The 562,141-nt window shown below is 45.0% G+C and overlaps 10 protein-coding genes, 2 long non-coding RNA genes, 5 other non-coding genes and 1 pseudogene across 42 annotated transcripts; 8 read left to right on the top strand and 10 right to left on the bottom strand.

The window, feature by feature from the left end:
* Positions 1-24,973: 24,973 nt before the first annotated feature.
* TRNAW-CCA (transfer RNA tryptophan (anticodon CCA)) lies at positions 24,974-25,045 on the top strand. Its single transcript has one exon. It is a non-coding gene; the product is annotated as a tRNA-Trp (tRNA).
* A 29,630-nt stretch (positions 25,046-54,675) lies between these two features.
* ZNF287 (zinc finger protein 287) lies at positions 54,676-70,121 on the top strand. 2 transcript variants are annotated; one of them, XM_028089045.2, is made up of 6 exons: positions 54,676-54,727; positions 55,890-56,493; positions 57,114-57,214; positions 59,446-59,572; positions 60,051-60,137; positions 64,061-70,121. In XM_028089045.2, exons 2-6 carry the CDS (start codon positions 56,091-56,093, stop codon positions 65,626-65,628), a joined length of 2,286 nt encoding a protein of 761 aa, XP_027944846.1. In that variant the 5' UTR covers positions 54,676-54,727; positions 55,890-56,090; the 3' UTR covers positions 65,629-70,121. The 2 variants fall into 2 exon arrangements, with proteins under 2 accessions (XP_027944846.1, XP_027944845.1); XM_028089044.2 differs by lacking the exon at positions 54,676-54,727 and adding an exon at positions 54,766-54,903.
* Positions 70,122-105,586: 35,465 nt separating this feature from the next.
* Positions 105,587-146,618, top strand: LRRC75A (leucine rich repeat containing 75A). The gene is made up of 4 exons (XM_028089039.2): positions 105,587-105,838; positions 133,682-133,810; positions 143,734-143,849; positions 146,078-146,618. Exons 1-4 carry the CDS (start codon positions 105,587-105,589, stop codon positions 146,616-146,618), a joined length of 1,038 nt encoding a protein of 345 aa, XP_027944840.1.
* A 1,542-nt stretch (positions 146,619-148,160) lies between these two features.
* Positions 148,161-150,778, bottom strand: LOC114197849 (uncharacterized). 3 transcript variants are annotated; one of them, XR_003606969.2, is made up of 6 exons: positions 150,703-150,778; positions 150,394-150,489; positions 150,132-150,312; positions 149,581-149,662; positions 149,018-149,103; positions 148,161-148,772 (listed from the first exon to the last, which is right to left on the bottom strand). It is a non-coding gene; the product is annotated as an uncharacterized LOC114197849 (long non-coding RNA). The 3 variants fall into 3 exon arrangements; XR_003606970.2 differs by having other exon boundaries at positions 150,132-150,183; positions 150,703-150,777; XR_003606968.2 differs by having other exon boundaries at positions 150,132-150,489.
* On the bottom strand, positions 148,855-148,927 carry LOC114197877 (small nucleolar RNA SNORD65). The gene has a single exon (XR_003606976.1). It is a non-coding gene; the product is annotated as a small nucleolar RNA SNORD65 (small nucleolar RNA).
* LOC114197874 (small nucleolar RNA SNORD49) lies at positions 149,745-149,815 on the bottom strand. Its single transcript, XR_003606973.1, has one exon. It is a non-coding gene; the product is annotated as a small nucleolar RNA SNORD49 (small nucleolar RNA).
* LOC114197875 (small nucleolar RNA SNORD49) lies at positions 150,265-150,335 on the bottom strand. Its single transcript, XR_003606974.1, has one exon. It is a non-coding gene; the product is annotated as a small nucleolar RNA SNORD49 (small nucleolar RNA).
* A 1,442-nt stretch (positions 150,779-152,220) lies between the features above and the next one.
* On the bottom strand, positions 152,221-168,898 carry TRPV2 (transient receptor potential cation channel subfamily V member 2). Of its 4 annotated transcripts, none has more exons than XM_088027955.1 (15): positions 168,457-168,897; positions 166,660-166,969; positions 165,046-165,179; positions 163,568-163,861; positions 162,073-162,371; positions 160,274-160,447; positions 159,712-159,867; positions 159,287-159,382; positions 158,391-158,461; positions 157,907-158,072; positions 156,942-157,008; positions 156,490-156,827; positions 155,461-155,588; positions 154,185-154,264; positions 152,221-152,424 (listed from the first exon to the last, which is right to left on the bottom strand). In XM_088027955.1, exons 2-15 carry the CDS (start codon positions 166,857-166,859, stop codon positions 152,330-152,332), a joined length of 2,298 nt encoding a protein of 765 aa, XP_087884081.1. In that variant the 5' UTR covers positions 166,860-166,969; positions 168,457-168,897; the 3' UTR covers positions 152,221-152,329. The 4 variants fall into 4 exon arrangements, with proteins under 4 accessions (XP_087884081.1, XP_087884082.1, XP_087884083.1 ...); XM_088027956.1 differs by lacking the exon at positions 168,457-168,897 and adding an exon at positions 167,274-167,374; XM_088027958.1 differs by having other exon boundaries at positions 152,336-152,424; positions 156,657-156,827; positions 168,457-168,898.
* LOC148163333 (uncharacterized) lies at positions 166,942-167,789 on the top strand. The gene is made up of 3 exons (XR_015769249.1): positions 166,942-167,067; positions 167,189-167,303; positions 167,420-167,789. It is a non-coding gene; the product is annotated as an uncharacterized LOC148163333 (long non-coding RNA).
* A 17,735-nt stretch (positions 168,899-186,633) lies between the features above and the next one.
* UBB (ubiquitin B) lies at positions 186,634-187,803 on the bottom strand. Its single transcript, XM_088027954.1, has one exon. It carries the CDS (start codon positions 187,714-187,716, stop codon positions 186,799-186,801), a length of 918 nt encoding a protein of 305 aa, XP_087884080.1. The 5' UTR covers positions 187,717-187,803; the 3' UTR covers positions 186,634-186,798.
* A 29,209-nt stretch (positions 187,804-217,012) lies between these two features.
* On the top strand, positions 217,013-230,837 carry CENPV (centromere protein V). Its single transcript, XM_028096668.2, has 5 exons — positions 217,013-217,411; positions 220,097-220,195; positions 221,432-221,501; positions 229,026-229,140; positions 230,438-230,837. The coding sequence occupies exons 1-5, from the start codon at positions 217,014-217,016 to the stop codon at positions 230,560-230,562; spliced, it is 807 nt and encodes a 268-aa protein (XP_027952469.2). The 5' UTR covers position 217,013; the 3' UTR covers positions 230,563-230,837.
* On the bottom strand, positions 221,340-321,025 carry PIGL (phosphatidylinositol glycan anchor biosynthesis class L). Of its 2 annotated transcripts, none has more exons than XM_088027953.1 (7): positions 320,716-321,025; positions 307,251-307,350; positions 261,700-261,790; positions 258,385-258,452; positions 255,949-255,980; positions 254,330-254,463; positions 221,340-221,440 (listed from the first exon to the last, which is right to left on the bottom strand). In XM_088027953.1, exons 1-7 carry the CDS (start codon positions 320,948-320,950, stop codon positions 221,399-221,401), a joined length of 702 nt encoding a protein of 233 aa, XP_087884079.1. In that variant the 5' UTR covers positions 320,951-321,025; the 3' UTR covers positions 221,340-221,398. The 2 variants fall into 2 exon arrangements, with proteins under 2 accessions (XP_087884079.1, XP_027945381.1); XM_028089580.2 differs by lacking the exon at positions 221,340-221,440 and adding an exon at positions 246,475-249,909.
* Positions 321,026-321,551: 526 nt separating this feature from the next.
* NCOR1 (nuclear receptor corepressor 1) lies at positions 321,552-473,973 on the top strand. 19 transcript variants are annotated; one of them, XM_028089468.2, is made up of 49 exons: positions 321,552-321,570; positions 343,519-343,696; positions 353,427-353,551; positions 364,762-364,954; positions 370,461-370,643; positions 378,400-378,513; positions 384,178-384,234; positions 384,774-384,826; positions 385,159-385,185; positions 387,249-387,315; positions 389,923-390,095; positions 391,219-391,309; positions 393,153-393,331; positions 393,856-393,910; positions 394,592-394,693; positions 403,008-403,135; positions 407,468-407,685; positions 411,909-411,971; positions 414,254-414,393; positions 418,685-418,811; positions 421,339-421,888; positions 424,011-424,140; positions 426,440-426,635; positions 432,230-432,403; positions 433,150-433,310; positions 437,546-437,666; positions 437,765-437,866; positions 438,205-438,305; positions 440,974-441,142; positions 442,908-443,048; positions 444,322-444,405; positions 444,893-445,149; positions 445,506-445,866; positions 448,103-448,330; positions 450,489-450,698; positions 451,155-451,304; positions 451,804-451,914; positions 454,662-454,827; positions 455,017-455,510; positions 458,266-458,394; positions 458,840-458,997; positions 459,151-459,374; positions 460,354-460,494; positions 462,384-462,526; positions 466,407-466,460; positions 466,938-467,159; positions 469,399-469,578; positions 470,994-471,203; positions 473,136-473,220. In XM_028089468.2, exons 2-48 carry the CDS (start codon positions 343,589-343,591, stop codon positions 471,179-471,181), a joined length of 7,548 nt encoding a protein of 2,515 aa, XP_027945269.1. In that variant the 5' UTR covers positions 321,552-321,570; positions 343,519-343,588; the 3' UTR covers positions 471,182-471,203; positions 473,136-473,220. The 19 variants fall into 19 exon arrangements, with proteins under 19 accessions (XP_027945269.1, XP_087884074.1, XP_027945274.1 ...); XM_088027948.1 differs by lacking the exon at positions 321,552-321,570 and adding an exon at positions 322,084-322,259 and having other exon boundaries at positions 403,011-403,135; XM_028089473.1 differs by lacking the exon at positions 321,552-321,570 and adding an exon at positions 322,084-322,259 and having other exon boundaries at positions 421,387-421,888.
* On the bottom strand, positions 372,729-373,573 carry LOC114198173 (nucleophosmin pseudogene; annotated as a pseudogene).
* TTC19 (tetratricopeptide repeat domain 19) lies at positions 473,723-502,536 on the bottom strand. The gene is made up of 10 exons (XM_028089484.2): positions 502,329-502,536; positions 502,110-502,243; positions 500,167-500,277; positions 499,660-499,698; positions 498,884-498,940; positions 498,505-498,566; positions 496,172-496,266; positions 477,619-477,773; positions 475,999-476,161; positions 473,723-475,582 (listed from the first exon to the last, which is right to left on the bottom strand). The coding sequence occupies exons 1-10, from the start codon at positions 502,510-502,512 to the stop codon at positions 475,449-475,451; spliced, it is 1,134 nt and encodes a 377-aa protein (XP_027945285.1). The 5' UTR covers positions 502,513-502,536; the 3' UTR covers positions 473,723-475,448.
* A 141-nt stretch (positions 502,537-502,677) lies between these two features.
* ZSWIM7 (zinc finger SWIM-type containing 7) lies at positions 502,678-516,551 on the top strand. Its single transcript, XM_028089456.2, has 6 exons — positions 502,678-502,858; positions 505,269-505,290; positions 508,946-509,048; positions 513,556-513,660; positions 514,983-515,102; positions 515,238-516,551. Exons 1-6 carry the CDS (start codon positions 502,768-502,770, stop codon positions 515,250-515,252), a joined length of 456 nt encoding a protein of 151 aa, XP_027945257.1. The 5' UTR covers positions 502,678-502,767; the 3' UTR covers positions 515,253-516,551.
* Positions 516,552-517,290: 739 nt separating this feature from the next.
* On the bottom strand, positions 517,291-537,761 carry ADORA2B (adenosine A2b receptor). The gene is made up of 2 exons (XM_028089586.1): positions 537,427-537,761; positions 517,291-517,954 (listed from the first exon to the last, which is right to left on the bottom strand). Exons 1-2 carry the CDS (start codon positions 537,759-537,761, stop codon positions 517,291-517,293), a joined length of 999 nt encoding a protein of 332 aa, XP_027945387.1.
* On the top strand, positions 528,010-528,140 carry LOC114198229 (small nucleolar RNA SNORA18). The gene has a single exon (XR_003607067.1). It is a non-coding gene; the product is annotated as a small nucleolar RNA SNORA18 (small nucleolar RNA).
* Positions 537,762-562,141: the final 24,380 nt, after the last annotated feature.

Raw genomic sequence — 562,141 nt, 5'->3', positions numbered from 1 at the left:
GCCCATTGATGGGGGAATGGTGGAATAAATTGTGATATAACCGTTCTGTGGAACAGCATGATAGTAATTTTTAAAATTAGTTATTTCTACATTAGTTGAACTCAAGGTATTCCCACAAATTTTAATAACTAATTGCTTTATTACAGAGCTTTATGTGTACAGGATTTTATTTTTGTTAATGATTACACCCATTTAGGTGTTGAGCATGGAAACAAGTATATATACCAGAAGAATGTATACCAGGCTGTTGTTATTGGTTACCTTGAAGGAAGGGAGAAGAGAAGTAGCAGGATAAATGGGGGAAAGGACTGGAATTTTTTTTTTAATTTAAGTGTAGCATGTATGGCTTAAAACTCAATGTAAAACTGTATTTGTGTGAACTTTTGAGAACCATGAATGAAAGGATGGTCTCTGAAAAGTTAATGGTTGTTTTAGAGTCATGGAGTATCCAGTATTTTTTGTTTGTCTGACTTCTGCACTTTTCTGTAATTCATAAGTTTTTCTTTTCAATGAGCATGTAATATTATCATAAACAGTAAAAACCTATTTTACTCGTGGAGGTAATTCACTGGACACGTGTTATGTACCAAGAATTACCCTAATACGTTGGCAAGGTAGGGGCAGTCGTGGATCTAAGAGCATGGGAATTGGTTCTGATGCTGCCTAGATTCCAAAGAAGTTACCCAGCACCTCATTCCCTCTACCCTCTTGGTTTCATTTGGAGGAGGTAGTAATTTCAGACAAATAGAAAACATATCCAAGAGTATCTGGAACTTGGCGTCCAGGCTGTAGACTACAGGTCTGCAAGCCTCAAGAGAAGTTCCACCTTCAACATGACACTGAAGAAAATGTCACAATGGTGAAAAGTTCCATGTACAGCCTCACAGAACGTTCCGTGATGGATTAGAGAGAGAGGAAACAGCCAACGATACCCAAGCCCATAAATGAAGTCTTGGAAGTTCTGGAAATACTAAGAGTCCTGGAACAAAAATGAGAACCTAGAGGCTGCAGCCTTGATACCAGAAGACCCTAACAGACCATGGACCTGATATCCAAAAAGGACAAGACATGATGAGCTATGCTTCTGTGGAGGCTGAAGAAAAGAGAATCCAATACCCCTCCCACAATGTTAGAATATGTATCTATTTAATATTGGGAAGGGGATATTGGACAAATGATACGAGCTTCCTCCCATTACAAGTGAATAATTTGACACTTTAAAATGACCATTTCTGATTGAATTTTAATAGTGGAACTTCAAACTGTTACCAAGAAACATACCTCCTTTGGATGTAATATACCAGTTTCTGATTGGAAAGTTTGAGAGTTAAACCTTTAAATATTACCCCTAAAAGACCAGGCTGTTAAAGCGTTGACATAACTTGATGCCTAGTCTGCTGGCTGCTCCTTTCTACCTCCTAATCCTCACCACACATAAAACCCTCTTCCCTGCCTTAGAGCCAAGCATTTCAAGAAGAGGAGCATGGTCAGGTTCAAATGACATAACTGAAGAGTGTCCACAGGGTTAGGGGATGGAGATGACACAGGCCACCTTTACTAGAGCAATTTCAATGGAGAGGAAAGGCGACAAAGCCTGATTCTAGTGTGTGGCAGTATCTCATTATAGGTTTAATTTGTATTTCCTTTGTGGCTAATGATGTTGAATCTCCTTTTAGGTGCTTACTGGCTTTTTGAATATCCTCTTTTGAGAAGTGCCTTTTCAAGGCTTTTGCCCATGTTTTTTAATTGGGAACGCTTTGTTCATTTGTAGGATTCTTTCTATATTCTGGGTGCAAGGTACTTTTTGGATACTTGTGTTACAAACATCATCTCTTCATCTCCAGCTTGCCTTGATGTCCTTTGATGAATAGAAGACTTTAATTTTAGTGAACAACTAATCAGTCTTTTATGATTGGTGTTTTTTGTGCCCAGTGTAAGAAATTTTTTCCTAATCCAAAGTCGTAAAGATATTTTCCTACATTCCCTTCTACACTTTTCACTTTTAGGTCTAAAATCCATCTGAAATTAATTTTTATGTGTGGGGTAGAGGTCAAATTAATATTTTCCATACAAATACACAATTTATTTGACATCATTTAATTGAAAAGGCCACCTTCTCCTTTCCCCCTTGTGTCACAGTGGTATTATGATAAATCAGATGATCATATATGGGGGTCTATTTCTAAATTATCTATTCTGTTCTTTTATTCCATTGAACACCAAATGTTCTTAGGGTAAACAGATTTATAGTAAGTCTTGACGTCTGGTGGTATATGTCTTCTAATTTTGTTCTTGTTCAAAATTGTCACTGCAATTCTAGATCCTTGGCATTTTCATATACATCTTTGAATGATTTATTTTTTCAATTGTTCCACACCGAAAAGTTGAGATTTTAATGGGCATTACATCAAATATATAATTTACAAGAATGGACACTTTAACAATATTGAGACACCCAGTCTATGGGCATGTTATACCTTTTCATTTATACACATCTTTTAATTAGCAATTTTTATATTTTTTCAGTGTAGAAATTTTGAACATTTTTATTTGGTCTTATGTATTCAGTGTTTTAACGTTATAAATGCTATTATCTTAGTTTACAGATTTCTGCCAATTTATATCAAGTATATACAGTTGATCCTTGAATAATACAGGTTTGAACTGTGCAGGTCCACTTATACACGGATTTTTTTTCAATAAATATATTGGAAAATTTTTTGAAGATTTGGGACAATTTGAAAAACTCACAGATGGACCATGTAAGCTAGAAATATTGAAAATTTAAGCAAAATATATCATGAATGCACAAAATATATGTGGAAAATAGTCTTTTATCACTACCATAAAATATACACAAATCTATTATGCAAAGTTAAGATTTGTCAAAACTTACACACACAAGCAGACCATACATGATGCCATTTGCACTTGAGACAAATGTAAACTAAAAAAATTCAGCAGTGATAACTGTATAAAATTAACTGTCCCACATCTGTATTTCTGTAATAATTTTGTAGCCACCTGCTGGTATTGCCTTAAGCTCAAGTGTTGTATACACTTAAAATGCTGTATGACACTGTCACGGAGCAGTTCATCTCTGATAAATTGTATATTACAGTACAAAGTCCTCTCTCCCAGTTCACGTATTTTTCATCATGTTTAGTGAAATACTGTAAACCCCCAAATAACACCAGGGGACCCATATGAAGTGCCACTAATGATGCTGGAAGTGCTCCCTAAAAGAGAAGTCATGACATTATAAGAAAAAGTTGAGGGCGCCTGGGTGGCTCAGTTGGTTAAGCGACTGCCTTCGGCTCAGGTCATGATCCCGGAGTCCCGGGATTGAGTCCCACATCAGGCTCCCTGCTCAGCAGGGAGTCTGCTTCTCCCTCTGACCCTCTTCCCTCTCGTGCTCACTATCTCTCATTCTCTCTCTCTCAAATAAATAAATAAAATCTTTTTTAAAAAAAAAAAGTTGAATTGCTTGATATGTACCGTAGATCTAAGTCCACAGCTGCAGTTGCCTGCCATTTCAAGATAAATGAATCCAGTATAAGGATCACCGTAAAAAAAAAAAAAAAAAAAAAAAAAAATTTCATGAATCTGTCACTGCAGCTAAGCCAGCAGGTGTGAAAAGTTTGCACTTTTTGTGAAATACCTTTTTATCATACTGAAAATGCAGCTTTTATGTAGGTGCAGAACTGTTATAAGTAAGACATACTTAGAGACGCATATGATTTGAGAAAAAGCGAAGTCTATATGGCAACTTCAAAAGAAAAAGGAAGATGAAGGATCTAAAGCTGGAAAATTTAATGCCGCAATGGCTGGTTTGATAATTCTAGAGGTTTGGCCTTTAAAATGTCAACAAGAGAAGCAGCTTCTTCTCACCACGAGGCAGCGGATTAGTTCCCAGACACCATTAAGGAAATCATTGAGAAGAAGGAATATCAGTCTGAAAAGGTTTTTAATGCAGACAAAAGTGCCCCATTCTGGAGGGAAAAAAATGCCACAAAAGACATTTATTAGGAAGAGAAGCAAATACCAAGATTTAAGGCATCGAGGGATAGGTTAGCTACCGTTCTGTGCAAATGTAGTTGGGTTTCTGCTCAGGACTGCCCTTATCTGTAAAGCTGCTAATCCCTGCAGCTACCAGGCTTTTGGTTGGACAACAAGAAGGTCTGGACAGCAAGAACTGCCCCCCTCCTTTTTTAGAAACTTTGTTTCCATTGGTTCCAACAATGCTTTGTCCCTGAAGTCAGGAAATACCTTGCAAGTAGGGAACTGCCTTTTAAAGTTCTTTTGATACTAGACAATGTCCTTGGCCACCCAGAACCTCATGAGTTCAACACTGAATGTGTCAAAGTGGTCTGTTTGCCCCCAAACACATCTCTAATTCAGTCCCTAGACCACGGGTTCATAAGGACCTTGGGAGAGCCCTGATAGAATATCAAAAAGATCTGGAAGGATTACACCACTGAAGATGCCATTGTTGTTATAGAAAAAGCTGTGGAAGCCATCAATCCTGAAACAAATTCCTGCTGGAGAAACTGCATATCAGCTTATCATCACAGGTAAGTAATTCTTCAAAAAATATAACAAGGTTTCCAGTACTGTATTATGACTATGACTGTAATACGGTATGCCATAAACATTTTATAGCAATTTATTCAGTAATATATAGGCTAGGCTACCATGACACAATCTTATTATACTGCGCTACCACAAAGCAATCATATTGCTGCTTTTTGTTTTTAATGCATGATGTGTAGTGCCTGTAAATAAATGTACATTTTTTGCACATTATCTTTTCATTTTGAGGTCTACTGTTAAATAATACATATAGCACCACAGTGTTTTGTATCATAAGACAATATTGATGTAGGTACTGACAGATGATTCACCTTGTAAACAGATCATGTAAACTTACAGCATCAATAATTATAGTACAGTTCTGTAAATGTATTTTCTTTTCCATATGATTTTATTAACGCTTTCTCTAGTTTATTATAAGAATATAGTATGTAATGCATATAATACATAAAATATGCGTTAATTGACTGTTTAATGTCATCAGCAAGGCTTTTGACCAATAAGAAGCTATTACTAGTTAAGTTCTTGGAGAGTCAAAAGTTATATGTGTGTTTTTTACTGGGGGGCATCAATACCCCTAATATCCACATTGTTCAAGGGCCAACTGTATAAATGATACACATATCTTATATATTACAGTATATTATGTATATTATAGTATACTATTATATATAACATATAATGGATATATATCATACCCAAAGGAATGATCAAACTTCATAATACAAACTAACCTATCCAGTGGCCTTGATAAATTCACTTGTTAATTTTAATTGCTTATTTTATTGGACTTTGTATACAAAATGTCATCTGCAATAAAGTTTTTTTACTTCATCCTTTCCTATTTTTATACCATTTTTTCTTGCTTTTTTGCACTGGCAGTTACCGTTAGAAAATGATTGTGGACATCCTTGCCTGTTTCCCAGAATTTAAAAGAAAACCCTAAATATTTTACCATTAACTGTGATATGAGGTCTAAATTTGTTTGTAGGTAATCTCTATCAGATTAAGAAAGTTTTCCTCAAATCCTAGTTTGCTGAGACTTGTCATCATGAACAGGTATTGAATTACACCAAATACATATTTTGCATCTGTTGAGATTACCATATGGCTATTCTCATTCTGTTAATGTGATTGAATTATATGGATTGATTTTTTTCATTTAGAAAATTGTGATAAAAATGCACATAACATAAAATTTACCCTCTCAACCATTTTTAAGTGTGCAGTTCAGTGAAATTAAGTACATTGATATTGTCATGCAACCATCACCACCATCCATATCCAAAACTCTTTTCATCTTTCTAAGCTGAAACTCAATACCCATTAAACAATAACTTCCCAACCCTCCTCCCCTCAGCCCCTGGAAACTATGATTCTATTTTCTTTATTTGTGAATTTGACTACATTAGGTACCTCATATAAATATTTGTTCTTTTGTGACTGGCTTATTTTACGTAGCATATGTTCCCCAAATTCGTCCAAAGGATTGGTTTTTGAAAGTTAAGGCCATCTTCCACGATTCCATTTGGCCCTTGTATATTATCTTTCTAATATATTATTTACTTACATTTTAAAATTTTTATATAGGACTTTATGTCTCTGTCCATGTTGTTTTGTATGTTTCCTTTCTTGTGGTAGCTTTTTCAGGGATTATTATCAAAATAATGAGGGTCTTATAAAATTAATTGAGATTCACATCCCTTTTTTGTCCCCCAGAAGAGTTTGTGTAAAACTGTGCATTATTGGTATTGGTATTATTTTTCCATAAGTGTTTCACATAAAAATCACCAGTAAAACTATCTGAGTCAGGAGTTTTCTGTGTAGAAAAATTTTAAATTATAGATTCAATTACTTTGATAGACATAGGACTATTGATATTTTCTATCTCATGTCAGTTTTGGTAAGTATATTTTCATTTATCTGTATCATTTCATTGAAATATCTAATTATTACCTTTAAATAATTTGTATCTATTTGTTGTATTTTTAGTATCTGGAGAATCTATAGCAATATTCTCTTTTCTGTCTTGGTATTGTAACTTGTGTAGTCTCTTGTTTTCTTGATTAGGCATTCTAGGGATTTAACACTTGATTAGTCTTTTCAAAAGGACACCTCTTGACTACTGTATAGCTAATTTCTTTTTCACTGGTTCATGCTCTTTTATAATAACAGCAACCTAATTTAAATGAGCAAAATTTTTAAACAAATATTTCACAAAAGAGTAATAAATGACCATTAGACACACAAAAGACTCTATCTACTTTATTTGAATTTCATCCACTGGGTTTTGTTTCTAGCTTCTTGAAATTAAATCTTAGATAACTGATTTTTTTCAACCTTTCTTTTTGGCTAGTATTTTCATTTAACAGTCTAAATTTCTCATAAGAACCCATCTCACTGCATCCAGGGGAGGTTTTTATTACCTTTACTGAGACATAATTTACATATAAGTTGCACTAAATTTAACCTTACATTTTTGATCAGTTTGGGTAAATATATACTCTTAATAGAACTACCACTTAAATCAAGAAGTATACCATTTTCATCACCCCAAAAATGTCCTGTATCCCTTCCCAGACAATTCTCCCCACCTCTGACTCCAAGAAACTATTAATCTGCTTTCTGTCACTATATAATGAGAATTATCTTTTCTAGAATTTTATACCAGTGGAATTATATTGTATATACTGTTCTGTGCCTACCTTCTTTTGCTCAGCTTAAATTTTGGGATTTATTTATGTTGTGTATTATGTTGCATCCCATTGTATTAATATATCACTATTTATTTAGGTACCCATTGATGAACACTTGGATTGTTTCCACTTTGAGACTATTATGAATAAACCTGCTATGAACATCCATGCATGTCTTTGTGTTTTCCATACATATTTCCATTTCCAACATATTTCCATTTTTATTATATAAATACCTAGGTTTGGAATTGCTGGGTCATATGGTAAATATAAGTATATCTTTATAAGAAACTGCCAAGGTGTTTTCCCAAGTACTTGGTAGCATTTTGCAAGCCACCAACAATGTATGTGTGTTTCAGTTACCCCTAGTCTTGCCAACTTGTGGCATTGTCATTCTTTACTGAGTTTAATGTGTATAGTAATACTTCATGGTGGTTTTAGTTTGCATTTTTCTGATGATTAATTGTGTTGAACATCTTTCATGTGTTTAATGGTCATATATCTCTCTTGTGAAGTAGCTGTTTAAATTTTTTGCCCATTTTGGGGCACCTGGGTGGCTCAGTCGTTAAGCGTCTGCCTCCGGCTCAGGTCATGATCCCAGGGTCCTGGGATCAAGCCCCGCATCAGGCTCCCTGCTCCATGGGAAGCCTGCTTCTCCCTCTCCCACTCCCCCTGCTTGTGTTCCCTCTCTTGCTGTGTCTCTTTCTGTCAAATAAATAAAATCTTAAAAAAAATTTTTTTCCCATTTTTTTGAATGGGGAGGGGGAGAGGCAGAAGGAGAGGGAGAGAGAATCCCAAGCAGGCTGCACGCCTAGTGCAGAGCCGGATGCCAGGCTCAATCTCACAACCCTGAGATCATGACCTGAGCTGAAATCAAGAGTTGGTTGCTCAACTGACTGAGCCACCCAGGTGCCCCCAACTTTTTGCCCATTTAAATTAGGTTGTTGTTATAATAATAATGTTGTTATAATTATTATCATTATCATTACTATATAGTCTAGATACAAGTCCTGTGTCAGATGTATGTGTCGTGAATATTTTCTCCCAGTCTTCAGCTTCCCTTTTCATTTTTCTTAGTGGTGTCTTTTGAAGATCAGATATTTTTTATTTTGAAGGATATTAGCTTAATATTTCTTTTTTATGGGTCATGTTTCTTGAGTCCTACATAAGAAATATTCACTTGCCCTATGGTCCTTAGGATTTTTCTCCTATATTTTCTTCTAGAAGTTGTATGACTTAGATTTTATATACCGGCCTATGATTGATTTTGAGTTAATTTTTCTGTGTACAGATTTTGCTATATTGTATTTTTATTATCCTTCAGTTAAAAATATTTTATTTTATAAGCTTTAGTATAATTTCTGCCTTTACAATTGGGTTATTTATAAGTTTGTTGTTTAATTTTAAAGAATCTGTGGATTATTTGTTTATTTATTTTAGATTTCTAGTTTAATTCCACTGTGACTAAAGAACACACTGCACTATTTCAATCATTAGAAATTTGCTGATAATTTATGGCCCAGCCTGTGATCTATTTTGGTAAATGCTCCATGATCTCGTGAAAATTGTGTGGAGATAAGAATTTTTCACTTGAAATTCCTGCAGTTAGATATAATGTTCTATAAATATAAATTAGATCAAGGTGGTTAGTAGTGTTCTTCAACTCTGTATTCTGACTTTTTCTGTGTTCTATCAGCTACTAAGATTGTTGTCTTCAGGGGCACCTGGGTGGCTCAGTTGTTAAAAGTCTGCCTTCAGCTCAGGTCATGGTCCCAGCATCCTGGGATCAAGCCCTGAATCAGGCTCCCTGCTTGGCAGGAAGCTTGCTTCTCCCTCTCCCAATCCCCCTGCTTGTGTTCCCTCTCTTGCTGTCTCTCTGTGAAATAAATAAATAAAATCTTAAAAAAAAAAAAAAGACAGAATGTTGTCTTCAGATCTCTAACTATGATTGTGGACTCATCTCTTGTTTTATTTCTATCAATGTTTGACTTATATATTTTGAAGTTGTATTATTCAGTACATATAAACTTAGCATTGTTATATCTTCTTGTTGAGTTGACCCTTGTATTATATATCCTTCTCTACCTCTAGTAATTTTTTTGATATAAATTCTACTTTTTCTGATATTAATATAGTGAAAACAATTTTGTTTTGGTAAGTGTTTTCATGGTATGGTAGGGAGAATTTTAAAATGGTCCCCAGATGCCCAGCCCCTCATATACAAGCAGTTCCTAGTTATTCAGTTAAACACCAATCTACGTGATTTTGTGAAAGGATTTTGCAAATGTAATTAAGGTTCCAAAAATAAGGAAATTACCCTAAGTGGGCCTGGCCTAATCAGGTGAGATCTTAAAAAGCATAAGACTCTTCCTGGTAAAAGAGTTTTGACATATGGGAATTTGATGTGAGTGATATTCTTCATTGCTGGCTTTAAAGATAGAGGGGCTATGTTACAAGAAATGTGGTCATTCTTTAGGAACTGAGAGCATTTTGTGGCTGGCAACTAGCACAAGAACAGATACCTCAGTCCTATAACTTCAAGGAACTGAATTTTGCTAACAAGTTGAGTGAGTATGGAAATTGATTCTTCCCCAGTCTCCATGCAACCCTCAACTCAGTTGACTCCTTGATTTCAAACTTTGAAACCTGAGCCAAGAATCCATCATACCATGCTTGAACTTCTTATCTACAGAACAGTAAACTAATAAGTAGTTGTTGTTTTAAGCTGTTGTTTGCATTAATGTGTTATGTAGCAGTAGAAAACAAATCCACATGATATAGCTCTTTTTCATTCTTTTACTTTCAACTTATCTGTGTCCATAAATTTAAAATGTGTCTCTTATACACAGTACATATTTGGGTCTTATTTTTATCTAGTCTGACAATCTTTGTATTTAAGTGTTTAATCCATTTATATTTATTGTAATTACTAACATATTTAGATGTATCTGTCATTTTGTTATTTATTTTTTATTTGCTTTATCTGTTACTTATATTTTTCTTTTCTTGCTTTTCTTTGGACTAATCAAATACATTTCATTATCTCATTTTCACCCTATTCAATTTAACTGTAAATTTATTTATTATTTTGGTGGCTACCCTAGAGCAGTGTTTCTTATAACTATTTTCATAGTAATTCTAAGACATTATTTACCTTTATTACTCTCATTTTTCTCATGAGTTTAGATCGGTGTTTTTCCAAAACTGCATGACATGATATTACAAATAACTTAATGCAAAAAGAGATCTGAGAATTTGGTTATCCTCTATTAAGCCGTTGTTATTGACTGAATTGTGTGCCCCCAAAATTTGTATGTTGAAGTCCTAACACCTTTTTGAGGTAGGGCCTTTAAAGAGGTGATAAGTTAAAATGAGGTTGTTAAGGAGGGCCCTAATCACATCTCACAGGTGTTCTTATAAGAAGAGGATATTTGGATTCACAGAGAGACACCAGGGATGCACATATATAGAGGGACAGCTGTGCAAAGAGGCAACAAGAGACTGGCTATCAGCAAGACAAGGAGAAAGGCATCAGGAGGAATCAGCCCTGCAGACATCTTGATCCTGGACTTCTTACCTCCAGAACTGGGAGAAAATAGATATCTCTTGTTAAAATCACCTCTGGTATTTTGTTATAGCAGTTCTAGCAAACTAATACAGTCAGGCATTAAAAAGATTTGCAAAAATGTAAAACCATACCACTCTGCACTAATTTTTTGTTTTGAGAATATTATTTTTATTAAAATATTATTTTTTCAATATCATGTCATTGTTTATTGCCAATTTTAATGCATTAATATTTTTATTTTTCCAGTTTTAATTTCAAATATGGTACATAGCAATAGATATAACCTGCATAAATAAAAGCTCTTTGGTTTCCTCAATAATTTTTAAAATTGTAAGAGTGTCCTGAGACTGAAATGTTTGAAAATCATTGCCCTTAAAATTCCCTATGAATCTTTGACCCAACAGAGCACTCTTGAAATTAATATTTTAACATTTCAAAGCAATGAAAAAACTAAGTTTAATTCTATTTTCTCCTTGACATTTGTTCCATCGTTACATATTTTATTTCTACATATGTTTTAAATTCCAAAAGATATTATTACTATTTTTGTGTTAGCAATGTTTATTGATATTTACTCACATATTTACCTAGTTTTCTTCATTCTTTCCTGAACTTCCTTGTTCCAAGGAGGATCATTTCCCCTCTGTCTGGTTAATTCCTTTTGACATGTATTATAATTTCCCAGTGGGTTTGAGTTATTTTTATTTTGCATTAATTTAGAGAGGATGTTTTCCCTTGGATTAGGATTCTAGGCTGGCATTTTGTTTTTTTTCTTTCATCACCTAAAATAAAATGACATTGCTGTCGTCTGGCTCCTGCAGTTCTTAATAAAAGTCAATTATACATTCTTGTTTTTATCTTTCTATGGCTGCTTTTAAGATTTTTATCTTTGCCCTTGGTTTTTATAAGTTTTTATAAAAACATTTTTATTTTATTTTATTTTATTTTAAGTAAACTCTACACCCAATGTGGGACTGAAACTCATGACCCCAAGATCAAGAGTTGCGTGCTCTACTGACTGAGCCAGCCAGGTGCCCCCCATTTTTATAAGTTTTAAAGTATATGCCTAGGTGTGAAGGTCTTTTTGGTTTATGTTTAAATCCCACTTACAGTTTGTAGAGCTTCTTGAGACTGCTATAATGTCTTTCATCAGTATGAGGAAATTCTCAGCCAGTGTTTCCTTAAAAATTGCTTCTGCCTCATTTTCTCTCTCCCTCATTCTAGGATTCCAATTATATATAAATTAGAACTTTCACATTTTCCAGATGCCTTTTAAGGTTTTCTGTATTTCTCTGTGTGCATCAAACTGGATACTTTCCACTGACTTGCCTTTTCATTAACTAATATCTAGTCTGCTATTTTTATTTTGTTTTTATTTTTTAAATTTTATTTTATTTAAATTCAATTGACATATAGTGTATCATTAGTTTCAGAGGTAGAGTTCAGTGATTCATCAGTTGCATATAACACCCAGTGCTCATTACATCATGTGCCCTCCTTAATGTCCATCACTCACCCAGTTACCCCATCCCCCCACCCCCCTCTAATCCAGCAACCCTCAGTTTGTTTACTAGTTAAAAGTCTCTTATGGTTTGTCTCCCTCTCTGATTTCATCTTATTTTTTTTTCTCTCCCTTCCCATATCATCCTCTGTTTTTCTTCTTAAATTCCACATATGAGTGAAATCATATGATAATTGTCTTTCACTGATTGACTTATTTCGCTTAGCATAATACCTTCTAGTTCCATCCACATGATCACAAATGGTAAGAGTTCAATTTTTTGATGGCTGAGTAATATTCCATTGTATTATTCTGCTGTTTTTAATCTTCCATTAAACCCATCTCTCTTTTTTTTTAAGATTTTATTTATTTATTTGACAGAGAGAGACACAGCGAGAGAGGGAACACAAGCAGGGGGAGTGAGAGAGGGAGAAGCAGGCTTCCCACGGAGCAGGGAACCCAATGTGGGGCTCGATCGCAGGACCCTGGGATCATGACCTGAGCCAAAGGCAGACGCTTAATGACATGAGCCACCCAGGCGGCCCTAAACCCGTCTCTTAAATTCTTAATTTTAGTCAGATATTTTTGTTTCTGGAATTTTTTTTCTGTCTTTAGATGGATTCTAGGTATCTGCTGAAATTCTCTATTCTTTTCTCAAATTTCTTAAATCTATTGAAAATGTTTACTTTAAAATCCCTGACTATTGGGGCGCTCAGCAGCAAGTTATCTATATTGGACCCCTTCTATTCTGGATAGTGTATGCAGCAATGCATATGACAGGAATCCACCCATACTGTAGGTATATGTTTGCCTCTCCTGTTTGCAAGGCCTCAGACAAAACCACGGACTAATTTAGGGTTTATAGAATGCTTGACTCACTGGCATTGGGTCCCATATAACATCACATCAAACCAAGGAACCTGCTTTATAGCAGAGGAGGCAAAGGAATGTGCATATCGTCACGGGAATCCACTGATCTTACCACACACCCCATCTCCCAAAAGCTGCCAGGGTGGTAAGAGTGATGGAGATGGAATGGCTGTTAAAGACACACCTGAAGTGCCAGCCTGAGGCAAGGATGGGACAGTGTCTTCAGAGTTCAGTGTATATTTTAAATCCACTACCTGCTTATGGTTGTGTTTCCATAGATAGAATACATCCACCAGGAACCAAGGAGTAGAAGCAGGAGAGACTTTGCTTACCATCATTCCCAGTGACTCAGTTGAGGAATATATGTTTCAACTTCTCAACCCTGGGTGCTGTAGGCTTGGAAGGCTTGTTCCCCAAGGCAGAACAGTGTGTTCAGAAAACACATCAATTTTGAGCTCTAAACTACAGCTACTACCAAGAGACCAGCCAGCAAGAAGAGTCACCATTATGGCAGGGATATTTGATCCTGACCCTTAGGAAAAGGTAGGGCTATTGTTACACAGCAGGAAAAGGCAAGAATATGTTTGGCACTCAGATTATCCACTAAAATACCACTTGGTACTATCTTACCCATTTTCATAGTAAACAGATAGGTACACATAGTCTGAGAAACTCATTGGTGACCAAGGCCTCAGAGATGAGAATCTGAGTATCCTGCCTTCTGCTAAGCCACCAAGACCAGCGGAGGTGCTAGCTGAGATATGTTGAGGAGCATCCAGAATGGATGTTAGAGGATAGCAACAGGAAATACAGTGTGCAACCCTAGGACCAGTGCAGGGGGAGGGGAGGCTATATAGTTCGATCCTCTTATAAGTTTCTTCCAGGAGAAGAAATCCTGGAGTTGCTTCTCCAAAAACCTACATGAACAACAAAATCCAAGTTGTGAAAGGTGAGGGCTTCTGGGACACCTGGGTGGCCCAGTCGGTTAAGCATCTGCTTTTCGCTCAGGTCATGATCCCAGGGTCCTAGGATCGGGCCCTGGGTCAGGCTCCCTGCTGGGAGAGCCTGCTTCTCCCTCTCCTCCCTGCTCATGCTCTCTCTCGCTATCTCTGTCTCTCTCAAATAAATAATAAAGTCTTTAAAAAAAAAGAAAGAAAGAGAGGTGAAGGCTGTAGTGGATGCTGCCTGGGGCCACCCAGTCCCCGCTTCAGAACTGAAGAATTTCTTTTCCAGGGGCTGGGAGTGTTACCAGTATGCAGCACTCAGCTTAAGAGGGCCCCTTCCCCCCAAAAAGCACAGCCCATTCCTGGGACAGCCCACACCTGAGGGCTGGCTAACATTTTGAAGCAAAGAACTAGCTCTTCTACCCAATCCTGGGGCAGTTGTGAAGGGCCACCTCAGCCTCAGGGCATGTCGCAGAGTCAGCTGATACCCTAACTGAAATGGCATGGCAGCCTAACTTCTCTGTCTACCCAGTCCTGCTTCCTTCTCTTCTGCACATGTGAGCCTCCACGCAAATGTCCATCTCAGAGTTGGCTTCCTGGGGAACCCAACCTGGGATCATCTCCTTCCCTGCCTTTCATCTTTATTTTGAAAATCTAGACTCTAATTATGGAACAAGAGTGGCTAAGATTTCTAATTTTTCACTATTACAAACACATTTTTGATAACCCTACAGGGAAATCTTTCCAAACATCCTTGTCTCCTTGGGGTCATAAAAAGCAAATTTTCTGTGGCAAAGTGCACGTGTTGATAAGGCCTTTTAATACACATGCCATATGCCTTCCAGAAGCTTTGGACTCTCACCAGCTGTGAATGAGAGTGCTTCCTGCCCATGGATGTTGGCCAACATAGGGCAAGCACACCCTTTTTAATAATTGCGAATTCAACATTACCTTCTCTAAGTTTGGGGATTTTGTATCCCGTAGAAATTGGGAAGGAACCTTATTCTTTCCATAGGGAAATATCAAAATAACTGAGGTAAGCAGGATTCAAATTCTTGAGGAAACTCTCAACTCCTGTCATCCCATCTGCACCAGGAGTTTCTCCTAATCTGATCATATAAGCAGAACTCCACACTGTCACTTTAGGTGATATTATTGCCAGAGAAAATCTTCATGTTCCATATCCCCACGCAGTAGGTATCTCAGGAAAAACCCATACATATCTAGAAATTTGAGAATAGAATTGGTGTGACAATATCACTCTTCTTTTCCTCAGATGGGAAACTGGACTCTGGACTTGTGTTTTCTGAGGGAAAAGTTGCCTCCCCCAACGTGGCTTTTCTGCGAGGCCAATGTCCATTGCTTTACAAGGTTGAAAGTTAGGGTGAATCCAGGCCACAGACTTGTGGTCCTTTATCCCTTTCTTATTCTCTGGGAGCTCTCTATCCAGTGAGGATAAGTGACCAGTAAAGCCAGGGTCAGCACAGAGCAAAAGCAATGAGAAAATGATACGTCTCTAACCACTCTGTCCAAGTTGATAGGAGCTTGCTCCTGGGAGGGTCCCCCCAGAACATTCCTGGAATTCCCACTGTACTGGAGCTCTGTTTCTTTTTTTTTTTTTTAAAGATTTAATTTATTTATTTGAGAGAGAGAGAATGAGAGATAGAGAGCACGAGAGGGAAGAGGGTCAAAGGGAGAAGCAGACTCCCCGCTGAGCAGGGAGCCCGATGCGGGACTTGATTCCGGGACTCCAGGATCATGACCTGAGCCGAAGGCAGTCGCTTAACCAACTGAGCCACCTAGGCGCCCCTGGAGCTCTGTTTCTGAAGTGGATGGTGACGGTAAGATCACCACTTTCATATCCACAGGAGCCCTTCGGAGAAGAAAGACACCTTCATGAATCAAAGGATTCTAATCTAACGGCAGGATTTCAGAGACAAGGGTTTTTGATGTAAGAAATACTTGAGGGAAGAGGTTTCTTCCTCTAAACCTCTTAAATTTCCTTCTTGGGCCATCATCTACCACACCCCTGGACATGATCAACTTGTACAATAAGGTCAGCATGGATGGCATGTTCTTCCTGCTGAAGTCACAAGACTGGAAAGAGCTGGGTCAGTCCCAAGAGAAATCCAGTAGCTTTTCTGTATTACTACAGCACGACAAAATGACAAGGGCCTTTGGTGATATAAATAAGAACACAGGAGGCATAGACCAATTGACTGGCAGACTCTCAGAACATGCAACTGGTGGGGCGCCTGGGTGGCTCAGTTGGTTAAGCGACTGCCTTTGGCTCAGGTCATGATCCTGGAGTCCCGAGATCAAGTCCCGCATCGGGCTCCCTGCTCGGCGGGGGGTCTGCTTCTCCCTCTGACCCTCTTCCCTCTCACGCTCTCTGTCTCTCATTCTCTCTCTCTCAAATAAATAAATAAAATCTTTAAAAAAAAAGAAGATGCAACTGGCCACATGATCTTTCCTACATCATGGGAATTAGGTAGTGTCCCAGATCCAACTGACTCGGAGTTACAAAGATTTTATGACTCCAGATATAACTTCCCATATCCTCTCACCAATTACACTCCCCCATCAGCAGCGCCATAATAAACCACATTCACACAATATGGCTCCTTCTCTCCCTTTCCCATCTGTGTATAACCTTATTAGCAGGAATGTGGTATTGAGTCCAAGGTGATAGGCAGGCTTATTTAACAGAGGCTTTAGGACTCCCTGAGCTGGTACAGAAGACACAAAGGGACCCCCACACACACACACATTGTGCACATATATGATCATTTGAGGCTCTCCATTAACACCCTCAGAATGAGCTCAATAGAAGAGACTCTGGTCTACCTGCCCTGCTCCCTAGAACTGCATTTCTAACCAGGCCCTGTGCTCAGCTAGATTTTCTCTCTGAGGACAAGAATCAATCTTCTGACTCTTTTTTTCTTCTTCTTTCCCCCCCCATCCCAGCCACCCATTCTTTTTTTTCTTTTGGCAACAGAATGGTCACTCTACAGCTCCACACACAGGGGATGGCAAATAAGAAAACAATCTGGGAGCAAGTGAGACCACATTCATGTCTGACAAGACAGAAGCCTCGGGGTCATGGGATCAAGCCGCACATCAGACTCAGCACTCGATATGGAGCCTTCTTTTCCCTCTCCCTCTGCTCCACCCCTGGATCATGCTCTCTCTCTCTCAAATAAATTAAAAAAAAATATATATATATATATATATATATATATAATCAGGGGCACCTGGATGGCTCTGTCGTTAAGCATCTGCCTTTGGCTCAGGTCATGATCCCAGGGTCCTGGGATCGAGCCCCGCATCGGGCTCCCTGCTCCGCGGGAAGCCTGCTTCTCCCTCTCCCACTCGCCCTGCTTGTGTTCCCTCTCTCGCTGTGTCTCTGTCAAATAAATCAATAAAATCTTTAAAAAAAAATCAAATGATCATATAAGTGGGGTGTGTTACTGTTCCATGGGTGTATTCTGTTCCATTGATCTATTTGCCAATCCTTATGACAGTATTAATTGTTTTGATTCTACAAATTCTCCATCAACAGGAGAATTGGTAACCTGTAGTATATTCATACAATAAAACACTACTCAGCAATAAAAAGGAACAAACTACTAACATGGATGAAAACATACTGTGTGAAAGAAACTTTACCAAAAAAAGGACACATACTGTATGATTTCATTTGTTTGAAATTCTAGAACAGGCAAAAATAATCTCTGGTGGGGGGCACCTGGGTAGCTCAAGCTTAAGCATCCGACTCTTGATTTCAACTCAAGTCATGATCTTGGGGTCTTGAGATCAAGCCCTGCATCAGGCTCCCCACTCAGCAGGGAGTCTGCTTCTTTTCCTCTCCCTCTGCTCCTTCCCTGCTGGCATACATGCACATGCTTTCTCTCTAAAATAAATAAATCTTTAAAAAAAATAATCTATGGTGGGAAAAAAATAACAATAGTCATTCTACCTAGGATTGGGTTTGGGAATTGACTGGAAAGAACCATGAGGGAACGTTCTAGAGTAATGCAATGCTCTATAGCTTGATAGGGCTTGGGCTGCACAAGGATATACATTTGGTAAAATTCAACCAATATACACTTCAGATTTGTGAATTTTATGTTATAAATTTAACCTAAAAGGGAAAAAAAGTTTAAAATGTTAAGCTCTAGGGCGCCTGGGTGGCTCAGTTGGTTAAGCGACTGCCTTCAGCTCAGGTCATGATCCTGGAGTCCCGGGATCGAGTCCCACATCGGGCTCCCTGCTCGGCAGGGAGTCTGCTTCTCCCTCTGACCCTCTTCTCTCTCGTGCTATCTCTCATTCTCTCTCTCTCTCTCAAATAAATAAATAAAATCTTTTAAAAGTAATAATAAAATAAAATAAAATGTTAAGCTCTAGGTAACTTATTTTGCCAGCAAAAGATGGGTTTATTCAGGAAGAGCTAAGAATTGCAACCCAAGACCCTCTTTTATAGAGGAAAGTGGGGGAGTTGGGAAGGGCTGTTATAAATTAAAAGTCCACTGGAGTAAACTGGGAATCCAAAGTATAGGGACTTCTCATTGGCTGATCTGTGACTGTATCTCATTGGCTGGGTTATTGCCAAGAGGTGGAGCAGGGAGAAATCTTCCTTCCTCCTGGTCTCCCCCCTCCCATTTCATTCTAAATGAGGTTTCCTTTTATTAATTTTCACAGTGTATATACTGAAATACTTAGGAGCAATTGTACTGATGTCTGCAATTTACTTTGAAGTCCATCAAAAACTAAGATGGACAGATGGATAAATGAGTAAGTATGTGATAAAGTGAGTATAGCAAAATGTTAATAGTAGAATTTAGGCATGTATAAAGGAGTCTAATGCAAATATTTCAACTTGGATGTGTGTTAGAAATTTTTCCTAATAAGATATTGGAAGAAGTAAAGCTATGGGTTTTTGGTGCTAGCAACATGGAGTAGCTGGTATCAACTACACCCATACAAAATATAATAAGGCACTAGACAACAATTAATTCAGGGCTGTGATTTCTCCCCCCCCCCTTTTTTTTTTTGCTTTATTGAGGTATAGTTGACAACGTTGTAAGATATTTATTTATTTATTTATTTATTTATTTATATTTTAGAGAAAGAGCAGACATGAGTGGGGGAAGGGGCAGAGAGAGAGGGAGGGAACGAATCTTAAACAGACTCCATGCTCAGCACAGAGCCCAATTCAGGGCTTGGTCTCACGACCCAAAAATCATGACCCGAGCTGAAATCAAGAGTTGAAGGCTTGACTGACTGAGCCACCCAAGCGTCCCTAAAATTGTAAGATATTTAAAGTGTATAATGTATACATCATGAAAAGATTGTTTGAGTTAATGAACACATCCATCACTTCACATATTTAACTTTTTTTTTTTTTTGGTGAGAACATTTAGGTTCTACCCTCTTAGCAAATTATACAGTACAGTGTTATTTCAACTATAGTCACCATGTTATACATGAGATCCTCAATCTTATTCGTCTTAGAACCGAAAGTTTGTATCCTCTTACCACCGTCTTCCTATTTCCTCCACCCATCCAACCCCCACAACCACTTTGGGCTGTGATCCTTGGTAAAAGGAAAGCATAGGAGTTGAGCCCACATCTTTCCTGGCTTTCACACTGGTAACATTTCTGGAACCAGTGGAGAAAGTTGGAGCCCAAAAGGGAACAGCATCTCACTGGGGAGGGACAGCAAAGACCAAAGTTTAGGAATTGTGATTTGGATTTAAGAAGCACAGTGACAGAGATGGGAGAACTAGAGAGAGACCACTTTGGAAATATGCATGGAAAATTGCCCTTGGGTCCATGGCAACTCCTGCACTGCATGTGTAAGAGACTAGACTCCAAGAGGCCTGGTGGAGAGTAGTTGTTGGGAGCCTGAGAAGTGGGTGGACACACATGAGGAAACATGATGCAATTTGGGCCCAACCAAAATGAATAGACTTTGGTGAACACTCAGGGCATTGAGACCCCAGAAAGTCCACACTCAATGAGTAAGGACCACGCTATTAGAATAAGGGCCATGCCCAAGTGATAAAGACAAAACTAAAATAGACATAGCTTAATAAAAACTAAAACCAACCTCTGGCCAGATTTAGAGGATCCACTGGTAATTGAATTGCCTGCCAGAATAAGTCTTTAGAGGAAGATAACATTTAAAGCATCTACAATTTATCTTTATCACCCACATTGCCTAGGAAAAAAAATTAATCAAAGTGCAGAAAAGAGAAAAAATAGGTGAGTGATAATAAAGGAAGAGAATAGCAATAAATCCAGGAATGATCCACATAGTGGAGTTGGCAGTCAAGAGCTTCAAAATTGTTATGATTCATATGTTTTTAAAAAATAGAAGAAAAAAGGTGACAATTTATTTAAAATGTGAGATAGAGTATCTCAAAACGTAGTCTACAGAAATCAAGTGGAATCAAGTACAATATTTGAAATTATTGGATAATGTTAGCTCCAGAGTTAGCATAGCAGAAAACAGAATATACTAAACTTGAAAACAGGTAAGTAGGTGGGGTGCCATAGTAGCTCAGTCAGTTAAGCATCTGACTCTTGATTTTGGCTCGGGTCATGATCTCAGGGTCCTGGGATGGGCTCTGTGCTCAGCAGGGAGTCTGAGGACTCTCTCCCTCTGCCCCTCCCCCTGCTCACATACACATGTGCTCTCTAAAATAAATAAATCTTTAAAAACACACACACACAAGTAAGTAGAAAATGTCCAAACTGAATAACAGAGAAAAATAAGAATGGAAAAAGCTAAAAAATAAGTTTTTTTGAAAGATAACCCACAAATTCAACAAGTTCAGCCATTCCTCCAAGAGGTTAAATATAAAGATCAATATAGTTGGCCCATTATGGTCTGCTGAAAATAAAAAGTAGAAAGACACTTTATATTATCAACTAGAAACTAAGGAAGGTAGAAGAGAAATAAATATCTTTTTTTTTTTAGATTTTTTGAAATTTATTTATCTGACAGAGAGATGGAGAGCACACGTAGGCAGAGCGGAAGGCAGAGGGAGAGGGAGAAGCAGACTCCCCGCTGAGCAGGGAGCCCAACTTGGGGCCTGATTCCAGATGGGATCAGGGCCTGAGCCAAAGGCAGACAGTCAACCGACGGAGCAAGCCAGGTGCCCTTCTTATTGTTGTTTTAAAATAAAGCACCTGGAATTCAAGGAAATCTCTGCCAAAACAGTAGCTAAAAACAAGCTAAAGAGCAGAGACACTTCAGTAACTACACACAAGAAGGAACACAGCCTTTGCCAAAAATAGTTTGGAAAAGTCACTGAACAAACCAACTACTAAAACCTTCAACAATTAAAAAACAGCAAACCCTGTGAAGGGGGAGAATCTTATTTCCACTTGATTTGAAAAAATCTCTACCTGGCTTTTTGTTAGATGTTAATTCTACCAAATTGATAAACAAACCACAGTTTATCCATACAGTGAAATATTATTTGGCAACAAAAAGGAATGAAGTATTGATACATGCTGTGACATGGATGAACTTTGAAAATATTATGTAAAAACTGCAGGGAAGTAGTTGAATAAACTAGGCTCACATTCCCAGCATGAAGTACTACGTAGCCGTGGAAAAAGAATTGAGGAAGATCTCAATAGACTGATATGGAGTGATTTCCAGGATAAGCTAGTGAGTTTAAAAAAAGGCAACACAGAGCGCAAAATAATTTTAGTATGCCATCCTTTACATAAGGAGATGTAAGAAAATAGACATCTCTCAGGCGCCTGGGTGGCTCAGTTGGTTAAGCGACTGCCTTCGGCTCAGGTCATGATCCTGCAGTCCCGGGATCGAGTCCCGCATTCCGCTCCTTGCTCAGTAGGGAGTCTGCTTTTCCCTCCCCCTCTGCCGCTCCCTCTGGCTCATGCTCTCTCCCTCTGTCAGCAGGGAGCCTGACATGGGGCTCCATCCAGGAACCCTGGGATCATGACCTGAGCTGAAGGCAGATGCTTAACCAACTGAACCACCCAGGTGCCCTTCATATAGCCTTTTACATAGCTCTGACACTTTAAAACTACGACAATATTTTACATATGCAAAAAAAAAAATTGTTTAAGTAATGAAAAACAACCGGGGTGTGTATGCATGTGTGAACCAGAAACGGAATACAAAAGAAACAGCCTAGGGCGCCTGGGTGGCTCAGTTGGTTAAGCGACTGCCTTCGGCTCAGGTCATGATCCTGGAGTCCCGGGATCGAGTCCCACATCGGGCTCCCTGCTCGGCGGGGAGTCTGTTTCTCCCTCTGACCCTCTTCCCTCTTGTGCTCTCTATCTCTCATTCTCTCTCTCTAATAAATAAATAAAATCTTTAAAAAAAAAAAAAAGAAAGAGCCTAACTGTATTACAAATAACATAACCAAGAGTGAAGGCTCAGAGAAGACATCTAAACTAAAATATTTTTGGAGAACAATATTCTGACTATAAAGCCAAAGCAAAAAGAAATGTATACATATACTGTCATCCTCTTGATGAATCTTTTCTTACAGGTGTATAGGTTAGTAATTCTGAAACACACATACATACACACATAGGAACACACATGTATATACACATGCATACATATACATATATATTTATAGCAAGTACATATATTATACCTATTGAGAGCTGGGTTTTTCAGTGTCGGAGAGAGAAGTCACAGATAAGGAAAACGGAAATGACACCACATTGCAATGAGCACACCTAACACCCGGATTTTGATTTCAAACACCAGTCTCCACTAACAAGAACCAGGACTCCTTGGAGAAATGGTCGATTCCAGGACCCACGTAGGAACAATACAGGATGAACCTGGCACATCTTGGGCCAGAAAGTAAGGAAGTGCTCAAAAGAAGATGGTAGCATGTCGAAAAAACTCATGCGCTAACCTGAAGGAGCTCATGATAGCCAAACCTGGAACAATTCTGGAAACAATATAAGAAATGACATTCTATGGATTAAATGCATAGAATTAAAAAATACTCAGGAGAGGGGCACCTGGGTTGCTCAGTCGGTTAAGCATCAGACTCTTGATTTCGGCTCAGTTCATGATCTTGGGTTCCAGACCCGTGACACAGGCTCCAAGCTCAGCGCGGTGTCTGCTAGAGATACTCTCTCTCCCCCTCTCTCTACCTTCCCCACGCTCGTGCTCTCTCTCTCTAAAATAATCTTAAAAAAAAAAAAGAAAAGAAAAAGAAACGATATTCTATGGATTAAATCCACAAAATTTAAAAATACCCGAGTCTGTATGGATGCAAATGAGTAACTGAATATGTAATATATAAATAAATGGAAAGGAAGAGACAGCTCTTTGTTATAGGATTATGATGATAAACGTAGAAGGAAAAAGGAAATCACCATGAGGCAAACACCACAGTAATAGTTGTTGCAGGTAAGGTGGATGCCAAAATTAGTAGGTGCAAGTTTGAGGAGAAATAGGATATTTGCATGGTTTCAAAGCATTTACCCCCAAATATTTATTAACTACAAAGCAGGAAACAGCATTATATCGGAGAAACAGCAGAAACCATGTTAACTAAATGATCTCAGTTAACATAAGACACGCTGACAACACGAACCTCCAAGCGTGACGTACTGGGAAGGTCACAACATCATTTCTTTGGGGTTGGGGCCACGCTGTGAAGGAAAAAGGGAGGGATAAGGAACCACCCGCACATGAAAAGTGACTTTTACAAAAGCAAACTATAGTGTTCACGGATGCACGTTTGAGTGATAAAACTATAAAGAAAAGCAGTGGGGGGCGCCTGGGGGGCTCAGTCTGTTGAGCGATCCTCTCTCTTGATCTCAGCTCAGGTGTTGATTTCAGAGCCGCGAGTTCAAGCCCCGCATTGGGCTACACGCTGGGCGGAGCCTACTTAAAAAAAAAAAAAGGAGGAAAAGAAAAGCAGGGAAGTGATTACCATAAAGGTGGAGAGTGGTTGCTGCTGCGGGGAGGGGGGCGACTGTGGACCCGCGGAGGCTTTGGGGGCGAGTGGTGGGCAGGTTCTGTTTCTTGACCTGGCTGGCGGTGGCCAGGGTGTTCCCTTGGCTCATTAAGCAATACCTGTGTTTTGTGCAGTTTTCTGAAACCGTGTTGTTCTTAACAGTCCCCAAGCTTTAGTTGGACACTTGTGAATACCCGGGAAGAAGAAAATGTGGAAATACATCAAAATACAATCAAAGAACTCACTGATTTCAAGTTTTATTACACTCTTCTATAATATCCAAATTTTCAAAAATGAGTTTTAGTTTTATAACTGGGGGTGGGTCGAGGGGGAGGGGCTCACGATCATTCTATTTTTGTACTAAGTTCCAAAGTCACTTGGGTTTTTTTTTTCCTTTACTCCTGTCCGTAGGGACGAGCCTCCTCCCAACCCTCACTTCCTGGCGCTGAGCCGCTTGCGGGTTTCGCGGCCGCTTCCTCCCAGCTGCCGGCCTCCCGGGGACCGGGTCCCTGCCGGGTCCCCATCGCCGGCGGCCCCCGGAGAGAGCAGCCTGGGCGGCTCCAGGGCCCCCGGGGCCGCCGCGCCGGGCCTGGAGCCCAACCGTCCCCCGCGGAGGCCGAGCGCCGCGTCCGGCAGGTGGTGGCGGCGGCGGCGCCTGGGCACCGGCCCTGCGGCGAGGAGCCCCGGCCCTCGCGGGGGGCAGCCGTCCGCCCTGTGGCTCCCTCGGAAAGCGCAGGAGTGACGCAGGGACGCGCCGGGGGTGGGGGGGGGGGAGGGGGGTGTAGGATGGAAGAGCCTTAAAAGATCAAAAGTCGTTCTTGTCCGGTGACCTCGTGGCGCAATGGTAGCGCGTCTGACTCCAGATCAGAAGGTTGCGTGTTCAAGTCACGTCGGGGTCACGGCTACCCGTTTTCCAATTTCGTCCCTGCAAAGACGCCAAGGGCTCCCGACTCCCGTGCCCCAGAGAAGCCAAAGAAAAAAAGCCCATCAGGGGACTGGCGGTGTCGTTTTCCTAGCCGGGGGCGCTGATTTGGGCAACACCAGAAGGCGCTTCCTGGAGCTTGGGCACCTCGGTGGGGACTCCCCTCCCGACAGGGGACCCTGCCCATCTCCCGGTACCGCTCGCCCACCCCATCCCAGTCACAAAACTTGCCACCAGAAGAGCAATTTTTTTTTTTTAAAGACCAACCACACAATAGAAAACAGGTACAGAAAACAAATGTACATTGTTTTGAAACATATGAAAAGAAACAACTCTCATAATTAAAACAATGCAGATTACAACGTCAATGAGCTGTTTTTCACCTATGAGATTGGTTAGCCTATGATCCAAAATCTGATAGGAAATTGCATTGCTCACAGCCTTAAAGCCATGAAGAACAGGACATAAGCCCAGGAATGGAGGAAACTGAAAGAGTTCTAAAAGAGTATTTATCACTCGGCCATTTTAGAAAAGCAAGAAAACTCTTGCTTCTGTTCTTTTTGTTCTAGACTTTTTCCAGGAATGTCATTTACCCTCCCATATGGTGGATAATTACCACCAAATGGACGGATAATTAGGCTTCTCTGTACTCTGCATCTATAATCTCTCAAATTGCTTCCTGTGCTCTCCCATTTTCCCTGAATTTGGGGATATCTTTGTCCATCATCTGGGATTCCATTTTCTACAATTTCAGTCCTGCTCCTTGAATAGAGGGCATTGTACGGCCCCTGGGTGGTTCAGTTAAGCATCCGCCTTTGGCTCAAGTCATGATCTCAGAGTCCTGGGATGGAGCCCCTCATCAGGCTCCCTGCTGAGCAGGGAGTCAGCTTCTTCCTTTCCCTCTGCTGCTCCCCCTGCTTGTGTTCTCTTGCTCACGCTCTCTCTCTCAAATAAATAAATAAAACTCTTTAAATAGAGGGCATCATGATCCTGCCACTTGTCATTTTGAGTTCCTGCTGTATTCTCCTCTCTTTTAAAGTCAGCTGCTTGCTCCATAAAGCTTTTCACGCCTCATTTCAAAGAGGTGAGATCTTAAAGGACGCCTCATATTATTTTTCTGAAAAAAAAAATCTGAACCCTTTCATCCTTTTCAGTGGTATGTTTTTCTTCTGCGGGAATGATTCTCTTTTCCTGGCTCTGCAGAATTTAAAACAAAACAAAAGCAAAAGCAAAGGAAACTTGCTTTTACCTCTTTCTCCTCTGAAATCAGACTCAGTGAGTCAGCTTCATCCTGCTCTCACGAGTCACTGGTGGGCAAATCCTTTTTCAGATTGATTACCTGGAGGACAGGTTGGGGGCATAGCTCTCAACCCCATTTCCAGAGTTTAGAAGCAGTGACATCTTTCTCTCCCTTTCCTGTGTTGTTCCCTTGCTGTTTTGAATCAGTGAACAACCATGAAACCAAGTGCTAAACACTAGAGATCCCACATTTCAGTGTGAGTTTCAACTTGAATGTCTGAAATGGATCTTACCTGAATGGCTAGGACAGAAAACACCTTTCTATTCACTTAAATCTCCTATAATTAACATTTTATTTATTTTTTTAAAGATTTTATTTATTTATTTATTTGAGAGAGAGAATGAGAGAGAGAGAAAGCACATGAGACAGGGGGAGGGTCAGAGGGAGAAGCAGACTCCCCGCCGAGCAGGGAGCCCGATGCGGGACTCGATCCCGGGACTCCAGGATCATGACCTGAGCCGAAGGCAGTCGCTTAACCAACTGAGCCACCCAGGTGCCCTCTAATTAACATTTTAATGTGATGTCAAACAAACACTTGGGAATCCCTTAGATTCTTCCACCTTTCAAGAATTTTACATTCAGTATGGTGATTAACATAACATAATTTTTTAAAAAGCCTAAAAATTTTTAAAAATTAAAAAAACTCAAAAAATAAATAAATAAAATAAAAAATAAATTAAAAAAAGAATTTTACATTCAAAGAACGTAGGTATTACAGCCTAAGAATTAGTTCCGTGCAAACTTTATTAGTTTTAAAATTTTAATAATGTCCTTCGAGTTTCTTATGTGAATTAATAAAATTCTCTTTTCGTGTATTTATAAACCAGATTTTATTTTATTTTATTTTATTTTTAAAGATTTTATTTATTTATTTCAGAGAAAGAGAGAATGAGAGATAGAGAGCACGAGAGGGAAGAGGGTCAGAGGGAGAAGCAGACTCCCCGCTGAGCAGGGAGCCCGATGAGGGACTCGATCCCGGGACTCCAGGATCATGACCTGAGCCGAAGGCAGTCGCTTAACCGACTGAGCCACCCAGGCACCCAATATAAACCAGATTTTAAAAGCTCTACTTGTGGGATGCCTGGGTGGCTCAGTTGGTTAAGCATCTGCCTTTGGCTCAGGTCATGATCTCAGGGTCCTGGGATCGAGTCCTACCTTGGGATCCCTGCTCAGTGAAGAGCCTGCTTCTCCCTCTCCCTCTGCTGCACCACCCCCCCCCCGCTTGTGCTTGCTCTCTCCCTGTTGAATAAATAAAACCTTAAAAAAATAAGTAAAAGGAAAGTAAACATTAAAAATGGCAGAGCCTTGCACACACAGCATTTGATACATTTTGTGGCCCCGTTGTCCCTCCCAGTGAGGGTGCTTCCTTAGCTCCAGCCAGCCTGAGCCTCAGGAGCTGCTTCTCTAGCCCAAGAGATGTTCTCGGGACAGAACCTGAGCCAACTGCTTTTTATCTCCAAGGAATTTGGTTTGGAAACAAATGGAACCCAGTGTTTGCTTTGGAGGGCATTCTAAGCCAGCACAAGTGTGAGATGAAATCGTAAAGTGACTCTGTTTCTTATCATTCCTTAAAATACCTACCGTTTGCTAGTTCTTCTCAGGGAGGATGGAGCGAAAGGGGGCGGGGGAGGGGAGAGAGGGAGGGACAGTTCCCGCGACTATTTGGGTCACCGTGATTACAGCGTCCACCCTGTGCAGTAGTCAAGTCTCTGAACATGGTTTCCCGCGAGGGCTTTTCTTTCCTCCTGCTCCTGTATTTCTATCTCTCTGCCCATGGCTCGCTCGCTGTCTCTGATCCCTTCAGAGTCAGGGCTAGGGAGTAGGAGAAACAAGGGTAGGGAAAGTCTACGTGATAGGTAGTGTCATCAGCAGGGACCCTATTCTTGCGGACTCCTGGAATTTTGAGAGACCCCCCCTTAGTGCTGAGGATCCCTCTCCTGCATTTTACTTAGCCCCCACTGAATGTATTTTTATTTCAGCTGGTTGCTCTTTGTTGAATTAACATCTAGGATTGTCCTCTAGGAGATCTGGTCAAGCCCTCCAGGCAGCTCTGTGGACAGCTTCTCAATGACCCCACGCACACAGATCATGTCTAGACCATGGGAAGAACTCCTGCATCCCTTGCCCCCCAAAACGCCCCCGCAATGGTATGCGGGCGCCTTCTTTCCACTTGACCATCTCTTGCCCCTTAGGTTTCTTAAAGCAAAAATATGCATCAAGCCACTGAGACTCCTAACTCCTGTGGACAAGTATCAAGCTGTCCGGGTGGCCTGCTAAATCCTCTCTCACTAGTTCTGGACTACGGGGCAAGCCTCCTCCAGCCCTTTCCCTTGTGAAGCTCTCCCCAAAAGTGCAGAAGCCATGTTCTTCTCAGAACCCTCTGATATTCTCAGAATGGGTGAGGACCTTAATCAGCTAACAGTTTCTCAGCCACTACTTTATTTTTTATTTATTTTTTATTTTTTTAAAGGTTTTATTTATTTATTTATTTATTTGAGAGAGAGAGAGAGAGAGAGAGCAAGAGCACATGAAAGAAGGGAGGGTCAGAGGGAGAAGCCGACTCCCTGCCGAGCAGGGAGCCCGATGCGGGACTCAATCCCGGGACTCTGGGATCATGACCTGAGCCGAAGGCAGTCGCTTAACCAACTGAGCCACCCAGGCGCCCCATTATTTTTTATTTATTATTATTATTATTGCCACTTCTGTGGTGGCTTGCTTCACAACTCCCTTTAGCTAGCTGTCACCTCTTGTTGGATCCTTAGCACAAACTTCCATTCCAGAAGCAGTGAAAGGGAAAGATTGAGGTGGAGGCAGGGATAGCTCTCTTCTCTGCACAGCAGTGGGGTTCCCCCAAAGGGTCCAGGCCTGGCGAGCAACTCCAGGATGGCTCTAAGAGGGTCAGAACTTGTCCGCCATCCAGCACAGCAGGAGACCCTCCGTGACCCTGGACCTTGCCTCCCAGACCCAAACTCTGGTAGATGGGGTTGAGGACACCTCCTTTTCAGGTGCTCAGTGCTGAGACATCTGGGTTCTCTCCACCCTTGAAAGAAGTATAGCCTCTGCTGGTCCAGTCTTCAATCCAGACCTGGGCCACACAGGCCCAATTACCCACAGTGATCCTCTGCTGCCCCAGCCCTTCTGACCACAGGGCCTTTGAACCAGAATTTCCTCGGGAGGTCCATCTTCCCTGAGGAGGTCCAGAGAGAGCCAGTGGCTCAGTGAGAGACTCTCAGGGTGAGAAATGGAGGCAAGCCCCAGTCCACTTCCTAGAACAGATCAGGCAGGAAGGGCATCTTCACCAACCTCAGACCTTTCTACGAGTTGTGAGAGAGGCCTGGGCCTAAGGGAGCACCTCCCATTTTCTAGGGACTCAACCCTTCCCAGAGGCCTCAAGAAAATTCCTAACTTCCTCGCAAGCACCTTCCAAGCAGTAAAGACACCTCCCCCCCTAGTCTGAGCAACTCCCAGCTGCATGGACGTTCCCACCCCTTACCCCCAAGTCCAGGTAGGGAGCTGCATTCAGGCGTCCTCAATGAAGGGCAGAGCAGCTCTGGATCCAGACTCTGGTCCTTGAGGTGTCGATGGCAAGGCTGCCCTGGGAAGTTTTGCAGAATCTGGACGGCAGTGATGTTGGGGAGCAAGAAGAAGACTGGGGCAGCCCCTAGAGGCAGCGGCCAATTCAGAAAGGAAGGGCCTGTGGGAAGCCAGCAGGGGCGCTGGTGGCCACTATCGAGCACCCCCCACCCCCCGATACTCACCAGCTCCCCTCTCCCTGGCTGCCCCTGCAACCCCCCTGCCCCCCGTTGCAGTGGCCCAGGCACCTCGCATCTCCGTAGTTAGCATCAGCCAGCGATCAGTGTGGGACCAAGAGGGAGACGGGGTCGTGGTCGAGAAAAAAGGGTTTGGAGACTGTGTCCCAGAGGAGCGTGCGTCAGGCTCTCAGGTGGCCCGGCCAAGGTCGTGCCCGGCAGGCGCCGGCAGCTCCAACCACCGCGAGGTGGCGCTCCAGAGGGAGGCTCCGACAGGTGCGAGCCGCGGCGCTCTGCGGGGCCCCAGGATGAGATTCTGTAAGACGGAGTTTTGCGAAGCATGTTGCTGGACCCAGGAGGCCCCCTAGGGCGGAAAGAGGCGCTTCAGGAATCCTAACTCAGGGAGGCTGATACCAGCCAAACACAGGCAAAGAGGAGATTCAAGTCTTCACCCTCATCTATGTGGATCATATTCAGGACACGGGCTTACTTACTCAAGCGGGCGAGTGCATAGAGGAGAAACACCTTGATATTCATCCAACGCCAGATGGTTATTTTGAAATGTATGATTTTGTCACACCTTAATATAGACGTTAGAGGTACACTTAAAGTTCTTAATTTAAAATTGTGTTTCCCCCGGCTTCATTGAGGTATCACTGACAAATCATTTAGCCAAGGTTTTAACAGCAATTTTAGTTAAATGCTTGGCAATGTGATTCAGTAACTTCATGGCTATGAATAATCACAGCATTAAAATAAAATGAACATATACAGGCATACCTTGGAGATATTGCAGGTTCCGTTCCAGACCACAGCAATAAAGTGAGTCAAATGAATTTTTTTTTTTGGTTTCCCAGTGCATATAAAAGTTATGTTCATGTTATACAATGGCCTATTAAGTGTGCAATAGCATTATATCATAAAAACAAGGTACATACCTTAATTTAAAAATACTTTATTGACAGAGAATGCTAACCATCATCTGAGCTTCCAACCAAGTCATAACCACAGATTGCAGATCAGCATAACAAAGAAAATAATGAAAAGTTTTGAAATATTGCAAGAATTAGCAAAATGTGACACTGAGACCCGAAGTGAGCAAATGCTGTTGGAAAAATGGTGTCCTTAGATTTGCTTTGACGCAGAGTTACCACAAACCTTTAATGTGTAAAAAACACAATATCCACAAAGTGCAATGCAATGAAATATGCCTGTAGCAGTATTTCCATCACTGTTTGGTTTCGTTTTCCTTGGTTTATAAGGGTTTTAAAATTTGCAATGGCATTTAATAAATCAACACTTTACTAAGACTTGGTTTCTTTACTTTTTTTTTAAGATTTTATTTATTTTTTTAACAGGGAGAAAGACGGCGAGAGAGGGAACACAAGCGGGGGAGTGGGAGAGGGAGAAGCAGGCTTCCCGCTGAGCAGGGAGCCCGATGCGGGGCTCGATCCCAGGATCCTCATGATCCGAAGTGGCCCAGGCACCTCGCATCTCCGTAGTTAGCATCAGCCAGCGATCGGTGTGGGACCAAGAGGGAGACGGGGTCGTGGTCGAGAAAAAAGGGTTTGGAGACTGTGTCCCAGAGGAGCGTGGGCCACTTCGGATCATGAGGATCCTGAGCCGAAGGCAGACACTCAACAACTGAGCCACCCAGGTGCCCCTCTTTACTTTTTTAAAGTATCTGTATTCCTTTCAATTTGGAATTGAAATTGAATTTCAATTCAATTTCAATTGAATTGAAAGGTATAATTATCCCCTCTGCACCCCAGATTTCTCTTGGGGTATCTGGAGACATCTGCTGTAGCGATAGGGTGCCTGAGGTGGGCAGTACCATGTAACTGAGTTTGTACCTTGCATGCAGTAAGTTCACTGTGGTCCCGATGTTTCCAGATCCTGGTATGTTAACTACCAACTCTGGATCTGTAGATCAGTGCCTGGGTCTGTAGATCAGAAACACCAGGCCAGGGGCGCCTGGCTGGTTCAATCGGTTAAGTGGCTGCGTTCAGCTCAGGTCATGATCTCAGGATCCTGGGATCGAGCCCTGCGTCCGGCTTCCTGCTCAGCGGGGAAGCTGCTTCTCCCCCTCCCTCTGCCCCCTCCCCACTCTTGCTCTCTCACTCACTCTCTCTCAAGGAAATAGATAAAATCTTCAAAAAAAATATATTTGTATGACTCTTATGTTAAAAAGGTACACACATATGTATATGCATGTACAACTATACAAATCTAAAGAAATGTGCAGTTGGTACAGATATGTACATCTTTACAAATCATCTACACAAATACATATATGCTTAGATGCATGAATATTTGTATACATGTGTGTGAACATGCATCTGTATTTCCTAGTTCTGCCCACTCTAAGGGAAGACACGCAAACACACCCCAGTGGCAATGAGTGCACCTAATGACCAGATTGTGGTCTCTAATATTCCCCACAAATAAGTCAAGATTCTTAGCTCAAGAGGCCCGCAGGATCGAGTCTTCTGGTGCAGACTGTCTTCCTGGCTTTCTGACAACTGCCTTCTTGTTGTGTCCTCACGTGGCCTTTCCTCTGTGCATGCACAAAGAAAGATCGGCTGTCTCTTCCTCTTCTTACAAGGACACCGCAAGGTCACCCTTCTGACCTCACTTAACCTTCATTACCTCCTTAAATATAGTCTCACTGGGGTTAGGGCTTCAACCGTGAATTGGGGGGGACACAGCTCAGTAATGCAGAGTGTGGCTCATTTCGGGACTAGATCACAGTAGGTACTAGACAGCCCTGGAACATTTTCTTCAGGGAAAAAGTAAAAAACTATAAGAAAAAAAAAAACCTATTTGGTATGTCACAAGGAAGCCATCCAGCTTAAAGGGACATGTAGTAACTACAGCTGGAACAATTTGAACATAAAAATAATACTGATGATTATAAAATGAGATGATAGATAGATAATAGTTTGATCGACAGGAGATGTGGAGTGACTCCCACATAAAGGACAATACCAAGGGCCAACTTGTAAAATTGAAAAGATTGCTAGTGTTGGAAAATTATCATTCTGCCATCGTCATGGTAAACATGGATCATGCAAGAATCATCCATGAATCTTAAACATTGGGAACTCAGGGGAAATTATACTGAGGGGCAGGATGTTTCTATTGTCTTGAAGTATCTCCTCCACACACTTCTTATTAGTTATGGGTGAAAAGATGTTATATCTTATAGATAGGGGATAAAACCTTCACTGGGCAATCAAAATTATTACCAAAGTTTTTTTTTCCTTTTTACCAACTACTGTGAAGGACAGATGGATATTGTGAGCCTCTGTAGGGGAGGCAAAAGTTTACCCTCTTAGGGTCTTTGGATGGGCCTGAGAATTAAATTTACATGAGACAGATTAACAAGGAAAAAACCCCATAGATTCATGCAATGTATGTTTTGCATGGCCTTGGAGTTCTCATAAGGAAATGAAGACCTAAAGAAGTGGCAAAACCTAAGGCCTGTTTAACCAGGTTGAAGAAAAGCAATTGTAGAAAAGTAGCTAAAATATACTGGGCAACTAAGGAAAGATAAGAATTATTGTAACAAGGTCTGTTTGCACAGCATTCTCTCAGCCTTGACTCCCAGGCTCTGGTGATAAAAATGTTTCTTTCCTCCTGGCACGAGGAGGATATCTTTCACAGGGGTTTTATTGTTTAATTCCAGGGAGAAAAGGAGGGGGGAGGTGTCAATCTTTTACCTACAGTTTCTTTAGGTGTCTTTAGCTCAAAATACGCCAAAGCAGCACATTTTGGATACCGCCCTTCACCTCCAATTGTCAAACGCTGGCAAAGGTTCAGGGTCACCCACGTAGCCTTTCAACTAACAGTGAATAAACTGAATCAAATTATGAGTGACATAAGATTAATCTAAATCATGCAATCTTCTTTTAAAAAATGGGGAGAGAGGTGTGTATTATTAAAATATATCCATGTCAGAACTGACACCAAAAAGCTACGGAAATACTCCAGACTAAAGAAAACAAAAGACACTTAGTGATTAAAAGTAGAGTAGGTCTTGTACTGTAGAGAGTGGGGGAAAAGGTATCTGAAGTCATTTGATAAAATTGCAATATGGACAATAGGATGTATGAAACTATTTTGTCAATGTCAAATATATGGTTAACAAGTCTATCAACCTCACATACTTACTGTGTGTGTGTGTGTGGGTGTGTGTGTGTGTGTGTACACTTGGGTTCTACGCTCTTAGCAAATTTCAATGATACAATACAGTATTGGCAACTATAGTCACCATGTCATGCCGTAGATCCTCAGACCTTATTCATCTTATAATTGAAAATGTAGACCCCTTTAACAGCCTTTTCCTATTTCCCTGCCCCCCTAGCCCCAGCAACCACCATTCTATTCCTGGTTCCTATGAGTTCAATTGTTAGTTTGTAAAGATTCTAGGTATAAGTGATGCCTTGCAGTAGTATTTGTCTTTCTCTGTCTGGCTGATTTCACTTAGAACAATGCCCTCAAGGTTCATTCATATTGTTGCAAATGGCAGGATTCCCTTCTTTTTTAAGGCTGAATAATATTCCCTTTATGTATCTATACCACATTTTTTTTCTCCATTCATCCATGTGTGGACACATGGCTCTCTCCGTACCCTGGCTACTGCAGAGAACGTTGTAATGAACATGCAAATGCAGATACATCGTCAATATAGTGATTTTGTTTCCTTTGGATATATACCCAGAAGTGGGATTGCTGGATCTTCTGATAGTTCTATTTTTAACTTTTTGAGGAACCTCCATACTGTTTTCCAGAGTGGCTGAACCGATTTACTTTCTCTCTTCACAAGACTGCCACCAGCATTTGCTATCCTTTGTCTTTTTGGTAACGGACATCCTAATGGGTGTAAAGCGATATCTCATTGTGGTTTTGATTTGCATTTCCCTGATGACTCTGAGCACCTTTTCATTGACCCTGTTGGCCATTTGTATGTCTTCTTTGGAAAAATGTCTGTTCAGATCCTTTTGCCATTTTATTTTTATTATAGTTGGCACACAATGTTACATTAGTTTCAGGTGTAAGACATAGTGATTCGACAGGCAATAATTTCTCTGACAGCGACCGTAGCAACATTTCTCTAGTTATGTCTCCTAAGGCAAAGGAAATGAAAACAAAAATCAACTGTTGGGACTACATCAAAATGAAAAGCTTATGCACAGCAAAGGAAACCATCAAGAAAACCAAAAGGCAGCCTGCTGAATAAGAGAAGATATTTGCAAATGATACATCCAATAAGGGGTTAATATGCAAAACATGTAAAGTACTTATATAACTCAGCATCCACCACCACCCCCCAAAATAATAATGTGATTAAAAATGGGCAGAGGAGGGGCGCCTGCGTAGCTCAGATGGTTAAGTGTCTGCCTTCGGCTCCGGTCATGATCCCAGGGTCCTGGGATCGAGCCCCACATCGGGCTCCCTGCTTGGCGGGGAGCCTGCTTCTCCCTCTCCCTCTACTGTTCCCCCTGCTTGTGCTCTCTCGCTCTCTCTGTTGAATAAATAAATAAAATCTTTTAAAAAAGTAAAAATAAAAATGGGCAGAGGATCTGAATAGACATTTTTCCAAAGAAGACATACAGATGGTCAACAGACACATGAAAAGATGTCTTTCCCATTTTTTTTTTTTAGTTATTTGTTTTTCTGCTGAGTTGAGTTGTATGAGTTCCTTATATAGTTGGGGTATTAACCCCTTCTTGGATATAGGGTTTGCAAACATTTTCTCCCATTCTATAGATTGCCTCTTCATTTTGTTGGTGGCTTCCTTTGCCGTGCAGAAGCTTTTTAGTTTAATATAGTCCAGCTTATGTATTTTTGTTTCTGTTGCTTTTGGGGTCAAATCCAAAAAATCATCACCAAGACCAATGTCAAGGAGGTTACCCCCTATATTTTCTTCTAAGAGTTTCATGGTTTCCAGTCTTATGTTCAAGTCTTCGATCCATGTTGGGTTGATTGTTGTATATGGTGTAAGATAAGGGTCCAGTTTCCTTGTTTTGCAAGGGGAGTTTCCATCTGGGTTTGGGCTTCTAGTCAAATCCTTTTCTCCTGACCTGGCATCTGCCTTCCATGCACATTCACAGAGTTAGATATACTCTAAAAAATTTTAGATGTTCCATATGAGGGGACTCATACAGTGTTTGTCTTTTTGAAACTGGCTCATTTCACTTAGTGTAATGTTTTCAAGGTTCATCCATGTTGTCACAAATGATAGGATTTCCTTCTTTTTCAAGACTGAATAATATTCCCTTGTGTGTATATACCGCATGTTCTTTATCCATTAATCCATTAATGGACATTTGGGTTGTTTCCATATCTGGGATATTGTGAATAAGCAAGTGGGACTATATCAAGCTACAAAACACCTGCCCAGCAAAGGAAACCATCACAAGAGTGACAAGGCAACCTACAGAATGGAGAAAATAGTTGCAAACCATTTGTCTGATAAGAGATTAATATCCAAAATATTTAATAAACTCCTACAACTCAAAAGCATAAGGAAACCAAATGACCCAATTTAAAAAGGGAAACGGATTTGAATAGACATTTCTCGAAAATAAAAAAAAAAAAGATATCCAGGGGCACCTGGCTGGCTCATTTGGTAAAGCAAGTGACTCTTGATCTTGGGGTCATGAGTTCAAGCCCCACATAGAGCTTACTTAAAAAAAAAAGAGGGGCCCCTGGGTGGCTCAGATGGTTAAGCATCTTCCTTCGGCTCAGGTCATGATCTCGGGGTCCCGGGATCGAACCCCACATAGGTCTCCCTGCTCAGCGGGAAGCCTGCTTCTCCCTCTCCCACTCCCCCTGCTTGTGTTCCCTCTCTCGCTGTGTCTCTCTCTGTCAAATAAATAAATTTTTTAAATCCTTAAAAAAAAAAATACAAATGGCCACCAGGTATACAAAAAGGTGCTCAACATCACAAATCATCAGGAAAATGCAAAGCAAACCATCACCTCACACCTTCCAGGTTGGATATTGACCCAAAAAAGGCCAAAACACAAGAGATAACATGTGTTGGCAAGGATGTGGAGAAACGGGAACTCCCATACGCTCTTGGTGAGAATGTAAAATGGTACAGCCCCTAAGGAAAACAGTATGGATTTTCCTTTAAAAATTAAAAATAAAACCCCCATAAAACTCAGCAACCCCCCTCTGTGTATATATCCAAAAGAATTGAAATCAAGATCTCAAGGAGATAATCTGCATTCCCACATTCACTGCAGCGCTCTTCACAGTAACTAAGGAGAATTTCATTTGTCTTTTTTACTTTTCGAGATTTCATAAGGATTATGTATATTCCATCAAAAGTGCAACACACTTGAAATTGAAAAAGAGGGGTGCCGGGTGGCTCAGTCAGTTAAGTATCTGCCTTCAGCTCAGGTCATGACCGCAGGGTCCTGGGATCGAGCCCCACATCGGGCTCCCTGCTCACTGGGGAGCTTGCTTCTCCCTCTCCCTCTGCCTGCCCCTCTGCCTACTTGTGCTCTCTCTCTGTCAAATAAATAAAACCTTTAAAAAATAAAATAAAGTAAAATAAAATAAAATTGGAAAAGAAATTCGCTGTTGTCTTCTCTGGCCCCATCCTAGAGTCTCATTGCTGCCTTCCCTTGCGCATCCCTCATGCTGTCTCCTTACAGAGGACTCAGGCCAGCACCTGACACTGGGTAGATGGGCACTCCTTCTGAAAGGTCACCTTCCCCACTAGCCCTGGACACTCTCTTCACTCGCCCCTGTCCCCTGCGTGCACCACACCCCTAGTCAACCGCACCCACCGATGTGGTTACTTAAGCAAGTTTTCCCTCACCAAACCTGGTCTGGGGGCAAAAAGTCAACACTCTAACATTTCCTCTGTTCAAGACAGCCTTAATAGAGCTTGGAACAAAGCAGAGTCATGTTGGGAAGGAGACTGGTTTTTGATCAATGTATGACGCATTACATATCCGAGGGTCCTGGGGAAACTTAACTGGACCTCAAATGCTTGAGCACCTCTAGGGGCCACTCTGAAGGCCAAGAGGAGAGATGAGCTCATCATCCACAAGAGAGATGTCATTTTAGGAGCAAGAAAAGGTCCCTACTCACCTGGGGATTCACTGTCAGAAACTCAGCCACCACCTGCCTTTCTCGAGTCTCACTCAGGGACAATTTGAGCACTAAACGGACAAAGCTGAGCAAAGAGCAGCCATGAGAGTCCAGCCTTGCCCACAGTTCCCAGACACGCCAACCAGGAATCCCCAAAGCTTCATCTGAGGGAGCACTCCCCCTTCTTAGGGTCAAAATTCAGAAGTCCTTGGCCACTGCTGCTCATAAAGAACACATTAATATCCCCATTTTACAGATAAGAAAATGAAAATCATAGTTTCATGCTTTCATGTTCTCTGTTGTCAGACATGTTATTCAATTCCCTCCTTGACCCCAAATTCTAGGAGACCACAACACATGTCGCATATAGATACTGGCCTCCAGACCCAAGAAACCATTCTCAAATTTCTCAGATTTAACATGTTTGGCACATGAGCACTGGTTCTCCAATGTCCTTCGGGTGTTCCAGAGCCCCCCACCCCTCCCCACCGTGGGCTGCTCTGGCCCTCTGAGCTCAACTGACCCCAATAATATTGGCTCCCCCCCATGAAGATTTCAGACAATGTCTTTTTATGACATTTATGACAATTTGAGCTGACCCCCAGCTCTGGCCCCCATGAATTCAGATTTCTGCCCAAGCCTCAGTGGGATTTCTTTTAGGACTCATTCCTTGTCTTGGGATGCAGGGACTCCCATAGTGCAAGCCTAGCTCTCGAATCCCTAGCACAGGAAAGTAGCAGTTGGACCCGGATCATAATGCTACTGTGGTGTTCCCACAATCTCCAAATGGCAGCAAGTTCATAAAACGCAGAGCAAAGAAGGGGTTCAGGGGACATAAAGTTGGCACCCCCGATACCTTAGTGAAGTAGTAGATGAAATCCTGCCCCATCGGCAGCAACAGCCTGCATTTCATAGTTTATATATGTGAGCTATTTGTAAACTATAGTCCCTCCCTAATACATTAAGAATTACATAAACCAGGGCGCCTGGGTGGCTCAGTGGGTTAAGCGGTTAAGCGGTTAAGCGTCTGCCTTCGGCTCAGGTCATGATCTCGGACTCCTGGGATGGTCCTATGTTGCGCTCCCTGCTCAGCAGGGGAGCCTGCTTCTCCCTCTGCCCCTCCCCCGGCTCGTGTGCACTCTCTCTCTCTCTCTCAAAAATAAATAAATAAAATCTTAAAAAAATTACAGAAACCACTGGGGTGAACTGATGACCATGTACTATACAGTAAGAAGCAGGATTAAGTCAACCCTTTGAAGCTGAGGGGCACCAAGGAGGAGAAAAAAAAAAACAAAACCCCAAACAATTAGTATTGATTGAGACTATATTCATGAAGATTTTATATGCATTTGCTTATTTAATCCTCAAAGTAAACCTGCTATTTAGGGATTAGCTACCCATTTCCAAATGAGGAGAAGGACACAGTTCAGAGAGGTTTAGTAACAGAATTACATGGTTAAATTATGACATGGCTAGAATTCGAATCTCTCTGCCTTTTTCTGAAGCTCAAATTCCTAAACACGGGAGGGCACCTGGGTGGCTCAGTCGGTTGGGCGTCTGCCTTCCACAGGGATCATGATGCCGGGGTCCTGGGATCCAGTCCCACATGAGGCTCCCTGCTCAGTGGAGAGTCTGCTTCTCCCTCTCCCTCTGCTGCTCCCCCAGTTTGTGCTCTCTCTCTCTGTCAGATAAATAAGTAAAATCTTAAAAAAAAAAAATCCTGAACACCTGCGTCTTCACCGTGTACACCTAACCCAGGGTATGCTGGGTTTTCATCTCTCCTATCAATCATCTGAGATTCCTCCCTCTTTCCATAACCTCCTTCCAGCTTATTCCACAATCACAGGTTCTCTGACCACATGGGAGCCGCCAGGGCATTGAATCCGCTTCTCGGGAACAAGCCCCCATCTCTCCTCATTTTTTTTTTTAAGATTGTATTTATTTATTTATTGACAGAGAGAGACACAATGAGAGAGGGAACACAAGCAGGGGGAGTGGGAGAGGGAGAAGCAGGCTTCCTGCGGAGCAGGGAGCCCGATGCCGGGCTCGATCCCAGGACCCTGGGATCATGATCTGACTTAAGCAGACGTTTAACGGACTGAGACACCCAGGCGCCCCTCTGTGATCTCCCTTTGAGATCCTTCTATTTTCTAGGGTCCTCTGACATCTCAGGCTCCTGTCTTCAAGCTACCATAAACACTTCTTGCCAGTGTCTTCTGCAAGATCTGCCTCAAAAGGACTAGTTGAACCCTTCGGTCATTGCCCCCACCCCTGTGCTCTCCTCTGACTATACAGGGTCTTGGAAATCTCGAGCATTTCTTCATTTGCTTCGGTGTCTTCCATTGTTAGCTCTGTGGTGACAGTGTCTAAAAAGTCATGTCTCTACTTCATTCCCGCAGTATTATCTCTACGTGCATGTGCTACAGGAAGTTAAAAGGAAATGTATCTCAAACCGAAACCCTCAAACTCTCCCCGCAAACAAAAGTGACTTTTCCCCTTGTGTCCAATCTCAAGTGATAGCCACACAAGATATCCAGTAAATGAATCCTTGACCAATCTCTCAAACTACACAAAAACAATGCCGCACTGCTGTTCTCTCTACACAGAATTCTATTATCAACCGTTCATTTCCACGCTGACCCTCACACAGCACTCCCACGCCATACCCATAAGCTTCCGCCTTGGTGCAAATGTCAATTCCTCAAATGATGCAATGGATGGCATTGCAATTTAAAAGATAATGTTTCGATCTCCAAACTCCAGTTGACAAATGTCGCTGACTTCTTTTTCCCATTAGGAAATGGTCTTGGGGCTCCTGGGTGGCTCAGTCGTTAAGCGTCTGCCTTCGGCTCAGGTCATGATCCCAGGGACCTGGGATCGAGCCCCGCATCGAGCCCCGCATCGAGCCCCGCATCGAGCCCCGCATCGAGCCCCGCATCGGGCTCCCTGCTCCGCGGGAGACCTGCTTCTCCCTCTCCCACTCCCCCTGCTTGTGTTCCCTCTCTCGCTGTGTCTCTCTCTGTCAAATAAACAAAATCTTAAAAAAAAAAAAAGGAAATGGACTTAATGTAATTTCCACCCACCACCTGGTTGGCCATGGGGCCCTGCAAGAGAGAAAGCTGAAATGAATGAACAAGCATCTAGGACGGTCACCGGGTCATGAGCAATCGTCAAACACGCCAATTATCTCCGGTGAAAACGAGATCAGGTAAGAAACCTATTTTTAAAGCATTAATCGATGAGTGTGCTTCCATTAAAGCCAGGAGGAGGGTGCATTCATAATCCATTTTCTTTTGGTGTAAGCCGAACTTAAAAATGATGTGATTTTTAACACCCCGCCTTTGCGATGCTTCAGTCCGTTTCCAACCACGGCAGCGTTCCATGCCCTGCTCGGTTCCCCTCTGGCCCGGGGCTCCCGAGGGACGGGAAGGCACCGACACCGCCCCGCTCCCTCCGCTGCATTTTGCAAACACCCTCACTTCAAATGCCTCGGTGATGGAGCCCTCTTGTGGCCATCAGGGCGCAGCTCAGGGAGTTTTGCAGCGTTGGCGTGTGCCCCCTGCCGGCCGTCTGCTGAATCACTGGAACCGAATGTTCCATTTCCTCTGTTACCTCATTTGTGGGTGTGCGTTGCTCACACTATTCTCTTATAATCCCTTTTCTTTTTGTAAAGTGGATAGCAGTGTTTCCACTTTCAATTCTACTTTTACTACTTTGTGTCTTTCCTCTTTTTTCTTTGGCCCGTCAAGGTAATTTTGTCCATTTTGTTGATCTTTTCGCATGTTTGATTTTGTGGATTTTATCTACTGTTTTCTTATTCTCTATTTCATTTATCTCCCCTTTAATCTTTCCTATTTCCTTCTTTCTTCTGACTTTGGGTCTGGTTCTTTTTCTAGTTCCTTAACGTGTAAATTAAGATGTGGATTTGAAGGCACCTGGGTGGCTCAGTTGGTTAAGTGTCTGCCTTTTGGCTGAGGTCATGATCCCAGGGTCCTGAGAGGGGGTCACGAATTTGGCTCCCTGCTCAGGGGAGAGTCTGCTTCTCCCTCTCCTGCTCTTTCAAAGAAAAATAATAAATAAAGTCTTTTTAAAATTCTTAAAAAAGATGTTGATTTGAGAGCTTCATTGAAGAAAATATAAAGAATCCATAAGCAAATAAAAAGATGTTGAACATCATTAGCCATTAGGGATAAATTAAAACGCCAATGAGGTATCACTGCACATCCATCAGAATGGCTAAAATTAGAAAGTCACCACCCCAAAAGTTGGCGAGGAGGCAGAGAAACTGGATCAATCACACATTGCTGACGGGAATGTAAAATGGCACAGCCAACTATGGGAACCAGGTTGGCAATTTCTCAAAAACGAAACATGCAACTCTCATTTAATGCAGTAGTTACACTTCTGGGAAGTTGTTCAGAGAAAAGAAGACATTAATGTTCATGAAAAAAAAGCTAATACTCAATTTTTTATATCAGCTTTATTTGTAATAGCCAAGAACTGGAAACAACCCAAACGTCCATTTGTAAGTGATTAGACAGACAACCATACTAATGGGACCCTACTCAGCAATGAAAACAAATGAAAACTGACTCAAGCAATAACCCTGGATGAATCTCCAGAGAACTATCCGGAGGGAAGAAAGGCCAATCACAAATGATTACACACGGTATGATTCAGTTTATGTAGAATTTATGAAATGATAGAGACATAGCAATGGGAGAACAAATTAGTGGTTGCCAGTGAGGGAAACTGGGTAAAGGATGCCCAGGATCTCTCCATTATTTTTTTACAACTGGGTGTGAAATAAAAGAACACAAATAGAAACAACACAAATATCTAGCAGAAAGGTAATTGTTTATTTATGTCACCTCCCCAGTAAGGCGTGTTTTCTTGTGCATATACCTGAAAAATTCTAAAGGAAAATACATAAAAATAATTAGAATGACATGACTATAGTTGATTTCTACTTTTTATTTCAATTTTTTTTGTAAGTCAGCTCTATGCGGGACTCGAACACACAACCTCCAGATCAAGAGTCACTTGCTCTATGGACTGAGCCAGCCAAGTGCCCCTTGATTTCACTTTTTAAATTATCACCAAATTTAGGGGTGCCTGGGTGGCTCAGTTGGTTAAGCGTCTGCCTTCAGCTCAGGTCGTGATCCCAGGGTCCTGGGCTCGAGTCCCAAGTCAGGCTGCAGGGAGCCTGCTTCTCCCTCTCCCCCTGCCACTGCTCCTGCTTGTGCTCTCTCACACGCTCCCTCTCAAACAAATAATTTTTTAAATTTAAATTTACCACTAAATTTAATTAGTTTTATTAACACAAACAGCCTTTACTCATTGTGATGTTGCAAAAAAACAAGTAAGAAAGTGCTGAAAATACAAACCACAGGAATGAAGCATCCTCACCAGGGGAGCTGGATATCTCCCATGCTGTTGGTGGGAATGCAAAATAATACAACCCGTTTGGGAGATGGTTTGACAGTGTCTTAAAAAGTTGAAGATACACTTACTATATGATCTGGCCATTCCAGACTGAGGTATTAACCAAGAGAAATGAAAGTGTGTGACTTTTTCAGGAATGTCCATAGCAATTTTATTTCAAACACACAACTGGAAATAACCCAGACATCCGTCGGTAGATGAACTCGTGAACAAACTCACGTATGATGCCATCTAGGACAAACCACTGACAAAGGAACAAACAGATAACGTCTCAAAATGTTATGCTGGATGAAAGAGGCTAGACGGAAAACAGTACATACCATATGGTTATATCTGCTTTTTTACACTTGATCTTAACAAAAAGGCCAAGGAGCGATATATATAGCTACTTTTAAAAATTCTAGTAAATGCAAATAAACCAAGAGTGATGGAAGATGAATGGGGAAGGCAGGAGAACACAGGGACAGACCGAGACTACAAAAGACCCTTATGTAAAGGATAAGTCAAATATTATTCTCAAACAAAAAACAAGATGAAGAAAGAGAAAGAATTGTGTAGGGTGCAGCCAATTCAGACCCCTAGGTGCCCTCCCCTGAGTAGTGGGGGACTTGCTGAGCCCCCAGAGGCGGCCTGAACTCCTTAGAGGCAGTTCCTTCTCCACAGCTGTGGGCATTTGGAGGGGTTTTCTGTAAAGGGAGTGTTGCTCTTTGAGCTGACTTTAGAACTTAAGTCTTCATGAAGCAGCATAATGCAGCCTTTCCTAGAAAAACAAATTGCAACACCGTGACTGCTGGGGTCACTGCACAGACAGGGGCTGAGAGCACTAAGGATATCTTAATTCTTCTCCCTTTCCTGTTTCCGGCTGGGTCTGTTAGTCCCTGGATCCTGGTTATCCAGGAACACATCCCCCCTTCCCATGGCTGTACACAGCTGGAGAGGGACGATAAGTCCAGACACCCCAACCTGGATGCTGACCATGCCACTGCTGCTGTGTGGCCATTGGAAAGTTCTCAACCTCTCTGGGCCTCAAAATGGGGATCATTCCACCTACGTTGCAGGGTTGAGGTCAGACTAGAAAAAAACATGAGTGAGGATTTGGCAGAGGCACAAATGCAACCACCTGAGACAGTCCACTTGAAGTCTCTGCACTGCACCCAGGTTGATGCTGATAACCCAATATACTAAAACACAGTTTTGTTTCTCAGTTTCCATTGACGGGGCAGAGAAACTGAAGCTATTAAAGAAGGGTCTCTCCCACAGTGGAGGGCAGGAGGCCAAGCCTCGGGGCTCTTAGGAGAGGAGCAGGACTGGAGAAGCCTCACTGGTTCACCGACTTCCAGGGTTGGAATATTTCCATTTTCCATCGTCACAGTTGGGAATTTTCCAGAGTCCCCTGGGTTTTTAAAAATCTGCTATCTAAGTAGTCTAGCATCTCCTCTGACCCTTCTTTTAATGAGTGCGATTAATTTACCTTCCTCTCCAACCGAAGACAGGATGACCAGGTGTGAAGATTTCAAGGCCACCATGTCTGTATAATATGGGTAACCAAAAACGAACAGGGCTATACCCGGAGGTAATACTGCAGGGTTCAAGGCCGGGCTCTGCCCCGAACCACTGGAGGCCTTGGTTAAGTCACGTTCTCTCTCTGAGGGTCCCTTTCCTCATCTATAAATGGGACCAACGCCCTCAGCCTACAGCATGGAAAAAAATGCATGGACTGAATCAGTCCCGTTAACTGTGCAGACCTCACGCCTCAGCAGAGGAGGGGAAACGGTTTGTGCCCATGTATCCTCACCTCCCCGGTCTCTCGCTTCCCCTCTGGGAGGTGGCCTTGGGCCCTGGTGCTCCTGGGAGTTGAGCTAAGGCTGCATCCCGTTTCTACCCGACCTCCATGCAATCACATCATATGAAGTCTCTGCTGAAGTACGTGCGCATAATCCCTGAAGACAAGCACGACAGAGCAAAGGGACTGAAGACTTCTTACTGGTGAAACACTGTCGTCCCCCTGGGACAGTTTAGGGGTCAGGGGAACGAGCCCCAAGCGGCAAACTTCGGGTAACCGCAGGCGCTTTCTGTTGGCCGATCCCGCCGCACCGCGCCTCTAACAGAGCAGAAGCGGCTTGCGGACAAGGTCACGCACCAGCCGGCCTTAAAAGGCAGAACCCGGCTCCAAAAGCCACCAATGAGCTGCCTGAGTGGCCTGCCAGGCTCAACCAATCAGGGCGAGACCCTTCTGACCAATCAGGACGGGGCCCTTCCAGCCAATCAGGATGAGGCATTTTTCCCCCTTTCCCTTGTTAGCGCATTGGACCCTTAGCGGGGAGCTGAGCCGGGAGCCTTCTCTACCTACAGGACCTCAGGTTGGAGCAGGAGGGTCAGCTTTACTCTGTGTTCGTCCTGTGTCTCCTGCAGCTTTGAGCTGTAGCCCCAGTAAGGCCTTGCTTGTGCCTTTGATTTTGGGGTCCAGCCTCGTTTCTGTCGTTGGGCACAAGAACGTGATTCCGGTAACGTTACCCTAAAACTTTTACGTTCACAGCCTTTGTATGAGGGTGGGAAGGTCTTGGTTATAATTTCTCTGTGTTGTTCTGATGAACTAAAGGGCTTATTAAAATGCCGTACAGTCTTTGCTCTCCATTATTTAGAGAATCTTTTTTTTTTTTTTTTTTTTTTAGATTTTATTTATTTGCGAGAGACAGAGATAGCTGCAGAGAACACGAGGTGGGAGGAGAGGGAGAAGCAGGCTCCCCCTGAGCAGAGAGCCCCAGACGGGGCTCGATCCCAGGACCCTGGGATCATGACCTGAGCGGAAGGCAGACGCTTTAACCGACTGAGCCACCCAGGCGCCCCTATTTAGATAATCTTAAGTTTTTTAAATCCTTGGCCAGTTTTTCTCTGTCAAGTGTTTGCCCAAACAGTGTTTTATTCATGCGTTCCTAGATTCCTATTTTTGTTTTCATTCTTTAACTTTTTCGTTGGATATAAGATTTCCGAGAAATCCTTTCTAGGAAAAGATAAGTGAGAAATATTGAAGTATCTAGGAATGCATTAGCAAGATATTATGCAGTGTAAAGTTTGCAAGAATAAGGATAGTACAAGGAATCCTAAAACAATCTTTACCCAGATCCATTCATTTGTAATATTTTTATCCCCCCCCTTTTTTTTTAAGATTTTATTTATTTATTTGAGAGAGAATGAGAGATGTAGAGCACGAGAGGGAAGAGGGTCAGAGGGAGAAGCAGACTCCCCGCCGAGCAGGGAGCCCGATGTGGGACTCGATCCCAGGACTCCAGGATCATGACCTGAGCCGAAGGCAGTCGCTTAACCAACTGAGCCACCCAGGTGCCCCCCCCCTTTTTTTTAAATGTAGGCTTCACACCCAGCAGAGCCCAGTGCGGGGCTTGAACTCCCGACCTGAGATCAAGACCTGAGCCCAGATCAAGTTGGACGCAACTAACTGAGCCACTCAGGTACTCCTATTTTTCTCCATTTTCTTTGTTATTTGTGTCTGTTTAATTTCTCCTTCAGGATGTAGTTAGAGACACACACTCGCACAATATTGTCCCCTGAATTATTTGAGGTTAAGTTATGTATGTTCTGGCCTTTAACCCCTAAACACTTAGAAGAGAGATTTTCCAGAGAGTTGAGATACTCTCTCAAATAAAGTTCTGCAACTTTAGTCTCCATGCAATACTCTCATCCATTCTGTCTCTTGTGTAATTTGTCAAATGACTTGAACTTCCTTTTTGCCCATCAATTACAGGATGTCGTCTATAGTCAGTTACGCCAGTTAATTACAAAGTGACCTTTACCTTTCTTTAAGGTGGAACATGTTCATGCCTTTCTCTGTGGTCTGATACTGGCATTTTGCTAGTATACCGATTCCCCACACTCCTCTCATTTTGTAAAAGAACATTCCACAGTAATCTGCCATTTTCTCAGTCATAGATTCAAGTTATCCTCTCTCAGCGGAAATAATCCTGTATCCTGTTCAGGATTTCGTGTTTGGAGGCACAGACTATCCACCCATCCCCCACTGAATGTCAATTTTGATCAACCAATCGAGATTTGATCTGATTTCTAGAATACATAATCACTTTGTCTCCCTGTAACTAATAAGCTGTCTGTGGGGAAACGCACAGAGAACAGCCATCTGTGAACCAGGAAGCAGGTTCTTCCTCAACAGGCACCAAATCTGCTGGTGCCTTGACGTTGGAATTCCAGGCTCTAGAACTGTGAGAAGTAAATACGTTGCTTGCAAGTCCCCCAGTGCTTGAGTTGGAAAACCAGCATTTTGCCACCATCATAGTAAAGATATTGTTGCCTGATCTGTCTTTAATGCAATGGTGGCTTCCAGCCCAGCTACTCCCAGTACTGTCAAGTCTGGTGGGTCAGACGGTCCCAGGGGCAGGGCTGCTGCTGAGCCTTTTCCCAGCCCCTCGCTGAGCTGACAGCCTTCTGTTCCATGTAGTAGATGGGTTGGAACGGCTTGCCGACTGGAACATTTCTGCTTTCGGATCCCAGAGAGTCCCACAGGTATTGTGTTTCCTTAAGAGATGGGAGTGTGAGATAAAATAATAGTCTGTCTTTTACGTCAGAGGGAATTCCTGACAAGTCCCATACCCCTGGGCCCTGAAAAATCTTACCTTTCTGGCAATCCCCTGAAACTCTGTAGGATTAATCTCCACCCTCTGTGGTGTGTGTGTCTCACCAAGGCCTCCAGTGTGCCTGCCCCTTCTTGCTCATCTGGCGGATGAACAGAACCATGGCTGAATGTCATATACTTGATGCTGTCTTAATCTGCCCTAGCAAAGCAATTGGAGGGACTTTTTTTTTTAATTTTTATTGTTATGTTAATCACCATACATTACATCATTAGTTTGTGATGTAGTGTTCCATGATTCATTGTTTGTGCATAACACCCAGTGCTCCACGCAGAACGTGCCCTCTTTAATACCCATCACCAGGCTAACCCCTCCCCCCACTCCCCTTCCCTCCAGAACCCCCAGTTTGTTTTTCAGAGTCCATCGTCTCTCATGGTTCGTCTCCCTCTCTGACTTACTCCCCTTCATTCTTCCCCTCCTGCTATCTTCTTCTTTTTTTTTTCTTAACATATGTTGCATTATTTGTTTCAGAAGTACAGATCTGTGATTCAACAGTCTTGCACACTTCACAGCGCTCACCATAGCACATACCCTCCCCAATGTCTTATCACCCAGCCACCCCATCCCTCCCACCCCCCACCACTCCAGCAACCCTCAGTTTGTTTCCTGAGATTAAGAATTCCTCATATCAGTGAGGTCATATGATACTGGAGGGATTTTTTTTTACTACATAAGTGTATATTGTATATTTATAATAGATATGTTAGAATAATCCGCTGTCATTCTCTGAGATCCATCCAGCTTTTGGAGGGGGCTGACTATTGAATTAAATGGGAACATGATGAAGACCTCACCCTCTACGCTTTAGGTGATTAAGAGAGGCGCAAAGGTCTGCCATTCCTTCTGGGAAGTGATGCTTTTTTTTGATTTCTATCTTAGCCAGGGATGGGGTAGGGAGGTAGTTTCAGAGCATTCCACTTGGTCTTTTCCAATTTGTAGAGCTCTTACCCTACAAGCCAAGGAGTTAATTTGACTTGCCAACTACGAGTACATTTACTCCAATTGTATCTTCAGTGCTTCGAGAAACTACTGCTGGATGGGACAGTGAATCTTGTGGACCTGCTATGAGGCAGACCTCCGTTTACTACCTGGCTCCCATATTCCTCCATTCTAACACAGAGCTCATCATGATGCTCCAGGTCCCTAAATCTAGCCTTGAAACTTGTGGGAACTCCCCTTTTCCCAGTGTACCTGAGTAAATAGCCATAGGTCCCTTTGGGAGGAGGGCTGGAAAAATCATTACCAAGCCTCTTGATCATCCATCCTTTATTTCATTTGATCGTGTCGACTGAGCACCAGCCCCTCTTGTCTGCCTGTATGTCTCACACCTGTAGAGACACCACATCCTGTTGTTTCCACAGCCTCTCGGAAGATAAAAGCACGCCCTCCATTCCCCACCCTTCCTCCATCCACTTTGCTCTTACTGCTTATTAAGCTCACTGAGCTCACCATGTTTCCGAAGGTCAAGAGCTACCCTCAGGAAGCCCAGTTCTGTGACAGATCCCCTACTGTCAGCCTCAGCCTGCACGGACAGCCACCACTGAGCCTCTCAGTGATACTGCTGCTCCCCCCGCCCCAGCACACTCTTTATCTCAACAGAGGGTCTTGCAGGCCTTTCCGCGAAGCAGTCAGCTGGTACATTTTCCAGCCTTTCATAACCCTTCTTTCACCTTTTGCCAAAGCGATTCCGCATTTCTGCCCAGTGTGGAGCCGTCTATTTCTCCTGCCCTCCAAAAGTCCTTCCAACAGCGTGTGAGCACCATCTCCTTGCATCTGTGCCAGGGTATTTAAACCCTGTACCACAGGAGTGTGCTCCTTTTCTTTTTCTTTTTTTTTTTTTTAATAACAAAGCAGCATTTTATTTTCATTTTATTTTTTTTTAAAGATTTTTTTATTTAGTTATTCATGAGAGAGAGAGAGGTGGAGGCAGAGGGAGAAGCAGGCTCCCCGCGGAGCAGGGAACCCGATGCAGGACTCGATCCCAGGACCCTGGGATCATGACCTGAGCCGAAGGCAGATGCTTAACCGACTGAGCCACCCAGGCGTCCCGGGCATTTTATTTTTTTTTTAACGGAGATAAATCTGCTTGAGATTCTCTCTCCCTCTGCCCCTCCCAGCCCCTGGGTGTGCTTGCTGTCTCTCTAAAATAAATAAATCTTTAAAAAAAAAAGTTGCTAAGAGAATAGATCTTAAAATTTCTCATCACAAGAAAAAAGGTTGTAATTATGTGGTGGTGGATATTAACTAAGTTATTGTGAAATTATTTCACAATATATACAAATACCAAATCACTGTGTTGTACCCCTGAAACTAATACATCATTTTTAAAATTTATTTTAGAGAGCATTCACAGGGGCTGGGAGGGGCAGAGGGAGAGAGAATCTCAAGCAGACTCCCCACTGAGCAGGGAGCCTGACGTGGGGCTCGATTCCAGGACCCTGAGATCCTGACCTGAGCTGAAATCAAGAGTCGAACACTTAACCCACTGAGCCACCCAGGCGCCCCTCTCTTAGGAACTTTCAAATACACAACACAGTATTTTTAACCCCAGCCACCATGCTGTACTCACACCCCCAGGACTTGTTTTATAACTGGAAGTTTGTGCCTTTTGACCGCCTTCACCCAGTTTTGCCCATCCGCACCCCCACCCCCTGCCCCTGGCCACCACCAGTGTGTTCTCTACCTCCGAGTTCAGATTTTTGTTTTTGTTTTTTCGGAGTCCAAATATAAGTGAAATCGTTCAGTATTTGTCTTTCCCTGTCTGACTTAGCATAATGCCCTCAAGGTTCATTTATCTTGTCGCAAATGGCAAGATTTCACTCTTTGGGGGTTTTTTTCACTCTTTTTAATGGCTGAAAAATACTCCATTGTTTTCTATGTATAGAATAGACACACATGCATACATCTGTACACCACAACTTCTCAATCCATTCATCCACTGATGGACACTTAGCTTGCTCCCACGTCTTGGCTATTGTAATGAATGCTGCAGTGAACATGGGGGTGTATATATCTTTTTGAGGTGGTGTTTCCATTTCTGTTGGGCAAATACCCAGAAGTGAAATTGCTGGATCATGTGGTAATTCTGTTTTTAACTTTTTGAGGAACTGTTTTCCATAGTGACTACATGAGTTCATGTTCCCGCCAACATGGCACAAGTGTTGTCTTCATATCCTCTGCCAATGCTTGCTTCTTTTTTTTTTTTTTTTTTTTGATAATAGCCCTTCTAACAGGTGTGATGTGATATCTCATTGTGGGTTTGATTTGCATTCCCCTAATGATGAGTGATGGTGAGCATCTATTTGTATACCTGTTGGCCGTCTGGATGTCTTCTTGGGGAAAGTGTCTATTCAGGTCCTCTGCCCATTAATTTTAACTGGATTGTTTGTTTCTTTGCCGTTGCGTTGTATTAATTCCTCATATATTTTGGCTATCGATCCCTTATCGGATATCTGATTTGCCAGTGTTTTCTCCCATGCACTACGTTGACTTTTCATTGTGCTGATGGTTTCCTTTGCTGGCGCAGAAGTTTCTTAGATTGACGTCGTTCTACTTGTTCATTTTTGGTTTTGTTGCCTTTATTTTGGCGTCAAATCCAAAAAAAAATCTTTGCTAAGACCAGTGTCAAAGGACTTAACTGTCTGTGTTTTCTCCTAGGAGTTTTGTGGTTTCAGGTCTTATGTTCAAGTCTTTAATCCATTTTGAGTTAATTTTGTGTATGGTGGAGAATAGCGGTCCACTTGTATTCTTCTGCATGTGGCTGTCCCGTTGTCCCAACACCATTCCTTAAAGAGACTGTTCTGTCCCCGCTGTACATTCCTGGCTCCTCTGTTGAAAATTAATTGACCGTACATGCCTGTGCTGCTTTTCAAGAAATTCTCCAGTACTCACTATATGTTCTCTGCTCCTTGACCCAGCGTCCTCAGGATCCAGACCCATACACTCCTGTTCCCGCAGATACAGGTGGGCGAGGGCCTGCAGCAAATGCAGGGAATATTCCTGATCCTACCCTGTCAGGACCAGCATTTCTCCTGTTGGGTTTTGTGGTGACTTGACCCTATTAATTGATCTAATGATCAGGAGGGAAGGAAAGAATAGCTCCTGAGAGGGGCACAGGTCTTATTGCAAAGGAGAAGCTGCTGTGTGCATCATCTTCAGGCAAGACTGGAAGGAGTGGGCCACTTTTGCAGGCTCGGGGAGAGCTCAGAGGGATTAGTGTTTCAAGGTGTTTGCCTGTATCAGTCCAAATGTCCCGTCCTGAGTCTTGGGGTGCTACAGGGGTATTGTTAGGTAGTATTCTCTAGAAAAATAACTGTAAAGGAGTGACGTAAGGAGGATTGGGCCCCAGGAAAAAGCTGAAAGGCTGTACGATTGCAGCAGAGGCCTCATCTGATCCTACAGGGAACTCAAGCCAGGACAGCCCTTTAGAGATGCTGCAAGTTGAAGCAAGAGGTCCAAGGTCTTTGAATCTCTGCAGTGACACCATTGAATGTGGACTGCCCTGGGGAGGAGAAGACATCTGTGAGAGGCAGCTCCCTTCGGCCAGGACAATTCCCAGGGACATAATCACGAGCTGTCAGCCGTGAAACACACTAGCCCCCAAAGGAACAGGTGCCCCAGCCCTGAAAGGGGATCCTGGCAGCCCAGCACAGTGTATTGTAGAGGGCGTGTGCAAGTTTCCAGCTTCAGTTGTCAATTTATGTTTTACTCCCTGCGGTAATCAGTTATTGCTTAGTATCTCCGGAGGCCTTATTGTTAGGGACATAGAGTGATGGTGGATATATATAGTCTTTGTCAATTTTTCTTTTTATAAGTGGATACCATACTTATTTATTCCCTCGTGATTGTTTAAAAGTTCCATTTTGTCAGTTATTAGGATTATTACCTGTATCAGTCAGGGTGCAGCCAGAGACGCAGAACATATGTACTAGATTTTTACAAGGAATTGGCTTAATTGTGGGGGCTGGGCAAGATCAAAATCCATAGGGCAATCTGTCGGGAAGGGCAGGCTAGAAGCTTTGTTCACAGAGTTTCTTCTTCATCAGAGAAGCCTCAATTCTGCTTTTAAGGACTTTCAACTGCTCGAATCAGGACCACCCAAGTTATCTAGGAATAATCGTCCCAACTTAATTCAACTGAGTTTGTGGACTCTAACGATATCTACAAAATACCTTCACAGCAATACCTAAATTCGTGTTTCACTGAATGGCAGGAGACTGTAGCTTAGCCAAGCGGACACATCAAAGACCATCACACTGCCCAATTTCTTTTTGTTCAAATTTGCCGATTGCAGTAGTATTAAGACCCTCTGACACTCCCGTCAAGAGATGGAGTCTATTTTGCCTCTACTTGATTCTGCACAGCTTGTGACTGCTTTGATCCAGTGGGTGATGGTGTGATGCTAGGTGACTTCCAAAGCTATGTTGTCATCAGCCACGGAGCTTCTTTCTTACTCAGTAGAATATCTGCTCTCGAAGCCCAGAGATGCCATGTAAGAAGTCCAACCGGCCTGAGTCCTTCATGTAGAAAAGGCCACTATGATCAAATCCAAGCTGAGCCCACCCTTAAGCCGTCTCAGCTCACCCATTAAGACGTGTGACTGAGGAGGCCATCTTGGAAATGGACCCTCCCTGCCATTAAATCATCTCAGCGGGGCCCCCAGACACGGTGGAGCAGGGAAGAGCCATGCCTGCTGCTCCCCTTCCAGATTCCTGACCCACGGAATCCATGAGCATAATACGGTGGTGGTTTTCTAAGACCGTTAAGTCTTGGGTGGTTTGCCAACACGGCAGTAAATAACAGGAGCGCCTGGAATGTTTTTCTGTCCTTTCATTTCCAAGCGTTTTATGTCGGTTTGTTGTGTCTCTGTAAACAACATGCTGTTGGGTGTTATCCCTTTTCCCAGTCAGAACCAGATCCCTGAGGAGGGACTCAGAAAATGTAGTAGTAGATGTGTATGCGTAGTAAAGCCCGAAAGCGCACTTTGGGTGGTTCTGCCTTTGGACCCACATCTTCCCTGCCCCTCCTTCCTCTGGAACTCTGGTACCAGGTTTTGTCTGGTTAACTGGGGCGGAGCTTTAGCCGCCGCCCGTCCGCATCCCCCTCCCCGACCTCCCAGTCATCTACCAGACCTGCTTCTGGCCGGGGAAACTTTAAAGTTCCCTTCGAACCGTGCAGGCTGGCAAGCAAGTCGCCGTGATGGGTGGAGGAGGTTACCATGGAGACAGGTCCAAGGACTGAGGCTCGGGCGGCAGGGAGGGCGCGCCTTCCGATTGGCTCGGCGGGCGCGCAGCGTTCCCCGTGCGCACATGCGCAGTGGCGCTGAGGCGAGGTCGCGGTGGAGCCGAGGCGCGGTGCGATCCGGGCCAGGCTTCTCAGGATCGGGCTGGAAGGTGCGGCTTCTGGCCGAGACACGTCGTGCTTTCCGGGCTAGGGAAGTGGCGGACCCAGAGGCCCCTCTGCAGCGCGGGGCCGAGCTCGCCACGCAGGCGCCCGCGCCCCCGCCGCCATTGTTGCCCCGGGCCTCTCCGGCCGCCCCGGCTGCGCGTCCGCCGGCTCCCGGCGACAGGTAATGATGTCGAGGGCGCCGGGGGCGAGTGTCCGCGCGGTCAGGCCGGAGCCCCAGCCCGTCCCCGCGCGGCGTCCGCGCTCGCGGCCTGCGGAGAAGGCGAGCACGGGGTGGAGGCTGCAGTGGCGGGCCGGGTCCCCACTCCCCCGCTCCCCGCGACCCTCCGGCTGAAGAGGAGTTAGGGAGACCCGACCGGGAAGGGGAGGCGGCGGGCGAGGCTGGCGCATATCCTCTGCAGGGCCTGTAAACAGTTGGCTTTGGTTACACGACTGAGCCTGAGGAGGGCTCAGAGCTGGAGCCCGCGGTCAGGTGGTGTCAGGTCGCCGGGTCAGGCCTGTTCCGAGGTTTTCTTCGGGAATCCTGGTTTCAGATTCATTCATGAGGGATTGTCTCCTGTAGGAGCACTTAAAAGGGCTTCAGGTCACACCAGCCTCTTGTACTTTTTTCCAGTCCAACAGGCTTGTCTCTCCAGCCCTTAGGTAGTGAAAAGCTAGAATAGGCTGGCGGCAATATGCAAAGCAGGTAAAGTGAATGTCCGCCCTTTCTTCCTTGACAGCTTCCTGAACCTTGAGCCCTTTATTAGGAAGGGTTCTCCTGCCGGTTTGTTCTAAGTACCTGTAGATAAGCTCTGGTGTTACTGAGAGCCCCTTCAGTCCTTTATAGCTTCTGTAACATCCGAAAAGCACTGAAGCTCCCCACCCCCCCGTAAAAGTTTAATTTCTGTTTCAACAAGCTAGAAGTTGGATCTGTTGTTTTGCTCATGATTCGGGTCTTTGCTTCTGTTACCACCTTTTGAGAGCAGTCCCAACCCCTGTCCCCAACAGATTGCATTTTTATCTCACAAGTCTGAGGATGTAGGGGAGGAAGACCAAGGTAAAGTCTGTGTGTGTTTATCTATGCACACTGAATAGACTATTTCTGTTTGTGTATGTGTATAGCAGAGAGCACCAGAATTCTTGACTTTATGGTCTATTCTTGTGTTTCAGGGTCTCTTAACCTTCCCTGCAAGTTCTGGGAAGCCCAGAACTTCTAACTAAGGCTGCTAATTCTACCTTGACCCTGTTCTGCCTTTGGCTGCAGCAGCCCTTGACATAATGTCTTTGTGGCTCTAGCATGAGACTTCAAGCAGTTGGCTCACTATTGGAGATATAAAGGATATTGCCAGATTGACTCTCCTGTCTGTAGCAATGTTAGCCTCGTGCAAGAGGATGACCAGTTCTTCACGCTCCCAAGTCCTTCTCATGTGGAAGCCGGACAAGGCTCAGAGTGGACCCCACAGTGTTGAGAAGGAAACCCTTGCTTCAAGAATCTTGCGTGACACTGAGACCTGTCGACAGAATTTTAGAAATTTTCCATATCCAGACCTAGCTGGTCCTCGAAAGGCATTGAATCAACTCCGAGAACTCTGCCTTAAATGGCTGAGACCTGAGATTCACTCAAAGGAACAAATCCTGGAGCTGCTGGTGCTGGAGCAATTCCTGACCATCCTGCCTGGGGAGGTTAGGACTTGGGTGAAGTCCCAGTACCCAGAGAGCAGTGAGGAAGTGGTGACTCTGGTGGAGGATTTGACTCAGATTCTAGAAGAGGAAGGTGAGAATTGTAGGGCAGAAAGGGGAGGAATCCTGGGTGGCTAGAGAAGTCAGCCAGCATATCACAGAGCAGCCCCTTAAAGAAATTGGGGAGAGCAAAGGGCCCCACAGTGAGTGAGAACAGGCTTTGACATGAACCCCGTCTTGCAGGGTGTGCCCTTTCCAGACTGGAACCAAACACACATTACCTAGTGTCCCAAAACAATGACCAGACAACCCAGTTACCCCCGTGTGAGCCCTCAGGAATTTCACCTGCAGAGGTTTGAGCCATTCTGTCAATAAGTCATTTGCTTTGTCAATTGGATTTTACAATAACACGCTTCCTAAAAGGTAGGAAAGGGTCCAGAGCACATTTCCTTATTAAGAGACAGCATACACAATTTACATCACACGAAGATTGAGTAGAAAATTAGGAATTTGATGTATATCCTTAGCAGTCCCAGAACAGACTTGTTTTTGAAACCTGCATTGATATCATGGGACAAGTCATTGGTCCTTCCCTTGGTTCTTTAAAGTAGGGGTGCTGTTTTTCTCACTTTAGGAAAGTATAGGCATCTGTTTGGTGAAGTTTCCTAGGCTGTTCAAACAGGACTAATCTCCAGCATGGTCTCCTTTCCCCAGCTGCTCCTCAGAACTCTGCCCTTCCCCAGGAGACCCCAGAGGAAGACCCCAAAGGAAGACCTGCTTTCCAGGCAGGGTGGTTAAATGACTTGGTGACCAAAGTAAGTGTTAGTTTTTTCTGTGATTTTAAAATGGCTTCTTGGAGGTGTTTGTGTGAGGACGTTGCATGTCCTGGCCCTGTAACTTCTGTCTCCCCAAAAGCCCAATCTAGGACTTAAGCATCAGTTTTTGTCTTTAAGTCCATCTTGGCCTGTTAAGAGAAGTGACTGCCCTTTATAGGAAACAGGCTCCTTTTTCCTTCCCCTGATACGCCTTTCTTCACTGTTTGATTTTAAGGTAGCAACATTGCATAGAGGTTAAGGGATTGACCACCACAGCCGGATGAATCAGGTTTGGTGCCTGATTCTGGACCTATGATTTGGGGGCAAGATACTTGACCACACTTAGCCTGAGTGATTAAACCTCTAATAAAAATAGAATTTACCTCTTAGATTGTGAGGATTAAACATTGAGACTTGTGGTTAGCCTGGATTACAGTAAACCATCAATAAACAGTAATTGCTAAAATTATTTTTTCATTAACAAATAATTTAAAGGCCATGTGTTTTGTGGTGTTACTGTTGATCGTGAGTCTATGTTCTTTCAGGCCACTTTTTTTTTTTTTTTAAGATTTTATTTATATATTTGACAGAGACAACAAGAGAGGAAACACAAGCAGGGGGAGTGGGAGAGGGAGAAGCAGGCTTCCCGCGGAGCAGGGAGCCCTATGTGGGGCTCGATCCCAGGACCCTGGGATCATGACCTGAGCCGAAGGCAGACGCTTAACGACTGAGCCACCCAGGCGCCCCTCTGTCAGGCCACCTTAAGAGAAAATTTTACTGTAAACATATACATCTGAAATTGGTAGAGTAAAATTATTATTCGTAAATGGTATGATTTGTTTACCTGAAAACCCTAAAAAAAATCGGGAAAAACTGGGAACCAGTAGTAGAAAATTTGAGTAAGGTGATTACTACAGAAAACGGCATATGAAAATTTATCACTTTCAAGGGTAGCTGGCTCAGTTGGTAGAGCATGCAACTCTTCGATCTCAGGGTCATGAGTTCAAGCCTCATGTTGGACATAGAGCTTACTTTTAGAAAGAAGAGAAGAAAATTAATAACTTTCTTACATATACGTTAAAATTAGGCAGATGATGAAATAAAAGATTCCATGAATAGTTTTCCCCACCCCCAAAATTTAAAATATCTAGGACTAAACATAGTATGAATTTTATAGTACATCCATGTCCTATATCATACTATAAGACGTGAAAGAAGCTTTGAATGTTGTAAAATCGTTCTCCCTAAATTATAAGCAATGTAATTGTCAAAACCCAATACAATTTTTATAAGGAACTTAGAAAGTTTATTTGAAAAGCATGTAAGGGGCGCCTGGGTGGCTCAGTTGGTTCAGCGACTGCCTTCGGCTCAGGTCATGATCCTGGAGTCCCGGGATCGAGTCCTGCATCGGGCTCCCTGTTCGGCAGGGAGTCTGCTTCTCCCTCTGACCCTCTTCCCTCTCGTGCTCTCTATCTCTCATTCTCTCTCTTTCTCAAATAAATAAATAAAATCCTTTAAAAAAAAAAAGAATAGCATGTAAAAGGAATCCATTTTTTTTTTTAAACAAAAGGAAGGAAAAGAGCAAAGAGGGATACTAACCTCACCAGATTGTGAAATGTATTGAAAGTGTAACAGTTCTGAACAGTGTGGGTTTCGGTCCCAATTTTATTTATTTATTTTTTAAATTGTTTTTAAAGATTTTATCGAGAGAGGCAGAGGGAGAAGTGGGCTCCCTGCTGAGCGGGGAGCCCGATGTGGGACTCGATCCCGGGACCCTGGGATCATGACCTGAGCCGAAGGCAGACGTTTAACCGACTGAGCCACCCAGGCGTCCCAGTCCCAATTTTATTTTAAAAAGGAAGGAAGGGCTCTGCATTTCATCTTAGAGCACACAGATATATCTTAAAATTTCAAATCCTAACACACGGAATTCTTAAGGCAGAGCTTGAAAAAAAGCACAACCATTATCTGTGTAAAACCTTCCTTTAAGATGGAGCCACCAATATATATACTTGTACTAGCTGAAAACGTAATTACAAACTCTTGTGTTTTCACACTTCCCTGTAGGACCATTTGAGTGTGCTCATCCATAACTTTGGGTGAGGGTTTTAACTAGATAACCTTTAGGGTTTTACTAAAGGTCAAGATTCTGTGATTCCCCCCACCACACGTGTCCCTGGTGTTATCACTCTCCTACCAATTCTTGAACCAAGTTATATTTGATGTTTCAGGAATCAATGACATTCAAAGATGTGGCTGTGGATATCACCCAGGAGGACTGGGAGATAATGCGTCCCGTACAGAAGGAACTGTACAAGACTGTGACCTTACAGAACTACTGGAACATGGTTTCTCTGGGTAAGCATCCTCTGCGCCCACTCCTGCCAGCCTATCCACCATCTTTCTTTCCTCTGTTGTTAAAAATGGGTTGGCCTCTGAAGCACTTTGCTAAGAATGGGACTTAGAGGTGAGTGTGCTCATCCCATTCGGGCTATGTTCTCCCTTTTACCAAATAAAAGGTTTCTAAGTGAAGGATCATTGAAAACTATGACACACAGCTTCCCAGGACTTCCACACAACACTGCACCTTGCCCACTCCCTGCCTTTCCTGGGATCTCCTCCTGCCATGAGCTCTATGCACATATCCTCCTGAGTAGCAGGACATTTTTATCCTAGCACTGAAAAGCACAGTGACCTATTTCTCCCACTAGATCATGTCCATGAAACCATTGTTTTCCAGTAGAAGTCTGTCCTCACAGATAAATAGAAGTCTGGCAATAAAATTCGAACAGCTGTTTATCTCCAGGATAAAACTCCTTATATTTCTCCTAAACAGGACTTACAGTGTACCGACCAACTGTGATTCCCATACTGGAAGAACCATGGATGGTGATCAAAGAAATCTTAGAAGGCCCTAGTCCAGGTGAGAGAATTAAGTGTCATGAGATTGTTTGCATTTAAGAGCATAAGTGCAGTGAGATGTATTTTTTTTAAATAATGGCTAAGTCACTCTCCACCAAGACATTCCAGCCTATCAGGAACACTGAACTGTTTGGCACTGCCTCCTTGCAGAGGCCACCTTCAGGAAGAGAGTTCCAGACACCGCTGTTCCACATGTCCCCGGTGTCTCTCATTTCATCCTTCCCTCTGGCCCCTGGGTCCCATCCCCCGCTTCGTCTGGTGCTTTCACTGTGCCGTGTCCCCCTCCCTCTTTCATAAGCTTGCGTGAATGTCCTGAAAATTTTAAGTTTCAGACCTTCTTCTTTGTAAGTTTCTTTCATTCTGTTTACCAACAAATCCCCCTGTAGCCTCCAACCTCCACTTCCGTAACTCATTCTTTTCTTTACATTTTCTAATTTTGAAAAAGTATTTTTTCAAATATTCTGTTACTGTAGCGCATTCACCAGTTCCTGCATCTCTCAGCCCAACCACTGGTGCCTGTTTCTAGTTGTTTCTGTTCAGGTATTCTGTTTGCATATAAAGTCAATATAAAAATGTTTTTTGGGTGCCTGACTGGCTCAGTCGGTTAAGTGTCTGCCTTCGGCTCAGGTCATGATCCCAGGGTCCCAAGCCCCGCATCAGGGCAGGGAGTCGTCTTCTTCCTCTCCCTCTGACCCTCCCCCTACTTGTGCTGTCTCTTACTCTCTGTCAAATGAACTCTTGAACGTGTGTGTGTGTGTGTGTGCTTAAAAAATCCTGTATTTGGGATGCTTTCCTTATATCATTTGGGGAAAAAAATGTTTTTTCTCCTTTTTAGATTTTGTTTTTTAAGTAATCTCTACCCCTAATGTGGGGCTCAAACTCCTAACCCTGAGATCAAGAGTCACACACTCTACTGACTGAGCCAGCCAGGTGCCCCTTTTCCTCCATTTTCTAACAAATGGTAGCAAACTGTACACACAGTTTTGTACTTTGCTTTTGTTTACTTAAAAGCATATCTTGAGAAGTGTTCCAAATGAGGATATAAAGAACTTCCTTCCCTGTTTTTTTTTTTTTTTTAATATCTGCATCACATTTTGTTGTGTGTCTCATAATTTATTAAACCTGTTTCTTATTGAGGGGCTTTTTAGTTGTTCCCATTTCTTCCTTTCCCCACAAGAACTCAAACCTACAAAAAAGTTGCAGAATCAGTACATCGAACACCTATGTAATTTTCACCTGGAACCACCAGCTACCATCATTTAGCCACTTTTGCTTTATCTCTTTTTGGGAGGGGGTGGGGCAGAGGCAGAGGGAGAGCAAGAATCTCAAACAGACTCCCCACTGAGTGCGGACCCTGACACGGGGCTTGACCCCGAGATCAGGACCTGAGCTGAAATCAAGAGTCAGGTGCTTAACCAGCTGAGCCCCTCAGGCGCCCCTTTGCTTTATCTTTTTACACACACACACTTTTCCTTTTGTTCTTTTCCCTTCTGACATTTTCTGAAGGATCCAGGCCAGGTTTTTTTAGAATGACTCACAGTCTAGATTTGCCTGATTGTTTCCTTATGTTTAGAGTCAGATGAAGTATGTTTACCAAAAAGACATCCTAGGTGTGTACTGTCCATTGCCACTCGTCTCATCATTGGTGATACTCATTTTAAAAGTTAAGGTGCTTTTGACCAGATCTCTCCGTTTTAAAGGTGCATTTTTTTCTTTAAAATCAGTAAGTAATCTGTGGAGTGATACTCAGAGGCCACATGACTATTCCATTCCCTGGTACTATTTTATTTAAGGATTTGTAGCATCCATTCTTGATTCTTGCTTTATTATACTGCTGATTGCAAGATAGTGATTTTCTAATTCAGTCATCTCTTCTAAAGGATTAACAGCATTCTCCTGTAAAGAATAGTTCTTCTTCCTCCCACCTCATTTTTTTATGTGAACATGTCACTATGGACTAATGGGATTTTCCGAAATTCAAAATTCAGTGTATTAGTCCACTAATTCCAGGTTTGTTTCGTTTTGTTTGTTGTTTTTCATGCTCAGTTGTCCTAAACTTGGGTAATACTACTTGGAAAACCTAATTCTTAATTCTTCTCATAATTTATAGCAGAATGACCTATATGTACCTGTAGCACAGGATATACCTGTAGCACAGTAAATTCTTTGTGGAATGATTTTGGCACACTCTAGACACTGAAGAAACATGCGTGACATAATGGAAATGAGTCTGGACGAGAATCAGGATAGTCTTCTGGAAGAACCATGGATGGTGATAAAAGAAATCTAAGTCTGGGACCCCTTTAATTTGAGCCTGAGGAGTTTTTTAGATCATTCAGGCAGCGTGCACTGGGGCTGTAATCCACAAGAGAGGGGGCATTTTATGGTTATGTATTTTAGGGGGAGAATTTTCTCCCTCCAAAGAGCACCAAGACTGAGAAAGGGTAGCTCTATTTTTAACTTTTTGAGGAACCTCCATACTGTTTTCCAGGGTGGCTGCACCGGCTTACATTCCCACCAGCAGCATGGGAGGGTTCCCCTTTCTCTGCATCCTCACCAACATCTGTTGTTTCCTGACTTGTTAATTTTAGCCATTCTGACTGGTGTGAGGTGGTATCTCTTTGTGATTTTGATTTGTATTTCCCTGATGCCGACTGATGTTGAGCATTTTTTCATTGTCTCTTGGGCATTAAATGTTGTCTTTGGAGAAATGTCTGTTCATGTCTTCTGCCCATTTCTTGACTGGATTGTTTGGTTTTTTGGGTGTTGAGTTTGATACGTTCTTTAATAATCTTAAAGACTAGCCTTTTATCTGATATGTCATTTACTAATATGTTCTCCCATTCTGTAGGTTGTCTTTTGATTTTGTCGACTGTTTCCTTTGCTGTGCAAAAGCTTTTTATCTTGATGAAGTCCCAATAGTTCATTTTTGCTTTTGTTTCCCTTGCCTTTGGAGACGTGTCTAGCAAGAAGTTGCTGCAGCCAAGGTCACAGAGATTGCTGTCTGTGTCCTCTAGGATTTTGAGGGATTCCTGTCTCCCATTTAGGTCTTTCATCCATTTTTGAGTCTATTTTTGTGTGTGGTGTAAGGAAATGGTCCAGTTTCATTCTTCTGCATGTGGCTGTCCAGTTTTCCCAACACCACTTGTTGAAGAGACTGTCTTTTTTCCATTGGGCATTCTTTCCTGCTTTGTCAAAGATCGGTTGACCATAGAGTTGAGGGTCCATTTCTGGGCTCTCTATTCTGTTCCATTAATCTATGTGTCTGTTTTTGTGCCAGTACCATACTTACTGTCTTGGTGATTACAGCTGTGTAATAGAGCTTGAAGTCCAGAATTGTGATGCCACCAGCTTTGCTTTTCTTTCTCAACATTCCTTTGGCTATTTGGGGTCTTTTCTGGTTCAGTAGCCCCCAGAGTTCCTGATTCAGCTTGTCTGTATGGGGACCAATAATTTAACACATTCCCAGATCACCTGTCTGGGGACTGTACTTTAAGAACTCTTACGATGAGAGATTTACTAGAGTATTTAAGCATGGAGAGCACTCCTTGAAATTGCTTTTGAATATTACGTGGATTGTGCAGAGTAGGTTGGAAGGAGTCCAATGAGAGTTAGTGTCTGCTTTATACAAATTATTCCATGGTGTTTTCACATCTCTTAGTCTAGTCACCTGACCTAACCTATTTTATTAATCTATGCCCATGTTGAGTAGTGAGGACCCTCTCCTTTTTCAGCAGTTTGGTCTTCTGGTTTTCTGCCCCTATATTTTCTTTTCCCAAGCTTTAAAGTACCATGTTATGAGGTTGTCAGAGCCATAGTCTTTTTAGGCATTTTATTCATGTTCGGTATTTTCCTTCTGTTTTGGCAGTTTCCTTTCTCCAAATAGAGGAAAACTTTTTATATTCTATATTCTTTTTATCCCAGAATGGAAAACAGAAGCCCAAGAGTGTACTCCAGTTACAAATACTTCTAAACTCACAAAGACTGGAACTCAGACCATCAAATTGGAAGAACCATATGACTACAATGAGAGATTAGAGAGGCAAGCAACAGATACCTACAGGAAAATTCCTGCTAATGAAAGAAATTTCACTTCGAAGTCAGTCCTCTCAAAAGAAGACGACCCTATGGAAGAGTGTCTTAGTAAATATGATATATATAGAAATAATTTTGAAAAGCATTCAAACCTAATTATTCAGTTTGGTACCCAGTCAGATAATAAAACTATGTATGATGAAGGCAGGGCAACCTTCAATCATGTCTCATATGGTATTGTTCATAGAAAAATATATCCTGGAGAGAAGCCTTATAAATGTAACGTGTGTGGGAAAAAGTTTAGGAAAAACCCGTCCTTTGTGAAACACCAAAGTACCCATGCCAAAGAAAAATCTCATGAATGTGAAGAATGTGGGAAGGAGTTTAGGCATATCTCATCCCTCATTGCACATCAGAGAATGCATACTGGAGAAAAACCATATGAATGCCACCAGTGTGGTAAAGCCTTCAGCCAGCGTGCACACCTTACTATACATCAGAGAATTCATACTGGAGAGAAGCCCTATAAGTGTGATGACTGTGGAAAAGACTTCAGTCAGCGTGCACACCTTACTATACATCAAAGGACACATACTGGAGAAAAACCATATAAATGCTTGGAATGTGGTAAAACCTTCAGCCACAGTTCATCGCTGATTAATCATCAGAGAGTTCATACTGGTGAAAAACCTTACATATGCAACGAATGTGGGAAGACTTTCAGTCAGAGTACACACCTTCTTCAACATCAAAAAATACATACTGGAAAGAAACCATATAAATGCAATGAGTGTTGGAAAGTGTTTAGTCAGAGTACTTACCTTATTCGACATCAGAGAATTCATTCTGGAGAGAAGTGTTATAAATGTAACGAATGTGGAAAAGCCTTTGCTCATTCCTCAACTCTGATTCAACATCAGACTACTCACACTGGAGAGAAATCCTATATATGTAAAATATGTGGAAAAGCCTTCAGCCAGAGTGCAAACCTTACTCAACATCATAGAACTCATACGGGGGAGAAACCATACAAATGCAGTGTGTGTGGGAAAGCATTCAGCCAGAGTGTACACCTTACTCAGCATCAAAGGATTCATAATGGAGAAAAACCCTTCAAATGCAATATATGTGGGAAAGCATATAGACAGGGTGCCAATCTTACTCAACATCAAAGGATTCATACCGGAGAGAAGCCGTATAAATGTAATGAATGTGGGAAAGCTTTTATTTACTCCTCATCACTTAATCAACATCAGAGAACTCATACTGGAGAAAGACCCTATAAATGTAATGAATGTGATAAAGATTTCAGCCAGAGAACATGCCTTATTCAACACCAGAGAATTCACACAGGAGAGAAGCCCTATGCATGCCGTATATGTGGTAAAACCTTCACCCAGAGTACAAACCTCATTCAGCATCAGCGTGTTCATACAGGTGCCAAACATCATAATTAATGAGTACAGGAGACTTCAGTTAGGTTTTACAATTCATTCAAATCTTATTTTGTACTCTGTTAAACCCCAAAGAAGTGCAATATATGTTAGGTATCACTCAGCAGAAGTATCAGAATTAGTAATGTGGATATAAGCTATTTAAATTTAATGTGAAATTTAAAAAGAAAACTTTATTCACTTCTTAACCTTTATTCGATATCAGTTTAATTCATTCCAGAAAGAAACCCTGTAAAAGTAAGAGTACTCAAAAATCTGTAACTCATCAATCTTAGTGTATTTCAAGTACTTCTTAATGAGACGTTATGAATGTAACTTGGGAAAGCTTCCATCAAGTAGGGATTTCACGTTAGTGAGTAATCTTGGGATAATTGAAAAAAGCTGCTTTCAGGCCTTTATTTCTTCCCAGCTTCGAAGCCTTAAATGTGTAAAGGGTTCCCTTCCCTTTTCCCGTTATGCCATAACTGCCGTGTGGAGCCAGTAGGTTTGCAAAATATATATATAGTGGAAAGTATCCTAATTTTTATGGGACAGCTGTTGGTAATTAACATTTTCCTTTAAACATTGAAATATTCAAGGAAGAGAGCTTAAGGAAAGATGACCTGTTAGGATAAACTAATGTATATATAACCCTTAGACATTTGTACAAATTGAGTTAAAAAGGCAAAAACTAAACACCTTAAATTCATCTTTAAAACGTATTAGCCTTAGTTTAACTAGGTTTTGACATCTGTCCTCGTGAAGGAAAAAATAAGAATAAAATACCCATTTTTTTCCACCTGGGTCCTAAATTCGTAACTTAAGGTTCCCCTGTGGCTGTTTTACCATCAAAAGCCCACTTCTGTCGAGACACGTTTCTTGAGTGCCCGCTGTGCTCAGGGCCCAGACTTCCTAATTGGATCCTTTCAAGGCTCACCACAGCTAACTTGAGCAACAAAAAGCTTTCTAAAGTAGTGAAAGGTGGCAAAGGACATGTCACGGAATGAGCATTAAGAAGCCTACTAAACTGGGTTGCCAAATGTGACCCCATATCCCAAGACAAAGAAGTGGTGAAAGCAGCTATTTACAAAGTGTGAGGAAAAGATCACTAATGGAAAATAAAGTTCACTACAGAAAGTGGGTCGGGGAAAAAAAGGGTGAAGACTTAGCCGTGAAGAAAGAATACACAGGTAACTTACAACATGAACTGTTGTTAGACTTGCTTTACCTAAGAAAGTAAGAGTGGCTAATTGAATAAGACAAATTCAGCCTGTTGTTAAGGAACTAAAAATGAAGGGACTGATGTTAAAGGAATAATTGGAATTGGTACTTTCTCATACATAGAAAAATGGGGATTATTCTTAAAATGTCAGAAAACATTGGAAAAAGCATTGATGCAGAAACTATCATTGATGCAGTAATCATTAAACAATAATAACTAAGTTTGTGGGGTCCTAAACATAAAAGGAAAACTGGCAGAAATGCAAATAGAAATAGGTAAAAATACTAATATCCACAGCATTCCACTATCAGAATATAAGACCATATTTGAGAGCTGAGATTCCATCCTGCTCTTAATTCGTTTCTTCAGTGCCTTGCATATGGAAAGTGGTCAATATATGTTTGTTGAATTAATGAATAAGGAGGTAAGTTAGAGTTGAGTAGTAAGGTAGAATTAACAGATACGGAGTGAAGTTGGTTGAATTTAAAATTCTTTTTTGTGCATGTGTGCAAAGAAATACTAAGCAAAATAGCGGTTATTTATTGGGTAATAGGAACTTCTTAAAATTGAAGAATCCAAATCCCACATCATAACAGTGGGTAATATTCCTAAAGAAATTACAGGACACCTTTGCACAGGAAGTTTTCCTGGATAAAGAAAAATTGATACAAATTCTGGTGCCGTAAATATCAATTTAAGCATATAGTGACCATGCAGTTTCATTTGGTTGTTACTGTTGATACAAACAGGTGCCGAAGGAGAGACCTGGGGTGCTAGCATCTTCAAGGCTTTCTTGTTGAGTGTTTTCTTCAAAAAGTTACTGCTTTCCCTTGTCCTCACATCAGTTAACCCTGATGTCGGAACCCTCCTTCCCAGAGTGTAGACTGTCTTCAGGCTGCATAGTCAGGTTAACGCGTATGCCGTAGTTACCGTGTTAGAAAATAACCGTTGTATTTAAGATGCAATTTTTATTTATAATGCCACTTCATACTTTACACGACACTTTTTTTTCTCCTCCTGGCATGAATGTGTGGAGTATCACAGTCCATAGCGCCTTTCTTTGCTTTAGTTTGTATTTCCTGCCTTTGTGAGTTTTCTGTAAATAATGCATTTATAAAGTCTTCCGTTGATACACTGAGGCAACTGATGCCCTTATAAAACAACAGAATAGTAGGGAATCATAAATCTTTGTGTATTTTTCCCACTTTTACAGTTGTCTGATCCACATGTAATCCAAGTTTTTTTAGCAGTCTTATTTTCCACAACTTTATTACAAAGGTGTTGAAATATACAGAAAAGTTAATAAAACGAACTGTATATCTACCACCTACCTTTAAAAATTTAACTGAACAATTGGAAAGTTAGACATGACGTTTCACCCCTAAATATTTCAGCATGAATCTCATAAAAATAAGGACAGATTTTCACATAACCACATACCATTACATACCTCAAAAAAAGAATAGTAATTTTCAAATACCCAATGCTTCGTCCATGTTTAAATTTTCCCTGTTGATGCTGTCAAGTTTCACACATTGTGTTTACTCGTTACAGCTGTTTCATCTATCAAACTGTCTCCCACCTCTTGACTTTCTCCAGGACCTTTTTTTTTTTTTTTTTTTAATACAGCAGGTCAGCTGTAGAGTGTCTCACATTCAGGATTTAACCGATGGTTTATATGTGGTTTAGCTTGTTCCTGTGTCCCCTGTGGTTTCTGTAAACTAGCATTTAGGGCCAAAGCCTTGATTGGCTTCAGGTTCAACATGTTTAACATTAACACTTCACAGATGTATTTTGTCTTGCATCACATCAAAAGTCTTACTAACATTTGGTTGACTATCAGTGATGTGAAACCTGATCACTCAGTTGACATGGTAACCATCATATCTTCCCAATGTGAAGATATGGATAGTCTGTTTCCACCTCATAGTTTTAGTATCCAGTGATGATCACTCCCTGAATCAGTTGTTTCATCAAGATTTGCCAAATGGCAATTTTCTACGTTTATTGATGCATACTTCTGTAAAGCAGAGCCTTCTGTCATCAACTGGGAATGCACTAGAGTCAAGGTCATACTTAAATTCTTTTCCTTAAGAATTTGTTTCCATAGTAAGGGGTTGGCAGGGATGACAAGTGATTTCATGTATTAAAAATCAGGGCCATTGTTTCTGTAGCTCAAATTGTCCCAGACTTGGCCAATTGGAACCCTTCGAGTAGCTCATGTGTCTTTGACATTCCTTCTTCTCTAGTCTTTCAGGACTTCGTTTCCTTCTGACCTATCTCAGGTCCAGTGCCCCAGGTATGGAATGAGCCATTTCTCCAGGAATCTTTGGCTAAATAGGCAACTATTTAGAAACCAAGATCTGGGCACAAGGCATGCTTGTTGCTGCTGAGGTGGTATCAGTGAGTAGCCTTTGAGTCTTTCCAACCATTCAACTAAGTTCTCATAAAGGCAACTCTTTGCATGCATTGCATCAGTTACACAATTCTGTAGATGTAATTACATACTGGGACAAGCTGGGGAGCAAACGGAGAAGCCTTGTGGAGAGGGTGGAAGTGTTAGGTGTATACTAGAAAGCAAGTGTAACCACATGAGGTCTTGTGCCAAGGCCAGCAGATTTAAGGGAGCTTGGCAGGTGGGTTAATTCTAGAGCAGTTAAGACAGCAACTTAATATGTGATACCTAGAATGTTTTTTTAACTATTACATGTCTTGATAATTTACATATTTATAAGCTCCCATCTTTCCTATCACATTCTTTAAAGCAGGTTTCTGATAAGACCTAAATCTGAATCCTGAGGATCTGTTTCATGCAAATCTAAGTGCTAGTTTTTCTTGCTAAACTTTTATTTAGCCTTCAGAACTTGAAGTGTGTTAGGTTTCGTTCTTCAACTATAGCTTCTGGTATCAGTTCACTTGCATGTGCCTGTAAATGTACTTAGTTCTTTAGTTCTGTTATTCTGTTCATGGCTCTATATTTCACTACAATTATTAGGCCCTTAGAACACTATAGCCATTAAAAATGGCAAGCATGTGCACTCTAGTGATATGTATAAATACGTGTGTGAGCTTGCAAGCAACACTGAGTCCCCAACCCTCTGTATGGATAGGGAAGGTGATGCCCATGAGGCTGACGTGTCTTGCCTGCGGTCCTGTAGTCCTACAGCGACAGAACAAGGGTTTGGAACCCATGGCTCCAACACTTAGTGGAATTCTTTCTGTAAAATTAACGCTAATGGAAATTCAGAGCACAAACTATGTACGTATGACTTTATAAAATTACATATTTTGATGAGATTAGAGCGTTGAAAGTTTGTTTTGTCTCCCTTCCTAGATAGCTTCTTAAATTCAAATCTTGAAATGAGAATAGCCCAACAAAGAATGCGCTCCTCTCTACCCCCACTTCAGTTGTGGTCTCCCGCCCAGATCTTTCCCAGGTTTCAGAACCGCACAGTCAATATTGTCACCTATCTCAAAAGTACCTTCAGGGATTTAATCTAAAACAGAAATTGGACCCCCAGAATCTTTTTTTTAATTCATGGTAACTTTGGCAGGGAGGCTGGAAGCCACTCTGTTCACCTCTAGCTATAGTCTGTTGGTTTTACTTTCTGTGTGTTCTAGAAATGTTCCATCTCATCTAGATCCCCACTGCCACAACCTTATTTCAGGCTTTTAATCAGCTCGTGTTTAGACTTTCATAACCAAGTAAGTGTTCACCCTGCCCCTGATCTCGCCCCTTACCACACCTGAAGTCACGTGAACGTTCAAGGCCACCACACAACGGCACTACCCATGAAGTAGAACGTTGGAGTGTGTCGCCATCTGCTTGAAACCCTACAATACCTTCTCATTGTCAACAGCAGATCTCCTTTTAGCTGCAGCTGGAATGACCTGGGAGCTTTTCCAATGCCGGGGCCCCCCCTCAAAGGGATAGGGATTTCTTTCGTTTAGGATGGAGACAGTGTTTCTTCAATTCCCCAGGTAACTCTAACGTTCTAAAGTGCGGCAGGGGCAGAAGCAGGAAACTACTGCAGAGAGTCGGAGGAGAAATAGTGTTTGTGGCAGCAAAGCCGGTGAGAAGTGACCCAACACGATATATTTTGAAGGTAGAGTCTCTAGGACTTGCTAATCATTTGGACAGGGATTGGAGAAGCATCAAGAAGGACCATGGGTAGGGGCACGTGGGTGGCTCGGTAGAGCATGCAGCTCTTGATCTCAGAGTTGTGAGTTTGAACCCCATGTTGGGGGAAAAGGTTACTTTAAAAAATAAAAGTTAAAAAAAAAGACCTGCAGAAGAATGGCCATGTTTCTTACTGAAGAATATGCTCCTAACAAGGGAGAGACTATATGATACTCAATTCTGTACCTCCTATACCAAGCACAGCACTTGGCACATAGTAAATAAATGCTTGATTAGTGCAACTCTGCAGGAACTTTCACACAATAGTCAAGATTCTGTTCTCAAAAATTTTTTTTTACATGTCCAGAACTCTAAAGGGTCTGGGATTTTACCTTACAAGATGATAAGCTAGCCTATAGTTATTTCATAGAGAAGACATGAGACTCCTGGGTCATAGACAAAGAACTTTATTACTCATGGCAAAAGCAGCCAGACTTCACATCTGAGCCAATTACTCTTGACTCGCACCCCCACCCCAAGTTGCACGAGGGTGACCCCAGGCGAGCCTAGATGAATTCCAGCACCCACAGTGGGCTGCCTTACAGGAAAACAACACTGAGCCTGGGAGAATGGCTACTTTTATGGTTAATTGTAAGCAAACATGCTCTTTGTCTCACTGCCGCTACCACCCTGCAAGTTCACTTGCTGTCAACAGGAGGCTGAGAAGTGGCCCAGGTGAATAACAAGACCTTGCCTTGTCCGCAGGGCCAGCAGGAATACGCAGGGGTGCTTGGAGCCCTCGGCCTAGCGCCTCTCCCAATACTGTCCTTTCCAGTGTAGAAGACTGGAACTGTCCCACCACGAATTTGGGGACCTTTACAGCTTCCATGTAGAGAAGACAAACCCAAATGAAGTTGCCTGTTCCAAGCTTAACAGAGTAGATCTTTCCCTGAAGAAAAAAGCTTAGGTCATTCCATGATCTATACCCAGAGGTTGGAAAGTAAGCCTCTCACTCCACTGTCCACTGATTAAAAACTACACCTGGGTCCTGTTCGTTCATATTTTACACTGGAGAAGAATACATTTAAATGGTTGGGGGAAATATGTCCTGACACATGAAATTCAAATTTCAGTGTCAGTGTTATTGGAACACAGCCATATTCACTTAAGTATCCTCTTTGGCTGCTTTCCTGCTACAATCGCAAAGGTGTGAAACAGAGAGACCTCAAAACCTGAAATCTTTACTGCCCCTTTCTAGAACAAGCCAGCCAACTATGCAGATACACCCCTATGGGGTGGGGGTTTGGGACTGCTGGCTAAGCCGAATACCAGGCAAGATGACCAAAGGAGCAACGCTCACTGCACGTGTGGGAGGCGTGAGAGTGTCCGGAAGTAAAGGTCAGTTAGGGAGAGCTCCGAAGGGGAAACGGAGGCACAACGCCGGGGGTCCGGGTTAAGAAGGGCCGGACCCTAGTTCTGAGGAAGCAAGCGGTCGATGCTGCGGAGAACGCTGCGCGAGCACTGCTGCCCTCTGCCGACCACGCCGCGCCTGTGCGCCTCTCCCCACCGTCCGAAATCCGTGGACACCCCGCAGGTGGGCCATGTGGGCTGAGAGGTTTACCTAAGCGGGCCCAGGCGCTCTTCCCTTTCTGGAGTCGCCAGTGTTCGCGTGCCCGTTTCCCAGTCTTGTTTAAGGGAACGTGGGTTCAAGCTAGCGCTTTGTTCCTCCGGGCATCCCTTTCCTGCTTCGCTCCCGCACTCAAACAAGACCGCAGGGGGGGTAGCTTCTCGGACATGAGTCCTCTTTGAAACTCCGCACTCCTCGTCGGCGTCCAACGTCCTCCCGCCTCAAGGGGCTGCAAGTCCACCCGTGTGGCGGGGTGGGTCCCCCTCGCCCGCCCCCGGGGACGGCCCGCCGTCTGGCTGAGTGGGAAGTGATAGCCAAAGGACAAAGCTCCCCTCCTGCGGGAGGGGCTCGGACCTAAAACTCGTTCAAAACGGCCTTCGGTGCAAGAGCTGCCCCACCCTGAGCTAAGATTCGGGAGCCCGCAGCGCAAACAGCTCGGCGGCCCCGAGGAGGCCCAGGCGCAAGCACGGGGCCCCGTTGTCAAGGGACTGTCGGGCACTGGGCGGGGCCAGGCACGCCAGCGTTCCCGGGAATTGTGGTCCGCTGCCTCCGCGGCGCATGCGCACCTCCGCGTCATAGTGGCTCGGCTCATGCGCATCTGAGCGCCCCTGAGCGCCCTCCTCTGGAGAGGAGGAGAAGCGGCGGCGGGAGCGGAGGTCGGGAACCGAGGGTTGGCAAGGCGTCCGCAAGCCGCTTTAGGTGCACACCAGGCCGCCTCCAAGTGAGCTGCTTTAGGAAACTTAGCTTTCAGGGACTGAGGGACTTGACGCGGTTTCTTCAAGCATCTGCGTTGGCTGCCATTACAGCAGCTACCATCATCTCCGTGCAAGAATTCTTCCGCCTTCTCCTGGGTCTCCACGTGTACACTCGTTCTTGTCCACCAGCTTCCACTGTCATCCTCTATTCCCATCTGTAGCCCGCCACACGGCCCCCTCCCCGACACACACCGCCCCCGTGATGTGGAAGCACATTTCAGCATCATATTATTTTATCTATGAACACTTGTTTACATTTCTAAAGATGACTCTTTCTAAACACAGTGACGTATCTGTATTGCCTTGAAAAAAAAGTAAGTCCTGGGGCGCCTGGCTGGCTCAGGGGTAGGAAACACGACTCCTGATCTCCTGGCCCTGAGTCCAAGCCCCACCTTGGTCCTAGAGCCTACTATAAATAAATGAAGAAGTCCTAATATTATCAAAAATCAAGTGAATTGTTGAGATTTTCCCGCCTGATGTAAATTTCTTTGTGTTTTTCACAGTTTGAGTCTGGATCCAAACAAGTTCTACACTTTGAAGTTAATTGATATGTCACTTAAGTCTCTTTTTCAAAATCTATAAACCCCCCTGACATTTCTCTTTTATTTCTTTCAATATATTTTTTGGAGAAACTGGGTCTTTTGACCTGCAAAGTTTCCTACAATCCCGATTTTGCTCGTTAACTGGGGAGATATTTTAATATTATTCTGCCTTCATGTATTTCCTATAAAATGATAACACAATAGGCTTGATTCCCATTCAAGTTCAATTTTTTGGCAAAAATACTTCGTAGGGGGTTTGTGTTCTTCTATCGGAAGGCACATAATGTCTGGATTTTTCTTTTTGTGATGTAAGCACCTATTGATCATTACCTAGATCTATTAATTCAATAGGAGTTGCAAAATAGTAATATTCTATAATCTGTAATTCCTTCATTTATAAATTGGATTATTCCCATAAAAAGAAACTGCCCAACAACTATTGGGCTACCCTGGGGAATGGTTCATTCCCTAGGATACTCCAAAGGTGACCAATGAGGTTTTTGATTATTCAGTTGTTTGTTTGCTAAGTGTCATTGAGTTCATGCATTTAAACTGCTTAATGTGTTTCAAAATTATTACAGTATGTTATTGATGTTCAAATGTTGTCCCACCTTTGACCTTTATAAGTTGTTCCTATAAAGTCTTTATAGGTTGGTTCCTGAGCCCTTTAACATAACTGGTTATCTTTGATACTTCTTTGTTTCCTGAAATGATAAGGTGTACCAGGTTCATCTGGCACACTTCCTGTCCCAGACCTGGATTTAACCATTTCTTCAAGGACCCCTGGTTCCTTTTAGTGGGAGCTGGTATTTAGAGACCACAATCTGAGTACTAGGGATTGTGAACTCCACCCAAAAAGCTAATTTAAAGAGTTTTTATTTACTTTTCCATTTTTTTAATATAAGGAAATGTGTGCATATATATTCATATTCCCCCCACCGTTTTTCCAACAAACTGTAGCGTACTATATATACACATCTCATCACCTCTCCCGTATAAAATATATCCTGGGGCACCTGGGTGGCTCATTCGGTTAAGTGTCCAACTGAGATAGATGATAGATGACAGATATCTCCTGGAGATCACAAAGATAGTTCTCTTTCTTCTTTCTACAGTTGCATACACTCCATTGTTTGGAGGTCCTATGATACATTCAACTAGTCCTTTAATGATAGACATTTGGTTTGTTTCTAAAAGAGGTCAAGAAAGGAGAGAAAAAGAAACAAATTTGGTAAGACAAGTAGAAAACAAATAGCAAGAAGGTAAATTTAAATCCAAACACATCTATAATTACATCAATATATAAATGGAATAGATACTTCAAATCAAAGTCAAAGATTGTCAGGCTGGAATTTTTTTTAATTATTCTGTTTTCTTTTTTAAGATTTTATTTATTTATTTGACAGAGAGAGACATCGCGAGAGAGGGCACGCAAGCAGGGGGAGTGGGAGAGGGAGAAGCAGGCTTCTCCGCGGAGCAGGGAGCCTGATGCGGGGCTCGATCCCAGGACCCCGGGATCATGACCTGAGCTGAAGGCAGACACTTAACGACTGAGCCACCCAGGTGCCCCTAAATTATTCTGTTTTCAAGAGATATACTTTAAAATAAGGACATAGGGCTGCCTGGCTGGCTCAGTTGGCAGACCATGTGACTCTTGATCTCAGGGATCTTTAGTTCAAGTCCCATGCAGGACGTAGAGCTTACCTCATAAAAAATAGACTAAATAAAAAATACGGACACAAAAAAGTAGAAAATAAAAGTATAGAAAAAGATATACCATGTAAACACTAATCAAAAGAAAGTTGATGTTACTGTATTAATATCGGACAAAAGAGATTTTAGGGCAGGAAGTATTACTAGAAATGAAGAGCAATATTTCATAATGATATAAGGGTTAGTTTACCAGAAAGATAAAAATTTTGAATTTGAAATGAGGTTAACATAACCTCCAGATATATAAAGCAAAAACTCAAAACTGAAAAGAGAAACAAATTCTCAATCATAATGTGTCATAACATATGTCTCTAAGGAGCTAGTAAAATAAGCGGATAAAAAATCACTAATAATATAGACAATTTAAAGAATATGATTATACTCTTCCTACAATTGCATAATTTGCAATTTCCTTTAAACCCTTGTATACTGTTTGAATTTTTACTTCCATAGAAATGTATTTCTTTTATAAAAACAAAAGCTTTGAACAAACACATATAAATTACTCTATTATCAAAAGTACAAATTATTAACTTTTAACACTCCTTTCAGTGAAATAAGGAATTCAGTATTTCCCCCCCACCTCACAACTTCTCACAAATGTTGTTCAGCTCCCCCAGCCTTCACTGTTCTAATCTGAGAGAGTAAACCTACCCTTTTCTTCCCCCAACATTTAAAAAAAAAAAATCTTTAAGTAATCTCTACACCCAACATGGGGCTTGAACTCACGACCCTAAGAGTCACATGCTCTACCAACTGAGCCAGCCAGATGCCTCATCCCCCAACATTTTTTTTAAGATCTTATTTATTTATTTGAGAGAGCACGTGTGTGAGCAGGGGGAGGGGCAGAGGGGAAGGGAGAGGGAAAGAATCTCAAGCCGACTTTGCCCACTGAGTACAGAGCCCCATGCAGGGCTCAATCTCAGGACCCTGAGATCATGACCCGAGCCGAAACCAGGAGTCTGACCCTTAACCAACTAATCCACCCAGGCCCTCCTCCGCCAACATTTTTTAAAGTTATGTTCTCTCTTGTGTTTTTTAAGAGTTCGGAGCCCTACGTGGGGCTACAACTCACGACCCTGAGATCATGACCTGAGCCAAAACCAAGAGTCCGATGCTCAACCTACTGAGCCACCCAAGCGCCCCAGGGTGGAAACATTTTTCACCAATCATTCCTCACCTAAGAGAAAAAGCATAGCTTTAAGTCTGTAAATTTATTTATTTTATTTATTTATTTATTTTTACCAAGTACAGGACCTTCTGGGAAAACGTCTCTAACTTTAAAAAGTCAAAGCAAATAAAAATCAGCAGCGCTCAGAAGGAATGGCTGTGTTCAAGTCTCTGACACTGAGTGGGTAAAGAGCTGACACTTCTGATGATGTCTGCCGCCAAATTGTAAAAGAGAATAAGGCATACAGTTAACTTGATTACTGATTTGGAAATTTAATTCAGCCTCATTTCCAAGGTTTGTGAATAGCACTTCCCCTGGAACGGCCCAGCCCCAGAATGGAGCACCTTCACACTTCTTATGGTGGCCATTCCTCTCCTGCCCTCGGTGCCCTGTGACCGGTCGGTCCACAGTGGCCTGCTGTCAGCCGGAATGTCATTGCTCAAGCTGGTCTCTTGGCCAGAGGCAACACTACGAAGTTAAATACACATGCTGTCTGTGGTATTGGGAGGTAATTAGAAATACTTGGGCTTCATAGAGCTCCTGGCCAGAGCTCCTAAAACCCTTGTAATTTCCTAAGGGTTAAGAGCCATGGGCACAGGGCGCCTGGGTGGCTCAGTTGGTTAACTAACTGCCTTCCGCTCAGGTCATGATCCTGGAGTCCCGGGATCAAGTCCCGCATCGGGCTCCCTGCTCGGCAGGGAGTCTGCTTCTCCCTCTGACCCTCCCCCCTCTCATGCTCTCCTTCTCATTCTCTCTCTCTCAAATAAATAAAATCTTTAAAAAAAAAAAAAAAAAGAGCCACGGGCGCATTCTTTGTTATAATATTTGCATTTTCTGAGCTATAAAGGGGGAAAGAGCCATGGGCGCATCCTTTGTTATAATATTTGCATTTTCTGAGCTATATTATGTTATTCATAATAACCCCAGGGTTTTTGTTAATGAGGTGACATTTGGAAAGCCCCTAAGGAAGGGGGGCGCTGGTTTCCAGAAGAACCAATTGTGTGATTAGAGGGTTGGAATTTTCAGCTTCACCCTCAGACCTCTGGGGAGGAGAGAGGCACTGGAAGTTGACTTAATCACCAATGGCCGATGATTTAGTCAATCCTGTGAAGCCTCCATAAAAACCCTAAACAACAGGGGTTCAGAGATCCCCAACACTGAAGTGCTGGGAGGGTGCATGCCCCATCCCCATAACTTGCCCCCTGCATCTATGTCTTCCATTTGGTTGTTCCTGAGTTGTGTTCTTCATAATAAACCAGAAAACATAAGTAAACATTTCCCTGAGTTTCTGTGAGCTGGGTTCTAGCAAATTATCAAATCCTATGATTGTAATGGATGTGGAAAATACTTGTATTCATATTTTATTCAACATCAGAAAATCTACTCTGCAGAAAAATCTTGTCAGTGCAAAATATGCAGAAATCTTTCAAGCAAAAGACACACCTTATTCTGCATCACAGGATTCCAACAAGCAAGGATCCTTTGAATATAAGGGATGAGGGAATGCTTTTAGCCAAAGCTCATCTCTCATGCATTATCAGAGAATTCATACTGGGATGTATAATCCTAAAATAAGTGTAAGAATTGTGGGAATGGGGGCGCCTGGGTGGCTCAGTTAGTTAAGTGTCCAGCTCTTGATTTTGGCTCGGGTTGTGATCTCAGGGTCCGGCTCTGTGCTCAGCGGGGAGTCTGCTTGAGATTCTCTCTCTCCTTCTCCCTCTGCCCCACCCCCTGCTCTCTCTCAAATAAATAAAATCTTAAAAAAAAAAAAAAAAAGAACTGAGGGAATGCCTCAACCCTAGATCATCCCTTACACTGACAAAGAATTTATATGGAAAGAGGGTAACTGTGTACTAAATACGGGGGATTGTCTAAAAGATCATCTCTTACTTTCCATCAGAGAAACCAAACTAGGGGAAAACTCTGAATACCATGAATGTAGGATGTCTCTCCCCATGTTTACAAAATCCTATTTGAACACTAGGAAATTTACAGTGGGGAAAACCTTATGAATGCATTACATGTGAGACAAGCTTCCCTTAGAACATTGAATTTATTCTATGTTTGAGTGCTCACACCCGAGAGAGACCTTATAAATGTAATAACTGTGAAAAGCTTTAATCATAGCTCTTCCCTTATTGCCATCAGAGGAGTCCTATTATGGGAGGACAACCCTGTAGATGTCCTAAATGTGGGACAGTTGTCAAGGTGGACATCTTATTAAAGATCAGATCAGAGAGGGTGCAGCCACTGTAGAAACAGTATGGAGTTTCTCAAAAAATTAAAAATAGAAATACCATATGACCCAGTAATTGATTACTGTGGATTTACTGAAAGAAAATGAAACACTAATCTGAAAAGATATACGCACCCCTATGTTTATTGTAGCCTTATTTACAATAACCAAGATACGGAAGCAACACAAGTTGCTTGAAATTATCCACAGGGGAATCCATAAAGGAATGGGTAGAGGCACCTGGGTGGCTCAGTTGGTTAAGGGTTTGATTCTTGATTTCAGCTCAGGTCATGATCTCAGGGATCAAGCCCCAAATTGGGCTCCTTGCTTAGCAGGGAGTCTGCTTGAGATTCTCTCTCTCCCTCTGCCCCTTCCCCACCCTGCCCCCACTTGCACACACGCTCTCTCTCAAATAAATAAAGGATAAAATCTTCTTAAAAAGTAGAGGAATGGGGGCGCCTGGGTGGCTCAGTTGTTAAGCGTCTGCCTTTGGCTCAGGTCATGATCCCGGGGTCCTGGGACTGAGCCCCATGTTGGGCTCCCTGCTCTGCTGGGAGCCTGCTTCTCCCTCTCTCTCTCCCTCTGCCTCTGCCCCTACTTGTGCTCGCTCATGCTCTGTCAAATAAATGAAGAAAATCTAAAAAAAAAAAAAAAAAAAAAGTAGGGGTGCCTGGGTGGCTCAGTCGTTAAGCGTCTGCCTTCAGCTCAGGTCATGATCCCAGGGTCCTGGGATCGAGTCCCGCATCGGGCTCCCTGCTCAGCGGGAAGCCTGCTTCTCCCTCTCCCACTCCCCCTGCTTGTGTTCCCTCTCTCGCTGTGTCTCTCTCTGTCAAATAAATAAATAAAATCTTTAAAAAATAAAATAAAATAAATAAAAAATAAAAAAATAGAGGAATGGATGAAGATGTGGTATGTGCATGTGTGTACGTGGGTGCCCGTATTGGAATATTACTCAACCATGAAAAAGAACGAAATCTTGCCATTTGCAACAACTTAGATGGACCTAGAAGGTATTATGCTAAGTGAAATAAGACTGACGGAGAAAGACGAATACCGTAGGATTTCACTTATATGTGGAATCAACAAATGAACAAACAGAAAAAAGGAGAAACAGACCCATAAATGCAGAGAACAAACTGATGGTTGCCAGAGGCGGGGTGGGCAAAATGGGTGAAAGGGAGTGGGAGGTCCAGGCTTCCAGTTATGGACTGAATAAGTCACGGGGATGAAAGGCACAGCGTAGGGAATGTAGTCGACAGTATTGCAAGAGCATCAGGCGGTGACTGACGTTAGCTACGCTTGTGAACACAGCATAGGGTGGAGTTGACCAATCACTATGTTGTACACCTGAAACTAATAGAACATTCCGCCAAAGAATCACACTAGAAAAAGATCTTACCAACGTCAAAACTGTGAGGAAATCTTTTGACCAAAGTACACACCTTCCTAAACAGTCGGAAATTCACAGTAAGAAAAATCTTGGTGTTTTTTTTTTTCCCCTCTCACTCCCAGCTGCCACCTTCTGCAACACCTCCAGCAAAATGACAGTGAAACCCACAGGTAGGACCGCACCAGCCGTGAGGTTCACCCACACGCTCCACTCTCTGTTTATAGCTACCTCCTTCTTGCTTCTCAGCTGCCCGACTCATAGATTTTTGTCTGCAGAAATAATATTTGGAGAGCAGCGCCAAAAGGATATGCCTTCCATCTACTTCTCCGATTTTTGCTAATATCTGACAGTGTACCGGACACTTACATGCTTTGACCAAACTGCTTTGACCCCTTGTGGGGTCGCTTTCACTGAACTGCATTTGGCATCATACCCTCAGTAAGCATCCAGGTGGGCAAGAAGCAGTGGACGTAGGAAATGACGTTTTTATCGAAACGATGTATTTCTGTGTGTTGTTTATCAGTGTCTTCTTTAGGACTCCCCAAAGAGATATTTCTGGTAAGCTCAAGCCAGGAAAAGCTGTCCTCCTGAGCAACTGGTCTGTTTCTAACTTACGGACACCAGGCATCTTATAACTGCCAACTCAACAAATATTCAAATAAAAACAATCTTTTGAAGAAAAGACCCAGCATATGTGATTTTCATGTCACTGCCAATTATTTCACCAAATAAATGAGCTACAATTAATCTTGGAATAAAATTGTTCTATTGCCGATCATGAAACCTTCCAGAGACTTTAAATGCCGTGGAGAAAATTGTTTGGTTTAAGTATTTCCACTCACAAGAGATATTTATGCTTCCAAGTCAATGAGGAGGAGGATTTATTTTTACGAATTTTTCCTCCTACTTTTCCTTTTCTAACCTACTCATATGATTTCAAGGATTTTGCTTTTAGTTAATTGATAAGAAACTGAAGGTGATGACAGGTAAATAATAATTCAGAAATTCTGCTTGTGGTAAGGCAGAGGAATTTCTCAGGTAAAGAAAGAAAATGAGTCACAGGGGCACCTGGGTGGCTCAGTTGGTTAAGTGTATGCCTTCGGCTCAGGTCATGATCCCAAGGTCCTGGGATCAAGCCCCACATCGGGCTCCCTGCTCAGCATGGAGCCTGGTTCTCCCTCTGCCTCTGCTCCTCCCCCCTGCTCACTCTCTCTCTTGCTCTCTCTCAAGTAAATAAAATCTTAAAAAGATAAGAAAAGAAAAAGCCTCAGGGTCTATGAGGCTCCAGAGATTTTACTCTAAGTATTGAAATGTTAGTTGGCTGATCTACTTGATATCAGTAACAATTACTGTGCAAACACTGGTATGATCATTTATGACCACTTTGACCTCAGAAATTTTGTACTGGAGAGAAATCCCATGAAGTATGTGCAAAAGCCTTCAGCCATTGGGGCTGAAGAAAATGAATCACAGGGGCACCTGGGTGGCTCAGTTGGTTATGTGTCTGCCTTTGACTCAGGTCGTGATCCCGGGGTCCTGGGATCGAGCCCCACACCAGGCTCTCTGCTCAGTGAGGAACCTGCTTCTCCCTCACCCTCTGCTGCCACTCCCCCAACTTGTGCTCTCTCTCCGTCAAATAAATAAATAAAAATCTTTAGGGGCACCTGGGTGGCTCAGTCGGCTCTGGAGCCTGCTTCTCCCTCTGCTCCCCACTTGTGCTCTCTCTATCTCTCCCTCAAGTAAATGAATGAGAGATAGAGAGCACAAGAGGGAAGAGGGTCAGAGGGAGAAGCAGACTCCTCGCTGAGCAGGGAGCCCGATGCAGGACTCGATCCCGGGACTCCAGGATCATGACCTGAGCCGAAGGCAGTCGCTTAACCAACTGAGCCACCCAGGCGCCCCAAATTAAATCTTTAAAAAAAAAATCTTTTAGAAAAAAGCCTTCAGCCAAGATTCATATCTCACTGCATATCTGAAGATTAATTCATATCCATTGCTATCATCATATTACTATATGGTGGAAGGAACTTTTAAAATGGTATTGAGGGGACCTGGCTGGCTTAGTCAGTGGAGCATGCAACTCTTGATCTCAGGGTTATGATTTTGAGCCCCACGTTGGGTGTAGAGATTACTTTTTTTAAATTTTATTTCTTTAAAAATGTTATTTATTTGACAGAGAGCACAAGCAGGGGGAGCAGCAGAGGGAGAAGCAGGCTCCCCGCTGAGCAGGGAGCCCTACGTGGGGCTTGATCCCAGGACCCTGAGAGCATGACCTGAGCCGAAGGCAGATGCTTAACCGATTGAGCCACCCAGATGCCCCGGGTGTAGAGATTACTTAAATCTTTAGGGGTGCCTAGGAACTCAGTTGGTTAAGCGGTTAAGCGTCCAACTCTTAATTTCTTCTCAGGTCATGATCTCAGGGTTGTGGGATCGAGCCCTGAGTAGGGCTCCACACTCAGTTGAGATTCTTTCTCTCTGCCCCTTATCCAGCTCACACTCTCTCAAATAAATTTAAAAAAATAAAATAAATAAAATATTTATTTTTTTATTTTTTTTTAAAGACTTTATTTATTTATTTGAGAGAGAGAGAATGAGAGACAGAGAGCATGAGAGGGAGGAGAGTCAGAGGGAGAAGCAGACTCCCTGCTGAGCAGGGAGCCTGATGTGGGACTCGATCCCGGAACTCCAGGATCATGACCCGAGCCGAAGGCAGTCGCTTAACCAACTGAGCCACCCAGGCGCCCAAATAAATAAAATATTTAAATAAAATAAAATAAAATAAAATAAAATGGTATCAAATGTGAGAAATCCTCAAAGATTTTCCTCCTCTGTAGTTATGCTCCCAGGTAAAGGTAAATAAATCAGAGGGAAAGGGACTATTTTGTAATACACCATCGTGAAAATCCAAACTTCCTATAAAATCAGAAATGTATTTGCTAAAACTAAAATTATAATATTGTTTAATGACCTTAAACTTAAAAATAACTTTTAGTGCAAAAAAGTATACACACACATTAACCTTTAACCATGTTTCTAACATTATATCATCTTCCAGATCTAATTACTAAAACTTTTTATTCTGTTGAAGAAATAAATAGCCCTAGGGCACCTGGGTGGCTCAGCCCATTAAGCATCTGCCTTCAGCTCAGGTCATGCACGATCCCAGGGTTCTAGGAATGAGCCCTGCGTCAGGCTCCTTGCTCCTCAGGGAGCCTGCTTCTCCCTCTCCCTCTGCCTTCTACTTGCTCCCCTTGCTTGTGCTCTCTCTGTCAAATAAGTAAATAAAATCTTTAAAAAAAAAAAAAAAGAAATAGCTTTTAATTTCATGGTAAGTTTTGAAGTTGTGTTTGGCCCAAAAAATGGTAGTCTAAACTCTTTACCATTTCCTCTTTGTTCTCCAACATCAAGCTAGTCATGATTTTTTTTAAAGTAATCTCTATGCCCAATATGGGGCAAGTTTATAAAGAATTCCTAGATCACCACTCAGAACTTTTTTTTTTGTTGTCCATTAAAATTCTATAATCACTTTTTTATTCAGTGTTGAAGCTCCTAGGTTATATTATATACATTGTTCATGAAATCATCTTTTTGGGCGCATTCAATGAAAACGTTAAATAAGAGATTAACTTACACTTAATCGATCACAAGCCAGTTACAGATTTCTTAGTTTCTTGTTCACTCTTGCTGCTTCACTTGACTAGCCTTGAAAAAAGAAAAAAAAATTAAAAAGAAGACGAAGAAGAAGGGATTAGTGGGAAATTCTGGAATTACATAACATTTCAATATTTTAAATACAGTCAGTTCTTCTATAATGCTTGTTTTGAAAGCACAGATTTGTTCCACTGCAGTTGCTATATGGGGAAACAATTTGAACATAGGACAAACTGAGTTTGATTGTATATGATTTCATCCATTAAAAAAACAAATGAATGCAGAAAGCCACACCCAACATAATCAAGCCACGTTGGGGAGAACACAAAGGCACGTGCACACATCTCGAACATTGCCTGCTCATCCATTCTTGATGTGACAAATGTCCATCCAAGTTCAGATAACCCTCTTTCCACCACTTCACAAAAAATCAGAAGTTTGCAGGCACCCTTTGGATACCCACTTCCACAAGCACACTTTTGCGAGGTAAAGAGAAGCATTTATTGTAGTATTTACATGTTCCCTAACCACTGAACACATGTAAAACGGTGCTACCATTGTTGTTACTGGATTCCTATCCATCTTTGTATATGTCACCGACAAAGTTTCAGGGGGCAGTTTCCCAACCCATCTTACCACGCACGATGTTTTAGGAACACGTGTCAACGTGACAGCAAAACCGTGTTGTTACGGGTGGTGCTAATAAAGCTCATGGGCTTTTAAAGAACCCAGTCATCTGGATTCAACCTTTTGCAAGGTTGAAATGCGGGCAAAAACGTGAACAGAGTGAAACTTCTATAACGTCATAAAGCTAAAGGCGTTATTCTATCTTACAGACTTATTTTCACAATAGGATTTGCACATGCCCATCACAGGGGAACAGACAACCTGAAGGTGTAGCTCATGACTATCCTACAGCTTCCTGCAGCTTCCACGTTCTCCCGGAAACAGATTTCATTGTCTGCACTGCATGTTGTGCTGGAGGAAGAGAACCCAGAGACCAGGATAAGAGGGCGTCTTCCAACTGAATGCAATGATTCATACACAACCAGCAAATGCGTAGCCACCACATTAGTCCAATGTTTAGAGAAGTGGTCTTATGACTTTTTTGAGCAGACATTTCTGTTAGTAAAAATAATTTCTGAGCACTCACCTTCAATGTGTATCATATATAGGTTCTATTACATGATACATTCATGCATTCATCTGCTTCCAGCCTTTGACTCTCAGGAGGAATCTAGAATATGCACAACGCTCTTCCTTCCACGTGTCCTGGTATGAGGGGGAGAGCCCAAGAGCAGGAAGGAACTGGAAGTTACCTTATTTTTGCACACATATATTTGAAGGGTTTTCTCTCACTGAGATGAGTTTTGGAAACTTCGTAGGCTACTCTAGATATATTGTTGAAGCAACAAGTTTCAGGAAAAACCAACAAAGCTTGATAATGTGTAGATGTAAAAAAAAAAAAAAAAAAAAAATTGTAGGGTAAGCAGTGTGTTCAGACCCACACAGAAGATGAATCTGATCGGGGCACCTGGGTGGCTCAGTCAGTTAAGCAGCTGACTCGGTTTCAGCTCAGGTCATGATCTCAGGGTTGTGAGACAGAGCCCCGTGTCAGGCTCCAAGCTGGGTGTGGAATCTGCTTGAGATTCTCTTTCTCCCTCTTTACCCCTCCCCCTCTCATGAACTTTCTCTAAAATAAATAAATCTTAAAATAAAAAAAAGATGAATCTGATCAAAGATGTCAGAGATCTCCCAAGTGCATTCATCATTGCATATTTGCACTTCTCGAGGTCTCCTGTAGGCCTTGGCTTCTCGAGGAAATTGGCATGAATCTGAGGGAGACTGTTCCATAGAAAAGCTGTGGTCTTAAACCCTGAGAAGGTCCTAAGCCCTGAGAAGCTCCCACTAAGAAATGAACAGGACTGCTGACCCTGAACATGAGATGGCCCAACCAAGGGATAAACAGGGATCTGAAGAGGGAGTCACCTGTAGGTGGGGATTGTGAAAATCCAGACAATGTGAGCATGTTGATTTTTCCCAAAAGGTACAAGCAATCTCCTTGTCCATTTTTTTTCTCTTTTTCAACTCACCACTCTTCTCGCTTCGCCTGCCAGGTGTCAAGTTTACCCCATATTAATTTCTGAAGTTTCAATGACTATTTTTCTTTCTAAGATTTAAAGATTTCAGTTTGTTTCTTTTTACCATCACCTGTTCCAGCTTTCTTTCTGATTGCTTTTTTTAAAAGACTTTTTTTTAAGTAATCTCTATACCCAATGTGGGGCTTGAACTCACAACCCCGAGATCAAGAGTCACATGCTCCACTGACTGAGGCAGCCAGGCGCCCCTCTGATTGCTTTTTAAATACTTTCTTGCTCTTGGGCACCTGGGTGGCTCAGTTGGTTAAGCAACTGCCTTCGGCTCAGGTCATGATCCTGGAGCCGCGGGACCGAGTCCCGCATCGGGCCCCCTGCTCAGCAGGGCATCTGCTTCTCCCTCTGACCCTCCCCCCTCTCATGTGCTCTCTCTCTCTCTCTCATTCTCACTCTCTCAAATAATCTTTAAAAAATAAACAAATCAATGATTTCTTGCTCTTTTTTAAAACAGAAGTTATTTTTTGTATCTCTCTGAGCATGCCACATACACTTATTTCGAAGTCTTTATCAGTCTGTTCCAGAGTGTGAATTTGGAGTTGGATACACATTCCAATGTTTTATTTTCTTGGAAAGTTTTTGTTTCTATTTTTTTTCCTCTCTTATTCTGTGCTCACGTCTCCACCCATCTAGTGGTCTTGCAGTTGCTTCCACCTGCCCCCCTGACCAAGCCATAGTCTTACAATGACATCGTGGTCTTAAGAGTTATGCAAAATCAGGTAATATGCCAACCGGTGACTTGGTTGTGAAGCTTGTCTCCGAATTCCTACATCCCGTCTCGTAGCCTATGGAATGCCATCTCCCCAGGTGGCCATCAGCCGTAGTTGTTTATTTTTTCCCAACTTCCTTTCATGACCTATTCTGCCCCTCAGTTCCAGCAATGAGCCTTCTGTGAAACATTTTTAGTTCTCTTCATCCCACAGGATTCAAAATCCCAGTCACTCCCACTGACTTCCGACCAGAACACAACAAACCCAGGGCTGCATTTCACTCTCTGACTTATATTTCCGCTCTTGGAATGTTTCATCTCTTTCCTTCTTGATCTTTTCCATCTTCAAGTATTCGTCTATTCTTTGAGTTTATCCAGGTATTTGGGGTTTTCTGCTTCAATATTTTATGTGTCACTGCTGTATGTCTGGAGCAGAGAAGGTACCTCAAAGCATGAGCTCCCCGTCTTCTCCCTTGCTGTTCTTCTCTGCCCTGGGTTTTCATGTCTGGTGGCTACTGAGCAGGGAGGGGCAGTTTTGCCTCTATGGATGCAGTGGTGTATCTAGGTGTGAGCTGATAACCCACCATTTACCAGATGGTTTAGTGAGCTGCCAGATCTTTAACAAGATAGATGAGTAAGGCTCTCACAGGTAGATTATTTCTGAATGACTTATTAGATTATGAACCGACTCTCTCTTTCATGCCTGGAACCACCAAGAGATCTTGGATGACAAAATTAGAGCGGTCTCAACCAGATTTAAATGATCTCCCATATTAAGTCATTACTTCAGAGGAATGCACAGCAACCAAGTTGTTTTTGAGTGATTTTGTAATCACCAAACTCGATTATGAGTTTATTAGGTCATCTTATCCTAGGATACAGAACACTGAGAAGCATGGTACAGACTTACTGAAGAACATCCAAGCCTGTGAAGGACTGGGGTAAAGCCTGTCACAAACAGCTAATCTTGGTGACCACCTACAAGTAGGATGTCTCTTCTTCAGGAAGTTCCTTTTCCCCAACCCAAGGCAGGGCCTTCACCCACCAGAGCGAGAGAGCCCACCACCTTTCTACAGAAAAGCAAGTATGGCACAGGACTCAAAAGCATGGATTTGGGGATCTAAGTGTCTGAGTCGCAATCCCAACTCTGCCACTGGTTGGCTTTATGAAACTGGGCAATTGCTTTCATTTTTCTCATCTCTTGAGAAAGGAATAGTAATTGTTCTCCCTCCTAGAATTACCATGAGCATTCAGTGCAATCATGTGTGCAAACTGCTGGCCTGGAACACTATGTCTGTTCCTTTAATCAATTAATAAACACAGATTTACCATATGATCCAGCAATTCCACGTCTAGGGATATCCCCAATAAAACCAAAAGCAGAGACTCGAACAGGTATTTGTACACTTATGTTCATAAGAGCCAAAAGGTGGAAAGAACCCAGGTGTCTCTCGATATATGAATGGATAAACAAAATGTGGTATATACACACAATGCAATATTATTCAGCCTTCAAAAGGGAGGAAATGCTGGGGCGCCTGGGTGGCTCAGTCATTAAGCGTCTGCCTTCGGCTCAGGTCATGATCCCAGAGTCTTGGGATCGAGCCCCGCATCGGGCTCCCTGCTCCACGGGAAGCCTGCTTCTCCCTCTCCCACTCCCCCTGCTTGTGTTCCCTCTCTCACTGTGTATCTCTCTGTCAAATAAATAAATAGAATCTTTAAAAAAAAAAAAGGGGGGGGAGGAAATGCTGACACATGATACAACACAGATGAGCCTTGGGGACATTATGCTCAGTGAAAGAAGCCACTCACAAAAAGACAAGAGTATATGATTCCACTTAGATGAGGTACCTAGAATATGGATCTGTCCCATTCATAGAGACAAACAGTAGAAAGGGCATTGCCAGAAGCTGAGAGAGGAGAGGAGTGGGGAGTTAGTGTGCAAGGGGTGCAGAGTTTTGGTTTTACAAGATGAAAAGAGTTCTGGAGGTGGATGGTGACTAAGATGGTGAATTTTATGTTATGTGTATTTTGCCACAATTTTAAAAAAAGAAAAGAAAAACCATATGACAGAAATTTCTGTTCATTTCTCTGTTCAATAAACTTGTATTGAACAAACATTCTCCAGATCCTCTGTTAGGCACTATTGCTCCCCAGAAGAGCTAATTAGACACTGGCCCTGCCCTCAGAGGAGCGAGTCAGACATCTGAACAATGTGTAACATAAAGTGCAAACAGAGTTCTGGGTGATAAAGACCTTTTGGATGGCCTGAAAAAGTGGCCATCAAGCCTTGGAAGTTTGGGAGGGAGCCATCTGAGCAACTCTGGGGGCCTGACATGTCCTGCTGCATTCATGGCCTTGCACTTGGCTCTGCTGATTCCAGGTGGCAGAGGAGGTCTGCACCAGCAGCCAGATAGGGTCAGAAAAGAGCCACAGAGGGCTTCTGGGCCTGGTGAGGTGTTTGGACACTCACTTGTAGGCACTGGGAAGTGACTGAGAGGTGCTGAGCGGGGACTGACTCCATCACACCGGAATGAGAACAATCACGCGGCAACAAAAGATCAGTGATCCTATCTGTTCGTTGTTGTTTCCCGACTACCTAGCAACTGGTAAATAGCCAAAAGTCAAGTGTTTTCAGGCTTGCTCAGAAACAATGATACACATGGGACTGTGAATCTTCAAATGCTTATTCAGACCCAAATTGCTCATAATCGGAAGGAGTACTTAGATATTTTCACACAAATCTCAGTCTGACATAAACCTGTTACTTTGTACCACTCCAGCACCAAAGAACATTTCTCTATTCCTTTTTCTCACGGTGTTTCAAATTGAGCTTTATTGATTACGACCTTGCATCTCATCTTAGTTAAGCAGCTTTGAAATTAAAAAGACATAACCATCTTTGCTTAGTGTTCAAGCACCTTGCATACTGCCAGTGAATCAGGAAATGAATACTTCATATAGTCAGCTACACACAAACCTGGACTTGTCAGGGACTGCAGCCCAAACCTTGAAGCTCTTCCCAAAGATCCCCAAGGAATACCCCAAAGCATCCTTAATGCTTTGCTGTACTTCCTGTTTTTACCAGGCTGCAAGGAATTCTCACCAGTTTTTCCAAGACAACCCATTTCCTAAAAACAAATATCCTTCTTAGGCATCTCCCTCTTGTTTGCCATGTCCATACAGAACAAGAATTTGCCAGATGCTTATATGTCTCATATTAGGCAAGATATCAAACAACAACAACAACAAAAAACCCAATCCTTATTTCTCACAGAAATTTCAGAGAATCTGCACCAAATAACCCAGAAAGTGTCTTCTTGCAAACAAGCCAGTATGGTTTTGAGATTTGTATTAAGTGAAGTGAAAAGACTTAACAGAGCACGTCTCTATGTGCTGCCGTGGCTTTGACAAAAGCACCTGCAGGATTTCCAGCATGATTTGCATCCTGGGCCTGGAGAGTCTGAGGGCTGGGGTTTGGATCACTCAGTTCTCTCTGCAACTTCAAGTCAGCACCTCAGCTAAGCTGTCAATTCTGTGAGCAAAAACTAGCAGCTACTCCATGAGCTTTCCAAGTGACAAAGTGTGGACAGGTTATTTCGCCGCATTTTGTCCCTGGTTGACAGAAGATTCTGACCCTTGCTCTCGTTGTCTAGAACAATGATTCTCAGTTGGTGGTGATTTTGTGCCCCAGAGATATTTGGCAATGTCTGGAAACATTTTTGATATCATGACTGGGGCTGGGAGCAGTGGGGAAGGGGTGCTATGGCATCAGGTGGGGAGAGGCCAGGGATGCTGCTAAGCATCCTACAATGCACAGGGCTGCCCCCCTCCCACCCCCAAAGAATTAGCCAGTCTAAAATGTCCAAAGTGTCAAAATTAGGAAATTTTGGTCTAGAATTAGAATCCAAACACTGGAGTGCCTAGCATTTAGTCCTCTCAGAAAGTCAAATTTTCTGCCCACCGGGCGCCTGGGTGGCTCAGTCGTTAAGAGTCTGCCTTCGGCTCAGGTCATGATCCCAGGGTCCTGGGATCGAGTCCCACATCAGGCTCCCTCCTCGGCGGGAAGCCTGCTTCTCCCTCTCCCACTCCCGCTGCTTGTGTTCCTGCTGTCTCTGTCTCTGTCAAATAAATAAATAAAATCTTAAAAAAAAAATATTCTGCCCACCAAAATCATTCTCTTTTTGTAGTCATGGGGGGGGTTATTTATACCAAAGTGCAAGGTTTGTGATACAAACCCCAGCCCGCAGACTCTCCAGGCCCAGGATACAAATCATGCTGGAGATCCTACACTTCCCAGGCTCCTTCACAGTTCAGTATGACCATGTGACTAGTTCTCACCAACAGAATGTGACCCGCAGAGATTGCAAGCTGAGGCTTCCAAGAATTGTCTTTCCCCTTCTGCTGGCAAGATATAGATGACCACTAGGCTATGTTAGAACCACATATTGCATCCTGGGTCCCTGAATCACCATATGGGAAGAAGCCACCCATCAACTAAGAGCATATGCTGCAGTCCGTTATGTGAATCAGAAACTTTTCTTATGTTTGAGCCAATACATATCTTTGGGTCTTTTTGTCATGGTTGCTTAGCTCAACCTTTCTAATAAGCAGCCATTTCCCAAAAGCCCATTTTGGCCCTAGGTGCCTTGGGGACCTGAGACCCCTGAGTGGGGCAAACATGGTGGGGATCTTTGTCCCTAAAGTTAGCTTGGGTTCCTCCTCCTCTAACCGGTAGGGCTGCATGTGTCAAAGCCCACTGTTGAGGGGCCCTTGCTTTGCTCGGTGCAGCACTGACTCTGGGAGTAAACTGTGTTATGATCCCAGCTCTGTATGTTATGATCCCAGGTCTGTGTGACTTTGGTTACGTTTGAAAAACCCCTGGGAGGGATTTGGGTGGAGCATTCCTGCCGCGGCTGGAGCAAAGTGTTATCAGAAGTGAGGAATGGGTGTTGCTCTGACAGAAGGCATCGCCATACGCACATTCTCTTAAACTGAAATCTTCCCAGTGGGCCATCTTGCCTACTGCTCTCAGCCAGGGAATCAGGGTGTAGCCTCGGGGTGTGAGCATTTCCCGAATTCTGTTCCCCCAACCCCTCTCCCACCACTCCTAGCATTGGCAGCGAGGGTTGTCCAAAACACGATGGGGGAAAATTCTCTGTGCAAGATGGGATAAATCATAAAACATGATGGCTCCTGAAATCTGCTGTGTGCTAAAGTTGGAAAATCTTCAGCAAGATAAACCGACTAACATGTATCTCAATTAATTCCTCTCCAGTTTCTACGGTCTCATCTTAGTTTATTTAGTTCATGGCATTTATCACACTTGTTTCTTGTCCATCTCTCCTACTAGAATGTAAGGTCCCTGAGGGCGGGGATCTCGTCTGTCTGGGTCCCCATCTTGTCCTTCACATTCAGCACAGTGCCTGGCATGACCCCTGCTCGTGACGTGTGCGTGAAAGAGTGCCTTTTGCCAAAGCTTGGAGCATGCTGCGTTTCGCTGAGGGTCCCTTCCACTTTTTCTACACATGCAGTGACTTAAGTGTCTGTGGACACTTCTTTGAATCTGCTCTTGCTTGCATCAACCTTGCAGAAGCCCCTTGAAGTCTCCGAGACCAAAGGCAGCTTTCTCCAAATTTCAGTGTGATCTCCCACTGCTTTTCGTTGTTTCAGTGATAACTGGGAAGAAGGGGATTCCTGGTACAAACAGAGGAGTCAAAAGTAGAGAGACATAAACTGATAAGACAGTGGCCACTCTTCAGAGATGGTGTTCATAGGCTCACCTCCCAAATTTCTCCCACGCATTCCATAAATATTTATTTATGGGCAGGGGCTCTAGTCACTCACTGAAACCCAAAGTTCCAAGTCCCGATGTTGACCTGTGGGGTAGCATTTGCCACCAGTGACTACTCCTTCCTATCTGGAACTCTCTCCATCATTGGCTTCCACAGAGCAATCGTCCTAATCCGTGCTTCTTCCTAATTTTGTTGCAGGGTGGACTGGGGAGACTCCAGGGCCCTGGGGTCTTGACCCAGCTCATCCCAAAGGTGTCACCCAAGGTTCCTGGTCCAGTCATGAGAAAGAATTCAAGGACAGATGCACAACGCAGCAAAGTGACACAAGTGGGAAAGTTTATAAAAGCAAAAAGTACATTTTGAGATGTGAGGACAAATGGAGAGAGTGAGGAAGGAGAGAGAGAGGGAGAGAAAGAGTGTGTGAGCTGTACACCCTGGGGACTGGGTTTCTTTTATTGACAGTCATTAACTAGGGGGCAGAATATTCACTACTTAGAGGGGAGATTCAGGGTTTCATGCTTTTTCTTCTTTATTTGGTCAGGGGGTTCCTGTCAGGGCAGCCGCCATCTCGGGCCTGTCTGGTTTGATCTGGCTTCCTGTGGAGTGCTGCCCCTACAGGCCTCTGAACTTCCCGAGGGCTGGCCACGATTTCCTCGTTGTTGATATCCTGTTAGAACCTAACTAACTGCCTACTCTAACAGTTTTGCCATTTTCCTCTTTGACATTGCCTTTAGATTCTCTTCAAAGCTCCCCCTTTCTCCTCCAGCACGTGAAATGACACAATGCCCCCACTGACCTGCCCTTGTCCATTTTCTCATCCCAGGTCACCTCATCCACTCACCTGTGTGTTCAGTTACTGCTAAAATGTGGTTGTTCTCGACTGCACGTATCCAATTAGATCAGGGTCCCCTGCCAATTCTGCATCCCCCGCACCTCTCTGATACTACCACTCCATCCTGACCACCCTCGCTTTGGTTCCAGCCTGCATCTCCATCTCCTTACCTCTAGTTCCGCACTCCCAGCCACTACCTCCACATCTCCTCTACACTTATCTTCCCACAACACAGCACTGTCATTTCACTCTCCGACTTGAACTTTTCAGCACTTCAATACCTTGACTGCAGGATTAAGCGCTAAATCCTTGTCACCTAAGGCCTTTCATGGCCAGGCCCCTGCCCACCTCTCCAACCTCCCTGCCATCCCTTGCACCCATATTCCAACTCTATGGGACCACTGCAGGTGCCTAAAGTGCCAAGCTACAGCATGCAGCTCCCTCATTGCAGAATACCCTCTTAGCCAACCTAGAAAATTCCATCTTTAAAATTTTACTTGTTAAGTAATCTCTACCCCCAACATGGGGCTTGAACTCACGACCCTGAGATGAAGAGTTGCATGCTGCACCAATGGAGCCAGTCAGGCACCCGTCACCCATCTTTAAAAAGCATTTCACTTGGGGGCACCTGGGTGGCTCAGTCGGTTAAGCGGCTGCCTTCAGCTCAGGTCATGATCTTGGGGTCCTGGGATCGAGCCCCATGTCAGGTTCCCTGCTCAGCAGGGAATCTGCTTCTCCCTCTGCCTCTCCTCCTGCTCACGCTCTCTGTCTCAAATCAATAAAATTCAATCTTTTTAAAAATAAATAAATTCCATGACACACAGTAGGCTTTCAATATATGTCCCGTGAATATTATACATACATGAACTCCATGAAAGGGGCACCTTGCTGTTCGGTACATTGCTATATCCTCAGAGCCTAAAACAATGCCTGCTACATAACAGTCATTCAACAGATATTTGTTGAATCTCTGAGTGAATACAAATAAAAATGTACACACCAAATGTATATCATAGACACAAATTCTAGAGATCGACTTTCCAGGAGGCTATGAACCCATGGAATTTTTCTGCAAAGCAAGCCCAAGGAGACATCACTTCTCCTTCCCCTCAATGGCCAGATACCAGCCGAGCAACGTCAACTGCCTCCCGGGCCTCCCGGATGACTCACTGGAGAGCTTTCTTGGGGAGGAGTGGGAGGAGATGATGGTTGACAAAAATAACCACAAACACTTGAAGCACCATCAAGCCTCTGTCTGTGGGGTGAACAACAGGGGCGGATCTCAAGGTTTCTTCCAGGCAGGGCAAGGCACTATCCACCCTTCCAGCACAAGTGGCTATCAAACACTCCCAAGGTCAAAGAGTCAGACAAACCTAGGGTCCATGAAATTAAATAGCCCCTGCTCCTAAGCAGTTAGCCACTGGTGTTATATGTGCACGTTCTTTGTAAACTGTGAAGGAAACACACACGTGAGCAGCGATTATGAAACATCATTAAGTTGATCATTCCCTCTGTGTCTTTTTAAATCTTTACAAAGGGCTTTCCCATACGTTATCTCATTTGAGGATCACACCAACCAGGAGAGAAGGGCAATTTTACAGACGAAGAAAAAGACTCAGAGAGAATCCGTGATTTATATAGAGCATAATTCTCAAAGTGGTCCAAAGACCAGCAGCAGCAGCATCACCTGGGAACTTGTTAGACAGGCAGGTACCAAAGCCCAGGGAGGTTAAACCACCTACTGGAGGTCACACAGCTGGTAAGTGGTTGAGCAGGAAGCTACAACCAGGCCTGTGTGATTCAAGCCCTGGAGCTCTCACCACCCATACCACTATGGCAGGTTAAGAAGGAAGGCTGGGACAGGGCCCTGTGACAAGTCACATGGGTCTCTCCCCTAAGGCCCAGGCTGCTGGGAAGAATCCCAGATTGGGGGTTAAGAGCCTAGGATCCGGGGCGCCTGGGTAGCTCAGATGGTTGAGCGTCTGCCTTTGGCTCAGGTCATGATCTCTAGGTTCTGGGATCGAGCACCACGTAAAGCCCAGCGCCGGGCTCCTGGCTCAGCGGGGAGTGTGCTTCTCCCTCTCCCTCTGCCTCTCCCCCCTTGCTCATGCCTCTTCCTCTCTCTGTATCTCTGTCTCCAATAAGATATTAAAAAAAAAAAAAGAGCCTAGGATCTGCTAGTCTCCAACTGGCTGGGGAGCTTCCAGCACAGTCATCCCATTGCACTTGGCCTCTGACAGCACTGAGTCAAGACAGATTATGGACGGGGAAGTGCTTTGGAAAATCATAACATACATCAGAAAGAAGTGAAGTGCTGTTTGGATTTTCAAGACTGGTGCATAGATCATGCCTGTGTCTCCCGGCACCTCAGAACTTGGGACTGGCTCCAGGCTGGTGGCTCACAGAGGGCCTGGGGTGGTGGAGGTCTTACTTTCTGTTGTGTCTCTTCAAACACCCACAGGTGCCCTGCAGAGAGGGCAGGGAGTTGCAGCCCAGGGCTGGGCCCTTGTGGGGACTGTCCTCTATTGCCCGGCAGTGTTATGTGGGTTATGTGTCTCTTCTTATACCAATCCATGAGAAAGGGAAGAGCACAATGAAAGAGCACAAGCAGAACAGTGGTCTCCCAAAGACGTCCACGTCCTGTTCCCCAGAACTATTGAATATGTTACCTGACAGGACAAAGAGACACTGCAGATGGGATTAAGTTAAGGATCTTGAGATGGGGAGATTATCTTGGAATATGTGGGTGGGCCCGATGGAATCACAAGGGTCCTTATAAGAGGGAAGCAGGAAGGTCAGAGAGAGGAGATGTGACAACAGAAAGAGAGATCCAAGTGATGTAATTGTTGGAAGAGGGGCGTGAGCCAGGGAATGTGGGCAGCCTCTAGAAGCTGAGAAAGGACACAGATGAGCCTCCTGAAGGAACGCGACTCTGCCAACACCTTGATTTTGCCCAGTAAGACCCACGTCGGACGTCTGACCTCCAGAACTGGAACATAATAAAACTATGTTCTTTTAGGCCACCAAGTTTGTGGTGTTTTGTTATAGCAACAACAGGAAATGAATACAACAAGCCCATAGAAAATGAACAAAACACATGAACAGGCATTTCACAGAAAAGGAAATGCATGGGCCGGCAAACCAATGAAGAGATAGTCAACATGTCTTAGCTAGGGCTGCCATAACAAATTGCCATGGATTGGGTGGCTCAGAATAGACATCCCCATCCCAAAAGGGGGCAATAGGAAAAAGGGATGGGGTGACAGGTCCTAAGCAAGTCCAAAACCTAGCCTATGGTATTTTGTGATGGCAGCCTAAGCTGATTAGGACACCAGTTACTGAGGAGATGCAAATTAAGGCCCCAGCAAGATTCCATTTTAATTGGCAAAGTAATTGGGGGAAAAAAAATGAATACGCCTATTACACCTATCAATAACCAGCATGGGAGAGAAGAAGACGCAGATCAGGGGAGGGATCTCTCATATGATGCCGGGGGTGGGGCGGCACTTTGGTGGGAAACAATCCAGCTTTAATCCTAAAGCTAAACAGTTCCACTCACAGAGCTATACCAGGTGTGTGACAAGAACACACAAGACCGTTCATAAAAGCACTCTCCACCATATCGAAAGGCTGGAAACAACTTGAAGAGCCATCAATGGGAGAGTGGAGAAATAAACCAAGGGATGTTCATAAATGGACTACTGTACACCATCAAAAATAACGCAGTATAGTGATGGGCCGCAACAGGGAAGATGCTTACCAATGTAATATTAAGTGAAAATAGTAGCTCTGAAAAAAATTACATAGGGCAACATACCGTTTGATAAAATTAAAGACAATGGAAATGAAAAATAAACAGCCCTTTAGGAACACACATAAATGCAGTACAACTCCCTACAGGATGTGGAAATAGACGGAATGGGCAAAACAAGATTGGGCATGATTTGAAAAGTTAGAATCTGGACAATAGAGACATTTGAGTTCACTATACTGGTCTCCCTCGTTTTGTGTATGTCTGACATGGCCCATTATACAAAGAAAGTTTAAAATAATATAAAGAGGAAAGCGGGGAATGATGAACACGGGAATCAGGAGTTGGGACAAAGGGCTGGAAGAGAATCCTACGATGAAATGGTTGGCGTGGCTTTGTTCTGCTTTGGGTTCCTGGGCACTGATGACACAACTAAATAGCCACATTAAAGGAAACCGGGCATGGAGCAATGGAAAAATAATTAAAGAAGTAGAGGGGGGAAAGTATGAAGTCAGCTTTGTACACAGTTCTCAGCGGCACTTGGTGGATGCGTCCCTCTGGTGTCCTGTTTGCACGGAGGTACTTGGAACTCACGGAGACCTGGCCCCTTGTCCCGCTACGGGCTCTCCTCCTGGTCAGGGGCCATTTCTCTCATCTACGTTCCTGACAGGCCGAGAGTATCCTTTCTGGAAAAGGCCTGGGCAAGGTGTCCCAGGGCTTCGAGGCTCCTGAGAAGAGCTAGTGGAATGTTTGGGATCTCACAGAGGTGGTCGGCTTGTACCGACAGACTTTCAGACTAACATATAGGGGTTCACGTTCGTCCCCGGCCCGTGTCATCATCAGGGACCCTGATGCATTTACCTGGTCGCCGAAAGAAGGCATCAGGTGTCGGGAGAGCTCCTGAGAGAAAAGCTGGCTAGCTGGGCACCCCTGCAAAGACCGGGGTCTTCCTTCGAAAGGAAAATGAACCGAGCCGCTGAGCCCCCTTTGGCGCATGCGTGTCCCTGCGTGCGCACGCATGCGTGCGTGCGTGCGTGCGTGCGTGCGCGCTTCCAGGGTTCCCACAGGGCCAGTTCTTTCAGTGACGCCCTAAATCCCTCAGTCAAGGAGTGGTTCCGTCTGTTTTTGCAGCCTTAACGAGACCTCAGGAGAGAAAAATTTACTTCCTTCCTGCCCATGCCCCAGCTCTTCTCAAAGTGCGGTCCCCAGACACACACACCTGACTGGCAGCGTCCATATCCCTGGGAACTCATTTAAAATGCCACTGGCCCCCATTTACTGAATCAGAGACTGTGGGGATGGCGCTCGGGGATCTGTGTTTTAACCAGCCCCCCAGGGCACCCGGATGGCTCCTCAAGGTTGAGGATCACTGGTTGATTTATCCCATGCTTGGCCTCCCAGTGTCACCACCTTCCCCAACAATATTCCACAGGTCATCGCTTTCAGGACCTACTGTCACCTAATTTGCCCTAAGAAACCCCAACACCGGTCACTCTAATCCCTCCCTTCTTGGCTCTGGCGTTGAGCTGCCAGGAGGTGCTGGAGCAAACCTCATGCAAACAGGATGCCACTCCAGCTCCCAGGTCCCAGGCTGCCAACCCGTCCATCCAGCCCCATGACCCTGCCTCCATCTGTCCCAGACAGCCCCCTGACCCATTCCTGTCAGCTGCGGTCCCACCGCTGGTGCCCTGCCTTCTCCCCTGGCATTTTAGCAGGAAGTTTCTACCTCATCGAAAAAAGAAAAAGAAAAAGAAAAAAAGAAGACCCATTCTGGGTCACCTCCCACCCACCTTACCAGGGGCCTCAGCCCCCTCCCCTCCTGTCCCTGCTCCTACCTGAGTCCTTTCCGCAAATGCAGAGACAAACAGCAACGACATGGCAACATTTTCTAGCAGAAGTGTTTAAAATATACATCAAGCGTCTGTATTCTCTAAAGCAATATAGACTTGGTTTTGAATTCCAGATCTTTAGTTACTGGTAAGGAGGCACCGGCCAAATTCTTTATTTTTTCTAAACTTCAGCTTCTCTTTAAAAAGGGGTATCATAGCACTTTTTGCACGGTTATTTAAAAAAAATGATAAATATAATCAATGTAAAACCTATCGCGGCAATAAGAGATTGATGTATTGAATAAAAGTATTTACTGTTCGGGGCGCCTGGGTGGCTCAGTCCTTAAGTGTCTGCCTTCGGCTCAGGTCATGATCCCAGGGTCCTGGGATCGAGCCCCGCATCAGGCTCCCTGCTCAGCGGGAGGCCTGCTTCTCCCTCTCTCACTCCCCCTGCTTGTGTTCTCTCTCTCTCTCACTGTGTCTCTCTGTCAAATAAATAAAATCTTAAAAAAAAAAAGTATTTACTGTTCGATCCACGTATTAGATATTTTGATTTCAACATTTATATAATATGAATGATTTCAAATTCCATGGGCATCTTATACTTCAAGTTCTTACAACATGAGCAGAAACTGAGATGAACGTTCAAAGGGAAATCATGATGTGAATTCCTTAGTTCCAGGTTTGAAGATGAGAAAAGGACAGTGCTTCCCTTGTTACAAAAATTACTTGTTTATGGGGCACCTGGGTGGCTCAGTCAGTTAAGTGTCCAACTCTTGATTTCCGCTCAGGTCATGATCTCAGGGTCATCAGATCCAGCCCCAAGTTAGGCTCCAGGCCTAACTTGAGATTCTCTCTCTTCCTCTGCCCCTCCCCAACCTCCCCCCCCACACACACACCTGCCCCCATGCACATGCTCGCACTCTCTCCCTCGCTAAACATACATACATACATACATAAAAATAAAAAAAGTACTTTCTTTATTTTTTAAATATTTTATTTATTTGTCAGAGAGAGAGCACAATCAGGGGGAGTGGCCAGCAGAGGGAGAGGCAGCCTCCCCACCGAGTAAGGAGCTTGACTCAGGACTCCATCCCAAGACCCTGGGATCATGATCCAAACTGAAAGCAAATGCCTAACAGACTGAGCCACCCAGGCATCCCCAAAAAGTAGTTGCTTAAAAGAGAATGACCAAAAAGATAAATTCTATGATCTTCTCTTAATAAGGTGATCCATCTCCCTTTAAAAAAAAAAAAACAAACAAAACAGCAGTCCCATTCACAAGTTTCTTGAAAGAACAAGCTCCTCGATTCCCTGCAAACTGATTTCCTGAGGCTCATCAGTAGCTTCCGTGTCAACAAATCCCACCTGCATTTTAGTGCTCTTAGTGGTTCATTCAGTCATTTTATTGAGCGCCTGCCGTGTACAGACTACCTGATGCTAGGCTAACACATTGGAGGCGGCCACGTGTGCCTTTTTTTCATTCGACAAGTATTTTCTGAGCTCCTCCAATATGCCAGGCGCTGTGCTCTGTAGGCACTGGTGGACAACCTGCCCTTGGGGGGCCTATAGGTCATTACAGCGATGTCTGGTACAGGCAGTGGGACTTGAAGAAGAAAGAGGGACACCTAACTTTAGCTGGTGGGAGGCAAGAGACACTCAGAAGCCATCCCTGAGGAAGTGACATCCAAATTTAGTCTAAAGGATAAGACTAACGAGAGGATGAAGAAGGATGCTCCAGGCAGAACAGCACAGGCCAATTAACAGTAGAAACATGGTACAAGATAGGTTATGGTATTTGCAGGGAATTAGAGTCACACAGAGGAGGGTGCGGGAGGCATTCAAACTGGATCTTCAGGGATGAGTAGGCATCTGTTAAGGAGGTGAAGACATCCCAGGAAGACAGTGCTGTATGTGCAAAGGTGCAAAGTACATGCCATCTTGGGAGATGTGTAAGTAATATATGGGATGATGGCTGAAGCATAGGGCATGAGGACAATGTAGCACCTGGGGGACATGAATGCCATGTGTAGTAGTTTGGACTGAAAGTGACAGGAATTCCTGAGGGGGGAGCGGGAGGGTATGAGAGAGAGACAGAGTTAGTTTCCTTTTATAGTGATGGTTCCAACTACCACATGGAAGACACATTAGAAAGAGCAACACTGGAGGTGGGGAGACAAGTTAGAAAGAAGACTATAGTAATCCACTGATTGGGGTGAAAAATGACAGATCCTCAACAAGGCAGTGGCTATAGGATGTCATAGCTAAACAGCTGGATCAATGATATAAAGTAATATTAATAACACAGGCTTCCGAGTCAGGCAGACCTAGCTGTGAATCCCAGTCCTGCCCCTCACTACCTGCGAGCAACCTTAACCTGAGATTCCACTGCCTCACCTGTGAAATCAGGACAATAATAAAATGGACCTCACGGCTGTCGAAAGGGTAACATAGCATGATATACACAAGGAACACAACCTGAGACCAAGCACACCATGAATGTGCAAAATGAGAGCCACCGTCCTTGGCATCATTAACTGGACATGGTTGACCAGATGCACATCTTGCGAGAGACCAGAGACCACAGTGACTCCAGGGTCTCTGGCTCGCCACAACTAACAGAAAGCAGAGAGAGGAGAAGGCAGGTGGGGAAGGAGGCCTGGAAGAGGATGTGCTCATTTGTTGGGTATGAAGTGCCCATGCTTGGATGAGCTAATCCTCCAGTGGTCTTTTGCACTCCACATCTTGCTGTGTGTGTCAAGGGAGCAAGACCCTGACCACTTTTGACCTGGGCCACTTCTCAGTATTGTCTTTGTGGCGAGCAACCTTGAGAGATGAGGTGGTGTCTCCCTCTAGGCTTGCTTATTGCTTCCTATATGAGCAGTGGATTCCCAAGCTTGGTGTTCCTCGGTGATGCAAACCCACTGCTTGTAGAGCATCCATCTGGGCCCATCATGCTGCCCCCGTGGAACTCAGAGGCAAGGGAGACTGAGGCAAATATGCAGCTGCTCATGCCATGTGCTGTGTGTGCCTGAGTAATAAAGTCTGGTGTCTCTGATCCCGGAGTCTCAGGTCTTCTGCCAGCATCAAGGAATCGGTGACAGGTTAATTTATTAGCTTCTGAGTTAGAAAGAGAAACTTGGAGTCATCCATGTGTGCGAGGCAGGTAAAGCCATGAGTATAAACAACATCGCCTGGGAAGAGGTCAGGGGTGCACCCTGGGTAACACCAACAAGGAAAATATGAGGGTAAGAAAAGGAGCCCCCAGATGACCTCAAGAAAGAACCTTAGAGGGGAGTAATGCCTTACAAGCCAGGGGAGTAGAGTTTCAAAGTAGGCAACAGGAAGCGATACTGCTTAAAAGTCAAAAGTGATGAAGACTGGGGGCTCCGGGATGGCTCAGTCAGTTAAACGGGTGACTCTTGATATTGGCTCAGGTCATGATCTTGGGGTCATGGGATCAAGCCCAGCATCGGGCTCTGCACTAGGTAAGGAGCCTGCTTAAGATTCTCTCTCTCCGGGCGCCTGGTGGCTCATTGGCTGGGCATCTGCCTTCAGCTCGGGTCATGATCCCGGAGTCCTGGGATCGAGCCCCGAGTGGGGCTCCCTGCTCAGCGGGGAGTCCGCTTCTACCTCTTCCTCTGCCCCGCCACACCACTTGTTCTCATTCTCTCTCTCAAATAAAGAAATGGAATCTTTAAAAAAAAAAAAAAGAAAGAAAGAAAAGATTTTCTCTCTCTCTCCCTCTGCCCCTCCCCCCACCGCACACGCTCTCTCTCAAAAAAAAAAAAGTGGCCACTGAACTTAGCAACTAGGTCACTGGCAGAGACATTTCAATGACATAGTGTGGCCGGAGTGGGCGAGGAGTAAATGGAGGTAAACATCTTAAATAAATAGTTTCTGAAAAGCTTAGCTGAAAAGGAAAGAGAGAGGTGGGGCACTGGTGACCGGAGGGGACAGGGGCAAATGAAAATTTTCTCTGCAAACAGATGGGAGAGATTTGAGCAGATTATACACTAATGAGAATAAGCCACAAAGGAGGGAAAAGTTGAGTAAAAAATTAAGAGCAAGGGGCGCCTGGGTGGCTCAGCTGGTTAAGCATCTGCCTTCAGCTCAGGTCATGATCCCAGGGTCCTGGGATTGAGCCCCGCATCACTACAGCTCCCTCTGCTTCTCCCTCCCCCTGATCCCAGGGTCCTGGGATTGAGCCCCGCATCACATCAGCTCCTTCTGCTTCTCCCTCCCCCTGATCCCAGGGTCCTGGGATTGAGCCCCCCGCATCACATCAGCTCCCTGCTCAGCAGGAAGTGTGCTTCTCCCTCCCCTTGCTTGCGCTGTCTCCTCGCTCTCTTTCTCAAATAAATAAAGTCTTTAAAAAAAATTTTTTTTTAATTAAGAGCAAGGAGAAGAAAGATGGAACCAGGTGTTGGAAGAAAAAGAAGAGAATGACTTTCAGACCCCAGGTGAGGGACCGGCCGGGACCCTCCTCCACTGACATGGCATTTGCACCAACCACACACACAAGCAGGCCAGCCTGCCAGCTCAGACTGTGGTCTGCCTCCAGGTGAGTGGACCCTCCAGGGTCCCTAGGGAGGGGCTTGGGTGGCAAGTGTCTCTGGTGCCCCCCCGGCCTGGCAGTCCTGCAGGTATCCACATGTTTCCCAGCCTGGGCTGTTTGGAGATGCCCACAGCTGTATTCTACACACAAAGGGTCCAGGCAAGTTGGGAAGCTGTTGCTCCCAGGCCTGTGAAGCCAGCTTCCAGGAAGACTGAGTGCTCTCTGCCGGCAGGATGGGCATTTGGGAGCGGGAAGTCCACAGGAAAGAGAAGCCTGCTGTCGGAGATACAAGGCCTCATCCTCCAGGCACTCGGGGGTTGGCGGCGCAAACACCTATGGGAAGACCCAGGGATGCTCACAGAGGGAAAGGAACTGTCCTCTGCAGCATACCTGCACTCTGTTTGGAGTTTCTGCACCCCCTCATCTTATTCTCCCAATTCTTGACATAGCGTTCTCACCTCAACAGGACAGAGGAAGGAGCTGAGGGCTTGCCTGATGCCCGGGGCGCAGTGTGTGCTGGGCTCCAGCTCTCTATGACTTCTGTCCCTGTGGCTCACCCTGCCCTCTCCACGAAAGCAGCAGCAAGTGCCTGGGTCAGGGGCAAGCACACACCACTGCTAGCCCTCCTGCAGCCCAGCAGATGACACCAGGACAGCCCCCACCGCCTCCCAGCATGCTCTGTGCCCTGTACCAGGGAAAGTCCCCGAGTGCCTTGGCCTTCTCTCTTGCGGGGCCCTGGGTGGCTTCCCAAGCACCATCAGACTTCAGGGGGTCTGATCCCTTATGGGTCAGGCCTGGCAGAGGGAAGGGGCCGCAGGAATGTGCAGTGGGACCTCCCTGCAGGCACGCCTCAGCTTTTTTTTTGCGCGGGATGACCACGAAGAACCTTCTGCAGAGGTGTGAGAGTAAGAACAAGAGAAGACAGCAGTTCTTGACACCCTGATGGTCCAGACCCTTTAAAAGACTGCTGGAAGCACCAGACGGACTCTCTCCATAAAAGGGCATGCACACAACACACAACCTTGCACGTAGTTTCTGGCTTTGAACACCACCAACCACCGCCCTCTCCCTGACCCCTGGGGCAGGCGAGGTGTCAAAGGAGCGTATATCAGAATCAGCCCAGAAGCTGGCTAAAAATGCAGATCCCCGGGCCCCACCGCGGAGCTTCTCATTCAGTGGGTCTGGGGCCAGGTCCAGGAGCCGGCGCTTTTAACCAACACCTCAGATGACTTGGGCGCCGATGCGCAGCGGAGCCCACTTTGAGAAACCCGACTCGGGCTGAGACCCACCCCCCCCCCAAGCTCCAAAGTTTCCCCATCTCGTCGGGCGCACGGGCCGCCTCCCCTCACCTCCCGCGAGCCTCACCCTCGCGCGCGGTCGTGGAAGCATCTGGGGAACCTGCCGGGGACCCAGAGCGAGCGCCCCGAGGCCTGCTCGCCCCCGTCGCCAGCGCACCACGGCCCCGGGAGGCGCAGCGCGGCGGCCGGCAGGGGGCGCGGTGCCGGGGACGACGCCGGAGGGGTGCCCGGAGGCCCCAGCCCGGAGCCGAGCGGCGGGAGGGAGAGGGGAGGGGAGCGCGGGGTGGAGGGGAGGGAGGCGGGAGGCGCGCGGCGGCGCGGAGCCGGGCGCGGGCGCGGGCGCGGGGGCGGGGGCCGGAGCCGGAGCCGGAGCCGGAGCCGGGGGCGGGGCGGGCCGGGGCGGGGCCGGTGGACGGCGAGCGCCCGGGGAGCGCGCCCCGGGAGCGCGGAGGGAGGAACGAGGGGAGCGCGGGCAGCCGCTCGCCCCCGCCCCCGCGCCGCCCGCGCGCAACAGTTCCCCCAAAGTTGCCGCGCGGGAGGCGGGCGCGCCCGGGCGACCGAGGGGCGGGCAGCGGGCCGGGGACGCTGCGTCGCGGCCGGGCGCGGGCAGTGCCGGCGGGCGGCGGCGGCATGGGCACCCGGCAGACCAAGGGCAGCCTGGCCGAGAGAGCCAGCCCCGGTGCGGCGCCCGGCCCCCGCCGCGAACGGCCGGACTTCTGGGCGTCGCTGCTGCTGCGCGCCGGGGACAAGGCGGGGCGCGCGGGCGCCGGCGCGGGGCTGCCCCCCTACCACCGGCGCGTCGGCATGGTCCAGGAGCTGCTGCGGATGGTGCGCCAGGGCCGGCGGGAGGAGGCGGGGACGCTGCTGCAGCACCTGCGCCAGGTGAGCGCGGGGAGGGGGCGCGGGGGGGGCGCGCCGGCCCCGGGAGCGCCCAACCCCTTGCCGAGCAGGCCCGGAGCGCCGAGGGCACCGCCCAGGGCCCCCTCTCGCGGGGATGGAGCGGGTCTGGCAGCAGGTGCCTCGGCGCTCCCGCTGAATTTGAGGCCTCGGGGCGGGGCGGAGGAAGGCTGGCCGGGTGAGGCCCGGCTGCAGGGGACCTGTTGGAATAATGTCCCCGCTTCTCTGTCCTCCACATGCAGAGAGGGAGGCAGGTCCCAGGGATGGGCGGTGGGAGCGGTTGCGGGGAGGGATGCCTAGTCTGGGCCAGGGCGCTTTTCTTCCTCTCCATCCGCTGGCAGTCACCAAGGGTCCTCAAGGAATGCGCAGTCGTTAGTTTCCCCAGGGGGGAGTCCAAGGGCACAGCCCTGGGACTGGTGAGGTGCCAGTCGCGAGGTCATTCGCCCACCCGGGAGGCGTCCTGGATTGCGGTTGAGGCAGGAGGCAGCGTTTATCTCCCCTGGTTTACTTGGACAGGTGCTCAGCCAGGAGCCACTGCTGAACAGTGAAGAGAAGGGAGGGGGGAGCTGCCTTGGTTTCCTATGTGAGTACCTGGCTGCAGGAACTTCAGAAGGCGGCCAGCACTCTGCCTTCAGCCTTTCCTGTCCCTGTCCCGCTGGTTAGGGACTGACGTTGCAGATCTGGCCAGTCCCCTTTGCTTTGGAGCTGCCCTGGGCGGATGCTGTCATCCACGTCTCCGGCTTGTTTTCCTCCTTCACTTTCTTTTGAGGGAAGTGAGCCCCCTGTTCCATGGATTTTGTTGAGAGAGAGGCAGGAGGGTGTGTCTCCTCCATCACCAAACAAGTTGTCTTGGCCCAGCTTTGGGGGGTAACCAAGTCCAGGTCCCATAGTCCTCCTCGATTGACCCCAACCATGGTGGAGTCCACCACAGACCCAGGAGGGGGGACCTCGGGTGGCCTTTCTAAAGTTTCTCTGTCTCTAATGAAGGAGGCTGCAGGAGCGCCTTCCTTGGAGGCGCTTCCAAAATCTAATCAGACACAATCCCTCCAGGATTTTGTAGCACCCTCACAACTTTTGTATCTGGTGAGCTGTTACCGTGGACTGTGTTCCCAAGGTGTGCACTGCGCAGGGAAAAGGAAGGGAGAAGGAAGCAGGGGCTTGGGGACTTGGAAGACGTGGGGCTACTGCTCTTGCCTTCACTTTTCCACACAGCATCCAGAACAGTGCCTGAGATGCTGCTGGATCCTAGGTTTCTTCTCCAAATTGAATCATTAAAGAAAGATGACATTATGCATGGCATAACTTCAACAATGTGTATTTCTCTGTCTTTTGAAAATGGGAAACCAGCGGATGGCCTCTATGGAAACTCTGTTGCTTTCAAACAGAATGATGGATTTTCCAGACCATCGTATCCCATTACACACACCAGACATTAAGAAGGTTCTGTTGCTCCTCCAGTCCCTCTGAAACTGAGTGTGATTGCACATCCTGAGGCTGAACTTCTCCCTGGTTTTTGGAGAGTAGATAAGTTCCTGTGGCCTCTCGGGGTTGTTGAGACAGGGAGCATTTCCTGGGAAATGTTGGTCTTGTCTGCGGCCTGACACGCTTTGTAGTGACAAGACTAGAAGGACTGATGGGGGGCAGGATGGGGTTAATCAGATTTGCCCCTTTTCTGTGAAAGCAGCAGGATAACTTGCCTTCCAGCACCTGTGTCAGGCTCCCTTGACCTCTGGTTTGTGGGTGAGGTCCACGGGTCTCTCCCGAGTCTCCCGAGTCAGCGATGGGCCTGCCCGAGGGGCCTGGAGACCTGTCCTGTTGCCTGGAACATACGGATCAGGGCTTCTCCCAGAAATGGTCATGGACCCTGGGTGGTGTGAGAGGGGAGCCCAGGTGTCCAAATGTCCGTGAGACACAGGGGCTGTTTTCTAGGACCCTGAGGCTCTTTAGAGGAATGTCGAGCTGGATCTGTGCAAAGAGGTGGCTCTTTCTCCCAAATTGTGTTTCCTTTCCAGTTGGCTCCTCCAGTGTGGAGGTGGTGATGTTCAGAAAGGGAATGAGCAGCCACTGAGAGGAAGCCCCCCCCCCCCACCAGGTGGGTCTGGGTAGGCCATGAGCTCTAGGGTTGGAGGAGACTTGGGATCTTCGACCCCTGTGGTTCTCACCCTCAAGTCCCTGAGCATTTTGAGCCCCAAGGAGCTATGGACACTCTTCCCAGACCAATGCACCAACACATACAATCTTACAAGAATTCCAGAGTGTTCGCAGACCCCGAGTTCAATATGTGCTCCAGTCTGGTACCACACCTCCCCCACTATGTGACTTGCTCCGGGCTCGGCATTTGGAAACAGGGACCTCAGGACCTTGTGTGGCAGTTTGTAGCGGCTGCTGGTGTCACTGCTTCTGAATGCCCCCCTTTTGCCTGTAAGATCAGGAGGGTAGTTTCCCTGGTCGGAGATTCTTGGGTCAGTTGGTGCTCGGCACTTGCTGGAGAGGTATCAGGAGGCTTTAGTTAATGTTAACGATCCTGAGCTGGGGTTCAGGGGTTCAGGCAGAATGCCAGGAAGCTGCCCTGAAGGAGGAGAGTGATCCCTCTTTCTGCAGGAGCAGTGTACTCGTGAGAAGAGCCTGGGGCCAAGGATCAGCTCAGGCAGCTTGCCTTCCAGTCCTTAGTCTGCTTTGACCTTGGACCCCAGCAGATAACCCCCCTGAGTTCTGTTTCCTCATTTCCCAAAGAGTAGCTGGAGGACTGAGCAGAGCAAATGCTACAAAGTATGTGAGGTTGAGTTGGCTGGCAAATCAAGATACATTCTCATGGCAATGGTACGAAACAAGAGACTCTGCCCTACTTTGGGGCTGGCCAGGCTACGGACAGAGTCTATGGTATCCTCTCTTAGGCCAGGCCCAAAGAGTTTTTGGATCTTGTCGACCTGGCCAGGGCTCCATGTAGATCAAAAGCTCAGGGCACGTTCAGAAGCAGTCTGGCGTGGGGAACACGTGGGGACAAAAGAAGCCAGCTGTGGATAGAGGAGGCCATTCCTCTCCCCATCCCTGGGCTCCATTGCTGCAGGCCTGACCCTTCCCCAGACCCTTCTCCCTAAGCCTTGGGCTCAGGCCTGCCATCTATAAGGAGCCCTGGGGAAGAAGTGCCTTCAGGCATGGAGAGAAGGCAAATGCCAGGCTATGGGGGAGATGGGCTGTCCCCTCTGAGGCCCAGCGGCCTCTCTGAGGCCCACAGATTGTAGTAGTCTGGGTTGTTGGCCAGCTTCATGGGACACTAGAATGAGGGGTCCGTTTCCCCAGGATACACCAAGCTGAACTGGCCCACCTCCTCAGGTTCACTATGCGTCCCTGCATTCCCTGAAAGACAATCTGATTAGATCAATTTATTGCCATTCAGTATGGTGCAGCCCTGCTGGGCAGAGCTGTTCCAGGGTTGGCCTGTCCAGTCCCATCCAATGGTGTGGCTTGGGCCTGGATGCCTGGTTCAGTCTACTGGCTTTACTCTATACCTGGGAGAATGAGCCATGTCAGCTAATGCAAAAAAAAAAAAAAAGAACCCCCCCCCCACCGGGGCCTAGGGTGACTTGCTTCCCAGAGGGGCTGAATAGTGGACAAGCACTTAGAGGCTCCCTAGGGACCTGGACACTGGACAGGTGTTTCCCACCTGGAGTCAGAAAGATGAACAGAATGGCCTTGAAGGTCTCCTTTTACCTCTGACAACCCACCTAAGAAAATCTCTTTCGGTGAGCCACTTGGAAGGCCACCAGACACCAAACAGGGAGGCCCCCCACCCTTGCCCTTGATCTGATCCTTCCCTGACCTGGAATGCCTTTCCTTCTTTCCAGTGAATGCTCCTTGCCTTTCTGAGGCCAGCTTTCATGTCAGCCCTTGGCTCTGAGATTCACTCGTCTTTTAGGTCCCACAACACCGGGGAGCAATTAATCATCTGCATATGGTTTTTCACCTGACATAGACTTTGTTGGTCAGACTAAGTCACGTGCTTCCTGAGCACCGAGACCCCGCCACCACCGTTGTCCCTGGCATGGTATTGAACACCCACAGGCCTGTGACATTCTGTAATCAGTCTGTGCACCGTGAAGCTATACATCAGCCCCCACTGTCACTGTGTGTCCTCAGAATGCTCTCGAATCCCCAGCCACAGCTCTGCATCTGGGGGCTTATCCACTAGGCGCTTAGTATGGTCATGAGATGTGACACGTTTGCCTCCTATGTGGCTGGATGTCTGGGAGCAGTGTCCTCGGGGCCTGGCTGTCCGTGGCAGCCTGCCAGGGGGTGGTGTTCTTGGAGAGAGGAGTGGCCCAGTGCCCGAGCCTCCGTGGGCACCTCGGGGATCCCATCCTACAGGTGCAGTCCGGCGCCTCTGCAGAGGTGGCGGGAGGGGAGCCTGGCCTCCCCGTTCCTGATGTGCTGCTTGTGCTGAATCATGTTCCTTTTGTCCACAAAAGAGAAACATCCCTTTTTAAAATCCACTGCTCTCTGACTGGGCTGGGCGCAGACATTTCCAGTTTATGAAGATGCAGAAGGAATCCCGTGCCAGGCCCTGCTTTGCTGGTTTACAAGACCGGAGACACTACAGCCTCTGTATGGTCAGCCACCACAGCAGGGCTAGGAGCTGGGCAGGAAAGCTCCTGCTTTCTGGAACAAATGTCCACCTCCTCAGAGATAACTAGCCTCTGCTTTGCTCTTTGTCTTCAGGGCTCCCAAAATACCCTGGGGGCCATCCATGGACACCCCACCTTGGTGCACCCCTCTTTGGTGCATGGTGTACCACCCCCCTTCCCCGACGTCATTTCATTTCCCTTCGTGCTTTCCTGGGGCAGATGCCATAGATCACGTTACTGGGCACAGTGGGGTTTCCAGAAATCCTCACTGAATGGGTTTTAGACTTCTCGGGCACACTCCCCCCAGACTGCTGCTCCTGGAACTCTGTGTCAGGAGGCAGCATGGTCTGGCTCAGACTTCTGGAGTGTTTCCACTCCAAGCATGGGGCCAGGTTATCCTTCCAGCAACCCGCAGAGTTGACACTGCCGCTGCCCCCCCCCCACCGCAGGCTGTCAGAGGCTTCTCTGCCCCGCCCCCACTCCTGCAGGTGCGAGTCACCTTGCAGAAGAGTCACCTGGGTGATGAGGATCTTTCTCTGGCTTCCGCACCGGGATGCTCAAGGGGTGGGGTCAACGGCTGAGGAGATCCCCCCCTTCAAGTGGGGATCCCCGCCAGCTATATGCCCCCCTTTCCCTCCAAGAGCAGCGCTGTGGGGGACCCGTGAGGAAAAGGACACTCTCAGCCGCGCGCTCCATCCCCCCCAACCCCTCCCTAGCCGGCTATAGGGCAGCCTCATTCATGAGGAGAACCTGGAGGGGTGGGAGAGGAGCCCAGCTGTCCAAGATCGACTCAATCACTGTATCCTGGGCTCACTGTCACCAGGAGAGCTGGCTGTCCTGATGAGAACGGTGACCTTGCACAGGGAGCAGGGGTTGGGGGGCGGGGGTGCTCGTTACCATGCCCATTCTCCTCCCCACCCCGCCCACCGGCCCTGAGCAGTGCCCACGTGGCTCTCTGGGAGCATTTCCCAGCTTTTTTTTTTTTTTTTTAACTCAGCTGCTGCTCAAAGGGATGTGGCATTTCGATGTTTCTAACTTTATCTTAAGCAGCATAGACGCAGGAGTCCGGCTGGGAGGGTGGGGGTGGGGTGGGGTGTCAGAGCAAGGTGTCGCCTGCAGAGGTGGCCTCACTTGGGGTCTGGGGCCGGTGCCCACCTCCAGGCTGTCCCCTGCCCCTGCTCAGCCCTCCGCGGCCATCCCTTGCTTCGGCTTCTCTTTGTGCTCGTGTGTGTCTCTCCGTGTCTTCCAAGAAGCAGACTCTTTGCCTCTTGTTAGTGGGCCAACCCCTGGTCAGCTACCCTTCTGCAGCACACCGGCAGCCTCCACGGCAGGAGGACAGAAGGGGCTGGCGGAGGTCGAGAAAGGGCTCCAGCTCATTTCAGTCTTCTGCTAGGTGCTCCGGGGCCTTGAGCCAGAGGGCCGGCAGTTGGAGAGGCCCCTCCTGTCTGCGCGTCGCTTTCTAGTCCATAAAGCGTTTTCCCGTGTTTATTTTCCTCCTTAAATAGTCTTGGGAGGTTGGCAGGATAGTGCTTACAGTAAAAAAAAAAAAAAAAAAAAAAAAGATGGGTTTTTTTAATATTATGAAAGCCCTGAATAATCACTGTAGCAAAAGATGAAAAGGCAGATGGGCAAAAAAGAAGACCGTGGGAATTAATCCATCATCTCTTCTACAGTCGTGTGCCTATGCCACTAGGCACTGTTCTTTTTTTTTTTTTTTAAGATTTTATTTATTTATTCATGAGAGACACAGAGAGAGAGACAGAGGGAGAAGCAGGCTCCCAAGGAGCCGGGAGCCCAATGCGGGACTCGATCCTAGGACCCTGGGATCATGACCTGAGCCGAAGGCAGCCGCTTAACCATCTGAGCCACCCAGGCGCCTGCCACCAGGCACTGTTCTAAGCACAGGGGAGACAGCCGGCAACCAAACTGCACTCATAATGTTTCCCCCCAGTGCTTGGAGGGATGGTGAGGACCCAAGAGGCCGACCCTTGGGCAGCCATTTAGCATGGCCCAGTGGAAGGGCTCTGCAGGGGTGGGCCACATTCTACTGGCAGCCAGGAGCCCTCGGTTCTGGTCCCAGCTCAGACCCTTCCCTTCTCTGGCCTGAGCGCCCCCATCTGCAAAACGAAGGGGTGTATGGTTGAGATGGCCCTGAAGTCTTCTCCCACCACTCAGGTTCCAACCAGGCTCCCATGATTTCCGCAAGACCCATTCATTCCCATCTGTGGTCACTTATTTCTTCCAGGCCTGAAGCCAGATGAACATTCATGCCCCGGGGTCTCTCCCTTGTCCCCAACCAGTGTGAGAGAGCCGGGACACAGGGAGGGGCTCCTGGAGGGAAACAGCCCCCTGGGGCTCTGGGGTCGACCCCTACACACCCCCCACACTGACCACTGCAGAGGCTGGCCTGTCGTGCATGCAGTGGTCCTAGATGACCCAACCCTCTGCTGACTGAAGAGAGTAGTCACGCAGCGTGGGGGGCAGAAGCCAGAGCAGGGGACCTGCACACCTTCCCGTAGCTCTGGGCGTCAGTGCGTGAGCAAAGACCAGTGTTGACAGAGGCAGTGTTGTCCTGTGAACCCTGCACCCGGGGTGTCAGGAAAGAGAACAAGGCCTGTCCCCAGGCTTGGCCAGGCCCTGCTGGGACCTGGTGCCTGTGGGACTCATTCAGGCTTCCCCTCCCCTCCGACCTCCTCTGCCCCCGGGAGGCTGCCTGGGCCCCCCTCACATCTGCCTCTCTCCCCTCCCTCCTGTAGGCCCCCTCCTGGGTGCCTCTCTGCTACCCCCAGAGACCCAGGCTCCCAGCCCAGGCAGAGCCGGGGGCCTTGTCCTCAGGGCAAGACCCCTGCCCAGCACCCTCTGCAACCTGGCCGTACTAGTGCTTGGTTCTTTTCACTCGGCAGACGCTCTTCCTGAGCATCTACGGGGTGGACGGCCCCAGGGCGAAGTGGGAAGAGTCCTGAGCATCTACAGGGGTGGACGGCCCCAGGGCGAAGTGGGAAGAGTCGGGTGAGCCACGGTGCTCGTTTTTAGGGGGCTAAGAGGAGCGGCTGATACTGTGGATGGTAGCAAGTAAGTGTAGAGTCCGCCGTAGCTGGTCAGATGCCCGCTCTGTGGTTGACTCTGGCCACAGATGCAGGGAGGCTGGGCTGGGCAGAGAGCCAGAGGAGTGGCCACAGGGGGTGGCAGTGGGGGCACCCAGGGGGGCAGGGCACACGGCACTCCCGCAGGGCTCCCAAGTGGACATCCGCGCCGAGCCTGGAGGCGGCAGGAAGCCCACCCTCCGGTCCACTTCCTAGTTGGGGCTTCGCCCCACCTGCCCCAAACGACCCCTCCCGGCAGCCCTGGTGCTCAGGTCTGGCCCTCTCCCGTGCATCCGGCCCTCCCATGCCCTCAGCCTGGGTTCCCCAAGGGCACAGCAGTGCCCCCACAGGGAGCTCCGGCTCTCTCTGTGCCCCTCCAGGCACCCCACCTCCCCACAGCTGCTCTCCCCGGGGAGCTCCCAGCCACAGCTGCAGGCCATCCGGGGTAGGACCCCCAGGGGAGACGGGAAGCCCTCCCCACGCAAGCGTACCATCCACCTGCGGGGAGCCGGCGCTCAGACCCTGCATCCCGCTCCCCCTTCCTCCATAGCCCCTGGTGCCCTTAGTTCTGTCCATGCGGTCACTGCCTCCTGGTGCTTCGGGCTCAGGCCCCACGCAGAGAGGCAGGAGTGGGGCGGGACCCCCTCGCACGGTGCTAGGGGCTGACGGAGACCGGGAGAGTCCCCCACCCTGGACGTCAGCTCGGACGTCTGGCCCGGCACACACTGTACTGCAGCAGGGCCACACACACACACACACCCCGCCCCGTATCGACTGTGGGCAGGGCTGGAGGAAGAGGGGGACAAGAGCAACAGGGTACGGGAGGGGGGGAGTGGCTCTGTGATCAGTTGGATGGTCCCAGAGGAATCCCAGCTGGGAACAGAGCATGTCTTTCTGATTTTCACTCCCGGTAAATAGACTGGAACTGTCCACCCCCACTGTCCTGGAAGCCTGCGCCCATAGCTCAGATACCGGACCAGGGCAGGCATCCCTCTGCTGAATGCCAGGCTGCCTCGCCCCGCCCAGCCCCGTCCTTCCTGGCAATGTCACCATCCACTAACTGCCTGACTCTGCTCTCCTCCCCACCCTCAGACCCCGCTCAGGCCCGCCACCCTGGGAGGTGTCCTCCTTTGCACCCGTCAGGACCCAGGTGTTGAAGATTCAGACTCCAGTATGATACAGTAAACTCAGTGTGACTCTGAGATTTTGCCGAGATTGGTTTACAATCTCTTACTTGGGGCTCCTGATGGCCTTCCCGTGGGGCTGTCACTTTCTCCCTGTGTAGGTAAGAGAATAAAAGCAGAGGCTACTGAGAAAGAAGCATGGGAGGGGCTCTAGGCCCACCTGGCCCCAGGTGCTGGGTCAGACCTCTGGCCTTCTAATGGGCCACCTGACCGCCTTGCCTATTGTGGTCCCATTGGTTCACTCCTGGCTGTGATCCTGTGTCCCAGCCACCAGAGAACAGGAAAGGCTGGGGTTTGAATGTCCTTAGAGAACCAAGGGGCTGAATCTGCCCCTTCCCCCTCCCTGGAGGAATTGGATAGAGAGAAAGGGGTTCCTGTGGTTCCCCTGCTCCTGACAGCCTAAGGAAACCAAGGACTTTGTTGGTGTGGAGGCCATTAGGTGAATCCAGGTGACCCAAGGATGTCTCATCACATTGGTTTCTTTCAGGGAGATGTAGGGCATCTCCTTGTCCATCCAGTTCCCTTGTGAGAGGTAGAGAACACCCCCTAGTTGGCAGAGCCAGAGTCAAATCTTGGTGAGTTCAGCACCACCCGGACGCCTTTGTTGCAGTACACACCCTGCACAGCTGTGCTTGACAGCCTTGGCAAAAGTGCACAAAAGTTCAGTCTTTATCAGCTGAGGCCGGTCAGGAGCCTCACCCCTTTCCCACTCATCTCCCCAAAACAGCCTTCCCAAATCACCTAAGGCAGGGAGTGGTAAAGTGTCAGCCAGCACATGATTTCTGACTCTGAGCCAGATGCTGGCCCTCTTCTTCCTTAATTGGGGAGTTAGAGCAGTTGGGCATCTTCTATAAGGTTCTGGCTCAACATTCCTGCCTTTCAAAGGGTGTCAGACAGAATCAAAAACATCCTGAGTGGGTCTGGAATCAGACCCAGTCAGGAGCACCAACGGACAAGCAGGGGCATCATGGTGTCTTTCCTGGCTGGGCTCCCACGGGCTCTGGCCCCTCCTGTGTCCCAGGGATCCAGGAATTTCCCAGACCGTTTCCATCCCCCCCCCCCCCCGCCACTAGTTCTAGGGAAAATAAGGTCTGGATGCTTCCCATTCCCTGTAAATGTCCTCCATATCTCCCCATGAAATAATTCCATCCGATGTAATTTTTCCTAGGATGTGCCGGTCCTCTGAACTTTTTATTATTCTCAACTGCAGATTTATATCTTCCACTTCCTTCTAGAGTCGTGGAGTTTTGTGGTGGAAACACTTTGAGGCAGGATCCTTGCCCTTGAGGTTTCCAGACTGCTGGTGGCCCAGAGACCATCAGGAGTGTGGAGGGCTACGGTTCTTGGATATGGAAACTCAGACACAAAAAGGGTTATGGGGGCGCCTGGGTGGCTCAGTCGGTTAAGCATGTGCCTTCGGCTCAGGTCATTGTCCTGGGGTCCTGGGATCACCGCACCTGCTCACCGGGGAGCCTGCTTCTCCCTCTGCCCTTCCCCCTGCTCATGCTCTGCCTCTCTGACAAATAAATAAATAAAAATTTGAGGAAAATAAAAAAAAAGGTTCCAAGGTACCTATTCCAAGAATTCCCATCTCTCTGGAATTCACCTGCTGGTAGAGAATCCATCACGCAGGGTGAGAAGAACAGAAATGTTTTTGGTATATGACGCATCTCAAAGACAGGACCCAGAAGTGGGCACTCTGGGTGGGGGGGGGGGACGGGGAGCACGGGGGAGGGGGAGAGGGCCATGCCTGACAAGGAGAGGGGTGTTGGGACGGAAGTAGAGAAGCTGTTCTAGAAACTAGCAAGGGGCCGGTCAGGAAGCCCAAAGGAGCAAGGGCACCGGGTTGGACGCTCCAGAGCAGGTGTGCAGCACAGCGCTCCCAGGTGTCCTGCCTGGGCCACGCTCTGGAGGGAAGAGGTCCACCAAGGGAAGTCGTGCGTGCACAAAGCAGGGATGCCAGCATGGAAAGAGAGGCCTACGACCGTGCTGGAGAGCTCTGAGCCTTCCCTGGGCCTGCAGCTCTGGCCCTCTCACCTCCCCCCCCCACCCCTCCCTCTCAAGGTCCCAGGAAGCTGTGGACAAACTCAGTGACCTCCCAGAAAGCAGGCCAAGGCCCCCCCCCCGCTTCCTTTATAGCCTGTAAGTCCCACAGATTCCTTCTTGCTGCTGCTGGTTGTAGCCCTGGTCCTACCACCTTCAGGGAGAACAAGGCCCTGAGGAGCAGGGTCTTAGGATGGGGAAGATTCCACCTGGCTGGGGCCCCTGCTGGGGAGCCCTCAGAGACCACAGCTGCGGCAACCCTCCCGGGCCGGCGTCTGCCCTCCCCTCTGCCCGGAGAATGACATGCAGCTCCTTAGTGACAGGCCATCGAAGTCACCGATCCTGAATGGAAAGTCCTTGGGGGAATTGGCTGATCATGGAAAGTCCTTGGGGGAACTGGCTGATCATGGAAAGTCCTTGGGGGAATTGGCTGATCGCGGAGGCACAGGCAAGGCGTCCCACTGGGCCCTGGACCCTGGGGGATCTCCCCTTCCTCCCTCTACGCCACTTCCTGCTTGGAGTTGGGAGTGAGCTGGAGTCAGGCCGGGTCCCTTCTCCAGCGTGACTCAGCTCAGCTCACCCAGATTTTTGGAGGCTTTGCCTGGGCCTTGGCTCTGACCTAGAGATTTAAAGCGGTAAAGACCCTCAGTTGGTTGTGATGGTTACTTTTATGTGTCAGCTTGGCCAGGCCATGGTACCCAGTGTTGGTCAAACACAACTCTAGATGTCACCGCAAACGGATTTTTAGATGAGATTAATACTGAAATTAGTAGACTTTGAGTAAGGCAGGTGGCCCACCAGAACGGGGGTGGGCCTTATCCAATCAGTTGAAGACTGGCAGATTGCCTTCAGACTCAAGACTGCAACATCAGCTGTTTCCTGGGTCCTCAGCGTGCTGGCCTACCCTACAGACGTCAGCTTTGCCAGATCCCACAATCACAGGAGGCAATTCTTTATCTATCTCTCTCTCACACACATACACACACACCCCCTATTGGTTCTGTTTCTCGGGAGAACCCTGACTAATACCCTTGTCCTCTATGGGTTGGTGGCTAAAGAGAAGGAGTTAGAAACTTCGGGGCACTCTGGGGCCCTCCCGTCCCTGCTACTCGCTTGCTGTATGAAACAACCCTCCGGTCCTCAGCTTCTCACTCCGAGAAATGGGCTGTTTCTATGAAGTCTGTTCTACTTGGAAAACAGGATGGTAGGAGCCAGAAGCAGGGCCAGAGTCGTTCCTCCACCTCTTTGTCATCACCTACGGTTTCTTTGACAATGGACCAGAGCTTCCATCTCCAACAGACAAAATTTACCACAGAGAGGGACAAACGCATTCACCGGAAAGCATAAACAACTCACACAGACCGTTTCCCAAGCAGAGAGATCAGGAGGGCGCGGGGACTGATGACAAAGTGCCGAGAATTCTAGAATGTCGAAAAGCCAGGGGCCCTCAGGGACCCTCTGGCCCCAGGCTTCCCGCAGAATCCCAGCCACACAAGATGTGGGGAAGTGGACAGGGGCACGGGAACTGAGTTTAGCGCAAATGCCACCCCCCTTTCAGAGAGTCGTAAAGCATAGTGGCTCACACGTCGTCCTCGTCGTCGTTGGACAGGAGAAAGGAAATGGTTATTTGTTGAATTCCTGGTATTCCAAACCTCTGGGGGCCAAGGCCCCCTTCGGCTCTCTCCTATTCTCTGCTCACTCTTCTGGAAGAATGAGCTGGTGCGATCCTCATTTGTAGGTGAGCTTGCTGCCCGGTGCAGGGGATGACTTGCCCAGAACCACACAGTGACTTAGGGTCTAACCCAGGACAGGGACCTGGGGTGTCTCCTGTCCCGCCCTGAGCAGAATCTAGGTGACCGTGGCGGGGAGAAGACCAAAGCCTCCTCAGGCCTGCTACACCTCCCAGCTGATTTATATTTTTCTAAAGAAAAAGTATCTTTTGGGGGGGGAGGAGATTTTATTTATTTATTTAGAGAGTGTGTGAGCAGGGGGAAAGGCAGAGGGACAGAGAGAGGGGGAAGCAGACCCCCACTGAGCGCGGAGCTTGACCAGGGGCTCGATCTCACGACCCCGAGATCGGGACCCCAGCCGAAACCAAGAGTCGGACGCTTAACACCCTGAGCCACCCAGGTGCCCCCAGAAAAAGGGCCCTGTTTCACGCAGAGTGTCACTTTGAAAAACTCCGGAGTTAAAACACCACACGCGGCCGTGAAGCCCCTCTCCGGGGGCAGGGGCCGCCCAGGTCAAGGTGAAAGAGGGCCAGCCCGGCAGGATGCTGGACTTCAAAACCCTGCAGGGGCCAGGCGGCCAAGGAGGAGCAGGAGAATCACCAGCTACCCCTGGAGGGACCAGAGAACCCCACTCCTTACCCCTCGCCCCTTAGCCAGGCAGGCAAGTTGGGCAGGGAGGATGCACACATATGCACACACACCACATACACATACACATACCACATATACACACATACACACGCATAGATACATACAAACACACACTACTTGTGGATGCTTGGGTTTTCTCAACTACTACTTCATATATTGAAGTGGTAATTTTAAAGCCTACTGTTTCACTACAATTTTACGTTTAACTTACACAAATACACTACTCTGGGGCGCCTGGGTGGCTCAGTGGGTTAAGCGTCTGCCTTCGGCTCAGGTCATGATCCCAGGGTCCTGGGATCGAGCCCCGCATTGGGCTCCCCGCTCAGCAGGGAGCCTGCTTCTCCCTCTGTCCCTCCCCCCTGCTTGTGCTCTCTCTCATGCTCTCTCTCTCAAATAAATAAATAAAATCTTAAAAAAAAACCCAAATACCATTATTCTGCTGATAAATTTAGTAGATTTAAACCATTGCATTTAAGGGTGTGGGGCTTATAACTTCAGTAACTAAATTTCTTTAGATATATCTTAGTGATGTTACTGATTTCACACATCCAGCTTTCTTAAGTTTATGAACAGCCTTCCTAAAATGCAGGACTTTCCCCAAGTTTCTAAACAGTTCTTAAAATTTAACAGATTAAGCCTATAAACAGGATGAATATTAAGTTCTCTTGAACATTCTGTTTTAGGTAGGCTCCATGCCCAACGTGGGGCTCGAACTCACGACCCCGAGATCAAGAGTCACGCTCCACCGACTGAGCCAGCCAGGCGCCCGAGAGATGGAGTTTTTTGTGTTTGGCATTGTTTTTTGTTTTTGTTTTTGTTTTTGAGTAGGCTCTATACCCAAAGTGGGGCTTGAACTCAGTACTCTTGGAACCCCGAGATCAAGAGTCACGTGCTCTCACGACTGAGCCAGCCAGGTGCCCCATAAACATTTCGAAACTGTCCCAAACTCCGCCAGGTCCTCTCTGAGCATTCTGCTGGAAATCCTAAACCTAAAGTCCATTACTCAGTGACCGGTTGTAAATTGGAATTGCCAGGCTAATCTGTTAGGGACTCTAATGTATCTAATCCTCCTAAACATGACTAATGTGTCAAATACCAGATGTGTACATGCCTAAATTTATCTGCACTCAATTTGCTTCGGTATCTCCCCGTTTAATTCAGCCCTTTCTGGGTTAAGGACACTTTGGTGCCACGGAAACGGGTTTACCCTTGGGAGCACAGGGGCCCGGGGTCTGGTTGCTGGGTCTGAGACACTTCACGTGCTGCCTGCAGGGGGTGGTCTGAGCCCCCTTGTTCCCTCTTGCTCCAACGTCCTCGCCCTGCCCAGCCCCAAGCCCTGCCTCCCCCTCTCTCTTGGATTCTACCTATTGTTTCATATATCCTATCTTCGTAGATTCTTTTTTTTTTTTTTTGATTTTATTTATTTGACAGAGACACAGCGAGAGAGGGAACACAAGCAGGGGGAGTGGGAGAGGGAGAAGCAGACTCCCCGCTGAGCAGGGAGCCTGATGCGGGACTCCATCCCAGGACCCCGGGATCATGACCTGAGCCGAAGGCAGACGCTTAACAACTGAGCCACCCAGGTGCCCCAGGAAGTAGATTTCTGAGGACAGTGGTCCTGGGTGCCCACAGCTGTGCTGTGGGCAGGGCTGGGTGAGGGGAGGGGTCCCCAGCCCACTTGCCCTCCTTGGTGCATCCCCTGGGGAAAAATACCACCTCTGTTTTGATTGGGTGTATTAGTTTCCCAGGGCTGCCGTAACAAAGGGTCACCAACTTGGTGGCTTAGAACAACAGAAATGTATTCTCTCACAGTTCGGAAGGTCAGAAGTCCAACATCAAGGCGTTGGCAGGGCCGGGCTCCCCCCCAGAGGCTGTAGAGGCGATTTCATGGTTTGCCTCTTCCAGTCCCTAGTGGTTAGGACTGCTTCGCTCCCATCTCTGCCTCCGGCTTCCTGTCACCTTCTTCTCTGTGACTCTTAAAAGGACACCTGTTGTTGGATTTAGGGCCCACCTGGATAACCCAGGCTGATCTCATCTTGAGAACCCGTGACTTAACCACATCGGCAAAGACCCTTTTTCCAAGTGAGCTAGCGTTCCCGGGCTGCAGGGACGAGGAACGTGGATGTGTCTTTAGGGAACCCCCGTTGGCCCCGTGCATCCTCCATCTCTCTTTCTCACACTCAGTGTGGACACCCACCCCAGGGGCCCCCTCCATTCCCTGGGGCACTTTTAAGACCCCTTCCTGCTTCCTCGGAGACTCTGGTCTTTCCTCAGCCAGCAGCCGCCTGGAGTCTGCACCCGGGCCCGCCCCCCCGCCCCCCCGCCCCCCCCCCCCAGCCCGCCCTCTAGCTCTAGCTCCGGAGATGTTCTGACTCCTTCCCGCAGAGTCTTCCTGGGGCCGCATTTCCCAGAGGGCACCTGACAATTCCCTTCCCTCCCCTGGGAATCCCCTGGAAGGCCAGCCAGAATGTCATGGGGGAGGGGACACGGAGTCCGGTTCAGCCAATGAGGCCAGTATTCCCCAGCCCCTGCCCATGCCCTCCCTCACGAGGGGCTGCCGCTGATGTTCTAGAGAGCTGGGGGGGCGGGGGGGGGAGGAGCCAGTTCTGCTTCCTGCTTTTCCTCTGGACTCTAATTAATCTCCTTCTGGTGGACTGTGTTTGATTACAACCTCATTAAGCAGCTTTGCACATTGGGGCTCTGGTGGTTTCAATATTGAAGCCAGCTACCTTGGCTGGTTAATATTCAGAGCTTGCAACCTGCCTCCTTGTCTGCTCTGTAGTTGCAGATGCTGTGGAGTCATGCCTGGAGGGGAGAGACAGAGGCAAGATAATTTCCCGGGGGGCTTTCCTTCTGGGAATGGGTTTAAAACCTCAATTTAAGGGACCCCTGGGTGGCTCAGTCGCTTAAGTGTCTGCCTTCGGCTCAGGTCATGATCCCAGCGTCCTGGGATCGAGTCCCGCATCGGGCTCCTTGCTCAGTGGGGAGTCTGCTTCTCCCTCTGCCCCTTCCCCTGTTTGTGCTCTCTCTCTCTCTCTCTGACAGATAAATAAATAAAATCTTTAAAAAAATAAAAAACCTCAATTTAAAAGGGAAGGGGGTGGCCGTGGTTTAAAATAGCGTGCTCCTGGCAGCCTCCCGAGTGGCTTCCCCCAGCCTTCCTCTAAAATACCTAAGAAGATATGCCAAGAAAAAGATGAAAAACGCTGCAAACAGAGACAGGTGGACAGTCTGGGAGGCACCTCCTCTCACTCTCAGACAGACAGAGCTGGCCCCCAGCTTCCCGTCAGGAATCTGAGGCCTCCCAAAGGGAGGAGGGAAGCCCCTTTCTTCCTCAGTCTGAGGACTTCATTAATCAGGAAGTCAGGCAAATGCCCGTTTCTCACCCAAGCAGTAATTTGGGGGTAGGAAGAGTGGTGCTTACAGCCTCCCCTCAGCACACCCCTCCCCTCCGCCCAGGTGCTGGGGGGAGGGGACGGGGGCGGGAGGGGGGCTTAGCCGCCGGAAGTGCAATATGGCCAGCGGCCTGGGAAAGGGCTGGGATGCATACACCACTGTGGATTTTCACAGACTCCCATCGGAGGTCCTGGCTGTGGGGGTGGGGGAAGATGTCCCTTCCCAAGGTCAGAGTCACATTGGCTCAGTGTCCAAGGCTGGGCCCGGAGCTGGCTTCCTCAGCAAGCCAGAGCCTGAAGAGGTGGACTGAACTCCTACCCAGGAAGCAGCCATGGGACAAGGTCAAGATTCCCATTACCAATTTCAGTGCATGGGTGCGGTCTTCCACCAACAGGCAGTCCTCAGACACCAGCTGGGTGCCCTGTTTCAATTTTAACCACAGCAACCAACCCCCTTCGCTAGGTGATCCAGGGGCTTTCCAAAAGTCACCTCATTAACATGACAAAAGACACTTCTGTCACTTCCATCACTTAGGAAATTTCAAGAGTTTTAAGAGCTCTGTGCCAAAAATGGGGACAAAGACCAAATATATATTTCTTATTATAAATCACAGTGTCTCACGAGGCAGGTGATAGACGTGGGTCTCACTAGATTGTGCCTCCTTCAAGGGTGAGCAAGTGAGGGGGAAAAAAAACCCTGGGTGGGGGAGGGATGGGGTAGCTAGGTGATGGACATTGGGGAGGGTAGGTACTATGGGGAGCGCTGTGAATTGTGTAAGACTGATGAATCACAGACCTGTACCCCTGAAACAAATAATACATTAGTATATGTTAATAAAAAAAAAAAGAAAACTTCGCCAACTTTGAAGTATTATAAAAAACAACAACAACAAAAAACTCTGGGTGTTGGATAAATAAATGCTATGGAAGCTGAACCCTGACCTCCGAAAATTATCTACAGCAGGATCCGGAAGAAATGAACTCGGTGGGAAAAGAACAAAATGCCACCAAAAGAGGCCAAGCTGAGATTGGAAAAAACAAGAGGGTGAGCTGGAAAGTGAGATTAATGAGAAAAATAAGAATTGCAGGGATGTGAAATGCTAGCCCACTTGGCGTCCTTACTGGGGGCAGTGGAAGCTGAGCCTGGGGCTACAGAACAGGAGCTCAAGGCCAAGACAAGGAAGGCAAACTTGAAACCCTCTGTGAGAGTGTATTATGGAAAGGGGCACCCGACTGGCTCAGTCAGGAGAGTGTGGGACTCTTGATCTCGGGGTTGTGGGTTCTGAGCCCCAGGCTAGGTGTGGAGATTACTTAGAAATATAAGCCTTTAAAAAAATAAACGATAAAAATCAGAAGACGCTGGGAGCCAATGTTGGTTTTCCTAATGAAGAGACAGGCTGAGAAAAGGTTCATGTTTGGAGATGGAGAGATGGACACTGGGGACACAGCGGCAAAAACTTTTAATAACCAAGCGTGATAGAGAAAAAAAAAATGGCCAGATGCACATACCTCTGTGTGCATGATGCTGCCTCCTATCTCCGGAAGGGGTCTGTGTTTGCCTTCCTGGGTCTGTGTTTGCCTTCCTGGGTCTTTTCTTAAATTGTTGCAAAACACACAGAACATAAAAAGTACCATCTCGGGCACCTGGGTGGCTCAGTCGTTAAACGTCTGCCTTCGGCTCAGGTCATGATCCCAGGGTCCTGGGATCCAGCCCCACATCGGGCTCCCTGCTTGGCGGGAAGCCTGCTTCTCCCTCTCCCGCTCCCCCTGCTTGTGTTCCTGCTCTTGCTGTCTCTCTCTCTGTCAAATAAATAAATAAAATCTTAAAAAAAAAAAGTTTTAAAAAAAAGTACCATCTCAACCATTCTTACAGGTCAGTGTTGTTGGGTGCGTTCACATTGTTCTAATGATCCGCGTCCAGAACTCTTATCATCTTGCAAAGCTGAAACTCCATACCCGTTAAACATGAACTCCCCACAGCCCCTGGGAACCACTATCCTACTTTCTGTCTCTGTGAATTTGGTGGCTCTTGGAACCTCATATAAGTGGGACTATCACTTTACAACTGACTTATTTTACTTAGCATGATGTCCTCAAGGTTCATCCATGGTGTGGCATATGTGGGATTTCAGTCCCTTTTGTGACTGATTAAGATTCCATTGTATGGGTCAACCACACTTTGTTTCTCCATTCACCTGTGGGTGGACCCTTGGGTTCTTTCCACCTTTCGGCTGTTGTTAATAATGCTGCTATGAACACAGGTGTGCAAATATTGCCTTGAGTCCCCGCTTTCGGTTCTTTGGGAGCATATATGGTAATTATATTTTTAATTTTTTGAGGAAGTGCCATACTTCCTCATGTTTTCCACAGTGACTGCACCATTTTACATTCTCATCGGCAAGCACGAGGGTTCTAATTTCCTCCCATCCAAGCTAACACTTGGTATTTTCCAGTTGGGGAGGGGTTGTTCTAAGATCTGGATCAGCCAGAGATGTTAGGTTGAATTGTATCAGGAAGGGAAGTGCTGGGTGCCGAGAGGGTTGGCAGCATGGAGATGTGATGCTGAGGGGCAGTTGAGATACTGGGAAGGGATCTTTGGAGTTTTGAGGGGTATCGCGTAGGGATGCCCCTTTAGTGACTTTGAGAGATTGTTACAAAGACATCAGTGGCTTTTCAGGTCCACCTGTAGGTTGAACTGGTATTTCCAGGAAAGGGACAGTGTGCTGGGGCTGTCCAGGAGAGGCAGCTAGAGGTTCATGGCAAAACCCTCCTGTGGACATTGGGTAGAAAAAGCAACCAAAGACAAACATCAGGTGGGCTCAGAGTCATCTGGGGCACTGAATCCTGAGGACAGCCAAGTGATGAGTATCGACTATGGCATTATCTAGCCAGATTGTCTGCAGGTGTGATTTCAATGTAAAAAATTTTCAGGAACACCTGGGTGGCTCAGTTGGTTAAACATCTGCCTTCAGCTCAGGTCATGATCCCAGGGTCCTGGGATCGAGTCCCCCATCGGGCTCCTTGCTCAGCGGGGAGTCTGCTTCGCCCTCTCACACTCCCCCTGCTTATGCTCTCTCTCTGACAAATAAAGAAATAAAATATGAAAAAAAATTTTTTTTTGGATAGGCTAAAGCTCAGAAAACAAACCCCCCATGTATTCCTTCTGAGGGGAAAACTCCTCCAGCCATGCAAGAACACAAAGGACAGGTATGTGTCCAGTCACGGGAAAGTTCTAAGGATAGGTAGCAAGCACGCCAGGTCAGTCCAGAAATCCGTGTCCAAACCTGAATGCAGAATGTGAAATCTTATTGTCAACAGAGTAGTTTTAACATTTTTATTTTTTTTTAATTTTTTTAAAGATTTTATTTATTTATTTGACAGAGAGAGACACAGCGAGAGAAGGAACACAAGCAGGGGGAGTGGTAGAGGGAGAAGCAGGCTTCCCGCTGAGCAGGGAGCCCGACGTGGGGCTCGATCCCAGGACCCTGGGATCACAACCTGAACCAAAGGCAGATGCCCAATGACTGAGCCACCCAGGCGCCCCTATTCTTATTTTTTTTTAAAGATTTTGTTTATTTATTTGACAGAGAGAGACACAGTGAGAGAGGGAACACAAGCAGGGGGAGCGGGAGAGGGAGAAGCAGGCTTCCCGCCAAGCGGGGAGCCCAATACGGGGCTCTATCCCAGGACCCCGGGATCATGACCTGAGCCGAAGGCAGACGCCTAACGACTAAGTCACTCAGGCACCACCAGTTTTAACATTTTTTTAAAAGGAGCAGAAATTGGATCTCCAGTTATACTCACAAAGACCAAGCAGGGGATGCACCTGGGGGGCTGATAAATCGAAATTCCCAGTGACCCTCCCTCCCAGCCCCTGTCCACGTCCTGCACTAGGGCCTGGTCCCCACAGTGCCAATTCTCCAGAGCCATTCATCACTAGGTTGTAAGTCTGGAGCCAGTCCCTTGGACTGAATGTCGCTCCTTCTCCCAGACACCATCCGTGGGTGTGTGTGGGGAGCTTCCCTGCCCTGGACCCCTCAGCACCAGCCCTTAAAGCCGCATCCACACAGAGAGCCTAACCAAGGGATCAGGGTAACTCGAGAAAGAAGAAAAGCTTGCTGTGTATAGAGTAGGAGTTTTCCCTAGGACCCAAAGGGAAGGCCTTGGGCAGATAAACCCTTCTCAGAGGCTCCCCAGCTCCTAACCTGGCTCCCCAAACCTCAGGTTAGCCCCTTTCTGCCAGAGCACCCCATTATTCTAACCCTGAAGTTCTCAAATTCCTTTTAGTATCAGGATTCTTTTATAGTCTCTGTTTAATCCTTTATTTATTTATTTATTTATTTATTTATTTATTTATTTTTATTATGTTATGTTAGTCACCATACATTACAGCATTAGTTTTTGATGTCGTGTTCCATGACTCATTGTTTGTGCATAACACCCAGTGCTCCACGCAGAACGTGCCCTCTTTAATACCCATCACCAGGCTAACCCATCCCCCCACCCCCCTCCCCTCTAGAACCCTCAGTTTGTTTCTCAGAGTCCATTGTCTCTCATGGTTCATCTCCCCCTCCAATTTCCCCCCCTTCATTTTTCCCTTCCTGCTATCTTCTTCTTCTTTTTTTTTTTTTTTTACATATAATGTATTATTTGTTTCAGAGGTACAGGTCTATGATTCATCATTCTTACACAATTCACAGCGCTCACCATAGCACATACCCTCCCCAATGTCTATCACCCAGCCACCCCATCCCTTATTTAATCTCTTTTTAAAACCGAGGGGCGCCTGGCTGACTCCGTCAGAAAAGCATGTGACTCTTGATGTCCGGGTCAGGAGTCCGAGCCCCACGTTGGGTGTAGAGATTAAATAAATAAACCTTAAAAAAAAAAAAAAAAACCTGAGATATAATTGATATTGTATTATTTAATATATAATTACTATGTTTATCATTGAAATACAGTATATGAAATTGAGATGTCATCCTTATTATATATTAACACTGTATAAGTTTCAGGTGTACACCTTTGCTTTGAATCATCGATGTTGCCATATGGTTGCATTAGCCAACACCTCTGCAGGTGTTGTCATTTCCTCTATCGGTGGGAACAATTACGATCTAGTCTCTTAGCAAGGTTCATGTTCATAATAGTTTTGTTGTCTACGATCATGGTACTGTGTATTAGATTCCCAGGACTTTTTTTTAAGATTTTATTTATTTATTTGGTAGAGAGAGAGCATGAGCGGGGGCGGGGGGCGGGGAGAAGGAGAAGCAAGCTCCCCCCTGAGGAGGGAGCCCAATGCGGGACTCGATCCCAGGACCCTGAGATCATGACTTGAGCCCCCTGCCCCTGGTCACTACCATTCTACTTTGTGTTTCCCAGTTTGGTCCTTTCTAGATTCCACATAGAAGTGAGATCATCCGGTATTTGTCTTTCTCTGTCTGACTTTTTCTCACTTAGCATAATGCCCTCGGGGTCCATCTATGTTGTTGCAAATGGCAGAATTCCTTTTTTCTCACGGCTGAATAGTGTTCCGTTGTATGTATATATTTATATACCACATCTTCTTTATCCATTCATCCATGGACAGACACACTTGGGTTGTTTCCATCCCTTGGCTATTGGGAATAATGCTGCAGTGAACATGGAACTGGTAGCCTCTGTTCATTTCCTTTGGATATATATCCAGAAGTAGGATTGCTGGGTTGCATGGTAGTTCTATTTTTAATGTTTTGAGGAAATTGTGTGCTCTTTTAAAAATTATTGAGGACCTCAAAGAAAGATTTTATGTGGGTTATATCTAGTGGATGTTAGCTACTATATTAGAAATCGAAACGAAGATATTTTAAAGATTCATGTATTCATTTTGGGGCAGCAGTTGGTAGAGAATGCGAGTCTTGATCTCGGGGTCGTGAGTTCAAGCCCCGCATTGGGCGTAGAGCTTACTTAAAAAAAAGATTCATCTACTTATTCTTTTTAAATCAATAATCTTGCATGTGAAAGAAATAAAGTTTTACAAAAATAACTACATTTTCCAAGAGAAAAACATTTTTTTTCCCCTGAAAGAAAGGCCTTTTAATGAGGCGTGTGACAGTGGTTCACACTTTTGTGAATCTCTTTAATGTGTGGCTTTAAGAGAAGACAGCTGGATGCTCATACCTGCCGCTTCTGCGTTGGGTCTCTGGACGTGGGTTGTTTTGGTTGAAGTCTGTAAAGAAAATCTAGGTCGTGCTGATAGGTCATTGGAAAAGAGGACCTTGCAGGGCCCCTGAAAGGAACTGGAGACCACACTTGGAGAAATGCTGATCTAATGCTGATCTATGTGGGTCTGAGCTCACTTTTTGGAAAGCCATGCACCCCTAACCTCAAGCCCATCATCTCTCTTCCCCTGGGAACGAGTCCTTAAACCTGGTTCTTCTCACTCAAGTAACATTGGGGACCCCACTTAGGTGAGGTGGAGTGGGCTGGCCATTGCCCCCCTCGGCCCCCTGCGGGTGACACTCTCCAAGCAAAGTTGCTTCCGGCAGAGACCCAGGCACTGGGTCTGATGTTCCCAGGTTTTCTGATGAGGAGCCCTACGCGCACAGTTCCTAGCGATGGTGCTGTTTAGACCATCATGAGGAAGCGCTGTTCCTTACTGCCTTGTATTTTGCAAGGCGGACCAGCCCCTCCAAGGCCAAAGCCATGCCCAGGGTGGCCTGAAGGAGCTCCGTGTGCAGGCCGCGGGTGCTGCTCACCTGTCCCCCTCTTTGTCCCTTCCTGAGAGCCGGGGCAGAGCCTAGCGTGGGAGGCCCCTGTTGGGCAGCTTCAAGTGGGGGCAAAGTTGTGATGCAGGCGTCCCCAGTAAAATTGCCTTGGGGAGAGGGGTGGGGAGGACACCCCGGAGGCCAGAAGTGCCCCGAGGTCCTTGGGACGGGTGAAATATCCTCAAGCAGCACAAGCGTTCGTTCGTGGGCCGAGGTGGGGTCAAAACAAAGAAATACAGCAATAAAACATGCAGCAGCATTCGGCCAGCCGGTTTTCCCTGTTACTGCTTCTCGCAACTTCCAGCCCTGGCCCTTCAGGAGCCCCACCCCAGCTGGAATTCACAGGGAGGGCGGTGGCATGACTCACAGTGACCCAAAGCGCAGTGAGCCCGGCCACATCTGCCTTCCTGGGGGGACTCTCCTCCCCACCCCCCTCCTCCCTGCTCCCTGCCTGCCCCCACCCCCCAAGCAACAGCCGAGTGACCCCAGACAACAGCAGGCCTGGCACCCGGCATGACCACGAGGGCAGGAGGACATGGGACGGGGCGGGGCGGGGGGGGGGAGCCTCTGGGAAGAACATTCTGCGTCTTCCCAGACCTGCCCCAGCCTCCGGGCTTCACAACAAGGCTTTTCTTGGTCCTCCCCAGATGGACGGGCCTCTCCAGGCAGGGCTGGTAGGAGGACAAGAGCCCAAGCAGTCGGCCAGGCCAGCGTTTTCAAAACTTTGCTTTGGCCACAGAACTACTTCTGGGGGTTGCTTTTGTTTTGTAGGGGTTTTTGTTTTTGTTTTTTTCTTAACCAAATGGGGGCCAGCAGAGCTGCTCTGTCGAGAGCTGGGCCCCAAGCCTCGCGGACTCTTCTGGCCTCTCTCGTGTTTGCCATCAGCCCCCAGATCTTGAAAACACGGTTTGGTAACTACGAGTGTGGCTCATTGGCCCATTTCACAGATGGGGCAACAGAGCCCAGGAGGGAAGGAGTCTCTTGCCCACTGACTGTGTGTCGGGGACTGGGTAGAACTGGAATGTGGTGCTTTCTGCAGGGGCCCTCAGGGGACAGGGAGCAGCGACAACTGCAACAGGAGACCAGCATGGGACGGGGTGTACGCTGAGCAGAGGGGTACATGGGGGCAAGGAGAGGGAGGCAGAGGCTGATGTTCGGGCAACAAGTCACAGAGGGGCAGCCCAGCCTGCAGGACAGGCAGGAGAGGAAAGATAAACCTATCTCCGGTCCTTCTCCATGGCCACAAATCCAGCCTCTGACCGTGGCAGTCACCACCCCTCCATTTCCACCCATGGGACCCTGCCCTTCCCTCGCCTCCTCACCCTGGGAAAGGGGAGCCTCGGCCCTGTGACACATGGGGCTTCCACGACCCTAGAACAGAGGCCCATTGACGCCCCCCCCTTCCTACATTCCCAGCCTCCTCCTGCCGCAGGGAGGGTGGGCTGCGCTTCTGCACATTCCTGAGAAACAGTTTGTGTTCTGAGATCCCACGGGTCCAGGCCCTGCTGACCATGAGGCCTAACTCCCAGGCTTTCCAGAGAGGGAGGGCATGGCTTTTGTCACATTCTCAAATGGGTCCGTGGTCTAAAAAGAGGCCACGAACCACAGCATGAGGAGAGGAGGGGTCTTGCAGAGGGGAGGGGGTGGAGGGAAGGATTGTGGGGTAGGGAGAGCTGTGTCAACGATATTCTTCTGGATGGTGATTCTTCTGTCTGGTGATATTCTGTCGGAGGCTTTATGTGTTACTTGGTTTTATTTCTCTCACCTGCCTGTGATGGTGGGTCGCTGGCTCCATTTTACAGATGAGGAAACTGAGACGCAGTGACATGAGGTAGCTTGCCCAGGACACAGCCGTGGCTGAGGGATGGAACAAGCCAGGGTAGGGACAGAGGCCCAAGGTGGTGCTGTATTTGGTTCCACAAAGGCCTTCAGCTCTGGAACTGGGCAAAGCCTCCCTTTGGCAGCATCCACACCAGACCTTGAGCCCCTGTGTCTAGGTCCCCAAGAAATTATTTCAGCAGCCAAAGAACCCGACGCAGGGCTTCTTGCCTCTGAGGGTCCTTCCTGGTGAATGGAAAACAAGACCCCCAAGACTGGGGTCCATTCCTTTCTAACAAGGAGGAGGGAGCAACATGTCTGTACCGTGGTGAGTAGGACCCGGCCGGAGGGCAGGTTCAGCAAGTCTGAGGCTCAGTCCCCTCCAGATCACCCCAGCAAAGACCCTTTCTTTCTTTGCCCTTAGAAATGTCAGCCACCAAACCTCAGGGCAGCATCTCTACTGTCCAGCCCACCTCCTGCCCAACTCACTCCAATGGTAAATAAGGCAGAGCAATCCCAAAATGGGCCCCAGCTGAGGCATAGGCCCACCCCCCAACATTCCTGAAATTCTTGTTTAAAACATCTTTATTGGGGCGCCTGGGTGGCCCAGGTGGTGAAGCATCTGCCTTCAGCTCAGGTCATGATCCCAGAGCCCTGGGATGGAGCCCCTTGTCAGGCTCCCTGCTCAGCGGGGAGCCTGCTTCTCCCTCTCCCTCTGCCTGCCTCTCTGCCTACTTGTGCTCTCTCTATATCTCTCTGTCAAATAAATAAGTAAAATCTTAAAAAAAAAAATAAAAATAAAAAACATCTGTATTGTATGTGATTTTTTTCTCTTTCATTGTTATTGGGATATAACTGAGTTAGAGCATTGTATAAGTTTAAGGTGCACAGCATAATGATTAAATTACATAAGCTATGAAATTATGACCACAGTAAGTTAACATCTTCACCTTGAGTAGTCAGGGGGAGGGAAAAAAAGAAAGAAAAAAAAAAAACATGTTCTTTTCTTTGCCATGAGAACTTTTAGGCTGTGTACTCTCTTAGCATCTTTCGAATCTCCTACACCTCAGTGTTAACTATGGTCATCATGTTGTACATTGCATTCCTGAAATCCTGGGCCTTAGTTTCTCCATCTGTAAATCGGGAATCATGATGCCCAGCCTACTTGCCTTACAGGGATTTCTAAGGATCACCCGGGGAAGGTGTTTGGAAAAGTTCAGGATCCCCCACCGACATGACAGGGAAGGAACCCCTGCTGGGACTCACCCATCAGCCACATATTTCGGGTCCCCAGGGTGCTGGAATCTGGCCACCCAGCCTGGGAGCCTCCCTCCTCTGGGGTAGTTCCGCGTGCGGCTTGGGGGCCTAGGGGCCCAGAGGGTGAGGGCAGCAAAAGTGGGTCTCCTTGCTTTCCCTGTCCACCCTGAGTGGCCCCCTTGGTCCTCAGGGTGGGCTGGGGGCAGGAATGTCATCATTCCTATCACGGCCTGGTCTGGACAAGGCACCAAGGACAACAGGAACTGGGGAGAGGTGTCTGAGAAAAGTCACGGTGTTTACCCATGCTCTTTCACATCTAGAGGGCATAAAGTTTATTCTAACCCTCTAGGGTAGAAAACCATGTTTCTTTGCTTCTCTAAAGCGATTAATGCTGTTTCAGCTTGACTGGTGGGGAATTCAAGCTTTAGTCATGTTTGGGGAGCCTGCTCTTTCCCTGGGGTTGTGCAAGAATCCTGGGGGTCTTATACAGAGTCCAGAACATTTGGAGCAGGGCCCCTAATCCACACTGGTGACTATTCTTGGCCAAGTCTGTGGGGTCCCTTGCTAGTGGGCAGGGGTGTCTGCAGAGGCTCCCAGTGGGGGCTCTCAGTGTGTGGTGTCACCCAAACCCTTGTCCCTCCTCAGGCTTGGGGAGCCTCTGCCTCCACCCCGCTCAGGGCCCCTTTCCCCCAGGCTCCCTCTCCTCCCTCCTACCTGACATCCTTTCTAAAGGAGCCCTGGGGTTTTCTTCTGGGTGCCTGGCTACTTTTCCTTTCAATCCCACAATCCAGAACCCCCACCCCCTCCAAGGCAAAGGAACACAGAGATTGGGCCATCTACATAAGAAGCAGTAAAAATGACCTCAGAAGCATGAAAAAAACAACTATCAGTACATAGGACCCTTATCACAGAGCAGGGGGGTTTACGAGGCATGCCGTTCCCAAGGTTTGCCCTATGTGGAAAAGCAGCCTCTAGTACCATGACCAGCCCGCCTTTGGCTTCGTCCTGGGTTGGTGGGGGGCGGTCTTCATCCAGAGGTTGGAGGGCTTGGGAGACATGCATGCCCTGGGAAGGCCATCTCTACAGGAGTTTTCCTGGCCCTCTGGAGAAGGTGCTGAGATGCCTCCTTGCAGCTGGGAAAACTTCTTGAAGCCGGGGGGGGGGGGGTCTCCTCCCTGGCCAGGGTGTTCAGGGGTGGGGCCCTAAGTCACCTCCAGGGGGCTGTTCTGGGCATGTTGGGTGGGACTCAAGGGTAGGGCCGGGCCACCCCTGACCTCTGGGCGTCCTTCACTCTTGCAGGACCTGGGCATGGAGTCGACCTCTCTGGACGACGTTCTGTACCGCTACGCCAGCTTCAGGAACCTGGTGGACCCCATCACACACGACCTCATCATCAGCCTGGCCCGCTACATCCACTGCCCCAAGCCGGTAGGGCAGCTGGGTCTGAGCCGGCCACCTCTGGGGGTGTGAGGTGGGCGCCTTTCTGGTCAGAGCAGCTCAGTGTCCAGGGAGGGCACTGCCCAGGGCCCAAGGAAGACAGGCCAGCAGGGCCTGAGGTGCCCGCCCTGTCCTAAGTAAGGCCCAGCATCCATTGGTGGGGGCTGCGCATGCCACTATCCGCCCAGGTTGTGTTTGGCCCCCCGGGGGTATTAAATCTGGACTCGTTGCCAACATTTAAAACTCAGACTATTTCACACATTTCTCCATATTCAGCTGCCCTCGAACAATGGGACACTCCAGCGCATGGATCCCCATTTCTATAGCACTGGAGCTGAGTAACCACCCCTGTGATGTGGGGCCAGGACCGCGATGTACAGTTGTGTATGTCGCACCCTGCACAAAGACAGGCAGACGCCGAGGTGGCAGGAGACAGGTCAGATCCAGCCCCCTCTCTGCCACCAAGTTACAGGCACTGGCGCAAGGCTGTGTCCATCCAGAGGTGGACTTTTTCTTATTTGCACAAAGGTGCCATGTAAATCCAGCAGTGAGCTCTCTTGGTGCTCTCCAGGATGCCTCAGGCCCCAGCACTCCCGATGGCCTTCCTCTCTGAGGCTGAATGTCATTTTACACCCACCCACTTTGCTCATGCCCACATCTGCCTGGCTTCCAGAGCTGAGAAGGAAAAGCTCCGCAGGCAGGTGCTCCTTAGCCAGCTTCTGGATGGAAGGGCCTGCCCCTGTTCCTCTCGGGGTGCCGGGCCAGCTTAGTCAGAGCTGCCCATCGTGACCCCGGCAGGGAAGGGGAGGGCCAGTGTGGGGCAGGGCAGCTCCACTCTGGAATGTTTCTCTCCCATCCTCAATTTCCAGCAGCTTCCAAAAGAAGGGCTTCCAGGAAGCCAGAGCAGCACCCAGGAGTGCCTGAGGGAAGCTTCTGCTTCCAGAGTAGGATTGAGGATAAGAGGGAGGAGGTGGTGGTCAAACCCACCCTTCCCTTGGCCAGACGCTGCAACATTGCTCTGGAGCTGAGCTTCCATCCGGGCCTTTGTCTAGGGCCTTCTCTCTGGCTCCTGGGGCTGTCTGGGGCCAAGACTCTGAGGTGAGGAGCAAGCTCTGAAGGGCTGGGAGCCAGGGCAGGTGTGGGGGTGGGTTAGAGCTGGTGGTGGGATGCAGCAGAAGGCAGGGTTGCGGGGCTCAAATATGGGGGAAAGCGGGTAATGAGGGTTGGCAGACTGGGAGCCTCAGGGCCTGGGGAAGAGGGGCCGGTGCCAGGAGCCGCCGGGAAACCGGCTGGGCCTGGAATCACCTTCACTTCTCATTCCGATTCTACCTGGCTCAGCCTGGGGCAGCTGCGAGCAGGGTCTGTCCGAGGCCTAGCAGGTGCCAGACCTCTCTGCCTTTTCTGGAACATGAATTCACATGCCCACGGGTGACGGGGTGACAGATCACAGGGCACTCGAAGCAGCTCAGTAGGAGAGATGTTATTTTTATGCCCATTTTAGAGTTGAAGAAGACCAAAGTCAGGTAATGAAGCAATCGGCTAACGGGTACACCGCAGGTGTGATTTGGGGCCCAGTTCTGGGCAGAGTGCAGGCTGGTGCTCAGGCGCTGGACCCCTGTGCTCCCAGTGCTCTTGGGGTGGGGGGTGCTTGTGGGGCTGCATCTGGGCTGGAGGAGGAGGGCCTGCCTCCCTCCACATAGGAGGGGCCTGCCAGTGGGTAACTGCCCATGCCAAACCACAGGACACGGGAAGGAGAGGTGGCCCAAGGGGTTCTGGGCTGAGATCCATCCCCTCCCGTCTGGGTGGAGACTACAGGGGCCGTACCTGGGGGGTCTGAGCTCAGGCTGCTAGCACACGTTACCCCTGACTGGGTGGCTTAGAAGCAACAGAATTGTGTTGCTCACAGTTCTGGAAGCCAGAAGTCCAAGATCAGGTTGCCAGTAAGGTCCGGTTCTGACGAGAGCCCTCGTCCCAGTTTGCAGATGGCTACCTTCTCGTTGTGGCCTCACGATGGTAGAAAGCAAGCCAGCTAGCTCTCTGGCTTCTTCTTATAACCCTCATGACCTCATCTAATCCTACTTTCCCCCCTAAAGGCCCCACCTCCAGACACCATCACCCTGAGATGGGGTTCAACCTAGGAGTTGGGGGGTGGGGGACTCAAACATTGGGTCCCCCGCCTGGGTGTAGCTTTCTCAGGCCGCTTCATTAGCTGAACTGTGTTTTCCTCAACTCCAAAGGCGAACAACAATACCCTCCCCTGGAGAGCCCTTTGGAGAGTTCAGTGAACTGATTCAGGAGAATGTGCCTGGCACAGCTGAGCACCCTATGCCCAGAATCTAAGCTGTACCTAGTCACTGAGCACCCACCGTGGGCCAAGCAGGGTGCTCAGACCCAGCAGGTCCGTGGTGGGACACTGAGGCAGGGGTGGGCTCAGAGTCGTGGAGAACAAGGGGCCGGCCTCTGATTTCCCGATTTCCAGAAACGGCCAGGGGTGTCAGCCCTGTCGGAGGCCCCAGGGGGCCTGGCTGGTTCCCCTTAGCCACACCCAAGGCCATGAGGCAGGGGGGGGGGCCCTTTGGAAGGACTGTCCTGGTTGTGGTTGAGGCCAGGGTGGGAGGTCCTGGTTCTGGGGCCCCGAAGCTGGGAATAAGGACAGCGCCTGATGGCACCGTCCCCAAAACGTGAGCTGGCTCGGGGCTGGCCAGGACTTCCTGTTCTTAGCTCTTTCATCTGAGAACTTCAGATCAGAGATGTCAAGACCATCAGCCATGAGGGGCCGTCTCCCTCAGGGGAGATATGGGACAAAGGAAATAGCCTTCCTCGCCCAACCTCAGTGAAGCATCCACCAGACCAATAACCCCACCAGCAAGATGACCCCCTCAAATGAGTCCCAGCCTACCCAAAGTCCCCTCCTGAGTCCCAGCTGGACATGGGCCTAGGCCCTAGAAGGGGGTGGGTCTGTGCGTGCCCCGAGAAGGAGGGGACAGGCAAAAGCCCTGTCCTCCCATGACTGTGTGTGATCCATCCACAGCCCAGCTTCCAGCTCAGAATTCACCCACCTCTTGGACATCTCTGCCTGGGTGTCCCTGACTCGCCACCCCTCCCCCACCCCAAACTCATCCCACCATCAGCACAGATCATGTAGCGGGAAAGTTCAGAGACCCCTTCCTTCCCTGGGCCCCAGCGCCAACCCCGCACATCCCAGCATGCCTCCCGGCCCTCTGTGCTCCGGGAGCAGCCAGGGAGCCATCTGCAAGGGAAATTGGATCACCTAAGTACCTCGCTGAGAAGCCTTCCACGTGGGGTGGTGTCATACTTTCACCAAAACCCAAACCCCGTTCACGGCCCCGCCTGAATCTCCTGTCTCACCCTCTCCACTCTGCTCACTAGGCTCCTGCCACATGGGCCTCCTCTCGGTTCCTGGAGCATCCAGATCCTCTCCTACTTCCAGGGACCTTGCTGCCACCTCTGCCTGGGCTCCCCGGCTCCTCCATTCAGGCTCAGCCTCACGGTTGCCTCTCCAGAACCTTCTGCGACCAGCCGCATTGACACAGCTCCCCCACATCAGCCCATGCCCTGGTCTCCCAAGTCATCTGGCTTATTCATTTGTCAGCTGACATATTGTCTGCCTTCCCCCACGCGAACAGCAGGATTGCCAAAGGGACAGGAGATGACATCTGTCTTGTTCGCAGTTACATCTTGCATCAGGCAGGGCCCTGGCGGGAAGCGGGCCAGCACATTCCATTGTGAATTTTTGAGAGTTTAATAACGGGGCTATTTCCAGGGTTGTGGGCAGGAGGAAGGAAACCAACGGGGGACACTGAGATACCCAAAGACTAGCAGCAGGAGGAAGCTGTTATCAGAAAGAGGCCATGGGTACAAGCCGCGACCAGAGCCGAGAACACCTTTTCCAGAACCGTGCTGTATTTTCTATGGCGTGTAGCAAATGACCCCAGAACTCGGTGGCTTAAAACAGTCGACACCGGTCCCTGTGCAGTCTCTGTAGCGTGACTAGGTAGTTCTAGCTTAGGGTCCCTCAAGACAGTGGCAGGGCTACAGGGATCTACAGGCTTGGCAGAGAGTGGCAGGCCCCCTTCCAGGCTGGCCCATTCCTTGGCTGCTGACAGGAGGCCCCAGGTTCTTGCCATGTGGGTCTCTCCATAGGACCGCTTGAGCTTTTCTCACGATGGGTAGCTGGCTTATCCCAGAGCAGGTGATCCAAGAAAAGAGCAAGGCAGACACCACAGTATCTCTTATGACCTCGCCACATTCTATGCATCACCCAGATCAACCCTGATGCGGTGCAGGAGACTCCGGGAGGGAGCAATGACAGGAGGCCAGGATCCACGGGGGCCGTCCTGGAGGCTGGCTGCCACACCACACGCTAAAGCCGGGAGGGTGACAATGGGAAGGATCTTTCCTCCTGCCCTCTGATCTCACTCCCGTCGCTCTCATTCGCTGAACCCAACTGGAAGCCGGGGCAGGAGGGCTGGCGATGCTGTCTATAGAGTTCAGCCTTCCAGGCACCCAAGAGGAGCAGAGAATGGACTCAGGGTAGGGAGTAAAGGCAAAGCCCAGCAAGTCTCCCCGTATCTGGAGGAGCATCCAGCTTGTAGGAGGAAGGACAGTCAATATCTGATGAATGAATTTATGAATGAGTGACGGAAGCCTTTGGGTTCCCAGTAGTGGCGGGCTGTGCTTGTTTGGGGTCTGGGGGAAGCGTACAAAGGGGCCCGGGGAAGCCAAGATGGCAGGTGGGAGTCACCATCTGACAGATGAGAGGTGGAGCAGAGTCCACGTGCTTGTGGGACTGCAGTCGGCCTTGAGAATCTTTCCTGACAAGTCAGTGAGAGTCCCTCAGGGTCCTCTCCAGGGCCCTGGGCAGAGGTGGGGGGGGGGGGCGTTGCAGTGCTGCGGGCCCCTCGCTCCACCCTGCGATGCCCAACCACCCCAGGCTTGCATCATACCCCTCTCCTTCTTTTTCCATGGGTGGCAGGAAGAGCGGCAGAATTGATTCCACAAATAATCTTTTATTTATTTTTTATTTTCTTAAAGATTTTATTTATTTATTAGAGAGCGAGAGAGAAACAGCATGAGAGGGGAGAAGGTCAGAGGGAGAAGCAGGCTCCCCGCTAAGCCGGGAGCCCGATGCGGGACTCGATCCCAGGACCCCGGGATCATGACCTGAGCGGAAGGCGGTCGCTTAACCAACTGAGCCACCCAGGCGCCCACCACAAACTGCCTTTGAGCCTCGGGTGTGGGTGAGGGCTCTGTTGCGCGTCAAGCTAGGAAGAGAATTTATCCTGATATCGAGGGGCCCCATGGGGCCCAAAGGCAGCCAAGCTTGGAAGGAGGGCCCAGAAGTACAGACGAAACGCAGGGCAGGCATCTCTCCATCCCTCCTCTCGGCTCCCCCGGACCTCCCTCTCCATTCCGGGGGCTCCGAGTCTACTCGGCGGCGGCGTCCAGCCCTGGGAGCAGACGGGGGTGTGTCTCGTCTCCAGGAAAGGGCCGATTGGCTGCGCTCTGCCAGTGCCCGCTTCTGGACCAATCAGCTGCAGCCTGGCATGGGGTCTGGTTGCACAAAGGGGCTGCTGGGCCTCACCACTTTGAGCAGCAGGGAGGGGCCTGCCGACCGCCGAGGGCTCGACGCGGGGCTCACGGACCGGGTGCCTTGCGGGGCCGGTGGTCACACCCCTCGGCCAAGGTTGCACAAGGGGCACGTGGCTGCCGTTTCTGGAAAACCACGCAGAAACGACACTTGCGCCTCCTCCCTCCCCTTCCAGCCCCTGCCTTCCCCACACTCTCCTTCTCCAGCTCTGAGCCAGTCCTGCTTTGTCCTCTTCTCCGCGGGAGGGAGACCTGGAGGGGGCTTCGAAAAATCCAGGGAGTTGGGCGGGGGGGGGGCGGAATTAGATGAGCTTGCAAATGATAGAAACACCTTGAACCCACCTAGGCCAAAGATTTATCACCGGGAGGGCAGCGCAGGGCGGGATGGCAGGTTGGGAAGGATGCCAGCCTCGGAGCCAGGCTTTTGCGTCCTGATTCCATCTTACAAGTTGTGGGGCTTGCCAGTCTAGTCAGCTTCCTTGTGCCTCCGTTCCCTCCTTTGTAAAGTGGGGGTTATAGTAGCGCCCGTTTCATAGGATCATTGCGAGTTACAGGATCGTGAAGAGTTCGTGCAGGCAGCGCACAGAGGCGACGCCTAACATAGCAGAGGCGCAGTAAATGGTAGCTGCTGTTCACGTAGCCCAGACAAACGGAAGGGAGTTCTCATTTCTGTGAGGACGCGAGCTCACGTTGCGTCTCAAATCGCCTGTGAGGTGACCGTATCTGTTGTCCTTGTTGGTGAGGAAACAGGCTTGCTCCGTCTCCCGGGCGGGGAACGGCCGTGCGCGGTCAACCCATTGCGGCGCCCTGCACACAGCTGCCCCCTCGTGGCAGTGCCGGCGCACTGCGGCGGCTGCTTTGCCGCCTTTTCCTCTCTTTGTTTCTTCCTTCACGGCCCAGGCCCAGAGGATGACACCGCCCCCCCACCGCGCCCCCCGGAAGTGGCTGAACGAGCAGCCGAAGCTGAGTTGGAGCAGGTGCCGTGGGAGAGTGGCAATGTTCTGGCCCCGGGGTGGTCCCAGGAAGGAAGCTGGGCCGACCACCAGTCCCACCTCTCCCTCCCTCGGTCCTTCTTGTCTCTGAAGCTTTTGAACTGGTGTTTATCCAACTTGGCACCCGAGGAATCATCCGTAGAGCTTTAAAAAAAAAAAAAAAAAAATCCCTGCATGCAAGATGCCCACGCATGCTGGGGGTGGCCCAGGCAGCGTTTTTTAAAGCTCCTTGGTGATTCCAGGGTGCGAGGGCCCCAAGTGAAGAAGCTCTCAATGCGCCATCTCTGCTGTCACCTCCCATCCTCCCTTTAGCCTCCAGAGTTGGCCTTCACCCAGGCCCCCGCCATGACCGCCCCTCCCTGAGCCTCTTCTGGCCAAGGCCTCCTCACTGGAGGCCCGCCAGCCCTTCTTCTCCTTGGAGCCCTTGGCTACACTGTGCCTTCTCCATCCCTTCGGGTCCCGTGTGTCCTCCCCTTGCTTTCCCCGTCAGCTCATTCCACCGCCAGACGGTAAATCAGAGGCTGGTGAATGTGTCTTGAGCCCCAGCCTCATACATCCACTTGCATCTCCCAGGAGGGGTCCCTAGGCCCCTCAAACTCCACGTGGTTCCAAATGAGCCGCGCGTCCCCCTGCTTTATCATCTCCTTCTCTCCGGGAGCCCCTTGCCTTCTACCGAGGTCCCAAGCCCAAAGCCTGGATCCTTCCTTGTCCGCCGCCCTGCCCACACCCTCTCCATCCCGCGCACTCCCAGCCCACTTTCGGGGCTTTCCGCAGGCCTGGCAGGGGTGCCCCGAGCCACACAAAGCCGATGGGACTGGCCCTGGACCACTCTCTGTCAGAGGGACAGTCCCAAAATGCAAACGTGATCCTGCTCTTCTTCCTCCATTGAGCGCATCTGCTTCTCCTGCTTCCCATCGCACACACCCGTAACGAGGAGGCTCAGCAGGAAACTGAGCTCTAGAATCAGAACACGGCAACCCAGGGGATGCGAGTGTAATCACCTGAAGCGACAGGTGACATTTATCAGACAGGCAGACCTCAGGAAGTGAGGTCCTGGGAGAACCAGAGACCAGAGGTGCGGTCCACACAGATTCTATTCCGTCTTGAGCCTCTGTCTCCTGGATCCCTGCTCAGATGCTTCACCTCTTCGGATCCTCAACACCCCCTTTTCCTACCTCTTCTCCCTCTAGTCTCCCGTCCTCAGGGTCTTCTTCTCTTGCCTTTCCAACAGCTCCAGCCCTGCTCTCTATGCCTCAGTTTCCAACTCTGTAAAATGGGGCTAATGAAAGCAGTTCCGCTCTGGGGTGTTGTGGGAATTCCATGAAGTCCTAGCGTAAGGTCCGTGTGCAGCAATCCAGGTGACACATGACAGTGGCTTGGACCAACGTGGTAGCCGTGGAGGTGGTGAGAAGTGACCAGACCCCAGATTGTCACCTGCTCCTGTAACACCCCCCACACCCAAACCTTTGCACACGTTTCCTCCTCACTCGGAGATGCCTCTTGTTTCTTCTCTCCATGCAAAAATCACGAACCCATCTGCCCTGAAAACCCCAACTCACATGTGAGCCTTGGAGGGAGGAGTCATCCCCTTTACCCTGCCAGAGTTTTGCATGTCTTTGTTGCTCTTCTAGTTATTGCTGTAGTGAGCATTCCTGCAGAGCTTGCTGTGAGCCAAGCTATAGTCACAGGCCCTCTGCAAATAGTGACTCATTGCATTCTCACAAAATGCCCCGTGAGCTGGGTTCTGTTATCCCTTCACGGAGGAGGACTGAAGGTCAAGTGACTTGCCCAAGGCCACAGAGGAGGTAACAAAGCAAGGGTTCAGATCCACATGGTTTGGCTCCGAGTCCGTGCTCTTAAGTACTTAATATGCTGAGTCTCCATTACCAGAGGGATGATGGTAACAACCATCAAGCTGACCTTTATTGAGTGCTCACTGTGTGCCAGGCACTGGACGTGAGCTCATGGCTGAACCTCACACGCTCTTGGCCCCCCCTCTCCCCCAGGGCTTGGGGACTGTCTATTGAGTTGACTTCCTTTGGGACGGAGATGGAGTCTCTAGCATCTCTCTGCTGCACACTTTAACCCAATGTAAGTTTGTCAGGGCCTCCATAACAAAATACCACTTAAACAACAGAAATTTATTTTCTCATAGCTGTGAAGGCTGGAAGTCCAAGATCAAGGTGTTGGCAGGGTTGGTTGTTTCTGAGTCCTCTCCTTGGCTTCTCCAGGGTCTTCAAATGGTCTTTCCTCTATGCGTGTCTGTGAGCTAATCTCTTTTCATGAGGACACCAGTCATTTTGGATTGGGGCCCACCCCAAATGACCTCATTTTAACTGAATTGCTCTCTAGATGCCCTGTTTCCACATACAGTCGCAGTCTGAGATACCTGGGTTGAGGACTTAAATTTAAGAACTTGGGTGGGACACAATTCAGGACATAATGCCCAGGGTTTCAAACGCAAAAGCTGATGGGCCTGCAGCGCCTGGCTCAGTCGGTAGAGTGTGCGACGCTTGTTCTCCGGGTCATGAGTTCAAGCCCCACATCGGGTGTAGAGCTTATTTAAAAGAAAAAATGTTGGGGCGCCTGGGTCGCTCAGTTGGTTAAATGGCTGCCTTCAGCTCAGGTCATGATCTCCGGGTCCTGGGATCGAGCCCCATATCAGGCTCCCAACTCAGTGGGGAGTCTGCTTCTCCCTCTCCCTCTGCTGCTCTCTCGCTTGCACACTCTTTCTCTCAAATAAATGAATAAAATCTTTTAAAAAATAAAGTAATAAAAAAAAGTGCTGATGGGCCAGACAGATTACAGTAGATGAATGAATTGTGCTGGAAAAGACCTGGACTTCTCACTTGTTTATTTTCCCACTTGTGACATCATAAAAATATTTCCCTTTCTTCTTCTTGCCTAAAACAATTGCCTGGCACCTAGTAGGTGCTCAGTAATCCTTTGTTGAGCAAACGAGTGAGCAGAAGGGCCCTGGTCACTGGGGAGAGGCAGGGACGATGATGAATATTGGGTCAGGGGTCAGCCAGCACTCAGCTCTGGTCAATTGGTCAGATTGTGAATGTAGAGTTTTATATCAATCTCAGTTTTGCCACGATAGCAACTAATTCTCAGAAACCAGAGAGAGCCATTGGGCAGATCCATTTGCAAGCAACTGCTTTCTGCTAAGGGGGCCCAGCGGGAGCCCCAGAGCAAGCATCCCCCAGCTCAGCCTGGGGGTGCCATGCTCATCCCATGGAGACAGGAAGCCGGAGGGGAGCGCCTGATCTCCCCGACTCAGGGGCCTCCTGCCTGTGGTTGTCTCTGCAGGAAGGCGATGCGCTGGGCGCCATGGAGAAGCTATGCCGGCAGCTGACCTACCACCTGAGCCCCCACTCCCAGTGGAGGCGGCACCGGGGTCTGGTGAAGAGGAAGCCGCAGGCCTGGTGAGTCTCAGTCACCTGAGCTGGATCGGCCCTGCCCCCGCCCGGCCTCCTTCTAGAAGGGCAACCTAGAGCGAATCCATGCCAGGCTGGGCTACACAGCACTCCTTCCCAGAGGTGAAGGGAGAATTAGAGCCAGAGGGGTTGCCTTGGAAGGTGCCTGAAGGAGGTGAGATTGAAGGAGAATTCAGGGTTGGGTGGAGAGAGGAGCCAGGAGAGCATTCCGGGTGCGCATGAGCCATGAGGGGAGCTGCCGGTGGGGCCCTCCCTGGTCTGTGGGTTGGGAACCGGGGCGTCTGGGCCCATTCAGAAGGGGTGGGTGGGGAGGAAGACATGAGGCCTTCTAATTTCTGGTGTGCCAAATGTGGGCACTCCCACTGGATCCCCTACTTCTCCTGGATGTCTCCTAGGGAGACCCAGTCCCCAGCCATACCCCTGGGCCACGCAGCAGTGAGAAGCCTCAAGGGTTTTATGGCCCCCTGGAGAAGACTGGGGGGCTGGGGGCACATGAGACACAGAACCTGTGGGCAGAGACAGCTAGCACCATTGGAAGCAAGTAAAGGGGAGCCTAGGACGTTAGGCTTTCTGGAGGGAGCACCCCTGCTTTTCTTGTACATGACCATGGGGCAGAGTGGCTTGTGTCCTTCCCCTAGACTGGGTAGGGGCAGGACTGCCCTCCCTCACTGACAAGAGCTCTGGTTCCTCTTTCCCTTCTGGACTCTTCCACCCCAAAGCCAGGAGAGGAGCTGGATCCTGGAATGCCTCGCCAGGTGAAGGAAGAGAGTGAGTCAAAGATGGGGCGCCAACTGGGCTGAAGTCAGGAGCTGTACATGGGGGCAGAGCAGAGCAGGAGGACCCGTAGGACCTGGAATGCCACGAGAAGTCTGTGACCTAGTTCTTTAGGATTGAAAAGCTAGAAATGTGAGCTCTGCCGGAATCCAGGAGCCTCCTCTTCTGTCTCCCCGGCACACGTGCAGGCTTCGTCCATTCTGCATTTCAAAAGCCTCACTCCCCTCAGGTGGCTTCCCATCACACTAGTCAGTGCCTAGGACAGTGCCTGACACACAGCGGGAGCTTAAAAACACCTGCTGAAGGAGTGAATGGGGTAGGGGCTGTTACTGTCGCCATTTGGCCACGATCACCCAGCTGCTAAGTGGCAGGGCTGGATTCAAACCCCAGGCTCAGGTTGTTAACCACACGCTATCTCCCAGGTGTAATGGGTCTGCTTTATTAGTCACACTGACCACAGCCAGTCCTTCGGTCACCCTGAACAAATGCCCCGCAATGTTTCAAGCACTTAGAGGTCACACTCTGAGAGGCAAGAGGGGGAAGCTATAAGCAGCCTTCCAGCTTCAGATCTCGAGGATAGAGACTTAACGTTGTTTTGCCAAGAGGAAGTCCAAGCCATGATCCTTGGGCTGCTAATGTTGACCTATGTTCTTGAAACAGGCTGTGAGCCCCCTCTACCTTCCTCTCTCCCGCCGTTAGGGCCCCAGGGCTTGCCTGGGGTACCTGGAAATGGGCAGCTCTGGCCGCAGAGCAAGGACCAGGAAGAAGAGCAAGGAGTACCAGATGGCAAGGAGTGGAATGGGGTGCAGAGCCCTGAGCCTCCAGGAGTCAGCAGCTACCCGCCCCCCCCCCGCCCCAGGCCCAGAGCCCCTGCACCCTCCCCTAAGGGCTCTCCCCAAGGATTCCCCATCTGGTGGGCAAGACTGTCTTGGAACCCAGGCCTCGAGAGACTTTGTGCTGCTCTTGGGGAAGCAGGAAGCTCAGTCTAGATGACTCATAATGTCATCAGCAAATATTCATTCATCACTCTCGTGTACACAAGGCACTGTTCTAAATGCTCTGCATCCATTACCTTATTTCTCGTTAACAATTCCGTGGTACTCAAGTAGCTCCTTTGTTCAGGTAAGTGAGGCACAGAGAAGTTAAGGAACTGATTAGAGCTCACGCAAGTAGGAAGAAGAGTTAAGATGCAAACCCAGGCACCAAGGCCCTGGAATGTACCCTTAGTCACTGCAGAAACCTCTGGGTCTTTCCCCCGTGGTCCCTCAAGCTCTGGGCAGCTGGGCCCAGCCAGGCTGAGATGTGAGGTAGTGCCAGGGGACCAGAGGTCTTCGGTTTCTCCCATCCCTGGAGGCGCAGAGCAGAGTTCGGTGCCGGCCACTGCTGCATCCAGAAGGCCGGCCCCACTTGCTTGAACCTGGCTTGTCGCTTCTCCCCCGCAGCCTCAAGGCTGTCCTGGCTGGGAGCCCTCCGGACAACACCGTGGACCTGTCAGGCATCCCGCTGACCTCCCGGGACCTGGAGCGGGTGACCAGCTACCTGCAGCGCTGTGGGGAGCAGGTGGATAGCGTGGAGCTGGGCTTCACGGGCCTCACCGATGACATGGTCCTGCAGCTGCTGCCCGTGCTCAGCACGCTGCCCCGCCTCACCACACTGGCACTCAACGGCAACCGGCTGACGCGGGCCCTGCTGCGTGACCTCACCGACACCCTCAAGGACCCCGGCAAGTTCCCCAACGTCACGTGGATCGACCTGGGCAACAATGTGGACATCTTTTCCTTGCCCCAGCCCTTCCTGCTCAGCCTGCGCAAGCGCTCCCCGAAGCAGGGCCACCTACCCACCATCCTGGAGCTGGGCGAGGGCCCGGGCAGTGGGGAGGAGGCCCGGGATGGCACAGCGGGCCAGGAGGACCCGGGGGGAGGCCCTGTGGATCCTGCCAAAGACCGTGAGGGCAGGGAGACTGTAGGTGCAGCTCAGACGTGACACAGAAGTGGGGGTCCTCACCAGGGAGCCCTGGTGGGGTAGGATGACTGAGGCAGGCGAGGGGGTCCCCACCGGGGGCCTCAGGCGATCACCCAAAATTGGCCTGGGCAGCCCCACTCATTGGCGCCAGACTGTGTCATCTGGGAAGGGGGCTGTGTAATTCTTCCCTTCCGTCCTCTCCACTTCCCCCTCTTGTCAATCTCATCTGCCTTTTGGCTCCTGAGAATCCCACGTGGCTTGAGGGGCAGTAGCCCTCAGCCTCCCCAGATTTGTGGGTGGTCTGTTTACAGAGGAAAGCTTGAGCTCATATGGGTAAGAACTTAACCCAGGAATGGAGTGTAGTTTCAGCCCTACACCTAACCCAGTATCTCCTGATAGAACCCTTTTTCTCTACCCTAACACCCGGCTGAAGGTGGTTGGGGTAGAGGCACTGACCAGCTCCCCAGAGACTCCCAGAGCCTAGTCCCCATCTTAGAAGGTGGTCTGCCTCCTCCCTGTGAAGCCCTGGGGGTCCGAGGAACCACTTCCCAGTCGCAGCCTCCACTTAAGCCCATAGTTCCACCGGGGATTCCAGGCCCTGCCCCGGGGACCCCAGGCCCTGCCCCGGGGACCAGCCACCCTCTACCCTTCAAGTGTCCTAGGATGCCTACATACACGGCATGCACCCAGAAACCCCCCACCACCCCCCCCCCCGACCCAGCCTAAGACTACCAGACCTTTGGTAGGGTTGCAGTGTTCCAAGTCAGAGTACCACTACTTCCCTTCAAAAGGATTTTAAAGACCTTTTTCTGTTTCTGGTGGAGTCCCCAAGGAAGTCATCAAGGGTAACCGGGCTCACTCCCAAAAACCTATGATGGAAGGCTCCTAAAAAACTGGAGACCATGAAATTGAGGTTAGACTTGCAACCCTTGGCAGATCTAGTACCCCCCAGCAACACAGCTAGGTGAGAAACTAGAGGTTCCCGAGAGTGAACGATGGTCTCCGCCATCTCTTGCCCCTACTCAAGACCTACCAGCTGAAAATCCCTTCTAGGCACAAGCCCTCCAACCAAGGCAAAGACTTCAAGTCCAGGGAGACTGGAGTCCAACCTTTCTTTTACCTAAGAAAATTTAGATGCCCACAGTGGTGACCAGACCACTCAGGCAAATGGCAGACAGCTGGGAAGCTTGGCCTGTCCGGCCTCTAGCCCAGTGACAGGTGAGATCCCAACTCAGGAAGCCACCAAGATGGGCTGGGTGAAGAGCCACACTACAGGGACCCTGCCTGCCACTGTCCAGGTGCTTGGCTGAGCGCAGTACAGAGCTTCAGGAGGTAGAAGGCTACGCACAAGGACACAGCCCAAAGGCAGACGAATCAAAGGTGTGGATGCCTTAAATGCTTTGGAACTTTTACCCTCAAGTCTAAAGTTGTTAGAGGGGCAACAGCTTAGACTGACCACGGACAAGCTGACACGTGCTAATACCCGGACTGCTTATTTGACAGCAGTGACCAAATTTTTTTCTTCAAATACACGTTTTTAAAAACCAATACTAAAGGCCATCCTTTATTTTTTAAAGATTTTATTTATTTGAGACACAGCGAGAGAGGGAACACAAACGGGGAGAGGGAGAGGGAGAAGCAGGCTTCCCGCCGAGCAGGGAGCCCGATGCGGGGCTCGATCCCAGGACCCTGGGACCATGACCTGAGCCGAAGGCAGACGCTCAACGACTGAGCCAGCCAGGCGCCCAAGGCCATCCTTTATTGTAGTTTGTGGTAACTGCACAGAAGCATCAGTTTCAGGAAGAAATACATTTGCAGCTTAAAGAACTCAGACCCTCACCCAACAGAACAAATTTATACAAAATTTACAGGTATAGAAGCTCTCTTTGGGCAGGGGAGCTAAAAATACAACACATTACTAGAAAGCTCATGAATTCAATGACACCAACAGGGCCTATCCTAGCATAGTATCCTAGCAAGTTTGCCAAACACGTTTGTTGGCTCTGCTGGTAAGAGAATGGCCTCGGAACCTCAACACAAGTTAAGCATTGTTTCCACACCCACTGTTGAAGCCTGGGTTTTCAGTCCAAACTGATGGTATGGTGACCACTGGTCCTCGAAACTTCAAGTTCTTCCCCTGCTGCAGCATGGCTGACCTTTCTCTGGGAAAATAGCCTGCAAGAAAACTAAGTTATCAGTATCACTAAGTATCACTTTCTACTCCACCCAACAGCTATTCACAGCATAAAAAGGTTATCTTCAGAAAACCTTACGTTCACCACTACACAATCTGCCGGTAATTCCAGCTATTTTGGGTGATTTCATCATTTGATATCCTTTTTCTGAAAATCAGTTTTAACGATACTAGCCGCTTATTCATTCCACCACAGGGGGAGGGGTCCTTGTCGATGGAAGCTTACCTCTCCTCAACCTAAAGGGCTGCCGCCTCCAGCTTTCAAACTCCACACCGCAGACCACCATTCTTGAGCACCTCAGCACACAAAACCTGGGGGAACGAATTAAGGCACCCCTAGATGGGCGGCAGATGAGGCAGAAAAGAGAGCAGTTTTGATCATGATAGCCTCAACTACAAATTCCAGTTCGTCTCAGGAGCCCTTAACCTACTGGAGTTGTTTTTTTTGTAAATGAAGCCACGTTAAGTCCACACGTCCTAACTGGCTTCTCTGGGTGTTCCACCTCATTTCATCCCATCGTTTTAAACATCACACACCTAAAGCTGTCATCTTCAAGGATGAGGAAAGCTACACCTCAAGATTTTACAGCAGTGAGGTAATAAGGAACTCCTGGCTTTCCTCTGCCCTCCGCTCCGCGGCCACCATGAACCATAATCAGTGTCTCTGGGATACTGTCGATAAAGGTCAAGGGCTATGCTGATTCGAGTTATTAGGTTAACCAAAGTGCCACTGCCCGACCTCACGGGAACTTTAACATCATCTAACAGCTATGCAATCTGCAAGCTTACCTCAAGGCAGGCCAGTGCTCATCCCTCGAACGCTCTGCTGCTGATCTGACCACACACTGCCGACCCCACACCCATCTGCAACCTGGGTGAATAGACGAGAAAGGGTCACTGTTCAAACCAACCTACTCCAGGGCAGCGGCAGCTCGGGAGGCCTTGTTGACTGCAGTCAGCCAGGAACAGTTATCGTCAGTTATCGCTTCTGACGGCACTTCCTATAAGTGATTTCATCAGAGCAGTCAACACCTCCCCGCTCCCCGGTACTGCTCCAGAAACCTGGAACGGGACCTGGGATTAAGTCGCAACTGCTTGGGAAACAACCGGGACGTTGCATTTTAACTGGGCATTTATCTCCGGCCATAGCCGCGGTTGAAATAGTTCCAGGTTAGGAGTAGCCTCCTCCAATTTCCACTTGAGGCCCCATGCTATGTTTGCAATTTTATGCATTGCCCAATGCATGAAACTGTAAAGGAGCAGCCGACTCCAGTGCATTTACTAGCAAAGACGAAAAAACAAAGTTAGGTGTTATAAACCCTGCCCAGGCTGGGTCCTACCTCAGGGTGGGAGGCCACTCCCGGCCTGAAGGCGCTGCGAGGGTTCTGCCACCTGGAACATGGAGGGTGACACGCGTTAAGGGCAGGTGGTGGCAGCGACGTTCAACCAGACCGTTGAGGCTCCGGCGACAGCGGTCAGACACGCATCGAAATCGTCCGGCATCGCTTCTGACGGCTCTTCCTAATCCCAGGATCATCAGCACAGTCGGGCACGCCCTCCTCGCGGTCCCACTCCCAACCTCCCCCCCGGGGCCGCACTCACCCAGTCCTCCGGGGTCGGCGCAGCCCCCACGCCGGGTCCGGGGAGCGGGGGCCCGGCCTTCGGGGACCTCAGGCTCCGGAGACGGCAGCGGCGGCCCTGCCGGACAGACACGCGCGCGGGCCTTGAGCCTCGGCCCCCGGCGGCCCTGCGCGACTCTCCCCCACCGCCGAAGCCTGGACACGCGCTTTAGGGAGCCGCCCTGCGCCCCCCACGGAAACTTCCCCGAAGACTTCTTCCCAGGAATTAGGAAGTCTTTGGCTCCTTCGCCCTTGCCGCCAGCTACTAGGCCCAACTACACAGACCACTTACCCTCATCATCACGATAACGGAAAGGTCGCCGCGGCTGCGGCCCGGCCCTTTAAGGAGTCGGAACATTCCATTCCTCACAGAAGGGAGGGTAATACTGGCAAAGACTCACGGGAACTTCCAGCCCATTTGACGGCGCAGACTCCGCCTCATCACCCCGGGACACCCCCTCCGTTGGAGCCGATGGTCTCTTCCGTGGCCCCGGGAATTCTGGGTCCCGCGGCGCCCGGAGTGTTTCAGGGCGCATGCGCAGGGGGTGGAGGGACGTTGCGACCGAGGTCCGTCTTTAGCTGCATGTTTTGGAGCAAATTACTCAGCCTTTGTGAGCTTCCGATTGCTCATGTGGTAAGTGAAGCTACCGGCACCGCAGAGGTTGTTCTGAGGATCACGTGAGATACCACACTTGAAACCCTGCAGAGCCTTGGCAGGCAGCAAGCCTTCATAAAATAGTAGCTGCTTCTGATTCTTCTCTCCCCACGGCTATTTCCGAATATCCCCGGAGCTTTTCAGAACCTCTGCGCGCTGACAGCTCTCATCACCCCCCTTGAGTTTGACCCCTAAGGAGCGAGCAGACGTCTTAGCTGGTACCACTTCCATTCTCTCCACCCCTTTCCTCCTGATGCCTTAGGACTCCTGCATCCGTTCCCCAACCCACCGGCGATGGAAACCTCTCCCTCTCCGCAGATGCTTTCCTTTCAGCCTTTGCACGAGCTCAGGTCTCTGCCACTTAAAAACTATTCAGTGCATACGCATTTTATAAACACTCGTTCCACCAAGGGAGAGCAATTCATTTGGACTGGAGAAAACTGGAAAAGCTACCGCGAGACAACTTTCTGGTCTTAGAATTTGAAGGATTTTAATGGTGGGGCGGGGGCTTCCAGCAAGAGCCAAGTCAGGGGGTCGGATTACACCGGTTCATCAGTCTGCCTGAAGAATTTGGTAAAAGTGCTAAGGAGAGCATGGGGAGCAGCAGGGGTATCCGGGATGAGGTGTCTGGAAATTCGGGGTTAAAACCGTGGAGGACTGGGGATGCCAACTAGGGCGACCTGCGGGCACTGGGGGAGATTCTTAAGCCTTCAGGGTGCAGGGGTAACATGTTTCTCTTCCATCTTAGGAAGGCCCTTCTGGCTGCCCTGCAGAACAGCTCGGAGGGGTAGGAACTGAGCAGGCGGCCCAGAAGGGAAAGAAACCAGTAATCCAGAGCCTGAAGGAAGCCAGGGAGCTCAAAGGCTTTGAGAGAGATCTTGGAGGTGGCTTTAAGGGGTGTCCAGAAGCTGTGGGAGAGGGAGGAGCGGTGGCTGTGTTGCCGTGTCCACCACCACACATCTGTCATGAAAGCGGGCACAGCATCCGGGAAAAGGACCACCCTGAGGCTGGGGGCCCGCAGGGAAGGGTCTCCCGTGCCTGAGTGAGGCTGAGAGTAGCCCAGCCCCAAGACAGAGAAATGCTCACCAAGAGACACGCAGATATCAACCAGCCCAAGAGCCCACAAACTTTGCTTAAACAATGTTTCCAGGAGAGTTAGTGATGAGAAAATATTTATTTACATTTGCCACCAAAGGTTCCCGGAGCCCCAGAGCCAGCACGTAGGGCTGGGACGATCCCCTGACTCTGTCCTGCATCTGGGCCATTATTGAGACTTTAGGAGCTGGAGGGGCAGTTGATCTTCCTCTGAGACAGTGTCCTCCTCTAGTTGGGAGGCCGGGGCAGGATTCTTCAAGGTGCCTGTAAATAGGATGGAGAGCGCTGCGGCTCGGCCCTTGGGCTGTGTCCCCAGGAGGACAAACAGGAGGAGGCCCCAGCCATGAATCCACATACTCTGTGTATAGCAGGTAATCCTGAAATCCCCAGCAATGCCTCTCCCTACCTCCCCCTTCCACAGGCATTTCCTGAACCCCTGACTTGGTGCCATCGGGGGCCTCCTCCCAGGAGCTCAACATCCCTTGGGTTAGAAACCAGAACACCTGAGACTTGCTGAAGAGCTGGAAGGAAGTGACAAGTAGGTGTTCAGGGAGCTCTGAGGAGAGAGTGAACCCAGCCTGTAAGGAAGGCAGCGGATTTGGACACCCAGAGGAGCAGGAATGACACTTCCGCAGAGAGCCAAGGAAAGCAAAGAACAGGGAACACTGGAGGGACCGGCTGTCGCATGGAGGGAGGTGTGGGAAATGGGTCAGACTACAGCACTGGAGCTTCGCCTCTTCCGTGAGGAGTGAGGCCTTGCAGGCAGTGGGAGGCGCAGAGCATGGGCCTCATGTAGTTTCTGTCTGCATTAGAGGGATGAGCCTGGAGCAGAAAGACTTCTCTAAGGGAGAGCGTGCAGACTGAGCCCTGCAGTGTGCAGAAGGGGGTTGAAATGAGGGGTGGGGGCAGAGGGCTAAGTAGCCGCCTGGGAGGTTCTGAAGATACTCAGCACCAGGCTGAGGGGGACACTGAGCAGAGATCGTCAAGGCCTCCTGCCTGGATGAGGGGAGAGAGGGGTTGCACAGACACTATCTGGTAGGGCAACCCCACAACCGTTCCTGTTGGGGATGTCCAGGTGGAAGCCCCAGCAGGCAATGGGTATGGGACCGGGGTGTGGAATGCTTGGGGCAAGATGTGGGGCAAGGTGACTTTCAGAGTCTTGGCACTGAAATGACGGGGTGGCAGGACTCAGGGGAAGGGAGACACAAAGAGGGCAGGCAGACAACCTATGGGTTTGTGAGGGCCATGGTCAGGGACCCAGGAGCCTGGGAAACCAGCAGGCTTTGGGGCCAGAGTCTGGAGGAGCTTCCCCACACAGGGGTCAGAGGTGATACGGGTAGTGTCATGGGGCGGGGTCGGGGCCACAGACACAAGCAAGTGGAGTCTGTTGGAAAGAGAAGGCGAAAGGAGAGGAGAGCCGACCGCAGATGAAGTGGGAGCTACTGAAGAGTCCAGAAAGGGCATGCTGTGGAGAAAGTTAAGCCTCGGAACAGGCCTCTGGGTGAGAGGAAGGAGCCAAGACCCTTGGTGGAAGGCAGCAGGTTAGAGACAGGAGAAGCAGTCCCCACACTAGAACGGCCAGGACGCAGCCCATGACAGTGGGGAAAGGCATCGGAAGTGACTTCTCAGGGCTGTGGGGGCTGGGGCTCCAGTAGTCGGGGAAAGCTGGGGATCAGCAAGGCTGGCCTGTCAGTGGGGGCTCAAGGAGATGCCCCCGCAGCTAGGGGATAGGTGAGGGGCCCTCTCTAACCTGTTCCCCCGCTGGGTCCCCAGGCGCAGCCCAGGCCTGGCGCTGGAGGACCCACCGAACATTCCAGGAGGCGGGAGGTGAGGGAAGGTTTAAGGCTGGACTGGGGGAAGCAGCAACAGCCTCAGTGTCTCCCAGGTGACAGCCTGAAACAGGCCAGGGAGGAGGTGGCGGTGGAGAGGCGAGAAGTGCTTGGACATGGAGGGGGTACTGGCCCAGACACACACACTCTCTCGCTCTCTCCAGGGCAGGGGGTCCGGCCACCACGGCTACTCACCAGGGACAGCCGGCCCTGATGGCTCCTCACACACAGTCGGCAGCGTCTGCTCCCATGAGGCCCAGTTCACTTCCTCCACCCTGAGGGCAACAGAGCAGCTCGGAGGCTCCGGGAAGCCACCTGTGCAGCATGCTTTGCCCCAGGAGAGGGGCCCACGTAGACACGGGTAGCCACAGGGACCGGGAGAAGGATGGGCTTTCGCCACCCTTCTCCCTGGACACTGGGCCACCCACCATCCCGCCCCGGGCCCCCCCCGCCCCTTGTGGCTATCGCCCTGCTGCCCCCTGGGCCACATGTCTGCAGCGGAGGAAAAGGCATCTGTCCCTTCAGGCTGTGCACCGTGACCTGGCTTGCCCTCAACATCTAGAGAAGAGTCTCGATCAGGTGTGTCTTTGCGTTCCTGGGCTCCGGAGCCCTTCCGCGGCTACTGCACAGGCCGAAGACCCCTCCCCTCTCCTTGCTCAACTGCTGTCTTACGACAGCGTGTTTCTGGTTGTGCATTTGTCACCAGGTTCTCCCTCCCATGGAAGCTTTGTTTTCTGTGGGAGGGTCATCGCCTCTGTAGTCAGGCTGGGGGAGTGGGGAGGGCAGAGCAGACCAGCCAGGCGAGGCTAGTGTGCTTAACCTGAGGGTCCATCTGGCTTCTTGGCCTCCTAACTGTTCCCTATTTCAGGCCAGAAGGAGTAGGTCAGGGGCCACCAGGGAGGGGACAGGCAGTGAGTGTCAGGCCTGGCCCTATGGGATCCGGCATCCCTGACCTCCCCCGCCCAGGGCAGAGTGCCTGGTGCTCCTAGGCTCTGCCTCTCCCTGACTTAAGAGAGTAAAGCTGGAAAAAGAAAAAAAAAAAAAGAGTAAAGCTGGGGGGGTGCGCCTGACTGACTCAGAAGAGCGTGTGACTTGATCTCCAGGTCGTGAGTTCCAGCACCACATTGGGTATACAGATTACTTAAATAAAAATTTTAAAAAGTGGGGGAGCCTGGGTGGCTCCATCATTAAGCATCTGCCTTCGTCTCAGGTCATGATCCCAGGGTCCTGGGATCCAGTCCCGCATCGGGCTCCCGGCTCAGCGGGGAGCCTGCTTTCTCCCTCTCCCACTGCCTACCACTCCCTCTGCTTCTTTTCTCTCTCTCTTTCTCTTGGTGAAGTAAATAAATAAAATCTTTAAAGAAAAAAAAAAAAGAGTAAGGCTGGCCTGCCCCACGGCAGCCTCCAGGGGCCACTGGGAGAGCAAGGCTCCCAAGCCGCCCTCCCCTGCCTCCCTGCCTCCCTCCCTCACCTGAAGCACCAGCGCTCGTCGGGGCTGCCGTCTGGCCTGGTGCCAACGGTCAGCTTCACACCAGCCCGCTGCTTCTTCCTCCTGCACCACCAGTAGCCATTCTCCATCTCCAGGACAGAGATGGCTTTCTGGGGACAAAGGACACATCAGACAGTAGCCAGGGAGGTACCTCACAGCACTTGACAGTATCACCCAGAGTCTGCTAAGCATGTGGATCTGAGTCTAGCTCCAACATTTGATTGCGTGAGGGATGGAAGCCCCGCAGCTCCCCCTGAATTTCAGTTTCCCCGATTGCAGATGGACGGGTGTTGGGAAGTCAGCACACAATGCGTGCCCAGCAATTACTTGCATGGTTACAGATTCCAGAATTCCACACCACGGGGTGCAGAAGCTTATTTGCTCTGCCCACACATGCGCCTGCCCACTGGCACACGAGTGAATTAGGTGGAGCACTGAACTTGCAGGTGAGGGCGCAGGCTCAAAAGGAGTAAGGTGCTCGCCCAAGCTCAACGGTGAATCAGTAGGAGTCCACCTTCCCAGCAAGGCTCTCTGAGCACCAACTGCCCACCTCCACTCCGGAAGCAGGTACTGCTTTTACAGTAGGCAGGTGTCACATCAGCCCCCAGCTACAGGGGCCTCTGCACCCCGACTCCCCCCAGGCTGGGCCCAGTCCCAGGATTGCACATCCCGCCTCACCCACGAGCCCACTGTATGATGAACACAGAAGGGAGCTGCATGAGGGCTCATTCTCGGCTGTGTGTTTCGCACCTAGAACCGAGCCGAGCTTTGCGATAGGCTCTCAAGAAATACTTGATCATGAGCATGATCATGTTTAACACATTGAGCACCTACTGTGTGCCAGGCCCCGTCCCAAGGGCTCTAGATCTATGAGCTTATTCGATGCTCACGAGAGCCCTAAGAAGGAAAGCAAGGATGGGGGGCGGGGGGGCAGGCTCAGCTCAGCTGGGTCCTGCACGCTCCGCACGGGGCCCAGACCTCAGGCAGAGGGAGGGGAGCCGCCAGCCGCACCTGCAGCTTCCAGATGCTCCAACTGTCAGTGGCGACACTGTTGACGGTCTCGCTCATGAGGGCGATGAGCATGTTGAGCAGCAGGATGTAGGTGAGCAGCACATAGGCCAGCAGCAACAGCAGGACCACCCCGCGGAAGCGCAGCTGGTCCTGGAAGGCCAGCTCACCCATGCCGATGGTGAACTTGAACAGCTCCAGGGAAGCGTCCAGGATGCCACCGTATGGGGAAGAGCTGCCCTCCTCATCCGTCTGTCCTGCCCCAGGCTGCGCTGCCTCCGTGGCATTGGGGGCCCTGGGGGCCCTGGGGGCCCGGGCTTCCCGGCTCAGGCTCACCAGGGCTGCAGGGAGGGTGGGGAATGAACGAGGATCCTCAGCCTGGGGAGGCCAGGGGGCAGCCTCCAGGGTGTACAGAGTGGGCAAGGGATAGGCAGGAGCGAGAGGGGGGTCTTTACCTACAGCGAAGCCGAAAAGGAAGACTAAGTAGACGAGCAGGAAGCGGAGCAGGTCCCGCAGGATGACCTAGAACACACACACCCAGGAGCCAGGATGGGTGGCTGGGCCATCGGGCCTGACCCCCGACCCCTTTCTCAGCCCCGAGCATGGGTTTCCATGTACACAGCACCCACACGCACAAATGTGTGCATACATGAGGCCCCGTGGAGCTACACAGAGTGGACCAGTCTTTACAAAAACGTCTAATCAGGGGCGCCTGGGTGGCTCAGACAGTTAGGCATCCGACTCTGGATTTCAGCTCAGGTCATGATCCCAGGGTCGTGAGATCGAGCCCCCAGTCCGCTTAAGATTCTCTCTCCCTCTCTGCCCCCTCCCCCTCACTCGCTCTCTCTCAAAAAAAAAAAAAAAATAGCATAGAGCAATCTGTAATGTTCTCATCTGTCTCTCTTAGTGTTTTCAGGTCCCCTACCAGAATGTCAGCTGCAGCAGAGGTGAGGACTTGGCCCATTTTGTTAGCGACCAGAGGAGCGTATTCCAACACTTAGAACAGGGCCTGGCCTGCAGGACAACACTTCCTAAACTTTGGTTGAATAAGGAAATGAATACGGAAAAGTCCACACGCCCGGACGTCCCAGGGCACGGGTAGGCAGATGAGCTATAATGTACATGGTATCCACTCCTCCACTGGGCTAGGATGCATGTACTCCCCTGGGGTCACATGTTTGCTTACCGGTGCAGAGCACAGACCCCTGAGCAGACGCCTGCACGCTCATACTCCTGCCTACGGTCCGCGAGCGGCTGCCTTTGTAAGGCACAGACAGACGTGCTCTCGTGTTTTCCTCTGCCCAGGTCAGCTGTGGAGGAGGGGGCCTGCCCGCTGAGGCCCAAAGGAGCCCTGCTGGAGTGTGGTGCCCAGCTTTGCCTGGTCGGGCTACACTGGGGCCACCCCGGTTTCGTCTCTCACCTTCTGGATCATGACACTGTAGATGCCCGTGTGCTGCAAGCCACGTGTGTAGTAAAGCAGGTTCAGCCAGCCCAGCACCAGCGAGGACACAAGCAGGGGCAGGTACCACTCCACAGCCAGGAAGCACAGCACCTGGGACAGCACCGTGAGCAGGGCCTGCACCAGGCTGTGCGGGGACAGAATTGGGGTCAGCTCGCAGGCCACCTGGCAGGGCCCCCCCTCCACCCCCACATTACAGATTGCTGACCACTGTGCCCTCTCCCACCACGGCCTGATGCATGAGAAGGTCTCCATCTGTCTGGGGCCGGACCCAATCAGGTGCACAGGGAATTCTCAGGGATGGGAGGCCCAGGCCTGACTTTGGTCCCAGGGCCCCTGGCACTCCCTGGCTCTGGGTCCTCTCCTCTCAAGCCAGCCTGGTGCCTTCTGCCATACCAGCCTCTCCGGGGCCTGAGACAGGGGAGGGGAGGGAGGGCCCACGTACAAGAGCAGTTCAAAGTAGCTGTCCATGAAGGAGATCCAGATGAACAGACGGCGCCTCCAGAAGTACCACAGCTGTGGGACAAGGAGCACAGGGGGTGTGAAATGTGCTCTCCAGGCCGTGGGTCCTTAGCCTGGGCTCCCCACTGTGCCCCTCCCTGCTGGCCTGGCTCTGTGACCTCAGGGGCTCAAGCAGCCTCTTGGACTTTGGGAGGGGGTTGGGGCTCATGAATCCTGCTGATAGCTGAGAAAGCTTTGAAGCCTGTTTCCAGAAAAGTGTAGTCACCCACGGACATCCAGACAATGCCAGGGGCCTCCGAGCTCCCCATGGATCCAGATGAACCCGCTTACTACTCCTAGTGACGGGAAGAGCTCCCTCCCCTCCCCTCCCCTCCCCCTGGCCTCACATGGACACCCCCCCCCCAACCTGGATCTGGTCCCGAAGTCCTGCCCACTCTGAGAGAGGCTCGGTGTCACAGTGCCCAGCCTTGTCTCCCGCATTCTCACCTCAAAAGGCCTGCTGGGGGAGTCGGCCTGAGCCTGCCCCCGCCCACCTGTCTGTAGTCCCCAAGTGAGGAATGCCCCAGCCAAGGGACCTGGGGGTGGGGGCACTGCCGAGGAGTCACAGGAGTCACGTGGTACCCCACGGGCACCCCAGAAAGCACAGCAGGGAGGTACCAGCCCCAGAACCCAAGGCCCTCAGCTGCCCTGAGGCTGGGAGGGGTGGGACTGGGTAGGGGATTCGGTTTCCATGGTTTCCGGAGCAATGAAGGGATTGTGGTTAACTCTCTCTAAAGCCCCTCCTGGCGGGATTCTACGTTTGCTTCTGGGGGGTTCTGGGAGCCCATAGAGTTGTGGAGTCTTGGTGTGGGGGTGGGGGGAAATGGGAAGAGCCCTCACCTGGCCCACGAGGAGGTAGACCCCCCCAAGCAGGATCAGGATGTGGCCCAGGAGCAGCACGGGGTCTCCAGCAGTCACTTCCGGGGGCAAGAAGGCCTGCAGAAGAGACACTCTGGTAGGACCTGGGGCCTGGAGTCCCCTTCCAACTGTGAGACTCTTGGCCGAGGGCCTGGTTTGAGCATGAGCTCTGGAGAGGCCACGCAGAGCCACACAAGGAATACGGGTTCCCGGGCAGGATCCCCGCATTCTAGCCTATCAGAGAGGCACACTGTCGTGGTTTTGAGGGTGGGGTCGGGCGCCCAGACTGCCCGGGTTCAAAGCCTCAGTGTGAGGGTCTGCAGATGGGTCTGGCTCTCCATGCCCCATCTTCTTCCAGGGTCATTCCCAGGAGACCTCCCCCAGAATGCTCCCCTGCCTGGCCTTGCCTTCTCCAGGGCCGGCTGGTTGTAGGCCACAGCGGTGAAGATGAACATGTAGGTCAAGTAACACAGGAAGTTGAAGAAGAATTTGGGGATTAGCAGGTCCCATTTTGCCTGCAGCAGTCTGTTCAGTGGTTCCAAAACCACCATTCGGTGTCGGTGCTGGGGGTGGGAATGTGAGAGCTAGGGGTACATTCAGCAAGGATATATATGGGGCCCGCTCAGGTCAGGCTCAATGCAAGGGCTGAGGGAAATGGAGGGGGGACCCCAAATGAGCCCTCCCCACTCGGCCTCCACCCCACCCTCATGGCTATGGGCTGACGGAGTGCCTCATTCTCCAGCTCAGAGCAGGTGCCAGTCAACAGAGGGGCCCTCAGTGGTTGCCCCCAGGCCCCCCGGCATGCTCCCCAGGTGGGACTGGTGTGTGGAATGAGCATGGGCCTGGTGGCCATGTCCCCATTGGCACACTCCCGGGGCAGCTTTGGTCCCGCAGGCAGCCCTGAATTATGGACCTTGCAGGGAGCTGTGCCGGGTCCCCTTACACACACCCCTGGCCCTGTGGACTCACCGGGCTTCTGCAATGAAAGGCAATAATCTCCAGCACTGAGTTCTCCTCCCAGCTGTCCACGGAAGCCAGATCGTACAGCGACACCCGGACTGGCCCGTAGCACCACTCAGTAAACTTCCGGGAAAGTGACTGGCACGGCCCTGCGAACTCCCGCTGCAGGATGTGCCTGAAAATCTGCAGGGTGGGCCACATGAGCTTGGCCTGCACGGCCACCTCTTGGCATTGACCTGCGGGGGGTGGGGGTGGGGGCCTAGGAAACACTCAGCACCCTGCAGAGCGGCCCACCACCTGCAAAGCCTCAAGCAGACACATGCACACAGCCCAGATACACAGGTCCTTGTGTGTATGAACGCTCACACGTCCCACGTGCTCAGCCACAATATAAACACTCCCATCCACTCACATATGTCCAGGTCTGCAGTGAACCTGGCTCTTCCTTCCCCACTCCTGCCCTGAGGCCTCTTCCTGGACTCCTTACATGGCAGAGGGACCTCCAGCCCAGGGCTCCTGGAGGCCCCTTGAGATCCGAGCTACACATATGTGTACACTTCTGCAGTCAGAGCTCAGAGCTTCCAACAGACTAGAAAGCATCCCTAAGTTGAACAGGTTAAGGGGCAATTTGGTTCTGGCGTGCCTGGCTGGCTCAGTCGGTGGAGCAGGCGGCTTTTGCTCTCGGGGTCGTGAGTTCGAGCCCCATGTTGGGTGTAGAGATTACGTAAAAAAAAGAAGAAGAAGCGGGGTGCCTGGATGGCTCAGTCCGTTGGGCATCTGCCTTTGGCTCAGGTAATGATCTCAGGGTCCTGGGATCAGATGGGTCCTGGGATTAAGCCCTGCGTGAGGCTCCCTGCTCAGCGGGGAGTCTGCTTCTCCCTCTCCCTCTGCCCCTCCCCCTCGCTCATCCTCTCTCTCTCAAATAAATAAATAAAAATCTGAAAAAAAAAGAAGAAGGAGCAATTTGGTTTTACAAATGAGGAATGGGGAAAGGAAAGGCCACCCAGCCATGCCTCTGGACAACAAAGGGAGGTTCTCACACCACGGGAACCTCAGGGAATAAAATAGTAAAACTTCCATTTATGTTTATTTTTATCTTAACCTTTAAAAAAGCCTGTGTTCGAAGCATGGGGCCCTGTGTAAAATGCACAGGTTGCCATGAGGCCTCACTGATAATGAGGCTCAGACAGCCTACTGGTTGTCATTAGAAAAAAAAAGTAGAGCTGAGTCATGCTTACTTTTTATACCAAAATAACTTCCAGCCAAATGAGTTTTAGGCATAAAAAATAAAACTGCAGAAGTGGAAAATATGGATACAGAACATATCTGTACACGCACACACACAAGCTTTTATATATATATATAGCCTCACAGAAGGCATTAAACAGTAGCAAAACCAGGGAACTCTAAAGGAAAACATAATTACAGTTGTATATAGGAAAATGTAAAAATTCTGCAGGGCAAAAAATCCCATAAGAAATGTTTTTATGGGGCGCCTGAATGGCTCTGTTGGTGAAGCAGCCGGCTCTTGATTTCGGCTCAGGTCATGATCTCAGGGTCCTGGGATCGAGCCCCACATCCGGCTCCCTGCTCCGCGGGGAATCTGCTTCTCCCTCTCCCTCTGCCCCTCCCCCTGCTTGTGTGCATTCTCTCTCTCTCTCTCAAATAAATAAATAAAATTAAAAAAAAAAAAAAGGTAGGGAGACCGGTGATCTAGAAGACTGCTCCAGGCTTTTTCTGCAGAAAAATCAGAGTGAGTCCTGTTGCTTCCTGGACAGGTGGGGAGGGGATGGGGGCTAGGTACTCACCTCGATTTTGCCCTCCTTGGCAGCCAGCTTCAGGGGCGTGAGGCCCTGCAGGTTGGGGATGTCCTCAAGCTGCACTGTGGGGCAGAGACGGGCCCCCGCGAGGAGAAGCCCATCATACATGCGGATCACCAGTGCACTGTTCTCAGCTGAGTTGTCTGCAATCGTTACCAAGGCGTGCAGCACTGTGTTGCCCAGTGAGTCGGCTGCCTGCAGGCTGGCGGGCTGATGAGGGTTCTCCAAGAGGTAGGTTACCACATCCCACTGCTTGGTGCATGCGGCCAGAGAGAGGGGCAGCTCGCCTGGGGGCCGGGGAGGAGGGCAGCTTGAACCTCAGGCCTCCCAGCTTCCACCTGCCTACTCTTCATGCACCCCGGACAGAAGGCCAGGCCTCCTTCAAGAGAGTCAGGCACCCGCAGGAGAGGACAGAACGCTGCCTTGGGATCCCGGGCCCACCCAGGTCTGTGCTATGAGGGAAGATGGTCCCAGGCCCCGTGGAGGGCAGCTGTGCCTTTTCCACTCGTAAAGGCAGCCCTGTCCAGCTCTTGACCCAAGGGGGATGTGACCAAAGCTCTTTACCATCTAAAGGAGCAGACCATGCGGCCTAAGCTTTCGGCTCAGGTGTTGATCTCAGGGTCGTGAGATCGAGCCCCGAGTCGGGCTCCACATTCAGGGCAGAGTCTGCTTAAGACTCTCTCTCTCCCTGTTGTTTTGCCCCTCCCCTGCCATGCTCACTTGCTCTCTCTAAAATAAATAAATTTTTTAAAAAATAAAATAGGGGGGGCGCCTAGGTGGCTCAGTCGTTAAGCGTCTGCCTTTTGCTCAGGTCAAGATCCCAGGGTCCTGGGATCGAGCCCCTGCATCGAGCTCCCTGCTCCACGGGAGGCCTGCTTCTCCCTCTCCCGCTCCCCCTGCTTATGTTCCCTCTCTCGCTGTCTCTTTCTCTGTCAAATAAATAAATAAAATCTCAAAATAAATAAATAAATAAAATAGGGGGGCGCCTGGGTGGCTCAGTCGCTAAGCGTCTGCCTTCGGCTCGGGTCATGATCCCGGGGTCCTGGGATCGAGCCCCGCATCGGGTTCCCTGCTCGGCGGGAAGCCTGCCTCTCCCTCTCCCGCTCCCCCTGCTTGTGTTCCCTCTCTCGCTGTGTCTCTCTCTGTCAAATAAATAAATAAATTCTTTAAAAAATAATAAAATAAAATAAAATAAAATAAAATGAACGTCCTATCTGGTCAGGTTTCCCACACACAGTTCTGTCAGCCCCTTCCCCTCCCCCAGTCTGGATGTGGATGTGTAGGGAGCTTCCTTGCCCAGACAAGGCTAAAACATCTCCTAAGACAAACTGCTTTTGCAGGCAGCCCAGTGATTAGAAGCATGAGCCTTTGGGGTTGAACACATCTGGGTTTAAGGGCCCAGCCCGGCCACACATTAACCATGTGACCTTGGGCACGGCCTTATCTCCTCCGCACCTCAATTTATCCAAGAAAGGCTCCTCACCAAAGTAGAAGCAAGTCCCCTGGCTCTTTTTCTGGAAGAAGTGGCCGCAGGCCCGGGCATGCACATTGGCCCCATTCTCCACCAAGAGTTTCACACACTGCAGGCTCCTTTTCTCGATAGCAATATGTAGGGCACTGTGGCCTCGGTAGTACTCATCCGTGCATTGGGCGTTGACCAGGGGCTGGGGATTGCCAGAGTCCCGGTCGATCTGAAGCAACGGCAGGATGCAGGCGTTGGCCCCATCCTGCAGGTTCAACAGGGCCTTCATCAGGCACGTCTTGCCCGTGGAGCCCTCTGTGGGAGAAGAGGAGGGGAAGGGGCAGCAGGGTTCTCAGGCATGGAGTGGCTGGGCTGCCCACCAGGCTGCACAGTGAGCCCAGCCTCCAAAGTACCCTTTGGGAGGATAAAAAACAATTGTCACACACACGACTGGTGGAAGCAGAGTCATGCTGCAAGGTGGGAAGGCTCCAGCCAACAGGTATTAAAATACCAACAGGTATGACTCTAATATCTGCCCTAGAAAATAAGTTTCTAAGGCATAATTTGTTGTCCATGCAACATGGTCTACACCAGAACATTCAGAGCACATGTTTGCTAAGTGTCTCCAACCCTTAAAGGCTCTGTCTCCTCGGGCAGGTCACGTGGCCTCTCTTCACCTCAGTTTTCCTGACTGTAAAATGGGACTATTCCAGGCTTGTTCTAAGGGCCTAATGGGATTGTATACAAAACTGTTAGCACACAGAGGGCCTGGCACGCAGTATGTGCAGGCCAAAAATGACACACAACCTAAATGGTCATCATTAAGGAATTAGCTAACTAACTTGTGGTAAACGTACACAGCAGAAAACTCTGTGTTTGTCAAAGTGACTGACTTAGAGGTCTATGTACAGAGTGGAAAGTAGGAGATGTAGTATACGGCATGACCCTTTACATAAACATATATCTAAGATATTTAAACACTTTGAAAAGAGATTCGCCAAATCCTTAACAGGGATCCAGGACGTCCTACTGTTTTTACCCTCAGCTTTAGACATGTCATTACTACCTGAATCTTCTAGAATACACAAATTAGAATACACAAATTAGGCCTCAGACGAGGTTATTTTTCTAATCAGCCCAAACGATCAGGATACTTCGATTTGGGGCAAAAAAATGTTCTGAGATGGGTGAAGTGTATGGTATGTGTACTACATCTCAACAATACTGTTAAGACAAAAAGAAAAAAACAATGCCCTGAGGAAGCCCGTGAGTATCCATCTGGCCACTGAAATGGGCTGAGGATGGCAGAGGTAGGTCAGGAGCCCGTGGGGCGGGTGGACGTGGGAGGCACAGGCTTGACCAAAGTGAGGCATTCAGGCCAGAGGGTTGCTGAGAAAACTCGGCCCTTGGCTCCTGACCACGGTCAAGGCCAACCCATCAGCCGAGTCTCAGCACAGCGGGCAGGACTGCAGTGGCTCTGGCCCACAGGGCAGGCCTACCTGTGTACTCTGAGTCGGTGAGGTACTTGCTGGTCCGGGACAGGTACTCCGGTAAGCCAGCCAGATCCTCGGGGACACCCCGGGCAACTGCGCTGAAGAGCCGATCACGGTCAAAGCGGTTTGGGTCCGGCTGGCTGTGGGGATGTGATTTGATTCTGATGTTATGGAAGAACCACGGGCGCCCCCCAGGAAGCCCCCCACCCCAGGGAGCCCTTTCAGTGAGTCCTGTGAGCAGTGTGCACCTTGCAGGCTCATGAGCCCCATGGGAGCCTTTCTGAGCACCCCCCCCCCCGCCGCCCAGGGCAGACCAAGCGCTTGCTCAGAGCCCCGGGAAAGGAAGGCGGGCCTGTCCAGGGCACTAGCCCCCAGCATCCCCATGACTCCAGGCAGAGCAGAGGGAGTCTGTGTCTCAGCATCATGTGCTTATCATTTGCTGGGTGGCTTGATGATCTCACAACAGGCTCCTGATCCCAGAGGGAGGATTTCAACACAGGAACTTGTCATGCTCTTGTGCTGGAATCTGGGTCGGGATGGGACACATATGCACACATATGTGCATAACTGGAGCTCACGTGGGGGGTGTCTAACTAACTCCAGACCCTGACTCCTAACCCCCAGGGAGATTCCAGGCTGGGCAGACAGAGGTTTCTCAGAGACACGGGGGCCTAGCGCTGAAACCTATCAGATGCTCACCAGCGCTTGCCTGAAAAGCCACACTTCTGGGAGAGGCCTCACACGAAGAGCCTGTAGCTGTTTAGCATCTAGCAGTTTCTGGTGACAGGGAAGGGGAAGGAGCGTGGGACACCCCTCCTGGGGTTGCCCCTATCCACAGAGGCCAGCCCACACCTGGGGCTCCTGAAACCATGGCCAGCAGATGTGAAGAGACAAACAAAGGTGGGGGGGGGGCTCTTCGATGCTCTGGGGGAGCCTCAGGTCCCAGCTTCGCCAAGGAAGGCTTTGGTGACTCTCTCATGAGTGGGGGATGGTTGGGCTCAGTCATGTGTTAAGCTACAGCTGTATGACTGATGGAGGCAGGCCCTGCCTCCTCCATGCCAGGAAGCCACGTGTCTGCCGGGCCTGACCAGACACCCTCATCTGCCCAGCAGGCCACAGGGCCACGACATGACCGAGAGGGCCCTGCGGCTGACTAGGGCACCCTGTGGGCAGTCCCGCCGGGGGAAGTGGCTGTTTGGAGAAAACACTTCCTGTCACAGGGTGGCATCCCTGTCTTGGGGTAGGGCAGCCCAGCGAGAGCACAGATTGGGGTGCGAGGGGGCTATTCTGCCTGTCCGGCAGGCTACCCGGCTCCCAGAAGCCTCATGCGCATCCTCTCCTGGCCTGGTCTGAATCTGACCGTGGTCTTCCAACACCAACGATATGGGGTCTCCGGGCTGGGACGCCAAGGGCTGGTGCCACATCTCAGGCATGAGGGCGGAGGAAGGGGCTTTCCTGACAGAGTCCTGCCTTGCCCAGGAGGATTCGCCAGCCTCGTGCATCGGACTTCACACTGAGGGGGGAGGCCAGGCGAACCCCACACATACCCGAGGGGGCACGGGGGCTGGGCCTAGGCCACCAAGTCTGACTCAAGGGCCCCACCCCCATTTGCTGCCTCACCTGACACCTGCTCTTTTGCGGTAGTTGAGGTTCACTTTGATCTGAGGGGAGGAGTCCCGGTCCTCCCCCTGGAACGGTGACTCCATGGGGGGTGGCCCATCCCCAAGGCCCGGCTTTCCTTTGTCCCTCTCACCACCATCTTCTTGGCCTCCATCCCATGTCTGGAGCCTGAACGCCAGAGGGCTGGAGGGCGAGGCCATCCTAAGGGGCGGAGGCCGCTCTGTCCAGCTCAAACCTGGCGGAGGCAGTGTTGTCAGAGGCTCCTCCTTCTTCCTAGCCCGTGGGCTGGGGTGGGAGGTCTGGCTGAGGCCTGCAAAAAGAGAAGTTTAGAAGCTGAGTACAAGTAGATCCACCCACCGAGTCAGGCCGACAGGACGCGGACTGAGCCATGAGGGAGGCAGGCAGAGGGTGAGGAGAGAGGGAAGCCCCGGGAGTGAGGATGGAACAGGGGAGGAACAGGGACCCAACGGGTCTGCCTGTTGACGTAGTCCCACACAAAGGGTTGAGATTGTCCCCGACTTTCCCTCAGGACTTCCTGATAGCTGAGAGACCACAACCGCTGATGCAGGATCACAGACTTTTGAGTTCACAGCTCGAAACTTTCTCTGCCTCACCTCTTGTCCAGCTGCCGATATTCACAGCAGGTAAGAGTGCCGTTGAAGGCTAGAGGCGGGTCATTCACCCTCTTGCCATAGAACAGGAGCATGCTGGGGGAAACGGTTGGAAAACCGGTCTATCAAACCTCTCATCTTGCTACCAGGACAGCTAAGGCCCAGAAAAGGGAAGTGACTGCCCAAGGTTGTCAGCTGTTGGCGGAGCCTGGTCTACAACCACAGCAACCTACCATGATGATCCTCTTCAGTTCTCAGTATCTTTCAGGGCCCATCCCTGTTTTCAGTCTGATTCATCTCTGAAAGCATCAGATGCTACCTCTCTCTGTGCTTTAGGGTGTCTGGGGGCTTCAGAGTGGGGAGGGAGACCCCTGGCTGGCGGCCCAAGCTCCCCCTGACAGGCAGCCCCACCTCAGGCCCTGGCTGGGGCTCTGGGCTCTGACAGGGGGTAGTTAGGGGAAAGGCACTGTGCCCCCAGCAGGTAGGAGCAGAAAGAAGGAAGAAGAGTCAGCGATGGGTGGGGGGGGAGGGGGGACACAGCAGGGTGGGAGAAGGGGGCAGGGAGCAGAGAAGAGCATGGGAAAGGGAAAGAAGGGCCAGAAGTAGAGAGGGTGGGTGGTGGCAGGGCTTGGGCTGTGTCCCGAGGCTCGCACAGCCCTCAGGGACCTGGTGGGGGTGGGGGAAGGAGGCATTTTCCCACAAAAGCAGGGGAGGTCAGGACCTGGCTCACTTCTTCGACATGCAGGGTTTTTTTGTTTGTTTGTTTGTTTGGTTGGTTGGTTGGTTTTGGTTTTTCACTTCAGCATGAGCCACCATCTTTCTGCCCAATCTGGGGCGTCCTTCCCAAGCCACATACCGTTTAGCCTAGCGTGTGCCCCTAACCATCCCCCCATCCCCCCCGATCTGCCTCCCCGGCTGCCCCCCAGCCCACCATTGCCAAGCGACAGCAGCAACAGCTCCCTGTCCAGCCCCCCGGCCCCCTGTCCTGGAGCCCTGACCCGCACCGGCCTGGAGGAAGGGGTCTGGCCGTCCAGGTGGAGGCCGGAGCCCCTTGAAGACCCTGGCTCGGGGTGCTGGAGAAGCAGGGAGCCCCCGCCCTCGGGCTCCCCTGCCCTGATCAGTCACTGTCGGGCTCCGGGCCGCCCCCTCCCCAGACGTGCCCCGATCGCCCCCCACCCCGACTTACCCCGCAGGCCGAGGCTAGGGCGTGGCGGCGGCCGGGGGCCGCGGACCGCTGGGATCCCGGGCCTCCGGGACGGCGGGGGCTCCGGGAGGAAGTGAAGCCGGGAGGGCGGCGGACGCTGGCTGCCGGGAGCCGCAGAACCTCCCCAAGCCTGCTCTGAGCTCCGCCAGCGGGCTGCGGTCTCGGGGTGTTCCGCACCCTCAGCGCCCCCGGCCCGCCGGCATGGTGGGGAGTGGGGGGAACTCTCCCGGCTCGGGACAGGCTGGCCATGGGTGAGTGACCATCTGGACCACTGGCCACACCCTGCTGTCGGGAGACACGCCCCGCCTCCCCACCCCCACTGTCTAGCCAAGGAGGGCCCAGGTGGGGGTGGGGGCAATCAGAGGCAACCCTTGGGTGCTGGGACCTCGCCTCAGGTGGGAGCCGGGACGGAGTGTGTGTGTGTGTGTGTGTGTGTGTGTGTGTGGTGCCGGGGGGCGGGGTTCTTGCCCCACTGGGCTGACGTCTACCTTTTCCCGTGCCCCACCACGGGCCTTCCAGGAGACCCATCACAGGGGAGATAGAGCTAATATGGACGGGCCCCAGGGAGAGGAGAGACTCAGTCCAGCACACGACCCTGGGAATGCACGCCACCCAACCAACTAGCAGTTTGAGGGGATTTTCCCACCTCCCGGGGCTTTCCCTCCAACCCCCGAACCGGGGTGGGGGGGTGGGCGCCTGTCAGGGGCACACTTCCTTTAGTGAAAGGCGCTTCCAGCACCAACCAGCAGGGGGGGACAGGGAGAAGGCTCCAGGTAATGCCGAAATCAAAACTGGTAGGGAGGGATTCCACACTGGGGCTTAAGGACTCAACCACCCACCAAGTAGACCTAGGACACCTTCCTCTCCCTAGCTCCCTAAAATCCAATCCTCGCCCCAAACCTCCCAAATTATCTCTTTCTCCGTCCGGTCGAAACAACTACCTTCTCTCCCCTGGAAGACTGCAGCCACCCCCAAACTGGTCTCCCGGCTTCACATACACCCCACCCTCACCCTCATAACCCATTCTCCCTACAGCAACTTGAAGGATCTTTCGAAAGTGAAAACCAGATCACCCTACTCCCCTGCTTAACCCCACATCCTACCCCAACCGATCGCTTCCCTTGGGGCTTCGCATAAAATGCAAATTCCATACCATAACCCTGTGCAGTGTAGATGCCTTTCTCCACCTTCATCTCTCAATACAACACTGTCTTGCTGGTTACACTCTAGACCTGCGCTGTCCAATCTGGTAGTCACTAACCACGGTGGCTATTTAAATGTAAATCAATTACAATAAAGTAAAATTAAACGTTCAGTTCTAACAGTCACAGTAGCCACATTTCGAATGCTCAATACTCACATGTGGTTAGTGGCTACCATATTGGACGGCACAGATACAGAACTTCTCCATCATTGCAGATAATTCCATGGGACAGCATGGCTCTAGACATTGGAACACATTTCAATCTCTCCAGTATGCCATGCTCCCTTCCGTTGCCTCCAAGCCTTGCACAGTTGGTCCACTGCCAGGAAAAACCCTCCACACCACCACCCCCGCCCCCCCAACACTGCCCTTGCTCTAGCCAACTCCTACTCATCTGTTGTCTCTCCGTTTAAACATCAATTCCTCTGGGTGGCCTTTCCTAGACTCTGGACTGGGTTGGGGGTCCCTACTATGTACTCCCATGACACTTTGTACTTCTCTGATCATAACTCACTATTCATTATTGTTAACATTTATTTGTCTGGCTTCACCTTTAACAATAACAAATGCCTACTAAGCATTCAGCGCGGGCCAGATGTTGTGCCTAGTGCTTTACGTGCAACTCTTAGAAGAATCTCATTTCACAGACTGGCAAACTGAGGCTGGGCGAGGTTAGGCACCTTGTCCAAAGACACATGGCTGGGGGGTGACAAAGCAAGGATTGAAATCCAGGGCCACAAGCTTATGCACCAAGCTCTACAAGGGGCAAGGTTTTGCCTTTTTTTTTTTTTTTGCCATATCCTCAGGACCCAGCAGGCTGCTTATGCTCAAGAAGACTTCCCCCTGCCCAAGAAGGCTTTTTTTTTTTAAGATTTTATTTATTTATTTGACAGAGAGAAAGGGAGAGAGCAAGAGAGGGAACACAAGCAGGGGGAGTGGGAGAGGGAGAGGGAGAAGCAGGCTTCCCGCTGAGCAGGGAGCCTGATGTGGGGCTCGATCCCAGGACCCTGGGATCATGACCTGAGCCGAAGGCAGACGCTTAACGACTGAGCCACCCAGGCACCCCCCGCCCAAGAAGGCTTTGAATGATTGGGTGGCTAATCATAATGCAGAGGACATTACTGTGTTGTTGGGGAAAAATTGAAGAGTAAGTGGACACCCTCACATCCTCTGGAGGCATCACCACATCAGGTGACAATGACAACTGGGCAGGAAACCTCAATTGCAAACGCAGTTTATAAAAAGTTCTCAGATCATCAGCCATCAGGGAAAGGAAAATAAAAACCACAATGAGATACCACTTCACACCCACTGGGATGGCTCTAATCAAAAAGACAGATAATAACAAGTATTGGTAAGCATATGGAGAAATTGGAATGCTCACACACTGCTGATGGATCATAAAATGGTGTGGCCACTTTGGAAAACAGTCTAGCTGTTCCTCAAAAAATTAAACACATAGGGCGCCTGGCTGGCTCAGTTAGAAGAGCATGTGACTCTTAATCTCCGGGTTCTGAGTTCGAGCCCCACGTTGGGTGTAGAGATTATGAATAAATAAATAAATAAATGTGTAGTTACCATATGACACAGCTATCCCACTTATTTCCAAAGGAATGTAAATGTATGTCCACACAAACACTTGTATACAAATGTTTACAGCAGTTATTCATTATTCATAATGGCCAAGTGGAAACAACCCAAACATCCATCAATTGACGAATGGATAAATAAAATGTGGTCTTTCCATACAATGGAATATTATTCAGCCATAAAAAGGAATGAAGCAGTTTCACATGCTACAAACATGGATACACCTCGAAAAAATGAGGCTAAGTGAAAGATGCCAGTCACAAAAGATCTCACATTGCATGATTCCATTTATGTGAAATGTCTAGAAGAGGGAAATCTATGGAGACAGGAGATAGATTAGTGGTTGCTGAGGGCAACAGGGCTCGGGGCATATGGAGAGTTAAAATGTACAGGACTTCTCTGGGGGGGGGGAATGAAAATGTCCTAAATTTGACTGTGATGACAGTTGCACAACTCCGTAAATATCCTGAAGACCATTGAATTGTATACTTTAAATCGGTAAACTAGGGCGCCTGGGTGGCTCAGTTGGTTAAGCAACTGCCTTCGGCTCAGGTCATGATCCTGGAGTCCCTGGATCGAGTCCCGCATCAGGCTCCCTGCTCGGCAGGGAGTCTGCTTCTCCTTCTGACCCTCCCCCCTCTCATGTGCTCTCTCTCTCTCTCTCTCATTCTCTCTGTCTCAAATAAATAAATAAAATCTTTAAAAAAAATAAATCTGTGAACTATACATAAATTCTATCTTAAAAAAAAAAAAAGAAGTCCTCTGAGCAGGAAAGAATGCCTGTGTTTTTAGCGGAAAATGAATCAGGCAGAGAAGCAAGTCTTCCTCGATTCCAGAGTCATTGGACTTCTACTTCAAGAAACTTCCCCCAGTCCAATCTCCGTGTAAGGAAAATCTCCTCTAAGCCGCCTTTACGCCTATGTGTTTCACTTCACACTTAGCAACTTTTTATAAAGGCATGTTTCTTTTATTTGAATTTATAATCGATTTTAACAAAACCAAGAGAAAGGTCACAAAAGCGTGTAACAGAGGTATCCTTTGGAGGAGGGAATTAAGTAAGAATCAAGGATGGGGGGCGCCTGGGTGGCTCAGTTGGTTAAGCGACTGCCTTCGGCTCAGGTCATGATCCCGGAGTCCCGGGATCATCGGACTCCCTGCTCAGCAGGGAGTCTGCTTCTCCCTCTGACCCTCCCCCCTCTCATGTGCTCTCTCTCTCACTCTCTCATTCTCTCCCTCAAATAAATAAATAAAATAAAAAAAAAAGAATCAAGGATGGGGGACACCTCGCTGGCTCAGTCGGTCGAGCATGTGACTCTTGATGTCAGGATCGTGGGTTCAAGCCCCAGTTTGGGTGTAAAGCTTACTTAAAAAAAAAAAAGGATCAAGGATGGAAAGACAACTTCCTTTTTCAATGTGTATCCTTTATACTACTTGATTTTTTTTTTTTTTTTTTACTATTGGCTTAAAAAAAAAAACAAATATGGAAGTGCCTGGTTGGCTCAGTTAGTTGAGCGACTGCCTTTGGCTCAGGTCATGATCCTGGAGTCCCTGGATTGAGTCCCGCATCAGGCTCTCTGCTCAGCAGGCAGTCTGCTTCTCCCTCTGACCCTCCCCCCTCTCATGTGCTCTTTCTCTCTCTCAAATAAATAAATAGATAAAATCTTTAAAAATAAAAAATAAAATAAAACAAATACGGCATCTCTTGTAGAGTTAAAAAAGAATCCAACTCATATGTGCAAGATATGGCCAAACTGTGCATAATTACTGTAAATTCTAAAGAGAGGTGGGTGAGAGGGGTTCAGAGTCTGAAGGTGGGAACTGTTCTGACCTTAGAGGGAAAGAAGGGTAGGACTTGGGGGGAGCAAGGTGGACAAGCCAGGGCCTGTGCCTAAAGCTTTTGCTTCTCCTTGCGCCAACCCCAAGACTTGGTCCAGAGCCTGGGCTGGGCGATGTTTACTGGCCAGAAAGATGCAGCCACCCTGACTCCGCCCCCGCTCCACCCCTCCACCACCCCGGGACTCCGCCCCCACCGGGCCTCAGCCACGCCCCCGCGACAATTCCGGGTGCCTCCGTGGCCCAGGAGCGGCCCCGCCCCCTTCCCCTAAGTGAGCACGCGCCCCCGCCCCGGACACGCCCCCCCTGGGGGCCGTCGGAGCCGCGGGCCTGCAGTCGGTGCTAGGCCAACCCAGTACCGCGTGGGGGCGCTGCGGAGCTTCCCCTTGCAAGCGGGCGACGCGCTCCTCAAGCCCCACTCCCCCAAAATCACAGAGCAAGACAGTGAGGGTGTCAGGGACTCTGGCCTCTGCTTCCGCGAGGGAGCGGGTTCGTCCGAGAGGGATGCACCCTAGAGATGGGAACACGAGTAGCTTGGAGGGCGCTGCCTCAAAGCTGGATGCCTGCACTCGAGCCATGAGCCAGGCGCTTTACGGGCATTTTCTTTCTTTCCCCCCACCCCCAAGATTTTATTTTTCAGTAATCTACACCCAACATGGGTCTGGAACTCACAAGCCCGAGATCAAGAGTCCCACAGTCCACAGACTGAGCCAGCGAGGTGCCCCTGGGCATTTTCTTACATAATCCCTATGTCCACCCTGGAAGGTAGATCTGTTGATAGTTCCATTTGAGAGAGGGGGAAACAGAGTCAGAGATGAAGTAACTCCCTTGCTCAAGACTACCGCACAGTTCGCAAATGGTAGGTGGGATTTGAACCCAGACGGTCTGATCTCCCTTTGACTTCCCATCTCTTTGCTTTTTTTCTTTTAAAAAGTCGGCTTTATTGTGGTATAATTTACACGCATTAAAATTTTAATTTACTTCGGGCGCCTGGGTGGCTCAGTTGGTTAAGCGACTGCCTTCGGCTCAGGTCATGATCCCCGCATCGGGCTCCCTGCTCCGCGGGAAGCCTGCTTCTCCCTCTGACCCTCCCCCCTCTCATGTGCTCTCTCTCTCTCTCTCTCTCTCTCTCTCTCTCTCTCATTCTCTCTTTCAAATAAATAAATAAAAATCTTTTAAAAAATTTTAATTTACGGGGCGCCTGGGTGGCTCAGTTGGTTGAGCGACTGCGTTCGGCTCAGGTCATGATCCTGGAGTCCTAGGATCGAGTCCCACATCAGGCTCCCTGCTCAGCAGGGAGTCTGCTTCTCCCTCTGACCCTCTTCCCTCTCGTGCTCTCTATCTCTCATTCTCTCTCTCTCAAATAAATAAATAAAATCTTAAAAAAAAATAAAAATAAAAAATAAAAAATTTTAATTTACTTCATAATTTAAAAAAAATTACACCCTTTTTAAGCAGACAGTTTAAAGAATTTTGACAAAAGTGTGTCATCATATGGCAACCACAGGTATCAAGATATAGAGCATTTTCATCACTCCAAAATGGGTTCTGGTGCCCCTTTTGCCCACCCTTCCCCCACCGCCATGCTCTCATGAGCACTGATTTGATTTTTTTGTCCCTGCAGCTTTGGCATTTCCAGAATGTGAGGTGAATGGAATTGCACTGTACATATCCCTGTGTGCCTGGCTTCCTGTTCCTGCTTCAGTTCCCCTTGGCAGTGTCTGACCCCCTTCCGGAACCCTAGACTTTGCTTCCTGGAGCTAGTTAGGCCTAGAACAGGCAGGACGGGTTTTTGAAGGTGTCTTAGTCCCTTCGGGCTGCCATAACAAAATACCACAGACTGGCTGGCTTATAAACAACAGCAATTTATTTATCCTTAGTTCTGGGGTCTGGAAAATCCAGGTCAAGACCCCAGCATGTTTGCCTACTGCTCAGGGCCTTATCCTGGTTCACAGCCAGCACCTTTTCCCTGTGTCCTCACTGGATTGAAGAGGCAAGGGATCTCTCTCTGGGTCCCTTTTATTAGGACACCAGAGTCACTCATGAGGGCTCCACCGTCATGATCTAAGCACCTCCCAAAGGCCCCCCTTCCTAATACCATCACATTGGGCATTAGGAATTTGGGTGGGGGGCACACAAACGTTCTGACCATAGCAAAGGGACAGGGTGACTAAAGAACCAAGGGCAGGAGTTCAGACCAAGAGGTTAGGATTTGAGTGTTAGACCCTCCCTCTGAGACCTAGGGTCCCCAGGGGCTGCCTCATTGCTACAAAAGCCAATTTCTCTCTCTCTCTCTCTTCTTTTTTTAGAATGGGGGGAAGGAAGGAAAGAGAATCCCCAGCAGCCTCCATGCCCAGCACAGAGCCCAACCCGGGGCCCAAGCTCACAACCCCGAGATCATGACCTGAGCCGAAATCAAGAGTGTGATGCTTAACATCCTGAGCCACCCAGGCGCCCCTGCAAAATCCTATCTCAGAGGACAAAAGTTGTCTAGACCTGGGCGCCCAGGCCACACATTGCCAGAAAGTAGCACTTTGGGGTCCAGAGAGTTAGTGGATTGGTAAACATGCTTCAGAGTTCTTTGTTTCTTTGTGTTGTCTCCTTTCATCCCTGGTTTGTTTTTGTAGGTGTCTGCCTTTCATGGTAGAAGCTTTCCTCAAATATCTTGTCCCAGAAAGCCAGATGCATGTCTGGGGCTTCACCGAGCTCCCCTCGAGGGTGGGGTTGCGGTTTCCAAAGTGTCCTATGCCGATGTCCACTTCATTCCTCCCAGTAGGCAGGCTCTCATCTGTGCTTGGGTCCCCAGGGCACCGAGGTCTCAGCTTCTCTACTGAGTTATGGGTCATGATCAGCTGTTCATGGTTTAAACACTGGGGCCCGTGTCTCTGCTTGCTCTCCTCTTTCACCCTCTTTGTCTTGTGGGTTCACACCGTTTTTATTCATTTGTGATCCTTTTAGAGGGGTTTAGGGAGGAAAGCATTTTAAGGCTGGAAGCCCAGGGATGCCTGGGTGGCTCAGTTGTTAAGCGTCTGCCTTCAGCTCAGGTCATGATCCCCGCATCGGGCTCCCTGCTCCGCGGGAAGCCTGCTTCTCCCTCTCCCACTCCCCCTGCTTGTGTTCCCTCTCTCACTGTCAAATAAATAAATAAAATCTTAAAAAAACAAAACAAAACTGGAAGCCCAACCATAACTGTGACATTTTATTTCTTTTTTAAAGAGGGTCTGGAATCTTCCTCCTCTACCCCCAAAGAGTGAAGAAGTTGAAGTTGAGCCAACGTGCAGACCACCCTTTGGAGGTGTTTCATTATATAGGGAAGCAGGGAGGTGTGACACTAACAAGAAAGAGATGTGGGGTCAAGGTGGGGGTGGGTTTTGTGAAAAGAAAAGAAAAGAAAAGAAAAGAAAAAAGAAGAGTCAATCTCCTCCTAGAAAAATGGAATAGAAGTGTAAGGCAGGGGGCGCCTGGGTGGCTCAGTCGTTAAGCGTCTGCCTTCGGCTCAGGTCATGATCTCAGGGTCCTGGGGATTGAGTCCCACATCGGGCTCCCTGCTCGGCGGGAAGCCTGCCTTCTCCCTCTCCTGCTCCCCCTGCTTGTGTTCCCTCTCTCGCTGTGTCTCTCTCTGTCAAATAAATAAAATCTTAAAAAAAAAAAAAAGAAGTGTAAGGCAGTGTTTTGTGGTTTTGAGTTGTGTGATTATGAATTTAAAATGAAACCGGTCAACTTTGTTGTGTGTTTTTTATGCTGGCAGTTGGGTCCAGGCAGCGAAAAGGCAGGTATGGGACTCATCCATACTTGGGTTTTTGCTTGGTGACTAGGAAAGAGGAGGAAGTGTATTTCCAAGGGAGGGATTGTACTGACGATTCAGACCATCTCTTCCCTGCCCACACAGAGGTGCCATTTCAGATGCTAGGGATGATCAGCAGCTCCCAGGGCCCTGTGTACCCCAAGGTTAGAGAGGTTCTCAGCCTCTACTTTAACCCCCACACCCCACATCCCCCACACCCTGCCCCAGGAACCCCTTGACAGCTGGTGCACAGAACTCCCTGAGCCTGAGAAATGCAGGAAAATCTCAGAGAAAGGAAAAGATAAAAGGTGCTTTCCAAAGGCTGATGTGGGAGTCATTTACCTTGAACTGAAAGAGTTGACCTTGCCAGATTATTTATTTTTTAAGATTTTATTTATTTATCAGAGAGAGAGAGAGAGTACAAGTAGGGGGAGCGGCAGACAGAGGGAGAAGCAGACTCCCTCGCTGAGCAGGGAGCCCGATGTGGGGCTCGATTCCAGGACCCTGAGATCATGACCTGAGCCCAGGTGCCCCAACTCTGCTCATTCTGCTGTTCAGTCAACAGAATATTTGAATATTGTTCTTTAGTCAACGATTATATATTCAACCTAGTGTTTCAGATTGGTTCTTTTTGATGTTTTTGTGTTCTTGTGTTACAGTTCCAGTATCTTCCTTTATCTTTTCACATGTTTATTGGTCTAAAATTCCTATTCTGGGGCGCCTGGGTGGCTCAGTCATTAAGCAACTGCCTTCGGCTCAGGTCATGATCCCGGGGTCCTGGGATTGAGCCCCGCATTGGGCTCCGTGCTCGGCGGGAAGCCTGCTTCTCCCTCTCCCACTCCCCCTGCTTGTGTTTCCTCTCTCGCTGTGTCTCTGTCAAATAAATAAATAAATAGATAAAATCTTAAAAAAAAAAGAAGAAGAAGAAGTGAAGGATTGAGAGTAGCGGAGACACCCCCCCTTCTATAGGCCCTGGGAATGTATGCGGAGTAGATAATCCCCAGAAAAAGGCACCGGAAAAATACAGCCAGCCACTTCTCGCCCCACGAAACAACTTTCAGGACACATTTTCACACTTTGCTCTCCGGTGAGAAGCAGCATTAGGACTCACCCCTAAGATGTCATTCGCTGGATATTTGGAGTGGGGGATGAGTGGGCAACCACTGGAAGTCAGTCGGTCGCACCTGTTTTTCTCAGTGTCTCCCAAACGCTGAGGTCTGGGCTGCCCTGATTTGACTCCAGGCACACCTGAGGCAGAGATCTGAGTCACTTCAGAGGTGGAGGCAGGGACCGTGCAGAACTCCACTCCTTCATTTTGTGTTTCCAGTCCCAAAGAGCTCACCCCTCCCCAGGACCCCAAGAGATTTTTCACACCTTTCCCTCTCTTGGGGAGAAGCCGGCAGCTGTGTTTGACCCTGACCCATCATCGTATTCAGCATCCCAAATTCCAAGTGTCTGTTTACTTGTCTGTTTCCACTCAGTGACTGAACGTATTTGTCTGAGTAGCCCAAGCACTTGGCACATGGTAAGAAAGACGAATTTTCTTTCTTTTTTTTTTTAAAGATTTTATTTATTTATTTGAAAGAGAGAGAGGGAGAGGAAGAAGCAGACTCCCCTTTGAGCAAGGAGCCCGACATGGGACTCGATCCCACGATGCTGGGATCATGACCTGAGCCGAAGGCAGACGCTTAACCGACTGAGCCACCAGAAGTCCCTATTTCTGTAAATATGAGGCTTTAGAGTAAGTCTTAGAGCAACAGTCTCATTTCCTCAGATGTTTTTGGGCCCAGATTCACACGGAGCTGTTTGGCCCACCTTTCCAGAATGGAAAGGATGATAGTTATGTTTCCGGGCATCCCCAAATCATGCGCCATGGAAAGTTTGTGTCTCTACCTCCTCCCCTTACATTCTATGGTTTGGGGCCACCTGAGAGAGCCCGCTCAGATGTCCTATTTACTTTGTGGTATGTCTTTAGGTACGAGCCCTTAATTTCATGAAAATTTTTTGTGTTAAAAAAAAATTTCTGGGGCACATGGGTGGCTCAGATGGTTAAGCGTCTGCCTTTGGCTCGGGTCATGATCCCAGGGTCCTGGGATCGAGTCCCACAGGGAGCCCGCTTCTCCCTCTGCCTCTTCCTCTCTCTCTCTCTCTCTCTGACTCTCAAAAATAAATAAATAAAACATTAAAAGAAATTTCTGTGTTAGAAGACCTCCCTGAGGCCATGCTTGCCCGAACCAGCGGATGGAGGGAGCTTGGAGTCTCGCTGTGCTGTTCTGGCCTGAAATACAAGTGGAGAGGACAGAGTCGAAACAAAGCGAGTGATTTCATTTTTGGCACTTGCAGTCAGTCTGCAGGCCCGCAGCCCCTTAGAGGAAATCATCAGCACATTACCAGAAGCCAGAGCAGCCTCAATTTGCGTTAAAGAGTAGAAAGCTGACGTATTAGCAGCTCCGGGAAGGCTGAGGCCCAGACACACTATGGTGCACATCCTGCAGAATCTTCCAGCCCCCACTTGTGCCCCTTCAACCCCTGGCTTCTTATCTCTGGAGGTCTCTGTTTTTCCAAGCTCCTCTAGTCATGCCCTTGGATGGCTCCGTGCCCCCTCCCTTCTCAAGGTCATGGCTGGTGCGGGGACTGGAGCCATATTGTTCCAGTAAACCTTGCCAAGCTGCTTCCAGGAAAAGCTCAGGGGAGGAGGGAGAGGGGTAGGTTTACCTAAAAGGCCACGAGAGCTTCTGTGGCCTTTTAGGTAAACATGGGCTGCTAAAGAGATCAGGCTACCTCAGCTTCAAAAGGAAATTACATTCAGGTCTGATGCTGGGAAAAGCCACTTTCATGGGCGTGGGAGGTGCTGAGGGGCTGCTTCCCAGGAAGTCAAGGGGAAGCTAGAGGTGTTGGAGGCTGCCAGCTGATCTGCAAGATGAGAGGTGGTGAACTTGGTCTGCTGGGCATGGTGGGGAGATGGCATTCTCCTTCTCTTCCCCGGGGATTTGCACATTCCCTTTGCTGAATGCTTCGGTCAGTTTCTTCCACTCTGAGCAGAGCCACTTGGTCCCAGAGCTTACCCGCACCCACCCTCTTCCAGCAGGAAGTTCACATCCATCCTGCAGCAGACCGATGGATGCCTGGCTCTGCTAAACTCACCTTTTCTTCAGGCTCCTTTGGATGCCACCTCTTCACATGGAGCCTAGATCCTTGTTCCAGTGCCAGGAGGAGGAGGAAAGGGTGCAGCTCTGGGACCACTCAAGGAGCTGCTAAATAACACCTGATTATACAAATATCTGTTGGTGTGGGTGGAAAACGATGTGAAAAAGTGGGATTGTGTGTTTGGGATGCTGGCAAACGGTCTTAAATACCTCATAATCACAGGGAAATTCCTGAAATTCTACAATGCAACCACTAAACAAAATTGCAACATATGCAGCAAAGAGTAAATATCCGTAACATACAATGAGCTCTTGGGGCACCTGGGTGGCTCAGTTGTTGAGTGTCTGCCTTTGGCTCGGGTTGTGGTCCCAGGGTCCTGGGATCGAGCCCCACATCAGGCTCCCTGCTCCGCGGGAAAGCCTGCTTCTCCCTCTCCGACTCCCCCTGCTTGTGTTCCCTCTCTTGCTGTGTCTCCCTCTGTCAAATAAATAAATACTTTAAAAAAAATAAAAAAAAAATGTGTGTCATAAATGGTTATTAAAAGCCTTACACATTCACTTATTTTTTTGGCCCAAAACTCATAAAGAAAAAGATTGCCAGATTTTTTTTTTTTAAGATTTATTTATTATTTTAGAGACAGAGAGAGAGCACAGGGGTAGGGGCAAAGGAAGAAGGAGAGAGAATCTGGAGCAGAGTCCCCACTGAGCACAGAGCCTGAGGCAGGGCGCCATCCACATGACCCTGAGATCATGACCTGAGCTAAAATCACAGGTGTGATGCTCAACCAGCTGAGCCACCCAGGCGCCCCACCAGATTCTTTTTCAAATTCAAAACTTCTGGGGGCACCTGGCTGGCTTGGTCAGTGGAGAATGCGACTCTTGATCTCAGGGTTCTGAGTTCAAACCCCATGTTGTGTGTAGAGATTTCTTAAAAAAAAAAAAAGAAAGAAAGGGGAGGGGATGGGATAGATTGGTGAAGGGTTTTAAGGGGGGCACTTTTTGTGATGAGCACTGGGTGTTGTATGTAAGTGATGAATCAGTGAATTCTACACCGGAAACCAATATTGCACTGTGTTACCTGAGTAAAATTTAAATTAAAAAAAAAAGCTTAAAAAATCCAAAACTTCTGTTTTTCCAAAACACCATAAGCAAAGGGTGAAATAATAGTATGAAAGACCCTGTTTACCACAATTATAATAGTTAGATTATTACTTTTTAGAATATATAAAGAGGTCCTACAAATAATAGTTAAGAATGGGCAAAGATGTGAACAGGTAATTCACGTAAAAAATTAATGTCAAAAAACCATATAAAAACTGTTAAAAAACAACATATAAAAGGTGTCTACAGTAGTCTCCCCCTTATCTGTGGGGAATACAACCCAAGACCCCCAAGTGGATGTCCGAAACTGCAGGTAATACTAAACCCTACATATACCATGTTTTTTCCTAAATGTATATACCTATGATAAAGTTTAATTTGTAAATTAGGCACAGTAAGAGCTTAACAATAAAATAGGACAATCATAACAATATACTGTAATAAAATTAGGTGAATGATGGGCACCTGGGTGGCTAAGGTGGTTAATTAAGCGTCTGCCTTCGACTTGGGTTATGATCCTGGGATCCTGGGATTGAGCCCCACAGCAGGCTCACTGCTCAGCAGGGGGTCTGCTTCTCTCTCCCTCTGCAGCTTTCTTGCTCTTTCTCTATCTTAAATAAATAAAATCTTAAAAAAAAATTAATACTGGAATCAAGCACCATCCGCAGTACTAGTCAGGGAGGCAGGGGAGAGGTCGTGGCTTGAACATTGTTTCTATTGGAAAACACTGGGTTAAACATCAAACCAGTTCTTCAAAACAAAACTTAGAGCCTTTAACCTGCTAGTGAACATTGTAAGTCTCCACGAGGGAGACAACAACCTCCCGAGCTCTTGTGACCACAGCATCCTTTTCACAGTGGTTGTGGTTCGGAGGACAAAGTTTGGGAAACACTGAAACCAGAATTTTCTGAAGGTAAAAATATTCCTTAAGAGGAGTCCTGGTAGGTGTTTGGTGGTCAGAAGAGTAGATGCTAGAATCAATTATAGGGGTTGGGTGAGACCTACTGGCTGGAGTGAACTTCTCCCCTCAACTTCTGAGGGCCCGCACCCCCCAAAATTAAAATACATTCCCCTTTACCCTCCTGAAGCAGCCAATGTTAAACAGGGGTCCACCTTTCCGCGTGTTTATGCACACATACACATTATTCTCTAGAGCATTTTTCACTTACTTGAATGTTATTCCATGTCAGTTCCTACCTCCTGCATTCATTATTGCATTATTATAATGTAACCACTCTTTCGTGGGCAATTAGGTCATTTCCGATTTTGTTTGTGCAATAAATAGCATTATAAGCACTAGGCAAGTGTTCGCATTGTTTTAAGCACTTTAACATGTAATCCTCCTAACTATTCTGAGATGGGTGTAATTAACACTATTTTTATAGATGAGGAATCTGATGTAACAGGATAAATTAGTTGCCCAAGGTTACAAGCCAGTAGGTGGTGGAGCGATTTGAACTCAAGTAGTCTTATCTCCAGAGCCACATTCTCAATCAGTCCACTGTAACATCTTTACACACCAAGGGCATATAACCTTTTAAATTATGCAAAATTCACTGTGTTCTTTTTTTTATTTCATTTCACCAAGAACTGGCAAAAACTATCTTGGAGTGGAATCGGGATAGACTGGCACCTGCGACCTACTGCCTTCAGTATACGAAGCAAGTTTTTAGCACTTTCTAAGATTATAAGTGATCTCTACACCCAACATGGGGCTCGAACTTACAACTCCCAAGATCAAGAGTCACATGCTGTACTGACTGACCCAGCCAGGGGCCCCTCTTTTAGCACATGTTTGCACACAGGTATGAGCACTCTTCCAGGAAGAATGTATTAACAGAAACCCTTCTTTTATTGGATTCCTAAGTAGAAGGGAAACATTTCCTTAAAAGGCAGGTGGGGTACTTGCACCCACAGACTGTAGCAGAATATAGGTCTCTTCCTTCCCATGGACTTTTTGGCATCTAGACTAACACTGCAAGTGAGAACTGTATCTCTTCGCAGTTAGATGAGGAACTAACTCTAGGTGGACAAAGAACATTAAGTTGAATAGGTGATAAAAATGAGTTGTCTTGGATTCAGATACATGAACAAATCTTTATCACCTCTCCCATCCCTTCCTATAACATCCCAAAAGCAAAACTCCATTCCCAGTCACATTTCTCCTGGCATTGCTGGTACCTTACTGGTAGTCAAGAGAAGTGAACAGGAGCCACAAAGTATAATTGGCCTCAATTTTGTTCAGTGTAGCGCAAGGTTTGAGGCCACGAGCGATAAACTCATTTCCCAAACTCAACTAATGGCAAGGTTGTTGAATACCAACACACAGAGAGCATTCCCCTTGGTCAAATTTCAAGTTGTGTGCAGAGAGGATTTGCTAAACCCATGAATTTGTAGGGAACCCCTATAGAAAGAGATTCTGAGAAAATTAAACAGTATAAGCTGAAATCTTTGAGATTCACAAGACTACATAGAGCTGCAAGCCTGTCAAGACAGCGCAGATTTGGGAGAAATAATGTAACTGTGCAAGTCCTATTGCCCAAACCAGCACTGGATTTTTATTCAGTGAAATATATATATATTTTTTTAAGACTTTATTTTGGGTGCCTGGGTGGCTCAGTTGGTTAAGTGACTGCCTTCGGCTCAGGTCATGATCCTGGAGTCCCAGGATCAAGTCCCGCATTGGGCTCCCTGCTCAGCAGGGAGTCTGCTTCTCCCTCTGACCCTCTTCCCTCTTGTGCTCTCATTCTCTCTCAAATAAATAAAATCTTTAAAAAAATAAATTTTATTTATTTGACAGAGAGAGACAGCAGAGAGGGAACACAGCAAGGGGGAGTGGGAGAGGGAGAAGCAGACTTCCTGCTGAGCAGGGAGCCCGATGCAGGGCTCGATCCCAGGACCCTGGGACCATGACCTGAGCCGAAGGCAGACCATCCAGGTCAGTGAAATACTTTCATTCTAAGGTTTTCAAATCAAGGGTTTTATTAAGTGTAAAGCAAAACGTGGGAAAGAACAAGGCTGATCTTTGAAACCCAGCTTCACTTGTAGCAAAAGGCCTGTCCTTATTCTGCTGAATATTCACCAAATAGCCTGCTTGAAAGCACTAGTTTGAGGACATGCTGAAATGGAATCTAATAAAACATCGTGGATCTTGAGATATCTAACCCATAGTTGGCAGGACTCTTGGATTTGAGCTCCTGGCTTAGAGTTGCGCAAGTCAACTGTAAAATTTTGGGAATGGAAAAGGATGTCATTTTCCAAGAGTGAAATCCTTCCCATCTAAAAGTAAATGCCGGGGGGGGGGGGGGCACCTGAGTGGCTCAGTCATTAAGCGTCTGCCTTTGGCTCCGGTCATGATCCCAGGGTCCTGGGATCGAGCCCCGCATCGGGATCCCTGCTCAGTGGGAAGGCCTGCTTCTCCCTCTCCCACTCGTCCTGCTTGTGTTCTGTCTCTCGCTGTGCATGTGTTAAATCTTTAAAAATAAAATAAAATGGTGGGGCGCCTGGGTGGCTCAGTTGTTAAGCGTCTGCCTTCGGCTTGGGTCATGATCCCAGGGTCCTGGGATGGAGCCCTGCATCGGGCTTCCTGCTCCGCAGGAGGCCTGCTTCTCCCTCTCCCACTTGTCCTGCTTGTGTTCCCTCTCTCGCTGTCTCTGTCAAATAATCTTAAAAAAAAAATAAATGTTCTTTTATATCTGAGGAAGGATTTATTTTTCATCACCACCTCCAAAGGTTTAATATAGCTGTTTTTGCCCTCTGGCCCAAGCATTTTATTACCACTCTAAGGTGTTGAAATAGTCACTGAAACAGTCCATTAAATAGTATTCCCAGTGTCTAACTTAAAAAGAAGCCCTTAGTTCAGTACTCCAATTTAGTATTTTACATTCAAGTTTAAGTGGATTTCTAGGGCAGAAAAACTACCAGTAAGACAGTTCCCAAAATTATGCAGGAAACCACTGTCATCTATACCTGGACTATCACAACTGTTTCTAGACATGATGTACAGCGGCTTCCTTATGACACACCTCTGGGTGATTTAAGATGTTCTTACTCCCATGGGTGCCTGGGTGGCTCAGTTGGTTAGGCATCTGCATTTGGCTGGGGTCATGATTCCAGAGTCCCGGGATCAAGTCCCCATGTCAGGCTTCCAGCTTCTCTCTCTGCCTCTCTCCCTGCTATGCTGTCAAATCAATCAAAAAAAGAAAAAAAAATGCTCTAACAGCATACTTGAAATCCCACGTTTTTATTTTCCTACTAGCATTAACTTGGGAAAACTCAAGAGGGCTTCCAACTTCCCCTTTCATTGCACTCACTGCAACTCCCAATTTTGTCCAAAGTTGAAAAGCCCATTTGCTATTTACAGAAGTTACAGTACAGGAATTGTGAAGGGCAAAGAGGTAGAGAATTTAAGGCATTAATAAAGGGTACCCCAGGCGCCTGGGTGGCTCAGTTGGTTAAGCGACTGCCTTCGGCTCAGGTCATGACGGGATCGAATCCCACATCGGGCTTCCTGCTCAGCAGGGACTCTGCTTCTCCCTCTGACCCTCCCCCCTCTCATGTGCGCGCTCTCTCATTCTCGCTCTCAGATAAATAAAATCTTTAAAAAAAATAATAATAACGAGTACCCCCCTCCCATACAAGTAGATTCTTACTCCTTCAAACTTTAGTATTGGAAACATACACCTAGTGTTTATTGGTATGGAAATTTAAGAACAGCTTACTGTCTGGCTCACACAAAAGTAGATTTTTATCAAGTCTCAGATACATTTGCTGTTTTATCATTCTCCTTAACAAAAATGTAAAGCTAATCAGTTAAAAACCAATGAAGGAGGTGGGGGAGAGAAGTGCCTAGCAGTTAGAACATGCAACTTGATCTCAACAGCCTTGAGTTCAAGCCCCATATTGGGCACAGCTTACTTTTAGGAACCACCTTCACTTGCTGCCTAAAACCAAAATCAGCAAGCTGCCTTAGATCAGGATACTCTCAAACCTTTGAGTTCTTTCAAACCTGTTGACCAGGACTCCACTTCATTCTTGGCTCGGAGTTCATGTACTGGAGAAAAAAATTAAGGGTCTCACAACCTATGGTCAGAACTTGAGTGTAATGCACTAGACAGCAAGAACAGCAGTCAACCAATAATCACAGCACTTGGCAGCACAACCCAGCAGCCTCAACCAAAATTTCTTTTCACTGCTTACCTTAGTTTACCACTATTTGAGGGGAAGGTAGGCAAGTTTGCTTTCCCTCAATAAGCCTCCATATTCGGTAATTTTTAATTGTGCAATACATCTGAAATGGTTTCCCATTACATCAAAATCATTAACTCATAAATGACCTTGAATGAAGGACAAATTTTCAACTCAACATACCTTTTTCTTAACCAAAATGACTTATCTTGTTGAAACTGACATTCTGAATGCTAAGTCCCTTCCTTGAACAGAGGTTTTAAGCAGGTTGAGAGTCCCCACGCCACTACATTAATTTCACGACAGACACCAAATATGCTACCATGCAACAGAACTTTTATTAACATTTTGAACAGCTATTGAGAAAACCAGTGATTCAGCTATTACTGAAACTGGTAATTTCTAAACTTAAACTGGGGCAAATGGCTATAGTGCAGAGCAATACCATCACTGGGCACTATGAATTCAAGACTGAAGAATTAACAGCCACCCCTAAGACGGAGAACCAGGTGGAGAGTCGACTCTTTCTGGATGTTGTAATCAGAAAGAGTGCGGCCATCTTCCAGCTGCTTGCCGGCAAAGATAAGCCTCTGCTGGTCAGGGGGGATGCCCTCTTTATCTTGGATCTTGGCCTTCACGTTTTCGATGGTGTCACTGGGCTCCACCTCCAGGGTGATGGTCTTGCCGGTCAGGGTCTTCACGAAGATCTGCATGCCACCCCTCAGGCGCAGGACCAGGTGCAGGGTCGACTCTTTCTGGATGTTGTAATCAGAAAGAGTGCGGCCATCTTCCAGCTGCTTGCCTGCAAAAATGAGCCTCTGCTGGTCAGGGGGGATGCCCTCTTTATCCTGGATCTTGGCCTTCACATTTTCGATGGTGTCACTGGGCTCCACCTCCAGGGTGATGGTCTTGCCGGTCAGGGTCTTCACGAAGATCTGCATGCCACCCCTCAGGCGCAGGACCAGGTGCAGGGTCGACTCTTTCTGGATGTTGTAATCAGAAAGAGTGCGGCCATCTTCCAGCTGCTTGCCGGCAAAGATAAGCCTCTGCTGGTCAGGGGGGATGCCCTCTTTATCTTGGATCTTGGCCTTCACGTTTTCGATGGTGTCACTGGGCTCCACCTCCAGGGTGATGGTCTTGCCGGTCAGGGTCTTCACGAAGATCTGCATGCCACCCCTCAGGCGCAGGACCAGGTGCAGGGTCGACTCTTTCTGGATGTTGTAATCAGAAAGAGTGCGGCCATCTTCCAGCTGCTTGCCTGCAAAAATGAGCCTCTGCTGGTCAGGGGGGATGCCCTCTTTATCCTGGATCTTGGCCTTCACATTTTCGATGGTGTCACTGGGCTCCACCTCCAGGGTGATGGTCTTGCCCGTCAGGGTCTTCACGAAGATCTGCATGCCACCCCTCAGGCGCAGGACCAGGTGCAGGGTCGACTCTTTCTGGATGTTGTAATCAGAAAGAGTGCGGCCATCTTCCAGCTGCTTGCCGGCAAAGATAAGCCTCTGCTGGTCAGGGGGGATGCCCTCTTTATCCTGGATCTTGGCCTTCACATTTTCGATGGTGTCACTGGGCTCCACCTCCAGGGTGATGGTCTTGCCGGTCAGGGTCTTCACGAAGATCTGCATTTTGACCTAGATTTTAAAAAGACAATGTTTGTATACCATCTCAAGATCTTTGTATTACCAGGGCGCCTAGGTGGCTCAGTGGGTTTAGCGTCTGACTCTGTGTCTGCTCAGGTCATGACATGGACGCCCCGAGTCAGGCTCTGCGCTGAGTATGGAGCCGGCTTGGGATTCTCGCTCTCTCCCCTACTTCTAAAATAAATGAATCCTTAAAAAACACCTACAGATATAACCAACTCTCCAAAGCTAACTATTTCATCTTCCAAGTGCTTTAACCACATTAACGTCGCTCACAACCCCCTCCTTTACTAGTCTTCTTAAATTAGCTGCTGAAAACAATTTTTAGTCAAGGCTTCAACTTAAAAACGGGAAGGCCCCTAAGAAAGGAAAGAACCCCAAAGGTTAATATCCAGAGTCTTAACTACTCTAGACCCTTCGCTAAATCGTCTTCCCCCACACCCCCGAAATATTCCCAAAACCTGAGTTAATACGTAAGATGGGGGGGGAACCCACGAAACTGGGTGATGGAAACTGCTGTTTGAACAAAAATGAGGTGGGACCCTTTCACCGCGTTGGGATTCAAAATCCAGACAGTTCTGGGAATCACACTAGACTACCTCCTTTCCGCCTTCCCCCGCTGAAGCAGATGCGATGGAATCTCCATTGGTTGAGCGTCGGTTGGTCTCCGCCGGCGCGCGCGCCAACCGCCCCCGCTCCCTACACGTAAACAAGGCCCACTCTTCCGGAAAAGCCCGGCGCCGCAGCGCAGCGTCACCTCGCCCTCCCCTCCCCCACCCCCCTTCCCTGAGGGGCCCCTCCCGACCCCCGAATCCGCCAGCCTGGGCTCACTCAGGGCCCCTCTCCACTCCTCCTCGGTCTCGAAGGCTGCCAGCCAGTACCTGTTAGCGAACGCCAAGACACTGGACGCAATCACGTCGAGTCACCCAGGTCACCCAGGCCGCAACAGACCGACAACCTACAACGCCAGCCGCTCCTGAACGCCCGCGGCTCCGCGGGGCTGAAATTTATGCGGCGTCTGTTGCGTCACTCATCACTGCCCACGTAGCCGCCGTGTCCGTACGCTGCTGAAAGTAGTTCCGTCGGCCCCACCTCCCGCGGCTCAATTAGACCCTGCCACTGAGCCCCAAGTTCCTCAGAGCCGAAGAAAGAACCCTAAAAAATCAGCTCCCCTCTTTTCCAGGCGACTCGTCTCCTCCCTTAAGAAAAAGTAGGAATAATATCTGGCGGATGGATTTGAGTTAAGGGGTCCTCCCTCGAAAGCTCTCGAAACTTCCTTGCGGCGCCGGCGCTGATTGGTGAAGCGTATGAAGGCGAGGCCGGCGCTGATTGGCGGGAGACGCGGCGCCTCGGTTGTTGCTGGGCTCCCAGCTGAGGTGGTTTAGCGCCGACGTTGCTAAGTAACTCAGTGCGCGTGCGCCACAGAGGCGCGCCTTTGCGAAAAGGGTGCTTCCGGCCGGAGAGGGAGGAGGGGTCCTTTGCTCCCGCCTCCGAAGTCCCAACCCCCACTTAATTCTTAGGTTTTTCCGGCTTTACGTGAGGATAAACGGTCCTCCGCGGCGACTTTCCCGGGAAGGCCGTCCCGGTTCTGGTTCGGAGGCGCTCAGCGGCGCGGCCCGCTGCTGGTTTTTTTGTCAATGTCTGCTGTGGAAGCACAACCTGCCCCCACCCCCATCTTAACGCGAACCGTACTGGCTGGTTTTATTTTTGCACTAGCTTATAGCCGGGTGAAGGAGCTTTAATGACACTTTTTTTTAAAGAGTCAGAATGCGTTTGTCCTTCTCGATTCCCACAAGGGCTCCGAGGAGAGTCTGTAAGCTAGACGCTGGTGGCGGGACCGTGGCGGGGGGGGGAGGGGGCGGCGGTGCTCGGCCTCCCCCGGCGGAGGCCCAGAGAGGCGAGGCTCGGGCTCCCGGTGACAACGGTGGCGGGCTGAGGTCTGGCTCCGGCGAAACCTGCAGTCTCTTCCCCACCTGCGGTTTCACCGAACTCTGGTTGGGGAAAAAGAGAGCTGCGGATGGGGCAGCCGAAAACCCGCTTCGGGGGACGTGGAATTCGTGTACAAGAAAATAGTGTTTCTCCCGTAAACGTGTTTGTCGTTCAAGCGACAGTAAAGGAGGAGTTTCCCAGCTACGACCCCTCTGGCTGGTTTCCCTACGCCCTGGGTGTGGCCCCATGTCCCGCAAGGAGATAACCCGAGGAACGTGAGTAAGGCAGGGGCATTGGGATCTCGGTGACACGTGGCCAGAGTCTGAGTCATTGAGCCGGGGGTGTAAATAAACATGCAGGGCTGTTTGTGGCGTAATACCAACCTTCCTAAGTAAGGAGTAGTCTGAAGATTTGCACGTTAATGCCAATCGGCTACATACCACTTAGAAAAGGTCGTTAGTCATTAAAATATAGCATTTCTAAGCATTATATGCCAAAACGATGTCAATGACTTTACGGTATAGATAGGTATATGATGCGTTAACAAAGCTTAAGTTAAATGAGCTAAAACTTGGTAAGATCGATTTACTTGAATAACAGATAAAAATTAAAAAGTTTCTTTAAGATCATTTTGGACTTGGAGGTCGCTGACGAAAGGTTTCTTTTTCACAAAGTATGAATTTAAATTTTTGTTAGACTAACAACGAGTCTGAGCTTGTGTCACCAGTTAACAGCTTCTCCTGAGTCACAGAGGTTGCGTGGCAGAATAATCTAGAATGGAGATCTCCTGACGTATAGGATGACTTCATTCCGGGCTTCTAGCGATTGCCAGAACCAATTTAGTCATACAGCATCCTGGTTTAATGGTTTCCCAAAGTGGGACGTTTGGTAACCTCAACAAAGCAAAATGTTTTCACAAGGAAGACAAGCGCTGTCCTTGTAAAACAAGGTGAATTTTTTATGGTCTGTTTATCAAGTAAACATCTAGTAATAAGGTCATTTCTGGTAGCAAATTGTAAAAGATAATTTGTAAACAAATTAGAGAATAGGATGACAAAATCCTTCTCCAAAGACCGGGAATTTGATAATTTAGCATAATACTTGGCATTGTGCTCAATATGTTTGTTCAGTGAATGAAATGCAATTTTACCTTTTGTTCAATTGGAAAAAAACCACCCCAGTTTCGTGACAGCCTCAGGCACCAAAATACACAGCAAAAAGCCAGCATTTATTTTCCGTAGGCAAATGTTTTTTGCCTAGGCAGTTCCTTTTAAAAAGAAAAAACCAAAGAATCTAAGTCATTTTACTTGGCTAGATGTCTTTTAATAAAAATCTGTGAGAAAACTGTGCTTCCAATGATAAATTCACGGTTGTTTTCTGGACATTATCATCTGATATATAAAATACGGAGTTAATCGCTGGCTTGTCATTTATCTCAATAGAATTATGAGACTCCTGATTCATTACCAGCAAGTTAGAAACTTTGATATTGGATGTCCAAATGAACACAGGGAAAAATTTCTGTATTGTCTTTACATTGGGCCTTAAAATTATGAAATCTGTCCAATAAAACATAGCTACTTTAAAATGTTTATTATGGAATATTACATAAATGAAAATTGGAGATACTATAACCAACACCATATAACCAGCACCCAACTTTATTAAATCGAACATTTTGTTATTTTGCTTCAGCTTAAAAAAAATACTATAAAATTTATCCTCTTTCCATTTATTTATTTATTTTTATTATTATTTTTTAAAGATTTTATTTGACAGAGAGAGACAGCGAGAGCAGGAACACAAGCAGGGGGAGTGGGAGAGGGAGATGCAGGCTTCCCGCTGAGCAGGGAGCCCGATGTGGGACTTGATCCCAGGACCCTGTGATCATGACCTGAGCCGAAGGCAGCCACTTAACAACTGAGCCACCCAGGCGCCCTCATTTTTCCATTTTTAAGTGTACAGTTAAGTGGTATTAATTATATTTCACATTATTGTGTTATAGAGCTCTAGAATTTTTTCATCTTTTTTTTTTTTGAAAGATTTCATTCATTTATTTGACAGAGGGAAAGAGAGAGAGCACAAGCAGGGGGAGCAGCAGAGGGAGAAGGAGAGGCAGGCTCTCTGCTGAGCAGGGAGCTCGATATGAGGCTCGATCCCAGGACCCTGGGATTATGACCTGAAGGCAGACACGCAACTGACTCAGCCACCCAGGCGCCCCTAGAATTTTTTCATCTTGTAAAACTGAAACCCTATACCCACTTAACTACCACTCCCCATTTCCACCCACCTCCAGGCCCTGGTACCCACTATTCTTCCTTCTGTTTCTATGGTTCTGATTACTTTAGATACCTTATAAAAGTGGATTCATAACAGTATTTGTTTTTATTTGATGACTGGCTTATTTCATTTAGTATAATGTCTTCAGGCTTCATCCATACATGTGACAAATTTCTTTGTTTTTTAAGGTTAATAGTCCATTGTATGAATATACCATATTGTATTTATCTGCTTATGGATATTTGGGTCTCTTCCACCTATTGGCCATTGTGAATAATGTTGCAGTGAATATGGGTGTGCAAATATCTCTCTGAGATCCTGTTTTCAGTTCCTTTGAATATATCCTCAGAAGGGGGATTGCTGGATTATATGGTAATTCTGTTTTTAATTTTTTGAGGAACCTCCATACCATTTTCCATAATGACTACACAATTTTACATAGCCATCAGCCATGTACAAGGGTTCCAGTTTCTCTATATCCTACCAATACTTGGTACTAATGGGTGTGAGGTGATACCTTACTGTGGTTTTGATTTGCACTTCCCTAATATTTATTTTTTATTTTTAAATAATTATAGATTTGCAACAAGTTGCCAAAATAGTACAGAGAAGTCTTATTATACCCTTCATCCAATTTTCCCCAATGCTGATGATGTGGAAATGTTGGGGTTCGAAACACACGTCAAGAAAGAGTTCTTGAGACATCTTTGGTGCAAAAAGGTGGTTTTATTAAAGCACAGGGACGGGCCCAGGGGCAGAAAGAGCTGAGCTGCACTGGGGTTATGACAGGTGACTGATTATAGACTTTCAAGTTGGGAGGGGGTGAGGGAAGCTTAAGTCTCTAAGGAATTTTGGAAGCAAGGTTTCCAGGACCTTGAGGGGGCTAGCTATTGTTAGGAAAAGGTCATTTATTACCGTTTAATGAAACCTTAGTCAAGAGACACTTCAGGTGTATATCAGTGAGCCATATGCTTAGAGGATGATTGCTAACATGTGTCTCTGGGAATAGAGATCAAGGAAGTTTCCAAAGGAATTTCTGTATGTTTAAAGTAGACTTAGGGGCCCCTGGGTGGCTCAGTCGTTAAGCATCTGCCTTTGGCTCAGGTCATGATCCCAGGGTCCTGGGATCGAGCCCCGCATTGGGCTTCCTGCTCGGCAGGAAGCCTGCTTCTCCCTCCCCCCACTCCCCCTGCTTGTGTTCCTGCTCTCGCTGTGTCTCTCTCTGTCAAATAAATAAATAAAATCTTAAAAAAAAAAAAGTAGACTTATAGGACTCTGGGGGGTCTGGCTAAGATTGCCTTTTGCCCTAGCAAAGGGTCAGCATCAAGGCAGCTGAGCTCCCGGAGGAAGCTCACTTTACCTGTTTCAAGGACTTGTCAATGGGCTGCAAGTAGTAAGGAAATTTCATTTTTCTTTTGCCTTTGTTTCCCATATCAGTAGCACATTACATAACTACAGTACAATATCAGAAGCAGGAAAATAACAGCGGTACAATCTGGAGACCTTATTCAGATTTCAGCAGTTTTTTTTTTTTAAAGATTTTATTTATTCATTTGCGAGAGAGAGAAAGCAGGGGGAGAGGCAGAGGGAGAAGCAGACTCCCTGCTGAGCAAGGAGCCCAATGTGGGACTCAGTCCCAGGACCCTGGGATCATAACCTGAGCCGAAGGCAGACGCTTAACCATCTGAGGCACCCAGGCGCCCGAGATTTCAGCAGTTTTACATTCACTTTAGTATCTCTGCAGTTTTATCAGTTGGATAGATTCATGTAACCATCACCAGGATCAAGACACAGAACTGTTTCATCACAAGGATCCCTACTACTTCTTTACTGTCACAAGCTTCTTCCACCCCTTACCGCCAAGGCCAGGCAAGCACTAATCTGTTCTGCATCTTTACTTTCCTGCCCATATGTTCCTCTGGTTTGTTTTTTAAATTCCACGTATGAGTGAAATCATATGGTATTTCTTTCTCTATTTCACTCAGCATGATACTGTCTAGCTCCAACCACATCATTGCAAATGACAAGATTTCATTCTTTTTGATGGTTGAGTAGTATTCCTTGTACGTGTATATACCACATCTTTGTCCGTTCATCAGTCTATAGACATTTGGGTTCTTTCCGTAGTTTGGCTGTTGTTGATAATGTTCAGCATCTTTGTAATGTTGTTACTTTGAGAATGATGGAATCACTCAGTATATAACTTTTTTTAAGATTTTATTTATTTGAGAGAGCAGGAGCAGGGGGAGAGGCAGAGGAGAGGGAGAGGGAGAAGCGGGCTCCCTGCTCATGGGGCTCAGTCCCAGGACCCTGAGATCGTGACCTGAGCCAAAAGCAGACACTTAACCGAATGAGCCACCCAGGTGCCCCTGTAACTTTTTAAAAATTTATTTATTTCTTTTTTCTTTTTTTTTTTTTAGGTTATACATTTTATTTTAGGTTTTATTTATTTCTTTGACAGAGACACGAGAGAGGGAACACAAGCAGGGGAAGTGGGAGAGGGAGAAGCAGGCTTCCCGTGGAGCAGGGAGCCCGATGTGGGGCTTGATCCCAGGACCCTGGGATCATGACCTGAACCGAAGGCAGACGCTTAATGACTGAGCCACCCAGGTGCCCCATAATTTTTTTTTTTAAGATTTATTTATTTTATTTGAGAGAGAGAGTGGGGGGGGAGGGGCAGAGGAGGAGGGAGAGAAAGTCTTAAGCCGACTTGGCACCTGAGCGAAGAGCCCAATGTGGGGCTGGACCTTATAATCCTGAGATCACAACCTGAGCCAAAACCAAGAGTTGGATGTTAACTGGCTGCACCACCCAGGTATCTGCCCCCCCCCCGACACCTTTTGAAGATAATACTGTACATTTATGTTTCCATATATATTACATGCTGCTATAAACTGAATACGTCCCTCCAACATTCATATGCTGAATCTTAATCCCCAGTGTGATGGTATTTGGAAGTGGGGCCTTTGGAAGGTAATTAGGTCATGAAAGCAGAACCCTGTAGAATGAGATTAGTGCCCTTATAAAAGAGACTCCAAAGGGGCACCTGGCTGGTGCAGTTGGTAGAGCATGTGACTCTTGATCTCAGTGTTGTAAGTTTGAGCCCCACGTTGGGTGTAGAGATTACTTAAAACTAAAATCTTAAAAAAAAAAAAAAGACTCCAGAGAGCCGCCTTATGCCGTACCCATGTGAGGACACAGAGAGATGGCCATCCATGAATCAGGAAGCAGGCCCTCACCAGGCACTGAATCTGCCAGAAGATTCGACTTCCTGGCCTCTAGAACTGTAAGAAATAAGTTTCTGTTGTTTATAAACCACTCAGTCCATTGTATTCTTTTATAGCAGCCTGAACAGACTAAGGCACATGTTTTTAGATTTTATGTAAATATCATACTCTGCATATCACCATGCAACTTCCTTTTTTTTTTCTTTTAATAATTGTTTTTGAGATTCAGCTGTGTTGGTAAATGTAGGCAGTAGATCTAATTTAGCTACTTTGGCTGCTCTGTAGTATTCTGCTATATGCAGATACCACAATTTAACTCCAGGGTGTTCCTAGTTTTTCACTGTTACAAAGCTGCTAAAAGCATTTTTAAGTACACAGTTCAGTGGCATTAAGAACATATATTCACACAGTTGTGTGAACATCACCACCACTCATCTCCAGAACCCTTTCGTCTTGCAAAACTGAAACTCTATGCCCATTAAACAGTAACTCCTCATTTTTCCCTCAGGCCCTGGCAACCACCCTTCTACCTTTGTTCCCATGAATTTGACTTAGGTACCTCCTATAAGTGGAATCATACTGTATTTGTCCTTTGGTGACTGGCTTGTTTCATTTGGCATAATGTCCTCAAGGTTTATCAGAATTTCCTTCCTTTTAAAAGTTGCATAGGGGCGCCTGGGTGGCTCAGTCATTAAGCTTCTGCCTTGGTTCAGGTCATGATCCCAGGGTCCTGGGATCAAGCCCTGCATCGGGCTCCCTGCTCGGCTGCCCACTCCCCCTGCTTGTATTCCCTCTCTTGCTGTCTCTCTCTGTCAAATAAATAAATAATCTTATTTAAAAAAAAAGTTGCATAATATTCCACTGTGTGTATTCACAACATATTGTTTATCCATTCATCTGTCCATGGGCACTTGGATTATTTCTAATCTTTGGCTATTGTGAGTAGTGCTACCATGAACATGGGTATACGAATATCTGAGTTCTTGCTTTCAAATCTTTTGGGCATATATCCAGAAGTGTAATTGCTTGATCATATGGTAGGTCTATTTTAAGTTTTTTGAGGAACCACCATACTGTTTTCCATAACAGCTGCACCATTTTATATTCCTACCAACAATAAAAGCATTTGTATGTATATGTTATATCCTTTTTTCTTGTGTGAGGATGTCTCTAGGCAGTCAGTATACATGGGAATAAAATGGTGGGATGTGATCTTAAACTTTACTAAGTTTTGCCAAATTGCTCTCCGAAGTGATCATACAAACTTACAATCTCATCAGCAATATAGGAGTTCTATATACTTAGCAGCACTTAGTATTCAGACTTTTCAAGTGGGATTTGACTATAGGGAAAGAGTTTCTGAGGCAGGTTTGACAGTTTGGTAGATTTGGTCATCACAAGGCCATTGGCTTAAGGTTCTAAGGAGCTACATGGGAAGAACTGTAAGAGGCAGTGAAATGTAAGTCATTGGAGGGATGTGAGGGTATCAGTGAATATTGGGTTAACTTGTACAAATTGCCTTTACAATTTTTGGTAATTTGTTTCTAATTTTAGATTTTGGCAATTAGGGTGCCTGGGTGGCTCAGTCGGTTAGGCATCTGCCTTCAGCTCAGGTCATGATCTCAGGGTCCTGGGATCAAGCCCTGCTCAGCAAGGAGTCTGCTTCTCCCTCTCCCTCTGCCCCTCCCCCTCCCAGTTCATGCTCTCTCTCAAATAAATAAATAAGTCTTTAAAAAAAAGAATTTGACAATTATGTCAAAAAAGAACTATCAATTATTATCAATATACTCTTAGGAACATAAGGCAGTGTACTGAAGCAAAAAGAGCATGAGATTTGGAATCAAACACAACCCTATCGTATTCCCAACTTGGTTTTATACCAGTCCTATGACTGTGTATTTTACTTGATATTTTTAACCTTCACTTTCCTTACCTGTAAAGAAAACATGTGGACCAGGTGTCCTCCTACCTTGTCAAATCGAGTCTTAAGTCTAGGTAAATCACTTGGCACTTACAGATGCTGAGCAAATGACACTTCCATCCCTTTTTCTTTAGTCTTTTGTTTAATTTCCTTTGCTCTTTACAGAAGTGGACTTGAAAGACTGGTATTTTCTTTTTTCCAGTGCCTTTCTAGGGAGATTCTCGTACCTTGACAATAGACCAAGAAATGGTAGCTTGCTGTATCAGTTTCGCAACCTGTTAGAAAACTGTACTAGGAGGGCACATGGGTGGCTCAGTCAACGGTTAAGCATCTGACTTCTCTGACTTCCACTCAGGTCATGATCTCAGGGTCCTGGGATGGAGCCCTGCTCAGCGGGGAGTCTGCTTCCCCTCTCCCTCTCCTCATGCGTGCACTCTCACTCGAATGAAAAAATCTTTGTGTGTGTGTGTGGTTTTATACCTTTATTTGACAGTCAGTGATTAGTTCTCATGCACATTAACTGTCCGTAGATTTTTTTTTTAAAGATTTTATTTATTTATTTGAGAGAGAATGAGAGATAGAGAGCATGAGAGGGAAGAGGGTCAGAGGGAGAAGCAGACTCCCCGCTGAGCAGGGAGCCCGATGCGGGACTCGATCCTGGGACTCCAGGATCATGACCTGAGCCGAAGGCAGTCACTTAACCAACTGAGCCACCCAGGCGCCCTGTCCGTAGATTTTTGAAAGTGGTGACAGGTACATAGGTAACCAACGTGTAGAACTTACTCAGTGAATCTTCATCCTCGTTACGTTTTCTGGACAACCATACATGGATACGGTATGGAACATTCTTTATTCCTTTGGCCCAGACAGCTTTGTTGAGCCTGGTGTCAACGCACACATCTGGAGTTCCCATCTCCTTCGTGGCAAATTTCTGGATCTCTTTGAGTGTCCAAGGGCATGCTTCTTGAAACTCATTCCATGGATGTGCTTGTGAATGATGATGGTGTATTCTCTGGTCACTACCTTGTTGATGACAGAACAGCCCTTCTTCCCACCACTCTTCTTTGCAGGAGCCATTCTGCTGGGCCCTGGTTAGAAAGGACTCAAATGAAAAAATCTTAAGAAAAAAAAAAGAAAACTATTTTAGGTATCTAAAATGGACTAGGCAATAGTAGCTCTTGTTTGCTTGGATAAATAAATAAATTTTGTACCATTCCCTTAGACTTTAAGATTATTCTTCATTTCTTTTTCAGATTACCGTTGACTACTTCCCAATTTGTTTTTTAGGGCCATGAACTTAACTGAGATTTCAATGACATTTTATTTTATATTTTTTAAGATTTTATTTATGCGCGCGAGAGAGCACATGAGTGGGGTGGGGGCAGAGAGAGAGGGAGAAGCAGGCTCTCTGCCGAGCAGGGAGCCTGACATGGGACTTGATCCCAGGACCCTGGGATCATGACCTGAGCCAAAGGGAGATGCTTAACCAACTGAGCCACCTAGGCACCCCTTAATGACATTTTAGACTTTTATTTATTGTGCTTAGTAAGTGAAATTTATTTGCTGTCAAGTCGAAGAACAATAGACAAAAGGTGGTGATGGTTTTATAAGTTGATGTGTTATTTTTGTGAGCTGTGGGAACATTTCAACATAGATTAGATTTATTGTGGGAGCTGTCTTGGAAGCAGCCATTTGCCCCATTTTGGTTGGTTAGTACATCTTCTAATACATAATACAATCTCTGATACATAAAGGAATTTCCGTACCTCACATTTGAAATGCAGCGATTAGCATGTGAAGTTAGCCTTTATATTAATCAGTTCTCATTGATATATATTTACTACAACAGATTTATATTCCATTATAATAATTTTCTCCAAGCAACTATTTCTGGGCACTGTATGCTCTTGAAGTTTGAATCATGAGCCAAGAAAAAAACACTGGGTCTGCTAGTTCATTCATTCATTCATTCATCCAGCAGACATTTGTTGAGCAATTTCGGGGTGTCGGAGGCATTGGGATTGCTGACTGGGACAGGACATGGGCTCCACCCAAGAGAGTCATGGTCTTAGCGCCAATCGGGGGGTTGTTGTGAGGACTTAGAGTTTCTAGCTCAGAGAGTTATAGGATTCGATGAGTTTACGTACATCAAGAATTGAGAAGAAAGCCTAGCACATAGGGAGTGCTTGATAAATGTTAGCTACTATTATCAATCTTGAAAGGCAAAAAGGGCTTAGTGATTAAAATACAAACTGAACTGTCTGGGTTGAAATCCTGACTGCCCTTTACTCATTGTGTAACTGCAGATGAATTATGTTACTTCTTTGGGCCTCTGTTTTTTCTTTTTTCTTTTTTTTTTTTTAAGATTTTATTTATTTATTAGAGAGAGAGAGAGAATGAGAGATAGAAAGCAGGAGAGGGAAGAGGGTCAGAGAGAGAAGCAGACTTCCTGCTGAGCAGGGAGCCCGATGTGGGACTCGATCCCGGGACTCCAGGATCATGATCTGAGCCGAAGGCAGTCGCTTAACCGACTGAGCCACCCAGGTGCCCTGGGCCTCTGTTTTTTCATCTATATCATAGAGACAGTCATAATTTCTTTTTTTTTTTTTTAAGATTGTATTTATTTGACAGAGACACAGCAAGAGAGGGAACACAAGCGGGGGAGCGGGAGAGGGAGAAGCGGGCTTCCTGCGGAGCAGGGAGCCCGATGCGGGGCTCGATCCCAGGACCCTGGGATCACGACCTGAGCCGAAGGCAGACGCTTAACGACTGAGCCACCCAGGCATCCCGAGACAGTCATAATTTCTTGTGCTCATAGACGTTTTGAGGATTATAAATGGACCTGCCTCATAAAGTTGAGTATACAGGTAAAATGCTTAGAATAGTGCCTGGCATATAGAAAGCACTCAATAAAAGCTAGCTATTTAAAAAAATAAAAAGTGGGGGACGTGCATACAGACTTCTGTGGAGGCACAGAGAGGAAGGAGCAATCTAGTGCCTGGAGGAGGGTAGGAGAGGAACCCAAAGGTTTCAGTGGAGGTGTTACTTAGAAACCCAGTCACTAGGAGTAGTAGATCGGGAGGGAGCAGGTGAAAAATGAGGAGGCATGGCGTGTTGAGGAAATAGTGGGGTAGCTGTGCCTGTCTGGGATTTAGGGTGCCTACATGTGGGTCTGTGGTTTGGGAAATGAGGCTGGAGAAGCAGGCAGAGCTCAACTGTCCAGCAACCTCTGTACCTTCCACCATACTGGCCATCCAAGCTTTTTCCCACTTCTGGACTTTTGTACTTGATGCTTCCCTTGCCTAGAACCCTTCCCGTGGCCGTTTCTTTGTCATAATTTAAGCAGTATAAATGTCACCTCCTCAGAAGGGCTGCCTCTGCCATCCACCCCTAATCCCAGAACTCAGTCACAGCACCCTGGTTACTTAATACCAATTTCATATTTATTACCCAATTCATATTTATATTGCTCACATGTTTTTTTTTTTTAACTTTGTCTCCCTCCTAGAATATAAATTCCATGAGGGCACAGGCCACATCTCTCCAGTTTGTCACCATACCTCCATGTGTAGCCAGCTGGCATAGAGCCCGATACATAATCAGTGTGCAGGAAATATTTGTTGAAAGAATGAGTGACTAATGACTTGCCTTATTATGCCAAGGACTTTAGATCCTTTGCGTTGGTGTTTTGTGTGGGAATGACATGATCAGATTTCTGCTGTAGAATGATAGCCCGGTGACATCATAGCAGGTGAATAGAAGGAAGATGAGCTCAGAGACCAGGGCTCCAAAGGTGGTAGCAGCTGTCCAAGCAGGAAATGATGAGCATCCATATGTAGACCAAGTCAACAAAATCCAGCATCCCTAAAGAAAACAGGAGGAAAGAACTGATAAAATCAAATAAAAACTGAGCATCATTTAGTTGCACTTGATCCCTGTTTCAGAAAAGATCCAAGTGACTGACTTAAATGTATGTAACAAAAGTAAAAGATGAGAGAATGTGGGAACTTCCAACAAAAAGAGAGAAGAGAAAATGAAGTTAGGAATAAGATGAGTGTAGAACATGCTGGCGTTAAAGTCTGTTCTTTTGCTAGAGGTGGGCCATAGGTTTAGTGTTTTGTTGTTGGTTTTTTTTTTCTCCAGAGAGTATGGAGAGAGACAATCACGTAAGTTCACGCAATTAGAAAAATTGTACTATATCCGTACAATGGAATACTACTCAGAAATAAAAAGAAATGAACCATTGAGACACATAACAAGATAATTCTAGAAAATGCAAACTAATCTATCAAGAGAGAAAGCAGATCAATGGTCACTTGTGGATGGAGGCAGGAAGAAGTAATGAGGTGGGATGGGTTATCAAAGGCAGGAGAAACTCTGGGGGCGGTGAGGGAAATGTTTACTATCTTGATTTTGGTGCTTGTCTCATCGGTATAAAGCATATATCCAAACTTACCGATTTATGTAGTTTAAGTATGTGCAATTTATCGTGCATCATTTATACCTCAGTAAAGCTATAAAAAAGTTAAATTAAGCAAACATCTGGCAAAGCAATCCCTGAGATAGCTCAGGTAAATCCTTGATGAGCATGAAGGTGTCTCAGGAAGTGAAAGACTGAGTCCAGCAATAAAAAAGTTAAAAAATGATTCTTAAAAGATAAATGTTAGAGTCTCCTTTTATAAAATATAAAGACGTATTTACCCAGGTTAGGACTTATTAAATTATGTTAACGTACCAGACATTAGTGTCACCCAAATAGATCCTCTCTGTTTGAATTTATTTGACCCCAAAAGGAAGCTAAAGAACAAGTTCCTTAATTACTTTGGAATTAAGAACTGCCCTTTGAATCCAAACAGATCTGTTGTCAGAGGACATACCAGAAGACGTGAATAGTAAGGAACGTATGATGACCAAGTGTCACCCTAAGTAATGAACGCCTGACGCAGGACGTGCTTCTTTACTCTGTTTTCTTAATCCCGTGAGACGTGTAAGATATGCGCTCTTGCTAAGCTGTGTGCGTGTTGAGAGGGAGAACCTCCCGTATGCAGGTTTAACTATCACTATGGTGCTTTCTGGAGACTCTTATCTATACCACCTCTAGAAAAGGGTATATATAGCAGATTAAAAAAAAAAAAAGCTAATCGCAATCAAAGTAATTTATACATTTCTGAGGTGGAAAACGTGTGTGTGTGTTTCTGCATCTTAGAGTACACAGAACTGCTTACCGTAAAGTGAAAATGATTACAATTTTGTTGATTGTTGTGCCAGGCCCCAGTGCTTAGCATCGAATCCCTTAATCTTACCGACAAAATAACTTTCCAAAGTAAATGCTGTGATTATGCCCGTTTTTAAATACTCGGGGGAAAAAATAGGTATGTGGCCTCTAGTCACATGGCTAAGAAGTGGCAGAAGTGAGATTTTTTTTTTTTAAAGATTTTATTTATTTATTTGAGAGAGAGAATGAGATAGAGAGAGAGCATGAGAGGGGAAATGGTCAGAGGGAGAAGCAGACTTCCTGCTGAGCAGGGAGCCCGATGTGTGACTCGATCCCGGGACTCCAGGATCATGACCTGAGCCGAAGGCAGTCGCTTAACCAACTGAGCCACCCAGGCGCCCAGAAGTGAGATTTCAACCCAGGTTTGCCTGACTCCAGAGCCCTTAATCTCTATGCTGATTGTCTCCAGTCCTCCTTTATGGTTACTAGACATAGGCTACAAATTCAGTGCTAAGCTACCTACGTGGCCAAAGCAAAGAGGAAAACACGATTAGGCATGTATCACACTGTCCCTAAAATTCAGACAAATTGATTTGTTCAAGAGAAACAGAACTTGTTCTGAGACAGATGTCTCGTATAGGTTCTTAGAAAGAATATACTCTGGGACGAATGGATAAAGCTCTCTGTTGCATCCTTCCAGGGGAGAGAATCCAGAATTTTGCTACACTAAGATGGTTAAGTTCTGGGGTTCTATCTAATGTGGAGCATGTTGACTAGAGTTAACAATACTCTATTGTACCCTTGAGAGTTGCTGAGTGTAGGTCTTAAATCATCTTAATCATTGTAAGTCATCACATTGTACACCTTAAATTTATGCAATGTTATTTGTCGATTATATCTCAGCTGCAAAGAAAAAAAGAATTTTACTACAGTGATTACCTATGCTGGCCCTTGATAGAGACTTGTGCCCCACTGATCTGTGAGGGTCCAACCCAGTTGGGCCAAAGTCTCAGATGGTGGGGCTTAGAACAAAGGAAACATTCTATCTAGACGGAGCTGGGCCACATATGCCCCGTGGTCAATCCACCATCAATGCTGTGTCAGAGGCAGTCTTTGTAAGGATGGCACAGCAAAGAATTGCCCCAGGAATAATCCAAATTTCCTCTTATTTTTTTTTTAAAGATTTTATTTATTTATTTGAGAGAGAGAATGGGAGATAGCATGAGAGGGAAGAAGGTCAGAGGGAGAAGCAGACTCCCCGCTGAGCAGGGAGCCCAGTGTGGGACTCGATCCCGGGACTCCAGGATCATGACCTGAGCTGAAGGCAGTCGCTTAACCAACTGAGCCACCCAGGCGCCCCCAAATTTCCTCTTATTTAAGGTTGTCTTCGATCATACCCCCCACAGATATTCATCCAACCAGTCATGTGTGACCCCGGCATACAGCAGAGTTAAACAACTTGGTGTCTGTCCTCAAGTAGCTCATCATCCAGTTAAATAGAAGACATGTAGAAGACTCCAATATCATATGAGAAACACTGTAATAGAGGAGCTTATAAGAAACAGGGGTGACATAAAGGATGTACCAGCCACAGCTGGTAGGAATGGGGGAAGTTCTCCTTGGGCAGCCCCTTGAGTTGGATTCACCAGGATGTCAAGGTCAAGTTCAAACCTCCTAGCTCAGGCACACAGCCCCAGTGCAGGCTGATACCCGTAGAGGTAGCCACAGGCTTTGAGGTCTCATTGTTTGTTGGGAGGCCTGTCTGATTTCACCATTGTTGGACTCCCTGGCCATATTGGAAATGGTTTTTCTGATGCCTCTTCTGCATTGAGGCCTCCCAGCCCCAAGCCGAGCACAGTAAAATCAGAGTGGTCATGGTCCTTTCTTGGAGAATCCAGGAATTCCAGTTATATCACTCATGGCCTGTCACTCCTCTGCTTCCTATTATACCTACAGTAAATTCGGGATCCCCCACCATGGCCTACAGGCCCCACACGGTCAATGCTGCATATCTCCCTCTCCACTTCAACCACCTCCACATCCCCTTCAGTCACATCAACCCTGCCATGACAACCTTCCTTCCATCTGGCGGACCCGCCAAGTTCATGCTCATTGCTATTCCTCGTGTTGGACTGCACTTCCCTTTTTCTCACCTACTTGGGGAGGAAGAAATTTTCCTCTCTCTGAGGCTCTAGCTGGACTAAGAATTAAATTTACCCGACACAGATTAACAGGAGAAAATCAGATTTAGTTTTGTGCATACAGGGAATCCACACAGACATGAAATTCCCAAAACTGTCAGGCAAAATGAGGTATATCCAGGGCACCTGGGTGGCTCAGTCATTAAGCGTCTGCCTTCAGCTCAGGTCATGATCCCAGGGCCCTGGGATCGAGTCTCACATTGGGCTCCATGCCCGGCAGGAAGCCTGTTTCTCCCTCTCCCACTCCCCCTGCTTCTGTTCCTGCTCTCGCTGTGTCTCTCGCTGTCTCCGTCTTTGTCAAATAAATCAATAAAATCTTTTAATAAATAAATAAATAAATAAATAAATAAATAAATAAAATGAGGTATATCCGTCAGTCTTCCTGGGAAGCCTGTTTCTCCCTCTCCCACTCCCCCTGCTTCTGTTCCTGCTCTCGCTGTGTCTCTCGCTGTCTCCGTCTTTGTCAAATAAATCAATAAAATCTTTTAATAAATAAATAAATAAATAAATAAATAAATAAATAAATAAATAAATAAATAAAATGAGGTATATCCGTCAGTCTTCCTGGGCTCAGGAGGGGGGTGGGAGTCTGGGGGTGCAAAGAAGAGGAAGGCCATTAGCAGGAAGGTGAGAGGAGTTTTGGAAAACAAAGTTGGCCCTACGCAGATAAGTCTCTTAGATAAAAAGCATTCTGTTTAATAGCTCTCTCCCTGGTACAGGCCCTTTATCTAAATTCTTTTTAGGCATTTGCGGGTGGGGTGGGGGTAGGTCAAAGTTTCTTCCTGAGACTTTTGGGCCTTGATTGTTTTCAACTCAAAATAATGGACATGCCATTGTGACCCATCTTGGGAGTGGCCTGCCCTTGGCCCACAGCACTCTGTCCACAGTATTGGGGACATAAAAATCCTTGGTTCCTGATTGAGTGAATTAATGTGGAGTCCATAGGACTCTGAGGGAAGCCTCAAGGAATATAAAAAAGGCCAGTCATTAAGGAGACCAGTGGGGGTTCAGGCCCCAGAATGCTTCCAAGAAACCACAAGACTAAGAGGCAAGAAGGTGATTCCAGACGAAAAGGAAACTGACCTTTTTTTTTCTTCAATAATAAAACCAAATTTAAATTTTAGACATCTATTTCAGTGAGAACTGAAAACAGGAATGGTTAAGGCCCAGTAAACCATACTCATCAGCGCCTAAACAAGCTGGAATAAGAATAAAGAAAAAAAAATTTATTACTTTGCCCAAATGTTTACGAATTGAAGTATTCATTGTTGTTAAGATGACAGTTCTCCCCAAATTTATCTATAGATCCAATGAAATCCCAGCAGGCTTTTAAAAGTTAGAAATTGATAAGCTGATTCTAAAGTTTATATGGAAACTGAAAGGACCTAGAATAGCCAAAAATGAACAGAGTTGGAGTACCTACCTGACTCGAAACTTACTATAAACACACAGTTAATCAAGACTGTGTTGTTGGCATAAGGGTAGACATAATAGATTAATGTAACAGAATGAAGTACAGAAATAGATCTTTCCATTAAAAAAAAAATAGTTTATTACTTTTTTTTTTTTTTAGTAATCCCTACACCCAATATGGGGCTTGAACTCATGACCCCAAGATCAAGAGTTGCAAGCTCTTTGGAGTGGGCCAGCCAGGCGCCCCAAATCTTTGCATTTATTAACAACCGATTTTAACCAAAAGCACCAAGGAAATTTAATGGAGACAGCATGAGGCACCCTGATCCAACAGAGGTTGGTGGTGCAGGCCCTGAAAGCATTCATTCATGGTAGAACAAAGGAGGTAAAGTTTATTGAATACTCAGCAAGGGAGCAGTGGTCCAGGCAGCAAAGGAGAGACTCTGCCACGAGGCGGTGGTGAGGGGCTATAGTTATAGGGTGGAGTGAGGGAATATGGAACTGTCTGGAGTTTTCCCATTATTGGTAACTGGGCCTGGTTGTGAGTAGCCCACTGGTCGGTTAGGGCCTATGACTTCATGAACCTGTTTGCATTCAGCTTGGCAGTCACTGTGGGCCCTTCTTCCCTCGCTTATGTTTCCATTGCTCAAGACTGTTGCCCAAAAGCAGCCTTTACAGAAACGACTGTTGGGATCCCTAGGTGGCTCAGTGGGTTAAGCATCTGACTTTGGTCAGGTCGAGCCCCGCATCAGACTCCCCAACTCAGTAGGGAATCGGCTTGTCCTGCTACCCCTCCCCCAGCTCATGCTCTCACTCGAATAAATAAATAAAATATATTTTTTAAAGATTTGATTTATTTATTTGTCAGAGAGAGAGAGCAAGTGCACAAGCAGGGGGAGCTGCAGGCAGAGGGAGAAGCAGGCCTGATGCTGGACTGGATCCCAGGATCCTGGGATCATGACCTGAGCCAAAAGCAGATGCCTAACCGACTGAGCCACCCAGGCATCACGTAAATAAAATCTTCACCAAGAAAAAAAAAAGGATTGTTTTAAATGAATAGTGTTGGAGCAATTGGGTACCCATAAGCAAACAGACGTTGGCCTCACACCAGAATTAATTCAAGACAGATCATAGACCTAAATGTAACAAAAAACTTTAAATCTGGAAGAAAAAAAAGTTTTGTGACCCTGGGTTAGGTAAATTTCTTATAATACCACAAGTGTAATCCATAAGGTATTGATGAATCAGAATTAAATCAATCTGGCCATCCAAATATGAATAACATATTTGCAAATAGGACTCTAAAATCATTGGGTGGGGCGCCTGGCTGGCTCAGTGGGTTAAGCGTCTGCCTTCGGCTCAGGTCATGATCTCAGGGTCCGGGGATCGAGCCCCACATCGGGCTCCCTGCTCAGTGGGGAGCCTGCCTCTCCCTCTGACCCTCCCCCCTCTCATGTACTCTCTCTCATTCTCGCTCTCTCAAATAAATAAATAAATCTTTAAAAAAATATACTGTAGTATTGGTTTCAGGAATAGAATTTAGTGATTCATCACTAAATATAACACCCAGTGCTCATTCCAACAAGTGCCCTCTTTAATACCCATCAGCCCTTTAGTTCATCCCCCCACCCACCTCCCCACCAGCAGCCTTCAGTTTGTTCTCTATAGTTAAGGGTCTCTTATGACTCATTTATTTTTTAAATCATGTTTTAAAGATTTTTTAAAAAGATTTTTCATCTATTTATTTGACAGAAAGCACAGAGAGAGCGTGAGCAGGGGGAGGGGCAGAGAGAGAGGGAGAAGCAGGCTCCCCACTGAGCAGGGAGCCAGCCTTGGGGCTCAATCCCAGGACCCTGGGATCATGACCTGAGCCGAAGGCAGACAGTTAACCGAGTCACATGGGCGCCCCTATTTAGTTTTAGTTATAGTCACATATTGATGAAGGATAGTTGGAAGAAAGGCAGGCAGGGACAAAGGTGTCCCCTGCCCTAAGAGGAAACCACCCTTAAAAGGATTTTACACCACCCTAGAAGGAGCCGTCCACCCTTTCCCATGTGACAAGTTGATTGGATGACAGGTGCGTGGAGGGTTAATCAGATTAAAACAGCCCACCAACAAGCCCATAAGACTCCGTAGACCTAGAAACTCTGCGGTAGGGGCACCTGGGTGGCTCAGTCGTTAAGTGTCTGCCTGGGCTGGCGCAGGTCGTGATCCCAGGGTCCTGGGATGGAGTCCCGCATCGGGCTCCCTGCTCCGCGGGGAGTCTGCTTCTCCCTCTGACCCTCTTCCCTCTTGTGCTCTCTATCTCTCTTTCTCTCTCTCTCTCTCAAATAAAATCTTAAAAAAAAAGAGGTCCTTAATGAGACATTTCTTTTGTATACAATCTAATGATGATTACTATGATGTGATTTATCATAAGAAATTGGTCTTAGTCCCCATTCCTATCACAGAGCTCCTATAACCCTTGGAATTTTCTAAGTGGTTAGAGTGATAAAGATGTCTTTTGTTATTCATAACAAGCTTCTTTCAACCAACTCAGTTTATGTTAATGAGGTTGATGTAGGAAAGGACATTAGGGTTCGAAGCCAACGGGCCAAGAATTCTTAAGATGTCATTGGTGCAAAACGTGGTTTTGTTCAAGCCCGGGGACAGGACCCGTGGGCAGAAAGGGTTGCACGGGGGTCATGAGGAGTGGCCCATGATATACTTTCAAATTGGGAGGGGGTTAGGGACAGCGTAAGTCTCTTAAGGAATTTTTGGAAACAAGTTTTCCAGGACCTTGAGGGGGCTAGCTGTTGTTGGGAAAAGGTCCTTTATTACCGACTAATAAAACCTTAGTCGTGAGACCCTTCAGATGTGTATCGGTGGGCCATATGCTTGGGGGATGGCTGCCGACATGTATCTTGCGGGGGTTACGGATCAAGGAAATTTCTAGGGGAAGTATTACGTGTTAAAGTAGACTTACAGGGTCCTGGTTGGGGGGATGGGGGTTGGGCTAGGATTTTGCCTTTTGCCCTTAGCAAAGTATTAACATCGTGGCCGTTGAGTCCCTAGAGGAATGCCACTCTGCCTGTTTCAAGGACTTGTCAGTGGGCTCTAGGTACTAAGGAAATGTAATAGTTTTTCTTTTGCCTTTGTTTCCCACGTCAAGGTGACTTTTGGAAAACCCCTAAATTGGGGGGCTGACTGCACGGAAACCAACCATGTTGGAAAGTTGCAAATTTTAGCCGTACTTCCCCATCCCCAGGGGAGGGGAGAGGGACAGGAGGTTGAATTAATCATCAATGGCCAATGATTTCATCGATCATACCTATGGAATGAAGCCTCTATAAAAATCCCAAAAGTCATGGGGTTTGGAGACCTTCCAGTTGGTGAACACGCGGAGGTGGGAGAGAGGTGTACCCAGAGGGAGCATGGATCTCTGCACCTTTACCTACCTTGCCCAATGCGTCTCTTCCATTTGGCTGTTCCTGAGTTAGATCCTTTGTAGTACACTGGTAATCTAGTAAGTATACTATTTTTTTTTTAAGTATACTGTTTTTCTGAGTTCTGAGAGCCTATCTAAGAAGTTAACCAAACCCCAGGAGGGGCTAGTGGGAACTTCTGATTATAGCCAGCAGATCAGTACAGGTGACAACCGGGACTTGCAGTTGGCACCTGACATGGGAGTGGGGAGGGGACTGTCTTGTGGAGTGAGCTCTATTTTTTTTTTAATCTTTAAATTTTTTTATTGTTGGGCGCCTGGGTGGCTCAGATGGTTGGGCGTCTGCCTTCGGCTCAGGTCATGGTCCCAGGGTCCTGGGATCGAGTCCCGCATCGGGCTCCCTGCTCCTTGGGAGCCTGCTTCTCCCTCTGCTTCTCCCTCTGCCCCTCTCTCTCTCTGTCTCTTATGAATAAATAAAATCTTAAAAAAAAAAGATCTATTCATTAAAGTAATCCCTACATGCAACGTGGGGCTCAAATTCACTACCCGGAGAGATCAAGAGTTGCATGCTGTGCCGACTGAGCCAGCCAAGGGCCCCTAAACTCTTAACCTCGATGAATAGGTGGGGGTATGAGTGGGTAAAATGTTTTGGGAGCTATGTTCATTAATAAATTTTGAAATATTACTAGAGGAATACAGGTTTCATCAAAATTACTACGTAAGGAGAGGGAAACACCAGCATTATGCAGACAAACATTAGGACTCTCAGATTAAGAGGAGGGCAAACAGGGAAAGAAAAGAAACTTTTCCAAGCCAATACAAAGAAAAAGAATCAAGACGAGGTAAAATAAGTTTAAAATGAATGTAAATTAATGGATAGACTTAAGCACAAAGATTCCAGCTTAGTAAGTGTAAATGAACCCAATTCTCCTATTTAAAAAACCAAAGACCACAGATTGGGTTGTTACAAACCCACCTGTTAATGATTTGCATTTAAAAGTGTTAGAAAGGGGGCGCCTGGGTGGCTCAGTCGATTAAACGTCGCCTTCGGCTCAGGTCCGGATCCCAGGGTCCTGGGATCGAGCATCGGGCATCGGGCTCCCTGCTCAGTGGAGAGCCTGCTTCTCCCTCTCCCTCTCCTGCTCCCCCTGCTTGTGCTCTCTCTCTTTGAAGGCAAAGGCATGGACAGATATAGATCATAAAAATACAAATAAGAAGGAGCACCTGGGTGGCTCAGTTGGTTAAGCAACTGACTTTGGCTCAGGTCATGATCTCAGGGTCCCGGGATCGAGCTCCGCCTCGGGCTCTCTGTACTCAGTGGGGAGTCGCTTGTCCCTCTGCCCCTCCCCTGCTTGTGCACATTCTCTCAAATAAATAAATAAAATCTTTAAAAAAAAATACAAACAGAAAGCAGGAATGAGATATTGTTATCAGGTAAAATTTAAATTAAGACCAGATACATTAAAAAGTGCAAAAAGGCTATTAATAAAAACACATATACTGTACATATATGTATAATGTAACATAATATATATTTTCCATACTTGTAAGTAAAATTAATAATGATACATAATCTGTAAAGACAACCTAAGAGTCATAGATGTTTATGCACCAAACACGGATAAATGAATAAATAATATTCATTTTCACAGTTTAACTGAATTTCATTTAATTTGGCAAAAAAGCAAATCATGTAGGAATTGTATTATACAGTTTGTAAGCTTGATTTAACACAAAGAGCACTTTTTTTTTGAAGATTTTATTTATTTATTTGACAGAGAGAGACAGCGAGAGAGGGAACACAAGCAGACCGAGTGGGAGAGGGAGAAGCACGCTTCCCACTGAGCAGGGAGCCCGATGTGGGGCTCGATCCCAGGACCCCGGGGTCATGACCTGAGCTGACGGGCAGATGCTTAATGACTGAGCCACCCAGGCGCCCCCAAAGAGCACTTTCTAATTTACAGAGAATATACACTCTTTATGTCCATAGTAATCAATTATGTACCTGGCCATAAAGAAAATGATGATAAATTTTAAAAACCCAGGAGATTCTATAATTCAGAAACTTTAATTATAGCCCAATATAAATAGAAATCAACCACAGAATGGTTTTCTAAAATTTTGCTTTGGGAAATAAACAATTTCTCAGATCTAAGAGGAAATCAAAATTATTAAGACAAATACATGAATTTAGCAAAGTCAGTGGATACAAGGTCAGTATACCAAAAGACCAATTGTTTTCTATATATTAGCAACAAACAATTGGAGAATGAAATTTTCAAAGATCATTTATAATGGTATCAAAATAGGAATAAATTTAGCAAAAGATTATTAAATTTACTACAAAACATCATTGACAGGAATTAAATAAGTATCTTTTTTATTTTTTTATTTTTTTAAAAGATTATTTATTTATTTGAGAGAGAGAATGAGAGATAGAGAGCGCGAGAGGGAAGAGGGTCAGAGGGAGAAGCAGACTCCCTGCCGAGCAGGGAACCCGATGCGGGACTTGATCCCGGGACTCCAGGATCATGACCTGAGCCGAAGGCAGTCGCTTAACCAATTGAGCCACCCAGGCGCCCCAAATAAGTATCTTTACTCTCATAAATGGAGAGATATATTTATGGATTGGAAGACAGTATTGTTAAGTCAGTTCTTTCCATGTTGGTCTATAGATTCAATGCAACTTCAACCCCAAATCCTAGCAGGCTTTTCTTTACTTTTTTTTTTTTTTTTTAAGATTTTAGTTTATTTATCTCTCTCTCTCTTTTTAAGATTTTTATTTATTTGAGAGAGAGAGCACAAGCAGGGAGGAGGGGCAGAGGGAGAGGGAGAAGCAGACTCCCTGCTGAGCAGGGAGCCCGATGCGGGACTCAATCCCAGAACCCTGGGATCATGATCTGAGCAGAAGGCAGACGCTTAACCGCCTGAGCCACCCAGGCACCCTTTTTCTTTTTTTGATATAAAAATACATATATGTGTGTGTATATATATACACACATATGTACAATACCGTGGTAGTTCTACCTTGTACACTAGGTCCCTCACTTTTGGAGCTCTGGGCTGCCAAGAATAAAAAATCTGAATTCTCTGAGGCTACCATGTTATGAGGAAGTCCAAGCCATATGGAGAGGCTATGAGCTTGAGATGATAGCCCAATTGGTCTTCCAGCCATCAGCCAGCATGAACTGCCAGCCATATGAGTGAAGCCATGTTTGATGTCCATTCTGGTTGAGCCATCAGACTTGACCCCAGTGGACATCTCGGTGGGATTGCATGAGAGACCCTGAGCCAGAACTGTCTGGCCAAGTTCTTCCACAACTCCTGTATCATGAGATCTTGAGAAAAATAGAATGGTTGTTTAAGAAAAATTATAGCAGGGGTGCCTGACTGGCTCAGTTGGAACAGCGTCTGACTTGAGCTCAGGATTGTGAGTGTGGGCCCCACATTGGGTGTAGAGATTATCAAAAAAAATTTTTTAAAACTCACAGTAGCCTTGTTATAATAGCCCCAAGCTGGAAACACTCTAAATATCCTTCAACAACAGAAAGAATAAATAAAAGATGGTATATTCATAGACTGGAATATTATACCACAATGAAAGTGAATTAACCATGCGTACATGGATGAAACTCACGGATAAAACACCGAGTAAAAGAAGTCATACACACGAGTACATATTGTGTGAATTCATTTACATGAAGTTGAAAATCATGGGGATGAAGTAAGAGTAGTAAGTAAGAGTAGTGATTTTCCTTAGGGAGGATTGACTGAGAAGGAGGACACAGAACTGTTTTAAGCTGGGAATATTTCATATTTGGATCTGGGTGGCAGTTACAAGCTGCGCATACATGTAAAAACACTTCAGGAGATGTAAGACTTAGCCCAATTTAAAAATAAAAAACATGAATAGGACTTTGTTTGTTTATTTATTTTTAAAGTAAACTCTATGCCCAAGATGGGGCTTGAACTCATGACCCCATGATCAAGAATCACATGCTCTACCGACTGAGCCAGCCGGTCGCCCCAGAATTTTATTTTAAAGACATCATAATTGGGGTGCCTGGGTGGCTCAGTCGTTAAGCGTCTGCCTTCAGCTCAGGTCATGATCCCAGGGTCCTGGGATCGAGCCCCGCATCAAGCCCCGCATCGGGCTCCCTCCTCAGCGGGAAGCCTGCTTCTCCCTCTCCCCCTGCTTGGGTTCCCTCTCTTGCTGTGTCTCTCTGTCGAATAAATAAATAAAATCTTAAAAAAAAAAGGACATCATAATCTTAAGTTGGCTTGAAGTGGAGAAAACAATTGAGAGTGATTGCACACCTAGAACCCAAGAAGGCAATTAAAAAGGTGTGTGCTGGGGCGCCTGGGTGGCTCAGTCCCTTGGGCATCTGCTTCAGCTCAGGTTATGATCTCAGGGTCCTGAGATCAAGCCCCACGTCCGGCTCCCTGCTCAGCAGAGTCTCCTTCTCCCTCTCCCTCTGCACTGCCCCGTCATGTTCTCTCTCTCAAATAAATAAATAAAATCTTTAAAAAAAAAAAAAGTGTGTTCTGGGGCGCCTGGGTGACTTGGTTGAGTATCAGACTCTTGGTTTAGGCTCAGGTCATGATCTTGGGGTCCTGAGATCGAGCCCTGCGTCAGGCTCCCTGCTCTGTGGGAAGCCTGCTTCTCCCTCTCCCACTCCCCCTGCTTGTGTTCCCTCTCTTGCTGTGTATCTCTCTGTCAGATCAATTAAATCTTTAAAAAAAAATTAAAGGAACAAAGTTAGGAATATTTGAGGAATTGAGTGATTTTCATAGGAGTATGGTTGATAGCATAGAGTATCAAGCAGACTTTTTTGTAAAAATTAACAGCTGATTTTTTTTTAAGATTTTATTTATTTGAGAGAGTGAGAGAGAACATGAGCCTGGGTGAGAGGCAGAGGGAGAAGCAGACTCCTCGCTGAGCAGGGAGCCTGATGCGGGGCTAGATCTCCCGACTCTGGGCTCATGACCAGAGCCGAAGGCAGACGCTCAACCGACTGAGCCACCCAGGCGCCCCTAACAGCTGATTCTATACTGTATATAGAAATGCACAGAACTTAGAAAAGCTAAGACAATCTCAAAGAAGAGCAAATCTGGAGGGCTTACTTTGATTTCAAGCAGAGTGGTCTTGGTGTAAGGTAAGGTATATAGATCAACAACTGGATATCTATATGCAAATAAGATGAATCTGGCCTCTGCCTCACACTATATACAAAAATTAATTTGAGATGGGTCATACACTGAAGTGTAAAAGCTAAATGAAAGGATAGGAGGACATCTTCATGACTTTTGGGGTAGGAGATTTTTTTTTAAACGTGACACGAAAAACACTAACCATAAAATAAAAACATCTCCACTCACCAAAAGATATTAAAGTGAAAAGGAAAGCCACAAGTGGGAATGTATTTTCTAAATATATATATATCGAACAGCCCAGGTTATAAAATGGGCTAATTCTCAGAGGAGTGTCTGTCAACAGGCACTTTACAAAAGAAGATATCCAAATGGTCAAGAAGCACATGACAAGGTCCTTCACATCTCTACAGGTCAAGAACATGCAAAGAATACCACAAGGAGATATCACTGTACACATAGCAGAAGGGCTACCTTTAAAAAGACTGACACGGGGCGCCTGGGTGGCTCAGTCGGTTAAGGGTCTGCTTTCAGCTCAGGTCATGGTCCCCGGGTCCTGGGATCAAGCCTCGCATGGAGCCCCTGCTCCGCCGGAAGCCTGCTTCTCCCTCTCCCACTCCCCCTGCTTGTGTTCCCTCTCTCACTGTGTCTCTCTCTGTCGAATAAATAAAATCTTTAAAAATTTTTTTATTTTTATTTATTGATGAGAGACAGAGAGAGGCGGAGGGAGAAGTAGGCTCCTCCTGGAGCAGAGAGCCCATGGAGGGGCTTGATCCCAGGGCCCCGGGATCATGACTTGAGCCAAAGGCAGACACTTAACCAACTGAGCCACCCAGGCGCCCCCAAACAACCTGTTTTTAAATGATGTTCAATAATAGGTAAAACTAACCTATGTGATAGAAGTCAGGATCGTGATCCCCTGTTTTCTCTGGAGCACTGAGAATGTTCTTTCTTTGAACTGGTGGTGATTACCTAAGCGTTGCTTTCAAAATATGTGCATTTTGGGACACCTGGGTGGCTTAGGTCCTGATCTCTGGGTACTGGGATAGAGAGCCCTGAGTTGGGCTCCTGGCTCAGCAGGGAGTCTGCTTCTGCCTCTGCCCCTCCCCCCTGCTGGTGCACTCTTTCTCTCACATAAATTTTTAAAAATGTGCATTTTGCTTTACATAAACTATCTACACCTTCAATAATAATAATAAAAAAAAACAGGAAAACCCTCCCCCCTGCTGGTGCACTTTCTCTCAAATTTTTAAAAATGTGCATTTTGCTTTACGTAAACTATCTACACCTTCAATAAAAAAGAAAACAGGATAAACAAACTACATATTGTCTGGAAATTTTTAAGAAAAAGCACTCAATATGAAACACTAATGGACATAGGTTTAGCCATACTCAGAGGAAGATCTATAGTCATTAATACTGTGATTACCAAAGAATACTAAAAGCTACTTAATTCAATAAACTATTGAACTAATAAGATAAACAAAAATAGTGTTAATGAAGAGGAAGGTTGAAATTAAGGAAGTAGAAAGTAAAACGATAGAAAAGTAAGTAAAAGAAAATGGTATTTCTTTGAAGGTACAAATAAAATAGAGCAACGAATAGGTTTAGAAAATACCTGGGTTCCATCAGTAGTTCTTGTGATTTTTGTCTTGAAACTTTGGTGCTGTGTTCCCATAACAATGGAACTTGGTGTGGTTCGTTCATTTATTACATTTTGAAGAATCTGTCGGACATCAAAATCCTCAAGACACGGTTTTATGATCTGGTAAGAGAGACCAAGAGGTACAGCAGGTTTCAGCTGCTCTTTGCCTGGCAGACAGCAGGTGCCTGGCCATTTAGGCACGTTAGTTCATTTCAGGAGCACGATGACTCCCGCCAGGTAGGTACTGCCCTCATCTTGGAGACGAAGTTACCCCAGCCTGGGCGCTCGGGTGCGGGTGTGAAATCAGGGCTGACCCTGGACTCCCCAGGTCAGGAGGGTAGGAAGAAGCCCTCTGGATTCAGAGGCGACGGAGGCGCCTCCGCAGGTGCCAATGGGCTCTGCGTGTCGGGAGCAGAGGCCTGCGGGATGGAGCGGGCAGGTGCAGGCCCCGAGGCGCGCGGGCGAGCTGGGTCTGTAATGTGCAGCCCGGCGGCAGCCAGGTGCAGCGGTCCGGGTCGCGGCCGCGGGTGCAGCGCCCCCTGGGCGGGCCGCTGGGCTGGCGCGCGGGGGCGCGCGCGGGGCGGCGGGGACGCGCGGGGCGGCGGGGACGCGCGGGCGCTGAGGCCTGCGCGCCCGGCTGCGGGAGCCATGCGGCGGGTGAGGAGCGGCGCGGCCGCCAAGCCACGCGGGCAGAAGGGGCCCGGAGCTTCCGTGGCCCCCGCGGCCGCCCCCTCGGCCCCCAGCGCCAGCCGCGCCCGGCGCTCCACCGGTCAGGCCGGGGGCGACAGCCCGGCGGCGGCGAGGCAGCCGTCGGCGAAGCGGCGGCCGAGGCAGTCGTCGCCGCGGGCCCGGGAGGTGGGCCCGGGGCAGCCGCCGCCGGAGCTGCCGCTGCTCCCGCCGCCGCCGCCGCCGCGGCCGCCGCCGACCCCCGCCACCCCGGCCGCCACTCTGCCCGACCTGGGCGACCAGCGGGAGCGCTGGGAGACGTTCCAGAAGCGACAGAGGCTCACCTTCGAGGGCGCCGCCAAGCTGCTGCTGGACACCTTGTGAGTGCGGCCGGGCCGGGCGCGGGAGTCGGCGCCCCTCGGACCCCCTCGGTGCGGGAGCGGCTGTCGCGCGGGCCGGGGCAGCTTTTCCGCCCTCCGTCTTGCCCGCACCGTGACCGACGCGTGGCCCCGTGGTGGCCCCGGGCGCGTCCCTCATTCGCACGGCCGCTTGCCTTGGCTTGGTGCGGGCTTGCGGCCCTGGACCGGACGGGGCGCTGCGCCCCGGGAGCGTGTGGAGAGCCGCGCCGCGTCCTGGGACACAAAGGGTCTTTCCCGGGGACAGCCATCGTGCTCGGGACGCTGTCTCTCGTCTTGGCGCGCCGAGGGCGCGGGGGCCTTTCCCAGTGAGAAGAAGCTAAACCCCACGACTTTGCGCCTACCTGACTCGCTTTTTATATTTGCGCACGTGTTTTTTTGGAGCGTGGGTGGGAGGGAGAGGTGGCGGCGGGGGGAGAAAAGCTTGGATAGTTTTGAACCCACCGGGAGGCGAGATCCCGTTATTGTTCCAGGCGCTCCCTGGGAGCGAGCGGAGTGCGGGGGAGGGGGTATTGATCCCGGGGAGAAGCGCGCGCAAAGCGATGCTCGGTATTCTGAACAGCGGCGCGGGTACCCAAGGCGGGTGGGGGAGAGGGAGGCCTTGCGCTCTCCGCCGACTGATGCTCCTGGGTGGCTCGCTCTCCTTCGCGCTCCCCCAGCTTCGCTCCTGCAGAAGAACCTCCATCCAGGTCCTTAGATGGCCAGGGGAGGATTTCAGTGTCCGGGATGTTCGAAATGAGCTATTAACTCTGGTAAGGGCTGCCTTGTTGTCTCCAAATGCGATAGCATCTAGATCTCTGTCCTGTAGAATAGTTGGGCTACAGGGCGCCTGGGTGGCTCAGATGGTTAAGCGTCTGCTTTCGGCTCAGGTCATGATCCCAGAGTCCTGGGATCGAGTACCGCATCTGGCTCCCTGCTCCTTGGGAGCCTGCTTCTCTCTCTCTCTCTCTCTCCCCTTCTCTGTCTCTCGTGAATAAATAAATAAAAATCTTAAAAAAAAAAAAAGAATAGTTGGGCTACAGAGAAATATTTTTAGCACCCCGATAATCTATCTCTGCGTCCATTATTTTGTGAATTACAAAGAGCGATCAAAATCACAGAAAAAAAAACGAGGATAACCTAACACTTGCATAACAGCCTGAGGGTTACTCCTTTTCTTGAACAAAAATGTTTTTTTTGTCCTTAATCCTGAAGAAATTCTCTTAGTTAGGATGAGTCTTCTCAGAGATAAAATATTTGGTTTCCTGTGCGCTTCACTTTCTGATTTATCATCTTGGATTACCGGCTGAACTTTTTTTTCTATTCCTCATTAAACATTTTTGACCCCCTGTGGTGAGCCACCAGTTGCTAAGTGTAGGGGATATAAACATGCTCAGAAATGTAAAACTCAAACTTGAAGTAAATTTTTACTTTAAAACAAACTTGATAAATGGTCAAGAAAAAAGATTTTTAAACGTTGATAGAAGACAAGATTTTTTTTTTTACCCATTAGATTGGTGTGAGTACGTACATTTGTTTAAATAACCCAAATTCACTCACTTATATGCAAAAAGAATGTATAACTCTGCACTGTTTTTGTTAAAAGGTTACCATATAGAAAGAAGTCTGGAGGAATATATAGCGAATAGTTAATTGTGGATCCCTCCAGGCATTAAGATTACCAGAGACTTTCCTTTTTAACATAATCAAGTGTTGTAATTTTTTTTTTACAATGAGCATTATTTGTGTATGCAGAAAGATTTTAAATACATCAAGTTAACCGATTCACCTTGGAAAGAAACAGGGAAAAGCATTCAGTCTTATAAATCAAAAAAATGCTAATTAAAACTGCCGCAAGCTATTTTTCCGGTAATCATTGCTTGAGTGGGTACAGTGAAGTGTTTTCTCATTACTGAGGAGCATTTGGCCCTTTTGGAGCGCAATTTGACATTTTTCAAACTTGATAATGTTCAACCAAGGGTCTGGCTTATATATGTTTTGAGAGGATTAAAATAGTATGTAATGTGTACATAGAGCTCTGTAAAGAGTCCTGCATATGCAAAATCCTGGAGGGGAATATAGCAAAATTCCAAGAGCCTTTCTCAGAAGAAGGCTTTTCCAAACCACCAGACTCAGGTCTCCTTGTTGCACTTCTTCATAGCTGCCTGTACTGCTTTTATCACAGTCCCTTAAATATTGCTTGGGTAATTTGTTTGATGACTGCATATGGTTGGTAAGGCCAGGAACACGCCCACTGTATCTTGTTTACTGCTCGCTCTCTCCCCCGTGCCTAGCTCACAAAAAATCTTCGTAGGTATCTGACATGTAAATAATGTTTGAGTGGTGGGATTAGGATCCTCCACCCAACTCCCATTTCCCGTATTTCTGGAATGTTTTATTTTGCAACTTCACGGAATGTAAGAAATTGAAAAAAGAGAGGTCAGAGGAAAGAAGGCACTGAATCCTTTCTTTTCTTTCTTTCTTTTATTTAATTGCCAGTATGTCCTCAAAAGCAGAAATACATGGGGCCATTGTGTAGAGAAGACTTTTGTGCCATCTTGCTTCCTTCTTCCAACAACGAGGGAGAGAAAAAGCAGAAGCTAGGGCGCCGAGGTCCTGCCCGACTATTCAGAAATCTTTATCTTTCTGATTTTTTGTGGTTTCATTCAGTGAATACCAGGGCCTGGTGAAGCACACGGGAGGTTGCCACTGTGGAGCAGTTCGCTTCGAAGTTTGGGCCTCAGCCGACTTGCACATCTTCGACTGCAAGTGAGTGTTTTCTCTTCCCAAGTTGCTTGGAAGGACTTAAGAGTTAAAACGCAGCGAGCGCTTCAAGCAGCATCTGGGGAGTCAGGGTACCTATGAAACAGCATCAGCCGGGAGCTGATAATTGTTGGCCTCAGATGACGGGTACATAAGAGTTCGTTCTATTTTTTTTTTTTTTTCCTTTCATATGTGCTAGATGTTTTCAATAATAAGATTTTTATTTGAAACATGGGGGGGGCTAAAAATAACTTGGCTTGCTCTGTGCGTGCGTGCGTGTGTGTGTGTGTGTGTGTGTGTGTGTGTGAGAGAGAGAGAGAGAGAGAGTGAGCTCACTCCTACAGCAGAGCCCCAGGGGACACAGACTAGGGTCCTCCAGTTTCTGCCCCTCAGCGTCACCCCTCAGACCATACCATTGGTGGGTTGACAGGGAGTGGTGATCTCTGGACATAGGTCAGCCCGGGGAACTGAATGAAAAGCCTTGGTTAGGCAGTCTTCATAGGAGTCCAGAGTTGGGCACAGGGGGAGGGGAAATGAGCAGAGGGTGTATACCCTGGGAAGCTTACCATGTTCCAGGCTTTCTGGCTCTGTTCTAGATGAGGCAGATGGTTCTGCCAGGATCTGTGGAGGGTTGCCTTTTAGCACGTTCCCAGGTGTTGTGATAGAACAAGGACAGTGACATCCGAACCAATAGCACATACCTCATTGTTCGACAGGATCCAGTCCTGTTAGAGAATTCTGTATGAAATCAGGAATTTTTGTCAAGACAGACTGAAAAGGGGATTTAGATTTCATCCCGAAGGTGATAACTCGGAGGACCCATTTGACTCAGAGCTAGGCTTTCTGTGATGGACAGAGGAGGGAAGCGGGAAATGGAGGCTTCCTTGTCCGTTTTTGGTGTCGGTGTATCCCAGAGGCGCAGACTGTAGCTATGTCTGATATTTGTTTTATAAATGTCTCTAGAATCCAACAGTTCCCTTCACTGTAATAAACTGGGGGGTGGGTGGGGTGGGCAGCAGGGATGTGGTTGTGACAGGCCTGGTTTTCCGAGGGGTGCGTGGCTTTGACTGCCGAGCAGAGGCCTGTGCGTCTGCCTGGGCTCCCCCTTCCCTGAATGGCGCCGAAAGGGGCTTCCCCTCGGGGGTCAGCCGGCTCTCGGGACATGCTGGGTTGGGCCCCGTTGGGCCCCCAGAGGGTACAGATGCTTGTTTACAACCTGGGAATTCCTCTGTCTTTTTGTAGCTGCAGCATCTGCAAGAAGAAGCAGAATAGACACTTCATTGTCCCGGCTTCTCGCTTCAAGCTCCTGAAGGTTAGTGCTAAGGGCAGGCGTGAGGAGCCCCTGGCTTACAGCAGGTGCCCCATGGAGGGCCAGGCGGAAGGGAGCAGAGCAGGACCTCTTCAGAGAGCTCGATTGTCCCTGTCATCCTGGGTTTCATGCGTATTTCTGAAAGGTTATGTTATTTTTCCCCTTTATATTTTGGATGCATACTTGATATTACTGTGAAAACATTAAAAATAGAACCAAAAAATAAAGACGATCACTCAAATCCTATCAACCAAAAGTAACCACTGATATATATAGGTGTATATCCTTGCGCATTATTTTCTACCTGGGTAAATACAGCTAAATAATATTAACAATGACATTGTATATGTCGTTATCAAAATAGGATTTTGCCTTTTGTTCTGTTCTATGATCGACTTTTATCATTTCCCAATGAAGCATATATATCTTCAACAATTTTTTTAATGGTGAATTCAAAATTTTATTGAGGTACACCTGACATGTAACATTATTAAGTCTTAGGGGTACATCAAAATGACTCAGTATTTGTATATATTGCAAAATGATCAGCAAGATTAAGTCTAGTTAATGTCTGACAACATATGTAATTAAAAAATAATTTTTTCTTCTGATGAGGGCTTTTAAGATTTATTCTTAGCAGCTTTCAAATATGCAACAACTGTGTTCTTAACTATAGTCACCATGCCCATTTTATTTTATTTTATTTTATTTAAGATTTTATTCAGTTATTTGATAGAGAGAGTTAGCGAGAGCAGGAACACAAGCCAGGGGAGTGGGAGAGGGAGAAGCAGGTTTCCCACTGAGCAGGGAGCCCGATGCAGAGCTCGATCCCAGGACCCTGGGATCACGACCCGAGCCGAAGGCAGATGCCCAACGACTGAGCCATCCAGGCTCCCCCATTTTATTTTATTTTTATTTTTTATTTTTTAATTTTTGTAAAGATTTTATTTATTTAACAGAGACACAGCGAGAGAGGGAACACAAGCAGGGGGAGTGGGAGAGGGAGAAGCAGGCCTCCCGCTGAGGAGGGAGCCCAATGTGGGGCTCATTCCCAAGACCCTGAGGTCATAACCCGAGCCGAAGGCAGACGCTTAACGACTGAGCCACCCAGGCACCCCATTTATTTTATTTTTAAAGATTTTATTTATTTATTTGACAGAGAGAGAGAGAGAGAGAGAGAGCACAAGTAGGGGGGAGGGGCAGAGGGAGAGGGAGAAGCAGGCTCCCCACTGAGCAAGGAGCCTGACGCAGGACTCGATCCCAGGACCCTGGGATCATGACCTGAGCCGAAGGCAGATGCTCAACTGACTGAGCCACCCAGGCGCCCCTCCATGCCCATTTTATTTATTTATTTATTTATTTATTTATTTATTTATTTTTAAAGATTTTATTTATTTATTTATTTGAGAGAGCGAGAATGAGAGAGAGAGAGAGCACATGAGAGGGGGGAGGGCCAGAGGGAGAAGCAGACTCCCTGCTGAGCAGGGAGCCCGATGCGGGACTCGATCCCAGGACTCCAGGATCATGACCTGAGCTGAAGGCAGTCAGTCGCTCAACCAACTGAGCCACCCAGGCGCCCCTCCATGCCCATTTTATAACTGAAAGTTTGTACCTTTTGACCTCCTTCACCCATTTTGCCCACCTCTTCCCTGGCTCTGGCATTAAAATGGTGAATTTAATGGCATGTGAATTATATCTCAATTTTAAAAATCAAGTGCATGTCTAATACTAATAATGAATACTAAGATGGGGCGCCTGGGTGGCTCAGTTGGTTAAGGCCTGCCTTCGGCTCAGGTCATGATCCCAGGGTCCTGGGATCAAGCCCCGCATCGGGCTCCCTGCTCAGCGGGAAGCCTGCTTCTCCCTCTCCCACTCCCCCTGCTGTGTTACCTCTCTCACTGTCTCTCTCTCTCTGTCAATTAAATAAATAAAATCTTAAAAAAAAATAATGAATACTAAGAAACTGAAATTAAAATCATCATACCATTTCAAGCAATGCAAAGAAAATTAAATAGTTAGGTGTTCAACTAACAAAACATGTCCCTGATCTATGTACTGAATATTACAGGAAGCCGATGAAGTTACTAAAGAAGAACTTAATAAGTGGATAGATATCGTATGTCTACGGACTGGGAACCTCAACATAGTATTGATGTTCATTCTCCCCGCAGTATTTATAGATTTAGTGTGATGTCTATCAAGATCCCAGGAAGGCTTTTGCAGACATATACAAGATTGCCCTACATTTTTTTTTAAAGATTTGTTTATTTGAGAGAAAGAGAGAGAGCATGAGCAGGGAAGGAGCAGAGGGAGAGAGACAGAGAATCTCAAGCAGACTCTCTGCTGAGCGTGGAGCCCGAAGAGGGGCTCGATCCCACAACCCTGAGATCATGACCTGAGCTGAAACCAAGAGTCGGTTGCTTAACTGAGCTGCCCAGGTACCCCAAGGTTACTGTAAAAATCATATGGAAATACTCAGGCCCTAAAATAGCTAAAATAATGTCCACAGGGAACAATGAAGTGGGAAAAAGTAACTCCACTCAATATGAAAGCTTCTTCTATACACAGAGTCATCGAGAGAGTGTTAACATGGTCAGATAGAGATGCAGATCCATAGAAGAGAATCAAGAGGCCCAGAAGTAGACTCACTCCAGTTTGCTCAAATTATTAAAGTTTCAAAGCCACTGGTTCCTTGTTGACTTTCTGTCTGGGTGATCTACCCATCGATGGAAGTGGGGGTTAAGGCCCCCTACTATTACGTATTGCTGTTGATAGTTGCCTGATGGATCTGGGTGCTCCCATGTTGGGTGCATTGATATTTCCAACCGTTACGTTCTCTTGTTGGATTGTTCCCTTTGTCATTACGTAGTGTCCTTTGTCTCTTGTTAGGGTCTTTGTTTTCTTATCTCTTTGGTCTGATGTCAGCATTGCTCTCCCCTCTTTCTTTTTGCCTCCATTTGCCTGGTCAATGTTTTTCCATCCCTTTACTTTCCGTCTACATGTATCTTTAGGTCTGAAGGGAGTCTCTTGTAGGCAGCATATTGGTGAGTCTTCCTGATTTAAAAAATTGTAATTTCATTATTTTGGGGAGTTTTCTTGTGCTTGGTACAGATTTTTGAAAGGTACAAAAGTAAGTCTTCCCTCCATTGCCCCTTGGTCCCCGAATCTCTTCCTCCCCCACAATCCTTTCCTAACTTACTTATGCTGTTATTCCTGTACTTGCAGCACTTTTTTTCCCCGCAGGATATTTTGTTATGTGAATGTACCAGAAGCAGTTTCCTATGTTTAAACTTCTAGGTCGGGTGCCATTTTTTTTTTCCCAGTTATAAACAACACTGTGGTGAACCTCCCTGTGCATAAATCTCCGGTAATTTACAAGTTATGTCTTTTGGATCAGTTTTCTTAGAAATAAAATCGCTGGTCAAAGAATAAAAGCTTTTGGGGCACCTGGGAAACTCGGTCAGTAGCATCTGCCTTCGGCGTGGGTCATGATCCCAGGGTCCTGAGCCCCGTGTCCAACTCCCTGCTCAGTGAGGAGCCTGCTTCTCCCTCTCCCTCTGGTGTTCCCCCTGCTTGTCTCTCGCCGCTCTCTCTCTCTGTCAAATAAATAAATAAAATCTTAAAAAAAAAAAAGAATACAAGCTTTTTAGTAAGGCTTTTGGCAAGATGGCTGGGTGGCTCAGTCAGTTAAGTGTCTGCCTTCAGCTTGGGTCGTGATCCTGGGGTCCTGGGATCAAGTCCCTTGTCTGGCTCCCTGCTTGGCGGGGAGCCTGCTTCTCCCTCTCCCTCTGCTGCTCCCCCCTGCTTGTGCTTTCTCATTCTCTCTCTCTGACAAATAAATAAAATCTAAAAAAAAAAAAGAAAGAAAGGAAAGGCTTTTGGCACAGTGTCGCTACTATGGGGTGGGCTGGGGCTTTCATTCCATCCTTGGTTCCCCTCGCCCCCACTGTGGTCTGACAGACTTCACTCTTCTTTGGTGTAATGGTGTGTTTCCACGTCTGTCTCCTCTGTGAAATCGTTGGGGTCTCCGAGCATCATCTTTAGTCGCATCTGACCAGCTCCTGGCCTTGCAGGCTTGGCATTGAGTAGGCACTCTGTGTCCAGAAGGAATCACTAACTGAGTGAAGGAATGCGTGAGTCCTGGCCTTTCCTGGGGAGTGAGATTTAATCCCGGACACTTGGGGCCACTTTGTCTCCTTTTCTTGATCATTCTTGTGGGTGCCTGGTGGATGAGGGGGACCCTTGGGTAGCACACTGCTCCCTGTTTTCCCTGTACACCCAGAGAATGCCAGTTGTTCTCGGCAGCGTGCCAGAGGCTATGGTCCCAGCTCAGCTTCGCCCCTGAGCACCTGTGACAGATGGTTCCTGAAGGCGCCACCAGGTACAGCCGTAAGCTCTTGGGTCTCAGAATTGGTACTTTACCCCCTTTATTTCCTCCTTGGGCCTGCTTATCAGTGCATTTCCTGGTGCCCTAGAGCACCATACTTGGCCCCAGCCTTTAGAAGGAGTGATTTGATGTTTTGTTGTTTTTTTTTTTAAATTTTATTTATTTATTAGAGAGCAGAGTGAAAAAGAGAGCGGGGGGGGGGGGCGGGGCGGAGGGAGAAGCAAACTCCCCAGAACAGAAGCAGACCTGAGCTGGAGGCTTAACTGAGCCACCCAGGTACCCCGACACAGCTTTTATTCTTTGTGCAGTGTGCAGCCCGTGGAGGGTTTTGAGCAGGGTAGTGACAGGCCTGCTTCAGCGCTTTCAAAGCTGGCTTTGGCCGCTGGGTGGGGAATGGACCGTGTGGGGAGGTAGCCGCTGCGACAGAGAGGCAGCTAGGAGGTTGCTGGGGTGGCCAGGCGAGAGGAGATGGAAACACGGGCTCGGGTGGTGGTCATGGAGATGGAAAGAAAATAGATATTTGAGATTTATTTCAGAGTAGTGGCTCTCAGACTTCAGCGAGTGCATGATCACGTGGAGGGCATGTTAGGGAGCTTGCTGGGCCCCACTCCTGATTCTCTTGGTCTGGGAGCGGGACCCAAGGATCAACATTTCCTACGAGGTCGCTGGTGACGGTGATGCTTCTGGTCCTGGGGCCACATGCTGAGAACCCCCATTTCAGAGGCAGGGTGAGCATCGGGGGCTCTTTCTCAGAAAAGTTGAGATGTCGTCAGCAGTCACAAGGACAGAGATGGGCCGTGGGCCGCTGGGTGCGTACGTCTGGCGTTGAGAGCATGCAGATCTGCTGCCTCCACTTCTGGAGTTGCTGGCTCCTCGATGCTGAGAGCTGAGAGGCTGGGTGTGGCCAGCTGGCTGCTGGCGTGGCCGGTGACGGGAGGGGGCCGAGGCCAGAGCCCTGGGGCTCGCCGACATTCACAGAGGGTTGAACAGAGGGGCCTGCGAAGGAGGAAAGTCGGTCGAGTGTGCTGTCCTCAGAGACCCCTGTTTCAAAATGGAAGGACTGGTACCGAGAGGTCAGGTTAAGAGGAACCAGTTCAGAATCTAGTGGTCAAGAAAAGCAACCATTAGACTGGCCAGCAGGGCGGTCATTGGTGGTTTCTGATGGGGCAAGAAAACAGATGTCGCCAGAAAGGTAGAGTATATGGCAGTGTGACGGTGACAGGCCGTGGGTGGCGGAGTCAGGTTGGCAGGTGCATGGAATACCGTGCGGATGAGGGTCTGAATGTCGCTGAGTGACCTCCAGTAATGAACAAGGTGAAGTGTGAGGCAGCCCCTCTCTGCCCACTGCCCCCGATCATTTCTTGGGGGAAAGTGTCCTATCGGATGACTCTGGGTGGTTTAGGACCACTTAGCAATTGTTCTTTGCTGCTTCTCTGGGTAGTGGCATGAGAACTCAGAGCTGTTTTTACGGGAGGCACAGAGCTCTGAGGGCTGTTCTGTCCTGCGGTGCTGGGTGGCAGGCTGCACGAGAAGGATGGGAAGGTCTAAGTCTGGTAAGAACCTCCACCCCTGACCCTCCAGCCACACAGTTTCTCTCCTTGGAAACCACTGTTTCTTGGCTATTTCTTTATAAATATATATGTAAAGAAACATATGCATATGAATGTGTGTGTGTGTGTGTGTGTATGTATATATATATATATATATACAGGCCAAGGTACATCCTTTTTTAAAAAATAGAAATGGTAAAAAAAAATAGAAATGATAATATAGTATACAAATTATTTTATCCCTTGCTTTTTCACTTAATGTTTAACCTTGGAGGTTGTTCCATATTAGTATTTGGAAGTGGAACTGTCTTTTTTTTTTTTTTTTTAAGATTTTATTTAGGGCGCCTTTGTCGCTTGGTTGGGCGTCTGCCTCTGGCTCATGTCATGATCTCAGGGTCCTGGGATCGAGGCCCGTGTCGGGCTGCCTGCTCAGCGGGGAGCCTGCTTCTCCTCCTGCTTGTGCACTCTCTCTCTGACAAATAAATAAGTAAATAAAATCTTTAAGAAAAAAGATTTTATTTATTTATTTTTAGAGAGAGCAAGTGGGGGGAGGGCAGAGGCAGAGGGAGAGGGAGAGAGAATCTTGAGCAGACTCCGCACTGAGAGTGGAGCCCGACATGCGGCTTGATCTCATGACCCTGAGTCATGACCTGAGCTGAAACCAAGAGTTGGGTGCTCAACTGACTGAACCACCCAGGCGCCCCTTTAGCCTTGTTTTAAACAGTGCTAGAATGTCTATGTACGTGTCATTGGATGCATATGGAATTTTGATTGTAGGATAAACTCTGTGTTAAAGGATGTGTACATTTTTAAATGTTGGTAGATGTTGCCAGATTTTACCAATTTATATTCCCGTGACTGATATGTGAGTGCATGCATTTGTCCACATACTCGGTACGAAGTTAACCAACTTTTTTTTATTTGTACCTACCTGACAGTGAAAAAAAAAATACCTCATTGCTGTTTCTGAGTGTGCATATCATTTCATAGGTGAAGGAGGGATTTGTTTTCCTTCTTCTCTGTCATTTTGCCCAGTTTCCCATTTGTATTCTGCATTAAGGAAATTAGCCCTGTGACCGTGACGTCTGGCAAATATTCTTTTCCTGGTTTGTCCTTTGTACGTGAATTCAAATACAGTCAACAGTTGTCTCCAGATCTTGAGTGGTGCTGTTCGGGGACATGGAGAGCCCGTCGCTAGGGTGACCTGTCTCCCCTCCGAGGCCTAGGAGGCAGGCATTTTCATTTTCACTTCCTGACGTGGATAGGACGCGCTGTGTTGCGGTGGAGCTGGGACAGCTCAAGGCTGAGTCAGCCGGTGTGCACTTGACTAAGAGAAGCCACGAGCCGCCTTGCTCCGGCCTGACGTGGCTCTGGGCAGCGTAGGCAGGTCCCTGTCCTCCAGACGCCTCTGTCTCTGTGGGAGATTGGACATGTCCTCCTCATAACCCTGAGAGGGTGCCCTACAGAAGGGCATCCCCTCCCCATGGAGCCTTTTAAAAGATTTAATTTTTTTTGATGACCGAAAAAAAACAAAAACTAAAAACACTCTTTGTAAAAGGAGAACATCTCTTTCGCCCGTTCCCCCCGTAGGGAGCTGAGAACATAACCACATACACGTTCAACACGCACAAAGCTCAGCACACCTTCTGTAAGAGGTGCGGCGTCCAGAGCTTCTATACTCCGCGCTCCAACCCCGGAGGCTTCGGTGAGTGAAGGGGGCCGGCTGCCCGTGCCGGGGGGACTCGGGGACACCTGCGGCTGCCCCGGGTTCATACGCCGATTGCTAGGCCTGGCGCTGGCCTCTCTGGCTTTGCCTCTTGCTTGGCGGGGCCCGTGCACGTGGGGGTCTTAGAAGAACAGGGCTGTTCAGCAACGCTCTTTCCCAGTGATGGGAGGGAAGATTGCCTCTGGGCAGCCACCCAGATCCTGCCTTCATTTGCTGGTCGCTGGGGGCTGACACTGAGGGGTAGACGGAGGAGACGACATGAGCCTGGGGGGGCTGGCAGGGTGGTAAGGGAGGGAATTTTCACCCCGAGGATGCTTCAGGGTGTGAAGGAGGCAAGAGCGAGGAGTGTTGATAATGCCGTTAGGAAAGATTCTGTTTGAAAAAAAATTTTTTCAGTTTGTTTAAAATATAAACAATGCAAGTCCCCAAGCCCCTCCTCTTCAGGTCCAACCTGGATCTGAGTGGGGAATGACACCAGTTGCAGTGTGGAAAGTAGCAGTCAAGAAATCTTGTTTCCTTTTTTTTTTTTATTAAGATTTTATTTATTTGTCAGAGAGAGAGCACAAGCAGGGGGAGCAGCAGACAGAGGGAGAGGGAGAAGCAGGCTCCCCGCAGAGCAGGGGGAACCCGATGTGGGACTTGATCCCAGAACCCTGGGACCATGACCTGAGCTGAAGGCAGACACTTAACCCACTGAGCCACCCAGGCATCCCTAAAAAAAATTTTTTTAAAGCAATCTCTACACAATGTGGGGCTCGAACTCACAACCCTGAGATCAAGAGTCGCGTGCTCCATGGACTGAGCCAGCCATGTGCCCCCTCCCCACCCCACTTCTTTAGCAGCTCCTGTGTGTTCTTCATGTACCACTTGGAGAGGTCTTCCTGCCTGCTGTAAGAATCAAGAAAGGTTTTCGGAAAGTAGAAAATCCTATAAAGGTGGGCAGGTGTTTAATACTTAGAAAGTTCTATCAAAACCCTGGACAAGTCCGGTGAATTCTTCAGGCTGCTAGTCAGAGGTTGTTCTAGGCTTGGATCTTGATACTTTGTGCTCTCAGCTTGGTACTGAGTGCTATCCAGCCCTGGCATCCTTGGCTTAGGAAGTCTGACCCCCACGCGCCAGGAAGGAAAGGGAGTCGGGAAGCTGACGTTGTGGGGTCGTAAGCTTTAACAGTGGATCGCCACCAGTGCTTGCAGGTGTGGGTTTGTCTGCCAGCCAGCCCAGGCCCCGCTCTCGTTCATACCTGGGAACTTCCTTTTTCTGTGTCACCTCCCCCCAGGAATCGCCCCACATTGCCTGGATGAAGGCACTGTGCGGAGCGTGGTCATTGAGGAGTTCAATGGGACCGATTGGGAAAAGGCCATGAAGGAGCACAAGACCATCAAGAACATGTCTAAGGAGTGAGCTCCTGCGTCTCACTTCCCGAAAAGGAGGAACGATGGGAGCCAGCAGCCGTGCAGGGCCCACCGCGCACCGGTGGGGCCCGTGAGTGTGGCTGACCCAGGCCACTGGTCCCGTTGGCCCGCGGCCACCCCGATCTCCGCAGTTCGCTCAGCCACCAGCTTCTTTAGGCAGCTCTTTGTCCTTTCAGCCCAGATTTTGATGTAGGCTAGTCGACATCCTTTCTCTTCTCAACTTTTGTGTGATCTTTTAGAAAAATAAATATTTTTAACATGAAAGCAGTCACTGTGGTTTGTCATTTTCTCTGCGCTTTGATTTTGGTTCTGAGGCCAGGCATTTAATCGCAGGTATTTATCGACTGCTTTTAAAATGTGTGCGACCAAACTGGGGGGGAGAGATGAGAAGACAAATGAATAGTTATGAAACACTTGTAAGACTGGCCAAGATCGAAAGCCACATGAGTTGTAAACATAAGAGCCCTAGGAGTTCAAAGGAGAGAGAGGGCTGGTTAGGAAAGAATTGGGAGACTATCACTGGATAGTCTCCCAGTTATTAGACTATTATTATTAGACTATCATTTTTTTAAAAAGGTAAATCAGCTTCTGTTTTTTGGGTTTCTTTTTTTAGATTTTTATTTATTTATTTGACAGAGAGAGAGAACATGAGCTGGGGGAGGAGCAAAGGGGGCAAGAGAAGCAGAGTCCCCGCTGTGCAAGGAGCCTGACGGGCCTTGATCTCAGGACACTGAGATCACGACCCGAGCTGGAGGCAGACACCCAACCAACTGAGCCACCCACGCGCCCCCTGTCTTAACCATCTTTAAGTGTCCAGTTGAGCAGCGTTGAGTACATTCACACTGTTGTGCAACCAACTTCCAGAACTCTCCATCTTGCAAAACTGAATCTCTATACCCATTGAACAACAACTTGGAGTCTATTTTTAAATGAAGCAAGACTTAGGAAGGCCGAATGGAAAAGTAACTGTGTGAACACAGGTTGGGGCCCCGAGTAAAGCCAGACTGGACTGGAAGCTTCCGATGGGAGGAAGTAAAAGATCAGAAAAATGTGTCAGAAGCCGGACCGTGGACAGTCTTGGATATTAAGCTCAGGAATTTGGCCTTTATTTTCCAGGCATTAGGAAAGCCCTGAACAACTTTATTGTTGTTGTAGGGTTTTTTTTTTTTAAAGATTTTATTTATTTATTTGACAGAGAGAGACAGCGAGAGCAGGAACACAAGCAGGGGGAGTGGGAGAGGGAGAAGCAGGCTTCCCGCCGAGCAGGGAGCCTGATGTGGGACTCGATCCCAGGACCCTGGGATCATGATCTGAGCTGAAGGCAGACGCTTAACGACTGAGCCAAACAGGCGTCCACCCTGAACAGGTTTGAACAGGAGAGGAATGCCTGGCCTGCTACAGAGTCTTTTGATTGGTTCCCCGCCCCTGCAACCTTGCTTCCCATTGCTGCTTATTTTAATCAGGTCAACTTTCCCAAAGAATTCCTTTCGCTACCAAACACTGAGTATATACATAATGGCACATGCTTAATAAACATTCACTCTTTGTTTAGGGAGACTGATGAATCATGCACTGACTTTGTGACGTAGACTAGCCAAGGAGAAGGAACACGGAGAGAAATAACAGATGGACTGGGTTCTGTGTGATCATCACCTCTTCCAAGTCAGCTGACAGCACGTTTACTTTAAGGCTAGAAAGAGCTGGTGAGAAATTATACAGGGAAAACACGAATACCCAATCTACCTTTCCTATTGCAAGATTGCATGAAAACATACTTTTGTGTACCTTTCAGAACCCTCAGTGGAGTCATCCTGTGCCTTTTCTGCAGCTTGCATTTTTTTTAAGTTTTTTTTTTTTTAAGATTTTATTTATTTATTTGACAGAGAGAGACACAGCGAGAGAGGGAACACAAGCAGGGGGAGTGGGAGAGGGAGAAGCAGGCTTCCCGCGGAGCAGGGAGCCCGATGCGGGGCTCGATCCCAGGACCCTGGGATCATGACCTGAGCCGAAGGCAGACTCGTTTAAGGACTGAGCCACCCAGGCGCCCCTGCCGCTTGCATTTTTAATGACATCGGGGTCTTTCCATATCAATACACGTCCTCATTATTGACTGTGATTTGGAATTGCATAGTATGGAGATAGTTTATTTAACTGGTTGGTTTTTCTCCACGGAAAATTGGGTTTCCGGTTTTTCCTTTCCAGTGAATATTGACAACGAACATTCTTTCCCATGCCTCTTTATACATTTGGATATTTGGGGATCTTTGTTGTATATCTTCTGCATTCACTAGAGGAAGGAAATGGTTCTAAAGACTCCCAAGAATTTCCCCAGATCAGCCTCAACTGGCTGAGTTAGTGGATATCCAAGTGATGGGAATTCTTTCAGATTCTTTTTTTCTTTCCTGAAATCAACCTTCCCTTTAAAGCTGGAGGCCCAAGGGCCGGTGCTTGCTTTTGTGACCCATGAGAAGCTCAAGGCTGGTTCCTCCATCCCCCCTCCCAGGGCAGGAAGAATGCCTCCCAGGGCAGTGGATATGCCTCCACTATGGGACAGTGTGGTTACTCTGGTTGCAGGCTAGCATACGGGTTCCCAGAGAGCCCGCTTTGGCTGTTGGCTGGCGTTTCCTTCCAAGCAGCGGCGCTCCCGCCACATGAGCATCTGCGCGGACTGGGCCCTGATCTACGGGAGAAGTCACACCTGAGCATTCTGAGCTCGTAGTCTCCGGTGAACACTTCAGAGAGAACCAGAGTTCTTTCCCGTATGACCTTGCCTCTTCCAAACGCCTCAGACCTCTCCCCAAGTGCACTTAATTAGACATGCTAATCGGTTTTTAATTACTGTCGATGCCACTTTCCATGTGGGTTTTTCTTATACTATCAGAAAAGGGACGGGAGCCCCACCGATGGCGGTGAGAATTGGCACAGCGGGGAGAAGCAGGAATCAGCCTTGACCAAGACCAAGACCTCTGACCGAACTAGAACTATGTTTTTTTCCCCAACCGCTTGTGGTCCTAAGAACATAAACATTCTGTAGCTTCCAGTGGCTATCCCATCTGTTCTGTCTCTCCACAAGGGTTGACATAGGGTCACTTTTCACAGAATTCACTGACTTTACACATTTCTTTTTTGCACCAGCTAACCTTGATGCTTTTTACCACCAACGGACTACATGGGTGGTCTCCAGGGAGGTATGTATCCTCCAGGAAATGCTCCATTGATCTGTGGGAAGAAAATGTTGGAATTTTAATTTATCCTTTTAAAATTTATTTTCTGTGTATGTTTTGTAATGTATGTATTAGCACTGAAAACATATATATTGTTTTTGGGGGGGATTTTTGTTCCTTTTTTTTAAGATTTTTTTATTTGTTGGGCGCCTGGGTGGCTCAGTTGGTTGAGCGACTGGCTTCGGCTCAGGTCATGATCCCGGAGTCCCGGGATCGAGTCCCGCATCGGGCTCCCTGCTCGGCAGGGAGTCTGCTTCTCCCTCTGACCCTCCCCCCTCTCATGTGCGCACTCTCTCTCTCAAATAAATAAAATCTTTAAAAAAAAGATTTTTTATTTATTTATTTTTGGGAGCGAGAGAGAGAGAAGAAAGCACAAGCTGGGGGAGAGACATAGGGAGAAGCAGGCTCCCCACTGAGCAAGGAGCCTGACTCAGGCCTCGATCCCAGGACCCCAGGACCATGATCTGAGCTGAAGGCAGACGCTTAACCGACTGAGCCACCCAGGCGCCCCTAGTTTCTATTTCTTGAGAATAAATGCATCACGTGGAATTGCAGACTCAAGGGATACGTACATTTGAATTTTTTTGATATACTGATTTCCAGAAGGTTCTACCATCTTGTGATTCTTCCAGCAGCATATATGTGTCCATACCCTCACCCACAGAACACTGGGCGTTATTATTTATAGAAATCTTTGCAAGTTAGAAAAGTGAAAAGTGGCATTTTCTTTTAATTTGTGTTTCTTTAATTAGTAGTGTGACTTATTTTTTCCCATTTATGGTGTGTGTGAGAGAGAGAAATACCTATTCATGTCCTCTGCAGTCTTCAATTTCCTTACTAGAAAACTCTCCCACCCTAGTCCAATCACCACCTTCAGTGAAAAATGGATTTTCTTTGGTTTTGTTTTTAATTTTTATTTTTAAGTAATTTCTACACCCAACGTGGGGCTCAAAACTCACAGCCCTGAGATCCAGAGTCACCTGCTCTACCGACTGAGCCAGCCAGGAGCCCCTGAAAAATGGATTTTCATTTTTGCTTTCATTGGCAAACTCTGGCTACTACTTCGGCTGAAGAGTTTTTCATGTTTACTAGCCATTTAGATTTGCCTGTTACAACATTTAAAAATTTTTTGTTGTGAAATACCTGTCTTTTCCTTTACATATCCTGGGTTTCCAGTCTGGCTGGGAAGGTCTACTCCACTCCAACGTATGTATGCATTTAGTCTCCGCAATTTCCTAAATGATATTTTAATATTTCGATTTCTACATGTAAATCTATAATTCATCTAGAATGTGTTTGGTTTTTTTTTTAAAGATTTTATTTATTTGACAGAGAGAGACACAGCAGGAGAGGGAACACAAGCAGGGAGAGTGGGAGAGGGAGAAGCAGGCTTCCCGCCAAGCAGGGAACCTGATGTGGGGCTCGATCCCAGGATCCTGGGATCATGACCTGAGCCGAAGGCAGACACTTAACCATCTGAGCCACCCAGGCGCCCTAGAATGTGTTTTTGTATTTGGTATAAGGTAGGGCGTTTTTGTCTTCTTCCAAATGCCTGATCGACCATACACATTTATTAAATGCTTTCTCACTGAATTAAAATGCAACCTTCATTGGGGTGTCTGGGGGGCTCGGTTAAACATCTGACTCTTTTTTGTGGTTTTAGATTTATTTATTTATTTTAGAGAGAAAGAGAGAGCATGAGGGGGAGGGGTGGAGAGACTCAAGCAGACTCCGCCCAGACACAGAGCCCGAGGCAGGGCTCAATCCCACAACCCTGACATTGTGACCCCAGTGGAAACCAAGAGTGGGGCGCTCAACGGACTGTGCCACCCAGGTGCCCCTAAGCATCTGACTCTTGATCTCAGCTCAGGTTTTGATCTCAGGGTTGTGAGTTCAAGCCCCGCGTTGGGCTCCACGCTGGGTGTGGAGCCTACTTTCAAAACAAAACAAAACAAAACAAAACAAACAAAGCCGAAAAGAAAATACCACATTTATCATATAGTAGTTCTCATATAATTGGGATCTGTGTCCAGATTTTCTCTTCTATTTTTTTAATATCTGTTGTGATTGCAGTGGGTTTATACATTTTAATATACAGAAAGGCAGGCCTCACATTTCTGTCCTTTTTAATATTTATATTTTGGCTATCTTTGACATTTCCTGTTCTAATATATTTTTTTAATTTTTTAAAAGATTTTATTTATTTGAGAGAGAGAGAACAAGCAAGGGGAGGGGCAGAAGGAGAGAGAGAAACAGACTCCTCGCTCTATGCGAACCTGGATGCAGGTCTCGATCCCAGGACCCTGAGATCATGACCTGAGCCAAAGGCAGACGCTTAATTGACTGAGCCACCGAGACGCCCCTGTTCTAATATATTTTTAAAATAATTTTATTCAGGTCCAAAGATAACCCATTGAGATTGTGACTGCAGATACATTAACTTTTTATATTAACTTTGTAAGAATGGTAACTTATATGTTTATATGTATAGAAATATAGCATGTTAAGTGTATAAGTTTACAAATTGAAACTTGTAGGTACTACAAATATTTGTTATCCAATTTATTGACTCTGTACAGCTTTTTAAATTATTTTATCAAGGAATGTGGTATGTATGTATGTATGTATTTATTTATTTATTTATCATCCCAATTTATTCAGGTCTTGTTTCATGTCCTTCAGTAAGTTTGTTTTAACTTTTTACAACTGTATATATATATATATATTTTTAAAGATTTTATTTATTTATTTACTTGGCAGAGAGAGACACAGCGAGAGCAGGAACACAAGCAGCGGGAGTGGGAGAGGGAGAAGCAGGCTTCCCCTGATATGGGGCTTGATCCCAGGACCCCAGGATCATGACCTGAGTTGCAAACAGACGCTTAATGACTGAGCCACCCAGGAGCCCTACAACTGTATATTTAACAGAAAAGCAGTAAGCACTGAAATTTGGTTAAAATACAAACAAGGTTTGCACTCTGTCATATTTACTTTGCATTTACCAGGCTAGCACGACAGACGAGTATCACCGGTTCACGGAGCGATGCCAAGTGTATTGTAGAGTATCCGTAGAGTGAACCAGAACACTTTAATGTAATCTTATGTTCACACTATTTCTTTTTTTAGTTTTTATTTATTCATTTGACAGAGAGAGACACAGCGAGAGAGGGAACACAAGCTGGGGGAGCGGGAGAGGGAGCAGCAGGCTTCCCGCCGAGCAGGGAGCCCGATGTGGGGCTCGATCCCAGGACCCTGGGATCATGACCTGAGCCAAAGGCAGATGCTTAACGACTGAGCCACCCAGGCGCCCCTGTTCACACTATTTCTTGAATGGAGATATAATTCACATACCATAAAATTCACCCTTTCCCGTCCTAGAATTCACTGGGTTTTAGTACATTCACAAGGTTGTCCAACCTCAACACATTTTCATCCCCCCATGTTCATTAGCAGTCACTCCTTTCCTCAACTCCCAAGACCTGGAAACCACTAATGTACTTTCTGTCTCTATGGATTTGCCTATTCTGGACGTTTCATATAAACGGAATCCTGCCATATGTGGCCTTTTGTGTCTGGCGTTCATTCAGCATCACGTTTCCAAAGTTCATCCTCATTGTGGTGTGTATTGGGACTTCATTTCTTTTTATGGCAAATAATAAAATGCTGTGTTTTGTTTATCTTTCCATCAGTTGATGGACATTTGGGTTTCATGAATGAGGCTGATCTGAACACTCGTTTACAAGTCTTCGTGTGAACACATGTTTTCAGTTCTCTTGGCTATAGACCTAGGAGTGAAATTCCTGGGTCCTACAGGAAATCTTGAAGTTACTAAGGAACTGTGAAACTGTTTTCCACAGTAGCTACACCATTTTACATTCTCACCAAAAATACATGAGGGTTCCCATCCCTCCATATGCTCACCAACTCTTGTTATTCAGTGTTTGTTAGTCTGTTTGTTTTAATCACAGCCATCCTAGTGGGTGTGAAGTAGTATCTCATTGTGTTTTTATTTGCATTTCCTTCATGACTAATGATGCTGTTGTGATTGTTGACCATTTGTATATCTTCTGGAAGAATTGTATATTCAGGTCTTTTGCCTGTTTTTTAATTAGGTTGTCTTTTTGTTGAATTGTAAGAATTCTTTATATATTCTGGACACTAGACCCTAATCAAATAAACGATTTGCAAATACTTTCTCCCATTGCATTTTCTGTTTTTTTTTAAGATTTTATTTATTTATTCATGAAAGACAGAGAGAGAGAGAGAGAGAGAGGTAGAGGGAGAAGCAGGCTCCCAAGAAGCAGGGAGCCCAATGCGGGACTTGATCCCAGGACCCTGGGATCATGATCTGAGCCAAAGGCAGACGCTTAACCATGTGAGCCACCCAAGCGCCCTCCCATTTCATTTTCTTGATAGTGTCCTCTGAAGCACAAGTTTTCTATTTTTTCTTTTGCTTGTACTTTTGCTGTCATATTTAAGAAACTGTTGTTGAGGCTCCTGGGTAGCTCAGTTGGTTAAGTGTCCAACTCGGTTTCGGCTGGGGTGGTGATCTTGTGGTTGTGAGATTGGTCCCCATGTGGGGCTCTGCACTCAGCCTGGAGTCTGCTTCAGATTCTCTCCCTCTCCCTCCTGCTCACTCTCTCTCTCAAATAAATAAATAAATAAATAAATAAATAAATAAAAAAAATCTTTAAAAAAAAGAAACTTGTCTAATGCAAGGTCAAAGATTTACATCTGTGTTTCCTTCTAAGAGTCTAATAGTTTTGGCTCTTACATTTAGGTCTTTGTAGTAATTTTTGAAATCAGGATGTATGAGTCTTCCAACTTTTTTCTTTAAAGATTGTTTTTGGCTTCCGAGTCTCTTGCAATTCCATATGAATTTTAGGATCAGCTTGTCAATTTCTGTCAAAAAAGATGGCTGGAATTTTAATAGTGATTATAAAATTTAGATAGACCTCATATCTTTTATGTTAAACTCATTTTGAGGCATTTTGCAGTTCTTGATGTTGATGAGAATGGAATTTTTATTTTTATTTATTTTTTATTTATTTTAAGTAATCTCTGCACCCAACCTGGGGCTTGAACTCATGACCCTGAGATCAAGAGTCACATGCTCTTCCAACTGAGCCAGCCAGGCACCCCTGGAATTTTTTTATTTTCACTTCTGTTGCATTTTTGTCAATTAAAGTAAATCTATTGATTTTTTAATAGCTTTTTTTTTAAGATTTTTTATTTATTCATTTGAGAGAGAGAGTGAGAAAGCCAGCACAAGCAGGGAGAGAGGGAGAGGGAGAAGCAGACTCCCCACTGAGCAGGGAGCCTGATGCGGGGCTCGATCCCAGGACCCTGGGATCATGACCTGAGCCGAAGGCAGATGCTTAACCGACTGAGCCAACCAGGCGCCCCGTAAATCTATTGATTTTTGCAAAGATGTCCAGTTGCCGTACAAATTTCCTCATTTATTATAGGAGGTTTTCAGACTGCTGGGTTTTGGTACATAGTCTTTATTTAAGTTGTATTCTTTTCTCCTGTTTTTCTTAAAAACTGTTACAGGAATAGTGACTGAATTTTATTAATCTTACAGCACCTCTAAAAGAATATGGTTTTTCTTCTTAATTTATTGGTGTAATGAATATGGGGATGGATTTCCCCAAGTGAGACGATTGTTACATTTTAGAATAATATCCTACTCCGTCATCGAATAGTATTTCTTTTGATGCACTGCTGGATTCAGTTTGCCAATATTTTCTTTTACATTTTTGTATCCATACCGGCATACCCCAGAGATAGTGCCGGTTGGGGTCCAGATTGCCCCAATAAAGTGAATATTACAATAAAGTGAATCAAATGGATTTTTTGGTTTCCTAGTGTATATAAAATTATGTTTACACTATATTGTAGTCTATTAAGTGTGTATTAACATCACATCTGAAAAGAAGTACACACCTTAATTAAAAATATTTTATTGCGGGCGCCTGGGTGGCTCAGTTGGTTAGGCGACTGCCTTCAGCTCAGGTCATGATCCCGGAGTCCCGTGATCGAGTCCCAGGATCGAGTCCCGCATCGGGCTCCCTGCTCAGCAGGGAGTCTGCATCTTTCTCTGACCGCCCCCCCCGTACTCTCTCTCTCAAATAAATAAGTAAAGTCTTAAAAAAAATACTTATTGCTGAAAAATGCTCACAATCATCTGAGCTTTCAGTGAGTTGTAATCTTTTTGTTGGTGAACGTCTTGTCTTGATGTAGATGGCGGCTGACTGATCAGGCTGGTGGCTGCTGGAGGTTGGGGTGGCCGTGGCAATTTCTTAAAATAAGACAACAGTGAAGTTTGCTGCATCAGTTGGCTGACTCTTCCTTTCACAAACAATTTCTCTGTAGCATTCGATGCTGCTGGATAGCATTTTATCCACAGTAGAACTTCTTTTAAAGTCAGAATCGGTCCTCTCAAACCCTGCTACTTTATCAACTAAATTTATGAAATATTATTTTCTCTCTCTCTGTCTTTTTTTTTAGAGGGGGTGAGGGGCGAGGGAGAGAGAATCTTAAGCAGGCTCCATGCCCTGATGCGGGGCTCAATCCCATGACCCTGAGATCGTGACCTGAGCCAAAATCAAGGGTAGGATGCTTCGCTGACTGAGCCACCCAGGCGCCCCAGTTTATGGAACATTCTAAATCCTTTATTGTCATTTTAACTGTCTTCACAGCATCTTCACCAGGAATAGATTCCATCAAGAAACCACATTCTTGGCTCATCCATAAGAAGCAGAAGCAGCCCCTGATCCGTTAAAGTTTTATGAGATTGCAGCCATTTGGTCCCATGTTCAGACTCCACTTCTGCTTCTAGTTCTCTTGCTGTTTCCACCAATCTTCAGTGACTTCCTCCACTGAAGTCTCAAACCCCTCAAAGTCATCCATACGGTTGGAATCAACTTCTTCCAAATTCCTGTTCATGTTGATATTTTGACCTCTTCCCACAAATCACAAATATTCCTAATGGCACCTAGAATGATGAATCCTTTCCAGAAGGTCTTCAATTTACTTTGTCCAGATCCATCAGATGAATCACTATCTATGGCAGCTACAGTCTTATGAAGTGTATTTCTTAAATAAAAAGACTTGAATGTTGAAATGATTCCTTGATCCATGGGCTGCAGAGTGGATGTTGTATTGGGCCTGAACACAACATAAATCTCACTGTCCATCTCCATTGGAGCTCTTGGGTGTCCAGGTGCATTGTCAACAAAGCAGTAATATTTTGAAATCTTTTTTTTCTGAGCAGGAGGTATGAACATTTGGCTTAAAATACTCAGTAAATCATGTTGTAAACAGATGTGCTGTCATCCAGACTTTGTTCCATTTGTAGAGCATAGGCAGAGTGGATGTAGCATAATTCTTAAGCATCCTAGGATTCTAAGAATGGTCAATGAGCACTGGCTTCAACGTAAAGTCACCAGCTGCATGAGCCCCTAGCAAGAGAGTCAGCCTGACCTTTGAAGCTTTGAAGCCAGGCGTTGACTTCTTCCATCTAGCTACGGAAGTTCTAGATGGTGTCTTCATCTAATAGAAAGCTGTTTCATCGGCACTGAAGATCTGTTGTTGAGCGTAGCTTCCTTCATTAGTTATGTTAGCACGATCTTCTGGAGAACTTGCTGCAGCTTCTACATAAACGCTGCTTCCCTTGCACTTTGATGGTATGAAGACGGCTTCCTTCCTTAATCCTCCTGAACCAACCTCTGCTAGCTTCAGACTCTTCTCCTGCAGCTTCCTCACCTCTCAGCCTTCACAGAATTGAAGGGAGTCAGGGCCTTGCTCTGGGTTAGGCTTTGGCTTAAGGGAATGTTGGGGCTGGTTTGACCTTCTCTCCAGACCACTAAACCTTTCTCCACATCAAAGCCTGCTTTGTTACCATTCATGTGTTCACTGGAGTGGCACTTTTCCTTTCCTTCAAGAACTTTTCCTTTGCATTCACAACTTGGCTCACTGGGCCGGGAGGCCTCGCCTTCAGCCCTGTCTCAGCTTCTGGGAGGTCTTCCTCACTAAGCTCAATCATTTCTAGCTTTTGATTTCAAGTGAGAGACATGGGACTCTTCCTTTCTCTTGAACACTGACAGGCCATTGTAGGGTTATTACTTGGCCTAATTTAATATTGTTGTGTTAGGGCCTCACCAAAGGGAGGGTGAGAGACGGAGGACTGGCCAGTCAGTAAGCAGTCAGAACATACACAACAGGTATTAAGTTCACCATCTTATAGGGCGCGGTTTGTGGTTGTCCCCACATAATTACAGTGGTAACATCAGAGATCACTGATTACATATCACCATAACAAATATCACAGTAATGAATCTTTAAAAAAATCTATTACAGTGGTGCCAGGGTGACTCAGTTGGTTAAAGCATCTGATTCTTGGTTTCGGCTCAGGTCATGATCTCGGGGTCGTGGGATCGAGCCCCGTGTAGGTCTCCATGCTCAGCACGGAGTCGGCTTGAGATTTCTTTCCTCCTGCCCCTCCCCCCCCACTCTTTCTCTCTCTCTCTCTCAAATAAATAAATCAATCTTTAAAAAAAATCTGTTATAATTACCTGTCTAATTTTTCTATGGTTATTGGGTCTGTTCTCTTTTACTTTTTCAATACATTTTAGTCATATAAAATTCCATGAATAAGGTGCCCTACCATTGGACATAATCCAACTGTTGTCCCCTGCCTAAATCCCTATTCTCAACCGTGGGCCGGCCAAGGTGTACCGCAGTGTGAGTTTGGAAGGGGATTTGGAGGTGACCACCTCTTAGGGACTTGCTCAGTTGGAGAGCATTTTTTACTTTGCAAGGGACAAGTGTGAGGCTTTCCAGTGGAAAGAAACAGCCACCGTCAGTCTGTCCTGGGGTCCAAACCCTACACAGAACCTGGCTCATCTCCCTTCCCTCCCACCCCTGCCTTGCAGTTGGCTCTGAGCCTCCTGCTGAGCGGGTGCCCCTCCCTCCCTCCTAGGAACCCGGATGATGTGGTGCTGTGTGACCTGATGCTGAGTCCCTAGAAGATTAAAAAGTACTGGTTTTCATTAATCTTGCAGTGATGCAACCCCGCATTTTATGGAATTGAAATGCTTGGACCCCATTTATGACATTATGGTAGAGTTCAGCGGTAGTCCAAAATTTATGAGGAAGTCATCCATTTCCTGCAGATTTTCAATTTTGTTGCATGGACTTGCATTAACATCTCATAAATTTTTCCATCTTTTCCATTTTTTTGTGACTGCAGTAGCCATTCTGTTCCTAATAATAGCACTTGCATTTTCCCTTTTTCTGAATTGGCTTTGCCAGGTGTTGGCTTATTTGGTTTTTCAAAGAAAACTTACTTATCTTTCCACTAGCTTTTTATTTATTTTTCTCTTTCATTTGTATAAAATCCCTCTTGCTACTTTTGCTTGGTTTATATTATTGATTTCCTTAAATTGAATCACGTAGTTCACTAATTTCAATCTTCTTAAAAAACAAAAGAGTGCAATTTACCTGAATATAGGTCCCATACAAAGTGTAATTTTTATTACCTTCTAGATAATTTGTAATTTTCTCTTTGATCTGGAGGTCATTTTGGAGGACGTTTCTTGGTTTCTAAGTAGAGTTTTTGGATCATTTTACAAACTTTTTTAAAAAAAGATTTTATTTATTTATTTCAGAGAGGGAGAGAGAGAGCAAGCATGAGTGGGGGGGGTGGGGGGGATGGAGAAGCAGACTCCCTGCTGAGCAGAGAGCCTTATGTGGGGCTGGATCCCAGGTCACTGAGATCATGACCTGAGCCCAAGGCAGTCGCTTAATTGACTGAGCCACCCAGGCACCCCTCATTTTATAAACTTACTGAAATCTATTTGATTATGATAAAAAATGTGCAAAATCTACTTGGGGAAATTTATTAGGGATTTCTCAGGGGCCGATCAATAATTGAATTTTGTAAATGTTTTATACCTAAGAAGTGAATGCTGACTTTAAGTGCCTTATATTATCCAAATGTTGTGTCTTTACTTTTTGCCAACTTGATTTGTCAACATTCTGAAAAAAATTAAAGCCTTCCATTATTATTTTGGGTTGTTTTTTTTTAAGATTTTTATTTATTTACTTGACAGAGAGAGACATAGCAAGAGAGGGAACACAAGCAGGGGGAGTGGGAGAGGGAGAAGCAGGCCTCCGGCAGAGCAGGGAGCCCGATGTGGGACTCGATCCCAGGACCCTGGGATCATGACCTGAGCCGAAGGCAGGCGCTTAACGACTGAGCCACCCAGGCGCCCCTGTGGTTTTGTTTTTTAAATAAAGAACTGGGGAGGGGGAGGCACCTGGGTGGCTCAGTCAGTTAAGCGTCTGCCTTTGGCTCAGATCATGATCTCAGGGTCCTGGGATCGAGACCCGTGGCGGACTCCCTGCTGGGCGGGCAGCCTGGTTGTCTCTCCCCCTTACCCCCCCACTTTTGTTCTCTCTCTCAAATAAATAAATAAAATCTTTATTTTATTTTTTAAAAGATCTTATTTATTTAACAGAGAGAGAGCAAGCACAAGCAGGGGGAACAGCAGGCAGAGGGAGAAGCAGGCTTCCCGCTGAGCAGGGAGCCCGATGCCAGGCTCGATCCCAGGACCCCGGGATCATGACCCGAGTGGAAGGCAGATGCTTACCTGACTGAGCCACCCCGGCGCCCTAAATAAAATCAAGTAAAGAACTCGGATTTCTGAGAGTTTCTTGCAGGTATCTGGCTGCTATGATACTTGGTGCATCTCTTCTCACGGAGTGACTCTGGTTCCCGTCTAAAATATCCCCGATTGTTCAAGGTTTAAGATGCTTGGATGTGTGTTGTCACTCTCTCGTGTGCCTTTGCTTGGTATATGGTAAGTGACTCATCCTTTTATTTTTAGCCACTTTGTCACTTCTAGATGCTAGATTTTGTTTTCTCAGTTTTGGCAAGGAAATTATCCCAATTTTTTTTTTTTGAAGTAACTGATACCTGATTTGATTCTTTTTATATCATTTCCATTGTATTTGTTACTCTTTATGCTTTGTTTCCTGTCTTCCTTTTTTTTTTCCCTACTCATGCAGGTTTGTAAGTTTCTTTTCATTTCTTCTTTTCTCCTTAGTTAATTGGGATTCTGCACTGTTCAGCAGGTGGTGACCTTTCCTGTCCCCCAAACCCAGACGGAGCCCCCAGACTTGTCTATGTCTGCAAGATGCTTCTCCTCCAGAGCTTCCCCTTGAACCCAGGGGAGACCTTTGCAATATTTTTATCCCCTCCCCGCACTTGAAATCTAGGATTTTGCAGCACACGTGTGCATCTTTTTATTTTATTTTATTTTTTAAGGTTTTATTTATTTATTTGGGAGAGAGAGCACCTGCGGGGATGGGGGGGTGGGGGGAGGGGCAGAGGCAGAGGGAGAACCGGGAGCCCGGCGGGGTCCCTCCCAGGACCCTGAGATCAATGGACTGAGCCACCCAGGCGCCCCCGTGTGTTTCTTTTAAAAAGTCACCGCTGTCTAGAATATGGTGAGCCCTTCTGATGCACTGACTCAAGTCTCTTTCAGATTATGTAAATTCTCCTTTATTATCCCCCATCTGTAACTATTTCTCCTTCTGGAACGCCCATTATTCACATGTTAGGTCTCCTGGATTTTCTTTTTCTTTTCTTTTTTTCCCCTTAGATGTATTTTTCAAGTCCCTTTTCCATCATGATTTCCATTTCCGAGCTAAATGCCCTCTGGGTTCTGAGATATGTCTTCTACCTGATGTTCCAGATTACTAATTTGGCCACTCCTGAGAAAAAGCCTTTTTTTGTCTGGACCAGGACCTGAGCTTTCATTGTTGTTTTTGATGAAGTCTCCCATTAACTGCTCCTGCAGAGCCGGCTGCCCACTGCAGGTGGGACTTCCTTTCCCTCTCCCAAGGTTCCCCTTTCGGACTGGATCTGCTTATGCTTGGTGTGGAGCAGTGAGCGGTGGGAGGCCAGGTGGTTTCTGTTCTTCTGGGCCAGGGCAGAGAACTGGCAAACCACGGGCCCTCTCTTCAGCCCCCGTGAGGGGCCCGCAGGTCTCTCTGACACGGGGTGACCTTCCCCCAGCCGCAGGGAACAGGAGCAGCTCGCCCACCCCGAACCAGCCAGCCTCCCAGGACTCTGGACGAGTAGAGACAGCCGCTTCCTAGGGAATTCTTGGTTGAGATCGTGTGTGTGTGTGTGTGTGTGTGTGTGTGTGTGTGTGTGTGTGTGTGTGGTTGGCCCCTTCCTTCCCTCCCCTTTGCCTGCCTTCCCCCCTCCTCACGCCCCCCGCTTCCTTCCTTCTTTTCTTGCTTTGCTCCTTGAAGAAACCACCAACATCTGATCTTTGCTCTAGGCTTCAGGGCTGTTGTACAGTTTGGCAGGTTGTTAACTATACAAGTGCGTGGCTCAGGGGGCAGAGTTGGTGGCCCGAGCTCCTCTCACCAGGCTGTGCTCTGGTGAGGGCGGATGTCTGCCTGGGGGAAGGGCTGCTTTCTGACAATTTGCACAGAGGTGTTCTTGCCAAGTGTCCCCAGGGCTACGCTGCCCACGGAGGGCACCTTTCCCTAACCTGAGCGAGGCTTTGAGGGGCATCCTTCCTTCCCGTGCTGCTGCCCAGTGCTCTTTCCAGGCACCACGGAGAACCTAGCTCTGTTCCCATTGGGAACCCGGAAGGGAGCCTGCAGCTTTAGGAGCCCCAGGCTCTGCAAGGCCCCAGAGGGTGTCGGGATGGAGAGAGCCAGGGAGGGGGAGCTTGTCCTCCAGCAACGGGGACGGCATCCAGCCCCGGGCAGCAGGAAATAAAAACGTTAGTTTGTTTTCATTTCCACCTAGAATTTTACTCAATTTATTTACAAAGAAATAGCCGGCCTGTGCAGTAAAACAAAAGCAGAAAATAATTCCAGTCCCACCACTCAGAAGCAACAACTATTGATGGTTCTACAGAGCTTTCTAACCTCTAAGATTTGAAAGTATTTCTGAATAGGGAATATATTATGTGCATGGTATAAAATTCAAAAGGGACCAGAAAAGGTCTCCTTTCCCCTGCTCCCACCCAACTTCCTTTTTCAGACAAGCAGTTACCAGAAATAGCCCATTTATTTACACGCAATGGGATGTGTAGACATATATATTTTCCCCCACAAATGGTCACATTTCCTTTTTTTTTTTAAGATTTTATTTATTTACTTAACAGAGAGAGCACAAGCAGGGGGAGCGGCAGGCAGAGGGAGAGGGAGAAGCAGGCTCCCTGAGGAGCAGGGGGAGCCCAGAGCAGGGGGAGCCTGATGCGGAACTCGATCCCAGGACCCTGAGATCATGACCTGAGCTGAAGTCAGATGCCTAACTGACTGAGCCACCCCGGCGCTCTTGGCTGTACACATTTTTTTAGCTTTACATTATATCAAAAGTGTTTAGGGGCGCCTGGGTGGCTCAGTCGTTAAGCATCTGCCTTCGGCTCAAGGTCATGGTCCCAGGGTGCTGGGATCAAGCCCCCGCATCAGGCTCCCTGCTCCGCGGGAAGCCTGCTTCTCCCTCTCCCGCTCCCCCTGCTTGTGTTCCCTCTCTCGCTGTCTCTCTCTCTGTCAAATAAATAAATATTTTTTTAAAAAGTGCTTAATCACATCAAAACTATTCATAAACAACAATAAAATCCTTTAAAATTATAAATGTTCACTTTAGAAAGATGACCTTACTAATTAGTAATTACCTCTTTAAAAAAAAAATAAAAGCAAGCTCTACACCCAATGTGGGGCTTGAACTCAAGATACCCCAAGATCAAGAGTCTCATGCTCTACCAACCGAGGTAGCCAGGCACGCCGGTAATTACCTTTTGGATATACATCTCTGTATATCTATTGCCCTCTCTATATACACTTTTATGTGTATGTATACACACACATATTTATTTGTGTGTGTATGTTTATTTTACTAAAATGAGATTGTACCATTTTTTTTTATTTTAAAGATTTTATTTATTTGACAGAGACACCGCGAGAGAGGGAACACAAGCAGGGGGAGTGGGAGAGGGAGAAGCGGGACTTCCCGCGGAGCAGGGAGCCTGATGTGGGGCTCGATCCCAGGACCCTGGGATCATGACCTGAGCTGAAGGCAGACGCTTAACGACTGAGCCACCGAGGCGCCCGAGATTGTACCATTCCTAACCTGCTTTCTAAAATTTACTATATCATAAACACTCTTCCTTGTTACTAAATATGATTGCATCCCTGGATTTTTCAAATTGTGTTATTATAAATAATACTGTGATGATGTCTGTATATATAATTATAATTTTAATTTTTAAAGTATTTCCTTAGGTCACAGGGTTTGGGTATTTTATAAGCTCTTTTCTTTTCTTTCTTTTTTTTTTTTTATAAGCTCTTAATACATATTGCGACTTGCAGTCCGGAGAGGCTGGTCCAGTGCCTGTATTCTCAGGAACAGGACGGGAGGCAGCTTGTCGTCCCACCCCCAACCTAGCATCAGCGGCTGCTTTTTTCTCACAGTTTCTATGGAAGCTATTAGGAGCTATTGACAGATTTTCAGTAGGCAGATAACATAACCGGACTTGCATTTTGACTCTAGCTTCAGGGCCTGATAGCTGGGTCAGTCCCATTTGGCCCCTAGGAGGCATTCGAGAGAGGACGTCTCTAACCTACTGCTACTGAGCCCTGCATCGGGCTTCCTGCTCAGTGGGGAGTCCGGTTCTCCCTCTCCCGCTCCCCCTGCTTGTGTCCCCTCTCTTGCTGTGTCTCTCTCTGTCGAATAAATAAATAAAATCTTAAAAAAAAATAACCTGTTGCTATAGAGACAGCAATGCAGGCCTTCCTCCAACGGGCGGAGACGATACTCCCTGGACAACACATACCAGGGGCCTTTTGTGTCAGGACTTCAACTTCTGCGAGTCCCTCTGCGTTAGGCCTGCGTATTCTGTAGATCTCAGAACACCAGCCGCTCATCCTTCCTGAGCCCTGACTGCGCGCCAGACCCTTCACTGGGCGCCCACCAGGCTTCATCTCCTCTCAGGTTGGTACCATGATTGTGCTCCATTTTGCACACGAGAGAATTGAGTCAGAGAAAGTTTAAACACCTTGTCCGTGGCTACGTGGCTGGTAAATCTGGCCTCATACCAGTATGTGAAGCCTGTGCCCTTGACCGCTGAGCTTGCCTGCCTCAGGCCACTTCCCTGGGCTGTTAGCTGGACCACCGGCGTAGCTTCCAAGCCAGATGCCTCAGACTGCTTTTGTCTGTAGCACAATTTTAAGACATCAGTTTTTTGAGTGTTAAAAAAAGACAAAAACAAAAAAACCCCACACACATGACTTCCAGATTTCCCTTCCTATTTCCTGCTTCCCTCAAAAGACTGGGAGCTGAGATATTTGATTGTAAGCTCCTTCGGTGCAGGGCCCACATCCTAATAGTCTCAGTAGGAAATGCTGGGCATCGTGGTCAGACTTTGGGAGCCCCAGTCAATTTAACGACTAGTGATGTTAAATAGAGAAGTCTCCCCTGGATTCAAATCTGATACAGAGGCCACAGTGTGAATCAAAGGAATCATGGTTGAACTCATTCAGTATCTAGACTGTTCGTGTGTGTGTGGTGAGCCAGCTTTGGAAACAACATAAAAATACAGCATCGTGGCACCTGTGGAGTGATTTCAGAGTACTTTCAGGAGCATTTATAATCATAGCAGGCTCTGTGCTAGGTGTCAGACATACATTGTGCCATTATGGAGCCTGTTTTCCAGCACTTGAGAACCTGGCAGGGAAGCGATTATTGTCCTGGGGTTGGTTTGGTTTGGCCTGCTGCGGAGGAAGAAGCGGACGTTGGGGCAACCCACCGGCCTGCACGGCCGCCCCTTTGCTGGAGCCTCACAGCGCGGATCGGCAGAGCTCTGGAAGGAAGGCCTCCCGTACACACTGGGCTCTCCTTTGGTTCAGGCTGCTCAGCCGGCTCAGGCTTCCCGGTCTTCGCTTCTCCCCGTGTTCCTTGGACCAGAAGACTCCGCCAGGCTTCAGAGGAAGTGCAGGGAGTTGATTCTCATGTACCTAGAGAAGAGCACGTAGAGGCGGCGGAACCAGAGCAGTTGGCTTCGGTGGCAGGACATGGCTCTCTAGGGGAAGCAGAGAGGGCCGGTCACGGAGCTGCTTCGCTCCTTCTTTCCTCACCTGAACTTCCGCCTCCCACGAGCACACCGGGTGCTGTAGCCCACTCCCGCTTCTCCCTGTGACGCCAGAACCTCTGCGGATGGGCCTCCCATCCCTGCCTCCCCTGCCCCATCTCTGACCCCCAGCCCGGGGACAAAATCATGTGACGCTAATGGCGGCCACGGCACGCGGTCAGTCTCGGTGCATTAGGTGGATTTAGACCGCACAGCTGGCGCCTGAAGCCAGAGCCGCGTGAATGGCCCCGAGCCCACGTTCTTTTTTTTTTTTTTTAAGATTTTATTTATTTATTCATGAGAGAGAGAAGCAGAGGGAGAAGCAGGCTCCCAAGGAGCAGGGAGCCCGATGCGGGACTCGATCCCAGGACGCTGGGATCATGACCTGAGCCGAAGGCAGACACTTAACCATCTGAGCCACCCAGGCGCCCCCGAGCCCACGTTCTTGATCCCTTTGCTTCGCTACGTCGCGGAGATCTGTGTCCCGTTTTTTTTATGGCTTTGCAGCACAATGCCCGACACGACATATGATGGTAAATATTCGGCAGCGCAAAACGTGCGGGGAGGGCTTATGGGAAGCGAGCCGCGAGCTACAATACTGTGCTCAAGCTGCTCTGAATTAGGTAAGCTGGGAGGAACGGGAAGTGGAGGAGAAGAAAAAAGAAGACATAGAGACCCGTTCACACCAAAGAGTACACATGGGCGTGGGGTGTTCCTTGCCAAAATGTTTATTGTCTTGTTATCCAGACCTAGCGCAGTTCCGTTTTTAAACCATAGATCGTAGCGACTGATGTAACTGGGTATAACATATATAAACGGTGCCTGCCCGTCTTTCTCTAAGTACCAAAAGTAAACTGCGTCTCTGAGCTATTATCATTGAAGACCTTTATGTAAAGAACTCATTTTATTCTATTTTAAGATTTTATTCATTTGTCAGAGAGAGCGAACACACAAGCAGGGGGAGCGGCAGAGGGAGAGGGAGAGGCAGGCTCCATGCTGAGCAAGGCAGCTTGCTGCGGGACTCGATCTCAGGACCCCGGGATCACCACACAAGCCGAAGGCAGACCCCCAACCGACCGAGCCACCCAGGCGTCCCCCAAAATGTTTATTGTAGAAAAACATTGAGGGAAGGGATGAACTTTGTAGTCCAGACACACTTGACTTGTCTATTTGTAACAGCTACCAAGTCACATGAGTTTCCCACATCATCCTGCCCCCAAGTGGTCTAATTTTCACGTCCCCTAACCTTTCAATGGCTTTTCAGCACTTTTCAATAAAACAGACATTTACTGTCAATTTGGTTTTTTACAAACTGTTTTTCTATTACTTCTCCAAGGGAATACAAAATATCAAAATGGTTTCGATCCCTTCCCCCCCTTTTTGGAGCATTTCCAGTACATTTTCTTCAAAGATATGATTTTGCAGGTTATCCAGTACTATATCATTCATCTGCTGAATATTAGTTCCTTTTTTGACTATCAAAAATTATACTAATGAACATTCTTGCTCATAAATCTCTAAATACAGGATCAGGATGCCTGGGTGGCTCAGTCGGTTAAGGGTTTGCCTTTGGCTCGGTCATGATCTCAGCGTCCTGGGATCGAGTCCCGCAGCGGGCTCCCTGCTCAGTGGGGATGGGGAGTCTGTTTCCCCCCTCTCCCTCTGTCCCTTCCCCTACTCATGCTCTCTCTCTCAAATAAAAATAAATAAAATCTTTAAAAAAAATGAAATGACAACAAAGGGTTAAAAATAAAGGTATTAAAAAGCCCCATGCTGGGTGTGGAGTCGACTTAAAGAAAAAAAATAGCACAGGTATTTAAAAAAGATGAGCCAGGGGCGCCTGGGTGATTCAGTCGTTAAGCACCTGCCTTCGGCTCAGGTCATGATCCTGGGGTCCTGGGATCGAGCCCCACATCGGGCTCCCTGCTTGGCCGGAAGCCTGCTTCTCCCTCTCCCACTCCCCCTGCTTGTGTTCCCTCTCGCTGTGTCTCTCTCTGTCAAATAAATAAATAAAATCTTAAAAAAAACAAAAGAAAAGATGAGCCAAGCAGATCCAAGTCCAAAGAAAGCTCTTACAGCAATGTTAAGATTAAAACAGAATTTAGGGCAAAACCATTAATAATGAGAGACATAGGATAATAAAAGGAATAGTCTACTAAGAAGATGTAACAACCTTGATCTTTTGTGCACCCAACACAAATAAAGCAAACACAAAGAAATGGGCAAATGCAAACTCACGGTAGGAGACCTCAACATACTTGCATCAGAAAGTAACAGATCAAAAAGTTTAAAAAGTAGTTAGAATACACAAGTTGTGACTGAAATATGTACTAAGTTCAATCTGCTGGTTTTATCTAGGATCTGAAATGCAACCCATAGAGCACACACATTCTCTTTAGATGAACATGTTAACATTTACAAAAACTGATTATAAAGTAGGTCATAATGACCAGAGAGCAATTCAATTCTAAATCAACAATAAAAAGGCTATAGGATGATTCTTGTTCTGGTAGCTACGTTCTATAAAGTTACTGCAAACACCTGAATTAGTCAATACTACATCATTGTTCCTAGGGGAAATAAAGGTTTTGGTTCCTGAGAGCCTCTGGTCACAACATTTTCATCAACCAATCACTACATAACCTTGTTTTATTTGTGTTTCTGTTTAAAGACACCTTATTTAATATTATATTATCAATTCATTCACCGAATTCACAGCCAACGGGGCTATAACTCATGCATGACTGAAGCTTATCTAACACACATACTTTCTCTGTAAGCAGTACCACAGCTTTCGTGCCCTTAGAATCACTAGACAGCACTTGAATGGCATACTTAGAGGACATTTTAAACAGTAAAATCACAACAAAAAGCACAGAAATGCGAACAGTGTGGCACCAAGACCATGGTCATGGAGTTGCCAGATGACTCTGGATTGGGAGGCACCATACTGTGGAAAGGATACTTGTTTGCGGTATGAGAGCTGAAACAAGAAGGCAGAGGGTCACCTTGTTCAACCACAGTTGGGAACCTGTATGTGTGCATCGGTGGTAACTTAAAACTTCTCACTGCCCTGCAAATACCATGTCCACAAGTGACTGCAAAAGCACTGTATTAATTTTGGGGTTACAAGGAAATTTTAGCACGTAGGCGCCTTTGCAAATATGGAACCTGTGGATAATGACTGACCCTATATATGCCCACATACGCATTTGTAAACTCTAAAATACACCCTTACAAGCCTCATGTATTAAAGAGGAACTCACAGTGGAAACTATAGATTACTTCTAACTGAGTGACAGAAGTATGTGTCAAAACTCATCAGATGCAGCTAAAGGAATACTTCAAGGGAGATTAATAGTATTAAAGTGTATTTTTAAAAAATGATTGAAAATGGAAAAAAAGCTGACCTTGTCAGTCCAAGAAATTGAAAAAAAAATAACAGTGTAAAACCTGAATAAAGTAAAAGGACAAAAATAAAGAACAGAAATTAATGAACTATCAAATAAAACAAAGGAGAATTCATGTTTCTGGTCAGTGTTGCATTCTCGGCATCTAGCAAAGTGCCTCTTAGTGGGTATACACGTTTATTGCAGACAGTTCAGAAAATAAAGCTAAGCAAAATAATAATAATAATAATAATAATAATATAATTATCCTGAGTTCTCTTAGATTTGCTCATTGCTACTCTTCTCTCCCTGGTAGACTTAAGTCAACTGGGGGTCAGATTGGAGCAATTCTCCTTAATTGCCTGCTCCCTAACTCCACAGTTTTCAGAATCACCTGCCCTACTGACAGCTAAGAGTTTTCACTGCGAGGGCTTCACTGGCCCTGACATTTCTTCAACAGGCAAATAAGCCTCTGGTGGTCTTTTTGGCTCTTTATAGAGGTTCCTGGCAGGTCTGAGTTCCTCTACGTATATCCATGCAGGGGAATGCAGGCACCCATTACAATTCTAATGCATGATGACATAGAAGAAAATGGTCAGAATGTTGTTAGAACAGGTTTTAAATGGTAGGCACTCTGGGATTCCATTAAAAAAAATATATATATTAACCATGATTATCTCTGAGTGGTGGCATTCGGGGTAGTTTTTATTGATTATCTTTATTTTCTTCTTGATGCTTTCACATAAAGTATTTCTAGATGTTCTACAATGAGCATATAGTTTTACTTTTAAAAAAGCATGTGTTACGTTTATGATCAGAAAAAAGGGCGAAAGTCCTTGATAATCTATGACTGCCAAGGTCTAGCTGGATAGTCCTAACACTCAGATGCTGAGCCACTGCGGAAGGTCTTCGTTTAGGGGTCGGGAGGAACCAGGGACACAGATCGGGGGGAGGGTGTCTGGGATTTCGCAGTCCTCACTCACCTTGGCCCGTGCCACTTCTTTGCTGGTGAGCACGAAGAGGACATCCCGGGTGTGAAGCAGAGAAAAGGGCAGGTCCAGAAGGGAGATGTACTTGCGCAACACATTCACTGACTGAAGCGTGAGCACAGAACACCCTGGTTGGGGGGAGCGGAGAGGGGAGAAGTGAAGAGTCTTGTTGCTTCCAGGCAGATTTTTCCTGAGCACCCTACCCCTTCCTTGGGGCTCAGGGCAGGGCAAGACCATGGCCATGGAGTTGCCAGATGACTCGGTAGCACCAAAGGTGCTCTTTGCCCATCGTGCTCACAGATAGGAAGAGTGAAAGGACCCCAGAACGCCTGGCCGGCTGCCCTCTATGCAAGCCCTAGCAAGACAAGGTTGGTCGCTAGAGGTTGGAAACCGGCTACTTCAAGGGCAAGGGAAAGGTGATGAAGATCAGAAATTTCTGGACTGGGAGGCAAGAGACCTAGTTCCTGCTCTGATGCTTGAGACCTGACAGACTTCAGCTCTCTGAGACTCAGTTTTCTCATCTGTAAAGTGGTGTTGATGGTGTGGGAGCCTGTCTCACAGGGTTGGTACCAGCCCACTCAGGAAGAGCACACTCCACTGTGTTTTCATTTGCTTCACCTTCATATCACTCCTGAGGGATGTCTGTTATTCCCATTGACAGACCAGAAACTGGCCTAGAGAGGTTAAGCATCAGTGTCACACAGTAAATGGCCAAGGGGAGGGTCAAACACCTTTCTAACTCAAGCAGGTTAACCCATCAAGCACCCATCAGCTGTTTATAGCCTGGTTAAGTAATGGGGGGCTGGGGTGTGAGTTTAGTTGGACAGACTGAAAGAACACTGGAGGCGAAAAAGACCCACCTGGGGAGAAAGCTAGACAGATGAGTGGGCAAGGCCTGGTGTCATGGTTAATTTCATGTGTCAACTTGACTGCATCACAGGGTACCCAGATGTTTGGCTGATTGTTTCTGGGTGTGCCTGGGAGGGTATTTTTGGATGAGACTGGCATTTAAATCAGTGGACTCAGGAAAGTAGATTGCCCTCCCCTGTGTGGGTGGTCATGGTCCAATCCATTGAGGGCCTGAATAGAAGACTAGGTGGAAGAAGGGAGAATTTGTTCTTTTCTGCTTGACTCTTGAGCTGAGACGCTGGTCATCTCCTGCCCTTGGACTGGGATTTACACCATTGGCTCTCCTGCTTCTCAGGCCTTTGGACCCAGACTAACTTACACCACTAGCTTTCCTGGGTCCCCAGTTTGCAGATAGCAGACTGTGGGACTTCTCAGCTTCTGTACTTGTATGAGCCAAGTTTATAAGTCTCTTTTAAATATGTGTCTCCTATTGGTTCTGTGTCCTTAACACATCTGGCCTCCCCTCACACCCAGAGGCTGCCTGGCTGACAGGGCACTTCCCAAAGGATACAACCTGGTATTAGGGTCTGAGGACCCACAAGGACAGACACAGTGAGCTGGGTCAGGAAGCGTGTGGCCCAGCCTTCCCAGCCCCACCTAGGGAGGCTTGACCTAGGGCAGTTCTCCATATATTTACAAATTTCACCCAATAAGTTTCTTAGAGGTACAGTAATTTGCAGACTTTTGCAAAACAGACAACTTACCGTTAGGTAACTTCCCTTCTGAGTGCAGGGTCCTGGAGGAGGAAAGGACAGGAGTGAGAGGGAGCAAGGATTCCTTTGCAGATAACAGGAAGAGCCTTCAGAGTATAGGGGTCAAGGGCAGGCCTCTCCAAGATGGGCCACAATGGCATGTAGATTACCTTGAGTTAAAAGCAATCAAAACCCAGCAAATTCAGGAAAACCACTTTACACCCCCCGCCCCCAACCACCTAAACTTACATTGGAAAGGGGGCCTATACCAGGAAGAGAACTAGTCATAGAGATTCCTTTTTACCTAAGAAACGTATCTGCATAAGAGGGCCACCTTTGTTTTCCAAACATCTCTCACCTTCCTGCTAACGGTACTCCTCTCCTTGTACGCCAGACTCCCGTCCCGCTCCTGAGCTCAGGATGCCATATAAGCCTCATGTTGCCTGACAGTCTTTGGAATTTCATGTTTGTATGGGTTCATGTTTGCATGGATTTTGCAGGACAAAATTAAATTTGATTTTCTGCTGTTAATCTCTCATGGAAATTTAATTCTTAGTCTAGCTAGAAGAACCTTGGACAGAGGAATATTTCTTCCTCCCCAACCGTAGTAAGGACTGCCACACCCTATGATCCCTCTGTAGGTTTCTAGGTAGTTTCTTTTGCATCAATCACCATATAGGTTTCTGGGATTCCATACCTCTGGCTACAGCTGGAGGGACAAGTGTGGGCACCTTCCCCAAGGTCAGCCAATCTGGGGGATGACCAATAGTTATGAAGTGCCCTGGTCCAAGCTTTGCCCATTAGAGATGAAGGTAACTATGATGGACTCTTCAAAGTTTCTCTCTTTTGAAATTGTAATATGAGTGTGACAGGAGACTATTTTATTATTTATTTATTTATTTTCTTTTTCTTTCTTTTTTAAGATTTTATTTATTTATTTGACAGAAAGAGACACAGCGGGAGAGGGAACACAAGCAGGGGGAGTGGGAGAGGGAGAAGCAGACTTCCCGAGGAGCAGGGAGGCCGATGCGGGGCCCGATCCCAGGACTCTGGGATCATGACCTGAGCCGAAGGCAGACGCTTAACAACTGAGCCACCCAGGCGCCCCTAGGAGACTGTTTTAAAATACTAATTGATCTTTCTTCCCTGATAGTTCTTTCTTTTTGACCTCCCCTGCTCCCACCTTCTCACAGTGAAGGCCATTCTGTACTCCCTGCCTTAAAGGAAGGTGAGGCCAATCCAACAAAGAACTCCAAATCTCTTGCCTGCTTTTGTTTGGAAGCACAGACATGGAGAAAGACGGGGTAAGTGGTCCAACCCCACCACCAACACACAGACAACATACTCATATGAAATGAATTCCAGATCTACTTCCGCCATTGTTCAGCCCGGCAGTGCTGGGAAAACCTCTTCACTTCCTCAGTTAAATGAGGTGGTTGGACTTAATGATAGGTGAGATCATTTCCAACTTTATATATTTCACTGCTCTAGTCTGAGAATGTTGGGCATGTTTAGAAGAAAGTTAGAAAGTAAGTCCTTTACTTCAGGTTGCCCCTTCCCTTCCCCTAGGCCAGGTCCACCACTCCTTCACTCACGGTGCCCAGAAGAAGTACTTCTCTAGAGGGCGGGAAACATGGTATATATTTGTACAATCCTGAGTAAGTCCCTCAATATCTTTGAGGTGCATTTTTTGGTGTTTCTTACCAGAAAATACAGATGCCTATCAGTAAAATAGGGTGGCTATGAAGAACAAAAGTTATCCTATTACATATGTATATCTTCCTTCTCCAAAGAAAGATTTGATATAGTGTACAAAATGTACAATGGAACATAACAAAAGAAATTAGAATAAAAGGAGGAAAGGGAAGCCTGGGTGGCTCAGTCGGTTAAGTGTCTGCCTTCAGCTCAGGTCATGATCCCAGGGTCCTCGGGTCAAGTCCTGCATTGGGCTCCTTGCTCAGCGGGGAGCCTGCTTCTCCTGCCTGCCATTCCCCCCGCTTGTGCTCACTCTCTCTCTCTTCCTCTCTCCGACAAATAAATAAATAAAATCTTTTTTAAAAAGGAGGAAAAAGAAGATGAAGCCAAGAGGCACACTGATTCACAAAACTCAGTCCTTCAAATCTCCCACATGTGCTACATGCGAATTTGGCCCCAAAGCTCTCTGTGGCCAAAGCAAAGAGAAAAATAAAATGTTACCCCATTTTTCCAAGTGGAAGAAGCTCTCAGGAGTTGAGGAGACAACACAATAATATTAGGACGACTGAGGAGGGATTTCTCACACGGAGGGCCTGGTGGGATGTAGTGAGCAATGTGGCCAACACTGGCTCTCTGTACCTGAGTGGTCAGTTCCACGAGGCTCAGACAGTGAGGCGGGAAGTGCTTTAGAAACCACCCACCCTGAGCAAACGAACAGACCCTCTCCCCCCTCCAACACGCAGAGAGTCCTACCTCACGGCCGCATACAGAGCAACGTGATTGCAGTGACCACTGACTCCCCCTGCATCGAAAGTCACCACCTGTAGAGAAATAGGGCGGTCACTCATGACTGAATGCTTTCTCTGCCTCAATTTCAAAGTAGCGGTCCCTGTTCCCCTGGCCAGAAACGTTTCCAATTCTGCGTAGACCCGAACTCACCTCGGAGTGGATCAGTGGGGTATAACCATTGCATTGGCCAGGTGTGTGGAGACTGTTTGTGTGGGTTTTACTGTTTACTCTTGTTCGGGGCCAGTGAAGCAGAGTGGAATTCCGCCATGATAGAAACCTGGGTTAGGGTATCTTGGTTTCTTATCTGCCTGGCCATTTATTAGCACACTTCATTTTCCTGGCTGGCTGCAGTGTGAACTCTGTTCTTGTAGATGCTGCCTGATTTATTTGGCCTCTTTTCCTTGTGCTGTACTGAGGGCACAGAGACTTTGAGCGGCAATGTCCACCATGCCCTGGGGTTAAAATCACAGAAGTCTACTTACTCATGGACTGCCTCTGTATCAATCTACTTGTTAATGATAAGCTTAGTCTAGGTTCTAACATTTCATTTCTGCACAGATGGATTAAGAAAAAGACCAAATAAGTTTGAATAATAATCATGTTCGCTTAAATTATAAAAGAAATATAAAAAAGAGAACAGGGACTCAGAAAAAGGAACAGGAGTGGTTGGTTAGGGGTAATGGAAAGAGGCAAGCTGTCCCCAAGGACAGTGGGCAGCCGTGCCACATGGACCAGGACTGTGATTGGTATAGGCTGAGAAGGGCTTCCCTATTGGTCTTTCTATTTTAAATCATAAAATGCTGACTTCACGTATAGAGAACTCTCTCTTACAGTGAGAGCAGCAAACCTCTATTGGGCACAGGGTGGGGGGGTGGGGGCTGTAAATTAGAAGAAAATTTAAAGTCCTGTTAATGGATCCCGATTCAAACAAGCCATAAAAATAAGCACAAAATAAAAACATATTTATGACATGAGACTAATGGAAATATAAAACACTGATATTAAGGAACTGTGAATGTTTTGGTGTGACAATGGCATTATAGTTATGTTAATAAAGGAGTTGTTGTCGACTAGAAATGCATGCTAGAATATTTAAATATGAAATATGATGCCAAAGATTTGCTTCGAAATAATACAGGAGGTGGGGGAGGTGAACAGCTGTTTAAATGAAACTAACATTGACTGTGAGTTAATAATTACAGGAGCCAAGTGATAAGAACATGGAAGGAAGTTCATTAAACTTCTCTCTACAGTTGCAGGCTTGAAATTCTCCCTAATGGAAAATTAACAAAACAAAACAAAAAAACAAAAAGAGTTAAAGGCTTATAAAAAGCAAATCATGGACATGTGTCATTATACATTTGTCAAAGCCCACAGAATGAACAGCACCAAAAGTGGACCCTCATGTAAACTATGGACTCGGGAGTGATGATGTGTCAGTGTTGGTTTATCGATTGTAAAAAATTTGGGGGACAGGGAGTTTCTGTGTACTTTCCTCTCAACTTTGCTATGAACCTAAAACTGCTCTAAAGAATACAGTCTACCGGGGTGCCAGGGTGGCTCAGTCATTAAGCATCTGCCTTCGGCTCAGGTCATGATCCCAGGGTCCTGGGATTGAGCCCCGCACTGGGCTCCCTGCTCCACGGAGAAGCCTGGTTCTCCCTCTCCCACTCCCCCTGCTTGTGTTCCCTCTCTCGCTGTGTCTCTCTCTGTCAAATAAATAAATAAAATCTTTAAAAATAAATAAGTAAATAAATATATATGAACACCAAAAAAAAAGAAAAGAAAAGAAAAGAGAAGGAAGGAAGGAAGGAAAGAAGGAAGGAAAAAAGCTACATGAAATATGCTGAAAAAAAATAAACAAAAAGAAAAAAACCAGGAACAGTCTGACCAGTATGTCACCGAAAATCTGCTCTTAGGAAAGGTCTAATGGGGCAACCGGGCTGGCTCAGTCGGTAAAGCATGTGACTCTTGATCTCAGAGTTGTGAGTTCAAGCTCCATGTTGGCTGTAGAGATTACTTAAAAAAAAAAAATCTTGGGACGCCTGGGTGGCTCAGTTGGTGAAGCGGCTGCCTTCGGCTCGGGTCGTGATCCTAGGGTCCTGGGATCGGGTCCCACATCAGGCTCCTTGCTCAGCGGGGACCCTGCTTCTCCCTCTGCCTGCCACTCCCCCTGTTCCTGCTCTCTCTCTCTCTCAATCTGGCAAATAAATAAATAAAATATTAAAAAAAATAAAATCTTAAAAAAAAAGGTCTCATGAATCATTTCACTCAGTGAATTTAGCACTGAACTTAGCACTGTGCCAGCAGAACTCATCAAAACATAAACCAAAAGATTAGGGCTTTTAGTGGTAGAGTTTTAGGCATTAACCCATGAAGGAGTATTATTATCATTTCAGAGATGGACAGTAAGCCTTCTCAGCCACCTTAATGTTGACCACTGGCAAGGCCTGGTCTAGAGGGTCCTGGTAGAGCTGAGATGGGGGCTCCCACCCTGGCTCACCTCTGCAAGTAAATATGAATCTCCACCATTGCTCTATCTGTGACTAAAATGTTCTCCCAGCAGTGCATGTGAATATATCCTTGTGTTTTCTGGAGTGAGAAATTGAGGCTTAAAATCCTAGCTTCACCCCTTGCTGACCTCGGGCAAGCTTCTCAGCTTCTGGAAACCTGTTTCCTCAATGTCAAATGAAAATTATAGTAAGATCTGCCTCTTAAAGTTGAAATGGTCCCCTAAATATGAAAATGCTTGGTAAAAGGTGAAGTTCTGTATAAATAGGAGTATAGTTTGGGCTCCTAGGGCCCTGAGTTTTTAGATGGCAGGGCAGGGGCTGGGGTTGGGGACGGTTAAAGAGGACAGTTTGGAAAAAACCCTCTGCCTCCACCTGAGCCTGACAGTTTGGTTACACAGTCTCACAAAAGGTGTGTTTGGTCCTCTGCGGGTTTATTTTTAAATTTTATCTATCTATCTATCTGTCTGCCTGTCTGTCTGTCTATCTATCTATTTTTCTATCTATCAGAGAGAGAGAGAGTACACACAAGCAGGGGAAGCAGCAGAGGGAGAGGGAGAAGCAGGCTCCCCATTGAGCAAGGAGTCCAATGCAGAACTCAAACCCAGGACCCTGGGATCATGAACTGAGCCGAAGGCAGACGCTTAACCGACTGAGCCACCCAGGGACCCCCCTCTGTAGGTTTAAAAGAGAGTCTAGGGGAGGGCAGCCACAGGTAAAGGGGTGACCAGGATCCCCAGCTTTGCATTCAGGGAGGGTGTCCGCTTACCAGGTTGATGCCGTTCGCATCTATGTGCTGGAGAAGGATGCTGGCCACACGCTCTGTGTCCCACTGCACATCTGGGTCATCTGGGAAGTCCCTGGAAGGAAGAAACACCTTTTCTAATCAGGTATGAACTTCTCCCTAAGCTCTGGTAGGTGTGTGTTAGGCCCGTGATAGGAATTGTATGGGGCGGGGGGCACCCTTAAGGATCCAGATTTCAGTTAAAGAGGTAAGATTTAGAAACGTGACACAACTAGAAATCAGTGCACACCTCCATACAACACACTTTTGGAGCTTTGTGCTCGCTGCTGAGGGGAGGAGACAGACACCAAAGAGACAAGGCTTTGATCTGAAGCTGGGGAGACGTATGGGTTAGGAACAAATGTGGACACACCGCAGGATGATGTGTATCTTTACAAGAATAACAGCAATAGCAATTTAATAAAAAGTACAAAGCTGTGTTGCTTCATTTAACCTCATGAACATCTGGTGAAGGAGCCTCTATAGACAATGTTAGGTAGCCTGCTTGCAAGGTTGTTGGAGGTGGATGTGAACCCGGGCTTTCTGACTGCAGAGTCAAGATGTTCTAGCCTTAGGGAGCCAGTAACATCCTCCCTCCAGTGGGGCCGCAGCACAGGGGGGCTGGTCTCAGGAGCAGAGATCTGCACCTTATCTCTGTCTCCACTTGGCCACGCCATAGACCTATCTAGACCTCTTACGTCTCTTTTTTTCCTTTGTGCATTGATCTATGGCAGCACCTAATATGGGGCCAAAGCCTCATTTTGACCTCAATTTGAGGATATTATTGATAGTCTTTTTATTTGCTTATTTATTTATTGAATTTTTAAAATGTAATCTCTGCCCCCCAGAGTGGGGCTCAAACCCATGACCCCAAGATCAAGAGTTGCACGCTCCACTGACTGGAGCCAGCCAGATCCCCCTATTCATAGTCTTAAAAATAGATATCCACCTCTTTCTCTCTCTCTCTCTTTTTAAAAAAGATTTTATTTATTTATTTGACAGGGAACAAGAGAGAGAGAGCACGAGCAGGGTGAGGGGCAGAGGGAGAAGCAGGCTTCCCACTGAGCAGGGGGCCCAATGCGGGGCTTGATCCCAGGACCTTGGGATCATGACCTGAGCCAAAGGCAGATGCTTAACCAACTGAGCCACCCAGGCATCCCTACAATTATAGTTTTTTTACAGGGAAAGGATACAGATTAAATACAGATTAAATCAGCCAAAGGAAGAGATGCACAGGGCAGAGTCTGAGAGGGTTCTGAATGTGAACGGTCTATTGTCCTCTCCCTGGGGAGTCAGGACGTGTTATTCTGCCAGCAGTGAAGTGTGACAACATACAGGGAGTACTGCCAACCAGGGAAACTCACTGCAGCTTTGGTGTGCAGAGTTTTTTTTTTTTTTTTTTTAAGATTTTATTTATGTATTTCAGAGACAGAGAGAATGAGAGATAGAAAGCACGAGAGGGAAGAGGGTCAGAGGGAGAAGCAGACTCCCCGCTGAGCAGGGAGCCCGATGCGGGACTCGATCCCAGGACCCTGGGATCATGACCTGAGCCGAAGGCAGACGCCCAACCATCTGAGCCACCCAGGCGCCCCTGGTGTGCAGAGTTTTTATTGGGGCTCCATTGCTTAGGCATGACTGATTGACTGTCCATGTGGTTGACCTCAGCCTCCAGGTGGGCTGACCGTGTATGGCCCAAAGCCCTGGTCCTAAAACCCCAAAGATACTGCTCTTAGGTTTGACACAGATTACTTTGCAGAAGCCAAGGGCAAAAGCCAGATCTCTCTTTGGGCAAAGCCAAATTCTTTACTATCAACCTTCCTTACATTTAGGAATCGTATTGAACTTTTCTATCAACTGTGGCCTGGACCACCCCTCTTAGCACCTGATTCGATACAGCATTTCTCTTATTTTCTATTGCTTTGTGTGTCTCCCTGACCTAACATCAAAATATGAGAAGAGACCTGTGTCTCGCTCTTCTATTTCTCATGTGGAACTGGGTACAATCCAAATCAAAGAACAATTTATTTAAGTAAACAATAAGTAAGTGAGCTTCGGCCATGGGCAAGGAACTGCGTCAAGGGCCTTACTAAGCAGCAGCTGGTTGACAGAAGTGGCCTCTGGCTGAGCCAAAGGCGGCTATACCAGCCTTTGGGGTTGGAACACACGAGTGAGAGGTTTGGAAGATAGCAACTTTATAAAGCAGATTTTCTTCTCTGATAGATGAACAATTCCACCTTAGATAAACATGCTGGCAGAATGTAAACAGAAGTCAGTCAGCCGTTAGACCCTTCCTTGAAGAGACAGTTGGTGAACGACCTTTGCCCCATTTTTCTTTGTCCCGTCCGTTATTATTGTGGGATTAGGAGTCTCAGGCTCTACCGACTGAGCCAGCCAGGTGCCCCTATACATACCTTTTTGTATGCATCTCTCAATATTCCCTTCGGATAAAATTACAGAAGTGTAATTTCTTTTTTTTAAAGATATTTATTTATTTATTTATTTATTTATTTATTTATTTATTTATGAGAGAGAGAGAGAGAGAGGCAGAGGGAGAAGCAGGCTTCCCGCTGAGCAGGGAGCCCGATGTGGGACTCGATCCCAGGACCCCGGGATCATGACCTGAGCCGAAGGCAGACGCTTAACCATCTGAGCCACCCAGGCGCCCCAGACGTGTAATTTCTGAGTCAAAGGTGAAGTGAAGAGAACATGAATAGATTTTTCTCTCTTAGGAACCTGCTATGGGGCGCCTGGGTGGCTCAGTTGGTTAAGCGACTGCCTTCGGCTCAGGTCATGATCCTGGAGTCCCAGGATCGAGTCCCGCATCAGGCTCCCTGCTCAGCAGGGAGTCTGCTTCTCCCTCTGACCCTCTTCCCTCTCGTGCTCTCTATCTCTCATTCTCTCTCTCTCTCAAATAAACAAATAAAATCTTTAAAAAAAAAAAAAAAGAACCTGCTATGAAGAGTACGTGGAAAAGTGTGTAAACTAACAAGAAGTCCAGCATTAAGGGAGTGTTTTGTTTTGTTTTTAAGTAATCTTTACAGCCAACATGGGGCTTGAACTCATGACCCTGAAATCAAGAGTCTCATGCTCCACTGACTGAGTCAGCCAGGAGCCCCAGGGGAGTGTTTTTAAAAAGGAGAGAGATTTGTGCATTTTATAAGCAGAAAGGAAAGACTCATAACTATAACTCATAGCAAGAACTCCATTCTTCCTAAAAATCTCAGATGCTTTTATACCTACTTTCTTATCCCTGTGAACCCCCTAAAAGTTGGGTTCATTTACTTCCTTTTACAGTTGGAAAGAGTTGGTCAGGAGAGAACCATCGAGTTCCACATGCAGATAAATAGGTGCTTAGGGGACTGGCTGACCAGGAATGTCCCAGAATACATCTATCATCAAGACTTTCACCTTGGAAATCCAGTTATGTAATTCAAGGTCAATATGAAAACAGAAGTCAAGGCTCAAACGAGAGTCAATCTTTACCCTTGAGGAATGCCGGGGATCGCTCTCCCCAACTGTCGCAAATGTGAACCTGTGACAGATTGCTTGGCAAAACATAGGTATTCTATTTTCTTTTTCCCGAAGATTCTACTTACTTATTTGTCAGAGAGAGAGCTAGAGAGCAGCCGGCAGAGGGAGAAGCAGGCTCCTGCCTGATGCAGGACTCGATCCCAGGACCCTGGGATCATGACCTGAGCGGAAGGCAGATGCTTAACTGATGGAGCCACCAGGCGCCCAAAACACAGCTGTTCTAAATAGCAGCTCCTTTGCTGCTTCTTCCTTCCCCCAAATCCAGACCTGTCCAGGTCCACCAGGAATGGTAATAAAGGTATGGTACTTAGAACTCCCAGGAACTTCCTTTAATTATTAGCAAAGTCCTTTGGGGTTTCTCCTGAGAACTTAATGAGTCTGGAAATCTCTCAGAGGCTGGCGCGCTTGGGTAAGTTTGCTGAGACGTGAAGCTGAGTAACTCTGGCAGAAACAGAGGGATATGGTGAACTGACACCAAGTTTCTGGCCAGGGCTCGCCCAAGGAGAGCCGAGATGACAACTCTGAGGAACGGATGAGGAGGGAAACCAGGGTTGCCCTTCGCTGGGGTGCCTCTCTCCCCCTTCGGGAGAACTGCAGTCTGTCAAGCCCTCTCAGCTCAGAAGTGGTAAAGCTGAGGCACCGAACTGGCCCGCAAGTCACACCTTGTCCCTAGACTTTCTAATTTAGGGACCACTCTTTCCATCTACATCTCACACCAGTCAGGTGGTGCTTCCCCACTAAGAAGCCAGCAATGGAGATCTGGGAATAAAGATGGAACTTTCAGGGTTGTTCATAGAAAAGTCTGAGGACTGCATAAAACATGAAAAAGGTCTGATTGTTGGAAGAAAACAGGCACTTTGAAAGCCAGACATGTAAGCTGCCAACATATATTCTTCTGATTTTTCAGAAAGAATCCAAGAGGGGCGCCTGGGTGGCTCAGTCATTAAGCTTCTGCCTTCGGCTCGGGTCATGATCTCAGGGTCCTGGGATGGAGCCCCGCATTGGGCTCCCTGCTCCGCGGGAAGCCTGCTTCTCCCTCTCCCACTCCCCCTGCTTGTGTTCCCTCTCTCGCTGTCTCTCTCTGTCAAATAAATAAATAAAATCTTTAAGAAAACCGGGGCGCCTGGGTGGCTCAGTTGTTAAGCGTCTGCCTTCGGCTCAGGTCATGATCCCAGGGTCCTGGGATCGAGCCCCACATCGGGCTCCCTGCTCCGCGGGAAGCCTGCTTCTCCCTCTTCCGCTCCCCTGCTTGTGTTCCCTCTCTGGCTATCTCTCTCTCTGTGTCAAATAAATAAATAAAATCTTTAAAAAAAAATTTTTAAGAAAACCAAAAGAAAAGAAAGAATCCAAGAAATGTGAAATGAAAGCAGGAGGTCCGGGTGCAGTAGAGCAGATACTGTACCGGGATGCTGTTCTATCCTGTTCGACCCTGTTGGCAAGAGTTTCAGTTGCTGCATCTCAATGAGAAGGCAGTTTGGCCATATGTGATTACCTATGCCCTTTGACCTTATCTTTCTAGAGATTCTTCCAAGGAAATAATTGAAGAAGCCTAAAAGATCACTTTCACTGCAATTATAGGGGAAAGAGTCTGCAGTTCTGTGGTTCTGCCACCAGGGAGCAGTTTCTCCAACTTCCTGAAGTGTGGCTCATGAAAAACGCTAAAGATAACACAGAGTTTTGGGGCAGGTTCAGAGCAAAAGCAGAGAAAGCGTAGATACACCCAAGGTAAGGAATGTTAATGCAAAACAGAAACAAAACAAAACAAAAACAAAAACAACCCTTAAGTTATTAAACTTTAATTTTGCTTCTGACTTCTCAGCCTGAAAGAACGAGACTCCTATAAAAGAGGAATAGAAATGTATTTAGAGGAACTGAGTTAAAATACAACGTATCGGTGAGGAACTCTATATAAAGGGCTCTGCAAGTATTCGGGTCTCCAGATATCCAGCCTAGGTCCCCAGGAAGCAGAGCCTAGGACGAAGGCCCAAGCAGGGACTTGACTGGGGGTTGTGTGATCCCTGCAAGTAGGAGTGAGTGACAGACGGAGGGAGGCAGCGACAGAGGGACAGCCAACACAAAGATGGCCTTACGTGTGGACCTTGGCTGCGTGTTCCTGCAGGGATGTCTGAAAAGTTGTATGAAGAGCATCTTAGCACTGTCCGTCCAGGAGGAAAAAGGCAGAAATATTTATCTCCGTAGGTGCTAACTCTCTAGTATTTCAGGGCTGAGCCTAGAGGGGGTGAGGTTTGGGCTGCTGTGGGATGCCAAGGGATTTGCAGGGGGAAGGCGAGGGCAGGGGCGGGGCAGGAGGGAAGGAAGCTGGCCTGGGTAGCTTGCTCAGGGCCCGGCCATCCGTCAAGGGTTGCTGGAGCACATGAAGCACCCCATGGAGATGAGGAGCCTCTGTGGGGCTCAGAAGGCCCCGGAGGAGAACGAGATCCGTGTTTGGGACGCTATAACACGCAACAGAAAAAGCCAGCTTTTGCCAATCTTTCGGCCTCACAACCCCTTCCTTGGAGTATAAACACGGCGTTATGACCGCTGGAAAATGCCCCAAACTTAGCCCTGCCCTAGACCTCAGTGTTCAGTAAACAAGCCGGGCCTCTCAGCCTGTGCGGGTTCAGAAAAATAATGTTTGTTTTCCTCCTGGCCAAATAGCCTCAAACTCTGACCTTTCCTACACATTCTAATGACTCACCCTGGCTGGCACTCTTTACGGCCGTGTCAAGAGAGTCATGGAAAGGCTCTGAGAATCTGGGCTGTCAGTTCCTGCAGTCAGAAGGCTCTGGCGAAGAGAGCCTCCGCCTTCCCTCCTGGCTCCTGGCTGGGAAAACTCGAGGGCTCAGGTCTTCCCTCCCCCGCCAAGACCCATCCTTGCTACCCAGAGTCTCTGCTGCTGGAACTCCACCAGGGTTGGGTAATAGCTTATCTCTCTGAAAACCGAGCCCCACTTTTGCACACTGCACTCTGAACTTGAACACAGACGGAGGTGCCTTACACACCCTTATTTGGTCTTGTGGCTGGTACGGGGCCCGGAGCTGGAAGGATCAGCCTGCCCCTCCCCCCCCACCTCCGGCACATTTCTAAACTCGATTACTTCCTTTGTCATGCAAAGAGAGCAAGGGTCATTCAAGTTCAGTGGCTCGCGCTGAGGCCCGGGAAGAGCCTGGAAGATTACCTGGGGCCCGTGCTATCCCGGGAGGCCGCGGGCTGCAAATATCGCCCCCAATGGGCCGTTCTGGGAGGTCTCCTGTCCTGAGGCCAAGCTGGAGGGGGGCTCCCGCTGGAGGCAAGAAGAGGCCGCGGGAGCGCAAAGGAATTGCAGCTATGCTGAAGGGAGGTTGGAGGGGTGACATTCTAAAAGCTGGGCCAGGCAGCTTCTGGGGTGTCTCAGGATCACCAATGACTAGCCTAAGATAAACAGAGAGGAAAACAAACACAGGGAGAAATGAGACCAAGGAGACAGGAAGAGTCTGAGAAAAAGAAAGGAGACTGCAAAAAGGGGTAAAAAAAAAAATCAGTCCATTTTTATTAAGTGTGCGCTGACAAGGGTCCCCATCCTCAAGCTGTTGGAGCCCAAAGACCAAATGTCCCCAAAGACCTTAGTCCACAAAAGGTTTAAAGCCCCAAGCCAACCCATCACGTGGGGTTTTCCTTTCTCAGAGGACACAGAAGGGATTCCCAGATCGTGACTGTTAGGTATTGTACTGAAGGTGGTTACACTACCCCTGGGCTCACATGCCCCTCGTATTACCGCCACGAATAAAGTAAGCAAACCTTGTAAAGCTCTTGTGAGAGATGTCTGTTGAGAAATTGCCCATTTGTTGTCTAATGTGGCTACGGAAAGCCAAAGAAGAACCTGCTCACTGCACTCACTTCAGAGGGGTCACAGAGTTCGGCTCGCCCCTTCCAGCCCCAAAAGAAGTGGTTTAAGAGGCAGATGCCAGTATCCAAAGCCCTCCTTTCCTCTTCCCCAACCGCTGCCGAAGAAGAGAGTGGTGGTGGGAATTGGATTTGTAAGTATTCTTGGATATATGAAGGCAGAGGACTCTCCTAAGCAGAAGGCTGTGTGGTATTATTTTGAATAGAGAAGAAAGAGGAAGTAGGAAAGAGGAAATTTCTGCCTCATTGCTGTTTTTTTTTTAAAGAATCAAAATTAGAGTCACCTCAGAGAAAGGGTTCATCCATGATTTTGGCCAGCTTCTCGAACACTGTCATAGGCCAGGAAAGAAGACAAGACAGAAAACCAGAGGGCGGGGCCTTGAATCCCTCTGGGCCACCCAGGGCCTTGCTTGTAATAAGCACCCACTGGAATCCCAAAGAGGGCAACTGGGGAGCCCTGGGAAAGCTTTGAAGGCAGAAATGGTACATTATCATTCAGGTTCCACTGAGCCTTCAGGCACGGTACATCCAGGATGACAGAAGGGAGGCAAGTGGGCAGATCAGATAAGCATTCAAATAATGAAACCCAAGACATAAAAAGCACTGTAAGTCAAACAGTACCCCTGAAAAAATTAATACATTATATGTTAAGTAAAAAAAAAAAAAAGGCAAACAAATTGCTGTGGGGGCTCAGAGAGGGAAAATAAAAGGTTCTATGGTAAGGATCAAAAATAGTCTCATGAAGGGGCACCTGGGTGGCTCAGTCCGTTGAGCGGCTGACTCTTGGTTTTAACTCAGGTCACGATCTCAGGGTCCTGGGATGGAGCCAAATCCCCGACAGAGGAAAAACGTGTGAGCTGAGGTGTGCAGGGTAAATGCAGGGCTGGGATTCGAGAATAGGAAGTTCCGTTTAGCAGGGGGGGAATCCTGGGGTCCCTGTCACCTTACGGAAGACTGGTGTATAGTGAGGAGTTACAGAGAAGTTTTGGTAGCAAGTGGCCAGATCTGGTATGCGTTAGGAAATTCACCAGGAAACAGTTTGAGGAACAACTTGGGGGAGCGGAGGAGGGCTTAGGTGACTACAATCTCAGTCCAGTCCAAAGGAAGTGGTCATGGGAATGAAAAAGAGCAAAGAGCCAACGGCTTTGACCAGATAAGACTCTGCCAGATTTAGCAGCTAATTAGATGGTACGAACACGGAAGAAAGTCACATCAAAGATGACTCCGGTTTCAAACATGAGGGACTCCAGTTTTAGAAACACTGCATTACAGTCAAATGCTGTCATTTCATTTAGCGATCACCTGGTGTAACCATCCAAGTGCCCGAATGGACTTTGAGATTGGTGGTACTCGGTTATAAAACTCATCCAAGGGATGCTTACTTGTTTGGCTTGTTTTTAAGATCATCAAAATTCAAAGAGCACATGAAAAAAGAAAATTCTCGTAAAGAAGTTGTGGCCAGGGAGAAACTATCCTGGGATTCGCCAGAGCCCTTGCTTAAAAAACTCTTGGGTAGGGACGGGGTGGGAAGGACAGGGTGGAAGATGAAGACAGTTCACTAAAAGAGAAGTTGGGAGAGAGATTTAGTGAGGGAGCAGAGCAGCTAACGGGACCAGAGCTGCCAAGAACTCGAGGAAGATGAGTCTGAAGAAAAGGCCGTTGGATTTTACCCCTTGAGAAGTCATTAGTGGGTTTCTGAAAGCAGCGCTAGTGAAGTGTGGGCAGGGGCAGGCACTAAACTATAAGGGCAGAGGACAGAGGGTGGTGGGAAAGTAGCACCAGAAACTTCTTTCATGAAGTTTGAGAGTGATAAGACAGTGAGCGAGAGAAAGGAAGCCTAGGGGAAAGGCAGTCTGGGGAAGGGTGTTTTACGATCTCGAGGATGTTTGTTTGAAGATGGAGGCAAAGCAATCACCGGGGCTGGTAGAGGGGCAAAATAACAGAGAAAGGACAAAAGGAGGTATGAATAAGAGAATGGGGCAGTTTATGGCTGCAGAAGAGGGATCGATCAAACAGGGAGCAAAAGTTATTGGTTTTAACTGGGTTAGGCTGTTCTCACCTCAGGCTGTGAGGATTAAATGAGGTATTTGAAAACCACTTAGAACAGAGTTTGGCACGCAGTAAGTGTTCAATAAGTATTTGTGATTCAGCTGCTTTTTTTTTTAAAGTTTATTTATTTTTAGCAATCTCTGCACCCAATGTGGGGCTCGAACCCACGACCCCAAGACTAAGAGGCTCATGCTCTTCCAACTGAGCCAACCAGGAGCCTCTGAGCTGATTCTTTTTTTTTAAGATTTTATTTATTTATTTATTTGAGAGCGAGAGAGCGCACATGAGAGGGGGGAGGGTCAGAGGGAGAGGCAGACTCCCTGCTGAGCAGGGAGCCCGACGCGGGACTTGATCCTGGGACTCCAGGATCATGACCCGAGCCGAAGGCAGTCGCTTAACCAACTGAGCCACCCAGGTGCCCCCCCGCCCCCTGAGCTGATTCTTGACTGGAAGATAATTCAGTGCTGTGGAATGAGATGAGCACTGGGGGAGGAGACGTCACAAAGTGGTCAGTCAAGGGAAGACAGCTCTGCATGATTAGATCACGGAACACAGATGAGAGCAGAGCCAGGCCACAGTGGGTCTTGAATACTCTGCTGAAGTAATCAGACTCTTGGTAGACAGCAGGGGCCTTTAAAGGTTTTTGGGAGATTCAAACTATGTTTTAGGAAGGCATACTCTGGGTCAGGCTAAATGAGGGCAAAGTCACTACAGAAGTCCAGATAGGAGATGACAAGGGCCTGAACTAAGATGGTGGGAATAAAAAGATGGATAGAAATAGAAGATGAGAGGCAGAGTTGGGGGCTACATGACTAAAGGGTGGAGGAAGGAAGGCTAAGGGGACCCCAGGCACCCACCATGGTGACTTCTTTGGGGAGGCTGGTGGTGCCAGCAACACAGATGATAGCACTCTGAAGAAGATCCACAAAGAAGATGCTGGCAAGGAGAGGGGCCAGCAGAGGAGACGGAGAAGGAGCAGCCGGGGGTTGCCTGTCTGACTTGCTCTGGATAGTTCATAAACATGTACCAAGCACCACCAGCACGCCAAGGACAAGGCTAGGCGCTGGTGACTGAGCACAGGGCTTGACAGTTTATAAAAGCAGTTTTCACGAGCAATGTCCTGGTGGCCATCCAGGCTCATGATGAGGCACGTAAAGGATGTTTTTCCCTCTCTGTGAGGAATTTTAGCAGTTTTGAGGAGCAGAGTATACAGCCCGTGGTGAGTTAAATGGCTGACCAAGAGCAACTGAACCGTGGAGGGTCTCTGAAGTAAGGACTCCACAGGCATGACTGACCTGTGGGGGCGTCCTGAGGCCCACCTGACAGCCTAGGAGGTGACCTATGACATAAGGCTTGAAGCTTCGTCAGTGGATTCTGATGGCACTGATGTGGATTCCTACTCTAATTCAACAGTACTAATAATAATCGCTATCTTCATAATGGTTCTCTAAGAGCTTCAGTATCATCGGTGATTTATAATTTTTACAAAATCTCATCATTCAGTTATTTAAGATAGAGTAATAATATCTCTTCTAAGAATGGTTAAGTCTTGAGTGAAAGATCTTGCTCCTCACACATAGTTTCCGAGGTAGGCATTATGTACTATTCGACGTTGGTGGACCCATAATGGGGCTGAGTCCCAGGACCAGTGTGGGCAACTTGCTCAACTTCCTGCTAAGGGTAAACATCAGGGTATCTGCAGAAGCTGCAATTTGCATTGACCCTTTCACCAACTAAATGAGCACTCTGGATTCCCTAAGATTGCTCTTAGTAAGAGTGGTAGTTTGAGGAAGAATACCTTCCTCCCAAATGGTGTTATTGATCCATTAACCAGAGAATGGAAGAATTAGGGACTTGAGTAGCCATGTGAACAGTCCTGTTAGCCTTAGAAAGAGTCAGTCTAGGGGCACCTGGGTGGTGCAGTCAGTTAAGTGTCTGATCTTGGTTTTGGCTTAGGTCGTGATCCCAGGGTCATAAGATGGAACCCTGAGTTGGGCTCTACGCTCAGTGCAGGGTCTGCTTGAGATTCTCTCTCCCTCTCCTGCTTGCGCTCTCTCTCTATAAAATAAATAAATCTTCAAAAAAAAAAGTCAGTCTAGGGCCTTTTTTGAAACTAACACTGACTCAGTATGTTTGGGAGGTAAAATCGTTCTGCTTTCAAGCTGTCTAGGTAAGGGTATTTAGGCTACATAGAAATAGATCTTTTCCATAATAGTTTCAACTGTCTGGTGAAACAAAACCCAGGCCAATTATTTTCTCTAATTCAGCATTCTACTCTGCCAACTCCTTCCTAAACTTGGGCTTTTCTAGAGTTGTAAAGAATAACAATATGGAGTCTATCTCTTCCCTGCACTGTCTGAGAGCCTGGTGATTGGGGGCTCAGAGGAATCCAAGCCAAGGGACCCTCTGCAGTTCCCCTCACACCCAGAACAAGGGAGGCTTTTCAGGGGACTGTGGGCAGGCAAGGCTGAGGGGAATTTGAGGTATGTGACATTTCCCAGGAAGACCCTATTGGCTGGTGGTCAGATGGCTTCTCAAGGGCAAATTCTCCTAGAAAAGAAGTGATGTCCAGATCAGGGCAGTCCACCACTACAGTACAGTCTTGGCCCACTGGTCAACCCCATCTTATTGGTGCTCTGTGGACACCTGTTCCTTCCTCCTTCTGATCAATATCAGCATTTCTGAGAATGAGTGTCTAAAGGTTTTCACGGCTCTAGTTCACCTGTGGTTTGCTCACTTCTTATCACACAGAAGATGTAACAATGGGCATCACCATTGGTGTACCTGAACACCAGCTGTTTCTTCTGAACTTGACCAAGGCTTTATCTACCCTCTTGCCATTGAAAATTCTGTTATGGATCCCCTTTTTCCTCTCCCTTCTCCTTTGGCCAATCTTATAAAAATTCGCCAATATCAGCATCCAAATCCTTCTAAAGTTAGTATTTCTTAGCCGCTGGGCAAAGAACTAAACATTAAATATTGCAGTAGGAAATATACACAGCTACTAGGCTGAGGATTTATAAGGAAAGCATGCAAGAAAGAATCCAAATCACTTCAAGATTATTCCCATTTGGGTTGGTTCTATTTGCCGTAGTAACTTAGAAGTATATATAAGGACACACTTGCTATGCTGGCCGGGAGATAGTCTTATTATGAATGTTCTATTTGGCTTTGTAGATAGCAATATACACATTCTCAGGGATGGATGGCATTCATTTATCAATAATTGCTGGTACCCAGTCTCTGAAACATAAAAGCAGTTGATATGCTTTCAGAGCAATTAAAAAATACTCAGACTTTTCTTGGGCAAGGTGGAATGCTCCTAGAATTAGCATCTATGACATGTCAAAATTTAGCTTGTAAAGTGAGTTCAAAATAATCATGGTTCTGCAGCAATGTTTTCCAGCTGAGGTCTACAGATCCCTGGGAGTCTGTGGCTAAATTCTCAGGGGTCCATGAGTTCTTACAAAAATGTATTTTTGCTTAGATAACAATCTAAGCAATTTTTGTGCTTATTTCATTGACAACAAAGCAGATGTGTTCATGCGATTTTAGCACATGTGTTTATACGTGTGAGAATTCTCAAAGCTTTTTTTCTTTTAAAGAGGACTCAAGGGGCACCTGGGTGGTTCAGTTGATTAGGCATCCGACTCTTGGTTTCAGCTTGAGTTGTGATCTTGGGGTCATGGGATTGAGCCCCATGTCCAGTTCTGCACTCGGCACGGAGTCTGCTTGGGTTTCTCTCTCCTTCTCCCTCTGCCCCTCCCCCTTGTGTGCTCTCTCTCTCTCTCTCTCAAATAAATAAATCAATCAATCTTAAAAAAAAAAAAGAGGACCCAATACTGTACATAAGCTAAACATGAACAGAAAATTAGGAGGAAAAAAAAAGGACCCATACATCACTCAAAGGTTAACAAACCCTCCTCCAAAGTATTGGGGATTGAAAACCAGCCCATGTTCTCTAGGCAATAATGGTTAATCTATCTGTACCAACCCTCTCCCTCCGTAGCCTCAAAGGACCTTTGGTTCCTCTCACATTCAGCATTAATATGGACTCAGGTGGGCACCATTTGGTAGGACCAATTCCAGGAGAAAGTAGGAACTAGAATTACCGATGTCAAGGCATGTTTTGGACTTGGTTTCCAAGGTGAATCTTAAGCACCTGTGTGCACATCAAGCACCAGTCTTTCCCTCAATGATGTCCACGTGCTGGGCTCTGCCTTGATTTGCCTGAATGTTTCTCTACTGAGAGCAGAGCCAGCCCTCTTGGTCAGGACCCCATGAGGGTCCGGTGAGAGCACATGCGAAAGCCTAGCGACTTGCCCCAGCCTCCTGTCCTAGATGTAGGCTGTGGTCTAGCTCCAAATAAGAAGGTCAACTCACGGGGCGCCTGGGTGGCTGAGACGGTTAAGCATCTGCCTTAGGCTCAGGTCATGATCTCAGGGTCCCGGGATCGAGCCCCGCATCGGGCTCCCTGCTCAGCAGGGAGTCTGCTTCTCCCTCTCTCTCTGCTGTTCCCCCTGCTTGTGGTCTCTCTCTCTGTCAGAAATAAATAAAATCTTAAAAAAAAAAAAAAGGTCGACTTAGAATCACCCCAAGGCCACCTACCTGACTTTGAGCATCCCTGTTAGCTAGAAACTCTTGCTGCAGTGTCTTACCCACTAGATTGGGTCTCCTTGGAAATAGACACTAGTCTGGTTCAAGCCTGCATTCACCCTATCCTCTGGCTACTATAATCTGATGACTGACCCACTGGCCTGTGCTACTGAAGTCTGCACCTGTGGTAGACATATCTGTCTGACATAACAATCTGGAGGGGAGAAAGGTGGAATGGGGACCGAATTTAGGCAGACGAGGAATAAGTTAATAAAATGTATAGAAAATCCTCTATTGGGAAGTGTAGTAAAATAAAACAGAAATATAACCGAAAATTTAAAGGTTAGGGGATCTATATGAATGTGTTAAAGGATGCTGAGCCTGAGACCACCTTAAGTGGGTCTCATTGGTCTCTTGGGCAAAAGATCTCTTTATTATATATGCATAAATCTAGTCCTTTGATGCCAGCAAGTCTAATCTTATGTCTTACAGAGAGGTCCTAAACACTGGCAGAATTGGCGTGTAAAACGTGTCAAAATTTAGCTTCTAAACATGCGTTTCAATGAACAGCTGTCCTGTAGCCAGGTTTTCCAGCTGAGGCCTGCAAGAGAACTCTGGCCCTCCTCATTTCTTGGCCCCACATCTGAACTGCTTGTTCTGACCCATTTCTTACACTATGTTCCAACCTCCTCACTTCTGGCCTCGCTCCTGATTTCCTATTTCTGGCCTTGTCCTTGCTTTCAGACCTGACACCTGACACTGTTTTTCTGGCAAGAACCCTGGTTCCCAACTCACCTAGGAGCCTTCGTCATGGCTCTGACACCCCTGCCCCCACGAGTTTCCAACGGCTCCGTGTTGTGCCAGGACAAAGGGAAAATTCAGGCCTTCAAAAAATGTTCCTTTCCCACCTTTAGGCAGAGTGACATTTTTGGGGTCCGGTCTAATGGGGATGGTAGAAAGATGAGTCATGGGGCACCTGAGTGGCTCAGGTCATGATCCCAGAGTCCTGGGATCGAGCCCCACGTCAGGCTCCCTGCTCTGCAGGAAGCCTGCTTCTCCCTCTCCCACTCCCCCTGCTTGTGTTCCCTCTCTCACTGTGTCTCTCTCTGTTAAATAAATAAAAATCTTTAAAAAAAAAAAAAGAAAGAAAGATAAGTCATTTAGCGAAGGTGATTCATGTGCTCAGTCACCTAAGTCCACACATCTGGGAGCCTCTCTAGCCTCCCCTCTCCCTTATTCTTTGGCAGCCAATTGGTCTCCAAATTCTAGAAACACTACCTCTACCACAGCACTAAAAACTATCTCTTCTTCTCTGTCTCCTCTGCTGGTGTTTTATTTCTGATTCATGTTTCTCACCCAATTATGCTAACTGGTCCCACTGCACCAAGTCTGGACTCCCCCACCCCCAAGCCATCTCTGAAATGTTGTCAGAGAGTTTTCTAAAATGCAAATCAGGGGCCCCTGACTGGTGCGGTTGGTGGAGCGTGTGACTCTTGATCTCAGGGTTGTGGATTTGAGCCCCATGTTGGGTTGGGTGTAGGGATTACTTAAGAATAAAATCTTTAAAAAAAATTGTTTTTAAAGTGCAAATCAGGGCACCTGGGTGGCTTAGTTGGTTAAGCATCTGCCTTCAGCTTAAGTCATGATCTTGAGGTCCTGGGATCGAGCCCCGTGTCAGGCTCCCCACTCAGCAGGGAGTCTGCTTCTCCTTCTCCCTCTGCTCCTCCACACCGTTTGTGTTCTCTCTCTCTTTCTCTCTCAAATAAATAAAATCTTAAAAAAAATGAAGAGCAAATCAGATCAAGTCATTGCCCAGTTTAGTATTTTTTGAAGCTCCTTGCAGTTTTCATCGCTGAAATTCCTTAATCTTGACCGAATCCAAGATCTCTGTGATCTGCATCTGCCCAGCTGTCACTTCAGTTTGCATCCCACCCCCAGGCACGGCATGGTGTAAGCCGGCTACCCGGAAGACCACACTCTGGAGTCCATGCGGCTGATACCCCCATCCCTTCAAGACTCGGATCATAGGTAACCAGTCTAAGCATCTTTCCTGACTCCTGCTTTGGAGTCCACGGCACCCTTGTGGGCTGCCCTCCTGTTATTAGTAAGTTTGTCTGCCTTCTCCACTAGCCTGTAAACTGCTTGCGGGCAAGGACTTGACTGTTCATTTTCAATTCCTAAGACCTAGTATTTGAGAGATACTGTATGCTCAAAAAAGGATTCTTAAATGAACGAATTAATAAACACATTTCAAAGATCAATCAAGAAACAAGCAAACTGAAACCCGGGTGCCTCTCATGAGCTCTCAAAACCTGTTCTGTCCTGACTTTCATGTGAACCCGGCTCCATGGGGCACCCGTGGTCTATAAATAACCTCACTCGAAAGTGCAGAATTTATATCAAACATTGAGAATGTAGGCTTCGGGAGAGTGCAGAAAATATGAAACCTCTGGCATTTAGGGACCAGGCAGATGAAACAGAGTGGCTGGGGGTGACTGATACAGAGTGGCCAAGGAAGTAACGAGGTCGGAGGACAGTTAGGAACCAGTGCTGTTAGAGAAGCCAGAAACAGTTTCCAGACGTGGGGAGGGTGGTCAGCATTGACTGGAGCTGCGAGGAGGTCCAGTTATCTTAGGACTGAAAAGTACCCCAGTGGTTTCACAATTAGGCAGTTACCAGGGACCCAAGACCAAGAACAGTTTCAATGACAGAGGGAGGGGGAGGGAGGTTGGTGAACCATATTGTCCCGCATTGGGAAATGAGTAAGAGATGATGATGAGTATAGATAATACTGGATTATGAAGGAAGAGAGAGAAGTAGGGCAGCAGTAATGGGACAGGGGAGAGTTAAGCGGAGGTGTTTTGGCTTGTTTGAATGAGGAGAGAATCTTGACCCAAGACGATGAAATAAGAACAAGTAAGAGGCAAAAGAAAATTTCCCCCAAAGCGCGCTACGGGTATAGTAACTCATGTGGCAGACAGAGGTCAGGATTACTGGTGAAATGTCAACCATGGGACGGTACAGAGCAGATGCCCATGTGGAGTCCTGGCAGCCAGATCTAGGAAACAGATCGTTGGCAACTGTCCCTTCCAAATTCTGGGAATTGATTTCGCAGGTGAGGCAATGGAGTAACCAGCAATTTGATATTCAGAACTTGTTTCAGGCGAAGGACTAGAGACAGGAGGAGACAAGCAGGCTCACAGGAGGGAAGCAGTGAAGTCACAAACAGGAGGAAATGGAATGGTGTTGGGTGGTCAATATCAGATGCCGGCTAAGATTTGAACTTCAGATAAATAATGAATGATCTTGCAATGTAATTATCTCCCATGTGGTATTTGGGACATGCCTACATTAAAACATTATAGTTTATCTACAATTCAAATTTCACTGGGCCTCCTGTACTATGCCTGCCACCCTGTTTAGGGCACACAACTTTTTGCAGGGCAATTATTCTGTTTACTGAATCACAAAATGTTGGTTGTGAAAAAAGATAATGTAATCCAACATCTGTATTTTATTTTTATTTATTATTTTTTAAAAGATTTTATTTATTTATTTGAGAGAGAGAGTGAGAGAGAGAGCACATGAGAGGGGGGAGGGTCAGAGGGAGAAGCAGACTCCCCGCCGAGCAGGGAGCCCGATGCAGGACTCAATCCAGAGACTCCAGGATCATGACCTGAGCCGAAGGCAGTCGCCCAACCAATGGAGCCACCCAGGAGCCCCAACATCTGTATTTTATTAAGTGAAGAACAAGGATCAGGGCACAGATAGGCCTGCTCACGGTCACCTTGCTAGTCAGGAAGTAGAGCGGGGGACCACATCATACGGTCCCCTGGGGCTGTCACAGAAAAGAAATTCCCAATTCTCTTTCTGAGACGACATGAAATTCTCTAAGGTGTCTTATAATCCAATTAATTTAATTTTATTTTTTTTAAGATTTTATTTATTTATTTGACAGAGAGAGCAAGAGAGCACAAGCTGGGGGAACAGTAGAGGGTGAGGGAGAAGCAGGCTCCCTGCCAAGGAGGGAGTCTGATGCAGGACTCGATCCTGGGACCCTGGGATCATGACCTGAACCGAAGGCAGACACTTAACCATCTGAGCCACCCAGGTGCCCCATAATCCAATTAATTTTAATATACTTTATTTAAAAGAAGGAATATGACATCTATTCTATGACTTTAGGAGCTATTGAGGAAAAAGGTGCATTGTTACATTGAGCAATCATGTGTAACATATCCCAGGTAACACAAAGGTTGAGAAATAATAGTTTACACTGGACGTGAGTCCAAGGGAGAGGTTATGTCTGTTTAAGTTTTCAAGGGTAGTAGCTAGCTTGGTTTAGGTAGGTGACTGATAATCATCCAATGCAAAAAATGCCACCTAAATTCATCTCAGGTTCTAGCTAATCTAGCTAAATTTGAAACTAATTGTGGGATCACAGAGGATCAGTCCAAGAAACCACCTGAAAAATAAGAACATGGGCAGGATGATGACAACTAGTGTAGGAATTAAATCTGCTGTATGGGGGTGGGGGTGGTGCCTGGGTGGCTCAGTCAGCTGAGCGTCCGACTCTTGATCTCAGCTCAGGTCTTGATCTCAGGGTCATGAGTCCAAGCCTGGAATTGGGCTCCATGATGGGCATGGAGACTACTTAAAAAAAAAAAAAAAAAAAAAGAAGTTGAAAAAAATACGCCGCATTTGGGGAAGATGGAGACTGATGGAGGGGCTAGCGTCTGATTATAGTCTTTTTTCCCACATGCTTCTATTCCTTTATTTTTGTGTGTGTATTACTGTTTTTTTTATTGAGGTATAATTGACACATATGATTATAATCTTAAGAGTGCAGATTAGTGCTGAGGACAACTCTATTAGAACATGGATTCAGCTCTGTAATTCTGTAAAGGCTGATGAAATGCAGGATTACGAAGATAATCTTGGTTGAGTCCTTGAGAGACGCGGTGACTCATCCTTTGAAACAAATCCTTGTTTGACCCCAGTCTAACCAAGATAGCTCCGGGGCCTGGAAGAGCAAACTGAGAGCTTTGGCCCTACTCAGAACACCCGGTCCCCTGCCCTCTGACCCGAAATCATTTCCCTAGATCCTGTCTCCTGGCTCCTCCCCTCCTATCCCTTCCCGACTCCCTGGAGCACTGGGAGCTCAGATTCCTGCAAGTTTCTGGCTCTGTGAGTGCCTCTGGCCCTGGTATCTGACAGTCTCTGCGCTGATTTCTGCTTCTAAGGAATGCCATTCCAGCCCCACCTGGAGGCTGAGGGATTAAAAATGCCCACGTTTGTCACCTATGTTGTTCACGCTCCCTACAGTAGCTCCACCACGCACGCTTCTTCAAGGGGGCTTAATAGGAGTCGAGAGACACCTTTTGAATCTTCTTCAGCTTAGCCAGGACCAATGAAAGACGTGCCCTCTGTGCCTTACCTTATAGATACAAGCCTTTCCTCTGAAAAATAGTGATTTCCAAAGCGAAGGAAGACATTGGACTGGAGGGTGAGGAGGCGAAAGGGATGGCAGAGAGTGAGTAAATTCAAGTAGCGTTTTGTGAAAATACAGGAACTGCATTCTCTGTTAGGCAGAGGGAAGCAGAGATGCGGTGAGGGACCCTATCCAAGGAGGTGCACCCAAGGACCGAGAACGAAGAACTGTTGGTTGCTTCTGTGTCTTGTAAGAAGTAACTGAGGTCAGAACTAAGGCTCTATGATCTTGTGCACTGGGGGAAGGGGATGGCATACTTTGGGCTACACACAGACGTGTCCCCCCAGGAATGCCTACTGACTAGAGACTCCAGTAATTTCTTCCTTGCTCTCACTGTCCTTTCTGCTCTCATATTCTTATCAGAAAGCTTGCTCCTTTGCCAGCACGCTGAGCAAAAAAGACCAAATAATCCCACTCTCCAGACTACTTCCCCCGAGGTTGTTCCCTCCAATTCTGTCTTGCAGGCATTTGGAGTTGCAACTCAGAGAGGGGCCCAGAGGTTCTCAAACAGTACTGTGCCTTAGGATGGATCACCTGGGGAGTTTGTAAAAAAAAAAATACAGATTCCTGGGGCGCCTGGGTGGCTCAGTCATTAAGCGTCTGCCTTCGGCTCAGGTCATGATCCCAGGATCCTGGGATCAGAGCCCCGCATCGGGCTCCCTGCTCAGCAGGAGGCCTGCTTCTCCCTCTCCCACTCCCCCTGCTTGTGTTCTCTCTCTGGCTGTGTCTCTCTCTGTCAATAAATAAATAAAATCTTTAAAAAAAAATACAGATTCCTCATCTACCGCATGAGATCTAAGAGGATTACAGCGGAGTCCAAATACGTGTGTTTTAACAAATGCCCAGGTAATTCCGCTGCACCTGGCCGGCATATCCCTCCCGATATTTTACAAAATACCACTCTAGTTAGTCTGTTTGGGTGGAGAGTGGCCATAGGTGTAGGCTAAAGCAGAAAGGAGAGATCTGGTGGCCCTGTGCATACCTTGGGAAGGTGAATTAACCTCTCAGTTTCTTCATCTGTAAAATGGGAATAATAACTACCTCCCTCAGAGGATTGAGAATTAAACAGGTGAATAAATTTCAAACATAGAATAGTGTTGGACACAGACTGGGGATATGCCAGCTATTATTATTCCAGCTGCTGATAAAGTTTCACTAAAAGGGAAAAAGGGGGCGCCTGGGTGGCTCAGTTGGTTAAGCGACTGCCTTCGGCTCAGGTCATGATCCTGGAGTCCCGGGATCGAGTCCCGCATCGGGCTCCCTGCTCAGCAGGGAGTCTGCTTCTCCCTCTGACCCTCTTCCCTCTCATGCTCTCTATCTCTCATTCTCTCTCTTTCAAATAAATAAATAAAAGCTTTAAAAAAAAATAAAAGGGAAAAAGGAAGTTGTGTGAGAGAGGAAATGCCTTACTCTGTGCCCGGGCTACCATTCCTCCAGCAATCACGCCATGCAGGGTCGGGCCTCCAATACTCTGGGGTTTTCTATCTGTGATGCCCTCCTGCTGCTTCTTCACCAGCCTGCCTTTTACTCACTCGTGACTAGGCTCAGGTCGTGGAGAACAGCCATCATCTTCAGGAAGACCTGCCCCGAATCTCGGTGAGGCCAAGGGTCTCTGTTGAGCTCTTCCTGTACACTCCCCCTTGTGCTCTCTCTCTGCTTATTGTGACATGATGAAAATTTATGTCCTCATCTCCTCACTAGCCTGGGAACGTGAGGGCTGAGTCTTTTGTGCTCACCAGGCTCGCCCCTGCTCTCTGCACAGGCCTGGTGTAGAGTAGCACCTGCCTCCACCGGGAGAGATTGGGACACTCTCTTCATCATGGCTGGTCTTACACAAGCCTTCTAGTGCCCCCAGTTGCACACCCGGGGCTGGCTCTCAGTGAAGGTGTTGACTCTGAACTTAGTGGTCAAAGAAAGACTAATAGCCAAACTGGAAACCACAAATTCAGGTTCATTCCTAAGACCTAAGACCCAAGCCAAAGAATTCCGGTAATATGACTCGTTCCAAAAATAATTCAAAGATCTAAGAGATTCATGAACTTGGTTTCTACAACCCCCTTAAAAAAACACTTGCCAGGGATGGCTGGATGGCTCAGTCGGTTAAGTGTCTGCCATTGGCTCAGGTCATGATACCAGGTCTTGGGATCGAGTCCCATGTCCAGCTCCTGAGCAGGGAGCCTGCTTCTCCCTCTGCCACTCCCCCTGCTTGTGCTGTCTTGCTCCCTCTCTCAAATAAATGAAACAAAACAAAACTAAAACCACTTGCCAGTCTCCATACTAGGCCCTTCAGGTTCCCAATTTTGCCAACACAAGAGCCCTGTGAGGTGAGTACCTCCACGATTTGTAGCTAAACGCCATGATTTCTGTCAGTTGCCCATCAGCACATGGCAGGAGAAATGAAGTAATGGAAGATCTCGGGTCTCATCCTGGAGATGAACAGGGTCATGGAGGACGGCCCTGAGAGCTTCTCTAGAAAGAGATGCTCAGCCAGACTCTAACTAAATCATCTGGGCTCTCTTCATCTTGGTGTGTTTTCCAAATATGCCTGATCCCCTTTCTTCAGGATATGAAGGGAATCCCATTCCCATTCCTCAGGGTGAGTAGCAAGGAGAAGCTGTTCAGGGTCGGGATGATTCCCAACAGGATAGTCAGGATTTTTACTCTTCCTGAAGTATAGGGTCTGTGATGTTCTTCATGGCCTGGGGCAAAATCCTGGGGGCCCAAGCCCAGAAAATCTTTACTTGCTGGGCTGATTAAGCCCAGCTGTTTCTAAGAATACTTTCCTTTTTTTTTTTTTTTAAAGTTTTTATTTAAGTAATCTCTATACCCAATGTGGGGCTCAGGCTCATGACCCCAAGATCAAGGGTTGCATGCTGCTCTGACCTAGCCAGCCAGCCACCCCAAGAATACTTTCTTTATTCTTGATCCTATTTAGCTTATAGGGACTAGACGACCACTGTGGGCAGTCTAGAAGTCATCTTGTTGACAGCTGGGGGAGCTTCCAGCCCTAAGTCATCTGTCCCAATCACCTGGTGATCAGGATTTGCTCACTACACACCCTTTTGCATCACCCAGCCCATTTATGAATATGACCCAAGGAGCACCCCTAAGGTAACCTGTAGTTACCTTACCACACAGTAGCACTCCCTAAGTGTTACTCCTATGTTAGCACTGTTCTCTTTATTCCTGGGTGTTCGTCTCCAAATTCCCTCTGTTACCTCGTAATGATACAGTGTCCCTTCCCGCCTCACGCAGGAAAAAAATAAAGAACACCCCAACTGTGCAATAGGTTGGCTAATTCCTCAGGAAGGACTGTCCTAAAAGGACTGTCTCAGAAGTACTACATCATGAGGCGCCTGGGTGACTCAGTCAGTTGGGCGGCGGCTACCTTCGGCTCGGGTCGTGATCCCAGGGTCCTGGGATCGAGCCCCACATGGGGCTCCCTGCTCAGCGGGGAGCCTGCTTCTCCCCTGCCTGCTGTTCCCCCTGCTTGTGCTTGCTCTCTGTCTCTCTCTCTTGTTCTGTGTCAAATAAATTAATAAAAAAATTTTTAAAAAAAGTACTACATCAAATGACCCAAAACAATATAAAACTACGTTTGTCTGTTTGTTCACATCGTCACATGAAAATAGCGAGACAGATTTTCATCAATTTTGGAAAGTACGTTTGGGATGACTGGTGTGACTTCAAATGGAGGTTAGGTGGCATATAGATGGAATTCCTTTTGAGAGCATTCCAGGTAAGACATCTCAAAGAGACAGGCAGTTAACTTTCAGGGAGGCTGATCTGTCTCACGTATTGTATTAAGACACTATGGGCAGAAAAATGAAGAGTGGTTTTAAGTAGGAGTCTCAAATGAACATCCCAAGAAGCAGTAGCTCATACTGCAGGCACTAATATATAACTGAATAGGTTCTGACTCTACGTATTACTCCAGAGTGAGCAGCAGTAGGGATGTATTTATTTCACGATGGTTAATGATTCTTCTAGCAAGGCCAGGGAATATTTTTACTAGTTAAAGAAATTATGATACAGGAATAGTATGCAATATTAAAAAACAATGTTTGTGTCTGTATATTAATATATATTCGTCAAGTATTGAAGGTGTGGAAATTTACACATCAAAGAATGAATGATAGTTTTCTTTAAGGAGTGAAGTGGATGGGGGGGTGGGAAATGGAAGGGGACATTCATTTTTTCATCTGATATATTTTTGTACTGTTTGTTTTTATAATGATCATGTGTTACTATTATTTTAATAATAGCTATATTGAGGGGCACCTGGGTGGCTCAGTCAGTTAGGGGTCTTACTCTTGATTTCGGCTCAGGTCATGATCTCAGGGTGGTGAGATGAAGCCCCATGCTAGGCTCCAGCGTGGAGTCCGCTTGAGAGTCTCTCTCCCTCTGCCCTTCCCCTCCCCCTAGCCCCACTCGCACTTGCTCTCTCTCTGTAAAAAAAAATAATAAAATTTAAGAAAAATAAAAAAACTATAGCTTTATCAAAATATAAGTCACATACTATATAATTCACTCATTTAAAGTATTCATTTTTTAGTATATTTTGAGTTGTGCAGCCATCACAGAAATAAATTTTCATCAGCTCAAAAATAAACCCCATTATGAGTCTCCTTCCAGCCCCGCTAGTGACCACTGATCTACTTTCTGTCTCTGTGGATTTGCCAATTCTAGACATTTAAAATAAATGGAATCATACAATTATGTGGCTTTTTGTATCTGGCTTTTTTCCCCCACTAAGCATGTTTTTTAGGTTCATTCAGGCTGTAGCATGAATAAATACTCCATTCTTTTTTGTGGCTGAATAATATTCCATTGTATGGTGACACCACATTTTGTTTATTCATTCACCAGTGGATGGACATTGGGTTGTTTCTACCTTTGGGCTATTGTGAATCATGCTGCTATGAACATTCATGTATACTTTTTTTTTTTCATGTATAAGTTTTTTAAAAATATTTTACTTATTTATTTGAGAGAGAGAGACACAGTGAGAGAGGGAACACAAGCAGGGGGAGTGGGAGAGGGAGAAGCAGGCTTCCCGCCGAGCAGGGAGCCCGATGCATGGCTCGATCCCAGGACCCTGGGATCATGACCTGAGCCGAAGGCAGATGCTCAACGACTGAGCCACCCAGGCACTCCTCATGTATAAGTTTTTGCTTGAATATATGTTTTCAATTCTTTTAGGCATTTTTGTAGGAGTAGAATTGCTGAGTAACGGTAATGCTATGCTTTATTTTTTGAGGAACTGCCAAACTATTTTTGATAGTGGTTACGCCATTTCACATTCCCACCAGCCATGTATGAGGGTTCCAATTTCTCTGCATCCTTGTCAACAACTGGTATTTCTCTTTTTATTTTATTTTAAAAAATTATGGTCAATCCAGTGGGTATGCAGTGGTATCTCACAGTGGTTTTGATCTCTATTCCTGTAACAACTAATGATGTTGAGCATCTTTTCCCATGCTTTTGGCCATTTGCCTATCTTCAGAGAATTGTTTATTAAGTCTTTAGCCCATTGTAATTTAATTAAATTTAATTAATTTATTTTTTAAAGTAGGTTCCGTGCCCACCATGGGGCTTGAACTCACGACCCTGAGATTGAGAGTCACACGCTCTTCCAACTGAGACAGCCAAGCGGCCCCTCTTTTGCCCATTTTCAATTGGGCTATTCATTTATTGTTGTTGAGCTGTAGGAGTTCTTTATATATTATGTATTATATATGTCATAAATATATGTTATACATTATATAGTGTTGACATGTGTCATATAGCTGTACCTATCTATGTATCTATATGTGGGTATTAATTCCTCATCAGATATATGATTTACAAATATTTTCTCCCATTCTGTAAGTTGTCTTTTCACTCTGATAGTGATTTGTTTAATCTATTTATTTATTTTTTATAAGTAATTTCTACACCCAAATGGGGCTTGAACTCAAAAATCCCGAGATCAAGGGTCGCATGCTCTTCTGAAAAAGCCAGCCAGGCACCCCTTGATAGTGTTCTCTAATGCACAAAAGGTTTTAATTTTGATGAGTTCAATTTCTCTATTTTTTTTTTTGCTGCTTGTGTTTTTGGTGTCATATCAAAGACAGCTTTGCCTAACCAAAGCGCATTAAGATTTATTCCTATATATATATTTTTTTTTTAAAAATATTTTATTTATTTATTTGACAGAGAGAGAGAATACAAGCAGGGGGAGTGGCAGGCAAGGGGAGAGGGAGAAGCAGGCTCCCAGCTGAGCAAGGAGTCCAAGGCAGAGCTCGATCCCAGGACCCTGGGATCATGACCTGAGCTGAAGGTAGATGCTTAACCGACTGAGCCACTCAGGTGCCCCTTCTATATTTTCTTTTAAGAGTTTTATAGTTTTAGCTCTTATGTCTTTTTGTTTTTTAAGATTTATTTATTTATTTAGTTTAGAGAGAGAGAGCACGAGCGGGAGAGGCAGAGGGAGAAGGAGGGAGAATCTCAAGCAGACAATGTGCTGAGCATGGAGTCTGATGCCGGGCTCGATCTCACGAACATAAGATCATGACCTGAGCCGAAACCAAGAATTGGTAGTTCAATTGACTGCACCACCCAGGTGTCCCAGCTCATGTCTTTTTTTTTTTTTAAGATTTTATTTATTTATTTATTTGAGAGAGAGAGAGAGAGAGAGGGGGAAACAGCATGAGTGGGGATAGGGTCAGAGGGAGAAGCTGGCTCCCTGCTGAGCCAGGAGCCCAATGTGGAACTCGATCCCAGGACTCTGGGATCATGACCTAAGCCGAAGGCAGTCGCTTAACCAACTGAGCCACCCAGGTGCCTTTTTTTTTTTTTTTAAAGATTTTATTTATTTATTTGACAGAGAGAGGGAGCACAAGCAGGGGGAATGGCAGGCAGAGGCAGAGGGAGAAGCAGGCTCCCTGCAGAGCAGGGGGAGCCTGAGGTGGGACTCGATCCCAGGACCCTGGGATCATGACCTGAGCCGAAGGCAGATGCTTAACCCACTGAGCCACCCAGGTGTCCCTCTTATGTCTTTTTGAGATAATTTTTGTGTAGGGTATGAGGAAGGAGTCCAACTTTGTTTTTTAGCATGTGGATATCCAGTTGTCCCAGCACCATTTGTTAAAAGTATTCTTTCTCTGCTTAATTGTCTTGGCTCTATGGTTGAGAATCAATTGACTATATATATGAAGGCAGCATATATTATTAAAAGAAAGAAAGAGGGGTGCCTGGGTGGTTCAATTGGTTAAGTGTCTGCCTTTGGCTTGGGTCATGATCCCTCGGTCTTGGGATCAAGCCCCACGTAGGGCTTCCTGCTCAGTGGGGAGTCTGCTTCTCCCTCTCCCTCTGCCCCTATTCCCTTACCCCCTGCCCTGACTCATGCTCTCTCTCTTTCTGGAAGAAAGAAAAGAAAGAAAGACAGAAAGAAAGACAGAAAGAAAGACAGAAAGAAAGAAAGAGAGAAAGAAAGAGAGAAAGACAGAAAGAAAGACAGAAAGAAAGACAGAAAGAAAGAAAGAAAGAAAGAAAGAAAGAAAGAAAGAAAGAAAAAGAAAGAAAGAAAGAAAGAAACAGAAAAAGAGAATCTGAAAAGAGTAAAGTCCATAAATCCTTCAACTACAGAAATGGCCAGTTAAGTTGTATCTCAGCCTTAGTAGGTCTAACTAGCTATGACAGTTTTACCAAACTAGAAGACATAGCACCACATCATCTTAGATTGCAACACATACAGGCAGCTGCAAGTTTTCTTATCCCAAGCGTTCTCGAGAACATCCCACAAATGACTAAGAATTATTTCTTGGAACTTGGTGCTATTAGGAAATAATCTGAAAGACTGACCTAATAACCTTTCTTCTGGTCATTAACATTATTTGTCTATAAGACTTTCATTTTAGATAATTAATTGCCTCATATTTAAAATCTTTGGTTCCTAGTACCATTTTTGTAGATGCTATAGACTATTTGTGTTCCCTCGTATGTTGAAACTGATTCCCCCAATGTGATGGTATTTGGAGATGGGGCCTTTGGGAGGTGATTAGGTCATGAGGGTAGAGCCCTCATGAATGGGATTGGTGCCCTTATAAAAGAGACCCCAAAGAGCTCCTTTGCCCCTTCTGTCATGACAAGACAGCATCTATGAGCCAGGAAGTAGGTCCTCACCAGACACCATATCTGCTGGTGCCTTGATCTTGGACTCTGTAGCCTCCAGAACTATAAGAAATAATTTTCTGTTGTTTATAAACCACCCAATTTATGGTATTTTTATTATGTGGAATGGACTATGACAGTAGAGGTAAGGGTGAACAGGCTAAAGTTATTTTGGTTAATCAAGGAAGGTCTACCTTTTTTTTCTTTTTTTGCAAAGTTTATTGAGTGATAGTAAAGTTTATTGAGTGATAGTACAAAACTCCTGTAGAGGGAGGGGACCCAAGAGGGTTGCCCAAGGAAAGTCTACTTTTGAGTTTCTTCATATCCTTGTTCATCTTTCCAATGAGAGGCCTCTAGCTTGTCACAATGGACATATTCTACTGGAGATATGTCATTAAATGTAAAAGTGCTTAGTAAAATTTTGGAAAGCACTTAAAAATATCCAGCATATTACTGAGTTATGCACATGAAACTCCATTTATAGAATATTGTTCTTCTATAATATCTAAACATATCTTGCGCTGCTCCTGGGGAAAATCTAGGAACCCTAGTCTCAGGAGCTTTTGGTAAAATGACCATCTCATTCATTTTACATATAATATATGAAAAGCTCAGAGAGAGGAAATTATTTGCAAAGGACACAGCTGGTTTTTACCAGAGCTATAACCTGAACCCACATTTCAAGACTCCTGGAACCAAACTCTTTCCATAATACTATACTTTCCTCATTTTCTTCTTTCTGGTCTTGATTTCCTCCTATCCATCCTTCCTTCCACTGTCAGTGGTAATCTGTCTAAAATGGAAATGTGTACTTTTAGTTATGGTGCTGATGACATTCTCACTTCACTCTCCTCTCAAATTCAACTGTTTGTTTTCACTGTTGTTGAAAGCAACAACAGGAATAAAAGTTACATAGCACCAACTTTGATGAAACAAGAAAACCACTGTATCAGAAAACCACACACCATAAAACATGACCTGCCTAATACTGTGAAATCTGTCTCAAAAAGAGGGGCGTATAGCAGGCCAGCATATGCTGTGTGTTGGACTTTCAATGGGACTTGAAAATCCCTCAGAATCAAGCCTCACCATCCTTAGAGGCGTCCAGTGATCTCTGATTAGCACCATGAGAACTAGAGAAAATAATGGTCATGGAGAAACAGACTTTGAAGGAGAATCATGTGGATAAATTATTTCTAGTGCTTACATCAAACCTCTTTGCCCTAGAAGAGTAGGAAGAGGTGAATAAGAGAATACACAAAAACAAGAAAACAAATAAACAAACAAACAAAACCCAAAAAAACCCAACCCAGGTGCCTCCATAGTAAAGGAAAGACAAGGTTTGAAGAGTTAGTGTGGACAATAAGATTCAGCAGAAGCTTCAGATGGCCCCAGCTTGATACCTGAATCCTCCTCTGCCTCTCCAAAACTATTCTCCTGTAGGTATTGGCCCTACTCAAACATAGGTAAAAACACCAAAACAACCAATGGGGGATATCCTCTATGCATGGCAACTTTAAAAACAATAGAAAGAAAGAAGGAGAAAAGAATATAAGCAAAAAAGCAGGTGAAAAACCTATATAATTCCAAAATATCTTTCAGGGTCTCAAAGAATTCCCAGCAGCATGATATTGGGGGAAAAAAAAAAGGGAAGAGGGGCTTAAAGAAGAAATGTAAGGGTTTCAAGAAGAGGTTTCTACATAACAGAAATGGAAGTTAGTGTAGCTTGGCAAATAAGCAAGGAAAAAATAAATACACAGCTATTCAAAATAAAGTGAGAGACATGATGGAAATGTTGAAGAGATCTCAAAACTGAAAGGGATATTGACATATAGATCACAGAGATGATAGTTATGGAAAACAAAGAAGATCCAACATACACAAATTAGTGTTTCTGAAGAAAAAGACAAAGCAAATGGAACAGACTGATAAAATGAAATCCACAGATTGAAATTCCTACCATATTCTAGGAAAATTTAACTTAGAACAATTAATACCAAAACATAACATGGTGTGGGGCACCTGAGTGGCTCAGTCTGTTAAGCGTCTGACTGTTGGTTTTGGCTCAGGTCATAATCTCAGGGTTTTGGGATTGAGCCCTGCCTCGGGTTCCATGCTCAGCACGGAGTCTGCTTGGGATTCTCTCCTTCTGCCCCTTCCCCCACTCACTTGCATGCGTGCTCTCCCTCTAAAATGAGTAAATAAAAAATCTTAAGAAATTAAAAAAAAACAGGCGCCTGGGTGGCTCAGTCGTTAAGTGTCCACCTTCGGCTCAGGTCATGATCCCAGGGTCCTGGGATCGAGCCCCGCATCAGGCTCCCTGCTCCGCGGGAAGCCCGCTTCTCCCTCTCCCACTCCCCCTGCTTGTGTTCCCTCTCTCGCTGTGTCTCTCTCTGTCAAATAAATAAAATCTTTAAAAAAAAATTAAAAAAACATAACATGATGAAGTTCTGGAACCATAAGGATAAAGAATATCATTTGGTATTCAGGTAGAAGAAAATGGTCTACAAGGGGAAAAAAAAATCGGGTTGGTAGTAGACATCTCCAAAGTACTCACTTCCAGAAAACAGTGAAACAGTGTCTACAGAGCAAAAGGAAGTACCACCTGATAATTTTGTAGCCACCCAAGGTGTCCTTTAAGTATAAAGACAACAGATAGGTTGTCTTAAATATACAAACATATAGCATCTATGAACTGCTCTTCTAAAACATATTGGTGGATGAAGCCCTGTCAAGTCAGACAAACCATGGTAAAACAGACTGATTGGACTAACACAGGATTAAGATGAAACAACTCCAGGAATAGTGGTTTTTGAAAAGAATGTGTCATAAAACTTGATAAGGTGAAAGTAATAATATAATGGGAATTTGGCGAGAAGAATTTCTGGGGAAAAGTCCAAATATGCTCACTTCCTCCAGGCAGTTAGTAGAAGTAGATACTTTGAAACATAGGTTAAAAAAACACCACCATCACCACCACCACTGATAAAACCTCACAGTATTTCACTATCTTTTCTTCTTAATTTTGGACAGATATTTTTAGGAATTAATCCACTGTGACTGAATTAAATGGAACATTTATCTCAAGTTTACCGCAAGTTAAAGTTTTTCAATTTTACTTCCATTTTATTTCAAGTAACATTCAATTTCATGGCATCCATGGAATTATTTCCATTTTTCTAAAATTATAATATGTATTCATCTATCTTTGTCTGTAAATATGCATAGAAAGAAGGCTAGCACTGAGTATATTGACAATGGCCATTTCCAAGTTAAGAGCATCTGGATGACTTTTACTTTCTTTTTATTTTTTTACAAGTATGTATTATTAAAAGTTAATTATTAAAAATACATATGTACACAAATCTGACCATCTTATTCCTTTGTTCAATGTCTCTCTTTTAAAAAATATTTAATTTTAATTTTTAAAAAATATTTTATTTATTTGAGAGAGAGAGACAGAGAGAGCATGAACGGGAGGGTAGGGTGGGGGGAGGGACAGAGAGGGAAAAGGAAAAGCAGACTCCCACTGAGCAGGAAGCCCAATGCGGAGCTCAATCCCAGGACCCTGGGATCATGACCTGAGCCAAAGGCAGATGCTTAACTGACTGAGCCACCCAGGTGCCCCTAATTTTCATTTTTTTATTTTTTTATTATTTATTATTATTTTTAAATATTTTATTTATTTATTTGACAGAGAGAGACACAGTGAGAGAGAGAGGGAACACAGGCAGGGGGAGTGGGAGAGGGAGAAGCGGGCTTCCCCCGGACCAGGGAGAACGATGTGGGGCTCGATCCCAGGACCCTGAGATCATGACGTGAGCCGAAGGCAGATGCTTAACGACTGAGCCACCCAGGAGCCCCTAATTTTCATTTTTTTAAGATTTATTTATTTATCTTAGAGAGCAAGAGAGCACGCAAGCAAGCAGGGGTGGGGTCGGGAGGGGCAGAGGGAGAGGGAAAGAGAATCTCAAGCAGACTCCATGCTGATCATGGAGCCCAACATGGGGTTCGATCCCAGGACTCTGAGATCATGACTCCAACCAAGAGTTGGACGCTCAACCGACTGCACCACCCTGGTGCCCCTTAAAGATTTTATTTTTAAGCAATCTTCATGCCCAAGGTGGGGCTTGAACCCACAACCCTGAGATCAAGAGTCACATGTTCTACCAACTGAGCCAGCCAGGTGCCTCTGTTTATGGTAGTTTTATTCATAATTGCCAAAACTTGGAAGCAACCAAAATGTCCCTCAGTAGGTGGATAGATAAATTGTGGTACATTTAGACAACAGAATATTACTCAGCACTAAAAAGAAATGAAATGAACTATCAAGCCATGAAAAGACAAGAAAGAACCTTAAATGCATATCACTAAGTGAAAGAAGCCAGTGAAAGGCTACATATGGTATGATTCCAACTATATGACATTCTGGAAAAGGCAAAACTATGGAGACAGTAAAAAGATCAGTGGTTGCCAGAGGTTGGGTGGTAAGGATGAAAACGCAGAACACAGAGGATTTTTAGGGCAGTGAAAATAATCTGTATTATAATGATAGGTACATGTCATTGTACATTTGTACAAACATATGGAATGTAAACACCAAAAGTGAACCTTAGGGTAAACTGCGGACTTTGGGTGATTATGACTTGTCAATGCAGGTTTATCCATTGTAACAAATGTATCACTCTCGTGTGATTATATTGATAATGAAGGAGGCTGTGTATGTGTGGGGTCAGGGGGTGTGTGGGAAATTTTTGTACCTTCTTCTCAGTACTGTTGTGAGCCTAAAACTGCTCTACAAAAATAAAATCTTAAAAAAAATTTATTTTAAATATAAAGGCTGAAAAAGATACACTTGGGAATAATAAATTTTAAAATAAATATAATGAAACTTTTGGGTTATAACTAATGTATGCTCATTATCAAAACTATGGAAAAATACAGGAAAGTGTAAACAAAGTATACACTGCTTTTTTTTTTTTAAAGATTGTATTTATTTGTCAGAGTGAGAGTGCACACAAGCAGGGGGAGTGGCGGGTAGAAGGAAAAGCAGGCTCCCCTCTGAGCAAGGAGCCTGATGTGGGACTCAATCCCAGGCCCCTGGGATCATGAGCTGAGCCAATGGCAGACGCTTAACTGACTGAGCCACTCAGAAGTCCCCATATACTGCTTTTTAAAACTGGATATTGTATTATGAACATCTTCCTGGGTTACTTACTAACTATGCATTAGAAAATTATGGTTTAATGCTCTGAACCATGGCTATGTAATTGATCATACACTGCTACATTTAGATTGCTACCAATTTTTTTAAAAGATTTTATTTATTTATTTGAGACAGCAAGAGAGCGAGCGAGTGAGGGGTGGGGCAGAGGGAGAAGCCTGATTCTCCCAGGACCTTGAGATCACGGCCTGAGCCAAAGGCAGATGCTTAACCGACGGAGCCACCCAGGCACTCCAGTTGCTACCAATTTATTGCTATTATAAATAGCGTTGTAATAAATATCACAATATAGATTAACCTTGAATCCTATTTTTTTTAAAAAGATTTTATTTATTTGACAGAGAGAGACACAGCGAGAGAGGGAACACAAGCAGGGGGAGTGGGAAAGGGAGAAGCAAGCTTCCTGCAGAGCAGGGAGCCGATGCGGGGCTCGATCCCAGGACCCTGGGACCATGACCCGAGCCGAAGGCAGACGCTTAATGACTGAGCCACCCAGGTGCCCCTTGAATCCTATTTTTAAAAAAGTTTCTTTGTTTATTTAAGTAATCTCCATACCCAACGTGGGGCTGGAACGCATGACCTCATGCTCCTCCGACTGAGCCAGCTAGGGGCCCCACCTTGAATCCTACTTTTCTTAAAGATTTTATTTATTTCTTTAAGAGAGAGAATGAGAACGAGCGGGGTGGGAGGGGCAGAGGGAGAGGGAGAAGCAGACTCCCTGCTGAGCAGGGAGCCCGATGCGGGACTCGATCCCAGGACCCCGGGATCATGACCTAAGCTGAAGGCAGACACTTAACCAACTGAGCCACCCAGGTGCTCCTTGAATCCTATTTTTATGGTATATTTGTAACCTCTAGACACAAAGGCAGGCTTTGTGAAGGCCGCCCCTCGCTGGTCCCACTTTACTTCTGTTGCATTGCTTCCCCCAGTCACGTTACTTGAAGGCCCAGCCTCCCTTAAGTTCCTAGAATAATCTGCCTTTGAAGCAGGACTGAAACAGCTTTCGGTTTTCACATAATAGTTTCATATCGGCTACATCTACTTCAGTCTCCATCCCTGGTTTCTTTTCTAGGAAACATTGTTGTCCTTTGCGCCTTCTGGGAGGATGGGAGCCCTGACTTGCTCTTGCCAACTGGGCCTGGAACTGTGCCCTTGAGCCTCAGCCCGGTCACTTCTTTGTGTATCTGGAGAAAAGGACTGCAGGAGGCTTTATTTTAATCTCTTACAGTGAGAGGATGCTTGGTCAGATCTACTTTGGCAGCCAAGCATACGGCCTTTTTTTGCTTTTGGTTTTTTTGTAGGGGAAAGGCTCTTACTGGGTCTCAAGAGGAGAGGGGGTTTAATTACCAACATGACCCCAACGGTCCCAGACTTTGCTTTGTGGCTTCTCTTTCACTGTGTGATTTGTATGGATTTATTGGAAAACACAAAGACTTCCAGGAACTGCTAGCAAGCCAGACTCATTTATGTTTCCTAGTAGGTACTGTATTCTATTTCCCTGCTCAGCTGAAATGAGTCTGTAAAAAGTCTTGGGCTTGTTAATGCCAAACTGATGTGAAGACAAGCACTAGGAGAGAGGAGATTTTTATTGTGCTGCAATCTTAGGACAAATGGAGCCAAATCTACAGGATGGCAAAAAAAAGAGCTGTAGAAAAACCCTTCCAAACCAAAGTACTCATTTAGAACTTTCTAGAAAGTTAAAAATAACTATGCAAGTCAGGGATCCAGACTGTTTTATTTAATTGAAGGAAGTGAAAACAATTTCCGTTAAGTCTCAGAGTACCCATTGCTGGGTAAATGAAGAGAAAGTGAGGAGGGGGGTCAGGATGTCCAGGCGTCACTCAGGTTCTTTGAGAGCCCGCATTTACATGCTGGCTACAGGAAGAGAGCTTATGGTATGAGTGGAGTCATTCATTTATTTGACAAACGTGTATTGAGCAACTACTATGTATTGAGGGTTTTTTTTTTCTTTTAAAGATTTATTTATTTATTTGACAGAGAGAGAGAGAGAGAGAGAGAGAGATAGTGAGGGCAGGAACACAAGCAGGGGGAGTAGGAGAGGGAGAAGAAGGCATCCTACTGAGCAGGGAGCCCGATGTGGGGCTCGATCCCAGGACCCCGGGATCATGACCTGAGCCGAAGGCAGACGCTCAACAACTGAGCCACCCAGGTGCCCCTGTATTGAGGGGTTTGATAGAGGTTGGGGATACAGGAATACAAGAACAGAGGGGCTTATGGTATAGAGTAAAAAATTAGGGTGTATGCTAGGATATAACAGGACAATGAGACTGTAACAAAAGTGCCCACGAAAATCTATGCAAATCAGGAATGGTGCTACAGAGTCTAAAATAACCCTTGAGCTAAGGTTTGAAGGCAAAATAGGAGTTTGCTAGAGGGACCAGGCAAGGGGTTAGGGAATAAGCCTGCTAGAGAGAGGGGCTAGCACACACAAAAGTGTGGATGCACAAGAAGGGACGGTACATTTGAGGCCCTGCCTAAATATGGCACTGGACATAGATAGGGGTACTGGGCAGTCCTACCTACTTTTGTCACGGGAATAGATGTGATGTGGGTATGAGCAGCTGGTGGCTGATAAGGCTGAGCGGGGAGATCGGGATCAGACCATGGAAAGCTTTGAGACCTTGCAAGTCTTGCTGAACAAGAGGTCCTTGGGCCCCAAAGCACTTTGATAGGCATGGGTTATAATTGGGGGGATCTGCTTTGCTTTATTTCATCACGATCAGGCCTACCTTGAATCCCCACCCTTTCAGGTCAGAGCACTTTGGAGCCACGTAGCTGACCTTCTTCCCAGTCACCCTCCAGAATGAGGACCATGAGAACACCACAGTGTTTATAAAAAGGCTTAAAAGCATCATTATATTTTCAAGGAACTCTAATCTATGCTTTTAATTTATCAAATCAAATCTTATCACAACGTACACAGAATTATTTCTAATTTAGCATTCACTTGTATGGATGGAAGCTGAGTAGAGAGGGAACAATATTTTATTGGATACGTGGGGTAGTCTTTTTAAAAAAATATATATATAATTTAGAAATATAGGCTTTCTAAAAAAAATCAAACTGTACAGAATTCTGTGGAATTAAAAAGTGAAAGTATCCCTCTTCCCTGCCCCAATTAAGTAGCAGCTATTATTAACAAGTCTGGTATGTATCTTTTTTTTTATTTTAAAGATTTATTCATTTATTTTAGAGAGAGAGAGCATGAGAGGCAGGGGCAGAGGGAGAGGGAGAGAGAATCTCAAGCAGACTTCATGCTGAGAATGGAGCCAGAAAGGCATGGATCTCAGGACCCTGAGATCATGACCTGAGCAGAAACCAAGAGTTGGAGGCTTAACCCACTTTGCCACCCAGGCGCCCCTGGTATGCATATTTTTAGAAATTATCTATGCATACAGACATGTGTGTGTGTGTTTAGAGAGAGACAGTCAGCACGAGCAATGGGAGAGGGGCAGAGGGAAAGGGAGAGAGAGAATCCTAAGCAGGTTCCACACCCAGTGTGGACCCCGACCCAGGGCTCAATCCCACAACCCTGTGATCATGACCTGAGCCGAAATCAAGAGTTGGTCGTTTAACTGCCTGGGCCACCCAGGTACCCCTGCATATGTTTCTTGTTGTTTTGAAATATAAACAAAATAATTCTATGGACTCTTCCAACATATTAAGAAGCACAAAAGCAACAAAAGACTAAATCTGCAGGTTGCATTTTCCAATTACATACAATTCCCCAGTACCCCAGAGAGGGTCTCCAATCTCCACTGTGGGCCTGAACTTCAGCATATGCACAGTGAGACAGCTTTGCGCAAAGCAGCAATGATCAATGTCATGCCAACACCTGCTAGTTAGCTCCGAAACCTTGAACTGTTCTTCTCTTTCTTCCAACATCTTGCAAGGTGTGTTGCCCATTCCAGGCATTTAATATGTATCTGTTAACAATATACAATTTAATATCATATGACTCAATAAGTTAGCAGAATACCTATGGAGGTATTAAGAACTGGGTAAAGTCACCAAAAGTATCCATTTAGTTGTCTAATGACTGAGATTATGCCTTCTTTTCTTGACAACTGAATATTTTTGCCTCTGTAGGTGATTAGGTGAGTGGTTTACTGGGGTGAGCTCCTCTGGCCAAATGTTTCCCTGAAATCAAGCAAGGAGGCTCAGAACAAGGGAAGAAAGAACTGACCACACACAATGCCAATCAAATGTACTCTCCAAAACACACTGGTTACAAACAGGTGACCTACTTTCCTGCAGAAAGGCAGGAATCAATTCTGTCTTCCTTGCTGGTTTTGGGTTCTACCACTGCCATTTATTAAATGTGTTGACTTCGGAGAATTCTCTTAATCTCTCTTAGCTTCAGTTTCTTTGTGTGAAACAAATAAAGGATAATAAAACCCATCCTGTACAGTTAGTCAAAGCCTCAAATGAGATGGCCTTTGTGAAAGTATGTGTCAGGCATGGGGCAGATATAATATAGGGTGGTTGAGACAGAGGCTCTGGACACAGACTGCCTCAGTTCAAAAACCAGCTCTAGCACTCACTAGCTGGAGGACCTCAGGCAAATTATTCAACCTCTCACCAAACCACGGCTTCTTATCCACAGCATAGGAAAAATAATTGGATTATTTTGAGGAGTAAGTGAGATCATGTACTTAGCAGGTCTCCCACTGAGCAGGGAGCCTGATGCAGGGTTTGATCCCAGGACCTTGGGATCATGACCTGAGCCGAAGGCAGACGCTTAACGACTGAGCCACCCAGGCGCCCCCATATTATTACTGATCTTAAGAGTGAGAAAAGAAATCGCAACATATACCAACGGAGTAAAAGGGAAGTATGTCATCTTTGAAAAACAAACAAGGGATTTCTTTCACAGATTTACTCAAACCCACGTATCTTTCAAGGTTTACGGAGCAGGAAGCTTACGAACAGAGAGTAACTTCTGTAGGTGACAGTTAATAACCTGATAAAGCTGGGGCAGCTGGGCTAGTCTGGCTCTAGATCAGTGTCCTTGAAAGCATTACAGAACCTATTGGCATAGATAGAGAAAAAATTCCCCCATGACGACGCCAGTAGTTTATCATGAGCCAAATAAAATAGAGAATAAATTGAAACTTTTTTTTTTTAAGTTGACTCATTTTTTTAGTTATCTTTACACCCAATGTGGGGCTGGAACTCCTAACTCTGAGATCAAGAGTTGCATGCTCTTCTGACTGAGCCAGCTAGGCACCCCTGAAATTTTTTTATCTCTTTGTAGGGCACTGAAACAACAGGAGCCCCCAAATCTACCACAACGAAGGTGAGTTCCCAACAAAAAAGCCTAACACAATGAAGAATATATATATTTTAAGATTTTTATTTATTTTAGAGGGAGAGAGAGAAAGAGCGTGAGCAGGGAGAAGGGCAGAAGGGGAGGAGAGAGAAGAGAGTGAGAGAGAAGAGACCCTCAAGCGGACTCTGTGCTGAGCGTGAAGCCCTACGTGGGGCTCTGATCTCACCACCCTGAGATCAAGACCTAAGGCAGAACCAAGAGTCTGACACTTAACCAACTGAGCCACCCAGGCACCCCAAGAATATCTTTCATAACCGGCAGCCAACACAGTTAATGGTAAAAATAGATGTGTTCTCAATCAAATCATTAATGCAGATCAAATTACCTGCTCTTACTACAATTGTTTAACACAATTTAAGAAATTCCACCCAAACTAATAAGAAGTGGTACATAAATAAGAGACATTAATGGAAAAATGGAAGACTATATTAGTATTATTTGCAGATGATTTACCCATAACACTAAGAGAATCAAGTGAAATGTTGTTAGGTTCTTTAAAGAAGTTTCATAAGTGTATGGATATAAAAGAAATATACAGGGTGCCTGGGTGGCTCAGTTGGTTAAGCAACTGCCTTCAGCTCAGGTCATGATCCTGGAGTCCCGGGATTGAGTCCCGCATCGGGCTCCCTGCTCGGCAGGGAGTCTGCTTCTCCCTCTGACCCTCCCCCCTCTCATGCTCTATCTCATTCTCTCTCTTAAATAAATAAAATATTTATTTATTTATTTTTTATTTTTTTTTATTTTTAAAGATTTTATTTTAAATAAATAAAATATTTAAAAAAATAAAAGAAATATACATAAAAATCAGTAAATCCTCTCCGCATCAGCAGTGAAGTCTTAAAAAATATATCAGAAAAAGTCTTATTCATAATAATAACAAAAAAATAAGATGAGCCACAATAACTTTAGTAAGAATGTTTTGGTACCCAGATAAAAGAAACTACAGGAAGTCTTGTCCTTTGTCTCAGTAATTCATCATCTAGGATCTACCTAAGGAAAGGGTCAGAACTTCAAAGATTTATTATCAAATTTTAAAATACTTTAATATCGGGAACACTTAAATATTCAATAGTAGGAGAATGTTAATCAGATTATAATACATCCTTGTGATCAAATCTTTAAGACCATTCTAAGGACTATTTAATGACTTGGGGAAATGCTAAAAATATTCTCTCATGAAAAAAAGGAGAATACAGAATTTTTTATAGCATCTGATGCTAATTTTGCTTAATATTGGGGTTCTTCTCTGAGTAGGGAGTTCTCATTTGCTTCACAATTTTCTGAACTATCCCTATGCCCACTCCTTAGGTTACATGACACCAAATGCGTAATTCTCTTCCTCGTCATTTGTGGTTTTCTCTTCTTGCCTTGCCTGATCTCCATACTCTCTTATCGCCTCATTGATCCAAGGCAACTGCATCTACTCAAATGGTTTTAATTTTTCTATGTGCTAAGGATGTCTAATCTGTTCTTTCCCATAACCCAATTCTTGCCTGCAAACTATGCCAGCTAATTTTTATCCACTTAGATCTCTATGCCTGTAATTTCCGTTATCCCAGATTTCTTCTGTTCTTGAAATACTGCCATTTAAACCTCTTCAGTAAGACTCGAATTCATCCCCTCATCTCCATCTCAACTGCTGCCCTCTAAGTTGAGACATTCTCCTTTTGCCAGGACAAATGCACGAGACTGGTTGGCCTGTGTCCTAAACTCTTCAATCCATTCTATCATCAGAATCATCAGAGTGATCATTCTAAAACTTTATTTATTTATTTATGGTACAAGTGGTAGGGGGTAGAGGGGCAGAGGGAGAGTGAATCCTAAGCAGGCTCCACGCCCAGCGCAGAGCCCAACGTAGGGCTCGATCTCACAACCCTGAGATCACGACCTGAACTGAAATCAAGAGTCCCTCAGTCAACCGACTGAGCCACCCAGGTGCCCCTAAAGTGATAATTCTAAAGCAAACAACTGATCATCTGTCTCCACTATTGTTTCTGTTTCTGTTGTGATGTCATGAAGGTTCAAACAGTTAAGAGATGCATGTCTGCCAGTGCTAATTTATTTACTGCTCATCTAAACTCCACTCCCCGCTACCCCACCGCCTTTTCTACTGTGGGAGGAAGCAGCTAATTAAAGCAGGTGCTGAAATGAAAAAGGAAACCCAGGGAGAGTGACTCAGCTCATGGACAATGCATGGAGACAATCTAAGCCTAACAATCCATTGGATTTTTCTCAACAAAGTGGTCTTAATCAACTTAGAGCCATTTATAGTTTCTTCTCTTCCTCAGGCTCCACTGTGGATCTTCTAGAGGTGCTAGTAGTTTTCCAGGTACTACCCACAGAACCTGCTCTGTCTTTTTAGCCTGTTTTCCTTTGTTTACATCTGCTTAATCTATCTTTTGTTCCTTGGTTTCGATTGGACACTTGAAATACATCTCCTTGCTCTGCATCCTAAGCAGTCCTATAGCTAGGCCCCAGCCCAGGCCAGTCCCCTAGACCTTCACTAACCTAACCCAACAAAAACACAAGGCTAGGTGGGTTGTAAAGCATACAGGCTTTGTAAGACAGTGAGGCAAGGGCGCCTGGGTGGCTCAGATGGTTGGGCGTCTGCCTTCGGCTCGGGTCATGTTCCTGGGGTCCTGGGATCCAGTCCCGCATTGGGCTCCCTGCTCTTTGGGGGCCTGCTTCTCCCTCTGCCTCTCTCTCTCTCTGTCTCTCATGAATGGATAAATAGAACCTTAAAAAAAAAAAAAAAAGACAGTAAGGCAAAATGAGCATTTTTTCCTATCTATAGCCATTCCCAGAATTCTTCTGCTGAAATAAAGCACTCTTAAATAAATAAATAAAGCAAGCTGTTATCTAATAGCTACTACCATGGCTGGGATGTTGGTAGAGGTGGTGGTGGTGGTGGTGATGATCCATGCAGGGCAGGAGGCCTAAGAAAGTCTGTTGGGGACTCCTGGTTTTTCTCCATAATATAAAGAATACAGAGATGTGAAGGAAAATACCCCTGTTCTTGGCAGGACACAGTTGTGTCTGCAGGTGACGCCTGCAACTGCTAATGCAGTCACCTTGTAACCGTGAGGGGAGATAATGCTGACATGATGAAAACAGTTGCACAGAGATATGGAAAGGACTTGGGTTTTTGATGATGTTGTCCAGCCAACCTGGTGCCATCTTGCTTTCGGATGGCTTCATATGCAGGAGGACACATTTACTGTTGAAGCCGCCTAAATGGATCCTAGCAGATTCAGACTCATTTGTAACTCATTAGATTCACCAAGCCTGCCTGTACTAGTAACTTCCTTCACCTAATAGTGTAGATGTTTTTTTTTTTTTTTAAAGATTTTATTTATTTATTTGACAGAGAGAGAGACAGTGAGAGCAGGAACACAAGCAGGGGGAGTGGGAGAGGGAGAAGCAGGCTTCCCGCCCAGCAGGGAGCCCGACGCGGGACTCGATTCCAGGACCCCGGGATCATGACCTGAACCGAAGGCAGACACTTAATGACTGAGCCACCCAGGTGCCCCTAATAGTGTACTTGTTCTAATCTTGTAAGGGTAAACAACAAAATCCGACTGGGACTTTGTTGAAATAATGTAGAAAGTAGGAATAAACAAATGGTGGGTGAAGGCAGCTTCTACTGCACTTCTTTCTTGTCCTTAACTGTGTATCTAGAATCTACATAACAGAAACCACATGCCAGATAAGCGAGGTGCATCTTTCTTATAGATTTCCCTTGTTGTGTCCCAGAATTAAGGTCAACTGTTAAGTAAAGTTACCAGTTCATCTTAGAAATTCCTTAGTGTTTACCTACTTAAAGGTAAACTATCCAAATGGGACTCATTTCCTGGACCAACAGGATCTGAAAATTATGATATAACTAGATACGGGTTATAGTAAAGATATAACTTATAACTTCTTCTCTAGTACTCCTGGCCTGTAAAAATAGCAGAGGAAATTTTGTTTTGTAGGAATGAGTTGAAAACATCAGCAAAATTACTACTTTAGCCTTTTATGTATTTTGAGGGTGATTGTTTTATTTCTTCTTTGCCTATACTTCAAGGAACTTGTGTCTTCATCATGTTATAAGTTGTATTATCCCCTTCTTGCACATTACCCAGTAACAGAAAAGGAAAACCTTAAAAAAAAGGAAGCAAGCACAGTTTAATTTATAATAAATCCCAAAAGCAACGTTGCTGGTAAGGAACAGATATTTAAGCCCAAAAGATAGTAATACAAACTCCAGTTGCTATTATGTAGACCTCTGATTTTTTTTTTTTAAGATTTTATTTATTTATTTGACAGAGAGAGACATAGCGAGAGAGGGAACACAAGCAGGGGGAGTTGGAGAGGGAGAAGCAGGCTTCCTTGCGGAGCAGGGAGCCCGATGTAAGGATCGATCCCAGGACCCTGGGATCATGACCTGAGCTGAAGGCAGACACCCAATGACTGAGCCACCCAGGCGCCCCGTGATTTTTTTTTTTAAGCTTTTATTTATTTATTTTACAGAGAGAGAGAGAGAGCACAAGCAGGGGGATTAGGAGAGGGCGAAGCAGGCTCCCTGCTGAGTAGGGATTCCTATGCGGGCTCGATCCCAGAACACTAGGATCATGACCTGAGCCAAAGGCAGATGCTTAACCCACTGAGCCACCCACGTGCCCCTGAGTTTTCTTTCCTTTTTTTTTAGTTGAAGAGGCAGGTCAGTAACAATACATTAACATATATTTATATATGACAGAAAATAATCAGAGAAAAGGTATGGGGTATGGTACTCAGAATTTTTTCTATTACAAAAATTTACAAACAAACAAAAAAGTTAAAAGAACAGTATAATCAACACTCACGTGTCTTTCACCAAGGTTCAAATTGTTAATATTTTACTATTTGGGCTTAATCTATATAGGTATGCATTTTTTTTTCTGAATCATTCTAAAGTAAATTGCAGACATCATGATCAGTCATATTATATTTAGCATTGGTTTTCAATATCTGCTTTTTTTTTAAAGATTTTATTTATTTGTTTGAGAGAGAGAATGAGAGAGAGAGAGCACATGAGACGGGGTAGGGTCAGAGGGAGAAGCAGACTCCCTGCTGAACAGGGAGCCTGATGTGGGACTCGATCCTGGGACTCCAGGATCATGACCTGAGCCGAAGGCAGTCGCTTAACCAACTGAGCCACCCAGGCGCCCCCAGTATCTGCTTTTCAAGTCTTTTTTTCATTCATGTTTTATAAAATCCTTAAACAAGATTTAAAAAGAGAATAATTATGTTCATGTTGTTAGAAAGCAAGACTTACAGTGTAAAAGAGATTTGATGTAAAAGTCAAACGTATTAAACAAAACCCTTGAAATATTAACTCTACATTGTAAGCATTAGTATTCTTGATCTCTTTTTCCTTAAAAAAATATATATTTACTAGCTCTGAAGGTCAAGTAACAATAGGAAATAATAACACTGTAGCAATAAACACTCCTAGTAACTCTGGTTATGGTCCCTAAACACCACACCCTACCAAGAGAAACCAAAGCTCCTTAGAGGGACGGTTGATGCCAGGACTGGGGCAAGAAAGCATACAAGAAGGCACTGGGAAATCTCGTTGTCCTTGACAGCAAGCAAATCTTACACAACTAAAGAGACCATGCCAAAAGGACATAGGAGCTAACATTAAGAGGCTCAATAGCCAAAGACGAGACAACTGGAGAATCAAAGAATATGACCGAAACGGAAACCCTGAATACATAAAAACACATAGATACCCGATGAAATAAAAAAGTGCCCTCCCCATCCAAGCCACAAACAATGGATTACTGCTGGAGGTATGTAGGGCATAGACTCCTTATTCTGAAAATGGCAATTAAAGGATTAAGCATTTAGGGGCGCCTGGGTGGCTCAGTCAGTTAAGCATCTGCCTTGGGCTCCGGTAATGACCCCCGGGGCCTGGGATCGAGCCCTGAGTCAGCCTCCCTGCTCAGCGGGGAGTCTGCTTCTCCCTCTGCCCCTCACCCCATGCATGCTCCCTCTCCTCCCTCTCTCAAATAAATAAAATCTTAAAAAAAGAAAGAATTAAGCATTTATCCGGTCTATTCAGATCAAATTATATACTAGGGTAACTAAATAGCCCCAGTTGATTAAATTTTGCTTTGCAGAAGAATTACAGCTAATACATTTAGAATGCAGGAGACATTTAGAAACTCAGCATTTGGCTATTTCTAGTTAAAACCAATGATTCAGGCAATCATGAAAGCATTACATGAAAGGTGGGTGTGGGTCTTTAAAATGAAAGGAGCAGCCGTTGCCGTGTGAATTCACTATCAATGGTAGAATCATTAGAAGCAAGACAATCGGATAGCATGTGGTCCCCTGAAATGATTCAATATGAAGTACACAGTACAGTTTATACCGGTATTCTCACCCCTGAAAGTTACAGCTAAGTTCTAGTTTGCAAGAAATATGAATGATAGAAGAAAAACTTAATACCATCAGGAGGCAGGCAAGACAAATCCAGAATGCATGACATTCTATAGGACAACTAAGTTTTTTCAACAAAGACAACGTGGGGGAGGGAGGGAGGAACAATGAAGTGCAGGATGTGAACCAACTATAGGGTGTGGACTCGTTTAGGCCCTGACTTGAACAAACCAACTGTAAAAACAGTTTTGAGCTACTTGGAGAAATGTCAGTATGGACTGGGTGTTGGAGGACACCAACATTAATTAATTACTAATTAAGTATTAACTTTGTTGGATGTGATGATAATGGCATTGTGACCATAGGAAAGAATGTCTATCTTCTTAAGAGATGTCTGTCTTCTTAAGAGACGTCTATTTAACCATGCAGGGCTGAAACAACCTGATGGCTAGATTTTCTTTAGAAGAGCTTTGCACACACAAAATATGGGAAGTGGGGATAGATGAAGCAAATATAAAAAAGGCTTGATAATTACTGGGCTTCGGTAACAGGCATCTGGGGGTTCATGACACAGTTCTTTATACTTTTGTGTATTTTTTGAAAATTTTCTAACAGTGTTTTTAAGATTAAAAGAGAAGTAGCTATCTTCGGAGACAGAATCTGAACAGAAGTTGAAAACATTTACTTGCATTACACTGTCATTTAAAAACAAATGTGGAACTATTTTAAGTAGACTTCTCAAATAAAATGGTCTTTACCCACCCACATTAGTTTTTGGTGTCTTTTGAGTGTACCACTGCGTATTTATTGCCAAAGAATTTCTACATTTTTGAAGGAAAAATTACCTGTTGTCAATAATCATTATACTGGAGGATGGAATCCCCAAAACATCACAGCTCTGCAAAAGTTCTTTCTTACGCACCTCCCCTTGATTGTAGTAATTTCCTGAAGATAACAAATACACAGTGGTAGATTTCTTTAATAGTGGAAATCTATCAGTTTACTCATTCTTTTTTTTAAAGATTTTATTTATTTATTTATTTATTTATTTATTTATTTATTTATTTATTTATTTGACAGAGAGAGACACAGTGAGAGAGGGAGCACAAGCAGGGGTAAGTGGGAGAGGGAGAAGCAGGCTCCCCGCCGAGCAGGGAGCCCGATGTGGGGCTCAATCCCAGCACCTTGGGATTACCACCTGAGCTGAAGGCAGTCCCTTAATGGACTGAGCCACCCAGGTGCCCCCAGTTTACTCATTCTTTTTTTTTTTTAAGATTTTATTTATTTATTTGACAGAGAGAGACAGCACAAGTAGGCAGAACAGCAGGGAGAGGGAGAGGAAGAAGCATGCTCTCCGCTGAGCAGGGAGCCTGACGTGGGGCTCAATCCCAGGACCCCGGAATCATGAACTGAGCCGAAGGCAGCCGCTTAACCGACTGAGCCACCTAGGTGCCCCCAGTTTACTCATTCTTATCTCATCTTGTTCCCTAAGGGACTTAAGCCACCTGAAAAATTTGTGGTTATGATGAAAGGCTGAAGGAGATATTACTCCTATGAGATGACTGACAGCAGCCCAGTCTTTAGAATCATCACCATTTAAGCCTTCCCATCTCTGTATCTATCTGTCTGTCCCTCTGTCTGTCTGTCTGCATTTCCGTAGCATGCTACAGGCAGTATTGCATATTGCCAAGCCCACTGGCTTTGGAGGTAAGCAGATTTAAGATTGCCTCTTCTATAACTGCCCAGACAGAATAAGTCAGGTACCTGGGCACGCTATTAATTTGGGCTCTTTTAATTGATAGTCCTCAAAAATCTGTTGAATGTTTATTTAAAGAGGCTCTTACTCCTGCGTATTACAGGAAATTGTGTCCCTGGGGGATCTTGACCACATCGGTACCCCCGATAGCTTATATATCCTTTCTTTTCCCAACACGTATATTGTTTCCTAAGAACGGTTCTGCTAAGTACTGCTTCTCTGTATCCTACAAATAATATACGGTGAAGATTTAGTACCACTTAAACTGCACTTATGAGCAATTGTCTAGCTAATGCACCCCTTAATTCAACTCTCCAGCAGATAATTGCATGTGTAATGTGTGCTAGTTACTTAACTTTCCCGAGCCACAGGTCTTCCACAGGTAAAGTGAACATGATGACCATCTCCTATAGCTTTCCTGAGGATTACATGAGGCAATACATATCTACCCAGTTCAGTACACAGTGTTTTCTCTTTCCTCGACTTCTTTAGCTTTACCTTCCCCCTCCTCTGCTTCATTTCTTCCTGAATTACAATCCATTTTCATTGTCTTCACCAAATGGCAACCCCTCTGGGAAGTCTCCCATTTCTCCCGGCAAGGAATCATTTCCAGGATTCTGCTCAGATGTATGAACGTTTCTCCATGATCAGATTATGAATTCCTAAATGTCATTGACCTTAAAAGTCACAGTCTCCTTCAACTTTGTATCATGCTGGTGTCCAGCACACTTCACATACTCATGAAGCACTGAACCAAGAGCAGCTTCCTTTACTGGCCAGATAACCTAGAGAAAAACAGGTCTGCAAGACCTTTCAACTTTGGCAGGAGTTACTCTAGCGCTAGTTGTGAACTGTTTGAACCCAGAAAGGAGATAAGTCATTACATTGTATCCAACAAAGGAACTAACCCTAAAAAGACTCCAGATAATAGCTTAGTTTCGTATTGTTCTCATCACAATATTTTAGGTCCTTTTTTTTTTTTTTAAGTCAGATGGAAGCTATAGTCAGTTTTATGATGGTCATTATATTTTGGGTTCCTCTCAAATCCATACACATACCCTCTCTTATTTCATCTCAAGGTTATTTGTTCTTTGGTGAAAAAGAGTCTAATGGACACTTCCTAAGTCCAGAGGCTGTGCACATCAGACTCTGATTATGATTCTGAGGAACTGCTTAGAATGGAGGCTAATGAGTTTATGGAGCTGGTTTTATGACTTTGTGTTTGAACTAAGGAACTTAAAATAGGTTAGCGAGTTGAAGTCAGAGATCATTTTAAAATTTTTCCCTAAGCTTGGTGAACATGTAAGAACTTGAACAGAATGTGTCTGAGATCCTTCAGCAGCCCTTAATGACACTCTAGAACTGTGTCCAACTAGGGTAGGTGTACTCTGGGATGCACAAGATTATCTGTTGGGGTGAGAAAAAGCTTTAGAGCTTTTCCTCTTAATTTGTATACCTTGTCCTTTATATATCGTTTGTTAATGTTTTATAATGTTCACACTAGTTCAATGGGCCATATACTTAATACAATTATAAATAAGTATATATATATATATACACACACACACACATATATACACATATAATGGGAGTATATGCTCAGAAGTTTTTACCAAGGGGCGCCTGGGTGGCTCAGCCGTTAGGCGTCTGCCTTCGGCTCAGGTCATGATCCCAGGGTCCTGGGATCGAGCCCCGCATCGGGCTCCCTGCTCAGCGGGGAAGCCTGCTTTTCCCTCTCCCACTCCCCCTGCTTGTGTTCCCTCTCTCATTGTGTCTCCATCTGTCAAATAAATAAATAAAATCTTAAAAAAAGAGTTTTTACCAATAGGAGGGGTGCCTGAGTGGCTCAGTCTTGACTCTTGATTTCGGCTCAGGTTGTGATCTCAGGGTTGTGACATCAAGCCCTGCCACGGGCTTCATGCTGGGTGTGAAGCATGCTTTTGGGATTCTCTCTCTACCCTCTCCCTCTGCCCCAACCCCCTTAAAAAAAAACAAAAAAACAAAAAACAAAACAGGGACCAGGGAAGTGGCCCAGAGATTAGTGATAGCAGGAGGTAACTACCAACCCTAGGATGGACAGATAAAAGGAGTAGGCAGTGTTACTAGAACCCAAAGGCTTCGGTTCCCCAAAGGAAGCTGAAACCAAGAGAACTAGACTCTCTTCCATTAGTATGAACCCCGTGGGAGAAATCATGATTTAAAAATGAAACTAGAATTAAAAATTGGTCAAATGATGGGGCGCCTGGGTGGCTCAGTCGGTTAAGTGGCTGCCTTTGGCTAAGGTCATGATCCCAGGATCCTGGGATCGAGCCCCGCATCGGGCTCTCTGCTCAGCAGGGAGCCTGCTTCTCCCTCTCCCCCTGCCTGCTCTGCCTACTTGTGCTCTCTCTCTCAAATAAATAAATAAATAAATAAAATCTTTAAAAAATTGGTCAAATTACTTGCACAGATATTTCACCAAAGACAGATGGGTAATAAGCACAGGAAAAGATGCTCAATATCATTAGTCATTAGGGAAATCAAGGCAAAACCACAATGAGGTATCATTTTACACCCACTAGGATGGCTATAGCAAAAACAAAAACAAAAAAAACAGGGGCACCTGCCTGGCTCAGTCGGTGGAGCGTGCAACTCTTGATCTCGGGGTTGTGAGTTCAAGCCCCAAGCCGCGTGTAGAGATTACTTAAAAATAAAATCTAGGGGCGCCTGGGTGGCTCAGTTGGTTGGGTGACTGCCTTCGGCTCAGGTCATGATCCCAGGGTCCTGGGATCGAGCCCCGCATCGGGCTCCCTGCTCGGCGGGAAGCCTGCTTCTCCCTCTCCCACTCCCCCTGCTTGTGTTCCCTCTCTCGCTGTCTCTCTCTGTCAATTAAATAAATGAAATCTTTAAAAAAATAAATAAAATCTAAAAACAAAACAAAAAGTCATCACCATGACATGGGCTGTAATGATATAAAAAAAAAATCACACAAAAAATTACAAGTGTATGAGGATGGGGAAATTGGAACCCTTGTGCATTGTTGGTGGGAACAAAAAATGGTAAAGCTGCTGTGGAAAACAGTTTGGTTTGAGATTCCTCAAAAATTTGAACATAGAATTAACATATAACTCAGCAATTCTACTCCTATGTATATACTCAAAAACAAACTGAAAACAAGGACTCAAACAGATACTTGTATACCTGCGTTCTTAGCAGCATTATTCACAATAGCCAAAAAAAGGAAACAACCCAGGTGTCCAGATAAGCAAAATGTCGTGTATATATATATATATATATATATAATGGGGTATTAGTCAGTCTTAAAAAGGAATGAAATTTTGATATATGCTACAACACGGATGAACTTTGAAAACATTATGCTAATTAAAGTAAGGCAGACATAAGGGGCACCTGGGTGGCTCAGTTGGTTAAGCGACTGCCTTCGGCTCAGGTCATGATCCTGGAGTCCCAGGATCGAGCCCCATGTTGGGCTGCCTGCTCAGCAGAGAGTCTGCTCCTCCCTTCCCCCAGTTCGTGCTCTCTCTCTTGCTTACTCTCTCTCAAATAAATAAAATCTTAAAAGAAAAAGTAAGCCAGACATAAAAGGACAATTATTGCATGATTCTACTTATATGAAGTACCTAGGATAATCAAATTATTCTAGAGACAGAGAGTACGATAGTGGTAGCCAGGGGCTGGGAGAGGAAGAAATGGGGAGTTATTGCTTAATATGTGGAATTTTGCCTGGAAAGATGAAAAAGTTCTGGAAACAGAGATTGGTGATGGTTACACAGTATTGTGAATGTACCTAATGCCACTCACTGAATACTTAAAAATGGCTAAAATGGTAAATTTTGTTATGTATATTTTTCCACAATAAAAAATTAGATTTGCACTGAGTAAAAATCTTTCAATTATTAGCTATCACCATAAAACAGAAATTCTGTCTTTTTTTTTTTTTTGAGATTTACTTATTTATTTTAGAGAGGAAGAGCATGAGTGGGAGGGGCAGAGGGAGAGGGAGAGGAAGTCCCAAGCTGACTCTGCGCTGAACTCGGAGCCCGCCACGGAGTCTGATCTCGCAAGCCTGAGATCATCACCCTGAGATTAGGACCTGAGCTGAAACCAAGAGCTGGAGTCTTAACCGACTGTGCCACCCAGGTGCCCCAGAAATTATGACTTTAAAACTGGTAGAGGGGCGCCTGGCTGGCTCAGGCTGTGGAGCATGCAACTCTTGATCTCGGGGTTGTGAGTTCAAGCCCCATGTTCAGTGTGGATTACTTAAAAATAAAATCTTAAAAAAACAAAACAAAATTGGTAGAACAAGTTTTTAAAAGCTCATTTAAAAAAAACTGAGCATGTATCTATGCAGGCAAGATCAAGGAACACTGCCATTTGCTATTTTTTTTTTTAAGATTTTATTTATTTATTTGAGAGAGAGAGAATGAGAGATAGCACGAGAGGGAAGAGGGTCAGAGGGAGAAGCAGACTCCCCGCCGAGCAGGGAGCCCGATGTGGGACTCGATCCCGGGACTCCAGGATCATGACCTGAGCCGAAGGCAGTCGCTTAACCGACTGAGCCACCCAGGCGCCCCGCCATTTGCTATTATCAACCAATATACTCATGCTTGTAAGTACTGTATTTTTTTTTAATTGAAATATAGCTGATACACAATGTTACTTAGTTTCAGGCACAATAAGTACTGTATTTCCTTATTATTCCTAAAAGGAGTGCATTAATAATGACTTTTACTAAGGGAAATATTACTTTTTGTTAGTTTTTCTGATCTGTGATTTACAGACTGTAAATTAACAGGGCAAACATATGGGGAACTGTCTTTTTCTGAATATTTGGGCATATTTGTATCAGATGGAATGATAACTATGTACTGCCTGAGAACAGTGCCTAATTCACTGCAGGGAGCAAGTGAACAAGTATTTCCAATACTAAGCTCTTCAGAATGTATTGTTTTGTTGATTATTCCCATTCTATACTTCTGAGTTCTACTGCATTTTCCTTCTCTTTCACACTTGTGTCTTTCCTTTTCACTATTCATGGCAATCTTTGTCACTGTGGGACTCCTCTTTGGTCTCTGACTTGATCTTCTTCCCTGATGTTTATTAGCATTTCTTTTATGATTTCTCATAGTTTAAGCAAGTCCTTTATTTTTAGACTTAAAATTCTAACTTACTAAGTAAATAAAAGCTCTAAAAAGTGTGTAGCGCATAGCACTTAGGGGGCATAGCTCAATGAGGAAAATGCTGAAGAATTATTCATGGTTAAAAAGCAATATTAAAAATATCCCGCTAAGTTCTGTTTTAGGAAGTAAGGTGGATCAGATGTCTGGAGAGACCTTCTTAGCATAGAATATCTGAACATGTGAAATAAAAGGCAAACATGTTTTAGAATGCATGGCTGAGGGGCGCCTGAGTGGCTCAGTTGGTTAAGTGTCAGTCTTTGGCTCAGGTCATGATCCCAGAGTCCTGGGATCCACCCCTGCGTCGGGCTTCCTGCTCAACAGAGTCTGCTTTTCCCTCTCTCTCTCCCTCTGCCCCTCCCCACCGCTTGTTCTCTCTCTCAAATAAATAAATAAAATCTTAAAAAAAAATGCATGGTTGAATTAGCAGGAAAGTAAGGGATATCTTTGGAGGTCTTAAATAGGTAACACAAATCCAGACAGGTCTGAAGCCAGGGCACTTATGCCTGGTGGTCTAAAGTTGGGGGAGGAGGAGATAAAGGTTGGGCACAAATAAGGAGACCTCTACACGAAGATAGGACCTTCAAGAGGCACCATCTACAGCAGGGGAACAAGGAGAAAACCCACTCTAAACAGAGATGGTGGGGCTACATCTCTGTCTCAGGTTCCAGAAGGAGGGAAAATGAGGAAAATGTCACCCCCTAAGAATTGTTAAGTACGCGCTTGTCTTCGTACTTGCTCGTGGTGTGGCACACTGTTTTCCAAAAACAGCTATAGCAGTATTTCTAGTCCCACATGTACTTAAGAGAACCTTGCTGCTTCCTATCAACAGGTGGAGTCTATTTCTCTCCTTGAATCTGGATGTGACTTGGGACAACCTTGACAAACAGAATGCAAAGTGATCCTGCCAGATTTCCAAGGCTAGACCATAAAAGGTAATGTGGCTACCCCTTAGTGCAGGCTCTCTCTCTCAGAATTCTTGCCCAGGAACCCAGCCACCAGCTTGTGAAGAAGCCCAGGCTACAGGGATTTACCACATGTGAATGTTCTGGCCAGCATCTTTAGCTAATTCAGGTGATTCTAGTCCCCAGCCTTTGGGGCTGCCAGCTGAGGTACCAAGCATTGTGGGGTAGAGACTACTGTGCTGTTTGAAACCATGAGAGATAAGGAATCATTATTGCTTTAAGCCATTTAAGTTTTGAGATAATTTGTCACACAGCATTAGACAGCTAATGCACTTGGGTTTGGGCCCTGAGCTTAAGCTAGCTCTATGGCCTGAAAAATCTCAGTCTAAAATTGTGGTTTTGAGTGATCTAAGGTGGGTCGTGCCCTTTGCTGCCTGGCTGAAGCAAATATAAGTCATTAAATTATTATAAATATGGTTCCAAGAAGCATGTGCTTATGATAAAAAAAAAAAAACAAAAACAACCCAACAACCTGACCCACAAAATACACTTGGAAACAAGTCACTCAGGAGTTACTAAAAGAACAGAATCAGACACAAAGACTACAAAAATTAGAATTATTAGAAGCAGATATAAGTATTTAATATATTTAAAGAAATAAGAGTATCAAACTACGAGAATGTGACAAGACTATATTATTTGCAAAGAGAACCTCTGAATATGAGAAACAGATTAAAGGACAAAATTACTAATCATCTCAATACATATGTAAGACTGTTATAAAACTATTTTACAGACATTAAAGCGGGCCAGTGTAAATGAGCAGACGATAAAATCATAGATGGGAAGACTATATTGAAAATACCAATTTTCAAAAAAAAGAAAACAAGGAAATACATCAACTTCCCCTATAATTGATCAACAGAGTCAGCGAAGTCCAATAAAAATGCCAGAAAAGTTTTTCCTTGAACACGACCAACCTTATTCTAAAATGTATTTGGGAGAAAAAAGGTCAAAAACAGCAAATACACCCTGAAGAACAACAGATCAGAGGGCTTATCATACCAGATAATAGTGCATAAAAGCTACAGTAATTACGGGGTGTTTGGCTGGGGCGCCTGGGTGACTCAGTCGGTTAAGTGTCTAACTTTGGCTCAGGTCATGATCTCAGGGTTCTGGGATCCAGTCCCGTGTGGGGCTCCCCTCTTAGTGGGGAGTCTGCTTTTCCCTCTGTCCTTCCCTCTACTTGTGCTCCCTCTCTCTCTCTCAAATAAATAAATCTTTTTTAAAATTTAAAATTTAAATTTTAATTCATTTATTTATTTGAGAGAGAGAGACAGAGCGCAAGCACGGAGGGGAGGGGCAGAGGAAGAGGGAAAGAGTCTTAAGCCGACTCCACCCTGATCGCAGAGCCTGAGGCAGGGATCTATCTCATGACCCTGAGATCATGACCTGAGCCAAAAGTGAGAGTCTTTTGAGACTTAAGAGAGACGCTTAACTGACTGAGCCACCCAGGCGCCCCAATAAAATCATAAAAAAAAAAACAAACCAAAAACGGGGTGCTTGGCTCGTTCAGTTTGTGTAAAGTGTGACTCTTGATCTCAGGGTTATGAGTTTGAGCCTCACGCTGTATGTACAGATTACTTAAAAAATATTTTTTTAAGGGTTTCATTTATTTATTTGAGAGAGAGAGAAAGAGAGAGAAGACAAGCAGGGGGAGCAGCAGAGGGAGAGGTCATGACTTGAGCAGAAGGCGGACACTTACCAACTCAGCCACCCAGGTGCCCCAAAAATAAAATCTTAAAAAGACCAAACAAAACCAAACCCCAAACAAAACCCTACAGTAATTAAGATGGCATGATATTGGCAGAGGGGTGTCAAACTGACAAAGAGAACAGCATATGGATCACAGATACAGGGAAATCTCAGGTATGAGAGGTGGAGTACAGTCTGAGGGGAAAGGAGGGGCTGAATTGGTTTTCCCAACTCCAATTTTTCCCTCTAAGCCATTCTCCACATTGCCACCAGAATGAGCTTTCTTTTAAAACACAGAACTGGTTGTGTTAATTCTCCACCAAATGTATTCAGTAACAGCCTATTATCTACTATAGCTTTCTCCCATGTGTACATTAATAGATACTTTGGTGGTTACATAAATTGGAAATTTGTTGGACGAAACAAAGTTAAATGGGCTATTTTACAAGACTTCTCAAAGATGTTGATATTCTAAGGGCTGTGAACCTCTAAATGGAGGATAGCACATCTGGCTAATATCCCCCACATTTAATTTAATAGCAGCTTGATGAACTAGTGTGTCTTGGAACATATACTGGGAATGGAAATAGTTCTTTCCTCAAGACACAGTATACTAGACAATGCGAGAGGCAGACTGGGTGTAATGGTTTAGAACAGGGTCCAGGAGTCTCCACATTCTAGCTGGTCACTTTAGTCAAGTTATTTAACCTCCTTGTGATTCAGTTTCCATATTTGTAAAACAGGAATAACAAATTACACACACACACACAATGTTGTATATATTTAATAATGATTATGATGGGATTGCTGAGAGGATTAAATGAGGAACTAATAACAAAACAGTACATTTCTTTCCCTGCCCCTTAAAACTGGCAATGTAGTTAGAATGAATTATTCATTTAAGTCCAAGACTTACTGATGCTTGTACTACTGCCTAGAACAATGTGGCCCATTTCCGATATACTTAGTCCTATTTTTATTTATTTATTTTTAAAGATTTTATTTATTTATTTGACAGAGAGAGACACACACAGCGGGAGAGGGAACACAAGCAGGGGGAGTGGGAGAGGGAGAAGCAGGCTTCCCGCAGAGCAGGGAGCCCGATGCGGGACTCGATCCCAGGACTCTGGGATCATGACCTGAACTGAAGGCAGACGCTTAATGACTGAGCCACCCAGGCGCCCCCCTAGTTCTATTTTTAAAGGCCAGCTCGAAAGAAAACCTCTTTGGAGAAGTTTCCTTAATCTAAAACCCTGAGATGAGAATTCATGCTTTTCTCCACTGTGTCCATAGTATCTTCTCTATCAATGCCATTACCATTTTTTTTTTTTAAAGATTTTGTTTATTTGACAGACAGAGACACAGTGAGAGAGGGTACACAAGCAGGGCAAGTGGGAGAGGGAGAGGCAGGCCTCCCGCGGAGCAGGGAGCCTGATGCGGGGCTCGATCCCAGCACTCTGGGATCATCACCTGAGCCGAAGGCAGACGCTTAACGACTGAGCCACCCAGGCGCCCCGCCATTACAGTTTTTACTATATTGTATCACAAGCTATTAGCTTCCTGTTTTTCATGTTAAAATAAATTAGGAGTGTGGGTAATCTTTAATCTGTAGCTTTTTGAATGAGTTGGGGATTTGAAAAGGAATTTAAAAATTACAAGACCGGGCCTGGGTGGCTTGGTTGGTTAAGCATCCAATTCTTGATTTCGGCTCAGGTCATGATCTCAGGGTCTTGAGGTGGAGCCCCGCCATGGGCTCCGTGCTGGGCTTGGTGCCTGCTTAAGATTCTCTCTCTCCCTCTAACTGCACCCCCCACCCGACGCTCTCTTACAAATCAATAAATCTTTCTAAAAAAGTTACAAGAGAGAACAATTTACATGGCAAGTTCAATTCAGAGGAAACACTTGCAAGACAAAGATACTGTGTATTTAATATGTACCAGGGGCATGCTTTATATTTTTTCATTTGAAAATATTTTAATTTCTGGTTTGAACCTGCTGAAAAACAAGGAGAAATTTACTTAAGTCACTGCACCTATAATACTTGGTGAATAATATCCAGGTTTCTCTCCTAGATCTTGAAACAAATTTGTTATAATTTGACTCCTGCAGCTGTAATATAAAACATAAATACCATTAAAAGCAAACAGTGAGGCCATTACCTGTATCTATTTACAGTTAATATCCTTAATAGCACGAACTGAGAATAGTGCTTAGACCCATAATCTCAATAAATGGAAAATGGGTTAACCTCACTGGCAACAAAAGATTTTGGGGGGAAAAAGTGTTATACTAAGAAGTAATATAAAAAAAATACTAGTGTGTGCTAGAGAGGGTGCTATATCGAGGGAGATACTCTCACTACCTGTCAGTGAGAATATAAATTGGTATGTTTTGGGGAATTTGATTTGCATGCACAGCCTTAAAAACGGCCAAATTTAGAAATCAGTCCTAATGAAATAATATGAAATACATAAAGATGTTCACTGTTATCTGTAATAGTGATAAACTGGAAAAAAAAACCCTCTAAATATACATACAATAAAGGGATGACTAAATTAAGGTTTATCTCTACGAAACCATTTAAAAGGCTATTATCCTGAAACCAGTGTTACACTATATGTTAATTAACCAGAATTTAAATAAAAACTTGAAACAAACAAACAAAGGCTGTTATTATCTAGTTCTTATTAACAGGAGTAAATGCTTACCTTATGTTTCACAAGGACATGATCCTAATCTATCTTGTTTTCACTATTTTATTCCTAGGGTATAGTATAAGGACTAGCATATAATTTTTTAAATTACAAAGTGTTTTTAATTAAAATTATGCTTTTTAGAGCAGTTTTAGGTTCACAGCAAAATTGAGGGGAAGGTATGGAGATTTCCTTGTCCCTATACATGCATAGCCTTTCTCATTATCAACATCCCCCATGAGAGTGGTACATGTTATAATGGATGAACCTACACCAACACATCATAACCACCCAAAGTCCATAGTTTACATTAGGGTTCACTCTTGGTGGTGTACAGTTTGAGGGTTCGGACAAATGTACAAAGACATGTATCCCTTATTATAATATCATAGAACATTTTCACTGCTGAAGAAGAATCCTCTGTGCTCCTTCAATTCATCCTTCTTTCCCCCCAACCCCTGGCAACCACTGATCTTTTTACTGTCTTTATAGTTTTGCCTTTTCTGGAATGTCATATGGTTGGAATCATACAGTATGCGGCCTTTTCAGACTGGCTTCTTTCACTTAGTGATATGCATTTAAGGTTCCTCCATGTTTTTTCACGGCTTGATAGTTCATCTCTTTTTAGCGTTGAATAATATTCTATCATCTGGATGTACCAACTTATTTATCTATTTACCAACAAAAGGGTGTTTTGGTTGCTCTCAAGTTTTGGCAATTATGAGTAAGGCTGCTATAAACATCTGGGGACAGGTTTTTGCATGGACATGTTTTCAACTCCTTTGGGTAAATACCAGGGAGGGTGATTGCTGGATGGTTTGGTAAGAGCATGTTTAGTTTTTATTAGAAACTGCCAAATTAACAGTCTCCCAAAGTGGCTGAGGCATTTTGCATTCCCACCATCAATGAGTAAGAGTTCTTGTTCCTTCACATCCTCACCAGCATTTGGTGTTGTCAATGCTGTGGATTTTGGCCATTCCAGTAGTGTGCAGTGCACATAACTTTTTTTTCTTTAAAAAGTGGCTTTTTATTAATTTTTAACCTATAATTTCTTTATTTAAATTCATTAATTAACATATATACATAAAATTTTAATAAATATTTGGTAGGGGCACCTGGGTGGCTCAATCGGTAAGAGTCTGCCTTCCGCGTGGCCATGATCTTGGGGTCCTGGGATAGAGCCCCTTGTAGGGCTCTCTGCTCAGAGGGGAGTCTGCTTCTCCCTCTCCCTCTGCCCCTCCCCACCGCTCGTTCTCTCTCTCAAATAAATAAAATCTTTAAAAAAATAATAAACAAATAAATATTTGGAAAATGAACGAAAACTAATGTTCAGTGAAAAATGTAAAATTATATAAAACGGGATTTCTGTAAAAAATCAGTGTAGAAAAAAAACTGTAATGACACACAACCAAGTGGGAAAACAGGTCATGGGCATTTGTTAAAAATAGCTTTATTGAGGTATAATTTTACATACCCACTGTCTATGTACAGTTAAATGACATTTATACAGTTGAGCAAATATCACCATAATCCAGTATCATGGTCAATTTTTGTTTTCTCAGTCCATCTTTTCTGTATGGTAAAGGAGGACTTACTCTTTGAAAGGCCTCTTCACTGAAGGTTGGTGGAACTGAACTCTAGAATTACCTATAAAATTATTTTCTAGTCTAATGACTTGAGTCTCTCCCTTCAATTTGGCGTATGCAACTTTCTAGCAGAAAGTGGATTTTAAAAAAGCAGCAGGAAGGTCCTGTGCTACCTTCCGTAGTACAATGTTAAGGGTTGAGCAGGTACGATACAACCTAGATTGTTTGGACGTCCCCCTACCCACCTGGGAAGTTGGCCGCTACAGCCCACAGGCTGGGGCCACCATCCTCCGTGAAGTGCCCAGAGAAGGGACCTTCGTTGCACTCACTTAGCTCCCTAAACTTAGCTTCCCTTCGGGAAGAAGCCGACTGAGATAGGTTAGCACCTGAATACCCATCATAGCCCCAGCTCCCAGCGCCCCGCCTCCAGCCTCCTACCTGCGGAGAAGCAGAGCAAGGACAGCCGGTGCCTCAGGCGGGCCAAGCCTAGCACAGTGGGAGCAAAGAACATGGCTTCATCGTCGGGGTGCGCGATCACCAGGAGGGTCCTGCTTCCATCTCCCGGGACGCCAGCCGGCTCCTGACTCTTCATTCTTTCCCAGGAGTCCCAAACCCAGAGGAAGCCCCATGCGAGGATCGCAGCTGCCAAGCACAGAAAACCCACAACTTCCATCCTAAGTGGCACTGCGCCTGCGCAGGAGGAAGGCTGCCGCACACGCAGCCTCCGGCGGGAAAACTGCACTCGCGGAAATTGCGTTCCGAGTTTAAGTCCGTTTTGCCAGGTTTCAGAACGTTGGGTTCCTGTTGTGGTTTTACAAGGACACCTCCCAACCGTTCTTTATCTAGCTCTCTCTATGCAACCTCTACGACGTCTTTTTGCCTTCTCGATTTCAGAGACGAACCCCTTGCTGTCCAGCTTTCTGCCCCTGTCCTTACAGTGCCATGGGTTTAAAAAGAAGCGTTTGAAAATACCTGCCCTCCCTCTCTTGAATTCCCTCCTCTCTTCAATTCACCATTTTGTAACTCATTTATTTAAAACCCTAGGCTTCCTCGTAATTATTTGTTAGCCCCTTAACCGGATGAACCGACTTTGTTTTTCCTTCTTCATTTTGGCTTGTGGAGCGGTGGCTCCTCTGAAGGAAAAGCACGCGGTTACGAGGAACCGTCCAGTGATTTCTCTAGAAGGGTAAGGCTGAGAGAGCGCACTTCGTAGTCGCCGAGAGCCACGGGCTCCTCCGACGGTTGACTTTAGATTAAGGAACGACATCACGACATCACGCCTGACATGTCAGTGTAAGTCCCGCTGCGAATTACAGCCGCAGCCCTGGAAACTATCTTGGGTAGGTCGACGTGCAGCCAGCCCTCTGGCTCCCAGCACTGGGGACCTGACTTCGCTCCCCGCCGCCCGGGCCGCAGGAGGCGGCGGCCATGGCGCCGCCGCGCCGCGGAGGGGTCGCAGGGCCCGAGGCAAGGCCTCGGGTCCTTCCCTTTCCCACTCCCCGGGGAAGGCCCCGAGCGCGCGGGAGCCGGCGGGCTCGCGGCGGGCGCCGCGGCCCGAGTGCGCGATGGCAGGGCGCTGGGTCCGGCCGGGTACGGCGCGCCTCCGCTCGAGGGGACCGCCGCCCGCCAGGCTGAGCGGAGAGCCGAGGGGACCAGGCGCGGGGCGACCCAGGAAGCTCGGCCGAGGTAGGAGCCGCGCTCGGCCAGCGGAGGGAGTCGGTCTCCCAGCCCTCCGGAAGGAGGAGGAGCCGGCGCCGGAGCCGCCTTAGCGGCGGCCGCCGAAGCCGGGGGGGAGGGAGAGGGGTTGAGTCAAGATGGCGGCCAAGGTGGCGAAGCAGCAGCAGCGGCGGCGGCGGCGGCGGCTGGAGTGAGCTCCCCGCTTGCCGCGCCGAGCGAGGTCCCGGGGTAGGGCCGCGCGCCGGGGCCGCGTCCTGCTGCTCAGGCCCGGGGGCGCGCCGGCTACCACGCTCCGCCAGCTCCTGGTGAGTAGGCCCCGGCGCCCGCAGCCCCGGCCTCCGGGCCCCCCGCTCGCTCCGGGGCTTCCGAGGGCTCCCAGAGCGCCGGCCGCGGGAGCGGCTTCTCGGCCCGGCGAGGGGCGTCGCGGGCCCGGGTAGGTCCGGTCCCGCCGCAGACGCCCAGCCTCTTCCGCTCGGCCGTCCGGGGCGACTCGGGCGCGGCGGGGAGCTGGGGCTGGGCGAGGGGAAGAGGCTTATGGAGTTTGGAGGAAGAATGGGCTGCGGCCGGCCGGGTGTCCTGTGGGGAGGGGGCGTGCGGAGTCCTGCGGGCCGCCCGAGGGAGACCGGGAGGGCCGGGGGAGCCCAGGTGGGGCCGGCACAGGTGGCGGGCCTGGGCTCACTCTGAGGCGGAGTTGGTGGCCGTCTCGGGAGTGTGGAAGGGCTTAGGGAGGGTGACAGCGGTGGACAAGTGCGTGAAAAGCAAACTAGTTCACCTTCTAAGCAAACCACTTCGGGGTGTAATGGCGAAGGGTGGGTAGTGGCGGAGATGGCAAAGATCGGAACCCTCTACCTCCTGCCTTTCATGATTGGTGTTTTACTGGGTGAAGTCGGTGAATTCTCTTTTATAGAGGAAGAAGGATTTGAGAAACTGTAATTGAGAAAGCGGTCTTAATGGAGAGCAGACTGAATTCTTCGATTGGACTGGATTAGGTGTAGTCGTTCTTAGAGGTGGACGTGGGAATAAGTGGTATTTGTGAAAAGTGTTTGCTCAGGAAGCGTCAGTTTTCTTTTACTGATGTTGCGTGCCATGGCGCCACTTCAACAGAGTTAACCTTGGAGAGCAGTGTTGTAGGTAATTCTGATCTTTGGGATTAGTATTCACCTGCATCAGATTTGCTTCCCTAATCGTATCCTAATTAATATTGAAATTTGCGTTCCTTGTGTGCATCCTGGTGAGGCAATGATGAGAGGCAGAACACTGAGCCAAGAGCAACAGGCCCGGGATTTTAAAATGCCTACAAATATTCATTCGTTCGTTCAACATATCTTGATCAATAACTGCTGCTAATAGGTCACATGGGACTGTCCTTTCCATAACTGAAGAACCGTTGACATTATTTAATTTTTAATTGTTTAAAAAAATGTCTTAATGTACCCTTTCATAAAAATATTTATTGGATGAACCAAGTGGCCTGGGCTCAGGAGCAGATAGAACAATTTTAGAATCTTATTTAGAAATGGGTAAAAATTACCAAAGAAGTAAACACAAGTTGTTGGAGGAAGAAATAGTGTTTGTATTCGCTTATTCTGTTAGATCCGGTGGGAGCTTATTTATTTATTTTAGTATTTATAGTACACAGTTGCCTTGCCTTGCTTTAAGCACACCTGTCAACAGAAATCAAGGTTAACACACGTATATATAAATAATATGCACATACTTACATACATACATAAGGATGGGATTACTTGGAATACCAAAATACTCTTTCCTTTTGCAAAAGGCTTGCCATATGTTGAACTACTCCCCCAGAGAAAATACAATACAAAGAGTCCTGATTCTTCCTTTTACTAAGTGACGTTTTGGAACATGATCAACCTTTCTGTGCTTCCCTTTCCTCATCTATGATAGTAGGAAAACATCCATTCTTCTAGGGTTGGCTGCTGTGATCCTAAGAGAGTTAATAGTTATGAAATTGCTTTAAACAGATAGAAAGGGTTATGTTTCTGTGAGGTAGTAACAACTTCCTTTGCACTCCTGAAGTGCTTATCTGCACATCTCCTGTGGCATTCACACTTTCTACCTTGTATTTAGGTATTTAGGAACCAGTTTTATCTGAGATCAGGATAGGCCCTTCTCAGATTTTATCTTTCTTTACGTTTAAGACACCAGGTAGGATTTTATTTTCTGTGTGGGGTATTGACACTGCAAATGTTTGTTGAGTGAATAAACATTGTATTCTAATTAGAAAAATGTATTCACATTACGACTTAACCTGAATAGGCCTGTTACATACCCTAGCTGTGATTCCCTCCATGGCCTCTGAGAAAGATACATTTTTAACTGAATGCCTTTTGGATTTAATCAGACAGTAAAATTTAAGTATTCGGTGTGCTCACATAATTTTTTTTTAAAGATTTTATTTATCTATTTGAGAGAGCGAGAATGAGAGAGAGAGAGAGCGCACATGAGAGGGGGGAGGGTGAGAGGGAGAAGCAGACTCCCTGCTTAGCAGGGAGCCCGATGCGGGACTGGATCCTGGGACTCCAGGATCATGACCTGAGCCGAAGGCAGTTGCTTAACCGACTGAGCCACCCAGGCGCCCAGCTCACATAATTTTTTAAAAGAAAATGCTTGAAAATAACTTATGTTTCTTTGAATTTAATTGAGTAAAAGTTGGTTCCAAAGCTAGGTAAATATAGTCAAGTTTTTGTAAGCTTTTTTTTTTTTTTTTTTTTAAATTTGGGAAGTGGTGAGATTTTCTTGCCATTACTGCAGTAGGAAGCAAAGGCTTTTGAATAGGCCAGGGATTGATGTAGGTAAATGTCAGGCTATTTGTTACTCAGTTTCTTTAGTGTGTTTTGTTACTCAGTTTTAATTGTATTTTGTAATCTGTCTCAATTGCAATTTCAGTTTCTTCCTGATGCCTGGGAACAATGGAGGTCTAGCCTACTTAGTTACTTCACTTTCTTCTCTTCATATGTTGCATTTTACTAGAATACCTTGTAAAGAAGTAGTAAAGCTTGATCAGAATTTCTTTTCTTTTCTTTTTTTTTTTTTTTTAAGATTTCATTTATTTATTTGCCAGAGAGAGACACAGTGAGAGAGGGAACACAAGCAGGGGGAAGTGAGAGAGGGAGAAGCAGGCTTCCTGCGGTGCAGGGAGCCCGATGCGGGGCTCGATCCCAGGACCCTGGGATCATGACCTGAGCTGAAGGCAGACGCTTAATGACTGAGCCACCCAGGTGCCCCCACAGTTTATTTTCTATGGACTTATTTGTTTTTATTTTTAATTTTTTATTGTTATGTTAATCACCATACATTACATCATTAGTTTTTGATGTTCTATGGACTTATTTGTTGATCAGAGATTCATATGTAGTTCATTCACTTGTTCAACTGGTGTGACATGCCTTTTATGTTCAGGGTATATTACTAAATGCTTGTAAAGGTATAAAGTTGAGCAGATCAATTATGTGCACAAATAAGTCTCTAGGTTGCCTGATATTTTGTCTTTTTCAGGTTTGAGGATGCAAGAAGTACATTTAGATTGATGGTTAAGAAAACATCTTGGGGCGCCTGGGTGGCTCAGTCGTTAAGCGTCTGCCTTCGGCTCAGGTCATGATCCCAGGGTCCTGCGATCAAGCCCCGCGTCGGGCTCCCTGCTGGGCGGGAAGCCTGCTTCTCCCTCTCCCACTCACCCAGCTTGTGTTCCTGCTCTCGCTATCTCAGTCTCTGTCAAATAAATAAAATCTTTAAAAAAAAAAAAAGAAAACATTTTGGTTTTTTTTCTGTCAGGACTTCTTAGGAGTATTGAAAAGCTATGAAAAGCTTCTGTCATGTAGCAATAACTATGTAGGGCATCTGTTTTTTATTTGGTATTCTTGTGGTGGTGGTTTTCCTTGAACATTTTTACTGTTCTTCTACTATTTTTTCTACCCGAGAAGCTTGTGTGGTCAAAATATTACTTGGATAATCTTCAGATACAACATACTTTTTTGTTTGTTTGTTCTCTTTGCATTTGAAAGTGAGACCATAGAAAGCCATGTTAATGTTCCTTTGGAGTTCTTCAGTTCGATTCCTCCGTGGGTGCTACTGTTACTTTTACTTAAAAGTGATCGCAAAAAAACAAAACAAAACACAAAAACAAAAACTGGTTAAAATAAAATGCTAATAATTTATAGAATTATAGGATCTAGAGTCATAGATGATCTAGTCTTACTTTACTCGTGAATAAACTGAGGGTCACGGAAGTGAAGTGATTTGCCTAAATTGTTGCAATTGGCCAGTGGTAGAATCTTGTCTTCTGACATCCAGTGTAGGACTTATTCCATTACACCATCTCATCCATCGGATGATTCAGCGTGATGATTGACAATTAGAACAAAAATCGGGGTGGATGGGGAATGAGAGATTACTTATTCAGCTTAGGTATTGGGTTTATCTTAACTTTAAATTTTCCTTAATGAAAATATAGTTTGAAAAAAATTAGTATTGATCTACATCAATAATATGATCACTGGGAATTATTTGGTTTGCTTAATTTTTAATCTGTGATGAATATCTTTTTTTAATGTTTCTTTTAAAAAAGATTTTATTTATTTGAGAGAGCGAGAAAGAGAGAGAGAGAGAGCACATGAGGGGGGGAGGGTCAGAGGGAGAAGCAGACTCCCTGCTGAGCAGGGAGCCCGATGCGGGACTGGATCCTGGGGCTCCAGGATCATGACCTGAGCTGAAGGCAGTCGCGTAACCAACTGAGCCACCCAGGTGCCCCTGTGATGAATATCTTCTTAAACAAAAATGTCTTTGAGGTTATCTGGACCTAGTGATAGTTCATGGAATTTAAGTATTACAGTAATAGAAATTGTATTATGTCGACAGGAACTTCTGAGACCCAAACAGGTTAAATTACTTTATAAATTAGCTATTGCTTGCTTTTCCTGCTTTCTTTCTCTTTCTTCCTTCCTTTCTTTTTTTTTAAGATTTTATTTAGAGCGATAGAGATAGAGCGAGTACAAGCAGGAGGGTGGGGGGCGGAGGGAGAGGGAGAAGCAGGCTCCCCACCCAGTAGGGAGTCCGATGCAGGGGCTCGATCCCAGGACCCAGAGATCATGACCTGAGCTGAAGGCAGACGCTTAACCGACTGAGCCACCCAGACACCCCTTGCTTCACTTACTTTCAAACTTCTGGATCTTTTTTTTTTTTTTTTTTTTTTTTAAAGTATGAGGGACTTCAGTAGTTAAATAAAAGCTTAGATAAATAGTGTGAATATGGACTGTATTCTTAAGGTTATGTTGAAAGTGCACACGTAGTATTAGTTTTCTATAGGTATTTATGCCATAAAGTTTATTTTTATTTTTTTATTTTTAAAGATTTTATTTATTTATTTGATAGAGCGAGAGAGCACAAGCAAGGGGAACAGCAGAGGGAGAGGGAGAAGCAGGCTCCCCGCCAAGCAGGGAGCCCGACGCGGGGCTTGATCCCAGGACCCTGGGATCATGACCTGAGCTGAAGGCAGACGCTTAACCATCTGAGCCACCCAGGCGCCCCTCCATAAAATTTATTTTAAAGAAAGAAGCATATTGTTCTTTTTCAACTGAAATCCTCACATGAGTACTGAAGCATGTCATATTTATTCCATTTGGGCTGTTAAATAATATGCCTGTTTAGCCTAATGTGCCTTCTGAAATCTACCACATTTAAATTCTGCCTATTTTTTTAGGGTTTAATCATATATTACTTCAGCCAGGAAGTCTCCCTCCTACTCCCTCTTCTCCAAAGATGTGTATTTCTCATTTTGGAAGTTCTTAATGCTTTACTTATGCCTCTATTATAATATCATAGTTATTTATGTACATGTCCATTTAGTCTCTGCTAGACCATAAGCCTATTGTGGGCATGTCTGTATCTCATGTCTACCTCAACTCCCAGAATAACACCATACCCAGAAAGTGTGTACTAGAAATTTGTTAAATGCATAAAAAACCTAACTGCTAGAGTTACTTGGTACCATTGTTGAAGAAGCCGATTGATACATGTGTGGGAACTTGAATAGTTTATGTAAATTTAAAAACAGGTAGAAATTTACCAGTGTTAGTGAGAGACAAATAATCCGTGAATTATCAAAACATTAAAAAAATTTTTTTTTTGTCAGTTTACTGGGATTTTAGGGAGAAAGAAAGTAAGGAAGGGATTCGTTCATCTCACTATTTTCAGATAATGTTAGAACAAGAATATGTTAATATATACAGGGAATTTTGGAGTAGTTTCAGTGGTTAGAAAAAAATTGTGAATTAAGAATATGGAATAGTTTGTTTATAGGATTGTTTTTTTATTTTGTGTTTTTTAAAAAAGATTTTATTTTATTTATTTATTTGAGAGAGAGAGTGAGAGAGAGCACAAGAAGGAGTAGGGTCAGAGGGAGAAGCAGACTCCCTGCGAGCAGGGAGCCCGATGCCCGATGCGGGACTCTGTCCCAGGACTCCGGGATCATGACCTGAGGCTTAAACCAACTGAGCCACCAGGCGCCCTATTTACAGGATTATTGAAGAATACCTTTGAAGGATTCCCTTTGAAAGAATAGTATTGTTTAGTTTTAATATCAAAAATTAAATCTTTAAGTAGACTAGTCAAGAGCAAATGAAAAGTCAAGGTGACAAAAGTATTTTGATTCCCCCCACGCTGTGTCTATTTGAGGAATAAAACTTGGGCTGGTTTTTTTTTTGTTTGTTTGGTTATATATGAATAAACTGATATCAAACCAGAATAAGTTGAGGTTATATTTTTCTAGGAAAATTTGACACTTAGTTTTGCTTTGAGGGTCACCTTTCTGGTTACAGTTCACCTCCCTCTGCCCCCCTCCCCCCATACTTCTATTTAACTGACAGACTCTTGACATTTTTGTTGTCCTGGACAGTTCAGAGTCAGAGTAATTTGTTTTAGGCTGTTCATTTCCTTTGGTGATAGCATATAGATTTGTATAACTTGGAAATATTTGTTTTAAATTGTAATCATCATGTCTTTGAACAGGAGACGTTTAACTTTGTGTTACTTTTGATTAGGTTCTTTTAATTCAGTTTTGAATTACAATAACTTTTATGTATTGGAATGAAACCAAAACTTGTGCTTTCTAGGAGTTACAGCCTAAAATATACACAGTATAAATATACCAGATGTAGGGAGTATATAGTCCATTAACTCTATGTGTGTGTGGGTGTTTATGTGTTGGGGGGAAGGGGGAGGAAGAATGGGGCGGAGGGAACTGAACAGAGGAGGGGGGCAGGAGTGGAAGAAGTTGCTGTATAATCACACACAACCATTGTAATGAGTGAAGGAGGATGTGTTATTTTAGAATCTTTGTCTTTCATCTATTATAAGTAATATGTTGTTTTACAGAAGTGCAATATAGAAGTATATAAAGAAGTTGAAAGTACCACTTCCTAGATGTAATCTAAGTGTTGCGTATTCTTTCAGATTTTTTTTTTTTGGTGTGTGTAATTTCCTGTATTACAGGATCATAATATATTGTTCTTTTATGTACTACTGTTCCATGTTGGTATATTTAGAGTTATTTCTGTCATTAATGGCCACATACTATTCTGTTTATGAAAATACCATGATTTGTTTAATCAGTTTATGGCTACTAGTGTTTTTTTTTTTTTTTGTCTTGTTTTGTTTTTTCAGAAAAACAAAGCTGAGGTGAAATATTTGTGTGTATTTTGTGTACTTGCGCAAGCAGTTTTGTAGGATAGATTCCAGAAGTGGAGTTGCTGTTACCTGAACAGTGGAGGTTTGGAAAGATATTGATACAAGTGTATCAGTAAGCCCCAAACCCTGGCCAGTACTGGATGTTACAAATTAAAACATTTTGACAATTTAAGAAGGGGGGGGGGGTTGGGGTGGGGGGGGGTGGGGGGTGGTGGTGGTGGTGGAAGTGATTCTGATTGGCTTTTATCAATTACTACTGAGTTTGGAATTTTTTTATGAGGGGAGTTGTATTTCTTTAATAAATTGCCTGCCTTTGGTTATTTTTTGATGGAGTTTTTGGTCTTTTTCAGATTGATCTGAAGAGTTTTTTATATATTAAGGTATTCACTTTTGTCAAACATATGCACACTCCCCACCCCCAGCTATTCTTCTGTGTGTTTGCTTTTGAGAGAGAAAGAGACAGAGAGAGAGGTAGGGGGAGGGGCAGAGGGAGAGAGAATCTTAAGCAGGCTCCACGCTCAGCACACGGAGTCTCAGGCTTGATCTCATGATCCTGAGATCACGACCTGAGCCAAAATCAAGAGTCAGACACTTAACCAACTGAGCCACCCAGGAGCCCCTCTTTTGTGTTATTATATAGTCAGATATACCCAGTCCTGCTCTGTGCTCTCTGTGTGACCTTGGGCACATTACCTAACCTCTCTAAGCAGTACTTTCCTTATTTTTTAAATTATTATTTTTTAAAAAAGATTTTATTTATTTGTCGGACAGAGCACAAGCAGGGGGAGCGGCAGGCAGAGGGAGAAGCAGGCTCCCCGCTGAGCAAGGAGCCCGATGCAGGACTCAATCCCGGGACACTGGGATCATGACCTGAGCAGAAGGCAGACGCTTAACCGACTGAGCCACCCAGGCGCCCCAAGTTTGCTTATTTTTAGATTGGAGATAATGTAAAATAACATTTAGCACAGTGTCTGACACATAGTAAGTAAATAATAAATGTTAGCTGTCTTCATTAGTAGTCCATATATGGCTTCTGGGTTTCATGCTCTACTTAGACTTCTTCACTCTAAAATTTAAAATATTCACCCATCTATTAAACTAAAAAAGTAACGTGAGGAATGTTATTGTATAGCATGCTACTGCTTGTTTTAAAGAGGAAAAATAATGTATACTTATTTGCTTGTATGTTAGAGGATGTTTCTGAAATGAAACCCAAGAAACTGGTAACGTTGGTTGTTGTAAGAACTGAGTGACTGAGGCATATAAGTGAGAGGAAGACTTTTGACCATAATGCCTTTTTGTATTTTTTAGACAAAGAACTGCCCAGATTTTAATTGAACTTTCATTTTTTTCTTTTCTTTCCTATTTTTTCACTTCTAATTTTTTTGATCCATATGGAATTTATTTCCAGTGTAAGAAGTGAGGTAGAGATATATTTTGGGGGAATATATGTGTGCATGTTTTCTCCTCCAGATAGCTAGCCAGTTGTGTGAGCACCATTTAGTGAATAATTCATCTTTTGCCCCACTGATTAGATTTGCAACTTATGTCATTTACTAAATATGTTTGGAACTGTTTCTAATTTATTATGTTCTTGATCTTGTATCCTTTAAATTGCTGTTGTTTTATAATTTTATTTATTTACTTATTTTTTAAAAAGATTTACTTATTTCAGTGAGAGAGAGAGTGTGGAGGGTGCCTGTGGGGGGGCAGGCAGAGGAAGAGGGAGAGAGAACTCTGAGTGGACTCCCCGCTGAAAGCGGAGCGCGACGTGGAGCTTGATCTCACAATGACCTGAGGTGAAACCAAGTTGGATGCTTAACTGACTGTGTCACCCAGGCGCTCCTGTTTTATAATTTTAATGCTGATAGGGTTTGTCTCTTGTTCATTACTTTTTTTTTTTTCAGATTTTGATAATTCTGGTCCATGTATTCTCCCAGATGAACTTTAGAATTATTCTGTGAAGCTCAGTAAGACATCTTGCTGAGATGTTTATGGGGAATACTGAATATTGATTAGAAATACCAAATTTATAGGTTAATTTTGGAAGACTGACTTTATGTACTTCCTCTCCTTTAGTTCAAATAGACTTTTTTACGTTCTTCGGTAGGTTTTCAAACTTTTCAAATAAGGCCTATCCATTTCTTCCTTTCTTTTTAAGATTTTATTTGACAGAGAGAGCACAAGCAGGGGGAGCAGTAGAGGGAGAGGGAGAAACAGGCTCTCTGCGGAGCAGGGAGCCTGATGCGGGGCTTGATCGCAGGACCCTGGGATCATGACCTGAGCCGAAGGCACATGCTTAACGACTGAACCCCCCAGGCGCCCCTCTTACTCCTTTTGTTCAAAAAATGTGGTAGGGAATCAACAGAGTTTATATTCTAGTGGGGGAGGACAGTATAATGAAGTAAAACAAACAAATCCATTTCAGGTTGAGATTAATTTAAAAGAGAAAAAAAAGGCTTATGTGGTTGAGAGTAACTGATGGGAACCCACCTTATAGGTGGTTGGGAAAGGCCTTTCTGAGGAGATGACATTTGACCTCAAATGCTAAGTTTGATGAGGAGTCAGCCACTTAAATGAGCCAGGAAGAGCATTCCAGGCAGAGAGTAAAGAAGGACAAAGGCCTGAGGCAAGGCAGGTCCTGGCGCAGGATGAAGGGACTGAAAGGAAGCTCATGTTGCTGGGGCCTACTGAGCAATCTGGAGAGGAAGCAGGCCAGATCAGGTGGGGGCCTTGTGGGCCATAGTGAGTAGTTGGGATTTTATTTGAAGTGCATGGTAGCCCCCTGGGGAGTCTTAAGCAGAAGAGTGACACGTTCTGATTTATGGTTTAAAAAGCTCGTACAGCTTTTTGAGTAGAGAGAAGTACTGACGTGGGAAGTCCAGTTAGGAGGTTTTTTGTAGCAAGAGGTGAGGATGGGGGGTAGTGGAGATGGAGAAGCATGGGAGGCTTGGGGTCGGTACGTGGAAGGAAGAACAGAACTTGCTATTGGAATGGGTGTTATTGAGAGCTAAGCACTGTTAGGTGCTGGGGAGGCCATGTGAGCAAAACAGAGATGGTCCCTGCCCTCACAGGCATCTGGTGGCTTTGTTTTTTGTATATAATTCAGTAAATTTTAAGTCAGTTGCTTTTTTTCTACCTTATTGTGGTGTATGCCTTAGAAATAGTCTGTTCAGTAGCCTGTTTTATTTTGCTTCATAACCTTTAGCAGTCTCTGTTAGTGGGTCAAAGGGGAGACAGCACCATATGATCTTTAAGAGATCTGTCTCTGAGTTTAAACAAAATTACCTTGGGGAAGTTACTCAGGCTCTCAAAAGCCTTAATTAGGGATAATAATGGAACTAATATTTTAGGTGAGCTCCTTGCAGGCCAAGCTCTTAGTATACTGCCTAGTATATAACAAAGGCTCACTAAATGGTAACTTTAAAAATTATTCTTTGTAGTTATTGGCCTATCGATTAATTCTGCAATATATTCATTTCTTATAGTTGCTGGAGTGAATATTGCTCAGAGAATTAGTTCAATATAGTGCAGCTGTACCAGAGTTCTCAGTTGCATTGTTGTCTACTATTGCTGTCTTGGGAAACTTCTCGTTTCTCACTTTATGTAGGGTGAAAGCAGCATTTTTTCCCCCTAAGTTGAAGAGTTATTTATTGAATGCCTGTATTCTTTGATTAATCAAATAGTTATGCCCTTATTAATGTGTTTCTTTCAATATCAGATTTGATTGAGGGTGAGATAGTTGAACCTGAAAGGCCTTATTTCTTTAGCTCCCATTCATCTGTTTTCTAAGTGAGATGTTCAAAAGGGCCTAAAGTAAAATAAATACTTTGTCAATGGCATTCCCCCAGAGTAGCTCCTTTGTTTGTTTGTTTGTTTGTTTAAGGGAAGAATGCTTGAGTTTTATAGGAGAAATTTTAGTCCTGAGTTCAACACCTCTCTGACCTCATACAAATTACGGAATCCACTTAGGTGATTTCTAGGGTCTCTGCTCGAGACTGGCCTCTGAGATGGGCTCAGGAGGCCTGCCTTCTTTTTCTCTTTTTTTAAAAAGATTTTATTTAATTGAGAGAGAGATCGGGAGAGAAAGAACACGATTGGGAGGTGGGGGCAAAGGGAGAGGGAGAAGCAGGCTTCCCGCTTGAGCAGGGAGCCCAACGTGGGGCTCCATCCCAGGACCCCGGGATCATGACCTGAGCCGAAGGCAGACGCTTAACTGACAAAGCCACCCAGGCGCCGCAAGAGGTCCGCTTTAAGTCATGGCCATTCTGGAGAGTCTTAGGTAGCGGGGATAACCCAAAGGGGTGGTCCTTAGCCTCTCCTTGCTTAAAATACTTCAGGATTTGGACTAGAGCTGGGCTGCTTTATGAGAATTGTTGTGACCTGATCTGTCTCAGGTTAGTAACTAGTATTTTGTCATCTGCAGTATCACAGAAGACATTCTCCTATCCCGTACTTTTGTATCAAAAGGTTTTATTCTTTGATCATTTAAAAGAAAATTGAATTGTGTATTTTGTAGGGTCCTTTTTCTGCTTTGGTAAAATATGGGCTTCTCTGTTGTGACCCTGGGTGGATTCATTCTTGCTTATCTGAAGAGGTATTTGCAGTCCTGCCACAGTGAAGTATATTTTTAGCTATTTTTTTCCAAGATAGCTTAGGCCACCTTGAAAACCTGTCCAAGTACATTTTGGTTATGCAAAGATTGTAGGCCAAAAGCCAGGAGTTCCTGGTGAGAGGGCATTGGATTCTTTTTTTTGGGGGGGGGGGGATTATATTTGAAATTTTTTTGCAAGAGAAGTTTCCTGTTGAGTAAATTGATGTGTATCTTCTTTACTTTAATATGGGAAGATTCAAAAAGGAATTTAAGTAGACCAATTTCATTTTACTATATTTTATTGCCTGTTTACAAAACAGAGGAAGCTAGTTTGGGGGTTATTTATAAAATTCCGATGAAATGTGGGGTGCCTGGGTGGCTTAGTCAGTTAAGCGTATGACTCCTGATTTCGGCTCAGGTCATGATCTCGGTTGTGTGTTTGAGCGCCACATCAGGCCCTGAGCTGAACATGGAACCTGCTTAAGATTCTCTCCCTCCCTCTCCCCCTTAAAAAAAAAAAAAATTCAGATGAAATGTGCTCTTCTCACTTATAACAATGGCATCCAGTTTTAGTATATTCTTATACTACATTACTGTTATATATGTTTATGTTATGAGGGGGTTGTGCATAAAACTTTGACTGTAAAAATTCATGAGTCAGGAATGTAACTAACCCTAAGGTGTAATGAGTTTTGGTGCTAAGGACTGAACTTAAAATTTGAAACTGCCACTTAAGGTCTTTTCCTCTTCAGCCTTAACTTTAAACTGGATTCTTGTAAAAGAGGTATCTTGGCAAGCTCTGACTGGAGTGAGGGTAGAATGCAGGACTTAATGGGGGGGTGATGGGAGGACTGAAAAGGTAGCTTGTGAAGGTCCCCATTCCCACTGAATGGGAGTATTTCTCTTCTGTGGATTTTAATACATTTGGCTTCCACGTAAGATGTTTAAGGAAAGAGTCTGGTTAAAAAACAAAAACAACTGTTGCTCTCAACTATTGCTTTGTGTCTCATGAGTAAGTTTTGAGGAAGGAAGTCATAGTGGTCTCCAAGCTGCCCCTCTTGTGGCCAGGAGTAGGGCCTGCTTTGACCCATAAATCTGTGTGCCAGCGAGGGCTAATCTCTGATTTTGCTGATGTTTTCTTGCCACCTGTGTTGGGCTGATAGTACCTGACTCTGTTTTATTTTTGAGATATTCAAGTTAAACTTCACTAAAATCACATCACAAAATTAGGATATCATGAAGAATTCCTGACAAAAGGGGAACATGGGCAAATCATATTTGAGTGACATTGAATATAGGTATTGAACTCAGGATTCATCAGTGCTGAAAACTAAAAAAACACAAACATAAACAACACCAGTATTACATGGATGTCTCATCATGTAGACCACTGTTGGAAAAAATTTGGATGACCTTGAGCTAAGATCTTTCCTTTTGCCTTTCCATTCCATTTATAGCTTTATTTACTTAAGATGTCTGAGTTGGGAGGAGAGCTCAGAGATAGATCATGTAAGCATTTGTTTTTCCTGAGATTTTATTTTTTTATTTTTAGTTTTTAAAGATTTTATTTATTTGACAGACACAGAGAGAGCAGGAACACAAGCAGGGGGAAGAGTAGAGGGAGAGGGAGAAGCAGGCTCCCTGCTGAGCAGGGAGCCCCATGTGGAGCTCGATCCCAGGACCCTGGGATCATAACCTGAGCCGAAGGCAGACGCTTAACGACTGAGCCACCCAGGCGCCCCTAGATTTTATTTTTAAGTAATTTCTACACACACTGTGGGGCTCGAACTTAGAATCCTGAGATTAAGGGTTGCAAGTTCTACCGACCGAGCCAGCCAGGCGCCCCATATCATGTAGACATTTCTTAGGGGTGCAGAGCATAATTACTTGGAAAACATTTGTAAAATATTTCTGAACACTCATTGTGAAATATTCTACAGCAATAGAAAGAATGAAGAAGCTCTTTATAGCCTCATGAGAATGATTGCTATATTGAGAAAGATATATTAAGTAATAAAAGGCTATAGAACAGTATATCTCTACTGTGCTACCATTTATGTGGGGAGGGAAGTGTGTGTGTGTGTGTGTGTGTGTGTGTGTGTGTGTGTATATGATGTTTCTAAAGGGTACTTTAGTAACTTTGGTTGCCTTCTGGAAGGACAGCTGGGTAGGAGCTGGGGGACCAGGGTGAGAAGATTTTTCTCTCTGTCTTCTGTGGGTGCACTTACAAACTCTAAAATCATACATATAATACCTATTTCCAAAATCAAAACAAATAACACCACCACCAAAAACCTCATGTGTTAGAGCAGGGGCAGGTGGATAGGAGGGGAATGCTGACCGGGTAGTTTTAATGTGCGGCCTGGTGCATTGCATTGCTGCAGTACATACTTTTGTATGTAAGTATGGTGTGTGAGTTTCTTTAGAGTATGTACCAAAATTGCTGGGCTGTAATAGGATGGCATTTGAGATCAGCGGGGAAAGATAGACATGTTCAATAAGGGTTTTGTTGGGATAATTAGCTATCAGTAAAGAAAATACATCCAGATTCCCTACCTTAACCAGTTTTTAGAAAAAAAAATAGGTGATTAAGGAGCTATAGACACACACACACACACACACACACACACACACACCTTGAAGTAGTATAAGAGGGGAATGTAGAGAGTATTTTTTTTTTTTTTTTTTTTTTTTACTTTGGGGTAGAAAAGGTCTTCAGAAATGTGAAACAAATTATGAATTCTGGATGAAAGTATTTGTAACATAAAGGTAGAAAAGGGATTAATATTCAGAATACAGAGGGAGATATTTCAGTTTCAAGACATGAACCAGCAAAACCACATGCTGATCTCCCCCTGCCCGTTCTCTGGCCTCTACCTCTACCATTCTCCCTCAGGGCTTCTGTGTTTCCTCTTCAAGGATTGCTCTTGTCTCTTCAAGGGTAGCTAGCTCTTCCTTCTCATCTTTCAAGCTTTGGCTCAAAAGTTATCTTAGAATATAATTTGTTATCCAAACTGGGACAGTTTTGAGAAGGAAATGGAGCATAATTAATAATTGCACTGGGACGATAGCTGTAAATTGGATCTGTTTCAGGAAATCAGGGCATAGGGTCATCCTACCTGAGATTGGCTTTCTATGATCACCCCATCAGAAATGTCTCCCTTATTCCTTCTCTCCCATCCTGTTTTATTTATGGCACTTCAAGTCATCATATTATCTCGTGATTATTTATTGTCTGTGTCACTTCACAACAGGACAGCATATCTCAGTCACCATTCTATGCCAGTGTTTAGAACCATGTTGGTACGTAGTAGCGTACTCCTCAGTAGATATTTGTTGGTTTTATGACATTTCTTCCTTTGGTCTTAAAATCTTGTGAAGATGTGATAGACACACTTGAAAAATTGGGTAGAAATGTTATATACAAATCATACTTTTATAAAACAAAGTGTTCTCGGGCGCCTGGGTGGCTCAGTTGGTTAAGCGACTGCCTTTGGCTCACGTCATGATCCTGGAGTCCTGGGATCGGGTCCCGCATCGGGCTCCCTGCTCGGCAGGGAGTCTGCTTCTCCCTCTGACCCTCTCCCCTCTCCTGCTCTCTCTCTATCTCATTCTCTCTCTCAAATAAATAAATAAAATCTTTAAAAAAAAAAAAAGCGTTCTCCCATGTAGACTTTTTGTGGCATACTTTACATAAAATTTCCCATTAGCTAAACTTTTTAAAGAACAATTTTCTAAGCTGATGTATTGGATGTTTAGGACAGTTCCTTGAGGAACATTCTCAGGCATTCATCTTTGGGTATCTCTGTATTGAATAATCAAATGAATCGTAGAAGTGGAATCGCTATGGTGGAGGATATGTGTATTTTCACAGTTCATGGTGTATATTGCCATCCTTCTTTAGAGAGCGATTCGTACCCATTTTACATACACACCGGTAGTCTGTAAATGAGTGCTTTTTTTCTCCAAACCTTCACCATTACGAGGTATTATTTTTAATGTTTTGCTAATTTGGGAAAAATGATTTTGTTTTATTTTTCTGTAATTATTGATGAAGTTGATGTCATTAATTTTATTTCCTTTGCTAATCCCATATTTCTGTCATATCTTATATTTCTGTTGTGATCATTTTTTCCTTACTGATTTGTAAGAAATAAATATATTTGTTATATCAAAATTTTGCTATTTTACTTTTTCTAGTTTTCTTTTTTTAAATGAATATTCTTTTTTTTTTTTTTTAAAGTAAGCTCTACATCCAATGTGGGGCTTAAACTCATGACCCTGAGATCAAGAGTCACATGCTATATCGACTGAGCCACCCAGGCACCCCTACTTTTTCTAGTTTGTAGTTTGCTGTTTGGAGGTGTCTTTGCTGTATAGAAACAATATATAAATTATTATTTATATTTATATATATTTATTTTATAAGTTCAAGATATGAGTCTTATTGTGTGTGTGTGTTTGGGTTTGTGCTTAGGATGTCCTCGGTTCTTAGTTTATATATGTATTTTTTTTTTCCTTTTAAAGTTTTTATTTATTAGAGAGCGAGAGCACGCACAAGCAGCGGGGGGAATGGCAGGCAGAGGGAGAAGCAGGCTCCCCGCTGAGCAAGGAGCCTGATGTGGGACTCGATTCCAGGACCCTGGGATCATGACCTGAGCCGAAGGCAGATGCTTAACCAACTGAGCGGCCAGGAGTCCCTATATATGTATTTCTTTTAGGCTTTTTGAAAGTATTGTAAATGTTACCTGTTCTTTTAAAGGACCTCAGATGGGAAATCACTTTGAGAATATTAGTATCCTTACTTTTTTTTTTTTCTTTATCCTGAGAGTCCAGGAACAAATTTAAAGGGAAAAAATAGTAATTTCTGTAATGTGAGCTCTCCAGGGGAAAATTTAGGCAGAAACCGAAGACTTATTGCATGTAGTCTCTAATACTGTATCTCAGCAAAAAGATGTCTTTGCTTATAAGATAATGTTATTTACCTCTAAGATTAAAGAAAAAGTGCGGCGCCTGGGTGGCTCAGTCGGTTACGCGTCTGCCTTCAGCTCAGGTCATGATCCCAGGGTCCTGGGATTGAGCCCTGTGTTGGGCTCCCTGCTCGGTGGGAAGCCTGCTTCTCCCTCTCCCTCTGCCTGCCACTCCCTCTGCTTGTGCTCTCTCTCTCACTCTCTCTCTCTCCTCTCTGTGTCAAATAAACAAAGTCTTTAAAAAAAAAGAAAAGAAAAAGTGCTGCTAATTAGACCATTAAATGCCATTGATTGTAGGATACATATTGACTTTAGAGTTTTTAAGATATGGACACATGTGGGTATTAGAATCCATGAAATGTGGCATATGTTAACTTGGACTGCTGCACAATCATTTTATTTTTATTTTTTAAAGATTTTATTTGAGAGAGAGAGAGAGAGAGAGAGAGAGTGCGTGTGCATGAGCAGTGGGAGGGACGGAAGGAGAGGGAGGTTCAGACTCCCCAGTGAGCAGAGAGCCCAGCACAGGGTTTGATTCCAGGACCCTGGGGTCATGACCTGAGCTGAAGGCAGATGCTTAACTGACTGAGCCACCCAGGCGCCCCTCATTTTAAAAAAATTTTAAGGTTTTTTAAGTTAAAAAAAAATTTTTTTTTTTTTAAGTAATCTCCATACCCAATGTGGGGCTCAAACTCAAAACCCTGAGATGAAGAGTCACATGCTCTTCTGACTGAGCCAGCCAGGCGCCCCTGCACAATCATTTTTAAATCTTGTGGTTGCTTTGTATAGTTTGTTTTTGGGTTGGCAATTTTTTAAAAACAGCTTTATTAAGACATAATTCATGTACCATGCAATTCATCCATTTAAAGTATATGATTCAGGGGCGCCTGGGTGGCTCAGTCGTTGAGTGTCTGCCTTCGGCTCAGGTCATGATCCCGGGGTCCTGGGATGGAGCCCCGCATCGGGCTCCCTGTTCCGCGGGAAGCCTGCTTCTCCCTCTCCCACTCCCCCTGCTTGTGTTCCCTCTCTCGCTGTGTCTCTCTCTGTCAAATACATAAAATCTTAAAAAAAAATAAAGTATATGATTCAGTGGTTTTTAGTATATTTAGAGATAAGTGCAAACATCACTACAGTCAATTTTAGAACATTTTTATCACCTCAAAAAGAAACTCCAATACAATGGGATATTATTATTCAGCCCTAAAAAGGTAGGTAATTTTCATGTATGCTACCACATGGATAAAGCTTGGAGATACTGTGCTAAGTGAAATGTATCTGTCCTTCTCCAGTCAGAGAAGGGCAGATACTGTTTGATCCCACTTCTGTGAGGTCCTCCGGGTCCTCTAATGGAGACGGAAGCTAGAATGGTGGTTGCTGCGGGCTGAGGGGAGGAGGAGTGGGAGTGTTTGATGGATATGGAATTTTAGTTGGAAGATGAACAAGTTCTGAAGATGAATGGTGGTGATAGGTGTACCACAATGTGAATATACGTGATGCTACACAATTACACACTTAAAAATGGCTAAAATGGTAAATTTCATGTATATTCTACCGCAGTAGTGCCCATCCTGCTGTCCCTAAGCAGCCATTAATCTACTTTCTGTCGTGTAGATTTGCCTCTTCTGTACTTGCAGATGAAAGGAATCACACAAAGTGTGGACTTTTATGAGTGGCTTCTTGTACTTTTGCATAATGTTTTCAGGGTTTGTCCGAGTTACAGTGTGTATCAGTACTTCATTCTTTTTTGGTGGAGTAATGTTCCTTGTATGGATATACCTGATTTCATTTATCTATTTATTACTTGATGGATATGACATTTGGGTTTTTTCCAAGTTTTATGGTTATTTTAGGTTTTAACTTAAGCCCTGACGATTCTAAGAAATAAAAACCTACTCCCATCTATATTAAGTAAAGGAGGACTTACTGTAAGACTATGTAGGTAGTTTAACAAGTATCCAAGGTCGAGGAAAGGAGTTCAGCAGCTTCTCTTGGGACTGACCCTGGAGGAAAGACTCAGGAGCCAAGGCAGTTGCTGTTTTGTCTCCTGGGCCTGCAAGGTCTCTTGGCTCCCCTTGTCTCTTCATGTCTACTCTATTCTGTGTCTGGACTGGCATTCTCTGCTCCCTCTGTAACCTCTCTGGCACATGCTTTGGCTCACCTTGACTCCTACTCTGGCTACTTTGCGACTCAGTTCCCTGTAGCTGAGGTTCTCAATTCCACATTCCTGGCGAGGGATCTAAGTGGTACATCCCTTGTGCACTAGGGGAGTTCACTTGATGTAAACATGGTGTCAAAGCTTCACCTTAACTAGGGGCAGATTCTCCAGAAGGAGTGTGTGCATGGAGCTGGGTGTGACTGGCCTTTCTAGGTCACTAATGCTAGTCAACCTAAAGATGACTTAATTCTCTAGGCCAGTGGTCATCAAACTTTTTGGTCTCAAGAATCCTTTATACTCTTAAAATTATTTAGGACTCCAAAGAGCATTTGCTTATGTGGGTTCTTTTTTTTTTTTTTTTAAATTTAATTTTTTTATTGTTATGTTAATCACCATATATTACATCATTAGTTTTTGGTGCAGTGTTCCATGATTCATTGTTTGTTCATAACACCCAGTGCTCCATGCAGAACGTGCCCTCCTCAATACCCATCACCAGGCTAACCCATCCCCCTACCCCCCTCCCCTCTAGAACCCTCAGTTTGTTTTTCAGAGTCCATCATCTCTCATGGTTCGTCTCCCCCTCTGACATACTCCCCTTTTCTTCCTCTCCTGTTATCTTCTTCTTTTTCTTTTTTCTTAAAATATGTTGCGTTATTTGTTTCAGAAGTACAGAACTGTGATTCAACAGTCTTGCACAATTCACAGCGCTCACCGTAGCACGTACCCTCCCCAATGTCTATCACCCAGCCACCCCATCCCTCCCACCCCCAACCACTCCAGTAACACTCAGTTTCTTTGCTTATGTGGGTTCTGTATGTTGATATTTACCATATTAGATATTAGAGTGGACATTTTAAAGATGTTAATTCATGTAAAAATAATATAAATGTACCATATGCTAATATAAGTAACATTTTTTATGATAAGTAACTGTTTTCCAGGATAAAACAAAACTTGATGAGAAGAGTGGCATTGTTTTACATTTTTGCAAACCTCTTCGATATCTAGCTTAAAAAAAGATAGCTTTAGTCTCAAATCTGTTTCTGCATTCAGTCTTGCAATATATTGTTTTGATTGAAGTTTATGAAGAAAAGCTAATCTCATACAGATATATGTATTTGGAAAAGAGAGGGGTATTTTAATAGCCTTTTTAGATAATTGTAGGTATTCTTTGATAACCACACCCAGTCCGGGCAAGTGGCAATTTTTTAAAGGTTAATTGCTGTGTAGGATCTGAAACCATATCAATGAACTTTTCATATTCTTTCACATTAAACATTTATTGGGTTGTCTTGTACTTTATTTGTAGAAAATGTCTTCTACTTTAAATAAATATTACACTCATGAATAATTTTATAACATTCTGTATTGGTCATTTGGAAAATATTGATTCGTTGAATTACACAGATATTTCAAATGTTGACATATTTCATCATGTAATATCAAAAACTCACACACACACAAAAAACTCACACTTGTTAGTATCACGACCAGTCTTGACAGAAAAGTCTTTAAATGTGGGGAAGCTGTCAAGCTTATGGAAGCAGATAAAAGTGTTTCCAAAATTCAAATTTTCACAAATACTGGCAGTTGTTTTCCTTGAAGTGATAAGCTCACTTTGTTCTTCCTTGAACGCTTTCTCATCCTGAATGTCTTCTTAGGCTGTTATTTTGGGGGCAGAATTATTTAATGAAGATAACATTTCCTCTGCACAAATGCTTACCTTATAGATATTCTTGAATCTTTTTAACAATTGACTTTTTACAACCCCAGAACCGTAGATACTTGTTTCTGTAACAGATCACATTTGATTCTCAGACATTTATCCACAAAAAGGACATTTGTTGAGCATTTGCCATGTGCCAGGTCCCATGCTGAGATTGTCTATACACCTTTTTACTTTCTATAGCTACCGATATTGTTGTTTGTGATATATTAAAGAACGTTTTTTAAGTCTACAAGAAATGACTCGTTAATGTTTTTCAAACTCCAATTACTTGTATTATATTAAGTAAATACATGAGAGAAAGCTTTTACTGGTAATTGTGGTTTTATTTATGTAGCTATCGTTATAATTTATTAGAAGTACACCTGGTGCTTTAGTTCTTATCAATTCTATTTTTTCCCATCCTGTTTAGGTGGTTTCCTAGAAACATGGTTGTTTGTTGGACTTGATCTCACAGCCTGGTGAGGACTTCTTTACTGATAATGTCAAGTTCAGGTTATCCTCCCAACCAAGGAGCATTCAGCACAGAACAAAGTCGTTATCCTCCCCACTCTGTTCAGTACACCTTTCCCAGCACGCGTCACCAGCAGGTAAGGAACAGATACATGCAGTTGCATAAGTTGTGTTTGCGTGTGTTTTACTTTTCCTATTTAATACATTTGTTGATCAGAAACCAAATGTAATGTTTACATCTATACATTTTAAATGTCAAGAACCATTGTCAAAGATGGGGAGCCAAAGGCGGGGGATTAATTATCTTTGTCTTAGTATGGCATTATGCCAGATTTCAGGGGGTGAACATGTCTGTTTTTGTTCGTAGGAGTTGTTGACAGAAAAAATACCAGTTGTCTAGGGTTTCCTGTTAAGGTTAAGACCTATGTTTATTGCTCCCAAGTTCTGGTTGAGTACTAAGCTGGCCAGATAACTTGGCCTCTCTTGAGTGATGGCCAGGAGAGGGCCTATACCTTCTTGAGAGGTTGATGGCAGGACGATGAAAGAGTTTGTTTGCTGATTTGCCTTGTGAAAAATAAAACATGAGGTGAAATTATTAGCTCAGTGCGCTAGGGACGGGAGTGTAAGAGGTTTGAAGTAAAAAGGGAAGCGGAGGATGAAATGGTCATCTGAGAGAGAAAGAAAGCACGTTCACCAGTGAAGTATTATTCAGTACTATCAGAGACTCCTTTGAGTGTGGTCATGATTATGGAGTGAGAATGGACATTGTTACCTTGTTCCTATTTTGGGAAACATTCACTTTTCAATATTAAGTATGTTAGTTGCATGTTTTTGTAGCTGCCCTTTTTCGGTTAAAGAAGTTGCTTTCTATTGCTAGATTGAGAATTTTTATCATAATTGGGTGTTGGATTTTGGTTGCGTTGTCCTCTCTCTACCCATGTTCTTTGTCTGAATATTAATTTCCTAGATTATTGTTGCTTCTTTGTTTTCGCTTTTAATTTACTTTTTCAGTTTATATATAATAAAATTTTATTATGTGTGTATATTCTGACAGTTCATACACTCATAAAACCACCACCAAAATGAAGATGTGGAGTATTTCTGTCACCCCATCCCTTGTACTCTGTCCAGGTCAGTCCTCCTCCCCTACTTGCCACAAACCTCAGCTCCGAGGAAACCACTGCCCTGCTTTTTGTCATATCAGATTGTACTTGTTTTGAGTTTTTTTATTTTATTTTTTTTAAGGATTTTATTTATTTATTTGAGAAGAGATAGAATGAGAGATAGCACGAGAGAAAAGAGGGTCAGAGGGAGAAGCAGACTCCCTGCTGAGCAGGGAGCCTGTTGTGGGACTCGATCCCGGGACTCCAGGATCATGACCCGAGCCGGAGGCAGTCGCTTAACCAACTGAGCCACCCAGGCGCCCTTGTTTTGAGTTTTATATGAACTCTTTTATTAGTGGCTTCTTTTGCTTCCCATAATATCTTTTTTTTTTTTAAAGATTTTATTTATTTGAGAGAGAGAATGAGAGAGAGAGAGAGAGCATGAGAGGGGGGAGGGTCAGAGGGAGAAGCAGACTCCCCGCTGAGCGGGGAGCCCGATGTGGGACTTGATCCCGGGACTCCGGGATCATGACCTGAGCCGAAGGCAGTTGCTGAACCAACTGAGCCACCCAGGCGCCCTTCCCATAATATCTTTGAGATTTATTCATGTTCTGTGCATCTTAGTAATTAATTTCCTTTTATTGCTGGGTATGGATATACCACAACTTATCTAGTTACCTATTCCAGTTTTTGGCTATTATAAATAAAAATTATTTAGAAAGCATGTATCTATGTGTCTGTTTTATCTAATTATATAAAGAAGTATTGCCTTATTAATTGTATTGTTGGAGAGCATCTGTTTTTAATTTTTATCAAGTCCAGTTTATTAATTTTTCTTTTATATTTCTTGCTTTTTGTGCATATTTAAGAAGTTTTTGCCAAACTCCAGGTCACTAAGACTTTCTTCTATGTTTTCTTCTCTAAGTTTTATAATTCTAGGTTTTACATTTACATCTGTCACCTATTTTGAATTAAATTTTGTTTGTGATGTGAGGTAATGATTGAGGTTATTGTTTTGCATACAGCTTTCCAATAGTTCTAGAAACCATTTGTTAAAAAGATTCTTCTTTCCCCACTGAATTGCTTTGGCAATTTTTCACTGAAAATCAGTTGACCATATATGTGCAAGTCTGTTTCTCTATATTGTTTTCTCTATACTGTTCTATTGATGTATTTTGTGTATCTTCACCTCCCATCTATGTAGTTTTCCGTGTAAACAAACATGTAGTTTTTAGTAAAGAACTTCACCCTGTCTTGATTATTATAGCTTTATAATAAGTTGAAATTGAGTAGTGTGATTCTTTTCTGAATTGGTGTTTTGATATTCTAGTTGTTAACATTTCCATATACATTTTAGAATCAACTTGTCAGTTTCTACAAAAAGTCTTGCCTTTTTTTTTTTTTTTAAGATTTATTTATTTGGGGCGGGGGAAAGGGGCAGAGGGAGATGGAGAGAGTCATAAGCAGACTCTATGCTCAGCACAGAGCCCGATACAGGGCTCAACTCATGACCCTGAGATCACAACCTGAGCCGAAACCAAGAGTCAGATGCTTAACTGACTGTACCACCCAGGTGCCCCTTGCTGGGATTTTGATTGGATTTGTTTTGAGTCTAGAGATAAATTTGGGAGAGAATTGACATCTTAACATAACAACTTTAATTTTTCTGGTCCATGAACATGGTATAACTCCACTTATTTTGGTCTTCATTAATTTTTCTCAAAAATGTTTTGTAGTTTTTAGTGCACAGGTCATGTACATCTTTTGTCACATTTGTTCCTAAATATTTCATATATTTTTAAAAAATTTTATTTATTTGAGAGCAAGCGGGGAGGAGGACCAGAGGGAGAGAGGGAAGCAGACTTCCTCCTGAGCAGGGAGCCCGACACAGGGCTCTATCCCAGGACCCTGAGATCATGACCCGAGCCAAAGGCAGACACGTAACTGACTGAGCCACCCAGGTGCCCCAATATTTCATATTTTTGATGCAGTTGTAAATGTATTGCTTTTCGAATTTCAGTTTTCACTTCATTGCCACTAAGTCTATTCATCTTGTATCCTGCAACCTTACTTGTTACTTTTGGTTGCTTTTTTATAGATTCCACAAGATTTTCTATTTAGATGATCCTGTAATCTGAGAATAAAGACAGTTTTCCCTGTACCTTTCCAAACTGGATGCCTTTTCTCTTTTCTTCCTTATTGTAATGGCTTTAATTGTTAGTAAAATGTTGAGGAGGTGAAAGTAGGTAGACACCCTTGACTTATTTCTCTGTCTCTCTTTTTTTAAAGATTTTATTTATTTATTTGACAGAGAGAGACACAGCAAGAGAGGGAACACAAGCAGGGGGAGACAGAAGCAGGGGGAGTGGGAGAGGGAGAAGCAGGCTTCCCGCCGAGCAGAGAACCCTGGGATCATGACCTGAGCTGAAGGCAGATGCTTAACGACTGAGCCACTCAGGTGCCCTATTTCTCATCTTAAGAGGAAGGCATTCAGTCTTTGACCATTAGGAATGTTGTTAACAGCTGATGATGACACTTGTCATGGGAAGCATTGAGTAATGTCTAGATTTGTCAAATCAATATGTTGTACACTTGAAACTAACATACCATTGTATGCTGATTATGCTTCAATTAAAAAAAAAAGAATGTTGTTAGCTTGGGAAGTGTTCCTTCCTCCTGTATTTTCTTAAAGAGTTTGTGTAGGATTAGTATTTTTTCTTCCTTAGAAGTTTGATAGAATTTTTCAGTGAAGTAATCAGGGCCTAGAATTTTCTTTGTGTGAGGAATTTAAATTATGAATTCAATTTCTTTAATAGTTATAATCAGATTCTTTATTTTTTTCTTGAGTCACTTTGGGTAAGTTTTGTTCACTATATTACATAAGTTGTCATACTATTCCCTTTATCTTCTCAGTGTCTTTGAGATCTGTTGTGATATCATTCCTCAGGTTGATAATAAGTGTTTTCTCTTCCTTTTTTTTTTTTTTATTAGTGTAGCCAAGAGGTTTATCAATTTAATTGATTCTTTTCTGAGAATAACTAACTTTGGTTTCATCCATTTTCACTATTTTTTTTAAAGATTTATTTATTTATTTGAGAGAGCGAGAATGACAGAGAGAGAGAAGAGTACATGAGAGGGGGGAGGGTTAGAGGGAGAAGCAGGCTCCTCGCTGAGCAGGGAGCCCGATGCGGGACTCAATCCTGGGACTCCAGGATCATGACCTGAGCTGAAGGCAGTCGCTTAACCAACTCAGCCACCCAGGCGTCCGTCACTATTTTTTTTTCTATTTTATTGATTTCTGCTCATTATTTTGTTCCTTCTCTCATTGCCCAAATATATAACATTTCTGGAATCTTTCACTGCTTTGTGTATATTCAGGTTTCCTTTTGATACTATTTTCTTTTTGCCTGAAGAACATCATTTCTCCTAGTGCAGGTCTTTTGGCAGTATACTCTCAGCTTTTATTTATCTGAAAAAGTTTATTTCAGCTTGATTTTTTTTTTAAAGATTTTATTTATATATTTGAGAGAGAATGGGAGAGAGAGCATTAGAGCAGGGGAGGGTCAGAGGGAGAAGCAGACTCACCGCTGATGCGGGACTCAATCCCGGGACTCGAGGATCATGACCTGAGCTGAAGGCAGACACTTAATGACTGAGCCACCCAGGTGCTCCTCAGCTTGATTCCACCCCCCCCCAGCTTGATTTTTAAAGAATATATTTACTTGATACAGAATTCTAAGCTTATAGTTATTTTCTTTCAGCATTTTAAAAGCTGCCGTTTGTTGTATTCTGGCTTGTATGGTTTCTGACCAGAAGACTTTTTTTTTTTTTTTTTAAGATTTTTAAAAATCTATTTGACAGAGATACAGCGAGAGAGGGAACACAGTCAGGGGGAGTGGGAGAGGGAGAAGCAGGCTCCCGCGGAGCAGGGAGCCCGATGGAGACTAGATCCCAGGACACTGGGATCATGACCTGAGCCAAAGGCAGACGCTTAATGACTGAGCCACCCAGGTGCCCCTGACCAGAAGTCTTTGATCATTCTTATCTTTATTTATATATAAGTATCTTTCCCCCTCTTTTAAGATTTTTTTCTTTATGACTGGTTTTGAGCAATCTGATTATGATGTGCCTTTGCCGTACTTTTTGAATGTATGTGTTATTGTCTTAGGCATTCACTGAACTTCATGCTTCTGTGGGTTTATAATTTCAGGCATTATTTCTTCAGGTATGTTTTTCTGTCTACTCTCCCCCTAGGTTTTTTTGTTTGTTTTGTTTTTCTGAAACACCAGTTACTCATTTCGTATTATCCTGCTGGTCACTGGACCTCTATTCATTTTATTTTTTCTGTTTTTTTTTTCTTTTGCAGTTTCCAACCTACTGTTAATTTTATCCATGGAAAAAAAATTTTTTTAAAGATTTTATTTATTTATTTGGCAGAGAGAGACACAACGAGAGAGGGAACACAAGCAGGGGGAGTGGGAGAGGGAGAAGCTTTTGGCTTCCCTCAGAGCAGAGAGCCCGATGTGGGACTGGATCCCAGGACTCTGGGATCGTGACCTGAGCTGAAGGCAGACGCTTAATGACTGAGCCACCCAGGCGTCCTCCAGTGAAATTTTTATTACAGGGCATCTGGGTGGCTCAGTTGGCTAAGTGTCTGCCTTCGGCTCAGGTCCTGATCCCGGGGTCTTGGGATTGAGTCCCGCATCGGCTCCCTGCTCAGCAAGGAGCCTGCTTCTCCCTATGCCTCTCCACCCACTCATGATCTCTGTCTCTCTCTATCAAATAAATAAAATCTTTAAAAAAAAATCTTAAAAAAATTTTTTTTATTACAGACATTGGATTTTTTTCTTTTTTGAGTGGAATATGAACACGGAATTTTACACATTTTAGTACTGCCTTTTGTTGTATTCCTTTAAAGAAAGTTGGATTCCTTCTGGTAGGCAGTAAATTACTTTTGAGGTTTATTTTTAAACTCTTGAAGGGCAAGTCTAGAGTAGTCTTTATTCTAAGTCTTACTTGTCCACCACTTCTAAACTTGTCTCTTCTGGGGCATTTAGTGATTATTTCATGTATTCATTGAGGTTTCTTCCCACTGGCTGGAGGAAATTTGAATGAGTTCTGGCCCTGTGTAAGCTCTGGGAATTGTTTTTTTTATAGTTCCTCCAAACTGTTCTTTCTACGAACAACCCGAGATGTTTAGGACCGGGCTGTGCTCTCCCCTGTGCATTTGCAGATCGGAATTGAGCCAAAGACCTAGGAGAACCCCAGTTCACATTTCAGGAAATCTTTCTCTATGGAATTCCCTCTTCTCAGAAAGTCTCCAGAAATGCTGTCCATATGGCTTTATCAGACTAGTGTGGTTGCTTCTTCAGTGAACAAGATTACAGGGCACTGTTGGGATTCCCTTCCCAGGGATGCAATGTGGAAATTGCCTCCAGGCAGAAAGCCTGCAGTACAGTAGGACTCACCCAGTTTGTGTGATTTTTCTCAGAGATTGAGTCCTGTGCGGCCCATTTTCCAGTGTCTGAAGATAGTTAACTACATTTTGTCCAATTTTTTGGCCGTCTACTGTGGGAATGTAACTCTGGACGGTTACGTGCTCACAGTTGGAACCTGCAGTGCACTATTGGTTTTATTTCACTCCTTACTCTTAATTTGTCTTGCTGGATACATTCATCCTTTAGAGATTTTTTCAGAGAATCTGTGGTTCGTAAATTTTCTGAGTTCTTGAATTCTGAAGTTTGTAGTCCTAAAATTTCAGGTGGTTTGGTTATTGAATTTGTGGGTTCAAAGTTGTTTTTCTCTGAACTTAGAATATGTGATTTGTCTCTTTCCTTTTTTTTTTTTTTTTTTAAAGATTTTATTTATTTATTTGACAGAGCGAGACACCGAGAGAGGGAACACAAGCAGGGGCAGAGGGAGAGGGAGAAACAGGCTTCCCGCCGAGCAGGGAGCCCGATGTGGGGCTCGATCCCAGGCCCCTGGGATCATGACCTGAGCCGAAGACAGACGCTTAATGACTGAGCCACCCAGGCGCCCCTGTCTGTTTCCTTCTGTATAGTGTTGCTGATGAGAAGACTTTTTATTATGATCCTTATTACTTTGTAGGAAACCTATTTTATATTTTTTATGATACCTAGTCAAGTTTTCTCTTTATCCTTGCTTGTCTGAAATTTTTGTTGTGTCCATCCAGTGTGATGGATTAATTTTTAAACTATGCCCATCTTTTCTCTTAGGCCCTTTTAAGTCCAAGGACTTTATCTTTTTTAACTTCTGCCTGATAAATGCTGTTTTTCTATTATTTCTTAGAATATTGCCTCTTATCTCTGGGTATTGGAGGTTGGGACTTTTTACTCTAGCTGCCATTTTTAACTTTTCTTCTCTAATTTCTAGGGCTGTGTGCTTCACTGTGTCCCAAGAGAACACCTCTGTTCTGTCTTTGCTTTCGTTTGCTCTTCACCTGTTCTGTTCTATTGCTTAATTTCACTGATCAACTTTTTAATTTCTTTGATTGCTCTTCGGTCCCTTTTTTGAGGATATCATTTATACTTTTCTTTTTTACTTTTGTTTAGTCTTTTATCTATTTCTTTGAATGTAAATTATATTTTGAGTGAGTGGTGGTGGTCTTTTTAAAGTGGCTCTGACTTGGGGCACCTGGGTGGCTCAGTTGGTTAAGTGTCTGCCTTCAGCTCAGGTCATGATCCCAGGGTCCTGGGATCAAGCCCCATGTGTCAGGCTCCCTGCTTAGTGGGGAGCCTTGCTTCTCCCTCTGTGCCACCCCCCCCATCCCGCTTATGCTATCTCAAATAAATAAATAAAATCTTAAGGAAAAGGTGGCTCTGACTTTTCTTTAGTGTTTAGTGTTTCTTGATTATGTTTCCAACTTTGTATCTTTTTTCTTAGACTATGTAAAAATTATGTTTTACTATCATCTGCTTATAGCAGAGGGCTCTGGACCTCTTATCTATTCCATGTTTCAGTCTGTACTGCTCAGTTTTATATGTTTATGATTAAAAAATTTTTGTTGACATGTAATTCATAAAACTCACCATTTTAAGATGTATAATAGCTTTTAGTATGTTCACAGTGTTGGGCATCCATTACCATTATCTAATTCCAGAACTTTTTTTTTTTAAGATTTTATTTACATGAGAGACAGAGTGAGTGAGAGAGAGAGAGCACACGAGCAGGTGCAGAGGGAGAGGGAGAGGGAGAAGGAGACTCCTCTGTTGAGCAGGGAGCCCAACGAAGGGGCTTGATCCCAGGACCCTGGGATCGTGTCCTGAGCTAAAGGCAGACGCTTAACTGAGCACCCAGGCACCCCTTCCAGAACTTTTCTGTCACCCAAAATGAAACTCATACCTCATACTAGTTAATACCAATTCCCCTCTTCCCTCCATCCCCTGGCAACCACTAATCTGCTTTCTGTCTCTGTTGATTTGTTACTTATAGACATTTTATATAACTGGAATCATCAAATATGTGGCCTTTTATGTCTATTTTTAGTTAGCATTATGTTTTCTAGGTTCATCTGGGTTGTACTGTACTTCATTCCTTGATATGATTGAATAACATCCCACTGTATAGATCCACCACATTTTGTTTATCCATCATGAGTCACTGGGCATTTCGATTCTTTCTACTTTTTGGCTATTGTGAATAACACTGCTTTGAAAATTTGTGTATCAAGTTTTGTGTGTGGACATACGCTTTTTTTTTTTTAAGATTTTATTTATTTGACAGAGAGAGACACAGCGAGAGAGGGAACACAAGCAGGGGGAGTGGGAGAGGGAGAAGCGGGCTTCCCGCGGAGCGGGGAGCCCGATGCGGGGCTCGATCCCAGGGATCATGACCTGAGCCGAAGGCAGATGCTTAACGACTGAGCCACCCAGGCACCCCTGGACATACGCTTTTAATTACCTCGTGTATATATGTAGAAGAATTCCTGGGTTATTTGGCAGTTCTAGGTATAAGTATCTGTTTATGATTGTTAGTATGAATAGGTTTCTTTTGAAAAGAAGCTTTTGTCTTTTCAACAAAAAGTCAAAAGTAGGAAAACAAACAGTAAAAACACCCACCTGGGGATGCCTGGTTGGCTCAGTCGGTTAAGCCTCTGCCTTCAGCTCAGGTCATGATCCTCAGGGTCCTGGGATGGAGCCCCGCATCGGGCTCCCTGCTCAGCGGGGAATCTCCTCCCTCTGCCTGCAGCTCTCCCTGCTTGTGCTCTCTCTCTCTCTCTCTCTCTCTGTCTGACAAAAAACAAAAACAAAAACAAAACACACCCCTGGAATGATGGAGAAACTATTACTTTTAACTAGCAGGTTGAGTCTCTGGGCTCTGTCTTTTCATTTGTAAATGTACATGGATTTAACTCAGTGGCTTCTGTGGCCCTTCCAGCTCACCCATTTTTGAATTTAAGGTTGGACTGCTTTTTAGGATTTCATATTGAACACAAGAGTTTGAGATCTTACTGCTTGAAAGTATAGATCGGGAGTTACCGTAATGCGTGTTATTAGGAGAATGAGTCAATGATAGACTGAACACCAAATTTCATTTTGAATTCTTTTGAACGATATGGAGTTAAAATGTTGATTGTTTTAGGTTGATGGGGAAGAATCAGATCAGTGAAGGATGGAAATCATTATTGCTGTTTCCTTCCATACTTAGTGGCCCATAACTGCCTCTCTGCATTTATACTTGGTTTACTTTCATGACGCTTTTCACTTTTTGGCTAATAAGTAATTTATGATTCTTTTAATACTAGGAATTTGCAGTCCCTGATTATCGTTCTTCTCATCTCGAAGTCAGCCAGGCATCACAGCTCCTGCAGCAGCAGCAGCTTCGCAGACGGCCCTCCCTGCTTTCAGAATTTCACCCGGGTTCGGACAGGTAATGGCGCTCTTTTGTGTTTCCGTCTAGGATGGAATCTCTCAAGTGTGTGTGTGTACTTCACAAGTGTGCCATTGGGTTTAATGTGATTTTTTAAAGAATTTTATAACCAAGCCATGATGGGTGATTTATCGTTTATATTTTGAGGTCTTTTATGTTTGTTGATCTTTTGGAGTAGTTATCATAATAGTTAAAAAAAAACCTTTTAGAACTTGTTTCCAGAGTTCACAGTTGCTGCTGTGTGGTGTGAAGTCAGGTAGACCTAGGTTGGAGTCCTGGTCAGCTTGTAGCCTTGGTCATGTGTATAAGCCGGTGTTCTTAATTTAGGATGCATATTAGAACCACCTTGGTTTTTAAACTTGTTGCCCAAGCCCCGTCTCAGAAGAATTAAATCAGTTCCTGGGATTGGGCCCAGGCATTCGTGTATGTCTAGAGTTTCCCAGGTCATTTTCATTTGCAGCTAGGGTTGGAAATTACTGATTCAGATTCTTTAAACTTTAGTTTTCTCACTTGTAATAATGAGGCTAGTAATGGCAGTGTCCTCAAAGGGGAGTATTTGTTGGCCCTTTTCATGGTAGACGTTCATTTTCCCCAATGTCCTTACCATCTCTGCTCTCTCCTTACCCCATCCTTGCTCTTAATCTAAAGTATGTTGAGCTGCTTTTATTAAATCTCCTTTCTGGCTTTCTTGTTTCAGCAATTTTATAAAGAACCTGATTTTCTATTTTAAAAATATGTTTACTATTTAGGTTTGAAGATGATAAAAGGATTGAAATTATTTGGCTGTGTTTAAAATTATTATAAAATAATTTCTTGGTGAAGGTTGTGGAGAGAATTCAGATCACCCTCCTCCATAATATCTAGCAAATATACAAAAATAGCTCTTCAAAAAGGCTAAAAATCACCCTGTATAAAGAAGGAAAGGCATATAGCCACTGCCATAAACTTGGAAAAGTGGCATTCAAGAGAGGACTTAGAAGAATCTTGCATGACTTGGCCTCCTAGTTCCTACTTCTACTCTCAAAGAAGCAGCATTGAAGAAAGAAAGAGGGTCAGTAAAATCCTAGGGTTTCTCATAAATACTCCCGAATTTGAGAAAAACGTACATGGTGAAGGTTTAGTGGTGAATTGTTTGCTTGGGAATTCCCATTGTGCCATCAGGCAGGAAAGGGCAGACTTTTTTCCCAGAGTGATGAGCCAAAGCCCTCAGGACTGGTTACATGTCTGGCTTGTAGAGGAAACCAGGATCCTCAACAAAGGCTATCAGAGCCCCAGCCAAGTTTTCCTCTCCTTTGCCCCATTTCCCTGTTCCCTCAGGCTGTAGAAAAATATAGAAAGCCAAACCCAGTCCTCTATCTGTAGACAAATGCCAGGCAAAGGACCCCTCCCCCCATTCTATACCAGAGAAAATCTGGGTAGGGCTGCACGTGTGTAGTACCTGAGCAGTAGGTAATGATGCCACGAACATGGCAGAGATATGCCTGGAAAAGAAAATTAAAGAAAGCAATACAGAGTGTCAAAATCAAAGACCCCCCTATGGGTAAGAAGATGAAAACTGAAGAACTTGCCCCCTAAGTGCTATGCACTACAGGAGAAATTAAAATTAATAATAAGGTCTTTAAAAGGTACAAGGCGGGCGCCTGGGTGGCTCAGCTGGTTAAGCATCTGCCTTCGGCTCAGGTCATGATCCTGGAGTCCCGGGATCGAGTCCCACATCGGGCTCCCTGCTCGACGGGGAGTCTGCTTCTCCCTCTGACCCTCTTCCCTCTCGTGCTCTCTATCTCTCATCCTCTCTCTCTCAAATAAATAAATAAAATCTTAAAAAAAAATAAAAGGTACAAGGCAACCCAATTAGATAAAATGAAAGCTTGGACATTCCAGTGCTCCCAAGCTCACCAGTATAAATTTGATATATAAAATAAGTAAGAACAAGGACTAAAACAGGTGTGGCTAAGGTTAGACCTTTGTTGTGCAAGAAAGTCCAGAGGTAATCGGAGTGGATGCAGAAGAAAAGGATAGAAATTAAAGCAATTAGAAAGAAGTTGGTAAATATGGAGGATAAATTAAAATCATCCAACATATCATAAGAACATATGTTTCTAGGTGGAGAACCTGTAAAGGAAAGGATATAATATTCATAATTTAAAAAGAACGCCTTTTTCCTGGAAAAGTGAAGGAAGAACTCTGTAGACTGATAGGGCGTACCTTGCTCCGGGGATCACTTACACAGAATGATCAACACTAAGACAGATCCTGGTTCAGTTCTTAAAGTTCAAGGATAAGTAAAATAATCAGGAATCCAGGAAGCAAAGGAAATCCTTGATAGGGAGGAAAGAGTCTGGCTTCAGGCTACTACAGTGTTAGAATATAGTGTAGCAGTAGCTATAAAATGGCACTGACATCTAAGAATATTATATGCCGCTTAATTTTGAGAATAAAAGCAACAGGCAGACAGTTTTAGACATGAAAGCACTGATCATCTAAAACTTCCTGAAGAATTTCTAGGTGATGGAATCCAGCCAAAGAATGGAAGCCATGGTGAAAGGACTGTAGTAAAACCACACACCCCTGTACGTAAAAAGTCTATGTGAGACACCTAGATGAATTATGGTTCCATCACTGAACGTCAAGAGCAAATCTTGAGAAAGTAGAAAGTGGTATAACTACAGGATCTAGAGGTAATGCAGGTATTGGGAGACTGGTTAAAGATACGCACTTGAAAAGTACGCCTGGAGTGATTTGATACCTCTAAAATGGAATTGTTAGGTTAATAAAAAAATTCCCATCTAATGCTTTTCATAGTTTTCCCCTTACCCTTTAGCAGTAATTTTTTAGGAACTAATTTCTTGTGGTAAAGGCGCATTTATCTGAAGTACAGCAATTCCTTCTTTTTCTTCTTTTTTTTTTTTTAAAGATTTATTTGAGAGAGAGAGCACAAGCAGGGGGAGCGGGAGAGGGAGAAGCAGGCTTCCCACTGAGCAGGGAGCCCGATGTGGGGCTGGATCCCAGGACCCTGGGATCATGACCTGAACCGAAGGTAGATGCTTAACCGAAGGCAGATGCTTAACCGACTGAGCCACCCAGGCACTCCAGCAGTTCCTTCTTTTAAGCTTTATTTCACTTTATTTTTTCTCTTAATAGCTGAATAAAAACAAACCAAATAATCTTCACTTAAAAAATATTGTATGTGATTCTTTTGTTGCTTTGTTTTTGCCTGTACATCCATTCATCTGTATATAAGAATAAAAATGATGACTGGGAATGAGATTCATCTAATTTTGGCATTGTTTCTGTGTGGTGGATTTGGGGTGATTTGCTACTTAGTTTTGTTCTGTATTCCTGGCATTTTTTGGTTAGCAAATCTATATCATTTTATAAACTGTGCTCTTAAAATATAAGAGTCATTTTTGGGTGAATATCATCAATCATGTTTTCTAGATTTCATCAGAAAAATTAGTCCACATAATTAGAATATTTGGATATTTAGATGAACAGATGCAGAACAGTTGAGGTAGTTTCAGATATTATAAAAGATTCACTGAAATTCAGATAATTGGTTTTCCTTTGAACAGCAAGAGAAGTCAAATCATGCTTGTAAATTTGAAAATTTAGATGAAATAAATTTTGTTTCAGAGAATAGCCTTCCATAGCTAGGCATAAAAAAAATCACTTGACGTAATTCTAGATGATTTTTGTGGACCACTGTTTTTGAATAACTATGGACCTTATGACATATTCCCCTTAAATGAGGGTTATCTTTTCTTTAAAATTTTTTTAAAAAGCGTCTGCCGTCGGCTCGGGTCATGATCCCGGGGTCCTGGGATCGAGCCCCACATCGGGCTCCCTGCTCTGCGGGAAGCCTGCTTCTCCCTCTCCCACTCCCCCTGCTTGTGTTCCCTCTCTCGCTGTGTCTCTCTCTGTCAAATAAAATCTTTAAAAAAAAAATTAAAATGATAGGGTATAGTAGGTATATTATAGTAAAAAACCCAATTAACAACTTTTTTTAATAACTTTAATTTGTTTTAAAGATATTTAAAGATGATATTAAGAGGTCATGGAAGTCAGTAAAATATAAGAACTTCTAAGTTTAAAAATCTATAGAGATTTTTTAGTATGAAAAGCTGATTTTTTTATACCTTATTTATCCATTCATCAATTGATAGATACTTGAGTTTTCACTTTTTTTTTTTAAAGATTTTATTTATTTTGACAGAGAGGGAGACAGCAAGGGAACACAAGCAGGGGGAGTGGAAGAGGGAGAAGCAGGCTTCCCCCGGAGCAGGGAGCCCGATGTGGGGCTCGATCCCAGGACCCCGGGATCATGACCTGAGCCGAAGGCAGATGCTTAACGACTGAGCCACCCAGGCGCCCCAAGTTTTCACTTTTTGACTGTTATGAATAATGCTGCTAGGAACATTCATGCACACATTTTTATTTGACCATGGATTTTCCTTTCTCTTGAGAATATGCCTATGAGTAGAATTGCTTTATCATATGATAGTTCTCTGTTTGTTTGCCATTTGAGAAATGACTAGACTGTTTCCAGAGTGGCAGTACCTTTCCACTGGTTTTAGTTTTTAAAAGGCAGTATGTTCATTTAAAATGCAGTTTTCATGCTTAACTCCCCCAGGACTTCAATATAAAATTGTATTTGTTTTTGAAATTTTAAATGCTAAATTATACATTTATTTATCCATGAGTAGTTTTGTTCTTGTAAAAAGGATGTGCAAGCTGAAATGGGAAATAGCCTGATTTCTTTTTTCTTTTCTTTCTTTTGTTTAAAAGATTTCATTTATTTGAAAGAGAGAGAGCGCACACATGAGTGGGGGTGGGGCAGAGGGACAGGAAGAAGCAGACTCTCTGCTGAGTGAAGCCTGACCGAAGGCAGACACTTAACTGACTGAGCCACCCAGGCGCCCCTAGCCTGATTTCTTGATGGAAAGAGAGCTTTCTGTACTCAGTGTTTGTCTTAATTGTCCTGTGTCCTGGTAGCCTTGTGTTCTTCTCTAGCACTGGGTGTATTCTACCTTCTGGCTTCGGTAAATCTCGTAGGCAGATTCACTAGAGGTAAAATGTAATACTTGGAAGTTAACTTTTGTAGGTTGAGGGGAAAACCGAGGGCTGAAATCCTGCTTGGGCAGTTGGCCAGGCCCTGTGTACCAGTGGGTTGCATTTGCTTATAGACATTTCACACATAATTTTCTTGCAGGCCAGCAGTGGCCCTGATTCTAAGTGTTGTGTTGAGGGGCTGGGGCTTTAGCCTAATGCTGGTTGCTTGTTTCTGATAGAAGACCTCTGGCTGCTCTGTGGGGGATGAATTTGAGGTGGATAGACTAGAAGTGGAGAGAACATGAGACCTGAAAGAGAGAGAGCGCGGGCATAAGGTATGGCAGTGAAACGGAGCTTGAGACAAGACAGGCTGGAGTCAGGAGGTGAGGCCACCCAGTCGTAGCAGTCGGCAAAGGCGAAGGAGGAGACCTGGATTAATCTTAGGTTTCTAGCTTGTCGGATGGCTGTTGGTTCCATTGCCGTGACACTGGGATAGAGATCAAGAAAAAAGCAACAAGGCACAGACAGCTTGAGTTTGGTATGAGTTAAGTTTGAGGTTCCTGTGAAACATCCAGGTGGAGATGTATCCAGCATGCTCAGGGGAGGATCCAGATTGGTACATGTGATCCAGGGAGGGCGGAAAATGAGAAGGGCTAGAGTTTAAAGATGAACCCAGAGGGTCCCCAACATCTAAAGATACCATGAGAGGGAAGCCTCTGAAGAAGAGAGAGAGAAAGGAAAATGGTTTTGAAATAGTGGTCTTCAAACAGGTTACTTGCATATTTCTCAAAAGAATATTGAAAAGCTGTATTGTACATTTTTAAGTTGACATCTAAAGTTTTTTATATGTCTTAAAAGATCAATATAATTTGTCATATTGAAAATATTGGCATTTTAAAGCAAAACTGCTCTAATACATTTTTAAACTTCTCTGGTAGAATCTAAATACCACAGTGAATTGATACCCTCATCCACTTAAAATGATACCATATATGAACAAACTTGTCTCTAACAAAACTTCTTATTTTGTTCCTTTTTTCCTTGGAACTCATATGTTAATTCTTCTTTTTTCACAAAATGTATCCTAATGTGATTCGTTTTGATTATTCAGTCATTTATTGATCAACCTATCTTATAACAACAATATGTAAACGTATCTGTTTCTAAAAGATGATCTACTAAAGAAACTTCTGGATTGAAATATAATTATTTCAAGATCAAAACAGCAATCATTTAAGAAAACAAGAAACAAATTTATCAAATATAAGTAAAATTTCATGGAAATGCATCCATGCATTAATGAGATAGACGGGGCTGTTTTCAACATATTACCCATTGATAGAATAAAGGCAGCATATACTCTGTTCTTATTTTTTATTTTGATGAAGGTACCACGAAACCTTATCCACAAAAATAATTTCTTATGAGGTATATACCCTAAATCACATATTTAAGACGAAAATGTTAGTTAACAACTTAAGTTCTTCAATTTTGTTGACGTTTGGGAACTGTTGGCTTGCAGAGGATTTGTTTCTTTGCAGCCCTGGAGGTACGCACACTTGGGGGCCACTGCTTCCGTGAAAGGTCCAAGAAGGGTGAGCCGGAAGCTTTCTATGTGATGCGCAGTTGTGGGAGAAGCAGAGAGCAGAGAGCTATAGGTTTGTTATTCAGTAGTCAGCGTAGGTGAAGAGTGGATAAAGAAGCTCAGGATCTCTGGAAGTTGACGGTTTTAAAATGATCTGTGCTCGTGTTCCCTATGGAGAACTGTCGCATGTGCCAGCAGAAGACTGTTACATTAGACCACGACAAGCAGGGTGTTCCAGTGTCCTGGAACCCAAGAGGCAGGAGAGTTTCAGGAAGGAAGGAGTAAGTAAAGGACAGGTCAGCATATGTCTAAAAATATTCTTTTGCTTTCAGTTTCAGGAGGTCATTGCTGACTTTAGTGAGTGGTGACCTCTTGTAATAACCATGAAACAAGCGATGGGCGATTAAGTCAGAGTCCAGTGAGTTGAGTGAATGGAAAAGAGTAACTGGTGAAAAAGTATAAATCATCCTTTCAAGTAGTAGTAACCTTCTCATATAAAATTTTTGTGTTAGCCTTTCGGATCTCTCTTTAGTTCCTAGGCTAGTCTTTATTAGTCATGATTCTAAGAATTAATTTGTGTGTGAACTTTTTTATTGTGGGAAAATATATGTAACATAAATTTGCCATTTTACCCATTTTTAAATGTTCCAGTTTAGTGGCATTAAGTGCATCCATGTTGTGCAACCATCACCACTATTTCCAGAACTTTTTCATTACCCCAGAGAGAAACTCTGTTCCCATTAGGCAGTAATTCCCCGCCCCCCTCAGTCCCTGGTAACTTCTAATCTACTTTCTTTTTCAATGAATTATTTCATAAATGGAGTCATACAATAATTGTCCTTTTGTGTCTCGGTTATTTCACTTAGCATAATGTTTTTAAGGTTTATCCATATTGTAGCATGTGTCAGAACTTTATTCCTTTTTGTGGCAGAATAATTGTCCACTGGATGATGTATATACCACATTTTGTTTATCCCTTTGTCGGTGGACAAGGGTTGTTTCCTTTCATCTACTGTGAATAATGCTGCTTCGAATTTTGTTGTACAAGTGTCTGAGTCCATTTTCAGTACCTTTGTTCAGAGTCCCTGTTTTCAGTACTTTTTGATATATACCTCATACGTCCAGGTGGAATTGCTGTGTCGTACGGTAATTCTATGTATAGCTTTTTGAAGAACTGTAAAGTTTTGTGGCTGTATAGTTTTACATTCCCAGTGGCAGTGCACAAGGTTCCAATTTTTCCACATCTTTGTAAACACTTGTAATCCCCCCCCTTTCTTAAAACAAGTTAAGCCTCTTTACTGGGTATTAAATGGTACCTCATTGTGGTTTTGATTTGTGTTCCCATAATGATGAACGATGTTGACCATCTTTTCATGAGTTTGTTGGCCATTTGCATTTGTATATCTTTGGAGAAATGTCTATCAAATCCTTTGCCCATTTTTCTTTTCTTTCTTTTTTTTTTTTGAGGGGTTGTCCTTTTATTGTTCAGTTGTGGGAAGGAGTTCTATATATTCTGGATATAAAAAGCTTTTCAAGGGGCACCTGGGTGGCTCAGTCAGTTAAGCATCTGCCTTCAGCTTAGGTCATGATCCTGGGGTCCTGGGATGAAGCCCTGAGTTAGGCTCCCTGCTCAGTGGGGAGTCTCCCTCTCCCTCTGTTCCTCCCCCTGCTTGTGCTCTCTCTCTCTCTCAAATAAATGAATAAAATCTTTAAAAAAAGCTTATCAAATACATGATTTGCAAATAACTTCTCCCATTTTCTAGGTTTTCTTTTCACTGTCTAGATAGTGTCCTTTGATGTACTAAAGTTTGAAATTTTGATGAACTCCAATTTATCTGTGTTTTTTTTCTTTTGTTTCCTGGACTTTTGGTTTGATATCCAGGAATTCATTGCAAAATCCAAGGTCAGGAAGATTTCTCTCTGTTGTTTTTTTCGAGGAGTTTTAGAGTTTTTGGTCTTACCTTTGAAATCTGTAATCTATTTTGAGTTAATTTTTGCAGGTGGTCTGTCATAAGGGTCCATCCTCTTTCTTCTGCATGAGGATATGTAGTTTCCCCAGCACCATAGGTTGAAGAGATGGTTCTTTCCCCCATTGAATAGTCTTGGCGCACTTGTTAAAAGTCAACTAATGATAGATGTGAGAGTTTATTTTTTGGCTTTCAATTCTATTGCCTTGGTCTGTATATCTACCCTTATGTCAGTACCACACTCTTGATTACTGTAGCTTTGTAGTAAGTTGTGAAATTGCAAAGTAGGAGTTCTTCTAACTTTATTTCTTTTCCAGGATTGTTTTGGCTCTTGGGGGTCCTTTGAGATTCCATATGAATTTTATGGTGGGGTTTTCTTTTTCTCAAAAAAACACCCCAGGGATTTTGATAGAGATTGCATTGAATATGTAGATAGCTTTGTGTAGTATTGTCATCTTAACAATACTAAGGTTTTTAGTACATGAGCGTGAGATGTCTTAGTATTAATTTCAGTTTTCCTTAATTCAGCAACGTTTTGTGGTTTTCAGTGTATAAGTTTTGGGCCTTCTTGGTCAAATTTTTTCCTAACTTTTGTTCTTGTGGATGCTATTTTAAATGGAATTGTTTTCTTTCTTTCTTTTTTTTTTTTAAGATTTTATTTATTTATTTGCCAGAGAGAGACACAGCGAGAAAGGGAACACAAGCAGGGGGAGTGGGAGAGGGAGAAACAGGCTTCCCATGGTGCCGGGCCCCATCCCAGGACCTTGGGATCACGATCTGAGCTGAAGGCAGATGCTTAACCACGACTGAGCCACCCAGGCATCCCTGGAATTGTTTTCTTAATTTCATTTTCAGATTGTTCATTGCTGGTATATAGAAATACAACTGAATTTTGCACATTGAATTTATATCCTGTAGTTTTGCTTTATTCATTTATGAGCTCTAACTTGTTTTTTGGTGGATTCTTGATATTTTTCTACATATGAGATCATGTCATCTTAATAGAAATACTTTATGTCTTCCTTTCAGATTTGGAGGCCTTTTATTTCTTTTTCTTGCTGAATGTTCTGACAAGAACTCCCAATACTATATTGAATACAAGTGGCAAAAGCAGGTGGCGCCTGGGTGGCTTAGTTGTTAAGCATCTGCCTTCGGCTCAGGTCATGATCCCGGGGTCCTGGGATCGAGCCCCGCATCGGGCTCCCTGCTCAGCGGGAAGCCTGCTTCTCCCTCTCCCACTCCCCCTGCTTGTGTTCCCTCTCTCACTGTCTCTCTCTCTGGCAAATAAATAAATAAAATCTTAAAAAAAAAAAAAAGTGGCCAAAGCAGCCATCCTTGTCTTCTTCCTAAGGCTTTCTACTGCACTATATTTTGTGACATCATTGTGAATTTTGAGAAGATAGTGGGATTTATGTCTTGAATGAGATTTCAGATTTTTTAAAAATATTTATTTGAGAGAGAGAGAGCACAAGCGGGGGTTGGCAGAGGGAGAAGGGGAAGCTGACTCCCTGCTGAGCAGGGATCCTGATGCTGAGCTTGATACCAGGATTGTGGGATCATGACCTGAGCTGAAGGCCCACGCTTAACTGACTCAACCAACCAGGCACTTGCAGATTTTTGAAATATAATAATTTTATAGACCTCAGGGTTTATTTCGTCATCTCTTCTAAAAAGGAAACCTAGTGGTGGGGTGCCTGGGTGGCTCAGTCAGTTGGGCACCTGACTCTAGATTTCGTCCCAGGCCATGGTCTTAGGGTTGTGAGATTGAGTCCCACATTGGGCTCCATGCTGGGTGTGGAACCTGCTTGGGATTCTCTCTCCCACTCTCTCTGCCCACCCTCCCTCTGTCCCCTTCTCTTAAAAAAAAAAAAAAGTTAGAAAAAAACAAATAGGAAACCCAGTGATAATCCTTTTCATTGAGAAATGTTTTGTGAAACATTTGTTTAAAGCTTGGCCACAAAGTAAAATGTTGCTTTTGTAAATACTTTGGTAGGAAAGGGAAAGTGAAATTAATACCCACACACAGTACTCATGTAAAGGAATCAGAGACAGATTCCTGACGTTTAAGATGCTTATGTACTTGCAGAAACTAGGCAGAATGCGTATTTTGGGGGTCAAAATTTCAAAGCAATGTTACATTTCCACTCAAGAGACTCATCTTTAAGTCTTAGTACCTCACAACTCAAGTCATTTATGTTTCCATGTACAGTTGCTGGGAGATTTGTTTTTTCCTGCTTGTTTTTATTATTGGTTAAAAATGGTGGCTCTTCTAGTCTAGATCGTACTAAATTCAATTATTACGGCATAGGTTTAAAAATAGTGTTTTAGGGATATTCCTCAGCATCTCTAAATTTTCTGCAAATTGAAATCTTTTGTTATGTCTTTCACTTTACTACTGCCACTCCCATCTCCCCTGAAGAAACTTTTTTTTATTAGAAGTTTAACAGCACTTTATGTACATTCTTCTTCTGGGGGGGGGAGGGGGAGGAGGTTCACTTTAGTAGTAAGCATAATTTTCTCATTTATTTCAAAGTCCAACCAGGGATGTTAGCAGGAAGTTGTATATCATTTTACAATTTTCAAGTGTTTCTTTTCTTTTTATGTGTTAGGCCTCAAGAAAGGAGAACTGGATATGAACAGTTTCACCCAGGGCCATCCCCCGTGGATCATGATTCCCTGGAATCCAAGCGACCACGTCTGGAGCAGGTTTCTGATCCCCATTTCCCGCGCGTCAGCGCCGCGGTTTTACCTGTCGTGCACACGCTGCCAGAAGGGTTGAGGTCTTCTGCAGACGCTAAGAAGGTAAATATTTGTGCTCTTCCCCTGCGGAGTCGTCGGTCGGTCTGTAATGTTTATTTAGCCATATCCAGGCACGGCGCCTAAAAGAAAGTCCGATTATGCCAGTCTCTACAGGTTAGTGCTATGGGAAAGTAAAAATTTTGTTAAACAAAACTGAAAACCACATGTAGTGCTCCATACTTTTAAAGTCAGTACTTTTGACTTTTTGGTAAATGAAAACAATCTGAGGACTGCTGTAAAGAAAAACTGCTATTGAATAACTCTCAAGCCTTTTGTACTGGCTCGCTGGGCTGTAAAATGTGGTCAGTTGTTCTCAAGACAACCACAGTTTTGTTCAATTTAAATTAAATTTAAAATAATCCCCTTAAATTCAGTTGCAATTACCATGCTTATACTTTTTATAAAGAAAATAAATTTTTTCTAATTTATGTAAAAAATAGTTTCTTTAGAAAATTTGAAAATACAGAGGAAAAACATGATCTGTAGTTTTTTTAATTTAAATTTTAGTTAACATAAGGTGCAATATTGGTTTCTGCAGTAGAATTTACTGATTCATCACTTACATGCAACACTCAGTGCTCATCACCCAATCCCCATCACCCCTCTAGCCCATCCCCCGCCCACCTTCCTTATCGGCCCTCAGTTTGTTCCCTATCCTTAAGAGTCCCCTACTGCTTGTTTCCCTCTCTCCTTTTTTTCTTTTCCCCCTTCCCATATGTTCATCTGTTTTCTTTCTTAGATTCCACATAGGAGTACAATCATATGGTATTTGTCTTTCTCTGACTGACTTATTTCACTTAGCATAATGCTGTCTAGCTCCATCCACATTGTTGAAAATGGCAAGATTTCATTTTTTTGATGGCTGAGTAATATTCCATTGTATATACATGCCACATTTTTTTTGAGATTTTTTTAAAAAAAATTTATTCATTAGAGAGAGAGCACCAGCCAGAGCAGAGCAGGGGGGAGGGTCAGAGGGAGAGGGAGGAGCAGACCCTCTGCTGAGCAGAGAGTCTGACTCGGGACTCGATCCCAGGACCCCAGGATCATGACCTGAGCCCAAGGCAGACGCTTAACTGACTGAGCCACTGAGGCACCCTGTGCCACATCTTCTTTATCCATTCATCAGTTGATGCACATTTGGTTTCTCTCCATAGTTTGACCTATAATTCTGTTATGTTAGAGAGAACTACTTTTATTATGTAACTGTATTTTGTGACGTTTCAAACAGCGTATATTGTGAATTTATGAGGACGTTCTACTAAGATCAAACCTCTTCTTGTGTTTGTTACTTGCCTTTTGTGAAATGCATGTTTGTGCATTATGCCCTTATTTTGTTACTGAGTTTATCTTTTTTTTTAACTGTGTATTTTGCTTATCATTAAATCTTCAGATTCGGAAGTTCCTGGCACTTAGTAGGTACTAAATAAATATTTGTTTTAGAAATAATAAACTAATTCTTTGATGCTCTTTTAACAGTATAGTGTTAATCCTTTTGCTATCCCTGCCCCCCCCCCTTTTGTTAGCAAATCTTTCTCCCGTAATGTTTATTTACCTTCATGGCTAATGGCCCTTTTCAACCTGAGATCAGATAAACAAGTACCCACACATTTTCTTTGAGTTTTTATGCAGTGAAAAGTGATTTAAAAGATAATGAATATGGGGGCACCTGAGTGGCTCAGTTGGTCGAGCATCCAACTCTTGACTTTGGCTCAGATCATGATCTCACAGTTGTGAGATCAAGCTCCAAATTGGGCTCCACACTGACTGTGGAGCCTGCTGAAGGATTCTCTCTTTCCCTCTCCCTCTGCCCCCCTCCCTCTCTCTAAAAATAAATAAAGATAGTGAACATGGGGGTGCTTGGATGGCTCAGTTTTTTAAGTGTTGGACTCTTGATCTTAGCTCAGGTCTTGATCTCAGGGTTGGGAGTTCACGCTTCACATTGGGCTCTACAACTGGATGTGGAGCCTACCTAAAAAAAAAAAAAAAAAAAAAGTAAATATGTCTTCAGTTTATTTCCAAATAGTTCTGCCAAAAAAAAAAAAAAGGTTGATGTGTGCATATGGAGAGAATGCAAAAATAGCAAAATGTTAACCAGTGAAGGATAAAGGATAAATGCTTTTCCATTATACTGTTCTTTCAACTTTTACATAAATTTGAAAATTTGCAAAATAATAGGTTAGGTGGAGAAAAGCTCTTTTGTGATCAGCTAGAAATAAGCTCAATTTCTGGGATTTTTGAGGCCTGCCTTACTATGTGAAATGTATGTATTATAGTCTGTGGGTTTATAAGAAATGTTTTGTACCATTAAAAAAAAAAGAAAAGATACAGTGAATAAAAGTCTTCTTCCATGGCTGAATAAATTACTACAGATGTTATTTATAGCTGTAGGATTTTTTTTTTTTTTTTTTTTTTAGCAGAAAGGGATCTTAAAGTCTCATTCATTAAAATGTGACATGTTGGATCATAGTATATCCTATTTCCATTTGATAGTAGAGAAAACAGATGTTAAGAAAAATTAAGTGCTGTAGGTGATGCCTGCTGAGTTGGAATGAAAACCCACGATTCCTACCTCCTGGTCCTACTTTTCTTCCCCACTAAGTTGTAAACCATGACTTTTTTTTTTTTTTTTAAAGAAATAGGGATTTTGAAATAGGGATTTAGCGTTTTTGGGGTTTTTTTTTTTAATGTTGTTAAGCCCAAGTGTATCTTTTATAGAAGTAGATAAGCCTGAAGGAGAAAGTAATTTACAGCCTCACCAGTTAGAGGTAGTTGTTAACTTTCTGATACTTTGTTCTGTCTTCCAGTGGGTATCTTAATGTGCTCACTTTGTACATTGTATGTAACTATTTTTGCTTAAGTATGTCATGAGCTTCTTTTTGTGTCAGTTAAGTTTGCAACTGTATTTTTTGGGGTTACTTAGTATTCCATATATGGATATAAAGTAATTTGTCATACATGTAGGTTAACTGTTTGTTCATTAGAGCAATGACATATGTTCTTCAGGCTGATTTTTTTGGTGTTCATTCTTATTTCTTTCCTTAAGGTAATTCTTATTAGTAGAATCAATTTCAGATCAGTCGACATATTTTGCAGACTTTCATGGTTGTTTCCAGATTGCCCTGCCAGAGTAGGACCAATTTGTATTCCTGACAGCAGAGCATAGGGTGCCCAATTCTTGTGGAGCCTTGCTGATGCCGCGTAGTTGTTGCTTAAAAAAATAATTGTTAACTTGATAAATTTTTAACTGTGTTCATTTGATTTACAGTAAAATTTACATTTTTCATTTGTTTATTGGTTATTCATTTTTTGTTTTGTGAATTGTTTTTTCATATCTCTTCATTTTTCTGGTGGTATGTTTTTGATTTTATATTGAGTTGTAGAGTTCACATTTTGGAAATGATTTTTCTCATTTGCCTTTTAAATTTCTTATTACTGTCTTGGTAAATAGAAGATTGTGTTTATTTTAATCCATCAGTCTCTCTCTCTTTTTTTATATATCTTTTGCTGTTGGCTTTTCTGAGCCCAAGATAACATGAATACCCTTTTTTGTTTGAGGCTCCCTGAGATTTGCTAATAATTCTCATGTGAATGTTTGCTCTTATTTGGCTTTTATTGTGATAATAAGATATGAGGTAGGAATCTAACTCTTTTTCCAAAATAGCTATCAGTATGTTCCAACACAAGAGTATAAACTCTGTGAGGGTGAGCATCATGTCTGTTTTGTTCAACCTTCTACTTAGTGCCTGTCACATAGTAGGCACTCAAGGAATTGTTTTTTTGTTAAATATTTCACTAGAACAGAAGTCAGTGGAAAATACTGCTTTGTAATAGGAGTTCTTAGGGCGTGCATCAGATCACCTGAGGAGAATTTCCAAAATCTGCAGAATCGAAATACAATGTTTTGCTATTATACGTGTTCTGTGACACAATTGAACTCATATGCATATGGTAGGAGAATGTTTTAATATAACATGGAAGTCTTGGTGGTTCATAAGTGATTTTTTTTCCTGCACGTTAATGTTTCAAAGCTCTCAGGATCAAGCGGTCTCATAATTAAAAGAAGTAGCCTTCATGATGTCCGAAGACCTTAAGAAGATTTGAAAATTAGTGCATTCAAGAACTGCTCTGCTTTTCACTGTTAAGCTAACTAGTGGAGATTCAAGTGTCAAAAAGAAACCGTAAAGATACTACCTCCTGTGTTTTTTGTTTTTAAAGTTGATCAAGATGGTTATACCCTGAATTGGATTTTTTGTTTTGATGAAACATACTGTTTTCTATTGGAAGCAAATGACCTCAAGGATTTACACCTTAACAACAGAAGCAGTGTAAAGCTAGCAAAGGTTGACTGTAGGCTGATTGCAAATGATACTGGAGCTTCAATTACATTATTACCTCTATTAGAATAGTTACTGTTTTTGTTAGTGCTCTGCTGACAAAGTTGTACAGGTTTTAAGTAATAGCCATAATCCCATTTTCCCCAGAAGTCTTATATTTAGCATATACTATTACAGAGTCTGAGATTTTTCAGGAATACACATATTTTAGCTGAAATCTCTGTTCCAAGGTGTTTTGGAACAGCTATATCCAGGTATAGTTATGTGCATTCTTGGTTAGAATTACTGATTTCTCAGTTGCTTAATCATTATTTAATACATTTGGAGCTCGATAGTCCTATGAACTGTGCTCATCCTAGGCTTCTTGTAGCCTGAAGAAAATTAGTACCTTAATCTAAAATTCATGTGCTTTACAGTATTGGTTATAGCTTCACCTTAGACTGGAATTTAATAGACTGTGTGTATGTGTGTTGACAGGGTGGTAGATTTTGGGTGGAGGGGTTTTCCTTCTGCTGTAGTTCTCTGCTGATTTGGAGGTGGAATGGGTGACATATTTGGCTTAAGAGATCTTATGTGCACTGTAACGTGGGCAGGCTTAGTTGCCCTTTATAAGGGTAGGCCTAGGTGTTAGTAGCAATAAAATTCCTAGGTCATTTCTGTATCTGATTATTGGCCCTTGGAAAGTCTGAAAAGTTTTTGTTAGAACTCTTGGCCATATCATAGCTGCTAAGTTGGGTGGGCACGCAGATTTTACATGGAGTTTGTAGTTTTCCCAGCCTACAAGTTCAGACCTTTTGAAGAACCATTGTAAGGAAATGGTTAAGAAATTGGTATCTTCCTTTGTCATGATTGCATTATTATTTCCCCAGATACTCTCTACAGTCTCACTGTTGTTACACTAAAGGCTGTTTGGCCTCTTAGCCACCTCCTTCTACATAGCTTTTAGGATATTCAAAATAGTGAATGATACGTCTACACTATGAAAGTCATATAGATGTCAATAGGGTGTGTTGTATGTGTGCGTGTATGAAAATTGCTATTTTCGGACACCGGATAGAGAAAGAGCATACATGGCTCTGCTGTGTTTTAAAATGGACTTTTTCAGTTAAGAGAATCTTCACACAAATATTGGCTATTAGTCAGGAATAAATTATTGATTTTCTCCTCTAAAGGATCCAGCATTTGGAGGCAAACATGAAGCTCCATCCTCTCCAATCTCTGGGCAGCCATGTGGAGATGATCAAAATGCTTCACCTTCAAAACTTTCAAAGGAAGAGTTAATACAGAGTATGGATCGTGTAGATCGAGAAATTGCAAAAGTAGAACAGCAGATCCTTAAACTGAAAAAGAAACAAGTAAGTGTTTGATTTTACTGGTCTTTTATTGATATTCTAAGAATATATGTTTGTCTTTCTAAAGAAGATAATGTTGAGTTTTCCATATTTTTCAACTTTATGTACATGGAATCATGTCTTGTATATCCTTTGACTTACCTTTTTTTTTTTTTTTTTTGCTATTAGTTTCCTTAGTTGCATCTACTCATTTCCCCTGCTACGTTGTCTGATTATAAATAGCAAATCTTGTTTGTCCATTCTGTTTTTGATCTTACTGGATGGGTTGTTCCTGGTTTGTTGCTATTTCATACAGTGGTGCTGTGTTTTTGGTTCACGTGTAAACCGATTTTCTAGGGCACGCGCACAGGAGTGGCATTGCTTGGCTCGAGAGTATGCGCGTCTTTGAGTATATTAAATGATACCAGACTTGCTAAAATGGCAGTTCAGCTCTACATTCCCACCGCGGCCTTACAAGTTCGTTTGTACATAAGCTTGTCTTCACCTGATCATTTGTTTCAACTGGATGTGAAATAAATAGCTCTCACTGAAGTTTTACGTGGCATTTCCTTTTTTAGGAGTGAGAGCTTATTTTCGTTTGTTTATGGGTTATTGGTGTTCCTTACGTGGTTTGTTACTTTGTCATGTTCTTATTTTTAGTATTTCCTAAAGTCTCTTGTCAGTTATGTGTATGGCAGCTATCTCCTCATTTGTGGCTTGTCATTTTGCTTTCTGGGGATGGGAGGAGGGGGGATTTTTTTTTATTTTTTTGATGTTGAAATAAATTCACATACATAATGTTCATCCTTTTAAAGTATATACAATTGTAGTGGCTTTTAACATATTCATAAAGTTGTGCCGCTATCACCACTATATAATTCCAGAACATTTTAATCACTTCAAAAAGAAACCAAAAAATAAAAAAGAGAAACCACATATCTGTTAGCAGTTACTCTCTAGTCCCCCTCTCCCTGGCCCCTGCCAACCACTAATCTATTCTGTGTCTATATAGATTTTTATCTGGATATTTCAGGTAAATAGAATAATATAATATGTGACTTTTTGTGTCTTCTTTCATTTAGCATGTTTTCAAGATTCACCCATGTTATATTTTGTATCAGTATTTCATTACTTTTTGTGGCTGAATAAAATTCCACTTCATGGATATACTGTGTATTGTTCATTCATTCATCAGGTGATAGACATTTGGGTTGTGTTCACTTTTTGGCTGTTTTTGGCTGTTATGAATCATGCTGCTATGACATTCAAGTGCTAGTTTTTGTGTGACCATATTTTTTTCGGTTCTCTTGGATATATACCCAGGAGTGAAATTGCTGGGTCGTATGGTAAATCTGTGTTTAAATTTTTGAGGAACCATGAGAATGTTTACCACAGTGACTGCACCATTTTATACTCCCACCAGCAGTGTATGAGGGAGGGTTCCATTTTCTCTACTTCTTTGTCAGCATGTTTGTTTGTTTGTTTTTTGATAGCCATCCTAGTAAATATAAAGTGGAATCTCATTGTGGTTTTGATTTTAATTTCCTTAATGATTAAGGTGAATGGCTTTTCATGTGCTTGTTGTATATTTTCTTGAGCGAAATATCCAGATTCTGGCCCCACATTTTAGTTGGGTATTTGTCTTTTTATGGTTGAGTTGTAAGAGTTCTTTATATATTCTGGACACTCAGGCATATGATTTGCAGATATTTTCGCTTATTCTGTGAGTTGTCTTTTCACTTTCCTGATAGTATCCATTGGTGTACAAAAGAGTTTTCTCCCCCCCTTACTTGATTCATATAAGTATTTATTGAGCAGCTAGGGAGATACAAAGGTGAATAAAACACGGTCCAAGAGGTGAGTCAAATGCAAAGTAACAGAGAGCAAAGTATAAGGTTCCCTGGATCACAGCAGTCAGATGAAAGTGCTTTGGGAAGTCAGGATGGAGATTGCTTCCAGCCTGGAAGGGGGTGTGGGTGGGTGGCAAACCAGGAACAGGGATTGAAATTAAAATAGAAGACTTTCGTCTGGATTGTTGATTTTCAGTATGGACTATATTTGTCTCTCTTTTTCCTCTCCCCATCTTTGGGCTTAATTTACCAGGATCGTTCAGCATGCTTTTTCTAGACTTGCTTGCATTTTTGCTTTAATGTCTTCTACAGAAATAGATCCTTTTGCTGTTTTAGGACGTTTTTCTTCTTAAAGGATTCGTGACCTTTTGATCTTGGAGTTAATGGTTTTGAGTCTTTTCCATTCTGGTTTGATTTTTTTTTTTATGCCTCTTTGACTGGAATATTGAGTATACATTTCTTCCCTGGAGCTTTTTCCTCTGCTTCCTCATCCTCCTCATCATCATCCAGTTTCACTTTTTTTTTTCCTGTGGAAACTTGCTCTCTCTTAGAGGGGCAGGTCACTTTCCAGATACGCTGTGGAGTTTCACACCTTCATCTTCTGACTTCATCTTCCTCCACAGCTGCTAGGTGCTGTCCACACGTACAGGGCCTGAACCACATTTAGATCACAGGTGGTGTTATTTCAAAGACTCCAAGGGAAACCATTGGCTGTACAGATGTTCTCAAAGTTGCCAATGTTACTTTAATTGGACTGCCTTTATAATTTATTGCCTCTGCTTTAACAATGTACAATTCTTCTTTTGCATCAGCCCCAAAACTGACCATTCATTTAAAGGTAACTGGTGCTCATTTTCATCATTATCCACTTTAAAGTGATACTCTTTGGCACTTGTTGGCCTCATAACTGAAGAGATATTTCTGGGGCCACACGGGGCTCATGTCATTGTCCACTGAATCTTCTGTGGGGTGGGAATCTTGTATGGGAGAGAGGGCAGCCGGAGATAAAAGACTCCCGTGATAGAGAACAGCCGTGTAGGACTGAATCACACCAGGGCCAAAAGTTTTTACTTGTGATGAAGCCCGTTTTATTTTTTCTTTCATTACTTGAGATTTTGGTGTCATTTACAAGAAACCGTTGCATAATCTAAGGCCACAAGGATTTATTCCTGTGTTTTCTTCTGTAAATTTTATTGTTTTAACTCTTAGACTTAGGTCTTTGAGCCTAATTTTGTTTTTTGGTGAACAGAAGTTGTTTGGATCTTACATGAGACTACCCTGGAATCATTAAAACAGTTGACTATTTTGTCCTTTTAAAAGCTTCATAGTGGGGTGCCTGGGTGGCTCAGTCAGCTGGGCATCCGATTCTTGATTTTGGCTCAGGTCATGATCTCAGGGTCATGGAATTGAGCCTCATCAGGCTCCGTGCTAAGCCTGGAGTCTGTTTGAGATTTTCCCTCTCCCTGGGCCCCTCCCCCTGCTTGTGCACATTCTCTCTAAATAAATAAATAAATAAATAAATAAATAAATAAATAAAATCTTAAAAAAAAAAACTTCATAGTTTTGTTTCTTACATTATTCTTAATCTGCCAGAAATTGGCTTTTTTGTGTCTCTGCCTCAAGGTAGGGGTCACATTCATTTATTTTATCTATGGATAATTAATTGCAAAGTTCATCCTTTTCTAACTGTTCTACAATTTTAGCTCTAATATAATTCAAGTTTGCATCTATGTATCTGTTGATTTCTGGGCTTTGTGTTCTTATTTATCGCCCGCCCTCTTTGTGATGTTCATGCAGAAATACAATAATACTCTCCTAATTACTAGAGCTTTATAATACCTTTTTTCCAGTAAGGTAAGCCCCACTTCTGCACGCATGCTTTAGCTATTTAAAATTTTTTTACCATCTCATGTAACTTATAGAATCACATTTTTTGATTCTCTAAAACATCTTTCTGGAATTTTCATTGGAATCATGTAGAATATAGGTATCAATTTGGAAAGAATGAAGTCCTTATGACATTGAGTCTTCCAGTCTATGAATATTGTATATCTGTCCATTTATTTAGGAGGTCTTTCATGTTTTTTTTCTTTTTGTTCATAAATAATCTATATCCCTTGCGTTTAATTAAACTGTAGCCACTTTATATTTTTGACGCTCTTGTTAATATCTTTTTAAAAATTACATTTTTCTGTTGCATTTGACTTTTTTATAGACCAGTCTCCCTGAATTATCCTTTTAATGCTGATTTCTTATTTGTAGGTTCTTTTGGGCTTTTTGTGTAGGTAATGGTCATATCAATAGTTTTAAAAAAAAAGACAGTTTTGTTTCTTTCTTTACAGTCCTTAAATCTTTTCCTTACTTTTCTGTTGCTTTATTGCTCTTGTTAGGACTGCGATACAATGTTGAAAGTGGTTATTCTTGTTCTTTTTTTTTTTTTTTAAAGATTATTTATTTATTTGACAGAGAGAGAGAGAGAGAGAGAGACAGTGAGAGAGGGAACACAAGCAGGGGGAGCAGGAGAGGGAGAAGCAGGCTTCCTGTGGAGCAGGGAGCCCGATGTGGGGCTCGATCCCAGGGCCCTGGGATCATGACCTGAGCTGAAGGCAGATGCTTAACAACTGAGCCATCCAGGCACCCCAAAATGTTGTTTTTTTTTTTTTTTTAAGTAGCCTCCATGCCCAGCATGGAGCCCAGTGAGGGGTTTGAACTCAACCCTGAGATCAAGAGTCAGATGCTTACCTAACTGAGCCACCCGGGCCCCCCCTTTCCCTTTACTTTTTGTGCTTTTATATTTAAGGTATATCTCTTATATAGGTATATAGCTGGATTTGGTTTTTTATCCAGTCTGACAGTCTGTCTTTCCACAGGATAATTTAGTTCTTTTAACCTGATTATGATGATTGGTGATATCCCAATTATTTTTAACTATTTTATACTATTTGTCCTGTCTTTTTTATGCTGAATTTGGTATTCTTGTTTGTTTTTTCCAGTCCTTATCTTGGGTTGATTATTTGTTTTACTACATTTTCTTTTACCCCACTACTTTGGATTTTATCCCCAGTTTTTTTTGTTTATTGTGCCCCCCTCTCCCCGCCAGTTTATCAGCCTATTTAACTTGAAGCCTAAAACTAATTAAAATCTTAACCATCTTCTTGAGAAGTATGAGGGCATGGAACTTCTTGATTTCTTTCTCTTTTCTCCCAACTTTTATGCTACTTTTGTCATACATTTTAGTTTTCCTTGTTTTATTTCAACCACCAAAGACATTATTTTATACAGTCAGTGCTCATTTAGGTGTATGCACATATTTGTCGTTCGCATTTGCTCATCAGTCCTTCTTGCAGCACAGATCTTCCGTTTGGGGGTACATGCTTCTGCTTGAAGAACATCCTTCAGAATTTCCTTTAGTGAGGATCCGTTCATTGGCAGATTAAGTATTTGTTTAATTGTTGTGACTTAAATGTCTTTTATTTATGCCTGTTTATTGAGAGATATTTTTGTTATGTGCTTCTTTTTGTCCCAGCACACTGTCTTCTGGCTTCCACTGTTAAGACATCAGCCCTTTAGTCTAGTTTGTATTGTTTTGTGGATGGTCTGAATTTTCTCTCTGGCTGACTTCAGTATCTTTGTGTGCTGTTGTTTTTAGTATGAGTTATTAGGGATGTGTTTTTGTTTTTAAATCTGTCCAGCTTAAGACTCGTTGGGCTTTTTTTTTTTTAATTTAAATTCAGTTAATTAACATATAATGTATTATTTGTTTCAGGGATACAGGTCTGTGATTCATCAGTCTTATATAATACCCAATGCTCATTACAGCACATTGGGCTTCTTGAATGTGTTAGAGTTTTTAATCAGTTCTGGAAAATTCTAAGCCATTATCTTTTTTTTTCCCCCACATCTTTTTCTATAGTTTCTTTGTTATCTCCTGAAATTTCTATTAGATGTAGCATCTTACATTCTTGTCTTCCTGTCTCTTCATCGTTTTTTCTTTCCCAGTTGTTGCTTCTTGGGGCTTTGTTTGGGCAATTTCTTCATTTCTGTTTTTCAGTTTGCATTTCTCTTTTCAGTTATATCTAATCTGTCAAATAGATCTTTAATTTCAATTGTTTTTATTGCTTTAATTTCTATTAGGCTAATTTTTAAATCTCATCATGTAAAAAATATTACCTTGCTTTAAAAAAATGTTCAGCCATCTTTTATTTATTGAGTCATATTAAATTTATAATAATATGCCTGACAATTCTTTTAAGTATCAGTGGGTCTGATTCTGCTGAGTTGGTCAGATCTGGTCTGTCTTCTTTAGATTCTTCACTTGTGAAATAGCAGTACTGCTGCTAATAATACCCACTAAATTATGTGGTGGTTGTATGATATGTGGCATATAGTAAAGGCTCAGTAATGTGTAATCCATTATAATAATTAAAAATAATGAAATATGTTGTATGACCATTATGAGGTATATAGGAGCTACAAATTTTATTGAGGAATATAAAGGGCAACTTGAGTAAATAAAGAACTATACCACAGATGCATAGAAACACAGTATTAATTTTAGTAATGTGAACATCATTTATATATAATTGTATGTTTTATACAGTTTCAATAAAAACTCTAGGTCTTTTTAAATTTGCAAAATTATTGTAAAGTTCATGTAAAAGAACAAATAAGTGAGGAAAGTTTGTATCTTTTGTTTTTGTTTGTTTTTAGTCTTTCTGTTACCATGATTTTGTCTGGTACTAAGAACAAAACGTGATTTCTGGAAGCTTGTTTATTCCTTTCTCCATACCTACTTAACAGGGATCCTAAAAGAAGGCCCTCTGAGCAGAGGAAAGGAAGGGAATGAAGAACTCAGTTCCATAAAAATGACTTCATAACTCCAAATATCTGTCTTTTGCTTATACAGATAGCAGCCTGCAAAAGTACTTTGAATTCCAAGGTGGACGTGGTCCTGGAAGCTTGTCTCTTGGAGGAATTTTATCCTTAGGTTGGCTGTGATCTGACTTACTTGACTAGGAGTCTTGACCAGCAGTCTTAGAAGTACAGATTATTTTTTCCTAGAGGCTTTAGTAGACATAACATCTTTACCCCGTGTCTCTGCTGTTATCTTAGGCAGTAAAATTCACAAGGCTGTGTGTTGAGCATTTACCGGGTATCAAGCCCTGGCTTACGTGCTGAAAAATAAAAAGCTGTGAACCAAGCAAGGTCCCTTCTTGGTTCAGTAATAATTGTGGGTAATATTTACTGAACTTTTATAGTTGTAATGTGCTTGATACATATTGAGTTATTTAATCTTCTCAGAAATCTATGTGGTAGATAGAATTGATATTCTTACCTTACATAATGAGTGGTTTATATACTTGTTCAGGATCTTAGGATCCTGCCACTTGTAAAGGGTGACCCTAAGGCTCAAACCCGGGCAGAGTAATGCAGATTGCTTTTTGTTTTGTAATTGTACACAAAGTTGTAGTTTTGCTAGTGCCTCTTGACTGCAAAATATAAAGGTGGGCTGGGGGGCTGAACATGGTGCTGTTCTGAGTTAAGGATTAGTCTGCAAATGCGCTACAAAACTCTTCCTACCAGACATTAGTGCATACTGTATCTGTAACATAAAAAGTGTTTTTCCTGTGCTACAAAAGGTCATTGTGATGGAGGTCTATCGGTAGCTTCCAATATTTAGCTTCTCTTATGATTTTGCTTTTAAATTGATCAGAATTAAAATATAAAAGGATTCTCTAATGATTATATTATTTAGTTCTTAGTCAAAATAAGTCTGATTGGATTTGTTAGGACCCTTGGATCCATTAGGCCCTAGTAGATTAGAAGATTACCCCATAGAATTGCTCAGTAGCATGTGTTATCTCTGGCGATTAATTACTGGGAGGGGCGACTGCATCAGATGCCTGAATCTTTCTTTCTGGGTCTCTTAGCAACAGCTCGAAGAAGAAGCGGCTAAACCTCCTGAGCCTGAGAAGCCTGTGTCCCCTCCTCCCGTGGAGCAGAAACACCGCAGTATTGTCCAAATTATTTATGATGAGAATCGGGTAAGCTCATGCCATTTCTTACAACACAGGCCTTTAAAAGCACTTGGCTATGCCTTTTTTAATTATCAATATGTTAAGTGGTAATGTTAATTGTATTGAGACCTGAGTTCTGTCATAATTTTTAATGTTCTTAAACTTTGACTAAAGCTTGATTTTTTTTTTTCCCTTGGAGATTGAAGAAAAGTTGATAGGTGTATCTTAAATTAATATTTTATATATTATATTACATAATATTATTTAATGAGAATATAATTTTATGAACTGACTGTCCTGTCATACAAAATTGGCAAGCAGATTTGTAGCACATAATACAAAACAAGCCATTCTGTAGTTTTTCACTTTATAAAGGACATTTGATGCCAAATACTGACACTATCCTATGAGAGATGGGTCATCGGATGTGGAAATGACTTGCATTGTTAGTTTTAGAAAGCTGGGCTGTAGTTTGAATCTTACTTAATAAAGTGTGAGGCCATTGACCTTTAGGTAGACTTTGCTTTTTTGCTTTATTGAAACAATTTCTTCTTTCATACTGGTAATTAAAAGTACTCATCGATTTAGGAAAGCCGGGCCTCAATTCTATGAATAATTTTGTGATGTCAGAGGTTTTTGGTTTTTGGCTGGAATCTAGCCCAGGAACTAGCAGTTAAAGGGAAATGGATTTTACCTTAACATAAAGAAACTTTCCAACAGAGTTGCTTAACATTGGGCTTCTAGAAGTTCCTAGTCTAAAAAAAGAATATGCTTTAAGTACTGTGGGAGAGAACAGGCCTGTTAGCTAAAGATGATCATAAGGTAGAGGTTGAGATTGTTGTTTTAACTGGTTTTCTTTGTAGTGAGTGGAGTCATCAGAATCAGTACATCATACATAGGCAACCTATAACTTTATAATAGCCCAGTTCCTAAAGGAAATTGGCCTTAAGAAAGGCAACTATGAATTAATTATTATATACACATTTATAGGAATGATCTTATACCAGATATACATGTATGTGTGTATATATATATGTAGGTAACTGAAAGTCATCAGATACATAATAGGATAATGGTAAGTGTCACAGGCAGGTAAAAATATGGGCAATTAATGTTATTTTCTTGGCTGGGTTCAAAATTAGTCCAGCTTGTTGACAGAGCAATCTCCTTGAGGATCTGTTTGAAGATCTATCCAGTGAGAATAAACTGTATATAAAGCAAGTGACAAGGATGGCCTCGTGGCTTTCCTGGAGGGTCAGTGACTCTGGTCAAGCAGGAATGTGGCCCAAGGTTGACAGGTGCTCCCTTGTTTCAGGAACGCCAGGAGCATGTTGTTTTATGTTGAGTCTCCTGCTTTTAAAAAAATACTCTATAGAATAATAAAATACTTTCGTGGGCTGATGGGCTTCATGGCCAGTTTAGGACCTTGGAGATAAAATAAATAGGGATTAGAGCTAACAATGGAAAAGAATTTTATAAAGTAAAATTTGACTTCTTAGTGTGAATAAATTTTTAAAGAAATTGAATTCAGCGATATTAATTGATTGAATTTCTTAAGTGTTGTCATTACTTGTGAATTTGTGATTGACTAGGATGTGAGGACTGAAAACTATTGAACAAGATCTGATGGAGAGTTTAATTTGTGTTCAATTTTTGTAGATATATGTTTTCATTACTTAGTGTAGTAAACATTTCTTGGGGCCCAGCAACAAAACTAAACACTCCTCTCAGACCTCTCCTCTCCCCTTTAGTATATATATATTCCATTTTGTGATGCATTCTGTGAAGAATAGAAGAACAACCAAACTTATTAGACTTACAATGAAGACTATTTTTAACTCACAGTAACTGTAGAAATCCTCTTTTTACACATCTCCTCTTTTTGGTTGCCCTGCTCGGAGTCACCCGCAGTGCTGTAGGTCTGCAGCGGGGGTTCATGGAGGGGGGGCGTGAGAGCACCGCTGGGCCCAGGGCCCAGGCCGTCTCACTACTGCCTCACTGCGCTGCCTTCTGTCAGGCCTTCACGGCCTCCCGAGCTTTCTTTAATGAATGACCTTATCTGTTTCGGCACCAGAGGAAAGGAGAGGTGGGTGAGGGCAAGAGGACATTTCGCTCTTGTTCCTTGTTTGGCAGCCGTCTACACGGTTGGGAATTAAGCCAAATGTGGCTTCTGAGATAGGGGCCATTATCTTGTATTAGGCATCTTTCGTTTCTTTAGAGAGTTAGTGGGAGGAAGAAAGCTGCCTAAAAGTGACTGTTAATTTTAAAGTTGGCTTCCTGAGAGAAAAATTGTCTTGCATCATATTTAAACTTTAGACTGAGATTCACTTAGTCTCTAAACAGACTCATCTTCTGGACTATTTTTAACAGTTCAGTTTGCTGTTATCCTTCCCCGTTGTCAGTTCCAAAAATATTTATAAATGCTCTAATTTCAGAATTCCAATACATATAGAAAAGGGTGCGCGTCGAGTGTGGTTTTCAAAGATATCTTGTTTATTTTTTGATTGCATGATTTGAAAGTTAAAGTGACAACAGAAGAAAGAAAGGGATTGACAGTAGAAAGTGTACGAAGTGCCAGCAAGCTCTAGTCACCTAGGCCAGTGTCCTGGGCAATCTGTTTCCCTCTCTGCCACGCTCTAGAGTTAGTTAATCAATGAAGAGCATCAGTCCTGCCTCCTAAATAGTGGTCTCGTCAGTTGCTTCTCTCTTCCTCCTTTGGCAATAGCTTATGTGAGCCGTCATCACTCACACAAATAGTGAGTGTCCTTCCTTCAGTCTTTTTTCTTTCTAACCGGTCCTTCATATTTTTTTTTTTTTAAAGATTTTATTCATTTATTTGACAGAGAGAGACACAGTGAGAGAGGGATCACAAGCAGGGGGAGTGGGAGAGGGAGAAGCAGGCTTCCCGCCAAGCGGGGAGCCCGATACGGGGCTCCATCCCAGGACCCGGGATCATGACCTGAGCCGAAGGCAGATGCTTAACGACCGAGCCACCCAGGCGCCCCTAACCGGTCCTTCATATTTGAGTCCCCTTACGTGATTCTCCAAATAGAACTTTTTGATTATTTCCCACTTTTTGCAGAATAGCTTTAACTTTTTCTCAGTGCTTACAGGCCTGCCTGCCTGGCCATTGGCCCAGTTGTCCTTTCTTAAGGCAATCCTACCAGAATAGGTTTGAATGTTCCCCTGATATCCCTGGATGTCCCCCTGCCTCCAGGCATTTCAGTGTCTCCTCTTTCCTGTTTGTTGAGTGTGCTTATACTTCAGCCCTGCTCACGTGTCATCTTCCCTATGAAGCTTTTCAAGACCCCTTTTCCTCCTACGTATTGTTTTCTTAGTGTCTTGTAAGTGCCTGGCACATAGAACATATCAACATGTTTGAGGAATTAAGTGCTTCTGTCTATAGACTTAGGATAAAAATTATAATATGGAAATATGAGGGTTTTATTTTTTATTATTATTTTTTAAAGATTTTATTTTATGTATTAGAGAGAGAGACACAGGGAGAGAGGGAACACAAGCAGGGGGAGTGGGAGAGGGAGAAGCAGGCTCCCAGCGGAGCAGGGAGCCCCATGTGGGGCTTGATCCCAGGACCCCGGGATCATGAACCTGAGCCGAAAGCAGATGCTTACCAACTGAGCCACCCAGGTGCCCCGATGTGAGGGTTTTAAATTAAAATTTTTGTTGGCCAAACTTGATAGGTTAATGTGTTCTTAGCAGTTAAGCCAACATGAAGTCAAATGTTTATTACAAGTTTGCACAACTTACATCTTGGGGTCTGCAAACATCTTAAATACTAGCTTTAAAAATTAGCTCTGAAAAGGCAAGTGACTTTACATATTCGGATACTAGTATTTGTCATGATATAATTCTACTCCCTTGTCTCTCAGGGTTATTTGTAGACAGTTCCACTTAGCCTGCCTGTTCTTGGTATAGACTCTAATACAGAGTGCCTTGAGAAAGCAAATTTAAGGGGTGCCTGGCTGGCTTGGTCCGTGGAGTGTGCAGGTCTTGATCTCAGGGTTGTGTAGAGATTGCTCAAAAAAAAAAAAAAAAAAAGAAAGCAAATTAAAAAATTGGTGAGTGTTGGGTCTGGTGGAAGTTAGTTGCAGGTGCTAGATATTTCCAAATTTATTATCTATGATGATGTTGTTTATGTGTTATTCAATATACGTCTGTAGCTAATCTGAATTTTATGATCATTACATTTAGACTTCTTAGGTTGTTTGTTCTCATCTGGAGACTTTTTTTGATTGTTGTAACTTGGAGGACAGATGGAGTGCTACTGGCATCTAGTGGGGTACTGCTAAATGTCCCACAATGCATAGGACAGTCCCTAGAACACGTATCTGGGCCAAAATGGTAATAGTGCCAAGGTTGACAAATCCTGCCTTTAAACTCTCTATAGAAATAGGATCTGCTCTGTCAATTTAATGGATTTTTATAGTTTTATATTTGACTTTTTTTTGTATATTTATTTCTCATCTTAACAACCTTTTTAGTTTCTTGGAGTTTGGAAAGTGCTTTACAGTATTTTGTGCTTCTTATGCTTCCTAGTTCTTTTCACACAATACATACTAAATAAATATTTGATGGATTAATTTTGATTGATAAATGAGATGAAAAGGAGAATATTTATTTTAAAGGAACATCTTTCTTTACACCCGGGCAATACTGATTAATATCCAGTCCCATTTGTGTGTCACATCAGAAGCCCTGGAGAGTTTCCCAGCAGCAAATGCATTGAGGTGGGCGTTTGCCCAGCAGTCGGGGAACCATTGTTACTAACGGGAATGTGTTGAGAGGAAGAGGGACTTGAGAACCACTGACACATTTGGTAGTCCTATAATTCCAGTTTAAACATCTTTAGCTTCAAATTTGTTATATTTCGTCTATTAAAGGACGATTTCTGTTAGCACATTGGTCTAGATTAATTTACTTTTGAAAATGGACTGTAAAAAATATTTAATTCAGCATTTATTTACTATTGAACACTTGAGAAATTCAAACTAGCTGTTTCCTCAGTTCAGTTATTACCTAGGTTTTCTTGTAACTAGAACATAGGCTCATTATAAGCTTTTCTTCCAAGAGATCAGTTTGGCTTAAAACAGTAAAGACTGGCAACGTTATGGTATTTTATGTTTTTAAATTTTTATTAAAGACATTATGTCTTGGAAGTGTTGAGGGATTCATTTCTAATAGTGAATCTGTGTTCCCGCTCCCTAGAATCTTGATACCTGTTTGCTGTTAAGAACTTCACAGTTCTTTAGTTATTACTTTCTTTTTTTTTTTTTTTAAGATTTTATTTACTTATTTGAGAGAGAGAAGTGAGAGAGAGCACAAGAGTGGGGTGAGGGGCAGAGGGAGAAGCAGACTCCCTGCTGAGCAGGCAGCCTCATGTGGGGCTTGATCCCAGGACTCCAGGATCATGACCTGAGCCAAACACAGCTGCTTAACCAGCTGAACCACCCAGGCGCCCCTATTATTACTTTCAGTACAAATGTGAAGCTTTGACTTAATGTGGTGAGGAGGTTATGAAAACAAAAGAGAGTATTTCAACTTATTATATGGCAGGAGTATTTGGAAATAAAGTTCTACTATAGAGTAGTTTTAGGTAAATATTAAATTGGTAGTGATTTTGCACTTAGGTAATATAATTTTTAATTATACAATATAATAATGTCTTTGTAGAAAAAAGCAGAAGAAGCTCATAAAATATTTGAAGGTCTTGGCCCAAAAGTTGAACTGGTAAGTAAGAAATTTCTTTTTTCATGTCTAAGCTGTTTTTTTGTTTTTGTTTTTGTTTTTTTGGTAGTCATTTTGCTTGGGATAAGATGGAATACAATCTGTCTACTTTGGAATGAGATCTGGTCTGTATGTTTGTGGTAAACTTTAAAATCGTGGTGCACAAACTTGGTTACCTTTGCAGAAGTGTGTTTTTGCCTGAGCAGGCCATTTACTCATACGAGGTAGAAGCAGGACAAGTAAGAACAGAAATAGCTCTTTGGACCATATGTTCTTCCTTTGCCTTTGAAATTAAAAATCCGTGAATAAATGTATTTCTTACGGGATATGGTGGATTTATAAACATTTTTACAGGAGTGGCATTAATAGGAGATGGGGTAAAGAGAATTATTCAGGGAACCTGGAGGTCTGGAGGTTCTGGTAGGGCAGGTATTGTGAAGATCCATGAATACTAGGTTTACATGAAAATATAAACTGTTGCTTTGTATTTTCATAGACATGTGTACAATGTTGTATATGTAAATATTTGATTTATTTTACAGCCACTCTATAACCAGCCATCGGATACCAAGGTGTATCATGAGAACATCAAGACGTAAGTATTTATCATCTTTGGAGTTCTTCAGTTAAAGACCATATATTCTATAAAGAGATCGTTTTTATGTTATCTGCTGACATTATTATAATATAGTGTAGGTGTGTTTTAGATTTGTGTAATTTGCTGTCGTTTTACTATATGTTATCTTCCTCTGGCTTCTTGGGGGTTGGGGTAACAGCTTTGAGTTTCCGAGGCCAAAAAAATGAAATAAATTATTGCATAAAACTAGCTGGTTTTATGATCTGCTAGTAAAAAAGGTGAATACTTAACATTGAAATGGCTTACCTTGAGGCTTGAATTTTTTGCCTCCTGTTTTGTCTTTTTTTCAGTGGAGTACCTGCAAGGCGCATGATGAAGTAAGATAATGAAGCTTTTTCATTTAAGACTAGTGATGACACCGTCCCCCACCAAGCCACATCTGCCATTGCAAAGTAGAAGTGCCACGGATCATTTTATCATTATTCAAAATCCTATTCTAGGGAAATCCCTTCCATGACTCTTGCTAATGACGGTATTTGTAGACCCTTCTGCCATTTAATGTCCTGGTGCCTTGGAAGCGCTCAGTCACCTCACGTGGGTGAGGAGACTGCTCCAGAATGTAGTTTGCTTAGCCTTGCTCATCCTAGATACCAGGCCTTTATGGATGCAGATTTTGGAATAAGAAAATAAGTGAAAAGAAAATCTAATTTCTTGATCTGATTGAAGTAAGAGAGGAGGCTAGATAGGTATCTTTTTTTTTTTTAATTATCATACTTTAAGAGAATTTAGGTGAATTATTCATAGTTTGTAACAAAAATGTAATATTTCTACTTTATGTTTTATTAAGGATAATCAGAACATTTTAATTATTTAGTATAGTTACTAATGAGCACATTGCTATTTATATATCAGATATATTTTTTTCTTTTAAAAAATTTCTGACTGAGAGTATATGTGCAATAGTTGACTACTTTGCAGAATTGGTGGCAAATATAATTTGCATGGTAGTATGCATGAACAAAATTGAAATTTGAATAATTTTAACTTTTGTTAAATAAGTGGTTTATAATAAAAGTCCTATACTTAGAATTTTTCTGTGAGATGCTACTATGGTCTTGACAACCCTTAGAAGTAGGCTTAGACAAAACTCATAAAATATACCTTGTTCTGGAACTGTTTAGCTGTTTTAGCATTTTTAAAAAGGAGAATAGCAGATAAAATCTAGTTGGCTACTTTTAATGATTTTTTTTTCCCCCACAAAGCTTCAGTTATGTTTGTGTTCTGTCTTTTTCCCCTAATATTAGCGGCAGAGCAGCTCTGTCTGATTTATTTCATGCTGTCTACATTGCCCGACTACAGTGCTTAGGACACTGTTCTGGGATGGCTTACTGACTGGCTGACTTCTTAAATCCTAGGAAACATTTTAAATGATATTTATTGATTATCATTTGCTTTTGAGTAACACGTAATTAAAATTAGAGCAAACTGAATATATGGTACCACTTCCACTGTATGTCACCTTGTGAAGTAACCATTTACTCAGCTGCATGCATCCATATGCATCGTGTAGTAGCTCTTTTCTCATCACCGTCATTTGCTTTGTATGAAATAGCAAATCTACCTTTTGATAATTCTTTTCATGTCTTGGGTACTCTTCCATGTAGCCAGCTCCTGACTGCCCACAGAGCCAGTGTCACTGTTAGTCCTGAGTGGCCGATAATCCAAAAAATTACTTCTACTTGCCTTGGCTTTGTATTTATATTTGCATAATCAGCTTGAAATCCTTTCTGGAAGTAGGTGGGGTATAAATATTTATATTTGAACCTGCATGTCATTGTTTTTGAAGGTCACAATGCTTCAAATTTAAAAAGTGTAACTGTTTCATTAAGATCTAAGAGAAGTCTTCCTGTCTTGTCACATTGCCCTCCGTGACTTCTTAGAGTGGTTTGTGTCATTTCTGTGATGGAAAGAAATCTTCTGTGTAAAAGCAGAAGTCCCCTCTCTCTCTGTTGGTATACGTTCTCATCATAGAAGGGAGGTCAGCACCATACCTGAGGTAGGGAGGTAACTTTAAAAGCCTTTCCTTCTCTTCTACCTCCCCGCCTCCAAGAATGCACAGAGATGTTTATATCACCAGAGTTCTTGAGAAGAATCAGTGACTGTGTAATTATAACTTGAAACAATTTGCCTTATACTTGGATGTAATAATTGAAAATGAACTATTTGTATAAAATCTTGCTGGAGAGTGGAAGGAATTTTAGTTCTAATTATTGCAAAAGTCTTATTTTGCAGGGTGAAAAAAATTAAGATTAACTTTGATTACATCAGATATTCTTAAGTGATCTTTGCTTGTTTTTCAGTGTCTCTGAAAAAAAAAAGTGAATGCATTATTAAATTGTGCTTTTTCTTAATGTCATACAACCATATTTTTCTCTTCTAGAAACCAGGTGATGAGGAAAAAACTCATTTTATTTTTTAAAAGAAGAAATCATGCAAGAAAACAAAGGGTGAGGTCCTATCCTTTAACTGAAATTTGTACAACTTTCCCATTCATGCTCATTTAGGCATTTACTTTCCCTTTATTAGTGAGAATGGTTTTTGATTATGTTTGAGAAAAGGCTGCCGATTTAGAAAGTAACTATAGAGATGACTTAAATATAAATCCAATTCTAGCAGTGATTGACATTTAATATCATTATCAAAATAATTTCTTTGGTCATCTGTGTATAGCATTTTCATCTAGCCATAATAAAGAAAATGGTGAGTAGTTAAAAAAGAATATGAAAGAGAAATAGGATGATCAACATTTAGTCTCTTAAACCCTCAGACCAGTGTGGGTAAGTTACAGTCATGCTGAGTAGACATTACTGTTCTTTCTTATTAGGAACCGGGTCAGCTAAAGTTCAGCTTTTTGAAATTCAGATTCTTTTTCATATTTATTATATGACTTGCATCCAGAAGTTTTGTGGTTCTAATGTTCATGGAAATGAAGCTACAGAAAATAAAATGCCAGTATACTTCTTTTCACAATATGTTCAGACTAAATTTAGACAGACTGTTGATTCGTTTAAAGTCATTTGCTTACCAAATAAATGATGTTCTTTAATTCACATCAAAAATGAGCCGTGTACCTTCTATTTAATGACGTGACAGTTAAATGAATTGTAAAGCTCAAGAGTCAGCGGCTTTTGCTTGATACATAACTTCCAATGTAATTTGCCAGTCTGGTCCTTCAGATACTATCTTTAAATTAATGTTTTTTGTTTTTGTTTTTGCCAAAAACATACAAATATTAAATAAGAAACTACTAAAGCATTTTTTTTTCCTATCCAGTAATTTTGTTACAATTGTGGTCATTTAATGTCTGGTGATGCAAACATAGAAGCGTAGACTTTGTTTTCATGCTTCACAGAGTCTTTAGTTATAACATTTACGTGTTCACTGATTTGTTTAATAAATATTTATTGGCTGTTTACTCTGTCCATGTATTATTCTACAAAGGTGAGCAAGATAGCCATATGGTTTTAACCCTTGAAGCATACAATGTAACTGGGGGCAGATGAGTCACAGGCAGTTAGAGTATCATAATCACACTGTGGGAAGGGACATACAGATGACTGCGGGAGCATACAGGAGGGACAGCTAATGCCCCATGGATGAATCATAAAGGGAAGTTTGCAGGACAACGAGAAGCTCTGGAAATCTGCGCAGGCACAGGGAGCCGCTGAAATGAAGGTCTGGGAGGTGGAGGGAGGGTGGCAGGTTGCTGGGAGCGCAGCAGAAATGAGGCTGCTGAGGCAAGAGGGCCGGGTCGCACCCAGGAGGTCCGCCTACAGGACTTTGGGTTCGGTCCCGAGGGCATCTTACAAGTGTTTGAACTGAGAAGTGAAACGTTCAGGTTTGTATTTTAAGAATGTGCTTCTGGCTCCACCATTAAGAAGGCCTGGGAGACAGTTCGGAGGCTGTTACTTTGATGTAGGTAAGGGATGATGTTGGCCTGGACTGAGGAGCTAGCTAGAGATGGAGAAAGTGAAGGACACAGAAGACACCTGGGGGTTGAAAAGAATGATTGGGAAGTGTCTGGGGGTGGCACAGATCATGAGGAGGATAATATTCTCCTCTCTATTGCCACTTTCTTGAAGGGACCAATGTTAATGGCTTTTCATGAGTCTTTCTACACCTTTTTCTATCTTTGTGTTGTTGACACGTTCACAGTTCAGTGCTCATAATGGAGGCTTCTTGCCTCTCTGTTTAAAAAATGAGATCATACATTACTAATGTCTCTAAAAGGATTAATTCTTGGTTTCGTGTAGTTCACTGCATTTCTTTTTATCATAAAGTACAACCAATTTCTGCCTTTTCCAGACTGTCAAAAATGTTTATTAGATAGCATTGTTTATAATAACAAAAACCTTCAAGTAATCAAAGCCTCCAGGAGTAGAGGAACGGTTAAAGCATGAGTGTTTTCTCTGACAGATTGTTAGGAAAACACCAAAATGTCAGTATATTTGCTGTTGGGTGATTGGGATTTTGAACTATTCACATGTCTCTATTACTAATTTCCATTTTTTTTTAAAGATTTTATTTATTTATTTGACAGAGAGATAGAGTACAAGCAGGCAGAGAGGCAGGCAGAGGGAGAGGGAGAAGCAGGCTCTCCACTGAATGGGGAGCCCAGTGCGGGGCTCGATCCCAGCACCCTGGGATCATGACCTGAGCCGAAGGCAGCTGCTTAACCGACTGAGCCACCCAGGTGCCCCTCCATTTTTTTTTTTTTTTTTTTGACAATGAAGACATATATTTTTATCAGGAAAATAATAAAAGTAGCTGGTCAGCTACTAATAGTAGCTCATTAATTAATTAATCTATGTTAGTCTTAACGTTAACTAAAAAAATCTAGCCAAAATATGCTTTATATGCTGATCTTTGTAGGAAACAGAGCTCTTTTCTCTCTCTCGTCTTTCAGATCAAGAACAGCTTTTCATTCATAGTTGAGTCCTAGGCCAAATGTACTTCTGACTTAGCCTTAAGAAGTAACGTTTACTTTAAAGTGTTAGGTTTGTCAGAATGACAGAGTTTAGTTTAATTATTAATTTGCTGCGGGTATTTAATAGGAACAAAAAATCTGCCAACGTTATGATCAGCTCATGGAGGCATGGGAGAAAAAAGTGGACAGAATAGAAAATAACCCCCGGAGGAAAGCTAAAGAAAGCAAAACAAGGGAATACTATGAAAAGCAGTTTCCTGAAATTCGAAAACAAAGAGAACAACAAGAAAGATTTCAGCGGTAAGTTGTTTGATGGCTAATGGCTGTGTTCTTTCCTCTCGAGTCCCACTCCTGCTCTCTCATGGTGTTAATGGTTACCTGAATCTGATCTTAAGAAAGTTCATAAAGAACCTTTCATTTTGAATATAAAACTTCAATCAGCTAGCAAAGATTATGTCTTGGTGAATTTAATATTAATTTTTTATACTTAATGCTGTTCAATCTAAATTTAAATGAGTATTTTGAAATTAATTCTTCTGTTCTTGAAAATACCTATTCCTTTAGAAATGACAGTTAAAAAGAATAGACTTGAATATTTCTTAGTTCTTCATTACCTGCCAGCACGACTAAACAGTATTAAATAGATGGCTAATTAAGAAGTTCTTTGATATTGGTAGTTTCTGATTTGGTTTTACTTTAGAGAGCAAGTATTTTGTAAAAGTAAAAGTTTTGGATTTCTTCTCCACTATCTCTTGTAAGATTATATGTAAGCTTTAATTCTTTAATCATGATTAAGTCTTTATGAGGGAGATGGTTATTGTTTTTTTCCCCTCTGTAAAAAATATTTAATGTATTTTTCTAAGTCAGCTGTCCTCTACTCTGGAAGGCAAAGACTGCTATTTGAAATGGAAACGTCTCCAACCAATACCTGTGGTTTTCCAGAAGTTTCCCATAAGTTGTTCTACCGTTTGAACTTGGACATGCAACCTTTAAATTTTAATCTTAACATTTTATTTTTATTTTTTTAAAAAGATTTTTTAATTTATTTGACAGAGAGAGAGACAGCGAGAGAGGGAACACAAGCAGGGGGAGTGGGAGAGGAAGAAGCGGGCTTCCCGCGGAGCAGGGAGCCTGATGTGGGGCTCGATCCCAGGACCCTGGGACCATGACCTGAGCCGAAGGCAGATGCTTAACGACTAAGCCACCCAGGAGCCCCTAATCTCAACATTTTAATCATTCTTCTATAGAATTCTAACCTTCAGACATATTACTTAAAAGTAGTGGCTCAATAGCATTTGTTTTCTGACTTCTAGTTGGTTAAAAAAGTCCCATTCAGAGGAGTAATGTATATAAAAGTAACTTAATTGGTGTCTTCTTTATAAATGGCCTTTAAATATATTTGTAATTTCTTTCTTATATTTAGAGTTGGGCAGAGGGGAGCTGGTCTTTCAGCCACCATTGCTAGGAGCGAGCATGAGATTTCTGAAATTATTGATGGGCTCTCTGAGCAGGAGGTAAGGAAATTAATTGACTTAGTTTTTTAATTCATTGATTATTCAGGCATTTTAGCCTCATACCCCAGGAACTAAGGGCTTCTTTGTGCATAAACGAGGGAACATTTATAGAGTTTGTACTGTTCCAAAGACTGGCCAACCACTGAAGGTTTTACACCACGCAGTCCCATGATCAGATTGGCATCTTACACGGATGGCTTTGGCAGGAGGGAGGCCTAAAAGAGATGTGAGGAGGCTGTTAACATGAAAACAAGAGCCTGAATCAGAGATGTGTAGGAGCAGACTGACCGGAGAGATTTCATCTGAGGTGGACCTGAGGTGCTAGTGGGTTCCCCAAAGTGTGCTTTCTAGCCCCAGAAGCCTGGGAGACAGAGATGATATGGCATCAATAAATCCATGCTGAATAAAAATAAATTCCAGTCCCTAACATGAGTCTTCTGAGCTGTGTTCAAACTATTTCTAAAGGTTGATCCAAAAGCCACCTCCTGTTTACTTAGTTCTGGTTTTGATTTTATATACTTGTTTTTTAAAAACCTCATCTCTGAAAAAATAAAAAATAAAAAATAAATAAAAACCTCATCTCTGGTGTCAACTATATACTTCAATTAAAAAACAAAACAAAACACAACACAACACCAGGAAACCTCATCTCTGAATTCTGAAGGTCTTGCTTATTTGAGTGTGGTGGTCTCCTTAAGTAATGAATAAAGAAATTACTAAATGCTATATATTTTAAAACTTCTCAGAAACAACCTGAGGGTTCTAGAGGGGAGGGGGTGGGGGGGATGGGTTAGCCTGGTGATGGGTATTAAAGAGGGCACATTCTGCATGGAGCACTGGGTGTTACACGCAGGCAATGAATCATGAAACGCTACATCAAAAACTAATGATGTAATGTATGGTGATTAACGTAACATAATAAAAAAAAAACTTGTGTTCGTAATCCCTGCAGTGATGACTAAATCTGTGTTAATTTTTTTTGCTTGCTTTTTGACTGATTCCATTAGGGCACATCTGTAAGCATCCAAAACTAGGACCAGTTGAGGTGACTCAAGCTCATGTGTCTGCCTCAAATCATGCTTTGGTGTTCAGATTGACTGAGAGTACCCCATAAAATCTGACACTTTGTAAGGACTTGACTGTAAGGCAGTATCCACTTCTATGAGGAAACGTTTTAGGAGAAAACCTAGCTTTGTGTTGAGGTCAATACCTGTAGTTTTGGTGAGTTTTTTCATAGAAATTTGTGCTCATGAACTTACTAAATTGAACTTTGGGAAAAACCAACTGTATAGATGTAACAAAGTTTTAGTTGAAATTTTAAGGATAATAGTCTTCAATTTTCAGTGGAAAGATTACATAAGATTAGCAAGAAGTATTTCACACGTGAGTTTAACTTAAAATCACTGTCCTTAAGATTTTGGTGCCTGTTTTTTTTCCCCTATTCATTGGTCTCCAAAATGACATTAAGATTTATTCTCTAAAATGATGTTAAGACTTTTAAAAATGAGACTGTGTTAATATAATTAAATGTTTCATAAGATCATTACTTCAATGAACTTGGCATTTCTTCGTGTCCTTTAGGTCTGAAATGTTACTATCTGAAGTATCTATTTCTTTTAAGTAAAGAACTCTTCTCCAATTATAGGAGTGGGATATAAAAACATAATGTGTATACCCTCTGTATGATTCATTTAATGAATATTTATTAGATATATGTGTAGTTACCACATGCTATTGACACATGAAACTACGCATGTGGTTCTTCTGGCATATATTAGGGTAGCTGGTCTATAGCCCTCTTTAAATTTTATTCTTCGTAAATGGTGTTTATTTTCTTTTGCAGAATAATGAGAAACAAATGCGGCAGCTCTCTGTGATCCCGCCTATGATGTTTGATGCAGAACAGAGACGGGTCAAGTTCATCAACATGAATGGGCTCATGGAGGACCCTATGAAGGTTTATAAAGATAGGCAGTTTATGAATGTTTGGACTGACCACGAGAAGGAGATCTTTAAGGACAAGTAATTTAAACTTTAAATTATTTTCTTATAGAAGCTTACATAAATTCATGAAAAGTATTTGGCATTCACTTGTAAATTGAACCATTTCCCCAAAACCTTGGCCCCTTTTTGGCATTTGGATGGATACTGTGGAAGGTAGAGAATATAGATTTGCTATGACCTTCCCATAAGCTTATAGATGGGAGGATCGGTCACAGATGAGAACTGGGGTTATGGAGTCATGTTAAGCATGGTACCCAAACTTGGGTGGTGTCTCATTCACCTGGGGGTGCATTTTAAAAGTAAAGGTTTCTGTGCTCTACCATAGGCCAGTCCCATCGGTTCCTGGTGGATGGTGCCCAGGAATCTGTGCCCTTAAAAGACTCCAGCGATTCTGTGGTTGTTTCTCAGGTTGGCAGTTAGGGGTCACTGGGAAGTAGTCGGTACTAATAGTTCTGTTCCCAAGGTCCCCCCCCTTTTTAAGTCATTAAAATGTTTGTGTGTATGTGTTTGTTTGTGTGTTTGTTTTCCCTTTTTTTACTCAGGTTTATCCAGCATCCAAAAAACTTTGGACTAATTGCATCCTACTTGGAAAGGAAGGTAAGAAATGGTTTGCATTGAGAATGTTTATGGGTTTGTGATGTTTGCTACTTTGAAGTTTTTGTGCTCTAATACACAGGTAGTTAAATAGAACTGATTTTTATAGAGGGCTTGATACAGGAAAGATTCTCAGGTGACTAATATAGTGATATTTATAATTACGTAACAGATCATAAGCACAGAACACAGTCTAATTTTCATGGTTAACAAAAAATGACTTGATACTATAGTTCCCTAAAAACACATAGATTACAATGCTTTTTGAACCTTACTGAATTTCTGATTAAAATATCAGAGTCCTGATTTTCCCTGATTTTTTTTTTTCCACAATGGATTGGATGTAGTGTTTTTAAGCAATATATTTAAAGAAGACATTCTGGATATTTACATATATGCAACAAGAAAGAGAATTTAGTTACTGCTTAGTAAGGAAGTGATTGAATGTTCTGATAGTTCCTGGTATCTTTTACGTAACTTGGATTAAGATCACTGTAATTGTCCATTAAAATAGTCGATATAATGTATATATTTTTACAGCCTAGATGTCCCTTAAAATGCTAGGCACGTGTTGCTCTTTAATTTGTACCTTGAGAATACCAGAGATTTCCCTTGAAAGTGTTGCTTGATTTTTAAAAAATGTTATTTCTTTGGCTCCTCAAAAATATTTTTTTTTCCTTATAGAGTGTTCCTGATTGTGTTTTATATTACTACTTAACCAAGAAAAATGAGAATTATAAAGCCCTAGTAAGAAGGAATTATGGAAAACGCAGAGGAAGAAACCAGGTGTGTTTCATTACTGTGTAGAAGATGTTTCAGGGTGGAGATATGGAGGAAAAAAAATGGTATAACCACGGCCTTGTATTTAATCATGTGTATTTTAGGGATTGACATTTCATTAAATAATGAGGATGTTACGAACATGTTATTATTTCGAAATTAATATATATTTAATGTGTTCATCATCTGTTGTGAATGTACTATAAGTTTATAGTATGATAAAGTCAATGAGAAAAGTTTTGTACTTCCATGTTATCTAAATTGTGCCCGTCAGCGTTAACAGTGATAACGTGAAGAATGGGACCCATGACACCTCATTTCATTCACTGCCTTAACAGTCCTTTTGTCTGAGGAGGGGTCAGGTAGAACACATGAGAAATATAGAGAAATGTAGTGTGGTAATGAGCGTAAAGGCTGATTTACCCAATTACCGGGGCCTGATTTTGTTTCAGAGTAACTTCATTTCTGGAGTTTAGTTTTTACTCTGAAAAAGCCCTTCATCTTAAAAGACAGTTTTTAATACAGTGCAGCGTACGTTTTCACAGTTGCAGTTCAGTACATTAAAAACTGTTTTCCCCCCAATAACCGATCAGCAGCTGTCACAGCTCACGTGTGCTTTACCAGTGTGGCTGCTGGGACGACGTGAGCACCATTGCTATCCGTGCCCAGATTCATCTTGGGATTTGGAATCGCATGCATGAACTTGCACAGCTGGTCACTGCCGACCAGGCTTCCTAAATCTCTCCTGGTTTCCCCGCACAGCCACCCTTTCTTTCCTTAGCCACCCTGCTCACCAGATACACGCTGACCCAGAGCTTCATTATGGGTAGCCATGACCTGTTTGTGTTTCCGGGGTCATTGTTTCCTACAGAATACTACTGCCTCACAGGATGTGATTCTGTATTCTTTGGAAACGGTGTTTCTTGGTCAAAGTGCAGGCAGTGTTTCATGTGCCAGCCGCGTGAAATGCTGCTAGAGGTGGAGAAAGCTGAGGTGCCCTACGTGTGCATTTTCAGTGGATTGGTTAGGGGGCCAGAAATAAGACCGTAGTGAGTGGAAGGTGGATGTAGAAGGTGCGCTAGTGGCGGTAGTACAGGTGTGCCCTTGTCTGTAAGGTTTGCTTACCAAGGGGAACAGAGAGATGGGCGGAGAGCTGACGAGGATCAGGAGGGAGGAAAAGAGCGCACTTATTCGGTGATGGGGCTGCTACTGTAGACACAGCGAGGGATGCTTATGGAGCTCCGGGAGGAGTTCCTGCCTGACGGGGAGCAAATCAAATGTCAGTGAGGCGGCAAACACTGTTCCATTGAAGGTGCCGGGGCTTCCCACGGAGAAAGTGGAATCAAGCTCTTTTAGCTAGAGATGCTAGAGCACATCTGCGTTTTCAACAAGTTGCAGCTACAGATTTTTAACAATAGCTTTTGTTCCTTATTAAACTAGTATTTATAACTTTAATGGAACTTAATTTTTAGAAATTACATATTTTATATTTATACATTGTTTAAAATTTTCAGTCCCCGGTAATGTAAGGGGGAATAATTTGATATTTGTCATATCTTACATTTGCAGGATTAGCAGTCTGTTGCTTGTGATGATAGAGGAGAAAGCTCTAGCAGGAAATTCTGTGACAGGGAATGTCTCTGTTACTCTGAAACATTGGTTTTCTAGCCTAAAGTTATCTAGTACACCATCTCACTGTTTCGTGTGGCACACTCGTTCTTGTTAAGTTCTAGCCATATTAGAGTTTTCTTCTGCACATTCTTGTTCTGCGTGCTCACACCTCTAGCACGTCCCAGAGTGCATTTAACGGAACTGAGATTGTCCCTATGTGCTATCACCTTGACCTGAACCTTTGTATGTTTGTCCCCAAGTTGGCTCAGGTTGGGGTTGGTCAGCTTTTCCATCAGTCAAGTCCTTCCCGCAGTAGCTTTTAAGTTATTACCTTGAAGATTTTTTTCTCTAGTTGTATATTTCTCTGATTGTTTCACTGGGAATTTGGGAGAGGAGGGGATTGAATGATGGAAATATTGCACTGTCTTAGACCAGAAGAATCTTATCTCTGTTTCTTAATTGCTTGTGTACTTCATTCTGTTTGTGTCAAAATAGGTGGATGGGTTTTCTGAAATTAGGTGGTGTTGGTTTAAGGGCTCATTTATATAGAACTGAATGACATTAGAACTGATACCAAACCAGAGGAGGAGCCACTGGACTTTTGAGCAGAATAGTATCAGATTTTAGTTGTGACAGGATCATGCTGCCTGCTCTGTTGAGACTAGATTGTAAGGGAGACCAGTTAGGAGGTTACGTTAATCCTCCCAGTGGCTTGGACTAGACTCTAGCGGGGATGGTGCAGAGAACCCGTCCGTTTCTGGATGTATTTTTGAAGGTAAGGTAAACAGGTTTTGCTGATGGATTGATTGTGGGGGAGTCAAGGACAGTTATCAAAGAGAACTCAAGTTTTGGCTTATGGGATTGCCATTTACTGTGTAGGCATGACTGAGGGGGTGGCAGATTTGGGGGAAAAAGTTGGGACATGCTGAATTTCAGATACATATGTCCAAGTGGAGATGTAAAGGGGGCAGTTAGATGTAGAAGTCTGGAGTTTAGGAAACAGATCTGGGTTGGGAATGTAGAATTTGCTATTTAGAACGATTTTTTTTTTTTTAAAGAACTAGTTACAAGTAAAGAATTTCTAAATTGGTGTGTCTTGATTTTACCCTGGTAGATAATAGAGATCCAACTAATTTGAAAATCACTTTACTGCTCTATTATCCAATCAAGTTTGAATCAGGAGGAATTACCTTAGGTAATCCCAGAGCGATCAGGGCACATTTATTTCAAAACTCTGGAGAGTTCTCCTGAAGTTTATGCCTGATCCTTTCCATTTTTATTTGATTGCTTCACCCATCCTCCCCTCCCGACCTCTTACCCGTAGGAAGTCATTGTTATTTCAGCACATGAACGTATAGTGTGTGCTGTTTGCGGAGAGAGATTCCAAGCTTGAGAGGTTTGATTTTTAACCTGCTATTGCTATAGGGAACTTTGCATATTATTTTCTCTGAAAAGGAGTTTAACCTTAGAATCATAGGGAAGTGAGACAGATAATCATATTTTTGTTAGACTTGTGTTCAGAGATTATTGTTGGCAAAAGTAACTCAAAATTCTGTTAGATAATGTTGAAACCATTTCACAGTTCGACTTACTAGCATCCCATGACGAGAGTGAGTGTGGTTCTTTATAAGTTTTAGTTAAAGCAATGAATATATTTCAAAGATGAGAAGCCAAAAGCCACTCCTCAGTGTTACTGTGTGGGATCTAGAATTATAAGTAACATGCCAAGTAGTAATTTGATTCTATGTGTAACATCTTTGTTAGAGGTAAATTCTTACCTTCCAGCATAAATTCCCATCTAATAAGTCTGTCACTATGCAGCTAGAATAAATGTGGACTGTGGTAGCTGCTAGTGACCTACAATAAAGCAAGTCATTGTTTAGAAGCCACATTCTTCATTTCCAAATACTTGATTACCTTTCACAAGAATTTGTACTCTTCCTTCATTCTGACAACATCTTCCTCTTTAAATATGTCAGCATGTTTTTTATTCCCCAGAGGTATTGAGAAAGCATATACTTAGATAAATGTAGTAATGTTTGAAGTTGGGAAAGTTTCTGACTGAATTGTTAGACAATAGACAGACTGTTTCAGGCAGGTTTAAAAAGTTGGTTATAACAGAGCTTTAGACCCAAAAATGCTCTGCCTCTCTGTATCCATGTAAGCCTAGATGTGTCCCTTCACTTGCTGAGCCTTGGTTTCCACATCTGTGAGCATGGAAGCAGTAATATTACCTTGCAGGGTTAACATGAGAACTGGTTGTGTGTGTGAAGTCCCTGGAGTGTGGTATCTGGGACAAAGGGCGCGCCCAATAAATGGTAGAACTGTTGCCTTTGTCGCCTTCACGATGGTGTGTTGTGATTGACAGTTTTTACTCTTCAGGAAACTAGTCTCAGATTCAGTTCATTTAAAGGCATTAGTTCTTAAATATGTTTTGATAGGATATTTTCTGTTTACTGCCTGAGATATTTAAAAAACTCAATGGCTAGGGGCACGTGGGTGGCTTAGCCACTTAAGGGGTCTGCTTTCAGTTCAGGTCATGATCCCGGGGTCCTGGGATCGAGCCCTGCATTAGGCTCCCTGCTCCATCGGGAGCCTGCTTCTCCCTCTGCCGCCCCCCCCCCCCACTTGTGTTCTCTCTCTCTGTCAAATAAATAAATAAAACCTTTAAAAACAGACAACTCAGTGGCTAAAGTAGGACCTCATTCTTTTTGTCTCTTGTATGTTTTTAGTTCACTAGATGCTTGCTCTTAAATTTAGTCATTTTATTTCTTGGCAACTTCATCATCTACTGAGTGGGAATTCATTTATCTGTTTTCTAAAGACTCGAGCATATTAACAAATACATATAGAGTATATATAAGTGTTAGATATTCGGTCAGATATAGTAGAAATAAATCTCAGCATAAACTGTCTTTGGATCTTGCTATAGAGGACTCTGTTGAAATTTCCTTGTTCTTCATTTATTGTTACAAAATACATAAAACGGGGTGCCTGGGTGGTTCAGTTGGTTGGGCATCTGCCTTCAGCTGGGGTCATGATCCCAGGGTCCTGGGATGGAGTCCCGCATTGGGCTCCCTGCTTAGCCAGAGCCTGCTTCTCCCTCTGCCTGCCGCTCCCCCTGCTTGTGCTCTCTCTGTGTCAAATAAATAAGAATCTTAAAAAAAAAAAAAAAAGAAAATACATAAAACGTTTCATTTTTTTCATTTGCATTTTTATTTTCTAATGTAGTCTCACTTTTATAGTGCATAGTTTGTTGTTCGGCAGACGTGTTTTATAATATCCTCCCTAACAGAATGAAACTTTTTTTTTTTGAAGATTGTATTTATTTATTTGACAGAGGAGAGACACAGTGAGAGAGGGAACACAAGCAGGGGGAGTGGGGGAGGGAGAAGCAGGCTTCCCGCCGAGCAGGGAGCCCGATGCGGGGCTCGATCCCAGGACCCTGGGACCATGACCTGAGCCGAAGGCAGACACTTAACAACTGAGCCACCCAGGCGCCCCAGAATGAAACTTTTTTTAATTGACTAAGAAGTACTAGGCTTAAGGAGGGAGAAACCTGGACAGGAAGCTGTTGGGATGCCTCTGTCTATTAGGGGACCTTTGGATGACTTTCCTTTTGAAACTGCGGACTTCTATTCCAGCCAACCTACTGAAGGGTGTGAGGGCTGTAACTTATAACCTCCATCCCAGACCGTGGGGATTGGCACTTCCCTTTACAGATTTGCCTGAAACAAGCAGTTGGTGATCACTTTTTGGGAACATTGGAGGTTATTCCTTACGCTCTTTACTGCCCGTGGCAGGCGTTACAATGGCTCTCCATGCACATCACCCGAAGGTAGATGCTGGTTGCACCCTCTGGCCTGCCTGGCTCTCCCTCCCCACCCACTGCTGCCTGGTCAGTGTGGATACTGCTTTGACGGGGGTGGGGGGGTGTGCTCTGCAGCTGTCACACACTTCTAGAGACTATCTAGCAACCCTGCCAGTTTCTTGGGATCGTGTCCACACCTTCTGCAGAATTGGGGCTTGTGCTTCCAAAGACATCCTGCCCTCACCTTCCCATTGCCTGGTTGAAGCACGTGCTACCTCGCTTCTCAGTCCCTGGCACTAGGGAAGGGGGAGTAAAGTCAGCTGTTGGCTGGATTTCAGACAGCCGGAAATGTGTGGGATTGCTTAGTTTCTTCAGAACACTGGTTGGCATTAGAAATAGAAAAGTGTCAGGGAAACAAGTTATATGTGTCATCTAAGTCCAAGAGAACAGTGAAACTCTTAACTTCTCTTCTGCCAAGTTGATACCTCCCTGTCACAAAGATAAACCATTTTCTGGGTTTTACAACCTACTTGCTAGGCAAAGGGCAGAGTTTATTGTTAGTATGCCATCTTGCTTGTGCAGAATGACTAATGGATGCTACATTTGTAGCAAGTGGATGGTTTGAGGATATTAGCATTTGAAACCAGTCTTGGGACCACTGTGGTGTCCTAGGGAGTCAGTCAAAGGTGAGTAAAACACCTCAGTTGTAAAGCAGACCGAGTCATGGTTGGAAAGTGTACATGTAAAAGTCTTCCTGATTTTTTATTTTTTGTCTAGTAATAATAAATACTCAAAAGGAAACTGGCAATTACCAGGGTGAGAAATTGGGGAAGTCAGATAAAGCAAGTGAAGGAACCATGTTATTGACACAATTTAGTGAGGGGTCAAAGTGGAAGAGTAGATACAGCTTTTCCTGATGGACTGTGAAATTTCATAGAATAAAGGGACCAAGAATCATGATGGGGACAAATAGCAGGACCAACAACAATGAAAATATTGGGTAATTGGGGCATGAGTGGTTGTTGTACAGGAGATTTTCTGATTTCAAGATCTTGGAGGTAGAGCAATGCCTGCCACTGATGGCAATTGTGACTTCACCTTAGGGGAGTTTCATGAGCATGACCTCAAACTGTTCCAATTGTAGGATATTATGTTGATAGAAAAGGCATTGATACATATTTTAAAGTTGGAAGAATAATGGCAAGGCATAATGAGCCATGTGATAAAATCATTTATTTGTTCTTAGGAGTATCTGAGAAGTCAATCCATGACACCAGAAGGGGGGGGGGAAAGGCATCATAGGTAGATTTTGTGAAATTTGAAAAAAGGAAATATTTTTAAAAATACTGCAGTTCAGCAATATTCTGGAAGTGGCAGTTGGGGGCAAGAAGGATACAGATTCTTTTTTATTTCCTTGTGGATTTTAAGAAAGCATAATATAGGACCTCTTGGAGAGGCCAGTAAGGTCTTTGTTATCTTAAGAAAAAAGCCAGATTTAGCAAGTAGGTGAAGACTTTGAGATGGTATTAAGAATTAAGGGAAATTTTATGTCAAATTAATGAGCGCTTCATGTTGTCTGGTGACAGAACACGTAAGAGGACAGGCAGTTATTAGGAGACAAGATTGACATTGGCCTGGATGAGAGATTGAGGCGAGAGGACAAAACTTTTCAGATCAGCAGAATAAAGGAACTTGGTTCTGGCTGTATCCGGCTCATGCGGAGGCTTCTAAGGTCCACATGTCTCCTAGGAACTTGGGATACTTAGATGATTAAGACTGGGTCCTTGTCCTTGAGGAGATTGTAACGCAGGGAGCCAGACAGACCCTGATAACCAGGTACGCGCCACTCCGTGGTAAGTGCCACAAGCAGATGTGGCCCGTGCAGGTGACAAGGTAGGGAGACAGAACCTGGAGCTTCTCTGTGGAAATCAAGGAATGCCTCACAGGATGTAGATTTTTGAACTGAATTTCAGAGGATATGTAGGAGTTTACTAGGCAAGGAGCGATAGATAGGGTGTTCCAGGCAAAGATGTGAAATGCTGGGTTTGTTTAGGTGAGTCCAGAGCAGCAACCAGTGTAGGAAGGGTGGGGGCTTGGAAGAGGCACACATGAGACGGGGGGCTGTGTCCTGTAATGCCGAGTGGCAGTTCCATCCTACTTAGGCTAGGTGGTCTTGATTTCTGCATTAAATAAAAATAATACTAACACAAACTTAATTTCACTTTTCTTTTAGAATCACAATTTTAGCAAAGATAAAAGGGTCCATAATCGTATTCTCTTGTCTTTGTTCATATTTTTAATTATAGAGTTGTAATCATAGCTTAGAAATATTTGAGTGTTTTACTTCTTTTTACTCTATTATCTCCTTACTATTTTTCCAGATTACTTTAGTCTTGATGATGACCACAGTTGTCTACTAGTCCATTACATGAATGTTCCTGCAGAAGAGTAAAAGCATAAAAGTGTTTCTTGTAGTGTCCGTCCATAGTGATGAAAAAGTTGGAAGCATATTAGGTATCTAAAACTAGGGGTAAATTATACGTTACCAAATTTTGAGGTAGAATTGAAGTGCTTGAGTGACAGATTAGATGTGGGAGTTACAGAAACAGAGAGAACCAACTCAGATTTCAGATTTCTAAGTGGAATCTTAACACTTTGACCTCTCTGATGGGTCCAGACCCTAGGAGCATTCCACGCGCACCTTTAAGCAATACCTATGGAATATGTTAAAGAGTATTAGACTGATTTTTAATACATTACCCCTAATTACATTGCAAGTGATCAATAAGGTAATTGTGTATTAATTTTTTTTGCAAAGGTATTTATTGTAATTTGTCATCACAGTTTGAGGAGCTGTTTCTTTTAACGTTGAATTTGATGAATGATGGTTCATTCTAGCAGCAAATTGCCCGACCCTCACAAGAAGAAAAAGTAGAAGAAAAAGAAGAAGATAAAGCAGAAAAAACAGAAAAAAAAGAAGAGGAAAAGAAAGATGAAGAAGAAAAAGATGAAAAGGAGGACTCTAAGTGAGTTGAATGATTAGATATCTTATTTAATCATGAACCTGTTGACTCTCTCGAAGGTATAAAATTTTAGATAAAAGAATGAATGGGGGCGCCTGGGTGGCCCAGTTGGTTAAGCGACTGCCTTCGGCTTAGGTCATGATCCTGGGGTCCCGGGATCGAGTCCCGCATCGGGCTCCCTGCTTGGCGGGGAGTCTGCTTCTCCCTCTGACCCTCTTCCCTCTCGTGCTTTCTATCTCTCATTGTCTCTCTCTCTGAAATAAATAAATAAAATTAAAAAAAAAAATGAATGGGATGTATGCTTTGATCATCTCATGTGCTTTGACATAATTAAAGAACAGAATAGTCTGGTAAATACAACTTTTGGCTTAATGGACTTGTTTGCCAGACATGAGATGTTACTTTTCAGAAGGGATGATCTATAATAATATATACTCATCACTTGAGATATATTGAATATAACTTAATTTTTGACTTGGAAGTTACCTCAGGATCTTTTTTTTTTTTTTAAGATTTTATTTATTTGACAGAGAGACACAGCGAGAGAGGGAACACAAGCAGGGGGAGTGGGAGAGGGAGAAGCAGGCTTCCTCCTGAGCAGGGAGCCCGATGTGGGGCTTGATCCCAGAACCTTGGGATCATGACCTGAGCCAAAGGCGTCTGCCTTTGGTTAACGCTTAACGACTGAGCCACCTAGGCGCCTCAGGATCTCTCTTTTTTTTTTTTTCCCCACTTTTGATACTTTACACTCATGTAAAAATGCTGATAAGTGGTTTTCTATAATACCTGATATTACAGTTTCATGGGTTTTATTTATCGTATAAAGTGGGGTTCCTGGTTTGTTTGTGGTTCTGTTGTTTGCCTGGTTATAAGAGTAATTCTTGTTCACTATAGAAAATGAGGAAAAGGGAGCAAAATATTAACAAAATCAGCCTGTGATTCTGCCGCTCAGAGACAGCTCTTGTTGATGCCTTAGTGCACATATTGTGGTGGGGTGGTGGGGGGCGCTTAGCAGCTCAGTTGGTGGTTTTTCCACCAAGGATTGGCTCTCTTGAGGCATTATTTACACAATAAAATTCACCAATTTAGGTGTGTATTGAATATATGTTGACATATATATGCCCTGGTGTAACTCTTGCCACAGTTGTGACAGAGTGTTTACATCACTCCAGAAAGTTCCATATGCTCCTTTGCTGTAGGTTTTCCCACACTCCCCTGCCATCCCCAGCCTCTGGCGACTGCTCATCTGTTTTGCCTTTTCTAGAATTTCATATACATGGATTTATGTAGTATGTAGTCTTCTGTGCATGGCCTCTTTTACTTTGCATAATGACGTTGAGATCCATGCAGATTGTTGCACGTATCAGTAGTTTGTTCTTTTTAATATTTATTGTGTTATTTCTGTAATCCCCTTGGAAATACTGAAGGTTTATCGGGTTTTGTGGCAACTACAGCCTGCATCACTTGGTATGGTTGTTAAAGAGTTGGATCCTCATGCCATTGCCATTCTAATTTTGTACTTTAGGAAGTAACTATTAAAAACAATTTTTTTTTTTTTTTTTTTTAGTTCAGGTAAAACATTTATACTCCCACGTGGTCAGTGGTTCTGCTCTTATGAAACTGCTATATCTTGTTTTTTTCTTTTTTCCTAAAATCTCTATTAACAAGCATTTATTAGTGATGTGAGCTAGCTCTTATGGAGAATGCAAAAGTACATAAGATATGTACTATTCCAAGGTGGTTTATGATCTAGTAGAGGAAAGCTAGGCAAGATGCAATTTCTATTTATGAAAAAGAAGAAAGCCCAGGAGAAATCAGCAGAACCAGTAAAGGATGTTGAGAAACTGAAAAGAGATTCAGGGTTACTTCTGTCTAGGTAGTTTAGAGGACTTTATGCAGGAGCTAGTGGTTAATGTGTAAAGAATAGAGGGAACCATGCGAAGAGATGTGTTGCTATGAGAAATGACAGCATTATAATGGTTTTATTAGACTGGAACAGAGAGGGTGGCTGAGGAAGAAAAGTGGAAGGTGGATTGGGGTTAGATTAAGTACAACCTTAATGAAGCTAAAATAGTCTGTGTTGTGAGTTGTAGGTAGCAGTTTCAGTGGATGGAATGGTTTGTTTCCTTTTATTTTTTTAAGATTTATTTATTTATGTTCTTGGGGAGTGTGCATGCACAAGCATGTGTGAGTAGGGGGAGGGGCGGAAGGAGAGGGAAGGAATCTCAAGCACACCCCGCTGAGCACGGAGCCTAGTGTGGGGCTTGATCTCAGAATCCTGAGATCATGACCTGAGCTGAAATCAAGAGTCAGACGCTTAACTGATGGAGCCACCCAGGTGCCCCTGGATGGAATGGTTTCTTACCAAAGCTATTCTACTAGAATATTGACCCACGAGCAGCAGAGAATGGATGGATTGGAAATGCAAGTCAGGGAGGCTGTTACAAAAGAGTGGTTTAGGGTACTGAAGCCCTGACTAAGGACAGTGGTAGTAGAAATCGAGATGGTAGAATTAGTGGGAGCACTGTTATCGAGACGAAATAACCAAACCTTGGTGTGAGATCGTATATAGGAGGTAAAGGAAAAGGGGAAAAGCTAAAGATGATGCCAGATCTGTAAACGTGAATGAATATGGTAACGGCGGAATTGTTAATGGTGTGTGATATGTACTGTTCCATGGAGGGAAGCAAGAGGCAGAGCACTGACAAGCATGGTTTTAGACATGGTGATTTTGTACTGATGGGGAATCCAGGTATATCGATAGGGATTTCCAGCAGGTATTTGGGAAGACAAGTCTGGGTCTTAGAAGATTTCGGCGATGGGAGGTGTGAGTCTAAAGATACAGACTGGGAGTCATCCCGGTGGAATGGATGTGAATGGGGCAACCTCACAGAGCTTTAAGGCCAGGGTGAGCCTTGGGAAATGTGATGTGAAAGGGTGAGAGGAAGAAGGCAGTCCCCAGAGGGAGAGCCAGAATAGCACTAGGGATATCAGGAAAGCATGAAGTCCTAAAAGTTGAGAAGGATGTAAAAAGAATTGTCCTTAGGATCAGTTGTAGCAGGAGGATCTGTGCAACAAGAATTGAGAAAAGGTCATCTGAACTTGCAGTTTGTGAGTCATTGGTGACTTTTTTTTTCCCCATTGGTGACTTTTGACAAAACATCTTTAAGATGAGACTGTAGTAGTAGCCAGATTGCTAAGGGAATAAAGAAGTGGAGAAAGAGGCCTGCATGGTAACTTCAGGGGCAGTTCAGGACCAAAGGGGGAAAATTCTTGAAGAATTTTTTTATTGGGGTAAGCTTGGTAAGCTACAACAGATCTTTGCTTGAAGTGTTGAAAAAAATCAACACCTCCCATTAAGCAAGAGCAGTTGAGTCTTTGAGTATTGCCACCTCTCCATTCATTTGCAGAAATGTACATTAGGGGCCTTGTTTTTAAATCTAACAATCCTGGGAGATACGTATAGAGAATAGGCCTCTAGTGTTACATGCAGTACTGTTGCTACTAATAGTAATGACCCTTTATTTATTGATGGAGTTTTTCCTAAGTGGCTGAGGTAGGTTTAGTCTTAATAACAGCAAATTACATACATAGGATGCTTACTGTGTTCCAGGCACAGTTCTGAGCATTTTATATAGATTAACTCTTTTAATCATTGCGACAGCTCTATGAAACATACTATTATTATTCTCCCTTATAGACGAGAAAAACAGAGGCTGTGGAGGGGAGGTCGCTTGTCCTAGGTCACATGGCTAGTAAATCACACAGCTCTGGTACCAACCCGGGCAGCCTGGCATTATAACCTCTGGGCCACACCGGCCTGTTTGCACATAATTAGTATTGGAGATGGTTGAGAATACTGAGCCTGGTTTAATGAAGCAGTATTGTAGATTATTACTATGGAAAGGGTATCTGTTTCAGCCTCTTCATTTCACAGAGGAGAAAACTTACCTTGGAGCCAAGGCAAGAAATCCCAGACTCTTGCCTTTTGGTGTACCCCACTGCCTCTGGATTGCAGGTCTAGGGGCTTTTCTGCTGCCATCCTTTACTTCCTCGTAGGGTGTTCTCATACGTAGTAAGGTGATTTGAAACGTGTTTGAATTTTGAGTCCATTGAGGAATAAAACAGACCTTTGTGAAATATCTTAATTTGAGCCAGCCAAAACCCTTTAAAATTGGGGCATGACAGCATTTTTCATAAATTTCATTTTCAGTAACTTGAGAGACTGGGTAGTCTTATTTAATTTCTATTAAAAAAAAAAATCCAAGCCTCAACTTTCTTAGATGCACGTATACTTCCAAATCACACAAACTTTTCGTCTGTTTCTGTTTCCAGAGAAAATGCCAAGGAAAAGGACAAGACGGAAGGTACAGCAGAAGAAACGGAGGAGAGAGAGCAGGCCACACCCCGGGGACGAAAGACCGCCAACAGTCAGGGCCGCAGAAAGGGCCGCATCACCCGGTCCATGACCAACGAAGCGGCGGCGGCCAGCGCTGCGGCCGCTGCGGCCACTGAGGAGCCCCCGCCGCCTCTGCCACCCCCACCAGAACCCAGTGAGTGCGCAAGATGGGAGCGAACAGGCCGGGATTTTGTGCGGGGTTCTCTTGCAGTGCAGGGTTCTCTTGTAGAGCAGGGGGGTCCTCCGATATCGACGACGTACAAATAGTCTGGAAGGCTGCCTTTACTTTTTTTTTTTTTTTTTGAGGTTTTATTGTAATCATCCGGTGCTCATCTTGAGAAGTACACTCCTTAATCCCCATCACCCTTTTCACTCATATCTACACCTCCCCTCGCCCCCCACCCTGCAGCTCTCTTCTGGTGAGCTTGTTTGTTTTCTATAGTTCAGAGTCTGTTTCTTGGTTTATTTCTCTCTCTCTTCCCCACCCACCCCGTTGCTTATTTGCTTTGTTTCTGAAATTCCATATATGAGTGAGATATGGTATTTATCTTTCTCTGACTTATTGCATTCAGTATTATACTCTCTAGCTCCATCCATGTCATTGCAAATGGCAAGATTTCCTTCTTTTTTAGTGGCTGAATAATATTCCATGGTGTATGTATGTGTATGTGTGTGTATCTACATGCCACATCTTCTTTATCCATTCATCAGTTAATAAACACTTGGGCCGCTTCTGTATCTTGGCTGTTGTAAGTAATGCTCCTATAAACATAGGGATGCATGTATCACTTTGAATTAGTGTTTTTGTATTCTTTGGATAAATACCCAGTAGTGTGATTGCTGGATCATATGGCAATTTTTGTTTTTTGGTTTTTTTTTTAAGATTTTATTTATTCATTTGGGAGAGAGAAAGAGAGAGACCACAAGCAGGGGGAGAGGCAGAGGCAGAGGCAGAGGGAGAGGGAGAGGGAGAGGGAGAGGGAGAAGCAGACTCCCAGCTGAGCTGGGAGACCAACATGGGGCTCAGTCCCAGGACCCGGAGATCATGACCTGAGCTGAAGGCAGATGCCTAACCCTCTGAGCCACCCAGGCGCCCTGGGTGGCAGTTGTATTTTTAATTTTGAGGAACCTCCAGACTGTTTTCCACAGTGGCTGTACCAGTTTGCATACCCACCAACAGTGCAAGAGGGTTCCTTTTTCTCCACATCCTTGCCAACACCTGTTGTTTTTTGTGCTGTTGATTTTAGCCATTCTGATAGGTGTGAGGTGGTATCTCATTGTGGTTTTGATTTGCATTTCCCTGATGATGAGTGATGCTGAGCATCTTTTCATGGGTCTTTTGGCCATCTGTATGTCTTTGGAGAAATGTCTGTTTGTGTCTTCTGCCCATTTTTTAATTGGATTATTTGTTCTGTGGGTGTTGAATTTTATAAGTTCTTTATATATTTTGGATACTAACCCTTTATCAGATAATGTCATTTGGAAATATCTTCTCCCATTTCGTAGGTTGCCTTTTAGTTTTGTTGTTTCCTTTGCTGTGCAGAAGCTTTTTATTTTATTGATTTATTTATTTTTAAATTTTATTTACTTTTTTTTTTTTAGAGAGGGACGGGTAGGGGAAGAGACAGAATCCCAAGCAGGCTCCACACCAAGCACAGAACCTGACGCGGGACTCTATCTCACGACCCTGAGATTATGACTGAGCCGAAATCAAGAGCTGGATGCTTAACTGACTGGGAGCCACACAGGCCTCCCAGAAGCTTTTTATTTTGATGTAGTCCCAATAGTTGATTTTTGCTTTTGTTTCCCTTGCCTCAGGGGACCTATCTAGAAAAAAGTTGCTACGGCCAGCGTCAGAGAAATTACTGCCTGTGTTCTATTCTAGGATTTTTATGGTTTCAGATCTCACATTTAGGTCTTTAATCCATTTTGAATTTATTTTTGTGTATGGTGTAAGAAAGTGGCCAAGTTTCATTCTTTTGTATGTTGCTGTCTGGTTTTCCCAGCGCCATTTGTTGAAGAGACTTTCTCCCATTGGGTATTCTTCCCTGTCTTATCGAAAGATTAGTTGATGGTATAATTGTGGGTTTGTCTCTGGGTTTTCTCTTCTGTTCCAGTGATCTACGTGTCTGTATTTGTGCCACAACCATAGTGTTCTGATGACTCCAACTTTGTAATATGACTTGAAGTCCAGAATTGTGATGCCTCCAGCTTTGCTTTTCTTTTTCAAGATTGCTTTGGTGATTCGGGGTCTTTTGTGGTTCCATACAAATTTTAGGATTATTTGTTCTAGTTCTATGAAAACTGCTGTTGGCGTTTTGATAGGGATTGCACTGAATGGGTGGATTGCTTTGGGTAGTGTAGACATTTTAACAATATTTGTTCTCCCAATCCACTAGCATGGAATGTCTCTCCATTTCTTTGTGTTGTCTTGAATTTCTTTTGTCAGTGTTTTATAGTTTTCCGAGTACAGGCATTTCACCTCTTTGGTAGGTTTATTCCTAGGTATCTTATTATTTTGGGTGCAATTGTAAATGGGATTGTATTCTTTTTTTTTAAGATTTTATTTATTTATTTGACAGAGAGAGACACAGCGAGAGAGGGAACACAAGCAGGGGGAGTGGGAGAGGGAGAAGCAGGCTTCCTGCAGAGCAGGGAGCCCGATGCAGGGCTCAATCCCAGGACGCTGGGATCATGACCTGAGCCGAAGGCAGACGCTTAACGACTGAGCCATCCAGGAGCCCCTGGGATTGTATTCTTATTTTCTCTTTCTGCTGCTTCATTATTGGTGTGTAGAAATGCAACAGATTTCCTTACATTGATTTTGTATCCTGTGACTTTACTGAATTTGTTTATCAGTTCTAGCAGTCTTTTATGTTTTCTGTATGTATAACATGTCATCTGCAAGTAGTGCAAGTTTTACTTCTTCAGTGCCTTTACGTTTTTTAAACTTTAATATCAGTGTCTTTTGAAAAAGATCTGCCCCAATCTTGCTATCTTAATATAGCTGTTTTTCTTTTTACTTAGTTGTAATTTTAGTGTGTATGCTTTTTCTGATGTTTTAACTTGACATATATTATAAATATTATGTAGTCTAAATGATCTTCATTTTTGCTTTTTGATGGCTGTGAAGTGTTGGCATCATGTTCCCTGAGGCCCAATTTCTTGAACCATTCCCTGTTGCTCAATGATTAGGCTGTCTCCTGCTCCCTTATCTTTAAACTAATAGATATAGCTATTTTATTTACTTTTTAAAGTAAAAAAAAAAAAACAGATCTTGATTCACGGAACATTTTCTTTCTGTTAAATTATTTTTTATAGGAATAAATTCTTGGGTCCAAGCATTTTTCTGTCTTTTACTAAGTACAGTCTCATTAGTTTATAAAGGGATCATGTTAATAATGCTTACCATCATTGGTTCAGTGGTACCAATTTTACTATAACATGAAGCATAAAGAAACCAGGTTCTGGGGATGGCAAGGAAGCATGTAAGGAAAAGAACTAGGTAAACAAATGGGGGCAGATCATGATGGACCTTGTTTGAGTTATATCCTGCTTTGCTTACAAAGTGGGAGCTCACAGGGGTTTTTAAATAGAGGAATGCTGTACATAGATTGATGTTTTAGAAAGCTAACTAGTGACAGTTGTGGAGGTCAGGTTGGAGAGAGTAAGGGGCTGGAGGCAGAGGAACCAGCCAGAGGGGCGTCACTATGTACACAGTGGCTCAGGCAAGGAGAGGATGGTTCGGGAGATTAGAACTGACACACATCATGGGATGTGAGTAGTAAGTGGGAGGAAGGATTAACAAATCGGTCTGAGGGGGTTGTTAATAATTCAAGTGACTGGACGGATGGTGGTACTATTAATTGAGAAGAGGAATATGGCAGGAGCTCATTTCATGTCTGATAGTCTTACTTTCCTTTCTAATGTAGAAGGGAGAATGTGCAGTTTGTGGTCCATCTGTGTTCACTAGGTTTCATAGGGCCTCCAGGAGTGCGGACGAGATGGGGGATTCAGAGAGCAGGAGAGAACGGTGCCTGGACAGGAAGGGGGACTGTTGTTTCTTCCTCCGACACTTCAGGAGAGGAGGAATGGGGCTGGAATAGTGGGAAGGCGGTGGTGAGGTGGGACTTCATAGGAACTACAACAAACGTGTAGACGTGGTGGAACTTCAAAGACCATTGAGAAAGATCCTAATGGAGAAGCCTTGACTATTCCCCGTTAGTTGGTGGGGAGAGCCTGCCCCCGTCCTGTGTCCATAGTTTCCTTCACCTAATGCTTCAGACAGGCTTTGTGTCAGACAGGCAGGTCAGTGCCATCTCATCTGTGAATGAACTTAAGTTTTCTCTGCCTTACTGAGGTCTCTCTCTATTTCAGTTTCCACAGAACCTGTAGAAACCTCTCGATGGACAGAAGAAGAAATGGAAGTCGCTAAAAAAGGTAAGTTATAGTTCTTTAGGTTCTTCAGGGTTATTAATAAGTCAGATGGAATGAATTTTTTTTAATTGAAAAAAGAAGGAAATTCTTCTGCGATGGTAAATAGAATTTAGAGGTAGACTCGAGTTCTCTATGATGGGGTGGTGCCCTCTCAGGTAACCCTGCTGTGCCTTGCTTAAGAGGCCCAATTTTGAGGGATTTAAGATTCTCTGCATGGTTTTATTTATTTTATTTTTTTTTAAGATTTTATTCATTTATTTGACAGAGAGAGAGAGAGAGCACATGCACAAGCAGGGGGAGTGGCAGGCAGACGGAGAAGCAGGCTCCCCGCAGAGCAGGGGCAGCCCGATGCAGGACTCGATCCCAGGACCCTGGGATCATGACCTGAGCTGAAGGCAGTTGCTTAACCAACTGAGCCACCCAGGCGCCCTGCACAGTTTTATTTTGAATGTCATTTTGTTGGAGAGCAAGTGGACTATTCTCACTTTTCCAGAATAGCTGTGATTCAGTGTTTTGGAGGATATTTTAATATGAAGAGTCTATATTTTCTGTTATTTAAAAGTTGGATTTAATAGGGTGGTACATATCTCCTCAGTTTGTATTTGTAAGGCATTTGGTTATAAACTAGTAAGAAAGTGCACCGCGATTCAGAGGACAGGGCATGAACTTTGGAGCCAGACAAAGGTTTGAATTTTGTCTCTCCCACTCATTGCCCTGATCTTATTTTGGAACATTATGAATCTTGTGTTTTTCTGTTGTTGCTTGTTAAGATAGTATAATTTGAAATTGAAGTAGAATTTCTAATAGGATAAATAATTGGTTTATAAATGAACAATAGTTTTTGTTTTAAATAAAATAATTTTGAGAAAGATTAGCCAACCCTTTTTGGAGTTAAGTATTTACCTTACAATTCTAAACAGAAATTATTGTAAATAAGTTGACTTCTTAGTGACACATTTCAGATTTATTTTCTATTTAATAGGTAATGAATGATACATTTAAGAGTCATATAAACCAACTTTACCAAAAATAAAGCAGTTTAATGTGTTCTGTGCTCATAATATTTTTATTTGACGTTTATTTGTCATGATTAGCAAATTCGTGACTTGTCATGATTACATGTATAACTTTTTAAAAGATTCACATTTTTGGGTGCCTGGGTGGCTCAGTCGTTAAGCGTCTGCCTTCAGCTCAGGTCATGACCAGGGTCCTGGGATCGAGCCCCACATCCAGCTCCCTGCTCCGCGGGAAGCCTGCTTCTCCCTCTCCCACTTCCCCTGCTTGTGTTCCCTCTCTCACTGTGTCTCTCTCTGTCAAATAAATAAATAAAATCTTAAAAAAAAAAAGATTCACATTTTAAAAAAAAAGAAAAAAAAGATTGACTAATTTATTCTCATCTGTTATCAGAATGTCAGTGGAGTAAAGTAGATATTAGCTACATCATAGAGCAATCTTTTTCAGGTAGATACACCTCCATAGGACTCTTCTCAGCTCTGTTCATGTATCAGAAGGATTTGGGAGTGAACTTCTAGTTGTCATTATTAAGGAAGCTACTCGCATTAACCTTGAAAAAGTGATGTTTTTCTATAAATTGTTAAATTTGTACTGGAAATTCATGCTTGGATACACCTGTATCTAAGTATATCCCTGTCTGTATAGCTCTCTGTGTATACGTGCATTTATATACCCATATTCCTTGTACATAGGTATATGTATGTACATACATTATTTGGTTAAAAAGTGTCAGGTTGCATAGATTTCTGTAATGCATTGTATTACCACAGGTTTGTTGTTGTTGCTGTTTTTAAAACTGGTTAATTTTTTTGAGGGCATTTCTTGATTGTGAATGGATTGAAGACATGCTGATTATAAATATAGTCATGTATATCTTTATTTTGTGTTAATTATTTATAAGATTACCTTATTAACTTTATATTGATACACTGTTTCCAAAGACTTAGAAGTATCTCATCACTCAGTTTATAAGTTGTTTGAGTTGTTACTGTGTGTCTGACGTCCTAGCTCTCTGGGAGATACATAACAAGGGTGAAGTTGAGCCCTTCCATTAATGACATGTTTTAAATTTGGGTGGCAAGATAGAGCTGTCATTGAATTTCATGTCAATACATATTTAAGTATGTATTAAAATATATCAATAAATAATTGAAATCACATTTTTAGTGTTAATGATTTTGAAGACTGTAATTAAGTTGATTTTATTATTTCTCTTGTTTGCTTTATCAGGTGATTGTTCAATTAATCTTTGGTTTGTTTTTCAAATATAGGTCTTGTAGAACATGGTCGTAACTGGGCAGCGATTGCCAAAATGGTGGGGACTAAAAGTGAAGCACAGTGCAAAAACTTCTATTTTAACTATAAAAGGCGACATAATCTTGACAACCTTTTGCAACAGCATAAACAGAAAGTGAGTATATCAGAGGTGGTGAATATTTATTTATTTATTTATTTTTAACTGATTTAGTTTTTAACCAATAGTTTTTTGTTTCGTTTTGTTTTTGAGCTTCAAATACTGGCTTTGAGAGAAAGTTTTTTGTATCCTGTATTTTTATTTATTACATTTACCTGTGAGGGATATGCTAGTTTCTCTGCACAAGTTGACTTTTTCTCTGATGACTGCCCAAGGAACAAAATTCCCGTCAGTAGGAATGGTAGTTCAGTACTTTTGAATTACGATAGATGGGATTTGAAAAATGTAAACATTTTAGAGTTTGAATTGAAAAGTTTAGTTGGAGTTCTGTTGACCTTGTTGAATGAATCGATATGGCATATTAAAACCATTTTCTCAGAAAGAAAGAGTCCCTGAGATAAATAGTAAAATCAGAAAGTGTAAATTATTGAAAATTCCTTAACGAGGAAGTTCCAATGCTCTCAGAGTCTACAGAGCTCTTTGAGGATTCCATGAGGCCAGAACTGTTTTTGTAACAATACTAAGATGTTACTTACTTTTTTCCACTGCGTTAGATTTGCATGGACGGTGTCCAAGGAGCTGTGAGAGAAAATGTTGGTGCCTTAGCATGAATCATGGCAGGGTACCACTGTGCTAAATACTCAGTGTATTCTTCATCTCCAGGCATTTGCAGTTTAACAACAAATATGCCAATTTCACTTGTCCTTGGCGAAGCAATAAAAATTAGCTTTATTAAATCTTGACCCTTGAGTCCATGTGTATGATGAAATGAGAAGTGTGCATAAAGCCCTTCTGCTCCATACCAGAGTATGCTGGTTCTGTCGAGGGAAAGGACTTTTGCTATTGTTTGAGTTCCAAGCTGAACTAGCCTCCCTTTTTTTAATGGAGTTTCAGTTTTAATTGGAAAAATGACAGAAAAACTATGGTTTTTCAGACTTGGATCCTTGGCAGACATTTTCTTGAAAATGAGTGAGACTGTCTTTCAAAGAAAGCAAGCAGAAGTATTTGTTGCCACTTTTAAACTTCGAGCTTTTAAGCAAAAATGGAAACTTTGTCTTCCTCACCATAAGCTTAATATCTTCCTAATACTCAAAGACTTTTCTGATGAGATCAGTGACAGTAATAACTAATATGATATTTTGACATACAGTGAAATGTATGCAGATTTGAAAAATCTGTGTAACTCCCTAATTTCCAGATGACCAATTTGTGATGTCACAGTGGATGTCATGTATGGATAAAAGATGTGCAGAATATTTTTTATTTTTAATTTTTTTTTAGACTTTATTTGAGAGAGAGAGAGTTAGTGAGAGCAGGAACACAAGCAGGGGGAGGGGGAGAGGGAGAAGCAGGCTTCCCCTGATATGGGGCTCGATCCCAGGACCCTGGGATCATGACCTGAGTTGCAAACAGACTTCTTAACGACTGAGCCACCCAGGTGCCCCAAAAAACTACTTTTTTACTAAATTATCCATTTGTTTTGGAATGTAGTTACTTTGTATTAAAAGTATTTTTTATGTTGACATGTAATGGGTTTATTGTTATTTTTAAATGAATTAATAAATATTTTAAATATTTTTGCTTTAATTCAAATATAGTAAGTATCATTATATATATCTCATGAATAGAACCTCCTTAGGGTCTTGAATACTTTAAGAGTACTGTATCCTTAGACCAAAAAATTTTGAGACTCACTGAAGAATGATAGAATGGGTAATAAAAGGGTAGATATTTAAATTTGTTAGGGTTTGGACTTTTAGTAAATATGAGTATATGAAATATAACATTGACTGATTTTAAAAGTTATATACAGAAGACCTTTTAATGTTAAAAATGAAGATATAAAGGTTAAAAATGTTGTAGAAACTAAAACAAAGGGAAGAAAGTAATAAAAGCTCTTCTGACAAGAGAGACTTGACTTCATCAAATACCACTTACGATGTTTGGGGAAAAAAATCAAGTAAAGAATAAATCAGACATGTTTTTAAAAGATAAGTCAGAGTTCTCCAGAGAAACAAAACCAACAGGGGGGTGTGTGTGTGTAGAGAGAGAATATGAGCGAGTGATTTATTTTGAGAAATTGGCTCCTGTGACTGTGGACACTTGCATCTGACGGTGCAGGATGGCAGGCTGGAGACTTAGGGAAGAGGTGTAGCTGGAGTCCAAAGGCGATCTGCTGGCAGACTCCTTTCTTGTTGGGGGTATGAGGGATGGAGGGGGAGAGCCAGGAGCCATCAGTCTTGGTTCTATTAAGGCCATCAGTTGGGTGAAGCCCCCCTACCCCCTCCACATTCCGGAGGGTCATCTGCTTTGCTCAGAAGTCCACTGGTTGAATTGTTAATCTCATCTAAAAAACACCTGCAGAGAAACATCCAGGATAATGTTTGACCAAATGTCTGTGTGCTGTGGCCCAGCCAAGATGACACATAAAATTAACCATCACCAATGTCTTTAAAACTTCTTGTTAGGGACAGCAGACTTCAGGAGGTTTTTTTGTTTTTGTTTTTTCTTTTTGAGTGTTTTATCATTTTCAAAAAGGTTTCAAGAAAATGTGACAAAATGTCTAATATCTATTAAAACGGAGTGCAAGATAAAGAGGTGTTACATTTCCATAGGTTTGAATTATTACATTAAATATTAGTGAGTACTATCATACAGTGAAGAAAATGCTTGGAGAAGTAGTAGATGATTGCATGTGAACAGAGGAATGTCACATGGTGGTGGTGAAACATTGTCTTTTGTATATTCATCAGTGGAAATACCAAACAGCACGGGTGGATATTGGCAAAGGAGGGATACAGCCTCGACACTGGAAAAATCCCTATATGAGCTACTATGTAATTCCAAAAAATATTGCAGCCTTCATGCAGTCTTCCTAAAGCTGTTTAAAGAGTGTGGCCAGAGGATTCTCTCCCCTTGCATTCCTGTGAGGAATGTAGTGATGAATTTTTTCTGGCCTCAGAATTACACCTAGTTCTATGACGGACACTGGGACGTGATTTTTTTTTCCTCTTGACTTAGTTACTGCTTTAGGTTGGATCCTAACACATAATTAACAGTTGGGGTAGCAATAATTTATTTTCCTCTGTGAGGAGTGTCCCCGGGGGAGGCCTGTAACTAAAGGCTGCTGAGTACAGGCTCGGTAAGAGGCAGAGAACAGAGCAGATGCCAGGGCTGGGATCTTCGGGTCTGCAAAGACAGGAGATCTTACGTTTCATAATTAGCAACATGAGATTAAAAATATAATAAATAGCTGATGTCTGACACTTAAATATATGCACATACGCTCTTACAGATGTGTGATCCCAGTAGAAGAATGAGCAGTTTTATGTAAACACATTATTTGTGGAAGGAAAAATCCTGTTAAAGGAAAAGGGAATATGTTCTCATTAATAGTAAAAGAAATTCAGTAAAAGTAGTAGTAAAAGAAAATAGTAGATAGTAATAGTAGTCATAGTAAATAGTAATAGAAAATAGTAAAAGACATCCAGTGGGGGTTGGTGACACCAGTGATCAGTTGTTGCTTATGAAATCACATAATTCTTAATGTTAGGGAAGGGAGGTTATTGCAGCATTATTAGTGCAGAACATTAAAATTGACTAAATACCTTAAAATAGGAGAATTTTAAATATCTATTGGTACGCAGTGCTTTCATGGAACCATTAATATAGTAATTTTAAAGAATTTATAATGTAAAGGTATGTTCATTTCATGATTAAGGTTAAAAAAAGTAGGATAGGTAACTACATTGGGCAGTCCTAGTTTTATTTACATGTACTAGACATAAACATACGTATACGCGTATAAAAGACTGAAAGGAAATGTATCAGCATAGTTAGAATCTCTAGCTGCTGCAGTTATGAGCCATTACTGTTTTTTCTTAGCAATTTTCTGTGTCTCCACAGTCCAATGAATATCTTATTTTTAATAGAAAACAAAGGCATATGTTATTTTTATTAGAAAAATACATTATTTGGAGAGGAAGACTAGCAGGAGTTTTGTGATTTTTGGCTCTTTGTACATGTATGGTGGCAAGCAGTTTGAAAAATGGTCCAAATGTAACTTTTGATCAGTTTGATGAGAGCACTCCATCCACACAAAAGGCCAGTTAGTGGTTCCCTAGAGGCAACCGAATATTTACCAGAACAGTTGTCAGACAGGCAGCCTTCTTGTTAAATATGTGTGTATCAGTGTTCTGTGTTATTTCAGATCTGAGAATGTTCCTTTGTTTTCTTTGAGCTATTTAAATCATGAGTAATTTAATTCAACACTCTTTTACTCCTTCAGACTTCACGGAAGCCCCGTGAAGAGCGAGACGTGTCCCAGTGTGAAAGTGTAGCTTCCACTGTTTCTGCTCAGGAGGATGAAGATATTGAAGCTTCTAATGAAGAAGAAAATCCAGAAGACAGTGAAGGTATCTTAAAATCTTAAATTTAGTTGTGACTTCGACTAGTTCAAATATGTAATTACTAGCTTAGTCATTTTATTTAAGAATTGCTTCATTAAGGAAACGGTTCTTTCACTGTTTTCATAGAGACCTTAAACTTGAGCACAATGTATTTATTCATTCAGTCAACAAATACGTATGTAGCACCTGTGATGGTCCAGTTGGTACAACCAGAAGATCTTTAAAATGGCAGTTCAGGGGCGCCTGGGTGGCTCAGTCGGTTAAGTGGCAGACTCTTGATTTCGGCTCAGGTCATGATCTCGGTGTCGTGAGATCGAGCCCCACATCGAGCCCTGCACTGAGCATGGAGCCTCCTTAAGATTCTCTCTCTCCTTCTGCCCTTCCCTCCCCCCGCCACCCCCGCCACCCCCACTGCTCGCTCACTCTCAAATAAATAAAATCTTAAAGTCAAATCAGATGTCAGTCCGGCATCAGTAAGCTGTCTGTGCATCAATATCACTGCCACCTTTTATGTGTCCAGTTAGTATCATTGATTACGTTTCTGTCTTTATTGCAATGACTTCGATTTATTTCAGTTTTTACACTGACTCACACATGTCACACTTATGTTTTCATGTAAAAGTTAATGACGCTAGAAGCCCCGTAGAAAAGAATGTCAACCCAAGAAACTTAAGAACAGAAATAAAATCCTTTTTGTCACTTGAACAAATTAATGACCACTTTCCGAAAAAGTAAATTTTTTCTTGAGTTTTTGCTAATTAAAAATTCCTAATTTATTTCAATCACATTACTGTTAAAGTTTCTGAAGATTTCTTTTGTGAATTGACTGCTTATGAAGTGGGAATTTTCAGTGATTTTAGTAGCTCTTTATATATAATATCTTACACATGTTCATGCTTTGTATATACATATTTTCTCCATCCCATTCACTTTTTGTTTTATTTTTAAATTACCAGAGTTTAAGTTTTGTATGTAATTAGAGCTGCTTAAGTACGTTCCTTTGAAGGCGCTCATATTTTAAGCTTAGGAAGTTCTATACCTTCCAGGAGTTTCAGAAATATTAGATTTCGTTTTATTTTTTTCTGCAAGTTGTTGTTGGCTTTGAAAGTTTAATTTTGTTTTGAATGGGTTTTGGCTTTCAACATCAGGTAGCTTTTTTTCTGTGAGGTTTTGTGGAAAATGAGGCCCGTGTGGCAGGAATGAAGAGAATACTGGAGCAGAAGAGTTTTGGTAAGACTTGGCTTTTAAAAAGCTCCCTCTGGTGTTGTTGAGACTGGTCTGAGGTGGAAGATAGGAAGAGTTGTTTCTGGACTACAGGGGCAGTCGAGCAATTGAACACAAGTGGATGTTCAAGGGATATTTTTAGAGAGAAAATCTATGATATTTATCTATGTAGGATATGGGGATAAATGAGAGGAGAATTAAAAGATTACTCCTCAAAAGGTTTCTGGTTTAATTAGACAGTAAACACTAGAAAAGTACCTGATTTGGATGTGTTGAGTCCCCAGACTTCGTCTAGTGCAGGAAATACTGAATTTGTGATTCCTTTGAAATATCTAGGTAAAGATGTCAGAGATTAAAACCATATTTATAAAGTGAAACCAGGGATGTGGGGAAAGACCAGGGTTACAGTGTTAAATTAAAAGTCCATGTAATGTTACTCTAGAATTTTCCTGTCTAGTGTGTGGTACTCACTAGATACATGTGGCTATTGAGCTCCTGAAATGTGACTAGTCCAAATTGAGATGGGCTGAACATGTAAAATGTAATCAGATTTTGAAGACTTAATACCAAAAAAAGGTAAAAATGTTATTACTAGTTTTCTATATCACTATATTTCCACATGATTACATGTTAAAAAGATAGTATTTCAGACCTACTGGGTGAAATAAAATTTGTTAATTTATCTCTTTTTACTTTTTTAATGTGGCCACCGGAAAAATTAAAATTTTAAGCAGATGTAACTCATATTATGTTCCTATTGGATGATGATGTTCTAGACTGTCAGGCTTCCTGGGTCAAAGGAAAAGTGCAGCCGCAGGCTGGTAGAAATAAACCAAATACCATTTATGGGAATGGTTTCTTGTTTAGTTTTGGTTTTCATCTGTCTTCATTTTTCAAATTTCATATAAATTTTATTTATTTATTTATTTATTTATTTTTATTTATTTAAAAAATATGTTTAAGAGTTCTTAGTTGCTCAGTTACTCTCTACACCCAGTGTGGGGCTCAAACTCACACGACCCCGAGATGAGTCGCACACGCCACTGACCAAGCCAGCTGGGCGCCCCTCATACGAATTATTTTTAGATAGTAAAAGCTTTTACGCTTTCCGTTTCAGAAGGTGAGGATCATTTGACCTCTCCCTTTCATGCTCTGGGAACAAACACTCTAGTTTCCCAGTGGCCATAAGACTTCACTGAGGCCATCCGAGGAGTATCATTCGTCCCAAACAACTACTTTCAAGCATGGCTCTGTCACCACCTGAAACATGTTCATTATCAGATTTTTATGCCGTATCATTATCTTTAAGGTGCTGAAAATAGTTCTGATACAGAAAGTGCTCCTTCTCCTTCACCAGTTGAAGCTGTCAAGCCCAACGAGGATAGCACTGACAATGCGACTTCTCGAGGAAACGCAGCGCCTGGGGCTGAGCTCGAACCCAGCACAGAACCTGTACCCTGTGCATCTCCCTCCTCAGCAGTGCAAAGTGCAAAACCAGTCGAAAGTGAAAGTGTGGAGACACAGGCGAACGACAGCATTGCGGTGGAGGCAGAGCCGATGGATGTCGAACGGCAGGAGCACGGTGCTGAAGTGACTTCTGTTCTTGACCTCCCCACGCCTGCCAAATCAGACTCTGTAGACGTTGAGATGGGGGCGCCGGAAAGCAATCCATCCAGAGTCGAAGGTGATGCCAAAGAAGGAGACCTGGAGAGAGCCAGCACGAAGACAGAGCCTAGAGATGAGGACATGGTGGTGGCCCAGCAGATAGGCGCCCAGAGGCCCGAGCCCCAGTCAGACAATGACTCTAGTGCCACCTGCAGTGCGGATGAAGATGTGGATGGAGAGCCCGAGAGGCAGAGGTGAGACTCGCTCCTCTGATCCTCTCCTGTTCTTTGCTCTGTTGGAGGCTGACTGAGTCACAGGACGGTGCTGGCTGCAGGGATTATTCCTGTACGAATATCGGCATCTTAGAGGTAGTCCGCATGCTTTTAATATTGGGTTATGATGCTGTTCATCTGTTTCAATAACCAAGAACTGTTGTGTGATCATGAGTTTCCAATGAAAAAGATGATGTTTTTCTACACCGGTTGTTACATGCATTCTATGTGTAGCTAAGAAGTGGATTTCATCTAACAAAACTTGTGATATGAGCCATGGATGGCTGCCGTTCCTGGTGTTGGAAGCGGTAGGGTGTGGTGGTGAAGGCAGAGGCAAGAGGCATTGGCTTGTTTGCTCCAAGACCATATGGCCTCAAAGCAAGCCCTGCTGTACCTGTGTGTTCAATGATAGAAAAGGTTGACAGGAAAACATGTTAAGTGTTCTGAAAATATTTGAGAAAGCATAATTTAAATACAAGATAGTGGTAATTATCATGATCACTGTATATCAGTTAAAAGTTTAGATTATTCATATTTGTAATATAAAATATATATAATACTGATTAATACAGAACTTTTAGTCATTAAATTAATAATATAAAAATCTATCCTGTCTTTATGGTTTTCATAAAAATTATGGTAAAGATTACAGTAAAATTACAGGAATAGATACTGCTTTATTTAATATATGTACTTGCCTTGGGATTTCCTTTTCCTTGAAAGAAAGAGAATCACCTAGAATCACAGTAGAACGTTTGATTGGCACACATTCTAGAAATGAATTTGACTAAAACATCATTTAATCAGAAACCCAGTTCAACTCTTTTTTTCTTTTTCTCCAACTGCCCATTTTTTAATAAGAAAGAGGCAAATAAGCCACTCAGCAGAGAGCCAAATTCTGTTCATCTAAGATGAGAATTATCTGTGTTTTCCGCTATTGGTTTTGGTAACTATATTTATAAGTGAAGGAAAAATTAGGATGGTAGTAATCTTAAAGGATGAACATCCTAAGAGCTGAACATGATAGTAGTCTTGAAATTCAGAAATTCCTTGTAAATATATGGTGGCCTTTGAATAACACTCTACATCAGTTCCAAACTGTCAAAAGAACACTTCCAATTTTCTACAACTTTAATACCATCTTTGTGTTTCATGTTAAGTGTTGTTTTCTTTTATACATTCTAATTTTCTTATCACTTTGTACTTTTTAAAATGTTCATCTGACCCCAATAACATTGGGAAGTCTGATACAGCCTGAAAGGTACGGCACTAACGTATGATCTCCCCAGTTCACATACTGGGTGTCGTAAGCTCCAGTGTAGATACTGAAACTGAGTGAAGCAGGCGGAGTGTGGGGTGGCGGGGGCTGTGGAGGACAGAGCAGCACGTGTGTTGGAAAGGGCAGCTGCTACAAGTTCAGCATGTGGTTGCCACGTGGGTCTGCTGCTTCTGTGTGGCTCTTTCTTTCCACTCTTGATGAAAAACCAGGAGTCTGGAATTGGGGGTGAAATTCTCAATTTTAGTATGGTAGTGGGCAGATGTTTGAAAAAATACCCTATGATCCTGGCAAAACATCCTGCAACAGGTAACTAGTTTGTAATCTATGTTAGTGGTAGACTAGGACCTAATATTTTATAATGGAATGTATTCAGACTGGATGGTTAGATGCAGATGATTAAACTCAGAAAAATTTCAACCTATAAATCAGTATTAGGTGTCTTTACTTGGAAAATTAGCATTATAGATTCCCCTTTTCCTTGCTGTTCAAACATCTTCTAAGGTTGATGTGTGTGTGTACATACATATTGACTTAGAAGTAATTATGATTAGGGGTACCTGGGTGGCACAGTCGGTTAAGTGATGGACTCTTGGTTTTGGCTCATGAAGTGATCTCAGGGTCGTGTGATCAAGCCCCATGTTGGGTCCTGCACCCAGCACAGAGTCAGCTTGAGATTTTCTTTCCCTGCCCCCCACCGCCTCTCCCCCTGCGCGCACTCGCTCTCTAAAATAAATAAATCTTAAAAAAAAAAGAGAAGGAATTATGATTGTACATTTAAAGTCTTAAATTAGAATATATTTATCTTTTTTTTATTGCCAATTGCAGAATGTTTCCTATGGACTCAAAGCCTTCATTGTTGAACCCCCCTGGATCTATACTGGTCTCATCCCCAATAAAACCAAATCCACTGGACTTGCCACAGCTTCAGCACAGAGCTGCTGTTATCCCGCCAATGGTAAGTTTTCAAAGTGAGTAAGAGAAGTAAAGTTGAGAAACAAAGACGTTTAGAGACATTTCTTCTCTTCTTTAATCAGTACTTGAATTTTTAAAAAATTATGGTGAAAAACACACGACATAAAATTTATCATCTTAACTGTTTTTAAGCGTATGGTTCAGTAGCGTTAAATATATTCATGTTGTTGTGAAATAGATCTCCAGAGCTTTTTCATCTTGCAGAAGTGAAATTCTCTTCCCATTAAACCGTAACTCTCTTTCCCCTCCCCCAGCTCCTGACAACCACCATTCTACTTTCTGTCTCTCTGAATTTGGCTGGATACCTCATATAAGTGGAATCATAGGGTATTTGTCTTTTTGTGACTGGCATGTTTCACTCAGCATAAAGTCCTCAAGGTGCATCCAGATTGTAGCACAGTCATAATCTCCTTCCTTTCTAAGACTGAGAATATCCCATTGTATGTATATTCCCACATTTTGTTCAGCTGTTCTGTCGCTCTGTTTGCTTTTTCAAATGGATTCATTGTGATGGTTGATTGAAATGGAGATTTCCATGGGGGGGGGGGGGAACAAAACAAAACACCAAAGGAAGTGTAATCCTCTAGCCATAAAATATTCGTAAGCTTTGTTTTTGTTTTGTTTTCCTGGAAGACAGTAGTTGAATATATAACTAGGTTTTGAATATTTAGAATGAATTCTAGAGATTATGGCTAACTTCAATATATCATTCCAAATCTAGTTTTATTTACATTTTACCTTAGTAATCTCTACAGGTTTGACTCTCTTTTGACACTGAATTCCAACCTAGGTTATTGCTCCTTTACTTAGTAATGTTTTAGCTCTTGCTTTCTTCAGGGGATAAAAATTTGTTCTGTCTCACATGATAATTGATAAAAGTTAAGTGTGTGCTTATGATGGACTCAAACACACAAAAAATCATTAAACATTTGTTCCTTCATTGATTTACTCAAATGGACTTTTATTAAGTGTCTGCCCAGTTCAAGACAACATTGTTAATGCTGTATGGAATATTTATATATCATAATCTCTGACTTCAAAAAACATAGAGATTGTTCTTGATAAAAAGACTTAGAAAAATATTATAATAAACTTAAAATGAATTATAAAAATGTGATGCTTTGTTAAGTTAAAAAATGTAGTACGGTCATTTCAGAGGAAGGAGAGCTTCCTTCTTAATAAGACAACTAAAGAAGACTCCACATAGGAAATAATATTTTTTGGAACAAAACAGTTCATTTGGCTTTATGGCAACAGGAGGAAGAGCCATGTTTACATAAAAGCCAAAGCACGAGGGCAAGAAAATTATGTGTATGTTTTGGGCTCAGTGAAAAATTCTACTTACAGTAGCGGAAAAAAACTATGGAAGTCTTTATTTAGATAATAGGTTCTAAAAAACTCAGAGCTCTACTCTTTCCCAGAATTTTTTGTATTCATGAAGTAATGGACTGTGTTAGGGGCTGTTTATTTAGTATTGAACCAAATAGGTTGGGTTCTTTCCTTCCTGAGTGAGAGAGACAGAAAATAAACAAACAGAAAAACCAGCCCTATTATTGTGAATTGTGCTATTGTAAGCGTTGTGTACCCTGAAAGAAAGAAGCAGGACTGCTGTAAGGAGGAAAATGGGAAGGGACGGTTAGGGATGGCCTGTCTGAAGACGGAACATTTTAACACCCATCCTGTTGTGTGAGTTGGTTGTGGGAGGTAAGGCGGATCAGTCAAGGATGTCTGCCAGGTTTCTGGCTTAAGCTGTTAAGGTTCGGTTTCCTAAGAGGGAGGTCACTGAAGGAGAAGCATTGAATGTAGGAAAGGAAGAGTTCCCATTAAATGCAAGTTTTGGGGTGCTTTGAGATGCCCAAGTGGAGCTCTTAAGCAGCCATTCTGTGAGTATGGGACTTGGAGCAAACGTCTTAGAAATAGAAATTGAAGAGCCATTAACATGTAGATGACATTTAAATGCACAGAAGTGGGTGTGATTATCTAGAGAACCTAGAGAGGAGAGCTAGGAGCCAGGGCTGAGCCACCAGGGGTTTGACCATCTGCAAGTTAAAAGCAGACAGCAGTGTTTTAATTTCTGATTTTGATCTCTCTTATGTGATTTGTATTGTGTTCAGTTCTGAAAGTAAATGTTCAGCACTTTAAGCCTTTTGTAATTGAAGATTACTTTAACCAAAAAGTGGCAAAATCACATCAACCAGTACGTTACAGAAATAAGCATTATTTGTAACAGAGGGTCGTTGTTATGTTGGTCATTGGCGTATTTAGATTTTTTCTTCCTGTAGGTTTCCTGTACCCCATGTAATATACCGATTGGAACCCCAGTGAGCGGTTATGCCCTCTACCAGCGACACATTAAAGCAATGCATGAGTCCGCACTCCTTGAAGAACAGCGGCAGAGGCAAGAACAGATAGATCTGGAATGTAGAAGTTCTACAAGTCCCTGTGGCACCGCCAAGAGTCCAAACAGAGAGTGGGAAGGTAGGTAGAGCTGTCACCGCAAAGAACTTCTCTGAAGGGACACACAACTATACTCCAAAGTAGTGTCCTTTGTGCTTTGTAGTTTATCTGCATGTCAGGTGATTAATTCCTCTTGTCCCCAACACAAAATTCCTTTAAACTGACCTCAGTTAAACTTTTGAGGAATGTTACTATTATTGACTACTCACAGGCGGCAGTTACATTTGTAATGGTTTTTGTTAATACGAGTTTTCTGATATTTCTCTCTCTGCTGGAAGACTGTAAAAGCCATGCTTTCTGCTCCATTCATCTGACTTTTCAGAGTGAGAATTGTTACCCTGTCCTGCAAGCAGATCACATGTAACAACAGGGCAATACTCATTCTCTGATGTGATGGGAGACAGCTGGTGTAGAGTGTCAGTCGTACCCTGACGCAGCTCTCACCCCAGCCTTCACCACTTGTGTGGCCAGGGACAAGTCCCATAACTTTTCTGACTTTAGTTCTCTCATCTGTAAATTGCAAGTTATAGATTGATCCATCTATCTATCTGTCTGTCTGTCTGTATTTCTTTCTTACTGAGATTACAACCCATAAAAAAGAATCAGCATTTCAGTATCATTTTGTAACACATGGCTCAGCGTTATTCTTTACATAATATTATATGTAATACAGATACAATTTATAATAATAATTAATGTACCAGCATATACATAGTAGAATAGATACCACAAAGGTACTGTTATCATTGTTATGTCACTGTTGTTATTTCAAGTGACAAATTCGAGTTGTACGTGCTCTTTTTTTTTTTAAGATTTTTTTTTTTATTTTTAAGTAATCTCTACACCCAACATGGGGCTTGAACCCACAACCCTGAGATCAAGACTCCCACACTCCACCTACTGAGCCAGCCAGGCACCTCTATGCATGTTCTTTTTAGTTGTGCATGATACACTCAGTTTCTTTTAAAGGGGGGGGGTGATTTCTAAATTGTAATAAATTCTTCTGGCATGGTTAGGAAATGGCACATGTGTTCTGGTTGATGGTTGGCTGACTTATGCTACAGTATGCTTAGAATATAAGACTATAAGGTCTTTGTTACAATGGTTTAGGTTTCTTGGTAATGATTCAAAAGACTTTGCAGAGCCTTAGATAAGTAAGAACAGTGAGCTGTAGAATGTCATGCATTTCAAGGGCTATTTAATATAAAATAGGAACTGTGGTACTTACGGATCTTGACCACCCTCCCCTCCCCCAGTTACACCCAGTTATACCAGTGATGAGTTATTATATGACACACTGAACCTCTTGTGTTAGAGTTTTAAACATAAAATTGCTGGTGTTTTAAGTATAAATCTTATGCTAGTAAAAAATATGAACCAGAGTAGTAATACCCAGCAAGGCTGGGGGTATAATAGGTGCTAAATGAATAGTTCTTTCTTTCTTTTTTCTTTTTTTTAATTTTTTTTGTTATGTTAATCACCATACATTACATCATTAGTTCTTTTTTTTTTTTTAAGATTTTATTTATTTGTTTGTCAGAGAGAGAGAGCACAAACAGGGGGGGCGGCAGGTAGAGGAAAAGGGAGAGGGAGAAGCAGGCCTCCCCGAGCGGGGAGCCCAATGTGGGACTCGATCCCAGGAACTCGGGATCATGACCTGAGCCAAAGGCAGATGCTCAACCGACTGAGCCACCCAGGCATCCCAATGAATATTTCTTGAATGAAGGTAAAAACGTTGATGATTTGGGAGCTTTTAGTAGTTAGTATTTAGAATCCTCAGTCGCTAACTCAGTAATTGACGCAGTTTGTGCTCAGTAATTACATGTTGAAGGAATGAGTTAAATGGAGTATAAATGGACTTAGAAGCACTTGTCTTTTGAGCAGTCCAATTATGAGAAAATCTGTCATGATGAGAATGATAAATTATAGAGTAATTTAAAAGTCTGTTGATGTATTCCCTACATAAATGATTTAGAATAAATGTTGGGAGAATTAAAACCTAGAAAAAAATGACATTCAAATGGTATTTGCCAGAGTCATGCTAAAGCTGAACATTATTTAGTTAATAATATCTGGATCATTCTATAATATGCATATCACATTATTATTTTAGGACCTCAATATCTTTTTTTAAGATTTTTATTTTTTATTTTTATTTATTTTATTATTTATATTTTATTTATTTTTATGTATTATATTTTTATTATTTTTATTAAGATTTTTTTAAAGATTTTATTTATTTATTTGACAGAGAGAGTTAGTGAGAGCAGGAACACAAGCAGGGGGATTGGGAGAGGGAGAAGCAGGCTTCCCTCCAAGCACGGAGCCCAATGCAGGGCTCAATCCCAGGACCCTAGGATCATGACCTGAGCCAAAGGCAGACACTTAACGACTGAGCCACCCAGGAGCCCCAAGGACCTCAGTATCTTTTCTTGACCTACCTTACGATCTTGATCTAAATTACAATGGAAGCTGTCTGAATCAGACTAGAGCCCAAATTCTGAGCCTCTAAAAAATGAACTACATTTCTCTGTGGTCAGTCACATTAATCCATGTGGTTTAGATGAGAGTGGTATCCTAATTTTAATCATAATGCAGTGGTTTTAAAACCATACTGTAATTATATTTTTTATTAAAGTGACACTGAAGTGTTTATTAATATGACATCAGTTTGGTTCAAGGTGACTCCAGAAACTGGGGTGGTTGATTACATTTTATCTCAAGGGTAAGTTCTGTTTTAGCTCATCTAGTATGTGTAGTTATTTAACGAAGTGCCTGAAGACTCTCCTGAATTTATAGCTAGTTCAGTATAAAGGATAATTTCCCTTATACTTACACATCTCCCTTGTATAATCATATACTTACCATTAAATTGCTTGTATGCAGAATGTTTGATACAAATGTTTTCAATGCATTGCCATAGAATGTTAAATATAGTGAGAATGTGGATTTACCTATAAACTGTCACTAAACTGGTACAGTTTGCTTGAATTAGGACCATGGTTTTGACTTTTCCCTTCATGGTCTCATTTAGAAAGTAATAGGCAGCATGTGTTTGATTGTATTCATCATAATGTTAGTGGCAGAAATAATTATTGTAGGTGTACCCTTTTTAAGTGGTGTAAGCCTTTACATCTGTAGAAACACTTGGGAAAAACCTGAGAGAACAGTTGTTTTCACTTTCCAGGAGCATTTACACAAGGTAACCCCTACTTCAGCGTGAATCCTTTTTTTCTGGAGTGAGGAAACTCAAACGTACACATGTAGAGAGTTAGAATTGAACTTGCAATGCAGGTTTAACAGAATCAGTTCAGTCCATTTAAGAGTTAATGCTTCTCTGCAACTGAATCTAGTCTGTTTATTTTGTTGTTTATTTTTTCAGCTCTGAGTACATGAAGACTTAAATACCTGTATTTAGAACCATCTAAATTTCCGCTTTTTCTTTAACACTACCTTGACAAGATAGTTTCCACGTTATTAGAAACTTACTGGAAATGGTAAAACAGTCACACAGAATTTATAATAATAGCTTTACCATGTTAAATTCTCTAGAAAGGAAGACATGATTTTCTTTTGGTTTATTTTATAAATCTGCACAGTGTTGGGACATTTAATCTAATTCATTATATCAGTGTGTCTAAGGAGGGAAGAGTACCATCATCTTGATGGATACCCCATAGGCATCTGAAATTCAACGCCCAGTGCTTTAGCGAGACATTATTGCCACGTGGTTTCGAGCTCAGAGTCAGGCTTACACTGCTGGTAGCGTGACCTTGGCTGGGCACTATGGTGTGATTCTTTTGAGGTTCAGTTTCCTCATCTATGAAATGGTATTAATCATCCCACGGGGCATGAGGGCTCAGTGAGATAATTCATGTGATTCACAGTGCTCTGCACAGAGTACATCATATTAGCTGGTATTACTAGAATTGTTTCTGGTTTTTAAAAATACCTTAGTAAGCTGGAGAACATTTATGCCTTGTGCTAATGAATCTTTACCCAATTACAAACCTTCCACTTAATAGTGAGATGCTAGAGACCTTCTCTCGGGATGGAAACTGTCAGGTGCCAGCTATTACTTACTGTTGAGCAGTAAAGAAAAAGAGAAACAAAAATAGAAGTAGCTTTTTGAAGGGAGAAGATAAATCATTGTTCACAGGAGAAGATTATCCACCTAGAAAGCCTACAAGAACCAACTGAAAAGTGATTAGAACAAAAAGGAAAGTTCAAGTTTCTCAGAAAAAAAAAAGGGTCTACAGAAATCGCCATCTTTCTTTCCTATAGATCTGCAGTAATCATTTATACAAGTAAACTCATGCATATGAAAAAGATGGCTTTCCTAGCCACAAAATGTAAAATACCTACAAATAATTTTTAACAAGGAATTTATAAATAAGACCTATAGGAAAAGTCTAGGTTCCTCGGTTAGAAAGCTCATTATTATAGAGCATCAGGTGTCTTGTATTCATAAATTTAATGCAAGTCTAATGAAAATTGCAGTGACATCTTGTTTGGAGAATGATTTTAAATTTTGATTTATCTAGAAGAATAAATGGGTAAGACTAGGTAAGCAAAAGAATAAGAAAATTAATGGGAATTTGCTCTGTCAGACATTAAAATAGCCCACATTTAAGTGGTTTGGGTTACAGATGATTTTCCTTTTCCTCTTTGTGCTTCTCTGATTTTCCAAAATTACAATGTCAATTTCATTTTAAAAAGGAAAAAAATTATATAATATACATAATTATATGTATTTTTAAGTCTTAATGTGACTGCATATCTGATATGCCCTTTAAATAAGTTTTTTTATACTTTATGTGGAGGTAAATTATATGGAGTCATTTTTTTTTTCAAGATTTTATTTATTTATTTGACAGAGAGATACACAGCGAGAGAGGGAACACAGGCAGGGGGAGTGGTAGAGGGAGAAGCAGGCTTGCCCCTGAGCAGGAAGCCCGATGTGGGGCTCCATCCCAGGACCCTGGGATCTCATGACCTGAGCTGAAGGCAGACGCTTAATGACTGGCCACCCAGGTGCCCCTGGAGTAATTTTTATTAGCATTCTGGTAGTAAAATTCATAGTTTTATAAGCTTGTGTAGGTTTTTTTTTTGGATTAGTTTGATCTGCGTCTTCTAAGAAAGGCTTCTTACATTTCTTAATTATGTTTATTTCTCTGAAAATTAAGTGGTGTGTTTCAACAGGCTAAATATAAGGGTTGAAATTCTCAGAGATATGACTGATTCAAGCAAGACTTGCATTTTCCAAATGGCTGGATAATCTGATGTTTGCCTCTTGTGATCTTTATTGCATGTGAAAACACTTGATTTTCCTAAGAAGAAGGAAGAGATGTTCTTTTTCCTTTAAAGGGAAACATCATAATTGAAGTTTTGAGGGTTTTATTAGGTCATAGTGATGGTGCATACACAGAAGATTTAGATGTATAGGGTTTTTAAACCTCTCTGTGGGTGGACTCCCCTCCCCCTACAGGAATTTTAGATTTTAATATTAGTATATATAGTCGGATCTGCCCCTGGATGGTGTGGGCTTGGTCCTTTCACACTTACTATTTTAATTTGGGGTTCTTCCCTTATTTTGATAACTTTAACTTTCATAGGAAAATCAGTCGCCTATATGCCTTATGCTGAGGTCAAACGTGCTCTAGAACAGGAAGCACAGATGCACAGTCCCGCAGCAAGGTCAGCCTCACCGTGTAGGCTCTCTCCGAGAGAAGTCAGTAAAGCCGCTCCACAGCCTGATATGAGTGCAGCCCGCTATAGTGTCCCGCCAGGTAAATACTGTTCCTCTGTGCGGTGGCTGCTGGCCATCTCCCTACAGATGCTAGGCTCAGGTGGTTTGAGCTCGTGAACAAACTGCCTTTCCCAGACGTGTCCTTCCTGTTTCAGAATTATTTTCTTGTTTCTGTGCATCCCATCGTCTGTTGTATTCAGTTGAGCTTTACTGGGCCACTGGGAAATTCGTGTTCACACATGTATACTGTGACACTGACTGGCTTTTAAGGGTATATGTACTTTGAAAAAATCTTTAGGTCCCCGCCCCGACCACAAGAAATTCAAGTCTGTGAGAGCCAGGATCAGTAAACGTTTCTCCAAGTAGGCCAGATGTAGAGAGGGTGTCCAGCTGGTGGTCGGCCATGTCTGTGCGTTCTACAGAGTTAGAGTATCAGCTGCTCCTAAGAAGCAGGTCCAAAGAGTGATGGAGAGAGAGAAAAGATTGTGAAAGATTGTCCTTTGCCTATGCTAAGCAGAGATAGTTTGAAATGAACATCAGCTTAAAAGCTCTGGCTTCACAGGGAGTTGAATATTTCAGCCTCACAAATACCACATGTGACCTGAATATGTATATGGATTTAATTCAAGTGAAAGAGAAATTCAAAATAGAAATATTCCTCCTCAGCCTCATCTTGCACTTAAAATTCAGTGTGTGATATGAAAATTTGGGAATGACTGAGATAGGTAGAGTGTTGCAAGCTATGAAATTGCCGATTTTAAATCATTTTTCCCCTCCCCTTCAAAGTCCTGCAGCCTGCTCCGCATCAAGTGATAACTAATCTCCCTGAAGCGGTTCGGCTTCCGACAACTCGACCCACCAGGCCACCTCCTCCTCTCATCCCATCATCCAAAACCACAGTGGCTTCAGAAAAACCATCTTTCATCCTGGGAGGCTCCATCTCACAGGTAAAATGTCTTCCCTGCCCAGGAAATTTCTGTTGAGTATTGCTTTGGTAAAAGTTCTCCCTTTTCTGTCCCTAATTTGTCAGCATCTTAATAAATACAAGTTTGTCTGTATGTGAAGAGACGGTGACCAGAAAATATGGCAGTCATTGTACTCTGTGCCACACACACGAAGTTTGTGTGAGTTGGGTACCCAAAGTGAGTGGCCGTGGCACACCGTCTGGTTTGACTTAGGAAAGGCACTTTTGTGCCCTGAGGTTTAGGGTAGCGAAGATGGAAGAGGAATCTTTTCAAGTACCAAAATACGTGTGGACTATTATGAAGGCTCTAAATATTAAATTGTACATGATTGATAAGCCCCAGTTCATTCTGACTTTGGCCACTATATCTACCCCCCCCCCGGTACATTATTATATACATACATCTATCTATATATATTTTAATATGGCCTTATCTTAATGGTTGAAAAGTTTTGACCAATGTGCACGATCAGCAGCGACCATTCTCCTGTCAGGTTATAGAACCATTTCATCAGCTCCGAAGATTTTCTTAGCCCCTTCTGCCTGAAGCAACCACTGGTTTGCTTCCTATTAGCACAGATTTGTTTTGCCTTTTCTAGAACTTCATGTAAATGAACTCATACAGTGTGTACTCTTCTGTGTCTGTCTTCTTTAACTTAACATAATGGTTTTAGGGATTCATCCAGGGTTTTGTGTAACCGTATTTCCTTCTTTTTTATTGATGAATAATACTATGCTATACGAACACATACCAGTTTGTTTATCTGTTTTCTCTTTAATGGAAGCCTGAGCTATTTCTAGTTTTTGGCTGTGGTGAATAAAGCTGATATGAACATTCTTGTACTGGCTCTTTATAGACATTTGTTTTCATTTCTCTTGTGTAATCAATCCCCTGAGGGAGGAATTGCTAGATATATGTGTGTTTTACTTTATAATTTCCCAGAGTGGGTCTACTGCTACCCGTGATGTGTAAGCCTTCATGTTGCTTCATCTGCTCTTGGCCATCTTTTTTATTTTAGTCATATTTCACTGTGGCGTTTAGTTTGCATTTCCCTGGCAGCAAATGATGCTGAGCACTTTTTTGTATGCTTAGTGGTCATTTATACCACCGATTGCGAAGTAATTGTCTTATTATCTGTTTTTATTGGGGTTTTTTTGGTTAGTAGATTGTAGAAGTTCTTTATTATGGATGAAAGGTCTCTGTTATATATTAGAATATTTTCTCTTTTTTGTGGCTTGTGTGTTTTGTTACTGCTGTGTTTTGATGAGCAGAAATTTTAAATTTTGATGAAGTCCTTAAATAAATTTTTTTTTCTCCTATGGTTAATTCTTTTTCTCTAAGAAATCTTTGTTTCATGCTTGTGGAAATATTCTTGCTTTTTCTTCTGAAAGCTTTATAGTTTGGGCTTTTACATTTAGGTCTGTGATCCACATGAAATTAATTTTTATGTGCAACATGAGGTCAGGATCAGCATTCATTTTTCCTTTTGGATTTGCAGTTCCAGGAACACCGGTTAAAAAGTCTTTTCTTTCTCTGATTTGATCACTTTAGTGCCTTTGTCAGAAATGATTTGGCTCTATGTTTGGTCTATTTCTGGACTTTCTCTTCTGTTCAGTTGATCTACTTGCCCATACTTTTATCACCACCACAGTTGTGATTATTGTAGCTTTATGGTAAGTCTTGAAATCATGTGGTAGGGGTCCTGTAAGGGCTTTTATTTTTCAAGATTGCTTTGGCTCTTCTATGACTTTGGCATTTCCATATAAATTATCAATGTCAGTTTCTAACAAAAATTCTCCTGGGATTATGGTAAAGGATTGCATTAAATTTATAGATTATTTTGGGTTAGAAATGAAGATCTTAAGAATGTTGAATCTTCCGGGCGCCTGGGTGGCTCAGTGGTTAAACATCTACCTTCGGCTTAGGTCGTGGTCCAGGAGTCCTGGGATTGAGTCCCGCATCGGGCTCCCTCCTCATTGGGGAGCCTACTTCTCCCTCCTCCACTCCCCCTGCTTGTACTCCCTGTCAAATAAATAAATAAAATCTTAAAAAAAAAGAATGTTGAGTCTTCTAATCCATGAACATGTTTATATTTCCATTAATTTAGGTCTTTAATTTCTCAACAGTATTTCATAGTTTTCACTGTAGAGGTTTTATTAGATTTATTTTCAGTTAATTTGATGATTTGTAATGTATTTTATGTTTTTGTAAATATTTTTTCATTTTCCAGCTCTACAGGTATATAGAAAAAGTTGATTTTTTTTTAATCTTTATCTCCTGCAACATTACTTATTTGCTTCTTATTTGTTTTGTTGGGTTTTTTTTGGAGGGAGAGTAAATTTCTTAGGATTTTCTATGTGAGCGTGTCATCTGCAAATCAAGATAGTTTTACTTCTTCCTTTCCAGTCCGAGTGCCTTTCTTTTCTTTTTTTTTTTTTTTTTGAAGATTTTATTTATTTGACAGAGAGAGACACAGCGAGAGAGGGAACACAAGCAGGGGGAGTGGGAGAGGGAGAAGCAGGCTTCCCGCGGAGCAGGGAGCCCGAAGCAGGGCTGATCCCAGGACCCTGGGATCATGACCTGAGCCAAAGGCAGACGCTTAACGACTGAGCCACCCAGAGCCCCCCTAGTGCCTTTTCTTTTTCTTGTTTTATTGAACTGACTAGGGTAGAACTTTTAGTACAATTTTTTTTTTAAAGATTTATTTATTTATTTGAGAGAGAGAGCAGGGAGGGAGTGGGGAGAGGGAGAGAGCAAATCTTAAGTAGGCTCCCTGCTGACCGAGGAGCTAGGAGCCTGATTTGGGGCTCAATCAGCCTGATGTGGGGCTTGATCCCACAACCCTGAGATCATGACCTGAGCCGAAATCAAGAGCCGGATGTTTAATCGACTGAGTCACTCGGGCGCCCCATAGTACAATGTTTAAAAGAAGTGGTGAAGAGGATATGCTTTCCTTGGTGCCCATTTTAGGAGGGAGGCATTCAGTATTTAACTGGTAGGTATGTTAACTATAGACTTTTTTTTTTTTTTAAAGATTTTATTTTTATTTATTTGACAGAGAGAGAGACAGCCAGAGAGGGAACACAAGCAAGGGGAGTGGGAGAGGGAGAAGCAGGCTCCCCACTGAGCAGGGAGCCCAATGTGGGGCTCGATCCCAGGACCCTGGGATCATGACCTGAGCTGAAGGCAGATGCTTAACGACTGAGGCAGCCAGGCGCCCCAACTAGACTACTTTTCATAGGTGTCTTTTCTTCAGATTGAAGAGGCTTCCTTATATTCTTTTTTGCTGAGAGTTTGTTTTTTTGTTTTCCTCTAATTTTTGTAGTTTTCAGCTTCAGAATTTCTTCATGGTTTTTTTGTTGTTGTTGTTGTTGATATTCTTTGTATGGGGAAACATCATTTTCATACTTTCCTTTGTTGATTTTCAAGGCTTCCAGTGAGCTTGGTGGGGAGCATATGGGAGAGGAAATAGAGCAAGTTCAAATGACACAAAGCTCAGTCTTCTTAACCTAGATTTTGCCAGTCTTCTTGAATAAATGCATCCAGATTTCCACAAGCCTTTGGTTAATTTCCGAATTGAAAGGTTGATCATTAGGTGGTTTTCTGGTTGCCTTTATGGAAGAGAGTTTTCAGAAGTCCTTACTCTGCTGTTTTCACTGATGTCCCTATCCTATAGCAATTTTAAGAGGAATAAATATTGTTAATAATAGTAGCTTACATTTTGAGTGTACTGTTAAGTGCTTTATTTATGTAATTTGTTAACCATAAATATTAGTTATATGAAATTTATGGTGATTTCAGAAGACATATCTTGCTCCCTTTAAAAATATTTTTAATGTGGGGCGCCTGGGTGGCTCAGTAGTCGTTCAGTGTCTACCTTAGGCTCAGGTCATGATCCCAGGGTCCTGGGATTGAGCCCTACATTGGGCTCCCTGCTCCGCGGGGAAGCCTGCTTCTGCCTCTGCCGCTCCCCCTGCTTGTGTTCCCTATCTTGCTGTGTCTCTCTCTGTCAAATAAATAAATAAAATCTTTAAAAAAAATTTAAAAGTAGTTTTAATATAAGCAATCTATATAAAGATTTTCTTGTTTTGCAAATACTTGTTCTTAATTTTGGGCAGTGGGGGTGTAAATTCTTATAAACAGAAACATGAACATTAAATTTATTGTTGACCTTGTGAGAAGACAGTGTTATTTTAGTCCTTTAAAATTATTTTTAGGGAACACCTGGCACTTACTTGACTTCTCATAATCAGACTTCCTACACTCAAGAAGCAGCTAAGCCCTCAGTCGGCTCTATATCTCTCGGACTGCCGCGGCAACAGGAATCTGCCAAATCAGGTCAGTGAGTAAATACTCAAAACATTCCTGTGCTTGCAGCATCACGGGCAGTAATTCAGCACTTGATCTCTACTTATTTTTCTCGCTTTGGTCCATAGCTACTGTGCCCTACATCAAGCAGGAAGAATTTTCTCCCCGAAGCCAAAACTCACAGCCTGAAGGTTTATTGGTCAGGGCACAACATGAAGGAGTGGTCAGAGGTAAAATACACTGTTTGGCAGAAATATTAAACTTTTGTTCCCAATAAATGTATTAAAGTAAGTCACTAATACATTTTAATGTTGGGTTTTTAAGTTAGAGCCTTTACATTCTAGATTTTCCCTTCTGTATAAAAATAATTAAAAACTTTGAAATTCCATATTTCGGCAATCCTTTTTAATAATTGGAATATTATTTTAAAAGTAGATTTCGGTAAAACACCACTGTTCTTTTTGTACTGCTGTTTCCTTCTCTTAACCCCCCTTCTAAGTAGGGGCTGAGTTTTGTTTGTTTGCAGTGGTAGAAGGTGTAATTTGCTAATCATTTTGGTTTCATTCAGGGACCACAGGAGCCATTCAAGAAGGAAGTATAACTCGGGGAACGCCAGCCAGCAAAATTTCCGTGGAAGGCATCCCATCCCTGCGGGGCTCGATCACTCAGGTGAGTTGTGATCGTTCCTGATACACTGGACAGTAGCTAATGAGAAGACTGGAAGTCAGGTCTCAAGAGCTCCAGCTGTTCCAGCAGTATAGTTCGGGGGTTAAGTTGCTCATTGTTCTGGATTATGGGACTGGGTCTCTATGGTAATAAACCCAGATCTGTAAACTGTCTGCAGAAAGACATTAATGTGATCATTTTTTTTTTAAAGATTTATTTATTTATTTTGAGAGAGTGAGAATGAGAGAGAGAGAAAGAGCACATGAGAGGGGGGAGGGTCAGAGGGAGAAGCAGGCTCCTCGCCGAGCAGGGAGCCCGATGCGGGACTCGATCCTGGGACTCCAGGATCATGACCTGAGCCGAAGGCAGTCGCTTAACCAACTGAGCCACCCAGGCGCCCCTAATGTGATCATTTTGACCACCAGCTATAATCTAGTCTGTGGGTCATTTGAAAAGGTTAATGATTTACAAATTGACAGAAGAAACAAGTTCTGATTGATGCAGTTCTTACTGTCTTCCTGGCAAAGCTTTTACCATGTGTTCAGCTCAAATAGAAACGGAGAAGAAAATCAATATAAATTATTTGCTCACTTTTGCCCCTTGTGAAAAAGGTCTGCCGTCCCGACATGTAAGGCACCTGCCTAGGGTCTCATGCTAAACTGGGAGATACAGGCGACGTTGATAGAAGCGCTGCAAGTCAAGTATCTTCTAACAATTTCAGGCTCAATAAATTGGCCAGTTTTGATTAAGACAAGGTCTTTCTTTTCCTCAGTTGGTTAGATGTTAATTTCACTTGGAAGTGTAACAGTCTGTAGCCTCTTTATTATTGTCGATCTGGGAAAGGAAAATTCTCTTGGGAAATCATTGTAAACAGAATCCCGTGCTTTTGCACCTTGAACCACAAGTTTCCTGTTTTATTCTTCTTCCTTGTCTTTTTGTCCTTGTCCCCTAGGCCAGTGGCTAAAGTGTGGCTCCCAGGCCAGCAGCGTTAGGCATGTAAATGGTCAGGCCCCACCCCAGATTTCCTGAAGTCGCATCTGTGGGGGCGGGGCCCAGCAGTCTGTGTTTTCCCGCCCTCCGGTGATTCTGCTGCATGCCCATTTGAGAACCCTGCCCTGGGACCTCGCTGATCAAGTGTAGTCTATGTCCCAGAGCATCAGCATCACTTGGGAGCTTGTTAGATTAATGCAGAAATTTTAGTTCCCACTTCAGACCTATGAATCAAGGTCTCCATTTTAACAAGACCTGGTTTATGGAGTTTTATGGCTTAGAGACGTAGAAGATTACATGTGAACTCTTCACATCTCTCCATCTACATTTGACCAAAGTATACATCCTGAAACTAGTTTTCAAAATAAGCAAACACTTTAATAGTAGAGGCAAAAGAGAAATAAATGCCTTATGCATATTATCTTTTCTTGTTCATTTTCACTCTAGTAACCAGGTTGTGGGTAGGAAGACAGAATGAACTGGATATGAGGCTACGCTTTTTCTTTGTTTATTTTCAAACCAGTCTGTCTATGTGAAGTGAGTACTTCCAAAATGGGTGTTAAGGATTCCCAGATGTTTACTGCCGAGCCCATTTGAATGGCCGAAAAATGAATGTTTTTTGTCATTCTTTCTACTCTAAGTGTGTGGTTTCAGATTGTCCTCATGAGAATTTTGGGGACGCCAAATGTGTAAGTGGGCTAAATCTGGGCCTGCCATGCCCATTTCAACCCAAGCAGCTCACTTTTACAAAGTGTTCGACCCAGTAGGTTCCATGAATGATTTCTCTGGAAGGGAGGGTTTACTGCTTAAAGGAAAGGTCAAAAAGAACCGTGCCCATAGGTAAACCAGAAGAGGACTAATTAATGATGGTGAAGATTCAGAGGATGTGACCTAAACTGAATCCATAGCACAAGATGGAGGCATCTGAGTTTTCTCGGTCCTGTCTCCCCTTCCCCCACTGGTGACCAGAGGTTGAATCCAGCAGACACTTTGGGAACTGCAAGTTCTTTTTTCCTCTTATCACAGTGTGAGAGAAGGTTGCAGTATTCTTTAAATTTTTTATTGTTATGTTAATCACCATACATCATTAGTTTTTGATGTAGTGTTCCATGATTCATTGTTTGTGCATAACACCCAGTGCTCCGTGCAGAACGTGCCCTCTTTAATACCCATCACCAGGCTAACCCATCCCCCCACCCGCCTCCCCTCTAGAACCCTCAGTTTGTTTTTCAGAGTCCATAGTCTCTCATGGCTCGTCTCCCCCTCCGATTTCCCCCCCTTCATTCTTCCAGAAGGTTGCAGTATTCTAAATTTAAAACTTAATTTATCGTCTTATTTTTATTAGACATTTTGAAAAAACATATTACACTTAGCATGATTTTTGGCCTTTAAGACCAGATTTTTTTTTTTTCCCTGAGAGTTAAGAGGTTTGACTTCAAGGTGGGAAAGAAAGTTGATTTGACTCCTACACCTGTCCAGATTTTAAGTTTTGTGGGGCAGGGTTCAAGGATTAAGGTACAGTATTTCTTTATAAAAACTTAATATCTGGGTTTCCTCTCATGTCTTTGTCCTTTCTTCTTTGAAGATATGGAAGGATCTGACTCTCCGTTTGGTAGGGTAAGTTTTCTGAGCATCTCGTGTCTCCTCTAAACCTGAGTGTTTGTGTTTGATTTGATGGCAGGGTACCCCAGCCCTGTCACAGGCTGGCATACCAACTGAGGCGTTGGTGAAGGGATCCATTTCTAGAATGCCCATTGAGGAGAGCAGTCCTGAGAAAGGCAGAGAGGAAGCTGCATCCAAAGGTCATGTTATTTATGAAGGCAAGAGTGGACACATCTTATCCTACGATAGTAAGTATGATGTCTGTACTTTGAAGCCAGTACTGTGATGGGGACTAGAAACATGGGCTCTGGCTCCCCATGTATGTATTTGGGGAAGTTCGTTCTCCCTTCTTGTGGAAGTTTTGTGAAAATTTAACCGAGACAGTCAATGAAAAATGATAAACAGTGCAGAGCCCATAGTACGTGGTTCTGTAATTGGTAGCTAATCTCAACTATGGCCAGTCGATTTAGCCTAAGAAAAGAATCTTCAACTTTAGTAGAATCACTTTTATTTTATTCTGTTTTATTTTATTTTTAAGATTTTATTTGAGAGAGAGAGCAAGCAAGAGAGTGGCCACGAGTGGGGGAGGGGCAGAGGCAGAGGGAGAAGCAGACTCCCCGCTGAGCAGGGAGCCCGATGCAGGGCTGGATTCCAGGACCCTGGGATCATGACCTGAGCCAAAGGCAGATGCTTAACCTACTGAGCCACCCAGGTGCCCCAGGTGAATTAGGGAGTAGATAATAATCTGATAATCCTGGAAAGACTATTGAATTTAAATTCTTAATTTAAATTATTTTAATGTCTATGTGTGTAAGCATTTTCTTTAGATGTATTCTTAGGTTATATTTTCTCACTAATGTTACAAGAATGACTCAGTTATGGTTAAAAAAAAAAAAGCCAAGTGAGGGACTGGATTTGAGTTCCTGTTTGCAACTGTTTTGTGATCTAAGTAGTCATTAGTCATGTTTTATCTTTGTTTGATACAAAGATAAAAGGTATGTGAGCACACAGTGTCTGATGCAAAACACATGGTAACTTTCTTATTTCCTTCCTCCTTTCTTGTTTTAACATTTCTGGCATATGCTGATTTACATTTTGCTTCTGGAGGAAGAAATTAATGTACGTTGCCTAAGCCAGAAATGTAGATGTCGTCTTTAACACTTGTTCTCTTTCCACATCCAGTCCGTCACTGAGTTGTTTCTGTTCTCTTTTCTGAATTCTCTGGAATCCATCCATTTCTCTGTTCCCCACTTGCCACCATCGTCTTTCGTCCGGATAACCGGGCAGCTGCCCCTGATCCCCCCAACCTTTAGTCATAACCCGTATTCAGCACTGTAACACATCACCTCCTGCTTGACCGTTCATTGCTTTAAGATCAGTGGAAGCCCCTTCCCTTGGCTTGCTCCGCCCTCCGCGATCTGCTCCAGTCCCGCTGTTCACTTCCTGCGCTTCCCTCGGCCCCCTTGCACTGCCTTCCCGCGCACTCCGCCTCCAGCTCCGCCCTGCGCACTGGCCACGCACGGAGCTCAAGTTCTTTGTCCCACGCTCTGTCTCGCCTTGGCGTCTGTGCGCCTGTACCACCTCCTCCTCCCTTACCTGTGGCTGAAGCATCTCCGCCTTATCCTTCAGTTCTCCGTCTACATTACTTCTGTAGGCAGCCTTTTCGGGGCCCTTTAATAAAAGTGTTAGGTTCTCTGTCTGGCATTCTCGTAGTACGTGTACCTCTACAGCAATTCCCCAGCACTTTATCGGTGTTTGCCACGATTGGGTAGGTTTCATGAAGGAAGGCACTTAATTTGTTAACCTTATCTGCAAGCCTAACTTACTTATGCCTGGCACTCAAATAATTTGAATTAATGAAAAAAATTTCATAAGTATCAATTACACAGTAGTATGTTGTAGGTTGACTGGCTTTTATTATTTTTTGTAAGATTGTGAAACTTAAGATAACTGATTGACTGTAGAGTAGGCTTTGGGCTCTGTCTGAGCAATTCTTATTTCTGTGTTCTGCAGATATTAAAAATGCCCGAGAAGGGACGAGGAGTCCAAGAACAGCTCATGAAATCAGTTTAAAAAGAAGCTATGAATCAGTGGAAGGAAATATAAAGCAAGGGTTGTCGATGAGGGAGTCTCCTGTTTCAGCACCGTTGGAGGGTAAAATGTTGTTTCCAGAACTTTATTTAGATACATTTAATTTTGTACAGTAAATTTCCATGGTTGGGTTAGGTTGTATTCAGTCTCTGTCATTTCTACGTGAAATTTCTATTCATATTACTATATAAATGAAACATATTAATATATCATTATATTAATAATATATAATATAGTAAAATATATAATTAACACTATATTAATATGAGCTTATTGATATGTTTAAATTTATATTCATATCTACATATAAATCAAGTACATGACAGTGGTAGGAAGTAAAAAACATAATCAGTCATATCATAGGTAACTAGTAGAATGCTCATAAAATTTGTAGACTATTCCTGTTAGGGTTCAGTGAGGTGAAAAATGTAAAATTCATTTTGAGAACTTTGTTTTTGTTTTGAGGCAGTTAAAGCAGGGCTGCACTGTTTCCTGATGAATTTTGCTGTGCGAGTTTCATCCTCTGTAAATGAAGGGATTGTAGTTACAGTGTGAGGACTCGAGACAGGTGTCCAAGCTTGTGCTCACCACGATAAGCATTCACTACCTCATACCTGTAGTTTTATTTTGTTAATGACTCACTTTCTTTAAGCCTTAACCTGGCTCAACTGTTTAATGTTAATCTAGGTGAAATACTAAAAACAGGGTAAGGATTCCTCAATCTTAGAGAAGTCCTGCATAATTTTCTAAGAGCTGGAGTTTCTCTGTATTTAAAAAAAAAAAATCTCACTTCCCTTTACTTTAGGGTAATTGCGTGTGGTTATTTCCAATCCTTGATTCAAATTTATTGTGATGTGACACGAAACATTTTAAGAGGTTATTTACAGCTCTTTCATTTTGACTTGCATGTTTTCGTTTACGTATTTTACCTGTTTTTGAGGTACCGCACTCATCCTTTGTGTTTTCCCTCTCTCAGAGGTGTGTTTCAGAGCTAAACAGTGATTCTCAACCCCTCTGTGTGTCTCCTCACCTTGAGAAAGAAGCATTGAATTTTAGATGTAGTTTCGAAAGTGTCTTTCCTTTTTGACTTATAATAGATGTGTTCTGTCGCTATTTTCTCTTTAGAAGACTTTAAAAAGGAACAGTGATGTCATGTTGGGTACTTCAAACTGAGTTTTTCCATGATATTCTTCTGAATAGTTCACAAATTTAAGATGATATCTCTTTCTCCATAGGGCTTTTATCAAAAAGTGCATACTCTAAGGTCAGTATAAAGTATATGTGAACTGGCATACACATTATGTTTAATATTTGAATTGCTTTCTTGTTTTGAAAGGGCTGATATGCCGAGCATTACCCAGGGGAAGCCCTCATTCTGACCTCAAAGAAAGGACTGTGCTGTCTGGTTCCATAATGCAGGGTAAACTTTGTTTTGGCTTTTATTCATGACTGCCTCATTGGCAGAGTAGTTAAACATTAATTTGCAGTGCATGAAGCCTGCTTTTCAAGTACTTTCCCTTTTGAAATATTAGATATTTAAGTCTTGATTTTAACTCTTCTGTTTCTGAGCTACATAGTTTATATGAAGATGATAGTTGCCTAATCTTTGAATATAGAGACATCTTCATTATGTAAGAACCATTCTGATTGTGATGCACAGACTTAATTGTATTAAGTCTTGAACCACCTGAAAAAAAATGCCAAGTTATGAATATTTAAAGATGTGTTGTAAACAAAATTGATTAAAAACTGCAAGATGACAAGGTATTAATTTTTCTAAATTGCAGAAAAATATACGTATCAGGATTTACTATTTTAACAATTTTTAAATGTACAGCTCAATCACATTGTTCTGCAACCATTGGCATTACTTTAGTAAGCACGTTTTCTTGAATTCTTTCTTGAAGGCACACCAAGAGCAACAACGGACAGTTTCGAAGACGGTCTTAAGTACCCCAAACAGATTAAAAGGGAGAGTCCTCCCATGCGAGCATTTGAAGGCGCCATCACCAAAGGAAAACCATATGACGGCATTACCACCATCAAAGAAATGGGGCGTTCCATTCATGAGATTCCACGGCAAGATATTTTAACTCAGGAAAGCCGAAAAACTCCAGAGGTGGTCCAGAGCACAAGGCCAATAATCGAAGGTTCCATCTCCCAGGTAACTACATCAGGGTGCTTTTTGTCAACCGTTCCACTCCAGACTGTGATATTCATGGAGCATTTTGAGAAGCATGACTTAATAATTATAAGTAGTTCTTACGATGTCAGATCTTTTGGAAGTAAAGGTAAAAGTTTTAGGTATGCTTTAGTATTCGTTTTTCACATGTCTGTATTGTGGAATGTATATTTCGAGAAAGTTCGCAGCTCTGGGTTTGTGAGTGTGTGATTGACACACCCACACAGATAGTAAAGATTACCGAAGCAAATTACCGTTGCCGTGAGCCGAGCTGACCTGAGATGGAAAAATCTTCGGATGCCTCGGGCTACCTATAATGTTTGTTTCTTTTCTTTTAGGGCACACCAATAAAGTTTGACAGCAACTCAGGTCAATCTGCCATCAAACACAACGTCAAATCCTTAATCACGGGGCCTAACAAACTACCCCGTGGAATGCCTCCACTGGAAATCGTACCAGAGAACATAAAAGTGGTAGAACGGGGAAAATATGAGGATGTGAAAGCAGGCGAGCCAGTGCGTTCCCGACACACATCGGTGGTAAGCTCTGGCCCCTCCGTCCTCAGGTCAACACTTCATGAAGCTCCCAAAGCGCAGCTGAGCCCGGGGATTTATGACGACAGTAGTGCACGGCGGACCCCTGTGAGTTATCAAAACACCATGTCCAGAGGCTCGCCTATGATGAACAGAACTTCTGATGGTATGTTACTCTTCTGTCCTTGTTTGCTCGTTGTGATTGCGCTTTCCCACCTCCGGTAAAAAGTCGGTGTCAAATGGTTAGCTTTGGATTGCCACAGGATCTGCAGGTTGTGCTTGATATGGGGCCTGTATGGAAGGCTACCAAATGAAAAGTAGGGATAATCGTAGGTAAAAGATCTATTTTAATCAAGTGCCGAGGATGCTGGAGTCCAGAAGTGCTCTAGAATAAGTACATTCTGAGAGTGGCCTTTCAGCTACTCCTTCCAGGTGTTCTGGAAGTCGGCGTTGACCGTTGTTCGTTTAGCGGCCGTCTGGTGTGGCAGTTCAAAGATCAGGTTGTGGAGCAAGACGGCCTGAACTTGAATTAAGGTTCTTCTCACTGCGTGACCTTGGACGAGTTACTTCACTTTGCTAGGCCTTAGTTTCCTCATCAGTAAAAGTATTAAGGTTCCCTCACTGGACTGTTGGGAAGGTTACATGAGGTCATGTGTTTGAAGGACTTGGGAAGGAGAGAATCCGAACTATTGTTATTGCCGTTGCTGTTGTTGTTGGTATCACGCCCCGCCTCCCCGGGCTTTCTGCTGCTCGCTGGTGCGTGAGTAAGGTACGAGGCGTTGAGTTTTATCAGGTGGTCCCTGAAACCGCCTGCAGCCCATACGAACGTCCCCACTCGTCCTCTCCAGCATTATTGCAGTACGTGTTTATTGCGGGCTCACGTGCAAGGTCCCGGCTGACGCTGCGAGAGCTGGGAAGGTGAAGAGTGTTTTGTGTGGCGGGAGAGGAGCAGCCTGGAAGGAAGAGGAAAGGGAAGTGTCGGTCGGGGAGGTGGAGTGGCGAATGCAGAGCCCCGGGCTCGGGTTCTGAAGGCGAATTGCCTGCCAAGGGAAAAGGCACTCTGTGTTTGAGCATACTGGCGCTCGGGAGGTGATGCAGCAGACCCGCATGGTTGCTTGGTTTTGTCTGGCAGATTTGTGTAATCACGGCCAAGTTGATGTTATCAAACTATTAATAATGAGGAGGTGGTGCACACCACTGAGTGTATTAATGCCCCTGAATCGTACCCTTTAAAATGGTACCTTTTATGTTTTGTGTGTTGTACTACAATTGTTAAAACAGTGGAGGGTGATGGCTAGTAAGTGTCGGGATATGCTGTTCATTGGGGGGATGATCTAATAACTTCTGAATCACATCGTTTAAAAAAGAGAGCTTGGGGTAGGGAGGTGGTTAATATGGGTGAGCTCATGAGAAAGGCTTTGTGGAAGTCCAGGGCAAGGAAAAATAGCGCCAGGTAGAGACCGGCGGGTAGCAGAGGGGGCGGCACAGGCAGAGAGAGGGAGTTGTGACTTGGGTACCTGGGGGATCGAGAAGAATTTGGAATGTTCAAGTCGTACAGAAAACAAAATCATTTATAATGGGATTTAAAGAGGGGTGTTGAACTTCATGTTTAATCTTAACGTCAGGTGCTAAAATGCTGGTGCTATGATCCACAAGGTGGTACTCTCTCAATCTCAGAAGCTTCTGCTAGTTCTGCACAGTTGCATATTTTACAAGATTGAATATTAAATGTTTGGTGGAAGCAGATAAAAATATAAATACAGTCTGTATTTGGTTGGGTGAGAAATGGATAAATACAGTTGACCCTTGAACAACACTGGTTTGAACTGTGCAGGTCCAGTTAATGTGGATTTTTTTTTTAAATAAATACAGTACAGTGCTATAAATGTATTTTTCTCTTACATTTTTTTTTAAGTTTTATTGTTTTTAGAGAGAGGGAGGGAGCATGTGCACATGAGTGGGGGAAGGGACAGAGGGAGAGAAAGAGATAAGCCGACTCCTCACTGAGTGCAGAGCCCAGCGCAGGGCTCGATCTCACAACCCTGAGATCATGACCTGAGCTAAAATCAAGAGTCGGATGCTCAACCAGCTGAGCCACCCAGGTGTCCCCCTCTTAAAATTTTCTTAACATTTTGTCTCTAGCTTACTTTATTGTAAGAATATAGGATATAATACATATAACATACAAAATATGTGCTAATTGGCTGTTTATGTTCTCAGTAAGCCTTCCTGGTCAATAGTAGGCTATTAGCTTTGGGCGAGTCAAAAGTTAAGCATGGAGTTTTGACTGTGTGGAGGGTCGACGCCCCTAAACCCTGTGTTGTTCAAGGGTCAGCTGTATAATCTTACTGCCCAAGTTTTCTTAAGAAGTTGTGGTGTTGGCTTTTTTTTTTTTTCTCCAGTTACGATTTCCTCTAGCAAGTCTACTAATCATGAAAGAAAATCGACCCTGACCCCTACCCAGAGGGAAAGTATACCAGCGAAGTCTCCAGTACCTGGGGTGGACCCTGTAGTAAGCCACAGCCCTTTTGATCCCCACCATAGGGGCAGCACCACAGGAGAGGTTTATCGGAGCCATCTTCCCACACATTTGGATCCAGCCATGCCGTTTCACAGGGCTCTGGATCCTGGTAAGCACAGGGGGTAGTGATGATTTATGGCAAAGAAATAATATACCTGTATGACCTTCCAAACTCTCTTTTTTTATTAAAGTATAATATGCAGACTGTTACATATATCATTAGCGTGCCGCTCATTGAATTCTCACACACTGCACACCCCCATGTTACCAATTCTGAATCAAGAAACAAAATATTACCAGCACCCTTACAGAACTGAGGAAAAAAAAATAGGTTAAACATTCAAACTTACAGTGTCAGTATTCATTTTATCAGTGTTCTGATGTAAAGTCAGGGTCTACTGATGAAATCTCTCCCTTGTCTTTGTTACATAAGTGAAACTCACGTTTCATTCCAGGTTTCCTTTTTTAAGTGAAGCTAGAATTTAAAGCCACTTCAAAGCAATTTAAATACAGAATCCTTCCAGATTTCTTTTCTCAGTCTTTCAAAATTGTCTCGTCCTACCTGATTCAACTTCTATATTGAGTCTTTCCAAAGCAGTCAACTTAGTTTCCAGAGAAATCATTCTTTTCGTTCTTTTCTCAACAGCCTCCAGATTACTTTGTTAAGTTACATAATTACAGTAGCAGGTACAACTGGAGGGAACTTTTGAACAGACAGACCCCTCTGACTGTGGGTAGACATACTTGTTGGAGGTGCAGGAGTCTGTAGGTTTTCTGGAGAGCAGTCTGCAGTGGGCACGGGGCAGTGGGCTCTGCAAGGGGAAAGGAGTCCTGTCAGCACATCGGTGGTGACTTGACCCATCCATGCGCCAGCTTCCCCCTGTCCCCCCCATCTTCGTCCCTGTTCCTCTTGCCCACTGAGCCCTACTCAGATGGGTGTTTTCTGCTCATACCTCTTCTCCGGCCTAACTGGCTTGTTTGTTACATCCTTCAAGTTGAAATTCGGACACAGGACACCCGTGTTTTACCATGGTCCTTAGGGAGGAGATATGCCAAGATTTCTAAGGGTTGTTTACATTATGGAAGCAAGGTACCTGTGGAAAATATTTTATCTTTTGGAGGTCATATCAATGGCATCAAATTGTTGGTCACTGGAGAACGTTAGGTTTCAGAGGAGTCTACACATAGTTCTTCAGGGACTGTCTCCCAAAACTGAGGCAGAAGTTCCCACAGAGTCCACTGACAGACTCACCCTGCTGGGAGTTCTGGATGAAGAAAGGTGAAGAAAACATTCCAGAAAACTTGTCATTTATTTTTCTAGGGAAAACATATATATTTAAAATAGTTCACTCAAGTTTTCAGGCAAAATTGAATGTGTATATTTTAATGTAGTGCTTCTCATAGTCCTTCATTTTATAGCAGTTTTATATGCTTGTTATTTTTGAGCTTGAGCTGAATTTAAATGTTTTGAGCAGAGAGACGTTACCTTCTCCTTTTTACCATACATACCTACCCCTTCCTAGCAACTCATGTCATGCTGTAACCCAGGTTGTCAAACTATGGCCAGGGGGCCAAATCCTGCTGCTGCCTATTTGTGTAAATAAAGTTTTAGTAGAACACAGGCACATGTTTGTGGGTGTTGTGTCTGCGGCAGCTTTCATGGTACAATGGCAGAGTTGAGTAGGTGAAGCAGACCATATGGTCCACAAAGCGGAAGATATTTACCATCTGGCCTTTTACAGAATAAGTTTGCTCATCTCTGCTCTGAACACATGCATTAATTAAATGCTTATAGACTAATCATTTTCAGCCCCAGGAAAGCGGTTATTTGTCACAAAGTGTGTTCACGTGTATTTCCGTTTGGTTGTGTTGAATGGTCAGTACTACAAAAATAATTTGATTTTCAAACGCAGCCCTTGGAGACTTAGGTGAAATTATAATTAAGTTACGTGGCAAAGATCGGAAGTGCAACTGCTTGAGAAGTTTCTTAGCTCCTGTTCTACCAGTGAAAACGTTCATACTCCCACTGTGTCTAGTTTCTCCCCCCTTTTCCGTTACATCTGACATGAGAGTGTGTGTATTCATATCACCGATGTGTCAGGGTCTGACATGCATCTCCTTCACTCCCTGTAACCTCCCACCCACACTAAAGCCGCATGCGCATAGTAGCTCAACAGCAGGAGCCTCACCTCTTTCTGTGGGTGGCGTTTAGTGAATGAATTTCCCCTGGACTGAACTAAATGCCTTTCTCTCGTTCTCGCCACCAGCAGCTGCTGCTTACCTGTTTCAGAGACAGCTCTCCCCAACCCCAGCGTACCCCAGTCAGTACCAGCTTTATGCAATGGAGAACACCAGACAGACAATCCTCAATGATTACATTACCTCACAGCAGATGCAAGTGAATCTGCGCCCGGATGTGGCCAGAGGCCTCTCCCCACGGGAGCAGCAGCTGGGCCTCCCGTACCCAGCCACAAGGGGTGCGTGTCTTGGCGTTCGGGTTTCCTAGGATGGGTTAGGTGTACCGAGTGTCAGTGAGTATTTGCTGAGTGAACGATGGAATGGAAGAAAAGGCAGCCCTGTCCTTGCCTCTGTAGCTTTTAGCCCTCGGAGGTAAAGTGATGCATCAAGATGGGGTGTTTTGGTGAACACTGACATAGCTGAACTATCTGAAGTCACTGTCTTACCGGTTTGCTCTCTCTTGGTAACCTGTCCACGCTTTCAGGTGACTCGTGTGGGGCGCAGGATTTCATAGCCTTGTGTAGATTTAAAGAAGGTCTTACAAAGTCATGATGATCTTAACCATTTTTATTTATACTGTATACAAAGTATCATTGAGTTACAGAGAGAAAGGATTTTAAAAAGCCACGTACAGTTCTGTATCTTTAGAGAAACTGACATTTAACATCATTTTATTGTCTTTGCCTTGCAACCAGGAATCATTGACCTGACCAACATGCCTCCAGCGATTTTAGTGCCTCATCCCGGGGGCACGAGTACGCCTCCCATGGACAGAATCACTTATATTCCTGGCACACAGATTACTTTCCCGCCCAGGCCATACAACTCTGCGTCTGTGTCTCCAGGTGAGAGACCAGTCATGCCCCGCTCTGCTATGACCAGCGTGCCTGAGTGTTGACAGCATAGCCTTTGAAGGCGTTTTGGGCTTTCCCCCCATCTGTCTGTTGGTTTTTTTTTTTTTTTTTTAAAGATTTATTTGAGAGAGAGAGAGTGAGCAGAGGGAGAGGGAGAGAACCTGCTGAGGGTGGAGCCTGACACAGGGCTCGAGCCCACCGCCCTGAGCTAAAATCAAGAGTAGGATACTCAGCCGAACTGAGCCCCCCAGCCGCCCCTGCTCTGCTGTTTTTCACTTAATATTTAGTAACAGTTCTTCTATGCCATCTGTCACCAGATACGCCAGAAATATCCCAAAAGCTTGTGTTAGGTGTCACTTGTCATCCAAGACTCTACATCTCAAGTTGGGAGTGTTTTGAAAAATTTTCAGTCACTTAAAAATTTAAAAGTTGTTTGTACCCGGCGGGTTGATGTTCTTGTCTTTAAGTTGCAGATTTCCGTGTCTTACAGGACACTCGACGCACCTTGCAGCGGCTGCGAGTGCTGAGCGGGAGCGGGAGCGGGAGAAGGAGCGGGAGCGGATCGCCGCGGCCGCGTCCTCAGACCTCTACCTTCGGCCAGGTGAGCAGCGTGCTGTTGTTCGTGCCGTGGACTCTCCTTGGTAATCGGTACAACAGGGCATCGGGCTTCCTGTTGAGGGGGCTGCTGAGCTGATCTTAAACGCAGGAATCAGGAGACAGAAAGTAATCTCAGGCCTTAAGTGAAGCGCAGGTGAAAGTGCAGTATGCGAACTCTGAACAGGAAGCTGAGGTTTTCACCAGGAAGGCATCATTTTGATTTGGCCCCAGCAGTTGGCTACCATTGGGCCTGAAGATCCTGGGCGCAGAGCTCAGTGAGGCTGAAAGCCCGAGCAAAGGCTCCCGGTCACGAAGATGCGATGTGCTGTGGGGCTGGCGTTTGAGGAAGACGGCCGTACAAGGAGAAGGCCGGTGACCCTGGGAATGACAGGTGCTGCCCTGCGGCAGGAGGAGGGCCTGGAGGCGGGTTAGAACCCTGGAGGGGGCGTGGGCTGGTGCCAGGAGCCACAGCGAGGCCATGTGGCCGGGCAGGGCCGGGAAGAACGCTGTCACCGTGCATAGAGGACTGGGCAGTAGCTCAGTGGTGGGGGGCGTGGGGGGAGGGGCGCGAGAAACAAGCCAGCTCTGCACGGAAGACAGAGCAGGATTAGGGAAAGGAGAGAGGGAGGAAGGGAGTTTCACCGTCGGACGTACTTTGAAGCATCTCTGGAACATTTGTTCTGACCCGTGGTAGATTTGTCATTTTGCGTTCTGTTCTGTCAGTAAGAGAAAAGTGCTTCCCGTGTCCATGTTGACGGACAGACAGATCTGGCCCTTAGGAGAAAAGACAGGCTGCACACAGGGACCTAGGAGTCCCCTGCAAGGGTCATGACTCTGGATGGGGTGAAATTTCCCAGCGGCCGGTGTATGGGGAGGGATGGGGCGGTCCGTAGGCGGTCCTGGCAGGGGTGTTAGAGGTGCAGGCAGAGGGGACCAGAGACTGGGTCAGAGAGGTGGGTACAGAACCGAAGGGTGCGAGGCAGGCAGGCTGTCACACTCGTGCTCATGGGGGACAGACCTCGACATCAGAGTGGTGGCAGTAATAGAGCAGGGGCCCAAGGCTGGTCTTCGTATTCGACCCAGGATTTATGTTGAATGAATCAGTGGTTGCAAAGCCCAAAGATATTGAGCTGTAACCTACTGTCTGTATATAGTAAAAAATCACTAAGTGACCACAGGAAATGCTTTAGTGAGTTGTGAGGTAGCAGCCTAATACTGATTATATGTTGACTGCATAATAACATGGCCATTGATTTAATTAAAGCATAACTTGGGTAGGAACTATATATTTTTTTGAGTTTTTTTTAAATTTTATTTTATGATGTTATATTAATCACCATACATTATATCCTTAGGGTAGGAACTATATTTTTTTTAAATGCTCATGATCACATTAATGAATAACATGCAAATTCAAGATGATATAATACCATTTTCCTCCATCAAACATTTAAAAAGTTGATAAATATTCTGTGTTGCCGTGTCCAAAGAAACATGGACTCTCGCACATGGTCAGCGGCAGTGTAAACAGGGATAGTCTTTGCGGGGGTACAAAAACTTAAATAGCAGTGCCTCTATTCTAGGAGTCTAGAAATGCTTATATCAGCTGTTGTGTGGTGGGAAGGGGGAAAATGGCTGAGAAGCTTGCGCTAGGTGGTCCGTGCTGTGGGAGCAGGGGCGTATGCGGAAGCGGCCCGCTCTTCTGAGGCCAAAGGACAGAGGCGGCAGAGAAGAGAGGGATTAGAGAATGAGTTTGAGATCTTCGCAGTGAGTGGTGCTGACCAAGTCCAAGCCGTGGCTGTGTTACGGGAGAGCTGAGGTCAGTGAACAAAACCATCTCAGCGGTTGGGGAGGCTGTTCGTGGCACTGAGTCTTGGGGGAGGGCAGCGTGAGTGACGTGTCCAAAGAGAGCTCGCTGAGAGGAGCCCTTCGCTGGGCAGGGCAGAGGCGGAGCAGAGCAGGGAGAGCTGTGGCAGGACGAAGCTGCTCAGACCGCAGGCTGGTGGCGGTGTGCCGTGTCCATCACGGTACTTAGACGGCTGCACCGAATGGAAATGATCAGCACACCAGGGTCTGAGGAAAAATCTGAGAGATGAACTTGTCTGATTTGTGTGAGGACAGCTGACTCTTGCACAACTTGGGGGTTAGGGGTGCTGACCTCCCCCCCGCCACGCACTAGAAAATCCAGCCGTAACTTTGACTCCCCAGAACTTAGCTGCTGACAGCTTCCTATTGACCAGAAGCCTTACAGGTAACAGAAACAGCTGACACATATTTTGTATCTTCTGTGTATCCCGTACTGTATTCTTATAGTAAAGTCAGCTAGAAAAAAAAATGAGAAAATCGTAAGGAAAATCTGTCTACATCTGCTGTAGTTTTCACACCGAAAATCCATGTGTAGGTGGAGCCATGCTCTTCAAACCCCTGTTGTTAAAGGGTCAACCCTACGTCAGTGTTGGTGTTACTTTTGTTTCTCTCTGAATCAAGGTAGAAACTTGTCACATAAACGGAAGTGACAGCAACTGATAGTTGATGTTTTTGTTGCGAGTTACTGGTATGGTTTTATTACATCTTCATTGAGAAGCTCTTAGAGAACATACTTCTAGAAAGGCCAAAAAGCAGGGTATCCGGTTTCTTACCTTTTTTCTGTTTAGGAATATTAGGAAATGAACAAGCCCTGAATGTTGCTGTCTCTGGCTTCTTCCTTATGGCTTGTCTTTTCTTCTTCTTTTTTGTTTTTGGCCTTCGCAGGCTCGGAACAGCCGGGCCGACCGGGCAGTCATGGATACGTCCGCTCCCCGTCCCCTTCAGTAAGAGCCCAGGAGACCATGTTGCAGCAGAGACCCAGCGTGTTCCAAGGAACCAATGGAACCAGTGTAATCACACCTTTGGATCCAAGTGCTCAGCTCCGAATCATGTGAGTCCCTTGTGCGCATTTTGACCGAAAGCGGCAGTCTCTGGCACATACCGCACACTTGCAAATGTGTGACCGCGATGGTTTGGGGATGTACGCTTCGTTGTTGCCGCTTGTCCTCCCGCCACCCTGGCACGTCCCCGGTGGAGCCCGCCCTTCACGGACTCGTGTGTGGTTTGCTTTCGTTTGCAGGCCGCTGCCCGCTGGGGGCCCGTCGATAAGCCAGGGCCTGCCGGCCTCCCGCTACAGCACCGCTGCAGACGCCCTGGCTGCCCTTGTGGACGCCGCAGCCTCTGCCCCCCAGATGGAGGTTTCCAAAACCAAAGAGAGTAAGCATGAAGCTTCCAGGTTAGAAGAAAATTTGAGAAGCAGGTCAGCAGCAGTTAGTGAACAGCAGCAGCTAGAGCAGAAACCCCTGGAGGTGGAGAAGAGATCTGTTCAGTGTCTGTACACTTCTGCAGCCTTTCCAAGTGGCAAGCCCCAGCCTCATTCTTCAGTAGTTTATTCTGAGGCTGGGAAAGATAAAGGGCCTCCTCCAAAATCCAGATATGAGGAAGAGCTAAGGACCCGAGGGAAGACTACCATTACTGCAGCTAACTTCATAGACGTGATCATCACCCGGCAAATTGCCTCGGACAAGGATGCAAGGGAACGTGGCTCTCAAAGTTCAGACTCTTCTAGTAGCTGTATGTATCTCAATCTGAGTTTTGCAATGTGATATCTGAGTAAAGAATTACTTTATTCTTTAGGTAAAGCAGAACAATATGATATAAAGAAAATCCTGATCTGAGAGTAAATGTAATGGAAAGGTTCTGTGGGTTAGTAGTGCAAAAATGTCTCTTCTGTTTGTCATGATTATTTAAATTTCAGAGTTTCTTAAGTATGCCTGTCAAAGTATTTTCCATGGAAACCACCGTGTCCCTTATAGAGGTAAAATTGGAAAGTAGATAGGGCAGAGCTCGTGATCATTTTTGGGCATCTGAAAGGTCAGAGAGGCTACCAAGGCCTCTTAAGAAGCATTTTCTAGGATGAAGTTCAGTATTGAGGTTGATACCCCAAAGTCTCTTACATCTTTTTTCTAACACAAATTTTTAAAAAGCAAGACCACTGAATTACTGGTCATTGGTATCTACATTACCCTTTTTTTACAAGCTGGATCTTTAAAAATTTTTTTTCATATATGTATTGGTCACTTTTATTCCTTCTTTATGCATATGCTCCTATTCTGTGCTCATTTTCTAAAATTGTTTTCATACGTTAATTTTTTTTTAAACTGTTTTTAAATTCTATTTTAATTCCAGTATAGTTAACGTAGAGTGTTAGGGGCTTCAGGTGTGTAACATGGTGATTCAGTACTTCTGTACATGACTCGGTGCACGTCATGATAAGTGTACCCTTCATCCCCGTCACCGATTTCCCCCAGCTCCCCTCTGGTGACCACAGGTTTGCCCTCTCTCGTTGCAAGCTGGATTTTGATCAAGTCTGGGTAGTCATTTTGACATGTACCCTGTTGAATCCATAAGAGTTCACAAATCTACAGTAAAATGCTGGAAGAGTTACTTCAAATTTATTTTTAACGACTGCCTAAATTCTGTATGGAATTCTGGAAGGAAGAATCGGGTATTTAAGCAACCATCTGCTAATCCTTGAAGTAATTTAACCATACGTGGGCATCTCTCTGTTGTTTTTGTTAATGAAATTGAGGAGAGTTGAAAAGTTCTTATGCTTCAGCGTGCAATGTGTAATTCTTTTTACCCCCCGTGCCTACTTATAATCTGTTTCGGTAAATATCTACCCCATGGCTGAGCTTTCTGGAAAGAAGGGGGCAGATTGGTAGTCTGCTGTGTAGACAGAAAACTTCTGTTCGCCTGGGAGTATGAACATCTGCAAAATAGATATAACGCATGCAGAAAACTTGCTAGCTGAGGAGGATCTGTCGTTGCAGGAGCAGGCCTGGAGGGAGGTCACCAGCACACCTGGTAACCCCTCCAGCCTGTGGCTTATTGGCCGCTGGGGTGCACGGCTCTAGTCACTGGCTAGCACTCCCTTTCAATTGGCATCACAAACCAGACTGTGCTCTAGGAGTCTGACCTTCAGAAGGTCTGAAAATAGGTTTCTCGTCTTTTCTGAGTGGGGTTATTTTTTTTATCACTGGGTAAATGACTTGCGTGGAGTCCACAGGCTATTTACTGTTACTCAGTGTGGTTTTCAGTTTTTCCCTTCAGAGCCCCTCTCCCCCTGAAGGTGAACACAGTTTAGCCTCAGACTTTCCAGTGACTGTATATTGGATGTGGTGACCAGATTTAGGGCGCTGGGAACATAAACAGTGATGAATTCCTGTGGATACCAAAGTCACCAAGTAGTCTAAATTACTTCGAAAATAGTTAATTTTAGTTCCCGAAAGATCATTTCCATCCCAATCACCAGGTTTCTGTCCTGAGTGTACCAGAACCCAGCTAATTGCAACTTGCATGGCCTGGTGAAGGGGTAGGAAGAAAGGGCTGTTCGTTGGGTCCTGGAGGATCTCGGTGGGAGCCTGTAATAGAGCTTATTCCGAGCTTCTATACCTGTGTCCAGGGCCCACTGACCGATCACACTTGTTGATCCAGCCAGTCGTACATGGACCCTTTGGGCCTCGGACAGTTTTCTCAGATTCTGCAGCCTGTAGATGCAGAGTGCACTCTAGAGTCAGAAGGTTCCAGACCAGGAGGTTCCATGTGTCTGTCGCCTTGCTCTGAGGCCACGGCGGGACTGTGAACAGCGGCTGCCCACCCCCCCACCCCACCCCACCCACCCCCATTGCATCAACCCTCTGTCAGTTTTCCTGGGAACTTGCGCTTAGAGGGGCCTTCTCTGATGTGGGCATCCTTTCCCAGGGGGGTGAATTTTCTTCTTTTCAGACATTCCCTACCATTTCTGTGTATTTTCAGTGTAACAGTGCTGAGAAATCATTTGGAGTAATACTTTTTGTCTGCAGTAATCCAGTGATTTGTGAAAATTATTATATAATGTTACTTCATCAGTAGCTTTAAAATCATGATAATGAAGCAGCCATGTAGCCTGAAAGTTTTTCTAAGAGTCCCTCAGAATTTTAATCATTGGAAACGGTGAACTGTGGAGATCTACTCTCTGATTTGCTCAGCCTCCTCTGAGAAGTGTCCTTCCTGGTGGTGGTGTTCGCCGCAGATCTGTTCCCTAGCCTGCCTCACCTCAAGGTCCTAGAAGCCACACAATTTCATAAAACCCTGTTCCCTACAGAGACTAGGAGCCTGAGGAAGCCCTTGCGGACCACTGATACCAGTGCATTGAGCTGGTTCGTTTTTATCATCGAACGTTTCTGAGAATAAAAAACAAAAATATGTGAATAGGTTTGAAGAATTTGGACTTTTGAAACTTCTCACAGGATTAGTTTTAAAATCAGATTCTTTACTTTTCTTAAAGTATCTTCTCATCGGTATGAAGCACCCGGCGATGCTATTGAGGTGATCAGCCCTGCTAGTTCACCTGCGCCGCCCCAGGAGAAACTGCAGGCCTATCAGCCAGAGGTGGTGAAGGCAAATCAAGCAGAAAGTATGTATTTTTTAGCCACCAGGTTGACCTGTTTTCATATCTGCACCTGGCATTTGCTTCTGACCATCTGTCTGGACCGTGTTAAGAACGAACTGGTTTGGTTTGGTTTTAGAGTAATCTTATAGGAGTCTGCTTTAGAGACATTTAAAGCTGCACTGATGGAAAGTTGGTTTTAAGCTTTTATTGATCACTCCTTTGTTTACATTTAATGATACAGGAAATCATTGATATTTCGTTTGCCCGCTTGTGCTTTCACAGTTCATTCTATACTAGTCCTGATTTCTGTCAGCCAGCCAGTGTTTTTCCTTTCGAAATTAAGATAATAAATCCTGCTTAGAGACAGGTATCACGTCCCTCGCATGTGCCCCTGAGTTGTGTTCAATCTTTGATGATGAGTGAAAGGCCGGGGCATCCCCGAGTAAGACATCCGTCTGTCCTCCGTTAGGTGAAGCCAGCAGACAGTACGAAGGGCCATTACATCACTACCGACCCCAGCAGGAACCACTGTCTCCACAACAGCAACTGCCCGCCTCCTCACAGGCCGACGGCGTGGGGCAGGTGCCTAGGACCCACCGCCTGATCACACTTGCTGATCACATCTGTGTAAGTTATTCTGTTAATTTTTCTTCTTTTGATCAACGCAGAAGGCACATTTCACAGAGAGAGAATCACAAAAAAGATGTCCAGGTTTTTTATGCTACATTTTTTGGCAAGTACTCAACGGGTTTAACCAAGTCCTTCTTTTTTCATTCACAGCAAATTATCACACAAGATTTTGCTAGAAATCAAGTTTCCTCACAGCCTCCCCAGCAGCCTCCCACTTCTACATTCCAAAACTCACCATCTGCTTTGGTGTCCACACCTGTGAGGACTAAAACATCAAATCGTTATAGCCCAGAATCCCAGTCTCAGTCTGTCCACCATCAAAGACCAGGGTCAAGGGTCTCTCCAGAAAATCTTGTGGACAAATCCAGGGGAAGGTATGGTTTTTATTTCAAACTCTATGTACATTTCCCAACAGTAAAACAATGTTGTTTTACTGTTATTCTCCACAGATTCCCCCCCCCCCCCCCCCAGATAGGGGATTCATTACTTAACACCTAAAATTTATTTACCTTCATTCCTTGGGAGATACAAATGAGGGTTTTTCCCTCTATGTTCTTGGAATGTTCACTGTCTGGGCAATTGGTATGATCTCTTTTTAATGTCTATTCAAAAGTCAAGTCTTTCCATTGAAGGGAGGTGATAGATACTGTTTCAAGTTTGATAAATCAAGAAAAGTATAAGATTTTTTAGAGTTTTAGAGGTAACCACCAAAGAACTCAAAGAAAAATGGTCAAAAATGGCCACCTGTAAAAATTGGATGGGGTTGATTGGGAAAGTAGGTGACAGGGCATACATCCATTTATACTCAAAGGTCACAGGTGGCTCTTAAATGTGTAATCACTAAGCCAAAAACTTGTTTTGGTCTAAACACTATGTTTCTCTCACACTGTACTTACCAACATGGTAACCAGAGGAAGACCATTAAATTGCAGAGCCCTACAAGGGTGTAACTTGAGCCTGTCTGGCAGGCTCAGGGTTCAGTTTGGTACTCCAGTCCTTTCTTAACTTCATGGGGAAAGACCTGGTAAGCAATGAAAGCCTGGAGGGCTCGCCGGAGTAGCCGGCCAAGGGCAGGATGGCGGGGTGTGGTGCTGAAACACACAGTGGCCTTGACCTCCCGGCGGAGCACTGCCTGTCCTGGGTGCTTGGCATGCGTGCGCAAATAAAGCAGTGGCAACAGACTTTTTGGTAACCAGGCATATAGTGAAAACCTGAGGCGATTTTTTTCTGATTATAAACTAGCAACTTTTATTCCTTCTCTTGAGTAAGTAATGAGTGAACCAGTTTCTGTTTCAGGTAATTTGTACTGGGCCCTAGGAGCATACTCTAATGCTTTCTGTGTTACAATATTAGGCCTGGAAAATCCCCAGAGAGGAGTCACGTCCCTTCCGAGTCCTACGAGCCCATTTCCCCGCCCCAGGTCCCAGTTGTGCATGAGAAACAGGACAGCATGCTGCTACTGTCTCAGAGAGGAGCGGAGCCCGCAGAACAGAGGTGAGCAGCCAGCTGTGCGTCCCGGACGGCAGCTCCCGAGAGAGAGTGTGAGCGAGTGTGTAAGTGTGTATGTATGAGTGAGTGTGTGAGCATGAGTGTGTGATGTGCTTCCGGTTTTCCTTAAGTCAGTGCCTCTTCTCCCTCTGCTTGTATGTTACCATAGGAGTCTGGAAGGATCCTGTAGCCTCTGTTTTCCTTGTGATCTAATGCTAGTGGATTTTATTTTATTTTATTTTTAAAGATTTTATTTATTTGACAGACACAGCGAGAGAGGGAACACAAGCAGGGGGAGGGGGAGAGGGAGAAGCAGGCTTCCCGCTGAGCAGGGAGCCTGATGTGGGGCTCGATCCCAGGACCCTGGGATCATGACCTGAGCAGAAGGCAGATGCTTAACGACCGAGCCACCCAGGTGCCCCTAGTGCTAGTGGATTTTAATGAAACAGTGATACTTTAATGATTTCTTCTTGAAATTAAGCCTTTCTAGATCTGTTCTTTAAAAAAAACTTTTTTGTCCATGTGGTCACCCATTGATCCAGCCACTCTGTGGGCTGTACATGGAAGTAACTGCCTCACATGTTTTCTTATCTGTTTCTTACCCGACCCCTGTGAATTTAGATTTTTATTCCTCTCTGCATTAGCTGCCTTTGATTTGGCTCCGACCCAGTCCACTTCCCCTAGAGTGCTTTGTCCAAAACTCATGGACTCAAGCTCCAAGTCATTTAGGTTGGCATTTGAGTTCCTCTGTGAGAAGGTTCTTGCCACGTCTCATTTCTGCCACACCACCCTTCCTCTCTTCTCTTTGTCCACTACCAGCTGCTTCCTGTCCCCAGAACGCCTTTCAGTCCCCGCGCGTGTGGTTTCCTTAGTGTACGGCACCCGCGATGTTCTGTGCGGAGAATCCAGGATTTGCCCGTGGTCAGATAAATGGGGTCCAGCTCTAAACCAAGGCCTCACTGCACAGCTAGTGCATTTCTTACAATGTATTCTGGGTTATTTATGTATCGTACATATTCACGGCCGGGCAAATAGATGTTGGTACCTTTCAGTGAAATGAAGAAAAATCCATTTTTGGAAAGGGGATTATGTTAAATTTAATTACGTGTTTACATGTTTTCCCTTAAGTTTGTGAGTTTTTTGAGGACAGGGCCACATCTTATTTTTCTTTCACGTTTTTGTCTCTCTTGACATATAGTAGGGATTCTTAAGTTTGAATGAATCCACATGACCAGATTAGGTTATCACCAGCCTTCCACAGTTCTTGGCTATCATCTGTGGCTCTAGCTAGACCACTGGTGGTCTTGAGCTGTTAAAGGAAACTTGCTTGTTTAAAATGTGTTAGTACAGGAAGCTGTGAATGGATTGTGCAGTTTTTTACATGAAGCTCAGCTCATCTGGTGGGAGGCTTGAAATGATTCTGATGGAGGCAGTTTTATTTCTGCACTGTAGCTCTTCTGTTGAAGTCCACAAGGTTTGATTGCTTAGATATGAGCTCTTGCTATTTTATAGGCAAGTAGTGCCATTAGTTTTAATTTATTGTACTTCAGAGTAGTTCGGCTAATAGGACAGTCCTCGGCCTGTGTGGCGGCTGTAAATATACCCGTGTCTGTGGTTAGGCAGATGGCAGCGGGGTGGGCTGTTTCTAAGTTTTCCTGTTAACATCATTTGCTGCTTATTCGGTCTTTGTTAAGAATCTCTGTCCTCGATTATCTCCATTCCTGTCCTGATTTTTTGCGAGTGCTAGTATTTGTTTGTGTTCTGAAATACGATGTAGGGTTGTCACCACAAACACGAGATGGGGAAGTGGTAGTTTTCCCAAATACTCTATGGGAGTCCCCAGGGTTAGGGGCACATGACGAAACAGAATAATAGACATGACTGTGTCCCCACAGGAATGATTCCCGCTCACCGGGGAGTATAAGCTACTTGCCTTCGTTCTTCACCAAGCTTGAAAACACGTCACCCATGGTTAAATCAAAGAAGCAGGAGATTTTTCGTAAGTTGAACTCCTCTGGTGGAGGTGACTCTGATATGGGTAAGTGGGATTTCTTTCATGAATCCCAAAATAAAACCTGCATTGATAATGATCTCTCCGGTGTTGCCTCTCATGCAGTCCTTGAGTTTGCAGGCTCTTATAGGCGTTTGTCCAACCACATTTGAGCTTAAAGTTTCTTCTCAGATGTCTGCCCGTGCATGAAGATTGCCTGCTAGAGAGCGAGAACTTGCTGCTTTCTGAAGCTGCCCATTTTCTCTCTGAACAAGTGTGGGGCCTGGGAAACTTTTCTTCTGTGGGGCTGGATCAGCTCTTCGCAGTTTACCCACTGGTCTTAGTTTTATCCATTCGGGCCTTCTCTACATGACCGGTCCTCCACCATTTGAAGACAAGTCATGTCCTTCAACTCTTATCTCTGGAAACATCCCGTTTCATCTGCTGTTCATCCCATGCTGGCTCCCATCTCAAATGCCCTCCACAAAAAACCACTTTATTTAGCTCTGCCTTTCAGTAGGTTGTGAGTAGTGTGGTATGATCTCCCCCCAATGCATCACTTAATATTAAGGGAGTCTTAAGACTGTATTAGCGTTTTTGGCAACCAGTACATAGTGAGGTTATTGTGCACTTAATACCAGTGTAAATACAAGGTCTCTTTCAGTGTGTTGCTCTTGACCCAGACCTTTCCCTTGCTGTACCTTTGTGACGTTACTAGCTCCAAGTACAGGCCAACGCAGTCTGTGCTCGTGCTGCGTGGCTACTTTTTCTACCCTAGCACGGTCTTTCTGGATCTCAGTTCAGTCATTCAGCATTCATCCGCAAACATGATCAATCTGCCATGAATCATAATGGTAGCAAACAGCTGTAGATTCAGAGAGAGAGAGACAACTCTTGGCACTTGTAAGCACGTATAAACTCATTCCATCCTCACAACAGCCCTGCGCGCTACTGTGCGTGCCGGCTCCACGCTTCCGGTGTGCTCGCTGGCTTCTAGGGGTTCTATACCTACAGCGTCGCCACCCGCATCGCTGGTAGAGCCTCCGTAGGATCGAGCTCTGTGCCATGCAGACCTTCCCTCTGGGGCGATACGTGCGCATTCACTGGAAGCTTCCTCGTGCTCTCTTCCTCAGCACTCACTCGCTCGGTCCCACTTCGCCCTTTCTTCGTCAAGTATATCCCGTGATGCAGCGAGAGCTGGTGGATCCGGGTAGTCCACAGTCTGCCTTGTTTCTGTCCTCTGCGACCGCTTGTCTCCTGACCCTGTCACAAGCAGCTGCGGGCTGTGAACCCCAAACTGCCAGGTGGATGCGCGTCTCGATCTGACCCTTTGTGATCAATAAAGGTTGAACGTCAGAGAGAAAAAGGGATGAGCCCAGTGTCAGTTATTGTTTATAAACTTTCTCTTTTGAAGGGGCAACAAATCATGTAAAAAAGAACCATTTTTGGATACTGGCCGGCATTGCTCTCAGTCTTACGGATGATCCTGTTTAAAAAAATTATGACATTTTTCTGTCTCGTGACTGGTTTCATCTGTTATTTACAGCGCCTCAAATGTCACCAACAATCTGGTGCGCTCACCCTTAGGTTCTCTCAGACCCCGGAGAGGAGTCTGGCTGAGCACGGAGACGTAGAGTCTAGAATCGTGCCCCCTTCGTGTCGTTTGCCCTCATTCTCTCCAGTCTTGGTCTTGCCATTTTGGTGGGGAAAAACATTCTTGACAGGAAAATGCCCCGTGACTTGAAGCAGCCTACGTTCTAGTTTTGTCTTGTTTTCCATTGTCTTCAGGCAGTAGCTCTCTTGTTCATTCATTCATTCGGTGGTTATTTATTGAGCCCGGGTCCCGTGCTGCATGCTTGTAGAATGACAGATGGTCTCTACTCTGAAAATGTGTAATGAAACAAGTACCTCACTTTAACACAAGATAAAATTGGTGAACGTCTTAAGGCAAGTACTAACAAAATTGCTGGAGGGTTGTTTTGATTGCCAGAACTGTTTTCCATTGTGGAAAGGGACAGTTAAGGCCCCAGGGCACACTCAGTCGTCCTCAGGAAATAGGACTGAGAAATCCAAGCCATCAGCAGCCAAGACCACTTTGTTTCAAGTCTGTCTCTCAATTCAGCGTGCCCGCTGAGAACATCAGTGACTTTATTCTTCAAAAACCGTTAATGCTTTAAAACTTACTTTAGTTGACCTCCCATGAGCCATTTCCCTCTTTCAGAAATATTCTCTTCTCTTGCTGTTCTCCCGTGTTTTTCCTCTACTTCTCTGGCCATGTGTTATGTTTCTTCAGCAGCTCAGTCTTGCTTTGCCTGGCCCTTGGGTGCTGGTTTGCCTAGTGTTGTGCCCATGCGATAAAATCCCTGATTCATGTCATCCACTCTGGGAGTTTAAACTGTGTGCTGAGAGCTCCCAAACTCCTAGCTGGACGTCAACTTTTTCTACTAAGTTTTACTTAACATACCTTTACAGGCTTCACGTCTTCTCGAATATCTGGCTTCTGAAATGTGTAACACTGAGTTAACATTCTCCCTCTCCATACAGAGAAGCCTGTTGCCCCTCCTCCCCTGCCACACTCACCTCCACCGTGGCTCCGCTGTCACTCTCTGGGCCTCGTCCCCCTTCCTCTTCCTGTCAAGCCTGCCCCCCAAACAGCTCGCACATGCCACTCTTCCTTGCTCATTTCTGAACAGTTACCATGTTCTCTCACAAGCTGGCCCATCTCTTTAAACCAGGGGTGCTCACACTCTGGTATCTGCCACAGTCCCTGGAATGCAGGCCTCAGGACTCTAGCACTGTTACTGAGGCTCCCCGAGATTCTGTCCTGATGGCCTCAGGAAGAACCACACTGAACTGTGAGCTCCAGAGGTCAAGGACGGAGTGCATTTTAAGCGCAGGACCTTTGTATTCTCGTTGGCTGAAAAATGCGAAATTGTCTTTATCTGACCATTCTGATCAGTAGGAAGGTGATTTTTATTATGATTCAACTACATAACTGTTCAATAAATATTTGTCGAATGAATGAATGAGCCCTATTCCACAAACCTCTATGAGGACAGCGAGGCTGTATCTGTCACTTTGTAAGTGTCAGCTGACCCATAAATAGGGAGACGGTCCTTATTTTGTAAGTTCTTCCTGGAGATTTCTCTCCTCCTCCTGTTGCCAGTGTAAAGCTTCCCTGATCAAGAAAGTTAGTTACGGGGCGCATGTACCAAGCCCTTCTCCAGAGCCTGGTCTCCTCTCCAGGGAAGGGTCCCTCCTGCTGCAGATGCGTCCCCAACGCCACATCCTTCGCTGGGACCTCCTGTTTCGCTGCCCACTTGCTCCCCACACTCTTCTCTCGGCTTCTCAGCATCAAGTCGGAGGTTGGGATGAAAACACCGTTTGTGTTCTGAGATTCCTCCCGTTTCTGTGCTTTATACGTAATTCCCAGGCTGTCTGCCTGGCGTAAGACTGTGCCAGTGACAGACAGATGGCAGGCTTAGCGGGAGTCTCTGCGTCATCCCGGGAGCGTGAGAGTAGTCCGCAGTGACCCACAGTCGGGAAACCCACGGTCATTGCCGTGCTCTTCCCTCCGGGGTCTGAGGCCGGCTGCCATTGGCCAGGGTCAGCGTAGGCCCAGGTCTGTTCCCCAACAAACTGGCCGCCACCTCTTGTTGTTTCTCCAGCAGCACAGCGTCTCTTTCCCGCTCCTGGGGAGATCGCTCCTGTTCTCATCTTCCTACCTCATCCAGATTTTTATTGCCAGAGTTCCTTTTTTAAAAAAATAATTATTTCTTTCACTTTATTTTCACTTAACTGGTGAAAAACCAGGTTGAGATCATGGAAAATAAAAAGGTGAATTTCACTGGAGGGTTTTGAGACTGTCTCTCTTTCAGCGTGTATGGTTATCCTGCCTCCGCTAACTTGAACGTTTGTTTAAATACAGCAGCCGCTCAGCCGGGAACTGAGATCTTTAATCTGCCAGCGGTGACTGCCTCAGGTAAGCGTCCCAGCGCAGCGTGTGTGCGCTGCCAGCAAATTCAGACTGGGTCCCCGCGGCACACTGGGCTGCTGCTCCCGGATGCAAAAGGGGAGAAAATTGTGTCAGTCAGCCAGGGAGGACATAGCAGCAATAAAAAGGGAGTTGAGATTCAATAAATACTTGCTGGAAAGAGAAATGAACAGAGACTCAAAACCATTAAAGAACAGTGTAGAAACTAGGGAGCTGAAAAGAGGAAGAAAACTGTTGAATCGTAACTTTAATAAAAGTGAGGGACTGATTCATTCAGCACAGAGAAAAAAATACCCTCGAGTCCTTATCGGTGGACAGAAGTGGCCCTTGCGTGGGCCCTCAGTGGTGCTTTAGGCCACATGCTGTGTGTTCCATGGGCCGACAGCCTCTGTGGGGGCTGTTCCTTTCTGTTTCTTGGTCTGCCTTTCAGAAGTAAGCAGAAAATGTGGTGCTTGTCTCTTTCAGGCTCGGTTAGCTCTAGAGGTCATTCTTTCGCTGATCCCGCCAGTAATCTTGGTCTGGAAGACATTATCAGGAAGGCTCTCATGGGAAGCTTTGATGACAAAGCGGAGGAGCACGGAGTTGTCATGTCCCAGCCTGTGGGCGTGGTGCCTGGCGGCGCTAACACCTCCGTTGTGACCGGTGGTGAGACACGGAGAGAGGAAGGGGACCCGTCGCCTCATTCAGGTAAAGTTTTCACTTTTGTGCTCTTCTGCTGCCTTTCCCAAGAAAAAGCCAAGTTGTAATGCTTCACTAAAAGATGTCACCTCTCAGGGTCTTAGTTACTTACAAAAAGTTTGTTTGTTTGTTTTTAAATCCTGCTCAGACCTTTTAGTAACATGAACAGAAACTTTCAAAGGACGGAAATTTTTACACAGAACGTCACTATTCAGTGCTGGGTATTATTTTTGTTTGTATCTAATCCTTATCTGGGTCGGACACATTTTAATTGTAACACAAATGCAGTTTCACATTCTGCTTTTCAATAAAAAAATAATAGTGATAGGCTCAGCATAAAAGAATTTTAAGCCATAGAATAAAGAGTAAGGAAAAAAAACCTTCAGATCACATCATCCAGAAAAAGCTAGTATTCTTTTCTGAGAAGCATCATTCTAGAAGTGTCTCTGTATAGACACATAAAAGGATAGACATTAGAATGAGATCATTCACACATCCTGGTAGAAGCAAGCACACAGAAAACAGCAACTGTAAACTTCCTTTAAACACTTTTTTCTTAATCTTCTGAGAACTAATATCTCTTGTGCTTAAAAATTTCCCTGCAGGTCCGAAGTATTTTCTAGTTTAGGGTTTTTTTCCCCCCCTGTTATCATCAAGCAAAGTATCTCACTAAGGTTAAGAAGATCAAAGAGATCAGAGGTGTTGGTTTTTGGGTTTTTTTTTTTAACCTACATACATGAATTTTAGGACAGTATGGATTCACGTCCTGCTCTGACAGAGGAGCGTGGTCTTCCCCCCACCTCCTGCTCTTAGGTCCTGACTCGTACGGATTCAAGTGTGCGTGCCCTTGAAGGCCGTGACATTGTGGTTCTGGTTGTGTCACCCTCCTGCTGGGGCCTCTGCTCTGGTTCTCACGGCCCTTTTCCTCGTGGAGGGTGTTGTACTCGCAGGCTGTTCACACTCAGAAATGTCTTCTTGCTGCCTTTATATCTGAAATGACAGCATGGCACTTTCCTCGGAACATCCCGCAGGCACGATTGCATTTCTTCCTGGGCGTCAGTTGTGTAGCAGTCAGGTCGGATGGCCGCCTGTTTAGCAGGCGACAGTTTATCTGCCTGAAGAGGCCTCTTCTCCTCAGTGTTGATCAGTAACTCACCCGGGAGTGTTCGTCCTGTGCCAGGTCTTCCTGATCGTAGCGAGGCGCTCTGCATCTGCGGGTTGGTGTCTATGCTCATGGAACTGTTTTCTTTCACTGGGCTTTCCGTCTCAGAGACACAATGACATTTTTGCTGGCTAGTCCCCGTCCTCTGTAGTCCTCTCGGTCTCTTCCTGTTGCTGTTACCGTATCCCATCTTCCCTTGGGGCTCTGACCCCTGCCGTATTTTGTTCCCCGAGCTTTTCACCTCATCCTTTTTGGTTACCGTCTGTACTTTGAGCTCCTTTTGTAAACTGGCTTCATACGGTTTGAAGTTTCTATTCGTCCACGAAGCACCTTTCCCCCTCATCCTAGGGTATTCTCTTCCTTACCATCAAGGACTCGTGCTGTTCTCTTTGCAGATAGTTCAGGGGTTCTGTAGAAGGCGTTCTCCCCACCTTCTTCTGTCCGCCGCCGGACTCGGGGTAAAGCTGTTCTGCTGGGGCTAAGGAAACCGCTGCTCACCTGGGCTCTGATCTCTCGGGAGATCTTTTTAATGTTTTGTTCTAGAGAGGGGCATCCCACTCCTGTGAACTTCTAGAAACAGAGCCTGACACAGAAAGGGCCAGCAGCGCTTGCCAAGCTTCTGCTGGGCTGCAGCAGTGCCACGAAGGGGCTTCTGTTCCATTTTTTTTTTTTTTCTTTTGACATAAGATTTCCTTGGGGTTGTATGAACTCCTGGCTTCTCTCTAAACTGGTGGGCGAGGAGGTAGTGAGGATTTACGACTTTTGTCAACTTGCTTTAATTTCCTTAGCTGCTTCTGTGCTCTGAGGCCAGGAAAGAAATGACATTCCAGAAATTTTGTTTCCTGGATTACATGTTTTTAAGTTTATGGCACGAGGACATACCCTTTTGGCTTTAGTTGCTACAAGAAAATTCTGGCTTTTCAATATTACTTTTTTAACTTCATGGGGTACTAGGATCTGGATTCTTCATGCTACCTACCATTCTGCTTCTTTCTCTTAGCATTATGTAATCATCAGCATTTTGGTAGGTTTTTAAGTTGAGAACATAATTACTCTGTGTCAATAGTTAATTTATTTCACTTTTAGGAGGAGTTTGCAAACCAAAGCTGATCAGCAAGTCAAACAGCAGGAAATCTAAATCTCCTATCCCTGGGCAAGGCTACTTAGGAACTGAGAGGCCCTCTTCCGTCTCCTCTGTACATTCAGAAGGGGATTACCACAGGCAGACGCCAGGGTGGGCCTGGGAAGACAGGCCCTCTTCAACAGGTGAGGAACTTACTGCTAGAAAAGGAGTCTTCAGGTGATCCTTATCCGAGCCTTGGTCAGTACTTCTTGTAAAATCGGAAACTTTGGTAACCTCACCACTCTGTCAGTAGGCTCCACTTTTCAGAACAGAAACTGAATGCATAGAATCTTAAAAATTTAAAGAATGCAAGGTGTGATTACCAGGAACCAGAGGAAGAGCGCAGGGCTAGGGAGTCCGGCCTTTCAGTTCCTCCCTGAACCACACCTGGGTGCAGGGGGCCACTGCCACGCGCCGCCTGGAGCCTCTCATATAGACATTCTTAGAGAAGGTTCTTAGGGAAGTACTGAGAAATCAAAGTAAGAAAGGGGAATAGTGTGAGAAGCCATCCTCTCTCTCTCGTAGGCTATGTTTACACAGACTGATGAAAACAGTATCCTAGGATATTAATGTTTCCCATTTTGTGCTTGCTGGTAAGCTTTTTTTTCAAACCTAATAACCACAATAATGGTAGTCCTGAAAGGGAACAGACTTTACTTTTTTTTGTTGTTTAAAAAATAAAACTGGGGTATATGGTGTAGATTTGAGGGTTTCACAGAATCACAAGCCATCTTTTTTTAGAAGTGAAATACACGTCAGTGGAAAAAGTCTGAAATGTGCTCTCCCCCTTAATTTATGAGTATATAAATTTCATGTGGATATTTTATCAGCATAACTGAAGGCCTCTGCTTGACGAAATTCTCACATCACATGCAAAGTGTGTACTAGTTTGAGAACTTCTCACCTACACCAATGATTGTTCTCCTATCACTCTTAGGGAAGCAATTAATTCGTGAAACTAATGACTTGATAAAATGGTACGTTTTCGATTTTTAGAGTTTCTTAAGCTGTAAAAGGCTTTCCAGGGACAATGGAACAGTCAGGGTAGTGGCCGAAGGTAGAAGTGCCCTTGTTAGAGTCACATACCCCTCTTCCAGATCTGGTACCTGGTGAGCTCCAGCGTATGGCCCGCGTCCCGCCGCCCCCAGACCTTCGTCCTCAGAGCACTGTTCTCCTGCCTTTAGCTCTAAGAGTCCGGTAGTTCTTGGGGCAGACTCTTAGGGCTTAAAATGCAGTAGTTCTACTTGGGATTCTCCACAGAAACACCCGTTCTAGACTTCACACACAACTCAACCCCGAGCTTTCTTTCATGTCCGGGCTCAGCAACACTAAGCTGGTGCTTGTACTCGGGTCACGCATCCTTTCTAGATTCTCACTGCTGGGGGCCTCATCATAGGCTACACTGTGTCGTGAAACCTCGGCCCTTGCACATGGTTTCATCCCGCTCTTGGTGCCACAAGACCATTCCAGTAGAACAGTCGCGTCTTCCTCCGTCCTGTGAAGTTGTGTGGGACAGCAGCTGTGCTCATGACAGTGAAAACACTTTTTCTTTCGTCAGGCTCAACTCAGTTTCCATATAACCCTCTGACTATGCGGATGCTCAGCAGTACGCCACCAACACCGATCGCATGCGCCCCCTCTTCCGTGAACCAAGCGGCCCCGCACCAACAGAACAGGATGTGGGAGCGGGAGCCAGCCCCGCTGCTCTCCGCACAGTACGAGACGCTGTCCGATAGTGACGACTGAACCGCCCAGGGAGGGGCTCTCGGTGGGGCCGGGGCGTGGGGCGGGCAGCTCTCGTTTCGGTGGGGTTTATTTTTAACGGCGGGTCAAAAATCTGACCTCCTCTGACTTGTGCCCAGAGACTTTGAGAGCCTGGACCACAGGTGATGAAGAAATGATGAAAAATTTATTTGGAGAATCAAATGGGGGGAGGGGTGGGGGGCTGCATTTGCTCCAGGCAGTTCGGTGGAGTCTAATAGTGGAGGGTTGAAATGTAGAGTTTTTAAAAAGTGGACAATTCCTGTTCTTACATCTGTTTGTAAAGAAAACCATAATGTCTTTAAATCACTCTTCTGTAAATAGATGAACTTTTTTGCAGTGTTTCCCCTTGCTGTAGTATCTGAGTGTACTTATGTTCAAATCAGCGCATCAACTTTGGGGGTAATTTTAAGAAAACAAACTCCGCACCTATCTTTTTAACGCTTGCCTTCTAAACGACCTCATACAGCCCAGTTACATAATGTTGGCTGTCACGGGCATTGTACTTTTATCCAGTTTTGTTTCCTCTAAATTCAGATTTCCGGTGATGTTTCAAATCTTGTGGAAATGTTTAGATTTTTAACACAGACCCTCGCATAAAATCTGTACATTACGTTATTAGGGTCAAAGGTAAGAGAAACTAAATTCTGCCATACTGTAAATTTCCAGTGCAGGCTTTAATTTTTTTCAATTAGTAGCACTGAAAAAATATTACTGCATGGGTATGTTATAGTTCAGGTTTTAAAGTTGAAAAAAAAAAAAGGCTTCTTTGAGGCATCCCTCACTGTTATGCACACTGGTGACTTAGCCACGCCCCTAAGTATTCTTTTCCTTCTGCATCTGATGCAGAACAACAGAGCTTTTGTTTTGAAATAAATTTGACTACCCTGTCCATAGCCACATAGATCATGTGTGATTTAAGGCTCTTGATGTCTCAGGTTTCAAAGGAAAAACTAGTATCTTGTCTTTAGGTGGCTCGGTATTGGCTGAGTTAGCAGGTAACTGATCTGTGTAGAATGTTCGTCTGTTCGGTTCGCTGTGTTCTGTATCCTAAGGCCTCACGGCGAACGTGCAGTTTGGTTCCTGCCCGTCTGCCACGTGCCAGGGCTCCATTTGATTCCTTGGGGGCGAGAGTTTATTGCTGACTCTTCATTTCACTGAATCTCAAGGAGCAAATACTTCAAAAGAGTGAATTTTAAACTAAGTATGGTACTGGAGGGTCCGCTTCATCCTTCATAACTGCTTGTTGAATTGTGAGATTTTCCTCCCATACAACTTAAGCATAGCATTGAAGCATCCTTCTGTAGCAGGAGGATAGGGACCGTTTCGGAAGGATGCCACTGAAGATGAGAAAGGGGAGAGACGGAGGGCTCTCCCGATGATACAACTCAGCACTTTATGGACTCAGTAGATCTAAACTTTTTAACAAAAGTCCTCAAGCCTCTAGAGAAAGCAGGGGCCCCATAACCACTGACTGAGCGCCTCCTTTGTAATGCGCGGGTCACAGGTGTGCCTGAGACCCTCACGTGGCCCTTCGCCCTGGGGGTCGGATCCCTATTTTGGTAATGAGGCCACTGGCTCAGGACCTTGCCCACACAGTCCAGTAAGCAACAAAGGCCACGAGTCCATGTGTGTCTGAAGTTCAAGCCTTCACTCCTGTTGCTATTCCACTCCCGGAGACTTCAGGTCCTCACGATAAACCTTAGAGCAGGGTGAGTGATCCGATTCCTTCTACTTGGAAAGTTGGTACTGCTTTTATTATACATACACAGTAAATGTTCTACATGACAGTTACTATCTTAGATATCGTTAATAACTTAAAGTGTCAACAGACCAAAACGAGATGATGATAATGCTATTTTTCTAGGACCCTGAAGGTCTGAATCAGAATGGTTTTTGCGAACATGTCGGCTGAGAGCCTAACTTTTTACTTTCGCAGTTCCACTTGAGGACCCCTCACGCCCTGCTCCTCACAGTCCATGTGCGTTACCACTCCGCCTGCCACGGCGTGGACAAGAGCTAACGCAGGACCATTTCTTAGTGCAGAACATGGAAAGGACAGAACTCACACATGGCTTACCTACGGAGCAAACCGTCTGGGAGGGTGGCCGTCCACCGAGGCAGGACCGGAACGGCACCGAGAGGGACCGAGGACTGGCGGCTGGCGGCTGTCAACCCAGGCATGATGCTCTACGGGCTGAGATTTCAGTGTTCCGAAGCTGCCTCCTTATGCATGAGTGTTTAGCACCCCACAACTAGATGAAGGTCTTCCCGATGCTGTGCGGAGCAGTATTCTGACAGACAGGTTTCCAGTGCATGTTCATGATTGGAAGTTTCCTAATGCTTTAATTTTGGTATGCTGGTTCCATTTTTAAGATATTTATGCCCTGAAAACTCTGGTGACATAGTTCAAACAAACTACACTATTTTTAACAACTCACTTTTGAATTCACACCAGTCGGGCCAAGGGGCCGGTCCTCCTGCTTTGCTACCTTGTTTTTACAACTGTGCAAATGAACTTTCTTGGAAATACCCACATGAAGAGACTGTCTTTCTGAGAACACCTACAGTTTTTCCAGCACCGGGATGGGACCATGAGCTGAATCATTGTGGAGGATCGAAAATTCTTAAATAAAACCCGGAGTGACAAACCTAACTTTCAGTAACCCCTGCAATTGTGAAAAGGTACAAACATTCTCAGTGCACATGGTGAGTAGTTGACAATAATTTTTCAAAAATCAACCAACCAATAAATTAAGACTGGGTTGCACTGAAAACCTGATTTATATGCTATTTCTCATTAGACCTGATTAAAGGAGCTAGCTGGCTGGTAAGAGATGAGCTTAGCAGGAAGAAATTTACATCTGCAAAATACTAAATTCTAGTTTTGGTCTAATCCCCGAGGATTTGGACCTCAAGGTTTCTAGTATTTTGTTTTCTTCTTGACTCTAGTAAGTTACTTCTTGTGAGAAATTCAAAGATTACGGAATACATACAGTGTTGTTGTAGAGTCTCTAGTTTATTATGAAAGGATTCTTCCAGTATGTACACAGGAAACAAAAATATCTGTTTATCATTCCCACTCACACCCCACCCCCAAAGGCTTACCAACAGTAGTGTTCCTTCATGGCACCTACAAAAATTGCCTTTCCCCCAGGCAAATGGCTCTTTGCAAGACTTCGGAGGTAAAAACATCCTTCTACCTAGCTCGTACGTTTATACTTTATGCACTCTGAGGCAGTGTGGTAAGGCGCTCTCAACACAGTAGTCTAGTCGTTTAAGGTGACCTGACCACGTACGTTCTCCCACAGCTAAAGGAGAATCTCATCGGTCCCCTACTTTACAGATGAGGATCCTGAGACCCAAACACAAAAAGCCAGAACTAGGATCCAGATCAGTGACCCTTCTACTGTACCAGCAAGTACATGTCAGAACCACTGGGGAGACTTCACATATTGTACTTGTAAGGCCCTACCCTGACACCGAAGCTTTGGGGGTGCAGCCTGGGCAGGTGCAGATGACTCTGGTCAGGGACCAAGGCTGCAAAGGAAGTGGAGTGCTCCAACAGCATCGACAAGACTTCGTAGCATTCCTTTTTTCCCCCTTTTCATAGTCGTATGTAACCGGATATAAAAACATACACTTCACTTTTACTTATAATTAAATAGGTATATTTTTCAAGGGCCTAATTCCTACTTTAAAACCTCATGCTGGACGCTGGTGCAAACCAAGACAATACTTTTGCTCCACTACGCATTACATCCCACACTGGGCTTCATGAAAGAGAGAAGAAAAATAACTCACCATAATCCCCCTTTGCCATGAGACATGTAGCTCTGATCTGCCAGATAGCGATAAAATGAAAAAGAGGGTAGCAAATCAATGGATCAAAATCTTAGGCTAGAGATGCCTGGCTGACTCACCACGCACCCACCCAAGGGAAACCTGGCCCGTCTCCATCCACACGTCCACCGACACCAGCACGGACGGCACCTCACCAGTAGGTTACGACTGAAAGCATCACTTGACATCTGTCCTTAAGAGTCAAAATCGGCCAGGGGTGAAAGCTGTTTTTCCTTTAAAAACACAAAGTGGCAGTGTATACAACTTGTCCTTCACCATAGCTATGCTGACAAAACTTGAGTATCAAGGAGAAAGGATCTAAGCCATTGATTTGGGCGTCACTGAGACCGGACTAATCGCTGCTGCTGAAAACGCCCTACAACAAAAAGGGATTTAGCGCTTCATCAAATTAAGTTAAAGGTCTACTTTTTCTTGACAGCTCGGCCAACTCTTCCCTGATGTGCTGTATAGAAACCTCATCTCTTTTCAGCTCTGCTTGCTTCAGCGCTTCCTGGTAGATCTCTTTTGCTTGTGCATATCGCTCTAAAATAACCCAGAGAGAAGGGAGAATAAAGAGAAATGCAGGTTTTCCGAGTGATTCTGCCAGACTCCGCAGGGTGAGCACTCGTGCCCGCACGCAGCTAACCCGCTGTGTGCTCCCAGAGCCCTGGGGGCGGGGGGGGGGGCCCGGCACGGCCACTTCTCCTCCCGGTCCCGCCAGCTGGCCCTCTGGACGCTGGGCCCGCCTCCCTCAGCCTGGGCTCGCCAGGCAAGTCCCGGCCACCGAACACAGTGATGCTTCAACCAAACACACGTCCTTGCTGGGGACCTTCAGCCAGCCTCTTCGTTCCGGAGCTTCCTGCCTGCCCCTTGCCCTCCCCAAAACCTTCTCACAGATCCCTACCTGCAGGGACCCCCTTCCCTCAAGCCGGGGCAGTCCGGCTTCCGGGGCGCCCTACCTCGGTGCATCAGGATGGCGGCGAGGTTACTGAGCAGCATGTGCAGCTCGGGGTGCTCGATCTGCCGGGCCAGGTCGGACGCCCTCTGTACGTAAATGCAGGCCTCGTCGAAGCGGCCCTGTGCGTCCAGGGTGGTCGCCAGGTCACTCATCAGCACGATGGTCTGTACGCAATAGAAACCAGGGCCAGTTTAAAAAAAAAAACAAAACACAACAGCTATACAGACTGAACAATCTGGAGTTTGGTAGAGTGAATATACGCTTCAGATTTCATGGTTCCTAGCATTCCACAGGTGAAGGGCATCAGCCTTTAACAAGCCCCAGGACGTTTATCATTCACATTGTACAGCACAGAGCATCTGTTCGACTCGGGAAAATGATACAAATCTAGAAACTTGGGAACAGGATGAATATCACGTATTAATCGAATGACCAAATTAGAAGCACACACACAAATAAAACAGCAAGAAGCAGTTGTTAACGATCTCATTTAAGGTTCAGCAGTCCTGAGAAGCCAGCCTCCAGCGCCTTCTTAGGATGTCATTCCTACGGGTAACTCTAAGATTCATCGGGAAGAAGAAATATGTAGATTACTGGTATTAGGGGGATTCCCTTTATTAAGGGTTTGGAATCTTAAAACTCTTAAATCAGCATTTTAAAATTTTGACACTAAGAACGGCAGACCTACCTCATCCCCTGAAGTCACGGCTTTAAGCCTCAGTTCTAGCTCTTGTGATGTGAATTCCAGATTTGTTTTCTTACTCCTCAGTGACTAAATACCTTTCCTGAGGATAATTCATAGCCCAGTACCTTGCCCTGCCCTTCGACCCCAGCCTTGGGACATGTTCAGTCTGGTTAAAATTTCTGTGTCCTACACTGGGGGTACCAGGCATCTCAGAGAAAAGCAATCCAGTTCCCACCCCTAGAATTTAATCTGATAGAGGAGAAACACAACGATTTCAGTTCAACACGTTCTCTGGTCTAACAGAGCATTCTGCACAGTGTGCTTAAATTCTGTCAGTGGTTTTGACTCTTCGGTGCAGTCCCTCTCTCCCCCCCCTCCCCACTTCCCCTGGCACTTTACCTGTGGGGCAAGGGAGGCAAGAACCTTCCCGTATTAACCTGTTCCTCCTAAGATTCTTACTGAGATTCAGGATTCCAAAACACTGTGGCCGTGCACCCGGAGGGCCGAGAAGCACCCGGTGCCTGGTGAGACCTACTGTTTGGAAAGGCTGCTCTGCTGTGTAAACCAGTATGCACGCAGAATGCTCTGGACGGACCCAGTAATTGACTGATGCGAGGTCTCCAACCCTTTCTTTTCTTTTTTTTTTTTTTGAAAGTCATCTCCACCTACGCCCAATGTGGGACTCAAACCCTCGACCTCAAGATCAAGAGCCGCACACTGTCCTGAGCCGGCAGGCGGCCCTCAGAGCCTCCCTGAAGCACGTAGCTGGGGGTGGGAGAGCGGCGGGAGGAAGAGGAAGGGGCCGGGGCGCGTGGGCGGGAAGCAGCTAGGACCAACCGCTGAGCGAGCATCTGTCCCCAGTGAGTGTGGCATCTCACACCCGGAAATTCTGAAAAGCTTTGCTTTACAGCTCCTCTCTCTGCTCTCCTCCCTTACCTGTGGGTGTCTTTCTCCTAGCATTTCTTCAGAAATCTGCAAAGCTTTTTCGTACATCCTCTGTGCCTGTGATGGCTGCTTGGAGAACAGAAGGTAGCGAGCATAGGTGTCTAAGCACATGCCAAGGAGGAGGTGGGTGTTGGCTTTCTCTTCCACTAAGAAGGAAATAAGAGCAGTGCTGGCATATGATATAAGCACAACAGAGAAAGTGAGGCAGAGAACCGGCCAAGCTTCTGCAACCTCTTGCTTGTTACCAAGGCCCACGCGTATTTTCACAGTCCAGGACCCTCGGAATGTGTCCTGTCATTGAAGAAGTACCTCTGACCTTCCACTTTGTTACACAAAGGCGACAATGCAGGTGGATTAACATCTGAACTGTTCCCGGACCCAATTTCAGTGTGTGCGGTGGGGGAGGGGGCGTGCCCACACCAGAAGCCATTCTCAGACACCAGCAGGGTGTGTGCGAATTCACAGATCCGCATCAGATGCCACAGGCTGAGGGTTAGTCCTACCAGACACCCCCGCCCCCCCACCATCAGACACCAGTCACAAACCCCGGGCTTCTGACAGCAGCCGGCGACACTGCAGCTTCCAGTACGACCCCCTCCGACTGAGGATGCCAACTGCAAGTCCAGGTTCTGACAACGGGCTATACACCTGAGCTTCCCGGGCCTCCCTCCTTCCGTTACATTAATTTGCTAGATCAGCTCACAGAACTCAGAACATTTTACTTCCTGGGTTACTGTTTATTACAAAAGGATGTAAGTCAGGAACAGCCAGATGGAAGAGACGCACAGCACAAGGTATGTGGGAAGGGGCGCGAAGCTTCTCTGCCCTCTCCGAGAGCACCACTGTCCCAGCACCTCCACGTGTTCATCAACCAGAATCTGTGAGCTCTGTCCGGGTTTTTATGGAGGCGCCATTACATAGTGGCAGTTGGCGACAGATTAAACCTATGGCCCCTCGGCCTCTCCCCGCCTCCCCCAAGGTTGGGGTGGGACTGAATGGTCAACCCTCTAATTACAGGGCCAGATCTCTTGACAACCCTCCTTAGGAGATGGCCCAGAGTCTCCTAATTAACATAACAAAAGACACCTTAGTCACTCCCAGCACAAGAAATTCCACGGGTTTGGGGAGCTCTGAGCCAGGAACTGGACAAAGACCAAGTTTAGATGAGAACTAGATTTTGGTCATCTGAATGACCGTATCTTAAAATCACAATATTGCAATATCCAATTAAATGACAAACTTTTCCTCACATTTTTCTTTTAAAGATTTTATTTTTTTAAAGTAACCTCTACACCCAACGTGGGGCCTGAACTCCCCGGCCCGAGATCAGGAGTTGCACGCTCTTAGCGACTGAGCCAGCCAGGCGCCCCACTTTAACCCACATTTTAAGTAAGACCTTGAGCATCAAGGTCTGGAGCATTCTTTTTAGGTCAAAACTGTTATTTAGTACAAACAGGTAAAGATAAATTCCAAGAATGAGTTAACAACAAAGAAAATATAGGGCAAATGAAAGAGTTTTCAGGTACAAAAAAGGCAATGCTTGGTAAGAAACCAGAAAACACTCAGAATCCTGAACTAGAAAGTCACAAGCCAACTGAAAGAACAGTTAATCCGTTTTTTGAAGAAGAAGAAAGGCTGCAATGATACAGCAGCTCTGGACAAATTACAGTATTGACCACACAGTGTCCGAAAAGGAACAAACTTCGAACACCTCAGGCCACACGAACGAGCACACAGACCCCGAGCACAGACACGAGTAGCCAGGCACACAGAGACCCAGGAGGGTGGGTACAAGCGACGCAGACAAACTCAGCAAGCAAACTATGACCCACCCGACCCACGATGTTCAGTTGGGTTTCCCAGCAAATTCACATGAGACACCGTTCCTTCCCTATCCTCAAAGTTTCAGAAAACGTACAAAAGGCAGACAGAATTGAAAGATGACTATGGAACCAAATAACAGGGTGACCAATGACTGAAGAGAGTTTAAATAGGCCAGTGCACTTGGGGTGGATGAAGGCAGCTGTTGACATGTTATCAGAGGCTGAAAAAAAATTTTTTTTTAAGATTTTTATTTATTTATTTGACAGAGAGAGACACGGCGAGAGAGGGAACACAAGCAGGGGGAGTGGGAGAGGGAGAAGCAGGCTTCCCGCTGAGCAGGGAGCCCGATGTGGGGCTCGATCCCAGGACCCAGGGATCATGACCTGAGCCGAAGGCAGATGCCTAACGACTGAGCCACCCAGGCGCCCCAGAGGCTAAAAGTTAAGAACGCAAAGCAGAAATCTGAAGTTACTTGCTTTGACTTAAATATATACAAAAAGTATATACTCATCTTAAAATCAAACTAGGGATAGTTTGAAATAGATCGCCTTACAAATATACTTTCAAAAAACATCAAAAAAGTTATTTGCATAAATATTAAAAGTACAGACGAATGTATGGATAAATATAGAAAAGCAAAGACAGTATGGCACCAGCTACCATGTAAAGATCCCATATTTCTCCACGAGGAAGAAACACTGAAACCAAATATCTAACCACGAGCAAAAATGCTGAGCAAAAGCTTATATAATCGAGGGGCAGTTTAAAATTAACTGTACTGCAAGATAATCTAACAAAAAACGGCAGTTGAAAATGAGAGGAATGAGACAAATCTCTATGTTCTCTTCAAGTACAAACAAAAGTCCAAGAAGATAAGTAATTTGTAACAATCAGAAGACTTTGAACTAAAACACACGTTCTTCGATGACATTTAAAGACAAAACCTGTTTGCCATACCCCCAAAATATCACAAAACAATGTATAATTATTCCAATTCTGGAAATTCTATGCTTCAAAAATGACTGCCAACTCCTATTTCTGGGATTTCTATTAATTCTTTTTAAATATTTCTATGTTTGTAAAAAGTCCTTTTTATATTTTACAATTAGAAAGTATGATAAAGTGATAGGTAATTCCAGTAGAAAATCATCACTACTGTTATCAGCAATGGAACTTAACCACAATGGAAAAAAAGATAGTAAAGATTTTTAGAAATAATTAATAAGGTATGATTTTAGCTGTAATATTTTTTCACTGTTAAGAAAAATGCATTTCAAATTCATATCGCACTCTATAATATGAAAAATGAAAATAATTTTGGAGAATCAACTTCTCTAAAAACAAGACCTTAAGGGAGAAATAAAAAGGCTCCATGATAAAACCTTTAGCATACTGCCAAATCAAGAGAAAACTTCACAGCTTTAATAAAGTACCAAAAGAGTTCCAGTAACATTTAAAATATAGTTTTTTGAAATATTACTATAAAAACTGCTAGAAATTAGACAAGAACAAATCAGATAGCCCATAACAGTTGAGAAATACACTGGGATTGCTCAGACAGAGCCTCCCCCAAAGATTGTCTGAATCTGAGAAGGAGATCATATTTATTTCTTCAAATTTATATAATTCTTTTTCACATATTATTTCTAACCAGAGAAAAAGAGAAGCTACCTCAAATCTGTCCATGAAACAAGATACAGCACAGAAATTTTTACACAAAATACTAGCAAATGGCACTGTCAAATGCACTAGGGAAATGACCAAGAGAAATGACCATACGAGAACGGAGCAGTGTATTTAATGTATCAATATATCAAATGCAGACTTACATAAACGCAGACTAAAAAGGAATGTGATAAGATACTGGTTCTGAATGGGGTGGTTCCGGTAATGATGACGGATCAGTTCTATTCTTTTGCACGCACAGCTGAGCTCCGAAGAGAAGGAAATCCCAAGGGCCAAACAATAGGAGTAAGCTAAAAACCCAGAGCAGAAAGCGTGGGACTTGACACCACAAAAGCCCGGTTTTGTGAGGACGGCCTGAGTGTCTCTGTAACCCAGAACTGAGTTCTTCCAACTTCTGTCAATCAGAGAATCAGATCCGAAGCCCCTTGCATAAAACCAGAATGACCATCGTAGGCATCGTGTACCCCCTCCCGAGACCCTGTCCTCACCGGGGGCGGATCATGAGGAACGTGCATGGGCCAGCCTGGGATCCAGATGGGAGAAGGACAACCATGGAAATCTCTCTCACAGGCCTGAGCCACATGGAGCTTGAGGTCTGCATTTAAGCATTCATTTCAGCTTGGACCTGAGTGCTTGGAATAAAACATTCCGGGAATGTCTCATCTTCCAGCTAAAACCCTGCTGATGAATTTATCATCCAAATGTAGTAAGCATGGAAATTCACAATAAATGAGAATCAGGAGACAATAAAAAAGGAGCCTCACCCCCAAGAATTTTAGATAATTGACGAATCCAAGACTATAAACGAAGCAGGTTTTGCATAATTACTTATATGGCCAGTATGATCCACCTCAGAGCCTTGCATGTGTTCTTCCTTTGCCTAGAATTTTCTTTAGAGACTGCCGCTTGGCTTATCCCCTCCCATTCTTCAGGTTTCTTACCAACGAGGCCTTCCCTGACCCCTCTATACGATAGCGTACAGCCCCACACATTCCCTGCACATGAAGTCCCTCAGATACATGTCTCCATAGCGCTTAATCATCTTTGGATATACTATCATTTGCTGGATAGTGTTTATGATGAGTTTTTCCTCCACTAGAAACTGAGCTCCATGAAGCAGCAACTTCCTCATATTTACAGCTGTCTCTCCATGCCTATAGTAACATGTACGGTACATGACAGGCATTCAAAAAATATTTCTTGGAGGACCGGTTGAATGGATGAACAAATAAAAAGAAAATTAAGAACATAAAGGTACTGCACTAAAGATGGAAAAGAAAGAATTAAATCAAAAATTAATTTTAATTATAGAATTCAACAACACTGGCGTTCCCTGAATCTATGAAAACTCAACACACAGATGTTATCACAGATCAGTAAGAAACGGATGACTAATAAAATAGCCCTGAGCTATAACCCTGTCCGCAAAGTAGGAAAAATTCTACCACTACTTCACATCATATTAAAAATTCTAGGTAAACATCAAAAACTAATGATGTAATTAATGTATGGTGATTAACATAATAATAAGAAAAAAATTCTAGGTAAAGACTAAATGTAAAAAAGCCTAATAGTTAGAAGAGACCTTTCTGACCTTAGAAGAAAGAAGTATTTTATTCAACAAGACACAAAAGGCACAAACTATAGAGGAAAATATCATAATATTACAAATTTTAATCTCTGTATGTGAAATGCCCTCAAGTGAAAAGACAAGGACACAAAGAGATATGTAACCTACAAAATATTTTGATCAAATACATAAAGAACTCTTAGAAATCATTAAGAAAAAGACAACCCTTCAGAAGAAAATAAGCAAAGGATATAAAGAGACAATTTTCAGAGCAGGAAATCCGCATGGTCAATAAATGTATGAAAAGTCTGTATCTCACTAGCAATCAGAAAAAACACTGAAACCCCACTTCACACCCACCAGATCATCAAAAAATAAAGTCCAACAACAACAAAGATACAGAGCAACAACACAAACACATTGCTAGTGAAAATGTTAACTGGTAAAACCACACTGATAAGCAACTTGGTAATATCTAGTGCACGCACCCCGGCAATTCCACACTTAGGTACATTCCCTAGGGAGTAACTTACGTGTGTGTGTGTGTGTGTGTGTGTGTGTGTGTGTGTGTGTGTGTGTGTGTGTGTTTTACAGAGACACGGGTCCAAGAGGGTTCAAGGAGCTATTATTTTCCATGGTAAAACAGCAGGAACCTTCATGTCCATCTACAGGAGACCCAGAGGCCATTCATCCAGTGGGATCCTAGACCGCAGTTGCGGGGAATGGAGCAATCAGGGCCACCCCAAGCCTGTATCACTCTTTACCCCGCACGCCCTACCATAGTGGACCAGTTAGAGGGAGTCTAGACTCTAGCAGATGCAGACAAATGCAACCAGCAGACATGTGGTTTGGCAAGGAGACAGGCCTTTGTGACAGGAAAACTGATGCTTTAAGTATCAACACGGATAAATCTCAATAAGATAATGTTGCATGAAAAACTGCAGAAACAAATGTATAATATGATACCATTCATATAAAGTTTTAAAACATACTAGGGTGCCTGGTGGCTCAGTTGGTGAGGCATCTGCCTTCAGCTCGGATCATGATCCCAGGGTTCTGGCACTGAGCCCCGCATTGGGCTCCCTGCTCAGCGGGGAGTCTGCTTCTCCCTCTCCCTCTGCCCGCACCACGCTTCTGTGTGCTCTCTCTCTCAAATAAATAAAATCTTAAAAAAAAAAAAAGTTTAAAAACGTACTAGCCCCACTGTATATTGTTTACTGATATATACAAGTGTAATAAACAGGCCTAAGAATTATAAAGATCAAAAACAAATTAAAAAACAAAAAACCACCAAATTCAGAATAGTATTTATACCGAGTGGGAGTACACCAGGGTTTAAACTTAGAAAAAAGAACTCTGAAGCACAGATGGTAAATAGTTAGATCTGACAAAGCTGAGGCGAAGGTACACAGGTATCTGTTAAAGTGGCTACACTTTCTCTCTCTCAAATAAAATAAATAAAAAAAAAATCTTTAAAGTGGCTACACTTCATTTTTGCTTGAAATCTTTAAAAAAAAAACTCAGAAGGCACAGAACTAACTTTTCTGAATGGTAAGACAGCAATATGGATTATACCCCAGAGAAATTTCCAAAATATAGACAAGGAAACTGAGAGGATAAATATACAGGACAGGGGAGAGAGGTGGATATTCAGGTAACGGACACGCCTGAGTAGAAGACCACACCTAGTTCATAAAGATGTATTCGGAAGCTCACGAGAACTGCATCTTAGAAAAGAGACTAAGCCCCCTAACCTCATGCTGACAAGACTTCCAACTCCTACAAAGCAACCCAGCACGAGAAAACATGCTATCTCCAACAGAAGGCAAATAAGCTAGCTGCAAAATTCTCTGCAATAAATCCCAGTAAGTCTAAAATTCCAGATCGTAGAGAAAAAACAAGTAGGGAAAAGCAGAAGAACGTTTCATTGTACTCATTTTACAGAAGCAACTGAAAACCCTATGGATGCCTTCCCTCCAAACTCTAAGTGGAATTTTAGTGAGGAAAAAGTCCCTGTAAGACGGAACTGAGAGGGACGCCTGGGTGGCTCAGTCAGTTAAGCATCTGCCTTCAGCTCAGGTCATGATCCCAGAGTCCTGGGATCGAGCCCCGCGTTGGGCTCCCTGCTCCGCGGGGAGTCTGCTTCTCCCTCTGCCACTCCTCCTGCTTGTGCTCTCGCTGTCTCTGACTAATAAATAAATAAAATTAAAAAAAAAAGGGGGGGGGAACTCAGAACAAAAAAAGTAACAAAAATGGGAAGCATTTTTAAAAAATATTTGAGAGAGCAAGGGCACTTAAAAATCAACAAGAAGAGTGCATGAGCAGCGGGGAAGGGCAGAGGGAGAGGGAGAAGCTGACTCCCCACTGAGCAGGGAGCCCAACGCGGGGCTCAATCCCAGGACCCTGAGACCCTGACCTGAGCTGAAGGCAGACGCTTAACCAACTGAGCCACCCAGGTGCCCTAGAAAGCAAAGTTTTTTAAATGCAAAAAATTAGACCAAATATCATTCTCAATACTAATTTTAAATAGGCTTTGAGATTTGGTATAACAAGACAATGATATTCAGATTAGGTTTAAAAAGAATCCAAACATAGACTTCTACAAAAGACACGCTGAAAACAAAATGACTTAAAAAAAGTTGAACAGTATGATACAGTAGATGTAAAACTAAAATTTGTGACCAATACCTTAAGTAGGACCAAAAAAAAAAATCATTTTTCTAATGAAGGGATAACTCACAATGAGGATATATATCTAGGACTGTTTAAACAGCATAAAAACATGTATGAAGAAAAAAAAATCACAAAGCCAAATTATCTTGTCTAGAATTAGACAAAATCAGCCAGGATATAGGACTTAAACAATACTTTAAACCAACCAGAGCTATCCAACATATATAGAACATTCTACCCAACAACAAAGGAATACACATTTTTCTCAAATGTACATGCAACAGTCTCCAGGACAAACCATATACTATATCATAAAACAAGTCTCAATAAATTTAAAAGGACTGAAATCAGGGCACCTGGGTGGTTTAGTCAGTTGGGCATCTGCCTACGGCTCAGGTAATGATCCTGGGACCCTGGGATCCACCCTGCATCAGGCTCCCTGATCATTGGGAAGCCTGCTTCTCCCTCTCCCTCTGCCCACCCCCTCTCCTGGGCTCAGGCTCTCTTTCAAATAAATAATCTTAAAAAATAAATAAAAAATAAAAGGCCTGAAATCATATAAAGCATGTTTTCTGATCCCAGGGGGATGAACTTAAAAATCAACAACAGAAGGAAAAATTGGTAATTCATAATTATATGAAAATTCATGAATGCACTCCAATATATCCCAAGGATCAAAGAAGAAATCACAAGAAAAATTAGAAAATACTCTGAGATACATGAAAATGAAAATGCAACATACCAAAACTTATAGGATGCAGCTAAAGCAGTGGAGGGAAATTTATAGTTGTAAATGCCCATATCTGAAAAGAAAGATTTGAACCATCAACCTGATCTTCCACCTAAGAAACTAGAAAAAGAGCAAAACAAACCCAAACCAAGCAGGAGAAAAAACCAAGGAGAAACAACAGTCAGGAAGGTCCTACATAAACGGAGAGTGGTAAACACAACTTGAAAAAGCCAAGGCATTTAATAAATTAACGAAGGCATCACATTCCAGCAAAGTCTTACAGAGTACTTAGTGCTAGCCACTGTCGTGGAGCGTTTAAATCCCCGGACAACTCTACAAGGTAGACACAGGTTCTACTCTTATTCCTGTTTTATTGATGAGGAAACCAAGGAGAGAGAAGTGATATAACTTGTCTGCAGTCACACTGTGAAGAAATGGAAGACCCAGAACTCAAACTCAGGCTCCGGACTTCAAACATTTATGACACCAGATATGCGACCAAAAATAGTTCTACCTTCTGTAAGTGTTCTGATTATTTAAAATATGAAAATGAATGAAACTTTCAGCGCAAGGAAAGGAGGAGAAAGGAGTCAATGGGAAAAAAAGAATCTCTTGAAACGAGGAAATAAATCCATGAACTTAGGAAAGAAATATGATCTCATAACAGAATATTGTCAGTTATGCTTTAAAAACATAATTCCATAAAGTTTCTTCTAGGAAAATATAGATCTCCAAACATCTGTCACCCAAGCATTCACTTATTCAAGATATTTTTATTTTTTGTTTTTTTAAAAGTAGGCTCCACACCTAACGTGGGACTTGAACCCTCAACCCCAAGATCAAGAATCACAGGCCCTGCCGACCAAGCCAGGCACCCCATTCAAGATACTTACTAACGCCGTGTTCTTGGTACTGTCCTACATACTGCAATCAAATCAAGAAAGTGGAAGAAATTTAAATATATGAGTATTGATCAAGGAAAGAAGAAAAAAAGTTGCCAGAGAATCACCTCTAAAAGAGATCTGGCCCATATGGTTTTCCATCTCTCCCTCTCCTTGGGCCTCCCTCTTCCCTGAGACACAACAATATTGAAATCAGGCCAATTAATAATCCTATCACGGCTCCTAAGTGCTCAAATGAAAGGAAGAGTCACATGTCTCTCATTTTAAATCAAAAGCTATAAATAATTGAGCATCTCAGAAGCTGAGACAAGCTGAGGGCGAGGTCTCTTGCACCAAAGAGTCAGCCAAGTTGTGAATGCAAAGCAAAAGTTCTAGAAGGAAAGGGAAAGTGCTATTCCACTGAACACACGAATGGTAAGAAAGCAAAACAGCCTTATTGCTGATGTGGAGAAAGGTTTAGTCGTCTGGACAGAAGGTCAAATCAAACCAGCCCCAACATTCCCTTAAGCCAAAGCCTAACCCAGAGCAAGGCCCTGACTCCCTTCAATTCTGCGAAGGCTGAGAGGTGAGGAAGCTGCAGGAGAAGAGTCTGAAGCTAGCGGAGGTGGTTCAGGAGGTTTAAGGAAAGAAGCCGTCTCCGTAACACAAATGTGCAGGGTGAAGCAGAAAGTCCTGATGTAGAAGCTGCAGCAAGTTCTCCAGAAGATTCTAGATCTTCATTAAGATAATGAATACGCTACACTAAACAACTACACTACACCATATAACAGATTTTCAGTGTAGATGAAACAGCTTTCTATTGGACGAAGATGCCATCCAGGACTTTCACAGCTGCAGAGGAGCAGTCAATGCCTGGTTTCAAAGCTTCAAAGGACAGGCTGACTCTCTTGCTAGGGGGCTAATGAAGCTGGTGATTTTATGTTGAAGCCAATGCTCATTGACCACTCCCAAAATCCTAGGGCCCTTAAGAATTATGTTAAATCTACTCTGCCTATGCTCATTCTATCAATGGAGTATCAAAGCCGGGATGACAGCACATCTGTTTACAACATAATTTATTGGATATTTTATGTCTACCGTTGAGACCTACTGCTCAGAAAAAAAGATTCCTTTCAAAATATTACTGCTCGTTGACAATGCACCTGGTCACCCAAGAGCTCCGATGGAGATGGACAGTGAGATTTATGTTGTGTTCAGGCCTAACACAACATCTACTCTGCAGCCTGTAGATCAAGGAGTCATTTAAACTTCTGAGTCTTTTTATTTAAGAAGTACATTTCACAAGGCTCTAGCTGCCTGACAGTGATTGCTCTGATGGGTCTGGGCAAAGTAAACTGAAAACCTTCTAGAAAGGATTCACCATTCTGGATGCCATTAAGAACATTCATCATTCATGGGGAGAAGTCAGAAGGTCAGAGGAAGAAGTCAGAAGGTCAGAGGAAGAAGTTGATTCCAACCCTATGGATGACTTTGAGGGGTTCAAGACTTTCAAGTGGAGGAAGTCACTGAAGATGTGGTGGAAACGGCAAGAGAACTAGAAGCAGAAGTGGACCCTGAGGGGCACATGGGTGGTGTAGTCAGTTAAGGCCTCTGACTCTTGATTTCCGCTCAGGTGGTGATCTCAGGGTCATGAGATCCTGACTCAGTCAGGAGTCTGCTTGAGATGCTCTTCCTTTGTCCCTCCCCCCATGTGCATGCTCTGTCTCGAATAAATAAATAGATGTTCAAAAAAAAATCTTATAGGGGCGCTTGGGTGGTTCAGTCAGTTAAGTGTCAGCCTTCTGCTCAGGTCATGATCCCAGGGTCCTGGGATTAAGCTCCACGTCGGGCTCCCTGCTCAGTGGGGAGTCTGCTTCTCCCTCTCCCACTGCCCCCTGCTTGTGCTCTCTCTCAAATAAATAAAAAAAATCTTTTAAATAAATAAAATCTTATTTAAAAGAAAAAAGTAGAGCCTGAACATGGGACTGAATGGCTGCAATCTCATGATACAACCTGAATGGACGAGGAGCTGCTGCTCATGGATGAGCAAAGGAAGTGGTTTCTGAAGATGGAGTCTATTCCTGGTAAAGATGTTGTGAGGATTGTTGAAATGACAAAGGATTTAGAATATCACATGAACCTAGTCGATAAAGCAGTGGCAGGGTTTGAGGATGGACTCCAATTTCGAAAGAAGTTCCACTGGGGCCAAAATGCTATCACACAGCAACTTGTGCTACAGAGAAATCATTTGTGGAAGGAAGAGTCAATCAATGCAGCAAACTTCACTGCTGTCTTATCTTAAGAAATTGCCACCGTCACCCCAGCCTTCACCCCAGACCACCACCCTGATCAGTTGGTCAGCAGCCGTCAACGCTGAGGCAACACCCTCCACCAACAAAAAGATGTTGACTTCCTGAAAATTCAGACGACGGTTAACAGTTTCTAGCAATAAAGTATTTTTCAATTAGGGTCCGTGCATTTTTTTAACCATAACGCTACTACACACCGTAAACACCAGTTTTATCTGCACTAGGAAACAACCTCATCTGATCCACCGTCTGACGACATGCCCTTCACTGCAGCGGTCTGGAACTGAACCCGTGATAGCTCTGGGTATGTGTGTTGCAAAGACAGCGTAGCAAGTGACTTTTGCTAGCAGAGCTGCTGTCTGTTCCAGCATCCACTCTTCTGTCACAGGATTCAAGCAGAGTGGAATCCCGTCCTCTGTTAGGAATGGATCCTGGTCGATTTTAGAGAATCGGGCTACTCCCACTTCTCCTGTCAAGGACTGCGTCAGAAATGCCACGTAACCAAATTCCAGCCAATGAGAAGGAGGGAAGAATCCACTTGGGAACTTGTAGCAAGGATTACTTTGATTCTAAGAGAAATACCAAAGAAGTTTCCTTTTCCTCCACACATTGCCATTTCTGGATGAGATTCCTGGGACCTAATACCGTCACTTTTCAACCACCAGGGGAGCATGTAGAGAAAGCCAGAGCACACTGAGAACGACAGGGGATGGAAAGAATCCCCCCTTCAGGATTTCAGTGAGCTGTGGGTCAAGTAACTCAGCAGTCTGCCCCTTTCCACCGAAGCGCCAGTTACATGAGATAGTATGTGCCCTTACTGCTTAGCGTAATTTGAGATTTTTTGCTATTTGCAGTGAAATGCTAACTTATCAGATGGCAATCTCCCCAAATTCATTTAATAACATAATGCAAATCTAGAAATTCAAAGTACTTTAGGGATTTGACAAAATGATGGAATATTCAGGTAAAAACCGAGTGAAAATAAAATGGGAGAAAATTTTACACAAGAAGCATGTGTGAAATCTGTTTACTGTGTAACTCAAATGTATGCTACCATATAATTCAAACAACGTATACTGTTATACAAGCCATCAGATGAATGAATCAAATGGAAAGCCCCAAAAGAAATGCAAGCATATATAATTTAAATAAGCACGTTAACGTGGACAAATTATCATCTTTAAGAAAGCAGTTACAAACATCACACCAAGATTAACCGCAGATGTGTTACAAAGTTACGTTAACACAGTTTAGAAATAAAGAAAAAGAAAATTTAAAGGAAAGATGGCTGAATATTTATCTGATTTCAAAGTTGAAAAATACCTTTCTAAGCATTAAGCTCCAGAAGAGCAGGGACTTCTGCCTCACTTCCCTCTATTTGAATCCTAGAATACCTGGCATAGAATAGCTGTTCTAAATAATTCTAGATAGTTATTTAAAATTAATAAAAGCAAGGAAAATACACATGAATGAATTCAGATCTAACTCCAAAAAGATTAAAGGCAAGTGCAAGTCATACTGTGTGATTCATTTATATAAATTTTTTTTTAAGACTGATTTACTTATTTTAGGGAGTGCATGTGTGTGTGCGGCAGGGAAGGGGCACAGGGAGAGGGAGACAGAATCTCCAGCAGACTCCCTGCTGAGCGTAGAGCCTGATGTGGAGCTTGATCCCAGGACTCTGAGATCATGACCTGAGCTGAAACCAAGAGTCAGATGCTTAAATGACTGAGCCACCCAGGCTCCCCATTTATATAAATTTTAAAAAAGAAACCTGTACAAACTACCTAAGCTTCAGCAGACCAGTATCTCTGGGGTGGGAAGGGGAATGGGACTGAGACCAGACACACAGACGCTGCAAAGGTACTGTTAGTGTTGGGTCACTGCCTGTTCTCATTGTTCCTTAGACTATACAAATGTCAGTTTCACATTTATTTTTAATTAAAACAACCAAAAAAACCCAAAACCCCAAACTTTACAGGCATGAGTAAGGGAAAAGAAAAAAACCTGACAGGACAGAGTTAATATTCTTACAGAACAGCACCAATAAATGATCATCCTCTTTGCTTATCAAAGAAATGCTAGTTAATGCATCACTGCTATATCACCAATCTGGCAAAAGTTATAAAAATCAGTGAGTTTTAGGGAGAAAGGGCACACCGCCTTATCACAATAATGAAAACTAACAATGGTTAACCCTCAAGTGGCTATTCTGTACTAGGCATTGTTCTAAGTGCTTTATCGATATTAACTCATTTGAACTTTCTACCACTCCTATAAGAGAGTATTACTTTTAGTCACATTCTGAGAATCAAAAGCACAGAGGGATTACTTAATTTGACCAAAGTCACAAAACAAATGATGGAAAATTCAAAGAACCAGAAAATGTAAATTAATACAGTCCTTTCGAGGGCAATTTTGTGATATTCATCAACAACCTTAAAATGTGCTGCTTTTGACCTGGAATTTCAGTGCTGAGACACTATTCTAAAGAAACAGATCTGGACACCACCTGTTGTCACAGAAGACTTCACTTCCATGCAGATACACTGTTCTGGACTGAACACGTGCATTTATCTTTACTCTCTCTGAGTTAAAGGATAAACAACATTTAAAGTTACAAGAAAAAAAAAACAGAAGAATCAAGGGAGAAGACAAAGATCAAAAAAACCGTGGGAGATGACAAGCAGAGGACAAAAGGCAGTAAGTGACTAAGCCCATGACAGGAAGGTGACTGGACGCTGCAGAAAGCCGACAGGCTCCGCAGAGCCCCAGAGAAGCTTAGGAACTCAGAAGAGCAAGTACTACGGTTAACAGAAGAATCGGTCATACACACAAAAAAACAAGCAACAAAAACACCTCTGACTTTAGAGGAAACAAAAAGTTATACACAAAAGCAAATGCAGTCACGTGATCTTGTTACTTGGCTCGACAACTAACACTACTGATATATTTGCAATAATGCAGACCGGACCAAAGCTGCACTGAATCTTCACTTCTCTGTCAGTTAATAGATTCTAAAAATAAGTCAGGAAATAATTTTGTTATTAGAAATATGAAGGAAAATACCAGAAGAAATTGGTTAAGAGTTGAAAATGACTCCAGGAAGACATGTTGCAAGGAAATGCTATTTTTAAATTAATTCTTGTAACAGTCCTTGACTTCTTATACTATATAGGTAATACAAGAAACTAGTTTAAAAAATAATTTGTTCCAAGAAATTATAGAATATTCAGAAAAACACAAATAAGACATAAATCCCCTATAAACCTACCAACCTGAGATAATCCCTGTCTATATTTTGGTATCATGCAGCCCTGCTCTATACCTATATTTAGAAAATTAGTCTCCTCTTAACTATACTGTTTAGTAATCTGCTGTTTTCACTCAAATTTTTATGGGCATTTCCTCAGTAAATATATATTTACAACATGAGGAACAAAATGAGTACCCTAGACCAAGTTTTTACGTGAGCTGAAGTAAACACTTTGGAGACAGAGTTAGTCATGTCAATTAAAAGCATATGAATTCAATAATGGATTTACTTTGTTTAAAATGGAATGGGGGGGTTGCCTGGATGGCACAGTTGGTTAAGTGACTGACTCGTGGTTTCAGCTCAGGTCGTGATCTCAGGGTCATGGGATCAGGCCCCATGTCCGGCTCCACGCTCCTCCTGGAGTCTGCTTGAGAGTCTCTCTCTTCATCTGCCCCTTGCCCCTGCTCACGTGTGTGTACACTCTCTCTCTCTCTCTCAAATAAATAAGTCTTAAAAAATACAAATAAAACTGAGTGGGAATATATTTCTTTAGAAAAAATAAGGTTAAGGATAACGTAACACATTTTCTATATAGAGTAACTAGTAAAACGTAAAAACAATGTTTATAATAGAAATTAATTTGATTTCTCCAACAAGAGTTCCTTTGCCTGGAAAAAATATTTTCACAATATATTACTAAATTAAAAAAAAAAAAGCATATACAGTATGATCCCTAATTTATTTCTTAAAATGTAAACAGCATAGGGGGAAAACAAACCTGCAAAGACATACACCAAAATATCAACAGTAGTTCTTTCTTAGTACTATTATGGATGATCTTTATTATTTTCTTCCTGATGCTTTTCTAAATCTCCTTGGTATTGGAGTCAGAAACTTTTAAGAAACGATGCTATAAATGAAAGGTAGCAAGGGTGTGAATAGTTCAAACGTGACTAATTTGATAGCTAGACTTGTTTTTACATCTTTTGTCAATTCCCTCAAAGCACTTCCATACCACACTGAAACTCTCCTTGGTGCCTGCCTGCTCTTCTGTTCTTAACAGTCACCAGTTACTGAGCCTCCACTGTGTGCCAGGCACTGCTCTAGCACCAATGATTCAGCAGTGAACAAAACAGATGAAATCTCTATCCTTCTTTGACAGGGAAGACAAATACTAAGACACTTGGAACCAAAATATACTTTTAGTGGCCATACAAACATGAAGACACAACACACACACGCATGCTCCTACTTTCAAGTGTGAGGAAGAAAAAGTAAAGGACAGATGGGACGAGATCACTGTTTGAGTCAGGGCAGGCCCCCGAGGAGGGAGCCCAGAACTGAACGAAGAGAGCTGGCCATGCAAAGATACGGGAGAACAGCTCGGTAGAGGGAGCAAGTGAAAAGGCCTTGAGATGGCATCGAGCTTGCACAGAACAGCAGGGAAAAGACCAGTGTGGTCAAAGTGGGATGAGCAAGGGCGAGGGTAGTGGATGATGTAGAAGTAGGTAGGGGTCAAATCACGTAGGGCCTTACAGGTCCAAAGGGGTCCTGAAATTTATTCTAAAGGTGATGCAAAGGCACTGAGTTTTAGAAGACCACTCTGCCTGCTACATGGACAACAGATTGTGTGAGGGAATGCAAGGAAGCAGGAAAACCTTTGAGGAGACTTTACAGGTGTTCAGGCAAGAAATAACGGCCTGGACCAAAGTAGCAGGGTGAGAGGATGAGACGGGGTCTGACATGGATGTACCTTGATGGGCGATCCAATATAACTTGGTGACTTACCATCAGGAAAGAGGAAGGAATCACAGGTGATTCGTAAGTTCTTGGCTAAAGCAACCGAGTGAATGGTGGTGCCATTTACTGAGTGGGCCGACTGGTGGAGAAGCAAGTATGTAAGTGGGAGAAATCAAGAGACCCGGGGCACCTTGGGTGGCTCAGTCAGTTAAGTGTCTGACTCTTGGTTTCGGTTCAGGTCATGATCTCAGTCAGGGTCGTGAGATCGAGCCCCGTGTTGGGCTCTGTGCCCAGCTTGAAGTCTGCTTGGGATTCTCCTTCTCCCTCTGCCCCTCCCCCCACACTCTCGCTCACTCTCTCTCCAAAATAAATAAATAAAATATTAAAAAAAAAAATCAAGAGACCCATTTCAGACATGTCAAGTGTGAAATGACCACTAGACATTCAGGTCAAGATGCTGAGGAGACAATTTTACCCAGTTCATGTCTGTAATCCATGTGTCAGTTGGGGATGAAGAGGTTAACTGATATTTAAAGGTACAGGGGGACTAAATGCTATCTCCTAGGGTGTGAGCCCCAAAGTCTGCTAACTTTAGAGGTGGCAAAGGGGAAGGTGAGTGACCAGTGAGGTGTCCCAGAAGCCAAGTGAATAAAGTGTTTCCAGTACCAGGGTCAGAGCTGCTAATAAGTAGAGCAGGTAAGATAAAGATTGAGAACTTGTGACCTTGATAAAGGGGGCTTCAGCAGAGTGCTGGAAGAGAAAAACCGGTTTAGGTTCAAGAGAGAACTGGAAGAGGGGCGCCTGGGTGGCACATTTGGTTAAGCGTCTGACTCTTGGTTTCAGCTCAGGGCATGATGTCAGGGTTGTGAGATCAAGCCCCGTGGCAGGCTCTGCACTCAGCACAGAGTCTACTTGAGACTCTCTCTCCCTCTCCCTCTGCCCCGCGTCCTGGCTCTCTCTCTCTAAAATAAATAAAGATAAGTCCTAAACAAAAAGAGAGAGAGAGACCTGGAAGACAACAGAGTACAGATAACTCAAGTCATAAAGTCATATGTATTGCTTTAGGGACAAGAGGTGACCACTGTTTCTCTAGCATCTTGCTAGCTCTTGGCACAGAGTACATGTGAAGCAAGCATTACCAGATGAATGTTGAATCTAAAAATTCCCAATATTTCAAACCATATTAAGAAACCTGAATGGCTGAGAGCTAGAGAGCATCCTGACCATCCCATTCTGTTCCTAACATCATTCTTTATGTTCTTCCCTCCATAATGAGGATGAACTACAAAAACCTGAGTTTCCCTGGGGCACCTGAGTGGCTCAGTCGGTTAGGCATCTGCCTTCGGTCATGATCCCAGGGTCCTGGGATCGAGCCCCACATCGAGCTCCCTGCTCAGCGGGGACTCTGCTTCTCCCTCTTCCTCTGCCCCTCCTTCCCGCTTGTGCTCTCTCTCTCTCACTCTCAAATGAATAAATAAAAAAAATTTTAAAACAACCCTGAGGTTCTCTTCACCTTTTATAACTTGGTACATATCCAGGACCGAAAGGTAATTAAGTAGCATTGTGACTGGTAGCTGAACCAAGAGAAAAGAAAAAGACCTTCCCTTTCTGCTCCCCAATTTTCCAGAGATTATATATAATAAAGTCAACAAATTACGAACATGTCAGCAAAGGGTTAAAAAAGCAAACAGTGGTCAAGTTATTTAAACAAAACATCTTATTCCAAACCTTCTGCTGAGATCTTAACAGCCACTTAATTCCCCAAATGGGTAGCTGGCCCTCCCCCAATTCAGGTACCTCGCCCTCTACTGCAGTGTTAAGAGTAAAGCTCTGAGGCAAAAAGGCAATGTCCAGAAAACAGTCAGGTTTCCCTACCTGACAAAATGTCTTCTGCTAATTCCTTTTCTCTTTCAATTTTTTCCTCTAGAGTTGAAATGCAGAATTCATAGCCAGCAAGAGCAAATTCCTGTCTGTAAAGCAAAGATCAGCAATCGGCTGTTCACCTTTTTACAAACTCCTTGTTTATATGCATTTTCCGGGCTTGGGTGTGAGCATTAGCAATACGGGGAGTGTAAGACGGGAAGAGGGAATGCTGCCTAAAGTTTCTAAGGGGTCTCAATCTGCCATTTTGCAGAAGTTCTTAGTCACCCATGTAACCTAGCTTAAGACATAAAAAGCTAAGAATGCTGCTATAATCTTAGTAAAGGACAGAACCAGTGGCTTCCACCATCTCCCAGTAACGGTTTCCAGTGAGTCAGTTTCTCCATTTGGGAAAGCCTTACACCCACTCAAAGCAATACTGATTATGAACGGAGGCTCAGGCCACCTGCACTAAGGATGCTGACTACGATCTCATGCAATTTCTGGAGACGTTTACTAGCTTTGTTTATTAGCTTTCCGACCTGTTAGGTCTTTAGTGGAAGCTTCTTTTACATACATGGAATTCCTGGCTATGGCACTAGAAGGCACTGAGCCTGAATCTAGCCCGGGACCCTCGACCCACTGGAGAGGACACGCAAACATCAGGCAGACGGACTCTGGACAGAACAAGTGTCAACCGCTGGTTTCTAGAAAGACATGCACAGACACAGCAGAAATTCTTTCTCCATCCAGAAGCTCAGCCCTGGTTCTTGTCTTCCGTGGTGGCTCTGGTTTCTTAGCAGAAGTGGCACTACCAAGCTCGCCCCTTCTCCTCTAGCGCTTTGCTGGGGAGAAGAGATAACCCCACTGCCGTACTCTGTTCCCAGAATAGAAGCCTCTCCAGACCAAACTTTGGCAGGAGGGACTCTATCCAGCTGGGACTTGGAGCAGGGGGAGGCTGCCCACTCGATGTTTCTAGTCAGAGCAAAATGTCTAGAAACAAGTCCCTTACTAATATCAGCCTTCCTAAGCCCCAAGTCTGGTTATATATCTTCTGGTCTCATGTTTCTCTTAATAAAACTACATGAAAAAACTACTTTTGACAAGCGTACAGAGTAACTAACAGGCTAATTATCAGGGTCTACTACTTTCATTTGTATGAGACCATGAACTCATCTTACTCTCCACTGTGATTAGCTTCGGGCTTCTTTTTATCCCACTTCACAGCCCATCGGCCTCCAGTTCTGTTTGTGACTCCTCCAAGAGAGACTGATCCCAGCTGCGATGCTCCCCAGCACAGGCCAACCTCAAAGTGCCTCAAAAGACTTGAAATCAAAGTCCCGCAGAAGTTCTAGCCCATCTAGTGTCCAAGCAAATGCAGGGAGCGAGCAGGTTCTGTTGAAAATGAAGGAGCTGGGACCAGTGCCAGGGACCCCGGGCTCAATAAGTACTCGTTATAGCATGAGATCTGATGTCATTCCAAACCTCTGGTACCCAGCTACTGCAGCAACTAAAAACCTAAGGAGAAGCTAGTCTTAGGTCCTCCCTTAAATGCACTCCAACAGATATAACTCTCTAGGAGTTCTTTGCTTACACCCTAGGTGTTCCTTCTTTGAACTCCACTTAGAGAGACTAGAAGGCATGAGGCCTCACTCATCGGTGTTCCTGGGACCATTTGTACATGTCCGAATCATCTCCTAAAGCCTTTCCTATGTAGCAGGAAGATTCTTCCTTATAAGATTTCAGACTCATCTAATACTTTTAAATTAACACCAATTTCCTATCTTACTTATCCAGAGCTCACTCCTCTACTCTGAGGTATTTCCCCTGCTTAAAACTCGCTACCTGATCACCTTTACATGCTTTAAAAACACTGCCTACTGGACTAGCCACCGAGACACTCCCATACCAACTCCTTCCTCACTCAACTATTTATCTACCTTCCTGGTTTGTTGACACTTATATCCAAAAATGGTTCCTTTAAAGTATATTACCCCAACAGCTTTTACATTGCTCCCTCCTCTTCTAGGCAGAGCTAAACTAGTTCTAACTATAACTTCCCTTCCCAGTTCAAACAGGAACAGAAAAGCTGATTAGCCTTAGGGCAGCCAGAGCGGTGAGGGCTGTCTGCCCCACTCAGCAGGCTATTGGAAACAGCGGGGCAAAACTAGAAGACTCAAGACTTCAAAGGTGGGGTGCAGGGAACACTTTGAGTGAGACACCCAATTCTTTTGAGACGCAGATGATTGGAAGCCAAATGAAAATTACATAACATCCTACGGTTAAAGTTCTCTGTCCATAGCCCAACTCCCTGGCTGCCGCCACACCTAGATTCTGACTCTACTTACCTATTTTGAGCAGCATAGATACTGGCCAGCTTTAGAGAGATTTCAATTATTGCATTGTCTTCCTGTTGGAAGAAAGGAAATGAAGATAATTCACACACGTTAAATTTCCTCATGGATTATTTCTGATCAACATCTAGAGAGACTTTGGTCTAAAAGCCATAGTCTTTATCCTTCTGGAGAGATTAGGCAATTGGATCCCTCAGCAACCATGTTTTTGCCCCAGTGGAAGACTGGTAGTTGTTATACAGGTCCAAGGGGGGAAAAAAAAATCCACCTTTTTTTGCCAAAGCACATGGTGGGGGCTGAGCGGAGTTTTCAGGAAGCAAAACTATTTTGAAAACTGCTTCAGCTAGGGCCCAATCCCAGGCAATGTCCTTACCTGTTGCATGCCCCCTCCAAGCAGGTAACTCATTGTTGCTTTAAAAAGTTTTTCTGCCTAAAAGCATAAGGAAAAGATTTTTCTTTTACTTGGGACCCTGGATTCTAAGTACTAGTCTGATGCATCATCCCCTTGTAAAACACAACACACACACACATATACACAGAGCAAAACATCCTTGTGATGGGAAAACAGGCAAAAATACCAGGACCCCACCTCTTCTGGGCACCTTAAAAACCACTCTGTAATGAGTAGAAACCAACTTCATCTAAACCTACTGCAGCAGAAACTGCAAACTATTCCCTAATCATTCACTCTCCTATCCTTTCGGTTACAACATCTCCTCAGTTTTTAACATATCAGCCTCCTGTGCACTTAGGTACGGTCAGATGATGAGGTTTCGGCCAAGGGATGCAGGTAGAAGGAACGTGAACAATTTTTAAATTCTATTTTATAAGGAAGCTGCCTGCCTGCCCTTTCCCTCCTCTGCATCCTTCCTGGCGGCTGGGGGTGAGCTAACTCACCAATGCAGACGAGAACACTCTTAGAACGAACTCAAGCCTGCAGCCCACTTCATGGAACAGAGGTATCTACCATTCTTCAGTGCACAGCTAACTCTGGAATAATGCATTAAAAGAAATACACCCTCTTGTTTGAGTCACTCTATTTTAGGGTCTCTGTTACAGCAGCCGAGTTTGTACCCTTACTAATAAAAGTTCCCTGGAAGCTAGTCCTTCACAAATTCAAAATACCACAAACTGATTTTACTTACTTACATTTTCAAGTTGACCCCGTATAAATGCTAGGTTGGCCATCTGAAAGCAAATTACAAATTGTTTTTCAGTTTAGAGCACTGCATTTTACTTACTTCAAAACCTTTAAGCTAATGACTTCCTTTTATTTTTACCCTCTAAATAAAAAAAAAAAAAGTTCAAAGAGAAAGGTATTTAATTTGCTAAAATCAAAGCACAGCAATAGTGTGTGTAAATAGTTGCACAATCTTTGCTGATGACAAACCAAATCTAGATCCAATCATCACTGAAAAAACAAATACTAATGACATTTATTTTTGGTGTGAGATTTAGACTTCATATAAGCAAAGAGTGATAAAATGTTAGTACCCAAGGGTAATAAAAATTGGAACCAAAAGAAAACGTTGTAAAAACAAAAATGAAAGAGCTTTACAACACCCTGAAGGTCAGGAGCGTAAATCAGGAGAGCGAACAACCCTTCTGTTGCATCCACCCTTCATCATCAGTGGCTCAGACTGTTAGAAGAGTTACCAAATCATAAGTGTAAGTGATGGCCTTCCTGTTATCACTCTGGTAGGCAAGACGAAGAGCGTCATGTAAAATCAGCTCAGCCTCTTCTGGCTCATCTTTCATGATGCTCAACTGAAAAGAGAAAACAAAGAAAGGAACAGAAAATGAAATGTAAAGAAAGCACGTGTTATGTGCTACCAGACTGAAGGGATATGGCCACACACCCCAATACACAGAAGACAGCTATCCATTCATTCGTCAAATATTTACTGAATTCCAACTATGCACCAGGCTTTACGTTTACAATGGTAACAGGGAAGTAAGCTTCCCTTGCAGCTATGTGCAGCCACACGGCAAAGTTCTGGCCAACAGAGCCAGACACCAGGAATGTGAGCAATTTCTGCATCCTATTTTATAAGGAAGCTGCTTGCCCTACATCCTCTTCTTCCCTTCCTACAGGCTGGAAATAACCCTGTAGGACATAAAAGCTTAACAACAACTGATATAAACTATGAAGAAAAGTAATGGGAAGGAACAATAAGGAGTCCCCTCTAAATGGGAATCCGAGAAGCCTTCCGAGGAAGTGACAGTTAAACAGAGGTAGGATGGATGAGAAAGAGTCAACCAGGAATTATGGGGAATAATGACCCAGAGAGTAGGGGATGAACAGAGGCCCTATATGTCGAAGAGAAGAGTCTTCAAGAATCATTCAAGAAATGAAAGGAAACACATGTGAAAGGGAGATGGTGAGCCAGAGGATTACTGCTAAATGGGTGGGCAAGGCAGGGTGGTGTAGGTTATGTAGGGTCTTGCAGGCCATGGTAAGGAGTTTGGATTTTATAATAAATACAGTGGGAAGTCACTCAAAAATTTTTAGGCAAAGAGAATACGATCTAATTTACATTTTTTAACTTAAATATTCTTTTAAGATTTATTTTTAGAGAGAAAGAGTGTGCGGGGCAGGGGGGTCCTCAAGCAGACTGCCCATCGAGCAGGGAGCCGGCAGTGGGGCTCGAACTCACAATCCTGAGATCATGACCTGAGCTGAAATCAAGTCGGAGGCTTAACCGACTGAGCCACCCAGGCGCCCCCCAATTTACATTAAAAAAAAAAAAATGAATTCAGGCTACTGCATGAAGAGTGGGGCAACAGGGCAGGCAAGACTACCAGACAGCAGGCTGTGGCAATGTGGCCGGGAGGACAGCAGAGGGCAAAGAAAACGGCAGATTTCAGAAATACTTCGAATTTGCTGGCAACAGTAACTGTTGCTGGGCTGGAAGTGTACTGAGAGGCAGTGGTAAGGTAACCTCAGGTTTTAAGAACGACTAGGTTGCCAGGCTGGAAAACTGGGTAGATGGCAGCAAAGAGAAGATGGTGAAGGAACGTGCTGGGGAGGCCTCTGCGATCAACAGTCAGGTCTGAGGGGCAGGTGAGGCCCCAAAGTGGAGAGGGCATGTCAGGAGCACACTGCAGCACAAGAATATAAATTTGGATGTCGTTAGCACCGAGGCGGTAGCGAGCCCAGTGGCAGAGAATGAGATAACCTGAGGACAAAACAGAAAAGATTGTGGAGAAAAGGAAGACTTTGGAAAGAACAGAACCAACACTCAAGTGCGTTTTCTGGACGCTCCGTACGTTCCCAATTCTCGATGCCAGTCTCTTCGGCTTGGCTGGCTCCCTGATAAAAACAACTACATTTCCGCTAATTTTGCTTGGATAAAAGAGCGATGCCCGGGGTGCCACCTCCATCTGCACTGGGGACTGCAGCGGTCTGACTGCAGGCTCTGGAGTCTGACAAGCCTGGATGGATGCCAACACCGCCCGCCCCCCCCCCCCAACCATGACCCATCGAATTCCGGGCAATTCTACCCCCGGAGCCCTCATTCCAGTCTTCGGGAAACTGGAGCGAGCACTGCGCACCCACAGGGCCAACGAAGAGGCCTCGCTCACAAAGGCCGCCTCACCTTGGCTCGCTTCAGCAGCTGGATGATCTCGGCCTCGGCCTCGTCCGCCGCGCCCTCGGCGGCGGCCCCGCCCGCTCCCTGCCGCTCCTCCTCCTGCTCCTCTGCCGCAGCGGGCCTCGAGAACCAGGCGAGCGCTGCGGGAAGGGGCTCTGAGGTCACCGGGCCCGGCCTGCGCCCCGGTCCCCGCCCGGCCGGCCCCGCCCGGCCCGCGCTCCTCACCTGCCAGCAGCGGCAGCAGGCCCGGGCCTCCGCCGCGCGGCGCGACTCGGGATGCCGGCACCCCCACCTCAGGCGCCCGGCCTCCTGCCGGCCCCGGGAGCAGGCGCGCCGAGCAGGCCCGGCACCGCCGCCCCGCGGCCCGCAGAAGGCCTCGGCCCAGGCTCGGGCTCAAGAGCCGGTACATGCTCGCGCGGCGTCCTCGGCGCACTGCAGGCCCGGCCGGATCCCAGGACGTCCCGCCCCCAGCGCCGAGCGCCCACCGGATTGGTCGGGCCGCGAGGTGGGAGGAGGCGTCGTCGTGGCCGCCCGCATGCGCGTGACGCGCGCCGACGCCACTTCGCCTCGCCCCGCCCCCGACCGACGGCGGGAATTCTCGCTAGTCGCCGTCGGAGCGTCGCGCCTGCTGGGCTTTTGGGGGAGGGTAAAGGCCTGGGACGCCATGGCCTCCGCCTTGCCGGGAGTCACTTTGCCCGCTGTCGTCGAGGAGCTCCTGAGCGAGATGGCTGCGGCGGTGCAGGAGAACGCGCGAAGTACGGGCCGGAGGGCGTGCGTAGCTGCGCTGTGGGCGGTGGACCTGGCCTGGCCGGGCGGGGAGGCGAGAGGCGGAGTTCTCTGGGCCTGCGGGGCGCGGGGTTGGGGGCGCCGCCCCCGCGCTCTTCGTCCTGGCTTCTCCGGGCTTTTTTCCCCTGCGGTTCTATTCCCAAACCCCAGTTCGTAAAAAAAAAAAAAAAAAAAAAAAGGAAAGAAAAGAAGGAAAAGGGAAGCCCGATTTGTTTAGGGAGCAGCGCGGTGGTTCCCTGCCGTACGGCGGGGCAGCCGGGACAGAAGTGCTGGGCGCTGCCACGAAACCCCTGAGAAGGGACCTGGGGCCAGGAGGGCAGAAGACACGGGAGCTTGCGGGCAGGTACGGGGAGGTGAAGTTCTTAATTGATTATTAAGCTTGCCTGTGGTCTTTTTCTCCCCCCTCAAAATCTTAATTCTAAAATTAATCGTCGCGCACACTGTGTGCACCAGATAAATATTTTAGAACCTGGAAACCCAAATGCATACGCAGTGACTGGAGTAAATAGGGATGTTGTGAAAGTAACTGTTACTTCTCTGACCAGCAGAGGATGCTCTGTGACTGTGCTTACCAAAAATCACCCAGGCGCTCTCAAGATGTGTTCAGGGCATGCTCGTATTAAAGATGGTAATTCTAATCAGAATGCACAGACCAATTGGAACTACTCAACCAGTGTAAAAAACGGCCACTTAATAGCAGTGCACACCTCAAAATTGCCGCTGCTTTTTCACTTGGACGGCTTTTGTTTTAAAAGGAGTGTACTTTGAAAGGGTTTATCTTAACCAGCTGAGCCACCCAGGCGCCCCTGAAAGGGTTTATCTTGAGTTACTGTATTTATCCATACTGACGTAAGCATGGTATGTATGTTTAAAAGATTAGGCCAGGCAGGTATTCTGAAATGTCGGGATCCCCAAAAGGATGGGGGAAAAAACAATCTGTTAGCTCAAACACTGGTTGCCAAAAGTGGGCTCTGTCTGAATGGGTTAATCCACACACTGTGACTCTCTTGGCTCACGGCTCAGGCAGAGGGACCACTGGCATTGATTCGTGTTTATTTCCAGCAGAACCGTTTCCTGCTATTTTAAAATATTTGTTCTACGTAGTAATGCACTGTTACTGTTCTCTATGCTTCAATGATAATATTTTTAGATCGAGATTCTGAGTTTACACTTGTATGATGATGTGATATCTAATCACAGCTGGGCCACGTAGGAAGCTGTGGTTGCTTCTCCTTTCCTGCATAACTTTTTGTTTTGCCTGGAATTACAACTGTTGTGGTTGTGTTTTTTTAGTTTCCTATGTATGTATCCCTAATTCAACCTCAAACTCTTCGCCAGTGTTCTAAATCTCTACTCCATATGTTCAGATGAGTGAGATGTTGTATCCGTTTCATTCTTCTGTGGAAATCTCTCCTAGAGCCTAGACTTGCTCTCCTAGCTGTTGGACTGACTGCCCTCCTAGCTATTTCCTGAGATCTTCCTTTACCACTATTTTCCTAGGAATTCCCTTTGCCTGTGTTGAGCGGTATGTTTATCGACAATTTTCTTTTTTTTTTTAATGTTTTATTTATTTATTCATGAGAGTCAGAGAGAGAGGCAGAGGCAGAGGGAGAAGCAGCCTCCCTGCCTAGCAGGGAGCCCGATGCGGGGCTCGATCCCAGGACCCCGGGATCATGACCTGAGCTGAAGGCAGACGCTTAACCATCTGAGCCACCCAGGTGCCCCTCTACAATTTTCTTTTTCTGGGTTTACTATCTTATTTTATAGAGCACATTCTCCAGTAGCTTCCTGAAGAAGCGTATATGAGGTATACTTTTGGAAGCTTTATGTGTCTAAAGAGTTTTTTCTAACCTCACCCTTAAATGATAGCCTGGCTAGGTATTGAATTATATGTTGGAAATAGTATTTCTTCAGACATCTGAAAGCGTTATTCCACTACCATCTGTCTCCTTGAACTTACTTTAAAAGAGTCTATTATTTTAACCCCCCCTGCTTCATCCCCATCTCCAAAGCGATCTGGTGCCACCAGTTTCTGAGGGTTGTAGGGGTAAGAGAATACTGGATTTTGGAGTATAAATGAGGTTATTGCTTGGCTCTCTCCATTGCTAGCTTAGGATTCAGTTTCCTCAGGTCTTGTAAATTATTTTCCAGTGTATCTTAGCTGTTGTTTCTCCCTGTCCTTTCATTCTGGGGAATTTATGCTTTTAAAAAATAATCCTTTTATTATTGTTTAGTGGAGTATTTGGAAGGAGTAAAATTAGATGCATAGACTTAATTTACCGTCTTACACAAAAATCTTCTTGGTTATAGTCTTTTAAAGATTTTGTCTATGGCCACCGGTTTAACATGATTAACTTTCTTCCCATTTGTGTTTTACAGTTCCTGATGAGCATCTGTCAGCGTAAGTATATATCCTGTTGTAATTTTTTTAACCATTAATGTGTCTTTTTTAAAGATTTTATTTATTTAGAGAGCTGGGGGAGGGGCAGAGAGAGAGGGAAAGAGAGAATCCCAAGTAGACTCCACACTGGGTGTAGAGCCTGACACAGCACTGGATCCCACCACCCTGAGATCATGACCTGAGCCAAAATCAGGAGTTGGATGCTTAACCGACTGAGCCACCCAGGCACCTCAACCATTAATGTGTTTTAAAAGCCAGATCCTTTCAACAACCCTTGGTTTTTAAAAAATACTCTTACTATGATTTAACAGTCTTGCACACAGGAAGACGAACCATGAGAGACGATGGACTCTGAAAACCAAACTGAAGGTTCTAGAGGGGAGGGGGGTGGGGGGATGGGTTAGCCTGGTGATGGGTATTAAAGAGGGCACGTTCTGCGTGGAGCACTGGGTGTTATGCACAAACAATGAATCGTGGAACACTACATCAAAAACTAATGATGTAATGTATGGTGATTAACATAACAATAAAAAATACTCTTACTAAACTAAGAACAATGTTTCCTTGACATGATTGTTAAAAATCTGTCCAAAGCCAATACCAATCTTGGCCGTACAAGGTATTCTTGTGTTGTACTATTTGTCACTTTTGTTTAACATTGTTCTAGTAGGGGTGCCTGGGTGGTTCAGTCAGTTGAGCATCTGAGTCTTGATTTCAGCTTGGGTCATGATCCTGGAGTCCTGGGATTAAGCCCCACATCAGGCTCGCCACTTGGTGGGGAGTCTGCTTGTCTCCCTCTCCCTCTGCCCCTTTCCTGCTCACATGTGCACGCTCTCATAAATAAATCTTTTAAAAACAAAATTGTTCTAGTGGTTGTAGTTGTTACACTGACACATGAAAAAGAAATTAGAAGCATGACTATCTGCAAGGAAAGACAGTCATCATTATTTGTAGATGACATAAATGTTTAAAAACCAAGAGAATAAAGAGTTTTTTTATTACAGAGATTAAAAATTGTTTTCCCTCATACCAAAGTTAAAAAATACAGCTGCAATCTCAGTAGAAACAAAGAAGTGAAAGCTACCTAGGAATAAGTGACATTTAATTGTATATGTGTACTTAATATTTAATAATCTAGAAAGATAAATACCAACCTATACCAGTGATGATTTCAGAGGAAAGAAAAGAGATGGAATTTAGGTTTGCAAAAAGGTTTTAAGTTTTTCTCTACTAAGTGTTTTATAGAGATTATATATTAGAAAAAAATTACTATTAAAACAAAGAAAATAGGCAAATAATAAAAATGTAAATTAGCAGGGGCACCTGGGTGGCTCAGTTGGTTAAGCGACTGCCTTCGGCTCAGGTCATGATCCTGGAGTCCCGGGATCCAGTCCCACATCGGGCTCCCTGCTCAGCAGGGAGTCTGCTTCTCCCTCTGACCCTCCTCCCTCTCGTGCTCTCTATCTCTCATTCTCTCTCTCTCAAATAAATAAATAAAATCTTTAAAAAAAATGTAAATTAGCAAAAACTTTGGGGAAAAGGGTAGATCTTCCTAGTGATCATAAATAAATTAAAATAATGATGCAACTTCCCATCTGTAAAACTGGCAACCACAGAAACGATGTTGGTAAGAATGTCCCAGATGTTGGCAAGAACATGGAGAAAAGGGTAATTGATACCCTGCTGGTACAAGTGTAAATTGGAAAGTAACCTGGCAACAGGTGATAGGAGCTTTAAAACATATACATATTCTTCAGTTCACAAATTCCACTTATAAGAGTGTATCCCAAGGAAGTAATCATGCATGTTCATAAAAGATTTTATAGTGAGCATATTCATCCAGTATTGCTTATAGTAGCAAAAACAAAACCAAAACCCCACCTGCAGACAATCTAGTTATTCACATTAGATTTAAGAAACCCTAATTATCTAAAAATAGAGTTTGGGGAAAAGCAAGGTAATTCATCTCTACAGTGGAATTCCTTGTAACCGTTAAGAATGTAAAAAAAAAAATAGGAGGTGTTCACAGTAAGTTATAAAGTTACAAAGGCAGGTTTAAAAGTTCTTACTAGATTCATTTTTAAAGTTAACTGTGATTAATTGATAAAGTTATGACCAGATTTTATTCATTTTTCTTTGTCCATAGATAATCTTCGTATGTTTAATGTAAAAAATTTAAAACTTCCCATTCTAATAGTTTGTTGTATCAAGAGACAAAGTTTGTTGGAAAACGAAGAAGTTGAACATTTTAATTTTGAATATAGTAGCTCTGTCTTCATGTTTTGTGTCAGATCACATGAGTTCTTTAAAACATTGACTTTTCCATCTTAGGTCAACCCATCCATTTTGTTTTTCAGTTTATAAAAATAACTCCTACTTGTAAAAAAAAAAAAAAAGTTCTTGGTTGGGGTTCCTGGGTGGCTCAGTCAGCTAAGCGTCTGCCTTCAGCTTGGGGCCTTGATATCAGGGTCTGGGCTCCCTGCTCATCGGGGAGTCTGCTTCTCCCTTTGCCTCTCATTCATGCTCTCTCAAATAAATAAAATCTTTAAAAAAAAATGTTCTTGGAAAATTGAGAAAACATGAAAAGCATCAACAATCATACCACCCAGTGATAATCACTGTTACAGTTTGGTTTATTGCTTTTTTTTTTTATTAAATATTTTATCTCGAGATATTGTGGGTTTTCTTAAAAATTTTTTAACGTGATTGAGAGTTTCTAAATACCTAATTTTGTGCCCAACCTTTCTCATCATAAGAATTTTCCCACATACCAAATTTTTTCTGATCTATCGTTTAAAGGTGGATAGCCTTTATTACTAATATAGAAAGTACGAATTAATACCCATCAGGTGGTAAACATGAAAATCTCTGATAATACTGGTCTTGGTTAGGATATGGGGAAAACAGAGCTCTTATACAGTGCTGGTGGGACTCTGGTTTCCACTGTGGAAAGCTATTGACAATGCCAATTAAAGTTGAAAAATGTACACATCTTAGGTCTCAGCAATTCTACTTATGTAACCAGGAAGAATTCTCATGTGCATTAAGGGACACGTATGGGGATAAGTGAGTATTCTTTATAATGTAAAACAGAGACAATCAGAATGCTTATCAGGGTATCTAAAAAATAAAATGTATGTACGTTTTATGTACGTATTTATGTAATAAAATGTTAGTCAAAAAATAAAAAATACATATATCAACATGCATCATTTTCAAAAGCACGTTAAATAGAAAAAACCAAGTTGCCAAAAAAGCCTACAACGTATCTTTTTAGGTTCTAAAACTTAGGAAACGAGCACACATATGTCTGATATGTGTGTGTATGCATGTGTGTGCTATGTATACATATTCAGCTTACTTTGTCTAATAAAACACAAAAACATTAACAGTAAGGAAGCCAACAAATGCATGCAGTTGCCTTAGGGATGAAAGGAAGTTGGGAAGAACAGGAAGCACTATGATATGTAAAGAGGGCTTTTTCTGGAAACATGTTAACATTCGGGGGAGGTTGATTACGTGGGGTTTTGCTCTATTGTCTTTTTTTCCAAATTAAAATGAGTTTTTTAAAAAAGTGCCAGTGGTGATCCTCTGGGTTAAGTTCCTGAGGTGACTGAAAGTAGGCAGTCTAATCTGAAGCCTCTCTGTTTCCCAGGCTGAAGTTCATCTTCGGCTCATCAGCCATCCAGGCCTTGGACCTCGTGGACCGACAGTCTATCACCTTAATCTCATCGCCCAGTGGGAGGCGCGTTTACCAGGTAGAAATCTAGAGGTGGGGATGATCTCAACAAGGAAGCCCCTTAGGACAAAACATTTTCGTGAGTCCCAATATTTCCTGGGCTACTGAAAAGCAAATGACCCAACTTCATAAAATCAGTGTGTTAGTAATTGAAATAAGCTAAATAAGACCTCTTAACCCTACCTAGTAGCAGTGTATAGAACCAGCAATGATGTGGAGAGGCTGTTTTCTCAAATCTTACTGCGTATAGTTGATTTTTGCTTCCCCGTGTTTATAACAAGCACTTTCCCCCAAAAAACTGTGTTGACACTTTCACCTTGTTCATTATCTCTTGCCTACAGGCAAAAGCCAAAATGCATTTTGAGGTCCTTTTGCACGCTCAGATTTATCTATCAGAAGTGATCTTTCAAAACTGTTGTCAGGAAGTACTTATTTTTTTTTTTTTTGGATCAAGATTATTTTTTTATTGCACATTTGCTTACAAATTTAGGTAGAGCTAAACCTCTAGTATTAAGTTAGTTTCAGCCATATTTCAATCACCTGAATTACAGCAGTGAATAGCCTATATGTTCCCCTAGGATTATGTTTCAGAAACTAGAACATTATCCTTCCCAATTTGTCTAGTTAACTGGAAGGAAGTACTTATTAATAAGGGTCAGACTATGCTGAAGGCAGGTTGTCTACTTGGACTTTAGTTTTGCCTTCTAGAATTTAAGATACGTAGATCTGTAAAGTAATAGCCTCTTATCAGACTCTGAAAGATTCAGATTTCCATGTGTTGATAATTCCTGCAAAAGCCCAACCAGGTATTTATCTTGCAGGAAACTGAGATGCAGAAAAGTAACCTCACATCTGGCAGTTGGGATTTGTAACTGCTGTCCCACACTGCAGCCCATTCCCACTCCCCCGCACCCCAGTGTAGCTATATGAGACAAGGGTAAGTGCCATGGGATTGAGGGAGGGGAATCTTGTGAATGAAATAAAAATATTGGCAGTGTTCTCCCCCAAGTTTTGAGTCTGGGGGTACCTGGGTGGCTCACTCGGTAGAGGGCATGACTCCTGATCTCGAGGCCCAAGTTGGATGTAGAGATTACTTGAAAATAAAATCTTAAAAAATAATAATATTTCCTTAAAAATTTTGTGTATGTGTGTATCTGGCTTGGAAGGAGTAAAGAAGCCATCAGCTCTAGTATGTAATCTAGGTCTTGCTGAAGACCAGGAAGGGGGAAGTTTTTCAGCATTTGGATTCTGGTTTATTTATATGAACATCTCAGAGTTGAGACCATGTCAGTTAATTTCTAGTGAGGGAGCAAAGCCTACTATTGTATTTACTTAAAAGAAGCCACCTATTAGAATTTTGTCAGGGCAAACTTAACAGATTAATAATCAAAGCTATTAAATGGTGTTGTACCTGACTAGGTGTTTCCATTTTACTTCTTAGTGTTTTTATTTGGCGTTTCTATGTAGCTAAAATACCCAGAACAAAAAGGGCCTTTGAGTTTTGTCCACATCTTTTAGTTTCAGATTTTTTGTCTCCATTCCAGTATTAGCATAACACTTGACCTGTACAAACAGACTTCTAACTGCCCTCCAACTCTAAGATCTAGTCATTCGTTAAAATCTTAAAAGATTTTGTTTGAAATATTTCAGTTCTTGTTGACTTTTTGTTTCTCCCAAGATTGCCAGTTGTTTAACTTTCCTCATTCCCATCCTGTATTATATTACATTGCTTTATTCGTCATAAAAATGCAAACTTCCTAGTACTGTGACTTTCAGCTTGAACTTTGAATTAAATGAGGCTGTGGAAATCTTACACAGACCCTCAGTTTAACCTTAATGGTCTCATTGTATACTACTATAGTCCAAATTTGGCTTAAGTCAGAGGTTCTCTGAGATGATAAAAGTTGAGTCAGACCCTGTCTGATACTCCTCTGGTCATCTTTCCATAGGTCAGCCTTCTGATGCTGTTACTGTCGTCCAGGTACAATGGTGATTATTCCAAAGTCGTCACTGGGCTGTTGTCACCCGAGTTGCTTTTCTGTAAACTTTTTGGGTTCACCTAGAACGAGGGATGCATCAGTCAGGAGAGGCTAAGCCATGCTGTGGCAGCAATGACCCCCAAATGTCAAAGACTTAGAAAAACAAAGTTTTAGGTCTCATTCATGCTTCACATCCATCCAGAGTCGATTACCACTCCACTCCAGGACATCTTCATCCAGGGATCCCAGTTGGTGTAGCAGCCTTTCTCTGGAATATTGTGGATCTCAGAGCAGAGAGAAAAGAGGATGTGGTCTGTACCGATTTGTAATGTTTCCGCTCGGCTACTCACATTTTCCTGGCTAAAGCAGGTCACATAGCCAGCCAGTAGTTAATAGGGCAGGAATGTATAATCTTCTTTCAGAGGCACTGAGCACAGGGAACAGTAAATAATACAGTTGAGCACTGTGACGGCTCCTGGGAGGCTGGCAGCAACCATAAAATAAAACTGCACTTGCGAGTGGATGACCGTCCAGGTGGGTCACACTCCTTAGTACCCAACTGGAACCACAGCAGACTTCCTCCAAGGGAGGCTCATACGAGTCTACTCATGGGGCGCCGTTTCCTCTTTCACAGATGTTTCTTTTTTAAAAGCTCTCTCCTGGGGATAAACATTGCAGACTGTGGGTGGGAGAAGTGGGGGCGGTTCCTGGGTGGGGGAGTCATTTTTCCATTGAAGGCTGAAGCCACTGACTTAGAGGATCCCTGAGGTCAATTTCCAGTGGTAGTCATTTCTAACTCAGATTTTTGCCTGATTATTGGGTTCATTAGTCATCCGATGGCTAGATAAGGAAGAAACAAATTCACGATTTACTATCTCTTGACAGTATTTTACTGCCTCAGGCGGTTGAACGGTGTACTTTTAGTCTTGGCCAGCCCCTGACAGGATCAGGCAAGGGAGCCTCTGTAGAAATTCTTCCCCCTCCCTAAGTCGCCTGGCATTGATTCAGCATAGTCCAGAGTCTTCTCATGGATTGGGGACCCACAAAAAGAAGGAACCAGAGAACGATTCAAGTCAGTGTAGAATTCCAGAGGCTTATGCCTGCTTAAATTTAAATCTAGAGAGAAGAGGTAGAGGAAGGGAAGAAATCTTAACGTTTTATTCATTGGTAATGGTCCGGAGACCCAAGAATCGTTCACGTCACTGCTGGATGTTGGGTTTTTCCCAGGATTCAGTGGAAGACAGTCTGCTTTCAGACTGTTGTCAGTTTGACAAACAAGCACAACACTCGAACACTGCTCTTTTGTTGCGGCCTTCCCTGTTGCTTCATTCTTTTTTTTTTTTTTTTTTTAAGATTTTATTTATTTGACAGAGAGAGACAGCGAGAGAGGGAACACAAGCAGGGGGAGCGGGAGAGGGAGAAGCAGGCTTCCCGCCGAGCAGGGAGCCCGATGCGGGGCTCGATCCCAGGACCCTGGGACCATGACCTGGGCCGAAGGCAGACGCTTAACTGACTGAGCCACCCAGGTGCCCCTAAGCTTTATTTTTTGTTGGGGAGAAAGAAGAATCTCAGGAATGCTGACTTTTTTTTTTTTTAAGTCCTGGCCTTTTCATTTCAATTGCCATCTCAGAGCCTAAAACTAATTTGAAAGCCCTGTGGCAAATTCGTAAGTGGCAGGTCATGGTAAAATGCCCCTCAGGATGTTTCTACTTCGTTGGATACTGATTTTACACTTCTGGTTTGGAAATTAAAGCCAGGAATGAAGGCCTAGACATTTTTGGTTTGGGGTGCTTGGCGGTAGAGAGACGTCAACAAGTGATTTCTCCGATAAGTTTGTCCGTTCATGCCACAGACACGTCATAATTTCCCTGTACGCCTGTCTCCTTTTTGTCCCCCAACTACGAACGAGGCGATTTGTTCCTGGACTGGGCCTCTTCACCAGCCCCTCAAGTATCTATATCCTCCTTCCATCCTGCTAGATGAATAGGCAGCTCCAGGCTTGCCTCATTCGGAGACCTCCACCCTGTGCAGCTGAGTCATCCCTTTAGCAAGATTCTTTGCTTTATTTATTCTCCCTGCCCTCAAATGTTTTTTAAGAGCCCTTTCCTTCTTCTGAAGACCCGTCTTCCTGTCTCACTGCTTGACTCTACCTATGTTCACACTTTGTTTAGGTGTGTGGTGGAAGCTTTAGAAATGTACACACCCACTGTGAAATACCAAAGGTTAAGAAACCCCACGCTAAAGTGTGTCCGAGGAGACCTTTCCCCTCCACCTCTCTCTAGGCAGCCCATAGGGTGGGCTCTCTAAATCGCTAGGGGGAGGATGGTTTAGCTAGTCTGAAACCCCAGTTTCCTTGTATGAAGCCCTCGAGGGCAGAGCCCCGAGCAGGAGGGGAGAGTCTGCACTTTTGGGTCACATGTTACTGCAGTTCTTCCCCGTGCGATTCGCAGGGCAACCCTGAATCCTCGGATGGATAAAGTCAAGGGAAGGAGGCTGTTTTCCAGCGTGCCTTTCGAAGTCTGATCTCATCTGTCCTTTTCTTTCTAGGTACTGGGAAGTTCTGGTAAAACATACACATGCCTGGCTTCTTGTCATTACTGTTCCTGTCCTGCCTTTGCCTTCTCGGTGCTGCGGAAGAGTGACAGCCTCCTGGTGAGGACGAGGAAGGCTCTTCCCACTCTAGTCAGATTAGCACATTCTTGGCCCTGACCAGCATGGCGTAAGCGCTATACAAAACGGGAATTTTTACTATATGTCAAAACAAATAGTTTATTGTCCTTGATTGCAGTTAGTCTTCTCTTTTGGGTTTATCCTCTCAAAATGCAGTGTCATTTTTAGATCTATATCCATTACCCGATTTTTTATTTATTTTTTATTTTCTTTAAAAGGTCACAGATGAAGCCTTGCGGAGGGCAACAAAATAATGTCAAAATTATTTTTTGAGTTGGCTCTGAGGAATTAGAGGGCCCGGTAAAAATATGAGCTAAACTGATTGTTGGCAACTTTGTGGATCCCCTACTCCAGCTATGAGGTGTTTCTTCCCACTGCCCGTAAGACAACCTGGCAGTTAGCCCCTAGAATATGGGGAAGGAGAGCACATGGAGACTTTTGCCCATTTCCCAGGCGCCCAGAGCCATCAAGCAGGAGCAAGACATACTCACATAACTCCTTATTTCAGACAAGAAAGCACTACCCACCTGAGAGCAGGTAGCTATTTTATAAGACTTGCCAAGGAAAATTATAGAACCCGCTCCATTCTTCCCCTTTCTCTCACACGGTTACCTTGGTAAACATCCTTGGAACGGGGGTGGCTGGTTGGGTATCCCATTGTTAAAAGACCACCTTCACAGCCGACATGTCATAAGTGTGTTTCACCTGTCAAGCGACAGGATTAAACTTCGGGCCCCTTCAGTGTCTAAAGCTGAGGGTGTTGGGACAGAGGGTCCGGCATGTCCCCAGAGGTGTATACAGGCCTATATGGGAGGGTTCTGCGACCCACCCGTGGGACAGCACGACGGTTAAGGGAGCAGCCCGCAGACTCAGCACGTGGGTAAAATGGGGACAAGACTTGTCCTCATGGGGTAGCCGACAGATTTCAGTGTGATCGTCTGTGAGAAGCACTGAGCAACACGGTAGGTCAAGGAATGTCTGCCATCACTGTGAAGAGTGTTCTGAAGGCTGGAGGAAAGCAAGAGAGCTGAAGACGAAAATGAGGGGCCTGTCTTGGTTTGCACGGTGGGTCATAAACCCTGTGTCGGCTGGGTCTAAACGGCTTCCCAAAACAACAGGCAAAGTAAAACTTTCTTCATCCCCTCAGATTTCTAGAAAGAATATATCGTGTCATCTTCAACTGCGGTTTTTAGGCAGTGAGTCCGTAACATGTGTGCCCCACTCCTTTCCTAGTAAATGTAGCAAGAGGTCTTGGTCAGCTTCGGCCCTGCCCATCTCTAACGGGTTTGTGTTTTGTGTTCCAGTGCAAGCATCTCTTGGCGGTTTATCTTAGTCAGGTAATGAGAACCTGTCGGCAGCTAAAGGTCTCTGACAAGCAACTGACTGACATATTATTTGTGAAGAAGCAACAAGCAGCACAAAAGGTATAGACTGAGCATCGTTATCTTTCAAAATAGAAGTCCTACCCAGAAAAACACTTCACCTACTAAGATTCACCTGCAGGAGAGGTGAAATAGATCTTCTGGAGACTTCTCGTCAACTATCCCTTTTCCCTCCAGGACAAGAGACTGTGAGTTGCAAGCCAGGATGTGCATATACTTTGAAGGTCTACAATTTCTCCTGAAAAATCTGAGCCAGCCTCTGAGCCCCGTGGGTCAGTTTCCTGGATGAATCAAGCATTTGACCCAAACAAAGCCTAGTACTGTGTTCTGTCCACAGTTAGATTTTTTTTTTTTTTTTAAGATTTTATTTATTTGAAAGAGAGAGCATGAGCAGGGTGGAGGGGCAGAAGGAGAAGCAGACTCCCCGCCAAGCAGGGAGCCCGACGTGGGACTTGACCCCAGGACCCCGGGATCACGACCTGAGCTGAAGGCAGACGCTTAACCCACTGAGCCACCCAGGTACCCAGTTAGTCAGATTCTTAAGTTACTGAAGTACTAGTAATTTTATTTAAGAGGTTGGAATGGTAGACGAAACTGGTCAGATGAAGTTTAGATGAGTAAGTGTGACTTCTCTCCTGGGATCCAGGAGTTTCCCCTGCAGCAACAGGAGCTCAGCGAGCGCAGAGATGTGGCCGAAGAGCAGCCAGCATAGAAAGACTTCGGGGTTCTTGCCTCAGTGAGCTGCAGCCGATCTGTGGAGCTGGTGCCAGGAAAGCTCACATAGGCTGCAGCGTTAGAAAGGTGGTGTTGAAAACAAGGAAAGAGCAGTGGTCTTGCCCTGCGTGCGCTGCAGGGCTTTATAACAAGCCCAAGGAAGGAAAACCAGACCGCGTGCAGCCCCGGAGAACTTCTTAGTAAGTAAAGCTTTTTCCCAGCCGGAGTAGGAGCCTGGAGGGCCGTGAATGCTCTGGTGCCATGGGGGCTCATAAATCTGCAGTGTCCTCGCGGGGATACTGCAGAAGGCAATGCAGCAGCGAACAAACAGATGAAACAGATTTTACAGCCGGGCAACGCCCAGCCCCGGGCCCCTGGAAACCTGCGGCACAGTGCGTGGACACGGTTCAGGGCACAGGTGGCACCGTGGTCCCTGCTAGGCAGAGCCTTTTGTTGCCACAGATAAAACCTGTCAAGACCCGACTCCTTGGGTGCCTGGGTGGCTCAGTTGGTTAAGCGACTGCCTTCGGCTCAGGTCATTGATCCTGGAGTCCCGGGATCGAGTCCCGCATCGGGCTCCCTCCTCGGCGGGGAGTCTGCTTCTCCCTCTGACCCTCTTCCCTCTCGTGGTATCTCTCATTCTCTCTCTCTCAAATAAATAAATAAAATCTTAAAAAAAAAAACAAAACGACTCCTTGGGAAACTTGAGCTGGTTATAAACTTCTCTTTTTAGGCAATCTTCAGAATAAAGAACAGAATGTGGATGCAGCACCCTAAGCTTGTGAAGTTTTATTTTTATTTCACCTAATAGATGCACATGGTTGTTTGATTTTTACTTATTCAGATTTTCACACTTGGGCTCCAGCAGCATGGCCAGACTTCAGCTTGGTAGAGAACTACACTTGACTGCCTGACTGTCGGAGGGGCAGATGCAGTCTGGGAGAGAGGGATTCCATCTCTCCGCTTTGTTCCACTAGTACATGGAAAAGAATGTTACCAAAGAATGATATTCTACTTACAGACTTAACAAGAGTAGCATTTCCCCAAATAAATACAGCAGTTTGTGACTGAAGAATTACACTTAATTTTCCTGGTCACCTTCCTAGGAACAAGTATCTATTTTTAGTACGCTCAACTTTTATTCTTTCACTGCCTCTAAGTTAAAAAACAAAACAAAACAAAACATTTGTATTATAATAGTTCACAGTGTTTCACAGTAAAATAGTTTCATTCTCTACCATGAAAGAGGCAGACTCTTAAAAAAACAAAACAGTCTCTTACAATCCATTCAGGCCATCGGCATCATCCACACAGAGCAGCCAGAGAGAACCAGAAAGACATTTGTGAGCCTTTGGAGCCGACTGATAACATGTGCACATTAGCTGGGTATGGGGTCACTCGAGAGGCAGCCCGGGTGCTGACACGGTGTAGCTGTCTTCAACAACGGCGGTCAGCCAGTCCCGTCCCGTCCCTGTGCTGATTGTGAACGTGCGTCTTGAAGAGGCCGGGCCCTCGGTCATAGGTCCACATCAAGGGCAGGCTGTGCCCCTGCCTGCCCATTCCCGCTCTTGAGGACATCTGTCTGGCAGAGGACATACCTGGAGATGATTTTGTGAAAAGTATAGCGGAAGTCTCGGTTCCGATAGGCATAGACAACAGGATTGACCACCGAGTTGGCATGTGACAGGAGAATGGCCGTGTTCATTGCCCACTTGGGCTTATTCTTTGCCCGGGCTGGCTGAAAGAGACTGACACAGTTGATGGCATGTACTGGCAGCCAGCAGAGAGCAAAAATGCCAACGATCATGGCCAGGGACTTGGCGGCATGGATCTCCCGCTGGATGATGGTCCTGGAGTGGTCCATCAGCTCCATGTGCTGAAGCTGCCTGCAGGCCACCATGAAGATCTTGATGTAGATCACCAGCATGATGATCAGCGGGGGCAGGACGCACCCAAAGAAGTTGAAATATACCATGTAGCTCATGGGGACCACGTTCTCAAACAGACACTTCACGAGGCAACAGCTTTTGTTGGTGGCTCCATCCCAGGGTTCCGTGCAGTTGGTGGCACTGTCCTTACTGTTCCACCCCAGGAACGGGGTCAGTCCGATGCCAAAGGCGAGGACCCAGAGGGCAGCAATGACTCCTCTCGCTCGAGTCCCAGTGACCAAACTCTTATACCTGTCCAAAAGAACAGCATCTGTTATTGTCAGCGCGCAGAACTCTGTCACCGGAGTGCGAGACCCCGCCTCTGCTTTGGTTCCGTGGCCTTTACCCCAACAATCTTTAGGGTTCACCCTCAGGGGGCACCGTGGCCTTTTACCCTCAACGTGAAGACACGCAAATAGGTGGGAACACCTTTGCTCCAACAAGCTAAGAGTTTCATTCTTGACTTACTAGCTCAGCTCTGTTGAGTGACAAATCATGGTCAGTGAGAACAAGGGGAGAAGTGCTTTCTAATTATCCACATTCCGGTCTGTGAGTCTAGGTCTTCTGTAAGGCACTGTTCTAGGTGGTGCGCCGCACCAATGAACAGAACACCCAAGACCCCTGCTTTGAAAGAACTTACGCTGTAGTAGGGGGAGACTGATGATCCTAAACAACAAACATGTTAGTAAATTCTGTGGTGTGTTAACAGGAGAGGTGTAGTATGAAAAAAGAAAATGCAGAGTAAGGAAGATCAGGACTGGCAGGGACTGGAGTTTTCAAGAGGTCAAAGGCGGTTTCACTGATTCGGTGAGACTTGAACAAAAGCCTGAGGAAGTGCGGCTCGGAGCCCCCAGGGCCCCAGCGGCACTCCCTGGCGGCCCTGGGCAAGACTCCTCCTAGCCTCCCACAAATAGACGAGAGGTCTGTCTCAGACCGTAAGAACAGCCCCCTCTGGAAACTGTTGGAGAACAAGACTTCTGGCAACCTCCCTCTCTCTGCTAGCAGCAAAGCTGATAAAAACGGGGAAATACTGTAGCAAATATTAAATAACTCGAGTAGTTCTAAAACTTGAAATCTTGTTTAAAACTGCTAGAAATCATAACGCACAATTTAGACATTTTGCCATAAACGAGCCCATATGTGGTTTACGTAGCAAAGCTATCAGGCTTGCTATTCAGTCGGTCCATAATATGTATTCAATGTCAGGGATTGAGTCAATGAGAAAAAAAATCTTTCCTTAACCTCTGGGAAGACAATTGGGAAATAACTGGATACACGTTACCTTAAGACCTGTCTCTGGAAAGTGTCCAGTTTCCCCGGCCGGCAGTAGAAAGCCTGTACTCAGCGCGGCCCACAGCACCCTGCAGGCCGCCCCCCGCCCCCCGCCCCCCGCCTCATGCTGCTTTCGACCTGCGATAATAAAACACCTGTTCCTGTTTCAAGGGTCACCTCCGTTCCCGATCACCTCTCAGGCTGAGGTGGCCACTCCCACTCTCTGGCCCCAGACACACCTGGCATAGAGCTGATTTATCTATTACGTGTGTTTTCCCCTCAGCTAGAATGTCAACCTCTTAAGGACTGGCACCTTGTCCCTTTTGTACTGGTGTCCCAGGGCCCGGCACATATATAGTAGGTTCTTAATGATGTGGCCATTATGAATGCATTCCTTATTTGTTACCTGATTTGTTATCAAACGGCTTTAAAAGAACATTCTACTTAGGAATACCTAATGCTACGGGCCTGGACAGGCAGGGGAGCCGGTGCAGTTTGCTGAGAAAGTTAACAGAGATCTCGCCTCATAAGTGACAGTGATCCCTCATCTTTTCTCCTCCGTCTGAGGGCCACTCTCTGCAATGGGCAGCGCGATCGTGGGGCCTTTACTACAAATGACCTGCTGGGCTCTGTTGCTCACTGAATTTTCCTTGGCCAATAAATCCATCTATTTCTTGGGGCGCCTGGGTGGCTCGGTTGGTTAAGCGACTGCCTTCAGTCATGATCCTGGAGTCCCGGGATCGAGTCCCGCATCAGGCTCTCTGCACAGCAGGGAGTCTGCTTCTCCCTCTGACCCTCCCCCCTCTCATGGGCTCTCTCTCTCTCTCTCTCTCTCAAATGAATAAAATCTTAAAAAAAAATCCATCTATTTCTAAATCCTTTCTGCTTCCCTCCTCATTCAGGAATCTACAGCCATTCCTTAAAAAAAAAAAAAAAAAAATGTTATTCCTGTCCATTACCCCACCAGAGAATGCAGTCAGTCCCTGCAGAATAACCAGCAGCCTCCCTAAAAGCCAGGCACTTAGAATCACAGGAATTTAGATCTATGAGGCCACTTCCTCAGAAGCCTGCGCTTTCTCTCTTGTTGTTCACAGGATTCAACTGTATTTGAGTACAGCTGAATACAGGCCAGTCCAGGGCCGGGATGAACTGTATTTGGGGTAAGCAAACTCTCTGGTACGGAGCGGCCTGGAGTGGATACATGAGGTGGTTTCGGCCAATGAGACAGAAGGAAGTCTGCTAGGGTACTTCCAGGAAAGATTTTACTTCTTGATAAAAGGAGAGAGACCCATGAGGAGGGCTCTTCCCCCTTTGCTTTTGATGCTCCTATGGGAGGCTGTGATGCCTAAAGCTGTAGCAACCATCTTGTGACCATGAGGGGCTAGCCTGGAGACAAAGCAATGGCAAAGCAAAAGGAAGGAAAGAGCCCGGGTCTTTGATGATCTTTCTGAACCACTGCACCAACCCTAGAACCATCATGGCTCCACATTCGGGGTCAAGAAATCATTAAATGTCTTGATTGCTTAAGCCACTGTTAACCAGCAGCCAAAAGCATACAAACTGGAAGGGACTTTTCTCTCTTCTAATCGACACTCTCTTATTTTACAAATGAGGGAACAGAGATACAAAGTCTTTGAGTAACAAAAGCAATAAACGAACCAGAGACCAAAGCTAGGTCAGGACTCTCAACCTGTGTTCCTTGTACCACATTATGCTGAGGCTTATTTTACTTGACTGTTTTTTTTTGTTTTTTTTAAGCAACATTAGACACCGTACATGGAGGGATCACAGGGGGTGGCTTCCCACCAGAGTTCAGAACAACAACCGGAATCCACCTACATCTGAACTCAGAACTGCTGGATCCTGCATGTGTGAAAAGCTACTTTTATGCTCAACTGACTTAGATAAAGCAGATGATTCCATCGGGGAGCAGCTGGTCACCACTTTGTGAACCCCCCCCAAACACAGCTTTTTTCCCCGTTGGTTCATTATTTCATTCAGAGCTCTTCCTTCGGACCAGGCACTCTGTTAATCACTGGAAACATAATCACAGCCCTTCTGGGTTGTAAAGCTAATGAAAGAGAAAGTAAACAAGTAAACAAACGTGTCATTACAAATCAGAGTTGAGTTCGGCCACACCAAAATGAATAGGATGCCGGTAAGAGAAAAACAGGAAGACTTTGGACAGAGGATGTTGGAAAAGGCCTCTTAAGCAAAGCTAGGTTCAGAAGGAGTAAAAAATTACAAGAGTGACGGCGCCTGGGTGGCTCAGTCCTTAAGTGTCTGCCTTCGGCTCAGGTCATGATCCCAGCGTCCTGGGATCGAGCCCCGCGACGGGCTCCCTGCTCTGCAGGAAGCCTGCTTCTCCCTCTCCCCCACTGCCCCTGCTTGTGTTCCCTCTCTCGCTGTGTCTGCGTCAAATAAATAAAATCTTTAAAAAAAAAAATTAGAAGAGTGGAGAGGAGAGCATTCTAGTCAGAACAGCATGGTAAGGCTTTCAGACAGGAAAGGATTTTACTTTCCTAAAGAAGCAAAAGGAACTGAGTGACCTAAGACGAGGCAGGGCCAGCTCATAGGCCATGGGAAGGAATCTAAATTTTGATATTCCAAGTGCAGTGGGAAACTGTTGAAGGCTTATTTTAAGCAAGGGAATGGTGCTGATTTATGTTCTGTAAAGCTCACAGTGTGGAGACTGAATTTTAGGGAAGAAGAAAAGCAGGTCAATTAGGAAACTCTATTGGTGGTGCACTCAAGAGAAACTGTTGACGTGGACCAGGGTGACCGCAAAGATGGTGCCGACCGATCTGCCCTTTGGAGGGAGAACCAACAGGTCTTGAAAACGGGTTGGATGTAGGAAGATGAAAAATCGCGGATGAGTCCTAGGATTTTTCCCCTCCCGTGCACTAATGTTTTTTAATTCGTTATACGGAAACAGTATCAAGGGGATTAAGAGCAAGAGAATGGTGGATGTTAGTATCCGGATGAAAACGATCCCGAGAGAGGGAGAAGACGTACCAAAAAGGCCAGACTGTTAAAGCGGCTGAGAATCTGCGGAGGCTGGAGGAGGTGGGTCCAGGGCTCGTGTGGAGGGACACGCCGCCGTGGCAGAAGGAAGGAGGGGGGCAAGGCCAGGGCGGGGGGGGGGCGGTGGCTAGAAGACCTTCGAGAGCCGTGGTCACCTCAGCCACGGAAGAAAAGCCGTCCCCCCAGAGAGCGGGAAGGCCGAGGTGTCTCAGCGAGGGCAAGAGGGAGCTTGCTAGAACTCTGGGGTGGGATGCCTGCCTCTGTGGTTTTGACGGTGCGGCAGCCTCTGTTGAGGATGAGGTGCAGGCTGACCCGTGCAAGTGCGAGGCCGAGGAGCAGTGAGAAAGACGGACAGGAGCTCAGAGCAGGGTGCGGACGCTCGGGCTGGGCGCCAGGGGCGGCGGGTGCGCACAAGGGCGCTAGGGGGCGGGGGCGGGGGCTGCGTGCCCGGGAGCATCAAAGGTGCGGGTCTTCTGCGGGAGGGACCGGGACGCTACTCTGGAAAGGAGTGGAGAGAACCAAGAGGAAGCGCTCGAGCCCGAGTCCCCACCCGAGGTCCCGGGTGTAGGCAGACATAAGGGAAACCGTGTCCTTGGGGGTCAAGGCCAGGTGGCCGAGGGGGCGTCCGGAGAAGAGTCCGAGAAGACCCAGGGATCCGGTGGTGGCCGGGGGAGCACAGAGCTTGGGAAGGCGAGGCGGGGCTTTCGGTCCAGCCAGCCAGGGAAATGTACAGAGCACGGCGGGGATGAAAATCTGCTGAATTCTTCCGAGGCCCTAAAATACTCGGCTGAAGAGGAGACTAAATCCGCGTCTCCATTTTCATCTTTAATGTGCCAAGAGTACTTGAAACTTTAAAGGAGAAAAAAAAAAAGTTCATCATTCCTTCCTTCATCTAAAACAAGGCTTCCTCCCTCATCTCCTAACTGGTAGATCGTTTCCCACGCTGGCGGCCTTTGAACCACATGAGCAAAGTCCTGGGGCCCCGCGCCTGCAGACGCGCTCCCCCAAGCCGGGACACTGAGCCCGCGCCGCCGACGCACCTCCTCCAGGCGGCCTTCCCATCGCGCTCAGACCGTGCCTTTCAGGGCACAGCTGGGCTCACTCCAGTTTACGGACGAGGCAACCAAGGCTCAGAGGGCTTACGTTATTGGCCTGCTGCCCTGAACTGCAGTCAGGACACAGACTCCATCTAACCTGACTCCAGTTTTGCCACAAGTAGTCCTTTCCCTGCTCGGGACCAGACGGCTCCTCTCCCCAGTCCCGGCTCCCGCCTCTGCCGGTCCCTCAGCCACAGGCCCACCTCGGGGGCAGCCAGCCACGGGTCTGCCGCTTCGCTTTCTTCCCCGCACACGTCTGCCCTTGCCGGAGCTGCTCGCTGGCTCCAGGGACCTCCCCTCCGGAGCCGGCCACGTGGGAATGGAGGGCTTAAGGCAAGAGGCCCCCGCTACTTTCTTGGTAAGCAGTCCTTAAAAGGCAGCGCAGAGTCTTCCTTTACTCTGCTGGAGGAACAGCCAGACCCACAGGAGAAGCACGGGCTCCAAAGACAAAAACACGTTTAGCGCGGGCGCTCCAGCTCCATAATGGCACACGCTGTCCACGAGACCCATGCCCGGGCCCAGGCCCCGGTGGGAGGTAGTCGGGGATGCTGGAGAAAGCAGGCAGGTGTCCCCGCACCGAGCAGGATGCTACCAGGGATGACCCCTGGGCTCCCTGGCGTCTCACGAAGGCTCTAGTAACCTCCTGCCCTGTCCTCTCATCTCCTCCTCGCAGCCGTTGGGGCCCCGTCCCTTTCCAGAATGCCCGTCTCCTTCCCTGGCCCCACCTCTGGCCTGCGCATTCCGCGCTTTCCTCCCTCTACACCAGCGGCTCCCACAACATCCTCCTGTGCGCGCACGCACGTGTGTCCCCAAAACATTCCCGAAAGGCAGGGGTCAAGTTTTTCCCTCCATCTGCCCCTACGCCAGTCTCTGCCCGGCTGTGGGGGGCACCGAGCACAACAGGAAGGCCGAGGAAGCCGGACATAGGTCCCCAACGTAGGAGGTGTCAATAAAATGTAGAGATGACTAAAGGAAGCATAAGCAGCTTTATTATCCCAAACGAGCACGAGCACTTCTCTCCCACACAAAAGGGGTGTTCTGGGAAAATCCTGGCTCTGCTGCTCTCTGCTGGGCACGGGGCTGGGCTGTGACCCGCCCATTCTCCCTCGAAGGGGCTCATTAGCTAAGGAGATTGACAGAAAAACGGTCACAAGGAGGGACTCAACAAAGGGAACAGTGTGGACACAGGTTACATAAGGCAAAGCGGAATCGCCAAGTTCCACATAACAAGGGCTGGCCTATTTCTGGGGCAGGGTCTCCTCCCTCCCGGGCTCTGCCGCCCTCCGCTCAGACCAGGCTGCCTTCTTGGCCTTAGAAATCAGGATTCCCAGCTCCCGGGTGCTCTGAGATCAACATATGCCCTTGGGTGGCTGCCCTGGCAGGGTGCCGGGGCGGGGGGGGGGGGAGGGGGAAGGGAGGGCTGCACTCTGGTGTCAGAGAAATGGGGACAAAACGGCTGCAGAACCCACCCCCATGGCTGCTGGGGCTTCTAACATAGAGAAGGTATTCAAAGCACTTTATGGACGCACAGCTCTAGGGAGATGTGCGTGGAGTCCTGTCGCATTGTATTCCTAACACAAACATTTCTGCTTTAAAGCATGTGAATATACATTTTGGGAAAACTTCATGTTCCCTAAAAGTGCCCACGAATGATAACAGGATGTATATTGAAATCGGGTTAGGACAGACCCCCTCAAAACTTATAAAATGTCATAACTAGAACACTAACGACTCGGAGCACCCGAGCAGGCAGCTCGGCAGGGCCGGAGGCTGCCACAGCGAATATTAAAAATGCACCCAAAAAAATCTAGTGGAAATTCTGGCAAAACCTGAATTAGAGCAAGGCTGGTAAGTGCCAGGACAAGGCGGATGAAAGAGCTGTCCGGAGCCAGGGGACTGTAATTAAGTAGGGCACGGGGGGCCAGGCTGGGAGACGGCTTTCGGAGGAAGCCGGCCCAGATGCAGGCACTGTTGGGTGTTTTTCTTCCTCCCTGTTCCCCTTTGGGCTCCTGCGCCACAGCCGTCAAACAGAGGGCTTTTTCCTTTCCTGCTGAGAGCTACTCCCGCGATCCCAAGCCCTTTCACCGGGGCCAAACCATGGATGAACCAAAGCAGCCTGCAGGGGACCAGCATTCTCCCCCTCCTCACCCATAACATGTGCATGAGCTCACATTACAGAAGTTCACAGGGAAGCAGACCAGTTCGTCCTGAAGTGCAGCGCCGTGCTCCCCAGGGACCCCCACACCGATCCCCATGGCGGCCCTTCCCCAAACCTCCCACATAACCATAGTTTGTGTCTCCTGCCACCGAAGCATGCGCTCCTTAATGGCAAGACTCTATCTCGTTCACTGCTGAATCAGAAGCACCAACCGTGGGCTGGGCACACAAGTGCTCAACAGGAGCCTGAATTTACAAGAGAACAGGACTCTGGTCTTAATCACACAGACATGTGTAACAGCCACTTGGTAGCTCTAAGCGAAACAAGGCAGGGGGCATGGGGACGTGTCTGGCTTGCACTTCAGCGTATACTTCACAAGAAGCTATCTGCAGAAAAGGGACGTCTTTGTGCTCAGTAGCTGCTTCAGATTTCTCATGGAACCAAACGAAAAGGGTTTGTGAATGGGTGTCATGGGGGCGCCCGGGTGGCTCAGTCGTTAAGCGTCTACCTTCGGCTCAGGTCACGATCCCGGAATCCTGGGATCGAGCCCCGCATCGGGCTCCCTGCTCCGCGGGAAGCCCGCTTCTCCCTCTCCCACTCCCCCTGCTTGTGTTCCCTCTCTCGCTGTGTCTCTCTCTATCAAATACATAAAATCTTTAAAAAAAATTTTTTTTGTAATAATTCTGGCAAATAGCTCTTTTTTTTTTTTTTTTTTTTTTAGGCCTTCAGGCCTAGTGCTTCCAAGGAGGCCAGGACCCTCAGCTACTCTGGCTCTTGGTGGTGGTGGTGGTGGGGGGAGGGGTTCTCATCTACTCTAACAGGTTCGGACTTGCCTGAATCCCAGTGGCTGACCCGGCAGGGGCTTGAGCTGGGCCCACTGCTGCACGTACAGGTAGCCGGACAGGATGCCACTTGTCCTTCGCAGTCACCCAAGAACAATGGAGGAAGAATGCAGGTGGCTGAAAAGAGAGCCGTCAGCACTCCCCACCAGCTTCCTGTGGCTAGGACATAGTCCACTGTGGTCTGACGGTGAGTCAACGCACTGAGGTCGAAGATGGGGACCAGGACCGGGTCTCCCCGAGTTCACCTTGGAGGCTGTTTTTTTGGTGAGTCTCACATTTTGGTTTTCATGTATCGGGGGGACTCAGGGACAGCCTGCAGTTGCTGGGCTCCAGACTCTGATTTTCAAATGAAATAAGAGCCTGTAAGAGAAAGGGCCGCTGCCTGAAACCAAACCAGAGAATAAAAAGATACCTTGTCTTCTCCCCCATAAAGTACTCTCCCACACTGCTGCCATCAGGAGGCACATAATATCGGTATGTCCCATTACTGATGATGTTAGCTTGGATCACCTGGTTACCACGGTTTCTGCCAGATTTCTCCACTGTAACGATTTTTCCCTTTGGATTTAGCAGATACCTTGGAATAGGTACTTTGAGACTACATATTTTGCTCTTCATCAGACTTTCACCAATGAGTTTTAGCACCTATTGATGATTCTTGCCTGAACGAGTTATTACTATGATAGTTGCCAAATGATGATTCGCTTAACTCAAGCATTCCTACTCATTAATGAGATGGCATTCTCCTGTAAGCAAGAGTTCTTCCCACTCATTATTTAAAAAAGGGAAAATCTCCTAGTTCTTTCACTGTGAGGGCCTAGCAGAAAGGATACTCCGGGGGCAATGAGCACACTGACCCAAATCTTGGTTTCTAAATACCATTCTCCACGGCTCCTTGGAGAAATGGCTGATTCCAAAGCCGGAAAACACAATGTGAGCTGGCAAAACCCTCCTGTGACAGAAAGTAAGGAAGTGCTCAAAAAATTGATGGGAACACTTCTCAAAGTGAACTTGAGTGGGCTCCCACTGGCTCATTTTGAGCATCAGAATGAGAAACACACACGGTTTAGAACACATTGAATGAAAATAAAACCCCATAAGTCCATTCTGATATTTAAAAAAATAATTTTTAAGGAGGAGCAGGGAGAAGGTAAAACTCTTTTTTTATGAAGAATGCCAACTGATCAAGATGGAAGGAATGAAAAGAAAGAAAATTGCCCTTTTACATGGTAATAACTGACTCAGGCAAGAGTCATCGCCAGGGAGAACATACCCTTACAGTGTTACAGTGACTGAGCGCTGGCAGAGACAGCTGTAAGCAAGTGATCAGAGTTAAGACCCCAACAATGGGACACGTGGAGATGGCACGCCTTCTCACATGATGGATCCAAACAGACATAACATCAGGTAGACAGTATTTGTCCAGTGAGAGAGCTGGGACCTTATCCTAAGGCACTGGGAGTATTAGGTAAAGGAAGGAGGGGCAATCAGGTTTTTGTTTTAGAAAGACCGCTGTCTTGTAAGGAATGGGCTAGGAGGGCAAGCTCGGACGCAGAGAGACCAGATGTGAGCCTAGATGGGACCAAAGAGAAGTGACTGGGGAAGGATATAAGAAACCCAAATGGAGGGCGCCTGGGTGATCCCCGAGTCCTGGGATCGAGCCCCACATTGGGCTCCCTGCTCCGCGGAAAGCCCGCTTCTCCCTCCCCCACTCCCCCTGCTGGTGTTCCCTCTCTCGCTGTGTCTCTCTCTGTCAAATAAATAAATAAAATCTTAAAAAAAAAAAAAAAAAAAAGAAACCCAAATGGAAAAAAAAAAAATGCAACTGAGAGGACCTGTTCTGTAACATCTTTCAATAAAGCTTTAAAGTTCTCTATGTTAAATAAATAAATAAACAAACAAATAAATAAAGCAGCTGAGCTTTATCCTGATGGGGTCTTTTCTGTAGACCTACATCGTTGGGAACGCCTCATACAGAACACGTGTGGTTTCCTTTATTCACAGAACTATGTGTTGGATCCATGGGAAAGAACTACAGGACATGATCGTCTAAAACTATGAAAGACCTAAGAGTCACATTTTTTAAACCGCAGGCATTGGCCAATCCCTACAATCTGCAATTCTAGGGTGTGAGAGTCTAGGGGGGTGTCTGAAGTTGAGAACCAGGCAGATCCATCCACTCTGACCCTAAACGTGGCCCTAAAGTCAAGAAAGTGGATCCCAGAGATTACAGGTGGGGAATTTCTGAAATATGTCCATATTCAAGTAGAGATCAAAGAAACCCAAGTGAAAGAATTGTGGACTGACAGTGACAACCGTGGATTAAACAAAAATTTTATTTATTTAGAGAGCAAGCGTGCATGTGGCAAGCAGGGGGAGGGGCAGAGGGAGAGGGGGGAGAGGGCGGAGAGGGAGAGAGGGAGGGGGAGAGAGAGAGAGAACCTCAAGAAGGCTCCACGCTTGGGGCAGAGCCTGACCTGAGCCAAAATCAAGAGTCAGACACTTAACCCACTGAGCCACCCAGGTGCCCCAAAAGTTCTTTTTTATAGGACTATTTTAAAGATTATGATTCTGACTTTGGAGGAACTTAGGTGATTGGCAGTGGAAAGAATCACATATAAAATTCCTTAAATAAAAATTTATTGACTTAAAAATATTTTTATAGGAAACCTTTTCCTTTAGTTTTTTTTTTTTTAATATTTTATTTATTTATCTGAGAGAGGGAGAACACGCAGGAGCAGGGGGAGGGGCAGAGGGAGAAGCAGACTCTTTACTGAGCAGGGAGCCCAAGACTCTGGGATCATGACCTGAGCCGAAGGCAGATGCTTAACCGACTGAGCCACCGAGGTGCCCCCCACCAAAACTTTTTTAATTAAAAAAAAAAAAGCAGATTTGACAGTGGTATTGAAATCAGCATTGGAAATCGAGAGGTCATCTACAGAAAGGGAGTCTGCTTCTCCCTCTGACCCTCTTCCCTCTCGTGCTCTCTATCTCTCATTCTCTCTCTCAAATAAATAAATTCTTTAAAAAAATAAAGAAAAAGCAAGCAAGCAAGCAAGCAAGCAAGCAAGCAAGCAAGCTGCTCTAGGACGTCGGTGGGTGGTAGGATTGCAGCAAAACAGTCAGTAAACCAAGAAGGTGAGGCTCAGAGAGGGGCGAAGAGCCTGCATACGTTTAGTGAGGGGAAAAGCCTGCAGAGGAAAGAGGCTGCCATGCAAGAGGCTGGGGAAATGAACAATGCTGGAACCCCACAAAGCTGGAGGAGGTGGCTCCAGAGCCAGGTGGAAGGACCACCCGGCCCAAACTCCCCAAGCTGCAAGCTCAACCACCTACTGTATCACTTGGCCATAACCTGTGCGCTTCCCCGAGGCCCCCATGTGTGGGGGGACGGGGTCACTCTGGACTCCTCCCGTCCCCATCATGCCCAACATCAACCAAGTCAGCAAGTCCTCTGGAACCTGTTCCCAAAGATCCCATCTTCTAGCCGCAAGATCCTCAGTGTGTGGGGTCCATAGAGACCCACGCGCAACCATGCAGGCCGACCGCATAGTTCACACCCTGAGTCCACCCTGCCCGGCCCGACCCGCCACGTCTCTGGTCCTTGTTCACAGACTATGGTCGCAGGGCCCATATTTGGTCCTTAGGATTCTTTCCTGTCCTGGTCTCTTGGCGATGAGGCTTCACCTGTGACCCCTCTCTGCCTCAAACTCTGGCAGACCTCTTGGTTGGCTTCAGACATCAACCGTCCCGGGTGCAGAAGTCCCGAGTTCACACATCTCGACTCTCTCTAGGCTCCGCCTCCATCTCCACGGCCCCTGCCCTGGTCACGCTCTCTTCCTTCACACCTACAGGACAGCTGGGCAACCCTACCCAATCTTGTCGCCTCCCACCCACCCCCTTGCTGTCTGCCGGAGTGCCCGTTCTATAATGCAACCCTGACCACATCAAACTCCTGATGAAATTCCTACACTGGCCTTCCAGGTCCCACTTAGTTACCACTTCTCAGAAAAATCCCATTTAAATGACAGAAGAGAAACAGAGAAGGAAAATAATTCATAACCATCCTAGAAGTAGAAGTGGAGGGTGATAGCAGCAAACTAGAGATTTTAAGGAGTTTCCAGAAACCAGAGGGCAGGCAGGATCATCAGGATGGGGCAGGGCCCTACATCAGAAACAGGGAGGGCCAGGAAGAGAGGCTCCAGTCCAGTAGCCAGCAGGTGCCAGAATGGGATTTAGAGAAGAAACGGAAATCAAGGGAAAGACTGCCTGCGCACCAGCTTTGTGAGCTGTCTCACTCTTCCGTTCACTGTGCCCCCATCTCCCATGGAGCATGGACCCCCTTCACCCTCCACCCTCTCCCCAAGCTGCAGCGTGAGACCTCGTGATGGAAGAGGGGATGGGAGGAAGTTGTGATTACATACACTTTGTGCCACGTGAAGGAGTCTGAACCATGCGAATCCAAAAAAGGTTTTATTCAAAACTGACTCAAAAATTGTTAACCTCAAATCAAAAGTAAAAATATGAATTTTGAATGTTACATTCAAAAAAACAATAGAGAAACTAGGGAGGGAAAGTCAAGGAATTCTTCCAGAGGAGAATAAAAAGCTAAAGTGTTGGAAACTCATATATAAGAGAACTTTTAAGAGACAAAGATCGGGGCACCCAGGTGGCCCAGTCGGTTAAGTGTCTGCCTTCGGCTCAGGTCATGATCCCAGGGTTCTGGGATGGAGCCCCACACCGGGCTCCCTGCCTCAGCATGGAGTCTGCTTCTCCCTCTCCCTCTGCCGCTCCCCCTGCTTGTGCTCTCTCTCTCTCTCTTTCTGTCAAATAAATAAATATATAAATCTTAAAAAAAAAAAAAGAGGGGCGCCTGGGTGGCTCAGTCATTAAGCGTCTCCCTTCGGCTCAGGTCATGATCCCAGGGTCCTGGGAATGAGCCCCGCATCGGGCTCCCTGCTCAGCATGGAGTCTGCTTCTCCTTCTCCCTCTGCCGGTCCCCCTGCTTGTGCTCTCTCTCTCTGTCAAATAAATACACAAATAAATAAATCTTTAAAAAAAGAGAGACAAAGATCAGTCAAAGAGGGGAAGTCTCCACCCATCGCTTACAACTCCCAGAAGGAAAGAACAGAGAAAGGGGAGATAAAAATATGATCAAGAGTGTTCTATAGTTTTCTGAGTACAGATCCTTTGCCTCTTTGGTTAGGTTTGTTGAGGAAGACACAAAGAAATGGAAAAACGGGGGCACCTGGGTGGCTCAGTCATTGGGCGTCTGCCTTCAGCTCAGGTCATGATCCCAGCGTCCTGGGGTCGAGCCCCACATTGGGCTCCCTGCTTGGCGGGAAGCCTGCTTCTCCCTCTCCCACTCCCCCTGCTTGTGTTCCCTCTCTCGCTGTGTCTCTCTGTCAAATAAATAAAATCTTAAGAAAAAAAAAAAAAAGGAAAAACGTTCCACGCTTATGGATTGGAAGAACAAATACTGTTAAAATGTCTATGGTACCTAGAGCAATCTACACATTCAATGCAATCCCTACCAAACTACCATCCACTTTTTTCACAGAGCTGGAACAAATAATCCTAAAATTTGTATGGAACCAGAAGAGACCCCGAATAGCCAGAGGAATGTTGAAAAAGAAAACCAAAGCTGGTGGCATCACAATGCCTGACTTCAAGCTCTATGACAAAGCTGTCATCATCAAGACAGTATGGTACTGGCACAAAAACAGACACATACATCAATGGAACAGAACAGAGAGCCCAGAAATGGACCCTCAACTCTATGGTCAACTAATCTTCAACAAAGCAGGAAAGAATGTCCAATGGAAAAAAGTCTCTTCAACAAATGGTGTTGGGAAAATTGGACGGCCACATGCAGAAGAATGAAACTGGACCATTTCCTTACACCACACAAAAAAATAGACTCAAAATGGATGAAAGACCTAAATGGGAGACAGGAAATCCATCAAAATCCTAGAGGAGAACACAGGCAGCAACCTCTTTGACCTCAGCCGCAGCAACTTCTTCCTAGAAACATCGCCAAAGGCAAGGGAAGCAAGGGCAAAAATGAACTATTGGGACTTCATCAAGATAAAAAGCTTTTGCACAGCAAAGGAAACAGTCAACAAAACCAAAAGACAACCGACAGAATGGGAGAAGATATATTGCAAATGACATATCAGATAAAGGGCTAGTATCCAAACTCTATTAAAGAACTTACCAAACTCAACACCCAAGGAACAAATAATCCAATCAAGAAATGGGCAGAAGACAGGGGCGCCTGGGTGGCTCAGTCGTTAAGCATCTGCCTTTGGCTCAGGTCATGATCCCAGGGTCCTGGGATCGAGCCCCACATCGGGCTCCCTGCTTGGCGGGAAGCCTGCGTCCCCCTCTCCCACTCCCCCTGCTTGTGTTCCCTCTCTCTCGCTGTGTCTCTCTCTGTCAAATAAATAAAGAAAATCTTTAAAAAAAAAAAAAAACGGGCAGAAGACATTAACAGACATTTCTGCAGAGAAGACATTTAATGCCCAACAGACACATGAAAAAGTGCTCAACATCGCTCGGCATCAGGGAAATCCAAATCAAAACCTCAATGAGATATCACCTCACACCAGTCAGAATGGCTAAAATTAAGTCAGGAAACGACAGATGTTGGTGGGGATGTGGAGAAAGGGGAACCCTCCTACACTGTTGGTGGGAATGCAAGCTGGTGCAACCACTCTGGAAAACAGTATGGAGGGACCTCAAACAGTTGAAAATAGAGCTACCCTACGACCCAGCAACTGCACTACTGGGTATTTACCGCAAAGATACAAATGTAGTGACCCGAAGGGGCACCTGTACCCCAATGTTTATAGCAGCAATGTCCATAATAGCCAAACTGGGGACATGGGCTCAGACTCGGGCAAATGCCGCACCTGCTGCTGGTTTAAGTCACCGCTCGGGGCTCAGGAGTGCACACGCACAGTGGAGGGTTCGTAACGAGAGAGGAGCACCCAAGTCCCTCCGCCCCAGTCCCGGGTGACTTTTCCTCCAGTCCTGAGAGCCATGTTCCCTTCCGTAGGTAACAGGCTGGCCCCAGGACTACGCATGGCCCTTGCCCATAGCACCTGCCGGCTTTCTGAGCACCTCTTCTCCCCCATTCTCCCTCAGGCCCGTGAGAGCCCTTCAGAAGATGGTTCCCCCCCCCCTTTTCTCCATTAAAACTTATCAGACCATCTTTTTTCTGACATTATTTCACCAGACGGCTCTGCCCATTACCGGTACCTGCCGTCTGGGACCCTCCCCCGACACACACTCTTCACCCAGTCACTCACATATGCACCCAAAATACGGGTGCCTGCCCCGTGCCAGGCAACATGCCCAGTACTGGGGCCCGGAATTTAAGAACAAGCCCCTCCTGGGAGTCAAAGAGCTCATGCCCGGGGCAGAAGGAGACCATAACCCGCGACCAGGTAAAGACCTACTTTAGGGCCAAGTCAGTGATAAGTGAAGGCAGGGGCCGGGAGAAGCCTCTTCAGACTGGCCCGGGAAAAGAGCCTGGGCCCCCGTGGGGCTGTGGTGGGCGAGGCGGGGAGGGGACAAGGTGGGTGGGCAGAGGCCAGATCGTGGTGCCACATTGGCATTTTACTCCTAGGCACCACGGCCCGGCGTTAAGCAGGGGAACCAGGCGATCTGATTTAAGACTCAAATCCTCCTCTCTGGCAGCATTCTGGAGAATGGCTACAGGGGAGCCAGGGTAGGTGAGACGGGGGTCCCAGGAGCTGGCCCGGGGGGCTGCTGGGAGGACGTGTGTGATGAGCTCCAAGAAGGAACCGTCAGATTCGACCCACAGGAGGTGCACTGAGCGGAAGACGCGCCGGAGAGGCTCAGGGCGGAGGGCCACAAAGAAATCCACCGGCGGTGGGGCGGGGGCGGGGGAGTGGATTTCAGTGCATCCACCAGTTACTGGTGGCTTCCTGGGGCTACTGCAACCAAGTGCCCCAAGCCTGGTGGCTCGAAACTATCTATCCCCTCACAGTGCTCGAGGCCAGAAGCCTGCAAGCCAGGCGGCAGGGCCACGCTCCCTGCCAGAGGCTCTAGGGCACGAGCCGAGCCGTCCCAGGCTTCTCGCCGCTTCGGCTGGGGGCCCCGCCTCCATGTTCACGTGGCCTCGCCCTCCCTCTCTGCAGGTCTGTTTCCTAAGGATGTGATGGCATTTAGGGGCCACGGGATAGATAATCCAGGACAAAGTCCTCCTCTCAAGATACAGAGAAAGTACTATTCATTCCTTTCCCACATAAGAGGAACATCCACAGGTTCTGGGGGGTTAGAACATGGACACCTTTCAGGGAGGCCACCGTTCGACCCACGAACGGGAATGGTCTCGAAGAGAAAGAGAACAGGGATGTGGAAGAAGGGAGGACTCACGGAGGAGTGTCCCTGGGAAGGTTGGAGGGGTAGGACCCAGAGCTGAAATTCTTTCTTAGCTTTATTTTGAAACAACACCAAAGGTGAATCTTGAACTAGAGGAAGCGGCCTTTCTTCTGCGTGTGGGCGCCCCTCACTCTGAAGGCCCGGGACAGTGCCTGGCGTGAGCAGACACTCCTCTTTTTTTAAGTCCAGCCAAAATTGTCATGTTTGTGCCCAGCATGACCTTGGGGCTCCCCTTTCCCTCTGCACTGTGATCTCCCTGATGTCACTAAAACTTTACCCTTGGCAACTGGGTGGCAGGTGGGGCCTGTGGTCTCTGCGGCCGTGGGCTGTGCTCACGGCTGGCTGACCACTCGGGCCTCGAACCCAGAGCCTCAGGGCACGGATGCTGTTGGAGCCCGCCACACCTGTGACGGGGCGGGGGGGGTCCCCAAGGCCAAGTCCAAGGATCTGCCAATCCCCCAGTTAAAGATACTAACACTGGAATCTCCTGCCCATACGCCACCCCAGAGATTCTGACCCAGCAGGGCCCTGTAATCCTGCATCTTAGCCTGCTCACAGGGGGCCATACTCCCTAGAAGCAGGAAGTGCTAGCAGATGAGGGATCTTCCCCCGGGAGGGCTCAGGAGCCCTGAGAACCTGCACCCTCTCCAACCCGCGGTGGGGGTTGGTGCCAGGGCAGGTCAGAGGCCAGAACCTTCCCGGGGCGGGGAGAAGAGGCTGCCCGCACACCCTTCCTCCACACCTCTGAACTCTCAGGGGCAGACCAAGAGGCCTGGAAGGGGATGAGCTCCGAGGCGCCTCCCCACTGACCATTCCTCCCACCCTACTCCAGCATCTCACCGCCCTGCCCTTGGCAAATGCAAAGGAGATGTTCAGGGCCTGTGATTCACATTGCTTTCCCTTAACACACCCACACCCATTTTTTTTTTCAAGACCCCGCCCAACACAAACCAGGACAAGAACCAACAGATTTCAACCTTTATGGAACTTCCTGCTCCGCGGGGCACAAGGGATTCTTCCAGTAACTCCTGGTGGGCGGGGGTCTCTCTGAGCTTTTGCCTGGAGCAAAGCCAAGGGGCTTCTGTTAAATGGGCAACTCGGGCTGGGAGCTCGGGACTGACTGCCTGCTGGATGCAAACAGTCCCAAAGGCCATCAAGTCACCAGCATGAAGACCAAGAGGCAGGAAGAGGGCCCCTAAGAGGCCATACCATGCTGCCCCAAGTCTTGGAAATCTCGGGACTTGGTCACCTAATGGAATGCACAAGGCCACCTGGTCCGATGCCAAGGGCAGCAGCAGGTGGAAAGGCCTGGACACAGAGACCAGGCCTACAGCCCGGCAGGAGGTTCCTGTTCCCACGGGGAGCAAGGACACAACCCACAACTCCCAGGTTCAGCGTGTCTGCCTGCTCTAAAGGCTTCTAGGCGCCTTCTCCTGGCCAATTCCCTCAAACACATTTCCCTTACAACCAGCAATTGACTGCAGACAGATTCTGCTTCCAGAAACAGCAGTATGCTTTCTACCCGCATCCCAAACACTGATCCCACACACAGCCCTGTAAGACAGCCTGATAATGGCACAGTGGGAATACGGTGCCAACTCTGAGTTCAAGTCCTGGCGCCGACACTCATTCCGGATGCATCATCCTAGATGCATCATCCTGAGCAAGACTCTAATCTCCCTGAGCCACCAACCCCCTTAGTACCTACCCTCTGAATTACAGCAAGAATGAAAGGATAAACGGACAGTACAAACTGCCTCTCAGACTTGGCACGCAGTCGGCACTCAATAAATTCCTTCCCTTCCTTCCTGCTCCCGTGACTCCGTTTCCCTTCCCAGCTCCAAACCCAAAGAGATCCATCCAAAGCTCACCCAACTCAGAAATGCCAAAAGGGCCCCGGCAGGGAAGGCAGTAAATAATATCAATCGGCCCTGAGGTTCCCTGATACTCCTGCTTTCGGAGTGCTCAACTTTGATTGAATTCCATCATCAGCTACCACTGGGGCCGCACTCCCACGGCTGGCTGGCTCCACCCCCTGAAACCTACATTTTTCTCATTAGGCAGAAGAGACCACCCATAAATTCTCCAGTTTTCTGAAATCCTGTTGGCTCCGTCCCCAGCCTGCTGGGACAGGGCAGTGGAGGGTAAACAAGGTTACACAACGGGGCATGGGGCTCGGAGGCTGTGCTTATTGGCCCACGCAGCAGCACTTTGACTCTTAAAAGTATACGGAGGTGATTTGGGTCACCATTCAGCAGACAGGCACAGATGTTCCTAACGTTCCCTAGCGTTAACTGGGTCCTCCCCCCACCCCCTACCCCTGGGCCGGCCTGGCCCTAATTTTGTGGCAGGTACATTCTGAAGTTGGGTCTTGAGTAGGCCCAGTGTCCAAGGCTGCCCTGGGACCTCCCCAGCCTCCTGGACCCCCAGGACTCAGGGGGCGCGTCGGGCCGCTGCTCTGGACCCGGGCCTCGGCCGTGGGTGGGAGGAAACAGTTTGGGGACCTCGCTCTGGGTCGGCCGCGGGTGACGGGTGGAAGGAAACAGTTTTCGCCACAGAGGAGGCGATGGCATGACCAAACCTCCCGCGCCCGGGCCTCCACCCGCCCGTCGGGGGTGGCGCTTTCCCCGAAGTTTCCACCGCGGGCCGGCGACCAGGGACCGCACTCCCCAGAACTCCTAGAGCTGTCCCTACGCAGATCCCCTTAAAAACACGTGCGCATCCGGGGGAGCAGAGGCCTCCAGGAGCCGGCCCCGGGCACCGGGAGGGTCTGGGCAGCCCGGGCGCACGTGTCTCCAGGCTGGGAACCGGAGCCCAGAGCGCCCCGCGCGCGCGCGCCTGCCAGCAACCCTGGGCCTGGAGCGGGCGCTCCTTTGCGGGACTTCGAAGGGGCCCCGCGGCCGGGGGCGCCGCGCGCCTCACCTGAGCGGGACGCCGATGGCCAGGTACCTGTCGACGGCCACGGCCAAGAGGCTGAAGATGGAACTCTGCGTGAGCACCAGCACGAAGCAGGCGAGGAAGAGGCAGCTGTGGAAGTCGGTGCAGAAGCCCAGGCTGATGGTGATGGCAAACGGGATGGCAAACAGCCCCACGGCCACGTCGGCCGCCGCCAGGGACACCAGGAAGTAGTTGGTGGGCGTCTGCAGCGCGCTCGACGTGCCCACCGCGGCGCACACCAGCACGTTGCCCGCCACCGACAGCGCGGCGATGGCCAGCTCCAGTGCCACGTACAGCGCGTCCTCCGCCTCCAGCGGCATGGCCGGGCCGACCCAGCCCCTGCGTCGCCTACCCGGGCCGCGCTGGGCGCGCGGTTGCCGCGTGGGCCCCGCGGGGCACGGCCGGAGCGCCCGCACCGCGCGTTCGCCGCTCGCGTCTGACCCACCAGGCTCTCACGCTCCGGCCCGGGATTCCGGGGGCGGGACCCCGGGGAGGCGGCGACGCCCATTGGCCGGCGCGCCCGCCCGTCTCGGACCCCACACCCCCCCCCCGGCGGAGCACCGCCCCTTCTCCCGAGCCGTGGACCCCTTATCCGCCCGCGCGGGGCCACACGGGGCTCAGCAGCGCACGCCGGGGCGCGGGCTGCAGACCCCAGGGCGTCGTATGGTGGCGCTGTCCGGCGAAGTCAAGTTCCCCAACTTTCCCTTAGGCTCCAACTCGGTGGGTGTGTCCCGAGCGGTCGCACTGCCAACCAAGGCGGCGGCGCGGCGCACGCAGAGCCCGGGCCGCCCGGGGGTTTGGGACCCGACTCTCCCCCGGGCGCCCGCCAATGCCCCCCCCAACCACGCCCCCCAGCCGCTCCACCGCCGGGCGCGGCGCGCTGAGGACCTTGAAGCCTTTGGGCCTCCCCCACCCGAACCCTGGGCACCCCACTGGTCAGGCAGGGCTCGCCTTGCAAAGTGGACGACGTGCCGCAGGGAGGGGACGAGGGGCCTGAACTCGAACGTTCCCACCTGATGTGTCCCTGCGGGTCGCGACACCCCGACGGCAAAGATGGCTCTGGAACGGTGCGGCTCTGCACCTCCCCAAACCTGTGCCTGCCCTCCCCTGCTTCTGGGACTCAGTTATTGACCTTACCACCCACCTTCACCCACTCTAGGAAGTGTGCCGACACCCTCCTCCATCCTTCCCGACATCCAAATCGGTAGTGTTACCAATTCTGCTTCCAGAGCTCTGCTTCTCTTCTCCCCAAAGCCCTGTCTCAAGCGGGTTCCTCCTCACAGGCGTCTCCCATCATCCCTCCCTCACCTCGGCCCTGGGTCCCACCAACACCATCATTCTAGACCACAGCTGGCCATGCCATTCTCTGACCCCAAATCCTTTGCTAGCAGTCACCAGACAAGGTAGTTTAAAAGACTGTCAGGAAATGGAAAAGATGCTTGCAAAATAATCATAAGCAAGTCACCTCCATAAGTCACTTCCTGGAGTTGACTGCTAAAGGGAGGAGGAATTCTTTTGGGAGTGATGAAAATATTCTAAATGTGGTGATGGTTGCACAGCTCTGTGAATATCCTGAAAAACCACTGAACCGTACACTTCAAGTGGGTGGATTGGATGGTATATGAATTACATCTCAATGTAGCTGTAGGAACAACAAACCCCCTCAGCCTCCAACAGTCATGACCAGTACTCTCTGCCTCTGTATAACAAAGGCAACACATTTTCCAAAAATATTCACCACAGATGTCCTGGATGGGCGAGGTTATTATTATTATTTTTTTAAGATTTTATTTACTTATTTGACACAGAGAGAGAGAGAGAGAGACCGAGAGAGCACAAGCGGGGGGGTAGGGCGGCAGGCAGAGGGAGAGGGAGAAGCAGCAGGCTCCCCACTGAGCAGGGAGCCCGATGTGGGACTCAATCCCAGGACCCCGGGACCATGACCTGAGCTGTAGGCAGCCGCTTAACAGGCTGAGCCACCCAGGCGCCCCAGTGGGCGAGGTTATTATAAGGGATTTTTTTCCCTCTGTTTTCCAGGTGGTTTTGTTACTTCTATAATGGAAAAAAAAAACAAAAAAACCTTGATTTTATGTTAAAATATTACCTGACGCACAAATGCCATGCCCTGGCTGAGATCCGATACCACCTTCTCCACCACCCCCATTTCCATAGACACAAACTACTGTTATCACATAGATGGTAAACTGGAACCTTGCAGAGATCAAGGGACTTACTTATCCAAGTAGGGGCGGGGGAGGGTGAAGGAGTCAGGGGAGGCTTCTGGCACAGGTGGCTTTTGCAGAGTGGGCACAACTTGGCAGTGGGGAGGCATCCAGGTGGGGAGCCGTGCCGGGCAGACGTTGGGGCAAGAGGCTCGCTCAGGGACAGCCATGCTCAGGAGAGTAGAGAAAGGAAGACGGCCTGAGCAGGGAAGGCTTCAGCGGTGAGGAAGGAGGGTTGGGTTGTTCTCCCGGAGGTATTGGGCACCAGCCCCGGGAGGCCTCGGAGCAGGGCAATGATGGAGCAGAGCAATGATGGAGGAGAGAATTATCTGGCAGCAGTAGCTGGAGAGTTGGCAAAGGAAGAGGAGACAGCAGGACAGAGGCCAGCTGGTTGCTGTGAGTGCTTCCCGTACACTCTGCAGCCTCCAGACCCTGGGCTCAGCTCCAGCATTTTCTGGGCCTGGAATCCCCATTTCCCCTTTTTAGAGCCCAACCTCCTTCAGGCAACTTCCCCCAAATCACCGGAGCAGGAAGGGTGCCCCCCGCGCAAGGCTGTGTCCTCGGCGCGCCTGCTGTGTTCCACGTGACTGGTGTCCACCTGTGGACACCCACCAGCAGAGCCTCCCTCCTCTCTGTCCTCTCCCCACCGGGCCCCCACCCGGCACAGTGCCCTTCACTATACAACCACTCTCTCCTCTTCACCAAGTTTACGGGAAATGTACCGAATGATCCTGACTCCCTTGACCCCCAGTCTGGAACTCACATGGGTTATGAACTGGACTCATGGGGTCCCCTTGAGGGTGACAGTAATGGCAAAGTCAACTGTTGAGAAAACAGAAGAAAAGGTGGAGGCTGAGGGAGTCATGAGGTTTAGTCTCTAAAGTAACCGGGGTGAACAGAGCCCATGTCTCAGCCGCAGAGAACCCAGGTTTGATTCCCAACTCTGAGGTTGACCTTGGGCAAGCTAATTAATCTAAGCTACAGTTTCTTAAGCATAAGATGGAATAATAATACTTACCTCACAGGGGTTGGGCTATAAAGGGGGCAGGAGGAACCATCTGCCATGTGACCACCCGTAGCATCTAGACTCCTTGAAAACTATTGCTGTGATGGGAGCATTTGGATAAACTAGGAGTAGAGTCCTAGCTACCCAAGTGGGTCTTTAATTGGTCAAAGTGGAAGCGTACCTTTTGTGAACCAAATGACCCTCTGAACTTCCAGATGGCTGACACCCATTCTCCTATCTCCCACTCCTGATCCATCTTGCCCGAGCTGCCAGAAGAGAATCAGGTGGCATCCAGATGGCCCCAGAGTAGGTGCAGTACCTAGAGATGTTGTCAAAGACCCAGACTCTCTCTGCCTTTTTGTTTCATCTTAGGTTTATTGCCTCATGGTCACAAAAAGGCTGCCACTGCTGCAAGCATCGTTTGCTCACACAGCCCCACTGAAAGCCATGAGGGAGCTAAATTCCCTGTTGTTTATCATGGGGCAAAGTCTTGGATCACACACTACTCTAAAACTCTCATGAGCACAGGAAATCCATGGGGGGCGGGGAGTGTGGAGAGATAAATTTGCTGATGTTAGGAGTGAAAAAGAGACATTACTACCAACTACACAAAAATAAAGAGGAGAGTATATAGTAATACCGTAAACAATCGTATACCAACAAATAAGATAACCTACATGAAATAGACAAATCCCTAGAAAAATGCAAACTACCAAAACTGACTCAACTGACTTTAATTTAGAAATTAAAAATATGAATAAATCTATAACAAGTAAAGAGACTGAATTGGTAATGGAAAAACATCCCACAAAGTCCAGGCACAGATGGCTTCACTGGCAAATGTTATGAAACATTTAAAGAAAAATGATACAAATCCTGCAAACTGTTATAAAGGAATTTCACAAAAAGGGGGAGGAACACGTCCCATCTCCTTCTGTGTGGCCAGTGTTATCCTGATACTACCCCAGAGAAAGGCATAACAAGAAAATTACAAACCAGTTGTCCTTATGAATATAGATACAAACATTCTCAAGCCACAACTAAATCTAGCAACATAGCAAGGATTATATACCACGAACAAGTGAGATGTATCCAAGGAATGCAAGGTTGATTTAACATACTAAATCAATCTGTGTAATACACCCTATTAATAAAATAAAGGACAAAAATCATATGATCATATTGATAGATACAGAAAAAGCAAATCTAACACCTTTCATGATCAAAAATAATCATCAAAAATAAAAAAATAAAAATAAAAATAAAAAAATAAAAATAGAAGGAAACTTCTTCAATCTACTAAAAGCCATCTAGGGGCACCTGGGTGGCTCAGTCAGCTGAGTGGCCAACTCTTGGTATTGGCTCAGGTTATGATCTCAGCGTTGTGAGATTGAGCCCTGTGTTGGCTCTGCACTCAGCTGGGAGTTGCTTGAGAGTCTCTCTCTCCCTCTCCTCTGCCCCCACCCCCACTCTCTCTCCCATGCCTTTCTTTCAATAAATAAACAAATAAATAAGCAAGCAAACAAAAGAGTAAAAGCCATCTATGGAAAACTCATAGCCAATAGCATATTTAATGGTAAAAGACTGAAAGATTTCCCTCTAAGATCAGGAGTAAGACCAGGATGTTCATTCCTGCCACTTCTATTCAACACTGCATTGGCAATTCTAGCCAGGACAGTGAAGCAAAAAGAAAAATAAAAAAAAGGAATAAGGGAGGGGGGAGCACCTGGCTGGCTCAGTCGGGAGATCATGTGACTCTTGATCGCAGGTGGTTGGCTATAGAGCTTACTTAAAAAATAAATAAGTAAATAGGAATAAGAGGCACCCAGATTGGAAAGGAAGAAGTAAAACTATCTCAATTCACAAATCCCATTATCTTGAAGATAGAAACTCTAAGGGAGGGCGCCTGGGTGGCTCAGTTGGTTAAGCAACTGCCTTCAGCTCAGGTCATGATCCTGGAGTCCTAGGATCGAGTCCCACATCGGGCTCCCTGCTCAGTGGGGAGTCTGCTTCTCCCTCTGACTCTCTCCCCTCTCATGTTCTCTCTCACTCTCTCTCTCTCTCTCAAATAAATAAATAAAATCTTAAAAAAAAAAGAAAGAAACTCTAAGGGACCCACAAAAAAAAAAACAACCCTATTAGAACTAATAAATGAGTTTAGCAACATTGTAGTATACAAGGCTGCTATCTTGTTCACAATATAAAATCAACTATATTTTTATTTGATAGCAATGAACAACCCCAAAAATGAAATTAAGAATACAATTCCACTGGGGCGCCTGCGTGGCTCAGTCAGTTAAGTGTCTGACTCTTGGCTTCGGCTCAGGTCATGATCCCGTGGGTTGTGGGATCAAGCCCTGAATCAGGCTCCTAGCTCAGCAGAGTGTCTGCTTGAAAGATTCTCTCCCTCTGTCTCCTGCCCTCTGCTTCTGCTCGTTCTCTCTCTAAAAATAAATAAATAAATCTTAAAAAAAAAAAAGAACACAATTCCATTTACAATAGCATAAAAATGAATAAAATTCTTAGGAATAAACTGAAGAAGTGTAAGACTTGGGATGCCTGGATGGCTCAGTCGTTAAGCGTCTGCCTTCGGCTCAGGTCATGATCCCAGGGTCCTGGGATCGAGTCCCACATTGGGCTCCTTGCTCAGTGAGGAGCCTGCTTCTCCCTCTCCCTCTGCTGCTCCCCCTGCTTGTGCTCTCTCTCTCTCTCTGACAAATAAATAAAAATCTTAAAAAAAAAAGAAGTGTAAGACTTGTACAATGAAAACTGTAAAACATCACTGAAAGAAATTAAAGAACACCTAAAATAAATGGAAAGACATCCTATGTTCATGGATTGGAAGACTTAAAATCTGGGTAAGATGGCACTACTACTCAAATTGATCTGTATGTTCCAATACAATCTCTTTCAAAATACTTGCTGATTTCCTTGCAAAAACTGACAGACTAATCCTAAAATTTATATGGAAATGCAAAGGACCTGAAATAACCAAAACAATCTTGAAAAAAAAAAAGGCAAAGTTGGAGAACTGACACTTTCTGATTTCCAAACTTACTGCCAATCGACAGTAATCAAGACCACGTGGTTCTGGCATGAAGGCAGACATATAGATTGTTGGAAGAGAATTGAGAGTCCAGAAATAAACCCTTACACTTACGGTCAGTTTATATTCAGCAAAGGTCCCATGGCAATTCAACGGGGGAAAGAAAGGCCTTTTCAACAAATGGTGCTGGGACAACTGGATAGCCACACGCAAAAGAATGAAGTTGGACCCTTACTTCATACCTTACGCAAAAATTAACTCAGATTGGGTCAAAAGGCTAAATAAACATAAGAGCAAAACCTATAAAATTCTTAGAAGAAAACACAGATGTACATCTTGTGACCGTGAATTAGGCAACAATTTCTTAGATAGGACACCAAAAGCCCAAGCAACCAAATAAAAAAATAGATAAACAGGACTTCATCAAAATTTAAAACTTTTGTACATCAAGGGGCATTATGAAGACAGTGGAAAGACAGACCACAAATTGGGAGAAAATATTTGCAAATCATATATCTGATATCCAAGAATCTAGGACTTTTACAACTCAATGACAGAAAGACAAATAATCCCTTTTTTTAAACAGGCAAAGATTTTGAATGGACATTTCTCCAAAGAAGATACCCAAAGTCAAGTCCCGTAGCTTATAACTTGATGCTATGCAAAGAGGTGAAGCGGCTGAGGCTGAGTGAGTGGATGCCTTGCCCAGGGCCACCGCACACAGCTGGTGAGTGACAGAGCTGTCTCTTTAACCAGGTCTGTGTGCATCCTAGCTGCCCTCCTGGCAATGCCCACATCTGCCCCACGCACAGCCAGATCTCCCTGCAGATCCTTAGTAAGGAAAAGGGCACTGAGGTTTTTCTTAGACATGTGGTTTCTTTCCGATACCAGTGGACTTTAAGGATATCAGATCTCCAGTTACACAGAAAGGGTGCCGGGGAGGACTTCTGGAATACGACGAAGAGGTGCTCCCGGGATGACTTCCGGCTCAGGCACTTAGGAAAGGTAGGCGGTTGAAGCACTAGGCTACAGGGGGGAAGATGTCTGGTGAGATAACATGGAAATTGAATCTGGACACCCGACTTCCCTCCTCTTTTCTTTCCTGACGGTGTGGCTCCAAGATTGTGCAGAATTCTGCTCATTCTCCTCTGGGTCCAGCACCAGGGTACTGGGTACACCACCAGCCTATAGCCGCCTTTCCTTCAAAGGATGGAGGACAAGGAATGAGGCTGACAGTCACCATCCTGGCCCCACCCAGGCCGACTGTGTCTCTCTCCTGTCACTTGTGAGCCTCCTGCCTCTTCAATCTCTTTTCTGGGAAGCTTGTTCTATTTTTCCACCAAATGCTTAAGCTGCAAGCCTGTATCCTGTCTCTGGGGACTTCTGCATTTCCTTTATCTGAAATGAGGCACTTGTCTCTGTAGCTGACTTCAGAGACCTCAGGTGGAAAATGGCATTTTTTTCACCAGTGTGGTTTGCAAAACACATCATGTGAGGAGGCTGAAAGAGTCCTCAGGAAATTTTAGAATCCATTAATCGGCACTTCACTGCATATTTGAGCTATTCATTCTCCATTTATAACCGTTAGCTACTTCACTGCTCCCAGGAGAAGGGTGGGCATTACCTCAAGCCAAGTGCTCAGCACAGTCACTACCAAGAATTAAGAGCTTGTTGCAGCATCGCTCTTTAGCTCCGCAGCAATAATCCCCCTTTCTGGGTTGCCGGCAGAACCCCAGTGTGGCAGTATCAGCCACACCTCAGAGGATGCGCCGCGACTGGTCCAAGCCAATCAGACGATCCCTTTCCCCTCTGCCAGCGATTGGTCTAAGGAATGGTCACATGACTAATTCTGGCCAATAGGATGCAAGGGGAATTAGGCAGTGCGGTTTGGACCGCCTCATTCCCTTCCTGCTTCGGACGCTTCTGTGTGTTTCTAGAGCTGTGGCAGCCATCTTGCAAACATGAGGGGTAGCAAGTCGGATGTGAAAACCAACACACTGAATGAAGATGATGGGAGAAAGATGGAAGAAAGAGCGTGGGTCCCCGATCACCTCTTTGAACATCTCAGCTGACCCCAAGAACAGGTCTCTCCGGTCTTCTTGTTCTTATAACACTATAAAATGCCCCTAAGGAATGAGCCACCGTTGGCCCATGTTTTTGGGGGACTTGCAGCAAAGCATCCTATGGAATTCAGAGCCTCACAGATGTTTTGGGTGAAGGGAATCTTAGTTTTTGGTTCAGCCATTCAGACAGAACCTCTTGGAAGAGAAGGAAGGCTGGGACAGCAGAGCCTCGACTCCGGGGCACTGCCAGCTCCGCGGGCGGGTCGGGGATCATCGCTTCATCTCTTTGCACCTTCCTTTCCTCAATCATGAGATAACAAGGTGACATCCAATGACGTCTAAGGTTTCTTGCCTCTCCCACCTCCTGGTAATCAGAGTCCAGCACGGAAAGCTGCAGGGAGCACCACAGAATACCCTGGCGGGGGCTGGGGGCGTAGAGGGCGGGGAGTAGGGGGGGAGTAGATGCTCCAAGCCTCCCCTGGGCTCCTGCTCTGTTCTTCCTGACAGCTCGGATTTTGGGGGAAGAAGAGAAGATAATGGGAGGAGAATTGTCACCCCTTCAGAATAAAGGTTGTGCAGGGTGGGAAAGTAAAACTGGCCTTCCAGAGGCTCAGGATAAAAATCTGGTGGTGCTGGCCACGGCCAAGTCGGCTCAGTCTGTTGTTAATGCTTTGGTTTTACGTATGACAAAAATGACATGAGCTCCCAGTACGGAGGTAAACTTACGGAAATGTTTCAGATGGTAAAAGTGCCCTTCCCATCCTCCCTAATCCTACCCTTCCACGGTTGGGTCTTGAGTATTGTTCCAGGTATTTTTGTGCGCTGATACATAGTGCCGTGTATTATAGAATCAGAGATACCACGGATGACAGAGCCTGCTACAAACGTGAAAAGGACATGCAATCTGGAATTAGTGAAATGGAGCATATGCGCTCACACACATAGAGGTTTTTGAAAAGCAAAAGTAGACCTACACTTTGAAAAGCCTGTTTTCAACAAGTGTATCTTGTGGACATCCTTCTGAGAACAATGTGCCCTTGATCTTCTGGTACCTGTTATTCCATATTGATTGCCTGATTGATTTGAGAGAGAGAGTGTGAGCATGAGCAGGGAGAAGGGCAGGGGGAGAGGGAGAAGCAAGTTCCCCACCGAGCAAGGAGCCGGGTGCAGGGCTCCATCCCAAGACCCCGGAATCATGACTTGAGCTGAAGGCAGATGCTTAACCGACTGAGCCACCCAGGCGCCCCACACAATGTTATTTTTTTAACCACTCTTCTGTTCATGGAAATTCCTTAGTTTGTTCACATAATTTTTGCTGTTACCCTTGTCTGTAGCTCTTCTTGAACAGAAGCGGGGTAAATTTCCAGAATTGGGAACTCTGTATAAAAAGGGTCATATAGGGCATCTGGGTGGCTCAGTCAGTAAAGCATTGGACTCTTGGTATAGGCTCACGTCCTGATCTCAGGGTCGTGAGATCGAGTCCAGCGTTGGGCTCTGTGCTCAGTGCAGAGTCTGCCTCAGATTCTCTGCCTCTCACTCACTCACTCTCTCTCTCAAATAAATTAATAAAATCTTTTTTTAAAAAGGTTCATATGGTTAACATTTTTATGTAAACACTTAACATATTAACACTGCCACATCACTCTCCAGAAAGATACTACTCATTTATCCTTTGCCAATGGTGTATGACAGTATCCATTTCTGCATAATTTTGCCCAAATCAAACATTATCAATATTTTTTATTTCTTCCAGTCTGATAAGTAAATGGCTATATCATCACTGCTTTATTTCACATTTCTTCGCTTTCTAGTGATGTCAAGTTTCCTTTCATTTTTTACTAATACTTAGCACTTTTTTCTAAGAACTGCCCGCAGATCCGTTTTTTCAGCTGGATAGTTTCTTACCCATTTTTAAGGGTTCTCTGTATATCAGTTAATACGTGGTGAATATTATGTATTGCCTGCTATGTATTGTGAAAATTTTTTTTCCAGTCTCTTTTTACTTTTAATTTTGATAATGGCCTCTTTTGTCATACAGAAGTTTTTCATTTTGTGTGGTTAAACGGGTCAGTCTGTTTCTCCGTTTATGGCTTCTGGGTTTTGTGTCTTACTCAGAGAGTAAGACTCTAATTTGCTTTTTTTTTTTCTCTCTCTCTCTCTCCCCTACACCACCTGCAAGGTGTCCACCCCCCACCCCACTGTGGTGACAGGTCCTCTTCTGTCTTCTCCCTATGGGTGGAAACACCTCCTTGCTCAGATCCCATGTCCCCAGTCCTAAGTACTTAGGCCTTTCTGGACTCTTCGGACTTATGAATCTATCTTTCCCCCCTCCTGCCTTCATGGTGCTAACGTCTTTAAAAGTACTGCATCTTTAGGGCATGTTTTGATATCTGGCAGGGCGTGTCCTCCATTCTTCTTTTTTTTTTTTTAAAGATTTTGTTTATTTATTTGACAGAGAGAGACAGCGAGAGCGGGAACACAAGCAGGGGGAGTGGGGGAGGGAGAAGCAGGCTTCCCGCGGAGCAGGGAGCCCGATGTGGGACTCGATCCCAGGACTCTGGGATCATGACCTGAGCCGAAGGCAGACGCTTAACGACTGAGCCACCCAGGCGCCCCTCCATTATTCTTAATCAGAATGTTCTCGACCTTTTCCTCTGTGAACTCAGACTCCTTTGTCAGGTTCCCAACAGGCGCTGTCAGGCCGGCCCGTGCTGAACACTCCAGGTGAGTATTATGGAGTTCAGCAGACTCTATTTTCCCTAAATGAAAAAATCTGGACATTTTAATGATAGTTTTGAGATTTGGCACTTGAGATTGAGGTCAGGAAAATAACCATAGTGCTGGAGCCTGCTGTTTGTGAGCATTTGGGCTTGTTGCTGAGCCCCAAGCTAAGCTCACTGCCCATGGGGCCCTGCTCCACCCGAAGCAAATCACCACCCTTGGGAATTCAGATGCCTCTGTGTGAGATCCGAGTGTGGCAACTGAGTAAGCAGAAGTCCTTCCTGAGAGGCACCGATGAGCAGCCCCCCACCCAGGGTCGCCCAGGGGGGTGTTCATCCCCTGCCCTCATTCCTACTGCCAGGCCAGAGCCCCTCACAGAGCCCTGGGGGCAGGAGACCGAGTCTGATCTCGTGTGTGGCCTAGTGCTATGGAGTAGCCTTGGTTTCCCCAAACTGACTTTTTAAATAAAGCATTTTTACCATTTCTTTCTTTCTTTCTTTAAAAATATTTTTTATTTATTCATCGGGGAGAGAGAGAAAGCACAAGCAGGGGGGAGGAGCAGAGGCAGAGGGAGAAGCAGGCTCCCCGCTGAGCAGGGAGCCTGATGCGGGGCTCGATCCCAGGACCCTGGGATCATGACCTGAGCCGAAGGCAGCCGCCTAACTGACTGAGCCACCCAGGCGCCCCCCATTTGAACCATTTCTAAGCGTACAGCTCAGTGGCATTAAATTCGTTTGCAATGTTGTGCAACCATCACCATCATCCATTTCCGGAACTTCTTCATCTTTCACAACTGATACTGTCCCCATCGAATTCCCCATCTGCCTCCCTCCAGCCCTGGCAACCGCCCTTCGACTTTCTGTCTCAAGGAGTCTGACGACTCCCGGTGTCTCATATAAGTGGAATCAAACAGCACTTGTCCTCTTGTGACTGCCTTATTTCACTTTGCTTAATGTCCTCCGGGTTCATCCATGTTGGAACATGTGTTGGGATTTCCTTCCTTTTTAGGGCTGAGTAATATTCCACGGTGTGGCTAGACCTCCCTTCTGCCTTCTGGCTGCAGTAAATAATGCTGCTGGAGGGCGGCAGACACCACGGTGGCTTTGAAGCAGGATGGAAGGAGAGGGGCGCAATGTTTCTTGGTCACCCTCACAAGAGAAGCAGCCCCTCAACCAGACCAGGCCCCCAGGTGTTGGGCAGCACGTTGAGTATCTTCTTTGATGATGGATGTTACAGCCCCGGCTCCTCTTGGGACCCACCCCAGGGCTCCTGGGCTTGCCTGGGGGTTCCATTCCACTGACTCCTCTAGAAAGTGCTCCTGACGCTCCAGATTTGGGGTAGATTTCCATCTCATGTTCCACACTGTTGTGATCTCCACATGGCTCAAAACAATCTGTCAATGGACCCAAACGTCCACCACTTTCTGACCCTCGAATTTTTCCCAGGCCCCTGGGAACTCATGGTGTCACCAGAAATGCCCCAAATCCCTGACCTCTTCTCTGAACGTCCCTGTCCCCCTCTCATTCTGAGGCACCGGCTCCCCCGTCCACCTGCTGTCCTGCGGCTCTCGGGGGTGGGGGGCGAATTTCCTCCCCCTTCTCCTGCATCCCAGAGCGCCCAAGCTGACCCAGTGCCCTTGCTCACTCCCCAGGAATATTCCTCCCCTCTTCTTCCGTAAGAAGGAAGCATTTCTCTTGGAAAAGCCGGTTTCAGACCTCGGCATCCTCTACCCTTTCCTACTGCAGCCATTTGCTTACCTTCCGGCCACTGTGTCCACTTCCCAGATGGGCTTTGGCCCCCCACGTGCCCCCACCCCCACTGTCTTTCTCTGACCGGATGCTCCCCTCATCGCTCTTTGTGGCTTCAACAGTGTCTTTGCATGGATCCTCTTGCTTCTGCTTCCCAGCTTCCTGAGCCACCTCCATCGTGGGAGTCACTGCCGGGAGCTGACTCCAGAATCGTTGTTCCCACCACCGCGTGCGCGCTTCCAGGCCTTTCCTCTGCCAGCCCCGCCCCCGCCCCGCCCCGCCCCGCCCCCGCCCCGCCCCCGCCCCGCCCCATCCACCTGCCGTCCTGGCACCGGCTGTGGAATAACCACGTGTGTCCCCCCAGCCTGGCTCCAGCCCACTGCCCGGGCCTCCTGCGGGACCTCCCCGCCTGCCCTGCGCCCATGCACGGCCTTGCCCCCCCTGGGGCCCCCCGCTGCGCGAGAAGCCGCCGCTCCCGCGGCTCCCCGTTCCCCCTGCGCCCCCGCCTTCTCCCTAGCAACCAGATGTACTGTCTCCTTCTGTCCTTGAAGAAAAAAAGGAAAAGGGAAAACCCTCCCTGACCCCACCGCCCTTCCAGCCTTCTCTCTATTCCCCTCCAAAGCGGGGTCTCCGCTGGTCCCCGCGTCCTTCCCGCTCCCCCTCCCTCTGGCACGGCCACCAGCAGCGTCGGTCACATGGCCACTTCCTCCTAGAAGCTCTGCCTTCGGAGATGCCAGTTCCCTCCCCTCCTCCGCCCCCCCCCCCGCCCCCAGACCCTCTGGGCCTCTCCCCGCTCCCGCCCCAGCAGCTCCCCAGCGAATCCTCCAGGCCCTCCGGCTGTTGTGCTTCCGAGGACCCCAGAAACCACCTAACCACGGTTTTCCTTTTTCCCCCGGGCTCCGGACCCCCGATAGTTCCCGGTCGACCCCATTTTTCCATCCAACTGCCTCCCGATTTCTCCCGAGCCTCCTCCAGGTCAGCAAGGGGCGCCAGGGGTGGTCAAGTGCTGAGTTCCCGCCTCCGTGGGTCATCCCGGATTCCTCTCTTCGCTCTCACTCCCTGCGTCCCAGTCAAGTACATTTGCTCTGCTTGAAACCTATTCCGAGCCTCCGGAGCCTCCCTGCTTCTGCTAACATCGTGCCTGAGCTCCCTCCCCTCTCACCTGAACTGCTACAGGGACCTCCTGGCCAGGTTTATTTTATTCTTTTATTTTTTTTTACACTTTTGTTCAGAGCCCTCCAATTACTTCTGATAAGGCCTGGGAGGTGCTTACATATCTCTTCCAGCCAGTCATCTCACACATTTTGCTGCTCACACGGGCCTTCCTGCTATGTCCCCAACACAAACACACACACACACACACACACACACAGCTCTGCCCTGCCCCCCAGCCCAACACAGCTAGCATGTTCCTGCCACAGGACCTTTGCACATGCTCTTCCCGCAGCCCATCAAGCTCTTCCCACCATTTTCATATGACTCCTTCTCCTTTCTTTCAGGTATCTGTTCAAATGTTGTCACCTACTCAAAGAGGCTTTCTCCGCCCATCCTTCCTAGAAGAGCACCCGCCCCCAGCAGCATGCTAGATTTTGCTCCCTCCGCCCTGCTTTCCTTCCTGGCTTATCAATATCCGTCATCTTGTATATTCCTCTGTTTCTTATCTGCCTCCCCTACCAAAGGGTGACTCCAAAAGGACCCCAGCTGAGTCTGCCTTATTCACTATTGTATCCCCAGCACCTGGCATTCTGCCTGGCACAGAGGAACCCTGGGGAACATTTGCAGATGAATCCAGGGTTGCTCAGAAATGTGAGGCTGAAAAGCACCGAAGTAAAGAAAACGAACACCGGGCTCTTGCTTATTCAGAGACAAATGCAACTGGCTATCTCAAACGACAAGATAGTGAGTTCTCACCTCCCACACTTTAGCTGGAAATCTATCTGGTTTTTATACTTTTGCAAAAGAGGTTACAAGTGATGTGGTTTGAAGTGTTGTTGAGGTTGGGAGCTGACGACCAAGAAAGAATCCTTGAGACATCTTTGGTGCAAAAAGGTGGTTTTATTAAAGCAGGGGGATAGGACCCTGGGAGCAGAAAGACCTGCGCTGGGGGTGTGAGGAGTGACTGACTATATACTTTGGAGCTGGGGGAGGTAAGGACAAAGGGATGTTCCCAAAAGGACTTTCAGATGCTGAAGAAGACTCACAGGATCCTGGAGGCCTGGCTATCATCAAGCTAAGGTTGTTCTTCCCTCTAGCAAGGCATTAAACATGAAGACAGTTGGGGTGGGGGCTGGGGGGCTCAGTCAGTTAAGCATCTGACTCTTGGTTTCCGCTCAGGTCAGGATCTCAGTGTCAGGAGATCGAGCCCCGTGTCAGGCTCAGGGCTCAGCGGGGAGTCTGCTTGGGATTCCCTCTCCCTCTGCCCCTCTCCCCGCCCCCTCCTTTCTCTCTCTCACTCAAATAAATAAATAAATCTTAAAGAAAAAAAGATAGTTGGGAGTTTCCGGGAGGAATGTTATACTCTGCCTATCTCAAGTATTTGTCGAGGGGGCTGCAGGTTACAAGGAAATGTAATTTTATCTACATTTCCTTCTGCCTTTGTTCCCCACATCACTGTGGAGGGGAGGGTGATGTTAGGGCTCCAGGAACCTGAGTCTATGGGTTTCTAGAAGTTAGGCTATTGATAAGATTGCTTTTTTTCTTGTAAATCACTAGGACATTTGTAAACTGAGGGAGACTCCTGTCCTGTGGGACGGTGATCTCTATCCGTTAACCATTTGTCTTTTTTCCCCTTCCCTTAGTTCTAGGGCGGCCTGCAGTGCTTGGGGAATGTCACACGTATCCCACGGAGCGGGGGATGTTGGGGTCTTAGCTTGTGCTTTGCCCTCAGCCTGCCTTCTGCTCCCTCATCACAATGACTAAATCAGGTCATTGATTGAAAAAATGAAAAGGTAAAGCATTTTTAAAAAACAGAGAGGGGTGCCTGGGTGGCTGAGTCGGTTAGGCGTCTGCCTTCGGCTCAGGTCATGATCCCGGGGTCCGGGGATCGAGCCCCGCATCGGGCTCCCTGCTCGGCGGGGAGCCTACTTCTCCCTCTGCCCCTCCACCCTGCTCGTACTCACTCTCTCTCAAAAGTAAAAAATAAGATAAAAATCTTAAAAAAAACAACAACAGTGAAATAGAACATGGTCAAATGCCAACACCAGCGGCCTGGTGAGTGTCATATCAACACCCATGGGGACGTGGGGGTGGAGGCATAGGATTTAAATTGTCACATAACATGAAAGAGCTTGCTCAAAAGTGATACAGTGAATACAGAGCCGTGTACGGTACTGTTGATAAATATGAAGGTAAATATCAAAAGAACCTTTGAAAAGACTGGAAAATAGCTAATGATAGTCCAGGGAGCAACTCTGAGGCAGGATTGCTTAAATAAATACTATGACTTTTTAACTACGAGCTTGTATTATTGTTGAAAAAAGTAAATATACCCGCTAAAACATAATTTCAGGCCCAACATGTACACCTTGATAAATCCCAAATGCACCCAAAATTTAAAATACAGCAGTGAAGGGGCGCCTGGGTGGCTCAGTCGGTTAAGCATTTGACTCTTGACTTCAGCTCAGGTCACGATGTCAGGGTTGTGGGATTGAGCCCCGCGTGGGGCTCTGCACTGACTGTAGAGTCCGCTTGAGGTTCTCTCTCTCCTCCTTCTGCTCCTCCCCCTGCTCACACGTGCTCTCTCTCTCTCTAAATAAAGAGAGAGAGAGAGAGAGCGAGAGAGGGAGAGCACAAGGGGGGAGGGTAAGAGAGAGAAGCAGACTCTGGTGAGCAGGGAGCCCGATGTGAGGCTTGATCCCGGGACTTTGGGATCATGAAGGCAGACGCCCAACTGACTGAGACACCCAGGCACCCCTCAATAAATAAATAAAATCTTTAAAAAAAAAAGTACAGCAATGAAAATTCTGGAGGAAAACCTGGGAGCACTCCTTTATACCCCTGGGCCGGGGAAGAACTTCCAAGCTTTGCCTTAAAACCCAAAGGCACAAAAGAAGAGATAAAAAAAAAAAAAAAAAAACAACAACAAAAAAAACTCAGCATGGCAAAAACAAACTACCAAAAGCAAAGACAACTAGCCAGTTAGGGGAAACTATTTGCCTCTCAAATCACAAACATCATCTCTTTAATGCACGAAAATCCCCAAGATAAGATTTCTAAGCACTCAGGGAGACGTGGGGCAAAGGATAAGAGAAGACAGTTCACAGAGAAAGAAACACAAATAGGATTTTCCAAGCACAGCCAGCCTCATTCATAATAAAATGCAAATTCAAATTAAATTCTGATATCACTTCTCATCTATCAATCAGATGGGCAAAAATCCAAAGATCTCATAATATATTCTGTGGGCCAAGCTGTGTTAAAGAGACACCTCCTCCGTTCCTGATGGGCGAAGCCAGCCCAGTCCCTACAGGGCCAATTTGGCAGTTTCTATCCAAAGCACAACTGCATGTACTTTTTGACCCAGCAATTACAGGTTTGAAATTTATGCAGATGAACCTCTCTGTACATGTGTCTATGAGTAATCACAGCATTGTTGTAATCAATTGCGAGAGACTGGAGACAACCCTGATGTTCCTCACCTGTGCGGGGGGTGGGGGGGGCCCTACGTCCCAGTTTGCTCAGGAGAGTTTACACCTTTGCTTCTATATAATTAATAATAGAGACCTCCACTTTCATTCTCAAAAGTGTCTCGGTTTGGAGGGTAGATCATAGGGCCACTCCTTTGGGGACTAGGTAAATAGTTTGTGCTGCCCCAGTACAATGGAGAACCCCCAGCAGAAACAGAGTGAGAAATTCTCTCTGTGTATTGATAGGGAAATGTCTCCGGATACAATGGTAAGGGAAAAGAAAAAGCGAGATACAGAACAATGTACACAGCAGGCACTTTTCGGGTTAAAAGCAGGGGTGGGGCGTGGGGTGGGGAGATATAATAATATTCCCATTTGCTTGTACATGCATGACATTCTGGAGAGGAACACGAAATAACTGATAACATGGTTATCGGTACGCATTCGTGCGGAAAGGGGAGGAGAGACTGAGTAGTTGGGGATTTTTCACTGTTCGCCTTTTCATAATTTTTAATTTTTGAGCCCAGTAAAACTAAGTTTTTGAACCAGTTCAAAGACTTAAGCTTTAAGATGCAAAAGAATATACTTGGTCACAGAGGCTTCTAGGGGCCCACACAAGGTTGATTCTTCCCTTCCTTTTAGTAACAGAGCCCCAATTTTTAGCCAGCCTTGTTACTGTTTGCCTAAAAGACTACATTTCCCAGCCTCCCTTGCAACGAGGTAGAGCCGTGGGACTAAACTCTGCCTGATGAAACAACTATAAGTGTTACACAGGTTTTCTAGAAAGACTTCAAAGGGACAGGGCAAGTCTTCCTTAATCCTGTCACCTGGAACACAGTTGCGATGGCTGGCACTCTGGCGGCCATCTTAGGTTCCTGAGGACAAATGCCATCCACTCCGGGATGTCAGACTGGAAAGGAGCCTGGGTCCCTGATCATTTTATGACTCTAACATACCATCTTTGGCTTTTTATCTTGTCTGCCACAGTATTTTTCAGGTCTCTATCCCTGCAGCTTAACTTAATCCTAACCGATACATCAGTGCGCCGGCGCACTGACAAAATACTGAAAGGATGTTAATTTGGGTAACACATTTTTCCCATGATGCCAAGAGATTTTTATTTTCTTTGTGCTTTTTGATGTTTTCTGTACCGAACACCTATTTTCATAACAACTGTCACGTGAAGCTACTAACATCTGCACAACTCTAGGAAATGGATCTTCCAGCTTCTCGTTTTGCGGCAGGAGGACTTTCCATTTCAACGGAGACGGTGATGATGAGGGGTAACGTGTGTCAAAGCCACTCACAAGGGGCCCCTTTTTAGCAGCAGAGACCCCACTGCCTCTCTGCTATTGCAGGAATGCTCAGGGCCTGCAAGGTGAGGGCGAACCACCTGTTGTTTCGACTCTTGAACAGAGCCTAGAAGACACTCGATGCCAGGTCTGATTCAGATTTGCCAAATCCCCTGGCTCTACTTGCCTGCTCTCTGCTGGGAAACAAGTTTCCATTGTCTCGAAGACTGTAGGAAGCAGGGGGAGAATCCTCCGTGGCCCCGTGGACATGGACGATGACATTCTTGTGGATTCCTGACTGACTCCGTCTGGGAGTAGAAGGCCAGCCCACATTCTGGGAGTCCAGCGTTGGCTTCCCATATTGCCGTGAACGAACGGTTCCAGAGACAGAACCTTTCCAGAAACGTGTTGAGAGGGGTTCTGAGGCCAGTTATGACCGCACCACCTGACTTTCTGTTCCCAGATGCCTGCCGTTAGGCAATCTGTGATTCACCCTTTGGGCCTGGCGCTTCTCCAGCTGGGCCCCCGTGCTCGGAGGGGTCAGGCCTGTTGTGGGTTCTCAGCACCACGGGGCATACCTCCACGATGAGATGATGAACCTTCCCGGCGAGTTAAATTCACTCAAAGATCTTTATGGGGCAAGGCACCATTTTTATATTCGGCTATCGTGGATGAGGTTATGAAGGGAATGTGGAATTCTGAACATTTTTAAGACTTCGAACAAGGGCGCCTGGGTGGCTCAGCTGGTTAAGCGACTGCCTTCGGCTCAGGTCATGATCCTGGAGTCCCGGGATCGAGTCCCGCATCGGGCTCCCTGCTCAGCGGGGAGTCTGCTTCTCCCTCCGACCCTCTTCCCTCTCGTGCTCTCTGTCTCTCATTCTCTCTCTCTCAAATAAATAAATAAAATATTAAAAAAAAAGACTTCGAATAAAACGTGTAAGCCTTCAAAATAGAAGACCCCAAAAAGAGTCTTGCAGGGCGCAGCCTCGAACTCGGCTCTGAGACCCCCGAGGGGCTGTTTGGGTGTGCCTGGGTCTATGGGAAGAGACCTAAAACCCTGGCTTAAAGGATTTCAAGCTCAGACTCATTGAAAATATCCTGGCACCGGAAGACAGCCGATCTTGTCCAAACAAATTTACCCAATCCCTCCATGAAGAAAGGGTTTTACAAAAGGTGGCTGGAGAAACTGGGTCTTAACCTTCCCATATGTCCATCTAGCTGCCCGAGCCTCCTCCTGGCTCCCACCCCCAGCCCACGAAGACCTGCCTTCCCTCCTACCCCCCACTTACCCTTGCCGTACCTGGTGGCCCCTTACCGACCTCCTGACCCTCCGTCCCCCGCAGTGTGCCTGCCATGGGGCTCCCAGGCCCCCACTTCATGCTGCAGAGGTGGTGCCAAGACACAGCAGCAGACCAAAGAGACAGGTGCCTGCCCTGGGACAGCTCGTAGCCCATGGGGGGCGGCGACAGACATTAACCCTAAAACGACACCTGTGGCCGGATTCGCTGTACTTCCGACAGCGGGCCTGGAGGAAACGGGAAACTGCATTGAGAGGTAGGATGGTGCATTTTCCTTCCGGGGGGGGGGGACGAGGAGCAGGTGCGAAAACCCCGAAATGCATGTGTTCATAGCTACCAGGTAGCTCCGCGCCCGCGTGAGCAGCTCCGAGAACAGAGCAGAAACGAATCTTCCCACGGAAGACCAGGAAGGGACACAGGGCGGGCGCCGGTGGTGGACTAGGGCCCCGTCTGGTTTGGTTCACTCAGGGTGGAAGATTCGTTTGGGTGGAGCTCTTCCGGGCAGCTTGGGGCACCCCTTCCCCTAGGTCTCAGCACTGCCCAGCCTCACACTGCCCACGGAGCCAATAAAAATGCAAGTCTGCAGGGGCGCCTGGCTGGCTCTGCTGGGAGAGCAGGCGACTCTTGGTCTCAGGGTGGTGAGCTCAAGCCCCAAGTATGGAGTAGAGATCACTTTAAAAAAAGAAAATGTCAGGGCGCCCGGGTGGCTCAGTGGGTTAAGCATCTGCCTTCGGCTCGGGTCGGGATCCCGGGGTCCTGAGATCGAGTCCCACCTCGGGTTCCCTGCTCAGCGGGAAGCCTGCTTCCCCCCCTTCCCTGGCTTGTGCTCACTCTCTCTCAAATAAATAAATACAGTCTTTAAGAAAATAAAAAAAGCAAGACACCCAGCGGAGTTAGAATTTCAGGTCAACAACACGGATTTTAAACACCTAAGTACGGCCTATGTATTACAGGTGTACTTAACGCTAAAAAGCTATCCCTTATTTATCTGAAATGCAAACTTCACAGGGCGTCCTGTATTTTATCTGGTGATCCTTGTCAGCCTACAGACCAGGCCGCCCCAGCCCCTCACAGGGGCCTGGCAGGAGAAATTCTCTTGAAAGCTTTGCAGCCCCGAGGAGCCCTCAGCGCCACTTCCCTGCTGGTGGGGGAATAGAAGCAGCCTTGCAAGGCTCGAACTCCCCACCTTGCAGACAGGGTTAAGCTAAGACTTTTAAGGGGCTGGAAGCGGCAGGAAGGAAGGTGACCCACCTAGAGGAGACTAAAGGGGAGGAGTCCCAGGGGATGGGGGTGGGGGGAGGCATGGGGGATGGGGGTGGGGGGAGGCATGGGGGATGGGGGTGGGGGGAGGCAGAGTTGCTCTGGGACTGAGGCCTGACCCTTGGCCTGGGTAATGGGGGCACGGGGAGCCCTACTGCCCAGGCATGCAGGGTACCAGATGGTGGTGGCAGTAGCAGTGGCTCCTTGCACATCTGGACACACAGACCTCCCTCCTTCTTTCCTGGACTCAAGGACAAGCCATCACCAAGACTCGGACAGAAAGGACTCTGTGCAGGAGCTCCAGGATGCTGGACAGCCGCCAGAGCCCACCCACATCCCCAAGGGCCGCCTTCTTTCCAATTCCTGTGGAAAAGAGCAAAGCAATCCCCAAATAAGGGCACACCCCTGTCAGCACCGGCCTCTGGGGAAGGTCCCTCTAGAGATGGAGAGCCTGCAATATGCCGCCAGTGTGGGCCAGGCAAGGCAGGCGGCCCCCGGGCCCCAGTGCAGAGCCACTGCCCAGGGCAGGCACCTCCAACTGCCACCCAGCTAGGGGATCCCTTGTCAGCAGGAGCCATTTCACGCCTGGCACCCCAGTACCTCTTGTAGGGCATCTCACCTCCACCGTCTGTGGTATTTGGTTTGGCCTGGCCGGCAGGCCCCACTGCCGGGGCGCAGGGGCCGAGGGCCCTGGTGGGCCTCAGGCAGACCCGGTGTCAGCATTTCGGCCCCGCCAGGTGCAGCTGCAGGAAGCAGGTGGCCTGGCCCCTCTGGGTGCCTCTGAAAGCGACCCCCACCTCCTGGGCGGTTGTGAGGACAGAGGGGACGTTCCCGTACAAGTTCAAACCTTGCCCAGTGGACGTGGCTCTCACTCACACTTACCTGCTTCCAGGTAGGCTGCTCTGAGGGAACCCTGAGGACACATCCCTTGAGGATGTGAAGGTGCCACAAGGTATCACTGTCCCCACCAGGAATGCTCCCTTGAGGACCATTCATGCAATGACGTTGGCATGTTGTGGTGCCCACTCAGTGACCCCCAATAATCCAGGCTCACAGAATTCCAATTTTGTTCAGGTGTGGGGCACCCTGTGTCAGGGAGGGTGACCTCCTCCACTCCCAGGACCAGTCACGGGAGACCCCTCTGTTCCCTTTTGCCAGTGGTGGATTGGGCAGGGGCGGGAGACACCATTTTGGCCAATGGGATACAACCTGAGGGGGCGGGGGGTGGGTCCTGGGAAAGGCTTTTGACCTGTCTTTGAACGCGGCTGTTCCTGAACATAAACGCGGTGATCCTTGTTTAGTCCGCCATCAAAAAAATATATGCGTAAACCCCCTTCCGCTAAGATGCGTTTGAGGTCTCGATGCAGGAGCTGATTTCTAAACTTCATGGGACAGGAAATATTTCGTTGCTTTTCAAATAATAAATCACAGCAGGTGGACTAAATGGCGTCATCCTGAGGAGCAGCGCTGCCCAGGATGCTCCTTCTTCCCCACGGCAGGTGGAAGATGGCAGAGGATCAAATGCGAGTTGGAAGTACAGGCTTTGGGACCAACCACCTGGGTTCAAACTCTCACTTTGCCTTCTCCGAGCTGAGTTATCTCAGGCAAATTGTCTAACCTTCTGTGCCTCAGTTTCCTCTTGGCAAGATGGCCTAGTATTTCCTTCATTCAATGGTGTCCCAAGCCCTTTGGATCAGCGTGCCAGCTCCCAGCCATCCCACTCACCACCGCATTTGGAGGGAGATGGCTCTCGTCGGCAAGAGGTTTGGCTTATTCTTAAGCGGGTCCCCCAGGATGCCCGGCCCCCGCTGATTAGCCAGAGACAGGCCCCTGAACAAGGGCAGCTAACTACTGGTGGGTTAGTGACCCGTGAAAGGATCCGGTGTGAAAACCAGGGCCCGACGTGCAGGATGAGGAGGCCCAGCGGTAGGCCAATCTGATTCTCCAGCTTGGTAATTATAACTAGGAAAGACAGAAAGATCTCACTGGTTGTTAATGGGAAGGACACACAAGATGGTGGTGGGGAGAAAAGTGGCCACGAAGCCTGTGCTGCTTTGTTGCAGCAGCGATCGGAGACTAATATGATGGTGTAGCAGAGGCACATTGTGAGCTCATCACCAGAGAAAGGATTTGACCCCAGCCTTAAGGGGGGCGGCGGGGCGGAACACAAAATAAGTGCTTCTTTGGGGCCTGAAAGGCCTGAATTTGAGAGAGGCCTCTCTTTAAGGAGTTAGGATCTGAAGTCAGCCTAGAAGTTGGAAATCTCGGGGCCGCCCGGCTGGCTCAGTCACAAGAGGATGCGACTCTTGATCTTGGAGTTGTGAGTTTGAGCCCCATGTTGGGTGTAGAGGTTACTAAAAAATAAATTAAAAAAAAAAAAAGGTTGGAAATCTCTTTTTGTCCAAGTTACCCTTGAGAAGATCTTGAACATGGACAAAATCTCTCTCAAAGAGCCCAACATGGTCAAGGTTTCCCCTGAGGATGGAATGAGCGTCAGCCGAAGGAGCTGGCTTGCAGTTAGGGGCCATATTGTATCCAAAACAAACAAGGAGGCAAGCGAAGACAGCTTAGAACAGGCAAGTTGCCTTCTGTCCTGAGTCACCCCCACAAGGGGAGGCTCATAGGACCTCAGACCGCCAAAGGGAAAGACACCCATCGCTTGCCTCATGCTTGCTCTGGGCCACGTGATCATTGATGGGAATGACAGGTGGCAATAGTCACACTTCTTTTTTAACCTTATTTCCCGCCCCCCATATGTGAGTTTGAAATGCCTCTCCAGGACAAAGCAGGGCCCATCTTCCTCTGCCACGAGCCTCCCCGCGTCTGGGATGGCCCACCCTAGGACTGTTCCTGGCAACTGGTCCTCGAGGTCCGAGGAGGTCTGAGACTCTGCCTTGGTCCTGCCCTTGACGTGTCATCTCAGGCAAGGTTCCTTCTCTGGCCGGATGTGTCTTCTAGGACAGGGCTCTTCAAAGAGGTGGCCATGCCTTGTGAGATTGTGTGCAGTGGTATGGGACAGCTGTGTAGCTAACTTTTCCCAGGTTCCATTTTCGGTTTTGCTCCGTTTTTCTGATACAAGGGTAATGACACGTTTAAGGAGTGGTATAAATAGTAACCCAGATGGACAAGTGGGAGCGGCCACGGGGCTCTGTGGCCAACCCTTGCGAGATGTCCAGGCCAGATCTTTTTATGGTTTATTTTTTATAATCTAGAACAATCTCACTGAGGTTTCGGTAGGGCAGGTGGGTTGAGTTAGATTGCATTCATTTAAAGAGTCGGGGAGGTCAGATTCTGCTTGGAAATGTGTTGTGTCACTTTAGTTACGCGAACGGATGCGATGTTAGCAAAGAAAGAAGGGAAAATGACCAAGTCTTCGATCAGGTTTCAAGTTTCTCCCCAGGGTCTTTCCATCAGTATTC

The sequence above is a fragment of the Eumetopias jubatus genome, unplaced genomic scaffold, assembly GCF_037043125.1.
Source record: "Eumetopias jubatus isolate StellerSeaLion01/CBP00866 unplaced genomic scaffold, mEumJub1_p1.0 scaffold_10, whole genome shotgun sequence".
In the NCBI taxonomy this organism is placed as follows: domain Eukaryota; kingdom Metazoa; phylum Chordata; class Mammalia; order Carnivora; family Otariidae; genus Eumetopias; species Eumetopias jubatus.
The sequence above is the reverse complement of the archived record's forward strand: the minus strand, read 5'-3'. Positions and strand labels throughout refer to the sequence as shown.

Bases quoted from the DNA above. Each gene is read 5' to 3' on its own strand.
- ZNF287 (XM_028089045.2), top strand. From the start codon at position 56,091: ATGTTAGCCTCGTGCAAGAGGATGACCAGTTCTTCACGCTCCCAAGTC. The intron at 57,215-59,445 runs GTAAGTGTTAGT...TTGATGTTTCAG, and splicing joins TAAATGACTTGGTGACCAAA to GAATCAATGACATTCAAAGA. The intron at 60,138-64,060 runs GTGAGAGAATTA...TTTTTATCCCAG, and splicing joins CTTAGAAGGCCCTAGTCCAG to AATGGAAAACAGAAGCCCAA.
- LRRC75A (XM_028089039.2), top strand. From the start codon at position 105,587: ATGGGCACCCGGCAGACCAAGGGCAGCCTGGCCGAGAGAGCCAGCCCC. The intron at 105,839-133,681 runs GTGAGCGCGGGG...TCACTCTTGCAG, and splicing joins TGCTGCAGCACCTGCGCCAG to GACCTGGGCATGGAGTCGAC. The intron at 133,811-143,733 runs GTAGGGCAGCTG...TTGTCTCTGCAG, and splicing joins ACATCCACTGCCCCAAGCCG to GAAGGCGATGCGCTGGGCGC.
- TRPV2 (XM_088027955.1), bottom strand. From the start codon at position 166,859: ATGGCCTCGCCCTCCAGCCCTCTGGCGTTCAGGCTCCAGACATGGGAT. The intron at 162,372-163,567 runs GTGAGGAGCCTT...CCCGGCCCCCAG, and splicing joins GGGGACTTGCTTCTACTTTG to GCGAGCTGCCCCTCTCTCTG. The intron at 152,425-154,184 runs GTGAGTAGCCGT...TCCTATTTACAG, and splicing joins ATCAGGGCCGGCTGTCCCTG to GCACCTTGAAGAATCCTGCC.
- UBB (XM_088027954.1), bottom strand. From the start codon at position 187,716: ATGCAGATCTTCGTGAAGACCCTGACGGGCAAGACCATCACCCTGGAG.
- CENPV (XM_028096668.2), top strand. From the start codon at position 217,014: ATGCGGCGGGTGAGGAGCGGCGCGGCCGCCAAGCCACGCGGGCAGAAG. The intron at 217,412-220,096 runs GTGAGTGCGGCC...GGTTTCATTCAG, and splicing joins AAGCTGCTGCTGGACACCTT to TGAATACCAGGGCCTGGTGA. The intron at 229,141-230,437 runs GTGAGTGAAGGG...ACCTCCCCCCAG, and splicing joins CTCCAACCCCGGAGGCTTCG to GAATCGCCCCACATTGCCTG.
- PIGL (XM_028089580.2), bottom strand. From the start codon at position 320,950: ATGGAAGTTGTGGGTTTTCTGTGCTTGGCAGCTGCGATCCTCGCATGG. The intron at 258,453-261,699 runs GTAAGCGGACAC...ATTTCTCTACAG, and splicing joins ATGCGAACGGCATCAACCTG to GTGGTGACTTTCGATGCAGG. The intron at 254,464-255,948 runs GTAAGTTGTCTG...CCCCCCAACCAG, and splicing joins AGAAGGGAAGTTACCTAACG to GGTGTTCTGTGCTCACGCTT.
- NCOR1 (XM_028089468.2), top strand. From the start codon at position 343,589: ATGTCAAGTTCAGGTTATCCTCCCAACCAAGGAGCATTCAGCACAGAA. The intron at 385,186-387,248 runs GTAAGATAATGA...TTTCTCTTCTAG, and splicing joins CCTGCAAGGCGCATGATGAA to AAACCAGGTGATGAGGAAAA. The intron at 424,141-426,439 runs GTAAGTTTTCAA...TTCTTCCTGTAG, and splicing joins CTGCTGTTATCCCGCCAATG to GTTTCCTGTACCCCATGTAA.
- TTC19 (XM_028089484.2), bottom strand. From the start codon at position 502,512: ATGTACCGGCTCTTGAGCCCGAGCCTGGGCCGAGGCCTTCTGCGGGCC. The intron at 502,244-502,328 runs GTGAGGAGCGCG...CCCTTCCCGCAG, and splicing joins CCTGCTGCCGCTGCTGGCAG to CGCTCGCCTGGTTCTCGAGG. The intron at 500,278-502,109 runs GTGAGGCGGCCT...TTCTCTTTTCAG, and splicing joins AGCTGCTGAAGCGAGCCAAG to TTGAGCATCATGAAAGATGA.
- ZSWIM7 (XM_028089456.2), top strand. From the start codon at position 502,768: ATGGCCTCCGCCTTGCCGGGAGTCACTTTGCCCGCTGTCGTCGAGGAG. The intron at 502,859-505,268 runs GTACGGGCCGGA...TGTGTTTTACAG, and splicing joins GGTGCAGGAGAACGCGCGAA to TTCCTGATGAGCATCTGTCA. The intron at 513,661-514,982 runs GTGAGGACGAGG...TTTGTGTTCCAG, and splicing joins GGAAGAGTGACAGCCTCCTG to TGCAAGCATCTCTTGGCGGT.
- ADORA2B (XM_028089586.1), bottom strand. From the start codon at position 537,761: ATGCCGCTGGAGGCGGAGGACGCGCTGTACGTGGCACTGGAGCTGGCC. The intron at 517,955-537,426 runs GTGAGGCGCGCG...TCTTTTGGACAG, and splicing joins GCCATCGGCGTCCCGCTCAG to GTATAAGAGTTTGGTCACTG.